Source organism: Bos indicus, chromosome 16 (assembly GCF_029378745.1).
Source record: "Bos indicus isolate NIAB-ARS_2022 breed Sahiwal x Tharparkar chromosome 16, NIAB-ARS_B.indTharparkar_mat_pri_1.0, whole genome shotgun sequence".
In the NCBI taxonomy this organism is placed as follows: domain Eukaryota; kingdom Metazoa; phylum Chordata; class Mammalia; order Artiodactyla; family Bovidae; genus Bos; species Bos indicus.
Genome location: NC_091775.1, coordinates 21,811,328 through 22,388,043, shown reverse-complemented (window position 1 = coordinate 22,388,043; position 576,716 = coordinate 21,811,328). Strand labels below are relative to the sequence as shown.

The 576,716-nt window shown below is 38.6% G+C and overlaps 2 protein-coding genes across 11 annotated transcripts; one reads left to right on the top strand and one right to left on the bottom strand.

Annotated features, from left to right (window-relative positions):
• Positions 1 to 122,599: 122,599 nt before the first annotated feature.
• SPATA17 (spermatogenesis associated 17) lies at positions 122,600 to 365,713 on the bottom strand. Of its 3 annotated transcripts, none has more exons than XM_019976944.2 (11): positions 365,346 to 365,713; positions 332,991 to 333,080; positions 330,885 to 330,966; positions 316,713 to 316,763; positions 299,738 to 299,841; positions 259,391 to 259,514; positions 217,472 to 217,675; positions 211,924 to 212,072; positions 185,713 to 185,848; positions 137,775 to 137,857; positions 122,600 to 122,857 (listed from the first exon to the last, which is right to left on the bottom strand). In XM_019976944.2, the coding sequence occupies exons 1-10, from the start codon at positions 365,411 to 365,413 to the stop codon at positions 137,777 to 137,779; spliced, it is 1,089 nt and encodes a 362-aa protein (XP_019832503.2). In that variant the 5' UTR covers positions 365,414 to 365,713; the 3' UTR covers positions 122,600 to 122,857; positions 137,775 to 137,776. The 3 variants fall into 3 exon arrangements, with proteins under 3 accessions (XP_019832503.2, XP_019832502.2, XP_019832504.1); XM_019976943.2 differs by lacking the exon at positions 122,600 to 122,857 and adding an exon at positions 122,874 to 133,922; XM_019976945.2 differs by lacking the exons at positions 122,600 to 122,857; positions 330,885 to 330,966 and adding an exon at positions 122,874 to 133,922 and having other exon boundaries at positions 365,346 to 365,474.
• Positions 365,700 to 564,547, top strand: GPATCH2 (G-patch domain containing 2). Of its 8 annotated transcripts, none has more exons than XM_019976543.2 (10): positions 365,700 to 365,886; positions 378,727 to 379,446; positions 385,107 to 385,168; positions 388,198 to 388,380; positions 388,845 to 388,924; positions 479,951 to 480,018; positions 500,875 to 500,914; positions 509,455 to 509,525; positions 541,697 to 541,785; positions 559,213 to 564,547. In XM_019976543.2, the coding sequence occupies exons 1-10, from the start codon at positions 365,831 to 365,833 to the stop codon at positions 559,431 to 559,433; spliced, it is 1,590 nt and encodes a 529-aa protein (XP_019832102.2). In that variant the 5' UTR covers positions 365,700 to 365,830; the 3' UTR covers positions 559,434 to 564,547. The 8 variants fall into 8 exon arrangements, with proteins under 8 accessions (XP_019832102.2, XP_070624053.1, XP_070624050.1 ...); XM_070767952.1 differs by lacking the exon at positions 509,455 to 509,525 and adding an exon at positions 554,132 to 554,205 and having other exon boundaries at positions 559,213 to 559,319; XM_070767949.1 differs by lacking the exon at positions 559,213 to 564,547 and adding an exon at positions 554,132 to 554,154.
• The last annotated feature ends 12,169 nt before the right edge of the window (positions 564,548 to 576,716 follow it).

Here is a 576,716-nt window from a genome sequence, read left to right as displayed (position 1 = left end):
TTAACGTATCTGAAAGTCCAGTGAAATTTTCATAAGTATCCATTCCTACCCCCACATATCTACAAGAGATGTTCTAGTTAATCTTCTTTAAGGTCTTATTCACTTAATGGAAATGCTTAGCTGCATAATTGCTTTGAGCCTATTGCTATTCGGAATTGAAAATATAATAATCTAATGGTATTGTCTCTATAAGCGAATGAGAATTTCAGGAGTGGCTGTTGGTGCCACCCATGTGATCCAGAGAGGTTAATGCAGTTAAAGTTATTTCACAGTCCATTAAGGAGCTTACGGTGACCTCGCGACCTTTGCGCCAACAACACAGAATCCATTATCATCACAATGGAGGAGCAGTGGGTTCGGCTGACTTGACAATGGGCCCGGGAAATCCCAAGTTAGTACTTAGTTTAAAAAAATGCACTTTTCTTTCTGCTTCTTGGGTATGGCTATTAATATGCCCTCCTATAATTTGTAACATTAACATTGCTGAAGGTACAGAAAAGGACATTGAAATGAAGATGTCAAAACTGCTGACTTAGTTCAGTGCATGATAATATTGGCTATGCATTGAAGTAGTAGATATCTAACAGGAAAATCAAGATGAAGAAAGTCAAGAACTCAGTTAAATTAATGATAAATTATCACAGGTTGCGGGATTCACTTAGGCAAATCATAGCTTTCCTCCATTTTTAATGCAACAATCTGAGATTGAATATATGAAGAGAAACACTTTTAATTTATAAGTATGAATGTTATGAATAGCATGAGTTAAAACAACATTAAAATATTTACTCTATCAAAATCCAAATTTCAGAGAAATATGACACACCACATATTCTCAAGAACATGTCACCGTGACAAATCATATCACTCTACAGAAACCAATCATTAATCCTTCTTCTGTACGTAATTTGGTGAAAGACACCCCTGTCATTCACATGTAAAAACAGATTTCAAGCATGGGGTTAAAAAATGAAGATTTTTATCAAACTACTGGTTGGAATGAAAGTGTTAATTAGCATTTTTGCCCTCTACAATGAACTTGACTGCACAATAGTCTCCTTTGAAGAAATAATAAGCTAGAAATTTGAATCAGGTATTGCAGTACTTTGTATCAATAGAAAAGAAAAGCTAGATCAAAGAATCCCCATGCCCCCCAAAACTGAGCAAGATAGTCTCTACAGAATACAGTTTTGATTGTAAATATACATGAAAAAAGATCCATTGATATTTCCAGAAACTGAAAAGGCAGCATTTTAAAATAATTTAAGGAAAGCATTTAAAGGTAATTAAAGAACCCAGCAGTACATTTCAAAGATAGTTATTGCTGATGGAAGCTCACACATCTTAGCTCATTTAAACACAATAAGGTTTCAACACTTAATACAGCTCCAAATGCCTGTAATATAATCACACTAAAAAACAGAAGCCAAGATCTTGAGTTAATTTTCAGGAGCACATTGTGATGATGTCTTTTTATGGTTTGCTATCCGAGAAAATAACTGAAAAAAACAAGTATCACCTACTTCTGGTAATTCAAAAGAAAATAATATGATCAAACAGTGTTTCTTAAACATAGCTCTATTTGAGATCTATTTTAATTATTCAAAGAATATATTCAATTTAGTATTTGAAACTGGTATTAAAAACCTGTTTCAGAGTATTTAGAGGTAAAATAGAAGTGTCTCATCAGAGGTTTACATCAAGATAGAATAAATATTCTTCAGAAATAATGTCATAGTAAGTATTTAATCATTTATTATTAAAGAAGTTTTACAGAAACTGTAGTCACTAAACATTAAGTTTTCCAAGATGCTGTTCCTAACAGAGAATATAATAGTATTCAGTTTTAAATCTTTATGTGGTTTTTAAAATTCTTCAATGTCAAAACCAAGCAGAACTTTGTATTTAAAAAGTCGTTGAATTTAATTCTTCAACTCATTGCATAATTTACAAAGCAAAAATGGCTAGATAATACACTTATTTAGCAGCTCTAGTTTATTAACCTGAAACATGTTGCATGATATTCACAGTTGTCAGCAAATGTGTTTTTATTTATGAAGTTCTAAGATATTTTAGAACTTCTTTCTCCCCAGCAAATATTTGTTACAGTGATTAATCTAATTTCCATTGTAATACATCTCCTAGTAAGCATTTTATTCCTTAAATGAGGCAGAATTCCAGACAAGAAGAGTAAAGATACAGGACGAGAAATTGACAAATAGAAAAATAAAATACAATAAATGGATTAAAAACAGTGTATGTATATATATATACACACACACACACACACAGACTGAATATATATATATGCCTATATATATGTGTATATATATATAAAGGTGAAGAGAGAATACCAAGTAGCTTCATAATTTCATGTGAGCAAACTATGTCTAATTTTGATGGGGTCCTAAGATACAATATATAAATGATTCTTTACAATTTGCAAAACATAACATTAAAAATCACTCAAAATACATTAAGACATACAATGTACTTGCCACCAAAAATGTGCATAACCATTAGGCCGACTGTCTCATATTGTGATTGATGTTGTTATCGTTATTGGTATCAGCCTGATCAGACACTGAAGATTTAAACAATTCTTTAACTTTTCTTAGAAAATTTTCCCGGAGTGTTGTTGGATAGGAGACTTCTCCTATCAAGAAATCTCTCTTCATGAAAGGAAGAATTAATAACGGAAGAGGAAAAAAAGCATCAAAACTCTGTCAAAACATAAACCAAGGCTCTCTGGTAAGGAATATGTGGCAGAGTTAATATGCTGTTACGATGCCTCTACTTGACTGAAGAGAAAGTTGTCGCTGAGAGGCTGGCATAAAGCATGAAAAGTGTAAACTGCGGCTCCAAAGTGAGTCTCAGACTTCAGTAGCCAAAAATAAACTGGTTCTTGGCTGAAAGACATAAGTGCAATTGTGAAATTGATATCCCTCCTTGGCCGAGTCCCAGACAATATGTTGCCTTTCGGGGGCTGATCAACGTGATTGATGTGATCTGTGAAATCCAGGGGGGGCACTCCCCTTTAATCAAACCCACCGTCCTCGACAGAAAGGCAGCTGTGGGCTAACAAGTTCTTCAAACTTCCTCCCTCTAGGTCTCCTTAGAAATCTGACAGTCCAGAAGGAGAAAAAGGTGGCAAAAAACAGCCACAGGATGACAAACTCCACCCTGAAATTAGAAGAGAGAGGGAAAAAAAAAAGACAAGCTATTGGGTAAGACATAAGATGGCAGCAACTGAACAGTTTATTGCTTTTCAAAGAGAAATTCAGACCTCTCTTTTAATGTCAAAACCAACTCACTAAAGACATTCAGCTAAGGTGTTTTTTTTTCCCTAAGAATATAGATTTTTTTTTTTTCTGTTTCTCTCTAACAAGGATGATCAGTGTGTTAGAGTTCACATCCTATTTTTTTTTTTTTAATTTCTCCCTTCAGTTTTCATGTTTGCATCATGTATTTTAAGACTTGTGGTAACTGGTCCCCAGAATAACCTGTGAAGATAAATTCACAGAAAAACAGCCTACAGTCTTCCAGGGAGCAACATGAAGCTTGCAGATCTGCCATGGGTATCAGTGTGGTGGATTCTAAACACAAGTTTCCTAGTCCTATAATCATGATCACTCATTCACACTCTCCTCAGCAGCTATCAGTGAAGGAATAGGAATATCAAACTGGAGTTTTTGCATTTCCTATGGTAAATGTTTCTAAACCTATAACAAATTGGTACTGATCGTTTCTTCTAGAATCATCGTAATGACTCAAATTGATTTTAGCTTAAAAGATCAACACCAGGGTATAATTTACTTTTTCAGGGTTTCCTTTCATGTTGAAAGGCTTCCAAATTGGTTAACCTTACCACCCTCTCTCGCCCTGTTGTCCTGTTTGCGCATAATATTCTGGTGCCAGATTGTCAGCTAATTATGTCACAAGCAATCAGCTAACAAAGCACAGGCCTCCTTGCCTGGAGAATGAACCTTGTTTCATAGATACTCCAAGGGAACAAAAAAAAATAGACTCCTTTCATTAAAGAAATCTGGAGTGAGGGTTTTATTTAAGCAAACACTTCATGTCAGCACAGCTGTGGTAGGGATGTTGATGGTTGGTTATTTCTTAAGCAGCTGCGTTGGTGGGGGTTGGGGGGAGTTGGGGGGAGTGGTGCCCTGGAGTGCCATGGAATCCATGGTTCATCTTGAAAGCACACATAGAAGAAAAACAAAGAAATGACAATGATGAGAATTTACTTTCGAGGTCTTTCACTAAGTGGGATAAACTAAAATTATAGACGATTCTTAGGAGAGTCACGGAAACATGAAGGGATGTTCAGATTAGGTGTATGGCAAAATCTTTAGAGGGCTTCCCAGGTGGCGCTAGTGGTAAAGAACCCACCTGCCAATGCAGGAGATATAAAAGGAGCAGGTTTGATCCCTGGGTCGGGAAGATCCTCTGGAGGAGGGCATGGCAATCCACTCCAGTATGCTTGCCTGGAGAATCCCATGGACAGAAGTCTGGGTTTCCCAGCTTGGTGACATGAAAGCCAAGAAACGACTAATATTCTCGAATATAAGACTTAGAAGAAATTAAAGAAAATGTGATCAACAGTTATAATTTCTACCATTATGGGGAAAATAGGGGGTAAATTTAAAGTGAATGAAAGGGATTGAGGGTAAAATCCTGATGTTGGCCTAGACAGGGGAGAATCTTTGTAATGCTAAAGTTTATGATTATTAAAAATCTGAAACTATTTTTCCCTGGGGAGTTCTGAAAATAGAAAAATGCATTTTGGTCCAGAATGATTGTACTGTCACCCTGCCTAAAGTCAAAGGAAGAAGTAACTAAAAATGTCCCTTCCTGCCTTTGCAAACAAGGTTATTGTGATGTTAGCTTATATTCTTCCAATGAAAAAATATCAACTGGGAAAGGACAGTTTGATTTTTGCTGATTGAATAGTGGATAAGTCTAAATTTTCCATTTGTAAGTTACACACTCCATAGTATATTTTCTTCAAAGGACTCTTCCTCTTTCCTCTAAAAATTAAAAAAGTCAACAGAGACACAGGAGCTAGACTCAGACCTTCATGGGCTTCTCAAATCTGTGGTTGGGTAGCTGTTGTAGGGAGAAGGCAATAGCACCCCACTCCAGTACTCTTGCCTGGAAAATCCCATGGACGGAGGAGCCTGGTGGGCTGCAGTCCATGGGGTTGCTAAGAGTTGGGCACGACTGAGCGACTTCACTTTCACTTTTCACTTTCATGCATTGGAGAAGGAAATGGCAACCAACTCCAGTGTTCTCGCCTGGAGAATCCCAGGGACGGCAGAGCCTGGTGGGCTGCCATCTATGGGGTCGCACAGAGTCGGACACGACTGAAGTGACTTAGCAGCAGCAGCTGTTGTAGATGTTCATCTTCATGGGGCTCTTGAGGTCTGATGCTTGGGAGAAAATCTAGGACTTATAAGACATTGAAATGGTGTAATTATTCCTACTTTAGCATAAGTTTGGGGACTTTCTAGGCATTATAGATTTTTGTTCTCTTTTGAAAACAGAATGGAGAGAAGCAAAGATGATCCAAAGTATTATAGTAGTTCATAATTCTATCTAGTTTGAGGCTGGAAATCTTTAAAGAAACAATGATCATTTTATACACTTTGCACATACGATGGCAATTATATTTTATTGCTGTTCTATTTGAGAAGCTCAAGAGGACAAGGCATGATTGCACATCTACAGTACATAAATTTTGAAATGAAACTTTTTAAAGTTTTACCAATTACAATATTTACATATACATATTAAACAGGTGTTTATATTGTCACACTGTAGGCAATACTCGAGTTCCTGGACTTAGAAACTCCTTAGGGTCCCTCAAAGACTCCCAGTCCTCGACTTTGTTGTAGTTTTAGGCTCTAAGTCACGTATGACTCTTTTGTGACCCCATGGACCCCAGGTTCCTCTGTCCATTGGATTTCCCAAGCAAGAATACTGTAGGGTGCTTCCATTTCTTTCTCAAGGGAATTTTCCTGATTCAGTGGTCGAATCCACACCTTCCTCCTTGCCAGGAAGATTCTTTACCACTGAGCCAACAGGAAAGCCCCAGTCCTCAGCTTAGGAGTCTCTGTTCTAAAGAAACTAGCAGTTGTCCTTTCAGGCATCTTCCATTCTAGAAGGCACCATTGTCTTTGGTGTAGAAGAGAATCTGTTTTTAGGATGAGTTCAAATTTGAAATAAATAACTGCAGTGATAGGAGATGGCTGGGAGTATAGAGAAAAATAATATGTTATCTGCAGTGATAAATTTCACAGTTGTTTAACTTTGACTAATTTTAACCATTTTGGGGAAATGTATTTATGCAGCCACTAAAATTAGAGATGAAGAAATCAACATCTAGAATCACTGAATTTATGGTTTTTCATAAATAAGCATCTTTTAAAAGATGCTTGCTCCTTGGAAGAAAAGCTATGACCAACCTAGACAGCATACTAAAAAGCAGAGACATTATTTTGCCAACAAAGGTCCATCTAGTCAAAGCTATGGCTTTTTAGTAGTCATGTATGGATGTGAGAATCAGATTATGAAGAAAGCTGAGTGCCGAAGAATTGATGCTTTTGATTTATGGTGTTAGAGAAGACTCTTGAGAGTCCCTTGGACTGCAAGAAGCTCCATCCAGTCAATCCTAAAGGAAATCAGTCCTAAACATTCATTGAAAGGCCTGATGCTGAAGCGGAAACTCCAATACTTTGGCCACCTGATGCAAAGAACTGGTTCATTAGAAAAGACCCTGATGCTGGGAAAGCTTGAAGGCAGGAGGAGAAGGAGACGATAGAGGATGAGATGGTTGGATGGCATCACTGACTCGATGGACATGAGTTTGAGTAAGCTCCAGGAATTGGTGATGGACAGGGAACCCTGGCATGCTGCAGTCCATGGGGTCACAAAGAGTCAGACACGGCTGAGCAACTGAACTGAACTGAACTGATGTTTTTTCAAGATATCTGTTTTAAAATAATTTATTTGTTTTTGGTCGCACTGGGTCTTTGTTGCTGCGCATGGGCTTTCTCTAGCTGCAGAAAGCGGGGCTACTCTCTCATTGTGTTGTATGGGCTTCTCACTGCAGTGGCTTCTCTTGTGGCGGAACATGGGATCTAGGGCATGTAGGCTTTAGCAATTGAGGCGTACAGGCTCAGTTGTCCCGTGGCATGGCATGTGGAATCTTCCCTGACCAGGAATCGAATCCGTGTCCTGTGCATTGGCAGAGGGACTCATCCACTGTACCACCAGGAAAAGTCCTCAAGATGTCTTTTAAAAAGCTAACACCGTATTTATTGCCTAGGTTCTACATCAAAGCTTAAAAGGTCTTCCTTCAGCCTCTGTCAGGCAGGCTTATTAGGAAGTGAGTAAATTTAATAAACACACAACTGCACTAAGTATGCGTCACCTCATTTGCATGTGTGTGCAGGTACCAGTGCAGTCAGGGTGGGCAAACAGCTGTCTGCTGTGGGGTTTGTGTGGGTATGTAAATGAGGTTTTCAGAAAACAGGTCTCTATCCAGAGAGCAAACCGCAGGCTGGCAGGGAGTTTCAGGAGCCACCCAGGACATCCTCAGGCACACCCCACTTAAAGCAACCCAGAGAGCGTGGTTAGTCTGCTTGTGAAGATCTTTAGACAAGGCTAAAGATGTCTCGAGAGAGAGTGAGACATACACATATAAGGAAAAATGGCTTATGGTGTAGGTTTTTAAATTTGTAAATCTTCAGTCTGATAGAAGACACAGCATTCATTCTGGAAGGCTCATTGTTACAAAAACTGGAACCAAAAGGGAAAGAGCGGGGGAGGGGGATGATAAATTAGGAGGTTGGGATTAACATATACACACTACTTCATAAAAAATAGATAATCAAAAAGGACCTACTGTATAGCACAGGACTTATACTCAGTATTTTGCAATAATCTCTAAGGGAAAAGAATCTGAAAAAGGATATAGATAGAGAGGTAATTGAATCACTATGCCGCATACCTGAAACTAACTTGAAATTGTAAATCAACTATATTTCAATTAAAAAAAAACTGGATTCAAAGCTCATTTTGCGGCAGAATGAAATATCTAAATCAATTAGCTGCTATCTTTGCTTTCAACGGTAATAAATATTTGCCACGTATATCATGTGGAGTATAATACCAAATAGGACCCCAATATCAGGAAGAGTAAGCAGTGTGGGGTCCTGTATATTATTTACACTTGATCTCCTGAGATTAAACCAGCTTTGAAAAAAAGGGGTTAATCCTCTAAGAGACAAATGTATAATTGAATCCTATAAACTTACCCTATTTCTATAGTTGGTAATAAAGTGAAATTGAGCCAGAGAACTGTGTTTTCTTTCTGTAAAGAAATAAATAACAATGGGCAGGGTTTTGTTTGGTTTTGTGTCTTCAAACCACACACCCTTTTACAGAAGAAAAAAAAATAGCAAAGTGTTAGAGTCTGTGGGGGATGGTGGGAGCTATCTTTATCTTTAATCTGAGTGAGCAGTTTCATAATGTTGTTATACCAGAAAAATATAAGATAAACATTTCTAATATGAACCAGTTCAGCAAACCACACATGTAAATACATTTGCAATGATCATACATTAATAGGAATGTTCACAGTTCTGCTAGTGTGCATTCACTGGAAATGCTTTCTCAGTGAATATTCCATTTAATAGTCTCAGTAGTGCCACACTCTGAAAGGTTTCGCATTCTGTTATGAGGGGGGAATCCTTCAATAGCTGTTACAGACACTGTCTGATGCTTAGTAGCTGAACGGGGCATATGCTGCCAAATTCCTATTTGTCCTTCATGTGAAGTCCGTATTGACTGCTGCAAAAACTCTTTGTATGAGCTATTATTTTCAAATTGTTTCCCAACTTATACTGCAATTGAAAACTGGACAGCTTTTCAATTGCTCTCGCATTCCAATTGATTACCAATACAGTTGCTCAGAATTAAGAATATCAGTCTCTTCTCTTCCCTGGAATCATGTTGACTCCATGTGGCTTTCATTTAAATATTACAGGACAGATTGTGCCTGACTCTGTGCTCAGAGATTGTCCAAGGCAGTCAATTAGATTTATTATCTCTTCTCTCAACTCTATGGTATGTATCGCTGTGAAAAATACCAAACCCCAAACATGATGTTGCCTTCGCTCCAAGGTCTCCTAGGATTGGTATCTGAGGTTCGTTTCTGCTGCAGCTCAAGGTTTGTGATGTATTCTTAGGGATGAGGTAGTTGTAATGATCAAATGACTAACACATTTCCTGAATAAATGCATTCTAGAAATGTTAGGTTATCAGATCAAGTGAATAAATATTTATTGAGTGATTACTATGTATAAGGCACTCTGTTAGGCCCTGGAGGATGGGGTCAGGAGGGCACATTGAAACATTTGAAATTCTCAAAAATACTGAAAAGTGAAATCAATAGAAGAGAGGGAGTTCTTTAATTTGTCTAAGGTGTTTCTGAGTGCTTTCAAAAATCACTTTGGAAGTCCTCAGAGGTCCTGTGATCATTAATAATCGTCACCATTTTCAGATGGAACAATTCAAGAAAGGAGAGGTTAAACACTTTTCTCAAGGTCACACAGCAATACAGATGCAAACGGGGAAACTGCTACCCCAAGCAGCTACCTCCTGGTTTGGTGTTTAAACAGGTTGGGAACAGTTGTTGGTGCTGGGGGACCAGGGAGGTCACGCTTTGGCTTGGCTGTGATTGCTAACTGGCATTTATGACACAATTAATTGACCTAAAACTGCTGGCATTTCAAATTACCATAACATAACTAGCCATAATATAACTATGGGGTGCTTTCTGAGCAAATGCTTCTGATCCCTCTGCTTTCATAAGACTAAAGAAGAATAGTATAGTATCTTCTTAATGTGTACTCCCCCCAACATTTTCTTGTGAAGATTTTCAAATACACAGAAAATTGAAAGAATTTTACAGCAAATATCTGTATACTCATGACCTCAATATTATCATTTATATTTACTATACTGGCTTTGTAACATATCGATCCATTTTTCTATTCATCCATCAATCCGTCTTCATTCTAGAAGCATTTTTAACATAGTCACTTGGGAGGTGGTATATTCAAGAACAGATGCCTTCTACCAGCTCTTGGATCAATGACCTTCTCACTAGATCATGCCATCCACTCTCTTGTCAAAAGCTCAAGGTAAGTTTTTAATGATTACTCTAGTAACTAGTGGGCTTGGGTTTTTCTTGTGGCTCAGTTGGTAAGGGATCTGCCTGCAATGTGGGAGACCTGGTGTTCTATCCCTGGGTTGGGAAAATCCCCTGGAGAAGAGAAAGGCTACCCACTCCAGTGTTCTGGCCTGGAGAATTCCATAAACTATAATACCCATGGAGTCACAAAGAATTGGACACAACTGAGTGACTTTCACTAGTAACTAGTTCCTAAAATGTGCATTTTAAATAGCTGAATATATGCCACAGTCACTACACTAACACCCTTAATCTTTTTTTATTTGGTTGTTTTGTTAAACCTGCCCCCAAATCTTTTTCTCAGAAATAGCTTGAGGTCTGAGAAGCTGTTACATCAACTTCCTGATACTGCTAATGTCTTAGCAGTCCATGGTTATATGCTTCTAGATATCCAACTACATTTCTATATTTGACCTGGTGGCTCAGAAGGTGAAGAATCCACCTGCAATACAGGAGACCCAGGTTCAATCCTTGGGTCAGGGAGATCCCCTGGAGAAGCCAATGGCTACCCACTCCAGTATTCTTGCCTGGGTAATTCCATGTACTGAGGAGCCAGGCGGGCTACAGTCCATGAAGTCACAGAGTTGGACCACAACTGAGCAACCGACATTCTATGAAAATTTAACTAGGGAAAAACTCATTTATAATTCCATATATGAATCTTCACTTACCTCCATTTTGCCATTCATGTTGAAACTGAGTCCTCCTAAAATCAAGTTCCTATGCTGATTTTGTAATTAACCATTCTATCTAACACTTTATTTCTTTTCTTGTCCCACAACTCTTCCCCCTCAACACTGAGGAATATCAAAGAAAAGGGGGCATTATAACTGAGCAGGACCCTATAGTGGCTTCCCAGGACAGACCCCTTGACTATGTCCTCCACTTGCCTCTTATTTGGAGGAAAAACTCTAGCCTCCTCAGCCTTCTCCAAGTTCCAAAGAGTAAATTTAATCAGAGAAGTGAGAAAATGCAGAAACAAAGGAAAACAGCCAAGCAAGACAAAATAAAAATAGTTCAGCCCCTAAGCAAAGTCAAAGACCTTTTAGTTCTTCCTCAAGGGCCAAAGATAATATTCTGAGCCGTATCCTTTGAGCTGTTTTGCAGGTACTGAAAACTCCACCAGATAGAAGGAGTTAACTGCATGATGACCACAAGTATGGTGGCCACCCCAGACCTGATAAAACCAAAAGATTGAAAACATAACTCCCAAAATATCACCTGGTTATTCTCACAATCAACCAATCAGAGGATGCCCACAGCTGATCAAGTACCCCAAAACTCTCTCCTTCATCCTGTTTTTAAAATCCTTTTCCTGGAAGTTATCAGGGTGTTCAAGGCTTTTGAGCACTAGCTGTCCATGCTCCTTGCTTGGTACTCTGCAATAAATGCTGTGTTTTTTTTGTTTTTGTTTTTTCCACCGCAACCCAGCAAATTGGCTTTACTGCATGAGACTGAGCAGACCCAAGTTTGGTTCAGGAGCATTATTTTTTAGTTTTGTTTTTAAATCATAAATATGATAGTGCTTCTCAAAAAAAAAAAAAAAAAAAAGAAAACTTGAACAAAACAAAAATGCACAAAGCACTTACTTTAGAAAGCTTCTTTCAAAGGAAAACTTTCCACTTTCCATTTTGAATTGTATTCTCTCTGCCTGAGATTATACTGCTTTGCAATTGTGCTTTTTCACTTATTAGTAAATCTATTTCATGGTTTGTAAAGGATTCATGGACTTCCCAGGTTGTTCAGTGGTAAAGAATCCACCTGCCACACAGGAGACATGGGTTCAATCCCTGGCTCAGCAATATCCCCTAGAGAAGGAAATGGCAGCACCCACTCTAGTATTCTTGCCTTGGAAATCCCATAGAGAGGAGTCTGATGGGCTGCAGTCCATGGGGTGGCAAAGAGTCAGACACTACTTAGCGACTAAACAACAACAAAATATTCATAGTTTTCCATCTAATGAGTGCATCATGTTTAATCAATCTCTTGTGGCTCAGCTGGTAATGAATCTGCCTGCAATGCGGGAGACCGGGGTTCTGTCCCTGGGTTAGGAAGATCCCCTGGAGAAGGGAACGGCTACCCACTCCAGCATTCTGGCCTGGAGAAGTCCACAGAGTGTATAGTCCATGGGATCTCAAAGAGTCAGACATGACTGAGCGACTTTCACTTTCACTTCACTTATGATGGATATTTATTTTGTTTCTGTTTTTCAATTATTATGAACAATGTCAAGTAGACATTCTTGTTTTTCATATTTTGACCTTTTTTTGCTATATTTACAGAGGACAAATTTCTGAAACTGTGTGTGATGGAGACAATAAGAAGGGGGGGATAGAGTCACTGGGGAAAGAGAGGCATCATTCATGAAGATAAGGACTGAACTGAACTGGACTGAACTGAACTGAACTGAACTGAAAGCCTTGGGGTAGGATGAGATGATATCATCCAGGGAAGAGCATGAAAGCGAATAGTCAAAACCCATGGAATGTTCCAACATTCAGGGGATTAGCCAAAGCAGAGAGGGTAAAGGAGTCCAAGCAGGACAGGACAGATTGTGAGCTGAAAGTCTAGGGCTTGTGATATCTAGAAAACCTGTAGAAGAAAGTGTTTCAAAAAAGAAGTGGTCTCAGAGGAAGCTTGTTCGCGAGCCTCAGAAGATTTCTTAAACTTTCTGGCAGGCTGTGGTTACAAGGCATCAAGAGAAAAGGCTCAGCTTTGTCAACAATCAGTTAGATATCTGGGCCTAATCATATCAGAAGGGACTAGGGCCATAGGCCCTGAGAGAATTAAACCTATACTAAATCACCCCCTACCTATGACTTTAAGACAATTGAGAGGATTTTTGGGAATCACAGGTTACTGTCACATTTGTATTCCGGGTTATGGGGAACTTACCCGGCCTTTATATAAACTTATAGCTGAAACTCAGCAGGCCCAAACCGACAAACTGGTTTGGTCTCCAGAAACTCAAAAGGCTTTTAAGGTTCTTCAGACTGCTCTCCTGCAAGCTCCAGCTGTGAGCTTGCCCACAGGGTCAGAATTTAATTTGTTTGTCACCGAAAGAAAAGGTGTGGCATTGGGAAGTTTTGACACAACCCCGAGGGCCTCACCAGCAACCTATTGCTTATCTAAGCAGAGAATTAGATGTAGTTTCACGTGGGTGGCCCCACTGCCTAAGAGTAATTGGGGCAGCGGCTTTATTAGCACCTGAAGCTTTAAAAATAATTAATGGACGAAACCTTACTGTACTGACTTCTCATGATGTGAGTGGAATCTTACATTCTAAGGTTAATATTTGGATGACAGACAGTAGGCTTCTTAAGTATCAGTCGTTGTTAGAAGGACCAGTAACTAAGCTTAAAGTTTGTGGAAATTTAAATCCTGCCACTTTCCTTCCTGAGAAGGAAAATGAAACACCTGATCACGATTGTTCTCAATTCCTAACTTTGAACTATGCAGCTCGGGAGGGTCTAAAGGATACCCCATTAGACAATCCTGACATGGAAATATTTACAGATGGCAGTTCTTTTGTTCAGGATGGAAAGCGTAAAGTAGGTTATGCCGTGGTGACTGCTGAACAGGTTTTGGAAGCAAAATCTCTCCCCTAGGGAACCAGTGATCTGTTAGCGGAGCTTGTGGCCCTGACCCGAGCTCTAGAGTTAAGCAAAGGGCAGCGGATGGGCCTGATAACCTATGTGAGCTTACTTCTGCTGACTCCAAATATCCTGAGTCTGCTGTTGTATCCTCAAGACAATATATTCCTGTCCTGGGCTCACTCCTATGCTGCATTCCACAATCGGTCTAACTGCTGGGTCTGCAGAGAGCTCCCCTCTTCGTCAGTGGAAGGCTTCCCGTGGTGGACATCCCCATTTCAAGAAAAAGACTTTCTCCAAGTCTGTGAATACCTTCGACAACAATCACATGTGATGCTTCTTCTTCATCTGATGACATCTACCAACCCTAAAATGGACTGGTGCAACTTTGTACTTTAACTATGGACATAATGTGACTTTTAATTTTGATTCTGAATGTTGTGTTTTTGCTGTTTGCTCCCTGCATCTGTAATTGTATAACTGGATTTGTTTCTAGCCGCATGAAAGCTTTTAAGTTACAAATGGTTGCTCAAACTTGTGCTACTGCTGTAGCTTCCTCCAGCTACTATTTGGGGCCCCTGGATCAGATATCCTCAATATGAGGATTAGGAGAATATGTTGCCTCACCAATTTAGGGACAACGCCCCTTGTCAGCTTGGAAGTAGTTATGGAACGAGAACGACGCCCCTTTTCCCTAGGCAACATAATTCTCCTAAAAGAAAAGGGGGGAATGAGAGAGTCAGTTCCTAGGCAGGTTGATAGGGAGTCTAGGGGTCCTCAAAGAGAGAGGGGTCTGGAATTCTCAAGGAGGAAGAAAGGACAAACTTTTTTTCTTTCTCCACGTTCCTTAGGATTATATAACAATAATGTATCCTGCCTGAGGACAGTCTCGGGATTAAGGACAGTCTTTGGATTAAACCTTCTGGCTAATTCTGTTATCTTAAAATGTAAATTATGGGAGTAGGTCTGATGAGGTCTTTACAACCTCCAGACATTCTTTGGATTCACTGGAGAGTATATAACTTCATTGTTAACACTAGCAAGCGGGTACTCTTTCTACCCCCTTCTGATGCCTATGTCAGAAGCTTTCTCTATCTCCTTTATACTTTAATAAAACTTTATTACACACACACACACACACACACACACAAAAGAAGTGGTCTAAGTGTCCAGTGTTGCTGATGGATCAATTAAGATGAAGTCAGAATTGACTACTGAATTTGCTATGCAATTTATTTTTAAAGCTGCAAATGTCAAATACATATATGAAAGAGATGACTGGTCCTTCTATTATTCAAATAAATTAAATTCGAAAGATATAAACTTTTTGTTTACATATCACCAAAAATGGCAAAATTTTGGTGCTGTCACTTCAGTCTTGTCTGACTCTTTGCAACTCCATGGGCTGTAGCCCACCTGGCTTCTTTGTCCATGGGATTCTCCATGCAAGAACACTGGAGTGGGTTGCCATGCCTTTTTCCAGAGGATCTTCCTGACCCAGGGATTGAACCCATGTCTTTTATATCTACCTGTATTGGCAAATGGGTTCTTTACCACTAGCACCACCTGGGAAGCTCCTAAAGTAATAATATATAATATTAATAAGAATGAGTGGAAATAAGCAATTTTATACAGCTGTTGCTTCCATTTTTTTGAATGTTGACAATATCTAGCAAGATCTTTCATGTGTATAACTCAACTGAGTTTCTTCTTTAGGAATCTGATCCAATGCAGGAATGAGTCCAATTTAGCCCCTTTTTCTACCCAACTACTACATCCACCTCCTAATTGATCCCTCAGATTTTGCTCTTAGCTTCCTGTAGCCCATTCCTCGTATTTCAGACGGAGTGATCACTTGAAAATGAGTGTCAAATCCTCTCATTCACCAGTCATTTTCAATGGTTTCCTGATGTAGATAGTATAAAACTCAGGCCCTTTCCCATTACCCATATTAATCAAAATTTTAGGAATGAAGACTTAACTGAAATAAAAAGGTGTTTATGTCAGATTTGTCATGTTGGCAGCACAGGAGACAGATTCGAGAAGCATTACTGTTACGGAAAGGTGTGTGGGGTCTGGCTGCGTGCCACTCAAGAGCCAGTAAATAGGCCAGGTTGGTGGAGAGGAAAGTTTGCTTTATTTCAAATATCGGCAACTGTGGGTGGGTGAGGGGAGGAGAGTGGACATCCATCCAAAGGCTGATTCCTCTGCACCGGCAGCCAGTGGGGCAAGAGCTTTTTATAGACAGAAGCAGGAGGATACAGGCAGAAACAGCACAGTCATCTCTAACAGTCATCTTCAAATGGGTCATTGGTAGTCTGACCAGCGTCATCTTGATTGTTTTAGGCACAGTTAATCTTTAGTTCCAGGGTCCATTTGTTCACATTTCTCTGAAGCCAATTCTTGGAATTATGGCAGCTTATGTCATGGATATAGTCTGATCATCATGTAATTAACTTCTTCCACCTGGGCTTTCAGTATCTATAAGACAGCTCACCGTATATAGCTCAGAATATTATCTGTAGCCCTTAAGAAGGAACTAAAGGTCCTTGACTATGTTTAATGACTACATTATTATTTAGTCTCCTTTGACTGTTTTTCTTTGTTTCTGCCTATTCTCATTTCTCTGATTAAACTTATTCTTTGATTAGAGTCTTCCACAGACAAAGGACATGGGGCAGAAGTGGCTAGTGTCCTGCTCCCTTTCACTACAAAATGGAGGGAGCTTATCAAGGAAAAGGCTACAGTTAGTTACATGAGACAGAGAAGGCACTGGCACCCCACTCCAGTACTCTTGCCTGGAGAATCCCATGGCCGGAGGAGCCTGGTAGGCTGCAGTCCATGGGGTCACTAACAGTCGGACACGACTGAGCAACTTCACTTTCACTTTTCATTTTCATGCATTGGAGAAGGAAATGGCAGCCCACTCCCGTGTTCTTGCCTGGAGAATCCCAGGGATGGGGGAGCCTGGTGGGCTGCCATCTATGGGGTTGCACAGGGTTGGACATGAGTGGAGTGACTTAGCAGCAGCAGTTACATGAGATGTTTATCCAGAACTATATCTGGAAGTGGTAAGAAGTAAGGGTACCTGTTAAGTAAGGGTTGATTGGGGTCCAAAAAGTTTGCATAGTTACAAGAGGAGACCTTGGGACCGTAAGATAGTAGGCTAGTAGGTGTTGTTCTGAATATGGCTAGTGGTGTTCTTAAGTCTGGGACAGTTCAACAAGGGTGTAAGTTCAGGTTCAAGAGACATGTCTGAGGCGAAATTCTCAAAGTCTCCCCAACTCTGTTTTTGTAAGCTTAAATTGCAACTACTCCATTATAATTTCAGTTCATCACCATCTAACCAGTCCTATTTCCCAGGACTCACTTTTTCTCATTTTCTTCTATAGTTATCATTTTCTTGAGAAATTTTTTCTATTTGACATTTCCTTGCAAAAGCCACACACTTTATTCAAACTTATGTGAAACTGTAAAGAGCAATTTCTCATGTTACAAAAATATTTTGGAAAATTTATTATCGCTTCTCTTGTATTTAATGTCATTTATTATGCTGTGCAGTTTGTTATATATAGCTATACATGTGTATATGTAGATTCTCTGTTTTCCATATAAGGGCTTATTAGAATGTTAACTTACTGATCCTTTCAAAAATGTTAGCTCTTTCTATTATTAATCAGTTTTACTGATTTTTCCCCCCAAATAACCATTTGCCTGCACGCATGCTTAGTTGTTCCAGTCGTGTCCGACTCTCTGTGACCCCATGGACTGCAGCCACCCAGGCTCCTCTGTCCATGGGATTTTCCAAGCAAGAATACTGAAGTGGGTTGCCGTGCCCTCCTCCAGGGATCTTCCTGACCCAGGTATCGAACCTGCATTTCCTTCACTGCAGGCGGATTCTGTACTGCTAAACCACCTGGGAAGCCCAAATAACCATTTTGGGGGTTGTTAATTATTAATTTCTTCTTTCCACTTAATTTTATTATATTTTATAGTGGTTTTTTTTCAGATGAATGAATGCTATTTAACTCATTGTTCACATTTAATACCAAAAATTATCTAAGGCTAAAGATTTTCTTTAAGATATCTTTATCATATCAATATATAGCGTTTCTATTTTCACTAATTTGAAAATAATGTAAACTGTAAGTTGAGTTGTAACTTCCTTCTATGAAAAAGATCATTCTTATTATTGTACAGAAAATAGTAGAGCAAAAGGATGATGGCAAAGTGACCAGGTGAGGTCACTGCTGTAGTCTGTGCCAGGTAAGCAGCATGCATGGAGTTGGGACAGATAGGAAAAGAAACAACTTTGAGAGAGATTTAGAAGGGTCACCAACTGATCAAGTTTTCATGACAACAAATTTTTATCACTCAAAAGCAATCACTTTCTAGAACTTTTGTTTGTTATGCTCTAAAATATACTTTAGTATATCTTTCCAATTGCCTTCACAATATCCATTTTCCTTTCTTCCTTGATAACATAATCTTGACTTTGGTAAACAGTATACCCAGAAAACACATTCCCGTTTTCCATTGCTGTGAGAAGTGACTAAGTCAGTCAGCTCTGATCAAACCGACATAAATGGAAGTCTGTTAGAGGTTTGCAGGAACTTTTGGTTTCCTAATATAAGATAGAAAACACTTACCTTTCTTTCCTGCCTTAGAAATGAAAGTAATGTCTGGAGAGATAGCAGCCATTTTGTGACCAGGAGTTGAGAAGCATAAAGATGAACACCTCACCTTAAGAATGTCAGAGTAGAAAGACAAGTTTGCCAAGCCTCGGAACCTACACAGCAAATATCTACTAACAAACTTCTTGTTGTGAGAGAAAATTAGATTCACTTTTTTGTAACTCATAGTTGGGATTTATGTTACTTGCAATTGAACACTTATCAACAGATGCATATATTTATTGCCAAGTATTCAACTTCCCAATGAGTACCCTCTATTCTCTGAGACCTGGTTTTGCCTGCTGCATTTTTGCAAAGACCCTTCATGTAAAGAATACAACCCCTCAAAATGTGTGAGAGATTTCTGTATGTCCTACATATCACTGCTCAAGTTACCACATTCTCTTAACTTCTCGCAATATTTTCTCTACCTTATGTGTCCTATCGATTTCGTCAACCAAGTCCTGAGGTTCTTTCTTTTTTTGTGGTATTCTTCACCTCATGGGACCTGGGTAATGGTTTCCCCATTCCAGTCTTTCTGTTTTCTAGACCAAGAGGTTTTCTATTCCTCTGCCACCCAAGGCTTTCCATGCTATTATTTGGTTCCTCTGCATATGACAGCAAAGATTACTCAGTACGTAAGAAATAAGCAAATTCTTGTGCCTGGAATGCTCTGTCCTCTCTAACATCTTCATGATCTCCTTTTACAGTCTTAATTTTCATATGAATGCTTTATTCTAATCAAACTGTTTTCCTGCCCTAAACGTACCTATCAAATATACTTTCCTCTATTTCTATAAGAAACCACCTTATCTTCTTTTAACTCTTCAAATCCTTCTCATTTTCCAAGATTCAGCTCAAATCCTACCTCCTCTGTCAAAGCTTTCTTGTTCACCACAACTTGATCTTCTCTGTCCTTCTCTTAAATCTTAGTTCTTAGTATCAGTTTTATTTTCATCTTCCATTACCTCTGTTCATCTCTGATGTGCCTCAGCTACGTTGGGCTAATCAACCATTCTCCGGACACGCGTTATCTTTGCTCAGTCTGTTCTTGCAGCCTGAAATGCCTTCTCTCCTCTTCCCTATCAGCCATGACTCCTGCTCAAAGGCTTCTTCATTTTTAACTCTTTCTTCTTTCCTCTATTCAGATTACCAGATCTTCCCAGCAATTTGTTCATTACGCTGTTTTTCTTCATCTTATCAAAGTGCTATTTGTTTACATAATTTTTTTCCTTACGAAGACTTACAACTACTGAGACCCAGTAGAGCAAATGCTACGTCCTCGGTTCATAATTCATCAAATTATACCTCTCTTTGTGAGAAGAAATTGTACTGATCATCTCATCCAAACTTCCAGTTTATAAAAAAGGTAATAAGCCTTCAGACTTGTACAAACTCACAGAGTTCATTTCCACGGGAAGGCCCTATCCCCTGTCAGTGCTCCAGATAAAACAATGGAGAGATGGTTCCATCCCACAAGGAGCTGACCAATTTGGTGATGATGTCAGACACTTAATTACTAAGCCATAACTTTATTTTTTAAAAGAAAAATTCTGAACATCGTTTTGTCCTATATATTTTCTAAAGTTTCCAAAATGCAATAGAAGATTAATTCTATTTGGAGAGACAATAGAGAATTTTTAAATGTTAGCAATAAATTAATTTCCTACTAATTTAAATTTTCAAAGAGATGATCCATGAAAAATGAGCCACCAAGATCATCTGAATCAAATGATATTGGCAATATTATTTTCATTTTACACATTTCCCCATGGCCCATAAGTGGTACAAAATTAAACAGAATAAGCAAATGCATCATATTTTCATTCAAATTAATGTGAATGTTGTTTATTCAGTGCTTGTTTGTTTTGAGAATAAAATAATTCTCATTCATGCCTCCATATTCATGTTTCAGTCCATCTACTCTTTATTTTACAAGAGAGACCATAATGGGAAATGCAAAAAACCCCTTAATTATTTAGTTCTGCCTGTTGTTTATTTTTTCTAAAATGGTTTGGTGAATTTTTAGTGCAGTGATAATTATGATTAGGGGACATTCCTTTCTAGAGTCGGAATTAGATAATGGGCCATGTGTGCCAACAACAAATTTTTCTTTCAACAGTTTCCCTGTTTTTGTACCGCTTTCTTAAAGACTCACTGTATTTTGTTATATAGTTGTGTATAGTGTCTACACCTGGTATATTATTGGCAATAAAAATTATTCTTATTTCTTTCATAACCATCATAGTAATTTCATATGTCTCAATCTATTTCTTATATATATATTTTTTTAAATTAATTTATTTTGGCTGTGCCTTGCAGCTTGTAAGATCTTAGTTTCCTGACCAGGGATTGAACCCACATTCTCTGCAGTGAAAGCTCAAAGTCTTAACCTATGGGCCACCAGGCAATTCCTCATATGTCTCAATTTAAATTAAGTAAAATCTATAGTCATTCATAGAAAAGAAAAAGAATTACTATTAGGCAAATTCAGAATTCAATGAGTTACTGATGATCAAATCCTGTTAGAGCTTAAAGAATCAAGTTTGATACAACTAAATATAACTTTGCAGTTTCTTAGTCTGGTTGGTTGCATTAAGTGCTATTTCTTTGCAGTAACTTAAATCTGGAACTACTCTTATGTCATCGTCTCCCTTCAACAGGACCTGGATTTAAGTGGCTGGCAAGAACAGTAGCTTTACTTATTATAATTTAGAAACAAAGCTCTTTAAAAAGATGAGCACCTGATTTCTTTTACTTTAAACTCTTAGTTTAAAGGATACTGAATGCAGAAGGGAGAGGCTGGTTTCTAAAATACTCAGCAATTGAGTTCTGAGTTATTCTAGCTATTCATGCACTAAGGGCTTCCCCGATGGTTCAGCAGTAAAGAATCCACTTGTCAATGCAAGAGACATGGGTCCGATCCCTGGGTGGGGAAGATTCCCCTGAAGGAGGGCATCTCAACCCACTCCAGTATTCTTGCCTGGGAAATCCCATGGATAGAGGAGCCTGGCAGGCTTCAGTCCATGGGGTTGCAAAAGAATTGGACATGACTGAGCATGCACCCATGCATTAAAACTGGAAATTAAATTGATTGAGCAATAGTTACTAAAGTTGCTGGCTTTGGGGTAAGATTTATTAGAACTGAAAACTCTGAACTGGGTTTAGATCTATTTTAACCCTTGGTAAAAGGAATGGGTAATCATCCAAAGTGAATGCTAAAATTATTTGTAAGTGTACATCCCCCCAAGTTGCAACTAAATAGCTCAGAGGTATAGATTTGGGGTAGTTTAGATGATACATCATAACTTGTCAAGCTCTGAACTGAGCAACAGGTGAGTAAGTGGAATCAGAGGGATAATGAAACCTTGATTTTATTTAACCCACCCCAATATTTTTGTTCAGTTGCTCAGTCATGTCCATCTCTTTATAATCCCATGGACTGCAAGACACCAGGATTCCCTGTCCATCACCATCTCCCGGAGTTTGCTCAAATTCATGTCCATTGAGTCAGTGATGCCATCCAACCATCTCGTTCTCTGTCATCCCCTTCTCCTCCTGCCTTCACTCTTTCCCAGCATCAAGATCTTTTCCAATGAGTTGGCTTTTCGAATCAGGTGGCCAATGGGCTGGAGCTTCAGCTTAAGCATCAGTCCTTCCAATGAATGAATATTCAAGGTTGATTTCCTTTAGAATTGACTGGTTTGATCTCCTTGTAGTCCAAGGGACTCTCAAGAGTCTTCTCCAGCACCACAGTTCAAAAGCATCAATTCTTCGACACTCAACCTTCTTTATGGTCCAACTCTCACATCCCATACATGACTACTGTAAAAACCATAGCTTTGACCAGATGGACCTTTGTTGGCGAAGTAATGTCTCTGCTTTTTAATATACTGTCTAGGTTTGTCAGAGCTTTTCTTCCAAGGAGCAAGCGTCCTTTAATTTCATGGCTGCAGTCACCATCTGCAGTGATTTTGGAGCCCAGAAAATAAAGTCTGACACTTTATTTTCACTTTTTAACCCACCCCAATAGTTTAGGACAATTTGTTAGTTTCATTCTCACTGCTCATTTTTTTTGGGGGGGGGCAGTGAAAAAGTATTGGTTTTCTTAACTTTAGTTAATAGTGGATTAGGTGATTTAGTCCTATTGGTACAAATGATCCAATGGTCCGTATTTCACGGACCAGTGGGGACGAGGCCAGCAATAATTTCACTGCCTGTTAGATGTTCAGTTGAACACAATCCTCATACATACAATTGATTAAAGAGCCAAAGAAAACTGGAACCCCTTTCATTATAGAAAAATGCAGCCACACACTAACCCAGAAGCTAGACTTTGACACTGAATAAAGATTGAAACTATTTTCTATCCTTCTTGCATTTTTTAAAACTTTGACTCACAAAATATCTGCAATCATTCGTTAATACACAATACATTTTAACTATTTTTAATCTACAATAAATGCTTATAAATTAGCACCCCTGGAGGTGTGATTGTTTGAATTCCTTAAGATCAAGTAAACTAAATAAATAAATAAACTAAATGTCTCTTTCTCTTTCCTGAGCAGGTTAAGTCGAACTAAACTGGAAAATGGATTTAAAATGCCACTGGTACTTGAGTACATTTCTGAAAAGAAAGTTGTAGCAGTTTGTGGGGTTTTTTTTGGGGGGGGGGTTGTTTGTTTGATTCAGTGATCTCTCCTGCAGTCTGTTTTGTCTGTAGGAGCTGACAGTATCTCAGGGCACCTGGCTCTGTTAGATGGATTGGAATCTCCAACTTAGCCATTTCCTTGCGGGGTGGCTACTTTCCCACCTCCTCCTCCCTCCTTCTTTCTCCTTTTTTTTCCCCCTTCCTAATGATGTTACATTTGTCCAGCAGATGATGTAGAGCAAGCTGAGGAGGATGAACGACTGGGCTCCATCGCTCCTCTCTTGGCAAGCGCTCACACTTCACACCAGCCCTCCTCGGCACCATTAATATTTTATATAGATACCCTTGTCACCGATTTACCTTTGGCGATCCAAAATCAGGACGGCAGGGTGGAGGGGGTGTGAGGAGGGGGTGGAGGAAAGCCAGTTGATTTATTGTGGTAAATGTTAGGGAATAAAAAGGAGGTGATCAAATTCATATGAATGTCTTGACCTGTCTTCTTCAAAACCGCTTTTTGCTCATTTCGGTGCTTAAGCATTTTGTTGCCTGAAGCTTGAAAGCAGAAAGAAAGAGAAAGAATGAAAAAAAAAAGCATTGTGTTGCTTTGTTATTTATTTATTCTCTTTATGTACTGGAAAATTTTCAAGCTTTCATCCATGTGTGAGCTTTAGGAGGGAACACGGAGATGGATTGTTTGTTTAGACTGATAGGCTCCGGGCCTCCCCGTCCTGGTGCAAGCTGGCAGTAGATGAAGGCATGAGAGTTTGTAGGCAGGGGTCTGAACTGATCGGCAAATACCGTCTATCCCGGCTAATCTCCTTTAACCCAATCCAGAAAGTCTTTCTAGTAGATGAAAAGCATTTTGTTAAATGTGGTCCCTGTTCTGAAGGTAAAGAGGAAGATATACTGTCTCAAGTACAGTGATAACATTTGCTGCTGCTGCTGCTAAGTTGCTTCAGTCGTGTCTGACTCTGTGCGACCCCATAGATGGCAGCCCACCAGGCTTCCCCGTCCCTGGGATTCTCCAGGCAAGAACACTGGAGTGGCATGATCCTCCAAATTTCAGGCATGTTTTCTTGTGGGTGGGTTGCCAATTTTTCAAACAAAATGAGAAGTAATTTCTCTTCAGATTATTTTTATACTAAACTAAGGTAGTTAGCCAGAGAAGGCAATGGCAACCCACTCCAGTCCTCTTGCCTGGAAAATCCCATGGACGGAGGAGCCTGGTGGGCTGCAGTCCATGGGGTCGCTAGGAGTCGGACACGACTGAGCGACTTCACTTTCAATTTTCACTTTCATGCATTAGAGAAGGAAATGGCAACCCACTCCAGTGTTCTTGCCTGGAGAATCCCAGGGACAGGGGAGCCTGGTGGGCTGCCGTCTATGGAGTCGCACAGAGTCGGACACGACTGAGGTGACTTAGCAAGGTAGTTAGCAAGGTTCGGAAGTTCTTCTCTATGTTTCCTGTGTGTGTGTGTGTGTGTCTATCAGTAAATTTACACTGCTCATTCTGTGAAGTTTTGTCAACCCTAGGACTCAGAACTTCTATTTCCCAGGGTGATACAAACCACTCCCCATTAACTCATTTTGGACACTAATTGGAGAATGCTTTTAATTGCAATCTTCCTGTCTCATGCAGTGACAAGAATTTCTGAATCCACCAACATGTCCTTATTCAAGACTTTTTATTGAAACCAGTTGCTTAGTGTGAAGAACATAATGAGACTTTCTTTCCATTTTTTCAAAGTATTCTTTAAAAATTTGTGTGACAGCTTTCTAAAGTACTTTTTATATTTATTCCCTTTCCACAGAGACTCTCTATAGAATCAAAATCATTACATGACGAGTATACACAATAGAACCACTGACTAAACAGAGACATCTGTTGAATGAAGAGTAGAGAGTGAGGAGGTCATTACTGAAAGTTCTGCCTATTTACAGATCAAAATCGTATTTACATTCAGAAAAGCTTGGTGCTTGTAGTTTGAGATCTAAGAAAATTTTCCTTGTGTTAGTTTGCATTTATTGAGGGTCAATTACATGCAGACCTCAGGTACTGGTATTAGACTAACTCCTAATTTCAGTAGTTAGATCTCTGCTCCTTTGTTCTAAGCTTTGTTGTGACACCTTGGCTACATCCCTTTGCCCTAGCATCATCTATTCCCTTTTGTAAGTTAAAGCACAGATTGTAGGCATTTATGACATGTGTATTTAAAGTAATATTTCTGAGTCCTTTATATATTTGTGTATGAGTATGATTAATAAAAATTGTAGATTACCATGAATCTTTCTGAGACTGGAATGATAATTTTCACTAGCCATTCCTGTTTCAAAAGCTGCCTTGAAGGCTGAGCGTTTTCTCCAAAGTTTGTGCTCTACTTCTAAAATGGGGGGAGGGATAAATTGAAAGTTTGGGATTGATGTATACATACTGTTATGTTTAAAATAGATAACCAACAAGGACCCACTATATAACACAGTGAAATCTGCTCAATAGTCTGTAATAGCCAAAATGGGAAATAAATTTGAAAAAGAATAGATACACATATATGTATAACTGAATCACATTGCTCTACAATCATTTGCTGAAACTAACACAACACTGTTAATCAACTAAACTCCAATACAGAATAAAAATGAAAAAAAACATTCTTAAGGGAAATAAGTTAAATGAATAAATAAAAGCTGCGTGCTGGACTTATCTGTTCATGGTTTGATTTTTGCAGTAGGTGACTCTGACCCATTATTTGAAGATACACTCTAGGGCTTTCTAAACCTGACTGCTTTATCCTTCCTTCACAGAGAGGAATGGTGCGCCACCAAGATTCTTGAGGCTGATTGTGTCTACGTGGGGCATGTAGTCCTGGGCCACCTTCAGGGAATGCCAGGTACTTAACACAATCAGTTCTATTCCCTCTTGGTTTGCAGTTGGGCTTCTGCAGACCTACCAATGATGGAATGTTTTCAGTTCTGCCCTTAGACCCAGGCAAGTGGGTTCTGTGTTTGCATCCTAACGTGCACAGGTATGCTCAGTCATTTAGTTGCGTCCTCCTGTTTGCAGCGCCACAGACTGTAGCCCACCAGGCTTTTCTGTCCACGAGACTTCCCAGGCAAGAATACTGGACTGGGTTGCCTTTTCTTACTCCAGGGGATCTTCCTGACCCAGGGATGGAACACATATCTCCTGTGTCTCCTGCATTAGCAGAAAGATTCTTTACCACTGTAGCCACCCTGGAAGCCCCTGTATCTTGGCATATCACAAACACTGAAATACAAAACCAATTTTATTTTTCCTAAGAAAGTTTTTTGAAGGATCTGTAACTACCTGAGCAAATGGGCTTCCACTTGGAGCACTTTCTAGAGGAACTGGTACGTGGTGTCATAGGTCAGAGAGCAGAGCTAAGAGCATACAAGTGTCTACAAGGGAGAAGAGCCTGCCCCTATGCTGGCTTGCCAGGGAGAGAGAGAGAGGCTGATTTTGCTTAAACTAGGCTGCTCTAATCTCAAGGTGGGTGTCTAGACAGATATTTAGAACAGATATTTAGAACTGCCTGAGAATCTTGAACGGGAAAAAATATGGGGCGGGAGGCCTATCCCTCCTAGCCCCCTCAAAGAGTTGGGTCCAGTCACTGTCCACTCTGTGTTTGGGCTGCTCCCTGCCCAGGTGCTATGGTCCAGGTCTTGCCCCAACAGATGCTTGTTTCCATCAGGCTAGCAGCCAGTGGAGCAGTGTTACAAGGGCATCGCCTTGGAGTGTGCTAAGCTCCCCAGGGTGGGAGCATCCTGATGGGAAAGTGGGCAAGGCCTTACACAGAGCTTGAGTTATAACATTTAAACAGAAGATCTATCTAGGATGTGAACCTCCACCTCTCCTGCTGCTTTGGACCCCACAAGTTTTAGTTGTTTCTAATTTTAAAGAATAATTTTATGTATTTGCTTTTTACTGTGCTAGGTCTTTGTTGCTGCGAGGGCTTTTCTCTAGTTGCAGTGAGGGGATACTCTCTAGTGATTCTCAGGCTTCTCCTCGTAGCTCAGTTGGTAAAGAATCTGCCTGCAACGCAGGAGACCTGGGTTCGATCCCTGGGTCCAGAAGATCCCCTGGAGCAGGAAATGGCAACTCTCTCCAGTATTCTTGCCTGGAGAATCCCATGGACAGAGGAGCCTGGCAGGCTACACTCCATGGAGTCTCAAGAGTCGGACACGACTTAGTGACTAAATGACCACCAGTGTTGCAGTGGGTGGGCTCTAGAGCACGGGCCTCCAGAGTTGTGGCTCCTGGGCTCTAGGGCACAGGCTCAATAGCTGTGGCCCATGAGCTTAGTTGCCCCTCAGCATGTGGGATCTTCCTGGACCAGGGATTGAACCCATGTCTTTTGCTTTGGCAGGTGGATTCTTTACCACTGAGCCATCAGGAAGCCACCACAGAGTTTAGAGGTGATCTTGAACTTTCTCAACCCCATCTGGATGCTGATTTTTCTTTGATAATAACTTTGCAATCTTTCTCTCTTCGTGTCCTCGATTTCACTTTGCATTTGCATCTTTTATCTTCTCATGTGTGACCTCCATGTTTCTAACCCAATCTTCCTGTGCTTAATGGTTAAATATTGCCTATGCACTCCTTCCTGTCCCGGCCTAGGAATTGCACACTATGTACCTACTCTAAATGGTTTAGCTAGAGTAATCTACCAACCCCTTACTGCAGTTAACTTCACATGAGTATTCCTCTGGAATGAATGGGATGGCAGGCCAGAATTCAGCAAAAAAAAAAAAAAAAAACAAAGAAAGAAAAAAGGCGTTCCCTAGCAGGATGGTTTCTTCAACTTCAGCTACATGTTTTTGCTGTAATGGTTGATAACATTAATAGCAGTTCATGAATCATTCTTCAGGTACCAGAGTAGAACTTGGCTCAGGCCACCCTGACACTTAGAAGTTGAATGCTAAATGGCAGTGTAATATTAGGGGCACTATTCAATTTACATTAAGCTGTCCTTGTTCGGTGGCTGTTCAATGGGGGTTCCCTGGGTGATTGTAAATGCAGGCAGCTAATGGTGCTGACAACTTAGCCAACATTTTTGCTGTGGGAACAAAAGTTGCACTTGCAAACTGTTCACATTGACAGTAATCCACTTACTTCACAAAATCACTGCAAATTAAGTCAATAGGTTTTCAGACAAAATGAGTTAAGAGTCAATATGAAGAAACACCACCATTTCCCCCTGTTTATCTCTGTTTTTTTCAATATGGTGATCAAATCTGTTGTCTCCTTAAAGACTAGAGAAAGGACGTTAATCAAATTTCCTCAACTTTTTAACAAATATTCGAACAAGCTTCACAACCTGTAAATGATGGTGGAGGCTTTCAGTCACAGATTGAGCTTTCACTGAAGCATCAGAACCTCAAAGTTTATGTTCGAGCTCACCGAAAGTGCTACTTGTTAAGGAAAAACTTGTTAAAGTTGCTGCCCACCAAAGAAGACCTTCTCTGAAAAATTATCTTAGGGCTAAAGAGAGCAGCTATTAGGTTGGTTGTTTGGGGCGCCGGGGGTGGGGGAGTGCGGATAGGAGGGTACATCTATTTACTTACCTATCTATCTTAGATGGTTGTTTCTGCTTTCTATTTCCCAGTGTTTCTTTAGCACAGGTAGTATTACTTCAGGGGCAGCTAGTATTATAGTCAGACCACAATTTACTATTGACTCTGCTATTCCCTAATGGCTCAGACCGAAAAGAATCTGTCTGCAAGGCGGCAGACCTGGGTCTGATCCCTGGGCTGGGAAGATCCCCTGGAGAAAGGAATGGCTACCCACTCCAGTGTTCTTGCCTGGAGAATCTCAGTGGACAGAGGAGCCTGGCAGGCCACAGTCCATGGGATTGCAAAGAGTCAGACACGACTGAGCGACGTTCACTTTCTTTCCGCTTTTCCCTAGACATGTGAACTGGGCATTCTCTTTGCCTCCTCTAAATTATGGTCTCTCATTTCTAAACTAGAGATGATATAATTTTCTTCATAAGGATGCTGGGAAGAATAAATGAGATCATTTGGGCTCAGCATGACAGAGAGCAAAATCTATTAGAGGTAACTGAAGGTAGAAAATGATGAAGAAAGGTAGGTAGTGATGAAGAAAGTTCTAAGAGAGTACAGTAAGTCACCTACGCGTGAATCTTCAAGTTGCAAACTTTCAAAGACACAAAGGTGGATTCCATCAATGTCAGGTGTGAGTGGAACTCAGCTTGCCCTCCGTCTCCTATCGCTGACGATCCTTCACTCTACCGTCTCCCCCCTCCTCTCCTCCCGTCAGCAGCTCTTCTAGCCTGTTCACCCAATGCCAGCCTCTGTATGCCATCTGTTGTACTATACTTGCTCTACTGTACTTTTCAAGGTACTGTACTGTAAGCTGAAAAATGTTTTCTTTAGTTTTTGTATGTTTGTTTTTTTATGTATTATTTATGTGAAAAGTATAATAAACATACTATAGTATAGGACTATATAACAGATCATGTTAGTTGGGTACCTGGGCTGATTTTGCTGAACTTACAAACTCACTCTTGGAAGAGAACTCATTCATACGTTGGGGACTGAATGTATAGGTGCTCCTAAGCCTTCTCGCACCGCACTCCAGTACTCTGGCCTGGAAAATCCCATGGACGCAGGAGCCTGGAAGGCTGCAGTCCATGGGGTGGCTGAGGGTCAGACACAACTGAGCTACTTCACTTTCACTTTTCACTTTCATGCCTTGGAGAAGGAAATGGCAACCCACTCCAGTGTTCTTGCCTGGAGAATCCCAGGGACGGGGGAGCCTGGTGGGCTGCTGTCTATGGGGTCGCACAGAGTCGGACATGACTGAAGCAACTTAGCAGCAGCAGCAGCAGCAGCAAGCCTTCTTCTCAGCTATGTTACTACAGATCATAGTCTATATGCCCCACAGCTGTGGTCTCTATCTTATTTGATTCTCTTCACCACTGTGTCACAGTTTAATATAACATGTATACTGAAAGAGATCATATGGGCTATGAGGAATTTACCTTATGCAGATATGATTTCTTCTAAAGGAATATCACACATAAATACTCTCTTTATGAGAGTATAAATACACACATAAAGACAAGAGCAAAGACCTGGTCTGTCCTGCTCACTTCTAAATGCTCAGCACACAGACCAGTGCCTGGCATTTGCTCAACAAATGTTTGTTACAAGAAGTGAAAGATGCATAGACAATTGTGAGATGGGAGTATGGTTTAAAAGGCAGACAAAGCTACTGAAATTGGGAAATTTCCATCCTTGCATTATGCCCTTCATCTGGGACTGGCGACTTTTGTTATTTGTTCGAAAAAAGCAGTAATACTTTATAACATATAGGTCATTCTAAATGCATACATCTCACATTTAAAATAGAAGGAGGGAAAAAAGTCAACATGTCATAATAGGATATGAATTTAGTTGTGCTTAATATATCAAGTAATTATTGTTAATGTGATTAGAGATAAATTAATTTCCTTCAAGTTTTGTTTATAATTTTTATAAATGTCTTTTAATGTTTTAAATGTTAATTTTGTTATGAAGTCAGTATATTTAGATTAGGGAATTAAACTGAATTAATTTCAATGCCCAAGATTCTTTATTGCCAGTCACAGCAGAAGTCTCCTCTTGCCCACTTTATAATCAGCCATAATTATAGGTTATAACATGTTTATTTAGTTATTTAAAGCTTCTTGTATTTTGAAGTATAAAACAATGCAAGGAATATTTAAACTTGTGGCCAAAAAAAAAAAAAAAAAAACCACATTGTGGTAACAAAAGTTACTCGTGGAGGTAATTAGGGCATTATCTGCCCACCTACAGGAATGGATTCCTGAGGCTAAACGGATCTATCAGTAAGCAAAGATACATGTTTACTTTGCAATATTATAATGCTATATATAAAAGAAAATAAGCAAATGATTTGTCAACCTGCAATGATGGCCATATCTATGTCTTTGTTAAGCTACTGTGAAGTTGGAGAACAGCTTTCTCTTGGCTCCTTTTCAGCATTCCAAAAGCGAATGGCCACGGTCCGAAAAGGAAAAAGGGATTCTGAGAGATGGGAAGTATGGGAAGGCGACAGAATAATTGATGGAATTCATAGGAGAGGGAAAGAATCCTAACTGTATTAAGAACACAGCCAAATTGATGATCTCAAACAACAAAGCCATCTTACCCTCTAACACCAGACAAAAGAATGGAAGGAGACAGAGACATATTTGTTATGGGAAAGAAAGGAAATGAGAAAATTCTCAAGTGACTTTGTTCTCTTTGCTTGAAAGTTTCAATCAAGTTAATAAAGTTCATAGTGGATTCTGTGGAGCACTGGGCAGGGGGAAGTGGGTGCAAGAGTTTAGGAATGAGTTGAAAATTTGAGAATTTATTTTGTGGATGCAGCCTTTGTTGTTGTTTTTAGCCACTAAGTCGTTTTTGACTCTGCAACCCCATGAACTATATAGCCCTCCAGGCTCCTCTGTCCATGGGATGTTCCAGGCAAGGATATTGGAGTGGGTTGCTGTTTCCTTCTCCAGGGGATCTTCCTGACCCAGGGATTGAACCTGCATCTCCTGCACTGGCAGCCCGATTCTTTACTGCTGAGCCACCAGGATGCAGCTTGAAAGTGAAAGTGAAAATCACTCAGTTGCGTCCAGCTCTTTTTCACCCCATGGACTGTAACCTCTGTCCATGGAATTCTCCAGGCAGGAATACTAGAGTGGGATGCCATTTCCTTCTCCAGTCTCCCACATTGCAGGCAGATGCTTTACCATCTGAGCTACCAGGGATGAAGCCTAGTTTAATACAGTTAGCTCAGAGAGGACCCAGCCTTTGCAATTGCAAATGTTACCAGTAATCTGTAATGGATCCGAATGAAAAGACAAGAAAATTTTTTAGTTAGATGAATCCATGTACAGGGATGGGACATAAGCTCTAGCATAATAAATTGGGAATAATCTAAGGTGCTGATGGTAAGAGAGTTGAAATGGTGTCTGGTAGCCAAACTAGGAGAGAAAATAAAAGTAAGAAGGACTTGGAGAATCTGAGAACCGTGGTAGTTAAATGACTGGAGAACAAAGAGTCTTTTCCGTGGAAATAGGGCAAGGTACCTGGCAAAAACAACCTATTGTTAGTTAAAAAATAAATGGTCAATTCCAGGATTTGTAATCATGGGAGTGGGTGGCTGACCTGTGATTGAGACAACCGCTGGGGTGGGGATCTCACTAATTGTTCCCTTCTTCCACTGGAGATAATGCTTGGGGTTGAGAGCTTGATGACAGAGGAGATGGTGACAAGCCATCCTCCAAACTCATTATTTTAGTTTTAGATTTTATCTTGCCATAAATCTTTATTTCCATAGAATAAATAGAGCTACACTGACATTCACAACTTGTGCTACTGGATCACATACTATCATGTCCCATGTTTTCCTTCTCATGTACCAGGAAAATACGTTGGGATGTTGAGGGTCATTTTATGCTATGGGAAAAGTGCTAGTTTACCTACATACTACCTACTACCCCAAATTCATATTAGGTCACTGGATGATTCCACCATTACAAGCTCCTTGAAGGCAGAATCTGTCTTATTTTTCTATGTTCCTGACACAGTCTCTGACACTTAGGAAACAGTTGATTCAAATTTAAAAGTTTTATTGAGGTAAACTTGATTTACAATGTTAATTCCTGCTGTATAGCAAAATGACTCAGCCATACACACACATACTCTTTTTCATGTTCTCCTCCATCATGGTCTATCACAGGATATAGAATATAGCTCTCTGTGCTGTCCAGTAGGACCTTGCTGTTTATCCATCTGATATAATAGTTTGCATCTGCTAATCCCCAACTCCCAATTCTTCCCTCCCATTCCCTTCCCCTCGGCAGCCATAAGTCTGTTCTCTATGTCTGCGAGTTAATCCTTCCCTCCATTGCCTTCCTCTCGGCAGCCGTAAGTCTGTTCTCTATGTCTGCGAGTTTGTTTCTGTTTCATAGATTTGTTCATTTGTGTCATATTTTAGATTCCTGATAAATTGTTGATGAAGAAAACATGGAATGAGTGAATGAATGAAGGTCAACAGCATGGATGGAACAGAAAAGAAAACTAAGCCAAGTTTGAGCAAAGTGGAGAAATGAAGATGGAACTCAGTGGATGACTTGCAGATGGAAAAAAAGTGGTCTAGTTAAGTGACTTGAACATCAAATGAGGGAGTGTTACTGAATTCTATTTGTGGAAGGAGCAATAGGAAATGGAAAGAATTCAGGTGTTTCCCTTTAGTTCTGGGGACAGGGCACAAATAGTAACTAGAAAAGGTGGTAAGAGAAGAGCCTCCATCAAAGCAAGCTACTGATATAAACAGTGTGGAAGTCCTTCAAGGAGAAATGATTCACGGTAACACTGTGCACCTCTTAAAAGAATATGACATTTTCCTTGGTGCCTGGCAAAGTGTATATTTTAAAGTTTGCTTGAGTGTGGCTTTGATCTTTCAAGAAGTCTAAAGGAAGATTAACGCTTGTGTACTAAATATTTCTGATAGAATTAATTTTTCAATCTTGTTCTTTATATTGCTGCAGTCTGCATAACTTGATTTAAAATTCTGGTCTCATGTGGCTAACTCCAAAGTACAATTTTGATTAATCAGAGAATTGGTTTAATCATTTGTTGCAAGAAATCATAAATTACTGCAGCTGAAGATTTCTATGAGTGTCTCTTGAGCCAGGTATATTTTGGCCTGCTTCTAAATATTTGATATCCTATACCATGTGATCATGTTCAAATAGGACTGAATTATGTATAAGCTCTGAAATGAAAAATAAAACAATGGTATGGAGATTAGACACAGGAAAACATATGAATTATATTAGGTTGTTATTATCTTACCTAATGAAAGAAGAATAAAATGCAAAATCATGGCAAATGCCAGAAGACTGGTTCATACATGGGTGAAACTAAGATTTTATAAAGTGAAAAAGTGAGATGTAGAAAGTTCACAAATCATTGGCCTGGGACTGTTCATAATCTGAATTTTTTACCTATAAATATCCACTATGCAAGACAGACACAATTCTCCCATTATTATCATATTCTGTACAATCAGATAGGTTATTAGCTGTTTATTGTAGTCTAATACCAACCACCATAAAAATGGGTACAGTTGTAAGTGTAATATAACATCAAACAAGTTAAACAGCAGAACTAAGGTCTTGCCTTATAAAATATTCATAAAACAGGCTTCATTTGTTCTAACTAATGAGACAGCTGGTAAAACCCACTACAGTTCCTTGACTGTGGATTCCTCAAATCCACGGCCTCAAATTTCTGGAACTTTAAGAAGAGATTCAGAATTCCTGAGAAAGTGGAATAAGCCATTTTTATTTTTGAAGAGAAGTTTCACCCAAATAAATTTCAACTGTCAGATCCCAGTGACATGCAGCAAAAATGAATACCAAACTCATGTTATATATCATGGACCTTTTTATGAAGAATTTTGTTTCCTGTGATGGGTCAGATTTGTAGAAGGAAAGGACAGGAAATCAATGCTGAGAGGAAGAAATGTAATAAAAGTTGGCTTTGTCTTAAGCATGTTGTTTCCTTCCACTGAATCTCGGCATCAATAGATTTTGTTTCTTTCTATCTCATCACTGCAAATAGACTCCTCCTGTTGCTTCTGTGCTCCAGAAATACCCTACGTTTTGGAGGCTCTCACCAACATTTCAGAAGAATCTCTGGTTCACTTCTTTCTAAACTCATTCTGGGTATTGACTCATGGCTTCCCTGGTGGCTCAGTCGGTAAAGAATCTGCCTGTAATGTGGGAGACCAGGGTTCAATCCCTGGATTGGGAAGATCCCCTAGAGAAGGAAATGGCAACCCACTCCAGTATTCTTGCCTGGAGAATCCCAGGGACAGTGGAGCCTGGCAGGCTACAGTCCATGGGTTGAAGAGTTGGACGTAACTTAGCAACTAAACCACCAGCACCACGTGGTTCAGATCTAGGCTTGTGAAGGGTGATCTGCCCGCTTGGGGACACTTTGGATATCACAGTGATAGGCAGGAGATGCTACCAGCATCTCATCATTCAGCCCAAGGAGGTTGGGTGTAGTCTACATGGGTTGTTTATGTGTATGCTTTTTGCTTAAGCCCTTGAAATTATGGACTCTATATTATTATTATTACTCTTATTACTTGGCTATGCCGAATCTTAGTTGTGGCATGAGGGATATGTAGTTGTGACATGGGAACTCTTAGCTGTAGCATGTGGGCTCTAGTTCCCTGACCAGGGATTGAACCTAGGCCCCCTGGATTGGGAGAGAGGAGTCTTAGCCACTGGACCACCAGGGAAGTCTTGACCCTATACTGCTCATTTCTGTTCCTCCAGCACCCAATCCAACAAATATTCCTTGAATGAAGGAAGAAGTGAATGAATGAGAAAAATAAGAAGTGTGTGTTGAACTATAGATGATGTTTGATGGGACTAATATTTTCTTAAATTTATTCTACTTTATATAGAAGATTAAGGGATCCTTTTGAATTTAAGATGTAGAGAAGTTACAAACATGTGAAGGAATAGGGAACACTGTTTTTTCAACCACCTCTAAGATTTAGTTACTTCAAGAATCATGGACTCTTTGACAGGTTTTGCAGTGAATGAAAATGGCCGAGGAAATGATTAGCTAACAAAAATCAAGAGGCTCTTAGATCCCTGCTTTTGAGAAAGTCTGTTTTCTTAAATGAGGAATATCAGAATTTGCTTCCGTGACCTGAGACAGGAACATGTTCAGAATCTTAAAAGCAACTTGAAAGAAAACCTTTCTGGAAGCCTATTTCTGTCAGAATGTTGTAATTTTCTTTAGAAACTCCAGCTGTTGCACAGCACGCAGTTAAATTAAGTGTAAGCACTGTTAAATAGGAGGTAACCATTAGAATATTAAAAAAAAAATATGACTAGCATCCAATGTTTTAATCAAATAATTTGCTAATCACTCAGTATGGTGTAGTCTCCCAATCAGCCCCTTGGTTAACTCCATCCTCACTGTTTCTGTCCCTTCTCCTCCTCCAGTTCCTCCTCCCCTCTGCAGCCCCTAGCCCCTTATTTCTCTTTGCAGTGTTCTTGGGAGCCCATTAAGGAGTGCTTTAATCCAAGAGGATCTAGATGATCAAGAAAAATTAAGCTCCTAATAACAGCAAAATCGGAAGAAATTTGGACAAAATGACTCTCCACATCACAGATTTTGTTTACTAGTGGGTAATTAATTCTCCACATATGTTGGGAACATCTGTCGCCGTGACCTGCCATCGGATCTGTGAAATGACTGCTGTGCAGTTCCCCCGCAGGTCATTAGCAGAACTCTGAAAGGAGCCGCCTTCCCCCTGCCCTCAGTCCGGGCAACTTTCTCTTGAACTGGGAGGTTCTCCATCTAAGTTCCTCGGAGTGAGATGGCCTCCATCACTTTTCCCTCTGTCCCCTGGCAGGCGTCTCTGGCCACCTCCGGTTCTCCCCCAACTAGGTGGGAAGCAGTCGGAAAACAGCTACCTGGTCAGAGGGAAAAAGAAACGGGTGCTCCAGGCGCTGGAGGAAGGCTTTCTAGGCTGTCTGGCTGGCTCCATGGAGGCAAACATCATCGAACACAGCTGAACGGGAGCCAACAGAAATCTGGATGTTTCTGACTTGTGACTTCCCAGTCTAATTGGTGAGAAATTGGCCTCAGATTTTTAGGGTACCGTTGCCAAGAGACCTTGCCTTAATAGAAACTAAAGATGGCAAAGATCGGCTGGGAAGAGGCTTTGGCAGGTACTAAGAAATACCAGGCTTTGGTTGGCACTCGAGCAACTCCAAGCAAAGGAGAGGGGAGGGGAGGTTAGTGAGGAGAGGGGAGTGTTTGTCCCCTCACCATGAGGTTCTGATAAAAGGCCAGCTCTCCTCCTGGCAGCCTTAGGGCCACCGAGTATCCTGGAAAACCAGAGATGAAAAAAAGCAGACAGAAATTTTTAAGAAAGATGGTGATAGGAGAAGGGACTCTACTGACCATTGATCAGCTGAGTTATGAAGCTTGCACACATTCTTAGCTTCCTCAGTGCCCTAACACATACTCAGCCCACTTTCTCATTTGTTTACTTGCCTGTCCTTCACCAGCACAGTAAACTTCTTAAATACTGGGAATTGGCCTTTCGCCTCTAAATATCTCTAGCATCTTACTATGTTCCCTGTTGCAGAGCGGATTCTCAAAAATGGGTGAGAGGTGAAAAGGTGGATGCTACAGTCATTTCTCATTGTAATCCTGCAAAGTAGACATTCTTTCCATTCTTCTAATAAACCGAGACTCCGAGGGTTCAAGGTGAGTCAGCATCCCAACTCAGCTATGTCTGCTTCCAGTGTCTGTGCTTTGCTCAACTATATCATTACCTGTTAATACAGTTGTTTCCTGAGAAGGCTGGTGATTTCTCTGAGAAAAGAGAAAGATAAGTTCTAGTTAAGTGATTGAATTACTCTTATTAAAATCTTTTTTAAAAGGCACTTAAATTGGCTTAAAACTGAGCATTCAGAAAACTAAGATCATGGAAAGTGGTCCCATCACTTCATGGCAAATAGATGGGGAAACAGTGGAAACAGTGGCAGACTTTATTTTGGGGGGCTCCAAAATCACTGCAGATGGTGACTGCAGCCATGAAATTAAAAGACACTTGCTCCTTGGAAGAAAAGTTATGACCAACCTAGACAGCATATTATAAAGGACAGACATTGCCAACAAAGGTATGTCTGGTTAAAGCTATGGTTTTTCCAGTGGTCATGTATGGATGTGAGAGTTGGTCTATAAAGACAGCTGAGTGCTGAAGGATTGATGCTTTTGCATTGTGGTGTTGGAGAAGACTCTTGAGAGTCCCTGAACGGAGATCCAACCAGTCCATCCTAAAGGAAACCAGTCCTGAATATTCACTGGAAGAACTGATGCTGAAGCTGAAACTGCAATACTTTGGCCACCTCATGCGAAGAGCTGACTCATTGGAAAAGACCCTGATGCTGGGAAAGATTGAAGGTGGGAGGAGAAGGGGACAACAGAAGATGAGATGGTTGGATGGCATTACCGACTCAATGGACATGAGTTTGAGTAAACTCTGGGAGTTGGCAATGGACAGGGAGGCCTGGCGTGCTGCAGCCCATGGGGTTGCAAAGAGTCAGACATGACTGAGCGACTGAACAGAACTGATGCATTTATGGTGGTAAAAAGCACAGATCTTAAAGTCACCTCTATAGTTCATTCTTGGTTCTGTTACCATGAGAAAGGATGGTAGGATTGCAGAGAGGGGCATATACACATGCATGCTCAGTCGTGTCCACTTCTCTGTGACCTCATGGACTGTAGCCCCTCAGGTTCCTCTGTCCGTAGAATTTTCCAGGCAAGAATAACTGGGATGAGTTGCCATTTCTTCCTCCAGGGGCTCTTCCTGACCCAGGGTGAAACCATGTCTCCTGTGTCTCCTGCATTACAGGCAGAGTCTTTACCATCGAGTCACCGGGGAAGCCCTGAGGAGCATATATACAAGGTATGAAAATCCCTTAGCACAATTGCTCGATTAATTGTGCAAAAGGGAAACCCACTGCTTCCTGTGTTGTTTTAAAAAAACAAACAAACCTGCGCCATGTGGCTTGCAGAATCTTAGTTCCCCAACCAGGGACCAAACCCATGACCCCTGCAATGGAAACACAGAGCCCTAACCACTTGACCACCAGGGAAGTCCCTGTGCTGCTTTTAAAAATTACACTCAACACATCTTACACAACTAGCGTTCTATCACCTGCTTATGATGACAGTTCTTGATCATAACTAACCAACCCCCCCACATCTGCCACTAGGTACTAGAATTATGCTTAGTACATTTATAATGATGTGAGTAGTTATTCCTAAGTGTTTGTTCAATCCCTACTTTCTTTTATAGAGAAAGCACTCCATGACAGCAGGGCTTTGTTATTGATTAAATCCAAAACCTCTTAAACTGAATCATCCAATTGCCTCTTCAAATTACAGTTTCTTAGAGCAACCCCTACATAATTCCCACTCAGTACCTGGATTTTTTGTGTAGATAAATTTTGTCTGTTAAAAGAGCTAAAGAAATCATGGGGTCCTCCATATGAGAGAAGAGGCCTGTTACTTTCTATATTTCCAGAGGTCATAATACTACTGTCTAAATTTTCTCCTAATTCTCACACAAGTAGGGGGAAATTATATCTCAAACTATACATTCTACCCCTGCTCAAAGAGTATTCATTTGGAAAAAACAAACAAACAAAAAAAAACTAGTGTGAAAGGGGCTTCCCTGGGGGCTCAGTGGTAAAGAATTCACCTACCAATGCAGGAGACATCGGTTCAATCACTGGCCTGGGAAGATTCCACATGCCTCGGGACAAGCAGGCCTGTGCACCACAACTTCTGAGCCTGTGCTCTAGAGCTTGGGAGCGGCACCTACTGAGCCCACGAGCTGCAGCTACTGAAGCCTGAGTGCTTAGATCCTGTGCTTTGCAACCAGAGAAGCCTCTGCAATGAGAAGCCTACATATCACAACTCGAGAAAAATCTGTACAGCAGTGAAGATGCAGCATGGCCAAAAATATAAATTATATATATGGGGCTTCCTGGGTGGCTCAGCGGTCAAGAATCTGCCTGCAATGCAGGAGAATTGGGTTTGATCCCTGGGTCAGGAAGATGCCCTGAAGGAGGGTATGGCAACCCACTCCAGTATTCTTGCCTGGAGAATTCCATGGACAGAGGAGCCTAGTGGGCTACAGTCCGTGGGGTCACAAAGAGTTGGACATAACTGAAATGACCTAGCATGCGTGGTATTTCTATTATGGCAGCCTAGGTAGACTAATACAACCCCCTAGATACATTTTTCACACAGCAGCCAGAATGATCTCTTTTTTTATTCATTTATTTGGTGGCTCAAATGGTAAAGAATCCACCTGTAATGCAGGAGACCCACGTTTGATCCCTGGGTTGGAAAGATCCCCTGGAGAAGGGAATGGCAATCCACTCCAGTATTCTTGCCTGGAGAATTCCATGGACAGAGGAGCCTGGCGGGCTATAGTCCATAGGGTCGTAAAGAGTCAGACAGGACTGAAGTGACTTGAAGTGATTGAACACTTTTATATATATATATATATATAAAACTAACTTGAAAGCTGACTGGGAGCAAAGTTGGCCAATGTACTGAGCAGGACTTCTGTAAGAGGCTCTCTAAGAAACTGTAATTTGAGGAGGCAATTCAATTCAGTTCAGTTGCTCAGTCGTGTCCGAGTCTTTGCAACCTCATGAATCGCAGCACGCCAGGCCAGATGATTCAATTTAAGAGTTTACTGAGTATTTGTTTACTTGTTTATTTCTGATTTACTCAATAACAAGCCTAATCATTCAGCCAGGCCCTGGGAGCACTCGAGTGTCTAAGATAGCCCCAGTGAATTAGCTATTGCTTCCTCTTCAGGTGTACACCGGCCCCTTCATCTCAGTGTGTATCTTCACAAGCAGCCCGGTTGCTTCTGCTGAAGTTTTCATTTACTCATGGTCTCATGGGTATCTCTGTCATTCAGCTTACCCTTTTCTGACATTCCTGACTGGAGAATGTTGGGGTCATCCATGCTCGTGGAGAAAGGAGTGACAGATGAGCTTCGGCAGGCTCAGAGCTCTGCGCCCTTGACTTCCGTGACTCCATATCTTACGGTGTCACAGCCAGGGCTCTCTGCTCCTCCGTTCATGTGGGTACTTATCTTGCTCCGTCATCCAGGGCAATGTGCCCCGGCCAAAGCTCAAGTCTCCTTGCCCTCTACCACCTAGATTCATCTCCTTGGATTTCAAACTCCAGGGTCAAACTATGGAGATCTTTGAATGACAGCCCGAGGAATTTAAATTTAATTCAACCAACTATGAAACCTGTTAACGGCCTTTGTGTAAGAGAATGATATGATACCTAGGTGACTTTAAGGTTAGAAAAACAGGAAAAGGAACAAGGAGAGAAAGGTTTAAAAGACAGGATAAGCATATGGGGTGTCCCTTGTTTGTTACTTGTTGCATCTCCCTTGCTGCTTAATACCATATTCTAGCACATATGTACAGAATCTAGAAAAAACTGAAGAATTTACTTACAGGGCAGTAATGGAGAAATAGACATAGATAATAGACTTATGGACATGGGGAGAGGGGAGGAGAGGGGGAGATGTTTGGAAAGAGTAACAGGGAAACTTACATTACCATATGTAAAATAGATAGCCAATGGGAATCTGCTGAATGGCTCAGGAAACTCAAGCAGGGGCTCTGTGTCAGCCTAGAGGGTTGGGATGGGGATGGAAATGGGAGGGAGATTCAAAAGGGAGGAGATATATGTATACCTATGGCTGACTCATGCTGAGGTTTGACAGAAAACAGCAAAATTCTGTAAAGCAATTCAGTTTAGTTCAGTTCAGTCACTCAGTCATGTCTGACTCTGCGACCCCATGAACCGCAGCATGCCAGGCCTCCCTGTCCATCACCAACTCCCGGAGTCTACCCAAATCCATGTCCATCGAGTCGGTGATGCCATCCAACCATCTCATCCTCTGTCGTCCCCTTCTCCTCCTGCCCTCAATCTTTCCCAGCATCAGGGTCTTTTCAAATGAGTCAGCTCTTCACATCAGGTGGCCAAAGTATTGGAGTTTCAGCTTCAACATCAGTCCTTCCAGTGAACACCCAGGAGTGATCTCCTTGCAGTTCAAGGGACTCTCAAGAGTCTTCTCCAACACCACAGTTCAAAAGCATCAGTTCTTTGATGCTCAGCTTTCTTTATAGTCCAACTCTCACATCCATACGTGACCACTGGAAAAACCATAGCCTTGACTAGATGGACCTTTGTTGGCAAAGTAATGTCTCTGCTTTTTAATATACTGTCTAGGTAAAGCAATTATTCTTTAATTAAAAAATAAATTAATAAAAAAAGACAGGATAAGAGTGGATACATCAGGGAAGCCAGATAAGGAGGAATTTCAAGAATAAAAGTGTGGAAACCAGTACTAACACTATTCTGAGAAGACCACACTTGAAATTTTAAATTATGTGATAAAAGATTCCCCTGTGACCATCTTTTCAGTAGAGTAGAAATAGAGGGTAGATGATGAAAGATGAAGAACTTAGTGGATCTTGAGGAAGTTAAAACAACACCTGTGGATAATTTGGGGAAGCATGGGGTAAAGGGAATGAAACTCACTAGGTTATGGCTTTAGGATATAACTGGATTCAGGGAAAATGCTTTCTCGATGAAAGCTGTAAGCATATTTATAGCTTGAGAAGAAGGTTCTAGTAGAAAAGAAAGATTCAATGAAGGAGTTTTTGTTGTTGTTGTTTTTAAAGGGCATGTTTGAAGGAAGATGATCCAAGAGAAGGAATGGTCAGTTTTAGGTATTCAGTAATAAACATATCTCAAGCAAGAACATGCTTTAGTGACCAAACTATTACATATTTAGAAAAACACATTCCAGTGTGTGTGTATGTGAGGCGGGAATTTCCCCCATGCCCACAAGTAGTTCTCTGACATGAGCCAGGTATCTGACAATTTAACTCATAGCCATTTCTGGCACTATCTTCGCAGAGATAGTGTCACCCCACAGGTTAAGGGCTCAGTCCTGCAAGACCGCCCCTTGACCACACTCCCTACTTCAGATGCCAGCTGCAAGCCCGGGTTGTCACCCATGCTTCTGACCAACTGGCTTCAGATGGGAGAGTCCAGTGACCCCTCCTTGGGTTTGAATAATTTGCTAGTGGCTCACAGAACTCAGAGAAACACTGTACTTACTAGGTTACTGCTTTACTATTTAACGATACAACTCAGTAACAGCCAGATGAAAGCGATGCATAGGGCAAGTATGGGGAAAGGGTGCAGCCCTTCCATGCCCTTGGGGGGCATCCCCCCACATCTTTATCAACCAGGAGGCTCTCCTGATACTTTGGGGATTTTTATGGAAGCTTCACTACATAGGCAAGATTGATTAAATCATTAGCCATTGGAATGATTCAACCTCCAGCTCTTCTCCCCTCTTTGGAGGTAGATGGGGTGGGATTCAAAGTTCTAACACTTAAAAAAAATTAAAGAGAACGTAAAGTCACTCAGTCGTGTCTGACTCTTTGTGACCCCATGGTCTGTAGCCTACCAGGCTCCTCTGCCCATGGGATTTTCAAGGCAAGAATACTGGAGTGGGTTGCCATTTCTTTCTCCAGGAGATCTTCCCGACCCAGGAATTGAACCCGGGTCTCCCTCATTGTAGGCAGACGCTTTACTAGCTGAGCCACCAGGGAAATAAAACAACAAAAAACGAACAAAAACCTCAATTAAATAGAGTGGAGAGACCACAAGAGGGCGCTCTCATGCCCTGTAATAACAGCCCAACAGGAAGAAGAAAGACTCCTCCTTTTTCCTGGTAAATCTCAGCCAATGAAAAGCTGACTATTTGCTACCGTCTCTCAACTTGTTTTCTCCCTCTATGAGTTCTCCTCTTGCAGTGCAGGGACTTGTTTGTGGCTTGAAATTGTTGCAGACCCCAAATTGCAATCCTCTGCTTAGCCTGAAATAAACCCATCCTTACTGTAGAAATATCTGGCAGTCTATTTGTTTCAGGCTAAATCACATGGTTGGCTCCTTTGGCAACCAGCTCCCATCCTTAGTGTTTGTCGCTCAGTCTTCTCCTACTGTTTGTGACTCCATGGACTGTAGCCGGCCAGGCTCCTCTGTCTATGGGATTCTCCAGGCAAGAATACTGGAGTGGGTTGCCATTCCCCTCTTCCAAGGATCGTCCCAACCCAGGGATCAAACCCAGGTCTCCCTCACTGGAGGTCCATTCTTTACCATCTGAGCCTCCACATGGCTGACTCCGTTGGCAACCAACTCCCATCTTTCAGTCAGTTCAGTTCAGTCGCTCAGTCATGTCCGACTCTTTGCAACCCCATGAATCGCAGCACGCCAGGCCTCCCTGTCCATCACCAACTCCTGGAGTTCACTCAGACTCACGTCCATCGAGTCAGTGATGCCATCCAGCCATCTCATCCTCTGTCGTCCCCTTCTCCTCCTGCCCACAATCCCTTCCAGCATCAGAGACTTTTCCAATGAGTCAACTTTTCGCATGAGGTGGCCAAAGTACTGGAGTTTAGCTTTCGCATCATTCTTAAGTGGTTTCCAAAAGGCATCTCACTGACACAACCAAAGACACCTTCATCACCTATCATTTGGGAAATTTCAAGGGTTTTAGGAGCTCTGTGCCAGAAACAGGGATGAAGACCAAATATATATTTCTTAGAAATCATAATTCATAGAGATGCTTTGTCAATTTAACCACAGAATTTAGCATCTTGACTCTTCACAATGCATGTAAAATACGGGAATAAAGGAATTTCTACTTTTTATAGTTCAGCCATTCTCTAGTGCTTGTTTTATGCTAGTGTCTATAATTAACACCCAAATGTCTTGATGGATGTATGGAAACTATTTAATTCAGTCTTTTATAATCATTCCATTCATTTTATTCTTATAATGATAAGGGACAGTATTAACTGAAAAGTTCTCTCCTATTGGGATTAAGCCCGAACTAAACAAAAACACAAACACCCTAGGACTAACTAAGAGGAAGCTATTTTCAGCAAATATGGTGACTTTTGTAATGCAAACCAAGCTCTGCAGTGAGACACACAGTACCAGGGAATTCAGGAATGCCTTGTGTCAAACGCGGTGAGGGCTGCTGCTGCTGCTAAGTCCCTTCAGTCGTGTCCGACTCTGTGCGACCCCATAGACGGCAGCCCACCAGGCTCCCCTGTCCCTGGGATTCTTCAGGCAAGAATACTGGAGTGGGTTGCCATTTCCTTCTCCAATGCATGAAAGTGAAAAGTGAAAGTGAAGTTGCTCAGTCATGTCTGACTCTTAGCAACCTCATGGACTGCAGCCTTCCAGGGTCCTCCATCCATGGGATTTTCCAGGCAAGAGTACTGGAGTGTGGTGAGGGCAAAGCCTTCCAAATAGGAAGAATATTCTTTTTTGAATAAAAGATAAGGAAAGGGATGTCTCAGTTCAGTTCAGTCGCTCAGTCGTGTCCGACTCTTTGCGACCCCATGAATCACAGCACGCCAGGCCTCCCTGTCCATCACCATCTCCCGGAATTCACTCAAACTCATGTCCATCGAGTCGGTGATGCCATCCAGCCATCTCGTCCTCTGTCGTCCCCTTCTCCTCCTGCCCCCAATCCCTCCCAGCATCAGGGTCTTTTCCAATGAGTCAACACTTCGCATGAGGTGGCCAAAGTATTGGAGTTTCAGCTTTAGCATCATTCCTTCCAAAGAAATCCCAGGACTGATCACCTTTAGGATGGACTAGTTGGATCTCCTTGCAGTCCAAGGGACCCTCAAGAGTCTTCTCCAACACCACAGTTCAAAAGCATCAATTCTTTGGTGCTCAGCTTTCTTCACAGTCCAACTCTCACATCCATACATGACCACTGGAAAAACCATAGCCTTGACTAGACGAACCTTTGTTGGCAAAGTAATGTCTCTGCTTTTTAATATTCTGTCTAGGTTGGTCATAACTTTCCTTCCAAGGAATAAGTGTCTTTTAATGTCATGGCTGCAATGTCTAGCTTATGCTGATTCCTTAGTCAGTAGTAGGGATACTGAAAAAGGAATGAAGCGCCTGCTATCCACTGGTTCCGGCCCAGGAAGCCACCCTGGCAGCACCCAGTGCCACCACTGCTCAGCAAAGCTAGAGGAGCACCCATCTGTGGGATAAGGGAAGAGATGATCCAGAACTCATGTGCAGATGTGAAGTTCAAGGATGCCTGATTGTGACAATGGAAAAGGAGAAGATGAAGGAATTGGGAAGGAAGGGCTGGAAATATATACTGGGAACCCTCGACTTTCACAGTCCTGATGACCAAAGAGCCAGCTCAGTTCAATAGGGAGTCCCAACCTCTGCTTTGTGCAGATTGAGACTTGTCCTAACCACCCTCCATCAAAGAACTTCAGAGGCCTCTATTAAACAAATGCTTTGGAGTAAAAGCAATTTTGCAACATTAAGTGAGGCAGGATTATGGCTAACCTTGTAGAAATGGCCACTCAGCTGTCAAAGGAGGTAACTAGTTGTCTATATCATTTTCAAATGAATAAATATTCAAGATGTGCCTCAAAAATATCCAGAGATTACACATATGATGGTATAGTGTAGTGATTCTTGGTGAACTTCAGTTCAGTTCAGTCCAGTCACTCAGTTGTGTACAACTCTTTGCAACCCCATGGTTCGCAGCATGCCAGGCCTCCCTGTCCATCACCAACTCCCGGAGTTCACCCAGACTCATGTTCATTGAGTTGGTGATGCCATCCAGCCATCTCATCCTCTGTCGTTGCCTTCTCAAAACATATGGATACGATTTTATTCATTTATAGCAAAATATTTGCAACTACCATTTTATGTATTGAAATACTTGAGAAATAATTTTATCTGCATTTCTTCTTGTAGATGCTAGATTCATATGAGTAGAATATAAACTCGATGAGAACAGGACTCTTGCTGGTGGTGGTGGTGGTGTGTTTGCGCATGTTTGTCCCGCTGCTGTACTCAGAGTATCAAAGCTGTGCCTGGCACTTGAAAGGCACTCAATAAATATTTATGGAAAAAATGATTATTGAGTTATGAGATGGTATTGTGTTTATACCTGTCACTCTTAATCTATTTACATGATGAATTGCATTGATTGATTTTTTAATGTAAACCAAACTTGCATACCTGGCAGAAATCCCACTTAGCAATTGAGCTAACACGCCGAGCTAACCAACTCACGTAATCAAGCTTTACTGATACTTTCAAGAATACAAGCAACCAACAGGCAGGAGCAAAGCAGGGAAAGGTCTGTGAAAACTTGCAATTCCCTAGGCACATCCTTCCTACATTGACCACAAACTCTCTGGGCCAGAATAATAGCTGAGGTCCTTAATCCAGCTGGGCTTCCCTGGTGGCTCAGAGGGTAAAGCATCTGCCTGCAATGCAGAGACCTGGGTTCAATCCCTGGGTCAGGAAGATCTCCTGGAGAAGGAAATGGCAACCACTCCCATACTTTTGCCTGGAAAATCCCATGGATGGAGAAGCTTGTAGGCTACGGTCTCTAGTAGGCTACAGTCTTTGGCGTCACAAAGAGTCAGACACGACTGAGCAACTTCACTTTCACTTTAAGTGAAGCTAGTGGTTCATCTTACACATTGGAAAGTCTTTATGTTACGGAATATCTCCATTTTATATCTCATATGTTCTTATAGCCAAGGTGACGTTCTCCAGGGAGTCATGTCTCAAATATTACTAAGTTATATATCAGGTTGTTTACCATAAGCAATTCTAAATCAGAGACATCTAGTAAAGAACATTCCCTAGATAAAGACTTTACTTCTAACAAATATTATTAGTTTATTTACCAGGAGTTCCAGCTACACACACACACACACAGAAGGATTCAAGTCAAAAATCTTTTGTTAAAGAATTTCGCTTCTGTGTTCATGGTCTGAAATTTTCTTTCCTTTCATCGTCTTTGAATCAAGTTAATACTGGACTCATAAAGTAATGGGTTTCCTCCTCTTTTATATTCTAAATGAGTTTATGTAGCATTTGTGTCACATCTTTTTAAAATGTGTGTGTTTATCAGAGAAGCCAGCATGGCGTTTTCTTTGTGGGGAGGTTTGTTGTTGGTTTTTTTAATTAATTAATTAATTTTAATTGGAGGATAATTACTTTACAATATTGTGGTTTTTGCCATACATGGACATGAAAATTACAAATGCAATGTCTTTAACCAATATAGGACTATACAGATTTTCTATTTCTTCTTGAATTATTATTGGTAATTTGTATCTTTCAAGGAATTTCTCCATTTTATATCAATTGTCAGATTTATTGCATTAAACTTATTCATAACACTCCCTGGTGGCTCAGATGGTAAAGCGTCTGTCTACAATGCGGGAGACCTGGGTTTGATCCCTGGGTTGGGAAGATTCCCTGGAGAAGGAAATGGCAACCCACTCCAGTACTATTGCCTAGATAATCCCATGGACGGAGGAGCCTGGTGCAGGCTACTGCCCATGGGGTCGCAAAGAGTCGGACACGACTGAGCAACTTCACTTTCACTTTCAACACTCTCTTAATTTCTTTTTAATGTCTGAAGAACCTGTAGTTGTATTCCTTCTTTCATTCTCAATATTAGTAGCTTGCGTTTCTTTTTTTTTTCATTGAGTCTAGCTAGAGGAATATTCCTTTCATTGATATTTGAAAGAAATGACTCTGATTCCATAGGTTTATCTCATTTTTAGACTTCTATTTCACTGATAGCTATTTTTGTCTTTATTTTCTTTCCTTCTTCTTACTTTAAGTTGAAAGCTTACATCTTTGACTTTAGCTCAGTTTTCTTTTCTAATAGAAGTAGTTTAAACCATAAATTTCTCTCTGAACACTGCTTTAGCTACATCCAGTGTTAAACTGAATCTCTAGAAGAAAACAAGCTCTAGATTGTACAATCTGTCAAGATTTGTGGTATAAATATTTCCACTGTGGCCAATTTCAACTTACCAATGTGATGTCATTGAATGCAAAGACAAGAACACATGCATGCAACCGGCTTTCGTGAGTCAACATAAGCCAGTTCCAGTATGCCACTGGCTGCATCCACAAATGTTATGTTGTCTATTTTCATTCAGTTCAAACTGTTTCTAATTTCTCTAGTGATATGTCCTTTGAGTTCTGTAGACACATAGGTTATGTAAAAATATGTTGTTTACTTTCCAAATATTTGGGGATTCTAATTATCTTGATATTTTCCCATTATTTTCAATCTAATTCTTTTTGGGCTAGAGAACATAATATATTTCAGTCCCTCCATGTTTATCTAGACTTGTTTAGTGAGCTATGGCCTAGCATACAATCTATCTTAGCAAGTGTTTTATGCGCACTTGAAAAGGGCGGGCATTCTCTCGGTATTGAGTGGAGTGCTCTGCAATTACCAATCAGAGCTAGTGGGTGATCGTGTTGTTGAAGTCTTCTATGTACCTAAGGATATTCTGTTTCAGGGGTCAGCAAATTATCCTTGTATGACCTACAAGCTAAACATAATATTTACAGGTTGAAGGATTATTTAAACTTTTATACATATGCACAGAGAGAAATGCAATAAATACTGAATGTGGTCAGCAAAGCCTAAAATATTTACTTTGGCATTTTAGAGAAAGTCTTATAATCTTTCATAATCAGTTGCCAAGAGAAGAATTTTGAAAATTTCAACCATAAATGAAATATTTACCATTCTCCTTTTCTCTTTCTCTCTTTCCTTCTTTTTCTTTTTTTCTTTTTTTGTCATCCATTCAGGTACATACTCATGTAGGAATGCTAATGAATCAATACTTTCAGTTCAGTTCAGTCGATCAGTCGTGTCTGACTCTTTGTGACCCCATGAATTGCAGCACGCCAGGCCTTCCTGTCCATCACCAACTTCCGGAGTTCACTCAGACTCACGTCCATCAAGTCAGTGATGCCATCCAGCCATCTCATCCTCTGTTGTCCCCTTCTCCTCCTGCCCCCGATCCCTCCCAACATCAGAGTCTTTTCCAATGAGTCAACTCTTCACATGAGGTGGCCAAAGTACTGGAGTTTCAGCTTTAGCATCATTCCTTCTGAATACTTTAGCATTAAGAAATGCTCTTTTTAACCCTGATAATATTTCTTTCTGGACGATTACTTTGTCTGATATTAATATTTCCACTTTAGTTACACTAATACTTTTTCTATTCTTTTATTTTTATCCTGTCTTTTTATTTAAAGTGGGTTTCTTATAAACAGCATATAGTTGAAGCTTTCTTTTTTTAATCTAGTGGAAAGTGATTGACTTTTGATTAGATTGTTTAGATCTATAATTTGATTTTTATTTGTCTCATCTTTTTTTGTTGTTGTTCTTTATTTTCTATTTTCCTTGCTTTTTTGGGTTAAGTAGCATGTATTTTTTTTTCTCCATTATTATCTCATTAGCTAAACTTTTTTTTTAATGATTTCTCTAGGATTTATAGTGTGCATCATTCTGTTATCACACACTACCTTCAAATACTATTATCCCACTTAACATTTAATGTAAGAATTGTAATATAATTCAAATTCTCCCTTCATTTATGTTATTGTCTTACACTATATTCTTATACATGTTACAAACTGTGTCATATATTTTATGATTTTTATTTTAAATGGACAATTATCTTTTAGAGAAATTTTTAAATAAGAAAATTTATTTTATTCTTTTTCACATATTTCCCGTTTCTGGATATCTTCATTTCTTTAGTTGATATGAGCTTGCATCTGGTGTAATTTCCTTGCTTCTAAAGAACTTGCCTTAATATTTATGTAGGGCAGGTCTGTGGGCAACACATTTTCTCTGCTTTTGTTTATCTTAGGTACTTTTTAAAATAAGTTAATATGTGTGAAATTTAAGACATATCTTATAATAGTGTTCTATATATGATGAAATTTTGTAATATTTGGGGGTGTTTATTATGCATCAGACACTGTTCCAATTGTCTTATTTAATGCTGTCATCGTAATTTTCCCATTAACTCTACACGGTGGCAGTACTATGAATATTAATCCCATTTTGCAGATGGAGAAGGTGAGGTATAAGAAGATCAAGCAGAGGCCGAAGGCCACTAGAGCTTGTGTTCTTAATCAAAAAAGACATACTACCGCTCATATCTCTAAGGAAGGAGGGCAGACTGGGCCAACTCATGGCTGGAAAAGAGCTGCACTGAAAGGTTAATGAAGGTTGGCTGCACCGCATGGTCGACTGTATTAAGTGAGCATAACTTTCTTCCCTGATTCTAGCGTCTTCATTGCAAACTTCCTCCGAGCACTGTCTTTCCATCTTGGATGTTGGGTCCATTTCTACAGTGCCGAACACCGTGTGAAATACAAACAGAGAGGGAGCAGGTGCGAGAAGAGCGTAGACCAGGTAAAGTTCAATATTTTGTTTCCTGAGTGCAGCTTGGCAACTTATCAGTTGACTTCTCGGACACATTCAGGTCTGATTTCTATATAAAATAGATAACTAATAAGGACCTACTGTATAGCACAGGGCATTCTACTCAATGCTCTATAATGACCTCTATAAGAAAAGAATCTAAGAAAAAGTGGATATATGTATATGTATAACTGGTTCACTTTGCATACACCTGAAACTAACACAACATTGTAAATCAGCTATACATCAATACAATTTTAAAAATAAAATTCTTTTCTCTCCTGTGATTCTTGATCCTGAATTCAGCAAAAATTTTGTTTTTCATTTTGTTCTAAAACCAGGGAAGGAGAAAAGTAAGAAGGGAAGAGAATTGTTCTAATCATCCAGCTATACCTTCCAAACTGGTTAGAGTGAACATTAAAAAAAAAAAAAAAAAAACGCTTACACAGATGTAGTTCTTCTGATAAATCACTATTTAATCAGTCATAATTTCACATTAAGTGCTGAATAAATGCCCTTTGTTTCATACTTAAACTGTCAGTGACTAACACGGGGAGGGCAGACTAGTGCCTATCATTAGAACAGGGAAAAATCAATACCATTTTTAATTAAAGGCAGGCTGAGCTGAGCTGTGAGACAAGCAAATCTCCTTGTCAGTTCATCTCCCCTTTAAACTCTTTCAGAAGTTCAGCTCAGGAGTGAAAAGACGGCCAAATGCAGGCACAGAGTGACACAGTGCTTTGGGGGTGGAGGTGGGGGTGGGTGAGGCTGGAAGGGAGGCAAACAAAAAGAGAAAACAGAGGGAAACACAGAGACGTGTTTGCTTTTCCACCAGCCAGGCCCCTAGGGACCATCTTGTGTGTTGTGTGTGTGCTTTGTTGCTCAGTCGTGTCTGACTCTTTGTGACCCCAGGGACTGTAGCCTGCCAGGCTCCTTTGTTCCTGGGACTCTCCAGGCAAGAGTACTGGAGAGGGATGCCACTCCCTCCTCCAGGGAATCTTCCCGACTCAGGGATCGAACCTGGGTCTTCAGCATTACAGGCGGATTCTTTAACACCTGAGTCACTAGGGAAGCCCAGGGACCATCTTAAGGTGTGATAAAACCGTGGATACTGGCATAAGCTATGGAGATGATCTTGTTACTCGCAGGCTAGGAGAGAAATAAAGGACAGCCAAACAATTCTTGTCAGTCATATTTTATTATGGTTTAGAGGCAGCACTTGGCATTTTTAAAATAATCCCATATCTATTATATTTTATAACTTTGGATGTTCTTCCTTTGTAGAGCAAGAGTCCAGCAAGAGAGAAACTGCAGTCTTATCTCACCAATGACAGAAGTGACCCTCCATCCCTTTGGCTGTATTCTGTGTGTTATAAGCAGGTCACCAGGGAGCCCACCTTCAAGAGGAGGGAATTACACACAGTTAATGAGGAAAAGGAAGGGGGTCATTGAGGACCTGCCCTGAAAGCTACTTTCCACAGACCCTGATACAAGATAATTGTATTCTAGAGCCATGTAAGAAAAAGAAAAGATAATATTTAATCCTAAAAGATGATACTGTTAAAGTGCTGCACTCAATATGCCAGCAAATTTGGAAAACTCAGCATTGGCCACAGGACTGGTAAAGCTCAGTTTTCATTCCAATCCCAAAGAAAGGCAATGCCAAAGAATGCTCAAACTACTGCACAGTTGCACTCATCTTACATGCTAGCAAAGTAATGCTCAAAATTCTCCAAGAGAGGCTTAAACAGTATGTGAACTGAGAACTTCCAGATGTTCAAACTGGATTTAGAAAAGACAGCGAACCAGAGATCAAATTGCCAACATCCATTGGATCATAGAAATAGCAAGAGAGTTCCAGAAAAACATCTACTTCTGCTTTATTGATTACACTGTCTGGATCACAACAAACTGTGGAAAATTCTTAAGGAGATGGGAATACTAGATCACCTTACCTGTCTACTGAGAAATCTACACAGGTCAAGAAGCAACAGTTAGAACTGGACATGGAACAACAGACTGGTTCAAAACTGGGAAAGGAATATGTCAAAGCTGTACATTGTGAAGCTGCTTATTTAACTTACATGCAGAGTACATCATGTGAAATGCTGGGCTGGATGAAGTGCAAGCTGGAGTCAAGATGGCCGGGAGAAATATCAATAACCTCACATATGCAGATGACACCACCCTTATGGTAGAAAGTGAAGAGGAACTAAACAGCCTCTTGATGAAATTGAAAGAAGAGAGTGAAAAAGCTGGTTTAAAACTCAGCATTCAAAAAACTAAGATCATGGTATGTGGTCCTATCACTTCATGGAAAATAGATGGGGAAACAATGGAAACAGTGACAGACTCCAAAAGACTTCTTGGGCTCCAAAACCACTGTAGATGGTGACTGCAGCTATGAAATTAAGAAATGCTTGCTCCTTGGAAGAAAAGCTATGACAAACATAAACAGTGCATTAAAAAGCAGAGACATTACTTGGCCAACAAAGGTCCGTCTAGTCAAAGCTATGGTTTTTCCAGTGGTCATGTATGGATGTGAGAGTTGGGCCATAAAGAAAGCTCAGCGCCAAAGAATTGATGTTTTTGAGCTGTGGTGTTGGCGAAGACTCTTGAGAGTCTCTTGGACAGCAAGGAGATCAAACTAGTCAATCCTAAAGGAAATCAGTCCTGAATGTTCATTGAAAGGACTGAGGCTAAAGCTGAAGCTCCAGTACTTTGGCCACCTGATGTGAAGAACTGACTCATTGGAAAAGACCCTGATGCTGGGAAAGATTGAAGGTGGCAGGAGAAGGGGATGACAGAGAATGAGATGGATGGATGGCATCACCGACTCAATGGACATGAGTTTGAGTAAGCTCCAGGTACTGGTGATGGACAGGGAAGCCTGGCGTGCTGCAGTCCATGGGCTCGTAAAGAGTCGGACATGACTGAGTGACTGAACTGAACATTTAATCAAATTCTGAGCATTTCCCTAGTGGCTCAGGGGTAGACAATCTGCCTACCAGTGAAGGAGACACGGATTTGACCCCTGCATTGGGAAGATCCCCTGGAGAAGGCAATGGCAACCAACTCCAGTAGTCTTGCCTGGGAAATTCCATGGACAGAGAAGCCTAGCGGGCTACAGTCAGAGGGGTCACAAAAGGGTCAGACATGACTTAGCAACTAAACAAAACCGTCAAATTCCCAAATAGGATACAGTCAGTGATTCTTGGGAGAGTCAGGAAAGATAGAAATGACAGGGAAAGTAAATAATAAAGGCTTATGGCACTTTGATAAAGGTTAAAGGATATTCAGAATCCTCATTTCCTTCTGGATAAGTCCGAGTGATTTTTCTAAAGGACGCTCAGGGGCCTCTCCCTAGTTTTCGGAGTTTTTTCTCAGCTGCCTATTCACTTTCTGGTTATTTCTATTTTCTTCTTAGCCTGAGAAGTCCAGCTCAGGGTGCTTTATAGTCAGTGCTTTTACCAATGAGGTTTTCTATGTTTTTTCTGTTTTTTAAAAAAAATTATTTATATTTGTGTTTGGCTGTGCTGGGTCTTCTTTGCTGTGCGGGCTTTTCTCTAGCTGCAGCAAGCAGAGGCTACTCTCCAGTTGTAATGCATGGCTTCTCATTGCGGTGGCTTCTCCTGTTGTGGGGCACAGGCTCCAGGGCACAAGGGCTTGAGTATTGCAGCTTGTGGGCTCAGCAATTGTGGCTCCTTGACACAGGCTCAATAGTCATGGCGCATGGGCTTAATTGCTCCACAGCACACAGTATCTTCCCAGACCAGGGATTGAACCCGTGTCTCCTGCATTGGCAGGCAGATTCTTTACCACTGAGCCATCAGGGAAGTCCTCTATGTGATTTTAAGTAATTAAACAAATCCATCTCAAAATGGTTTAAGGATTACAAAAGGATCCAGTGGCAGTTCATATAATTCAAAAGTCTAGAGATAAGTTAAAACATGGCCTAATCAAGAAAAAGCTCCTGTTTCTACAATTTTTTGAGCTCTGTCCTTAGTGTGTTGGCTTTATGTTTTGGCAGCTTCATCCTGGGGTTCAGGATGCTGACAGCAATCAGGGCATCGTATGTCCTCAGTTGACATCCAGAAATCCTTGTATGCTCGTCAACCTGACTTGATGTATTGTTTTTGCATTAACCACTCATTTCTGCCCAAATCCCAAAGTTTCTGTGAAACCCAACAAAAATTGGCCCTGTTTATGGGTTAAATTAACACCTTCAAACAGAACAAAATCCATTATGAAATCAACAAATCAGTAGCGCACTTTTTAATTGTTACTGTTAAACTGCTCTTTTTTTTTCTTTTAAATTTTATTTAATTTTTAAACTTTACATAATTGTATTAGTTTTGCCAAATATCAAAATGAATCCGCCACAGGTATACATGTGTTCCCCATCCTGAACCCTCCTCCCTCCTCCTTCCCCATACCATCCCTCTGGGTCCTCCCAGTGCACTAGCCCCAAGCATCCAGTATCGTGCATCGAACCTGGACTGGCATCTCATTTCATACCTGATATTTTACGTGTTTCAATGCCATTCTCCCAAATCTTCCCACCCTCTCCCTCTCCCACAGAGTCCATAAGATTGTTCTATAAACTGCTCTTTTTTTAAAGGTGGTTGGGAATTTCAGGTTTACTATCCTCAGATCCAGGCAAGGGAACCCTCACCCCCACCTAGCCCTCAGCAGCCCACCATTCCCCACACCTGTTCAGGAGGGGGTTTCTTCAAAATTTTCAAAGTCTAGCTCTCCTGTCTGGGAGAGAAGAGGAGCCCAGAGCCCACGCAGGGACCTGCGTGTTGCTTCTCCCTCTGGGGCACTCTCTGATGAAAGTGAAACCTGTGAAACTTGTCAGCCAAGATGGTGACAACATGCTGAGTGCAATGACCCTCACTCACACAGGATACAAGGAGCAATTAAGGACTCTAGGCTGCAATGGGGGCTCTAGGCTGCAGGACAGATCTCCTGTGCGCTCCCTGCGGTCGGCAACCAGGATGGTTACCCACCTCCTTACAAGCTTCATGCCACATGCCAGGCAGTCCTGGGGTGGTCCTTGCCCAGCCAAACCAACAGGCTCTTCCAACGGCATGCCTTCTCCAGCCGATCTTCAAGAGAGAGAGACAGATAACATTCCTCGTGGGCATGGAATCAGTCGCTTTTCTCACAATGGCCACTGGTTGCAGCGAGAAGGCAGGGGTGTGGCCATCACTGAGGAATGCAGAAATGACAGCCAAAGGTTCAAGAGCAGTCATGATCAGAAGATCTGTTCATGCATAAAATTCTGATTGTACAATCTCGCATAACCTGGAAATAAAACATTCTTCACATTTTCCTGCCCACAGTTTATGTCTTGCATTCGTGGTCATCCTCGAAAAAGCAAAGTAACAACCTTTGAGAGTCACCGTTAAGTGACATTCATGGATGGCACCATGGATGCTGGTATTGAATAAATGGTATTATGGAACTGCAGAAGCAAAAATGACCTGTATTGTTTCAAAACAAATAGATTCTGAAAAGTCATGGAATGATGAGTAATAACAGTATTGCTATGTTTTAGTAAATTAGCTTGAATGGTGCATTTGACAATAAGGAAACAAAGGGATGATTTCTGGGCTTAAACAGGAATTGATGATACCTACACAGTAAGGAGAATCTCCATGGGCCCTGATTGAATGGTAAGCGAAGTGCCTCTTCCCTCTTCATTATTCTAAATCTTCATTGATAAACCACTGTATCTCACTTGACTCATGAATTTTCTGGTCAAATTGTTTATATAGACAGAAGCCCTATAAAATAAAACATTTGTCCCACGTTCTATACACTTTAGGAACACCCTATATATCAGATTGCTATCTCTGGAGTGGCTAGTTAGTTGCCATGGAATTTAATGTGATATAACATAATATATTATATTATATCACAGGAAATGGCCACCCACTCCAGTATTCCTGCCTGGGAAATCCCAGGGACAGAGGAGTCTGGTTGGTCCCAATCCATGGGGTTGCAAATAGTCAGACACAACTGAGCAACTGAAGACGCAAACACTTATGATATTATTCTATTACATGATATTATATTCTAGCCTAACATATTATGTCATATGATATTATATCATAGAATTTCTGAAGCTTGCTCACCCAAATTATTAAACACACACACACACATATATATAGTTGTTGTTTAGTTGCTAACTTGTGTCATACTCTTCTCTGACCCCATGGACTGTAGCCCTGCAGGCTCCTCAGTCTATGGGATTTTTTACAGGTTGCCATTTCCTACTCCAGGGGATCTTCCCAACCCAGGGATTGAACCTGCGTCTCTTACAGGTTCAACCACAAAATTCTTAATGCTACAGTGCTGGTATTTTACTGATCACAAATTCTAATTCCCAGTGCCCACACGATCATTAGAACTTCCTGATGGACCCCATGATCTCCTTTCAATACTGGCTTTACCTGCCCACTCTTACATGTAGGTATCCACTCTTCAAATCACAGTAGTCTCTCCTTCTTATGTTGCCCCTTCCCCACACCTTTTCCTCAGCTCCCAATTTCCCACCTTATTCAAATCCAACACTCTTTCAGGGATTGGCTCAAGTTCATCTTTTTTTTTTTTTTTTTAATCTAAAACTTTGAATTGAGAAGTTGCAGTCCCCCTGATGAAGAAGGCGATGGCACCCCACTCCGGTACTCTTGCCTGGAAAATCCCATGGATGGAGGAGCCTGGTAGGCTGCAGTCCATGGGGTTGCTAGGAGTCGGACACCACTGAGCAACTTCCCTTTCCCTTTTCACTTTCATGCATTGGAGAAGGAAATGGCAACCCACTCCAGTGTTCTTGCCTGGAGAATCCCAGGGACGGGGGAGCCTGGTGGGCTGCCGTCTCTGGGGTTGCTCAGAGTTGGACACGACTGAAGCGACTTAGCAGCAGCAGCAGTCCCCCTGAACAACCTAGAAATGGTGCTATCTATTGGTTATACCAGTTCTGGGAAGATGAACCACAGAAGTGTGCCAATTCCTGTTCTGTCTTAGGATTTTCTTTAATTGCTTATAGTATGCTCTATCCCCTTTCACATTGCTCTCCGCAACTGCACAAAATTGATTGTCAGTATGTGTCTATTGATGTGTGGGTCAATGGATTGTCTGGACTTTTAGATGGGCCTTTGACCCAAGAGGTGATTGGGATCAACCACAATTATCTTCATGGAGTCGGGTGAAGGGATTGGGGATAAGATGTTATATGTGTGAATGTGTGAGTGAGTGAGAAGATGGAGGGGAGAGAGAGAGAGAGAACACATGGGGCCACTGGATAATACTGGGTTGGCTAAAAAGTTCATTCTGGCTTTTCCAAGATATCTTATGGACAAATCCAAATGAACTTTATGGCCAACCCAATACTATCCAGCATTTGTTGATTTGTGAAGAGTGTCCCATTAATAGATACACAGTAAAAGAAGACCTACACACAAAAGCAAACTAACCAAAATAAACTTCCTCAGTGGATTTATCATCTTTCCTCTGCAGTTATAGAATAAGACAATAGTTTCAGATGATGTCAATATTAACTAGTCCCTAATTTTTTAATTTTAAGATTAATTTCCATTAAGTTCAATCTGGCAATACTCTAGTGGTCTGATTTTCTGATGAGCACCAACTCTACTAGGAAAGGAATTTAGTATAGAGATCTCTGCGATAATTTTCCACTTGAGTGAAAGTTCTTTGAGAGTATGGCCATGTTATCCACTGTTTATTAGAGACTTTACAATTTAAAACAGTTTTAGGTTTATTGCGAAGATAGTACAGAGCCTTCCTATATACCCAAGCATGGAATCTCCTCTATTATTAATGTCTTACATTAGAATGGTTCATTTGTGACAAATAATGGACCAATAGTCATAAATTATTTGTAACTAAAGTCTGCAAACTAAAAATTGGCACTTACCATGTGCCTCTATAAGGATTAAATCACGAGCCACTGACTTTCAACATCACTGAAAGGTGTTCAGGGTGGAGATCAGGAATGAGGCACACAGTGCTCTGAGGAAAACCTGCAGAGAAGATTGTATGATCCCAATCCTTGTATCTTCTCATATCTAGAAAAGCACTGAAATCATTGACAGACACATCGCCTGTTATTTCGCTGTTGTTGTTGCTTTGTTTTGAGCATTTTCTTAGTTTCTGGTACCTGTCATACAATTCTGTCTTCCTCCAACTTCTAGTACCTCAGTTAACTCTCTGTTAACTGAATACAGCATGTGTTGAATTATGGTGCTCTTTACTTTGCTGTCATATTTACCTATAGTTTAATTTGCAAGAACAAGAATGTTCCTGGCTGTATCTCTTGTCAAGATACACACGCCACCAATTTTTTGGGCCAAATATGTTTACATTTCCCTTCCTGAACATTTCTCCTTCTCCATTTCAGTGGTTGACAGAGACGTCTAGAGACATTTGGGCAACCTTCTCCTGTATTTACTTAAATAATGCAAAGGGCCTTCTGATATGCCAGAAGCATCAAAGCAAAACTCCCAAAATTCAAATGACTCAAGGGCCAAGTTGGAGGCATGGACACTGATTTCTCTCTTCTCACTTTAGGCCTCACTGTGCCATCTCTCACCACCAACAGGAAACAAGACATTGACCTGGGAGTTGGAGAAGCAAAGCAAAGGCCCCAGCACCAGTGTGGGTAGATGTATGAAATTTATGTCTTGGGTCAACACAATTCACCACTGCCTCCTCCTCCCAGTTCTCCTCAGCCCTGCTAGTCTTGCTTGAATACACAATGAATTTCCAGGGAGTGTTTTGCCTTTTGATCTCCTCACTGATCTAATGCAATTGTCCACCCGCAGAAGCGCTGCGAGGTGCAGAATAAAGTAATGAAGCTAATTTGATTTGCACTTCACCCCCACCCTTAAGATCTACATGTCTTTATTGTATTAGATTCCTAATGAGATTCTCTGTCTGCACTCCGGCAAGGACCCTGGAGCACAGTGGCTGTGGGAGGGGTTCCTCTTAGGAGATTTTTCCCCATTTACATCCCATCTTTAATGGATATGGACCTGCAGGCCCTGGAGTCAGCAGTTGATGGTATTTTCCTTGCTGGGCTCTCCTGGGTAGGAAGTAGGGGAAGTGGCCACTGCTACAGAGAAGAGTGGGCGTCACCCCTTCAATTCCAGGGGGAGAAACAGGATGAAAGGTTAGTCCTGGGCTGAACGGCTCATAGCAAGAGCTCCAACCAAAATTTCGGTCTCAAACTGTGTTTCAGAAAGAGATTTGCACCTGGGATGGGAAGCCCTCCCTCTTCCATGTTACCACCCGCGCTATAAATGGGCTTCCCTCGTGGCTCAGAGGTTAGAGTGTCTGCCCGCAATGCGGGAGACCTAGGTTCGATCCCTGGGTCAGGAAGATCCCCTGGAGAAGGAAATGGCAACCCATTCCAGTATTCTTGCCTGGAGAATCCCATAGACTGAGGAGCCTGATGGGCTACAGTCCATAGGGTCACAAAGAGTCGGACTCGGCTGAGCGACTTCACTATTCAGTTGCTCTTGAGGTGGTTCTGTGGATGCCATATGAGCTCCTGGCCAAAATCTGGGTGGAGAGGGCCAAAATCTGGGTGGAGAGGGACCATCTGAGCAAGACACACATTTGAAGCTTATTTAGGAGAACCCTGCCCCTCGTTTGTCCCCGCCATCCGTGATGAGCTTTAAACCATTTCATGAATGTCTATTTCTCTAACCTCTCTTTATATCCAGCAGGATTTCCTCAGTGCCATCGACATTACTCTTTTCCTCTTCTTTAGATCCAAAACATTTGATTTCACCTGTCTCAAATTATAACCTATGGCAAAGAACAGAGCGTGACGTCATTTTGCTTTTTTTAGTCGGAACGCTGCTTTTGAACTGGCTGGCAACCTTGCTGGAAACTGATTTAATTAACAGAACACACTTAATGATACAGTTTAGTGAATTATTTTAAGAGCCGGGGTCGGGGTAGGAGACAAACATGGGTAATTCATCATTCACAAGTTTATTGTTCCAACGTAAAAGGGTTTTGGATGGTTTCAGAGAAGTGGGGAGCGGGGGGAAGAAACAGGAGTGCTACCTGAAGAATGACTTTTTAAAAAGCAAACTTTGCTCGGTTCTGTCTTAGGGCTCTCTCAGATCCTTTTGAAACCACGGGAGGAAAGGAGAAGGGAGGTGATTGGCATCATGATGACTTTTCTTGGGCGGAAGTTGGGGGGGGGAGTAGTTTATGTCTAATCTAAGGTCTTTAAGAGGAATCTATCAGCTTTGGTTTGGCTCTCAGTGGACAGGTGTCTGTATCATAGAAGCACCATACATAATTCACCACCAGAGAGCCCCAGAACTTAGCGAGAAGGCTAAATTACCTGTCACTTCCAGAGGAGGTGTTCCCTTCAGGTCAAGGTTGAAAGCTCTGGTAAACCCGCGTGCGGAAGCGCACGGGCAGCCCCTGTTTAAATGTCAACACTGTTTCTCAGATGTGGGAAATGCAGGCTGGCTATTTACCCCTGAAATTTGCCCAGCTCCTTCCTGGGGCCAATTAACATCCGATCACTCTGAAATCAGATCGGAAAGAAGGAAGTGAGGTTGCTTATTTTAATGATCAGAGACCACTCTGTTTATGGCACATCGCTGAATGCTGGAGCACCGTGAGGGTGCTCCAGAGGGGTGAGCTAGAACTTCCAGTGTGAGCCATTACCGCTTTCACTGAATACAAAAACATCTCTTCATTACCCAAGCCTAGTCCCAGGCAGACTCTGACTTCCGAACACAGTTCATGAAAGGCAGGTGCCATCTGGCTGTCATTAAGCTGCGGGTTGTGCCTCTCTCCTTGATTGACTACTGAATTGACTCCTTGATTGACAGGTGAAGTGGAGCCGGATGGAGCCTGCGTTAGGGACACCGGGAGAGCTTGTGTTTCACCTCTGTAGTTTTAGGGTACCCGCTGGAGACATCATGCATGCATGGTTTTCCCCTCAGATTTATCACCTGTATTTCAGGAACTTTGTTTTTGAGGCAAGAAATACAAATAAAAATATATTATAAAACATGGACCCACCACACAAGTTGGGAGGTTGGGGAGGATGCTTATTTCCTGTATGAAATATTTTCTAGGTTTAATTTTCAGGGCAGCAAAAGAAGGCTTGTTGTATAGTATTTCTACCTTTTCTGTTACTTTAAAATGTTTTTATATTTATGAGGCAAATTTGTAGTTTCAATTAAGAATTGAGTTGTTAAAGTAAGATAAAAGGGTGAATGCTCAAGATTTCTGAGGTGTTTTTATATAGAAGAATGTTTTGTTATATTGACACCTTAATCAAATTAATAAAAATTGAATTTAAGCATCCACTCTGCAATACTTGAGAAATATATTTGGTAAGGCAAAGTTATTGTGTTTGGTAATGCTGGAAGGAGAAAAGTCATAGTCACAAACTTTTTTTTAAAGGAAGAAGCAAAATTGCAAGGCATTTGGGTGCCAGAATTATCATATGTTGCTCGATAAGCATTTGCTTGATTTTGTAATTGAGAACTATTTGCCCCAACTTTGAAAAATCTTTAGTGATTAAATTCAGATAGCTCTTAGCAGAGAAAAATTTCTCAGCTATATCTCAGTAAAAAATAGTGTTTTCAAATTGTGTGTGGGGGAAATTGTCATTTTAATTTGGTAAGCTCAGGAGAGGCAGAGATTAAAAGCATTAATTAATCCAACAAAGAGTATTTCCATGTTTTCTAGTGGTACAAATTAATACTCTGTTCACAATATTATTTTGGTATGATATACATAAAATTAACAATTTTAGGAGCTAGATTCCGACCCAGGGATCGGACCCAGGGATCGAACCCAGGTCTCGAACCCAGGTCTCCCGCATTCCAGGCAGACGCTTTAACCTGTAAGTCACCAGGGTAACCCGAGTCTTTAGTGCTGCTGCTACTGCTGCTAAGTCGCTTCAGTCGTGTCCGACTGTGTGACCCCATAGACGGCAGCCACCAGGCTCCCCCGTCCCTGGGATTCTCCAGGCAAGAACACTGGAGTGGGTTGCCATTGCCTTCTCCAATGCATGAAAGTGAAAAGTGAAAGGGAAGTCGCTCAGCCGTGTCCGACTTTTAGCGACCCCATGGACTGCGGCCTACCAGGCTCCTCCATCCATGGGATTTTCCAGGCAAGAGTACTGGAGTGGGGTGCCATTGCCTTCTCCACGAGTCTTTAATAGACATGTCTAATTTAAAAAAATGAATTAAATATAAAAAAAAATTCTTGTTAACTGTTGATTTGAAAGTAAAAGCTCTTTTTTTCTCATTTACATATACCATTTGTGTGAGTATATACTTTATACATAGTTACACAGTATAAATTTTGTTTATATGCATATTCCAAGCTCTTGCTATATTTTTACTTCTAAATAATTCTGTACATAACCAAATGAAAATCATTTTAATTAAAAATTGTCTGAAACCAAACATCCCTTCTATACATATATGTATCTAGCTAGATAGATATGGCACATATAAGCTGCAGATCCCTAGATTACCTCACAACAAAGTCACTTCTGGGCATGTGCATACCTTTGATGTTGTTAATATGAAGTATTTGTAATGGGGATTATTACACAGGATCATCTCAGGAAGTAGGATATGAAAGAATTCTCAATTTCTATCATTTCAATACTAATTTCTCAGCTTAAGGTTAAATGTTTGGAAAAGCTCACTTCATGCTTCTTGTTGCAATTTCTGGGGGTTAGAGGGTAAGTATATGGCAGCTCAGATCTGCTTTCTGTTTTGCAAGGGTGCCTGCAGCTCCTTTGTTTGGAAAATGACTTGAATGGATCTCATAACTGAAAATACCATCTGCATATACTGACAATATCCATATTTATATTTCCTCTGTGGATTTTCCCCCTGAACTCCAAACTCATACATCCAACTATTTACCAGACATCTCCACTTGGAAGTCCACATTTCAAATGCAACAAATTCAAAAACAAACTCATATTGTGAACTTATTTTCTCTTCCAAACCTGTTCTTCCTACAGACTTCCCCACTATAGTTAACAGCAAATTTATTAATAGACAACATACAATATATAGCAAATAATATTTAGTTAGCATCAATCCAACCTTGAGTCTTCCTTGATGTCTCTTTCACAGTCTACATCTTCAATGATGAAATTTTATTATCTTTAATTCCAGATCTGTCTAGAATCCCATCACTCTTCATCAGTTCTACCACTACCACCTCAGTCCGGGTCCCCCTGTCTCCTCATGGATTGTACTAATCTCCTGATTGGTTTCCCACTTTTGTTTAACACCCCCACACATACCATACATTCTGTTTTACAAAAGCAGCCAAATTGATCTCTTTTTGTTAGAGTCCAAGGTCATACTGCTCACCACACAATGGGCCAGGAAATTGAGAGATGAGCTATTGGGGCAAGAAGTAGAGATTCCATTTGGAAATCTAGCAGACTGAGAAAATGGTGGACAAGTGTCCCAAAGAACCATTTTACCTGAGTTAGAATTCAGACGTCTCTTATACCAAAAGGGGAGGGCATGTGGTTAATTGTTGTAAACATCTTCACATCAGAATCATTTGTTCTTGCAGCTGTCCATGTAGGTCTGGTCATGATGTTCCTGTAAACCTCCAACAAGACATGTTATTCTCTTTTCTGAAACTTTTTATCTTTATATGAATGAAAAATTGTTATGCCTTTAAAGGTCAGAGCCTTGAGAATGAATTTTCCTACCTATTTCAAGCTAAAGGCAACATCCGTATCTTGTAGCAAAAGCAATAGAATACAGAGTTTAAAGTAAAAGAAATAGATCTAATATGGAGTAAGATTTGTTTTCCCCTACTAATTTTCAATGTAAGTTAAGCTCATACTGCTCTTCTACTCAAAACCCTCCAATAGCACTCGTCATGAAGAGTAAAGGCAAATCTCTACATTTGTCTAGTATCCTCACCAGACCCACCTCCCTTCCCCTCTGACCTCAGCTCCCACTGCTCTCCCTCCCAGCCCTCCAGGCCAGCCAGCCCTTCTCTCCTTGGTTTGCACCAAACACAGCTCTCCTTCTGGACCTTCAAGCCTTTCTTCCATCTTCCCTAGCTATATAGCCACAGAGCCCATCCTCTCATCTCCAAGACTTTGTTCAAATGTTATCTTCTCAGGGATGCCCTTTTCTCTCACTCTGTTCTCGGCTTTGCTCTGCTCTATAGCACTAACCATGATCTAACATAACTTGGTTATTTTCCTTACTGTCTTCCCTCACTAGGATGCAAGCTCCCTGAATGCAGATATTTTGTTTGTTCAGTGCTCTGTCCCCAGGTCCTACCTGTGCCTGGAATATGACTGTTGATGTTGAGTCACTAAGTCATGCCTGACTGTTTATGACTCCATTGACTGTAGCCCACTAGGTCTCTCTGTTCATGGGATTTCCCAGGCAAGAATACTGGAGTGGGTTGCCATTTCCTTCTCCAGGGGATCTTCCCAACCCAAGGATCAAACCCACATCTCCTGTATTGGCAGGCAGATTCTTTACCACTAAGCCACCAGGGAAGCCCTGGAATATGGTAGCTGCTACTGCTGCTGCTGCTGCTAAGTCACTCTGTGCGACCCCATAGATGGAAGCCCACCAGGCTCCCCTGTCCCAGGGATTCTCCAGGCAAGAACACTGGAGTGGGTTGCCATTGCCTTCTCCAATGCATGAAAGTGAAAAGTGAAAGGGAAGTTGCTCAGTCGTGTCCGACTCTTAGCGACCCCATGGACTGCGGCCTACCAGGCTCCTCCATCCATGGGATTTTCCAAGCAAGAGTACTGGAATGGGGTGCCATTGCCTTCTCCGAATATGGTAGCACTCAATAAATTATTGTTGAATGGATAAATGCATTTCCTTAAGCAAGTGTAAAACTGAGATCTGATTACTTCTATGGTGTATACTCTTTTTGAATAGTATTTGAATATTTCTTTTTTAATGGACATAAAAAAGAAAATATTCTTCTTAGTATGCAGTTTTATGCGTTCGGTAAATGCATATAGTCATGTAACCCCTACCTCAATCAAAATATAGAACAATTATATTATACTTCAAAAAAAATCCTTCATGCTTTCTCTCACTAGTCAAACTTTTCCTCATCTTTAAACCCTGGCAACCACTGATCTGCTCTTCATTCTATGGTTTTTCCCTTTAGAATGTCATATAAATGCAACCATACTGCATGTGGCCTTTTAGGTCTGGCTTCTTTCATTTAGCATGATGCATTTGAACTTCAACCATGGCACTGTGAATATTACTTGCTTGTTCTATTTCAGGATGAGTAGTACTCTAGTATATGAATAAACCAGTTTCAGTTTTATGTATTTCCATGAGACCATGAATAAAGGGAATATATCATCAGGTTCTGTATCACAAAATCAGTTCTCTATGAGAAGACACATACTTTTGTAAGGATTATAGAACTAAATTTAGTGCTTGCTTTAAAACCAAGTATGGAAAAAGAGCTTAAGAAAATTAACAGTGATTTTCTTTGGTAAAAATTTTATTTTCTTTCTTCTAATTTTGTTGGTCTAGTTTTTTTTTAATAAAAAGCACAAACTGTTATAATAGAAAACTGTACTTTTGAAAAAAGATGGTACATTTTTATCGCTATTAAAGTATTCAGGGGATATGGTTTGGAGAAATGAAAACATACACTGTTTCCTTCTAAGTGGCATCAAACAATCTCAGTCAGCTACACTTTTAAAGAGGAATGAGAAAAAAATTGGGTTCAGCAAAAAGTTGACCGAACCCAAAGGAGAAAAATGGATGTTCATTTTAAGATTAAATTTACGACTTTTTTCAGTAACAGTTTTATACCTTGCCATCAAGAACGCTGCTGCTTCTTTAAGAAGGGAGGGTCTCCAAACACTTTATGAAGTAATAGATCATATATAAATAGGTTGTTTGCTCTCGGTACAGATGCCATCATTACTAACTACTTTCAGGCTCTTTGAGAGCTAAATAATTCTGTAATGCATCATTGAACATTTAGTTGCTTCATAGCAGATGGTTTCAGGGGTCCATCTGCTCACAGCAATGTTTTCAACAAGCCCCCTTCACCTTCACCAAAAGGTTCGGAAGCATTAGAATATTCATTCTCCACTACAGGTGCGTTTCCTTGGTTCCCCTGGATTAAGGAAAGGAGCCACTGTCTCCTTTATCCCCCCTTGAAAGGAGACGCTGCTTTGTAAGTGTAAGAAGTCTTACTGTGAGTGTCAGGGGAACAAGAGAAAGAGTATCTTGATTTAGAGAATTTTTAAACTCAGGTATCGTGTTATAGACTAAGTTATTGTGTGTGTGTGTGTGTGTGTGTGTGTGTGTGTGTGTGTGCATGCATGCCAGTGAATATGTAGTGATTACTTACTTTCCTGGGCTGTGTTAAAAATGGATACTAGGCAGTCAAGTTTGTTTCATTGTTTCTGCCCCTAATAAATTCCTGTAGAGAATCAGCTGCTTTAGAATATTCTGGGGGGAAGGTACATTCTTCTGCCTTTGAGGCCATGGGGAAGTCCCTTAGGCAAGGTCAGGGTGAACACAGGAAATGCATAAAGGAAGTGTAGCTAAAACCATCTGGATAAGAACAAACTGAATATAATATCAGAATGCTGAGGCAATCTGGGAATACTAGTTATGGGGACACAGCTAGTTTTATTCCAGAAATCCCAAATGCCCCATTACCTATGTGATCACTGAAATTTGCAGTCAGACTGCTGGAGAAACAGAATGGTGACATGCAATGAATAAGACATGTTTTGCAGCTGCTCCCTAAATATGTAGAATTTTCTTTTCCAAATTGGAAAATACTAAGGAAAGGCAAAGTTGGTGATGAGGAAACACAGAACATTAAGTAGAAGACTTTTAAAAGACCACCAGAAAGTAACAGTCCACTTACGCTGATTGGGTCAATAGACAGTCCTGATCCAAATACACAGAACACATGGATTCAACACTGTGAACTATGTAAATATCTTTCTGGTCCTGAATCATTAGAAAGGTGTCACTTCATCACCCATTTGTCAGAAAAAAAAAAAAAAAACCAGTGAAGAGCCTGTTATTTCAGAGAACTGGTAAACGTAGAGAAGCATTCAGAGCCAAGAGTACTCTGTGTATTCTATTCAAGTGGCTGTATTTTAATTTTCTTTCTAGAAGGAACAAATGGATTCAGCTTAAGAGATTAAAGAAAATTGTTGGAGCTTTCCGAGTCAAATTTCAGAGAACCGTTTGAAGGCAATTTAATTATCTATCCTCATTTTTAAGAATACAAAATATTAGAGAAAATAAATACGTTTGTCTTACTAAAATGAATGGTACTTGGTCTGGGCAATTATCCTTGGTGGAAGTTCTAGTCTTATATTCATCCATGTGTTGTTAACATTTATTAAGTACCTACTAGATGCTTATAATTGGACAAGATTTACAGAGGAGACTCTTTATTTTCAACCTTCTGGATCTTCCTGCTTTCTAAGCTGAGGCTCCTTTGCTAAACGCTTGGTGTCACAGGTGAATGATTTATTACCAGCCTCAAGTCTGAAGGAGTGGCCTGTGCTGGAAAACCGGAGTTAGCACATGGCTGATATTGACGTCCATATCATCTTGATGATCCTGTCAAGAATATCCACTGAAATTGACTTTGCCATCACTCCTACTTTTGCCATCAAAGCAGAAATACTATACTAGACATGCTTTCTGTGTGGTGAAACTTCAGAATTCAGTTAATTTAATCCAATGTTCTTTTCTAGGCATTAATTGAATACTGAAGCGTAGTATGAGCTGTTAGCTCTATGAGGAACCCAAATGAAGGTCAGGACCTGTTCCACACCCTCAAGTCATTTAAAATCTGATTGGAGAAATAAGATAGACCTCCCTGAAACTGAAAGAAGCAACTGTAGGATGCAGTAAAGATGGGATATTCTAGACTGGAAAAAGGGGAAGGACAGGGGCGGGGAGGGGGGAGTCAGAAAAGCATCCTCTTCTCGTGCTGTCATGGACTCTGTCAAACACTTGACTCTTTAGAGAAGAAAGCGGGCAGACAAAGAAGCTTGGGTTCACCTTAAGGAATCTGGGATTGATTTTTTTAAATATGGAAGGAGCTGTTGATCTTTGTGTTTGATCTGTATGTAGGCAGAGCCCTAAGTGAATACACAAAGACAGGAATAAATGGAATGAAGTCAAGGAGTAGTTGAGGACGGAGTGAGGGACCTAGTTGAGGCTAAAGGACCATATTTTAAAGAATCGAGAAAGAATTGGAATCTGAAAGTGGTTGGCCTTATATCATAACAGTTGAATGTGGGGCACAGCTCAATATAGCACAACTGTTTGATACAGTCAAGACTGGCTGAGAGTCAGATCCATTCAGGTGATGAGAAGAACACCAGGGGCCCTCGTTATAATCAGTGTTTATTACATAGTCTTTTAGTTTAAATAAAGAACATTGATCACTAAGGATCTGAAATTAACACCTCAGGAAGCAGATTTGGTTTTAAAATATACAATTGTTATTTTAAGGTTAGAAGGAGGGAAATCATTTATTAGAAAGAAGTTTTAAGAAAAAGATAATCAGTATGAGTAGAGGGTTCACAGAGTCAGGAGATCCATTCATTTTTCAGATCAGAAAATAAAATATACCAGCAAACGAATTGAACTCTTCCAAACGGTTTGAAGGCAATAAAACCAGTGATATGACTAGCAGAAGCATTCATTCATCAGTGTGAATTCTCATCAGTGTGGATTTAGATCAGTGTGGAACTAAGATCATGGCATCTGGTCCCATCACTTCATGGGAAATAGATGGGGAACCACTAGAAACAGTGTCAGACTTTATTTTTTTGGGCTCCAAAATCACTGCAGATGGTGATTGCAGCCATGAAGTTAAAAGACACTTACTCCTTGGAAGGAAAGTTATGACCAACCTAGATAGCATATTCCGGAGAAGGCAATGGCAACTCACTCCAGTACTCTTGCCTAGAAAATCCCATGGATGGAGGAGCCTGGTAGGCTGCAGCCCATGGGATCACGAAGAGTCAGACACTTACTGAACGACTTTACTTTCACTTTTCACTTTCATGCATTGGAGAAGGAAATGGCAACTCACTCCAGTGTTCTTGCCTGGAGAATCGCAAGGACGGCGGAGCCTGGTGGGCTGCTGTCTGTGGGGTTGCACAGAGTCGGACACAACTGAAGTGACTTAGCAGCAGCAGCAGCAGCAGATAGCATATTCAAAAGCAGAGACATTACTTTGCTAACAAAGGTCCGTCTAGTCAAGGCTATGGTTTTTCCTGTGGTCATGTATGGATGTGAGAGTTGGACTGTGAAGAAAGCTGAGTGCCAAAGAACTGATGCTTTTGAACTGTGGTGTTGGAGAAGACTCTTGAGAGTCCCTTGGACTGCAAGGAGATCCAACCAGTCCATTCTAAAAGGGAATCAGTGCTCCTGGGTGTTCTTTGGAAGGACTGAGGCTAAAGCTGAAACTCCAGTACTTTGGCCACCTCATGCAAAGAGTTGACTGGGAGCAGGAGAAGGGAACGACAGAGGATGAGATGGCTGGATGGCATCACCGACTCAATGGACGTGAGTTTGAGTGAACTCTGGGAGTTGGTGATGGACAGGGAGGCCTGGCGTGCTGCAATTCTGGGGTCGCAAAGAGTTGGACATGACTGAGTGACTGAACTAACTGAACTAATTAAGACTTTCATCCAGTGATTTTAAGGGATATTAGAAATTGAGTGATCTAAAAAAAAAATGATATTTTAATTAACTTTTAGATTGGTCTACCTACTTATCTAAGGCCTATAGCTCTGTAGGGCTGGCAGTTCTGAAGAATAATGACAGGAAACAGTGCCAAAGAAATGGTTTTATTTATTCAAAGCAGCTCAGTCCCGTTTTGAAAAGAAAGCTTATGCAGGACTCCTGTCCACGAAACCAGCTCTAAAACAGGAGCTGCTTTAACTGACGCAGAGGAAACAAGCTTCAACCTTCACTACCTACTCTTAGCTCCCTTCCTGCAGACATCTTCCCAGAAACCCCAGTGCCATCCAATAAGCACACCTGTATTTTCCTTTTATTCACCTTTGCAATAAAGGACGATATCTTGCATCATCTCTAGTAAAATATTCAGTCCCAGGCTATCATTAGCATTCAGTTTGTTTGCAGAGTACAAAAAAGATATGACAAAAATGGCTTTTTCTTAAGTACTCTAAAATTAATATGTTTTCTTTACAACATTTGTATAATAATCCAAACATATGTATCTTTGTGCCAGCGAGAAAAACAAACAAAAAAGACACCGTTTTCCTTTTCGTTTTAAGTTGAGACAGAAGCCATTTAATTAAAGGCCACTGTCTAGAAATCCTATGTAAGCCAAATGTATTTGTTTCCTAAAGCTGCTAGAAGGAAGTACCCACAAACTGGGTAGCTTTAAAAAAACAGACATTTATTATCTCACAGAAGTTCGAGATCAAGGTATCAGCAACGCTGAATCCTTCTGAGGGCTTTTGCAGGGGGCTCTGCCCATGCTTCTCCCTTAGCTTCTGGTGGCAACTTTTGGCGTTTCCTTAGATTGTAGAGGCATCACCTGCTCTCTGCTTTCAATTTCCTCTTCATTTAGCATTCATTTATGCATATTAGTCTCTGTGATCAAATTGTCCCTCTGGACATGAGGTGATGGGACTGGATGCCAAGATACTCATTTTTTGAATGTTGAGTTTTAAGCCAGCTTTTTCACTCTCCTCTTTCACTTTCATCAAGAGGCTCTTTAGTTCCAATTCACTTCCTGCCACAAGGGTGGTGTCATCTGCATATCTGAACTTATTGATCTTTCTCCCAGCAATCTTGATTCCAGCTTTTGCTTCATCCAGCCTGCCATTTCGTATGATGTATTCTGCATAGAAGTTAAATAAGCAGGGTGACAATATACAGCCTTGACGTACTCCTTTCCCAATTTGAAACCAGTGTGTTGTTCCACGTCCAGTTCTAACTGTCGCTTCTTGACCTGCATACAGATTTCTCAGGAGGCAGGTAAGGTGGTAAGTCCCATCTCTTTAAGAATTTTCCATTGTTTGTTGTGACTCACACAGTCAAAGATTTTGGCATAGTCAATGAACAGAAGTAGATGTTTTTCTGGAATGCTCTTGCTTTTTCTAGGATCTAGTGGATATTGGCAATCTGATCTCTGGTTCCTCTGCCTTTTCTAAATCCAGCTTGAACATCCGGAAGTTCTTGGTTCACATACTGTTGAAGCTTGACTTGGAGAATTTTGAGCATTAGTTTGCTAGAGTGTGAGATGAGTGCAATTGTGTGGTAGTTTGAAAATTCTTTGGCATTGCCTTTCTTTGGGATTGGAATGATAACTGACATTTTCCAGTCCTGTGGCCACTGCTGAGTTTTCCAAATTTGCTGGCATATTGAGTGCAGCACTTTCATATCATCATCTTTGAGGATTTAAATAGCTCAACTGGAATTCTATCACCTCCACTAGCTTTATCATAATGATGCTTCCTAAGGCCCACTTGACTTCGCACTCCAGGATATCTTGCTCTAGGTGAGTGATCACATCATCATGGTTATCTGGGTCATGACAATTTTTTTTGTATTTTTCTTCTGTGTATTCTTGCCACCTCTTTTTAATATCTTCTGCTTCTGTTAGGTCCATACCATTTCTGTCTTTTATTGTGCCCACCTATGGATGAATTGTTCCCTTGGTATTTCTAATTTTCTTGAAGAGATCTCTAGTCTTTCCCATTCTGTTGTTTTCCTCTATTTCTTTGCACTTATCACTGAGGAAGACTTTCTTATCTCTCCTTGCTATTCTTTGGAATTCTGCATTCAGATGGATATATCTTTTCTTTTCTCCTTTGTCTTTAGCTTCTCTTCTTTTCTCAGTTATTTGCAAGACCTCCTCAGACAATCATTTTGTCTTTTTGCATTTCTTAACTCCAAATTAGCCTGAATATTTTAAAATCTTTTTTCTTATAATTCTATAATATTTTAGGATACTATATTATATATGTATATATACACACACATATCATTTTTCCTATTTTTAAATTGAAATATACTTGATTTATAATGTTGTATTAGTTTTAGGTGTATAGAAAAGTGATTCTGTTTATACATATATATTACCTTTTTTAGATTCTTCTCCATTATATGCTATTATAAGGTACTGAATATAGTTCCCTTAGCTCTGCAATATGTCCTTGTTGTTTATCTATTTTATATATAGTAGTGTGTATCTGGAGAAGGCAATGGCACCCCACTCCAGTACTCCTGCCTGGAAAACCCCATGGACAGAGAGAGGAGCCTGGTAGGCTGCAATCCATGGGGTGGGTAGGAGTCGGACACGACTGAGCGACTTCCCTTTCACTTTTCACTTTCATGCATTGGAGAAGGCAATGGCAACCCACTCCAGTGTTCTTGCCTGGAGGATCCCAGGGATGGGGGAGCCTGGTGGGCTGCCGTCTATGGGGTCGCACAGAGTCGGACACGACTGAAGCGACTTAGCAGCAGCAGCAGCAGTGTGTATCTGTTAATCCCAAACTCCTAATTTACCCCACCCTCCTCCCTTTCCCCTTTGGTAATTATAGTTTGTTTTCTATGTCATCTTGACCTGACTCCGTTTGCACTGACCCAATTTTCAAATAAGATCACATTGACAGATACTAAGGATTAGGACTTCAGCATACTTGGGAGTGTGGATACCAATCAACCCATAAGAAAGAGTTCTGTCTATTTCACTGCTTCTCTGTACATGGATCACTATATATCCACATGCAAAGGGAGAGGCAGGTGCGTAGTCACATAAGGTGGGACTTCCAGTGCCTAATTCAACAACAAACAGAAACGTATACGTGTTGCTAACCTGGAAAGCAGCCTTTAAAAAACCTTTAAGGAATGATAGAATTGACATTCGGAGCAAGCTAAGATTAGAGATTCAGTAAAAACAATCAGACAAAAGTACTCTCAGGGACTTTTTCGATGTTTGCACAGGTTCTACTTGATCTCATGGCCATTTACATCTACAATTATGGTCCCGCACAAATGTTATTTTTTTAAAGTCTCTATCTCTTAACCAGAAAACTTAATGATAATATCAGGAGTTTTCTACAAAGTTTCATCTTTCCAAATACCACGGAGGGGCTTATCTGTGGTATTTGGTATGTTGGTATTTGGTATGTTGGCTGCATTTGCCCTCCTCTCCGGGTGCCTCCTCTATCGTGCCTCCCTTGATGATTGAGAGACAATTGTGTGTTAGACCCTTGGGTTGTGAAGAAAAGTAAGAGAAAACCTCATACAAGGGGCAGACAGGTAAATGGACGATTGAGATGAAGTGGTTGGCGGAGTTCTTTGGTAGCCTCATGGTCAAGATTCTGAGCTTCCACTGCTGTGGCCCAGATTCAGTCTGTGGTCAGGAAACTGAGGAGCACCCCAAGAAAAAAAAGATGAAGTGGATTGGCCATCTACCTGAGGAATGCTGGAAAATTATAGAATTGCAGCATATTTAGTGGGTGCCTACCATGAACGTGGCACCATGCCAGCCACTCTGAGATGACAGAAAGAGAAATCATTTATTGTGCTGGGTTCAAGACACATACACAGATGTCTGAGGCAGAAGTACCATGGCTGTGAAATTCAAAAGCCCAGACTTCAAACCCTGATTTTGTCGCTAAATGACTAGATCTCCATGAGAAAACTATTCAATATGTCTGAACATCAGTTAATTATTTTTAATTAATTCATTTTTTTTAATGTGAACTATTTTTAAAATCTTTCTTGAATTTGTTACAGTATTGCTTTGGATTTATGTTTCAGTTTTTTTGGGCCTCCAGGCATGTGGGATCTTAGTTTCCTGACCAGGGATTGAACCTGCACCCTCTGCATTGGAAGGTGAAGTCTTAACCACTGGACCACCAGGGAAGTCCCTCAGTTCATTCTTTGTGTGTAAAAGGGTACCATCTTGCTTTCCTCGTGATGGTGAGAATGATATGGAGCAGCCACCTCAGTGACTCTCCAGGACCTGCTAGATTGCAGGGCCTGGGAAGTGTTCTAGAGAGTTTGACAGGGGAGCTGAGACAAGTCCATGCTGCTGCTGCTGCTGCTAAGTCACTTCAGTCGTGTCCGACTCTGCGACTCCATAGACGGCAGCCCACGAGGCTCCCCCGTCCCTGAGATTCTCCAGGCAAGAACACTGGAGTGGGTTGCCATTGCCTTCTCCAATGCAAGAAAGTGAAAAGTGAAAGCAAAGTCGCTGAGTCTTGTCCGACTCTGAGCGACCCCATGGACTGCGGCCCACCAGGCTCCTCCATCCATGGGATTTTCCAGGCAAGAGTACTAGAGTGGGGTGCCATTGTCTTCTCCGGAGACAAGTCCATACTGAGAGGTAATGAGCTATCAAGTGGAAGAGTGTATTTGAATATATAATGAGTGGTCTTTACTTGTTACAGAATCGGGAGAGAGAAATCACTAGGGCTTCACTGATAAGTGGTGGCCTCACAGGACCGAGACAACTACTTTGTGAATAGAAAAATACAGGGACAGCAGTGCTTATTTATCTAGAACATTCAATTAATAGAAGATGCCCCACGGCACTTGCTAGGTTGGCTAACAGATAGTGAGTTGAGAAACACTTATAAAAATGAGAAACTTACGGAAATGAGCCTTAGATGAAGAGCTACAAACTATCATGTACAAAATAAGCTACAAGGACATATTGTACAACACAGGGAACATAGCCAATATTTTATAATAATCATAAGTGGAGTGCAACCTTTAAAAATTGTGGATTGGTATACTGTCCTTCTGTAGCTTATATAATATTGTGAAGCTACTATACTTCGATTAAAATTTTAAATTTAAAAAATAAAAATTTTAAAAATGAGAAATTTATAGAAATGAGCCCTAGGATATGAAAATTTATAAAGTTCTTACCTATAAGGTGGCTATATTTTGCCACATAGAACTTTAGTTACTTGTCACACAATGAAGCAAAGAGAAACCTTTGAAACCAAATGGAACTTAGTGCCCTGAAAAGTCCGCCATTGGCCAGCCCAAAATATGAGCATGTGTGAATTAATCAAAATTTCAAAACAATCTATCCTCAACTTTGTTAAACATAAGGTTTCCGAAAACCAAGGTCTCAAATAATAAGACAAAGTTGTACTTTCAAAGCTACAAAACATGTCATGGGCAAATGACATCATTATTATTATTTGATTCAAAACCACATTGAGTTCCTAACCTGCAATTCTACTACCAAAGAAGAGTTTCAATTCCTCTCTTACCCAGGAGAAGCTAATTCACCTCTGGCTTCCCAAAAAGAAATGAGTCTTTGCAAATTTAGGACTGCACAGGAGAGCTGGTGATCTGATTTGAAATATTGCAATTTCTCTGTTTCTAAAATGTGAGTGAAAGAAATGGAAAGTAGTATAGGCATTTCCGTTGTAATCTGTGTTAAGACACGTGGATTTTAATCCACACTCTGCAACCCCATGTACCTCGCAGCTTTGTATGTGTCTCCATATAACCACAAAGCCAAATGAATAGTTTAAGAAATATCCAGACAAGCAACCCTTAAACTACTGAGATGATATCTCCTCTCCTTGTATTGTGCTGGTGGCAGTGATGGTAGCAGGGGTAACTTTTATGACATAGTCTGGTGATAACATAAGAAGAAGAAAATCATGAAATGAAGATTACAGGTTTTCACAGTTGCTGCCAACACCTAAGTCACATCTGTTATAACCACCACTTCATTCTCAGTTACTAATGCAGGTACAAACTGAGAGGACTCGATCTTAAAATCAGGCTCAGAGAACTCTTTGTAGATGATTTTCCTTGTGCTGCATATAAGGAGATCTAATTATATTTATGCTTCATTGATCATTCTCACTTCTTCGGAATACACTGGCTGCAAATTTTAAGGTTATTAGTGGGAAAAATGCTCTTTAAATAAGAAAACATCACTGCCAACAAATGGCTGACCTACATTCACAAAATGACTAAATTACAGTGATTAAATCTGAGGCAATTTAAACATTTTTGTTACAATAGGAAATTGAGCTTCTTCCCATGTTTATTTGGTGGGACTAGCTGCTCATTTTAGCTTTTGACTCCATCTCTTTTCTCTCTAAAATTAGCAGGGCTTTGTTGTCTTAGAATAAGTAACAAAAAGGATGCTCACAGCTGAATTAAAACATTTTCTTCACTCAAAACAAAGTTTGATCCAGTCGGATGTGTGTGTACACTCCAAATTGCGAGAGACGATTGCCTGGCAAAACTGCATGGACATTCAGGCAGTCATGTTTACTATTTGGAATATTTTATTTGGGTAAGTGGAGTCACTTGGTTTCTACCATTAGGCTTTGCATCATTCTGTAACATCTTTCAGGGCCACAGTCAAAGGAACCTGCCCCTGGACCCTAAAGTAGGATTTAATCTCCTTTTGAAACCTTCTCCCCTCTCCCTGCTGCTTTTCATTTATATACAGAGAATGCCCAACAGGCTCTGACCGATGCCGCTTTTCTTAACATTTGCAGTCTACCAGTATTAGTGCAGACGGAATCAGAGTCATTTCCTTTTCAGTCTGCAATGCCCCTGGTGCCAGACCAGCTGGAGAGGGTGACACGGCGAGGTGCCTGCTAATCTCAATGGCCCTGGGGTCTTTTCTCTAAAAGACATGGCAAGCAAACATGCCAAACGCTATCTGTAAAATGGTGCGGTGTCACTGCGGCAGAAAAGCACTCACGGTGGCATGTCTGCCACCATGGTTTTTGAGATCATGTAAGACTTGGAAAAGCACCAGTGGCAAGAACATTTGCCACTCTGAATCACGGGTCCCCTTTTTACAATACGATGGGGGAAGAACTAACAAAGCTTTTAATTCTTCTCAGCAAATGCATGCAGACAGAGGTCTAAGTCGGAACCATGCAAAATGGATCGTCTTAATTATTGTCTAAGTGGAGAGACAGGCAAGTTCAGGAGAAAGTCACTTTGGAGACCACTAAGGATCAGCTCTCTTTCCAAAAATAGTAACAAAGATGAATTGTCTTCTTTATGATAGATAAAATCCTTAGCTAGGTGAGGTAAATAGAAATCCTATAACTAATACAATAAAACCAAATGTGCTCTGAAAACCTCTGAACACCACTGATCTTTAGAAAGGGTCATCTATTTTTTTTTTTTTTTTGCTATTTCTTTCTTTCCTTTTTTTTTTTTAATGATTGTTTCTATGAAATTAGGCTATTTTCATTATAAAAAGTATGAAAAACTTTAGCTATGCTTTAAAATATTAATTGCAGAACTGCTGTAGTTGTTTAATTGTCCTAGGAGCTGTACCAAGTCTTGTTTCAAATAAGATAAAAGTAGGTGAATTTTGATGTCTCCATCAAATAAAGCATGCAAATATTTTCATGAATAACACTGTCACTCTCTTTTCTAAGATTCACTCATAAAATTGAAAGATTTTCATTTAAATAGCATCCCTTACACTAAAAGATAATAATGAACTTTTTTTGCCTTTCTAGTGTGTTCACAAATTACTAAAAATGAAACATTATAAATGAATTCAAAGTAAAAAGTCATAGTTTATAACAATTATAAAATAAGTTTAGTTTGGAATTATGAACTTTAAAGGGGTAATATTTATTACAAAAATACTTTTTTGTAATACTTTTTAATCTCATGAGAAAATTAACAAAAGAAATTGAGAAGATATAAATTAGTTTGTATTTTTAGTTATTCCAAGTTTGCTTTTTCATTTAAAATAGTCTCTTTCTTGAATTACATGATCACTTTCAGAATTTCCGACCATGTTCACAAGAAAATCATGTTACATTTTATCCTTACTCTAGGTAGTTGAAATTTTTTATAATTACTTTGTGATAAGTTATTATTTTGTAATCACTTGATGTGATATTACAGAACAGAGTTGCCAGCCTCATAAAACCATTTCAACTGGAAATAAAGCAATTTTTATTTGAACAAAATTTGAAAAATATTTTATAATTAACTTTTTTTTTTACTGTGCCTCTTGGCTCATATACAGAGTAGAATTTCTAAAAAGAAAATGATACTCTTAATTAATGTCAGTTATTTGAAATATACAGAATGCTGGATTTAAAAACGAAAAAGTTGGATGACTTAAGGTTTCAAACAGTAAATGATGTGTAAATGTGCTTTTTTTCTTGAATGAATACATTCAAGTTCGGACCCTTAATAGTAGTCAAGAAAGGATTTATTGCCCAGTTAACATAGGCGGCAGCCCTTGTGAGCGGGCGCTGGGGGAAAGGGGCGAGGACCGAGGGAGCTCTGTTTTCATTTCCTTTTATTACTTGTGAAATGCTGTTCACCTTTAGTAGCCATCACTTTCAGTCTTAAATAGTTTGGCCCAACAACATCTGAAACCCCATAACCTCAATTTTTAAATGGTATGCTTCTCTGGCCCGGTTGGGCTGTGACATTATTTCCTCTGCCTTCCGAGTTCAGAAAAATTACTTCGAGCAGGTCCTAGTCAAGGCGGGATTATTACATAATTGGAAGGAGCGTGTTCCATTTTTCAGGAACCAGACGGTATTCTCGGGGTGCGTGTGTTTTCCTTCCTCTTCCCCCATTTATACACGTGCCCTGTGTTCCTTTTGGAGAAAGACAAGACTTCTCGGCACCCAGTTCCCTTCCCATTTAATGAAGTTGTTAAAGTAGCAAGACTGACAGGTTAATTATCCTTTATAAAAGGGGGACAAATTGAACTGTGTCTTTCCATCATTTTTTGATATATCAAGAAGCTCGGAGGTGCCCAGATGCGGCTCCGGTGAATAGCGCAGCTAATCCACTCGGCAACTCTTCGTTGACCCTGCTCTGCCCGCCGGGGCCTCCCTCCATTGCAGCTGGTTTTTGTTTCACATTCAACAGATTCCACTTTATTATAAATTCAGAAGGATTTTTTTTCCCGCTTCTCTCTCCATATGTTGGCTGACAGCTCCCCTGAAATAACTGATGGCTAAATTTAAACTCTGATGAAAATTAACCCAAGTGTTAAATGCAAACAGGAGCTGCTTGGAAGAGAAAAGAGTTATCATGGTAGATGCCAAACAGTGGAAAATGTGTGTAAATTAATGGAGCCTCGCTGGTGACAAGCCGTCAGGCAGTTTGATGGCTCTTGCGAGTGTTTTAGTCCCACTGAAGTTGGCCAGAGGGCAGCACGGACAAGTCCTGCTTTTCAAAAAGACCGCGGGAAGCTTGACAGTAACGCTAACTAGATCATCGAAAGTTCATGGTCAAATAAGAGATTTTTTTTTTTTTTCTGCAAAGCTTTGCACTAAACAGAGTTTGCAGACAGGAGAGCCAGGAGTGAGACATCAAATTGCAAGTGCAGCAAAATGATCAAAAGAAGAAAAGGAAACCAGGGAGAAGTGATTTTAAAAACCAACGGACGAATTTGCTGATTTTCAAGTTAATACTGAGAAATTGGTTTCCTTAACAGTCATCAGCATTTGATTTGAAAGAGTTCCTGCTTAGAGAGCAATGCTTCGCTTACTTTAGGCGTTTTCACAGAAATTACATTCGTATGTCTCAATTTTTCAGATTAAAATATGTAATTTTAGCAAAGTCTGTTGAAAAGAAATGAGAATCTAATAAAATAGAACTCTGTTTTGTATTAGGATGTACAATAAAAGTCTGTGACACTCATAAAAGTCTAAGGAAAAAAAGTTCAGGTAGTCATTCATTTTTCCCCATGAATAAGGCAGTATTTTGCTTCTCTAAACATATAACATTAATAATGTGCTCCTACTGCTTAATATTAGCAGGATAGAATGGCGAGGTCACCAAACCATGAAACAGAAAAACTGCTTTCAGTCCAGGCTTAATGTCTTAATAGTCAGGGACCTGAACTGAGTGAACCTCAGTTTACCCCTTTGTAAAATGGGAACAATAGTCACTATAAGATCAAATCGAATTCAGAAGGTGAAAGCTAACTTTTCACCGAATAAGCCACAGGACACTCAACCAAAGGCAAGCTTTTGGACATCAAAGAAGAATCCTGAGCATGGGAGAACGAAATGAACACGAGATTTGGTCAGAAAAGTCTAGGCTCTGTTGCCGCCAGGCTGCTTGATCTTGATCAATAGCAGAAAGGGGTATCTAGCTCCCTCCCAGGATATTGTGAGCACTGAGTGTGATACTGCGTATAAAATGCCTTCTCTGTAAACTGGAGTCTTCCATAAAGCTATTAGCTCTATTTTATTGCCCTTCCTTCTAAACTTGCCCATCAAAGGAAGGCAGAATTCAAAGCCCACCTTCCTCACCTCCTAGCTCTCCAAACTCCTTTGCTCTGTGTGCTTTCTCCCCCTAGAACTCAGCAGCCTGTGATTAGAAAGGGAAAAGTTAGAAGACTGAGGTGGGTAGAAGGGAGGTCCAAGAGGGAGGTCCATATATATGTGTGTGTGTATATTTATATACACATACAGCTGATTGACTTTGTTTTACAGCAGAAACTAACACAACATTGTAAAGCAAATATACTCCAATACAAAGTAAATTAATTAAAAATATGAAAGAAGATTGAGGTTTTGAAGGGTCAGCACATCAGAAAGACAATGAAGTATGGTAAGTGAAAATTTGAGTTCCCAAAGCTGGTATGGGACAAGATATGTATTTTTTCCCTATAACTTAATTCAATTCGTATCTTGAATCTCTTATTTCTTTTTTATGGCAAGAAACTTGATCTCATAATTTCAGGTCAGCTCATCAGATTTGCTCATGTATAGATCATGGTCATTTTAGGTCCAAATTCAGGTAAGTTTAGGCATTTTTTGGGGGGGGGGTCCTTCTTCCTCCTGTTCCTGGGGTTTTCATAGGGTCATGGCAGCCATACAGTGGAGTTGGGGTATCTGGTCAACAGTTGGGATCTTCAGTTCAATATTGTACTACACTGAGATGTAACTTCTCCCAACTGTTTTTGTTTTTGTTTTTTTTTCTTAAGAGTAATTTTAGGTCATGACAATACTGAAGGAAAGGTTCAGAGGTTTCCCTAGACTTGCTGCCCCTACACAACATCCTCCACCAGGATGGAGCATTTGTGACAATTGATGAACCTACCCTGACACATCGTAATCACCCAGACTCCATAGTTTACCTCATGATTCACTCTTGACATTGTACACCCTATGGATTTGGGCAAATATATAATGACATTTGGGCTTCCCAGGTGGTGCTAGTGGAAAAGAACCCACCTGCCAACGCAGGAGATGTAAGAGATGAGGGTTTGAGCCCTAGATCAGGAAGATCCCCTGGAGGAGGGCATGGCAACCCACTCCAGTATTTTTGCCTGGAGAATCCCATGAACAGAGGAGCCTGGTGGGCTACAGTCCCTGGGGTCACAAAGAGTCAGAGTGACTGTAGCGACTTAGTATGCATAGATCATGGCATTTATTTATCATTATGAAACCATTCAAGTACAAGAAATCTCTGTGCATGACTTCCCTGGCGATTCAGTGGCTGCGACTCCGTGCTCCCAGCGCAGGGGGCCAGGGTTTGAACCCTGGTCAGGGAACTAGATGCCACATGCCACAACTAAGGGTTCACAGGCCACAATTAAGGGATCCTGTGTACCACCGCGAGGATCAGGCACAGGCAACTAAAGGAAATATTTTTAGAAAAGAATCCTCTGTGCTTCACCATTCATCTGCTCCCACCCCCAACTGTTTTTCAGGTGTGATATCTCCACATGGCATCTGTTGAGAGATAACATTTGATCTTTCCTGGCTGGCCCTGGCTGATTCTCCTTTTTCAGCCTCTGCTCATGTTGTTTGCCCGTGCCCTTACAGAACTACCAGCCTAGCTCAGATTCCTCTGGGGCTAAGAGGGGCTTAGGGAATTTTTGATGCTTTCCTGCTAGTTGGTGGCTGCAGGAGACCCCACCCTCTCACTACTCCCTAGTAACACTTCCGCTAACACTATTCTAGTGCTCTGAGGCCACTCTGGTAGCAAGTTTCCTATACAAGACTCACTTCCTCTAGGGCTCTAGATGGAAATTGAATATCTACCCTATGCCTTTAGATCCCCAAATAGGGAATTATTACCAAAGAGGCTACTACCTTGCTTCTCCCAGGACACACACATGTCTCATTTCTCTCCTTCCCATTCTTCTTCTTTCCCCTCTCCAGATGGAATTTCACCCCCACCTTGCGTAGGCAAAAGAACAAAATAAAACAAATTCTAAATCATCATATATCTTTCCCAGCTTTTCCTATCTGATACTTGTTGTTTTTTCTGTTAAGTATCAGTCATGTCTGATACTTAGATTGAGGCTTTTGAACAAACAAGATAAGAATCTGGTGTCTTCATTCATGAGAGGTTTCTCATGCAGTGGTTGACCATCTTGTCCTGCTGTTCACATTGGGGAAGGTCACAGGCAAGCACATCAATTAAATATTTTATTTATAGGTTGAAGTTTTAATGTTTCTATGCCTGCATTAGACACAGGGGCAAGACTCTAGATGACATAGTATTAAATAAAGGTAAACAAGAACTGGTTATAGAGAGAAAGGTTGGTTAGAGAAAGAGTTGAAGACAGAGGGAAAGGAGATTAAGAAGTTAAGAAGACACAAAACTCTCCTTAAGATGAGCGTAGACTAAGTTGTGCAAGAGAAAGATAACCAGAGGGACTGAAACTTGTGTTAAGACAGTGATGAATTTGAGTTACTACATCTAAAATGGAAGAGTTCTGAGTATTTCAGGCAAAGTGGATTCCCGAAATGGAGGGGAGGTAAGTCATGGAATGGATGAAGTCACTTAATGTGAGGTTATAAAGTTAGAAAGTTGGTAATCCTCTAGACTTGGAGTGTGTTTGTTTTATCACCCAATTCCTATGGTACCAATTATACATGCTTTCCAAACTTGTCTTTTCTTGTGTAGTTAGTGTCATTTTATGAGTTAGGGAGCTATATAGTGTTGCGTCCCTTGGAGTCAGAAACTGTGCCTTTTCTTGTTCCCCAGATAAAATTATAAGATATATCTATATCTATATCCTTATCTATTTCTGTATCCATATCTATCTATCTTGCCAGGGAGTAAAATAAACCACAAATATTACAAATCACGTTGCAACACACACTGCATTTGGAGTGTCTATTTGCACCCTATCCACTGCTTTGAAGTATCTATTTCCCTATGTAATAAAGCTAGACCATCCACTCAGAGCCACCAGCCTGATTTTGCTTCCTTGAGTTTCTAAACCGCTTTACCTCCCAGTAGAGCAGAAGTGTGCTCATAAGTGTTGTTGGTTTAGTCAAGTGAGAACTAGGAAAGAAGTTTGTTGCTTGTGGTTGCTGTTCAGTCACTAAGTTGTGTCCGACTCTTTGTGATCCCATAGACTGCAGCAGGCCAGGCTTCCCCGTCCATCACTTTATTTGCTGCTTGCCAGATCATTAATATATTCTTGCACTTGACATAAGGGTTTTGAATTCATGGCTTCTTTGGATTATATATCCATTTCTCAGTTCAAAGGAAATGAACAAACTGAAGAGCTGATGAAAGGAAAAAAAAAACCCGTACACCACTAGTCTTCTGGTTATCTCACCTATCAGCAAATTCTATAGAGAGAGTCTTTTGTACAAAACAAGTTCTCAAAACAATTTTTATGGGGACGTCCCTGGTGGTCCAGCAGTTAAGACTCCATGCTTCAAAGGGACTTGGGTTCCATCCCAGGTCTGGCCCACTTGCCACCTGGTATAGCCAAAAAAAATTATGTATGTGAAATATTTGACATCTCCTATTGTATCTTGCAATTTATATGTAATTTTGCAGGACAGACCTGATCATCTACCCACATTGGGAGAGTTAGAAAGTAATTCTTTTTTTCAACTACGTAATGAATTGGTGCATGGACAAATATAAATGTCTTCTTTCATTCAGAGGCTCTCAAGACAAGAAGCTCAGTAGTATGTCAAGGGCATTTCCTCATTCTGCAAATGGCCAGAAAGACATGTTCATTTTACGTAAGTGCGTCCCTCCACTTCTGGAGCCCTGCCTTGAATTAAAAGAGGCCAGAGTACCACTTGGTTCTACATCCAAGAGGGCTTCTGGAGGACTGTGCAGCACGAGGGCGCTGGGGGGCTCTGGTGAGCGATTGTGGAAGAGGCCAGAGAGCGGTCCAGATGCCGGCAAGCTCCCCCGACCACTCCCCCCTCCCCGGACCCACAGGAATGATGGAAAGCTGTTGACATCTGACGGCCCTTCCAGTGGCCTCTGCCAAGAGAACGGGGAGGGGCTTGGTCCTCGGAGGACCCAACTCCACATCACAGATTGCACTAATTGGTCCTCTCGCTGGTATCCCGGCGGCGTCTGTGTGGCTGGCAATGGGCATTGAGCTGCGGTGGGGTAGGGAATGCGGCAGACCAGAGCTGACTCCGCCCTTTGAAAAACAGAAATCTGCATCATCTACATATTTTATTTTTTTAAAGAAAAATTTTGTTTTTTTCATGGAACATCTTCATTGTCTCAAACTTCAAACTTGGCGATTCCCACCTTCTCTCAGAATACTGCGACTGTCCATCGGTTTCTTGCAAACAATGTAAATTTCTGCTCATAGATTCATTTCAGTTACTTGTGTGACCTCTGCATCTTGAGTTATAAAAATGTCATGTCTGGCTCATGTGAAATTCGAGATTCGGCGTCTGACTTGGATTCCCACCCCTTTCTGAGGAGGACTAAGAGGAAGTCAGTACTTCAGATGCTCACCAGGGCTAAAGTTGCTGAGTGGCTGTGAATTCTGCCCTCTTTTCTGCCTGTGGGCATTTCCTGAGGACCCTGGACCGTGCATTTTCCCTTATAGACTTACAAACCCACACATGCACACACACCAGTCCTGGCTGCAGACGTGAGAAGATGGAAACCCACTTAGTTGTGTTTTTGTTCTTTTCAAAAAAATTTTTATTTTATATTGGAAGTATGGTTAATTCACTACATTGTGTTCAGTTCAGTTCAGTCACTCAGTCTTGTCCGACTCTGTGTTAGTTCCAGGTATACAGCAAAATTATTAGTTATATATATATATTTATTTATTTCTTTTCTCTTTTCCCATATAGGTCACTAAGGAATATTGAGTAGAATTCCCTGTGCTATACAGTAGTTCTTTGATAATTATCTATTTTATATATAGTAATGTGTATATGTTAATCTCAGACTCCTAATTTATCCCTTCCCTCGGTCCAGTCTTCCCCCTTAGTGACCCTAAGTTTATTTTCTATGTTTGTGGGTCTGGAACTGACTTACTACTAATTAGGGACACTATTGTCCTTTCCTAGAAGGTCCATCCCATTCAGGGAACTTAATAAAATAAAAGTTAAATACATTATGGTATAGTCATATAGTAGAATACCATGCAACCATTTAAAAAGAGCAGGTGGCTCAGTAGTAAAGAATCCTGCCAATGCAGGAACTGCAGGAGATGTGGGTTTGATCCCTGGGTAAGGAAGATCCTCTGGAGGAGGAAATGGCAACTCACTCCAGTATTATTGCCTGGAATATCCCATGGATAGAGGAGTCTGGGGAGTTATAGTCCATGGGGTCGTGAAAGAGTTGGACACAACTTAGCCACTAAACAACAACAACAGTCTTATTGGATGAAGGGGCCACCCTATTCTAGGATAAATTCATCTCAACCAATGGCATCTGTAATGGTCCTATTTCCAAATAAGGTTGATAGGAGAGGTACTGGATGTTAAGATTTGAACATATGAATGTGGGGGGCTGGGGATGTAGTTCAAACCATAACAGTATCAATATGTGCCTGTGCTGCTAGCTCTGGATATGGTTACAGCAGCAGACAAGGTCAGGGTTGGAGGGAAGACCTTTGAGTGGCCAGAGAATCCAGGCCAGAGAGGACCACCCTTGCGTGGCCAGAGAGGGTCAACTACAGTGGCCTGAACATGTAGGTCTGGCTGCTCCTTAAACCAGCTGTCCCTCCTTCCAGGGACATCAGGGTGAGAGAAAGCACAGCAATAACTAAACTTCACAAACCACCCAGGGAGGCAGTAGTGGGGAGAAGCTGGTGAATCGTTCACCATCCTGACAGGCATCACAACGACATCAGTATTGGGAAAGTGAACTAAATGAGGATGTGAACTGCTAACACATTGTTAGCTCCCTGTTTCAATGCAGGCTGACATTTACTTTAAAAATCATATGGAAGTGGTTAACAAATTTTATTACAGCATTTACAAAACTTCACGCAGCTGCTCTTCCCTGAAAAGGAGGCTCAAAGACATTGAGCGGAGCTCAGACTCAGCCCTGAGATGCAGTGCCGGACAGTGGTTGAGGGTCTAAGTGACATAACCTTTTACAGCCCACTGTCCTCACCTGTAAAAAGAGGATGACGGTAATTCAGTAACTCATGCATTGCTCCTTCTAGCCTATAGGGCAAAGAGCTGTGCAAAATGGGAAAATATTTAAAAGGAAAAAGTTGTCCAAACCAAGATCATTGAATTTACAAGTTCTGTTTTTTCCCCCCTGAGCCCAGACATCTGTTACACCTCAGTTTCTCCTTCTATTTGAATATTCTGAGGATTAATAGAGACCAAAAGCCTTTCATTTTGGGATGGGAGACCATTTTGCAGAAACTGCAGTGTGCATATAAAGACATCCGCCAGTATTTATACTTTACATGTGTTCCAAAAGGATTAAAGAAATGGGATAATTTCTACATAGTTCTTGTAAAAGGCAAAATGGAGCTGGTGTCTAGCAGCCTGGTCAGTTTCTCAAAGACCAGAGCCATTCCAAAGATGTTTACTAGATGGAAAGAACTGAGGCCACCTTAGGACTCAGCATGAGTGTAGTACATTCACATCCATGGATCAGGAGTCAGGGACCAGAAAGGATTTTCACACCAGATAAAAGCTGGAGAAGGTGTGAAGAAAAGGGAAACCTCTTACTCTCTCGGTAGGACTGTGAATTGGTCCAACCACTTGGAGAACAGTATGGGGGTTCCTTTAAAAACCAAAAATAGAGTTCCCATATGATCCAGAAATCCCATTCCTGGGCATCAGTTCAGTCGCTCAGTTGTGTCTGACTCTTGGTGACCCCATGGACTGCAGCATGCCAGGCTTCCCTGTCCATCACCAACTCCCGAAGCTTGCTCAAACTTAAGTCCATTGAGTCAGTGATGCCATCCAACTATCTCATCCTCTGTCATCCCCCTCTCCTCCTGCCTTTAATCTTTCCCAGCATCAGGGTCTTTTCCAATGAGTCAGTTCTTCCTATCAGGTGGTCAAAGTATTGGAGCTTCAGCTTCAGCATCAGTCCTTCCAATGAATATTCAGGACTGATTTCCTTTAGGATTGACTGGTTGGATCTCCTTGCAGTCCAAGGGACTCTCAACAGTCTTCGCCAATACCACAGTTCAAAAGCATCAATTCTTCGGCACTCAGCCTTCTTTATAGTCCAACTCTCACATCCATACATGACTACTGGAAAAACCATAGCTTTGACTAGATGGACTTTGACGGCCAAGTAATGCCTCTGCTTTTTAGTAAGCTGTCAAGGTTGGTCATAGCTTTTTTCCCAAAGAGCAAGTGTCTTTTAATTTCATGGCTGCAGTATTCACCATCTGCAGTGATACTGGAGCCCCCCAAAATAAAATCTCTCACTGTTTCCATTGTCTCCCCATCTATTTGCCATGAAGTGATGGGACCTGATGCCATGATCTTCGTTTTTTGAATGTTGAGTTTTAAGCCAGCTGTTTTCACTCTCTTCTTTCACTTTCATCAAGAGGCTCTTTAGTTCCTCTTTGCTTTTTGCCATAAGGGTGGTGTCATCTGTGTATCTGAGGTTACTGATATTTCTCCCAGTGATCTTGACTTCAGCTTGTGCTTCATACAGCCTGGCATTTTGCATGATGTACTATGCATATAAGTTAAATAAGCAGGGTGACAATACAGAGCCTTAATGTACTCCTTTCCCAGTTTGGAACCAGTCTGTTGTTCCATGTCTGGTTTTAACTGTTGCTTCTTGACCTGCATACTCCTGGGCATGTATCCAGAGAAAAACATGGTTCAAAAGGATACGTGCACCTCACTAATATAGCACTATTTACAATAGTCAGAATATGGAAGCAACCTAAATGTCCAGCAACAGATGAATGGATAAAGAAGATGTGATACACATACACAATGAAATATTACTCAGCCATAAAAAGGAATGAAATTATGCCGTTTATAGCAACAGGCATGGACCTGAAGATTATCATACTAAGTAAGTCAGACAAAGACTAATACCATATAATATTGTTTATATGCAGAATCTTTAAAAAAATGATACAAATAAACTTATTGACAAAATAGAAACAGACTCACCGACTTAGAGAATGAAGTCTTATAACTTATAGTCACAAGAGGAAGAGTAGGGGGAGAGATAGATTGGAAGTTTGGGATGGACATGTACACACTGCTATATTTAAAACAGATAACCAACAAGGACCTACTGTATAGCAGTAGAGAATTCTGCTCAGTGTTCTGTAATAACCTAAATGGGGAAGCAATTTTAAAAAGAATAGATACGTGTACATATTTAACCAAATCACTTTTCTGTACACCTGAAACTAAATAACACAATATTGTTAATCAACGATACTCCAATATAAAATAAAAATAAAACAAAATCATGCCAACACAATAAGGTTTGTACAAACTAATGTAATAGGAAGATAAGAAAATTTGCTGGGGCCCATGATTTGGAGTGGGAAGGGAGGAGACAAAAAGAGAACCCAGTCCAGGAAAAAGGAGACCCAAGAAGCCCAGCTGAGCCACTAAGGAATGGCCCTGGGCTTTTTACATTTTATAACACTTCTGCTTTGTCCCTGGCCTTTGAAGCAACCCTATTTCACTGAGATATTATGCGAACAAAGTAAGATAATCAGAGCAAAGGTGTTACAAGATGTAAACGGCTCAGTTCAGTGGAAAGGAATGACTGTGGGTCTCTCGAAAGCCTTTTCCAGGCTTTCTATAATCAGCATGATGATTTGAAGGCCATGATTAAATCTCTGCATCAAGCCCCTCCTCCCTTCTTCTCTCCCTGCTTCCAACTATGTTGTCCCTGCAGTTTGGGCTGCATTTAGTATTTTCAGGATGTTACGTCCCAATCCTGGTATAAATTGGAGCCCAGGAATCCCATGCTGCTCCCCAGACTAGCATGTCATTGAAATCTCCCAGAAGGTGGCCCTCTGAGAAAGTATACAGACAGTACCAGACACAATAGGGTAAGCAAGGTGGCCTCACCCCACCTAACACACCCCATCAGCTGACTAAATAGGTCAGGGAGACCTGACTCAGACTTGGTTGGTGGCCCCCATTCTTCATGCCCATCTTTTCCTCTTTTCTATAGAAGTCCATACCTTTGAAATACCAACCACTCTCTTTTGGATATTTGTTTTCTTTATTTTTTTTCTTGAATACAGGTCTTGGGTGAAATCTTGAGAGACTACAGAAGGAGTACAAAGTGGTTTCTTGCCCAGGGTAGATGAAGATGTGCTAAGGAGACCTAGCAGGCAAGGTAAAGGTGTGGAGGTATTGATGGAACGTGCCCCTGACTTGTACCCTTGAGGGGAAAAAAGGGCAGGGACAGAATGATCCCTATGAACCCAAGTGTCAAAAGCCAGAGACAGCCCATGGAGTTTCTTCAACCCGGCACGGCCCTGGCACACTGGACTGATGGCTGCGTGTGACCTGCGAGTAAGGAGAAGAATGGTGCAGCCCATGGAGGCCTCGTCAGCAGCGATCAGTATGGACCCATGACCGGAAGCTGAAGGAGAGAATGACATCTCAGCAGAGAGCAGAGTTGACACTTGACGTAAGGACTAATGCCCCTCCATGGGAGGTCTAAATCTCCTATACTTCAGTCAACTCCAGAGAAAGGGAGAATCTTGAGTGAAAGAATGTCTCCATCACTCCATCAGGGCATGACCAGAAAACAAAAACCAAATTCAGTTACAGAAAGAGAAAATTGGGGTGTCTTGCCTGCTTGGATTTGCAGACTGAGATTCATTCAGGGTAAATGAATGAGTTTACCTCCCCTTCCTTCTTCTTTTATCTCTATCTCTAATCACAGTTTTGGGAAAAGGCAGATGTTGAGAACAGACCCAGAAAAGGAAACAAGCCTGGAGGCCAGGGCAGAGGAATACCGGTTGCCATGGGCAGACGATGCCAGTAGCCTGCATCCTGGGCTCGGTTTGCCCTTAAGTAGGTGGCAGTGTGTAAGGACCGTCCTGTGTGCTCCATCTGACTGCCCGGGCGACTGACACGCCACCTTTTCCTGGTGTCTCCAGCACACTGGGCTTCTCCACCTTGTTCCCCTCCTGGCCATCTGTTCCTGCTGCTCCGGCAGCCTCTCTGCTGTCCCCCCGCCGGGGCCTGTCTGGGCAGGAGGGTGTGAGGGCCTCTGATGAGGTGGGCCCCGGCCCCTCCATCACTCTGAGCCGCGAGGAAAGCACCAGCTGTCTGGCTTCATTTGCATTTCTCTCTCCCAAATAATGAAATTAGCCATGAGTTTCCTGAGGTGATGCAAGACGCAAATTTCGGCGAGATGTGTCAGTGCGTGATGGAGAGGGAAAGAGAAGGTCAGGGAAGCATTCTGATAACAAATTCGCAGCCCGCAAACAGAAAGGGAAAAACAATAACAAATTTCACTGGAGACATACCTTTTAGCTCCGAGGAAAATGGACCATTTTCGCTCCGAGAAAAGTTTGATGAGGCCTTTAAAAGGTAATTTTCCCCCCTCTGGGAGAAAGGCACAGACATTTTATGAACAAACAGCAAAAGATGTCAGCTAAGGCTGAAGCAGTTCTCAGTTACTGAACATTTCTTTGGCCACAGACAGCATTGTCTTACAATTGTCATTGTAAGTGTCATTGTCATTTGCTGAGGTGCACCCGCCCGGCAGCCAGACGGGGCTGTCAAATATTGGTGAGGTGCAGAAGCTAGTTTCTTTCTCTAAACCACCATCCATTTGAACCCTTCTGATTACAGATAAGGCAAGAGTCTCCTCACTGGGGATGAGGGCTTGGTTATCAGCCTTCTGAAGGGTTCCTAACTTTGTCATCTCTTTTTCATATTTTCAAGCTAATTAACTAGATATCATCCCTGAGGAAAAATACAGTAACTCTTGGAGAAAGGTAGAAAGATGTGTAGATAGGTAGGAAGATAGATAGATGGTTGGATAGATAACAAATAGATGGTTAGACAGATGATATTAATAGATAGGTGATAAATAGAGATATAAAGCAAGTTCATGTATGAAGATCATTTAAGATTCCATCAGTAAATTCTCAAGAGTTCTTCAAACGGCCTTCTTTAAAGGCAGGGAAAATTGGACCACATGAACTCCTCAGACAGGTGGAGAAAAAGTGAAATTCTTCACCCCAGTGAGATGCATTTATTCTTCTCACTTGGAATGAAATTTAAATCCATTCCAGAATTTAAAAGCCTTCACATAATCCAGGCCCTGACATCTCTCTAACATCCTTCTTTACTACTTCTCATTCCCTCACTCATTCATTCATTTATTCACTCAACAAATATTCTTGAGTCCTTTCTGTGTTCTGGGCACCCTACTATGTACATGGGGTATATCAATGGACACAATAAAGATTTCCATTCTAGTTCGCAGGGGTTTGGGACCCACAACACAGTACTATTTTAGGTTGGCTTAGAAGATGATGATTGCTATGGGGTTGGGGAATAAAGCAGAGTAAGAGAGAAACGAAGTATGTGTATAGGGGACAAGATTTTAATTATAGTAGTTGAGAAGGTGACCTCTGAGAAAAAGGCTGAAAATAAATAAAGGAGGGATCCATGAGGATATCAGAAGGGAGAATCATGCAGGCAAAGGATGAAGTCATCTCAAGAGACTGGAAAAGGGTAGAAGAAGCTGGAAGCAGCTGGAAGCAGGAATGAGCCTGACACATAAGAGGAGGAATTTGGAAGGCAGTGTGGCCTGAGCAGAGTGAGAAAGGGACACATAGGAGGAGAGGAAACCACAGAGGCCCAGGGCCCAGAGTTTGTAGGGCTTCATGGGCTATTGTAAGGACTCTGGCAATGGGGCTCCAATCTGCCTTGATCTTCGCATGCTTTTCTTCTGGGTCTCTGTGAGTCCTTCCCCTTTTCATAAGGTTACCAGTCACTGGATTCAGGGTCCACCCTAAGGCCATGTGGTCTTATCCTCAATGAATTATACCTATAGAGACTCTATTTCCAAATGAGGTTACATTCTGAGGCCCTGATGGACGTGAATTTCAGAGGGTGGGGTGGGAAGCACTGTCTAGTCCACTGTGGACAGCCAGCAAGGTTTCAGACAGGATGGGTGCGCACTGTGAGAGAGAGAGGGACCAGAGATGATTCCCAGCAAGCTAAGCAGCTGGAAGCAGGACTTCTCCACTTACCCAGAGGGGAAGGTTGGGGGAGGAGCAGGTTTTCCGTGAACGTGGGGTAGGGTTTCCTCCACTCATAGCGAGGTTAGACTGTTAGTCATCCAAGTGAAGATGTCAAGTCAGCAAGTAGATTTAACAGCTAGTCTTGATGCCTTCATGAATTTGCCAGTACCATTTCATGTAGAGTAAGTGTTTGAAAATGCTTTATATTTTGGAAAACTGAAAGGACAAGATGTGTTTAGAATGCCCTGGAGGCCACGCTGGCCTCCACCACGTCAAGACTGCCCAGTTTGCCAGGGTACTTCAGGTGTATCACCACCGAGCGCTTTCAACTTCTGCCATTAACTGACTTTAGGCAAGCTATTAACGTTCGTCTCAGTTTCCCTTTCCAGAAAAAGAGAAGAAAAGTATACTTATCTTAGAAGACTGTTAAAATTGTAATAGATAAAATTATATATGTGAAGTGCTACCAGGAATGACATAAAACGTTGTCTAGGATTACACTCTGGCGTGAGGGAAACATGGGCTTTTGCTGCACACAATGAATCCTTCACTGAGTCTGCTTCTGTCTTTTCTGAGTTGTTTTCAGCAGACTCTTTCTCCGTGGATCCTCAGAATCTAAGTGCCTTAATAGCTGCCTATACTCTAGTCATTTGGTCTTTTCAAAAGGGGAGCAGACGAAGGGCCTGGCACAGATCAACTATCAGCGTACGCTCAAGAGATAAAATATGGTGGAGCAAATAGACTATTCCTTGTTGATAATGACAAGCTATGACAAAACTGACAGCTTATCAAAAAGCAGAAACATTATTTTGCCAACAAAGGTCCATATAGTGAAAGCTATGGTTTTTCCAGTAGTCATGTATGGATGTGAGAGTTGGACCATAAAGAAGGCTGAACACTGAAGAATTGATGCTTTTGAATTTTGGTGCTGGAGAAGACTCTTGAGAGTCCCTTGGACTGCAAGGAGATCAAACCAGTCCATCCTAAGGGAAATCAGTCCTGAATATTTATTAGAAGGACTGATGCTGAAGCTGAAGCTCCAAAACTTTGGCCACCTGATGCGAGGAGCTGACAAATTGGAAAAGACCCTAATGCTGGGCAAGATTGAAAGTGTGAGGAGAAGGGGATTACAGAGGATGAGACGGTTGGATGGCATCACCAACTCAATGGACATGAATTTGAGCAAGCTCTGGGAGATGGTGAAGGGCAGGGAGGCCTGGTGTGTTGTAGTCCATGAGGTCGCAAAGAGCTGGACACAACTGAGCAACTGAACAACAAATAGTCTCTGGGATGCTCCTTTCCAATCCCAGGCCTGACTACCATCAAGCTTCTAACTAGTCTTTATCCCTCCAGGATTATCTTCTGACTGCCACTGGAAGACTCTCTTTGAAATAAAAACTTGACCATGCCATTCTCCCAAGTTATATATTTGAATGACCTGCTCTTGCCATATGGCAGAGTCTATACTCAAGTCCTTCCTTCCACCACCGACTCAACCTAAAACAAAGTTATATCAAAAAGCAAGTACATGAGTGTCATTGGCTCAATTACGTCACCTTCTGAGGCATAGTTGCCTTGTCTATGCAACAGTTGTGACAAGCCTGACCTCACAGGGTTGCAATGAGGACCAGAAGTCAATGAGAAAGACAGTGAGCACAGGGTCCGGTTGGGGAAGAGGCATCTCTGTGGCAATAGCAGCCAGACAGCAAAGGACAGTCTGAGTTCCTGTAGCATCATGATTTGACAATTAAATCCTGCTGTCCGGATGTCAGGACAGGGCATCAAACTCAAAAGTGAAAAGCTGAGTAATAAAATTACAGCTCGTGGGTATGTTAAGGCACCTAAAACTCTGCAAAAATCAGTTAAATTAAAATACAGAATCAGTGGTATTTCAAAAATAGGATACATTGAACAACATCCTTCTGAAGAAGTCATATGCCCAAATGCTAAAATAGGAGAAGCACAGATATGGGAGCTTCTGAACTAGTCTTACATCCCACTGCATATTCCGGTTCAAGGCTGAAACTTTCCTACATGATCACACAGGAAAATTTTGCTTTAAATTTAATATTTTCTTAGAGTTATTCTGAAAAAGAGATGTAAAATAATATGAGTGATGATGTTCTGTTTGACTGAGACAAACTCTAATTTCTTCCAAATTTCCTGCATGGGATGCTGAGGGTTTAACTGGACTCCTCCAATCCTTCATCCAGAGCAGGTGCTGAATGTAATCATCAGACAGGCAGTTGCCTGGGTTGTACCAGGGAGGATGCAAATATGTCAAGCAGGGAGTCAGGTCCTTCTCTGGGTTTCCCTTTCCTCTCTCTGCTCTCCTCCTGCCTCACTGTCATCACTGGCAAAGATGATTTCTTCTTGACAGCTCTTCATGTCAGTCACAAGTCTAGGTCAGACACTTATCAATTGACCCAGTGTTAAAGGTAGACACTCATTTCAGCATCTGTCAATAGCCTCTTTTGATTCGTTTAGACCAGAGTCTGCATCTCTGTAGTGATTTATACCGACGCGTGCATGGACTTTTAAAGACAGGGAAACCTTTCCAGAACTCTAGGAATCTGCTGACGTGTGTACCCACTGCTTCTGTTGCTTTCAAACAAAGAAAGTGAAAGAGTTAGTCACTCAGTCGTGTCTGACTCTTTGCGACCCCATGGACGCATGCCCACCAGGCTCCTCTGTCCATGGAACTCTCCAGGCAAGAATACTGGAGTGGGTTGCCATTTCCTTCAAACAACGAACCCTAGAGAAAAGGTGAGACCTGGGGAATAACAATACCTAAGACCTTCAAAGATCCTGACTACCGTGTCTGCCTCTGAAGCCGGACTCTCTCCAAGGCCAACATTCAATTTTTCAAATGTTGTGTGGCCTGAGGTCTCACACCCATCAGACTGGGGAGGTCTCCATCAAGTTAGCTGAGCTAATTCCTGAGTGACGAGGCTGTGGAGTTGCATTTCCAGGGGGCAGAGGCCACAGAGAACCTCTACACTCCTTTGGAAAAGTGCCCGAAAATAAAGGACAAGGGGCCAGTGGGCCATGTCCCCCAGGGCTAATCCAGCCTGCTCTTCCCTCTGATCTGGCAAAATATCAGGAGAACCTTCCCACTCAAGCTCAGGTGTCTTTCCCCCCCTAACCCCCCTGGTTCCTAACGGGGATAACGCACATTTCTCTTTCCCAGGTGTTTGTCACAAAGCTGCCAATCCCTCCCTACTTGGGAGACAGGGAAAGAGATGAGAACATGTAAGAAATTCAGAGGGGCCGAGGAAATTTTCCTGACGTGCTCCTGCTGTGACACCACGGCAGTTGAAGAAGGCCTGTCATTGGGCTGTCAACCTTTAACCTCCCCCAGACGTATTCTGAAATGATGTGAGAAGCATTGCTGTGCTGTATCACCAGCTCCTTCCAGCTCTGCACGTCTGTCCTTGATGTCAGTCAAGAGTAGTTAACTGGTACCCATGGTGCCTTAAAAAAAACCAACCCTCTGCGAAATATCAGTAATGACTTTAGTTAGGGAGACTAGCTCTTGTCAAGTAATGACTCTTTGACATAAGGTATTGTTTACCTAGGCAACGTTCTCTTACTTGCATTTTAATGAACCTAATTAATAATAAGTTAGGAGTCCTCAGCTATTTCTTCACAGCTGGACCATATGCACTAATTACACTGCGCCTACAAACCTAAAATAATACATTTGGTCAAAAGAGATGGTTTAAATATGGAGAAAATCTTGATTTCTGTCTATTTTTGCTTTCACCCCTTAAGGATGTCGGCTGTGATATCAAAGCGATTTGCAAATAATGAAGACCGATATCGCCTTGAAAAATGTAGGGTTTGTTTGTGTTGTGTGGGTGGAAGTTTTCATTGGTAGAAATTTCCAGAGTTTGTGTGAACTGAGACCCTAGTTTGGTGCCTCCTATGTCTGCATTCTATGTGGAACAAACCAGAATAGTGCTCAAGGGGAAGACTAAACCTCAGTGGTAGTAAACAGCAATCTTTAAGGGAACTATTTCACTTATAAAGAATAAATAAGGGACTTCCTTGGTGGCCCAGTGGTTAAGTCTCCAGGCTTCCAATACAGGGGGTGTGGGTTCAATCCTGCTTGGGGAGCTAAGATGCCACATGCTTCATGGTTAAAAAATATATATATATATAAACAACAGAATCAATATTGTACCAAATTCAATAAAGACTTTAAAAAAAGCATAAATAACACCCAAAGGCCATTTTTGGAGCTTAGGAAAGTCTTTCCTGTGTTATATAAAGCATGTTTTTTATTGGCTTCCCTTAGTATTAAATATAAAGCATGTTTCGTATTGGCTTCCCTTAGTATTAAGTTTCTATTTAGCTTTTGCACTTTCCTCTGTAGAATCTTAGGAAGTAAAATAAGTATTTGGAATCAGGGCAAAATGACAAATCCCAAGAAGGCAAAATGCCAGGCCACTTAGATTTTCCAAGGACAGGACACCTCTGCTCCCCACATCCACCTAGCTTGCAAAAGCACAAGGTACCCCACTGACAACATTCCTCGGGAACATGCAAGAAACTTTACTGTCTCTGAGTTCAGTCCTACTGGTAATCAGACACAGAGCTGCTGAAACTTGTGTGTGATTATCTGCCTCTTTGGGGCACAGTCATGGGGACTGTCACAGGGATACGATGAGCTGAGGTTCAGCTGTTAAAGGAAAGATAATCTATGATATATCATTGATCACTTGAGCTCAGAGTCAGTTATTTTTTTTCCAAAATAAATTATGCCATTCAGCTCTTAGGTACAGAAAGATCCTGGAGGGAGCAATGCTTCAGTGAAGGCATTGCTCAGAATGCCTACGGAGATTCTTCTAGAAGTCACACTGACAACTTAAAACGTGAAGACCTCTAAGTGCGTTAAGTGGAAGGGAGATTCCAGCACCAGGGCTGTATTAGGAGGCTTGGTTCTCTCAGAGTGACTTCCGGACTTCACCAGGTCCCCATCCACCCATGTTTTAACAAGACATAGTTCAAGGCAGTCAGAGACAATTCGAGCTAATTGGTTGATTCAGCAAGAAACCTGGGAAAAGGTGATGCTGAGGTTGGAAGGCATCAGGCTGGCAGGGTTAGCAGATGCTCTCCACAAAGCGCCTTGGAGTGGAGGTGCACCCTGCCAGGCACCATATGTGTGAGGGACGCGACGGTGAGCGCGGATGCCTGAGCGAAGGTGACAGACCAGCTCTCATTTGCACTGAAAGAAACTTCCCTTGGAGTAGACACAAGTGAAATAATGTCCACAAATGGGGCGCCGCTTTAGGCTGCTGGCCACTTGGCAGCATTTTCCCTGGTGCAACCTTCTCCAAGGAGGAAAAAAGCCTACACTCTTCACCGTGACAGGACACCTGTCTCCGCGTCCCCTGGGGCTCTCAGAGACACAGAGGAGTTGCAGAGTGCAGAGAGGCAATCACCGGGCATGTTTGCAGAGCATCCCGTAAGCACATGCACATGTCTCCTGGAATCCTCATGGCTTCCCAGTTGAAGCAGAGGTGCCTTAGTGGACAGTGGAACGAGCACGCACATCTCACCCACGCCACAGCCAGGGCCAGTTTCACTCTGCCTTCTGAGGTTTAAGACAGAGAAACTTGGGAACATATGATCACAAAGTGTTATACTGAAAACTGCTCTTCCTTTTTCATGGGACAGGGGCCCTTCTCCGAGGATGGTTGCCGGATCTCAAATATCCCCTGCTGCAAGCTTCCCTTCCCTGCCTCTGCTGGGAACTTCTTTCCATCTCTGCCCCTCTTGCCTGATCTTAGTTTCGTTTTTTTTGTGTGTGTGTGTTTTATAGATTTATTTATCTGGCTGTGTCAAGTGTTTTAGTTGGGGCATGCAGGATCTTCGTTGAGTCACTTAAATCTTTTCGTTACCATGCACAGACTCTCTAGTTGTGGAGCATGGGCTCTCTCTACTTGTGTCTTACAGGCTTAGTTGCACCACAGCATTTGGGATCTTTAGTTCCCTGATGAGGGACTGAACCTGTGTCCCCTGCATTGCAAGATGGATTCTTAACCACTGGGCCACCAGGGAAGTCCCCTGATCTTTGCTTTGAAAGCTGACTTTTTTGAGACCCCACCACATAAACACACACTCAGTTCTATCTCTTGAAAAAGAGAAGATGCTTAAAAATCTTCTCCAGTGTCACAAAAAAAGTGTCATGTGAATGCCCACAGATGAATAGTGCACAGCTATGTGGTTTTAGAGATTAAGCTCAGCAAAGACCTTCAGCAATTTGCTGGATGTGGCTTCCAAGTAGAAACCACTGTTGTCTTATTTATCCCCATCATAATCAGAAGACATGTTTCAAGCTCCTATGTGACTGTAGAAGAAGCAGGTGACAGCAAAGTTTCAGGAGCCCAGGAGGTCTCTGACTTCCCTCGGGATGCGAGAGGCTTGCGTGGGTAGTCAGTTATTGGTCGTCTCAACGAGGACATTGCCATCTGTTGTTGTAGGTGATCGGGCATCAGCAGCGCCCCCTGAGCCATCATCTCACTGCTCAGCATTGACCCGTGTCATCTACGTTGTCTATCTCATTTAGGTTTACAAATTGCCATTCATTCACAGATCCAAAGGCACCGACTGACTCTGCACAAGCAGAAAATGTTCCTTTTATCAGTTTGATCCCCCTGTGTACTTTGCAGGATAGCAGAAGAGTGAGAAATGAGTGGGTGCTGAATATTATTTACTGATTCCTCTAACAGGAAGTTAGAGCCCAGTTGGTATAGGTTCTAGCTAACCTCTTCACCTTTTCACTTCATGGGAAATAGATGGGGAAACAGTGGAAACAGTGTCAGACTTTATTTTTTTTGGCTCCAAAATCACTGCGGATGGTGACTGCAGCCATGAAATTAAAAGATGCTTACTCCTTGGAAGGAAAGTTATGACCAACCTAGATAGCATATTCAAAAGCAGAGACATTACTTTGCCAACAAAGCTTCATCTAGTCAAGGCTATGGTTTTTCCTGTGGTCATGTATGGATGTGAGAGTTAGACTGTGAAGAAGGCTGAGCGCCGAAGAATTGATGCCTTTGAACTGTGGTGTTGGAGAAGACTCTTGAGAGTCCCTTGGACTGCAAGGAGATCCAACCAGTCCATTCTGAAGGAGATCAGCCCTGGGATTTCTTTGGAAGGAATGATGCTAAAGCTGAAACTCTAGTACTTTGGCCACCTCATGCGAAGAGTTGACTCATTGGAAAAGAGTCTGATGCTGGGAGGGATTGGGGGCAGGAGGAGAAGGGGACGACAGAAGATGAGATGGCTGGATGGCATCACTGACTCGATGGACATGAGTCTGGGTGAACTCCGGGAGTTGGTGATGGACAGGGAGGCCTGGCGTGCTGCGATTCATGGGGTCGCAAGGAGTTGGACACGACTGAGCGACTGAACTGAACTGAACCTCTTCACCAAGCCACACAGAGCAAACCCTTTGGCTTCATTTATTCACTGACAAAAACATTTAATTGAGCATCTATTATATGCCATGCCACAAATCACAGTCATCTGTCACTCCTAGACCCTCTCTCGATGGACAGACTCTTAAAATATACAGTTGATTCTCATTATTTTTTGTTATGTTCCGTAAGTCACCAGAAACTAGTGTTCTACATCTGCTAGATGGAATGCTGTGTGTGTGTGCACACGCACACACGCTTAGTCATGTCTGACTCTTTGCGACCCCGTGAACTGTAGCCTGCCAGGCACTTCTGTCCTTGGAATTTTCCAGGCAAGAGTAGAGGATTGGGTTGACATTGCTTACTCCAGGGCATCTTTCTGACCCTGGGATTGAACCCACATCTCCTGTGTCTCCTGCATTGGCAGGCAGATTCTTTACCACTAGCACCACCTGGGGAGCCCAGAACACTAGTCACCATCTAGCAAATATGGAATCTTTTCTTCTAGGGGAAATACAGGGTTCAGTTCCTGAGGTCCTATGACCACAACTTTTTCATCAACCGACCAATACATAACCTTGTTTCGTGTGTGTTTTGTTTAAAGACACCTTCTTTAATACTGTTGATTCATAATATTACTGCATTTACAACCAACAGCACTATAACTCATATCTAAATGAAGCTTATGCAACACATGTATTTTCTACATGAGGTACATCACAGCCAGCCTTCTTATACTTAGAAACACTGCACAGAACTTCAGCATGACACTTGGGATCCATTTTAAACAGCAAAAAGCACAAGAATGTGGGAAAGGCGGCACTAAATAGACCATGAAAAGAACACTTGTTTATAGTATGTGGAATATGGGGGCAGAGCTGTCACTTCGCCCAAATGCAGGTGACACCGATTTTCATCCCTCTTGTGCGTGTCCTTAAATGATCACAGAATACTGCAAGAATTGATTTGAGGGTCACAAATAAATGTTAGCAAGTAGGCAAATTCACAAATACAGAATCTACACATAATGAGGACTGACTGTACTTTACATGAAAAGGTATATTGAAAAAACCCATCGAGAGGCATTGTTGTTACAGGTCGTCAAAATGTAATTTTTTGGGGGAAGCAGTGCAAAACAGTATCGTTTATGTCTGCACAAAAAGAAACTTTTTCAGAGACAGAATTAAGTATGCTGGAGATTTGGGTTCAGTAATGTTCACTTGGATATCTGAGGCTATTGATTACTTGTCTAATTTGTATCATTTCTCTTGGCTCCTTAGATAAATTGAGCTGTTTTGCCATCTGATCTGCCCTCAATTATGCATTTTACATTCTCATTCTTTCAGCTTCTCCCAATGCACGGAAGTCCCTAAGTTCATTGAAACCTGCCCTAGCTTTCTCAGGGTGGGACTGCTGGAGAAATTTGAACCCTCTATCTTCCTCATGAATTGCACCTCATGGTCCTCACCTGCCTGGAACTCTGGCACTTTCCTAGAACAGAGGGTGGCCAGCTACAGGAGAGGGTTGCATTCACCCTGGGTTGAGCTTTTTTAACTCTAATGTTAAATGATTCTATTTCTGCATCTGTGAAAAGAGAGTAATGGTAACTCCCTGCCATCCTCATGGGGCCACTCTTATTAGGCTGGGGTAGGTTAGAGCATACTAGAGTTACTTACAAACTGTAAATAAATACTAAAATGATTGTAACTTATCTGGATCCTTTCTTGTCTTCTTCTTTTTGGTCTATGAGGCTTTGCACCCTTAGAAAAATAGCAAGCACTCTAATAACCCCATGACATTTTTTTGTGTGTGTGAATGGTTCTAGCAAAATTGAAGTGAATATAAATCTTCTGACTAACCTGGAGGTTTGGAGATTTTTCCCTTTCTTGTGCCCATAAGTAATGAATATTGTCTGGGTCTTGACTTCGCTTTCCTTATTTGTCAAACAAGCTTTTAGGTCTCGGAAGTTAAAAGCAGGGCTCTTTTGGCAGCCACGTCTCACGAAGCAGCAATTCAAATGAAACATTTGTCACCAGTAAGCACTTATTAAACACGGAGTGTGCAAGACCTATGCCTTGTGCTGCCGCAGAACGAAAAGAAATGCTAAGTCATGATCCTGAACTTTGAAGACAACATGTCAATAAAATATCTAGAGAAGAGTTGCATACACTTCTTAATGGCCAGGTGGCACAGTGGTAGAGAATACCCTGCCAGTGCGGGAGACGCAAGAGACACAGGTTCAATCTCTGAGTCGGGAAGATCCCCTGGAGGAGGAAATGGCAACCCACTCCAGTATTCTTGCCTGGAAAATCCCATGAATAGAAGAGCCTGGCGGGCTACAGTCCGAAAAGGGCTGCAAAGAGCTGGACTCGACCATGTGACTGAGCACACTAAATTTATTATTATTACTTTTAATGATTTAGGCAAAGGCAAACATTTAAGCAAAGCTTTTGGTGCCTCACAGAACTCTTGGTAACTTTTCATAGTGCATATTTGTCAGCCAGTGACCCAAGAAGCACACCTCCCCAACACTTGATGTCTAAGGATGCAAGGGAGGCTGGTGAAATGAAGGAGCCCAGTGTTAGAATCAAGCAGCCTTGAGTGGAACCCCAAATCTCCCACTAACTTAAGTCTGAGCTCTTAGCTACTCAACCTCATTGAGTAACTTCCTCACTTATGAAAATGGGAATTCTTATATCTCTTTCAGTAGGTTTTATGAGAATTAGATAACATTTTGTACTCCAGCACTCTGAGCCTACAAGATGACCAAATAAATATAGATTCCTTCCTCTCCACAAGCCCCAGTAGAACTATTTAGAGTGAGTTTGTTTTCATGGTCACAATCACTCATCAAAATTTTTTATGTTACCAGGCCCCCTACTAAGTATTGGGGATAAAGATAAAATCACCTATACATTCTGTCCTCAAGAAGTCTGCAACCTAGTGAATTTAATCAAAGACAAGTCACACTCACAGCAAACTGAATAAAACTTTATTTGGAGAGGAAAATGCTTCAAAAAGTCAATTTCAGAATCCCTTGTTTCAATCTTCTCTCCATGGAGATAAATGGTGATGGTGGAAGTTCGGCAGTACATTTATTGTTTTCCCACAGAGAATTTTTTTTTTTAATTTTCTGAGTTCTGCCAGAAGAAACTCATGACATGTTGTAAGTTTAATTATGTTCAATTCATTAACACAATTAGAGCTGTGAACAAATTTATTGACACAGCCAGAATCACTTAGGAACAGGCAGTATGTCATAGATTAAAAAACTTATTCTTTTAGGCCTCTAAACCCTGGGAATGAGAAATGGGAAATTCATCTTTAGTTCCCTGGAACAGTTCTAAGAGATCTGACCAGAGGTTGGCACTAATAATTCATGGCAAGAATCATTTACATTTTAAGAATGGTTCTTATGTCCCTTGGAACATAAATTGAATCTCCTTGAAATGCTATACTTTTCATTTGAACATAATAAGTGATCTGAATGGGGGAGATTGGATGAATATGGATTTGATTTTAGCTTAACTGAGCTGGCCTCCCTTACAATCAGGAGATGAAGGTTCGCTCCCGCTTCTCTAGTGAAGGCCAAAGAAATAGGAGGGGTTGAGAAGGACCTGGTGATCCAATGCTTTTCCTTCTGAATTAATCCTTTCCAGCTAAATGTTTGTCCTTCTGCTGCAGTTGATTTGCACATACAAGTGGTAAAGGAACCTGGTGCACGTGTATGAAGCAAAATTCACAAAGAAGGATTTTACAATTGAGGATAGTTTTAAGAATTTGCTTTTGGAATGAGAGTCAATATGCCCATCTCCAGGCCAAGAATTTTTAAAGAAGCCTCAGTGAAGTAGTAAATTTTTGTTATTGCTATTTACTGATAAGAAGTTAAAGAAAAGCTTTTTCCTTAAACACCATGACTAATCAGAAGTGTTTTCCCACCGCAACCATCTACTTCCCTGAACAATCCTTAGTTGGCATAACACTGTTGGAAGCTTGACTGTCAAAGAAAGTTTCACATGTATATTTTTGAGAACCAAGGCTAGGGCAGATACTTCACAAATACTGTACCTGAATCTACATCTACTTCCCAAGGCTTATTTGTGACACTAAAAAGTAAACAGATCTTCAGGTCACTTAGCTGACCGTCTGGGTTTGAAAACCACTCTGAAAGTGAAAGTTGTGTCTGACTGTTTGTGACCCCATGGACTATAGAGTCCATGGAATTCGCCAGGCCAGAATCCTGGAGTGGGTAGCCTTTCCCTTCTCCAGGGGATCTTCACAACCCAGGAATCAAACCGGGGTCTCCTGCATTGCAGGTGGATTCTTTACCAACTGAGCTAACAGGGAAGCCTGAAAACAACTCTACCAACTTAGTGACGATGGAGGCTGACCTTGAGTGTGTTTTAAAGTGTTTTTGTGCCTTGGTTACTGTATCTGTAAAAATGTCCATACTATCAAAATTGTGTCTCTCACCAATTTTTGTTTTCAGTTTAAATGAACTATGTGGAGAAACCTTAGAAGAGCAACCAATACTTTATAAACATTTACAAAATGGTAGCAATTGTCATCATGCATAGTCTCCCACCAGTCACACCCCCGTCCATGACGGAGGTTACAATTTCAATTGCCCTTTCCCTGGATCCTGGAACCCAGTGACCTAGCAATGAACCTGGGATTCTTGTGTTACTTCCCAGATATTCTTTGTTGTTTATCAAATAAATCCTTCCCACGTACAGCTAGCCAATCATCTTTGAAAATAGGACATTTTTAATTTGAAAAATATCTGCATTTTAGTCCCCTATTAATGCTGACATATAGTGCCTTTTAAAAAAAGAGATAGGAAAAAGAATTGTGGTTGCAAAGCTAGACATGTGGCCTTAGACACTCAGAGAGTCATGACCTGGACAATGCACTAAACACTCAGTAATAGGAATCTACATCCACAGGAGAATCTGACTGAAAAAACACACAGGAGACACCACTCATGAGGAGGCGGCAAGTTGTTATGGTTCAATTATAATATATTTCGAGTCTCACCAAATGGTGGGAAGTGGATGTTCTGTGAGATCAAAAATCAGCTGGCATCCTCTACGCGGTACCCAGCTGAAGCTGAATCTCGAATGGTAAAGATGAGTAAAATAGTTCAGGAGCAGACAGGTGCTGTCATATCAGAGAAAATTCTACTGAGATCAATAAAAATGATTAAGGGACTCAGAGAATTGATTTTTGAGAAAAGATTAAGAAAAATAAATGTGCATTTTGACACATAGCCAAGGAGGAATATGATAACACAGTCATCAAATGAGGTATATTAGATGCTGCGGAGAAGACATTCTCTAGGAATTCCCTGCGGGCTCTGAGGATACAGCCTTCCTCAAGAAGTGATGGGGAGCGCTGCCACCAGAAGTATGGATCACTCAAGTGGCCAGAAGCTTCTAGAAAGTTGGTGGCAGGCAGTAGAAGTGGACGAGATAGCCATACATGTCTTTTTATTTTCAGTGTGATTTTAGTAATTGGGGGGAACAAGAGGACTCATGGTGGCGGAATTACAGATTCAACAAACCTTCCTATTTTTAGGTTGGTGCCATTCAAACTATCTCAGACCATATAGTTAAAATCAGGAAATGGGAAATTAACTGTAGTCTACAACTTGCTGTATCTCTGCCTGTTGTGGGTATGAACAAATCTGACTCCATCTTAGATTTATTGTGTTGCCTGTACTGAGTCATGCTGGCTGTACATCTTCTGTAAAAGAATGTTGTCTATAGCCTGAAATAGGAAGAACAGCCTATTCTCAGGGCTTTGACATTCGAGTCCATTTATATGGAGATAAAAATTGCAGAACAGAGAACAACATTATTTTCTTGGCGGCTTACAGGAAGTGACCTGACCCATGTGGACAGCTGCAAGAACAAAGAATTCCTACACCAAGAAGTTTGCGATTCCCCTCCCTCACCTTGCCTTTAAAAGAGTTCTGCTGAAACCCTCTGAGGAGTTCAGGGTTTGGGGGACACAAGCCACCTTGCATGGCCCTGCAATAAGCCTTTCTCTCCTCCAAACTCTAACGTTTTTGTTTGGCCTCGCTGTGCTGTGTGTTGGGTACACAAACTTGCATTCAGCAATATGCCCTTAAATACATTCATACTGTATGTGCACCTATAAACACATCTGTAGTATAAATATATACATAAAAAGCAGAGAGGTACATGGTATACGCACATAGGTATAAATGAAAATATATAAGTTGGAAGGATTGTATTTAGTGATGTACCATCATTTCCAGAGAGAGTTGGATGATGATGGAGCCCCTTAGTGAATCACCTCTGTTCTTTGTTCTGGCAGTTTCCAGAAATGGCTCCTATGCCAAGTATGAATCATCTTTTTCTGGCACTAGGAAAGCTATTTTCAGCTGAGCCACATTGCAGGGTCATTATTCTTAAGGCTGCGTTATAGGGCATCAGAGGAAATGACATAATCCAACTCAATTCACAAAGAGTAGCAAGAGGAGGCAGCTTCAGGCTACATCATCCCACCTATGTATTCTCCCCACAGTCACAAACTTCTAAATGCAGTCAACAGGAGAGAAAAATCTAACAGTAAAGGGGGGGAAATGGCCTGACATATGCCCTATTGGTATAAAACTTCCTTCAGGTATTTATTATCATAATGAATGTACATAATAATATACACAAAACAATATAATACATCTTATTTATATTATAACAATATATACTCTATGTTTGGCTGCTAGTTTTTATACCTTCCACATAGGGCATGAGACATTTAAATAATAGAATCATAACAAAATGGGTAGAGGATAAAATGATTGGAAAAGCACCAGGGAAAAACATGGACCTCTGTAATTTTGATGTGGCCTCCCATTCACTGTAAGGGATTACTTAGATTTACTTTCCTCATTATTGGAAGAATGCAGGGGGTTAACATGTCACCTTTCACTGCTCCAAAACTGAAAGGGAATTTGATTTTCCTCTCATGTGAACTGTATGTTGGCCTCCACTGAACAGTTCTCTGCAGGCTTCTTACTGGTGCGATGCCTTGAAGAGCTTAGCACCACTCGGCATAGATGCAGACTGGGCTAAGAGGCCATGGTTTTAGGGATGCCTGTGCCAAGTGCATCAAGACCAAAATTTAACCCTGGATGTACTCATGTCATTTTTTTTAAATGCAGATTCTTCTATCATATTTTTAACTCTTTCTGCAAGTGATGTTATCACTGACATGTTCTGCCCTGAAAAGATCTGAACAATATTGTTTGTAATTAACAGTGTGTGCTAAATTGATTCAGTTGTGTCCCACTCTTTGCGACCCCCTGGACTGTAGCCCACCAGGCTCCTCTGTCCATGGGATTCTCCAGGCAAGAACGCTAGAGTGGGTTGCCAGGCCCTCCTCCAGGGGATCTTCCCAACCCTGGGATTGAATCTATGTCTCCTGTGGCTCCTGCATTGCAGGCAGATTTTTTACTGCTGAGCCACAGGGGAAACCCAATTAAACCGTAATGAAACAAAAATAGCCATTCTAATCTAAAGTAGCTGGTGGGAGATAAACACAGCAATTATTCTGTGAATAAACAGAAGTTAGAAGGCAGGTCAATGATATCCAAAGCAGGAATGAAGTTTAGAGTTCCAGAATTTGAGTTTTCAGACAGGTTCTGAGCCACTCATGGTTTTGTTGATTTTCATTATTTCAATTTTGCTGAATCATATTGACACTTGAGCTCTTAGGAAGAATTACCCATGGCTTGTATAGTTCTGAAAGTTTTAATTAGAGTTACATTCTTAATTCTCCTCTTTCTCTTCTATTCTTCATCTTGCTTCATATTTGCTTCTATCCACCCTCTATAAACTCTAAAGTGAAAGTGAAAGTTGCTCCGTGGTCTCCAACTCTTTGTGATCCCACGGACTGTAGCCTGCCAGGCTCCTTTGTCCATGGACTTCTCCAGGCCAGAATACTGGAGTGGGTAGCCGTTCCCTTCTCCAGGGGATCTTCCCAACCCAGGGATCGAACCCAAGTCTCCTGAATTGCAGGCAGATTCTTTATCAGCTGAGCTACCAGGGAAGCCCATAAAATGGAAAGTGGAGAATACATGAATAGAGTTTGAATAGAATCTGTAGGTTAGGGGGAAAAAATCTTGATTCCTCCCCCTACCTCACTTTTAATCACTTCTGTTGTGTTTGAAACATCAAGTATTTGTAATAAAATATTACATGATTTATCTATGTATGTATGTATGTATTCATTTTAGCTATTTATTCAGAGACAATTTTTAGATTTATAGAAAAGCCACAGAAACAGTACAGAAAGTTCCGACACCACTCAGCTTTCTTGAATGTTAACATCTTACATCGCTGTGTATGTTTGTCAAAACTAAGAAATTAGCACTGAAATAACACCACTGACTAAGCGACAGACTGTTTGGATTTCACCAGTTTTTTTTACTAATGTCCTTCTCTGTTCCAATTCAGGATACCACAGTGCATTCATTTGTCATGTCTCCTTCGTCTCCTCTGGTCTGTGATAAGTTTCTTCGTCTTTTTATAACCTTGACAGTTTTAAAGGGTTCTGGTTAGGAATTTTATAGAATGTTCCTCAATTTTATTTTATAATAGGGTTAAAGGCTTGGGGGAAAATACCAGTGAAGTAAAGCACGCATTATGTCAGGGAGTGTACGTGAGCCATGTAATTACCACAAGTGATGTTAATTTTAATTATTTGGTTGAGGTGGTATCAACCAATTATTTGGTTGAGGCAGTTTTCTCCACTGTAAAGTTACATTTTTTCCCCCTTTCCATATTCTATTTTTTGGAAGTGAGTTATTAAGTCCAGCCAACACAGGGAAGGGGAAATTCCTGGGGCTTCCCAAGTGGCTCTAGTGGTAAACAACCTACCTGATAACACAGGAGACATCAAGAGGTGGGTTCGATTCCTGGGAAGGGGAAAGGGGGATTGAGTTTCCTCTCCTGGATGGGGGAATGTCTTGGAGGAGGCGGTGGATCTCTACCCATGTTATTTCTGATGCTTCTATAGGGGAGGTGTGTTTTCCCTGTTTACATATTTATATCAGTATACACTCATGTTTAAGTATTATATTCCTTGGATTATAGTCCAATACCATAAATTGGATAATTTTTTCCTCCAACCATTCTAGTTTTGTTACCGAAAAGCTCTTTATGGTTGACTCTTAAGTTTTTTTGACATGATCCAAGCTTTTTTTTTCTCCTCAAGACTAGAATCAGCTATTTTAGCAAGTAGGTGAATTCACATATACAGAATCCGTGAATAATGTGCATAGACTGTACTTGGAAGGTGCTTTGGGAAAGATGCTATAAAAGAGTAGTGTTGACTTACTGCCTGCCTTGAATAAGGCATCTAAACGGGGGCAAAAAGAGTTAAACAAATACAACGGTCCCATTCTTGTCCATCAATTTTGCCTTGTGGGATTCTACATACCTTACAATATGAAAAAGTGAAAAGTGGAAGTCACTCAGTCATGTCCGACTCTTTGCGAGTCCATGGACTATACAGTCCATGGAATTCTCCCGGCCAGAATACCAGAGTGGGTAACCTTCCCCCTCTCCAGGGGATCTTCCCAACCCAGAGACTGACCCAGATCTCCCACATTGCAGGCAGATTCTTTACCAGCTGAGCCACAAGGGAAGTCCAAGAACACTGGAGTGGGTAGCCTATCCCTTCTCCAGGGGATCTTCCCGACCCAGGAATTGACACAGGAATCGAGACCCAGGGGTCTCCTGCATTACAATATGAACATTTTCTAAATAATGAAAATTACAATTCACTCTATTGTATACAATTGTGTTTTTAATATGGACATGTTGAAGCACTGTTCATCTTAACAGGCATCTGGTCCAATGAATCAAAGTTCACATCTTTGAAGAGTAAAGGCACTCAGAGCACTCCCCAGTCCCTGTCTCTGTAGTCACAGTCTTATTTTTGAAGGGACTTGCCACCACGATGCTGCAGTGGCCAGATGCACTCCCTTGGCTTTTGGAGCCAGGACGCCTCAGATCTTTGCTTTTTCCCTAAGCCCCAGAATTACATCTATTAGTCGTGGAGTGACTGGGGATGACGCGAACGCAACAGAAGTTGATTGATGGAGCATGATGCATCTCTTAATTAAGCAGAAGCTCCTAATAAAAATGAACTTCCTGGATGATTTGTGGGGTCCTCTCCACACAGCCATATGTGCCTCACAGCAATAGGAAACAAGAGTGGCCCCCAGCTAGTACCAGCTGATAATGGAGACTGACATTTTGTTGCAAAAGGAGGAAATTTCTGTGGCCCCTTTGGTTTTGCAGAAGGAAAATTGAGAGCACTTGATATAACAAGCTGTTCATTGCATTTGCTATCCTTTGGCCTGAGAGGAGTCTGCTTACTGACTACAAGGCTTGGAGAAGGACTGGGAAAGTAAGGGAACAGGAGTGGGAGGTGAGGAAGGAGGTACACTGGCTGGTATGCCCTCAGTTTGCTGCCTATTAAAGTTTCAACTAAAGTAGTCCATGCAAAGGGCACCCTGTTTGTCCTGAGAAAATTATTATTCCAGACAAACTCTCAAGTGTGGTCAGATTACATTAGTCCTCTCTTCTTCAAGGAGCGCCTCCAATCTCTCCTCCCCTCTGACACCGTCATAATTAAGCACCTGCCTGACACTGACACTCGCTCCCTCGACTAAGGCCCTGGCTGACACCAGCACACGGGGCCAATGTCTGACGCACCGCCCTGCCCTTTGCTCCTGGCTGTTCTGAGGGTCTCCGTTGTCACATTTGGGTGCCTGCCCATTCCTGAAGCAGTCACCACCACGGGGAGGTCTTAGGAGGTGGACTCCGGGCGTCCACATTCCTAGCCAGACCACCCCTGACACCCTGTGTCAAATTCCAGCCCTTCCCCCCAGCCCCTTCTTCCCATTTAGCACCTTCCCACTCATACTGCTGCATTTTACTTATTCTTTGAGGTCTCTCTCCCATTGAAATGTAAGCTCAGTGAGATCAGGAATTGGGGTTTACTTTTGTTTATTGGAGTATATCGCTTTACAAAGCTGTGTTAGTTTCTGCTGTACAGTGAAGTGAATCAGCTATATGTATACATATATCCCCTCCCTCAGGACCTCCCTCCCACCCCCATCCCATCCCTCTAGCTCATCACAAAGCACCAAGTTGAGCTCCTTGTGCTATAGAGCAGCTTCCCACTAGCCGTCTATCACCAGGGAAACCAGTGTAGACGTGTCAACGCTACTCTCCCAATTTGTCCTAACCTCCCCATCCCCTCCGCCATCCACATGTCCATTTTCTACGTCTGTATCTCTATTCCTTTCCTGCAAATCTATCTCTACTCTTTATCCAGCTTATAGACAGTGCTATTGGCCCTCAGTACATATTAACTGAATGTAATAAATGACCTTTCCTAGAGTAATTCACCAAAGGTAAAGGATATGTCTCTTTAGTTCACACTACTCAAGCCCTTATGAGAAAGGTCTTTTCATAAATGTCTTCAGTGCTAAACATGAGGACTTGACTTTCATTTGTGGTGGTTGCTAAATACTTAGATGAGTCAGCCCGCTGCTCCTGGGCTGTCAGGATGGAAACACATTTTATTTTTCCCTTTCCAGATCCTTTCTTTGCAGCGAAATCTTCTGCAAAGTCCTCTATTGACTGTAGGGCAGAAAAGGTACCTGAAAATCAAAGCCATCAAATATGTTTTTTTTTCTTCCAACCTTGAGATCAGGCTACCATCTGGCTGCCCAGAACATTTGGTGTCTGGAAGAAATCTTGAGCCTGTGTTAATGTCAATGTTGTTTGGACTAAAGCTTTCTTTTCTTTTTTTTTTTTGGATAGTGGTGGCTAACAAACAATACATATTCATAAATGCTGATGAGATGGTAGGTCTAAGCTGACATGCTCTCCAGAGAGCAGACAGACAAGTGTGTGTTGGAGAATGGATGAATAGCCATGAAGGCCTGTGTATTTCCAACAGGGATTACAAGCCCTACTCTATGGACCAGTTTTTTTTTTTTTTTTTTTAACAAAGACCGTACTTCCTGCTGTGTACCTATAGTGAAGTTTCAGCCATTTTTTACTTTTGATGGACTATTTTTCATTTTGTTGTTTTAAAAAATATATTTTTTTTGGCAAAGGATTAAACAACAAATGTTTCTTCAGTATTTATTCTATAAAGGGCACTGTGTTAGGGGCCAGAAAAACAGTCATACAATGGGCCCACCCTCTCAACTGAGAATCAAGTATTAAATTTTACTTGGGGCCCAGGCAAGAATTAAAGAGGATGCTCCAAGAATATTAGTAAAATATTTAGCTTCAAGGGGTTTGTAGTCTTGGTAGGAAGCTAAGGTCGAATTCAGAACTAGAGAACAATGTGAGAACAATCCAAATTCACCACTGCAGTTGGTTGTGTTATTTAAAGTTCAGAGTTTGGAAAAGAAAAAGAAACTGTGTATATGACACTATGCACACAGGGCATTTTAGGAGGTTTTCAAAAGGGTAAATTATTGGTCTGTGGTAGTCAGTACCTTCCACTCTAATCTAGAAAATAAGATGACCTCAACAGTCACATATTTTTGCACAATTTACTTTATATTGCAAAATTATCCAACTACTTTTAATCCTTTTCTCCACTTACCTTGAAATCTTAAAAGAAGTAAAAAAAGATAAAGGGAAAATGAGTAGTGCTTCTAGACATGAAAGGTGAGTGTATTTAGATGAAGTGGGTTAATAAGGTTAAGGAGAGAGAGACAATAAACATCCATGAGAGAAAGGTGATTAAAACAAAGTATTAAGTCAAAGCTTTTCATAGCTGTGCTTGCACTTCTAGTCATCCAGACTGACTCAGGCTCTAGTTTCCAAGATAGCGTTTTCCTTTTTTTTTTTTTTTTAATTTAAACTTTTTATTTTCTTTTGGGGTATAGCTGATCAACAATATTGCGATAGTTACAGGTGGACAGCCAAGGGACTCAGCCATACATATACACGTATCCATTCTCCGGCAAATTCCCCTCCCATCCAGCCTGCCGTGTAACAGTGAGCAGGGTTCCCTGTGCTGTACAGGAGGTCCATGCTGATTATCCATTTTAAATATAGCAGAGTGTACACGCCCAGGGAGCTTGGGTTGTTTTCCATTTTAAACACCGCTCTTTCTTATTTTCAACTGATTTCACTGTCAGTTTCTGGAGAACAGAGACAGGATTAATCTACTCCTACTCCTTTGAATAAGTGACTCTGTTCACAAAAATTGGGGACCTTCTCTTAACCACAAAGTTGATATCATTCAAATAAATCATTGGAATTTGAAAGTAGGGAACTTAGCAGTGAAATGGGCTCTAATTTCCAGCAGGAGCTGGGGAAGTGGGGCCCTGCCGCCACAGAGGCTCAGGAGGGCCCATCTGTGCAGAGACCAACTCTGATTCCAGAAACCCTCCAAGTCTCCTTCTGTCCTTAATTTGGTCTTCAGAGTACATTTGCCATCTACGGGTCTGCAGAGTGGCGTGATTTCTCAGAGTGAATTAGAAAATTGGATTTTTGTAATAATTCTGTCATGGATAAGTCTGGGGAACAGTAGCTCTCTTTTCCAAAGCTAGTTAACCCCCTGGATAAGCAGAACATTGAGGCTCTCAGCTTCTTATGGGGCGAGTCATGGTGCTGATGAAAGGTCATGGCACTTGGAGTCAGACAGTCCTGACTTGAGGTCTGGTTCCACCACTAACTAGATTCGGGATCTTGAACACATTGTGTACTCTATCTGCAAAAAGATTATTATGGAAATTAAAAGTGAGAAAGGTGTAAAAACCCTAATCTAAAAGCCCCTGTGTTATCACAGATAATAGAGAATAGTTTCCTTCCTGTCTCAACCAAACAAGGAAACAATATTCTAGAAAATCTTACAGGGACCACAGGAACAAGCAGATTTTTTTCTGAAAAGGGCCAGATGGTAAATATTTTAGGCTTTGTGGGCAATACATTCTCTGTCACAAGTACCCAGCTCTGCTATTGTCCTGCAAAAGTAGCTGTGGACAAGACATAATCGAAAAAGCTCGACTCAGAAACCTTTACTTAGAAAAACTGGCAGCTGGCCAGATTTGCAAGCCGTGCTTCTGAAACTTGAATGAATGGGTCTCTGAACTCCCAAGGATCCTGTGAAGATGCAGCGTCTGATTCTGTAGTCTCCACGGTACCTGATACTGCATCCCTAACAGTCTTCCGGGGGCACTGCGGATGCTGCTGTTGATTGGACTCAAGGTAGCACCGGTGAGGACAGCCTAGGAAACTTTTCTGATCCTCAAACTATAGTGTTTATTTTATCCGACTGGTTAAGTGGTGTGCTGTTTAAGTCCTTCCAGGATGCTCTAACAGACACAACATACACTGGTGGCTTAAACAACAAATATCCGTTTCTCACAATTCTAGAGATTGAAAAGTCCAAGATCAAGGCTCTGGCAGATTGTGTCTGCTGGGAGCTTGCTTCCTGGTTCATAGATGGCTGTCTTCCTGCTGTGTCTTCACATGGTGGAAAGAGTAAGGGAGTTTTCTGGGGTCTCTTTTATAAAGGCACTAATCCCATTCATGAGGGCTCCACCCTGATGGCCTAACCACCTCTCCAAAAACCCCATCTCTAAATACCATCATGTTGAAGAATAGGTTTCAAGATATGAATTGGGGGGTGAGGGACACAAACATTCAGTCTGTAGCAGCTGACAACTTCTCAAAATTAGTCAACTAGCTCATATTAAGAATATATTTACCAGAATTCCCTGGTAGCCCAATGGTTAAGAATCCACCTGCCAACACAGGGAACATGGGTTTGATTCCTGGTCCAGGAAGATTCAACATGCCGCAGGGCAACTAAGTCTGTGAGCCACAACTACTGAGCTCATGTACCACAGTTACTGAAGCCCATGCACCTAGAGCCTGTGCTCTGCAGCAAAAGAGGAGTCGTGGCAGTGAGAAGTCTATGCACTGCAGCTAGGGCGTAGCCCCCACTCACGGCAACTGGGAAAAGCCTACGAGCAGCAACGAAGACCCAGTGCAGCCATAAATAAATTCATTAAAAAAAAAGAAAAAGTAAAGGTAACACTTCTCAATACATTAATAAAAGGATATATTTATCATTTCTTACTCTATGCATCTTTGATGATTTGTGTTTGAGTCTGGAGCTAAAATCTTAGTGAATTTAATGCTAATTTTGCTTAGGCCCAAAGCGGTTCTTCCCTGGTTAGGTTCTGTGTCATTGTCTCTCTCTCATTTTCATAATAGATGAGATCTTAACCTAATGGGACCATTCTAGAATTATACAAACTGTGAATTGCCTCCCACTTTCCAGGATGAAGTTTAGTGATATACTGTCCTCGCCTACTCCGGGAGTAATGATTTCCTATAACGGCCTCCTACACCCCCTAAAGATGCCACTCTATAAAAACAGTGAAGGGGGTACCAGTCAGCTGGAAGTGACGGCATGTAGTGGATGTTAATTGGCCTCCCCCAAAGTGGAATTAGGGCTTTCTGGTAACTCAGATGGTAAAAACATATCTGCCCAAAATGCGGTAGACCTGGGTTTGATCCCTGGGTGGGGAAGATCTCCTGGAGAAGGGAATGGCTACCCACTCCAGTACTCTTGCCTGGGAAATCCCATGGACAGAGGAGCCTGGCGGGCTACAGACCACGGGGTTGCCAAGAGTTGGTCATGACTGAGCAACTAACACACACACACGCAGAGTCAAACTTACTTGCTCACCCAGGTTCTGACTGCCTTGCTCTTTGATAGAGAATTTCCTTCTCTGAGGGTATGGCAATCATGGCTTTCAAATTCATTTTGGCTTCCTTGGAACAGAAACCCGATCCTGCTCAAAACATACCTCTAAGGTTTTAGCATTTCTTATCCCAAATAACTTCAATACAGTACTCCACAATTAATCCACCTTCAACCTCAGCTGAAACTGAAGTGGGAAGCATTGTAAATATGTCTGTTTACTGAAACATTCTATTCTGCTTTTGCAGCCTGATCTGCTGAGTTTATTTTGGATGTGGTTTAGCTTCTGAGCCTAGCAGAACAACAAGAACAACAACAAACCCAACATCTTCATAAGCTCAGATCTAAACTTGAACTTCATGGGAAATAGATGGGGAAACAGTGGAAACAGTGTCAGACTTTATTTTTTTGGCTCCAAAATCACTGCAGATGGTGACTGCAGCCACGAAATTAAAAGACACTTACTCCTTGGAAGAAAAGTTATGACCAACCTAGATAGCATATTGAAAAGCAGACATCACTTTGCCAACAAAGGTCCATCTAGTCAAGGCTATGGTCTTTCCAGTGGTCATGTATGGATACGAGAGTTGGACTGTGAAGAAAGCTGAGCACCAAAGAATTGATGCTTTTGAACTGTGGTGTTGGAGAAGACTCTTGAGAGCCCCTTGGACTGCAAGGAGATCCAACCAGTCCATTCTAAAGGAGATCAGCTCTGGCTGTTCCTTGGAAGGAATGATGCTAAAGCTGAAACTCTAGTACTTTGGCCACCTCATGCGAAAAGCTGACTCATTGGAAAAGACTCTGATGCTGGGAGGGATTGGGGGCAGGAGAAGGGGACGACAGAGGATGAGATAGCTGGATGGCATCACTGACTCGATGGACATGAGTCTGAGTGAACTCCGGGAGTTGGTGATGGACAGGGAGGCCTGGCGTGCTGCGATTCATGGGGTCGCAAAGAGTCGGACACGACTGAGCGACTGAACTGAACTGAACTGAACTGAAACTTGAACTCTCCAGAAAATTAAAGGAATTCACTTTCTGATTTTTCCCCTAGACCAGGAGATTCCTTAAACCTTGCTAACCTTTTTAGTTTTTCATGTTCTCCTTAGTTAGCAAATTGTCCTTAAATTCTTTTGCTGCAAAACAAACTCATCTCCCTTTTTCCTCTTATTTTAAACAGCTGCTAAACACTACTTATCCAGCAGCAATTAGCCTGAACTAATCTTCACAGTCTCCTGAGGGACACTCATTTTCCAGAGATTTGGGTGGGGATATTAGGCAGAGTGGGAGGGCCAGAAGGGAGTGTGGCTTGAAAAAATGCCATTTGTCTTTATTGATGCAAAGATAAAGAGAGCTATCACTTAACCTTAAGAAAGACATTTAAAAAAAATCTTTGCTTTGTATTGAGAGTACTCTTTAAAACTTACTCCACTACTGTGTTGCTTAACATAAATAAATGAATCAGTGTGGTCCCTTAGAGCTAGATTATCTTGGTCCATCTCACCTTAGTTTATAGATGAAGGCAACGAGGCAAAGATGGAGGTCAAATGATAAATAGTAAAGGATTTACTCAGGATTGGCCACACTGTGCACACCTCAAGGAAAGCCCTGGGTCTTTTCAGACTCCTGAGAGGTAACCCATAAGCCCTTGGGTTATTGTGCCCGGTGGGACTGCCCTCGTGTACCTGGGGACTTTGGGCCATGGCAGATGTGCTATGTGTTAACATAGCATCACTAAGCAAACATTTTGATTTATGTGGGCCCTGCGGGTATCTGATTGACCTCTGGAGAGGCTGGAGTTCAGCCACATCTATCAGACTGACCCCCAGTAAAGACCCTGGACACCAAGGCTCAAGTGAGCTTCCCTGATGGGCACTGCATACTGCCACGTATAGTTACTGGGAAAAATAAGTGCTATCCTTGTGACTCCACTGGGAAAGGACAACTAGAAGCTTGTTCCTGGTGTCATGTGGACACTGACCTATGATCATTCAAGGACAATTTCAAACCTGGGCAGGGGGTGTGTCTGTATTTAGAGATAGGAATGTGAAGAGTTGGATGGATTCACCAGCATGTTATAAATATACGTATATTGTTATTTAAGCTACATACACGTATTTGTATAGAAGCTATCATCTATACTGGTGATAAAGATGTGAACTTTGTCAAATGTTTGGAGGTGCTAGTAAAGAGTAATGTTCCCGAGCAGTCATTCAGGTACAAGCATCAGAAAGAACCCTTCGCAGATGAAAGAACACTATCCCAAGTATAGGAGCTGCATTAAAGTATGTATTCTGCCAGTTATCTTTTCGTGACATTTCAGCTCCCACTTCCTTGCCCAACCTGTAAGCTGTCTGCCTTTGTCAGCTGTCTGATGGGATGTTAAGTGTTGTCACAAGAGGGCAATAGAGAGTCGCAGGGAGGAAGGGCCTTGCTTCCTGGCTTCATAGGCAGGTTCCTAGAGTGGGGGCTGCTCCTCCAACTTGGGTGACTTCTCCAGCCTCAGGCTTCCACAGCACGTGCAACTCCTTCAGTGCCAGACTCCTATGGTACGTGTCGGCGGGGGCTGTGCTCAGTAATGTCTGACTCTTGGTGACCCCAGGGACTGTAGACCACCAGGCTCTTCTGTCCATGGACTTTTCCAGGCAAGAATACTGGAGTGGGTAGCCACTCCCTTCTCCAGGGAACCTTCCAGACCCAGGGATCAAGCCCACGTCTTTTGTGTCTCCTGGATTGTCAGGCAGATTCTTTACCTCTAGCATCACCTGGGAAGCCCCCTGTGGTATGAAGTGAAATGATAGTTGCTCAGTCATGTTTGACTCTTTGCGACTCCATGGAATGTAGCCCGCCAGGCCCCTCTGTCCAAGGGATTTTCCAGGCGAGAATACTGGAGTGGGTAGCCACTCCCTTCTCCAGGGGAATCTTCCTGACCCAGGATCCCTGACCCAGTGGGTCTCCTGCATTGCAGGAAGATTCTTTACTGTTTGAGCTTCCTGGAAAGTCCCCTGTGGTATAGGTGGCATCTTCAGTATCTGATTCCCGAAGCATGGGCAGTTTGGCCTCAGCAGTATGGGCAGCTTTCTGAGCACCCAGCTCTTGCACCACAGTCTTTCCAATGTCTGACTCTTGCAGTGTGTGGCAGCCAGCAGCACCGCCAGGAACCTTCACACCCCACAGCAGTTTTGCAGTCAGAGCAGCTCCAGAGAGCCACCTCCTGTGAAGAGCTTTCCCCAACACCCTAAAGGGTAGACTTACAGCAACTTTCTGCTGGTTTCAAATGCTGAGCCAGAGTCAAGTCCTCCAAAAGCCCCAGCAGGCAGTTTCTCTTCCTTAGATTTAGTGTATTAACCATGGGGCTAGTGGCTGCTTTTTTGTCTGTTATTCCTATATTCTTTAGAGTTCTTTGTACTTCTTACTGGGCTTCCCAGGTGGCTCAGTGGTAAAGAATCCGCCTTCCAATGCAGGAGTCGCAAGAGACACGGGTTTGATCCCTGGCTCAGGAAGATCCCTTGGAGGAGGAAATGGCAACTCACTCCAGTACTCTTGCCTAGAGAACCCCATGGACAGTGGAATCTGGTGGGCTACAGTCCATGGGGTTGCAAAGAGCCAGACATAACTGAGCGACTGAGCACACACACACATGCAAATATGCTGACTAGCCCACCCTTGGCACTCCAATCTTACACTATGGTTACTATTTTTCTATGTTAAACTCACATTCCAATTGCTACATGGTTTTGTATCCTGATTAGACCCTGACTAATACCTTCTGGTGTCTACGAGTCATTGCAAAGTAACTTATATCAGAGGGATTAAGGATTGCATAATTGTTTTTATTTTTTCCTATGAAATAAAGTAGCCATGTAATCTGCAAATTTTGTTTCCCTTGCCAAGCCTGCTATTAAAAATGCTCCTCTCGATGATAGGTCAGATTTATTGATGTATTACCACAGAGCTCTATTCAGAAAGCTCCTTCAAATCCATGGCTTTCACTAAGCACAGCACCAAAGCCAAAATGACTTCACTGTACAAGCCTCTTTTGAGAGCATTATATCAGAGAGCATGTAAAGCTTTGGGAAAGTGATCTCATTCAATCTCCTTTCTCCTTTTAATCACTCTCAGCTTACCAAAGTCTAAAAGAACTTTCAATGCCCTTTTCCATCTTCTGCTTCTGCGGGGCTGTCATCCTGGGCCTTTTTGAGCAAAGACAGGGTGAAAAAAAGGTGTCTAAATTCAACCTCTCAAAACATGACAGGGAGATTAGACATTTGAAAAATCTTCAGATTTCCTTGACAACTGTAATAAAGGTTTGAAGAAGAAGAAATAGCAGGAATGATGTGGTCACGTCCCCCAAAGCATCCTAAATATTAGTGAGTTTACAAGACCTCGTGCCTTGGAGACTCGTAGGGGCTGAAAGGTAGTTACATCCAGAGAGGCAGAAACAGACGACCTCTTCTAGACCTTGGGTTATTTGGAAATCTCCTTAAATGGGTTTAAATATTGTTTACTTATAAACTGCTATGTGAATAGACAGCCTGTTTGATCAGTTGCTTTAAATGATCTAAAGCCTTTTTGGAAGACTTTTTTAATGAGGAAAAATGAATGCCAGGTTTAGGACATATTCCATAATTTACTACTGTGAATGATTTTGAAGTAAATATGTTTATTGTTAGAGATCCCAGGGTGATAGCTAGTTTTCTGTCTTTCAGTAACCTGCATGTCTGCATGCTTTATTATTTGGCTGCATCATAATACTCCATGGGCTTCTCAGGTGGCTCAGTGGTAAAGAATCTGCCTACCAATGAAGGAGATGCAGGAGATGCAGGTTCAATCTTTGGGTTAGGAAGATCCCCTGGAGAAGGGAATGGCAACCCACTCCAGTATTCTTGCCTACAGAATCCCATGGACAGAGGAGCTTGGCAGTCCGTGGGGTCACAAAGAGTCAGACACAACTTAGTAAAACGAACAAAAACATGGAATAACAGTGGCATGTTTGTAAACTTCATGCCTTTGAAGTCATCTTCCCATTCGTTCATTCTTGTATGCATTCATTCCTGATTCATTTGTTTTTTAAAATAGCTATATTTTTTAATATTTTATATATTTACATAATGGAACCCTGTCATGGTCCACTGTTTTCAAATGTTCTCTTAGGAGGATGCAAAAAAAAAAAAAAACAAAAACAAAAACGTAACTGAGCTTGAGTTACTAAAAATGGTATTTAAATAATGACTTGACTTGGAATGACTCGGATGAAACCAGCCTATAGCTTTGGATATTTCCCTTCTGCTCTGGGTTGGTTTTACAGTTTGTACCACAGGGACAGCATATATTTTTTTTTTCCTAATTCTTCTAGTGAATCACCTCTCTAAGCTCCTTGTCACACTCAGCATATCATTAGATTTCCTTTTTAAAGTGAATTTTGGATAACGAAACACCAGTGGACTTAAGAGAAGTTTGAGTCTGCTCCAATTTTTCTGTACCCAAGTAAAAAAAATATTTCTGAGACTTAATATATCATCTATGAGTTCTGCTGGATTTATCTGCTCGCAGTTTTAGATGTCTGAGAATAAATGCAAAACCACAAGCAAGCAATGGTCATTTGGCCAACCACTTGAGAATATATTCCTGATTCAGTTTTGTGACTCAAAGAATAGGGGATATAAATCCGCTCCTTATTTTCAGAATGAACTCACTGCTTCAGTCCTTCCACTGTGTTGCCTTTAATTAGCATTTCTAATCAATCATCTCTGTGTATTGTTCCACGTCCAGAAGTCCACATTAATAACACGTCTGCTTACTTTATAAGAATTTGGTGAGAAGTTTAATTTCAGGATGTGACTCCATCTGGCCTTGCCAACTGTAGAACTACAGAGGGATGAGTTGGTAGTAAAGGGAACACCATCTGTTTCTGAGAATTTAGTTGATCTCTGGCATGGTGAACAGGAACTCAACTGCAAGACTGAAGAGCCAAGATGGAAAACAGAAAAGTGAAGAGTTTATTGGGTCTTCTGTGTTATTAGGAGCACACTTTTCACAAGATGGATCAACATCATAACCAATGAGCAAAAGGTTTACATTATTCTGCAAGTCACTTGGAAGAAATCACATTCCATATATATATTTGTCTTTTCTGTCCTCCTCTTTGCTAACAACCAGTTGTTAAAAGGAACTATATACTTTATGTATATATATATATATATACATATATATATATACACACACACACACACACACACACACATATATATTTCTTTAAAGTAATAACCTGTTGATCCATTGAATCAATTGGGCACATACAATACAACATGAATCAAAAGTTTAGCTAGTTAGCTCAGTCTATCGTGGTGCTATGTTAATAATCCCAAAGTCCTAAACCTTACTTTTTACAATCATAGGAAGGGATTTCATTTCATAACCAGAACTCCATTCTTATCCTTAGCTAAGGAGCTCAGAGATGCCATGAAATAGAGATGATGCAACCACCACATTTAGTCAAGAGGACTTCTAAGTTCATGTCCTCGTTATGATGACCTAGCTGAATTATGGACTTCCCTGGTAGCTCAACTGGTAAAGAATCTGCCTGCAATGCAGGAGACCTGGGTTCAATCACTGGGTTGGGAAGATCTCCTGGAGGAGGGCATGGCAACCCACTCCAGTATTCTTGCCTGGAGAATCCCCATGGACAGAGGAGCCTGGCGGGCTGTGTGCAGTCCATGGAATCACAGAGTCGGACATGACTGAGCAACTAAGCACAGCACAGCACAGCTGAATTACAACCATGAACAGAAGCACATGACAAAAATCAGTGAGAATGGTTTGGTTACTGGATGAAACTGGAAGCAACTGAAAGCACCAGTGATAAAGAAAAGCAATTCAAATAAGCTTTTTCTCTCTAACCGTCTGACATCATCTTCAGGGACAGTGTTTGAAGGTGATGATAAAGGCCTCTCTGAACGCTCTTTTCCTTAGGCCTCTGTGACAGTCTACATTATTCCACTTTTTTTCCTTTACATTCTCTTCTCTCCTCTGTTCCTAGGCTTCCTTTTTAACTACTTTGGTGAACTAATTCCCTGTCAGTAATTCAGACTTAATCTACATCCTGACTGATGCCTAAATCTGTAGTTTTGGTCCTGACTTTTCACCAGAACCACCACTTCATAACTTCACATTCTATCAGACATTTTCACTGAAATATCATATACTCACTTCAAAGTAAACTTATGACAGACTTAATCATCTTCCCTCCTAAACCAGGCTCTTTAGCAAGATTTACATGGTACCAACACTCTTTGAGTCAACAGGACTCCTTATCAAGAATTCTTACCCATTTTGCCACCAAGGCCTTCTTTCAGGCCAACTATCTCCCTGGAGTCCCCCCTCCCCCCGCCCCCGACTGGAAGATTTACTCACGTAATAGTTCTTCCATTCTTATTAAGCAAAGGCATTTGGGCCATCGTTCTAAGTAAACAAACTCTTGTTATAGTGATTTCTAGCCATAAGCAGAGATACTTGATGTTTCTTTGGTCTGTGCCACCAGCAAGCATATACGGAATATATAAGCCAAGTGAGGAGAAATGCAGCGCTTTGTTATTGTTTGAAGGCAACCTGACTATTTTAAAAAATAAAATAAAACCTAACAAGTTTAACACAGATTTATCACAGATAGGCCCTCTATTTTCACACCCTAACTTCTTCCCAGAAGCTTGCACCCAGAGAAAGAGACACAAACTTGTATTGATAATTATCCATCCATAAATTGCAAAGGCTTCCTGGTGCTGACAGATGGAGAAATATGTAGTCTGGGTGGCCTCTCTGAAGTTTGGCAGTAGATGAGCATGATCTCATGCAACAAAGAGAGAACATTCTCCAGTTCTCTTGGCAGAAGGTGAAGATGAGTGTAAAAGGAGATTAAGCTTCTAAGCAAGATCTTCTTCTAAAAACCTTCTTTCAGTATTTCATAAAGAAATAGCTCTCCTAAATGAAACCTGCTGTGAACAGAAAGCATACATAGCTGTCAAGGGAGGATATTCTGGACTGTGGGTGTTTGACACAAGCTGTGAAATATATAGACTTGAATAAAAATGAATAGAAACTAATTAATCCTTTCTTAAACCAAGCCAAACAAAAGTTCTGACATAATGTTTACAGATACCACTCAGTCATTCACTTTTACTGCCTTCTTCTCTTAATAATCTAGCACTGAGATTCTTGCCAAATGTGGGTATTTTGCTTCCAATGATCTGCTCAGAAACAGTTATTTTTAATGGAATCTGCATCATCAAGGGCATGGTTGACATCCTGTATAATTCCTTAATTTAATTCGAAGGAAACACTGACATCAACCTTGGACTAGTACCCAAACTAGAGCGTGTTCAAATTAATAAAGAGCTTTAATCCACTCTCCACCTTCATCTTCACTGAATTTTATCATATTGAAACCAAAATCCCAACAATAACAAATAGGGTTAAATTCATGGTTCAATTCACATTCCAAAGGCTTCCCAGGTTATTCAGTGGTAAAGATTCTGCCTGTCAATGCAGGAGACATGGGTTCAATCCCTGGGTCAGGAAGATCCCCTGGAGGAGGAAATGGCAACCCTCTCCAGTATTCTTGCTGGGGTAACCCCATGGACAGAGGAGCCTGGGATCTCCTCAGTCCAGGGGTTTGCAAAGAGTTGGGCACAGTAGAAGCAACTTAGCACAGCACACAGCACACAGCACATTCCAATTCAAATGGAATAGTGGCTGCATGGGGAGCCCTGTGGAGAAGGATTCTGAAGTCTGGTCAGTAGAAATGAAGGTTGTGATTAGCGACGTCTGCCATGGAGAGGGAATAGTAAAGACAAACTGAGGATGAAGTTCTGGAACCTACAGACATTTAAGGAGAAAAGAAATCTCAGGTGAGTCATGGTATCTTTTCCAAACGCCTGAAGGACAGCATATGAACAAGAAACTCAATTCATTCTAAAGCACTGAATTAGTACCAATACATGAAGTCTTAGTCTTCAGATAACAAAGAAATCGTACATAATTTAAAAAGCCTCGAATGGAACATACTCTCCTGAGAGGCAGAGTTATTCTCAAGACTTCGGAATACTCAAGCAGGGATATGCATATCTTAGAAACAATCCCAGCAGGTGTGAGAAGTTTTCCTAAGAAGATTTCCTAAAAAGATCAATAATTTTTTAGGAAATTTACCACAGGCCATCAAACCTCAAGCAATGAAAAAAATCACCTTCAAGAGCAGGGTTACTTGTATTGAACTAAAAATAAAGAAAAATATCTAACAATTTCAGGTAAATATGTTTAGTTCTTCCACTGAAATTTCATTCCAATTTGAGGCAATGTCTGCACCCTGTCATAGTATTTTAAAGTATTTTTTAATTAAAAAAATACATTGAAACTGGACATCTTTTAAAATCTCACAATTCAAGATTCTGGTACTTCCCTCATGGTCCAGTGGTTAACACTTCACCTTCTAATATAGGGGTCGTGGGTTCAATCTCTTGTCAAGGAGCTAAGATGCCACATACCTCAAAGCCAAACAACAACAACAACAACAACAAAAAAAAAAACAGAATATAAAACAGAAGCAATATTGTAACAAATTCAATAAAGACTTTAAAAATGGTCCACATTAAAAAAAAATCTTTAAAAAAATATTCTAATGTGTAAATGTGGATATACCTGAATTAACAGTCCTTGCCAAAAATGCAACTTATCAAAGGCCCTGGTACCATAGATTTGAAACCAATTGGTTGCCCTGGAAGGTTAACTATATGATCAGTTAATGTCCCATCAGCAATCAGGGTCTTTGCCACAGAGTGAAGGAGATGGGGAGAAAATCACACAAGACAGAGATGAAAGCTGTGTAGTCAGAAGAAAAAAGCCTTCTTGATTATGCTGTGGACTTTCTGAAGTCTTTAATTCTCCCTCTAGCCCATCTTCAAACTGGCATGTGGGACGTCCTGTAGATGGATGGTGATGCTCATCAGGAGAAGCACGCACATATATCTTGTGGGTTGATTTTTTTATTTGCCAGCTCAAGAGGAGCAGGGAGATTTATTTGGAAGGATGGTAATGAAGGTGGGAAGGCACTAGTTAGACTGCAGTTTCTGTTCCCAATATGTTATTCTCACTTTTTTCCCTCTTCTTGGTGCTGAGCTGGTCTCTTTATTTCTGCTTATTTTTCTTTAAAGGGAGGATATTCTGGTACAATAAGCCAGTGACTTGAGAGAGAACGGCCGTAAAGATGTGGGACCATAGAATTCCCATGTGTAATTTTTGTCGAGATACTTCGAATGCTTTAATGGCATTCTACATTTTTATTCTACACACATGTACTTACACATAATTAGGGACTGTTTGAAATGATTGTTTTCTTTATTCCCAAAATGAGATTTCATGTTCCTTTTCTTGCTGTCTTGCTTTTGCCCTGCCTTATAAAATGAAGTCACTCGCTGCAATGAAAAAACAAAACAAAAACACAACACTTTCTTCCTTCATAACAGTAGGCACAAGGAAATGGGCTGGTTTTGCTGAACCTTAAAAAGTACAGCAAAAGAGATCACCATCACCACCTTGATCTGCGCCAAAGAGTGGAACTGTTCACTAAAAGGAAGGAGAAGATTGATATATGCTCTCGGTTCCAGGATGCTGTTTCCTGCGAAAGAAGCAAAGGCAGGGTCTCCGGAGGACTGTTAGCAACCACCGCCGGGGGTGCCGTTCCAAAATAACAGCGAAGAGCCTGAGCTGATGACCTGTACTAGGTCCAGTCCCAGTTTTGCTATTTTCCATATGACATTTGTTTAGTTACCTGTTCTGGCTTAATTTCATCTGACTATGGGGATAACAAATCCTACGCTTATGGCTTTGGAAATATTAATTAGAATAATTTGAACATTTGAACTACACCATGCAAATGATGCTTAATTCTTAAACATCACTGATTTTCAATGTAAATATTGAGTCAAACAGCCAGATAGATAAGTACATTCAAACACATCTTGAATACCTGAAATCAACTGTAGATGGTTGAAATTTAGTAAAATAAATGTTTTATTATAGAGGTGATTGTTATTTACTTTCTCATTTACCCTTAAGGTTTACATCTCTCTGTCAAGGCTTGTCTCTTATTTTTCTTATTTTTGCAGTTGAATATTATCAAAATATAGGATCAGGGGTTTTTGAATGTAAAATGCTCTATTTCTTATGTGTGTTTGTAGCTTGAGTAATGAAAGCTAAAATGAAAATACAATTACATATGGGTTTTCACTTTATGAGATTACCCTGAACATTTTGTACATGTATGAAATTTAAGTCTTAATAATGTGGCACAAGAAGTCCCGTGTCAAAAGACAGGTATGTACCAAATTTTCTTTTTGAACTTGTGAAGCACCTACCTCTGAAAATAACTCTACATTATTTATTGTGGTTAGGTGTCCAGGGCTAGTACAAAAAATCCAATCCAACACACATCCCAATTTCTCCAAAACGGGAACAAAATTTTAGAAACAAGTTTCATAGTGTTTCTATGAGGGAAAAAAAAAATGAGATTGGAGACTTAACGTTGTGTAACAGAAATAGAAATAGATCTTCCAGCTGCTCCACTCCCATTTTCATTCTAAGCAACTGGTGGTGACTTCTGAGCCTTTCGCAGGGTGAGAGCAGGAGAAGATTTAAGATGGAAAGTCAGTTAGAGGGAGAGGAGAAAGATAGGGATGACAGGAAAATACGGGCATGGAAAGCAGTAGCTGTGTGTCCTTGTTTCAGGCTGTCACACTTTTTTCCTTTCAGTTATCCTCAGGGAGTACTCTGGCAATAAAAATAACAACAATCATTTATTGAGACACTTACGAACTAGAGGCATAGTCTTAAGTGATTTTAACATGTAATCAGTCCTGTTAATAACCCTGAGAGGAAAGTATTATTCTTCTAGTTCTTATAGATGAGAAAACTGAGGTTTAGAGAGGTTAAGAAATGATGCCAAGATCATGCAGAGCTGAGAGACAGAGCCAACCTGCAACAGCCATTAGAGTTGCCCAAACTGCCAACAAAGGGAAGAACCCAGGTCTGGTTGCACTTTGTACGATTTTCACAATGTTTTGACAACTGAAATCTTTGTCAACACCTCAAGCAGAGAATTTTCTTGGAAATATGCCCAGCTTCTCTTGTATTGGGTCTGCCTTCTCATGGGTGGGGCAGGGGAGTGGCTGCCATCTTCAGAGAGAATGGTACTCTCCAGGGCTTTGGTTTGTCTGCCTCCCACCCCCTTCCACTCTTATAGGGGCTCCCTTGTATGGAACAAGTTAGTTTTCTCTTGCTGCTTTAAAGATTCTCTGTTTTTAACCTCTGATTATAAATGTGTCTTGGTGTAGATCTCTTTGGGCTCATCTTATTTGAACTCCCTGGGCTTCCTGGATCTTCTTCCAGAAAGGTCAGGAAAGTTTTCAGCCCTTATTTACTCAAATAAGTTTTCTGCCTCTTTCCATCTCTCTTCTCCTTCTGAGACCCCTATAATGTGAAATTTGTTCCACTTCATGTTGTCCCATAGATCCCTTAGGTTATCTTCACTTTTAAAATTATTTTTTTCTTTTTTCTACTTTGTTTGTTTAGTTACATTGCACTCACTTCCAGGTCACTCATTCTTTTTCAGCTTCCTCTGGGCTGCTGTTGAATTCCTCTAGTATTTTTCAATTCAGCTATTATATTTAGTTTTGTGACTTTCATTTGATATTTGTTATCCTTTCTATCCCTTTGTCAAAGTTCCCTCCAAGTTCATTCACTCTTTCCCTGAGATTGGTTAGCATCTTTATGACCAGAATTTTGGACTCTTTATCAAGTAGATAATATCTTCATTTCAGTAAGGCTTTTCCCCCTCCTACGTTTTATCTTGTTCATTTGTTTTTCATTGCATATAGTCATTGCTTATGAAACATGTAGTGACTCAAGATGCTCTTTAAAAAAAGATTTACTTTGGCTTCTGGACAACGGTTAATGGAAGTGCCAGTCGCCTTAATCTACAGTGTGATAAAGTTGAAGATAGGTTTCCATCTTTGGGATGATGTTACGGACTGAATGTGACTTCTACGCCCTCCAATTCATATGCTGAAGCCCTATCCTTAATGTGAATGCATTTAAAGAAAGAAACTTTAAGCAGGTAATTAAGTTTAAATGAGGTCTTAAAGATGCAGCCCTAAACCAATAAGGACTGGTGTTCTTATTAGAAGAGGAAGAGATTTGGTGTGTGCATGTACAGACGGGAAAGGCCATGCAAAGATACAGTAAGAGAGCAGTCTGCAAGCCAGGAAGAGATGCCTACCAGAAATAAACCATACTGACACTTTTATCTTGAACTTCCTGCCTCCAGTACTATGAGAAGTTAAATTTCTGTTGTTGAAGCCAGGCAGTCTGCGCTATTCTGTTACGGCTACCTGAGCAAACTAATACAGGTGATGATGTATTTTTTGTCTGCTCTAACACTAGGATAGAACCCCATCCCATTCTGAATGTTGTCAAGGTAGATGCCTTTGAACATCCACAGTGCTCTTGATGTGTTAATGGTCAATATTCACACAAAGTTCATTTAGGTGAATAAGATGGGTGATGGAGTTATCACCAGTTTTAATCAAACACTAGGTCTTGCTAATTTCCTTGAGTAGCTCATATAGGGAATGTAGGAACGAAAGTATATATAAGTTGATGAATTGATAGTTAAATAGTTTTTCAGAAGAAACAGACTGCTTCCCCTAGTTATATTCTCTAATAAGATGCCATATCTCATTCTTCTTTCTCGTCAGTGTGAAGTCATATTTGGTTCATCTGGATACCTCTATAGTTATCAGAAATGTATGTATGGGGTGGGCAGGGGTGTGGGATGATGAAAAATGAATATATTACATAAATTGGCTACAGAGCACTTGAATCATTCAAGAGTTTGGGTATCAGTGAGACAGATAAAACTGGCATTCTGAATCATGAAATACTTTGCAGTTCTCAAGAATGTATCAACAGCAGGAATTCTTTTTCTTGGGTGTAGTGTTATAACACGAGAGAGAGAGAGAGAAGGATAGAGAGGAAGGTAGTTCACTACAGGTGAAACTTGCAGACTGGAGCAGGCAATTCACAATTTTGTATTACCCACAGTTTTGCTTCTGAGTTTCCAGGACAGGTAACTTTGGAGCACTAAGGCTATGCAATAGCTCATAAGCTAATGCTGAAAGTTATTTTAAAAGAATGGATTCCCTGAATATTGTGAGTACAAGTAGCACACTTATAGTAAGATTCCAGTCTCTTAAGATTATTATTAGAAAAGAGCAGGAATTATTGATTCCATTACAATAAAGTAATAAATCCTATAAAAAAAGAAAAAAAAATAATCGGGGTAGAGTGAAACTAGGTTTAGTAAAGTTAGAAACCATCACAACAAGAGGCCAAGTTATACACTCCCCACTTACCAATAACATCCTGTTTTTTTCTTTCATCAGTGGCTTCTAGAGTAAATGAAATTTGATAGTTGAATCATCCATTTTGTTATCTGGTACAAATTCAATGCAGGCTTCCCAGGTGGCGCTAGTGGTAAAGAATCTCCCTGCCCATGCAGGAGACATTAGAGATGTGACCCTGGGTTGGGAAGCTCCCCTGGAGGAGGGCACGGCAACCCACGCCAGTATTCTTGCCTGGAGAATCCCATGAACAGAGGAGCCTGACAGGCTACAGTCAATGGGGCCGCGAATAGTCAGACACGATGAAGCAACTTAGCATACATGCACGCACAGACTCAATGCATAAAGTTTCGGAGGACTCTGATCTGTTCTGAATCTATCTACTTCTACTCAACTTCTTACACTTCACAGCATAAAATAATTCATAACATCCAATAACATATTTTTCTATTCTACTTCTATGCCCCTACCCCCAAATGTAGCAAATCTCTCCTTGCAATAAATGTCTTATTTTTAAAAGTTTGTTATTATTAACTTATTTGAGTTTTCTACAAACCTGCACTTATTATCGGAGAAGGCAATGGCACCCCACTCCAGTACTCTTGCCTGGAAAATCCCATGGATGGAGGAGCCTGGTAGGCTGCAGTCCATGGGGTCTCGAAGAGTCAGACACAACTGAGTGACTTCACTTTTACTTTTCACTTTCATGCATTGGAGAAGGAAATGGCAACCCACTCCAGTGTTCTTGCCTGGAGAATCCCAGGGACGGGGGAGCCTGGTGGCTGCTGTCTATGGGGTCACATAGAGTCAGACACGACTGAAGCGACTTAGCAGCAGCAGTAGCAGCACTTATAATTCCCAATATATTTACCAAATTTGGCTCTAAATGAATGGTAACTGTTTTTTAAAAGAAAAGGATAGAAAAGGATCGACAATGATTTTTTAAAAATGAATCTTTTTCAGATGTTGCTGTTGTTTGGTTGCTAAGTCATGTCTGACTCGTTGCAGCCCTATGGACTGCAGCACGCCAGGCTTCCCTGTCCTTCATTATCCCCCAGAGTTTGTTCAGATTCGTGTCCACTGAGTCACTGATGCTACCTAACCATCTCATCCTCTGCCACTTCCTTCTTCTGCCTTCAATCTTTCCCAGCATCAAGGTCTTTCCCAGTGAGTCAGTTCTTCACATCAGGTGGCCAAAGTACTGGAGCTTCAGCTTCAGCATCAGTCCCTCCAATGAATATTCAGGACTGATTTCCTTTAGGATGGACTGGTTTGCTCTTCTTGGTGTCCAAGGGAGTCTCAAGAGTCTTCTTCAGCACAATTTTAAAGCATCAATTCCTTGGCACTCAGCCTTCTTTATATCCAACTCTCACATCCATACACGACTACTCGAAAAACCATAGCTTTGACTATATGGACCTTTGTTGACAAAGTGATGTCTTTGCTTCTTAATCCTCTTCATATAAAACTTCACAAATTATAAGCTCTTACACAATACCTCATAAAACCAAACAGTTTAAAAAATTCTAGCTTAGACTATCATAATGAGAAGGGCAACATTACAGACTGAATCATAAGACTTGTCATGTAACTTTGAAGTAGGCAATGTTCAGACTTTTTCTAATTCTAGCAATTGTCTTACAAGTTCATGCTAAGGTTGGAATTAACAAATAATGGCCCAGGATCTCCAAAATACCTAGCAGATTGTTAATTGTTATTAAAGATTCAAAGGGCTAGGAGGAATACTCTACAATTTCATAATCAAATGAATCAGATACTTGCTTTTCAATCAGAAGTCACTTACTAAGTGAAGACAATGAGCTGGATAGACGCCCACAAGCAGATGCTCCCTGTTCAGCAAAGAACTGCAAAAGTCTTTTGTATCTGAGGGTGTCTACATGTCTGCTCCATGCTCACTGGTCTATGCGTACGTGTCTCAAGTTCAACATCCCAGGAGGGCTCTAAGTGGTCTGACAAATCGCTGTTTCCCTCAGAGCACAGCCTTCATACCAAACTACTTTAAACCACTCATTCTTTAAACCATTTATCACTCACTCTTCATGCTAGCTGCCCTTTTTTTTGGGCTCCCAACACTGGCTCACCACTTGTGACTAGGGCAATGGTGTCAGGCCATTTCAGTGGAACCATTTATGGTACTTTTGGTCACCAGGGGTTATGGTTGTGACAGACATTCTCAGAGGTAAAAGACCCACTACACTATATATATATATATATTTTTTTTTTTTTTTCCTCACTGGAGTTAATTCATGAGTAGTCAGCTGTAAAATATTACATTTATTGAATCATCATAATTATGGTTTAAGTGTATTTTCTGTAGGATCCTCATTTGTATTTTCCTTTTAGACTTGGGGAGTTTTGAACGAACCAGAGATGGTTCCAATTAAGGGGAAGGGAGAGAACAGAGAGAGAGAGAGAGAATGGGAAACACTTCAGAGGCTGAGAGATTTGAGTCAAGGTTATTCAGGTGCCATCAAAGTAGAATCCAGGATTCCATGCAGTGGGGTCTTCTATTCAACACACTTCACACCATAATCTCATTTTTACATTTTGTCTTGTTGTCTAAAATCAAAACAGCAAAATCAAAAGAATAAAAATAACAGGAGTTCTCAAATTCTCTATTTAAATATTCCTCACTTAGAGTTGGAGAAGGCAATGGCACCCCACTCCAGTACTCTTGCCTGGAAAATCCCATGGATGGAGGAGCCTGGTAGGCTGCAGTCCATGGGGTCGCTAAGAGTCGGGCACGACTGAGCAACTTCACTTTCATGCATTGGAGAAGGAAATGGCAACCCACTCCAGTGTTCTTGCCTGGAAAATCCCAGGCAAGATGGGGGAGCCTGGCGGGCTGCTGTCTATGGGGTTGCACAGAGTCGGACACGACTGAAGTGACTTAGCAGCAGCAGCACTTAGAGTTAAGCTCAGTTAAGGGTCTGAGCTGAACTGATCTGACTCATTTCTAAGCCTGCTAGAATCACCCTTTTCTCTGATCTCTGTCTACACCTCTGCAGGTCCTGGTCAACAGCATGGATGGTGTGTGCCCTTAGTCTCAGGGAGCACTCAGCCAGCCTGCCTGAGTCATAAAGGAACTACAGCAGAATGTCTTCCTAGAGGTAAGTGATTTGTTATATTATCTTTAGTCAAAGGATAAAAACACTACAGATATTTTGATTTTTGTTTTTTGTTTATCGCCAGTTCACTATAACTAAACTGAAAAGGCTTATGAATTCACATAGTGCCAACTTGAATGACCAGGTGCAGTAACTTTTCTTGTTGAAACAAAAATTTAACCCCAACAGGCACATATGTAGCTTCTATACCTGATTCTTACTCTCCCCTCATGTATCATCCTTTTTCCTTACACAGCTGCTGAGACCTTATTTCCTTTGGGGGGAAAAAATGGGATTTCACCCTTTTCCCAATTCAGGTACTAACTAAACTTCTTTTTCTTAGTGATTTGAGTCAAGCCCATGCCAAATTCTTATCAAAAGAGGAACCAAGTACACTGCTTTTCACACTAACAAATATTCCATTAAAATACATCTCATATGGCCTCACAATTGCACTTTTTAGCAGAATGATAGCCTGGGCCAAAGCCCATCACAAAAAAAGACATGAGAAAAGTGAAAAGCTCATCACGCCAGAAAACTCACACTGAGGTTGGACTAACCAATGAGTTCATCTTATGGTGCTAATTTTTCTCCATTCTAGCCTTTAAAGAGATGCTTCCACCTGGAAAGATGAATGGAACTTAAAAGATGGTGGAGTGAGCTGATGGGATACAGTACCTTCTGATTTAGACAAAGGTGCCTTTTGGAAACTATCAAAGTTTCCAAAAGTAAGTGGTTACACAGAAAAATTAAAGAAATTAAATGGAATCATCCTAATCAGGGAGTAGATTTTAAAATATACGTGTAACATATGTGTGTTTAAAATCTAACCTCACTCTGAGCAATTTCAGAGGCTGAAGTCTTACTGCATTAATCATAATGGTTAGGTGTTGGCTCTGCTTATCCTAAACTCAGACAGGCTAAAAGGAAGGGAGATTAATCTGATAAAGGCATCAGTACTTCTAATCGGACTGATGGGAAAGTGTAATACGGGTGTATGAGATGAGACAATGTTGGGTGAATTATAGCGAAGTGATGAACTACCTTGAAGCTGAAGCAATCAAATAGATAGCTCTCAAAATTACCAAGGCATCTTTATTCAACACTTCGGGACAAGTATTCCCAACTCAGCCTTCTTTACAAAGAGCAGAAGCACTTTGTTGTATTTGGTGAAATGAAATCTTAATAGAAGAGCATCAGCTAAGGCTGCTACCTATCACTTACCAAAATTAAATGCTAGATATTAATTTCCTTTCTAAGAGGAGGAGATGACATTTTGATATTATTTTCAATTCACAAAATAGTTAAAAATCCCAGAGAAGAGTGAATGAACAGTTTTTAAAAATGTCTCTCACATATTTGTGCATTGTGCACTCTTTTTAATTAAAAGGAATGTGAAACATTTGTTGCTCATCCTTGTCTTATAAATAATTTAGCAAGCCATTATTTTGTATTCAGAAAAAAAAAGATAATTGTCTATAAATTATTATGATTGAGTACAATAAAGTCAAGATATCTTGTAATTGGTAGGGAAGAGCAAGTAGTTCCTTCTGGAGTATTTTGTTTTGCTCCTGTCTGACTAGATAAAAATTTCAAAAAATGAGACCATAAAGAAATATCCCCCTAAAAGCTACCCCTAATCTCACTATCAAGAGATAACTACCGTTAACAGTTTTGCCTTACACAAAGGCATACATACATATGTAATATATAAATAAGCACATGCAATTCTGTTTTATATATATACATATACATTATATATATGTGTGATGTGTACACATACATGCATGCACATATATATATTTAATGAAATCAGACTACACAGTTATCTTTGAATCCAGCTTTTCTTTTCTTAAAAATATATTGTAGGCATTTTTTCAAATTAATAGGGAAAGATCTATGTTAACATATTTAACAATGTCACAGTATTACATTTTATGTGTCTATCATTTAACTTTATACTAGTAAATGCTTCCCTGGTGGCTCAGATGGTAAAGAATTTGCCTGTAATGCAGGAGACTTGGGTTCGATCCCTGGGTTGGGAAGATCCCCTGGAGAAGGGAATGGCTACCCACTCCAGTATTTTGGCCTGGAGAATTCCATGGACAGAGGAGCCTGGTAGGCTACAGTCCATGGGGTCACAAAGAGTCAGACATGACTGAGTAACTTCACTCACATACCAGTGAATATTCAAGTTGTTTTCAACCTTGCCACTATGAACAGGATACATCTTTGATTTAAAACCTGAAGTCATACAAATATGAAAAATTTTATTTAGGCTACTTCATGCTGTGAAACATGAATACTAGACAAATACTCCAATGAGTAATGATACTTTATAAACCTTGAAACTGTAATCCCACTTGGCATTATATGTATGTTTTTCTATTAGCTCAGAATATTTCATATTTCCTCTAGTGTATTCCTTTGGAGGAGTCACAGAGTGGTTATTGCTCTCTGCATTTAACTATTGACTTCCGGTTGAAGCATCCAGTTATAAATGGGAGAGAGGAAACACTAACTAAGTCTGAGGAACATAGTTGCTTGTATCTATTTTGTGTTCTTTCCAACAGACCACAGCCTTCCCCAGCTGTTCTTGGTGTGGGAGGACCCTGGGGAATTAACCAGCCTGATTCCACATTCCTGTCTCTTTGCTTCAACTGTAGTGCTCTATTCTGCCTTCATCCAATATCTCGTTTAACTTTGGCTGAAAATGTCAGAATACCTCTGATTAGGCTTCCTTCGACTGTAATCACTTCTGTACTCTAAAACACCTTAGATTAATTAAATGCAGTATTCATTGAGAGTTTATTTTGTGATCTTGAATTTTATGTGGCGATCTATGTTCTCTAGTCTGCAAACTGCTCATCAGAGACCCAAGATGCTATTTACTTGAAATTCCCTAAAGGTAACTCGCAATTTAAATAACACATATTGAATATAGTATTTTAAACAATACTGTACCATACAGTAATGAGAAATATTTTAGGTTGTGGATACCATCAATACTTTCTCGTTGTATTATGTAAAACTATTTATCTACTGTTTTAATTAATTTAAAGAGGAAGGTCCTTCAGGTATTAGTTCTACTTTGAATTTATTTTGAAGAGATTTGAAATACAAAATCCATGATTTTCAAATGTTGAAAACCATTAGACTAGAATGAAAGTAATATATGGAGCTGTATTTCATAAATTATAGTAGCGTGGTTTTTTAAATGCTTCATAGTTAAGTCAATCTCATTTGATTTTTTATATTATTTACTATAGTAGTTTTTGAAGTACCTTTTAGTAAAAATGCATACCTTTATACAATTTGTCCAGCTTTTGAATACATTTTTCCATATTTTGAGAAGAGATCAAATGATGGCAATACAGTTTGGAAATCCTAGGAGGAAAAAGATCAACAATTACCAAATAGGTCTTAACTGATTTACAGTATTTTGTTATAATTTATATTAAACTGCTAGACAGATATCATCTAACTGCACAGCAAACCTCCCATCACATCCACACACACACAAAAAAAACAAAATTAGCAGTTAATTTTTATTAGTTGAAAGCCAGATACATGAAGCTTTCTTAAGCACATAGTTTTGTTCTGTTTTTTAAGTTTTTAAGACTGCGTGGATCACAACAAACTGTGGGAAATTCTTAATAAGATGGGAATACCAGACCACCTTACCTGTCTCCTGAGAAACCTGTGTGCAGGTCAAGCAGCAACAGTTAGAACTGAACACTGAACAACTGACTGGTTCAAAACTGGGAAAGAAGTATGACAAGGCAGTATACTGTCACCCTATTTAACTTATATGCAGAGTACATCAGATGAAATGCCGGGCTGGAAGCATCACAAGCTGGGATCAAGATTGCCAGGAGAAATATCAACAACCTCAGATATGCAGATATGATATCATTATGTGCATATGGCCGGAAGCAAAGAGGAACTAAAGGGCCTCTTGATGAAGGTGAAAGAGAAGAGTGAAAAAGCTGGCTTAAAACTCAACAGTCATGAAACTAAGATCATGGCATCCAGTGCCATCACCTCATGGCAAACAGAAGGAGAAAAAGTAAAAACAGGGACAGATTTTATTTTCTTGGGCTCCAAAATCACTGCAGATGGTGACTGCAGCCATGAAATTAAAAGATGCTAGCTCCTTGGAAGGAAAGCTATGACAAGCCTAGAGAGTGCATTAAAAAGCAGAGATATCACTTTGCCAACAAAAGTCCATATAGTCAAAGCTATGGTTTTTCTAGTAGTCATGTACAGATATGAGAAAAAAAAAAGTGAAAATATTAGTCATTCAGTTGTGTCTTACTCTTTGTGACCCCATGGGCTGTAGCCTGCCAGGAATGTTCCATGGAATTCTCCAGGCAAGAATACTGGAGTGGGTAGCCATTCTCTACTCCAGAGGATCTTTCCAACCCAGGGATCAAACCCAGTCTTCTGCATTGCAGACAGATTCTTTACCATCTGAGCCACCAGGGAAGCCCATGGATGTGAGAGTTGGACCATAAAGAAGACTGAGCACTGAAGAATTGATGCTTTCTAACTGTGGTGCTGCAGAAGACTCTTGAGAGTCCCTTGGACAGCAAGGAGATTAAACCAGTCAATCCTAAAGGAAATCAACCCTGAACATTCATTGGAAGGACTGATGCTGAAGATGAAGCTCCAATACTTTGGCTAGCCGATGTAAAGAGCTGACTTATTGGAAAAGATCCTATTGCTGGGAAAGATTGAAGGCAGGAGGAGAAGGGAGTGACAGAGGATGAGATGGTTGGACAGTATTACAGACTCAATGGACATAAGTTTGAGCAAACTCCGGGAGATAGTGAAGGACAGGGAAGCCTGGCGTGCTGCAGTCCATCAGGTCACAAAGAGCTGGACACGATTTAGTGACTAAACAACAACAGCCAACTAACAATGTTGTGATAGTTTCACACGCACAGCAAAGTGACTCAGCCACACATATACATACATCCATTCTCCACCAAATTTCCCTCCCCTTCAGGCTGCCACATAACATTGAGCAGAGTCCCCTGTACAGTAGGACCTTGTTCATTATCCATTTTAGTATAGCAGTGTGAACATGTCCATACCAAACTCCCTAACTCTCCCTTCCGGTAACCATAAGTTCATTCTCTAAGCCTGTGAGTCAAATACATAGTTTTTAAGAGTTGTAGATGACAGCCTGGAGAACTTCTGAGCAACACAATGGCATGGGCCCCTGTCTGCATAGAGCTCACAGTCTACATGTTTTACCTTGACCTGGACAATGGTGGATTTAGCTCCTTTGGTGACACAATTTTTCTTCTGCATTTCCCCTCAATGAATTGTCTCTAGCAAAACCCCTGTTTACTGAACATGTTACTTCTCAGTCTTTATACTTAGAGATGCCTCCACCTCAACGGCTTTATCTCTGTATCCTCATGGTTCATTCCTCCCTTTCATCACATCCCTGTTCAAAGAGACCTTTTGTGACTACCTGCACATAAAACAATACCCCTGAAACGCTCTATTATTTTAAATGGTCCTATTTTCTTCACAGCTATTACTACTCTTTAATACTGTATATTTATTTTGTGTCCTGCATGAGATTATAAGCTTCATTCGGGGAAGTGCCCTGTTTTGTGCAAAAGAGTATTTGCTGATTGAATGAATGAAAAGGGAAGGGTGTTACATCCAAATACTTACAACAGAGGCACACTTGTGGTAAGTATCACAGAACTGATTCACACAAATGCTGAGGAAGTGCGGAAGGAAGAGAGGACAAATCATTTTTTGTTGAGTAACCAGAGAAGCAGCATTTGACTGAGAACAGAAACGAATGCTTTACAGGCATGTTAAACTGGCAGTCATTAGAGAGGTGAAACACTAAATGGACAGTGGATTTTGTAAGTAAGTGGTCAGACCATATAAAAGCATATGTTTCTCCTTTGCAAAGGATGTTTATCCTCAATGGAAATGATTCGGGGTAATTTTATTTAAGAAAACCTCCGAAGGAAGGACCTCTGCCCAGGGTCGACCTCTTTAGAGGGTTCCTGTATTCCAAACATACAGAAAATAAGTATATTGAAGAATATGCAGGAACCTTTGTCACTAGTGATCTGGCTCTCCCCTCTGGCACAATAGAGCCCCAACTCTAAGTATCGACTTCTGTGAATAACGCTATTCAGGCCCCAGGGAAAAGCCCCACATCTGTTGCTTTATGTTTATGGAACAAAAGCGACTAAGCCCAAGTGACATGAAGGACAAGAGGTTGTAACAGACACTGCTTTAGAGTATGAAAAAAATCTGCGTGACAAAAATGCTTAAGTAAAAGACAAATTCATTAGTTTGAGCAAAATCCTTCCTTTTGGATAGCATGAACGCAACAGAACTTTATATAATGAAGTATTATTTTCTTGGGGTGCTGAAATCCATATTCTGGCTTTCTTTCTATTTGATACTGTGATTCTAGGGGCACTCAGTAATCGACGTAGCATTTGCAAGAGTTGCACATGACACAGAGGGTATATTTTGAGATAGTAAGTAATTCATATTACTTTTAAACTTGAATGTCTGAGGGTAGGCATATGCGTGAAGCATTACTGTGATTTTTTACCGTTAGCAATGATGAATCCTGAAGACGAGAATAATGAACAACTTGTTCTATAAATATTTATGTGCAACAATAATCTAGGTTTCAAGACAGTAAATGAAAAGGTTAGTTTTGTGCAAATGATCTTAAACTTTTGATAATTGTAGCTATGTTTTTAATATACATTTTTATAACTGTATTTATATATTTAGTTTTGGCTGTGCTGGGTCTTCCTTGCTGCACGGGCTTTTCTCTGGTTTTGGAGAGTGGCGGCTACTCTCGAGTTGCGGTGATTGGGCTTCACGTTGCGGTGGCTTCTCTTGTTCTAGAGCGCAGGCTCTAGGGCGTGTTAGCTTCAGTAGCTGTAGCACATGGGCTCAGCGGCTGCCGTTCCAGGGCTCTAGAACTCAGGCTCAATAGTTGTTCTATTAGCAGCTCTGCGGCATGCAGGATCTTCCAGGACCAGGGATTGAACGCATGTTGCCTTCATTGGCAGGTGGATTCTTTATCACTGAGCCACCAGGGAAGCCACAGCTATGTTTTTTATCTTATTATAACAAACAATTTTTGTTATTTAAAATGTTTATTTCTAATTTTTTCCTCTTTTAAAAAAATGAAATATAATTGATTTATAATACTCTATCAGTTTTAGGTATACAGCATGCTGCTACTGCTGCTGCTAAGTCACTTCAGTCGTGTCCAACTCTGTGCGACCCCATAGATGGCAGCCACCAGGCTCCCCCGTCCCTGGGATTCTCCAGACAAGAACACTGGAGTGGGTTGCCATTTCCTTCTCCAATGCATGAAAGTGAAAAGTGAAAGTGAAGTCGCTCAGTCGTGTCCGACTCTCAGCGACCCCATGGACTGCAGCCTACCAGGCTCCTCCGTCCATGGGATTTTCCAGGCGAGAGTACTGGAGTGGGGTGTCATCGCCTTCTCCATACAGCATAGTGATTCAGTATTTATACAGATTATACTCCATTAAAAGTTATTATAAGATACTGAGTATAATTCCATGTGCTATACCATATATCCTGTTGCTTATCTGTTTTACAATAGTGTCTCTTGATTCTATACTCCTAGTTTTCCCCTCTCCTTCCCTCTCCCCTTTGGCAACCGGTGGTCGTTTTCTCCATCTGTAAGTGTGTTTTTGTTTTGCGCATACTTTTTTTGTATTATTTTTAGCTTATGCATATAAATGATACCATATAGTATTTTTCTTTTACTGTCTGATATCCATTAGAAATACATTTCTACATGAAATGAGGAACATTAGAGAATAAATAGATGAAGGGAAAGATCTTAATTAATCTTACAAATAACAGTCTTGTTCAAAATAATAACAACAACAATGTAATCAGTGATTATAGCTTATGGATAAGATAAATAAATGACAACAATATTATAGGGAATGGGAGGGAGGAGCTGGGAATAATCTGTTAAAAGGTAGGTGAACTGCCCATGAAATAATATAGTGTTATTTGAAAGTGGACTTGGATTAGTCATAAATGTATATTCCAAACTCTAGAGTAACCACTAAAAAAAATTTTTTTAAGAAGTAGAATTGATGTGCTAAGAGGAGAAAAAAATGAAATCATATAAATGCTAAATTAAAACTAGCAAAACCAGAAAGAGTGGAAGGCAAAACCAAAACAAAAAACCAACAAAGAACAAGGTAATGAATGGAAAACAGATATAAATACATAGATATTAATCCAATTATATTAATATCACTTTAAGTGTGATTTTAAATATACTAATAAATAGTATATTTAAATAAACTAATAAAAGGCAGTTACTGTGGATACAAAACAAGACCCAACTATATAGTGGGTACATGAAACCTGTATGCTGTGCTTAGTCACTCAGTCATGTCCGACTCTTTGTGACCCTTTGGACTGCAGCCCACCAGGCTCTTCTGTCCATGGGATTTTTCAGGCAAGAATACTGGAGTGGGTTGCCATTTCCATCTGAGCTATCAGGGAAGCCCATATGAAACCTACTTTAAATTAAAAAAAAAAAAAACAGATTAAAAGTGAAGGGATGGAGAAAGATATACCATCTAACATTAATTAAAAGAAAGTTGAAGTAGACACATTAATTTCAGACAAAACAGACTTCACGATGAGAATTATCTGGAATAAAGACAGGCATTACATGATAAAGGGGTCAATTCTGGAAGAAGACATAACTGTCCTTAATGTGTATGTACCTAACAACAGAGCATCAAAATATATGAAGTAAAAACTAATAGAACTGCAAGAAACGATAGACAAATTCGCTACTGTAATTGGAGTCTTCAATACCGCTTTATAAATAACTGACAGACCCAGCAGGCAGAACGTCAGTAAGGATACAATTGAACTGAACAGCACCGTCACTCAACTGGATGTAACTGGCATTTATAGACTTCTTCATCCAACAATAACCACACACTCTTCTCAAGCTCTCATGGACTATTCACCGAGATAGGCCACATTCTGAGCCATAAATCGTACCTCAACAATTTCAAAACAGTAGACATCATACAAAGTATGCTTTTAGACCATGATGAAATTAAACTGAAAATTAATACCAAAAAGACAGTGTAAAATTTCTGGGTATATTTGGAGATTAAATAACACACTACTAAATAGTATATAGTCAAAGAAAAAAAAAGTCAAGAAAAAAATATTTTGAGTTAAAACTAAAATACAACCTGTCAAAATTTGTGGGATGCAGCAAAAGCAGTGTCTAGAGGGAAATTTATAACAGTGAAGTCATAGAGTAGAGAAGATGAAAGATCTCGAGTCATTAACCTAAGCTTCCACTTAGAAACTAGAAGCTAGTTTCTAGGAAACTAGGAAAAGCGTAGATTAAACCCAAAGTAAGCCAAAGAAAATAAAATCAGAGTCGAATCTGAAAACAGGAAATCAATAGAAAAAAAATCAGCAAAACAAAAACTAGTTCTTTCAACAAGTGACAAATACCTAGTCAGGCTAAGAAAAAAGAAAGAAGATACGACTTACAAATATTAGAAATGAAAGCTGAACCATCACTACTGATCCCACAACATTAAAAGGATAATAAAGGAATGTTATGAACAACTCTGTTCATAAATTTGATAACTTAGGTGAAATGGACCAGTCAAGGAAGTCACAGTCTACTAAAACTCAAACAGGAGAAATAATCTGAATAGGTCTATATTTATTTGTAAAAAATGAATAAATAATTAAAAACTTTCCAAAACAGGCCCAGATGATTTCACTGGTGAATGATACCAAACAAAGAAGAAACGATACCAATTCTTTGTAATTCCTTTCAGAGTACAGAAGCACGGGAAGCACTTTCTAATTCATTCTGCTTCATCATCTATAAAACGGAGATATCTTGCACGATTGGTATGAGGATTAAATAGGATAAAACACTTGGCATTTGCCATTAGTTTCTTCCTCTGCCTTTCATTCAAGGGTAAAAATCTGCTCATATTCTATCCACCATGTGCTTTTAAAAGTTAAATAAACTCCATTTACACATATGAGAGACTGATTATGGTACAATAATGTAGTGAAACAGGACTGAAAGAATTTTGATCATATCTTCCATCAGTAAAAATATTTAAAGCATCTTCAATATATTTTGGAGAAGGCAATGGCACCCCACTCCAGTACTCCTGCCTGGAAAATCCCGTGGACAGAGGAGCCTGGTAGGCTGCAGTCCATGGGGTCGCACAGAGTCAGATGTGACTGAGCGACTTCACTTTCACTTTTCACTTTCATGCATTGGAGAAGGAAATGGCAACCCACTCCAGTGTTCTTGCCTGGAGAATCCCAGGGACAGGGGAGCCTGGTGGGCTGCTGTCTATGGGGTCGAACAGAGTCAGACACGACTGAAGCAACTTAGCAGCAGCAATATATTTTGGTTATCTGTTTGAAATTATATATGTGTAAATACAATGTGAAATAGACATACAAATGTGATAAAAATAAATAGAAGCTGTAATATTTTCTTCCTTCATTCCTTTGGATATTTTTGTGTACTTAGTTCTGGGTCCTTCTAATATAATGAGTGAGAAAATAATGAATTCTGTGATATACTTTAACCTGTATGTTGCACTAACATTTGAACATCTACAGTGTATCAGCACCCTGCTACATAGCTTCCAACTAATGGTAAAACAAAGGGCTTCCCTGGTGGCTCAGCAGTAAAGAATATGCCTGCAATGTAAGAGACCTGGGTTCAATCCCTGAGTCTGGAAGATGCCCTGGAGAAAGAAATGGCAACCCACTCCAGTATTCTCGCCTGGGAAATCCCATGGACAGAGGAGCCAGGCAGGCTAAAGCCCATGGGGTTACAAAGAGTCGGACATGACTTCGCAACTAAACAACAGTGGTAACCAAAACTTAGCTGTGTCTTCCCAGGATCCCTCACAGGGAAGTGGGAGAGCCAGACAATAGGCATTGAGAGTTGTGTAGATAAACAAGGAGTGACTCTTCAAGTACCTGTACTTTACATCCCGTAACAGAAAATCTTTCACAAATTCTTTATCATTCTTATTTTATTTGAAACCCTACTTTCTATTGAAAGTGAAAGTTGCTCAGTCCTATCTGACTCTTTGTGACCCCATGGACTATAGAGTCCATGGAATTCTCCAGGCCAGAATACTGGAGTGGGTAGCCTTTCCCTTCTCCAGGGGATCTTCCCAACCCAGGGATCAAACCCAGGTCTCCTGCATTGCAAGCAGATTCTTTACCAGCTGAGCCACAGGGAAGCCCACTTTCTTACCTGGCCCTATTGAACCAATGACTGTTATCTCTGATATAGAAAGAGCTGGATTCGCCATTAAGTCAGCTTTGTTCAGTCGCTAAGTCATGTTCAACTCTTTGTGACCCCATGGACTGCAGCACGCCAGGTTCCCTGTCCTTCACTATCTCCCAGAGTTTGCTCAGACTCATGTCCATTGAGTCGGTGATGCCATCCAACCAGCTTTGGTTTCAGAAAAAATCGGGTGCTGGTTCTCATTTGTTTATAATATGCCTCAAATATATAAAACAGACCACCCTGCCCTGGGAAACTATTTATTAGTTCAAGAAACCACCAGCACAACACTTGTGCATTGTCACTTTTGAAATGGGGGGTGAGGGACGGCTTTTCTGAAAAATAACCTCATCAAGGAAAAACACTGGGGATGTAATTCTAAATCCTGCCACAGCCCTTGCTTGCCAGAGCAGACAGCTTTTGCCATTAGGATGCCCAGCCAAACACAAATAATCCACTGCCAAAATGAGCTCCTTGGGACAATTTAGGACTCTTTGGAAGTGAACGGCTCTTTGAGCTGGAATGCAGCCCAGGTCCATTTTCAAACCCAAGTCAAAATGACAAAGAGCAAATTTCCTGGGCCACTCACCCTCAAAGTGTAAGATTACTTTAGGTTGGCAGCTGTGCTGTTTATCTAGTTATTTAAGGCTTTTCATCAGATACTCACAACCAGCTTCAATGTTGGTAAGCAGGGCAGAGCTGATACACTAAAGTAGAAAAAACCTCCAAGATTAAAAGGGAAGGATGGAAACCAAAGGTTATGCACACATTGGTCAGCTTAAAATATTCTTTTTACATATTCATATTGCAAAGATTTTCCTTAGAGCTAAACACACACACACACACACAGAAAAAAGGAGAATGGCAAGAACTTTCAGCTGACTAGACAATACAGGAAAATATTTCCTGAAAGAGACCACAGTTAAGTCTGGGTAGTACTTGGGATTTTCCATAGTCTATAAACAAGAGTTTATTGGCAGGTTGAAAGATCACCCAGAATTATTCCTGCATGAAAAGTCTGTGATGGCCCGAACATCTCCATTGTTTTGACAAAGAACATTCGTGCAATGGCTAAGAGTTCTAAGAGTTACTCTTTTTTTTTTCTGTTCACTATGAGTTTTCAGAAAGACATCCCAAAACAGTCTCTATTATTGTGCTCTTTTCAGCTCCCTTGTTTAGGATTTATTAAGTATTCATTCAATTAAATCATTTGTATATGTTTCCAAACAGCTTTTAGCTGAGTTGACAATACAACATCAATCTGAACCTAGAAAGGTAACCAAGTTCATCTGTCTGTTATGTCATGCTAGGAGTCTCACCGAGGGTATTTGTAAGGGTTCTTTGAGAACTTTAGGAGTTCTGTTCTGAGGCGGGTTCACTTTGGAGCTAAGCTGCCAGGGTGCTTGTTTCCTTGTTTGAAAGACAGAGATGAAATGATATAAAAATAATGACAGCCCACTCACAGGGCTGTTATTAGGATTACAAGAGTGCATGCTGCTGCTGCTGCTGTTAAGTCGCTTCAGTCATGTCAGACTCTGTGCGACCCCAGAGACGGCAGCCCACCAGGCTTTCCCATCCCTGGGACTCTCCAGGCAAGAACACTGGAGTGGGTTGCCATTTCCTTCTCCAATGCATGAAAGTGAAAAGTGAAAGTGAAATCACTCAGTCATGTCAGACTCTTCGCAACCCCATGGACTACAGCCTACCAGGCTCCTCCATCCATGGGATTTTCCAGGCAAGAGTACTGGAGTGGGGTGCCATTGCCTTCTCCAACAAGAGTGCATAGGTAGGTTTAAAGATCCCTCAGTCATGTCTGACTCTTTGCGACCCCATAGACTGTAGCTCGCTAGGCTCCTCTGTCCATGGAATTCTCCAGGCAAGAATACTGGAGTGGGTTGCCATTTCCTTCTCCATTAGGCTTACATGGGTTCATATTTACAAAGCAATTAAAACACTGTCTGGTATATAGCAAGTACTCAGTGTTAGCTATTTTCAGATAAGAAACTCTCAAAAACCCTTTAACTTTTATAAAAAGTAGTTGTGGAAAAATAACCCTAAACAGTTGCTTATTCAAAGGTCATTTATCTTTGGCTTCAGCGTGCATATTCTTATTTATAAGTAGGTACATCTAAATTCTAAAGTTGTATATTTGAGTTACTTTTAATTCTTTTTCCATTTTTATATGTTTCTTTTCCTTAACAGTTTTATCTTGTTCTTATTTAGTGCACGCTCCTTTCCCACCTTGATTATTAATGCTGAAGTGGGAAATGGTAGGCCAATATGTAAACTGAAGGGCCAATAATGGGATTTCTTGTTCGACTTTTCCATCGTGTTATGGGGTATATGGATTACAGCCATAGTAAAAGAGATACAGGACATAAAGATATATAAGAAGTAATAGGCCTAGATGCAGAAATATGGATGTACAGATAAAATGCGGCCTTAACTATTTAATTTCAACTATAAACAATAAGAACCTCATCTAAATAAAGTCACTGAAATGGAACACCCAACTGGAGACAATGTTGTAGTTAAAATCATCTGTAGCCTGTAAGTTGTTTTAATAACAGAGCTAATGAATGGTGTCAGGGTAGGAGGTTCCAGTAACATAACTTTCAAACACAACGGTAGCCCATTTTAAGTAGTGAAGTGCAGGTAGTGTCCGACTCTTTGCAATCGCATGGACTATAGCTTGCCAGGCTCCTCTGTCCATGGAATTCTTGAGGCAAGAATACTAGAGTGGGTAGCCACTCCCTTCTCTAGGGGATCTGAAGTAGAAGGAACCTAAAGTAGAAGGAATGCTTCCACTTTAAATGCAAGGAACGCTATATGGGACCGGCTCTAAAGGGAATGTTTAGGCTTCCACCCAGTTAGTGTGCCGGAGAATATGCTGCAAAAATGTTCCAAGATGATATTACAATGGCTTAAAGTGGGGAATACAACTGAAGCCAGAATTGTGACATTATATGCCTAAATACTAAGGGCTTCCCTTGTGGCTCAGCTGGTAAAGATTCTGCCTGCAATGTGGGAGACCTGGGTTCATTCCCTGGGTTGGAAAGATCCCTTAGAGAAGGGAACAGGCTACCCACTCCAGTATTCTGGCCTAGAGAATTCCATGGAGTGTACAGTCACTTGGGATCGCAAAGAGTCAGACATGACTGAGGGGCTTTCACTTTCTAAATTCTAAGAGTTTTTGTAGGAAAGGAACTGAGTGCCTGTCTCTAAGTAACTAGATATTCTAAGAAAGTTCTCAACAGTGGAAATAATTTCTAAAAGACAGGACACATTGCATTCACAGTTCTACTCCAAAGTTTTGGGGGTTTTTTGGGTCACTATGTCCTATGTGACTCTTTTGCAACCCCATGGACTGTAGCCTGCCAGGCTCCTCTGTCCATGGGATCCTCCAGGCAAGAATACTGGAGTGGGTTGCCATTCTCTTCTCCAGGGGATCTTCCCAACCCAGGGATCCAACCCACATCTCCTGCATTGCAGGCGGATTCTTTACCACTAAGCCACCGTGGAAGCCACTCCGAGGGTTTAGCTGGTACAAAATAGGGGCTTGAAAAGTATTACTTGACTGAAGGAATGACTGAATGATGGATAAATAGACTTTGGCCCTGGGGAAATCAGGCACCGTGGCCTGGTTGTATATGAACAGAGCTCCACTAATTCACTTCAACAGACACTGTCATATCCCAGTGCTGGAGTCACACAGCGTGAATGGACACCACCCCGGCTCCCAGGGATCAGGCGTGCAAGTCAGCTGCTGAATGGGGCCTCGCCTATACCTTCTCATTTCCACTCATGCATTTACACCCCTTGAGAAGCACTGTCCAAGAGACATTTGGAGAAATAAAGAAGACTATTAATAATGATTACCTATTTCTCTCATTGATTCCACAAATGGTGTCTCATGTCAAAAAAGTAATTAGCTAGAAAAAATTCACATAGAAATAATTCTTGATTTATTGTCTGGGAAAGTGGCAGCTGGAAAATTTTTTTAAGATGGCAATAACTAACTTTAGTCAAGGTCCAGTGTTTCTTTGTTTTTTCTTTAATTGTGGGCTCCAGTGAGAAAACAGTGATCCTCCTTCAAGAGGAGTACTAAGAGAAAATATCTTTTCCTCCACTTTTCTGGAAATTGTTCACATCTAAATTTTTGTGATGGAATTTATTATTATTTCTTGGTTAGCTGGAGGGGGAGGACCCTGCATCCCTTGTGTTGTTGTTCATTTTCTAATTACCTCCTGAAAAAGCAAAACATCCTGAAACAATACAATGGGTAATTTAAAAGGCATAGCTAGCTAAAATGAAGGGTAATTTTCTACTTATTTTAATGACTTTGAAAATACAAATTGTAGCCTTGAAATAAACTAGTAATCAGATCTTAAAATAAAAAAGTAATATTGCCTTGCCTTCATAAAAGCCAGTTTATCTCCTGTATACCATTTTCATCAAACAGTGTTTTCTACTTGTTGGTTTATTCTTTTACTGTGAGAAAGTGTGTGATAATGTGGGGTAGAAAAATCAAGAAATTAGTCTCACAGCAGGCAGCCTGCTAACAACACCATTTTCATCTTATCCTTCAAGCAGTGGCAGAAAACATATTAATTGCAGTTTAATTTATGCACCAAATATTTCATTTTAATTATACTTAATTTTTGTCAAGCTATAAAAATGTCAAGAGTTCTGACACAGTTTTTTTCTTACAAGATTTTTTAAATGAAAGAATTAAAACCAAATGCTGTTTCTGAAAGAAATTATGAAAGATTTCTAATTACTGCTTATGTTCTTGAAAAATTGCTAATCTACTAGCCCCAAAATAACATCAGGGAACATGTGAACTTGACACTTTATTACTCAATATTTGTAATTCTTAATAATATACATGCATCATTTATGTGGTGGAATTCTCACAGGAAGATTTTTTTGTTTGCAATTATAGGATATATCACTAACTATCATTGAATGGTGAATTTTCTTCATAGAAATGTTTTTGTGAATTCCTCTCAAGAAAACTAAGATGAGAATGAATGAAACTGATTGCTGCTGATACACCACATTGAAGTAAAGGATATTTAGCATTAACAGAAGTGGAAAGAAAAATGTCAAACCACCAGAGCTAAACAGTATTAATTATATTCAGAAAATATTTATTAAGCTCTTACTAGGTGCAAATCCTACCCAAACATTAAGCCTCATATAAAAATGCTACCTCCTCCTGGAAATCCTTGCCTCTTAAGATGCAAATTACATCTGTCAGGTACTGAATGCTTTTGGTGTGAGAACATCTTTCTCACAACCCTCTTATGTTCTCTGTTTTGTGACAGTAATTCTGCTCCACATTTTATCTCCCCACTAGATGATAAGGTTTCTGGGGGTAGGACCCAGGCTCTCTGTGTTTATATCCTCCATCTATCACATCCAAAAAATACTTGAAAATGAAAACCTACCAGTATGAATAAAATGTTCTGGGTATTATGTTTTGGGAAGTAACATTATGTTTTGGGAAGCCTCTCTATAAAATTTGTGTAACCTGTATCATTTGAAATTATTCAGACAACTTCTAGTTTTAAAATGGCGGAGTACTGAATTTCTTGCCTTATTTTACATTTTCAGAAATGGTACCCCCAAACACAGAGAACTATACAAATCTACAAAACTCCATCTTTCATGAAACCAGGAGACAACAAAGACCTCAAATTGTAACTTATGTTGAGAAACAGATAAAGGGTGGTGAAAGTGAAGGGTTAGTCAGTCAGTCGTGTCTGATTCTGCAATTCCATGGACTGTAGCCCTCTGTCCGTGGAATTCTCCAGGCAAGAATACTGGAGTGGGTAGCTATTCCCATCTCCAGGGGATCTTCCCAACCCAAGGCCTGAACCAGAGTCTCCTGCCTTGCAGCAATTCGTTACCATTTGAGTCACCAGGGAAGCCCCACAAAGGGTGGTATCAGACCTAAAAGGAATAGAGAAGAGACACACTTTCTGTCTGGAGAGGGGGATATCCTTGCAATGCCATCCTACTCCTCCTTCCTATACCCGGACCCTTCAGGTACTGAAATCATCAGACATCCCAGAAGGCAGAGGTGAAGCACAGGCTTGGCTGAAAGTCTCTATATAGAACACTTAACTATTATTACAATTTTTTTCAACTAATATTTATTTAATACTGTATTAATTATTTCTTGATGCATAAAAAATGACCACAAATTCAGAGGCTAAAATCAACACACATGTATTATCTGTCAGTTTCTGTGGGCCAAGAATCTGGACATGGGTTAACTCAGTCTCTCTCCCCAAGTTCCCCCTAAGGAACCTCCCTTCCTATCTCCTCCTGGGTTCGGATGGTTTGTTTTCTGAGGGAAAACATTGAAAAACAAAAACTGAAGCATTCAGGCATAGTAGAGGACAAGGGTTAGGCACCATACTGAGACATAAGCAGAAGTCTTCATACTGAATGGTGAGAACACCCTTCTACTCCCTAGCCTGTTCCTAGCTCCCAACTCCCAAGCACTCTTGGCAGGGATTAGAGAACTGTTATTGGGGAAACTATATGGCCATAAGTATTGGCCCCTCCACAGATGGTCACCTCTACAGTGAAAGCCAATTCAGTGCCTCGTTTTAAAATATGAATGAACAGCCAAAGAGCAAAAGATGTTTGAGAAAAGCCTCCAACCTAAAAGACAGAAAGATCAACAACAACTAAACAATTTAGATGAGCTTCAGACAATGGAAGAAGGACCAAATATTGCTAAAACATACATTCTAAAAGACATTAATCAGAAAGGATATTGCATCCATTAAGCAAGTATAGGATGCTGGGTTTTTTAAATTAAAAAGATAAGTGAATTAAAAATGTGAAAGGAGAAAAAAACAAGTTGATAGAAAAAAATTTGAATTTAACACCAAGGAACTTTCCCAGAAAGTAAAACAAAGGACAATAATATGAAAATGGGAGATACAAGATTTTTTTTTTTAAAGTTGAGGGTAAAGGCAGAGAATTTGATCTCTGACTACGGGAGCTACAATAAACAGAATCGGAGAAAACAAAGAGAAAAGAATTGGAAAAGAATGCAGGAAAAATTCCCCAAAGCAGAAAGACAATGGCAATGGCTTAAAATAAAGACACCTTTCAACTTAAAAATTCTGTATCTAATCAATATCAATTATGTGTGAGATTGAATTTTCAGAAATAAAAATTATACTGAGAGGCTGTTACAGGGCATGGGGAAATCTGACAAGAGGTGTGAAGAAAAGTGAAAGGGGGAAAAGACAATGGTTAATGCCAAGAAAAACAAGAGTAGTACAAGTAAGAAATATCTTAGAACACTTCTTAGTTTAATAGGAAACAATCTTTCTATAGTCAAAAAAGTAAAGTTTGATAATTTGCTGACTCAAAACTTATAATTACATTCCAAGAAAACATGGAGATGATAGCATGAAACACCCAACTTCTCATCTTCTATAGTTGAAGATCAGTGACTATCATCTAAAACTGATAAATCAAGAGATAGCATATTATTTAGCTAGAAGATTAAAGAATTGAAAGTGGTGATCTCTAGAAAGAAGGACTGGACAGGAAGAATGGGAGGAGTGGGTCAGGAGTATTCCAGACACTGCATTATAAATGTCTATTCCACTTGAACTCTGTACATGTTTTACTTTGATATAAAGTTACAACAATTAGTGCACCAAAGTGTTTACTCTTCTCTTAGAATTAAGTTTCCTTTATACTTGGACAATTATTTATGACTTACATTCTTCTCAGTCATTGCTGCCCCATTATGATCAATTATATACAATACCTAACTATATTTATCTGAAAAACTTAAAGGTATGATTTCTCATATGTGGTTTTTTTTTTTTTTTTTTTTTTGCCATATTGCCCTTTCTGAGCATTTTAACAATGCTTGCCATAAGCAAGTCTATATAAGAAAGCATACTAAAATGCAGATGCGGTAGTCAATGGAAATTAATATATTTTATAATGCCAACTCCCTTTACAAGCTTTGGGAAAAATTATACACACATTTACTAGTCTATGTATAATACTTAATGTCTATATTTGAACTAAAATTATTAAAGATGATGATCTATTTAGTGTCCTTTTCCCCAACCTAATCAAATTAAGAAAGCAATGTGAATTTCCTCACAAGCTATTTCATACTCAGATGCCCTTGAACTTTACAGGGTCTGGACAAAAAAACTTGTGCTGGTAAAATACTTTGGTATTCAAAATACTAAGAAATGTTTATTTGCTTTTGCCATACAAAGTACAATTTATTACAGAACACTTACATATAACTCCTAATTTATTTAAAGTTTATAAGTTAAAGATTTTCATTTATAAAATTGGCATATAATACATAAAAGAATTTCTTCTCAATATTTAACACATTATTTCATTATTTTTGAACAATATAAAAATTAAAGATTGAGAAGATATAAAAATAGAAAAATTTAAATAATTATAGCCTTTGATTATACTGTTGGCATAATCATGCAACATAAGAGAAGGAAGTCTTTTGAATAAAGTTAAATTCAACTGTCTATTATTGTATTGACTTACAGAACTTCTGTTCTGCAAGTAAGAATTTATCAGAAACAAAGTGAAATCAAGTATTTCTCACCATGGCCAATATATAATAACTGCTGATTAGTTGATATCTCTTTTGAAATTGTACTTTTAAAGCTAAACCATTAATATATGTTCTATTCACAGTACATAAATTATATAAAGTTGATACTTACAAACACTTGATAAACTCAGACCTGTTATGTAGGTAACTATTCTTTTTTTTTTAATATAAATTTATTTATTTTAATTGAAGGCTAATTACTTTACAATATTGTATTGGTTTTGCCATACATCAACATGAATCCGCCACGGGTGTACACGTGTTCCCCATCCTGAACCCCCCTCCCACCTCCCTCCCTGTACCATCCCTCTGGGTCATCTCAGTGCACCAGCCCCAAGCAACCAGTATCATGCATCGAACCTAGACTGGCGATTCGTTTCATATATGATATTATACAAGTTTCAATGCCATTCTCCCAAATCATCCCACCCTCTCCCTCTCCCACAGAGTCCAAAACACTGTTCTATACATCTGTGTCTCTTTTGCTGTCTCACTTATAGGGTTATCATTACCATCTTTCTAAATTCCATATATATGCATTAGTATACTGTATTGGTGTTTTTCTTTCTGGCTTACTTCACTCTGTATAATAGGCTCCAGTTTCATCCACCTCATTAGAACTGATTCAAATGTATTCTTTTTAATGGCTGAGTAATACTCCATTGTGTATATGTACCACAGCTTTCTTATCCATTCATCTGCTGATGGACATCTAGGTTGCTTCCATGTCCTGGCTATTATAAACAGTGCTGCAATGAACATTCTGTTACTGGTACTGGCACAAAGACAGAAATATAGATCAATGGAACAAAATAGAAAGCTCAGAGATAAATCCATGCACCTATGCACACCTTATCTTTGACAAAGGAGGCAAGAATATACAATGGATTAAAGACAATCTCTTTAACAAATGGTGCTGGGAAAACTGGTCAACCACTTGTAAAAGGATGAAACTAGAACACTTTCTAACATCATACACAAAAATAAACTCAAAATGGATTAAAGATCTAAACGTAAGACCAGGTAACTACTCTTATGAAAGTGAAAGTCACTTAGTCATGTCCGACTCTTTGAGACTCCATGGACTATATAGTCCATGGAATTCTTGAGGCCAGAATCCTGGAGTGGGTAGCCATTCCCTTCTCCAGGGGATCTTCCCAACCCAGGAATTGAACCAGGGTTTCCTGCATTGCAGGGGGATTCTTTACCAGCTGAGCTACCAGGGTAGCTCACTATTCATATAATGTTGGTCAAATTATTATTCTATTTCACAAATCATTTTCATAAGAAATATAAAATATATTCAGCATAAGAAAGGATAAAACAAGTATAAAACTATTAAGCATTCACAGCCTTAAGTTTGAAGTAGTGCAGGTTTGGTTTTGATGTGAACAGGCTAAAACAGTTTACTGCAGTATTAAAATGTCTTGCATCTATTAGCAACTTGATGATTAATATGAATTATTAATAGAAAACATCTCTAAATTAAGCTTGATAGAGTAAAAGAGTTCCAAACAGATCAAAATCTTCCAGAGGTAATTCATACTGTCTTTTTAACAAATAATACAGAATGGTCTTGACTTTATTCAGTGTTATTAAGTAAAATTTTGACAAGTATGTATTCACTTTTCTTAGGAAAACAAAGGCAAAGTAAGAATTGTTTTATATTGAAAAGTCACATAAGAACTCCACTTTATCGTAGATGTAATATTAACAATCTAAAAATGACAGAATGATCTCTGTTTATTTCCAAGGCAAACCATTCAATATCACAGTAATCCAAGTCTATGCCCCGACCAGTAATGCTGAAGAAGCTGAAGTTGAATGGTTCTATGAAGACCTACAAGACTTTCTAGAACTAACACCCAAAACAGATGTTCTTTTCATTATAGGGGACTGGAATGCAAAAGTAGGAAGTCAAGGGCTACCCGGAGTAACAGGCAAATTTGGCCTTGGAGTACAAAACAATGCAGGTCAAAGTTAACAGGATTTTGCCAAGAGAATGCACTGGTCATAGCAAACACCCTCTTCCAACAACACAAGAGAAGAAGACTTTACACATGGACATCACCAGATGGTCAACACTGAAATCAGATTGATTATATTCTTTGCAGCCAAAGACAGAGAAGCTCTATATAGTCAGCAAAGACAAGACTGGGAGCTGACTGTGGTTCAACCACGAACTCCTTATTGCCAAATTAAGACTTAAATTGAAGAAAGTAGGAAAAACCACTAGACCATTCAGGTATGACCTAAATCAAATCCCTTACAATTATACAGTGGAAATGACAAATAGATTCAAGGGATTAGATCTGATTGACAGAGTGCCTGAAGAACTATGGACGGATTTTCAGGACATTGTACAGGAGGCAGGGATCAAGACCATCCCCAAGGAAAAGAAATGCAAAAAGGCAAAATGGTTGTCTGAGAAGGCCTTATAAATAGCTGAGAAGAGAAGCTAAGCTAAAGGCAAAGGAGAAAAGGAGAGATATATTTATTTGAATGCAGAGTTCCAAAGAATATCAAGGAGAGATAAGAAAGCCCTCCTCAGTGATCAATGCAAAGAAATAGAGGAAAACAATAGATGGGAAAGACTAGAGATCTCTTCAAGAAAATTAGAGATACTAAGGGAACATTTCATGCAAAGATGAGCACAATAAAGGACAGAAATGGTATAGACCAACAGAGGCAGAAGATATTAAGAAGATGTAGCAAGAATATACAGAAGGACTATACAAAAAAGATCTTCATGACCCAGATAACCATGATGGTGTGATCACTCACCTAGAGCCAGACATCCTGGAATGTGAAGTCAAGTGGGCCTTAGGAAGCATCACTATGAACAAAGCTAGTGGAGGTGATGGAATTCCAGTTCAGTTCAGATTAGTTTAGTTCAGTCGCTCAGTAGTGTCCGACTCTGCGACCCCATGGACTGCAGCACACCAGGCCTCCCTGTCCATCGCCAACTCCCGGAGTGTACTCAAACTCATGGAATTTCAGTTGAGCTATTTCAAATCCTAAAAGATGATGCTCTGAAAGTACTGCACTCAATATGCCAGCAAACTGGAAATTTCAGAAGTGGCCACAGGACTGGAAAAGGTCAGTTTTCATTCCAATCCCTAAGAAAGGCAATGCCAAGAATGTTCAAACTACCACACAATTGTACTCATCTCATGTACTAGCAAAGTAATGCTCAACATTCTCCATGTGAGACTTCAATAGGATGTGAACCGTGAACTTCCAGATGTTCAAGCTGGATTTAGAAAAGGAAGAGAAACCCGAGATCAAATTGCCAACATCTGCTGGATCATTGAAAAAACATGAGAGTTCCAGAAAAACATCTACTTTTGCTTTATTGACTATGCCAAAGCCTTTCACTGTGTGAATCACAACAAACTGTGGAAAATTTTTCAAGAGATGGGAATACCAGACCACCTGACCACCTGAGAAATCTGTCTGGAGGTCAAGAAGCAACAGTTACAACTGGACATGGAACAACAGACTGGTTCAAAATCCAGAAACAGTATGTCAAGGCAGTATATTGTCACCCTGCTTATTTAACTTCTATGCAGAGTACATCAAGCGAAATGCTGGGCTGGAGGAAGCACAAGCTAGAATCAAGATTGCTGGGAGAAATATCAATAACCTCAGATACACAGATGATACCACCCTTATGGCAAAGAGCAAAGAACAAAAGAGCCTCTTGATGAAAGTGAAAGAGGAGAGTGAAAAAGTTGGCTTAAAGCTCAACATTTAGAACACTAAGATCATTGCATCTGGTCCCATCACGTCACAGCAAATAGATAGGGAAACAGTGACAGATTTTATCTTTTTGGGCTTCAAAATCACTGCAGATGGTGACTGCAGCCATGAAATTAAAAGACACTTGCTCCTTGGAAGGAAAGCTATGACCAATCTAGACAGCATAATAAAAAGCAGAGACATTACTTTGCCAACAAAGATCCGTCTAGTCAAAGCTATGGTTTCTCCAGTGGTCATGTATCCATGTGAGAGTTGGACTATAAAGAAAGCTGAGTGCTGTAGAATTGATGCTTTTGAACTGTGGTGTTGGAGAAGACTCTTGAGAGTCCCTTAGACTGCAAGGAGATCCAACCCGTCCATCCTAAAGGAAATCAGTTCTGAATATTCATTGGAAGGACTGATGTTGAAGCTGAAACTCCAATACTTTGGCCACCTGATGCAAAGAACAGACTCATTGGAAAAGACCCTGATGCTGGGGCAGATCGAAGGAGTGGGAAGAAGGGGACGGCAGAGGATGAGATGGTTGGATGGCATCACCGACACGATGGACATGAGTTTGAGTAGGCTCCAGGAATTGGTGATGGACAGGGAAGCTTGGAGTGCTGAAGTACATGGGGTCGCAAAGAGCTGGAAACGACTGAGTGATTGAACTGAATATTATTATGCTAGCCTGAAATGATTATGAGTAGGAGCTATCTTTTATGTAAAAGATTATGAGTAGGAGCTATCTTTTATGTAAATATTCTTTATTTAGCAATTTAGCTTTGGATATTAATGCATGATACTTTATACATTTCTTATGCTGACATATGTTTAGCTAATATAGATTATGATATGAATGTTAGTCATCATTAATAATATTTCTAGAAACCTATTAGTTTCCAAGAGCTTGGAAATTAATGGTTAAGTATTTTAATTCATTTTTTTCTGCTTCCAACCATATGGTTAGGGCCTATTCAAATTTTCAAACTGTTATTATGATTTAGTAGGTGTTAACCTCCCAATGTTCCATTAAGTTCCTATCCATCATGGGGGCTAGTTAATTAGCCTAAAGAAAAAATTTCCACTTCCAAGAAATCTTATGGTTAGAGCCTTAAGAAAATCCTTTTCATTTCTACCATCAATAGTAGATGGAAGAATTGGTTAGATGCAGGAAGAAAATTTCAAACAAAAACTAGAGTACTAATGTCTACATTTGGGGTTGGAAGTGAAAGTCATCATGAAGAGATCTGAAGCTCAGACAGATAGACCAGCCATGTCTGTTGAAGATTTCAAATATCAGATAAAATTTTCAGTCCCAGTAAATTTCTCTAGAACTCCTCCTTACTTATTTTTGACTTTACCTCAAGAATTAAAGTTGGATTGCTTTTCAGATCATTTTTTTTAAATCAAAGGATATGTTTCTCTTTTCAAGAGGGTCAGGATAATGAATGGAGGACACAAAATTGCTGAGCTACAGAAACAAAGGCTAAGCTTTATATGGGTTCTGCAAAGACTCACTGCAGTCAGGACCTCTAGGCTATGTGCAGAAAATGACTAAACAGTAACCTCAGTTACAAAAAAAATTTGGAGACCAGAAAGGGGAGCTCTCAGATCCTGCAATTACAGCAGAGCCCAACAGGAAGAAAGAAGACCCTTCCTCTTTTCTGGCAAGGACTCAGTCAATGAAAACGGTCGGGCGCTTTGTCTACTACAGCTCTCCTGCCTCCCTTTCCCTCCTTAGAAGCATTCTCCTCCTGTGCCATGGGTGGACTTGCGTGTGGCTCACCATTTTTTGTAGATCCTGAATTGCAATTCTTTGCTGATCCCAAAAAACCCATCTTTGCTGGAAAATATCTGGCAGTCTGTCTCAGGTTAACACATGCAAAGAAGAGTTGTAAGAGGCAATACCAGGTTAAAACTGTAAGTTTTCATCTCTTCCATTATTAGTATTGGAGATCTAGGGAATTAGTTCAAGTGAATTGGGCTGCCTTCTAAATGAAACCTGGAAAGAGGTCTTGATTCAAAGAGATAAAAGAACCAAATCCACCAGCTCCTTATGTTGGCAAACAATGAATGTGTTTAGTGTTCTTCAAACAGGAAAAGGATCATGTTGATGTTCAATTGTTAAGTCGTGTTTGACTCTTCTGCGACCCCATGAACTATAGCCCACCAGGCTCCTCTGTCCATGGAATTTCCCAGACAAGAATACTAGACTGGGTTGCAATTTCCTCCCCCAGGAAATCTTCCCGACCCAGGGGTTGAATCCTCATCTCCTGCATTGCAGGTAGATTTTTTTTTTTTTTTTTACCATGGAGCCACCTGGAAGCCCAGGAGAAGGAAAAGAGGGGGGAAAATGACAAAAGACTATGGTAAGAAAAACAGAGTTGGATGAAAACCAGGTATCTGAAAGCCATCAATTACAGCAACCTGAAGAAAATTTAAGTGTTGGAAAATATTTGCAAACTTCAACCAACTCCTAAAAAACACAGATTCTGTAATATAGAGCCAAAGACAAAAGGATAAAGAGGCTAAAATAAGAGGACTATATATCCATAAAAACAACTAAGTCAGAGATATTAGGTCACGAGAGTAAATAAACTAAGATTACAATAGAAGAATTAAAATTCACTTTAGAGGTAATAATTGGCTATTCAAAGTTGAAGGAATGGTAAAAGTTGTATTTTAGAATAAAGAAAATATTGTTTTTTAAAAAAGCACCCCCTCGTGGGTGTATACACACACACACACACACACACACACACATACACACAATCACTCTTGTCTCAGACACATTTTTTGTAACAGTAATTGATAGAAGATCATAAACTAATATTTATAGAGTTAAGAGAAAAAGGCTGTGAGCCCAGTATCTTATATATACACTGTCACTTTATAAATGGAAGCAATAGAAAGGCATTCTTATATAGTGCATTAATTAGGATTAGATTTAGCTGTAACTGTTAGAAAGCCCCCAATTAACAATGACTTAAACAAGAGAGAGTTTTCTTTCTCATTTACACAAAAGTGCAGGGTTGGTGTGATACTCCACAGTGAAAGGGGCCCAGCATTCTTTTATATGACGGCTCTATCTTTCATGGCCATGTTGATCCAAGGATTACAATATGATTGAAGATGTCAGTCAATCTCTAGCTACCAAACCCTCCAGAAGGAAGAAATGAAAAGAATGACATTTTTCTTTAAAGGGAGGCAGTCTACCATAGGACCTACAAATCTTGCTGAATGTGGTGAAATCACGAAGTCTGGATAATTCTTTACCCAGTGTGAGGGTCACTTCTCAGTATTAGGAATATGCAGCTGTCCACCCTGAGAAATTATACCTCTGTATATACGTGCAGTCCTGCAAAGCACCTGATCTCCCTCTAGATAGAGAAGTCTTGCTTATTGCTTCCCATGAAAGTGGTGGATTTCACACACATGGGGTTTTGTCCTGTGGCACACTGGATGAGCACATGTAGGCACCACGGGGCTCTCTGTATCACCTGTGGGACTTGAGGCTCAGAGAACTAGCACAATTATGCTGAACTCCTTCTCCGCACTTGCTGTGAGGAGTGGTCTGTGACCTAGGAAGTTTGTGTCTTTTACATTTTATGGAGATCAAACCAGTCAATCCTAAAGGCAATCAACCCTAAATATTCATTGGAAGGACTGATGCTGAAGCTGAAGCTCCAGTACTTTGGCCACCTGATGTGAACAGCTGACTCACTGGAAAAGACCCTGATGCTGGGAAAGATTGAGGGCAGGAGGAGAAGGGGGGCAACAGAGGATGAGATGGTTGGATGGCATCACTGATCAATGGACATGAGTTTGAGCAAGCTCTGGGAGATGGTGAAGGACAGGGGAGCCTGGGAGCTGCAGTCCATGGGGCTGCAAAGAGACGGACGTGACTTAAACCACTGAACAACATCAACAAATGGAATTTTATCAGACTAATTTATTAGCTTGCATAGATCTTCTTTGACGAGAGTTCTGCTTTTAGCTATCTTGCACACCATCAGACTTTTTTATGTAGGGAGAGTTCTGAAAAATAATTCCTAGAGCAGAGCCCGTACTTTTACTTAGTTTCCATTTTCCAGTATCTAGTATCAGGACTATAATTAGCTTTAAGAGGTGGCGGATAAATGCAGCTTTAATCTCATACAATCATGTACCCAGCTATAAATCAGAGGTTCTGTTAGTACCTAATAGGGGTCAGCAAACTACAGCCCACTTTCTGATCCAAACCAGCCTACTTTCTAATTTTTAAATAAAGTTTTATTGGAACACAGTCAAGCCCATTCTTTTATGTATATTGTCTGTGGTTGTTTTGTGCTATAAATGCAGACTAGAGTAGTGGTAACATAGACCATATGACCTTCAAAACCTAAGATATTTGTCATTTGGCTCTTAAAGTAATACTGATATCAGTAATAGCAATATGATATAGATATCATAAGCAAGGACATAGAAGATGACTTGAACAATCTTCAGGAGATTGGTAAATATGTACCACTGTATCCAACAATTGCAGAAAGGATATCTTTTTTAATGCACTTGGAACATTTGCCAAAATCGACCACATCTTGGACCATAAAGCAACTCTCAACAAATTTCAGAAGATTAAATTCAGAGAATGGTCTTTGACCACAGGTAAGTTGTTAAATTATTCATATTTGTATAAAGATTATTTATATTTGCATAATTATACAATTATTAAATTGCAAATTAAAAAAAAACTAGAAAATCTCCAAATGTTAAATAATTCAACTATATGTAAATAAAGCATGAGTCAAAATAAAAAATATTTTAAAATTTGTGATGAAAACTTGTGAGATGTCACAAAATCCATGTTTTGAAAATTAAGGCATTATGGTACTATATTATATATATATATATATTTCTTCATGTCATATCAAAGGACATAGCCTATGAACTTTAATGCCTCTGCTTTATTGAACTGTCTTAGATATTGAGGCAGTACTCTGTACATTGTGGGTGCTCAATAGTTGCTTTGATGAACTTTGAACATTAAAACAAGTCTTAATTATTTAGAAATTATAGTCATGCCTGAGAAATAACTGATTCCCTTTTGTAGATAAGGTAAAAGCCTTTATGCAAGGTTTTCTGAGTTGAACTGCAGATTTATGCAGAGTGATTTAACTGGGAATATAGATATCTTTGGTTTAATGCTTCAAAATGCTTGACTCAGTGCAAAATGTAGACATCTTATAAAACAATGCTGGATGATAAACAGAGAGTGATCCTCCCCTAGCAATAAACTAACATCTATATATTAATTTCATAGAAACTCTTGATGGAATTTTAGTCACATAACCACAAACTATGATTTTCCTACATTGTATTATACATACGTTTGGGAAAATGATATACATAGGTATGCTTTATTACTACCTTTAGCAGGATTGGAACAGTATATCAACTTTTATTCCGGTGGTCCTTTTATTAGCTTCTTACCACTTGATCAGCTGATATCACTAATAATACATTTTTTTTTACAAACTAGAGTTTGCAAGTCCTGTCTTGAGACTATAATATTTCAAAAAACAGTCTAAGCTTTAGGGAAAAAACCAATTACAGAAAAGGCATTAAAAATGCCAAGCACCGGGCAGAAGCAATTCTGGATCAGTTTAAAAAAGTGATTGATGAAACCCTAATCCAAGCTGAAGGAACAGTTTCACAACAAGCTGTGACCATTCCACACACTTCATTAGCTGCCATAATTAGCCTGGTGTTTCAATTTGTTAGAACTGGTGGGGACAATTTTCCTCAGAATGCAAACATCAAAAAACAGGGTCCCTCAGACTTCAGAAGAGGCTGATGAGAGGCTTTTCTAGTCTCTGTTAACTAAAAGATTAATTATTGCTGATGGGAGGCTGTGCTGTGATTGTCAGTCTGTCTATGTGCATTACTTTTAGCATTAGAAGAAAGATATGGTTGACACCGCACCACTCCATCAAGTAGCTCCACATTAGAGCTCAAAGTCGGTTTTAATATCCAGGGTATTTTTGATTGATTTTTCTTCCTGTTTTCTGGGTCCAAGACTCACGCCTATTTATTTATATCAGAATTTGAAAATAGCCTCTAAAATATGGAAAATTTTGGTTCATGTACTTTGTCTCAAGTCATGCCTTCTTTTTCGAACCACAGATCAGCTCAAGAAGTGGCTTCATATAGTTCTACAATTTAGTGACAACTCTTAAGTGTGTTTATAAATTCTCTAAGACTGCATATGTTTTAACCAACATATTTTATTGTTGCTGTTGTTTAGTCACTAAGTCGTGTCTGACTCTTTTGTGGCCCCATCAACTGTAGCCCACTAGGCTTCTCTGTCCATGGGATTTCCTAGGCAAGAGTATTGGAGTGGGTTGCATTTCCTAACCAACTTACAAAGCCATGTTAATTTTACCTATCTTTATAAATATAGCACTATAATCTTATTCCTGGTTTAAAGAAATATACTCATTTCCCACAAAATAAATTCATGAAATCAAATTAAAAGAGTGGTAGGAACAGGACTACTACTTCGTTTATGCAGAACAAAAGTGATTTCTTTTGGTTCTTTGGCCATGGGCAAAGCTGATCCAGAGTCAAGAGTCTATACCTACACTGTCATTAAAAACTTCACCAAAGCCCTAGTTTAATCCCTTGGCTTTATTATTTAATTATTTATAGTAAGATAAATTGATGCTTTTGAACTGTAGTTTGGAGAAGACTCTTGAGAGTCCCTTGGACTGCAAGGAGATCCAACCAGCCCATCCTAAAGGAAATCAGTCCTGAATATTCATTGGAAGGACTGATGTTGAAGCTGAAACTCCAACACTTTGGCCACCTGATGCAAAGAACTGACTTATTGGAAAAAACCCCGATGCTGGGAAAGATTGAAGGCACAAGAAGGGGATAACAGAAGATGAGATGGTTGGATGGCATCATTGATTCAATGGACATGAGTCTGAGTAAACTCCAGGAGTTGGTGATGGACAGGGAGGCCTGGCGTGTTGCAGTCCATGGGGTTGCAAAGAGTCAGACACGACTGAGTGACTGAACTGAACTGAATTATATGCAAACCCCCCCAAATTTCCACTCCACGTACCTTTTCTTTTAGATTCACTTCTTAGACCTAAAATGAGTGAGCTGGGAGGAGTGATTTAGTAGTTTAGTGGAGTGTGGAGGAAGCAACTAACGCCAAAGAACCTAGTGGTATTTTCAAATCCACTGAGTTGTAGTGAAAAAGTTTGAAAGTGAAAAAGCACAACAACATCAGATAAAAATGCTTGCTTGAGTTCCCAGCACCAAATTCTCCACAGGCTCCATGAAAACGAAGTTCCTTGTTAGACTAAATATTTGCTTAGCTATGTCATTTAGACCTACACAGTCCAATAGAAATACAATGTGGGCCATGTATGTCTACTAGCCATATTAGAAATAATAACAAGATATAGGTGAAATTAATTATATGGCAACAAAAAATTTAAGCTAATATGTCTAAACAGTATACCTATATCATTAAAATATGAATATTTTATTCATAAAAATATGAATATTTTACCTTTTTTGCACTACATCTTTCAAATCCAGGGTCTTTTAGACTTACAGCACATCTCAAATTAGAGAAGGTACATTTCAAGTGCTTAACAGCTACACAGCTATCATATTGAACGATATAAATTTACAGCTTGTGGGGCTTACTTTCTCAGAGAGTAGTTCTTCTGCTCTTTAGTGAACAGAGCAATTCTGGAGTTCTATGGAATTACACACATAACACGTAGATCTATATGAACAGAAGCAATAGCAGCTGAATCAGTTCTTTACAGTGAAGAGTAAAAGTCCTTCTAACTTAATAAATGCACACTGCTGAAATGCATATAGATTATAAGAATTCTAACAATCAGTGAAGATAATGTAAGACTTAAGAAATCAACAGGCCATGCACATGACAGAGATCCAGAATAGACACACACAAGGCCATAAAGATAATGCCCATTACTTGGGTAGGGATGTATGATTATAATAAGAGCCACACTGGAATGAGAGCTGAAATTCTGCCAGCATGCATCAGTATGGGTATACTTGTTATTAACACGTTTTAGAAGTGCTTTCACTGTTTTCATATCTGTTACTAAATGGTTATGAACCCAAGCACTACCTCAAACCTCCTTCAAAATCCAGCAGTTAAATAGTTACTATATGCCCCAGCAGGAAGCCACAGGATTATTGTCCATTTTGATTGTTGAATGTCTGTGAGGTATAGCTAGGAAATAAATCCATTATTACTCATGCCTATAATACATACACAATTAGCTAAGCATATTGAACACAATTATTTATCCAGTAAACCTGTGGCTAATTTAGCCATATTGTTGTTTTTGATCTTCTCATCAAATTGCTTTTTAAAAAATTTTTAATTGGAGGGAAATTGCTTCTCTTTAAAACTTCAGAAAACATATTCAGAAACTAAATATCTAAATTTAGTAGCTCTAAACAGTCACAAAAACCATAAGGAAACTAATCTCAGTCGAGTCTGCCAAGCCATTTGCTACTCAAAAGCTATTATAAAGATTATTTCTTTTTGGATATTGCAGTGTGGAGAACCTTTTACTTCCATAATTCTAAATCTCTATTATTTAGACTTGATTTAATTTTTAAACAATAGAGGATATACCCAAAATAACACCTGTAGTTATACATAATATTCAAAATTGTGTTGAAGCATTCATCGTAATATCGTACCATAAAGAGACAGAGTCTCGAGGTCTAGAATATAAAACAGCACAGTAAATCCACAACCTCTAGAGCAGTGAAGTTGTCACCATTAGAAACATGAAGTAAATACAGCTGAGCACTTCTGCTGTTTGTGAAAGTACTTCAGAGAATGGGGTTCTTTGTCACAAAATTGGCTTGATTTGAGAAGTTAGAAATTAACCAAACTGTCATTGGCTCCATCCAAAGACTCTGCCTGGAATCATCTCCTAATGCACACATGAAGCCACATAGTACAGGGGAGAAGTCATGTAGCATGAGAATAAGCGCTGTTGATTTACGACTTAGAACATAAAAGAAAAGAAATACTTCATCCTCTCCCAAATAGTTGATATTTTCTAACATGTCACAGAGTAAACCACCGAGGCAACATTTCCTTTGCGTGACACAAGATGTTTCTGAGAGCAATCAACTGATGACTCTGATCTAGTATGTTCCTACATAATGACAGAAAAACTTCTGTGAGTCCTTCTCAGAAACCAGGTAGACTGCTTCCTGTCATCAAGATGACTAACATTTCTTTTGTTGAGCATAAGTTCAATTGGAAGGGAAATGTAAAGCTTCATGACTGGGTACTCTATCTGCAATCTTTGGAAACACATCTCATTTTACTATTTGATGAAAAGAGTTCCATGTATCCCCTAGATCACTTCCTACAAGAGCATGAATTACTGCCAAAGATGCTACCTCCAAATCTGGAAATGGAGGCATCTATACTCCTTTACAGTAGTCAACTTCAGAGAATTTTCATGAGAAAATACAAACAGGATAGAAAATAAAGTGTCCTGAAGATAAGGAGTCAACTTTAAGTAGATGCTTCAAAATATCTGAGAGAAATAGGAAGCCCTGGTTAGAGCAATATGATAAGGAATACAGTAGGTTTGTAATTACTTAGGTAATTGAATTATTATTATTTTTCAACACACTACTGCCATAGTATGTATGGTGCTGGAAAGTCATGGCTTCTTTAGAACATGCATTTTCTCTGGAAAATAAGATTAAAGGAAGATAATTACACCTATTCTCTAATTCCAGATGAAGTACTTTTGCAGGCTGAAGTGGAAAATGACAATTTATTTCTGTATAGGGAGAAATCTCTGAATACCCATAAACAATACAAATTTCTGTTGAAGTTCACTTCTGCTTTAGTGTCCCTAAAATGACACATGTATCCACGGCTTTTGGTTGTCGCAGAGTATGTCAATAAGGCAGACTCCAAAAGACACAGCCTCAATGGCTGAAGGACAAAGGAGCTGAAATGACATGAGTTCAATCTCTAGAATCTCTATAGATTCTTAGAAAGTTTCCATATTCTTTTACTTCAACCTTTGTTCTCTGACAGAGCAAATTATTGGCATTCTGATCCCATTTGCTACATATACCTAGATAAATTATTTTTAACATTTGTTGCCATTAGAACAAAAAGTTTAAATCAAATTAATTTCAAAGATAAAAGCATTGCCATACTAAAAGTCTACCCAAACATTTCAATGTTTTAACTCGTGTTAATAAAAATATAGTAGTGTTTTTATTGAAATTTACTTCTATAAAATTTCATTTCTTTACTTGAAAATTTTATGTTCATTTCCACATTTTTATAAAATACACATTTGAGAGCAATAGTTGTAAACAAAACTTTAGTTTCACTTATTCTGTGAAAGAAATTAGTTTTCAATGAAACAAAATGATGGCATGCAAGTGTTGTGTACACTGTATATTTGAACTTTCTTCTGGAGAGAAGGTCCATAGCTTCAATTAGATTCTCTGGAGTCAGAGATCAAAAAGGGTACCGATGTTAGTTTGAAGCCTTAATATCATTTCTGAATAATGTAGGAGTCTCCAGAATTAAACTAAAAACCTGCTTTGCTACTCTATATTTATTTTTTATAGAAACATAGATGATGTGCAGTATTATGTTAGTTTCAGATGTACTACATAGCAATTTGACATTTGGATAAATTATTAAATAATCACTGTGATAAGTCTACTAACCACCTGTCCGCATACAAAGTTACTACAATATTATTGAGCATATTCCTTATGATACATTATGTCTCTGTGGCTTATTTATTTTATAACTGGAGGTTTTTATTTCTTAATCCCCTTCACCTGTTTTGCCCTGGATTAATATGGCAGTTTTATTTTTGATTTTTTGAATTAAAAACAAATTTCCATAGTGATTGCACCAATTTACAAGCCCACCAGGGTTCTCTTTTCTCCAAGTTCTCACCAACACTTGTTATTTGTTATCCTGTTGATGACAGTCATTCTGCCAGGTGTGAGGTGGTATCTCAGTGTGATTTTAATTTTCAAGTCATTTCCCTGATGATTAGTGAGCATCTCATGTGTCTGTTGGCCATCTATATGTTCTCTTGGAAAAATATCTATTAAGGTCCTCTGCCCAATTTTAAATCAGATTGTTTTTCTGATGTTGAGTTGTATGTGTTCTTTGTATATTTTGGATATTAATCCCTTACTGGATATATCATTTGCAAATATCTTCTCCCATTCAGTAGGCTGCCTTTTTGTTTGGTTGATAATTTCCTTCCCTGTGCAAAAACTTTTTTAATTTGATGTAGTGCCATTTGCTTACCTTTTCATTTGTTTCCTTTGTTTGAGGAAACAGATCCAAAAATGTGGCTGAGACTGTACAAAAGTGAAGTCGTTCCATCGTGTCCTCTGACTCTTTGTGACCCCATGGACTGTAGCCCACCAGGTTCCTCCGTCCATGGGATTTCCCAGGCAAGAATACTGGAGTGGGTAGCCATTTCCTTCTCCAGGAGATCTTCCTGACCCAGGGATTGAACCCGGGTCTCCCCCATTGTGGGCAGATGCTTTACCACAAAAAGCATACATTAAAAGGATCATATGCCATGCTCAGGTAGGATTTATCCCAGGGATGCATGGATGATTCAATATTCACAATTCAATCAATGTGATACATTATACCAACAAATTGAAGAATAAAAATCATATGATCATATCAAAAGAAGTTCCTTTATTTAACATAAGCCATAGCAATCAGAGAAGAAAAAGAAATAGAGGAAACCCAAATTAGAAAGAAAGAAGTAAAACTTTCAGTGTTTTCAGGTGACATGATACTACATACAGAAAATTGTGAAAATGCTACCAAAGTACTAATAGAACTAATAAATGAATTCAATAAAGTTTCATAACACAAAATTAATAAACAGAAATCATGCATTTCTATACAGTAATAACAAACTTTCAGAGAAATTAAGAAAATAATTCCACTTACAATTACATGAAAAAGAATAAAATATTGAGAATAAATCTAACCAAAATGGTAAGAAACTTGCACTCTGAAAACTATAATACACTGATAAAAGATATTGAAGACAACACAAACAAGTGAAAAGATATACTGTGCTCATGGACTGGAAGAATTATTACTGTTCAAATGGTCATACTACCCAAAGTAATTGACAGATTCAATGCAACCTCCATCAAAATACCAAAGTGAAAGTGAAAGTGAAGTCGCTCAGTCGTGTCTGACTCTTTGCGACCCCATGGACTGTAGCCTACCAGGCTCCTCTGTCCATGGGATTTTCCAGGCAATAGTACTGGAGTGGATTGCTATTTCCTTCTCCAGAAAAGGCATTTTTCAAAGAACTAGAACAAATAATTTAAAATTTTGCATGGAAACACAAAAGACCCTGAGTAGCCAAAGCAATCTTGAGAAAGAACAAAACTGGAGGTATCACACTTCCTGACTTCTATATTGAAGGCTATAGTAATCAGAACAGTATGTTATTGTCACAAAAGGAGACATATAGATAAAGAGAATAGAGAATTCACAAATAAGCCATGCTCATATGGTAAATTAATCTATGACAAAGAAAAAAAGAATATGCAATGGGGAAAAGAGAGCCTCTTCAATTAATGGTGTTGGCAAAATTGGACAGCTACATGTGAAAGAATAACACTTGTATCTCACACCATATACAAAAATACAGAATGGATTAAACAGTTAAATGTAAGACCAAAAACTACAAAATCCCACTCTATATTTTAAATCAAACTTCCCACATAAAATAAGTACAAGAAATGAGATCAGCAAAATTATTTCTTACAAATGAAAATAAAACCAAATGATTCAGTGGGGAAAAAGATAGTGACTTGACTTACATTAGTCATCTTTGGAGTGTAGGTAATCAGGACTTGAGCAGAAATGGCCAAGTCGACAATCATGTAACATACACTTGTAATGGATTCTTTGCCTTGCATTATTCTTGTTAATTATACTTCCATAGAGAAAACCATCGTGGCATAGAACATCATTATATGTAAGTTTCAATACAAGACAGCTGGTTCTTCATGTATTTCCCTTTCCCATCTCATCTAATGATGCCTTTCCTGAATGTGGGTGTGTGTTCACAGTTATGAAGAAAAGAACTAGTGAGCTCACCAGGGCAAAGACAGACCTTGAGTACATGCTGCAGACACACTTCAGTTAATGCGTTCTTAAGGTAGCTAACTCTGTGACTATAACTTTAAAAATAAATAAGTAAATAAAGTAAAATAAAAACAAATATAGTGTCATCCCCTATGTTCATAATATATGATAATGATGAAAATAGTTATTTATCTACCAGAATTTAAACATGTATAAATTTTGTTTACACATACATAAAAGATAGGAGATATTTGAAAAAGAGCACCTTTCTTTGTTTTCTAATAATAGATTTTACAAGGGCAGTATTTTAAGCTCTACTGCACCCTACAAATACAAAGAAGCTTTCTGGAAAATGCACTTTATTTTTATGTTAGCAATCATCAAAAATAAACCCTTCAATCTAACACTGATTATTTTAATGCTACTAAGTCCTACATTTATATGAATAGAGTAGTTACATTCTGAGATGATTTTCTTCATAGAACACCAAATACTGAACATTTGATATCTGAAAATATTCCAATCTGACAAATTCCTGCAACTTCAGATCCTTTGTTATTTGGGGCAATTACATCTATTGTAGCTAGGTAACATGACAGTTAGAAAGTTGAAGCATGGGAAATGTTATCAGTAATGTTTGGGGATAAAAAGCAAAAGTATATGTGTTAGCTACCAAAATACCTAATATATTTTCTCAACATCTTTTTCTGGGGTATTTTTAGAATTTTTATTTTGAAATTTAAGTAATACATGCCATGAACATGGAAACTTACTTTCAAAACTAAGTACACTAAAATTTTACATATAGCATTTTGAACACTTAATTATGCTATTAGTACTGGAAAATATATTCATGCTTGCAGATTAGATTGCTTCCACCCTCACACACTATTTATTTGGTATCAAAACATAAATGACAGAAATTTCTGAATTCAATTAGAAAAACAATATGCAGTGTCTCAAGAATCAAGGCAAAGCTTCAAAGAAGTACAACTTCAAATACTTTTTTAAAAAAAATAGAATTCTGAAAAAAATACTTCAAATTTTTCATGGTTTATAAGCTTTCACAATATAAATGAGTTTCTATGGAGTATGCTGACAAAACGGAAGTCATTTTCTTAACATATTATATACACGACATAAAGTGAAGGAAACACATAAACAGTGAATGCTAGTGCTCTTCATTATTTCTATAAGAAATGCCAACATGGCATTAGGTTAGTGAGCCTCAAAGAGACTTGCACAGACACCCTTCCAATCCAGTCTTCTCATGACAAATAATTAGACAAATAACAAAAACACATTCAGAAAGAATATATAATAAAACAAATAAAACACTGACTATATACATAAAAATTGTATTTTATTTACCATAAGAAAATTTTGGACTAGGATGTAATTTTTATATCATGGCTTAATTCTTAAAATACCAAACTTGCCAGTCATACATAACTTCACTTGGGAGAAGCAATGTCATTGGGGAAAATCTTTCCTAAGGAAGAGAGGGAGAAAACTAGGAAGTCTCCCCATTATTTGGCAAAAGTTGAGTGACTGCCTGGGTGAAAGGAATTTAAAAGAAACCAGGTGTCAGGGAGAAGATGAAGAGTTCTGCACTAGCTATAATAAGTGTGAGTTCTCTTTGGATAAGCAGAGAAAACAACTGAGAAAGTAATACAGCAACATTTTTCTCCTCTAATGCTGCTTACAGACAAGCTACATGATTAAATGAGGAAAGTAGAGAGAGCAAGCCATTTATAATACAACAGACAAATGACAATGCATTGCTAGTTAGACAACATAATAAGTACCATCTAATTTTCTCTTTAAAATCCATTTATTCTTCAAAACCCTAGATCATCATCAAGGGACTACATTTTCCAATTGAGGGATTACAGAGGAGGAAAATTATGTTTTATTAAATATTCCAATTTTTGTGAGCAAAATCTTTGCAAATAGCTCTTGGAATAGATATAATAAAAAAGTTAACGTTAACACTTGTACCTTTACAACCATCATGTGAAATATTTTCACTACTTTTGTACCTCAGAGTCTTTTTTCCTTAAAGTCAGTTGCTGCCCAGATTATCAAGTTATCAGTTTTCAGTCATCTGAAATTTTGGTTGTTAATATGTTAACATGCTAACAGAGGTAAAATTTTCCCTAATAGTTTACAATCTCATCATAATCACCTAAAAAGTAACTCACAAATTAATCCAGAGTTAACGATGCAAATATCAATCTGGCACTTCTATAATAGAATTTACAAACTGTAGCCCTCTCAAAAGCAGTCTGGGAGTATGGTTTCCAGCATCTTGTTAGGATAAATATGAATGTTTAAATAACCCCATGAAGAATGCTTTTAGGAGAAAATATATTGCATTTAGGTATAATTTAGAAAATATGCAGTTAAGTATGTTAAGAGAAATTAAATCCCCAACAATAATTTTCACAATGGAACAATTTCTTCAAATGAATTCTCAAGCAGGATATCTGGTCTGTGAAATCCACGAGTAGAGTTCCATGCACTCCTTGGCACACATTACATAAGTGATATGTAGTGATAAGGAAACACACAATTAAAAGAAGTATTTGACTTCTCCTTTATTTTTGTGGTATGTGTTGTTGTTGGTTCCCTTTGCCATTTTATAAGACTTAAAGACATTTTTTTAAGCACCAACTTGTAAATTTACCAAAAATTTTTTCAAAATACTATTTTATAGTGCTATAAAGTCAATTCAAAGATACAAAAGAATATAAAATGTTACCTGTAAGTTTAAAATCATCTTGATGGCAAGCTTTCACATATTTGTCTTAGTGTAGATGGTTGATAGACAAGTTAGATGGTTGATAAACTTCAATATTTAATTTGTATAATATTAAGGCGTAGTATAGGAAATATATTTAAATTAATAAAAACAAATTAATCTTTTAATTATCTAGGACTCAGCCGATTTATTAATGTTAGTTTACTATTACTTTCTTCTCTTGGGATTCCCTGGTAGCTCAGCTGGTAAAGAATCCACCTGCAATGCAGGAGATCCTGGCTTGATTCCTGGGTTGGGAAGATCCCTGGAGAAGGAAACGGCTGCCCACTCCAGTATTCTGGCCAGGAGAATTCCATGGACTGTACAGAGTCAGACACAACTGAAGCAACTTTCACTTTCTTTTCTTAACTAATTTTTATTGGAGTACAGTTGCTTTACAATGTCGTGTTAGTTTCTACTGTACAGAAAAGTGAATCAGTTATACATATATCCCCTCTTTTTTGGATTTCCTTCCCATTTCACTCAGCACAGAACACTGAGTAGAGTTCCCTGAGCACTGATACTATCCCTGAGCTGTTGGATAGCATCTTGCCCACAGTAGCACTTCTTTCAAAATTGGAGATAATCCCTTCAAACCCTGCTACTGCTTTATCAACTAAGTTGATGTCACATTCTATTGATACATCCTTAGTCATTTCAATAATTCTACATACCACCTTCATCAGGAGTAGTTTTCATCTCAAGAAACCACTTTCTTTACTCAGCCCTTAGAGGAAACTCCTTATTCATTCAAGTTTTATCAAGAGATGGCAGCAATTCAGTCTTCGGGCTCCACTTCTTCAGGCTCCACTTCTAAGGCCTGTTCTCTTGCTACCTGAAGTGACTTCCTCCACTGAAGTCTTGAACCCCTCAAAGGTATCCATAAGAGCTGGAATCAATTTTTGCCAAATTCCTGTTAATGCTGATACTTAAACTTCTTCCTATGAGTCACAAATGTTCTTAATGGCTCCTAGAATGATGAATCCTTTCCAGAATGTTTTCAATTGACATTGTGCAGATCCATCAGAGGAATCACTATCTATGGCAGTGATACCATACAAAATGTATTTCCCAAATAATAAAACTTGAAAGTCAAAACTACTCAGTTCATGGGCTGCAGAATGAATGTTGTGTTAGCAGGCATGAAAATGATATTAATCTCATTGTACATTTCTGTCAGATCTTTTATATGACCAGGTATGTTGTCAATTAGCAGTAATTCTTTTTTTCAATATACTTTTAACATTTATTTCTCATCATCCCATGGAGTACAGTCACAACATGGAAACTTCTTGGGGGCTCCTCTGTGTTGACCATATCATATTTCAGCCAAGAAAGGTCCAAGTAATTTGGTTTCCGATCCCCCTGTATAACCACCCTCAACTCGCCACTGCCAACTAAACCCCTTCGAACCACTACAAAACAATAAGACTTTTTTCAAAATAAAACCACTACTGATTTTCAAAGAAAAAATTCCACCATTGGATATGAAAAGAGCATTACCAGGATTTGATTTTCTTTCTCAATGGATAAATTTATGATCATATGAGATAGGAAAAACTACTTCTAATGAATCCTCTGGTTATTAGAGTTTGGGTGACATACAAAGTGATGAGTAAAGCATGTCTCTATGTTTCAATGAGCAGCAATATTTTGAAAGGAAATTTTTTTTCGGAGCAGTAGGCCTCAAGAGTGGGCTTACACTACTCAGTAAACCATGCTATAAACAGATGTGCTGTCAACTAGGCTTTGCTGTTCCATCTGCAGAGCATAGGCCGAGTAGACTTAGCATAACTCTTAATGGTCCTGGGATTTTCAGACTGATAAACGAGCACTGGCTTCAACTCAGTCACCAACTGCATTAGCACCTAACAAGAGAGTCTACCTGACCTTTGAAACTCCGAAACAGACAGTGACTTCTCCTTTCAAGCTATGAAAGTCCCTGATGGCATTTTCTTCCACTATAAGTCTGTCTTACTTACACTGAAATTTTGTTGCTTAGTGTAGCAAGATCTTCTTGACAACTTGCTGCAGCTTCTGTTAATACATTAGCACTTGGCAGCTTCACCTTGCAGTTTTATGTTATGGATATGGCTTCTTTCTTTAGACTTCATGAACCAGTCTCTGCTACCTACAAACTTTTCTTCTGCAGCTTTCTCACCTCTCTCAGCCTTCAAAGAACTGAAGAGAGTTAGGAGATTGCTCTGGATTAGGCTTTGGCTTAAGGGAATGTTGTGGCAGTTTGACCCTCTATCCAGATTAGTAAAACACTCTCCTTATAGGCCATAAGGCTGTTTCTATATGAACTAGAGCAGCACTTTTAATTTCTTTCGAGAACTTTTCCTCTTCATTCACAGCTTGGCTAACTGGTTCACGAGGCCTAGGTTTCAGCCTATCTTGGCTTTAGACATGCTTTCCTCATTAAGCTTAACCATTTCTTGCTTTTGATTTAAAGTGAGAAACGTATGATTCTTCCTTTAGAACATTTAGAGACTATTATAAGGTTATTAATTGACTTGATTCCAATATTTTTGTGTCTCAAGGAATAAGGATGCCAGAGGACAGGGAGAGAAATAGGGGAATGACCAGTCAGTGGAGCAGTCAGAACACACACAACATTTATCAATTAAGTTCATTGTCTCACATTAGCATGGTTTCTGGTGCCCCCAAACAATAAAATAGTAACATCAAAAATCACTCATCATAGAATAATCATAAATATATAGTAATAATAATACTAAAGTTTGAAATATGGTAATATTTACCAAAATGTGACACAGAAACATGAAGTGAGCAAATGCTGCTGGAAAAAATGGAGCTGATAAACTTGTTCAACAAAGGTTGCCACAAGCCTTCAATTTGTTTTTTAAAAAAATGCAGTATCCAAGAAGTGTGATGTGGCAAAGTACAATAAAATGAGCTACACCTATAGCTTTTACTATAATGTCACTGTGTGAAAATAGGGCTAATAATGGTTAAATTTTAAATGATACAGAGAGTATTAGAGATTTAGAAGATCATCATAAGTGGTCAAAATACATTAATGAAATAGAAAATTTAAAAGATCATCAATACAATAACAGCTAAATGTACAGTATTTACTTTGTTGGGTATCCTTCTACATAATTAATATGATTTCCTAATTCAGGCATCATAACAGTGTAAGGAAGGTAAAATAGTCCGCTTTCCAAAGGTGAGAAAACTCAGATACAGGGAATTTAAATAAACTGCTCAAAATCAGGCACATAAGCAGTCATTTGAAACTAGAAACTCTGACGCCAGAATAATCTGATAGAGCTGGTGTCTGTATTAGAAGAGGGAGGACACCAACCACAGCACTCTCGCTCCCTGGGTACACACAGAAGATGCCGTGAGGACACCAGGGCAGGAGAGCCAGCAAGCGGGGCCTCACCAGAAACCAGTTGCTCCCTGGATACACACAGAAGATGCCGCGAGGACACCAGGGGAGGAGAGCCAGCAAGCGAGGCCTCACCAGAAACCAGCCCCGAGAGCACTTTGATCTTGGACTTCCGGGCCTCTGGATTGTAAAAAAACAAATACAACCCACCCGGTCTGTGGTATTTTGTTATGGCAACCTGAGCGGACTAACATAGTAACCAAAGTACATATGAAGAACACAAAAGGCTGTATGACAACAAGAGAGTGTTAGAAAATGAATGGGAAAAAAAAGAGCTTTTCACAATCACAATAAAATATAAGTTTCTTAGGAATAAGTCTAATAATAAACGTGTAGAATCCATGTGAGAAAACTACAACTTCTACTGAGAGGTGTGTGCTCTCGGAGAAGAAAGTTCAACTTCATTAAAATCAAGGACATGCTAGCTAAAACGTAACATCGCATCTATCCAATCGGCAAAAAATCTTAAGGTTGACAATAATAATGGAAGGACTACTGTAGTATCACTGTTGTGAACTAAATCTGAATAGTTCTTTGTAAAATATAATCTTATGGAACAAAGTTGAAAATGTATTCAATATATATCCTATAATCAGTAATACGTTTCTCTCATGTGAACCAGGAGATTTATAAAGGAATCAACATAATAGTCACATCAAAATGGTTGATTAGAGCAGCTGCAAATAATGCATATTTTTCTCCAATAAAATGGATAAATTGTGGCAACTCACGTGTGGAATACTTTACAACAGTGGAAAAAATTAAACGCAAATAAAGGGCTTCCCTTGTGGCTCAGCTGGTAAAGAGTCCGCTGCGAGGCGGGAGACCTGGGTTTGATCCTTGGGTTGGGAAGATGCCCTGAAGAAGGTAAAAGCTACCCACTCCAGTATTCTGGCCTGGAGAATTCCACGGTCTGTATAGTCCATGAGATTGCAAAGAGTCGGACACGACTGAGCGACTTTCACTTTCACTTTCACTATACATGGTAAGAGAGCTTACCAAGTGGTGCTAGTGGTAAAGAACCCACCTGCTAATGCAGGGGACATAAGACATGGGTTCGATCCCTGGGTAGAGAAGATTCCCTGGAGGAGGGCATGGCCACCCACTCCAGTATTCTTGTTTGGAGAATCCCATGGACAGCGAAACCTTCTACAGTCCATAGCGTCACAAAGAATTGGACACGACTGAAGCGACTTAGCATGCATGCATGCATACACAGTAAGTGTGAGGTATAGAAAGCCGTTTGAAAAATACGCGTGATTTGATTTACACATTTATACAAATACATTTATATAAAATGCCTAAGATATGCAAAACTAGCTATTGCTCAGGAATACAAATATGTAATAAAAGCATAAAAGCAAAGGAAGTATTTACAATTCAGGATAGCAGATCTCTCTCGTTGGAAACAGAAAAGATGGAATCATTGAAGTAACACACAAGACTTCTAAATAACAGGAATGTCTTCTCTCTAAGCCAGGTAAAGATTTCACTAATTTATTATTTTATAAATAATATTCTGGTATTCTGTATCATCTTGACACATAATAAAGATATTTTTTTAATGTACAAACTATTATGTATAAAATAAGCTATAAAGTTATACTGTGCAACACAGGAAAAATAGCCAATATTCTACAATAACTGTAAATAGAGCACAACCTTTAAAAATTGTGAGTCACTATGCTATACACTTGTAACTTATATAATACTGTACATCAACTACAACTTAAAAAAAAAAGCCTTAAAAGCCAAAAAAATTAAAATTCAACAGAATAAAACATATATATAATGTACAAAAGTTTGGTGCATTAAAGAACAGAGTTAATATAAAATAATAAAGATTCTGCAAATATTTCACAGCAAATTAAAAGCTAACTAAATGAAGTACATAATAATAGAACCAATCCCCTTTATAATAATTCCACAGAATTAACCATTTGTCATTATATCTAACAAAAATATTTCCAATATTTGAGATAAAGTATCGGTACTTTCAGAAAACTGGAGGTTTCAGGGTCTGTGACCTAAAAATTCTAGATAAAAGATGTTAAGATCTTTTTAATGCATAAATGACCTGGGGAAAGATCAAGGGGATTCCTTGGGAGAAAGAACTGACAAGAAAGTGCATTCCAGTGAGCATGATAGGCAGCTTCTGTCACATGGTATACACACATCCATAGAGTTCCAGAGTCTGGGCACAGTATGGCGCATGGTCAAGAAACAGACATCTGGGCTTTGGGTACGGCAAGAGGTTAGACCAGAGAACAAGGTATAAAATCCAGCATTCCTGAAAAATAATATTTTCAGTAGATGAAGTAGAAAAAGAAAAAGATCCTATTAGGGAGACTTTGAGCATATATAACCATCTCACCTTGGATCTGAGTTGAGTAGAAAAAAGTAAATAATTAAGTTCAGGAATCACACTGAGATTAAAAACTTTCAGAAAGAAAATATATAGGCAAGCCGCAACTCCTCTAGGTGTCAAACAAAGATGGTGCCCTACAGCATAGGGCACAGCTGCACATCTAGGGCAAGCATCTTACCCAGGGTGAGGTAAACGTTACAGACCTCAGAAGGAAACGTTTGCCATAGTCGCTCTTGGGCTGTACAGTTATTAATCTAATGGAGCGATCTCTCAATCTCTTTGTGACAATTTTATTTTATTGTCACAAAATAAAATTTTTAAAAAAAACCATTTACCATGGTTCTTATAAAAATGTGTTACATTACGTTTGCTCATCACTCAAAGGTATTATTTTAGACTCAAACACAAACTGAGTACTTAGGTTGATGTTGTTTAATCGCTAAGTCGTGTTTGGCTCTTTGCGACGCCATGGACTGTAGCCTGACAGGCTCCTCTATTCATGGAATTTTCCAGGCAAGAATACTACAGTGGGTTGCCATGCCCTCTTCCAGAGGATCTTCCTGACCCAGGGACTGAACCCACATCTCCTTCATTGGCAGGCAGATTCTTTACTGCTGAGTCACCACGGAAGCCCACTTGGGTTAATAATTAAAGACTAATATGGTCAGTTCTAATCTACTGAAAATCTTGGAAACATCACTGCATATATTAATATCATATTTATTCATGAATTAAAATTAAAATTAGAAACTCTTGAACTCATTTTTAAAACTATAATTGAAAATTTCCACACAATGTAACGAACCTATCTGAAACAAAATATTGATGAAAAAGCTAAGGAAGTGTAAATTTATACATCTCAACACTACACATCCAAGCTATTCTATAGGTTAAACACTATTTTTCAATATAGTGTAACACAATAGTGGTTCTGTCCTAAAGGCATAATAAACTAGAGTATATGCAAAAATGTATGCATATTCAAATGCACAATACTTTATAATAAAAAACTGTATACGCTTATATTTTCCCTGATGGTTGCTGACCTCTGGAATTCAGGTACAAGGATAATCAGAGGGAGAACACTGAAGAACTTCAGTCCCAGATAGATCGTCAGAGAGACAGAAAAAGCACTTAAACTGAATATTTGATTATTGAAGACCATCCTCCTAAGCAAAATATTTTCCCTCAATTACACTTAATTATTTAATTGTTTACATTTGCTAATGAAACGAAACAACACAAAACTAACAACAGTCGGGGGCTGTTTTCAGCAGATACATAATCATCCATCAGCGTGTACAGAAAGATTCTTAAAATTATATGAAGCTGGTCTGTTTAAAGAGAAAGGCATATTTTATCCCAATCAATGCATAAGAGTAAAATTACCCATAACTGAGGCCTGTTTCTCTGATGTACAGTTCAGCTGTAATGATCCCCACACACTGCTCCTGCACATCAATTATGATAATCATAATCACGGTCGTTGAGCTGGGTGTTCATTATTATCAGGATGCTGGTGACAGCAGATTCAATCACCGGGTGCCATGGGCAAGCAGTCACAGTCCCACCCAAGTTTCTGCAGACAGCGACGTGCCACATTAAATCTATGATGTGTTCCACATCCCACTCCATTCCAAACGCCGTCGACGGTAAAGGTCAACTTTATGTTCTGTGCAATATGCTTAGGCTCTCTAAATTAATTCTTTGGAGTACTAGATATTTTTATGCTTTGTAGCTTAAAAAATTCTGTTTAGGACCAAAATGCATGTGGAAATAACACAAAAGGGCTGATCTACTGCTGTAATTCACCTATAATAAGGCGTGGGAGGAGAAGCTCTGTCAACATGAACCATCTTAAAAGTCTCTTCTTGAATTTTGCAAATAAGGGAAAACATGAAGTGGTTCCTATAGTCAGTTGTCCAAAATGCATATGAAACTCATTCTTATTCAGATAAAGGCCTGAGACTATCGTTTCTGCTTCAGTAAATATGAACATGTTCGGATGTTTTGACAATCAAAAGAATGTTTTTAGTAGAAAATTTTTTCTTGGCCAACTCTTTTAGACCTAGTCAGATAGATGAAATTAATGGTGACTGATAGATTCTCCTTATTTAATTTCATTTCTCTTTCAGATATTGAGATCAGCGCAACAAAGAATTTATAAATACAAAGTCTTTGCTGCCGCTGCTAAGTCGCTTCAGTCGTGTCTGACTCTGTGCAACCCCATAGACGGCAGCCCACCAGGCTTCCCCGTCCCTGGGATTCTCCAGGCAAGAACACTGGAGTGGGTTGCCATTGCCTTCTCCAGTGCATGAAAGTGAAAAGTGAAAGTGAAGTCGCTTAGTCGTGTCCGACTCTTAGCGACCCCATGGACTGCAGCCTACCAGGCTCCTCCGTCCATGGGATTTTCCAGGCAAGAGTACTGGAGTGGGGTGCCATTGCCTTCTCTGACAAAGTCTTTAGGTGAACTTAAAAAAGTTTGACCATTTAAGACACAGACCTAGAATCTAACAGTTAACTTAGAGCATTTTACAGTTAGATAAAAGAAATATGAGTAAATTATATGATATGTATACTTTATTATTGATTTCCATAAATTCAAAAAATGATATATATGTATTATTTTTCATTATTGATTTTCATACTGTCAGGAAAATTATATTATTTGCTCTTAATCTGCTGACTTTGTGATGTCTTTATATACTGTTCATGTTAATAACATGAAAATAAAACAAAAATATTAAATACTATTTATTAACTGATTTAATATGAATATGATTAGAGAAATAAAACATTTTACTTTTCTCTCAATGTATACCCTTTATCTTAGTTGTATAACAAATGGTCTGACAGTTACAACCTCCATGCTTAAATAAACGAAAGAGAAAAAAATTCTCCAGGCACACAAACTTAAAACATGATGCAAAGAGTGGAGAACAGGAACCAAATATATTTGTTTCTTAATTTCAGTAAATCTAATGCATTCAACTAAATCTTATGTGTATTTAAATGTTTGTAAATAGTCCATCTTCCAATAGAAGCAGCATAAAACAACACCAGTCTTTTCCCTCTTCAACATTTTGAACTCGACAACTCACTAAAACAATCCTTCATCTACTAATAATCAATAAGTTGTGGTCTCATGTCTCCAAAATCAAACAAAGTTTTATCTAAAATAAAGAAAAATCAGTGGGCTTTTAATCATTTATTGGGCAGATCACTGAGCAGCAAGTCAAAACATAAAATATTTTCATAGAAACAATAGAATGGCTACCCTTGTACTTTGTAGAATCTATTGGCTACACAGGAATAATTTGTCAATCTAATAAGGTTATTTTAAGAGATCAGAGGAAGCGGAAAAGAAGGAAATGAGGAATAAAATTAAATTTGCATTTAATATCTTTCTATGTGATTTTGTGCAAGTGGATTAATGATTTATTAAGACATAAAGAATCTCTACACTTTCTTAGTTTTCAGGATCTACAAGAACGATTATTTGTCATTAACTTTCCAAGTATGTGTACTTTCTACAAGTATACAGAGGCAACAATGATTCCTCCAAAAGAACAAAATAAACTTTTTTTTTTAAGTGAATATCCAAGAGTCTCTATAACTTGATTAATCTAGTGAGATGAATGCATAGTCTTGGAATATGTCAAACATATGAATAGACCTATGGCATAAAACCCAAAAGAACCATATTATTTTAGGAAAGAGACACTGGTGCAAGGATTTTTCTTATATTGAAGTAGCGCAGTGTCCTAAGATAAGTCATTTACATTTTAAAGAAATGAAATGAGGATTTCCTTGAATTAAACAGAATGGTGACGGCTAAACGGCAAAAAATAAAATTCACGTCAAATAGAAAAATGAGTTGTAGATCACATTATGTACATTCAAAATACAAAATTAAAAGGTTTAAAAATCATATTTACCCTATATTCTGAATGGCTGCATATTAGGTAAAAAACAAATGCCTGGCATAGTCTTGCTATGGATTTTTTATGTAATAATATTGTTATCAACTTTCAGGTTTATCAGTCAGTGGACCAGATTGAACTACTCATTGTACATATTCCTTATGCCATGGAATTAATGTTTAGTGTTCTAGAAGACCATTAAAAAAAAAAAAAAAAAGACTTAGTAGCTACAAAAGAAAAAGCGACTTCCAAAGGAATCCAAGCACGAATTCCCTTTGACAATGCCATTATTTACAATGTCCTTAAAAAAGAACTTTTCTTAGAATTTGGTAAAGAAAGATCTCATTTCCTTTAAAGGTCTAACATGTTTCTTTCACTTGAGCAGTGAGGATGCCTCTGCAACTCTTGTTCTCTGCATCTTAGATTCCAACAGGTTGTATTTCCTAAGTCTCTGACCACCATAGTCACGTGCAAGCGTGCTCAGTTGCTCAGTCATGTGAGACTCTTTGCAACTCCATAGACTGCAGCCCGCCTAGCTGCTTTGTCCATGGGATTCTCCAGGCAAGTATACTGGAGTGAGTTGCCATGCCCTCCTCCCAGTCCCCCTTTATTTTGTGGGCATAGGTGCTCTTCTCATCTAAGATTGTTTCCCCTTGTTTAAATTTCTAGAATATGGCCTATGTTGTATTTACCACTTGATAAGGTGCCTTCGGGCTCTTTCCTGGTGGCTCAGGAGTAAAGAATCCACTTGCAATGCGGGATACATGGGTTTGATCCCTGGATTGGGAATATCCCCTGAAGAAGGGCATGGCAACCCACTCCAGTATTCTTGCCTGGAGAATTCCATGGCCAGAAGAGCCTGGCGGACTATAGTTCATAGGGTCGCAAAGAGTCGGACATGACTGAAGCAACTTAGTATGCACGCACACAAGCAAGGTGTCTTAAGTCCTTTTGGTAGGAGACTGTGTGTAAATGAATAAATCCTCATTGACAGACTACTAATAGAAACAATAGGCCTGGTAGTGTATGGAACTCAGTAGCTCTAGGCCCTTTCCAGAATATAATTTCCTGCTCCACTTTATCTGTATAATTTTGATATGAGTAAGTTTGAGTTTCTAATTGCTAGACAATAGGTTAAAAATCTTTGATCAGTAAGAACTTTCCTTGTTACCTCCTATTGTGTAAGACATGTAGGTAGGGGTTTTCCCATTTTAGAAATTTTTATTTAAGTGCTAGCAACTATAATTCTGGAATCCAAAAGTAAATATTTATCTGCTTTTTCCTTTTCTATGTCATATATATAGATAGGGTATCACATATATCTCCCCTTTCTTCTTTCCTTCTTCCCTCTTACCCTCCCTCTTTCCTTTTTCCCTTCCTTTCTTCTTCCTTCTTTCCTAAATACCTATCTACATATACACGAAGGTTGAAAGAAAGCAAGGAAGCACTGATCTCCATGCCTGAGAGTTAGCTTAACTCTCTTCCACAGATTCAGACTTGACCCTAATTGGCTTTGCCAAAGCTAATGATCCATGCCATTGACCACAGGGTGGCCGAACCATAAAACACAAGAAGACGACAACAAAAAAAATCCACAAAAAAACTTAAACCTCTTACTGACACAGTAAGCTGCACTATCTTCTTATAAAATAGCTAAAAATAATTCTGTAACCATGAAGATATTAGTTGTAATGAGAGTATATTTGCTATAATCAGTGTCCATTTTTAGCATTTTCAAAGAAACATTATTTTCTTTTTAATATTGCATCAACTCACCTTGTTACAGATCCATCTCTTAGGATTTTCATCTCGGAAATGTTGAGTTCCATAAGCATCAGGACCATATTTGCTTGATAAATGCATTGTCGGGACGTATTTTTTGTTTTTATGATAGGAAGAAAATGGCAAAAACCTGAAAGAACATTAAGGTAATTGTCTTAATTTGATTTGTAGAGACATTTGACTAAAAAACAAAGAATTTAAAGAAGTCATAAATTTAGGGAAAATAACACATGGCTTGGAATCAGAACAACCAGGTCTTCACTTCAATCTTGGCCACTGACTATTTCTGTTACTACCTTCTATGTATCTTCATTTCTTATTCCACAAATGGAGACACTAACATTTTACAGAATTTTGTGGGTCTCAAATATTTGCTAAATATAGAAAATGTTAATTAATTAATTGTGCCAAGTAATTAAAAACTCATCACATAAGTAAAAATGCCCTTAATAAGATGGTATTCCCCAAATGTAAAGGATGGCTACCATTGGCAACTCTCATTGAAATGGGCTTCTTCACATCTTAACTTACCCAAATAATAAAGGCATTCTTGGTACAGAGTATGGATAAGGAAGCTTTTGAGTCAGTCAGACCTATATTTGCATCTTAGCTTTGCCCCTGCTATGTTTTCCCTCATGCTATGGAGTAAACTGGAAGGAAAGTGTTAGCTGCTCAGTCACATCTAACTGTTTGAGAATCCATGAACTGTAGCCCACCAGGCTCTTCTATCTATGGGATTTTTTCCCAGGAAAGAACATGGAGTGGGTCATCACTCGCTTCTTCAGGGGATCTTCCTGACACAGGGATCAAACCCAGGTCTCCTGCATTGCAGGCAGATTCTTTACCATTTGAGCCATGAATGAACAACTTAATATACACAAAACTTACATGGTGCTGAAAACACCATGTAAGTATTCAATAAATAACGGTATTGCAAAAGTAGAAGTAGCTTATTGTTATAGCTGTCAGTATCGGCACCACTATCATCATCGCTGTCATCATTATCACTATTAGTTTTAATTTTATTTTGATCAACATAAAACTAAAAATTTTAAACTCTCACAGAACATCTCAGATCATGATACATTTATAGTGTAACCTGATGAATTGTTTAATCCCTCATCAAAACCTTCTGAAATAAGAGTAAAGTGATTTTTTTAAAAGTTATAAGTTCATAGGAAAGAGGACAAAAGAGGAAAAACAGAAAAGGAAAATGCTAACAAATTTTTGGCAGGTGGAATGCAGATAGAAAAGTCTAGTTCCAAAAGAGGAAGAGGCCAAAGAGAAATTATGCCATTAGTCCTGCAGAATCCTGGAAGATTCTGGAAGCTACTGCAATGGGTGAGAGTGAAGAATAAAGTTGAAAACAGGTGAGAAACCTATGCAAACCCCCAGGTTTCTCTCCCAGTTCATATATTCATAAAAAGAATGTATTCTCAGAAATATTACGTCAGAAAGCTCTGGGCACAGGCAGGCCAGAGTGAGGCACCAAATGGAATATATGAATTCTAATTCAAAGATTACTCACTGAACTCTTCCCTTGCTCCTCTTGAAGTGACCTGGCAGCTTGACTAATAGATTTCAGAAGACTAACTGTTTCTTCTCAAAAGATACTGAGAGTTCCCAGTGCAACAACTTCAAATATCAACATTTGGAAATTTCTTAATTCAAAGGTCATATCCCAGTGTCTATCAGTCAAATAAGCCACTCTCACACACAAATACACTTTTAATCTGATGGTTAGAGTTTCCTTTTTAATATGAATTTATAAATGGATTGTCATTTGGGGAAACTATCAAGATGGAGGGCTTTCCTAGTGGCTCAGATGGTAAAGAATCTGCCTGCAATGCAAGAGACTTGGGTTCAATCCCCAGGTTGGAAAGATTCCTTGGAGAAGGGAGTGGCTACCCATTCCAGTATTCTTGCCTGGAGAATTCCATGGTTTAATGAGGCATTGGCTCACACGGTAAAGAATCTGCCTGCCAGTGCAGGAGAACTGGGTTTGATCTCTGAGTTGGGAGGATCCCCTGGAAAAGGCAATGGCAACCCACTCCAGTACTCTTGCCTGGAGAACCCCACGGACAGAGGATCCCAGTGGGCTACAGTCCATGGGGTCACAAAGAGTCAGACACGACTGAGCAACTAACACCAAGATGGAACAAAAACTCATATCTAAATATAAGAGATAATCTAAGAAGAAACATATAATATAGGAAAGAGGAGTAAACATCAGAAAATTTTAATTAATATAATCAAAGGAGACATGGTATCAATAATATTAGAGCTAGATCCTGTTTTAAATACAAGAAACTTTTAGAGGGAAAAAAGCAAGCTCTGGGAAGTAACTATTTAATTTACGACTAAATTAAATATTCTGCCAAGAAAAATACTTTGAAATTCAGACACAGAAAAAATGAAATTGAGGTTAAGCAAATTTGCGGGCAGATGCTGATATTTTCACATATATTATCTTATTTAATTAAGACAAGGAAAGGGCCTTTTTCAAAATCCCAATTCAACTGAAATTTCTCCCATTATATTCATGAATTTGTTTAAAAAATAATAAGCTTAGGAAATGTGTTATTGCATAAAGTTTCACACCTCTCTACAATTTCTTTTTAATGTTTATTAAGAAATTCCTTTTAAATATTTTTCCGAAGAAAATACCTTCTACATCTATTTAAGATAAAAAATAAACAGAACACAGAGCTTTGAATATACAAAATTCCACAAGCATGTATTATATATGCCCTTGGGAAAAGAGCTCTCATGTAAGACAGATTACGGTCCTTCCAGTGCTAATTTGCACACGGGATGGACAACACTCACACAAAAAATTAATGTGGCCCCAATGTCCCTTAGTATACAGAGGGGGTGCTGGGAGCCGGCTGCTGCACTTACACTTTTTATCACTTCTGAATTGCATTTTAATAGTACATTTTTCTTTTGTGTCTGGGCAAAATTTGCTTTCTCAAGAGACTGGATGGCTGAAAAGATAAGGCTCAAAGACTAGGTATTTCCCTGCACCTAAATTAATTTTAATTCCATTGAGCCATAATGTTTCATTAGAGAAACATGTAGTGCGTATTAAGTGCACATGTGTACGTGTATAGCTGTATATATAATGAAACTATTTAGATTCATTTTATAAATAATATTTAAAAATCTATCTTCAAATTCAGAAGAAATTATTTAAGTCTCAGATAGATTGCTATATAAAAGTACAAACAGCTATGAAAACCCTAAAAATAAATTGAGCTTTCAATCAAAAGTTTAGACAATGATCAACTTTACTTTTAAAATGGTATCTTTTAACAGTTTTAAATATATATTCAGATGTGCTTTATTCTTGCAGAGAGTACTTTTCAATTAACTGAACATTATATTAAAGAAGAAGGTGTTATGGGTTTGCCTATTAATTTTTATAATGTCATCAAAGACACAGATCTGGCAGAAATTCTTAAATTCAGTGTGGAGATACAGTGGTATATACAAATAAGTCATTACTTGAGTGTCTGTAGAGTTAGAAAAGAATTGGTAGAGGTCTCAGGAAGCAAAAATTAAAATTAATCAACATATACAAAATATTGGAGAAGGAAATGGCGACCTACTCCAGTACTCTTGCCTGGAGAATCCCATGGACAAAGGAGCCTGGTGGGCTACAGTCCATGGGGTCGCAAAGAGTTGGACGTGACTGAGCGACTAACACACACACACAAAATATATGGAAGTGAGTTAGAGAATGAAAATGGTTGCTGAAGAAACTGAAAGGGGCTCAGCATAACTAGAAAATTGAGTTCTTTATGAAGGAAGCAAAGGAGATCATGAACAGCTTTATAGCAGAGATGAGATGGCCCTAGGAGACTATGTATAGAAATATATTACAGATCTTTATAAATTGTGAAACATTTTTCTCCATATATATTGATTGCCCAAAAGAGTAGTTATCCAAGTCATGATGAACCTTGACTTAGGTAAATCATTTCAAACTGGGCATGGAGATAATGATTCATAGATAGCGAGACACATAGCTAGGGAACAAGTCTCAAATACCTGTTCAGGTTTCAAACATGTCCTAAGGAAGCCTTCTCTCTATTAAAGGGTGACTAATGAAACATATGTATTAAGCTCAAAGCAGGATTAAGGGTACTTTATTACAAGTTAGGAATTTGACTCCAGATAACAATAAATTCTTCAATGAGTTAAGATCACAATAAATTCTCCACTGAGTTATGCAAAGCATGTGAATTAAGTCTTTTCGCCTGGGCTAGAGGCAGGAAAAAAGAGCCAACTAGACCAAGTTTGAATGCAGAGTGCATCTTGAATGCAGAGTTCCAAAGAATAGCAAGGAGAGATAAGAAAGCCTTCCTCAGAGAACAACGCAAAGAAACAGAGAAAAATAATAGAATGGGAAAGACTAGAGATCTCTTCAAGAAAAGTAGAGATATCAAGGGAACACTTCATACAAAGATGGGCACAATAAAGGACAGAAATATTATGCACCTAACAGAAACAGAAGATATTAAGAAAAGGAGGCAAAAATACACAGAACTGTACAAAAAAAGATCTCAATGACCCAGATAACCACGATGGTGTGATCACTCAACTAGAGCTAGACATCCTGGAATATGAAGTCAAGTAGGCCTTAGGAAGCATCACTATGAACAAAGCTAGTAGAGGTGATCGAATTCCAGCTGTGCTATTTCAAATCCTAAAAGATGATGCTCTGAAAGTACTGCACTTAATATGCCAGCAAATTTGGAAAACTCAGCAGTGGCCACAGGACTGGAAAAGGTGTTTTCATACCAATCCCAAAGAAAGGCAATGCCAAAGAATGTTCAAAGTACTGCACAATTGCACTCATCTCACATGCTAGTAAAGTAATGCTCAAAATTCTCCAAGCCAGGCTTCAACAGTATGTGAACCGAGAACTTCCAGATGTTTAAGCTGGATTTAGAAAAGGAAGAGGAACCAGAGATCAAATAGCCAACATCTGTTGGATCATCAAAAAAGCAAGAGATTTACAGAAAAACATCTACTTCTGCTTTACTGACTATGCCAAAGCCTTTCACTGTGTGGATCACAACAAATTGTGGAAAAATTCTTCAAGAGATGGGAATACCAGACCACCTGACCTGCCTTCTGAGAAATCTGTATGCAAGTCGGGAAGCAACAGTTAGAACTGGACATGGAACAATGGACTGGTTCCAAAATGGTAAAGGAGTATGTGAAGGTTGTATATTGTCACTCTGCTAATTTAACTTATATGCAGAGTACATCAAGCGAAATGCCAGGGTGGATGAAGCACAAGCTGAAATCAAGATTGCCAGGAGAAATATCAACAACCTCAGATGTATACCTGTGGCGGATTCATTTTGATATTTGGCAAAACTAATACAATTATGTATAGTTTAAAAATAAAATTAAAAAAATAAAAACCAGAGACATCACTTTGCCAACAACAACAAAAAAAGAAAGTAACAACTATTATTTTTATGTTAAAAAAAAAAAAAAAGAAACTGAGATCATGGCATATGGTCCCACCACTTCATGGCAAATAGACGGGAAAACAATGGAAACAGTGACAGACTTTATTTTCTTGGTCAAAATCACTGCGGATATTGACTGCAGCCATGAAATTAAAAGACTCTTGCTCCTTGGAAGAAAAGCTATGACCAACCTAGTTCAGTTCAGTTCAGTCGCTCGGTCGTGTCTGACTCTTTGCAACCCCATGAATTGCAGCACGCCAGGCCTCCCTGTCCATCACCAACTCCCGGAGTTCACTCAGACTCACGTCCATCGAGTCAGTGATGCCATCCAGCCATCTCATCCTCTGTCGTCCCCTTCTCCTCCTGCCCCCAATCCCTCCCAGCATCAGAGTCTTTTCCAATGAGTCAACTCTTCGCATGAGGTGGCCAAAGTACTGGAGTTTCAGCTTTAGCATCATTCCTTCCAAAGAACACCCAGGACTGATCTCCTTTAGAATGGACTGGTTGGATCTCCTTGCAGTCCAAGGGACTCTCAAGAGTCTTCTCCAACACCACAGTTCAAAAGCATCAATTCTTTGGTACTCAGCCTTCTTCACAGTCCAACTCTCACATCCATACATGACCACAGGAAAAACCATAGCCTTGACTAGACAGACCTTTGTTGGCAAAGTAATGTCTCTGCTTTTGAATATGCTATCTAGGTTGGTCATAACTTTCCTTCCAAGGAGTAAGCGTCTTTTAATTTCATGGCTGCAGTCACCATCTGCAGTGATTTTGGAGCCCAGAAAAATAAAGTCTGACACTGTTTCCACTGTTTCCCCATCAATTTCCCATGAAGTGATGGGACTGGATGCCATGATCTTCGTTTTCTGAATGTTGAGCTTTAAGCCAACTTTTTCACTCTCCACTTTCACTTTCATCAAGGGACTTTTTAGTGCCTCTTCACTTTCTGCCATAAGGGTGGTGTCATCTGCATATCTGAGGTTATTGATATTTCTCCCGCAATCTTGATTCCAGCTTGTGCTTCTTTCAGCCCAGTGTTTCTCATGATGTACTCTGCATATAAGTTAGATGAGCAGGGTGACAATATACAGCCTTGACATACTCCTTTTTCTATTTGGAACCAGTCTGTTGTTCCATGTCCAGTTCTAACTGTTGCTTCCTGACCTGCGACCCTTAAAATCTAATGCGGGAAAGAGCAAATAGCTTGTACCAGTATACAACGGGAGAAAAACAAAGTTTCATGAAAAAGAGAAAACAAAAGAGTATGGGAACAGAAAGCATTGGGGAAATATCTAATCTGTTCTTTAACAGATGGGTCAGAGTTCACTAGGCAGAAATGAAAACCACAAAAGAGGATGCAAAAGTCGTAGACTGGTATGAGTATAGGCTCAGAGGTAAAACTTGGAACCCACATGTGGGGTCTTGGATGTATGTAGTTCGTTGGCCTTGAAAATAGAAATGATGCTCTTCATAGGGTGCTTATACTGACTCCTCTCAGAAGATGTAAAGCTTCTGCAGCCTTATCTCATCTTCCTTAATATCCCTATGGAATACTCAGTTACTTTATCCTTTGCTCACAGATTCTATCACCAAACTCTGTAACTGTCTCTAGGGCTCTGTGTGGCCCTCTCTATGAGGGCAGACTTGCCCACAGCACGTTGAAGGCTGATCCACACTGGGGACAGAGGAAGGGTGGCCCATTCCTCTCTCTCAAAACTATGCTGCTCATTAATACCAGTTTTCTAGAACCTATCTCCAGGGAGGGAATGGAGACGCATATATCGAGAACGGACTTGTGGACCCAGTGAAGGAAGGAAAGAGTGGGACAAACAGAGGAAGAAGCATCGACATAGCCACATTACCATGTGTAAATAGATAGCTGGAGAGAAGTTACTGTACATAGCGCAGGGAGCCCAGCTTGATGTCCTGTGATGATCTAAAGGGGTGAGATGGGGGGAGGGGAGGAAGGTTCAAGAGGTGGGGACGTATGTATAATTATGACTGATTTGTGTTGTTGCATGGCAGAAACAAACACAACATTGCAAAGTAATCTTCCTCCAATTAAAAAATAAATTTAAAAAACATTATGTGGCTAAATTGGAAGCCTTGTGATCTTTTGATATCAAATGTCTGACATTTCCTTTTCTTTTATTGGAGGTTTCTTACTAATGAACTCTAAAGTGAATACAGGATACTTCAATGCCTTCACTCTCTTCATTTGGAAAAAAATAAACAAAAATAAATACTTTTCCATCATCACAGATTGCGTAAAAAATGATTTCACCTTCAAATCTGGAAACCTCCTACACTTCATAGTCAATAAAATATAATGAGATTCCTAGCAAATATAGTCATATGAATTGTACTGTCTTCGTATTTGACTAATTGAATTTCGTAGACTCAAAGGATAGTTTACTTCTATCTTGAAAGCGATTCTAAGATGCTATTGTTTTTCAACTAAAAAATGACCAAAGAATCAGAAAAATCAATTGTCAGTTTTATTGTATATCCTATACAGAGTGGGAAATATGCCAATTTTTTTTTATTGTTCTTAGAGGGGAACCATATAACATGCTGAAGAAATCACAAGCTGCATTAATAAAGATCTTGGTCAATGAGCAGCCTGACTTGTCCCAATCATTGACAACACTGGGAGGACAGACAGGCCTAAACAGGATACAAGAGTCAGTGCTGGGGTTCACCCCAGGATCTCTGCTGAAAGGTCTGCTGAAAGATCTATCTAAAATACTTGCAAAAGGAGAAGCTGGATTAAGAGTTTTGTAATGTTCAAAATAGACCAGTTATTTAATTGCGTGGTATATAAAAAAAGAGAAGAAAAGGGGGGAAAATCCACTATAATCTAATTAACATAAAGGAATTCCCTTAATTCCAGAGGCAATTCCCTCTGGTTTACAAAACTTAATTTGACAAGCAAGAATGCCTAGGTATAAGAGTTTGCAAACAGCTGATGAAAGAATTAGGAGAGAAAATATGAACAAGGGCAAGTCAATTTAATCTAATAAACTAATCAACAAACAAAAATTTCCATGTTATCATAAAAGTACACCTGCTCAAATATTACCTATTCTATTAGACGCTAGTATTTTAATCATTATTGTAATATAGAAAATAGAAAATTTAATGTTTTGAGGGCTGAGTTATAGCCAGTTCATTTCTGATTTCATTGTCAGATGATTTAGTTCTCATTAACCAACTGTAGGAATTTTTTTTAAGGTAAAGCATTTTTAAAAGCCACTCAATTGGAAATGTACAAAGTATTTATGTCAATTGTATATGAACTAGGATGAGATATGTTTTAAATTGGTAGTATGTATAACTGACAATGAATATTGACTAAATATAATGAATAGTGAATATATAACATTTCATGATACATGTAAGTGAAATCATTGTTCCGTACACCTTAAGCTTCTATAGTGCTGTATGACATATCTCAATAAAACTGGAAAATATGAATACTGAATAATTTTAGCCCTTCTAAAAAAACAGGTCAACTGTCCCATTCATAAGAAAGGGTTATAAAATACTGAATATCTCCTTTTTCCTTTATCACATAGAATAATATAAGTTTGAGAATGAATTTAGCAATTAAAGGTATCTTTTTATAATCTTCAATATGATAAATAAAGTGTTTTCACTGTATGTATTCATAATATAAATGTCCAGATAAACCTAATATATATAGCTCATGAATACCAACAGATGGATTTCAAAAATATAACCTATCAAGATGTTTTATCTAGTAGAGTTTCAGTTGAAGAGATGTTTGTAAAATGAGTAACAACTTGAAATAGGAATTAGGCAGACCATTTATGGATGAAGACAGCTTTCGTTGAGATTTTAATGTAACCATTGCTATAAGCATTTAATATATAAAGTGTTTCATACTTAAAGTAAAATTCATAGCAGAAATTGAAAACTCATAAACTATTCAAGCAGCAGTATCAATAACATAAATTTCTCCCCCAGGGTGGTGATATATTTAAATATAAAAAATGCAAATGGCTAGACTATCTGTTCAGCTAGATAGTGAGCTTGTATTACAAACTTCTAAATTTAAATGGGAAGACCTATTTTGCCCTTCTCCTTACAGTTTTCTTAGCTTAAGAGGACTAGCATTCCCTGGATATATTATTATTATTATTATTATTAACAATCTCCAGGCATGCTTATTCAATAACTTCATTACATCTGTGCAACTTTCCAAAACATATTTTACAGAGTTGACTTTACTTTCCTCTAGCTAATTGTGGAAAACTTAACCAAAAAAAGAAAAGTCTCTACTAAAGAGATACTGAATTTAAATGCCCCAGCTCCATAGCAATCACACAGGCTCTTTTTTTAATAGGCCATTTACAACATTAAATGTTTTAAGTTCAGATATATTCAGGACTTGTATAATTGATATAAAAAACATATAATTAAGCAGAGAAATAAGGCTGTGGGAAACACTTGTACAAACTACCCTTAAGAAAGTCTAAGAATGAAATAAGCTGCCACTAAAAAGAAAAACTTGCTAGGAAAAAAATCAAATGTTCTTTGTTGAGTTATATCAGAGCAGCATATTGCAAACCAGTCAGCGGATAAAGGGATTCCACGGCTAACCGTGCTATCAACTCTATGAAGCCAGGACACCTCAGCTATGTTGTTCATTGCCTTGTTCTTGGCATCTAACTCAGTGTCTGGCACGTATTAGGCTGCAGTAATATTTGAGGAATCAATGAGTGAGTGAGTTTGCAAAATGCTATGTAGTATATGTCCCCTCTTAGTAGTTTATACTAAATAAAAATATATTTAAGACTGGAAAGCCCTGTAAATGCCAAAAAAAGTTTAACTATTTCAAATATAATTTCTCCCAAGTTTATTTGATAGGATACTCATTAATATTTTCCAGACTAGAGTTCAAGAGGCAAAGTTTGGAAAGTGCTGTTCTGGGTAAGAAAAAGAAAAAAAGAAAGAAAAGGCTGCCCTATTACTGGGACTGCTAGTATAGTGCTAATAAAGATTAAAGAGCAGTCACACTTGACTTCATTTCCTCTTGTTTGATTTATCTTTTAATGAGAATGATTTTGGTGATCAGATGGATTAAAACAAAACAAAATTAGTTTAAGCTCAAGTCCAATATGTAAAAAAAAAAATGCTTGACAAGGATTATACTAAGTGTACAGCATAAATCTTGGGCTCTTTCTTGAGGACCTTATCATTTAGAACAAGTGTCTCCAATGTCTATGTCTGGAAAGGCCAGGCAGTAACATACATTATGCAAAAACTAAGAGTGCAAACTTTAATCAGTCATTGCCATTTGAGACTGGGGGACTGCTGTTTCTAGATCTCCTAATTTTTAATAAAAGCCAGAAAATCTGGACTTTAAAAAGATACAATTACCATTTTAAATTACTTTTCAATCAATATAACTTTTTGAAAATTGCAGGGTCCAACTATAACACACTTGGAAGCTTTACGCAACTGACAAGTTTGTAGTTAACAATCTCTCTTCAGAATTTATAAATGAGCATCTCCTTTGTCAATGACTTCCGAGGCTCTAACCAAGATACACTGTATCTCAAATTAGACTCAATCATCATTAATTATTCTTTGAAAATTGTGAATGTACTAAAGATATACAAAAATGTATTTAAAAGCAGAACAATTTATATTCTATGATATAAAGGTGGGCTTCATCAGATGTTAGTTTCAGCAAGATTCTAAAATGGAGTATTTAAAATAAGTTAAAATTAAATTCTACAAAAGTGGTGCCAATATATTTATCTATATGACACTAATACTATTTCACCTTAATGAAAATAAAGGAGATCAAACCAGTCAATCTTAGAGGAAATATTCATTAGAAGCACTGATGCTTAAACTGAAGCTCCAATACTTTGGCCACCTGATGTGAAGAGCCAACTCATTGGAAAAGACCCTGATGCTGGGAAAGACTGAAGGCAGGAGGAGAAGGGGATGACAGAGGATGAGATGGTTGGATGGCATCACCGAGTCAATAGACATGAGTTTGAGCAAGCTCCGGGAGATGGTGAAGGACAGGGATGTCTGGCATGCTGCAGTCCATGGGGTCACAAAGAGTCGGATATGACTGAGCGAATGCACAACAAAATTTCATTTAATATTCTATATTTTGATATTCTAAATTTTAAAATTAAATGTAAATTTAAAATATTTCACATATGTATGCTTGCATCTGACTCTGCAACCCCATGGGCTGTAGCCCACCAGTCTCCTCTGTCCATGGAATTCTACAAGCAACAATACTGGGGTGGGTTCCCATTTCCTCCTCCAGGGGATCTTCCCAATCCAGGGATCAAACTCATGTCTCATCCAGTCATTGGAGTGAATTCTCTTTTCCTTTAATTTGTAAAATATCTCCTGGAATTCTTTGCTTTCACCCAGTTTCCTGACTGACTCATTTTCTGCCATACCTTGAATTAATGGCTCTTACCTTAACTAGAACTTTGCATTAGAATCAGTTGGGCATACATTTCAAACCCATATGCCTGCTGAGTCAAAATATCTGTGACTGAGACTATGGAATGCATATGTATATAATTTTAAGCTTCAAGGTGATACAGGTAAGCAACCTAATTAAGAATCACTGCCCTAACATTAAAGCAATTCCCAAGAATCTTTACTAAATCTTTTCTCTCTGTAGCCTCTCCCCTCCCTGGAAGATGCTTCCCCCACCAAGATTTTAACTGTCACCTCTGATCATTTCTAAATTTTTATCTCTATAGACAGTGCTTTTCTTTAACTCAAGACCAGTATTTTCAAATGCTCACAAGGAATATCTACCTAGATATAGAATCAGATCAGATCAGTTGCTCAGTTGTGTCCGACTCTTTGCGACCCCATGAATCGCAGCACGCCAGGCCTCCCTGTCCATCACCAACTCCTGGAGTTCACTCCGACTCACGTCCATCGAGTCAGTGATGCCATCCAGCCATCTCATCCTCTGTTGTCCCCTTCTCCTCCTGCCCCCAATCCCTACCAGCATCAGACTCTTTTCCAATGAGTCAACTCTTCGCATGAGATATAGAATAGGCACCTCAAATAGATCTTCCCACAAATTAGTCTCATATGCCAAACCTCCACCCCATCATGCCAACAGAGCTTCTTACATGTTTTTTCTTAAGTAAGGACATCACTATCTGACCAGTCACCTCACTCAGAAGCTATCAAGTAAAGGTACTAGAGGACCTCTTGCCCCTGCACTCCTCAACCTGAGAAAATCTTTGCTCGTGGCTACACTTTCATAAGACACTGTATTTATAATGTGGCACACGGTCCCCACCCACAGTTGTCATCCATTCATAAGTTAATTGAATATGTCCGTTGACTTAACATATATTTGTTAAGCATTAATTGTGTTTTAGGCCTACAACTGGTGTGGGACAGTTTGATGATATGAATTGAGCAGGACAGATTCTCTTTCAGGAAATTTGAACCGAAAAGCTGAATTAGCTGTGGATTCTAGAGCTGGAAGGTTATACTGAATCAGGCCTGGAGTGGCCATGAAAACTAAGGGCAAACTGAAGATTTATGGAAAACAACTAAGGCCACAGATAAAGCCAGTCAGTAGAAAGAAGACAGCGAGCAGAAATACAGAGAAAAGTGGAAATGCCACTTGAGAGAGAAAACGATACCCTTGTAGCCCTAAGGGGTCACCTTAGTCCAGTTTGTCTTTGGTTTCTATGAGACTCTTCAATGCATCTTTTAAACACATCCTTAACTTCTTGAATCATCTTGAATGTATCTTTATTCATTGCACTGAGGAAAGCCCTAAGATGCATCTATGCCCCTGCCCACACCATCCACACCATATCATGTTGGCCCCTATTTCTGGTTTAGGGTTTACAGGATTCCACCTATAAATCAGTTTACCAGCCTTTCTCTTCTCTGTACTATCTCTGTCCTTGTTCCTGGGCAAGTCTTCTTTATTTCAAAACTAGACTGTGGCAGTGGTACCCGGACTCCCATTTCTTTACCATGGACATAGCTAGTAGAGTGATATCTCTGAGATGACTGACCTTTTCACTCCATTGGTTAAAACACTGTGATGCTTTTACACTATGTTTTATATAGTAAAGTCCAGACACTTTATCATGGTACACGTGACCCTTTATTCTCTGGCTCCACCTCTACCTTCCCTCTCATCTCTGCCACTTTGCCTAAAGTACCAAAGCTCTGAGCTAAGCATCACTAGATACCTCAGAAGGCAAACTGAAACCCACATGAGCTCTGCGCTTGTTGACAGAGAGATGACTCTGTCCAGGCTACATCCTTCAGGTCACCTTCCTTGCTCTGCCTGGCATACTTCAGTTGAGCCTTCAAGTCTCTTCTGACCTTCAACGCACTTTTGAACCCTAAATTGAACTAGGAAAGGCTGGGATGTATAAATGCCATTCCCATATAAGAATGTGAGTATGTCACAGGACGACAGTCTTTCTTTTACAAAAGCAATTCCACATGCCTTGTAAACGGACCAAAAGCTAAGTGGCAAAACTTTACTTAGCGTATGTTAGCTATTGCAGTAGGGGGAATTCTTTAAAAAATGATAAAATCTAACTAAAAAGACTAAAAGTGTGTTTTTATGATTTGTCTGACGGCATATAATCAAAAGTATATGCAAGATTTTCACAATACCAGTAAAAATATTCCGTTACCACCATTAATGTCAATGTCATGAATATTAAAATTCTTAGACTTAGGTGTCTGTAAGAACAGAATTCTAGGATTCTGTGGTCAGTTATTTAAAAAGCCATCATTTCCAAGGAAACAGCGGACATAAAGAGAGCATGTTTCTCACTGTAGAGTTGAAGTAATAAAGGACTCTTTTGTAGACAAATTCTAGAACTTCTTAATTATACACAGGCTTATTATCTGTATCCCCAGTGTTATAAAGTACCAGAACTTCATTAGAAAAATTAAGCTGGAAAAATGAAGGCAGCACTTTGTAAATTTCCACTGGAAATTAGCTGGGAGAGGCAGAGGAATACTGGATCAAAAGAGGGTAATCACGCTTAACCGTGCCCTAGAGCACCCGCGTGGATAATACGATTTGCACAGTAACTACCTCTCCTATTACTGCTTGTTTGGAGTACTCTGTGTTAATGGGGTTAGCTAATTTAGTATTTTAACTTAAAAAGGCTCTACTGATTAATAAATGTTGCACACTGTGCTAGTAATTAAAATAAATGGAAGAGTTACAAATAAAAGTTGAATTGTTAAGAAAACATTATCTGAAAATGTATGATAATCCCTATTTATCATAATACAATAACAGTTCAGAAAGTATGCAAATTGTAAAGGTCTAAAGTGTTGCAAAATCACACAAGTCAAAAAAGTTTTGAGATGCATTAAATTTCCTTATCATCAGTGTTAGTGATAAATAATATAACCATATCTCATCTATGGATACACCATGGTTTTTAAATGTCCTTTAAAAAAAAAAAAGTTTAGTTCACTACTGTTCACCTACTCTGAATAATGAAGGTAGCAAAATATGCCACCCTGAAATAGGCCACTTTGGCCAAGGATTATTTTGAGCTAAAACCTCTTAAAAACAATTGGTACAAGAAAAGCGAACTTACTTTCTCTTTTCCGCCTAAAACCAGGAGATTACACTCCCACATAAAAGATGCCTTTTCTAAACCAAGAGGAAAGAAAATTCCTATCACCAGACATGTGAGGTCACAGTGTAGAGAATTCTGTACAAACAGACCTTGTTAAATAACTTTTATCTTCCTTTGGACTCCCCATATATATTTGCTGTTTTTTACAATTGCTTCTCATTGCTCAACTCAATATGAAAGAACATAGGGTTTGCCACTTCTTTGGGTGTTCATTTTCTTTATGAAGGCTATTGTAAAACTTCTATTAAATAAATCTGTATGCTTTTCTCCTTTTAATCTGTTTTATGTCAATTAAATTCTTAGGCCCAATTAAAGATCCTAAGTGGACAGAAGTAAAGTTTTGCCTCTTCTACAAAAATTATCAGAAAATTGATACCTTTCATTTTTCATTGGACTGTCTGTACTCAGGCTCTTATGAAAGGCTACACAAGTTTAAAATATAATATTCTGGGAATTCCTTGGTGGTCCAGTGGTTAGGACTATGAGCTTTCACTGTCAAGGGCCTGAGTTCAATCCTAGTCAAGGAACTAAGATCTAACATGATGTGGCCAAAAATACAGATAGATGAATAATTGAGTAGCCATTCCCTTCTCCAGGGGATCATCCTGACCCAGGGATCGAACTCAGTTGTCCTGAAATGCAGGTAGATTCTTTATCATCTAAGCCATCAGGAAAGCCCAATATATATATTATCCTCACAATATGATTAAATCTTGAACTTCTCTTTATAGGAAAACTCAAGCCACAGTCATATCGTTTTTTATTCCTCGAAGTGTCTGCAGAAGAACCTTGAATCCTTGGGGATCTAAGGATTTCCCTCAAATTTAGCTCAGGTTTGTAATTAACCTAAACACCAAAGTCTGATCTAGCAAGCTAGCTCCTTGATTTGAAGGACACTTGTATTAGTTTTGTATTTCTGCTGTAAGAAGTTACCATCACAGACTGAGTGGCTTTAAGAGTAGAAATTTATCATCTGAAATCTCTGGAGGCCAGAAGTCTGGGGTGGGTCTAACTAAAACTCAAGGCAAGGCATGGGAGGGTTGCATCCGTTCTGGAGGCTCTAGGGGAGAGGCCATGTCTTCACCTTCCCCAGCTTTTAGAGGCCGCCAGCATCTCTTGGTGGTGGTCTCTTCCTCCATCTTCAAAGCTAGCAAAGATGAGTTATCCATCTCACATTGCCTCACTCTGATCTTTCTCGTAGTCAAATCTCTACTTTTGAGAACCCCTGTGATGACACTGGGCCCTCTGGATAATCCAGGATAATCTCTCCAACTTTAAATCCTGAATCACATCCACAGTCTGCTTTATCATATAAGGTAGCATATTCACAGGTTCCTGGGATTAGGATGTGGCCTCTGTGTGGGGTCAATATTCTGTCTACCAGAGCAGAGACTGGCACCAACTCCCACTGCAATGTCCTAACCCCACTCCATGTTGGATATAGTTGTAGTCTGCATAATTACAGTGTCCTATATTAAGCCAGGATATTTACAATTAATAGAAGGTATTAACATATAGGATCTTAGCACCACTCCTAAGTCTTTAAGAGAAGTTGGTATGAGCCTACATCACCTGATTCATGATCACTCCATTCCACCTCTGCTGTCTTAGTGAGTAAACTAAACACTGCTCTGGTGCTGTGGCTTTCCATTTCTTCCTTCTCTTAATAATGACTTCTTTCCCTACTTCATCTCGGTAACTTGCATGGTCCCATTTTACATCTGAAAATAATCCTTTAAATGCTCTGTGAAAGACCCTAAGTCAAATATGCATTGCTCTTTCCACTCTTTTTATTATTTTAAAAAACATGTATTTATGTATTATTTTGGGCTGCATTGGGTTTTAGTTGCAGCATGCAGGATCTTTGCTGTGGCATGTGGGATCTTTCATGAGGGCTCTCTAGTTGTGGTACACGGGCTCAGTAGTTTGATCACTGACCAGGGATAGAACCCATGCCCCTTTCATTGGAAAGTGGATTCTTACCATTGGACCACCAGGCAAGTCCCTGCACTTTTAAAGAAGTAAATAAACAATTCTTTCTTATGCTTTTAAGTGGATTTGAACAGACTTAGTAAACCAAGGGAGGTAGGAAACCTCTTCATGGAAATAGAAGAGGGCATGGATATAAAGATGAATGGTAACAGCCCAGTAGCTCTGGACAGAGAGTTTCTTAGAGAACGTGGTGGCAGATTAGCTAGAGAAATAAGCCCAGATCCGATCCTGAAGGGCTTTGAGTCTTGCAATAAAGAATTAAGATTTATCCTGGAGTTGATTTAAAAAAAAAAAAAAAAAAAGCCACAAAAAAGCATTTTGGGGAATATTAACTTGCTGAATTTTCCCTAGTGTGGTTGTGGTAGATGCACTGAATGGGCAGACCAGATGGGATTTATAGCATTTAAAAAAGGAAATTACAAGTCCTAAACCAAATCAATAGTGGAAAGGAAAAGAGGGGCTGGATTTGAAAGATACATGAAAGGTAGAACAGACAGGATCTGGGAACCAATAGAATTCTGGAGAGGGATAACAAGGTAACTGACAAGTCTCTACTTGGGTAGAGAGGTGGTGCTGCAATACACTCTCAAGACAAGAAGCAGCAGGCCAATGTGGGGTCCACTGAGTTTGGGACACCTGGAGGAGATGCAAACAAAGATGGCAGTTGAAAATATGAATAAGGAAGGTAGGAGAAAGATTTCTGAGACTTAAGGGTGGAAACCAGGGTCACATGGTTATAGCTGAAGTCTCTCAAACGGAAGCAATCACTCAGAGAGATTATGTACAGAAAGGAGAAGGAAGTAAAGAGAAAGAGTTGACTGCTGAATCCTGCCCTCACCTTAGTTCTGCCTCTCACCAGGAGAACTGCAGCGTTATCCTAGTGGGTTCCTTCCCTCCAGCAGATTTCTTCTCAAATACATCTGTCTCACAGTCAATAAATTCATATTATTTTCATAACATCCTCGTACTCAGAAGCCTTTAATAGTTCTCCATTGCTGCTGCTGCTGCTAAGTTGCTTCAGTCGTGTCCAACTCTGTGTGACCCCATAGACGGCAGCCCACCAGGCTCCCCCGTCCCTGGGATTCTCCAGGCAAGAACACTGGAGTGGGTTGCCATTACCTTCTCCAATGCAGGAAAGTGAAAAGTAAAAGTGAAGTTGCTCAGTCGTGTCAGACTTTTAGCGACCTCATGGACTGCAGCCTACTAGGCTCCTCTGTCCATGGGATTTTCCAGGCAAGAGTATTGGAGTCGGGTGCCATTGTCTTCTCCAAGTTCTCCACTATCTACTGATAAATCCTCAAATCCTTGGCCCTAAAGCCTCCTAAAAATTTCCTTACTATGCCTCCCACATAAAAATGAGTTCCTGTCATGAATCAGCCATGGTATACATGTCAATGTATGGCAAAAAAACCACCACAATATTGTAAAGTAACTATCCTTTGATTAAAATAAGTTAATTTTTTAAAAATGAGTTTCTGTCAAATTGGTCTTCTCATTTTTTCCCATACCATCAACCTACATTTTATCTACTTTCTCGTTTTTTCTCTGCCAAAATTTTAACCATTTCTTTACAAAGAACACATTCAGTTCCTTTTCTGTGAAGAACACCTTTCTAGATTATCAGAGAATGAATAAATTCTACATTAAAAAAAAATCATGGCACTTACTGTCTTTAACATATGCTTGACTATTTTCAAGTGCTTACTTCTTTAGAACTTCATTAGGGTGTTCAGTTCAGTTTACGCCAGTCCAGGTTTGATACATGATGCTGGATGCTTGGGGCTGGTGCACTGGGACGACCCGGGGGGATGGTATGGGGAGGGAGGAGGGAGGAGGGTTCGGGATGAGGAACACATGTATGCCTGTAGCGGATTCATTTCGATATATGGCAGAACCAATACAATATTGTAAAGTTTAAAAATAAAATAAAATTAAAAAAAATAAAAATAAAAACAAACAAAAAAATAAAGCTAGAAGCATAGAAGTTTCATGAGAGTAGAGACTTGGTTTATTTAATTCAGTGGTATACCTCGAGAGCCTAGAACTATTCCTGACATGCAAACATTTGGTGGATCAATAAATACTCCTTTACATGTCTTATGCTATTTGAGAGCTTCTCATATAAAGGTTACTGAGCAATTATTTACTAATTGCTTATTTAATTTCTTGGCTTCATAAAAATAGATACATAAATAAGGAAAATAATTTTCTTCTAGAAGGCATGAGAAAAATAGAGTTTGTTTAGTAATAAGAACAAATAAAGTTTTTAAATGACTTCCAAAAAAACAAAAAACCCCTCCATACTCTATATGTACAATATTATTGTCCCACTTTCTATGTTTATTTTAAAGAATATATTAAAGACTGTGACCTTAATTGAAAATACAGTCTTTGTGGGTTTTATAAGATGAGATCATACTGGAGTTGGGAGGGCCCTTAATTCAGTATGACTGGTGTCCTTACAAAAAGGGGAAATACGGACAGACACATACATAGGAAGAATACGTGAAGAAGGTGGGAGAGATTGGAGTTCTGTTTCTACTGATACAAGCCAAGGACCACCAAAGATTACCAGCCATCACCAAAAGCTAAGGGAGAGACTGGGACAGAAGAAATCACCCCTGCTGAGAACTGGATCCCGGACTTTGGCCTCCCGAACTGTGATAGGAAGTTTCTGTTGTTTAAACCATCTAGTTTATAGTAGTTTGTGACGGCAGCCCTAGAAAACTAGAAGCTTAATGAGAAATCTTCCATGACCGATGAAGAGTTCTGCTTGTGGTCCTCCTTAACTTCTGGTTCTTAGGGCAAGTAGATGAGATCCAGCCTGTCGACGCAATCTGTGATTTCCTATCCATATAGTGTGATGTCTTAGGCACAGAACTATTAGGCTTGGAGTAGACACAAAACATGATGATAATTATCTTCTATTAAGACTCTCACATGTTCTTGGCATACTTGTTATCTCGTTCAATCCTCATTACAATGTTTAAGATAACATTTATCTCCCCATTTTACAGACAGGGAAATAGAGGCTCAGACTGGCTAAGTTACTTACCCAAGATTATATACTGCTGTTGTGTAATGGAGTCGAGATTTGAGCTCATACAGATCTAGTCACAAAGCCCATCTTTCTACTTTCACCACAGTGCAATTTTCACAATGATATGAAAATGAAACAGTTAAATATATCAAGTCCTCTGATATAATGCTACTTTTTGAATCCCTAAGATTGGAAATGGAAAGTTCCATTTTCCCAGTTTGGATAGAGGGTTCTCAGTTAAGGTTCTTGGATGACAAAGGCATCACTCTTACAGATGAAATTGCTAATATGGCGGGGGGGAGGGGGGCAAGGAAGGATTCTCTGCATTAAAAAAAAAACCAAAAAACTATGTATCTCTGTGATAAAAGTAGACTTTTGGCCTAATTTCTATCACAGAATTATTATCTTAAAGACATAAAACCTAAACTTCTAACATTTCTTTTGCCTCACAAGATACAATTAAGTTATGCAGAATGTAGAAACCAAAATAGTTTCAAAAGAAGCTACAAAACAATAGTTTCAGTTCTCTGAAGTTGAAGTTTGCATGCTCAGTTGTGTCTGACTCTTTGCAACCCCATGTACTGGAGCCCACTAGGCTCCTCCCTCCAGGTTCCTTCTAAGCAAGAATACTGAAGTTCTCTGAAAAAGTGGATTATTCATAGGCTGGTTGTTAAAACCCATTACTAAAGCTTTTTGCTAAAAATATGATAGCTTCAAATCGATAAGTAATTTCTTTAATATTCCCAACTTAGTTTGTCCCTGATTGGTTGGTTATCCTAAAAGCACTTTAAATCTGGAAGTTTCAGAGTAAATGGTCGTTAGCAACACTACAGAGGTTGAAAATGTTTACAAGTATTACACAGAAAGTACAAGCTGAGCACCTTTCTTTGGGGATGGCATTGATACCTGCTCTTTCCAGGTTTATCAAGGAAAATACTAAGAAAGGACACTGCAATATGTTTGATATGCAATGATTTCTGTAGAAATATCAGTATGGTTGGGTTTCCCAGGTGGCTCAGTGGTAAAGAATCTGCCTGCCAATGCAGGAGACGCAGGAGACATTGGTCTGATCTCTAGGTTTAGAAGATCCCCTGGAGAAGGCAATGGCACCCCACTCCAGTACTCTTGCCTGGAAAATCCCATGGATGGAGGAGCCTGGAAGGCTGCAGTCCATGGGATTGCTGAGGGTCGGACACAACTGAGCGACTTCACTTTCAATTTTCACTTTTATGCATTGGAGAAGGAAATGGCAACCTACTCCAGTGTTCTTGCCTGGAGAATCCCAGGGACGGGGGAGCCTGGTGGGCTGCCATCTCTGGGGTCATACAGAGTCAGACATGACTGAAGTGACTTAGCAGCAGCAGCCAGTATTCTTGCCTGGGAAATCCCATGGACAGAGGAGCCTGGCAGGCTATGGTTTATAGGGTCACACAGAGCCAGACATGCCTTAGCAACTAAAACAACAATATATGTGGTCAGTTATTTGTTTGAGAAGTTAATGTTATTTCATAAACCTTGGCATCACTGAAAATAGAAAATAATTCTGAATAATATAACTCTAGATATTCATCACTAAACTGCATATTTTGCTTGGCTGAGTCTGAGCAGCATTAATCTTCTATAATCTCTTTACTAAAAGAAATTTACCACCCCAAAAGAATTGGGGGAAAAGTGTTTATTATTTTTTTATTCATTATATGTTGGGTAATAATCAATTATTGAAAGAATCTGCTGAATGCTCTACAGCTAAAATCTCACTTCAAGTAATCACTATAAAATGAAAAACTTTATGAAAATTACTTGAGATGCTTGCCAATTTTATCTTTCATATGAGTTTATTCAAAACTATTTAGTTTTCAAGAGTCTCTTCAGAAATGCATGATTAAAATAAAGCAGATTATATATTCTTTTCTGACTGATAAAACTATCCAAAATCCACTGTGCTAGATAAGAGGCAATTCTAGTTTCTTTATAAACCAAAGCGTACTTAGTAATATATTTTAGAATTATTATTATATAACATGTAATATGATTAGTACATATTATATAAATAAGTAATTGCAGTATGTATTATGTAGTTAACTTATGTAATTATTTATCATACATATTAAGTTATAATTAAAATAATTTCAATTACAATAATATAATAATTGCCTATTATTATTTATTTATTATATATTGTAAATTATTATTATAAGACATTACAAAGATAATTTCAAGATACTTTATACAATAATAATAATTTTAAAAAGCTTTTCTAGATTTTAAATTGTCTTTTTATAAATTCCATATAACTACTGATGACAAATGCCTGAAGTGAGAAGAAGTACTTTGGAGAAAGAGGTGTGAATTTAGACACAAATCAATGATGCTAATATAATAATCTAAAATTGCATATGCTCTTAGATCGCCCTTTATCTTTCTCAATCATCTTCCTCGATATAAGGAAACTAAACACTTACAGAATGTGGTCCACTGGAGAAGGGAATGGCAAACCACTTCAGTATTCTTGCCTTGAAAACCCAAGAACAGTATGAACAGGCAAAATGATAGGATACTGAAAGAGGAACTCCCCAGGTCAGTAGGTGCCCAATATGCCACTGGAGATCAGTGGAGAAATAACTCCAGAAAGAATGAAGGGATGGAGCCAAAGCAAAAAGAATACCCAGCTGTGGATGTGACTGGTGATAGAAGTAAGGTCCGATGCTGTAAAGAGCAATATTGCGTAGGAACCTGGAATGTCAGGTCCATGAATCAAGGCAAATTGGAAGTAGTCAAACAAGAGATGGCAAGAGTGAACGTCGACATTCTAGGAATCAGCGAACTGAAATGGACTGGAATGGGTGAATTTAACTCAGATGACCATTATGTCTACTACTGCGGGCAGAAATCCCTTAGGAGAAATGGAGTAGCCATCATAGTCAACAAAAGGGTCCGAAATGCAGTACTTGGATGCAATCTCAAAAGCAACAGAATGATCTCTGCTCGTTTCCAAGGCAAACCATTCAATATCACAGTAATCCAAGTCTATGCCCCAACCAATAATGCTGAAGAAGCTGAAGTTGAATGGTTCTATGAAGACCTACAAGATCTTTTAGAACTAACACCCAAAAAAGATGTCCTTTTCATTATAGGGGACTGGAATGCAAAAGTAGGAAGTCAAGAAACACCTGGAGTAACAGGTAAATTTGGCCTTGGAATATGGAATGAAGCAGGGCAAAGGCTAATAGAGTTTTGCCAAGAAAATGCACTGGTCATAGCAAACACCCTCTTCCAACAACACAAGAGAAGACTCTATACATGGACATCACCAGATGGTCAACACCGAAATCAGATTGATTGTATTCTTTGCAGCCAAAGATGGAGAAGCTCTATACAGTCAGCAAAAACAATACTGGCAGCTGACTGTGGCTCATATAATGAACTCCTTACTGCCAAATTCAGACTGAAATTGAAGAAAGTAGGGAAAACCACTAGACCATTCAGGCATGACCTAAATCAAATCCCTTATGATTATACACTGGAAGTGAGAAATAGATTTAAGGGACTAGATCTGATAGATAGAGTGCCTGATGAACTATGGACAGAGGTTCATGACATTGTACAGGAGATGGGGATCAATACCATCCCCATGGAAAAGAAATGCAAAAAAGCAAAGTGGCTATCTGAGGAGGCCTTACAAATAGCTGTGAAAAGAAGAGAAGTGAAAAGCAAAGGAGAAAAGGAAACATATAAGCATCTGAATGCAGAGTTCCAAAGAATAGCAAGGAGAGATAAGAAAGCCTTCCTCAGCCATCAATGCAAAGAAATGGAGGAAAACGACAGAATGGGAAAGACTAGAGATCTCTTCAAGAAAATTAGAGATACCAAGGGAACATTTCATGCAAAGATGGGGTCAATAAAGGACAGAAATGGTATGGACCTAACAGAAGCAGAAGATATTAAGAAGAGGTGGCAAAAATACAAAGAAGAACTGTACAAAAAGGATCTTCACGACTCAGATAATCACAATGGTGTTATCACTCACCTAGAGCCAGACATCCTGGAATGTGAAGTCAAGTGGGCCTTAGAAAGCATCACTAGGAACAAAGCTAGTGGAGGTGATGGATTCCAGTTGAGCTATTTCAAATCCTGGAAGATGATGCTGTGAAAGTGTTGCACTCAATATGCCAGCAAATTTGGAAAACTCAGCAGTGACCACAGGGACTGGAAAAGGTCAGTTTTCATTCCAATCCCAAAGAAAGGCAATGCCAAAGAATGCTCAAACTACCACACAATTGCACTCATTGCACATGCTAGTAAAGTAATGCTCAAAATTCTTCAAGCCAGGCTTCAGCAATACATGAACTGTGAACTTCCAGATGTTCGAGCTGGTTTTAGAAAAGGCAGAGGAACCAGAGATCAAATCGCCAACATCTGCTGGATCATCGAAAAAGCAAGAGAGTTCCAGAAAAACATTTATTTCTGCTTTATTGACTATGCCAAAGCCTTTGACTGTGTGGATCACAATAAACTGTGGAAAATTCTGAAACAGATGGGAATACCAGACCAGCTGATCTGCCTCTTGAGAAACCTGTATGCAGATCAGGAAGCAACAATTAGAACTGGACATGGAACAACAGACTAGTTCCAAATAGGACAAGGAGTACGTCAAGGCTGTATATTGTCACCCTGCTTATTTAACTTATATGCAGAGTACATCATGAGAAACACTGGGCTGGAAGAAGCACAAGCTGGAATTAAGACTGCCAGGAGAAATATCAATAACCTCAGATATGCAGATGACACCACCCTTATGGCAGAAAGTGAAGAGGAACTAAAAAGCCTCTTGATGAAAGTGAAAGAGGAGAGTGAAAAAGTTGACTTTTAAAGCTCAACATTCAGAAAACTAAGATCATGGCATCTGGTCCCATCACTTCATGGCAAACAGATGGAGAAACAGTGGAAGAAACAGGGTCAGACTTTATTTTTTTGGGCTCCAAAATCACTGCAGATGGTGATTGCAGCCATGAAATTAAAAGACGTTTACTCCTTGGAAGGAAAGTTATGACCAAACTAGATAGCATATTCAAAAGCAGAGACATTACTTTGCCAACAAAGGTTCGTCTAGTCAAGGCTATGGTTTTTCCAGTGGTCATGTATAGATGTGAAAGTTGGACTTTGAAGAAAGCTGAATGCCGAAGAATTGATGCTTTTGAACTGTGGTGTTGGAGAAGACTCTTGAGAGTCCCTTGGACTGCAAGGAGATCCAACCAGTCCATTCTAAGGGAGATCAGTCCTGTATGTTCTTTGGAAGGACTGATGTTAAAGCTGAAACTCCAATGCTTTGGCCACCTCATGCGAAGACTTGACTCATTGGAAAAGACTCTGATGCTGGGAGGGATTGGGGGGAAGGAGGAGAAGGGGACGACAGAGGATGAGATGGCTGGATGGCATCACCAACTCAATGGACATGAGTTTGGGTGAACTCCAGGAGTTGGTGATGGACAGGGAGGCCTGGCGTGCTGTGATTCATGGGGTCGCAAAAAGTCGGACATGACTGAGGGACTGAACTGAACTGAAACACTTACAATGCACCTGACTTATTAAAATGATAGTTTCATATCAATGTATAAAAATAAAATTTAGTTCACTTTAAGAGAAATGTTTTTGTTCTGTTGGATCAAATTTTAAAAGCATGAGAAATATGGATATTTTCACTGGATAATGAAGGAAATTATCTTCACAGATATATGGAAAATGATCACTTATCCCCTTAAAATGCCATTCAATCTTTTCTTTTTTCCTCTGAGTAATATATACGTATTTGCGTAATATGTATGTGTATAAAATTAACATCATCATCAACACCAACCTTATCTAAAACACTTGCATATCGAAAAATGGATGTCTCTGAATAGGTCAGGGGCTGTTTACCTTTTAACACAAATAAAATGTTAGCAAATAGAAAATATTTTTAAAAACTTAGGGGACCAAATATGGTACAGCTACTTCTTTTAAGCTAAGAACTTACATATTGTCATTCACATTTCGTGCCCATTCCTGCTTCTGGAGCTGTGCTCTGGCCTCGGTCAGCCCATCGATGGGTTCCGCCACCCGCAGTGTCGGTTCCAGAGGCTTGTAGCGCTGTTCCAAAACTTCCGAAATGTCGCGGAATGGTCCCTGACAAGACAGGAGGACGTAAATATTTTATGATTTATGATCAAGCCTACTCAATATCTACAAAGAAAAGCAAGTAGCATTTACTAAATTATTTTTAAACGAGAACTTATTCTTATCTGAATTAGAAAACGCACAAGGTAAGAGCATCACATCCTTAAGAAACGTTCAGACAAGTTCAAGTGATTATACTAAAAATGTTTGAAATTAGGCAGAATTTCCCCTACTTACAAGTTTTCATACAAGAATCAGTTAACTTGCAGTTATAAAAGTTGCTATGTTTTCTAATTTTAAAAAGCACATTTCTTATAATTTAAAAAGAATTCGCTCCCTTTTTGAGTAAGCAAAAATACTAGGAAAGATTCTTGGGCACAGCTTTCAAACAGATAGAAATAGGATGGCAAGTTTTTTTTTTTTTTAATTAAAATAAAGTTTTTAGGTGAATGCCAAATCTTACATTTGGTGGCCTCCCTCCAGATAAGGAAGAGCCATATTTTAAAGCATTTTAAGTGTTTTTATATAAAATTCTAAATTCTATTGCTTAATAATTGTTCTGTTGGATCCAATTTTAGAAGCATCAGAAATATGAATAATTTCACTGGATAATGAAGGAAATTATCTTCACAGATGCATGGAAAGTGGTCATTTACCCCCTTAAAATAACCTTAAATAATTTTATTTAGTCACAAATAAAATATTTGTGATTTCTCATTTAATGGGACAAATAAATAGCAAAGTCCTTAAGCTGCAATGGTACGAAGTGGTTTATAGCATATTGCACCTTTAAATTAGCAGTTACTTACAGTAGTTACTACAAGCTACTGGTTGTCTAGTTAGTATCATATGAAACACACTACAAAACAGAAGCAGCTCAAGATTGTGCTGTGCAATCAATTACATTTTGTTTTTGCTATGATTGTTGTGCAGAAGTGATATAAAATGGACAAAGATTTCTAATCATATCCCTTATCCTTAAAGATCTCTTCTTTAAATAGGTTATCACTAACAAGACACAGCTGGAGTTACTGCAAGCACTGAGGGAAGACTGTGGGGCTAATAAAAAGAAATGATTCACGCCTCATTTATGTTCACTTATGTTTTACATTAATAGAAACCAATAATAGGAACCAGTTACCATAAAAGTCATGGACCGTAAATAACACAAATGGCAAATAAGTATCATCTAGTACTTTTCGCAGCTGGACAGGAGGATTGCTATATTTGAAAGTAGTTAATGGATTTTTATTGGAACTTTAGTTTTTAAAGATACAGTAACATGATGACAAGTTCACAATTAAGAACTCAAATAGGGTATTGTTTAGATTTTTAATCCTCCACTTGACAAATGTGTGATTTGAACAATATTTGGTTGTGCTGTGATTTGAACAATATTTGGTTGTGATTTGAACAATATTTGGTTGTGCTCTCAGGGGCAAATTACTTTTCTAGACCCTTACTCTTCAAATGTTGAGATGGAATAATAACTATCTCACAAAATTGCTCTTGAGATAATGCAAGACAATATAAGTAACACTCAGCATTGTACTTAGAACATATTAATAATAAATACACTAAAATTGTAATCCTAGCTTAATTATTATTATTTTACTACTCCTAGTTTTGAGAGAAGCTTGAAAAGATTTTGAACAATGGTAGCATCTAATACATAAGCAAAAAGCCAAGGCTATGACTTTGAAGGAACTGGTGTTCACAAGCGGCAAAGTCTTCTTGGTGGTCAAATCCTGCCTTCTGACCTTTGTTGATGTATCGATACAATACATACCCATTTTTAGGCCTATTCCACTACTTGTTCTGGAACTTGCTCTTGCCAACAAGATTAGGAAATGAAAGAGGAGAAATTTTACTTAAGCAGCAAAATTTAGAATAAAAATAGACCCACTCTTCTTTTCTCATTCACTAGAATCTTCAGGACCACAATCCTTGATAATGTCCATCTTTCTATGTGTTTCGGTGCCTGGTCCATACATTTATATCTTAGACAATGAATACCTTGCCTTTGAGCTGAATAGAATACATTCCTGGTTAGCAAACTTGACAGCTGCTGTCAAGGTTCTCTTGTGCCAAGGCTTCTACTGACCTGTGTTTTTGTTGACAGGCTCTTTTAGACCTCAAGGGATCACTTGTACGAATCATACCTGGAGTGAGATGGCACCCCAAATTTCAGACAAAACTTCAAACGTCAGCTCCTCTCATTGTACTCATTTTCAAATACTCATTCCTAGAATGTGTAGACCATTCAGGATTCAACCTGAACCTGCAAGTCTTCTTGGACTCTTAGCTCTAACTTTCCAATATTTGAGAATGTGAGTCCAATTATAAGTCAATAAAGTCTTCTATATTTTTTAATAACCCACATTACTTTATAGTCATCTTATATTTATAAATTTTTCTCAAAGCTTAAATAATATTGGAAAAAAATTAACTTATTATTGTCTCACACATCACCTCATAAGTACAGACAGACTGTCAGAGTGTAAATATTATTATTTGGACTGTAGCATATATCATCTCACATGTCCCTAGTCACACATGTACATTTTTATTATAGGTAAGTACAGGAAATTGTTGGCTTAAAGCTCAACATTCAGAAAACGAAGATCATGGCATCCAGTCCCATCACTTCATGGGAAATAGATAGGGAAACAGTGGAAACAGTGTCAGACTTTATTTTTCTGGGCTCCAAAATCACTGCAGATGGTGACTGCAGCCATGAAATTAAAAGACGCTTACTCCTTGGAAGGAAAGTTATGACCAACCTAGATAGCATATTCAAAAGCAGAGACATTACTTTGCCAACAAAGGTTCGTCTAGTCAAGGCCATGGTTTTTCCTGGGGTCATGTATGGATGTGAGAGTTGGACTGTGAAGAAGGCTGAGCGCCGAAGAATTGATGCTTTTGAACTGTGGTGTTGGAGAAGACTCTTGAGAGTCCCTTGGACTGCAAGGAGATCCAACCAGTCCATTCTGAAGGAGATCAGCCCTGGGATTTCTTTGGAAGGAATGATGCTGAAGCTGAAACTCCAGTACTTTGGCCACCTCATGCGAAGAGTTGACTCATTGGAAAAGACTCTGATGCTGGGAAAGATTGAAGGCAGGAGGAGAAGGGGACGACAGAGGATGAGGTGGCTGGATGGCATCACTGACTCGATGGACGTGAGTCTGAGTGAACTCCAGGAGTTGGTGATGGACAGGGAGGCCTGGTGTGCTGCGATTCATGGGGTCGCAAAGAGTCGGACACGACTGAGCAACTGAACTGAACTGACTGACAGGAAATTGGTTTCCCATCCTGTGAAAACAGGACAGGAAAGAAGGGTGGGGGGAAAGCAAGAAAGGAAGGGAGTAAGAAGAAGTCAAAGATGATAAGAGAGAAGGTGAGAAGAGAAGATGAGTGAAGAGAGAAAGTGAAAGGAAAATAAGAGAAAGAAGGAAAAGAATGCATGATAGGGTGGGGCGGAGAATCAGGGATAAGAAGGAAGGAGATGGAGAAAGAAGGAAAGGGAAAGGAAATTACTAGCAGGGGTAATTATTTTGTTGCATGTTAGATAAATGTATTCTATGATTATGTGCACATGTGTGATTATGTGCACATATGATTATGTGCACACCTATATATGTATATGTGTATGTACATACACATATATATAATAAAATCTTCCATACAGATGTGTATTCCATATATATATGACTGTATATCTTTATGTAAATGTATACATATATATCTTCATATATATACCACTGTGGTACAGTAAGAAATATTTGGTCTTTGTCCCTGGCTCCCCTGGCACAGAGCTCCTAGAATCTTTGCAATTTCCCAATGACAGGAGTATCTTTTGTTGCTCGTGGCAAGATTACACCCAAGTTTATGCTAATAAGATGACTTAGGCTACAGCCCCTAAGTCTCTCAGCCTCCGGATGAGATCGGTCACCAGAAAGACCAAGTGATCAGAAGACTGGCACTTCCAGCCCCACCTGTGATCTCCAGGGAAGGGAGCACTATAGAGACTGAATGAGGAGAGACAGAGACAGGAAAACAACAACCATGTGAGTGACCTTGGTAGAGGATCTCCCCACCCTCCTCTCCTTCCACCCATTGCTGAGCTTTGATACAAAATTATACCCCCGCTGACACTTTGACTGCAACTTCATGAGAGGTCTTCCTCAGTCAGAGGCACTCACCTAAGCTGGACCTGCAACGCTGACCCACAGACACTGAGCAAAGAAATGTGTGTTGGTTGATGCCATCAGACTTTGGAGTAACTTGTTATACAGCAACAGATACACAGGGGCAAATCTGTATGTGAAGCTAGTCCGTAGCAGTTCTGGAAGCCTGGCTGCATGAACCAAAGTCAGTCCATTTCCGGGTGGATGCTTCCTGGAGGCAGTTTGTCTAGTCCAGTTTAAATAGGGGTGGGGGCGGGGAACAGCAACAGAAGTGTTGTTCTTTGGGATTTTCAGGACAGTGACAATCATCAAAACTCCCCCCACTCCACTCTTTAGCCCTAGAAAGTCATGGATTGATCCTGCTATATCTTAATCCATAGTGAAGATTTTTTTTTTTGTCTTTGCTTGAATTTTGCATTTTTGGTCCCCCCTCCTAATTCTCCAAGTTATACTTTTTCAGTGACTCCCATCCAAATTAGGTTGATAATTGTATATGATTACACAAACCATCAGGCTTCCCCAGTGGCTCAGCAGTAAAGAATCCACCTGGAATGCAGAAGAGGCAGGAGACATGGATTCGATTCCTGGGTCAGGAACATCCCCTGGAGGAGGGTATGGCAACCCAGTCCAGTGTTCTTGCCTGAAGAAACCCATGGACAGAGGAGTTTGGCAGGTTCCAGTCCATAGGGTTGCATAGAGCCGGCCACGACTGAAGCAACTTGGTACGCACACTTGTACAAGACCCACCAGATGAGAGGCTGATAATATATAGGATTTTTCTAGCAACAACAGGTTATAACAAATGCCATTACCACAATATTGTTACATAAAAAAGATACATACTAGCCCCAAATTCTGTGTGTTATTTTCATAGTCAGAACAATAAAATTCAGTACCAAGGAAACATTTGAATATTTCTTTGGTATATATTTAAAATGCACTTCATTTTTATTATTGAAAATTAGATTTGGGGGAATTATCTGGCAGTCCGGTGGCTAGGACTCAGTGCTATCACTGCCGAGGGCCCAGGTTCAATCCCTGATCAGGGAATAAGATCCCACAAGCTGCACGTCATAGCCAAAAAAAAATTAGATTCAGTAAAAAGTAATTTTTCTTTCTATTCACAAAGACAAAACAAAACACAGTAACTAAAAAAAAAAAAAAAAAAAAACAGAAAGAATACGATCACTGGGACAATTCTGATGTAAGATTAATGCGTACCTGACAGCGTTTCCTGTCAATAGGGGGCAGAATTCCGGACCGAGGAAAGGACCGGGCGCTGGTGCAAGCGAGCCAGTCGCTAAGGCAGATGGAGCGCTTCCGCTTCACTTCCGGGCGTCGGTGTGTTAGAGGCTTAGCCTTCTGCAGCCTCAGCTCCCATGGGTCAGGATCTTTTCTGAACGGTGAATTATATATTCCTGGAATCTAAAGCAGAACCACATCATTTTGGTTTTATCTTTCATTTTCACATAAAATAAAGGGAAGATAAAGTTGTCCCAGACAAATTTGACTATTTTAAACTATATAAGAGGTGGACTTCAGATTCATATAAGTGAAAGAAAGAAGTGTTAGTCACTCAGTAGCTCAGTTGCTCAGTGTGGGACTCGTTGCGACCCCCACCACGCTTCTCTGTCCATGGGATTGATTCTCCAGGCAAGAATACTAGAGTGGATTGCCAGTCCATTTCCAGGGGATCTTCCTGACCTAGGGATCAAACCCAGGTCTCTTGCGTTGCAGGCAGATTCTTTACCCTCTGAACCACAGGGAAGTCCAATTTGTCTGAGATTACAAAAGACCTTTGTCTCCAGGCCAACAGTTTTGGAACCATTCATGGTTGAAAACTAAATACACTAAGAACAACTGAGCTATAGTTTCCGCCACACGTGACATATTTGAGATAATTGTACCTGAGAAAAAAATAACAGAAGGACCTTAAGGCATTCATGTTGTTTTTTAACCATTAGCTATGTATATGTATATTTAACCATCTCTAGAAGTCATACATTCACACACAAACTCAAATATATAATGTTTGAACCAGTTTCAGGTACAAAGTATGAACTTAATAAATATTTGATTATTTGAATGATTATTCATTACACTGGAGAAGGCGATGGCACCCCACTCCAGTACTCTTGCCTGGCAAATCCCATGGACAGAGGAGCCTGGTAGGCTGCAGTCCATGGGGTCGCGAAGAGTTGGACACGACTGAGCAGCTTCACTTTCACTTTTCACTTTCATGCATTGGAGAAGGAAATGGCAACCCACTCCAGTGTTCTTGCCTGGAGAATCCCAGGGACGGGGGAGCCTGGTGGCCTGCCGTCTCTGGGGTCGCACAGAGTTGGACACGACTGACGCAACTTAGCAGCAGCTGCAGCATTCATTATACAACCTAACTAATGCTAGTCATTTTAAGTTCCTTAAAATAATAATCTAAATGGTATATATATAAAAATACATGTGTATGTACAATGTGTGTATATATATATGTGTGTGTGTGTGTTTATATAATCATTCAAAATAACATCCTATATTTTTTCATTATTGGAATATAATTGTTTTACAATATTGTGTTAGTTTCTGCTGTACAACAAAGTGGATCAGCTATATGTATACATCCTTTATTTAATGAGTTGTATCCACATGGTTCTATAATGTAACATTACCCTTGTTGTTTTATGACTGGCCTTGTCACACTCTGCATCAAAATAGTAAAGACTTATTTAATACAGTTCCTGTTATGCAATAGTGGTTCCATAGATGTACATGGAATAAAGGTTAAATTCAAGTTTATATTCCATTTTCTGAAAATTCAATGATGTTTGAATACACAAACCATATAGAACTACAGTTTTTACTCCTTTCATACATGCAAATGCATATTCATGAAGAAAACCTATATTTTAAAGGACAGAATGACTTGTTTGGTTGTTCTGTAGACATTCAATGCAAAGAATGTATCCATTTAGCCTGTTTTTCCTAAAAATGTGCTTTTCTCTTATGCCACTATCAGATTCATAAATATTTCTAGTTGTTATATTTACCTCTTCAGAATAAGCAAGTCTAAAGTATTAGGATGAACTACAGTATTGCCTTTGAAGAGCTATCCTGGGGAACAGAATATTTTTATATTTCATAAGATAAAATATATTTTATTTTATATTTCCAGTCTAACTCCTCAGTAAGTATTAACCTGTGTGTGTGTGTGTGTGTGTGTTCAGTTGTGTCCACATGGACTAAAGCCATGCCAGGCAAACCCACGGACTATGGAGTGAGTAGCCTTTCCCTTCTCCAGGGGATCTTCCCAACCCAGGGATCGAACCCAAGTCTCCCACATTGCAGGCGGATTCTTTACCAGCTGAGCAGCAAGGGAAGCCCAAGAATACTGGAGTGGGTAGCCTATCCCTTTTCCAGGGGATCTTCCCAACCCAGGAAGTGAACTGGGGTCTCCTGCATTTGCAGGCGGATTCTTTACCAACTGAGCTATCAGGAAAGACCTATTTCATAAGATAAAATATATTTTACTTTATATTTCCAGGCAAACTCCTCAGTAAGTATTAACCTCTCTGTGTGTGTGTTCAGTTGTGTCCACATGGACTATAGCCATTCCAGGCGAACCCATGGACTATAGCCCACCAGGCTCCTCTGTCCATGGAGTTTTCCAGGCAAGAATACTGGAATGGGTTGCCATTTTCTACTCCAGGGGATCTTCCTGATTCAGGGATCAAACCTGAATCTCCTGAATAAACAGGATGCTTTACCACTAGTGACACCTGGAAAGCCCATATTTAAGTTCAAGTTCAGTCGTTCAGTAGTGTCCAATCCTGTGCGACCCCATGAATCACAGCATGCCAGGCCTCCCTGTCCATCACCAACTCCTGGAGTTCACTCAAACTCATGTCCATCGAGTTGGTGATGCCATCCAGCCATCTCATTCTCTGTCGTCCCCTTCTCCTCTTGCCCCCAATCCCTCACAGCATCAGAGTCTTTTCCAATGAGTCAACTCTTCGCAGGAGGTGGCCAAAGTATTGGAGTTTCAGCTTCAGCATCATTCCTTCCAAAGAACACCCAGGGCTGATCTCCTTTAGAATGGACTGGTTGGATCTCCTTGCAGTCCAAGGGACTCTCAAGAGTCTTCTCCAACACCACAGTTCAAAAGCATCAATTCTTTGGTGCTCAGCTTCTTCACAGTCCAACTCTCACATCCATACATGACTACTGGAAAAACCATAGCCTTGACTAGACGGACTTTTGTTGGCCAAGTAAGGTCTCTGCTTTTGAATATGCTGTCTAGGTTGGTCATAACTTTCCTTCCAAGGAGTGTCTTTTAATTTCATGGCTGCAATCATCTGCAGTGATTTTGGAGCCCCCAAACATAAAGTCTGAAGCCCATATTAACCTCTATCTAATTTTGAACTGTGGTGTTGGAGAAGACTCTTGAGAGTCCCTTGGACTGCAAGGAGATCCAACCAGTCCATCCTAAAGGAAATCAGTCTGGAATATTCATTGGAAGGACTGATGCTGAAGCTGAAGCTCCAGTACTTTGGCCACCTGATACAAAGAACTGACTCATTGGAAAAGACTCTGATGCTGGGAAAGATTGAAAGCAGGAGGAGAAGGGGACGACAGAGGATGAGATGGTTATATGGCATCACTGACTTGATGGACATGAGTTTGAGCAAGCTCCGGGAGTTGGTAATGGACAGAAAAGCCTGGCGTGTTGCAGTCCATGGGGTCGCAAAGAGTCAGATATGACTGAGCTGACTAACTAATACGACAGGAAGGGAATTATCAAGCCATAATAATTTCCCACAGATTGATTTGTCAAGGTATCAGCCAATGTATTCAGAAAAGGACAGAGAGAGAGCCAAGGAGTGGTACATGAACTTGGGCAAACTCTGTGAGATGGTGAAGGACAGGGAAGCCTAGCATGCTGCAGTCCATTGGGTTGCAAAGAGCTGGACTTGACTTGGTGACAAACAACAACAAGAGTATCAACTCAGACAAGATTTCAAGTCCCATCCCCAGTGCTTCCTTAATTGCTTGGGGATAAGTCTATCATAGTGCCTATCACATTGTTTCATAATTATCTTTGTGTGTGTCGGTCTTCCCTAAGCAAGCAGCTGGAGAACAGGGACTCTGTTTTAGGTATTTCTGCATCTCCAGATGCTGGGAGGGATTGGGGGCAGGAGGAGAAGGGGACGACAGAGGATGAGATGGCTGGATGGCATCACCGACTCGATGCACATGAGTTTGGGTGAATTCCGGGAGTTGGTGATGGACAGGGAGGCCTGGCATGCTGCGATTCATAGGGTCGCAGAGTTGGACACGACTGAACGACTGAACTGAACTGAACTGAGGGCCTACCAAAGTGCTTGACACGCAAAAAATGAATGCTAAATGCTTATAGAGAAAAACAATGCACTGTTCAGAAAGGCCCATGAAGTCTATTTTACTTTTACTTTCCCAAGCCACATAAATATCTTAGTAAAATTTGACTTTATTTCAAAATCTTACTGACTTCTTTTAAAGTTTTAGATTATATCCTTTTCACTTTCCTTTTGAATACATTGTGATCTAGAACCAAATTATTCTTGACCTATTGAGTCACCTCCAACTCAATTTTTCCTATGCTAAGGAAAAAGTTAATGTAAGTATATTTACCTATTTTAAAAATGTTTTGAATTGACTCTTCTTTGAGAATTTTTCCCTATATAATTCATACAAGAAAGAAAGTATTGAAAACATTATAGGCATTGTATAAGCCATTTTTAATGTCATGTTAACATATTCTTACTATAATACTAAATACAGAACAAGGTGGACACATACGCAGATATTTTTAATGATGCTAATGTAAGAAAATCTATACACACATTCAAAGTAGCTTTCAGTGGATAGTAACTTTTAAGTGGATGGTAATTTTCATATGATTTTTTTGGGTGATTTTCTAAGATGAGACTATAAATCAATTGTAATGAGAAATAACAATAAATATTATACTATTATATTTGATATAATAGTATAAAAAGACTAAATAGACTAAAAAGACTAGTCTGACATAAAGCAGAATTAAATCTTCATAGTTTATGAAAGACATACAAGAGAATAGAATACTGTTTTGTGATGATCTAGTTAACTGAAGTCCATTAGTTTATCATTTCCATAATCTTACAGATTAACATGGCAAAATAGATACAATGTAACTAGATTATAATTTATCATTTAAAAATATCTATCTACCTGAATAACAGCAACCCACTGTTAGCTTTACCCCATTAGAAATCTTTGATCTCCTTCACATTTGCATGCACATGTATACATAGGCTAGATGGGAAATGCAAATAGATCAGTAGACATGATAGCTTTCTTAAATTATATTTTGCAACCTATATGGAGACCTCCTCATGTGTATTCTCTTTGCAATTTCAATCATATATAGATGAAAAATATATTTTAATTGAATGGAAAATGTATCATTTAAAATCTTCAAGGTGTCAGTATTTTAGAAATTAATTTAATACATTTGCCTAACTTTTGTCAATGAAAATGGTCCAACCCCCGCAATCCCTATAGCAAGCAGATACCCTATTTATATGAATACAGTATTCATTTAATTATTATTTTCTTTAAGTAAATGAAACAGCCTCAACTACTGTCTCCATGGCTATATTTCATTAATTTGCAAGCCACTTTGTGACTAAGGGTTTGTTGTGGATTTTTAAAAAAAATATTACTATGAGTCACAGTAATAAGTAAAAAGTTAATCCTCAGGGACTATGACATATTTTTACGTTTTCACATTTTTCACAACTTAGAAGGGCTACTGCCAAGCTTGCTTTGGGGACTTCATTTTCAGCAATAATTTTCTAGAGTGACCAACACTATGGGGAAATCTGTGCTAACTCTTTAAAAAAAAAAAAAGAAGCCTACAACTGAGTTATTTGCAGTACTGTCATGCTAACATTCAACTCAATAAGACCCAAGAAATCTCAGGAGAGGACGCTGCTAATAGCTTCTTACTGACCTCCCTGGATCAGGCCTGGCTGCTGACTGGTGGCCCAGTGGTGAATACGGCAAATGAGGTGTGAAAGCACTGATTTTTTTTTTTTTAAGGCTATGATTCTGACTCGTCAAAAGGAAAGGAAAAAAAGGCAATGAGTTATATAATAGATATATTTTTTTCTTGAATTTCCCCTTTCAGACCCTCCATCATGGGAACTTAAGCGTGACCTGGAATATTAATTATGTCAGGTTGAACAACGAGCAAATGTACCATTTGTTACCCAGTCACCCTTAGAATTACATTAATATTTTGAACCATTCCATATTTTTAACAATCTATCAGTTGGCTCTCCTCTGTTTCTATCCTTATACCAAAGTATTCTAAGAGAAAGTACTTTAAAAATGCAATTTATTTGAAAGCAAATGGATATAGTTGTTATATTTGGCACATCTACGGCTGTATTTCGTGAAAAATGTTTTTATGGTCATTTTCCACTCATACGCTGACCTTTATTTTGTAATTGCCTGGAGGAAGCCATAGTCTAATTTTTTTCTCTTCTCCTTGTTATTGAGGTTTACTTGTAAAACAAGTTTCTGAAAAATAAAAAGAATTTTAAACCAGACCACACACACCTATAATTCCCATAGACAGATACTAGTGCTTCAATTTCAGATTTTATCAGATGAGAAATAGTGATTTCTCATGATTTCAAAAGTGAGTGAAATCACTCAGTCGTGTCTGACTCTTTGCAACCCCATGAACTATAGCCTGCCAGCCTCCTCCATCCATGGAATTTTCCAGGCAAGAATACTGGAGTGGGTTGCCATTTCCTTCAAAGTAACTGCTTATTCCAGGAATGAAGTACTCTACAGGGTAGGTGGGAGTATTTAACTTTTACTTCTGCAAACGACAATTACATAGCAAACAGGAGCCACTGATTGCCATTAAAAGAAACAAAATTTAAAAGTATTTTTTCATATATACAATACTATATATAAAATAGGCAAATAATAAGGAGCTACCTTATAGCACAGTATACTCAATTTCTTTTTTAAAAAAATTTTTATTGAAGTATAGTTGATATACAATGCTGTGTTAGTCTCAAATATACAGTAAAGTGGTTCAGTTATACATACATATGTACATTCATACATATGTATATTCTTTTTCAGATTCTTTTCCCTTATTGGTTATTGTAAAATACTGAATGTAGTTCTCCTCAATATCTTGTAATAACCTATAATGGAGAAGTATCTGAAAAAGAGTATATATATATATATATGTACAACTGAATCACTTTGCTGTACACTTGATACTAACAAAACATTATAAATTTTATTATACTTCAATTTAAAAAAGATCTTAAAAGAGTATTTTCTTGCCCCATTAGTTAGATTCTGTGAATACCATGAGAGATGAACTGTTCTAAATGGAAGACTGTCTAAAATACGTGTGGGTTCGAGGTTTCTGTAAAATGTGATTTTAAAAAATAACACTAGGCAAGCACAGAAGAGTAGCAAAGGTCTCTAATAACTGGACAAGTGGAAGTGGGCCAGGGAACGGTGAATGAAATACCTGCCAGGGTGGGGACCACCGAATCAGCACTGACCAATGCACTTCATCATAATTATCGGGACATACTAGTGCCAGGGGATTTATAAAACTCCCACTCAGCAAACAATCGTTCTGCCATTAAGAGATAGTCAAGAGTGTTAACACTGTCATGGGCCAACACTTAGTAAGATATTCTACTTTCAATTACTCTTGCTGAGAACAAAAAGGAAATATGGTCATTTCTCAGATACAGACAATAGTCATGTTAACCCTCAATACAGCACTGCAGAAGGAATAACAATTTCATGGAGACATTAGGGATTCACAGAGAATATATTTGGAATGGTTCTTACCTATCCAAGGCAATATTTTTTAAACAAACTTTTACTGACTACAAATGCTTTTTCTCGTCTTTCACTCTATGAAGACATAAAATGTTTAAATGTCTTCAGTCAAAAGAAAGAGGGGTCATGTCATGTTAAATGCAAATCCCAGGTATAGCTGGCTTTATTAGTTAACAAATGGTTTTTATGAATCATTAGGATATCCTAGTCATTATTATCATATGTTAAAATATTCTCTTGAAATGTTGATTTAAATGAAGAAATTTTAATAAGAAAACATTCTCTATATATTAATTCAGTTCAATAAATATTGAGCGTCTACTAACTTTAGAAACACTTTGCTGGATCTCAGGTGGGTACAGAGATGAATAAAAAGTGATCACTCCCGTCAAGCTGTTCTTGGGCGGAAGAGGTGGGAGGGATTAGGAAAACAATTTTGTTACTGATAACAACATAACCAGCCTGTGGTAAGTATCCTCTAGTAACCTGTATAAGAAGTATACACCAAAGGTTATGGTAAAGGTATGTATCCTTTAGAAAACCCTGTGGAAAGAGGATCTGAATTTGTTAAAGATGAGTAGAATTTTCACAATAATAAAAGGGAAAAAAGTAGTCCAGGCTGAGGGAATGGTAAAAATAAAGACATATGGAAAAAACATCGGGCACATGTTCAATGAACATTACTTTGGCCGCCTGAAGCCATAGTCAGAAATAAGCCCGTGAAGATAAATCAGGACCAAATTCTAGAAGGCTGCAAGAATGCACTTAATTCTACATAGAATAGGAATCTCTTGATTTTTGCAATCTCCTTTAGAAAGCAACCTCAGGGGGAAGTATGAAGCAGGACCTACTGGCACACAAAGCCTACAGAAACAGACCCAGCAGGAACAGAAGCAAAAACACAGTTTAAAGAGACAGAGCAAGCATCAAAAGCAGACTCTAACACGGCAAGGATACTGGAATTGTCAGACCCGGAATTTCAAACAATTGTGATTAATAAGTGAAGGCACTGAACACACAAAGTAGGCAGCATGCAGGAACAGATGGGCAATGCTGGCAGAGACAGGGAAATTCTAAGTAGGAATCAAAAAGAAACGCCAGTGATCAAAAACATTGTAACAGAGCTGAAGAAGGCCTTGATGGATTTATTTGTAGACCAGGCAAGGCTGAGGAAAGATTTCTGACCTGGAGCATATTTCAAAAAGCAAACTTCCAAAAAGCAAAAGAAGAATAAAGGAAGGAAAGAAAGGAACAGAAGAATTATTTGAAGAAACAAGGGCTGAGGATTTCCCCCATATTAATGTCAGACACCAAATCACATATCCAAGAAGCTCAGAGAACACCAAGCAGGATAAATGCCAAACAAAGCAAACAAACATCCCTCAAAACCCTACACCTAGGTGGGTGCATCATATTCACATTTCAATAAAATCAAAGATAAAAAACCTTATATAAGGCAGAGCAGATAAACATCTCACTTAACAGAGGAGCAAAGATAAGAATTACATTCAATTTTTCCTCAGAAACCACACTAGCAAGATGAGAGTGGAGTAGAATATGCAACACAGAGTGAACCCTTATTATGGAGTCTGGGTGATAATGATGTGACACCACCCGTATGGCAGAAAGTGAAGAAGAACGAAAGAGCCTCTTGATGAAAGTGAAAGAGGAGAGTGAAAAAGTTGGCTTAAAGCTCAACATTCAAAAAACTAAGATCCGGTCCCATAACTTCATGGCAAATAGATGGGGAAACGAAGCAGTGAGAGACTTTATTTTCTTGGGCTCCCAAATCACTGCAGGTGGTGACTGCAGCCATGATATTAAAAGATGCTTGCTCCTTGGAATAAAAGCTATGATCAACCTAGACAGCATATTAAAAAGCAGAGACATTACTTTATCAACAAAGGTCCATCTAGTCAAAGCTACGGTTTTTCCAGTAGTCATGTATGGACGTGAGAGTTGGACTATAAAGAAAGCTGAGTGCTGAAGAATTGATGCTTTTCAAGTGTGTTGTTGGAGAAGACTCTTGAGAGTCCCTTAGACTGCAAGGATATCCAACCAGTCCATCCTAAAGGAAATCAATCCTGAATATGCATTGGAAGAAATGATGCTGAAGCTGAAACTCCAATACTTTGGCCACCTGATGTGAAGAATTGACTCACTGAAAAAGACCCTGATGCTGGGAAAGATTGAGGGCAGGAGGAGAAGGGGATGACAGAGGATGAGATGGTTGGAAGGCATCACAGACTCAATGGACATGAGCCTGAGTAGGCTCCAGGGATTGGCGATGGTCAGGGAGGCCTGGAATGCTGCAGTCCATGGGGTCGCAAAGAGTCGGACAGGACTGAGATTGAACTGAACTGATGTGGGAGGGGGTAGAGAGTACAGTCATCCCTTGGTGTCCTTAGAGGATTGGTTCCAAGATCTGCCTCCCCAATCCTGCAGATATCAAAGTGCAAGAATGCTCTGATCCGTTATATAAAACGGTGGAGTATTTGCATATAAGCTGCACACATACACACTCATATGTCAAATCATCTCTACAGTACTTACAATGCCTAACACAATGTAAATGCTATGTAAACAGTTGCCTGTGCACAAAATTCAAGTTTTGCTTTTTATGAACTTTCAGGAATTTTTAGTACTTGAATCCATGGTTGGTTGAATCTACAGATGCAGAATCTGAGGATATGGAGGACTGATTTTATAAGGCAACTTCTGGCTCAAATTTGCTATGAACCTAACATTGCTTTAAAAAAAAAAAAGCCTATTTTTAAAAAGTTGAATACATGCTTCACATATAATACAACAATCCCATTCCTGGGAATCCACACAAGGGAATCCACACATATATGAAAATATATGTCCACACAAAGACTTGCATGCAAATATTTATAGTAGCATTATTCATAGATGCCAAAAACTGGACGTAATCCAAATGTTTATCAAGAGGTTAATAAATTAACAGAATGTAGTTATCCATTCAATAATAAAAAGAAATGAAATACCGATATATGCTGTCACGTGGAAGAATCTCAAAAACATTATGAAAAATAAAGGAAGTTAGATGCAATACCACATATTGTATATTGTGTTTATATAAAACACCCATAAAAGGCAAAAGTAGGTAAAGAAATGTGTAGAGCCATGAGGAACATGAAAATCCTTCTGCTCGATTTTGCTGCAAACCTAAAACTGCCCTAAAACAAAGCCTATTAGAAAAGAAAAAAAGGTAAGTGGCATCATCAGCTCTCAGTATCTTAAGCCAAAAACCTGAGAATCATCCTCGATGATGAGTGATCTTCCCTCGTTGCTTATAGCTACTCCACCAACAAATTCTATTAATTCTTCTTTCAAAATATATATCCAATCTGTAAACTTCTATTAATATCCGTGGCCACCACCCTTATCTAACTTCAAACTTATACTTTGTCTCCCTCCATCTGCTCTGGTTTGAACCCCTCTTATCCTCTACAGGGAAACCAGAGTAAAATTACAAATTTAAAAATTGTTTTTGTCTCTAAAATGCTATACATGGCTTTTCAATGCACCTAAGAAAACCTAACAAATTCTTAACAAAGTCCTTTTTTCGGTTCCAACCTCATTTCAGCCACTCTTCCCATCCCTCACACATGCCATCCACCCTGGCTTGCTTTTATTTGCTCAAAGCATGCCAGGCTCTTCCATGACTCAAATTCATCAAAAATGTTTTTCTTCTCATCTGCTTACTTGCCTGGCCAAACTATACTCATCCTTAAAAATTCACATTAAATATTACTCCTTGTAATATTGGAAAGACTTGTGGTTTCACACACATTGTTCTACTATATCCTTTCTCTCAAAGTTCCCTGTTCATTTTCTTCATGGCACTTATCACTTTTAATTTTACACATATTTGACTATTTGTTCTTGAATGTCTGTCTCCCCAACTATTAGAATTTAAGCTCCATAAAGAACAACATCCATTTCTTGGCATTTCTATACTTAAGTTTGTAGTTCTCAACTCTGGCTAAATGTCAAATTCATTTGGGGAGTTTGAAAAATACTAATGTCCAAGCCCCACCCTAGACCAATTCAATTGGAATCTTTGAAGCACATGTCCAGATATTCGTTTAGTTTTGTTTTCAAAGAAGAGTTGAGAACCCTGACTCATTACCTTTCTCAATACCTGGCTCAGAGCAGACCATCAAGCCACGTGTACCCCAATGTTCATCGCAGCACTGTTTATAATAGCCAGGACATGGAAGCAACCTAGATGTCCATCAGCAGATGAATGGATAAGAAAGCTGTGGTACATATACACAATGGAGTATTACTCAGCCATTAAACAGAATACATTTGAATCAGTTCTAATGAGGTGGATGAAACTGGAGCCTATTATACAGAGTGAAGTAAGCCAGAAAGAAAAACACCAATACAGTATACTAACGCATATATATGGAATTTAGAAAGATGGTAACAATAACCCTGTGTACGAGACAGCAAAAGAGACACTGATGTATAGAACAGTCTTATGGACTCTGTGGGAGAGGGAGAGGGTGGGAAGATTTGGGAGAATGGCATTGAAACATGTATAATATCATGTATGAAACGAGTTGCCAGTCCAGGTTCGATGCACGATACTGGATGCTTGGGGCTAGTGCACTGGGACGACCCAGAGGGAGGGTATGGGGAGGGAGGAGGGAGGAGGGTTCAGGATGGGGAACACATGTATACCTGTGGCGGATTCATTTTGATATTTGGCAAAACTAATCCAATATTGTAAAGTATAAAAATAAAATAAAATTTAAAAAAAAAAGCCATGTTAATCTGCATAAGTGACATAAGACCAGAAGTCTGTGAAGGAGGTGAAGCCTGCTTAATTACCCAGAGGGAAGAAAAGAGACTCGTGGGAACAGAAGAGTGACATGGACAGAGGGCATTTTATAGAAACAGAGGCAAAAAACATGGATAACAGGTTAATCAAGAAGAATATAAGGGAGTGTAGAGTTGCGGGAAAATCTTGCCTTTAGGACCCGGGCAGAGAATTAGCAAGAAGAGCAGTAATGTGGGAATATTCACCTCTGTTTGGCAGATATTAGGACTGAGCTTCCCACAAAGCATTCAGGTTCAAAGGTCTAATGTATTGTCATCAGACTAGGTCTGGAACTTAAGAGAGCAGTCACAGCCAGCAACCAGAGTGTTTCCTGAATGAAAAATGGCTGGAGATATGAAAATGGATGGAGTCACTAAGGGAGAGCAGAGAGACTGAGGGAATTTTTTCCAAGGAAGAAGTCTTAGTGTGTATTTATAAGAAGTAAAAGGGAGAAGAGAAGCTCATGAAGTGAAGGGCACTGGGAAGAGCGAACGGCGGGGGCTGGGGGGTTGGGCATGACGTGAAGGAGAAGATGGCTTCGCGGAGAAGGTCACCAGGGTCAGATGCCAGGGAGGGTGGAATGGCATAAGGACAGACACCGCACACCTGGAGTGGTAACTGGAAGGTGACAGCTGACCTGCAGAAGCAGATTCTGTTCTTGTGGCAGAAACATCGTGACTCATTGAATGTGAGGAGGAAAAAAGAAGAGGAGGCTGGTTTGAGGTTTCCAAAATACAGCATTATCATGATGACTCAGAAAATCTTGGGACTGAAAGAATATCTTCCCCCTCCCCAGTCAGGATTTTCCTTTAACCGTATTGCATTATAAAAAGATTTTCTGAGAAAGATTTCCTGTAAAAGATTTCCTGGGAAATCTTGCCCATTATACGATTCCTTTCTCTCTTTATCTCTAAATATTACTGGTCCTTGCAAAAACTGATGAAAGTGCCTTGTTTTCTTCCCTAGGCATCTTTCTAGCCCTGTTCCTTCCCCCAGTCTGTAGCAAGCCACACCCACCATCACCCCCACCATCCCTATGACCCCCAGTTTGGCTTCCTTAACGTTTTCTTCTGTCTACTACCTTGGAAGGTTCTCCAGATTTGGCTTTGATTCCTCTCTTTCAATTTGAGTCACAGCCTCAAATATAAAATACTGAAATTACTGTTAACATGGACAGAAGGCCATCCTTGAAAGAGACCGTCGTGGAGGGCGTGGGGCGGGCGGGGAGGATGCCCAGTGTCGAGCAGGATCTTGAAAGAAAAGATGGGATTTGTTTGGTGTGTAAAGTGGGGAGAAGTCATTCCCAGCAAACAACAACACAAACACAACATACAAAGGAAGAGAATCTTAAATAACTTTGATATTAAAAAACTACAAATAGTCCCATATAATAACAGAATAAACAAGATACACAGGAATTACTGAAAAAAAGTGAGAAGAAATGATCAAAGAGTGGGAGGAAAACCTGACTATATTGTCACCAAGGCCAGAGGAGGCCACCAGATCACTGGAGTGACGGGCAGCATGCAGACCTCTGAGAGGCCCTGTGGATTTACAGCTTGGAGATTCCTGCGTGACTAATCAAGAGTTATTCTCAGTAGAGCAGTTAAAGTGGACACCCCATTCACAGTGATCTGAAAACTCCCTACTGTGACTCCTCTGATACACAATTGCCACACATTCTGAACTGGCTTATTACACACACGAATGAAACCCGAATCCCCTAAGGAAAATAGAGGAAACATAGCAAATGATGTTTTTATGATCACCGTCCCTCTAGAAACTTTAAGTTACACACCTTTTTTACTCTCTTTGGAAACTCCATGTTTTGTCTTGCTTGGTTCTTCAACAGAGGATTTAGTTTGAAGATGATTTCATAGTTGTGGGTTAAAAGGTGACTTCCAAGAAATTAGTAGCTAAAAGAAGAATGCTTGGCATTATAGAAACAGGCAAGTAAATGAAAATTTTCTTTTGTTAAAGAAAATGTACCAATGGAATGCAGCATGTGTCAAGCATCATTTCCAGTGTTCTATGGGACTCTGCAAAAAAACTGACATTCCATGAGTCATTGAAGAAGGATTATTTCTTAAGGAAACAAGAGAAATTCATTTTACATTTTATCAAAGTCTTATCAAAATTTTTAATTTTATCCATGCTTCTTGGCCATAGAACACTATGTTGCCTTAATCTGGTTGGCTACAATCTTGCATCCAGATCCTAAAGGCCACCTCGTTTTCAGCCCACTGTGTTCTCACACAGTTTTGCTCTGAAGACCTGTGGCTTCTTGGATGGAAATTATTAACTAGTACCTACCAGATACAAGTTATACCTGCCATTTTGTGACAACTGAGCTGGGTGATAATGATTTTTGTACTTTTCTGTATGTTTCCAAGAAATAAAAATTTTATTTTAGCTTTTTTAAAGTTATCTTTTTGCTTTCCTATTTTTGCTCTGGTCTCCTCAATGGTAGGGAGCCTAGAAAATTCCATCCCATATGCTTCATGACCCTATGATCTTTTATTACTACTTAAACTATAAGTCCCTCTGGTGGTAATATAATTTGATAACATAATTTTTTCAAAAGAAGTTGGTCAATTAATATTTTGATCAAGAAACTGATCTGTTCTAAAAAAAAAAACATAACAGTCTAGTCTCTGTTTCGGGTGATGTACTACTGGGTTGTTTAGAAGTTTGTGTGCATTTTTGGGTTCTTTTTTTCCTTCAAAATTTGAGGAAATAGTACTACCCTTGTACTTTTTAATCCATAATTCACTGCTGAAATAAAAAATAGGCACAGCAACTTAAATTTCTCCACAATAGGATATGGTCGGATCAAGCAATTATTTGTCTATTTGTTTTTTGGTGAAACTGAGTTTGCCCAAGGAGTTTTCTGCTAAATTAATCACAGCTCTCCTTTACATTTCTGGTATATCCATCCTCAGCTACCCTGTTACTCTTCCCAACACTCCTCATTCCCTTGCCTAGAATCTTTTCAACATTGCCCTGTGGAACCCATCTCCTGTGTATGCTAACCCACTCGGCTATGGCCTCAAACTTTTCAATAAATACATTTTCTACCTTTTAAAAAAATTATAACTGAAGCTGCCTTCTCGTCTAGAGCACCACTTCCCTTGCAGCCTTCCTGAGCAAAACATTCAGATCCAGTACTTCCCTGGATCGCAGTGACCAGGGATAGATTTGCATTATCTCAGTGCCCCAATGTCACTTTCAAATCATGCAGCATCTAGCTTCTAGCGGTCTGAATATCTCTTCTTTTGCCCTTCCTTATGGTTATTATATACAGACTCGCTAGGCATTCCTCCATATTCATGATAGCCTTTGGCATGTCATTCAGGCTTTCCTTCTACTTTGCGTTCTGGCAAAATTTTAAGTGATTTTCATGTATAGACAGCAACCAACAGTTATCTTCACAGTTCTTCGACTCCTTCACCTTCACCGACCTTCATCCTGATACAACGTTAGCCATGCCCTACGTATCCTCATCATTCAAGTCTGCTCTGTGTTAATAATTCAATAAGCGTAGACACAAACATCTCATCCTCTTAACTTCCTAGTCTACTAGATCCCACATTCTTAGTTAACCATAAGATTTATTCCCGAAAGATCTCAAGTGGAGTGATCTCTCAAGTTTTTCCTAATCTATTACCTCTTTTTGCCCTCACTTTTTTCTCCTAGTAATCTGAATCACATGGTTGGTTATTTTAATGACTCAGGTTCCTAACATCCACCATCCTGGCCATGCCCCAAACCATAATCCATTCAACTATGCAGTAGAACTTACTGGTTAATTAATTAAATCTGAATTCCCAACTCTATCTTTTACTTCTTCTGTGATCCTAGCCTGTATTACTTAAATTCACTGTAACATGGGTACTGTTCTAAGTCACTTCAGTCATGTCCGACTCTGCAGGACCTCACAGACTGTAGCCCACCAGGCTCCTCTGTCCATGAGATTCTCCAGACAAGAATACTGTAGTGGGTTGCCATTTCCTCCTCCAAGGGATCTTCCCAACCCAGGGATTGAACCCAGGTCTCTTACACTGCAGGCAGATTCTTTACTGTCTGAGCCACCAGGGAAGCCTCTGAAATAACAGAACTATCCCATAAGGCCATGTGTGTGCTTGTGTGTTTAGTCGCTCAGTCATGTCCTACTCTTGCGACTCCATAGACTGTAGCCTGCCAGGCTTCTCTGTCCATAGGATTCTCCAGGCAAGAATACTGAAATGGGCTGCCATTTCCCTCTCCAGGGGATCTTCCTGACCCAGGAATCGAACCCAGGTCTCCTGCACTGCAGGCAGACTCTTTACTGATTGAGCTATGAGGGAAGCCCCATTTGGTCATATGTAAGTATAAATATGTTACTATAGCTAAAGCACTTTGAAAAGTGCCCAGGACATAGAATTTACTCAATAAATGCTAACTTTTTAAAAGAGGCAGAACCATGTACTCATTGCAAATGTGAACCCTGGTCTAGACCACCACACACTAACATTGACCTTAGGTCCTTAATGTCTCTGTGCTTCATCCATGAATTGGGGATAACTGTCTACCTTATCGGAGAAGGCAATGGCACCCCACTCCAGTACTCTTGCCTCGAAAATCCCATGGATAGAGGAGCCTGGTAGGCTGCAGTCCATGAGGTCGCTAAGAGTCGGACACGACTGAGCGACTTCACTTTGACTTTTCACTTTCATGCATTGGAGAAGGGGTGGCAATGAGAATTAAGAGAGGTAATTCATGTTAAACAATTAGAATACTTAGCTCATAGCAGGTCTTCAATGACTGTTAAGTGCTGTTACTGTTATTCTCCATCCTTATAAGCTCAGGCTGCTGATAATTGCTGGAATAAATCATATAACCAGGCAGACTGGAGACACTACCTATTCATCGACTTCAAATCTAGCTGGTCCCTCAGAGCCCCTGTCTGTCTCTGATTCTTCTCAGCATGATTTTATAAGATCAATTGGGATTTTGAAGTCCTCAAAATGCAAATTTACTTCAACTTTCAATCATCCCTACAAAAGTATCCATATATGATCCTACACTTGTTTCATTCCTTCTGACTTACAGGGTTAAATTCTCCTTCCATCTGTTACAGCCTTCAACTTTATGCTTGTCAACACATCCTCTCCCACCTTTATTGGGTCCACGCTTACTTAGTTATTTCATCTCTCCTGTAAACTTTCAATCCAGCTCTCACTGCTAATAAAACTAATACTATTGATTTCCATCTATTCTTTTCTCAACTTGTTCTGAACAAAAGCAGGGATAAGTGGGTTTAAATACTGGGCTGTTTATCACCTTTCTTTCCCTTCTTTGCCAATTATCTGTCCTGACCATTTCATAATGACTCTTGGCAAACATGGTGTCTCACTTCTGTGACCCCATGGACTGTAGCCTGCCAAGTGCCTCTGGAATTCTCCAGGTCATAATACTGGAGTGGGTAGCCATTCCCTTCTCCAGGGCATCTTCCCAACCCAGGGATTGAACCCAGGTCTCCCACATTGCAGGTGGATTATTTACCATATGAGTCACCAGGAAAGCCCAAGAATACTGGAGTGGGTAGCCTATCCCTTTTCCAGTGGATCATCCGAACCCAGTAATAGAATCAAGGTCTCCTGCATTGTAGGAGGATTCTTTACCAGCTTAGCTAAGCGGGAAGACCCCTACTGAACATATCAATAACTATAGCTTCAGTGTTATCATTTGGGACATTGTTATGTCCCAGTTCTTTCACTGACATTAACATTTATCATGAATGAAACATTCATTCATTCATCACAAATGAAACATAATGAAAGGAGGAGGAGCCAAGATGGCGGAGGAGTAGGACGGGGAGAACACTTTCTTCCCCACAAATTCATCAAAAGAACATTTAAACACTGAGTAAATTCCACAAAACAACTTCTGAAGGCCGGCAGAGGACATCAGGCACCCAGAAAAGCAACCCAAGTCTTCGAAAGGAGGTAGGAAAAAATAAAAAAGATAAAAAAAGAGACAAAAGAGGGAGGGACAGAGTTCCATCCCAGGAAGGGAGTCTTAAAAAGAGAGAAGTTTCCAAACACCAGGAAACCTTCTCACTGCTGAATCTGTGCCAAGCTTTGGAAGCACAAAGGGCAACATAACAGGGAGGAAAAATAAATAAACAATTAAAACCCGCAGATTGCGAGACCTACAGTAACTCCCCCAGCGGAGAAGCAGCGCAGATGCCTGCACATGCCATTAGCAAGCGGGGGCTGGGCAGGGAGGCACAGCGCGGGCTGCATCGCTTAGAGTAAGGACCTGGCCTGAATACCCTGAGTGCTATCTGAGCAAAATAATTTGGGCTAGCAAACCAGACTGTGGGATATCTACCACACGAAAAGCCAGCCCTAACCTAAGACACCACCAGGCCCGTGCATGGAACAAAGGACTGAACAGAGATAGCCGGCTGCAGACCATCCCCCTCCGGTGACAGGCAGCCAGAACCGGAAGGGGACAATCGCAGCCCCAGAGAAACATTATCTATAAAACTGTAAGCAGGCTTCTTTGCTAACTAAAACTTCTTGGGGGTCTGGATGGTAAACATCTGCCTGAGAAGGTGCGCCGGTTGTACACCTAGGTAACTGAGCAGCAGGGAGGCGATAAGTCACAGCAATCGCGCTTGCCAAACACCTCATCACCTGAGCTGCTCGGACCTGGGAAGGGCACGAACGCAGGCCCAACCAAGTCTGCGCCTCTGAGGACTACCCGAGTGCCAGAACCTGAGCGGCTTGGACGTGGGAGGTACATGCAGCCCAGAGCCGGCCACAGATGGTTCCCAGAGGAGCAACCTAGAGCCTGAGCAGTGTGGGCAGGGAGGCTACACCGCCGTGAGCGGGGGCAGACCCAGTGTGGCTGAGGCACTGCGAGCACACACCAGTGTTATTTGTTTGCAGCATCCCTCCCTCCCTCCCTCCCCACAGCGCGACTGAACAAGTGAGCCTAAAAAAAAAAAAAAAAAAAAAAGAGTGTCCTCCACCGTCCCCTTTGTGTCAGGGCGGAAACCAGACACTGAAGAGACCAGCAAACAGAAGAAGCTATAACAGAGGGAATCACCTTGGAAGCTACAGGCAATAGATTAAAACCCTGTGGTTACTACCGACTACATAGGAAGGGGCCTATAGATCTTGAGAAATATAAGTCAGACCAAGGAACTAGCCAAAAATGAACTGAACCCACAATACTCACAACAAAACCAGAGAAAGTCCTAGATATATTTTTACTATTTTTACGATCATTCTTTCTTTCTTTTTTTAATTAAAAAAAAAATTCTAAGTCCTCTATTATTCCTTTAATTTTCACTTTTATAACCTATTACTTTGCAAAAAAAAAAAGACCTTTTTTTTTTTTACAGTAAACTTCATATATATATTTTTTATAATTTTTTGACCTTGTTTTTTTTTCTTTTTTTCTTCTTTTCTTTAACATTGTATTTTTGAAATTCCAAACTCTACTCTAGATTTTTAATTTTAGCTTTTTGGTATTTGTTATCCATTTTGTACCTGTATTTTCTTTATAATTTTTGCGACTTTGTCTTTGTTTGTTTTTGTTTTTTTCTCTCTTTCTTTTTCTTCTTCTTTCTTTTAACATTGTATTTTTGAAATTCCAAACTCTACTCTAGATTCTTAACTTTTGCTTTTTGGTATTAGTTATCAATTTTGTACCTATATTTTCTTTATAATTTTCGCGACCTTGTTTGTTTTTGTTTGTTCGTTTTTTCTCTCTTTCTTTTCCTTCTTCTTTTCCTTAACATTGTATTTCTGAAATTCCAAACTCTACTCTAGATTTTTAATTTTTGCTTTTATGTATTTGTTACCAATTTTGTACCTTTAAGAACCCAATCTTCAGTACCCATTTTTCACTATGGAGCGAGATTACTGGCTTGACTGCTCTCTCTCCCTTTGGACTCTCCTTTTTCTCCATCAGGTCGCCTGTGTCTCCTCCCTAACCCCTCTCTACTCTGCCCAACTCTGTGAATTTCTGTGAGTTCCAGATGGTGGAAAACACTTAGGGAACTCATTACTGGCTGGATCTGTCTCCCTCCTTTTCATTCCCCCCTTTAATCCTCCTGGCCACCTCTGTCTCCTTCCTCCTTCTTCTCTTCTCTGTATAACTCCGTGAACATCTCTGAGCGGTCCAGTTGTGGAGTGCACATGAAGAAGTGATTACTGGCCAGCCCACTCTCTCCTCTATTGATTCCACCTCATCTCATTCGGGTCACCTCTAACTCCCTCCTCACTCTTCTCTTCTCCATGTAATGCTGTGAACCTCTCTGGGTGACCCTCACGGTAGAGAAACTTTTCATCTTGAACGTAGATGTTTTATCAATGGTGCTGTATAGAAGGAGAAGTTTTGAAACTACTGTAAAAATAAGACCGATAACTGGAAGCAGGAGGCTTAAGTCCAAACCCTGTCTCCAGGGAACTCCTGACTCCAAGGAACATTAATTGACAGGAGCTCATCAAACGCCTCCATACCTACATTGAAACCAAGCACCACACAAGGGCCAACAAGTTCCAGGGCAAGACATACCAAGCAAATGCTCGAGCAACAAAGGAACACAGTCCTGAGCTTCAAGATACAGGCTGCCCAAAGTCACCCCAAAACCATAGACATCTCATAACTCATTACTGGACACTTCATTGCACTCCAGAGAGAAGAAATACAGCTCCACCCACCAGAACACCAACACAAGCTTCCCTAACCAGGAAACCTTGACAAGCCACCTGTACAAACCCACACACAGCAAGGAAATGCCACAATAAAGAGAACTCCACAAACTGCCAGAATACAGAAAGGACACCCCAAACTCAGCAATATAAACAAGATGAAAAGACAGAGGAATACCCAGCAGGTAAAGGAACAGGATAAATGCACACCAAACCAAACAAAAGAGGAAGAGATAGGGAATCTACCTGATAAAGAATTCCAAATAATGATAGTGAAATTGATCCAAAATCTTGAAATCAAAATGGAATCACAGATAAATAGCCTGGAGAAAAGGATTGAGAAGATGCAAGAAAGGTTTAACAAGGACCTAGAAGAAATAAAAAAGAGTCAATATATAATGAATAATGCAATTAATAAAATCAAAAACACTCTGGAGGCAACAAATAGTAGAATAACAGAGGCAGAAGATAGGATTAGTGAATTAGAAGATAGAATGGTAGAAATAAATGAATCAGAGAGAATAAAAGAAACATGAATTAAAAGAAATAAGGACAATCTCAGAGACCTCCAGGACAATATTAAACGCTACAACATTCGAATCATAGGGGTCCCAGAAGAAGAAGACAAAAAGAAAGACCATGAGAAAATACTTGAGGAGATAATAGTTGAAAACTTCCCTAAAATGGGGAAGGAAATAATCACCCAAGTCCAAGAAACCCAGAGAGTCCCAAACAGGATAAACCCAAGGTGAAACACCCCAAGACACATATTAATCAAATTAACAAAGATCAAACACAAACAACAAATATTAAAAGCAGCAAGGGAAAAACAACAAATAACACACAAGGGAATTCCCATAAGGATAACAGCTGATCTTTCAATAGAAACTCTTCAAGCCAGGAGGGAATGGCAAGACATACTTAAAATGATGAAAGAAAATAACCTACAGCCCAGATTATTGTACCCAGCAAGGATCTCATTCAAATATGAAGGAGAAATCAAAAGCTTTTCAGACAAGCAAAAGCTGAGAGAATTCTGCACCACCAAACCAGCTCTCCAACAAATACTAAAGGATATTCTCTAGACAGGAAACACAAAAACGGAGTATAAATTCAAACCCAAAACAATAAAGTAAATGGCAACAGGATCATACTTATCAGTAATTACCTTAAACGTAAATGGGTTGAATGCCCCAACCAAAAGACAAAGACTGGCTGAATGGATACAAAAACAAGACCCCTACATATGTTGTCTACAAGAGACCCACCTGAAAACAGGGGACACATACAGACTGAAAGTGAAGGGCTGGAAAAAGATTTTCCATGCAAATAGGGACCAAAAGAAAGCAGGAGTAGCAATACTTATATCAGATAAAATAGACTTTAAAACAAAGGCTGTGAAAAGAGACAAAGATGGTCACTACATAATGATCAAAGGATCAATCCAAGAAGAAGATATAACAATTGTAAATATATATGCACCCAACATAGGAGCACTGCAATATGTAAGACAAATGCTAACAAGTATGAAAGGAGAAATTAATAATAACACAATAGTAGTGGGATATACCACTCCCACTCACACTATGGATACCCCACTCACACCTATGGATAGATCAACTAAACAGAAAATTAACAAGGAAACACAAACTTTAAACGATACAATAGACCAGTTAAACCTAATTGATATCTATAGGACATTTCATCCCAAAACAATGAATTTCACCTTTTTCTCAAGTGCACATGGAACCTTCTCCAGGATAGATCACATCCTGGGCCATAAATCTAGCCTTGGTAAATTAAAAAAAAAAAACAGAAATCATTCCAAGCATCTTTTCTGACCACAATGCAGTAAGATTAGATCTCAATTACAGGAGAAAGACTATTAAAAATTCCAACATATGGAGGCTGAACAACATGCTGCTGAATAACCAACAAACCACAGAAGAAATAAAAAAAGAAATCAAAATTTGCATAGAAACGAATGAAAATGAAAACACAACAACCCAAAACCTGTGGGACACTGTAAAAGCAGTCCTAAGGGGAAAGTTCATAGCAATACAGGCATACCTCAAGAAACAAGAAAAAAGTCAAATAAAAACCTAACTCTACACCTAAAGCAACTAGAAAAGGAAGAAATGAAGAACCCCAGGGATAGTAGAAGGAAAGAAATCTTAAAAATTAGAGCAGAAATAAATGCAAAAGAAACAAAGGAGACCATAGCAAAAATCAACAAAGCCAAAAGCTGGTTCTTTGAAAGGATAAATAAAATTGACAAACCATTAGCCAGACTCATCAAGAAACAAAGGGAGAAAAATCAAATCAATAAAATTATAATGAAAATGGAGAGATCACAACAGACAACTCAAAAATGCAAAGGAGCGTAAGAGACTACTATCAGCAATTATATGCCATTAAAATGGACAACATGGAAGAAATGGACAAATTCTTAGAAAAGTACAACTTTCCAAAACTGGACCAGGAAGAAATAGAAAATCTTAACAGACCTATCAGAAGCACGGAAATTGAAACTATAATCAAAAATCTTCCAGCAAACAAAAGCCCAGGTCCAGACGGCTTCACAGCTGAATTCTACCAAAAATTTAGAGAAGAGCTAACACCTATCCTGCTCAAACTCTTCCAGAAAATTGCAGAGGAAGGTAAACTTCCAAACTCATTCTATGAGGCCACCATCACCCTAATACCAAAACCTGACCAAGATCCCACAAAAAAAGAAAACTACAGGCCAATATCACTGATGAACATAGATGCAAAAATCCTTAACAACATTCTAGCAATCAGAATCCAACAACACATTAAAAAGATCATACACCATGACCAAGTGGGCTTTATCGCAGGGATGCAAGGATTCTTCAATATCAGCAAATCAATCAATGTAATATACCACATTAACAAACTGAAAAATAAAAACCATATGATTATCTCAACAGATGCAGAGAAAGCCTTTGACAAAATTCAACATCCATTTATGATAAGAACTCTCCAGAAAGCAGGAATAGAAGGAACATACCTCAACATAATAAAAGCTATATATGACAAACCCACAGCAAACATTATCCTCAATGGTGAAAAATTGAAAGCATTTCCTCTAAAGTCAGGAACAAGACAAGGGTGCCCACTTTCACCATTACTATTCAACATAGTTTTGGAAGTTTTGGCCACAGCAATCAGAGCAGAAAAACAAATAAAAGGAATCCAAATTGGAAAAGAGGAAGTAAAACTCTCACTGTTTGCAGATGACATGATCCTCTACATAGAAAACCCTAAAGACTCCACCAGAAAATTACTAGAACTAATCAATGACTATAGTAAAGTTGCAGGATATAAAATCAACACACAGAAATCCCTTGCATTCCTATACACTAATAATGAGAAAACAGAAAGAGAAATTAAGGAAACAATTCCATTCACCATTGCAACAGAAAGAATAAAATACTTAGGAATATATCTACCTAAAGAACCTAAAGACCTATATATAGAAAACTATAAAACACTGGTGAAAGAAATCAAAGAGGACACTAATAGATGGAGAAATATACCATGTTCATGGATTGGAAGAATCAATATAGTGAAAATGAGTATACTAGCCAAAGCAATTTATAGATTCAACACAATCCCTATCAAGCTACCAACGGTATTCTTCACAGAGCTAGAACAAATAATTTCACAATTTGTATGGAAATACAAAAAACCTCGAATAGCCAAAGCAATCTTGAGAAAGAAGAATGGAACTGGAGGAATCAACCTACCTGACTTCAGGCTCTACTACAAAGCCACAGTTATCAAGACAGTATGGTACTGGCACAAAGACAGAAATATAGATCAATGGAACAAAATAGAAAGCCCAGAGATAAATCCACGCACATATGGACACCTTGTCTTTGACAAAGGAGGCAAGAATATACAATGGATTAAAGACAATCTCTTTAACAAGTGGTGCTGGGAAATCTGGTCAACCACTTGTAAAAGAATGAAACTAGACCACTTTCTAACACCATACACAAAAATAAACTCAAAATGGATTAAAGATCTAAACGTAAGACCAGAAACTATAAAACTCCTAGAGGAGAACATAGGCAAAACACTCTCTGACATACATCACAGCAGGATCCTCTATGACTCACCTCCCAGAATAGTGGAAATAAAAGCAAAAATAAACAAATGGGACCTAATTAAACTTAAAAGCTTCTGCACATCAAAGGAAACTATTAGCAAGGTGAAAAGGCAGCCTTCAGAACGGGAGAAAATAATAGCAAATGAAGCAACTGACAAACACCTAATCTCAAAAATATACAAGCAACTCCTACAGCTCAACTCCAGAAAAATAAATGACCCAATCAAAAAATGGGCCAAAGAACTAAATAGACATTTCTCCAAAGAAGACATACAGATGGCTAACAAACACATGAAAAGATGCTCAACATCACTCATTATCAGAGAAATGCAAATCAAAACCACTATGAGGTACCATTTCACGCCAGTCAGAATGGCTGCGATCCAAAAGTCTACAAGCAATAAATGCTGGAGAAGGTGTGGAGAAAAGGGAACCCTCTTACACTGTTGGTGGGAATGCAAACTAGTACAGCCACTATGGAGAACAGTGTGGAGATTCCTTAAAAAACTGGAAATAGAACTGCCTTATGATCCAGCAACCCCACTGCTGGGCATACACACTGAGGAAACCAGAAGGGAAAGAGACACGTGTACCCCAATGTTCATCGCAGCACTGTTTATAATAGCCAGGACATGGAAGCAATCTAGATGTCCATCAGCAGACGAATGGATAAGAAAGCTGTGGTACATATACACAATGGAGTATTACTCAGCCATTAAAGAGAAAACATTTGCATCAGTTCTAATGAGGTGGATGAAACTGGAGCCTATTATACAGAGTGAAGTAAGCCAGAAAGAAAAACACCAATACAGTATACTAACACATATATATGGAATTTAGAAAGATGGTAACAATAACCCTGTGTACGAGACAGCAAAAGAGACACTAATGTATAGAACAGTCTTATGGACTCTGTTGGAGAGGGAGAGGGTGGGAAGATTTGGGAGAATGGCATTGAAACATGTATAATATCATGTATGAAACGAGTTGCCAGTCCAGGTTCGATGCACGATACTGGATGCTTGGGGCTAGTGCACTGGGACAACCCAGAGGGATGGTATGGGGAGGGAGGAGGGAGGAGGGTTCAGGATGGGGAACACATGTATACCTGTGGCGGATTCATTTCGATATTTGGCAAAACTAATACAATAAAGTTTAAAAATAAAATTAAATTAAAAAAAAAAGAAACATAATGAAAGAAACATTACTAGTCAGATCGACAGTGAGGTGTCAAAGACATTTGTGTTCTTAGAGCTATCTCTTGATCGCAAATAATATGATCACAAAACAATGTGTAACTCCATGTAGAATAGGATTTCTATTGTTTCAGAATTTCAGCTGATGCCTCAGAGATGAAAATACTTAATAGACAAGTACCCAGCCTGACTCTTCTCTTGCCTTAACAAAGCACACACATTGCCTAAAAGCTACCCAGAAGAAGAAGGCAAAGTGCCCCTTGCCTTCTTGTGAGAGGATCTGGCATCTTAGACTTGTGCCTTCTACCTCCTGGTGTTTAAAGGAATTGAGTAGCTAATGATGCTGAATATGTTGTCTACTGTTGTTGTTGTGTTTGAGACCCCATGGACTATAGCCTGCCAGGATCCTCTGTCCATGGGATTTCCTAGGCAAGAATATCGGAATGGGTTGCATTTCCATCTTCAGGAGAACTTCCCAACCCAGGAATTGAACCTGCATGTCTTGCATTGGCAGGCAGATTCTTTACCACCGAGCCACCAGGGAAGCCCATGTTGTCTACTAGATACCGTCAAATAAACAGAACTTCAAAGATATGATTTCAGCCATCATCCAGGAAAATGTTCTTAAAATAGGACCTTTCTCAGCTGCCTTCAAACTATAACATAAAGAGAAAGTGTGGTTTTGAAGGCAGCCAGATCTGAGTTTGAAATTCATCTCCATGCCATCTAGTTGTAAAACCTGGTTTGATTTGGGACATGGCACCCCACTCCAGTACTCTTGCCTGGAAAATCCCATGGATGGAGAAGCCTGGTAGGCTGCAGTCCATGGGGTCGCTAGAGTCGGACACGACTGAGCGACTTCACTTTCACTTTTCACTTTCATGCATTGGAGAAGGAAATGGCAACCCACTCCAGTGTTCTTGCCTGGAGAATCCCCGGGACGGGGGAGCCTGGTGGGCTGCCGTCTATGGGGTCATACAGAGTCGGACACGACTGAAGAGACTTAGCAGATCAGCGCAGCAATATAAGAATCAGTTACTAAAAATTTTTACAGCTTTCAAAATAATTATTTTTAATACAGTTTTTTAATGCAAAGAAGAACTAGTGAATAACTGAGATGGAGATAAAAGTTTCCTTTCTTATTTTGAATCTGAAATTATTATAAATCAGAATTAGGACATGTATATAAGCCATTAATTTATTAGTCAATCGACATTACTTATGAACCTTAAGTTCAACTTACGAACTTTGGTATTGGGGATGTTAAAACAACACAATTGCTCTCTTTTTTAAGTTCACCTACTTTAGGCCAAAGTAGATGTAACCATAACATCAGTGGTAAATGATATATTAAAACACAGAGAGGGGAAAAAAGGAACAACTCTGCGTTGAAAGGTTAGGGAAAGCTCAACAATAATTCTGACATTATTTCAATAATAGTTGACAGAGAAGTTGCTTTTGGTATGGCTATATAATTAAGAATGCAAGCAAAATAAATAGAATCATTTTAGTGAAGTGAGTTCAAGAGTAATACAGATGATCATAAGGCAACTTATGAACATAAAGTGTAAATACAAATAATTAATAGGAGTACAACAAAATTATATTATCTTAATGACCACAGGACTGGAAAAGGTCAGTTTTCATTTCAATCCCAAAGAAAGGCAATACCAGAGAATGTGCAAACTACCGCACAATTGCACTCATCTCACACGCTAGTAAAGTCATGCTCAAAATTCTCCAAGCCAGGCAGGTGTCAGCAATACGTGAAACATGAACTTCCAGATGTTCAAGCTGGTTTTAGAAAAGGCAGAGGAATCACAGATCAAATTGCCAACATCCGCTGGATCATCCAAAAAGCAAGAGAGTTCCAGAAAAACATCTATTTCTGCTTTATTGACTATGCCAAAGCCTTTGACTGTGTGGATCACAATAAACTGTGGAAAATTCTGAAAGAGATGGGAATACCAGATCACCTGACCTGCCTCTTGAGAAATCTATATGTAGGTCAGGAAGCAACAGTTAGAACTGGACATGGAACAACAGACTGGTTCTAAATAGGAAAAAGAGTACATCAAGGCTATATATTGTCACCCTGTTTATTTAACTTATATGCAGAGTACATCATGAGAAATGCTGGGCTGGAAGAAGCACAAGCTGGAATCAAGACTGCCAGGAGAAATATCAATAATCTCAGATATGCAGATGATACCACCCTTATGGCAGAAAGTGAAGAGGAACTAAAAAGCCTCTTGATGAAAGTGAAAGAGGAGAGTGAAAAAGTTGGCTTAAAACTCAACATTCAGAAAACGAAGATCATGGCATCTGGTCCCATCACTTCATGGGAAATAGATGGGGAAACAGTGGAAACAGTGTCAGACTTTACTTTTTGGGGCTCCAAAACCATTGCAGATGGTGACATGAAATTAAAAGACGCTTACTCCTTGGAAGGAAAGTTATGACCAACCCAGATAGCATATTATAAAGCAGAGACATTACTTTGTCAACAAAGGTCCATCTAGTCAAGGCTATGGTTTTTCCAGTGGTCATGTATATATGTGAGAGTTGGACTATAAAGAAAGTTCAGCGCCAAAGAGTTGATGCTTTTGAGCTGTGGTGTTGGAGAAGACTCTTGAGAATCCCTTGGACTGCAAGGAGATCCAACCAGTCCACCCTAAAGGAAATCAGTCCTGAGTGTTCATTGGAAGGACTGATGTTGAAGCTGAAGCTCCAATATTTTGGCCACCTGATACAAAGAGTTGACTCATTTAAAAAGACCCTGATGTTGGGAAAGATTGAAGGCAGGAAAGAGAAGGGGATGACCGAGGATGAGATGGTTGGATAGCATCACCGACTATCCACCGGAGTTTGGGTAAACTCTAGGAGTTGGTGATGGACAGGGAGGCCTGGCGTGCTGCAGTTCATGGGGTCGCAAAGAGTAGGACATGACTGAGTGACTGAACTGACTGAACTGCATGATCACAGTTTATTTCAAATTGATATTAGAACTGAAATTTGCCTGCAATGCCTGAGATCTGGGTTCGATTCCTGGATTGGGAAGATCCCCTGGAGGAGGGCATGGCAACCCACTCCAGTATTCTTGCCTGGAGAATCCCCATGGACAGAGAAGCCTTGTGGGCTACTGTCCATGAGGTCGCAAACAGTCAGACACACCTGAGCGACTACACACAGCACATATATGGTTTAATTCAAAAGTAAATGGAAAAATAAATCCCAATAAATTTAAGAAAAAAAATTAAAATTCAACTCATTAGAGAGACAAACTAATAAACATCTTGAAAACATAACTTTTCTCAAAACTAAGAAATAGATTATATCATTTTGGCAAATCTTTCAGTATAATAATAGCTAATTAAGACATGCAGTTTATTTATTTTAGGTCCCAAGGATAGTCACAGATTAAGATTTAAAGATAAATTCTTCCCTTTTCCTCCTTTCTCCACACCTTCCTTCCATTTTCTCATCCTTAATTTTCTTTCTGTTGTGATACTGTGTGGATAACATAACTCACTTTTTGACTGAAATACTTCCAACTGTCAAGACTTACAGTAGATAGAAATAGCAATTGACAAGACTATTGGTTACACAGGAAACTTGCCGCTTTATACTAAAATTCTCAAAAGCATGCTCTACACATCAAAATGAAACATTTTACATACATTTAAAATTAAAAGATTGCAATTCCTCTTTGTTTTTTTGTGACTATAATAAAAACATAAAATACTGAGAACACTTTCTGTGTCATTTAAAATATTTATCTAATTTATTCTGCATAGAATCTTAAGGTCATAGATAATTTCTTGTGTGGGACTATGCGTGCTATGCTCAGTTGCTTCAGTCCTGTCTGACTGTTTGTGACCCCATGGACTGTAGCTTGCCAGGCTCCTCTGTCCATGGGATTTCCCAGTCAAGAATACTGGAGTGGGTTGCCATTTCCTTCTCCAGGGGATCTTCCCAACCCAGGGTTTGAACCCCTATCTCCTGTGTCTCCCACACTGCAGGAGGATTCTTTACCCCCGAGCCACCAGGGAATATTGGACTATACCTTAACTTAAAGTCAAAAGTTAACAAATACTCATGTTCTTAAAAGTGATCTTGACCAAATTAGCTACATTAGACAATGATTGAGTATCTTAACCATTGACTTAGTTAAAAGTTCATTTTAAGGAAACATTTGAAAGTATAATTTCTCTCCCTATGTTCCTACTTTTAATACAAAGTGTGTTTGATTATGGGCTTCCCTGGTGGCTCAGAGGTTAAAGCGTCTGCCTGCAATGTGGGAGACCTGGGTTCGATCCCTGTGTTTGATTATTGGATATAAAGGGTGGGGAAAGAGGTATGGAGGAAGAGTAAAGGAGAAAAGAGAAGGGAAGAAAGGAGATGAATTTTACCAAAGCCTGAGATTTTAAAATTTGGCCACCAGGTACTCAGTTGAAAGATTTCTGAAGTTTTCCAATCCAGAAGAGGGAATTAAATAGGGAGAGCTGGGCTTATCTATATATAGTTATTCTTCTGGTCTTGCAGAAGAGCTAGGATGAATCATGAGCTAACAAATTCCACTTCTGCACTGTGTATCAGTTATAACAGCATCTAACTTAGAACTGGTCTTAATCTAAAGTATCTATGAAAGTGAAGTGAAAGTCTACCACTAAGTTGCATCTGAATCTGTAATCCCATGGACTGCAGTCCGCCAGACTCCTCTATCCATGGGATTTCCCAGGCAAGAATACTGGAATGGGTTGCCACTTCCTACTCTAGGGGATCTTACCTACCCAGGGATCAAACTCGTGTCTTCTGCTTGGCAGGCAGATTTCTATTACTGAGCCACCAGGAAAGCCCATAAAGAATTTATGAAGTATCCTAAAAACAGAAAAGTAATCAAAATAAGAGGAATAATCTTCAAATCTACAATGTATTACAGACCCAATTATTTCATCAGATCTAGTTAAAGCAATGGTATTAATTTCCATGGATTTCTAGATTTTGGGTTCATTATATTATTAATAAAACTAGTGATATCAAAAGGAATCACCCCAAACTCAGTCTTTTCTAATCAATGAAGAAATGGATAGGACTGATTGAAATTAACTTACCAGCAACATTAACTGTATGCAAAACCAATAGAAATAAGTACATAGTAGTTAGCTGTAATTATTTTCCATAAAAGATTTATATACAATGCAATTTAAACTCTGGTGTGCTGGAGACAAGGATAAGTGGAAGAACATTTTACACTGAGGTAGGAAATGGGAATTAACTTTTGTGACACATTTTGTCCTAATTCTTTCTTGACTTGAATTTTCTATTAAAACTGTATTGGATACCATTTCTAAGTAAAAAACAGACACGCATATATGTACATGTTATATATAGTTATCTATAGTATATATCTATCCATGCATATAAAATTACTGGAAGAACATAAACCAAATTTTTAACAGTGGTTATCTTTGGGGATGGTATACTATGAACAAATTTATTCTTCTGCTTTTATCCTTGTATTACCAGGTTTTGGTACTGAATATATTTTAAGATTGTGATTAGAGAATAGTCCCAATAAACATTAGTTAAATGTTATTTTTTTAAAAAAACAGTATTGAAAATTGTATATGAGTCTGAATTTGTATGTTTGTATACATACATATTGGTCCTCTCAATATGTATATATATAGCTCAGTTGGTAAATCATCTGCCTGCAATGCAGGAGACCCGGGTTCGATTCCTGGGTCTGAAATATCCCCTGGAGAAGGAAATGGCAATCCACTCCAGTATTCTTGCCTGGAGAATCCCATGGACAGAGGAGCCTGGTGGGCTACAGTCCCCGGGATCACAGGAGTTGGACATGATTTAGCGACTAAACCACCAAATCACCAAACATATATATCCATATAAATACATAAGATACATATGTATATAGTTTATTTTTTAATATCTAATGAGAACTCTCTCTATTCCATAACCCAATACATTAAAAACTTACCAACATACTAGATGGAAGTAAATGGACCCTGAGTTTATAAAATAAAATGTAAAAGAAATAAGAGAGATCCAAAGAAAATTAGGTGCTTAAATTTTAAAGACAGGACTAAAATAATACAATTTATTTAAAGGTCTGGATGCTAGATTGGCTATCTGATTAAGCAGATGATTATTTAAAGCACATTAAAATAAAAGTTAAATCTTATGTGAGCAAGATTAACCAGAGCAGCAGGGTTTGCACACAGTACAAAAACGAAGTCCAACCACAGGTGAAATAAGAGTGAAATTGATGAGCATAACCTTCGGGGCCCTCCTTTATGGTAGGCCCTCTCCAAGACAAAGGGAGGGACCCTGGCAATGTGCTCACATGGTTGTGTTTTTGGCAAAATTTGAAAAAAATAAAACAATCAGTTAATTCCACTGATTCTCTATATTCTGCCTTATCCTTTATCTGCCTGGGTTGGGTGGCATGAGAGTGGCTGTGGACATGTTCGGGATCAAGCTAGAAAGAAGGCAGTCATATATTTAAGTTTAGTTGGATATATTTGCATATATTGGAGAAGGAAATGGCAATCCACTCCAGTATTATTGCCTGGAGAAGTCCAAGGACAGAGGTGCCTGGCAGGCTACATTCCATACGGTTGCAAAGAGTTGGACACAACTGACTAACACTTTCACTTTCATATATTTAAGTTTAGTTGGATATATTTACATATATATTTGTGGATCATTTTTTTTCTGGTACTTTCAAGTATACTTAAAATTTGTTAGTGATCCCAACATAGGAATAACTTTCAGGAATGTTCCTGCAACTCACTGTGCAGACTCACCAGGCATCACAAATGAAGACGCAGATCTAGAGACCGCAATGCAACACAAACTCCCTAAGGTGTGTGGCCCTGGAAGTATGTGGGTAGTGGACAAGAAACAGGGTTTGAAAAGGGGTATAAACTGCCAGAAACTGGACCAAGGAAAATCATTCTAAAATTCACATGTGTGATAAATGGAGAATTTGATTCTCATCATTTACCTTACAAATGGAAGTTCTCCCTTTTCAAAACTGAGCTCAATAATGCAGCATGAGCAAATAGAAATACATCATTTAACTTGTTTTGTAGTAATAAGAAATTTAGGTCAACATTCCTAGAGAAAAGAGTGAATAAAATTTTCCTTCTCACTCTAGAAAATATAACAAAATTACTGTCAAAAGAAGCAATGAAAGAGTATGAGGCCAAAATACAGAGAACACATATTATAGAGCAGTCAGGCAGTTAATAAAACTACTGTTCTGTTTTGAGATTTTGAATTCTGGTATTGTACACATTCGGAGAAGGCAATGGCACCACACTCCAGTACTCTTGCCTGGAAAATCCCATGGACGGAGGAGCCTGGTAGGTGGCAGTTCGTGGGGTTACACAGAGTTGGACAGGACTGAGTGACTTCACTTTCACTTTTCACTTTCATGCATTGGAGAAGGACATGGCAACCCACTCCAGTGTTCTTGCCTGGAGAATCCCAGGGACAGGGGAGCCTGATGGGCTGCTGTCTATGGGGTCGCACAGAGTCGGACACGACTGCAGTGACTTAGCAGCAGCATTGTACACATTAACACCTGAAATGTGTACGAAATGATTTTTGCTCACTAAAAAAGGATTCCTCTTCTTGTATTTGTAACGGTACACTATCTTTTTTTGCATCTGTAACTATTACTTTTATTTTAACTTACATATACTATTGGCCCTGAAGAAGTTTTCATACAAACCCAAGGATTTCCTTAAATGAAACACTGTTTGCACTCCCTGGTACTTTCCCTGCAGTTACAAACACCATTCACCTTCAGAGACACAACAAACCCATGTATCACAGAAAACACAGGAAAATAGAGACCCATCATCTAAAAACTCATGCTGCTCCAGAGATGTGGCTGTCGTCAACAAGGAAGTACCTCATGAAATTGTATGAAGTGAAATGAAAGTGTCAGTCACTTAGTTGTATCCCATTATTTGTGACCCCACGGACCATAGCCAGCCAGGCTCCTCTGTCCGTGGAATTCTCCAGGCAAGAATACTGGAGCGGGTTGCCATTTCCTCCTCCAGGGGATCTTCCCAACCCAGGGATCAAATTCAGGTCTCCTGCATTGCAGGAAGATTCTTTACCATTTGAGCCATACTATCTTCTTAAACGTCAACCCCCAAATTGTATAAGCTTCAAGCCCCACAACACATAAATCCGCCCCAGTTCACATGTACAGGAGAGATTTATAGGATATTTGCTAAAAAGAAAAAAAAATATCTTTTAAAATACAGTATATTGAAAAGAAAAAAATATAAATAATAAAAGTAGCTAGGCACTTTTCTACTTAAGAAGTCTTTAATTTTATTTTTGCTTCTATCCGTATTTTTGCCTGTTTCTTAGATGTGGGTGGTTTGATAACAGCAAGGAGACAAGAGTGGAAAAGGGACTCATTTTGGGGACACAACAAGATATTTTCTTTCACCACTTCATCTGTCTCTTCAAAGAGTTCTGATAATGGATAATTTTATCCCTTTCATATATTACAGGATAATAAAAACTATAATGTTAAAGAGGAAGGAAATAAAATGTAAAAGTTAATAGCTAATTCATTCTTCATGGTAGTTCAGTCCTTGGCCTTTTCTGAACAGAGACTGCCAATAGTAACAAATTACATGATGATTTTGTGATGTGGACAGTTCACTTGGCACCAAGAACAAATGACCAAACTTCAAGACCTGCCTCTTAAACTGCAAATCCAAAGATCGTAGGTCAAATCTTTATTCACTACATAATCTTCCCGAAAAAACATATCTGCCAAGTGTCCAGGGAAAAATGAATACCAAACAATGGCATTTTAGTCACCAGCAAGATAACTGCTACTTTATAGAATATTGTGAAGATAAACAGAATAAAAGTGTTTTGTGCTACTCACAGGAAGGCACCATAGAAATGTACACGATGTTCTGGCGTGCTTTACCCTTTCATATGCAGGACCCAGTTTTTCTCTATCTTTGTACATGAACTCACTTAGAATCAGTTTCTTATAATACTAAGCCATTTCAGAGAGAGGGTTAAAAAGAGAGTGCAATGAACTGTGGGTAACTCAAGGAGCAGTACATAATCAGAATGCTGGTGTTTTCAAGAAGGATCACTGGATGGTCATAAACCTAGAGAGAGAGGAGAGAGACAGAGATAGAGATCAACCTAGAAAGTGGGAATGAACAAAATTAATGTTTTGAAGTGAAAGAATTGGTTTTATAAGGATCAAGAGGCCTAAAATGAGCCCAAGAGAATTTCTTACAGGGGTATGTTTTAATATCACCCTTGAGTTTCCCAATCATTGCTGTGGTACACCTTTGTCTAAGGACAATGCCTTATGAGATGACTCCCCAAAGGCACTTTCCAAACACATCATGTATGTGAAGACACATCACACACACACACGTACACAGAGGCAGGTGCACACGGAAACACAGCAATTCATCTGTTATTTCATCACTCAAATTAAAAGCAAGGAATCATATAAAAAAAGGGCGGGGACGGGAGTTGCTCAGTCCTGTCTGACTCTTTGCGACCCCATGGACTATACAGTCCATGGAATTCTACAGGCCAGAATACTGGAGTGGGTAACCATTCGCTTCTTCAGAGGATCTTCCCAATCCAGGGAGTGAACCCAGGTCTCCCACCCTGCGGCAGATTTTTTACCATCTGAGCAACCAGGGAAGCAACACATATTAAATATTTAATATATGTAAGGCATAGATCTTCCCACTTATGATACTGGAAACATAGAGTTGAAAGCAATAAATGATTTGGAGGCTTTACTACATTTCTTAATTTATGCATTCTTTCATCTTCTAAGATTTGTCTTATAAAGATGCTGTACATATCAACAGACTACCACTTAATTTCTGGCATATCAAATTTAATTTTTTAAATGAAGATATTTTCCTTCTGTATACAAATAAGATTCCATGCAATTTTAAAGGCAAAGTAGCTGAAACCATTTATTTCTCTAAAAATATAGTAATTAAAAGTAAAGTTTTGTCAATATTAATTAGAGTATGGTGTCTTTTTAAAGGATCATAAATAACTGAAAGTCATTCTCTCAGTATTGATAAGATAATTTTAACTGCCCATTAAAGGAAAAACATTAAAAATCTATTATACACCAATGACATGAAAGATATTTCCACAAAACATGTATTTAATTAAGTATATAATTTTAATTAAGCATATATATTTTTCATTCTAGTTCTAATTTGAATATGTATAAACTATTAAATTCCATAACTAAAATAAAATGTGGAAAAAGTGAGTGTCAGTGACTCAGTCATGTCTCACTCTTTGTGATGCCATGGACTGTAGCCCACCAGGCTCCTTTGTCCATTGAATTTTCCCAGCAAGAATACTGGAGTGGGGAGCCATTCTCTTCTCCAGGGTGTCTTCCAACCCACGGATTGAACCCAGGTCTCCTGCATTGCAGGCAGATTCTTTACCATCTGAGCCACCAGGGAAGCCCCAAATAAAATATGCCTACTTTTAATATACTGAGTTGTAAATATATTTTGTATTTATTTATCCTTTGATTGGCATATTAAATTTTTAAAAAGGGTAATATTTTCAGGAAACTATTTCAGGAAAGTAATATAATCAGGAAACTATTAATGTCTATAATTTTATATAATAATCTATATTTCTAAATATTAAATTTTCTGAATAGACCTTGAGTTTTACTTTTGTATCTGTAACTTTGCTCACCTCCAGGGAGATCCTTAAAAATCTGGCAACACTCAGAGGCAGTATCTTATAATGACTCCAACAATAGTCCTTTGCATATATCTACCAGTAGGTGGAGCAGACAACATAATTTATTACCCAAGAACAAGGACAAGGGAATGAAAATCTGTTTATTTGGAATAAAACAAATTTGCAAAGGAGGTTTTCTTCAAAGGAAATATGTCCTATATGTGTTAGATTTAGTTTGACTGGTTACTGAATCAAAATAAATAACTTTATTAAATAATCAATCTTTGCAGAAAGATAAATTAAATTTACAAATGTAAGCAGTGTTTGCATTTTACTTACTCAAATCAACTAAAATTAGCTTTCTTTTCATAAAACTTTTACAGAGACAGAGATTTTTTGATGTGTTCATTTAATAAGGGCACTAAATCCAATCCTGTGTTACAGGTGATGAGGTGCATAACAAACAGTATTTTCTGGGAAATATAATTGACTAATCTTATTATGTCTGTAGCAACAAATTAACCTTATTACTACTAGTAAATGGTGATTGATTATTTATGCAAATAAGTTACCATGTTCAGTTTTCTCATTGAAATAAACATATACAAAAGGTGCTTTAGTATGACTTGAACTTTTTAATTAATAAAACCCTGAGGGGTCTATTAATTCACTCATTGTAATATTAGTTATTTACCTGAGTAATTCCTATTAGTGTTAATACATTTGCTTGCATAAAGATGCGATAATTATTACCATTAAAAATCAGTAATAGATTTTGGAACTATTTTAAGATGTATATTAGATTTGTACTAGAACTATGCTTAAAACTGACTTTAAAACTATGCTGGCAGTATGAGTACATCAGTATATCAGCATAATTATCTTAAAATTAATACATTAAGTAACACATGACTTCATTTATTATCTATATCAGATCAGATCAGATCAGATTAGTCGCTCAGTCGTGTCCGACTCTTTGCGACCCCATGAATCACAGCACGCCAGGCCTCCCTGTCCATCACCAACTCCCGGAGTTCACCCAGACTCACGTCCATCAAGTCAGTGATGCCATCCAGCCATCTCATCCTCTGTCGTCCCCTTCTCCTCCTGCCCCCAATCCCTCCCAGCATCAGAGTCTTTTCCAATGAGTCAACTCTTCGCATGAGGTGGCCAAAGTACTGGAGTTTCAGCTTTAGCATCATTCCTTCCAAAGAAATCCCAGGGTTGACCTCCTTCAGAATGGACTGGTTGGATCTCCTTGCAGTCCAAGGGACTCTCAAGAGTCTTCTCCAACACCACCGTTTAAAAGCATCAATTCTTCGGCACTCAGCCTTCTTCACAGTCCAACTCTCACATCCATACACAACCACAGGAAAAACCATGGCCTTGACTAGACGGACCTTTGTTGGCAAAGTAATGTCTCTGCTTTTGAATATGCTATCTAGGTTGGTCATAACTTTCCTTCCAAGGAGTAAGCGTCTTTTAATTTCATGGCTGCAGTCACCATCCGCAGTGATTTTGGAGCCCAGAAAAATAAAATCTGACACTGTTTCCACTGTTTCCCCATCTATTTCCCATGAAGTTACTTGTGATCAAATATTAAAGGTCAGTATGACAAAATATATTAACTTGGAAGATACAAATGAAAATTCCTGACATGTTTACAATATTCCTCTCTTAGGGAGGTGATTTAAAAACATCGTTTCCCTGTATTGCCCTCAGGTCGGTGAAGCCAGGTATGAAATGTAGAGGTAGGCGGCATCATTATGAAGACTTCTAACTAATTTTCTTTAATAATTAAAGGAAAGCAAAGAAGGGAAATGAGAAAATGAGAGGTTCCAATAGCTAAAACAAATAGAAGAAAGTCAAAGTGTAGAGTCTTAGTTTATCCTTGACAGCTCAAATTCTAAAAATACAATTGTTATCATTTACTGAATGTTCTCTGAGGGCCTGGAAACATTTTAAACATATTAAATTTAATCCTCATGATGTTTTTAAGGTGCACAGTGAAACAGGCTCAGACAATTTTAGGTAATATCCCAATGATTCTTCTCTGAGGCTATGGTGCAGTAGAGAGTGTGGGCATTTATATCAGACAAAGCTGAGCTGGCAGCCAAGCTCTCACTTAGGGTAAGAATCATTTCATTGGATGCCAGGAAGTTCTGGGGACAAGTGATCACTAAACTGAAGTTTATATACACAGATATTACTAGCAGTCAGCATGGGCTAAACAAGGAGAAAAATGGGATACCGCATTGTTGGCTTGTATTGTTAACACAAACACAATAGTCATTTGCTTGAAAATTTATAAAGGTCCATGAGTCAAGTTACCTAGTTGAGTTTGTGAAATGATTTGTTAAACCAGGCACTTAATTTAAAACTGAAAAGAAATCAAAATACTTTAAAAAATAACATGTATAAAATATCTACCATATTCTCTGACACATGGTAAGCACTCCATGGATATATGCTACTGTATTATTTTTATTAGTAAAACCGCTAAGCCATTATGGTCTTTCCAATTTATTACATTATATACCCAATGACTAAACAACTCTGGATAAAACAGAAGTAACAGATGCTTCAGTTAAATCCCACTTCATCATTTTTAAAATTGCTTTCTCTATCACACTACAAATCATAAGTATAAACCACACAGAAAGTTTATAAGTATAAAGGGAGTTCAAAATTTTCAAAAGAAAAAAACTGTCACCAAGAATGAGTACTAAGTTTAAAGAATTACAGGATTATATTTATAGCTACGCTTAGTCTCAACAAAATTGAAATTACCATTAGTAATTAACATTTGAAAAAAAAAGTTTTGCTAAAAAGATTTGGAATTCTGTATCTTTAAAATGTAGCCCACTAATCACACAACTAAAATGTTTACAGTGCTATGGATTTTATAATAAAAATTGAAAACACTTTTACTTTTTAGTTTTCAAATTATCTTTAAATTAGTACCTGGGTATTTAGAGTGGAAAGACCTCAGTTTGAACACCAGAGCTTTTACTACTAATTTTGTGTCTATGGCCAGTCACAAAGTTATCTGAATTTCAGTTTCCTTGCCTGTTAAATGAAGACAATTCAGCTATCCAAATTAAAGTACTTATTAAGATAGTAATCATTACTGAAAGTATTGTTATTTAGACTACCAAATAGAAGCAGAGGTACAAGAGACCTGTGTTCCAAATGTACACAGCCAGCCCAGTATTTACTATGGTTTTGACCTTAGATACCTCTAAGGAAGACATTCAGTCTTAGATTCACTCTCTCCCACTGGGATTGGACTGGCTTTCCTGTCTGAAGAGATTTGCGTGTGCAACTCAGCGAGAACCCTAAAATTGGGCTTGAAGTCTAGGAGAAAGAATAAAACCCAAGAAATTGCTACTTTCCAGCCTCAGGCTCCCATTGTGCTTCCCTATGGCTCAGCAGGGAGAAGGCAATGGCACCCCACTCCAGTACACTTGCCTGGAAAATCCCACGGACGGAGGAGCCTGGTAGGCTGCAGTCCATGGGATCGCTAAGAGTAGGACACTACTGAGTGACTTCCCTTTCACTTTTCACTTTCATGCATTGGGAGAGGAAATCGCAACCCACTCCAGTGTTCTTGCCTAGAGAATCCCAGGGACAGGGGAGCCTGGTCGGCTGCTGTCTATGGGGTCGCACAGAGTCGGACACGACTGAAGCGACTTAGCAGCAGCAGCAGCAGCAGCAGCAGCAGCATGGCTCAGCAGTAAAGAATTCGCCTGCAGTGCAGGAGATGTAGGAGACTTGGATTTGATCCCTATCAGGAAGATGCCCAGGAGAAGGAAATGGCAACCCACTCCACTATTCTGGCCTGAAAAATCCCATGGATAGAGGAACCTGGTAGGTTACGGTCCCTGGGGTTGCAAAAGAGTCAGATATGACTGAATGAGCACAGCTTCAAGCTCAAGTAACAAAACACTTCAACCCCTAAATTCATGCTTTTTTAAACAACAACAATAACAATCTTATTCTTTGTGAGCAAAACATTCTACATGCAGTGTATATTTTCTTAGTAACCATGAGATCTGAGGCACTGAAACCTACCCACGTATCAGAAAAGAAACATCTTACTATTCCAAATTCCACATGTACATCTCTATACGAAGATGCAACTGCTCACGCAGTTTGGTTAAAAGCTATACCTGAAAACTTGCATCAGAATTTAGAAAGGATGGTTTTAATCTCAACATTCGCTCAGTTCACAGAGACAACATGAAAGCGACCTCAACTTAATAACTTCTTAGTTCCTGATCAATTCACAACACAACCATGAGCCACTCAGTCTGGATTTGGAAACGGATGTTATGCCCTTGGTGGTGGACTCGGACCTTTCTACCAGCCTGGCCCAGCTGCCTCCACGAAGCTGCTGTCACGGGGCAGCCGGGGTGCCTGCGTGCACCTATAGAGCAGCACAGAATTGAACTTGAAGTAGTGTCTTTGCGGTATCTTTTCAACAAGTCATGTCCCATTCAGCCTGCTAGTTTATCTCTGTCAGGCCGGGGGCCCCAGTGGCTTCCGTGAGCTGTCAGGGACAGGTAGACCAACCTGCTTTGTGCTGAGGAGATAATGCATCTTTCGAGCCTGGTAATCTCTTTCTTTCTCCTCCCTTTCGAGGTCTGCCTTCTTCTCTTCCCTTTCTTTCATCTCTGCAAACTCCTCCAGGGCCTCCCTGCAGCGAAAGATTGCGGTTATTTGTGATACGAAAGATACGCTAACCTTTTAATTCTTTCACTGATGAGAATCAAGTCAGTTTTTGAGGGGCAACCTTCCTCCACATTCATCAAAATCAGTGGAGTAATCGATCTTACCAGCACATTCTAGGTGAATCTTTGCAATCCTTAAAAAGCATTTAAGTGATCTTTCAGTGGTGAAATTTTGAAAGTCAAATATCTACATATTATAATCAGTAGCTAAAGGACTATATTAAATGCAAAGTAAGTTAATTATCATTTTCCTTGGCTGAAGATTAACCATGTTAGACTTAATAAAACATCTAAACTACTGATTTCCTTTAAATTTGGTATTTACAAAGCTGTAGTTGTTTATTTTACATACTTATGGGCTAATTTTAAAAATATGATAGCGTTTTAAATATATACTTAATTCAGTCTAAATTTACTTCAGTTAAACAGTTCAAATATTACCAACAATAGTACATGTACTATCTTGTCTTTGAAAGGCTGACATTTTATTCATTTATATCAATAATTAGAATAAAAGTCAAACTGTGTACATAAAAGTTCACAGCATTCTAAGTGTAACAAATCCCATTAAAATAATGAAACTTTTCATCATTTATATATGTGTATCTAAGAAATTTAAACACAAAATTAGCTCTTAAAATATACTACGTGAAAAATACCTACTAAATAGAATAATAATATCAAACTATGGGAGAATAATCCTTTCTTTTTCAAAGAACAAGTTTAACCACTCACATTAAAATAATGTTTTGAAATTGTACTTTATTTTTTTTTTAAATATGTAACATACTGTCTAGTTCTATAAGTAAAATTTTAAGTAAATCTTCTAGGCACATGCCTCAAAGATAGCAGGGAAAGTAGAGAGGAGAATTCCAAAAACTAAAGAAAAAAAAAAAGAGTCCCATTCCTACTGTCATGACCAGAAATATTTTTGTTGCAACGTTCTGTTAAAGTCTACTAATACAATACTTCATACAAGGTTACTTATGAAACACACTGACGTTTAAAAATCACCATGCCCTGCTATTGCAGCAGAGCTATTTTTTCCAACATAAGATTAAATTGCAAAATAAATGAATTACTTGGAGTGGCATGGCCCTCATTTTGCCACCCTTCTCTTGAAAATTGCTTATTAATATGAAAAAAGGAGTCAGAAAATAGCCTGTTTTACTTTATGCATAGTATTTTGGGGGCTTCTGTACCCACAGAGCAGGGCTGGCTGCACATTTAGATTGTGCTGGCAAGCTGGTACAATGACCTTTCTGACCTGCATCTCAAGGCTATTATTAATCGCTAAGTAACCTGGTAAAGCCAAACAAATTTGTTTCCATTGAAAGGATCTCTATCTGTGTCTGAGAATTTGTTCTGTACCAAACAAACCTCATTAACTGTGTCCATTTTTGACAAAGAACCAGGAGTTAGAGGGATTGGTGACCTTTCTTTGTCCTTAGGTACACATTTCAAGGCAGTTACATATGAATAACTGAGAATTTTTACCAGGAAAAATAGCAATCAGGTGTTACATAAAAAAATGAGCACATCATTAATTTTCATCTTTACTCTGATATTATGTAAAAAATAAATATCTCTTCTATAATTCCTCTTATAAGTCTTTAAGAGAATTTAAAATAGCCAATGAACTGCCACTCTTAGGATAATTACTCAAATACGCATGATCCAATTTTATGTTACCCCAAAGATAAGCACAGCAATATTCTGAATGATCACAAAAATTAAAAAAACACATCTATAAAGAAGTTTGTGTAAGTAATTTAATGAATATGAAGAGATCTAACATAAGAAAAAAAAAAGGCCCAATAAAATTGAACACATACACAAACAGGTAAGGTACAAAGAAGTAAATAGGACTTGGATACAAAATCAGCAGTGGAAATTATTTAAAGAAGTAAAAACAGTTCATCTTCAGGATATGGAAACATAAAACAATCTGTGTGTACTCAAGAAGTTTGACAAGGAGAGTTAAAACTGACAGGAATGTAAGAGAATGTTAGTTTCCAGTATATAAGCACAGAGTAAATCCAGAAGGAACTGGAAAACCCTACAAAAAAACCCAAGAAATTTGAAAAATCCTAGAAAAAGTAATTGAGGGTAATCTCAAATCACAAAATTAATTAATTTAATAAATTCATACAATTACCTAAAAAAATCAATCTTATGCTGATTTATTGCTCTACTTGAACAAGTACAGTCGTATTGAACACCTCCATTATATTCATGTTAAATAGTCTTTGTTAAATAACTAAGTAGGAAGAGCTGAATAAATTATTTATCCTTGATATACAGGTTTTTTGTTATAGCAATAGAGAAGATATGGCTCAGTGTAAAGGATGCAATAGAAAATTATGATCCTATTAAAGATTAAAAGCTGGAAACCACTGTAACTAGGGTTCCTACAAAAATATAAAATTCACCTATTTTTTCAGTCCAGCAGTTTTTAAAATACTTTTTAAACAATTACAAATTTTTCCAAATAGCTTCAGACTGTTATGAATATGTTTTTACATTTCAGGTATATAGTCTAATTTCTATCTGAAAAAAAATCCTGTGATATATATGGGATAGGTATAACTAATTGCCCTGTTGTTCAAATATGGAAATACGTAAAGAGATGAAATGAGCCAATCTGAATCACAAATCAGTTAATGGCAGAAATGGAATTAGAATGCCTAGATTTGCAGAGCCTCTAACCTTATATTTGATTGTAGTCGTCCTAATACAAGAAATACTATACAGGAGATATTTTTATTGAATGAACCACACATTTTCTTTCATCTTATGATCTTGTGTACTACTGTTTAGTTAATGAAACTTGGATAAGTCCCGAGACTTTCTGCACCAGTTTTTATATGTACAAACATTTTGAGATATTTGTAAAAATAAAGGCAAAAATTACTGAAACTATCTAAAGCTTTACATATTTGAACACATTTTGCTAATGATATCTATAATGATAATAAAATATTTACATAGTCTAACATGATAATAATAATAAGAATAGTAATAGCCATTTGGAAGCAATATAGCAGAGCAGTTAACCAACACAGACTCTGAAATGACACCTGGTTATAAAATTTCTCCCGGGCTACTTACTAGCTGTTTAATCTTTGAGCCTTAATATCCTCATCTGTAAAATGCAAATATATTATCAGTCTCAGGATCTTCTCCATCAAGCTATTGTGATGATGAAATTGATTAATCTCTGTTAAAGTGCTCAAAGTAACGACTAGCACACAGTAAGGTGTTACATTAGAGATTGTTTCCTGTAATCGGGGTACTAGGCTACTTGCTTTATCTACTCCATTGAATAGGAATCTTTTATGCTTTTTAAAATCTCCTCAGTGAGCTCCTCCTTTCTCTTTCCACACTAGTGTGCACCTTATGGATAAAATTCCGTGAGGCGGAGCACAGAGTCTGGCTTCCTACAAGGCTGGAAGCATGGGACAAACCTTGAACAGTGGCAAGTGAGGGACAGAGAAGATTCACGCAGAGAATTTTCTCCCTTTTTTCTGCCTTACATGTACTGCTTTAAGAGGTCTCCTGGCAAACTGGGAGAAATCCTGTATGGCTAAAAACAGCAGGCACACCGCTGTGCTGGGTTGAGTCACTCCGGGGTGTGATAGGAAGCAGGGTCTAGGATGAAGGAGTCATCCTGTGGTGTTCCCTTCGGTCCTCACTCAAGGATCAAAGCACCCAACACAGCTGCCCTGAGTGTTAGTAGCAGACAGCTTGAACTAAATACATTCCACTGGAAAAAACAGCTACCCCGTCCCAGGTTTTGCCACCCTCTACCCCAGCTTGCACCCAATAGCTGGTGACGGAAGGAATACAGAGGCCTCTGTGTCTATCTGGCACTACACTCAAGGCCCATCTGAATCCCAGAGCTTCCTGATACTGATGGAGACTTCTGATGCAGGTCAGCTTCTCCCTCTGCTTTCCTCTTCTACTCCTTTCAAAATGTTGTTCCCCAAATGCCCCCCAACAACACTCATGAGCCAAATTACTGTCTCACAGTCTGTTTCTGAGACACAGAAACACTCTTTCTCTTATACTCTTACACTCTTTCTAAGACACCTCACTCTCCCTTTTTCTCACCCTCACTGCCCTAGACTAGGACCACCCAAATTAATCCTTGACTTACATTTTGTTTCCAAGAGCTTCCTGGCTAAGACATCTGTGTGTTCATTCAGTTGTGATCGACTCTTTTTTTAACCCCATGGACTGTACACCACCAGGCTCCTCTGTCCATGGAATTTTCCAGGAAAGCATACTAGAGTGGGTTGCCATTTCCTCCTCCAGGGGATCTTCCCGACCCAAGGATCAAACCTGAGTCTCTTGCGTCTACTGTATTGACAGGTGGATTCTTTACCACTGAGCCCCCTGGGAAGCCCTTTAAGATATCTACATACCTCATTTAATCCTTCCACAGTCCTGTGGGGCAGATATCACTCCTCCCATTTTATAGATCAGGAAAGGAGATTCACAGAGATGAGATCTATGCCCACACGCTCAAACTAGAAAGTGGCAGAGTCAGAATTTGAATCTAGGTCTGAGCAAAATCCACATCTTTAAGCACAATACTATATTCATATCATACATTTTGCCCAATCCAATATTTTACTTAGATATCAATAAACTTTTTTTTCTGAGATGGTAACTTTGATGGTAGCAAAAAAATCCATATTAGTTTTCCAAAGTCCACAAAAGGGAAAAGCTGATCTGTTTTGAAAAAGTTTAAATTAATTGCAACTCTTCTTCATCATCAGATGATAGCATTAATAACTGGGGAGTTAACCCTGAATATTCACTGGAAGGACTGATGCTAAAGCTGAAGTTTCAATACTTTGGTCACCTGATGGGAAGAGCTGACTCATTGGAAAAGACCCTGATGCTGGGAAAGATTGAAGACAGGAGGAGAAGGAGCAACAGAATGAGATGGTTGGGTGGCATCACCGGCTCAATGGATATGAGTTTGAGCAAACTCCAGAAGTTAGTGAAGGACAGGGAAGCCTGGCGTGCTGTAGTCACGGAGTCCCAAAGAGTTGGACACAACTTCGCAACTGAACAGCAACAAAGTGACAATGGAATACACAAACTTTTGCATTTGCAGCCACACATGTCCTCTCTTCTTAACATACATTGTCCACTTGCCATTCTTTGAGTGTGTAAAGAATGCTAACGTACATCATTGTTGTTCTTTAGCTGCTAATTTGTATCCGACCTTTTGGCGACCCTTTGACTATTGCCCACTGGCAAGGATACTGGAGTGGTTGCCATTTCCTTCTTCAGGGGATCTTCCCAACTCAGGGATCAAATTCGCATCTCATGCGTTGGCAGGTGAATTCTTTACCACTGAGCCACAAGGGAAGCCCAATGTACATCATACTGGTGTACAAAAAAAGACTGAAACTGAAAAGATGCTTAAGAGCTAATCAGCACAACACAACTAACAGACCAAAAAAACCACAAGGCCTTTTGGGAACAGCCCTGCTTAACTCTCCATCTCACTTCACACCACATTCTCCTGCCACTCCTATGCCTTAGTCACCGTGGCCTTATTTATTTCCCAGCAAACAATTTACCCAATGGCCCTCATTTCATTTCCTAGCAAACAATTTACCTCCGGACTTTCACTTATAAAATTCTATTTTCTGCTTTGAACTCCCTTTACAGCAAGCTGAATTTTCTCCCATTGTTGTTCTCACTCATAGTACCATAATTTAGTTTTTTCCTCTGCAGAATTTAACATTTTTAATTATGTCTTCATGGATAAATTTGCTTATTATCTTTGATCTGAAGATAAGCCAGAGTATTTGCTTATTTAATGTACCTCACCCACTAGACTGCAAATTTTCTAAAGACTATGTCTGTTTTGTCCATGTCTATTTGAATGAATAAATAAATAGATTTTACAAAGATAGTCTTAGACAGTAGACCCATTACGCTGGATATAATTAATATTGTAAAGAATTTACCCTATTGTCTTCACATAAGTATGGAAGTTGTCATCGTATGAATGATGATTGAAACCTAAGAGAAGTGATTACAAAAACAAGTACATGAGCCGGCTCAATTCTGAGCCCAAATGAAGCTTCCTGAAGGTTAGGGTTAAGATGTACTCATTGATGTGCCCCTCCCAAAATAGCTGGCCTAATATCTAGTATAAATTAGGTGAGTCTCCTTTTTATTTATTTCTCAGCTGACTACTAGTACATTTCATCACTTCTGATGGTTTAATTAGAAGAGGGAAGAAACCACAATGACAAAGCCTCTCTTAGGGAGGGGAGGGGAGAACCTGGACTCTGGCTCTTTGCCAAAGACGGTGGATGGTTCTCAGGATGTGATTCCCTGAACAGCAGCATTGACTTCACCTGGGGACCTCTAGCAATGCACACTCTCAAGCTCCAGCCCAGACTGATTCAGTCAGAAATTCTGGAGGGTAGGACCGTGAGTCGATCTCTTGCCCGTTAAAGTCTGAGAAGCACGAGTGTACAGTGAGGACAATGTAAGCTCTGTTAGAATGTAAGACAGTTTGATTCTACTCATGAAGACATCATGAAGAGATACCATTATATTCAGTTAATGATCTTAATATGAGTATCACCATATTAGCTAAAGCACTATGAAGTACTACAAGGGGGACGGGATATATATATCACAGTTCAGTTCAGTTCAGTTCAGTTCAGTCCAGTCTCTCAGTCGTGTCCAGCTCTTTGTGACCCCATGAATTGCAGCACGCCAGGCCTCCCTGTCCATCACCAACTCCTGGAGTTTACTCAAACTCATGTCCATCGAGTCGGTGATGCCATCCAGCCATCTCATTCTCTGTTGTCCCCTTCTCCTCCTGCCCCCAATCCTTCCCAGCACCAGAGTCTTTTCCAATGAGTCAACTCTTCACATGAGATGGCCAAAGTATTGGAGTTTCAGCCTAACCATCAGTCCTTCCAATGAACACCCAAGACTGGTTTCCTTTAGGATGGACTGGTTGGACCTCCTTGCAGTCCAAGGGACTCTCAAAGAGTCTTCTCCAACACCACAGTTCAAAAGCATCAATTCTTCGGTGCTAGGGATGGGACCAGATGCCATGATCTTAGTTTTCTGAATGTTGAGCTTTAAGTCAACTTTTTCATTCTCCTCTTTCACTTTCATCAAGAGGCTTTTTAGTTCCTCTTCACTTTCTGCCATAGTGGTGGTGTCATCTGCATAGCTGAGGTTATTGATATTATATATCACAGTACTTTCATAGAAATCATAATTTTGACAGAGGAATTTAAAAATTATACAGAAATTTTTTTAAAAGCACAGCTGTCCCCAATTCCATAATTTCTCAAATAAAAACAAAAAGCTATCACCTGCACCATCTTTAAGAAGAACAATTATAAGACAGTGAATTTAAACAAGTCTCTAGTATCCTTCAGAGAAGGCAATGGCACCCCACTCCAGTACTCTTGCCTGGAAAATCCCATGGACGGAGGAGCCTGGTAGGCTGCAGTCCATGAGGTCACTAAGAGTAGGACACGACTGAGCGACCTCACTTTCACTTTTCACTTTCATGCATTGGAGAAGGAAATGGCAACGCACTCCAGTGTTCTTGCCTGGAGAATCCCAGGGACACAGGAGCCTGGTAGGAGGCCGTCTATGAGGTCGCACAGAGTCGGACACGACTGAAGTGACTTAGCAGCAGCAGCAGCTAGTATCCTTACTCTGTTTGATGGCAGACAAAGTCAGTGATATCTTCTATTTATAAAGCCCTCGAAATAAAACTAGCTGAATAGCACAGTTTCTGCTGTGGTATATTATGTCATATAAGTATTTTAGTTAAATTTATTGAATGTACTTATGTTGTATCTCTAATGATTGTCTGCTCTCAATCTGTACATATTCATGTAACCAAATAAGTAGGTAATAAAAGAAAAAAGAGAAGGCTAAGTCTAAAATATAAGTAAAATCACTAACCACAAATAAAGCAATTACAAGCTTGAAGTTGGTGTATGACATCCAAAAATATTTTGAGACTGATAAAGCCTTAGAACAGATGATTTGAAAGTCATTAAGATACCCCAAATGTTTGCATTTGAAACAAAAGCTTCACTTTCAGGCAGTCAAATAATTTAAATCACTTATGCTATCTACCTGGCTACCTGGGCCCTGGAATGTTGGACAGGTGCTGTAAATCTCACTAGGGTATCATTTTCAAAAGGGGAAATACGCTTTAGAAGTAAGCACTCCACAGTACATAGTCCTTGATACTCAAGAACTCAGGCTGCTACTGAACACTACACCTCACTCTGAAATCTAAAGTCGAGATTTTCACATTTTGAAAAGATTTAGAAAAGTGCTCTCATAACACACTTCTCAGTTACTCTTGAAAATCCTTTGTTTGCAATATAGATCAATTTCTCTTCAAAACGTTTAAGCTACTTTAGGAGTTAGTATCATGAAGAAAATTAACACTCATTTGCTTATTCACTCAGGCAGTCATAAGTATGTTTAAAATAGTAAAAGAAATGAAGATGTAGGAAGTCCAGTCCCTGCCTTCAAGTAGCTTGCAAATAAAATAGCGGACAACTAACTAGCCTATAGACAGAATAAGTCTATGAAGAAATACATATGCAATTCTTGAGTTCAGCGAGCTTGCCTCTGATTAGAGGGGTTGGAAAAGGCACTGTGGTCGGGAACTGAACAATGAGCAGGCTTTCCCTAAAGACGGTGAGCTGCGGTGGAGGGGAGTGGTAATGAAATGAGGCTGGATGACGCACAAAAAACTCCAGCTTTCTTTGGTAGACTTGAGCCATCAACAGCAAGCAGCGGGTGGGATCATGCACTTTAGAGCAGAAGAAAGGCTTCCTGACCAAGGGAGAACGGGCTCTCGAAGGGTAATGCTAGCAAATTTGTACTCTATAGACTAGATATTTTGAGGATGAAAAAAACTAAAAGAGAAGATAATGGTCAATGTTATAAAATTACAATACCATGACTTCACTCTGATCATAAAAAGGGAGCATCCAATTGCTCCATTATTTCATTTGCCTACTTTGCATGATTTTAAAAAGCAGTAAGACTCCATTCAAAAATCATTCATGAAAATCAATTTTTTTTCTTCTTCTGGCTCTTTTGAATAGACTTAGTTGAAATGACACTTTTGTATAGTATTCTTTCTAAAAAATATGCACATATATCACTGTAAAATTATTTTCTTTTTACTATTCTGAATAACTTCTAGAAAAGGAAGTAAATTTTTATGTAATATATATGACGGCCAATAATTGAGAGTAACATTGAGCTAAGTACAACAATAGGCATAATAATAAGAATATTGACTTAGTGCATCATTTTCAGGAGCTCCAAGTGCTTCACAGGCATTCATTCTTTACAACATCTCACTGAGGCTGGAAAAGGGGCAGGTATCATGAACAAGGTTCCTGCTCTTTGTGAAATGAGATGACTTTACAGATAGTGTCTTTGAGACACAGCATGGGAGCTTTCCCGCAAAAAGGTAGATCGAGGCACAATATATTCTCTGTCCCTTGAGAGTGTATCATCACAATGAATCAGTCAGCCATGGAAAATGAGGACCAAGCTAGTGAAGTTTTGTTTTGGGTAGAGGTCAGAGTTGAGTAGCTAAAGTCCCCACCTCATATGAGAATACCTGCAAGATCTTATTTACTTTGTGATTACTCCAAAATCACACACTGTCTCTTAATGAAATGCGTTAACTTCATTTTAAAGCAAAAATAATTGCAGCTGCTTTTGCATGCAATCCACTCAACACAAATGAGGGATGTCTCTAAATTAATCTTGATGCTATCATAAAGCAGTGACCGACCACAGGATGACGACAACTATTTCAAAGCAGTATATCACATGTAACTTCAGTAAATTATCTAATGAGTTTGAGAAAACTATTTATTGACCAATGAATTTATAACTGATCTTAGATATCACTTTCATGAATGCTAAACAAAATCTTATCCTATGTACTATTAGGCAGGGTAAGAAAAGATTACAAAATAGTAGTAGAAAGAATGGAGATAGAAAGAAACTGGGTAATTTTCTCTCTCAATTCTCTTCAATGTCACTCCTGAGAAAGGAAATAGATAGATTAAAAGGGAAACAAGAGGGGAAAAAGCTTAGAAGCATTACAAAGCAGGGATGAAAAAAGTATTTTTTAAAAAGTGATGGTTTTTTGATTCACTGCTTTTGTAGTATGATACCAACTGCCTATATAAAGACGTTATCACAAAACATCTATTATATATATAAATATATATATATATGTATTATTTATACCTCTCTCTTTATACACATACACTCTTTAGGAATTCCTATTCTACAATAATATTTTAACTAAGATGCATGTTAACAATTTTTTCAAAGATTCATTTTATATATTATAACTATTCCAGAATACAATGCATTTATTTGGGGTATGCCTAATTCTTAAGCTAAGAATAGACTCTAAAATATAATCCTAGTGTTTATACTTGACAGATTTCTAGGACTTCTAAGTCATCTTTTCCTATGGAACCCTTAAAAGGAAGGTAATACAACAGATTACATTGATCAGATTTGTATGTATTTTATCATTCAGGCAGCAGTAGGAATGAGGAATGAGAACAGAGGGCTTGAAAATAAGTGAAAGAGCTTGGTCATCAATAGAATGGAGAAAATCATCTTGAGTATGAATCTCATATTTCTGGCTTGGGCACTGAGATGAAAAATGGTCCAATTCACCATAAGAAGAAGAGATTTGGAGGGGGAATTATTAGTTCACATATAAACACGCTTAATTTGAGATGTCTGTGGATCTCCAAATGTGGATGCAGTGTTGGCAGGCATTTGAGTAAATGTTTATGATAATCAGAACATTCTGGGTTGGAGAATATTCAGATTTATAAATCATCAGAATACAAGTGGTAACAGAAGTCACTAAAGTGGAGGAGATAGTCCAGAGGATAAAGAGTAAAAAGACAAGTACATCAAAGACAGAATACTGATATTCAAGATCAGGCAAATCAAGGTGAGTACATAAAAGAAGGGCTTCACCACTCATTCAGTGGTAAAGAATTCACCTGCAATGCAGGAGCAGCAGGTTCATTCCCTAGGGTGGGAAGATGCCCTGGAGAAGGAAATGGTGATCCACTTCAGTATTTCTACCTGAAAAATCCCATGAACAGAGAAGCCTGGAGGGCTACAGTCCATGGGGTCGCAAACAGTCGAACACAATTAGTGACTAAAATAACAACAACCACACAAAATAAATTAGACATGAAACAATCAGAAAGATAGCAATGAAGACAGGAGTGAGTGGCATCAGAGAATGTAAGTTATAAGAAAGCTTAGAAAAGAAAGTGATCAACAGTGTCATGTGCTTCAAAGACATCAAATAATGTGAAGGCCAAATAGCCCACTGGATGGTATTTTCAATAAGCCTTTAGCAACAGACCCATTTTCTCAATGCTGCTGCTGTTGCTGCTAAGTTGCTTCAGTTGTGTCCGACTTTGTGCGACCCCATAGACAGCAGCCCATCAGGCTCCCCCGTCCCTGGGATTCTCCAGCCAAGAACACTGGAGTGGGTTGCCATTTCCTTCTCCAATGCATGAAAGTGAAAAGTGAAAGTGAAGTTGCTCAATTGTGTCAGACTCTTCACGACCCCATGGACTGCAGCCCACCAGGCTCCTCCATCCATGGGATTTTCCAGGCAAGTGTACTGGAGTGGATTGCCATTGTGATAGACTTTCACAATAACTTAAATATATCTTCAAGTATGAGTGAAAAAGTATATTAACAAGATATGAAGTACCCAAATCTGATTTTCACTACACGAAGTTACTCTCAGCCAGCAATATGAAAAGCAAAAAAGGAAGTGTCCTTCACCTGCCTCCTGTCAAAGGATCAGCTAGGGTAAGTGAGAGAAAAGAACTGCCAATCCATTCATTCCTCAAAGTGGGACAACCAAGAGGCTAAGTCCACAGACCAGCATATTTGAGTCCCTTGCTTTCAAATGAGTACAGTTTACTGATACATTCTGGCTTCTTTCCACCCTTGCCCCAATGCCCCCAAGATATCACCACAAAAGATGAGAGACTTGAAATTCAGAGAGCTTTTTTCTGTTAAAAAAAAAAAAAAAAAAAGGTTTACAGAAGCCACTGTTCACGACATTACTCAGTGTCTCCTCTTGAAGATTCATATATGAAATTTCCAGAAACTTCTAGAAAAGCTGTTTCTTACATATACAGCAATATTTTCTCCATCCTGACAATGGGACATACTTAACTAACTTTATCCTCAGATCAGTCATATCATTAGAATTGTCATTCTGTATTTTCCTTTACCATGGTTCTTATTTTTTACTCATAAATATCTTTCATACATTGCTTTAAATTCATGGTATAAAGAGTTAAATTGGAAAAATGTTTAAAAATATCTGTATATATAGATATACATAGCAAAATTATACCCAATATAATAAGCTTTTTCTTTTTATTAAATCTATCTCAGGGATAAAGTTATTTTTTCCTTTTTATATACTTCACTTTAAAAATGTTTAGAAATAGCAAATTGTTAAAGATAATGCCTTCTTGTTAACAATAAAAAGGCTGTGATCAACAGTTGATATCATTTCATATTTTAAGGTGATTATATGGATTATGTTTTTAATTACTAATTATGGATAAGTAGTAGTTTTAAAAGGAAAGATTACACATGTATTTTAAGTTAGACACTCAAGTATGTTATTATCTAAATTCTACCAAATTAATTGCTATCATCATTGTATCTTCATATATAAAGTGATTATACAGAAGAAAAAGTCCTGTGCATAGTTAACATTACAGATTAATTTTGTCCTTGAAAAGTAAAATGTTATTTTCTTTACATGTTAAGCTAGCCCTTACTAAAAGAACCTGTCATCTAGATACAATTTGATAAAGCCAAACTGCTATCATTTAGTTGGTTGAGATAAGAATATTATATTTTTAAATACAGTTTATTGAAACATCATCTTTTGGTAATCGTATTTATTCTCCTTATTTACACAATGTCTATGGTGTGCCACTATGTCCTTGAAATCGGGAACAGGGACACCCTACTATGAAAAAGTGGCCTCACTGCTGGAGTTCATAAATTTTGTCCAGCTTTGGATGAGTTCAAAGAATTGCCATGTAAGAAAAGCCTTACAGAGGGAATTTATCTGATTATGGCAGTAATAATTACCCAGCTGTTTATTGCAGATAGAGAAATAATTCATGTAGGCAATAGGCCGTGGTGGCAATGACACTCTGCATTTAGTAAATATGCAAACTGTTCACTTCTAATTAACCAAGCTAGAGGATGCCCTTATTAAATGTATAAACTAAAAGTGCCTTCCTGACAAGTGATGAATTGTTACATTGCACAAACTCTTGCCACAGAATTATTGGAGTGAACTTGGGGCTTAACTTCATTAAGAGATCTTGTGGGATAGTTAAATGAGGATGGACAGCATAACAAGGCTCACCTGACAGCCAATGATATGTTAGAGTCGAACGGAACTGCACCTTTCCGTCTTCCCTACTTAACTGCTCAGATTCACGAGAGATAAATTGTGAAACTGTGTAGTTCATTTGAGTTCAAATAATAAAAATAAATGCAATAACACGACAGCCCATTTGTGGAGGCTGCCTGACAGTTTACCTACCAAATGAATCTATGAAACAGCCGCATTTTATGATTCAAATATCTTGCATTTATCAACAATGGAAAATCTACCACTCCTTTCATTAACTCAAAATAACTTGTTTAATAAAAATAAGTGGTTTTATTGACTAGCTTTAATATAAAATATATTTCAAGGAGGAAATCAATTGACTTTGAATGGGTTTTATTTAATCTTACCAAATAATTATGAGATAGTGTAGTGTCTATATTCCACTCTTAGCCTTACTTTAACTATTCATTCTTTAACAAATGTCTATACAAATATTTCCACCCCAATTAAGGATCTTATGAAAAATTATACTTAGAGGAAAGCTGTAGCAAAACTAAGCTATCTCTAGCTGAAGTACAGAATAGGTGATAATGTCTACCTCACAGGTTTATTGTGAAAATGGAAGGGGATGATGAGGGTCAAAGGTTTAGCACAGTACTTGGTATACCATAAGTGATCAATATATCTTGTGCCTGTGTGCATGCTAAGCCACTCGGTTGTGTCTCTTTGTGACCCCATATGTGATGTATACTTGATTTGTGTGCTGTGTGCTCACTCAGTCATGTACGACTCTTTGCAACCCCATGGACTGTAGCCCGCCAGGCTCCTCTGTTCATAGGATTCTCCAGGCAAGAATACTGAAGAGGGTTGCTATTTCCTTCTCCAGGGGATCTTCCCAATCCAGGGATCGATCCAATGTCTCTCGCATCTCCTGCATCAGTTCAGTTCAGTTCAGTCGCTCAGTCGTGTCCAACTCTTTGCGACCCCATGAATCACAGCACGCCAGGCCTCCCTGTCCATCACCAACTCCCGGAGTTCACTGAGACTCAGGTCCATTGAGTCAGTGATGCCATCCAGCCATCTCATCCTCTGTCGTCCCCTTCTCCTGCATCAGCAGGCAAATTTTTTACCACTGCGTCATAATGTACTTGGGTTCATAGGGTTGCAAAGAGTTGGAAATGACTGAGCAATTAACGCTAACATAATGTGCTTGAGTGACAATACTTCTATTTGATTGAAAGATTAATCCCTAGTTTTCAATGGGAGGTTTGTGCTGAGGTCTAAGACTCTACACTTGCTCTTTCATCTGCATCCCAGAGCCTCTGAGAATATAAAATGTGTGAATTGGCATTTCAGATGATATCAGAATATTATTGTAAATGCTTGCTTAATTATACATTTACTGTAAAATATGAAACAATATATAAAAGAATGAACCAACTTGCAAAGCAGATATAGAGGCACAAACAGAGAGAGTGTGGGCATGGAGCGGGGGACGGAGTTGGTTAGGAGTTGGAATTGACATGTATACACTTTTATGTGTGAGATGAGTGGCTGGTGAGAGCCTACTGTATAGCATGGGGTGGGGGGAATGTACAATCTGTTTGTAGGACATATATTAAGTTAACCTTTGAAATACATTCCAATATACAGTAGGTACAGACAAATACTGTTTGACTCCATTTATCCTAGGTACCTGGAATGGTAAAATTGATATAACTAGAAAAGTACATTGACAGATTACAGGGGATAGGGGATAGGGAGAGGTGATGGGGACGCAGTGTTTAAGGGACACAGAGTTTCAGTTTAGGAAGGCAAAAAATTCGAGAGATGGATAATGGTGAGAGTTAAACAACAATGTGGTGTACTTAGTACCGTTGAATTGTACAGTTAAATATGGTTAAAGCAGTATGTTTTATATTATGTATAATATAATATATATACATATAATATATATATGTATATATACATATATATAATATATATATGTATATATAATATATATACATATATATAATATATATATGTATAATATAATATAATAATAAAAAAAAAAGTTTTTAAAAAGAAGTATTATGGATGGTAACAATGATCCTATATGCAACACAGCAAAAGAGACACAGATGTAAAGAACAGACTTTTGGACTCTGTGGGAGAAGACGAGGGTGGGATGATGTGAGAGAATAGCATTGAAACATGTATATTACCATATGTGAAATAGATCGCCAGTTCAGCTTTGATGCATGAGACAGGGTGCTCAGGGCGGGTGCACTGGGATGATCCTGAGGGATGGGCTGGGGAAGCAGGTGGGAGAGGGGGTTCAGGATGGGTGACACATGGCTGATTCATGTCAATGTATGGCAAAAACCACTACAATATTGTAAAGTAATTAGCCCCCAATTAAAATAAATTCATTTTTTTAAAAAATAAGTAAAAAGAAGCATTATGCATTTTAAGAGAATCAGACTTTGCCACTATTGAGAGTCTAATATGGATCCTCCAGACTTATAACACATAACAAATATTTATGTACTATAGTAGAATATATGATCCCATCTTCAAAATATTTATTCATTCACACATTTACTTATACACAGTATAAGTGTGTATATATTATTATTCAATGAATACTCTATGTTAAAAACTCCAGGAAATAGAAAAATGGTCAATATTACTATAAAGATAAAACTTTCATATCTTAATAGAGAATACTAGAATCAAGGGTTTAAATAAAACTGCTTTAATTAACAATGAACCATGTATATGAGTTCTGAGGGGCTTCCCTGGTGGCTCAGATGGTAAAGCATCTGCCTGCAATGCAGGAGAACCAGGTTTGATCCCTGGGTCGGGAAGATCCCCTGGAGAAGGAAATGGCAATCCACTCCAGCACTCTTGCCTGGAAAATCCCATGGATGGAGGAACCCGATAGGCTACAGTCCATGGGGTTGCAAAGAGTCAGACACGACTGAACGACTTCACTTCATGTATATGAATAATCAAAAAGGGGTTTATAAAGGCAGTATACATGCAAAACAATTTAGGTTCCATACCTTGAAGAAAGAATATGATTGAAAAAAAGTAAAGAAATGACAATAAATTCTAGCAGTGAGTGCTTGCTAAAATAATTACGTGTGGCTTTCTGGGCCTCCCTGGTGGCTCAGCAATAAATAATCTGCTTGCCAATGCAGGAGACGTGGGTTCAATCCCTGGGTTGGAAAGATCCCCTAGAGAAGGAGATGGCAACCCACTCCAGTGTTTTGCCTGGAAAATTCCATGGACGGAGGAGCCTGGTGAGCTTTAAGGGTCATAAAGAGTCAAACACAACTGAGTAACTGAGCACCCACAAGCACACAAATGGCCTCCTAAGAAGTGAACTGAAGTCTCTCAGTCGTGTCCGACTCTTTGTGACCCCATGGACAATAGCCTACCAGGCTCTGCCGTCCATGGGATTTTCCAGGCAAGAATACTGGAGTGGGCTGCCATTTCCTTCTCCAGGGGATCTTCCCAACCCAGAGATTGAAGCCGGGTCTCCTGCATTGCAGACAGACACTTTATTCTCTGAGCCACACTTCAGGATAGGCCTTCTAGGAAGACAGTAAATGTATGCTCCTTTGCCTTTCTGAAATCAGCCAAATGAACAAACAGAAACAAAAATATATGGGAAAAAAACAAGGAACAGTCAAATTCCCATTATAAACTCAAGAGAATAACTAGGAATTGAATAAATGGAGAATATCTGTCATATTCAATTGAATTTGAAAGTACAAACTCAGGGTATTTCCCTTAATCACAAAGTAGTATGTGGGAAATAAATGAACAGGTGAAGAACCCAGTAACTTTCCCCAGCAAGAGGGATGAAGACTGGGGACTGACTGAGTGGGATGCAGGACTGAGGGAGAGAATTTGAGGCCAACAATTTCCCCTGATGCTGGCAAAGACTAAAGGCAAAAGGAGAAGAGGGCGGCAGAGGATGAGATGGTTAAATAGCATCACTGACTCAGTGGGCATGAATTTGAGCAAACTTTTGGAGATACTGAAGGACAGGGAAGCATGGTGTGCTGCAGTCCATGAGGTCACAAAGAGGTGGAAGAGCTGATGGCGAAACTGGGCTGGAGGAGAACGGGGAAAAAGTAGCCCAAGAGCTGCTGAATAAAGTAAACCGAAGAAAGAAGAGACAGCCCACGAGTGATGGAACTTCACCCCAGTCTTGATTCATGACTTCAGTTTCCACAGGAGGTCAGAAGACTGGGAGGACAGTAGCAAGAGCACCGCTGCCCAAAGCTCCAGCTCACTCTCCGCCCCTCGTTAGATGAGTGAATGCATAAGAAACAAACCATTAATATAACTTAAGTAACTTAAGAATTTGAGATCCAATTACAGTTATCAGGAAGGTATAAAATTACTAGGTCTAAATATGTGGTTTTTAGTCACTAAGTCATGTCCGACTCTTTGCCACCCCATAGCCCACCAGGCTCCTTTGCCCATGGGATTTCCCAAGCCAGAATACTGGAGTGGGTTTCCATTCCCATCTCCAGAGGATCTTTCTGACTCAGGGATACAACCCAGGTCTCCTGCATTGCAGGCATATTCTTTATCAACTGAGCCAAATATATTGCTTTCCTATATGTAAAAAAGAAATACTTAGAAAAAGAAAGAAAATACATCATTAGCAAATAGAACAGAAAAATATGAAATTCTTAGAAATAAAATTATAAAATTAGCAAAAAGTATGTAGCCTCTGTATAACAAAATTTTATTAATAGACGTTATTTTAAAAATCCACACAAATGAAGAATGCCTCATTCTTTGGCAGGAAAACTCAAATTATAAAAATATTTTTCCTTACACTACTTAAAAAATATTTTCCCCATACTACTTATATTTTCCCTATATTACTTAAACCCATTTGAGATCCTAATTTGATATTTTTGAACCATGCCAACATGACTCAGTATTCAGTTGGATAAAAATTAATCAAAAATAGCCACCACTGAAAACTAAAAGTAATTTATAGCTACTTAAGCCACGTGATACTATACAGGATTACAAAGAGAGACAGAAATCAAATGGCAGTGATAGTCACGAAATAAGCCTGAGTACATGGGAGGACTTTTAATACATGATAAGATGCACTTAAGAGTGAGAGATAAGTGAATTACTGAATAAATGCTACTGGAATAACTGGTTAGTCATTAAAAAAAAAAATCTTAAGCTGGATTTCAAACTGCTTATATCAAGTAGATTCCATATGGATTCAACATTAAAAGAATGACAAAGGAAACCTAAAGGACAAAAGAAACACTAAAATATCAAAAGAAATATGAGTAACTACTTTAGTCATGCAAACTAAAAATCAAAAATGAACTTATTGAGAAAAGCAACCAGAAAGAATTAAAAGCTGGCATATTTCAAAATCTCCATAAATATGGAAGTGAAGTGAAGTCGCTCAGTCGTGTCCAACTCTTTGTGACCCCATGGACTGTAGCCTACCAGGCTCCTCCCTCCATGGGATTCTCCAGGCAAGAGTACTGGAGTGGGTTGCCATTTCCTTCTCCAGGGGATCTTCCCTACCCAGGGATCAAACCCGGTTCTCCCTAAATATAGAAAGACCACAGCAAACAAGGTTAGATAATTGCATCACTGGCATCTGGTCCCATCACTTCATGCGAAATAGATGGGGAGTGGAAACAGTGTCAGACTTTATTTTGGGGGGCTCCAAAATCACTGCAGATGGTGACTGCAGCCATGAAATTAAAAGACACTTACTTCTTAGAAGGAAAGTTATGACCAAACTAGATAGCATATTCAAAAGCAGAGGCATTACTTTGCCAACAAAGGTCTGTCTAGTCAAGGCTATGGTTTTTCCAGTAGTCATGTATGGATGTGAGAGTTGGACTGTGAAGAAAGCTGAGCGCCAAAGAATTGATGCTTTTGAACTGTGGTGTTGGAGAAGACTCTTGAGAGTCCCTTGGACCGCAAGGAGATCCAACCAGTCCATTCTAAAGGAGATCAGCCCTGGGTGTTCTTTGGAAGGAATGATGCTAAAGCTGATACTCCAGAACTTTGGTCACCTCATGCGAAGAGTTGACTCATTGGAAAAGACTCTGATGCTGGAAGGGATTGGGGGCAGGAGGAGAAGGGGACGACAGAGGATGAGATGGCTAGATGGCATCACCGACTCGATGGATGTGAATTTGACTGAACTCCGGGAGTTGGTGATGGACAGGGAGGCCTGGCGTGCTGTGGTTCATGGGATCGCAAAGAGTTGGACACGACTGAGCGACTGAACTGAACTGAACTGAATGACAAAGGGTTTGTTTCCCAGCATTCACTGGGATTTTTCACATCCATATGAATAATAACAATAATAAAATGAATTAGGCAAATGGAACAAATATAAATAGGCAAGTCATCAAATAATTCAAATGGCCAATATATATTCGAATTCCTAATAATAAAAAAAAGTCAGATAAAATTTAGATAGAATTGTTCACTTTATTAAATTGGCAGTGATTAATTTTAAAAAGTCAACCTCCAGTACTGGCAAAAGAAACAGAAACTTCTACATACTGTTTTAGAAGTATAAATTGATACTTTTTGCATGGAGAATTAGCTAATATGCATCAAACTATAAAATGTTTAAAATTTCATCAAGTCCCACTTATATGTAGAGAAAAAAAGATAACAGTACAAATGCACCAAACATCTATGTAGAGGAATGTTCTATTAAATGGCCACCAATAGGAAAAATTTTCCTAAAAATATTATGGTAACATATCATATACATATACACACACTATAGGCGTTCAAAATTTTGACACAAATTTGTATCTATTGACATAGATGCTACTTGTTATAGTGAGGGGACATTACCCACCCGCCTTGTTTTCTTCACAGGAGAGATGTTTAATCTGATTAGAGGATAGGCCAGCCTAAGAGCAGGTCCCACCTTAGAATGAGGAAAAGATGAGCTGGGGGAAGACTGGAAGAAGGGAGAGTGACGAGTCTGTCCTTTCCAACCCAAGGGGCTGTGGACAGAAGGGCCTGTAGGAGAGGGGTCAGAACCGAGTGACCCGTGCCTGACTGAACTCCAGGGCAAAAAGTCTTGGAGGCAGAGAAGAGGTTTGGCAGATTGAGCAGGATGCCAAAGACAACTGTAGTTTTCCTGCCTCCTGTTTGGGATCCTAGAAGGGTCTCAGTTGTGCAAGGCAGCCCAAGAAAATAAGGGGCAGCTTCAGGCCAGGAAAGGGAATCAAATAGTGTGGCCAGGTAGGAAGGGTTTGCTTAGCACTGGGGCAAGTCTTCCTCGGCTCCTATATTATCTTGAGTGGTCCCCAACCTTTTTGGCACCAGGAACTCATTTCATGGAAGACAATTTTATCATGGACTGGGGGAGGGGAGGAATGGTTTAGGGATAATTCAAGTGTATAACATTTATCGTGCAGTTTATTTCTACTATTACATCAGCTCCACCTCAGATCATCAAGCATTAGATCTCAGAGGCTGGGGACCTCAGTAAGGAGAAGGAAGTTTATATATATACTTTCGGGGACAAGAAAGATCTACTTTGAGAGCCAGGGGTCAAGTCATAATGACCACAATGGCAAAAATACAAACAACCTTGAATCAGAGTCTGCAGGGTAGCTAGCCTTGGCCAAGGTGTCATTTGAAGCCTGGGGAAGATCTCAGAGAGACAGACAGATGATGCAGGGTCAGGTCAGCTAAGCAAAACCACCCGAACTAAATCAAGCTATGATTGGTTACATCAAATTGCAGGTTTTAGTTGCACATACCAGCGGAACGGGCTTCCCTGGTGGCTCAGACTGAGAAGAATCTGCCTGCAATGCAGGAGACCTGGGTTCCATCCCTGGGTTGGGAGGATCCCCTGGAGAAGCAAATGGTTACCCACCCAAGTATTCTTGCCTGGAAAACCCCATGGACAGAGGAGCCTGGCGGACATAACTTAGAGACTAACACTCACTTTTGTTCACCAGCAGAACACCTAACAAGACAGATAACTGCAGAGCTTCAGACACCCGCCACTGCTACCTGAAGATAAGTCAGGTAGGGCCACAAGTCCCTTATACACCCATAAAACACGTTGGAGAGGATGAGGAGGAGCTCAAGAAATTATGAAAAACTGACATCTTAAAAGATTCTTTACACTATAGGGCCAAATGTGACTTTCAGTTTCCTGCTCTCACCTATCCAAATACTGGGGCACCCCCAATGACTAAAGGGTAAAGAATCCACCTGCAATGCTGGAGACGCGGGTTAGATTCCCTGAGTCAGAAAGAGGCCCTGGAGAAGGAAATGGCCATCCATTCCAGTAATCTTGCCTGGGAAATCCCATGGACAGAGGAGCCTGGCAGGCTACAGTCCATGGGGTTGCAAAGAGTCAGACATGACTGAAGCAACTGAGCATGCACACAATCCAAATGCTAGAAGGATGGAATGGAGTTGAGAAATTCATAGACAATATTAAAGGAATAAAAAGTTGTTACATATTATGATACAGCTGAGTACGATTTCATTTAAAATAAAAACAATGGCTAAATTCACAATTCACAGCATATTATATAGATGAATTTTGTAAATCTAAATATATATCTTTTTAGTAACATTTATACACTTACATAGACTCAGTGAATATCACTAAGAATATTGTTTTATACCATACAAATTATAAATACATACATATTTAATTATGTTGAGGTATGATCATCATAGTCTCTTTCTATCACTGGTAAGATGGCTGTTGCTGCCTCAGTCATTCACAGAAAAGGAAAAAAAAAACATGGAAGGAGAATTAGCTTGTCTCATGGGAAGAACTAACTCATCTTGCCACTCTTAGCCAAAAGTTTTAGAAAACCTAAATAACAACAGAAGTTGCCAGTGTTGGACTGCAAGGGTTAGAATGATCAAATCTATGGAATTTTCCATAGGTCACCTCACTGCAAAGTCAACATTTATGTCCATTATCAATTTTTTGCCTCTCAGCTTGAAATCTATCATTCTTTGCTTGATTTTTAAAATTGGCTCTTTGGATCCATAAACATTTTCCTTTTGCTGGCTAGCACACCATTAGCCTGAAAATAGAGGGTACTGGAAGGCTGTTTCAAGGCATAGCAGAGGCAGGAGTTTCTCTTCTTGGTTCCAATACACCTGCTTCGTTGCCTCCCTGGCATGACTGCCAGCACCATGCAGGGCATGGTGGTGCCCATCCAGTGGTGCCCAACCTCTAGTGGGCTTTAGCTTATCTGTCCCTGTCCATGAGCAAAGCAATGGGCAGTGTTCTGCTCATCTGGGCCTGGCCCACCAACTACAAAACAGCTCTGGTCTGTGATATCTCAGTTCAGTTCTGGCGCTTAGTCATATCCCACACTTCGCAACATCATGGACTGCAACACACAAGGCTTCCCTGTCCATCAGCAACTCTCGGAGCTTACTCAAACTCGTGTCCATTGAGTCGGTGATGCCATCCAACCATCTCATCCTCTGTTGTCCCCTTCTCTTACCGCCTTCAATCATTCCCAGCATCAGGGGCTTTTCAAATGAGTCAACTCTTCGCATCTGGTGGCCAAAGTACTGGAGTTTCAGCTTCAGCATTAGTCCTTCCAATGAATATTCAGGACTGATTTCCTTTAGAATGGACTGGTTGGATCTCCTTGCAGTCCAAGGGACTCTCAAGAGTCTTCTCCAACACCACAGCTCAAAAGCATCAACTCTTCGGTACTCAGCTTTCTTTACAGTCCAACTCTCACATCCATACATGACTACTGGAAAAACCAAAACGTTGACTAGATGGACCTTGGTTGGCAAAGTAATGTCTCTGCTTTTTAATATGCTGTCTAGGTTGGTCATAACTTTTTTCCCAAAGAACAAGCATCTTTTAATTTCATGGCTGCAGTCACCATCTGCAGTGATTTTGGAGCCCCCAAAAATAAAGTCTGTCACTATTTCCATTGTTTCCCCATCTATTTGCCATGAAGTGATGAGACCAGATACTGTGATCTTAGTTTTCTGAATGTTGAGTTTTAAACCAACTTTTTTACTCTCCTCTTTCACTTTCATCAAGAGGCTTTTTAGTTCCTCTTCACTTTCTGCCATAAGGGTGGTGTCATCTGCATATCTGAGGCTATTGATATTTCTCCCGGCAATCTTGATTCCAGCTTGTGCTTCATCCAGTCCAGCATTTTTCATGATGTACTCTGCATATAAGTTAAATAAGCAGGGTGACAATATACAGCCTTGATGTACTCCTTTTCCTATTTGGAACCAGTCTGTTGTTCCATGTCCAGTTCTAACTGTTGCTTCTTGACCTGCATACAGGTTTCTCAGGAGTTTCAAGTCAGGTGGTCTGGTATTCCCATCTCTTGAAGAATTTTCCACAGTTTGTTGTGATTCACACAGTCAAAGGCTTTGGCATAGTCAATAAAGCAGAAGTAGATGTTTTTCTGGAATTCTCTCGCCTTTTTGATGACATCTCAGAAAACTCCACAGTTGAGTGGGCTGCCTCCTCATCCTCTCCAATGAAGTATGAATCTCATCATTAATGGCGGAGGGTGGCTCTTCCAGAAACATTCCTTCTTACAATACCCTTCTTTAAGCCTAGAGATGGCAACTTCTCTCAATATTTACTATTTTTGTTGTCTTTAGAGTGCTCTTTTACCCTGTTAATGTTATTCGCCTTTTATCAGTTATTACGTCTTAATATTAAAAGTATCCTCTCACAATATACCCAACACTCAACAGTGGAGGAGGAAAGGAATAAACAAACAGAAACTCCCCATTAGGAAAAAAGGGGAAAGACAGCAGTTACTGAAAGTGAAAGTGAAGTCACTCAGTCGTGTCCGACTCTTTGCAACCCTATGGACACCAGGCTCCTCCATCCGTGGGATTTTCTACGCAAGGGTACTGGAGTGGGTTGCCATTTCCTTCTCCAGGGAATCTTCCTGACCCAGGGATCAAACCCAGGTCTCCCGCATTGTAGACAGACACTTTACCATCTGGGCCACCATTATTGACCCATAGCAAACATCAAATATGCTACACAGCTTCGGTTTGAGGGGTGGATTCCTGAGGAGACAGTGTTCCTGGTCCAGCATCTTCCATGACCACAAATGAGCTGGGCTTTGGACAGGATGACCATTCTATGCAAGTTGAGGCCTTATGATTGCCTGAGGGTAGCTATGCTGCAGCTGGCCAGGCTGAGATTTTTCTAGAAACAAATACTCTTGACAACAGAGTAGGCTTTGGGTTTTTTGCTTCTGGTCATTTCCATGCACAAATAACCACAACCAAAGATCTTATCTATACATAGTTTTCAAGCCCAGGGACTTATAGTCTTAGATACTGACTTCTATGGACACACAATCTTTCAGCAGCCAGCGTGTTCATTCATCCAAAGCAACAGATTTGGGCGGGAAGATGGCAGTTTGCTAATCTGCCAAATTTTTCTAACTTGGGTTTTATTCTTTAAAGGTTTGGTTTGGCTGGTTTAGTCTGATCCTGGCAATTTTGACACACTAATACTTTGTGATTCTGTTTCCTTTTTTTTTTTTTCTATTTCTCTCTCATGGTATCTTGTTTTTCCCTGGTACTTTCACTGTGCATGGCCCTGCATTTAAAAAGTGGTTTGTAAGAATAATTTTAGGCCTAGAATTATGGGATCTTAGTCTAGGACCTCCTAAGTTCAAATATAAGACTTGAGGTTTCTTGAATCACTCAGGTAAATGGCAGTTTGACATTAAATCTCCTATTAGGCTAGTTTATTTCCATTGTTACTTACTTACTTTAAGGTTATGGCTTTGGAGAATTCTGGATGAAAGAATAGGAGGAAGTTAATCCAGTACCTTGGCCACCTCATGTGAAGAGCTGACTCATGGGAAAAGACTCTGATGCTGGGAGGGATTGAGAGCAGGAGGAGAAGGGGATGACAGAGGATGAGATGGCTGGATGGCATCACTGACTCGATGGACGTGAGTCTGGGTGAACTCCGGGAGTTGGTGATGGACAGGGAGGCCTGGCGTGCTGCGATTCATGGGGTTGCAAAGAGGCGGACATGACTGAGCGACTGAACTGAACTGAATCTGAATTCCTACACTGGGTGGCCCTGACTTAGACTTTGGTTTCTGCCTGATCATGCAAGGCTGCCCAAAGGTTGTTCTTTCAAATACAATAGCTGCCTTTAAGGCAAGAGCATTTCTGAGTGTAGACTTAGATCTCATCATCTCCTATTTTTGGCCAGTCAGTTATTTTCTGTGTTAATAGTTCTTTGATGCTTAGATGTCATCATGAGGATGGTTGGTCTCAATTATCAGCCATTATCAGACAAGATGACATCCTCAGTCTGATCTTTGCCTTGAGCTCACATACTTGCCAAGCCTTAGATTTGTCTCCAGCCATGCCCCTAAACTTCATGTTGTGCTCAGTCACATATGACTCTTTTGCCATGGACTGTAGCCTGCTGGGCTCCTCTGTCCATTGGATTCTCCAGGCAAAAATACTGGAGTTGATTGCTAGCTTCTCCTCCAGAGGATCATCCTGACCCAGTGATCAAACATGCGTCTTCTGTGTCTCCTGCATTGGCAGGAGGGTTCTTTACCACTGAGCACTTGGGAAGCCCTTAAACTTCACAGCCAGTGCCTATAAACACTTCAGTTTGAGATATGGAAGCAGCTGGATTTTTCAGTACCACAAAGTTCCAAATGATAAAACTCTCATTAAATATACACTGTGCACAAAGAGCACTTCCCTTAGCAAAGCAGTATTACCTTCTGTCTCCACTTACAGGTTGCCTGCTGACTACAAGTCCAAGTTCACCTATTTTTTTTTTTTTTCTTTTTGCTTTTCATATGCATTTGCTGAAAGAGGCTAAGAGGAGGCAGCAGACACCAATATTCTGAAATGTACCTATTTCAGCTAATGTCAAAGACTCGATTGTTAATAATCTATAGCAGGGGTCCCCAATCCCCAGGCCGTGGAGTGGTACAGGTCCATGGCCTGTTAGCAACCAGGCTGCACAGCAAGGGCTGAGCAGCAGGCAAGTGAGAGAAGCTGCATCTGTATTTACAGTCGCTTCCCATCACTTGCATTACTGCCTGAGCTCTGCCTTCTGTCAAATCAGTGGCAGCATTAGATTCTCATAGAAGCCCAACTGTGAACTGTGCATGGGAGGGATCTAGGTGGCACGTTCCTTGTGAGAATCTAATGCCTGATGAGCTGAGGTGGAGCTGAGGTGGTGATGCTAGCACTGGGTGGGGGGCGGCTGCCCCTGTCTCCCATTATCCCCAGATGCAATAAAACAAGCTCAGGGCTCCCACTGTTTCTGCATTATGGTGAGTTGTGTAATTATTTCATTATATGTCACAATGTAATAATAATAATAGAAGTAGAGTGCATAATAAATGTAATGCACTTGAATCATCCCCAAACCATCCTCGCCTACCAGGTCCATGGAAAAGCTGTCTTCAACGAAACCAGTCCCTGGTGCCAAAAAAGGCTGGGGACCACTGATCTATCACACACAGTTGATTAGATGGGTTCTGGACAAATACTTTACACTACATAATAATGGTTTCTAATCTTACACTCAGTTACCTCCAACAGTCAAATTCCCATTTTAACTGGTTACTTTTAACACTTCACTTCATTGGTCATGACCAAGTCATATGGTACCTCCACTGCAAGGAAGTCTAAGAAAGTGAGTTTTTAGTCTTTTAGTCTCAAGAGGAAAGAAGGTGGTTTATAAGAAGTTTGGAATACATTTTAAGTGAGCCTAGTTCTGCTATATGGCACAACTGAAATATAACTGATATAACTTGCAATAATTCAAAAGAACAAAGAGGCAGTATGTTTTGACTAGGGATTTGGGGACTGACATGTACACACTGCTATATTTAAAACAGATAACAAACAAGGATTTACGATATAGCACAGGGAACTCTGTTCAATACTATGTAATAACCTAAATAAGAAAAGAATTTGAAAAAGAACAGACTCATGTATGTATATATATATATATAACGGAATCACTTTATTTTATATCTGAAACTAACACAACGTTGTTAATCAATTCTACTCCAATAACATTTTAAAATATTTTTTAAAGAGTTAAAAAAAAGAAGACTGAGTTCAAATTTCCAGATCCACACTAGTTAGATATGTGAACTTATCCAACCTACTGAAACCCTGAGTTTTAGTGTTTCACCTTTAAAATAGAGTAGTTCAGTTCATGTCCGACTTTGTGACCCCACAGACTACAGCAGGCCAGGCTTCCCTGTCCATCACCAACTCCCAGAGTTTACTCAAACTCATGTCCATTGAGTTGGTGATGTCACCCAACCATCTCATTCTCTGTCGTCCCCTTCTCCTCCTGTCTTCAATTTTTCCAAGCATCAGGGTCTTTTCCAATGAGTCAGTTCTCATCAGGTGGCCAAAGTATTGGAGCTTCAGCTTCAGTATCAGTCTTTCCAAAGAATATTCAGGACTGATTTCCTTTAGGATGGATTGGTTGGATCTCCTTGCTGTCCAAGGGACTCTGAAGAGTCTTCTCCAACACCACAGTTCAAAAGCATCAATTCTTCGGCACTCAACTTTCTTTATAGTCCAACTCTCACACCCATACATGAGTAGTATACATCCCCAAAGGGGATCTGTGTAGACAAATAACATATAAGACACCACAGACATAAAAGGTACTTAGTGGGCTTCCCTGAGGGCTCAGTGATAAAGAATCCCCTGCCAAGCAGGAGAGTTGGGTTTGATTCCTGGGATAGGAAGATACCTTGGAAAAGGAAACTGCAACCCACTCCAGTATTCTTGCATGGGAAATCCCACGGACAGAGGAACCTGGTGGGCTACAGTCCACAGGGTCACAAAAAAGTTGGAGACAACTGAGCAACAGAATTTCACTTTCAAACATGATTACTGTGACTGCAGTCTATTAACTGAGCTGGTTATTATTTACCATGTTGAAATTTGTCCACATAAAATTTCAGCTTGTTACTTAATTATGAGTTTTCTGATTACTACATACTAGTTCAGTTCAGTTCAGTCACTCAGTTGTGTCCGACTCGTTGCAACCCCATGAACCGCAGCACGCCAGGCCTCCCTGTATATAACCAACTCCCGGAGTCCGCCCAAACCCATGTCCATTGAGTTGATGATGCCATCCAACCATTTCATCTTCCATCACCCCCTTCTCCTGCCCTCAATCTTTCCCAGCATCAGGGTCTTTTCAAATGAGTCAGCTCTTCACATCAGGTGGCCAAAGTATTGGAGTTTCAGCTTCAACATCAGTCCCTCCAATGAACACCCAGGACTGATTTCCTTTAGAATGGACTGGTTGGATCTCCTTGCAGTCCAAAGGACTCTCAAGAGTCTTCTCCAACACCACAGTTCAAAAACATCAATTCTTTTGTGCTCAGATTTCTTTATAGTCCAACTCTCACATCCATATATGACCACTGGAAAACCCATAACCTTGACTAGACAGACCTTTGTTGGCAAAGTAATGTCTCTGCTTTGTAATATGCTATCTAGGTTGGTCATAACATTCCTTCCAAGGAGTAAAGTGAAATTGAAGTCACTCAGTCATATCCAACTCTTAGCGACCCCTTGGACTGCAGCCTACCAGGCTCCTCTGTCCATGGGATTTTCCAGGCAAGAGTACTGGAGTGGGTCGCCAGTTCCTTACTCCAAGGAGTAAGTGTCTTTTAATTTCATGGGTGCAGTCACCATCTGCAGTGATTTTGGAGCCCTAAAAAATAAAGTCAGCCACTGTTTCCACTGTTTCCCCATCTATTTGCCATGAAGTGATGAGACCAGATGCCATGATCTTAGTTTTCTGAATGTTGAGATTTAAGCCAACTTTTTCACTCTCCTCTTTCACTTTCATCAAGAGGCTCTTTAGTTCTTCTTCACTTTCTGCCATAAGGGTGGTGTCATCTGCATATCTGAGGTTATTGGTATTTCTCCCAGCAATCTTGATTCCAGCTTGTGCTTCCTCCAGCCCAGCACTTCTCATGATGTACTCTGCATATAAGTTAAATAAGCAGGGTGATAATATACAGCCTTGACGTACTCCTTTTCCTATTTGGAACCAGTCTGTTGTTCCATGGCCAGTTCTAACTGTTGCTTCCCGACCTGCATACAGGTTTCTCAAGAGGCAGGTCAGGTGGTCTGGTATTCCCATTTCATTTAGAATTTTCCACAGTTTATTGTGATCCACACAGTCAAAGGCTTTGGCATAGTCAATAAAGCAGAAATAGATGTTTCTCTGGAACTCTCTTGCTTTTTCGATGATCCAGTGGATGTTGGCAATTTGATCTCTGATTTCTCTGCCTTTTCTAAAACCAGCTTGAACATCTGGAAGTTCACGGTTCACATATTACTGAAGCCTGGCTTGGAGAATTTTGAGTATTACTTTACTAGCATGTGCTGCTTAGTGCAGCTAAGTCACTTCAGTCGTGTCCGACTCTGCGACCCCAGAGACGGCAGCCCACCAGGCTCCACTGTCCCTGGGATTCTCCCGGCAAGAGCACTGGAGTAGGTTGCCATTTCCTTCTCCAATGCATGAAAGTGAAAAGTGAAAAGTGAAATTGAAGGCACTCAGTCGTGTCTGACTCTTCGCGACCCCATGGACCGCGGTCCACCAGGCTCCTCTGTTCATGGGATTTTCCAGGCAAGAGTACTGTAGTGGATTGCCATTGCCTTCTTCAGCGTGTGAGATGAGTGCAATTGTGCGGTACTTTGAGCATTCTTTGGCATTGCCTTTCTTTGGGATTAGAATGAAAACTGAACGTTACCAGTCAATCTTATTGTTATTTACTAAATACACATAAATATGATATACCAATGGCCAGAAATTTTTGGTGAATCTTATAAAGTATTTTTCCATTTATGTTTGCAACATGTAAGCAGCTACTCGGTTATAATGACTTTTGTCTATACTGTAAATGTCTTTAAAGAGGAAGTTATTATTATCAAGCATGTATGGAATATTGATAGAGTAGACAGACTCCAGATTCTTAGTGTGTTCATTAGTATTTTCTCCACTTAATATTAATTCTGACTTTCTAATAAAATTGATGAAAGTTCTGGAGAATCCATATGTGACAGCAAAGGAGGGGCAAATACCAACACTACCTTAATTGATATTTTCACTTTAGGAGTTCTGGCTTTGATTCTGGGGCCCTGCACTTGTTATTGGTCTGAAAGGACAGGCTGATTTTCTTTGTGTTTGCATTTCTTTGTTAATTAAAGCGCAATTGGAAATGTGCTGCCAGACTAGTTTTAAAAAGCCTTCAACTCCAAAGTAGTAGAAGTCTAGTACTGTGCTTCCCTGATGCAGAATGTTGCTGCTGCTGCTGCTGCTGCTGCTAAGTCACTTCAGTCGTGTCTGACTCTGTGTGACCCCATAGACGCCAGGCCACCAGGCTCCCCCGTCCCTGGGATTCTCCAGGCAAGAACACTGGAGTGGGTTGCCATTTCCTTCTCCAACGCATGAAAGTGAAAAGTGAAACTGAAGTTGCTCAGTCCTGTCCAACTCTTCGTGACCCCATGGTGGGATTCTCCAGGCAAGAGTACTGGAGTGGAGTGCCATTGCCTTCTCCGATGCATAATGTTAAGCAATCTCAATGTTCTTCAGTTTTGTCATTAGCATAATGCATTTGTAGACTGTGTATGATTTCCTGCCAGAGTCAGATCACTTAAAGACAATCAAGGTGGCCATACTGGGGTTTACAGATAACCATTATAAGGATGAGAAACTATGTTCAAATCTTCTGAATTCAGTTTCCTAAACACTAGATGCATATTTATAAAAATCACTCAAGGTTTTGTTTTTTGGCTTTATCCTTGAAAACAAATGCAACTCAGCAGATTACAAGGATAATATTTAACAGAAATATTGATATAAATATTATGAAACAGCAAGCTGTTAATTCTGGATTCTGACTGTCATCAGTGGGAACAAACCCTGACAGTTTAACAGGAAATATACAGAGAGAGAGGAACTGTCAATTTTAAGATTTAAGAGAATTTCTTAGAGTTCAACAGGAAATTGTTCACACAAAAAGAAAGCAAAGGATCAAGGACAGAAAGTCAGAGTGTAATAAACTCAGTTAAGCATATGGCTGTATGGATTCCAGAATAACCAAGGGGACCGAGAAAATAGGCTGTTAACGCCAATATGGAAGAGCAGCCTAGGGACCTTGGAAGCACTGGAGGGTGTTCTTATCAATGTCTTGTTTCATCAGCCCCACCCAGATCAGAAAAAGCTGATAAGGCATTTAACAGCCTTAGACTTCTCCAATCTGGCATTTTGGTAAGTGTATCAATAAATATCAGACATGACTGAGCGACTGAGCGACTGAACTGACTGATCAATGAATATAAGAATCTTAAAAATAATATTAAAATTGGAATAATGGTCATATTAATGATAAATACATTAGTCATTCTTCTCCAGTACTAGTGATTTGTGGGGGTGTTGCCACTCTGAGACAACCTTTTCTAGCTCTGGGAATATAAAGCAAACTTTATGCTTCAGGGATATACAAGTTATTTCAAAAGTATCTTTTAGTATTACAAATATTTTTTAAAATTTCATGACAGGTTAGAGCACTACTAACTTTTAGATAAATTAAGGATTTAAAATACATAACTATAATATAACGTGTGTATACAAAATCTTTATTTATACCTATTATTATATCTGTCCTAGTCATGGTAAATGATACTTTAATACAATATACTTTCCTATGAACTCCTTATGCTATAGATTAGTCTTACTTAAATTTCCCTAGCATTTTTATGGAATTAAAAGTGCTTTGAGTTTTGTGGGAAATATATAGATTTGTTTCCTTCTAAACATATTTATTATCACATGAAGCAAATGATCTTGGATTTAAAAGGAGATTGGGAATCTTCTAGCTTGTCATCAAATGCAGAGATTTTTTTCTACACAAATGTGTACCTGATACTGAAGATGAATCCTTCTGTTGGAATATTTTCTATCTCACAAGTCAGTAAGTCAGTCTATTATTGAGTAGTATCCAATTATTGGAAATATCTTTTTCATGTTGAATGCAAATCTACTCATTTTTATTTTTATATAATTTTTATTTATTTATTTATGGCGCACTGGGTCTTCATTGTTGTACACAGGCTTTCTACCCATTTTTCTTAAATTTTTCCCTTTTGATAGATGACAGTTCTTTAAAATTTGTAGGCTGACATTATGCCTTCCTTTAGACATAATGTTTTCCAGTCTCAGAACTCCAACTCTTGATGATTTCTAAATCCCTTAAATTCCTGGTTGTTTTCTGTTGGATGCAGATTTTTGGGTCAACATTCAATATACATAGCGGCATGCAGAATTAAATACTATGCATCAAACACAGTCCAACTGAGAAACTTTTCTAAGATTTTTCTATAATTTTATTCATTTTGTGAATATTCAAATAGTATAATATACTGAAAAGAACACCATTTATAAGGCCATAAGATCCAGAATCCCATCTCAGTTCTGCTACAATTTAGCAACTGAAACTTGGGGTACACAGCCACAATGGTCACATACTTTTGTGTGTGTGTGTTTTTTTTAACACGTATGTGCAGAGAATGGTGGCATCCTGGGGTCCCCAACTCCCAGGCCATGGACTGGTAATGGTGAAGCTTCATCTGTTGCTTCCCATCACTTGCTCCCCACTGCTTGCATTACCACCTGAACTACCCTCCCCTCATCCCTCGCGCCTCCATCCCTGGAAAAATTGTCTTCCAAGAAACTGGTCCCTGGTGCCAGAAAGTCTGGAGACTGCTGTCCTAGGTAAGAGATCAAAAGTGTGCTCTCTGAAGAAATGAGAGAAAAGGCAAAGGATTCAGAGTGGTCATTAGCAGGTGTGAAGTACAAGGCCATTCTTCTATAGTTTACTCAAATGCAGCTATAGCTTTGTCTCCCTTGATAGAGTATCAGAAATTTCTTCTTTGGGGAAAGTAACTAGCCTAAAAGAAAGACTTCTACACACTGGCATTTGGACATCACCCCTGAACCCCACACCACAGTGAAATGGGACAGCTTCCTTGTCCAATCACTTTAAAAGCAACTGAAGCCTGCCAATCAACAAGATCTGCACATGTATGTCCATAAACTGGCACGCCACTTTCTCATGAGCATGTGTAAACTAATAGGGGAAGATCACCAATTGCATAAAGAAAGGCTCCAACATAGAAGAGAAGATGAAAATAACCAATTAAAAGAAAAACACCCTGGAGAAAATCAATAACACAGAGACCGAATAAAAGTGAACCTCTGAACTTGAATTATTCTCTGTGCTGATTATTTTTCACTGCCACACCTCCAATCCATTCTACATACTTCTGTGCCCTGCCCTGGGACCAAGTCCTGCAAACTGTATCACTTTGGCAGGTTTCCAGATGGGTTAAGTTGGTTGGTTGTTTGTTTCTGGGGTTTTCTTTGGCTGTACCATGCGGCATGTGGAACTTCCCCAACCAAGGACTGAACCCTCACCCTCTGAACTGGAAGCACAGAGTCTTAACCACTGCACAACCAAGCAAGTCCTTCCAGATGGGTTTAGTCTAACAAAACACTAGTGTTCAGGAGGAAGAAGTTAGTGGTATTTCTTCCTCGTTTCTCTCTCTCTTTTGGTGAGGAGAGGCAATAGCTGAATTCTTGGCAATAACTGAATTTCTCTACAGGTAATAAAAAGGTCATGGCCAGGGGTAGGAGCTTTAAATTTCTCCTTGGCTTTCACTATAACCATTAAAGCTACTTCTTCCTTTAATCCTTCCACCCTGGCAGTAGCAAAGTCTCACTGCGGTTGCACTCTGGAGTCTAAGACTTTTCTGAGCCTTCACCCTGTTCACATCTCTGCAAGTTCCCTCCTTTTCTTCTTCTTTTTTTTTTTTTTTAGCAGTTTGAGAGCTTTAATCTTGCTTTTCGGTTTATTGGGGTATAGTTGCTTTACAATATTGTGTTAGTTTCTGCTGTACAATGAAGTGAATGAGCTATATTTTTAATACTATGTTAGGAATAAATCCTGAGGTGAATTTCACCTCCTGCCAAGACCCAATGTGCCCCAGTATTTCAGATAAATATGAGATATTTTATTAATAAAATAAGAACTGAGAAATATGAGGTATTTTATTATTTAAAACACAATGCTACAAAAAAGAAATGATCATAATAGTAGAAATATTTCATGAAAGTTAAAAAAACTATTGCTAAAATATTCATCAATATTTCACTGGAAGGGTAGGAAGGAAGTCTCTCACAAAAATAGAATGGGAGAGGTAGAGGCCCAGGGTGAAGGAGGGGACAGAGAAGTTTAAGACACTCAACTCATAACTCGTGTAGGGTCAACATCCAGCCAATAAGAACCACATGAAGAAAGAATAAAAGAAAACAGAAACAAGGAAATGAGCACAGAAAAAAGTTAAGAAAATCAACATGCTGAAAAACTAATTTCTTTTGATGTATCACAAATTTATATTTAAAGCAGACCTATTGCTAGGCACTATTAGCAACCAACAAGTACACTGAAGCATTGAAGTTGGGAAAATATATTATTTTTAGCTTGAATTTCAAAAAAAGTCAGTTTCTGCAGTTGAAGTTAATAATGTTTTATTAATGCTACCAATCTGTAACTCTGTTGCTAATTTTTAATTTCATTATGTAATTTTCTCATTCATAACCTGGGGCAATTTTTGCATATACAGCTAGATATTATAAAGAAACATGTCTACCAAATGCAAATTCAGCCTTAAATTAATCAATTCCATTTATCTTTGTGATAGGTCCACCTTGGTTATAAAAGTATGTTCTTGTATATGTACAAATATATTTATTTTTTTACTGTTAACTATAAAATAGTTCAACTATTTCTACTAATGAAAGTGCAGATGAAGTTAAGTCCAGTGTTGTCTGGTCTTGAATTGTGTAACACAATTCAAATGCAAAACATATTTTGATATCGACTATATTTTACTAATTTATTTTCTGTAAATGATTTTACCTTGCCCCAAAATGGAGGAATGCATTTGAAATCCAGAAACTACACATTTTAATGCTTGCTGGTATAAGTAATTGGGCTATATCATAATTGCTTTGATGAAATAGCAAAGTCTAAAATATAATCTTGAAAATGCATCACATAAAAATATCACCAATACAGTATACTAATGCATATATATGGAATTTAGAAACATGGTAATGATAACCCTGTATGCGAGACAGCAAAAGAGACACAGATGTATAGAACAGTCTTTTGGACTCTGTGGGAGAGGGAGGCAGGGGATGATTTGGGAGAATGGCATTAAAACATGTATAATATCATATAAGAATCGAATCGCCAGTCCAGGTTCAATGCAGGATACAGAAGCTTGGGGCTGGTGCAGTGGGATGACCCAGAGGGATGGTATGGTGAGGGAGGTTCAGGATTGGGAACAGGTGTACACCCGTGGCGGATTCATGTTGATGTATGGCAAAACCAATACAATATTGTAAAGTAATTAGCCTCTAATTAAAATAAATAAATTTAAATTTAAAAATATATATATTGCCCTAAGTAAATGTAAAGTAACTTTTGTCCTAGGCAAATGCTGAAAATCAACACGCTGACTGAACAAACACTATATGCAAGTCGCTGTACATGGAAAGTACCCTCTAAAGTGGGGTCCTACAGTCCCCATTCTGGAATTCATCCCTGTGCAGTCCTCCCCCTTGAGTGGGATGAACCTAGTCTCTTGGTTTAAATGAACAGGAACACAGCGAAAGTGATGAGATGTCCCTTCTGACATTAAGTTATCAAAAGAGCGTGGCTCTCATCTTGGCCATTTCTCCTGTTCTCTTGTTCACTCACTCTGAGGGAAGCCAATTTCCAAGTTATAAGCTGTCCTACGGAGACAGAGGTCCACAGAGCAAGAAACAGAGGGATGCCAGTGGCCAGCAGGCAGAGGAATTGAGGCCCATGTGAGTGAACTTGGAAGTCGATCGTCCCCCAGTTGAACCTCCATATGAGACCCCATCTCTGGCTGGGAATAAGAGGGTAACCTCATGAGAGCTGAGGACTAGAGCAAAGTCCCTCTCAGATTCCTGATGGACAAAATGATGAGGTCATGAATGTGTACTGTTTTATGTTGCTTCAGGTGGAATTTGTTGTGAAGGAAAAGGGTAAAGTTCTGATTCCAATGATTTTCAATGAAAAACAGAATAAAGTTACAACCTCCCCCCCAAAAAAATGTTGCATATTCTTCTGTGAAAAAGAAGAAAACTTTATCTCAGCAAAATTAATATCCTGATTGGTGATTTTAAAACTTACCAGACTATTTAAATGTATTATGAACAATGTAATTGAATGTACATGCCAAAACACAGTTATAATCATGCCACTGCTCTTCTTAAAAAGGAAGTCCACTCCAATCTTAAATGTGGCCTAAAATGCCCTAGTGTGGTATGGTCCCTTCTATATTTATCCCTACCCAATTCTTCCATCATGCTCCATGAACTAACCTCAGTCAAATGTTATGTATTAATATCATAATTTCTACACAAACTTCAGGGCTTAGGTTCATGGCCTCTGAGAAGCAACCTGAATCCCTAGCTTCCACTCCACTGGTGTAGTGACCTACACCAAACACTTCTGCCCTGGGTGTTCCTCTACTTTACACAGTGCCACATTTTTGCTGCATTCATAAAATTATTGATGTAACAGAAAGGAAAATATATTGTAATTTACAATAAAAAGTTAACTATATATTTTCAACTTTGAGATAGAATAAAATTTTCTCTACTCACTTCTCTCTTAAACTTCTATAAAATAAGAAAAGGCAATAAGAAATAGAAAATATAATTTTATCATCAATACAATCAATAAATACTTGTAATAATATATATGATGAAGTGCCACCAAGAATAGTGAAAATTCATCTAGGATTGGAAATATCATAGAGATACAATACTTAAAGATGCAGACATCAGACAGATGTGCCAGATGCAAAATTCTTAAGACTAGGTGGCATATCCTGATGATAAAAATAGCACTTCCCACCTTACTCAAGAGAACAAGACTGTGGAGCAAAGTTTACTACTACTAAGTCACGTCAGTCGTGTTCGACTCTGTGCGACCCCATAGACGGCAGCCCACCAGGCTCCGCCATCCCTGGGGTTCTCCAGGCAAGAACACTGGAGTGGGTTGCCATTTCCTTCTCCAATGCATGAAAGTGAAAAGTGAAAGTGAAGTCGCTCAGTCGTGCCCGACTCAGCGATCCCATGGACTGCAGCCTACCAGGCTCCTCTGTCCATGGGATTTTCCAGGCAAGAGTACTGGAGTGGGGTGCCATTGCCTTCGAACAAAGTTTGGCTAGGGCTAATTCCATGAACTATTCCAGAGACAAGCCGAGGAGGTAGGACTAAGTGAGGAGATGCACAGGAATGCCATCTATGCCACAGATCTCTAAGAAAGGAGAGTCTAAAAGCAATCAGCAGTCCTATAAGTGCCAATCACTGTCAACTTAAAATGAACAAAAACGCTAAGCCAGTTTACATACACAGAGACACATATTATGTAGGGCTGTACTGTGAGCCACAGGGACCTCTCACCCTTCCTAGAGCACGGCCTTGGCCCTTCCCCTACACTATCTTTTTACAATACCCATTTCCAGATAAAAATAACGATGATGACAGTAACAACAAAGAAACTATAAATATTCTATCAATAAATACAAGAACAAAGATGGGGTAAATGATTAGGAAACTAATCACTGAGGGAAAATATACACCTTAAAAACATGCGGCCTCTAAGGTAGAGACGGTGAGGGACAGAGAGATGGTGAGGGACGGAGAGGTCTGGGGCGCCACGGTCCATGGGGTCACGAAGAGTCGGACACGACTTGGTGACTGAACAACAATAACCAAGGTAGAAATAAAAGAATAAGTCAGTGTTATGATACAGAATATGAGGCGAAACTAAATTGCCAGCATGGATGCACCAGACTCTCTAGTGGCTAGAGACATTCTCTGTAAAATGAGGAACAAAACAAGGATGCATGGAAATACCTACTGAACAGAAGAAACAGGCCTTTCTAAAACCACCTTTCACATATTTGTCTCTTTGAGGATCTCCTCCCATTCAGGGTTAGGACTTGTGTGAAGCAAACAAGACTTGCTTCAAAAATATAACATTTAAGGATACACTTACAGGGTTGAGAAAGTGCAAGGTTGGTACCTCATGACCTTGACAGTAAATGCCTCCTTAATCCTGGTGCCTTAAGAACCTCCCCTTGCCTCATTCAGGCCCAGTCCTGCTCAAATTCTCCCTCTTGCATTTTCCACTAGCTCTTTCCTCCTGACAAGCTCAAGTATGCCATTTACAGATAGCCAGCTCATCTCTAGAATCTGGATTTCTTAGATAGAAATTAAGGGCCTTCTCTGGTGGCTCAGGCAGTCAAGAATCCACCTGCAATGCAATCAATCCAATTCCAGCATCGGAATTCCTAGATCCAATTCCTGCATCGGAAAGATCCCTGGAGAAAGGAATGGCTACCCACTCCAGTATTCTTGCCTGGAGAATTCCATAGACAGAGGAGCCTGGCAGGCTACAGTCGGTGGGGTCGCAAAGAGTTGGACATGACTGAGCGACTAACACACACAGGAAGAAATTAAATATCACTCCCTGTGGCCCACCTGTTTCTGAGTCTTCCAACTTCTCTCATTAACTAAACCCTATTTCAACCTCCACAAATCTTTATTGTTGCTTCCAAAGAAATCAGTTTTACAAATTCCCCATACTTAATCTCCAAAGACCAGACCCTTTTATACCCACACATATGGAAGAAAGTTAAAATTTGGGAAGATAGTTGCCAGATTTTTCTTATGATATATATGATTGTAAGGTATCAGACAACACCTGCGTCTTAACAACTTAGTATTGACTATTTTCTCTAGTTTAAAAAATATTAACAGTAAAATGAGATAATGTATGTGAAAACTGAAAGTAAAACTATTACATAAATGTCAACTGTGATTCATCACTATTTCCTTTTTACCTAAATCTACTATAAACATATGTCACTTCTAAGTTGCTAGAATGGGGCAATATAAGAAGAAAAGACTGGCTATTTTTGAAGAAATGTGAAAACTTACTACACAGAACTTTGGTAAAGATGATTGAACAGTGTTACAATAACTTAAAATCTATAGAAGACATCGTCGTAAGGCCTAAATTCAGGTGTTTTCTATGTGCTTAAAGAAATGAAAACTGACAGTAAAGCAGTCCATTTTAATGTGTTGTGTAATATTTTCTTCTTTGAGAGGCAAGTTCTTGACACTGAACACGTTTTGAGGATTGCCGTACATAAGGCTTCATCTATGTAATTATTTATGGATAAATCCATTTCAAAATGAGGTAATTTTACTGAAACTAAGCTATTTGCATAGTACAAGACAGGCCTGCTATACCCACAGACATCTAATTTACAGTCAAAAGTACAAGATATTTAAACATACAGAAGCCATAAATGGATAAGATAAAAAGAAAAAAAAATCTCTATCTTATCAATAAATTTGTGCCTAAAATATCATTTAGCTTTAAAGAAACTATTCCTAAGTCTGATAATGATCCACACCCAGAGTAACCTTTCTAAAACTGTCATTAGTGAGCTGGTGATCATACTACTCACCTAATCGCATCATTGGTCTCAGAAACAGCTTTCAGGTACTCCTTCAGATAATAATAATTAAAGCAGTATTTCCGGATCTTATACCCCCGCCATCGCCTCTGAATCTATTGACGTAAATAAAAAGATAAAATATGCCAGTGAACATTTTTAGAAAAAAAAATTAATAGTTTTTCAAAATCAGGTTAATGATGGATGATGATTAAATCTTATCAAATAAATTCTTAGACTTTTATACTATTGTAAAGAATCCGCCTGCAATCTGGGAGACCCCTATTCAGATCCTGCGTTGGGAAGATCCCCTGGAGAAGAGATAGGCTTCCCACTCCAGTATCCTTGGGCTTCTCTGGTGGCTCAGACTGTAAAGAATCAGCCTGCAGTGCAGGAGACCTGGGTTCAATCCCTGGGTTGAGAAGATACTGTGGATGAATGCCTGACAACCCACTCCAGTATTCTTGGGCTTCCCTGGTGACTCAGATTGTAAAGAATCCACCTGCACTGTGGGGAGACCTGGGTTCATTCCCTGGGTTGAGAAGATACCCTGGAGAAGTGCAGAACAACCCCCTCCAGTATTCTTGCCTGGAGAATTCCCATAGATGGAGGAGCCTGGCGAGCTGCAATCCATGGAGTCACAAAGATTCGGCCATGACTGAGAAGCACACACACAAATGTAACAGTTTGTTGTGTAGCTGCTAGCTGTGTTTCTTTTTCGACCCCATGGACTGTAGCTCATCAGGCTCCTCTATTCATGGGATTTCCAGGCAAGAATAATGGAATGGGTTGCCATTTTCTTTTCCAATAACAGTATATATAGTTGCAAATATAGGTTTACTCATAGATTTATAATAAATATTATAAAGACAAAAACATACTCTAGGTTACTATAATTTATTTTATAACATTTATAATGGTTTTAAAAATACTGTGTGAAATTAACTATTGAAAGATCAAAAGTTTGCTTTACTGATTCCTACCACTTCCACTTCCTGACCAGATGGATTTTTTATTTTTTTAATAACCAACTGGCTGAAAGATTGTATTTTGTCTCATTGAAATAAATGTTTTTAATGGACTTTTTAAATACAGTTGTATCAAAATCTTTAAATAAAATGTTTTCTTGTACCTTCATCATCACATTTTAATTCTTCTTTAACTAAATCACTGCAGATGGTGAATGCAGCCATGACATTAAAAAACACTTGCTCCTTGGAAGAAAAGCTATGACCAACCTAGACAGCATATTAAAAAGCAGAGACATTACTTTTCCAACAAAGATCCATCTAGTCAAAGTTATGGTTTTTCCAGTAGTCATGTATGGATGTGAGCGTTGGACTATAAAGAAAGCTGAGCACAGAAGAATTGATGCTTTTGAGCTGTGGTGTTGGAGAAGACTCTTCAGAGTCCCTTGGACTGCACGGAGATCCAACCAGACCATCCTAAAGGAAATCAGTCCTGAATATTCATTGGAAGGACTGATGCTGAAGCTGAAACTCCAATCCTTTGGCAACCTGATGCAAAGAACTGACTCATTGGAAAAGACCCGGATGCTGGGGATGATTGACGGCAGGAGGAGAAGGGGACGACAGAGGTTGAGATGGTTGGATTGCATCACGAAATCAATGGACATGAGTTTGTGTAAACTCTGGGAGTTGGCAACGGACAGGGAGGTCTGGTGTGCTGCAGTCCATGGGGTCGCAAAGAGTCAGACATGACTGAGCGACTGAACAACAACAATGACATAAATACTCTCTTCGCCTTATTTATAGATGAGAAAATGCTAAAAGGAAAATATTCAGTTTTCCCCATAATTATACAGCTATTATAATTGTACAGTTTTCCCATAATTATACAGTTATTAGTGATGGACTTAAGAATCAAATTAGAACTTCAGGGGGCCTGTTCTCTAAACCATTGCAACACAGAACTGTGAACAAGGGGAACTGTAATTTTCAATGAACAAATATTTGTTTAAAGTATCTAGTTTTTTAGATAAGAGAAATGTTGGTGTCTAAAAGAACATACTTATTAAATGGGCTACTAAATGCCTTCAAAGCCCCAATAATCATAAGAAAAATCAATCACTTTAAGCTTTACCTTTGCTAATACAATCGCTATTAGAAAAACTCAAAACAAAACTTTTAATATGTAGATCCTAATTTTGTGGAAAACCGAAAGTCTATAGTATAAAATACCTCAACTTCTTTAAAGGAGTAGAAGAAGAAGAAATAGAAAAAATTAGAAAAAAATGTTAACTTAGCCTTGCAGAAAGACTAACTTCATTCTTTAAAAATTTCAAGTAGTTTGCATATTCATAAATTATTCACACACTCCAATACTTTGGCCACCTGATACAAAGAACCAACTAATTGGAAAAGACTCTGTTGCTGGGAAAGATTGAGGGCAGGAGGAGAAGGGGGTGACAGAGGATGAGATGGTTGGATGGCATCACCAACTCCGTGGACATGAGTTTGAGCAAACTCTGGAAGATAATGAAGGACAGGGAAGCCTGGCATGCTGTACTCCATGAGGTCACAGAGTTGGACACAACTTAGTGACTGAATAACACACATGATGAACAATTTTCTTTGGATATGAAGTCCTTCCAATGTTTTGCACAGTTAGCTGGGCTAGGAACACACATCTTCTTTAAACATCTTTTTTTTTTTTTTTTGTCCATAGGAAAAAGTGACTAATAAGAGACTGAACTTTGGTCCACTGAGTTTTATCTGAAAAGCCTAAGGGTTTTAAGCTAAATACGTTGAGTTTAAAATCTTTATAACTTGATTCAATGCCATTCTCCCAAATAAATGTCTTACTTGAATTGTGATCCCCTAATTTTCTCTGTTTTAAAATATGGTCAGTTAAAAGGTATTTTACAATCTGAAATATTAAATGTGAAGACTTTGAAGAAATGTTTAGTCAACCGCCTAGTATAAGAATGACTAAAATAATTGAAGAGATGCTAAGCCACTTATTGTTCATATTGTAAGAACAATTAAATAGAGAAATTAGTTCTGGAAAGTAAAACTAAGTAGAGTAACAAGCTAGCGTAACAATGCTAGCATAACAGTGCCTTTCTAAATATTTTTCAAATGATCTTATTTTAGAGCTTTATTCTCTAAATTAAGAAAAATTAATTTTTCTAGAGTTCTATTTTACCATCTGAGCCACCAGGGAAGCCCAATTTAGAAACTATCTTCCTCTAATTTGACAAACATCATATTATGTCTGGCAAAGAAATGGGAGGGATTGATATAAAAAGCATTTTCCTAATGAAAAAGAATAATCTATTGGAATACATATACATATATAAATCATACATGCAAATAATGACTATTTTCCTGGCTTATTTAACTTAATCATTACAGTATCATTCTGAGGTGGAGATTATCATTAGCTTTCTTTGACAGAAGAGGAAATTGATGCTTAGAGAGCTTAAATAAATGCCTGAGGTTATACATTAATAGCTAGTTGGATGGCTTCACATGAATCTCAGCTTACTTTTATTGCATATACAGTAATAATTATATTAAACACAGGAATACTTACAAACAAAAGCGCTGATAGACTATCCATCATCAGCAATAGAAATGACTCAGGAAGCATGGAAAAATATTAGGATATCAAACAGTGTTAAGGGGTGGACTACCTACTACATAGAAACATCATTAAATTCTAAATAAGATTAGATATGTCAGAAAACATAAAAGATGCATGCTGAAGTCCTGAGAAGGAAAGATGGTGGTTTATGTTTAGGTCATGGCAGAGTAGTGGGGAGAAGCTGAAAGGGCTTCACTTGGAGAGAAGCTGAAAGGGCAGAGTCTGCAGCTGGCTGAAAAATCTGTGCCAATAGCCAGAGAACTAAAAGAAGCCCATGGGATGGACTCCTTCCCACTCCACAGGGAGCAGGCACCAGAAACAGCACCAAACACATCCACAGAGTCCACAAATGCACTCTCAGAGAGTCTCGTAATGCCCTCAGTCCCTAGACATCCACCCAAAGTCACGCTACAATTCCTTTCCAGATATTATGCTAACTGCCTTAATTTTCATGGTATCCTTGTGAATAGGGCACGATCTCCATGTTAAAAATAAAGAAACTGAGGTTAAGTAACTTGATCTAGGTCACAGCATAACCAGCAAAACAGTAAATGGCAGAATTGGGATACAAACTGCTCTGTCTTATTCCAGAGACCAGGCTCTTTCCACTAAAACATGTGATGAATGTACTGTATAAAGAGAAAGAGTGTGTGCATGTTCTTTCATTTAAAATGCATAGTAATTTTTTTTTTTTACATTAGAGGAATTCCAGTTTAACCAATATTTATTTAATGGACATGAGTTTGAGCAAACTCTAGGAGATGGCAAAGAACAGTGAAGCCTGGCATGCTGCAGTCCATGGGGTCAAAAAGAGTCAGACACAACTTACTGACTGAACAACAATTGATATAAGATATAATATAGGCTGGCGTTCCACTATACTTATTGCTATAGGAACAAATATCATCTTAAATTTTGCCTAAATGTCCTGTTGATATCCCAGTACTAGTGAATATACTTTTACTTTTTTAAAAAACAAAATATTTTCAAGAGGCAAGATGATTTTGGATAATGTTCTTAATTTCAAGGTGGGTGGGTTACAGTTTCCCAAAAAAGGGCTAGTGTTCACGTCCTTCAAAGTAATTAGCAACTTTCAGAAGTGATAGGTATAAAACAATTATTGTCATTGATCAGCTCTGAATAGATAATTTTAAACAAAGTCACTGCATGCTCAGCAGATTACAGCTTGTTAACGGGCAAGTTCTAAATGACCTCTTAAGCTAGTCAAATCAATGATGCATATTCCTCATTAAGTAACATCAAAATGTAAGTGGTCTTATAAATAATGTTTATTTTAAGCACTAAAATAAATGGCAAAACCTTGATATATCAAAAGCCATCTGTTCATAGAAAATATTTTCCCTCCATTGGGTTTATTATTATTCCTCAAAATTCACAGTAATCTTAATGTTGTCAAAAGAGAGAAAAAACATTTTCACACCTAAAATTAAAATCAAAATATGAAAGACAATATATCACTGATGATAACGTGCCCAGGACTAAAGCTCTAGTTGTACATGAGAGCATATAAACAGGACTCTCATTCATTACTTTTACTTATTTGAATGTTGAACATTCTGCAAAGACTATACAGTGAGCCCAGAAAAGTGGGTTTACCAAATTTTCAAAGATAGGGTGTTTAAAACCAGTAATATCAAAGTTTTCATTCTCAATGTCACCATATTATCATGTCAATATGTAGAAAAATAGACATGTTTTTAAACTAGAAATATATATATTTTAAACTAGATGTTTTTAGCTATCTGGAGATTTTGGATAATTATTCCATATGCAGTTTCTTCTCTTTAATATTCTGTTTCCCTACTCTACTGGTCTTTGTACTTCTTTTCTCTAAATTTCTTTAATCATTCCACAAAGACATTGGTACCAGAAGTAGTAGGAGGGAGAAAGAAATAATTTTTTGCATGGGGATGGAACATTTAAATCTGCCTACCATCCAGCAAAAGCTAGGATTTATCTAGAGGATCCCTTCCCCTCTTATTCCTTAGGCTAACATTTGGGGATAGCTTCTTCCATGTGAATAACATTGTGTCTTACTTGTTTTGTATTCTTAGAACCCAACATATAATCTAGTAAATAAGAGGAAATCAGGGCTTCCCTGGTTGCTCAATAATAAAAAATCTTCCTGCCAACGCAGGGGTCATAGGTTCCAACCCTAGTCCAGGAAGATATGATATGCTGAAGGACAATAAACCCATGTGCCACAACCATTGAGCCAGAGTTCTAGAGTCTATGAGTCACAGCAACTGAACTCATGTACTGCAGTTACGGAAGCCCATGTGCCTAGAGCCCATCCTCCACAACAAGAGAAACCATTGCAATGAGAAACTGGCACCCTGCAACTAGAAGTAGCCTCCCCTCAGCACAACAGCAAAGGCCCATGTGCACCAACAAAGACCCAGTGTAGCTATAAATAAAATAAATAAGTAATTTTTTTTTAAAGAGAGAATCAGTATTTCTTCCCTGAATTATTTTACCTATTTATCTGTGGTGTTGGAGAAGACTCTTGAGAGTCCCTTGGACTGCAAGGAGATCCAACCAGTCCATTCTAAAGGAGATCAGTCCTGGGTGTTCTTTGGAAGGACTGATGCTAAAGATGAAACTCCAGTACTTTGGCCACCTCATGAGAAGAGTTGACTCATTGGAAAAGACTCTAATGCTGGGAGGGATTGGGGACAGGAGGAGAAGGGGATGACAGAGGGTGAGATGGCTGGATGGCATCACCGACTTGATGGATGTGAGTTTGAGTGAACTCCGGGAGTTGGTGATGGACAGGGAGGCCTGGCATGCTGCGATTCATGGGGTCGCAAAGAGTAGGACACAACTGAGCAACTGAACTAAACTGATTTATCTCTATCTGATTTTGGAGTCATTATTCTAAACATAAATACTTCATAGTAGTATAAATATGAAAACAGGGTTATAAATAGTTTAGTAGATTGAGATGGATCCTTATATATCTGATATATATTTAACCATTTTCTGATTAAAGCCACAGAATATAAACTTTCCTTGTATTTTTCCTACTTTAGACACAAAAAGGAAACAAAAGAAAAAGGTCAATTGATGCTTTGAGTTAGATATTTGTAAACAAAAATTTTTATTACATAAAAGAACCAATAAATTTGGTTACTTTGAAAATTGATTATTTTAAGTTATCTTTAATTCTAGTGTCCCTCTTATTATTACAGCTCTTACTTTCCTTAAAGTGAGGATTTCTTTCTGAACTAAAATGTGTTAGGGCACTAATTTCAAGTGAAATCATTTAAAGCAACTGCAACAATAAAGGTTCAGATGCCCCTGAACACCATTAAGAAAGTATATGTGGTTGATTCAGGACAAGGACCAGGTTTCTAGGGTAAAAGAAATTCTATCTTAAAAAATTAATTACATCTGTAGTTCTTTAAAACTAAGTTTTAGATTATCACCATTTTTCATTCCTCACAGATCTTTGAAAACAAGAGGGAAAAGTCTAATGGAACATACTTTTGAAAAGAGATCTCCAAGATACTACACATTAGCACTGCTTACAATCTGCGTGCATATGAGATTATTCTGGTTGTCCAAGGACAGACAGACAAATGAGAACTCAAGATGTATCAGATGACCCAAAGGAGGCTTTTCAAAGGTATTGCAAGGAATCAATAATGCTCAGTTTGCCTTTGCGAACTTCCAAAGTCTGTGCCAGTTATGGCTCCTCATTAGGCTGAGTTTATTGAAGACCAGTAGAGTCCAAGAGTTAATGGATAAAGAGAGAGAGCTGCAGTTGAAGAATAGCAGTCCCGATAACTATTTGGTAGGGCTTCTAAAGTTTTAACCAAGTTGGAATCCTCTTTTCCATTAATTTTTCAGGGTCCAAAACAGACATGGTGGAAGTTCAAATACAACCAAATTATAGTTTTTGGATCACAAAAATCTATGTGATCTGCATCTTGTAGTCCAAGTAGGAAAGAAAAGACAGATTCATTTTTAGTTTGCTACATCCTATATGGAAATTCATTTAAAATTGTATCAAGAATAGTATTGAATCTGGGGTTATGATGGATGTCAAATTCTGTGTTAACAATAGCAATATGTGAAGACTACAGCTCAAATATTCATTTATAAGGTGAGGTTTTTCATACTAAGCCATCCCATTTGGCCTACAAGGGGAAGCACGTGACACTGAACTGGGATGTCTCAACTTAGTTTTCTACAAATTATCACTAAATTTAGAATTCCCTGAATGGAATGTGCTACCAGTAAAAACGTTCATGAATTATCAGGGCAAGGGGTTCAGTTTACCAGAGTGAAAGTAATAAAATTTCCCTAAGAGCTTGGTCTAGGGTTCATATAATAGCTCTCATCCAGATTTTTGAAGAAAGGGGAGAAAGACTAGAAGTAAAGGCAAGACTATAAGTGGCTAGATACAACAGGAATGTGGGTACCAAACCTCCTGGGTTCAATTCCTAACACTGTCACTAGCTATGTGACATTGGGCAAGACATCTTTCCAATTTCCCAACTTCCAAAGTGGAATTATGATATCCAGAGAGTTGGTCAGAAAGTGAAGAGGAACTAAAGAGTGTATTGATGAAGCTGAAAGAGAGTGAAAAAGCTGACTTAAACTCAACGTTAAAAAAAAAAAAGAAGAAGATCCTGGCATCTTGTCCCATTCAATCAGTTCAGTTTAGTTGCTCCGTCGTGTCTGACTCTTGGAGACCCTATGGACTGCAGCACGCCAGGCCTCCCTGTCCATCACCCAATCCCGGAGTTTATTCAAACTCATGTCCATTGAGTTGATGATGCCATCCAACCACCCCATCCTCTGTCGTCCCCTTCTCCTCCTATCTTCAATCATCTCCAGCATCAGGGTCTTTTCAAATGACTCAGCTCTTCACATCAGGTGGCCAAAGTACGGGAGTTGCAGCTTCAGTATCAGTCCTTCCAATGAATATTCAGGACTGATTTCCTTTTTAGGATGTACTGGTTGGATCTCCTTGCAGTCCAAGGGACTCTCAAAAGTATTCTCCAACACCACAGTTCAAAAGTATCAATTCTTTGGCGCTCAGAATTCTTTATAGTCCAACTCTCACATCCATACATGACCACTGGAAAAACCATAGCCTTGACTAAATGGACCTTGGTTGGCAAAGTAATGTCTCTGCTTTTTAATATGCTGTCTAGGCTGGTCATAACTTTCCTGCCAAGAAGTAAGCGTCCTTTAACGTCATGGCTACAGTCACCATCTACAGTTATTTTGGAACCCCCCAAAATAAAGTCTGACACTGTTTCCACTGTTTCCCCTTCTATGTGCCATGAAGTGATGGGACCAGATGCCATGATCTTAGTTTTCTGAATGTTGAGTTTTAAGCCAACTTTTTCACTCTCCTCTTTCACTTGCATAAAGAGGGTTTTTAGTTTCTCTTCACTTTCTGCCATAAGGGTGGTGTCATCTGCATATCTGGGGTGATTGATATTTCTCCCAGAAATCTTGATTCCAGCTTGTGTTTCTTCCAGCCCAGCGTTTCTCATGATGTACTCTGCATAGAAGTTAAATAAGTAGGGTGACAATATACAGCCTTGATGTACTCCTCTTCCTATTTGGAACCAGTCTGTTGTTGCATGTCCAGTTCTAACTGTTGCTTCCCGACCTGCATACAGGTTTCTCAAGAGGCAGGTCACGTGGTCTGGTATTCCAATCTCTCTCAGAATTTTCCAGTTTATTGTGATCCTCACAGTCAAAGGCTTTGGCATAGTCAATAAAGCAGAAATAGATGTTTTTCTAGAACTCTCTTGCTTTTTCAATGATCCAGCAGATGTTGGCAATTCGATTTCTGGTTCCTCTGCCTTTTCTAAAACCAGCTTGCACATTTGAAAGTTCACGGTTCATGTATTGTTGAAGCCTGGCTTGGAGAATTTTGAGCATTACTTTACTAGCCTGTGAGATGAGTGCATTGTGCAGTAGTTTGAGCATTCTTTGGCATTGCCCTTCTTTGGTATTGGAATGAAAACTGATCTTTCCCAGTCCTGTGGCCACTGCTGAGTTTTCCGAATTTGCTGGCATACTGAATGCAGCACTTTCACAGTATCATGTTTTAGGATTTGAAATAGCTCAACTGGAATTCTATCACCTCCACAAGCTTTGTTCATAGTGATGCTTTCTAAGGCCCACTTGACTTCACATTCCACAATGTCTGGCTCTAGGTAACTGATCCAACCACTGTGATTATCTGGGTCGTGAAGATCTTTTTTGTATAGTTCTTCTGTGTATTCTTGCCACCTCTTCTTAATATCTTCTGCTTCTCTTAGGTCCATACCATTTCTGCCCTTTATTGAGCCCATCTTTGCATGAAATGTCCCTTGGTATCTCTAATTTTCTTGAAGAGATCCCTAGTCTTTCTATTCTATTGTTTCTCTCTATTTCTTTGTACTGATCACTGAGGAAGGCTTTCTTATCTCTCCTTGCTATTCTTTCGAACTCTGCATTCATATGGGTATATCTTCCCTTTTCTCCTTTGCTTTTCACTTCTCTTCTTTTCACAGCTATTTGTAAGGCCTCCTCAGACAGCCATTTTGCTTTTTTGCATTTCTTTTCCATGGGGATGGTCTTGATCTCTGCCTCCTGTACAATGTCACGAACCTCCGTCCATAGTTCATCAGGTACTCTGTCTATCAGATCTAGGCCCTTAAATCTATTTCTCACTTCCACTGTATAATCATAAGGGATTTGATTTAGGTCATCCATGAATGGTGGTTTTCCCTACTTTCTTCAATTTCAGTCTGAATTTGGCAATAAGGAGTTCATGATCTGAGCCACAGTCAGATCCCGGTCTTATTTTTGCTGACTATATAGAGCTTCTCCATCTTTGGCTGCAAAAAATATAATCAGTCTGATTTCGGTGCTGACCATCTGGTGATGTCCATGTGTAGAGTCTTCTCTTGTGCTGTTGGAAGAGGGTGTTACCTATGACCAGTGTTGGACCATAAAGAAGGCTAAATGTCAAAGAATTGATGCTTTTGGACTGTGGTATTGGAAAAAACTCTTGAGAGTCCTTTGGACTGCAGGAGATCAAACCAACCAGTTCCTTTAGTCAATCCTAAAGGAAATCAATACTGGATATTCATTGGAAGGACTAATGCTGAAGCTGAAGCTCCAGTACTTTGGCCACCTGATGTGATGAGGCAACTCATTAGAAAATAAGACCCTGATGCTGGGAAAGACTGAAGGCAGGAGGAGAAGAGGACAACAGAGAATCAGATGGTTGGATGGCATCACTGACTAAATGGACATGAGTTTGAGCAGGCTCTGGGAGTTGGTGATGGACAGGGAAGCCTGGTGTGCTGCCATGTCCGTGCAAAGAGTTAGACACAACCGAGCAACTGAACAAAAGAAAAGAGAGTTGATCATTTCAGGAAATAGTTAAAAGTATTTAAAATACTTAGGTGCCTGGAGAGTGGCAACTGTTAGGCAACTGCCAAGTCTTAATGTTGCAGAGTGGTAAAGAATCCTCTTGTCAATGTGAGAGCCACAGGAGACGTGGGTTCAACCCCTGGGTCAGGAAGACCCCCTGAAAGAGGAAATGGCAACCCATTCCAGTATTCTCTCCTAGAAAATTCCATGGACATGGAGCCCAGTGGGCTACAATTCATAGGGTCACAAAGAGACAGAACTAAGTGACTGAGCATACATGCACAGCATTATTATTTGCCAATGGTTCTGATTTACTAAGATTTGTGAATATGTGGTATTGCAAGCTCTTTCCTCAGAGACATATAGCTCTTACTGGCAGTTGGTTTGACTAAAGTATACCCTAGTTATCTACCAGCTATATCCATTCATGCTTGGGTAGTAAGTATGAGAATCTGGAACCATTCTATTGCAGAAACAGGGGCTCAAAGACACAGTTGAGGCTGAATGGATGTATCCCTAGAAATGGAAGAATTAGCTATATGTGCCATTCCATACAATAGGCTTCCCTCTAGATGGGTTCAGCAAGTAAACAAAAGCCACAGAGAAGCAAAAAATTCTGGATGTCGCAAACTGTAAATCAAAGTACTGGAGAAAAGGAACACGTAAAAGACCTTTAGGATGGATGAAAGAATTCCACTAAATAGCACTTTTTTTTTAAAGCTACATGTGGGTATTTTTAAGTGGAGTTTCTACACATAAAGTAATACTGCTGTTCATCTTTATATTAGTACTATTATTAGAACACTGATTCTCTGAGTCGTCTGTTTGGAGGGTCTGAGGTGACACCCTAATGCTTAAGTCAATGCTCACTAGCATCTGAAATGGAGAGTCAGTTCTATAGTCTGTAAAAAGATACACTATCACACACGTAGATGAACCAGGGAGAGAAAGAAATTGAGCAAAGGAATCAACTCAGACAGTTGCATAAGATACTAAAAGCTGTTCAAAGAGCAAGAACTGAAAAAGAATATGTTGGAGGACAAATGTGAACGAGATCCACAATGGAGTAGACAAGATGCTGGAGGAAAAGCAGAACTCTAATCTGGAGTAAATTCAAATTAAAGACCAGAAAGGCAATAAAGTGGCACATGGAGAAACACGAGGAATAGGGCCCTGGGAGCTAAGATAAAAATTTACTGAGCAAGTTATTGCTGTATTAATTGACCGTCACTGGCCGAGCTGCAAATCAGTAGCAGGGGTTTTGTACAGGCACAGAGTGGGTGCTAATAGCAGGTGATATCATAGCAGACCTCCTTCAAGCCTGTAAGTCTTATAACACTTTGGCAAGGTCCCAATGCTCATGAGACCTTCCATTCACATGTGAATTACACTGACCAAATATTACCTTCCTATGTGCAGTTTACCTACACCACCCAGCCTAATCAAGCACTCAAGACAGCCTTAAAGATCTCCCAGTAAGGGCTTAAATAATTTCCAACAAGGCCACCAAGGGACTTAGACACGATTTTTTTGTCTTAAAGAGTACTTGAAGCAAACAGTTTTTGTTTTTGTTTTTACTCCTTGTTTAAAAAAACATGAGCCAATATTCATTGATTAATTCAGGCCATTTATTTAAACATCTAGTATAAGCCAGGAACTGTAGATTCAAAGACTAAGAAGATAGGATCCAGGCCCCAAGGGATGTACAGTGTGTGGGGAGTGGATACAGGCCTGTAAATTAGTAAGGATAATAAACTGTTACAGGTTCTATAACAGAAGTATGTTGATGGTAAAACAGGGACATAAAAAAAGAGAGTGATCAATTCTACATGGGTAGGGGGATCGTAAAGTCTTTAGAGAAAAGGTGACCCTTTAAAAAATAAATGCAGCAAATTGAGATATGAATTACTATGTCATTAAACAATCACATATATATAATTTATTCTTCATTATATAAAAGTGACATCGATTTAGGAATGGATAAGCCACAAATGAAAATTTTGAATTCCTTCTCTTTTCAGAAATGCTCCAGTGGCCTCTCACAATTGAATATAATTTGTCATGCTTGGAGTCAATAGTCAAATACATAACTTGCAATTGACTCAGTATATGAAGCAGAGTAAGACAAAAGTTTTTTTTTTTTTTTTAATTTTCTACTATATGATTTAGGTGCATATATAAAAATATATCTGTATGAATATTGGCCATATATATTTTCTGTAGTTGTCAGTTACTCTTAGAAATTCTTTCTCCTGTACACTTACTGTCACCCATATTTAAATTATTTAAAGGGTAGCTCTTTTTAGCAAAATTATTTGGTAGCTTATAAACTGAAAAGGCATAGTTGTAGAGATTAGAAGTAAAACGTCAGCTGCTGGTATCCAGTTAGGTTTGTAAGCTTCAGATGCGTACAACATAGAAGGTATGTGGACCACGCATTGGTCTCTTTAGCCTCTCACTCCTGCAGAGAGCAAAATTTTCAGAGCACCATCTTGCAAAGAAATCCACTTACAAATAGATTTGCCCATGTCCACTTACAAATAAGTTCAGTTCTGGCCATGTGATCACTCCATGCTAAAAATTAATCTTTGTTAGGCAGTCACACCAGCCTCTATGCAAGTGAGCCTTAGTCCTGATTCCTCGTTACCAAGTTACCAAATTAGCTCATCCAAATCTCGGAAGGAAGTCTTTGAACGTCTTTGCAGAGAAGCGTTTCTATTTCAAATTTCCCACAGTAGTATTTACACACTCCACAGAGCCTCGCAAAAATTCCTCAGTGTCTTCAGTGGATCATTTCAACCTCTAGGTAATGCTCAAGTCTTCCTTCCTTTCACTTAATGACCACTGCATTCCCACCTTTACTCTTGTCTCCTGGAATGTGTCAAAAAAAAAAAAAAAAAAAAAATCTGGATGTAGCCAGGAGAGATTTGACTTGAAAGAATTACTGCAAGAAACTGGGGGTGAATGACTCCTGCAGGAGATGGAGGTGGACTATTGAGACACAGAGAATCTTTGGCCGTAACAATTGCAAGCATGGTGGACGTTAGGCAAAAAGAGTTTTTCTTTTATAAGAAGGTATGAACATGGCTGGGAAGAACCTGATATGGGCAAGTGGAAATGAAAGGGCAGCATAATCAGATAGCAAATCAGAGGATGCTTTACCCCAAAGCCCATTCTCACGAGGAGGAACTAAGGAGACTCCATGTGCTGACTGAAGTCAAGGGCCCTGGGAGAAGGAGAGAAGCTTACCCACAACTTGCTTAATGAACGTGTTTTTTTCCAGTTGATCAGCAGGGACAAACAGTTCAGCTAATCAGTTGTGAGGTGAAGGAGGAATTTGGGGGACTGTGTCTAGCTTTGCTATGGGTGAACAAGGGGGCATCTGTGCCTCTTATCTAAGTCATGTGGGGAAGGATTTTGTTTGTTTGTTTGTTTGTTTGCAGTAAGCTGCTTCTGAAACACAAGAGTTGGGGGACGGGGAGGGGGTCAGTAGGTGCATACAGGTTTGCTGTTTTCTAAGATCACAGGACCAAGACAGAGTTCAACATCTTCCACTGATATTAATCAAAGAAAAGGTGAGACTGGGCAATGCTATTAGGTGTAATTGAGCAGGATCCTATGGGGCCTTCATGGAAAAGAACCCCACCCCATGTCCTCCAACTGCCTCTTATTTGTAGAAAAACTCTAGCTTCCTAGGCCTTCCCTGAATTTCCAAAGAGTACATTTAATCAGAGAAGTGAGAAAATGCAGAAAGAAAGGAAAACAGTCAATCAAGAAAAATATTAATAATAATTTAGCCTTTAAACAAAGTCAAAGAACTTTAGCTCCTACTCAAGGATTATAGCTAATATTCTGAGCCATGCCCTTTGACATGGCTGTTTTGCAGATACTGAAACCCCCAACCAGGTTGAAAAAGTGAACTGTATACTGCCCACAAGCATGGAGACCCCAGACCCCAAGACCCGCTGGACCTGGAAGGTTTTCTTGACTCCCAATTACCTCACCAGTAACCAGAAGAATGTCCAGGCAGAAGAATGTCCATGAGCTGACCACCCACCCCATAACTCCTCACCCTCACACTGTCCTTAAAAACCTTTCCCTGACAGCCTTCAGGAAGTTTGGGCCTTTTAAGCACTAGCTGCCTGGACTCCTTGCTTGGTTCCTGCAGTAAACACTGCACCTTCCTTCACCGCAACCTGGTGTCCGTAGATTAGCTTCACTATCTGGGGGCAAGTGGACCCAAATTTGGTTTGGTAACACTAGGAAATACAGATTTTAGTATGATGTTAGAATAACAAAAACACTGCCTTCTGAGTGGCTTGGACTGATGTGGATTTCTTAGACATGCCTGTTATTATTGTTGTTGAGTTGCTCAGCTGTGTCCTACTCTTTTGTGACCTCATGGACTGTAGCCTGCCAGACTCCTCTGTCCACGGGATTTCCCAGGCAAGAATACTGGAGTGGATTGCCACTTCCTTCTCCAGGGGATCTTCCTGACCCAGGGATTGAACCTGCATCTCCTGCATTTCTGGCGGATTCTTTACTACTGGGCCACCTGGGAGGTCCTAGACGTGCCTAGTCAAGGTAAAAGGAATCTTAACAATTCCAGCCAGATCTGAATTCAGTACAAAATTTGGGGCTAAATAGGAAACATGAGAATGTGTTTTTCTAGCCCTGACTCCTGTGCCTCTGTCTCCCCTGATGGCCTCTGGGAACCTTTGAGCCTTCCATCATCATTTGCTTTAGATTCTGTTATCTATTGCTTTTTACTTTTCAGACATACCTAAAAAAGGTGCACAAAAAAGAAAAAAAAAAAAAACTAACATTATTTTAAGCTCAGAAGTTAAGCCTTTAGCAGAACTGTACAGAGAATTAGACTCTCCTAAATTCCCAGATTCAAGCATTCTTGTTAAAAGAGGAAAAATTATTTTCTTATATTACTGTATTTCTAAGAGAGGTAAATATAGCCCAGTGCACCTGGAGTTTCTCTTCTGGCTCAGGAGAAGCAACAACAACAACAAAATCTACTTTTTCCTCTTCCTTTTTTTCCCCCTTAACCTAGGGAAACACAGAGAGGTAGACAGATACTGGAGATCGCCCCTGGGCTGGGCTCCCATACAGTCACACCTGCATTAGAAAGCCCTTTCCCAAAGCAGTATACGTCATCAAAATAATGCAAATTTAACTGCCTTAGTTCAACACAGGACTTTCAGAGAGTATTTGCCTATCTTGCTTCACCCAAAATAAAATCCATTATCAGTAGAAACAAGAATTAATAGATCAATGAAAGAGAATATGAGAAGGTAAAATTAAAATTAAAACATGGGTTTTAAGGACATTAATGAAATTCACCTAAGTAATTTCCCCATTTATAACAGCTTCACAATTAAACTATTATCATACTGATACAAAAGAAATAATACTTTTGCTGTGGCTCTTCCCCTAATCTGTGCAGAAACCAAGGAAGCTTCATAATCACAAAATTCAGCTTCCTATTAGGCAAGTAACACATAAAAATGAACACAGAAATGACAGAAATAAAACGTCTAAGCTGGAAACTGACTTTATTACTGTGAAATCATATGAATAATTTCTAATTGATTTGTATTGGGCAGGAACCTTATATTCCAGAAGCATGCTCGTCTATTTATCACAATATTCTATATGACATATGGAAACTAATACATTGCTTCATTAATATTTACAGTCTTTCTCTAGTCATGGCTCACAGATATTTAACATTCTAAAACATAAGCATTGATAATTATGTGTTTTACATTTTACTCTAATTTTTAATACTGCCAAGACTATTTAGTATAACTAACTTTTTAACTATGTACTCTTTTCTCTCTTTACCATTAGCATATCAATCAAATTTACATTATTCTGGTTTGCTCATTTTATTAAAAGCGAATTCAGGGCACAATTGACTTTTCATTTGTTTAACAAGTGAAGAAATATTTACCCTGACAGCCATTGCATTGTAGAGATTCATCTTCATAGTGTAATACGCTAACTGTGAATCAAGAAAAAAAAAGATGGCATACATTTTAGTTTTACACAAAGACAGTGCAGCCTATTTTTACATATAAAACATAAGAATCTTTATACATAATACATAATAAGAGTCCTAGGCTTAGAAAAATGAAATCAAACTTTGTATTGAAGAGATAGGCTTCCTAATACATAATGCAGGCTTAACCAGAAAAATCTATGGTAGTCAAACTAGGAGCTAATGGAGATATATGATCATAAAATGCTCTCCGCTGAGTTTGATAATCAATGGTGCTCTACTGAGAATAGAATAACAAAGCAGAAATATTCACAAGTGCTGGTGACACGTAGTATTGTATGATTTATTCACTGGGGTTCTTTTAGCCAAAACTCACAGAAACATAAAAGGAATTCATATTTCAAGACGTCTGGTTTAATGAAAAATTCAAAGAAATGCTGTCTTCAGTCGAAATCGTTCAAGGATATGGATGCAGTGATGGAGCAAAATTGTGCCTTCCAACCATCTGTACAAAATGTTATGTACTTAGCTGCCTCCTGAGTAATCCTTGGGAATTTTCTTTCATTTAATATTCATTTTAACACCATAAAATCATAAATACAATGATATCATGTTATAGCAAATCCCCTGATATAATGAAGACTTCCTAAAGTCTTGGTTTCTTTCTGGTACAGACACATTTATCTATTCATATACAAATCTCTGTGACAGTAAATATTTAGCAACAGAGCTTATTTCAATGAAAATATTACTTTAAGTAAAACTTTCACATCTGTTCTTTCAATTAAAAAGATATAATTAACATAATTCATGACAGTACAATAAACATTGAAATACATATTTTTTCTACACAAAATACAACTTTATCCATTTTTATTTAATGAAAACTGATCAGACTAATAGAACTTGAGCCTGGATAATAATTATGAGGTTTCAGCAAAAATCAGAGGTAAGTGTCTTAACCTTTCATATAGGGGTTTTCTCCCCTGCAACAAACAGGAATTCATATAAAAGGGTTTCACTGTAATTAGTATTGTTTGAATTGCCTGATCTGATCCAAAGCAAATTGTCTGTGGAGAGCAGCAGGGCTGGATTATTTATCAACAGTCTGAGCAATTAGGAAACAGTTGGCTGCAATATGTTATTTACAAATGAACACAATGATGTTCCTTCATTTTAAATTCTCTTTCTTCCTTATAGCAAGCATGGCATAATTCCTGATGTTTGAGGTGAATTTAAAATATTTACTTAAATATAGCATTTCCACGGGGCAAACATAACCATTAAATATTTTTATACAGAAGAAACACAGTGAAAGCTTTATGTTTGAAAAATGATATTATTTATCTTTTTTCATGTTCCTCTTCAGTTAGCAGCAGGGAGCTTTCAAGCCACAGCCCTGAGTTCAATTCCTAACCTTGCTCTTACCAGCTGGGTAGCTTGAACATGGTACTTGAAGTCTCCCAGTCTTGACTTCTATCCTCATAAAATGATACATCACATACTTCATGGAGTTGTGAAGAATAAAATGAGATAAAGAATTTAAGGTGCAAAGCTGATGGTCATTAGGAAAGGGATTGTCACTCTTATACATTTTGTGGCTCAAAGTATATAATTTAACTGTAAGTAAAATTCCAAAGAGGCTTCCCTTGTAGCTCAGTCGGTAAAGAATCTGCCTGCAGTGCAGGAGACCCTGGTTCAATCCCTGGGTTGGGAATATCCCCTGGAGAAAGAAATGGCAACCCATTTCAGTATCCTTGCCTGGAAAAATCTCATGGACAGAGGAGCCTGGTGGGCTGTAGTCCATGGGGTCGCAAAGAGTTGGGCACGACTGAGTGACTAACACGTACTTACTTAAAATTCAAAAAGGTATAAGAAGTTAAATTTTATTCTGAAGGAAGAAGAGAGAAATACGTTTGAACCTAAACTTTAACTAATTTTATATTTAAAAGGTAGAAAAGTACTTTGATTCTAAATTATCATTCTTATATGAAGCCCAGATTGATGTTACATTTATTAATCTTTAGCCCAGGTGCTTCTGAAAATACCAGCAAAACTTGGCAGAAAACATTGCATGATTCATTTATATGAGGTACCTGGAATAGTCAAATTCACAGAGACAGACAACACAATAGTGGTTACCAGGCACTGGAGGAAGAGCAGATACTGTTTACTGGGTACAGAGTTTCCCCTTGAGATGATGGAAGAGTTTTGAGCTGGGCAGGGGTGGCAGTTGCATAACAATGCGACTGGACTTAATGTCACTGAATGATACAGTTAAAAATAGTCAAAATGATCAATTTTATGCTACATATATTTTGTCACAGTTTAAGAAAAAAACACTAAAAAATAATTTTGATTATGACTTGTACATTTTCATAAGGTATCTATGAGACGCACTGGACACTTCCAAAGTTTTAAAAATGTCATCTTAGTCTCTATATTTCTATTCCGAGCCATGAAGTTTGTTATGCTAATATTTGCCCTTTTGGTTACATGAGTAGTTAAATGATATGTCATACCAAAGCCTATGTTCTTAATATTATTTTTCAGGTTTCTGTCTGTCCTAAAAGTTTTTTCCATTCATTCCATGAACTTGGATAAGCAAAGCATATCCTAGCTGCTAAATATTAATAATATATCTAGGAACCACAGACTATAGTAATTCATTAGCAGATATTCTCAAAAGTTTCCTTACTATAAATTAATTTTATATCTTACTGTTAAGGTACCAAGTCTATTTTAAAGAGGAAAACTAAAGATCTGGGGTGAAGCTCAAGCATAAAATATGGTAATTTCAATGTCATGAAAACATTTTAGACATTCCCAAAATATTTGTTGAATAAATGAAGAAAGGGAATGAGACAGGGAGAGGGAGAAAAAGGAGAGAAAGACAAACAGAATTAATATGTTGCATTTACAACAGATAGAGTAGAAAGAATTCCTGGGATGAAACACAGCATTTGAACACTGAATTAACCACTTGTTCACTATACAGGCTTTGTTATGTCACCTAGCTCAATTTTTACAAGGCTTCTAAAATTTTTTCTGGAAGTTGTTTTTCTTTAAAAGCAATTTTCTGAGTGCTTAATATCCATGTGGACCTTTCAGATGGGGCTGCTATTTGATGGGAATGGATCTGTGATATTGATGGGAGCATATTTCATATTTGAGTTTCTTTTTCTATCAGGTGAATTACAGAGCGGAGCGAGGGCGAGGATAAATGAGAAACACTCTCTTACAGGTCAAGTGATATTCAAAACTCACCATATCAGGTCCCAATTTTGTTCTCCAATTCTCTCTCACCATTGTCATTTTGTAGTCGCTAAGTCGTATCTGACTCTTTGCAACCCTATGGACCGTAGCCCTCCAGGCTCCTCTGTCCTTGGGATTCTCCAGGCAAGAATACTGGAGTGGGTTGCCATGCCCTCCTCCAGAGGATCTTCCTGACTCAGGGATGGTACCCAGGTCTCCTGCACTCGCGGGCAGATTCTTTACCACTGAGCCACAGGGAAGCCTATCTCTTACCAGGCCACTCCTTTAAACCTCAATCTGATCAAATTATTATATTTTCTTCACTTCCACACTCACACTACTCCCTTTGCCTGAAACGTCTTATCATTCTTTTCTAACTGACAAATTCTCTCTGTTTTTCTTGCACGCATTTACAGGAGAAACTACCTTTTTTCCCCCACTCCAAGAAGCAGCTGGCATTCTCTCAGCTCCAGTGGATACCTACCTGCAAAGCAGTTCAGACAAGGAGGAAGAACTCCTGAAAAAACCACAACCACAACAAAAACCCAAAGAACAAATAAACAAACAAAAACTCACTGTTAACTCTTAAACTTATTACATTTGTCGCTCTCCCTCCGTTCTTGGAGTTGTCAATCCTCCTCAGGTACACGCTTCCTTTCCTCTTTGTCGCCTCCCTGCCCTGCTCCAATAAACCAAGCAAAAGATCTTACTCTTTACAACTCCAGCTGTTATCTTGAGACTTTTCAAATCCATGTATCCACAACACACTCAAATACTTGTTCTCACAACTACCCCGTCTTTCTCAGTCCCAATGCTGTCCACTTACTTTCACAGCCATGTTCCAGACCCTGGAAACTAGACACGTTCTGCCTCGTAAGTCTTAAACTCAGCAAATTCTCTTCCTTAAATCCCTGATGCCTTAATTTCTAATAAAGGTTTTTCCACCTAGTTTAGATAGACCTAGGACAGGTATTTCCTCTTCCTTAGTTTCAAGTTTCTTTTTCACATATTTTTATATACAATGGCTGTATTGATATTTTGCTACATGAACATACCATAAATTAACCAATCTTTTCTGTTACTGTTAAGGCTTTAGGTTGGAGGCCAAGCAAATCTGAGTTTCAAATGCTCAATCATTTTCAAGAACAGAAAGTAATACATATTTATAATAAATTTAAGTGATGTGTGTGTGTGTGTGTGTGTGTGTATGCTCTGCTGTGTCCGACTCTTTTGTGACCCCATGGGCTGTAGCCCACAAGGCTCCTCTGTCTATGGGATTTCCCAGCCAAGAATACTGGAGTGGGTTGCCATTTCCTCCTCCAGGCGATCTTCCCGACTCAGGGATCAAACCCACATCTTCTGCGTCTCCAGCACTGGCAGGCTGGTTCTTTACCACTGATTATCCGAGAAGCCTAAATTTGAATGATGCATCTACATAAACCTGACCAGATCAACTGGCTTTATTTGCTAGGCCAGGCAATACAGAGGAACTATTTGCAGTAAAGTGATGACACTGGAAATTTTAGAAGCCATGCACATATGGATAACAGATCTGGGGAGCCTGTGCCTTTGTTATTTTCCACATCAGCGCCATCCTCATTTTATAATTTTGAGTATGATCATTAAAATGATTTATTATCAAATAATCATGAGTATTTTGTGCATATGCTTTTCCTTGTTCACTGACCACTGATAGCAATATGGTCATTATCAACAGCTGATTGTTAAAATAACCTTTCTTCTTCCACCACACACACAAAATTAAAAGCCAATTATATTGCTTCTCAAAGTTAATATATCTTTAAAAGCAAGTAAACTAAACTTATATTCATATAATTATAATGAAAATGTTAGTAAAGTTTTAAACTAATATTAGGAAGTCAGAGTCTTAAGTTATCCAGTCTTTGATATTTAAAATGCCAGATCCTGAGGGGGAAAAATAGATTATGTTTCAGTTTTCTGCTCTAACATTAAGAGAGATAAATGTTGCCTTAATGTACAACTGACTGGAAAGCCCTACAAACAGATTTGTAAAATGAGTTAGGCTATATATGGTACATTCATTCATCTAATGAAAAGAAATAAAAATATCTGTACAAGCAACCATGTCAATCTCACCAGTTTTAAAAATAATGACCAAAATTTTATGCATTTTTACTATTAAAAAACAAACCTGCTGGTATTTATCATGACATCACATAATGAGAGTTGATAGTAGATGATATCCTTTGTTCCATTTAAAGCTAACAGAATTTTTCTATTTTTACTTTTCTAAATATTAATCAAATACAAAAACTTTGTAAGAAGAACAGTAAAATGGTAAGTATATACGTATTGTGAGCCTTTTTGGCAATAACATTATTTGAAGGATAATCTATTTTTTAATGAGAGTTATTTTTATAAATTAAATGGTTCTATCATAGGCTGGTAATATTACTTTAACAAAAAGTTTTAATCAAGTTCTGTTAATATGGTGGCCACATATGTTATTTACTGAATGAGCTCAATTTAAAAACATAACATTGAGCTGTTTACATCTATAGTATTATATATATATACACATATATTTATCTCATGATAATGTATATAGAATTAATCATCTATATTAGGGTAGCTGCTTTCAGAGTGTATACTTGATATTAAACACAATATAAACTATGTCATGGTAAAACATGGGCTTCCCAGGTGGCACTAGTGGTAAAGAAGCTGCCTGCCAATGCAGGAGACATAAGAGATGCGGGTTTGATCCCTGGGTCAGGAAGATCCCCTGGAGGAGGACACGGCAACCTACTCCATTATTCTTGCCCAAGAATCCCATGGACAGAGGAGCCTGGAGGGCTACGGTCTACGGAGGTGCAAACAGTTGGACACAACCGAAGCAACTTAGCATGAATGGTAAAAGGAAATTGAAAAGGATAACAAGATGTATACAGTTGTCCTGTATAGGTTATATTGGCGAATTCACTCCGATAACACTCAAAGTGCTAGTTTTCCAAAGGAGACAGATGATATATTTCAACATTATTCTGGTATATCATCTACAGAAATGACTGTATTCATCTCACCATTTATGAAACAAAACAAGGAGTGCTAAGGACAGGCTACTTAGAACATTATACAGTTGAAAACAAAAAGGGGACCGAAACAGTAGGACCAGTTGAGTACCCAATGGGAAGAGCAGGCTGCAGTGAAACCGCAGCAGGAATCCAGCAGGCCTGAGCACACACACCGGGTGACCGAAATCCACTGTTAATGGAAAAGAAGAGTCAGAGCACATCCTTATTAACAGGGAAGATTTTCAAGGTTATGAATCAATAGTCCTCAGTTCTTCAGATGGACAAATTTGGGTTATGTTGCCAGATACAGCATTATAACAGTCAGCAGGAAGACATGAAATGGAGGTTGAAAATTAAAATAAACAAAAATAGCTGTCATCCAGGAAGGAAAAAGGAATCAAATCACAAAGGAAAATTGGAATGGTTCTGTTATCTCTGGTCAGTGAGGGAATGATAGTGGAGAATGCATAACACTTCAGGACTGGATAAGTCAGCTGGTGTTGCTTTGAAAATTATTTAAAAGCTGGATGGAAATATTTTGGTATAGTAGAATTTTAAGGGAGAATTTTAAGGTTCTGTCTAAAAATACAGAACCCATCTAAAATAGAGATCCTAGGATTTCTGACTTTCCACAATTTACTTTCCGTTTGACCTTTGCCACATGTGAGACTGTTGATAACTCCAAGATTTCTAACAGTTTTCTCCTTTGGTTCCTGTGATATTGTGTCTCTGCTTTTCTGTTTATTATCTACCTATAATTCCCTTCCTCTACCTAAATCCTACTAATGCATTCCATAAGCCTCAATTCTTGGCCTTCTGCTCTACTGTTCAGATACTTTTCCATCAGGTAGAAAATCCTGCCGTCTTATGCTGATGGCTCTAAAACCTTTATCTCTAGTTCTGCTTCTTCAGCTAAAAGTTCTCTTTAATAAGCATTTGTTCAGTGCTAATTATAATGTGCCAGCGACTCTGCTGAGAGATAGCAAAGTCGCCTTACAAGATACCACCACATGGAGGTGTCCTAACATCATCACAGACTCAAAATCTCAGAATTTCATTTTGTAAAACTTCACTGAATGTCCAACTCAGAATGTTTTCTTATCAACATCCATGCTTTTGTTGTCATTACAACCATTAATCAGCTTTGCTGAGAAAAAAAAAAAAAAGAATGCAGCTATCTCAGTAGCTTATAAAACAAAATGCTTATTTCTCACTCCCATTACCTGTGGGCTAAGCTTCCCTGTGGCTATGGTCCACAACATATGGCTTAGCCCAAAACCAACGCGATGGGGAGGAATCATTCCTTTACGAGGAAGGGGGTAGGGAAGAATTTTTGGCACATATGAATACTATCCACCTGCTGTGTTGGCCATAGTGAGGTCTCCAACTTATGGCCCTATGAGTAATTAATTCATCCAGTTAGCAAAAGATTCTGCAGACTTTCTATAAAGCATTTACTGTGATCGTTTGAGATATAATAACTAGAACAGTCATTGCCTCTCAGGAGGTCGCAGTCAAATGAGAGATGTCAGTAAACAAACGGATCACAGTGACAGAAATACCTACAGGAGCAAAGCATGAGGAAGGCACACCTCCTACCATTCCACGCTCAACCTCAGGAGATCAGGGAAGGGCAATCTTTAAGTAAAGTCTTGAGGCATGAGTAGGCATTCAGACCAATGGGAAGCAGGTCACAGTGAAGAAGGGCATCCAGGCAAAGTAAATAGCATTTGCAAGAAGCCTGTAGGACACAGCATATCTTAGCAACGGCAAATGGTTTATTTACAATGTTGTCTTAGTTTTCGGTGTGCAGCAGGGTGCATCAGGTATGCATACCCATATATCCACTCTTTGTTTAGATTGTTTTTCCCGTAAACAGGTCATTAGAGAGTATTGAGTAGAGTTCTCTGTGCTATACAGTAGGTTCTTATTAGTTATCTCTTTTGTATATAGTATCGAATAGAGTATATTTATCCAGGTGTAGCAAGAAGTAAGGGTAGATAAGAAGGGATCATGAGACAATGAAAATCCACCATGTCATGTCAAAGAGTGTGAATTTTACACTGTGTGCTATGGTGAGGATTGTAGGCATGGGAGTAAAATTACACTTGATTCCTAGTTTAGGTCAGAATCAAGAGACTTTTCTGAGGGACAATGCCAAGTAGTTGATGACTGAAAGGAGATAGAAGATGGGGAAAAGAGTGTGACGAGGAGTAGAGAATGAGTTTGGATTTCTGGCTGAATGGTTGTGCCATTTACTTGAATAAAGGTCTACAGAAGGAGGAACAGTTTTGGAGTGCCTCAGGGACCTTTAGAAAAAGATTTTTAGAAGGTAGGTAGCATATGGATATACAGGGATCAGAAACTGGGGACCTTAGTCCCATCTTTTAAACTCCTTGAGTCTCCATGTCTTCATCTATAAGAAGACTGAACACCTGCATTTTCTACTTGACAGACTATTACTGGAAAATATGAAGCAATGAGTGTAAAACATGTTTTTAAACAAGAAAGGCCCTTAAAAGTGTAGGAAATTATTTGATAAAAGTCACATTTAGCTCCTTACCAATGTTCTGCTAGTCCTCAACCTCTCTCCAGCCACCTGTATCAACATCCTCACCACTTCCTGTTACACCACGCACATTCCCAGTTTCAAACCTTCATTCACGTGGTTCCTAATTGAAATATCCTTGCCTCGCCCCAACCTATAGTTTCCTGATCCCCAGAGGTTCAGCATAAATCTCACCACTTTGACCTTCAGAGATCACATTAACTTCCCACCTGAGTACTTATTATCTGCCTGTGTGTGTTTGGTGGGGGAGTACCTTTTAAATTGACTTGCCTTTTTAATTAATTTTCTGTATTTAATAGATAATATATTCACATTGTTTAAAATTCAAAACCTACCAAAGGGTTTACAGTAAAAAGTCTATTCTTATGCTTAGTCCTCTAGTACTCGGTTCTCTTCTCCTCCAGGCAATTAATATCATTTTCCTGTGATCCTTCCTCAGAAAAGCAAATTAAAATCAGTGGCTTTCAGATCCTGCCCTGCTGGCTCAGATGACAACAGAGGCCACCAGGTAAGAGACCAACCAGTTCTGTTTTCAGTTTCCAAAACAGCTGTACTGATTGCACCTGTTTTTAGCATACGGGGATTAAAAAGTTTGCTAAATTTTAGTTAAGGGGGAATTCTATTACAAAAGTTTTAAAATCACTAATTCTACCATTCATTTTACAACCTAATATATACTATATGGCATTATTATTATTATTATTATTATTATTGTATGAAGCTGTCAGGCAAAAAAAATTATGCAGAATAAATTTGGAAATGATGGTTTAAAGATAGCTGCTATAGGACTATATGTGTGACAATGTATACTAATGTGCGTGACAGGATAATTAACATAGATTCAAACACTATCCTTAATTCACGCTCCACTCCCCACTCACGAGAGTAGCAGTTCCTTTTACACATTTTTGCTTCAGTCAGTTTATATGTGAATGTCCATCCCCAGCTTTGCTCCCCTAAAACCTGAGCTCTGAGAAATCATACTGAGGGGATGGGGGATACTAACGGGAGAAACATGGGCAGAAAAAGAGAAATAATGAAGAAAATATTCCACATGCCTGGGAAAGAGTGGGGCATTAACTTTTTGTAATAATACAACATTTGGCATTCCTTTTGCTCCTGAAAAAGTGAAAGAAATTGTTAGTCGTTCGGTCATGTCTGACTCTGCGACCCCATGGACTGTAGCCAGACAGGCTCCTCTGTCCATGGGATTATCCCGGCAAGAACCCTGGAGTGGGGTGCCTGCCATTCCCTTCTCCAGGAGATCTTCCTGATCCAGGGATCAAACCTGGGTCTTCAGCACGGCAGGCAGATTCTTTACCATCTGAGCAACCAGGGAAGTCTGGGATGTGGCTAAAACTCTAGGGATAAATTTGGTGGCATCTGGGGAGAAAATGGGATTCTGAACACCAGGGAAGATACCAGCTCTGGCAAAAATTCCCTTTCCCTTTATGTGGCGGAACTGTCATGGAGTCCTTGAAGGATGAATCCTGGGACTGAACACACGAGCTTGGACAATAGGTATCTTATGAATGAAGATTGGATAAAGGTGAGGGTTTCTGCTCTGATGGCACTACTTAAGTCTCACAGGACCTCTGTATAAACCTGAGAAGGGAAATCGCCAATAATGATTGAGACTGAACTGCCTACCTCTCCATGTAAGGGTTTCGGAAACAAATCAAATTGGGTTTGAACTTTTCTCCACTTATCTCTAACAATGTATCCTTGGGGAAGTAGCCATCTCTGGGCCTAACACTATAACATGGTGATAATATTCACAGGACTGGCATAGACTTTAGTTGGTATTATTGTTGTTGTTTAATTGCTAAGTCATGTCTAACTCTTGGGACCCCATGGACTGCAGAATGCCAGGCGCCTCTTCTATGGGATTTTCTAGGCAAGAATACTGGAGTGGCTTGCCATTTCCTTTCCCGGGGATCTTTCTGACCCAGGGATTGAACCCATGTCTCCTGCTTGGCAGGTAGATTCTTTACCACTGAGCCACCTGAGGAGCTTAGTTGGTATACACGTTAAGTATATAAAATGCTTAGTACAATATTTCACTCTCATTAGTCAGCCAGTAAATGGCAGCTATTTTAATCTCATTTAGTAATTATATGCCAAGATCGGATTATGTTATTTACTGAGATCTTTATGTTCTTTATGCCATGCACACAATGGCAAAAACAGGTAAATAAGTAAAACAGATGTGTTCAAAAACACCGTACAGATTAACAGATTTAAAAACCATCAAGAACCAATTTAACTGAGGAAAATCTCCATTTCTTTTCAAGAACCCAAAGATAATTAGATCCAAATCTGGAGAATAACTTGGTGATCATGCTGAGTGACATTCTCTGTGATCCAGTCAAGACCCTAAAGTAACAAAACAAATTTTTTTGGGTGGCTCATTACTTGAACTTTTAAAGATTTAAATTTTTTTTAGCAACTCCAATATCATTAGAACAAATATAGATTCCAAAGTTGAATATTTTGACAACAGTCACTTAAATGTATACATGTTCATATGCTTGATTAAAAGGAGATGTCAATCATTCATAACCATCTGGATGGTGACTTGTGAGTAGAAATAGCAGCATGAAAGTTAAGTTGGTAATGTTCATTGAATGCCATATGCATAAGTATACTCTACAGTCTTGTCTACACAAAGACATAGATCTCATGATGAATAATAATAAATAATGAGGTTAAAGATGCTCATTATTCCATAGAAAACAACTTAATTTTTGATCATTCTGTTTAAGTAATCTGACTCTATTAAAAATTGACTTGCTGGAGCTCCGACTCACCAAATCTGGGAAAATTTGAGCAGAAAACCAATTAGTGATAATTTATTATAATCCATTAAACAAAATAGGAACTCATGGGTTAAAACTGTTATAAACGAATGAATGAATAAAGAGGAAAAAGGCTCTTTCTTGTACGAAAATGCTAACAAGAAAATGTAGAAGAAATGACAAGGTTAAGAAAATCACTATTTGACAAACATAATTCTTCCTCTAGTAAGAATCATAATGACATGGTAAATCTAGAATAAAAAATTTTGGTGACGAAGAAGATATATACCCAGTCTTAAAACACTGCCTCATAAGACAAAAATAGCAAGTCTAAAAGTGTGAGATACCACCTTAAATTATCAAATTTAGCATCAACTGCCATGAGACAAACTGACATCATATGGTTCCTAATGTGATGTACTGACATGTATTGTAATATAAAATGTATAATCTCACTATAACAATGAAGAAACATAAACCAAAACTGAGGAATAATATAAAAAATAATTATTTTATACTCTTCAAGAATAAAGGTCATGAAAAGCATAGATAGATCAAACACATCAAAGGTAACTATGGAGAAACAACAACTAAATACAATGGGAAACACGGGTTTATACCCTGGAAAAGATGTGTTTGCTATAAGTTAAATCATTGGGACAATCAGTGAAATATGAACAGAATCCAAAGAACAGACAATTGACTTGTATAGACGTCAGTTTCCTGATTCTAGTCATTTTAATATGGTTATGTAGAAAATATCCACTGACAAATTGAGAGGTAAGGGGCACTTTCTATAACTTTGTCTAAATGATTCAAAATAGCAGTGGAAGAAACTCCAAAAATACATATAGAGAGGTAAAAGAAAATTATATAGTGCATTTGTTCACTTGAATATAAGAATACAGGAGAATTAAGAATAATTCTTAGGAGATAATAGGAGAAATTAAGGATATAGGAGAAATTAAGAATAGAGGAAAATTCCTTGTCCTAGTAGCCTTAAAATGATGTAAGAGATTAGTGTTCTAGACAAGAAAACCCATGCTAACAATTCATTAAATTAATGAAATACCCTTTGTTTGTTGCAGACACGTACGTGAGCTATTCAGCCAGGTAAATTAAAAGAAGAAAATTTCCCGTGGTATTAGTGGGTTCTTAAAATCTGAAGTGACATATATTAATTAACTGGGAACATATAGTATTAAACAGGGACTTAAGAGAATCATGATATTTAGAGAATCTATCACTAAAATAGGTTTCCCAGTAGGGACATCAGATCTACTCTATAAAAACATCACAGTGATTTTAAACCTAGCTGTGAGAGAGATCCAATACTTGTAAAAATTTGTGCCAGCACCTTAAAAAAAATACTTTATTTCATTAAATCTAAAGTATTAGGCTCTTCTCTAAACAGTTCCTTTATTTTATTAACATGTTTTACAATTTTCTCACCAAAGGTGAATACATTACTTTTTTAACTTTTAATTGGAGGATAATTGCTTTAAAATGTTTTGTTAGTTTCTGCCATACATCAACATGAATCAGCCATAGGTATACATATGCCTGGCGTGCTGCAGTTCTTGGGGTCACAAAGAGATGGACATGACTCAGTGACTGAACAATAACAATACATATATTCCCTCGCTCTTATTATTTAGTTGTCTACTTATTTTTTCTTTTTTCCCTCTATATCTTTTAACTTCATTTAAATGCCTCTAATAATAAATTAAGAACAAATTTAAACTATTATAGTAGAAAGCATAACAAATCATAAAATTAGTGAAGTAGGAGAATGATTAGAAACCTCCTCATTTTATATTAAAAAAAATATTTTTCCTAATTTCTAAAATCTCTTAACTGAAGTATAAGTTGGCATGTTATCTCATACTTCTGCAAGTCTATTGGTGGATATAGATGACTGCGTTACGCTACATTTATTAAGGTAAATCTTCAAAATCTCCCAAGAGTCAATCAAAGGGAATGATAAGTAGCACAGAGAGCAACTGCCTTACATTTTTCCTTTGTAGAATTAATTTGGGGCACTTTAACCAATGTTTACTAACTGTTTGGTGAGCCAGAGATTAGTCTAAATGTTGGTGGACTAAAAATGAACAAGCTACAATGCTTACTCTGAAAAATCTCACCATCTAGAAAATGGAAAGAATCTTCAACAAATAAGTACATACAAATACATATGCTGTAAAGAGTACTTTAACAAAAATAAAATATCTGATATAGTTTGGGTACAAAGAAGTTAGCTATCAATTTTTCATGGAAAAATCAGGAACGTTTTCTCAGAAGTCTCATTCTAAAAATTAAGCTGAATTTTGTTCTCATATACATATTATTAATAACTCTAAAACTACTATAAATGTGACTGATGTGAATAAGTTTCAATAAATTATATAATCCAAATGCTAACATATATAAATTTCATAATATTTACCTTCACAATTACTTGATATTGTTGTCTGCCTAAGTAACCTCTCCATCGTTTCTGAATAATTGTTGCTACTCTGTGTAAATACCTAGGTAGAAAATATGCTTATTAGTATGCTTTCATTGAAACAATGATATATTTTCAATTTCTGCCTAGAACATTCCTTTCCACATATTCAAGAAATCAAATTCAAAGCCAAGTTTATGCGTACTTTTAAAGACAGTATGGCGGAGAAGGCAATGGCAACCCACTCCAGTATTCTTGCCTGGAGAATCCCAGGGTCAGGGGAGCCTGGTGGGCTGCTGTCTATGGGGTCACACAGAGTCAGACACGACTGAGCGACTTAGCAGCAGCAGCAGCAAAGACAGTATGGATGTTCCCAAAAAAACTAAAAATATAACTACCATATGATCCAGCAATCCATTCCCGGGTATATATCTGAAGAAAACAATAACACTAATTTAAAAAGATACATGCACCCTAATATTCATAGCAGTATTATTTACAATTACCAAGATATGGAAGAAACCTATGTATTCATCAAAAGATGAATGGATAGCGAAGATACTATATATTATTACATACAAACACGCACACACTAGAATATTGCTCAGCTATAAAAAAGAATGAAATTTTGCCATTTTCAACAACATGGATGGAACTGGAGAGTATTATGCTTAGGGAAATTAGTAAGACAGAGAAAGCCAAATACTATATATTATCACTTATACGTAGAATCTAAAAAATAAAACAAGCTAGTGAAAATTAAAAATAAAAGCAAAAAAAGAATTTCAGACATAGAGAATGAACTAATCAGTGGGGAGAGGGAAGAGGGGGAAATAGACAGGGGTAGGGAATTAAGAGGTAATACTATGTGCAAAATAAATAAGCTACAGAGATATACTACAGCTCAGGGAATATACCCAATGTTTTATGACTATGTGCTATGCTTAGTTGCTCAGTTGTGTATGACTCTTTGCGAGCCCATGGACTGAAGCCCGCCAGGCTCCTTTGTCCACCGGGATTCTCCAAGCAAGAATACTGGAATGGGATGCCGTGCCCTCCTCCAGGGGATCTTCCCAACCCAGGGATCGAATGCAACTTTCCCGCATTACAGGTGGATTCTTTACCTTCTGAGCCACCAGGATGGAATATAATCTATAAAAATTTTGCATCACTATGAAACTAATTGAGTAAATTACTTAAAAAAATAAATCAAAAGTAAATTAAGAATAATAATACAATGAAAGACTATAGAACAGGTCACAGTGACATGTTGACAAATAAGCCAGGCAATATTGATATGAATCACTACAAGTACTTTGAAATAATTCTTGAAGTCAAGAAACACTTTCCTTTTTCATACTCATGTTACTCAGTCTATCCCCAGTAACGTCATTTTAGTCTGTTGAATTAAAAACTACTCTGCTGCCATGTTCCTATTTGGCAGAGTGGCCAAAAGAGAAACCTCATTTCCTGCTTTTATTTCCATGTCTGGCTCCTACTAGTTAATATAAGAAAGACTACAGTATAACCCCTAGCTCACCAGCTGACTTATAATGGGCTAGTCATATTCTTTCTCCATCTCATCGAGGGCAGTATTTTTCAGAATTGATGAGAAACTGAAGGAAATTTGAGCACTGAAGAAAAAGTGGAAACAGTTAAGATAGGGATCAGCTTTGGTCTCTGTCCTCAGAATGGTATCATTTTGGTACCATTTGTCTTTATTTACCAACATGTTGGAGAGGATTGGAATAGTTTCTGTTTTGCTTCGTTTTGCTCTGTTTTTCTTTCTTACCAGTCAATAAATTCATTGCTATAAAAATAGGTTCAGCCATTTGTCACATCCTATGGAAGCTGCAGAAAATAATCTAATCAAGTATACTTATAACACTGAGAATTTTCCAGAGATATGGTCAATATCATTTAGTATTTTGATACATACGAAACAAGGAGCAAAAAGAGCTATGTCTTTAAAGGACATCATATAAGTTATTAACTTCATTACAAGTAAAAAAAAAATTTGCAATGAGAACTACATGAATAAATTACATTTTCTAAGGAGTATATTTTTATGGTATATCTGAGGTTTCCATGGCAAAATCAATATACCTGATATATGCTCGAACTTGACATCCTCGAAACCAGCTCTGGATTTTAATTGCTGCATCATTCTCCTTTTTTCGAAATATATCCACAACACTAAAAACAAATTTTTTTAAAGCATTTCATTAGTAACTAATATAATTATAAACCAAATCAACCTGTTAAACTTAATTTTTAATTTCTTCAAAAAGGATAATTATAATTCAAATATTATTTTAAATGAAATTAAAATGCTAAATTGGAGAAGGAAATGGCAACCCACTCCAGTATTCTTGCCTGGAGAATCCCATGGACAGTGAAGCTTAGCGGCCTACAGTCCATGGAGTCGCAAAGAGTCGGACACGACTAAAGCTACTTAGTACAAAATGCTACATAAAGAAAATATTTCAGAAACAATGAGCTATGTTTAAAAAATTAGTCTTTCTCTGAGAGACCATGTGTTTTCAATAGCTTTACTTTTTTTATTTTTATAATCATCTATTTGCAACTAATTAATTTGCCAGTGGTGTTTATAAGGAAATTTAGAAAGCAATGTGCTATTTTGTCATTATTTTTAAACATAATTATTTGAATTTATTTTTTTAAATGCCACTACACATATCACACAAGATTAAAATCCTCACATATTTCACTCACTGCATCAGTTAAATGAATTGCCTCTAAGTAAAATGAATTCATCATTTTGCCTGTTCTGGATAGAGTTCTGAGAAGGTCTACTTCAATTAGGGAGCCAGGGGGCAGGGTCATAGGCCTCATAAAGAGACAAGAAATTCAGTCTTTAGATTTTACTGACTTACAAGGAAGAAAAAGTTTTACTCAAGACAGATCTCCATCTTAATTTTTTCAGTCATTACAATTCTCTCCCCATCCCCATACAAGGAAGAAAAAGTTTTACTCAAGACAGATCTCCATCTTAATTTTTTCAGTCATTACAATTCTCTCCCCATCCCCATTTGATAAGGTCCTATTGCTTATGGAAATTACTATGAAACAGAGTAATTTCTCTCCTATAACATTGGCTGGCAAAAAATTAGCACTCTGTCTACTGAATAAATAAAGAATTGTTAGTCACTTACTTTTCACTTTTAAAAAAATTCTCTCAAGAATTCTCTCAAGATTATTTTTTCATTTTCATTGCTAGATTAAATATATAGATTTCACTGAAAATGAAAGCGTTAATTGCTCAGTCGTGTATGACTCTTTGCGACCCCATGGACTGTAGCTCACAAGGCTCCTCTGTCCATGGGATTCTACAGGCAAGAACAATGGAGTGGGTAGCCATTCCCTTCTCCAGGGGATCTTCCCGACCCAGGGATCCAACTTGGGTCTTCTGCATTGCAGTCAGATTCTTTACCATCTGAGCCACCAGAGAAGCCCAATAAATTCAGACAATTAGAACAAAAACAGAATGGAAAAAAAGAATACTTCAAACAATACTATGAAGTTGACTGAGAAAAAAAATGGCAATTAAACCATCAGGGACAAAGAGTTAAAGAAACAAGCAGAAGGATTATCTGTCTACTAGATAACAAGGAAATAGTTATCTAGAAAGCCTAATTGAAAAGAATTTACAAAAGCAGAGAAAGGAACAAAAATTATGCATCAAGTCAGTGACCCAGATGTTGAAAATAGTAGTGAAAAATTATACACATCAGTGTAAGGGTTACTAGAAGTAAAGCATAAACTGTAAAACCTACACAAGAGAATAGTCACTCTACCAGATCAAGAAAGGCACCGAGATAAGACTACTGTTGTTGTTGCTGCTGCTGTTGTTGTTTAGTCACTAAGTCGTGTCCAACTCTTTGTGACCCTCATGGACTGTAACCCTCCAGGCTCCTTGGTCCAAGGGATTTCCCAGGCAAGAATACTGGAGTGGGTTGACATTTTCTTCTCCAGGGGATCTTCCCAACCCAAGGTTAGAACCTCCATCTCCTTGCAATAAGATTTACTGGACATAATTGTGTGGTGACACGCTAGACAATTAGGAGTAAAAGAAAAGAAAGCTTGACTCCAGAGACATAATGGATATAATTCCCTTTTTTTTTTTTGGCCACACAGTAAGTGGGATCCTAGTTCCCCAATCAGCAATCAAACCTGTGCCCTCTGCATTAGAAGCATGGAGTCTTAACCACTGAACCAACAGGGAAGTCCCAAAGAATGTCATTCCTAACACTCAACTTTTGTCTTCCCAGAGCTGCTTCCTCTAGGGGACTGCATGCCACCTGCCACATTGAATCTCTATGAAGAATGCCGCTTGCAAACTCCCTGACTATATTTTTCAGGGTATGGACATCCACCCCATTTTAGGATGACGGAGCTGCTGAGGACTCAACAGGAGCCTGTATGCTCTTAGAAACTTGAAGCCTGGGGTGATTATGGGTAAAAGACAGCCAGATGTCTGAACAACTCAGTTAAAAGAAATAAAGAGAATAATAATATCCTGTGCATGCTTAGTTGCTTCAGTTGTGTCCGACTCTTTGCGACTCTATGATCTACAGCTCTCCAGGCTCCTCTGTCTATGAGATTCTCCAGGCAAGAATACTGGAACAGGATGCCCTGTCCTCCTCCAAAGGATCTTCCAGACCCAGGGATCGAACCTGCATCTTTTGTGTCTCCTACAATGGCAGGCGGGTTCTTTACCATTAGTGCCACCTGGGAAGTCCAATAATGTCTTAAATAAATTAATACTTCATGTGCCAGCACTATTCCAACGATTTTACATACCACTGAGTTAACTCATACATAATTCCTTTCAACACCTCAATGGAGTAAATAAGCATGCCTATTTGACAGAGGAAGATACTGAGGCACAGGTAAGTGTAGTGATATGCCCAAGGTCACATATTGGTTGGTGTCAGAGTCAAGTGTTGATTCTAGCTAATCTGGCTCTTGAGGCTGCATTCCTAACCATCACTGTCCCTAAAGGGGAAGAGGAATGATAAGAACAGGAGAAGGGAGGGAAGTAAAAAGGAATAAAAAGCAAGAAAGAAAAGGCAAGAGGCAAAAATGCATGTAAGCCTTTTCCAAATATAATATTGAAATTTTGTGGCATAAAATAGCACCAATCTCCTTAAAATTATAAAATAAACTAAAAGATGAAGATGTGGAAAAAACACCAAAAAAAACCCAAACATTTCTCACTATACTAACTACCATGAGAATGCAGTACAATAGCTTGCTCCTTGGAAGAAAAGTTATGACAAATCTAGACAGCATACTAAAAAGCAGAGACATTACTTTGCTGACAAAGGTCCATATAGTCAGAGCTATGGTTTTTTCAGTAGTCCTGTACAGATGTGAGGGTTGGACCATAAAGAAGACTGGGCGCTAAAGAACTGATGCTTTCAAACCGTGGTGCTGGAGAAGACTCTTGAGAGTCCCTTGGACTGCAAGGAGATCAAACCAGTCAAACCTAAAGGAAATCAACCCTGAATATTCATTGGAAGGACTAATGCTAAAGCTCCAGTACTTTGGCCACCTGATGAGAAGAGCTGACTCATTGGAAAAGACTGATGCTGGGAAAGAATGATGGCAAGAGAAGGGGATGACAGAGGATAAGATGGTTGAATGGCATTATTGACTCAATGGGCATGAGTTTGAGCAAACTTCAAGAGACAGTGAAGGACAGGGAAGCCTGGCATGCTGCAGTCCATGGGGTGCAAGTCCAAGGTGTCGGACATGACTGAGTAACTGAACAACAACAAGGCACTCATGTACGTGGCCAAAAAGAAACAATTTGGTCTTTGAACACATACAGAAAACTTTCACCTACAAGTTCAAAGTCACAAAACTTCAGAAATGTTTGTTAGAGCTGCACACATATACACATGGTAGTAAAATTATAATGGAATGATGAAAATACAAATCTCAGGACAGACATGGAGCAATTTCTAAGACCTGTCGTGTCTTCATACACTGGGAATTCCATAACAGGAAAACTAAAGACCTTGTGCTATTGTTACTACATCTGAAAGAAAGAAAAAAAAAAAAAAGAAGCAGAAACTTTGAAAAAGATCAACACAATTGAAGAACAGCAAAAGACAGCCAATTTACAGAAAAGAAAATACAAGCAATTTTCACTTTAGAAGCCCTTGACCTGGGTTCTAGGTATATTTTCACTTTGAGACCTATATATAACAAACCCATCTTGTAAATGCCAATGTATATTTCAGGAAAAATTATATTGAAACAAACACTTCCTTAGATCTAGTTTCAGAAAACATTCCTTTAGTCAAAAAGCTGAAGGGAGGCATTGATGAATGGTTTCCAATGTTAAATTTTACTGTGAAATGTCATCACTTTTCCAAAAAATGTAAGCACATTATATTTTGTTCTGAACAGTGAAGTGGTTAATGTTACTTCCACAAAATATGTTAATTTTCTGCTCCTTTAAGGCAATGTGAAAGAGGAAGTATTACCTTTATCTACAAAGCTATTTATAGAATTGTACAACATACATAGAAAAACACGTAAAAGATTGCAGTAACCAAAAAATGGCATCGAAGTGTCTTTAATAAAGTGCATTTAGAAAACTGTTTTTTTAAAAGGCACAAGAAGATACTTAAGATGACTCAGGAAATTAGTTTTTATGATTTATCATTGTACTATTAAAATTACAGAAACAACCAAAATAAGCAATAGATATAGTATAAGTCAGTCAGTTAGTTCAGTTCAGTCGCTCAGTCGTGTCTGACTCTTTGTGACCCCATGACTTGGAGCACGCCAGGCCTCCCTGTCCATCACCAGCTCCCGGAGTTCACTCAAACTCACGTCCATCGAGTTGGTGATGCCATCCAGCCATCTCATTCTCTGTCGTCCCCATCTCCTCCTGCCCCTAACCCCTCCCAGCATCAGAGTCTTTTCCAATGAGTCAATTCTTTGCATCAGGTGGCCAAAGTATTGGAGTTTCAGCTTTAGCATCGGTCCTTCCAAAGAACACCCAGGGCTGATCTCCTTTAGAATGGACTGGTTGGATCTCCTTGCAGTCCAAGGGACTCTCAAGAGTCTTCTCCAACACCACAGTTCAAAAGCATCAATTCTTCAGTGCTCAGCTTTCTTCATAGTCCAACTCTCACATCTATACATGACTACTGGAAAAACCACAGCCTTGACTAGATGGACCTTTGTTGGCAAAGTAATATCTCTGCTTTTGAATATGCTATCTAGGTTGGTCATAACTTTCCTTCCAAGGAGTAAGCATCTTTTAATTTCATGGCTGCACATCTGCAGTGATTTTGGAGCCCCAAAACATAAAGTCTGACACTGTTTCCCCAGCTATTTCCCATGAAGTGATGGGATCAGATGCCATGATCTTCATTTTCTGAATGTTGAGTTTTAAAGTCAACTTTTTCACTCTCCTCTTTCACTTTCATCAAGAGGCTTTTGAGTTCCTCTTCACTTTCTGCCATAAGGGTGGTGTCATCTGCATATCTGGGGTTATTGATATTTCTCCCAGCAATCTTGATTCCAGCTTGTCCTTCTTCCAGCCCAGCGTTTCTCATGATGTACTCTGCATATAAATTAAATAAGCAGGGTGACAATATACAGCGTTGACATACTCCTTTTCCTATTTGGAACCAGTCTGTTGTTCCATGTCCAGTTCTAACTGTTGCTTCCTGACCTGCATATAGGTTTCTCAAGAGGCAGGTCAGGTGGTCTGGTATTCCCATCTCTTTCAGAATTTTCCACAGTTGATTGTGATGCACACAGTCAAAGGCTTTGGCATAGTCAATAAAGCAGTAATAGATGTTTTTCTGGAACTCTCTTGCTTTTTCCATGATCCAGCAGATGTTGGCAATTTTATCTCTGATTCCTCTGCCTTTTCTAAAACCAGCTCGAACATCAGGAAGTTCACAGTTCATGTATTGCTGAAGCCTGGCTTGGAGAATTTTGAGCATTACTTTACTAGTGTGTGAGATAAGTGCAATTGTGCGGTAGTTTGAGCATTCTTTGGCATTGCCTTTCTTTGGGATTGGGATGAAAACTGACCTTTTCCAGTCCTGTGGCCACTGCTGAGTTTTCCAAATTTGCTGGCATATTGAGTGCAGCACTTTCACGGCATCATCTTTCAGGATTTGGAATAGCTCAACTGGAATTCCATCACCTCCACTACCTTTGTTCATAATGATGCTTTCTAAGGCCCACTTGACTTCACATTCCAAGATGTCTCGCTCTAGGTGAGTGATTACACCAAGTGATTATCTTGGTCGTGATACATCCATAAAATGGAACACTATTTTGTCCTTGAGCTTTCCAAGTGGCTCAGTGGTAAAGAATCTACCTGCCAATGTAGGAGATGCAAGAGATATGGGTTTGATCCCTGGATCAAGAAGATCCCCTGGAGTAAGAAATGGCAACCCACTGCAGTATTTTTGCTTGGAAAATTCCATAGAGAGGGGAGCCCGGCAGACTATAGTCCATGGGGTTGCAAAGAGTTGGAAGTGACTGAGCACACACACATTTTGTCCTGATAAAAATTAAGTGGCTCAGTATGTCTTCACATAGACACAACATGTAATGTGAAAACAAAGGAAGATACAGCATAGTGTAATATGATCCCATACTTATAGAAAACAATTTAAACTATATTAATATGCAAATGTATACACAGAAAAAGTCTTACTTTGAACAAAGTTATTAAAAGTGATTGCCTTTAGGGACTAAAATGTGAAAGGAGAAATTTATTAATTTCTGAATTTAGCAAGTCATTTTATAAGAGTTGTATAATATTTTCAAATTTTAAAAAGTTTAATCTGTATTGAAATAAACATAATCCTTTAGAAAAATATAAATGCATTTCAATGTTAAGGAAAGTATTAGACATATCTAGGCATTAAAACCTAAGGAACTTGCCTATTTAATATAACATGAACCACAGCCTAACTTAGTTAAAATGTTAGGATATTTGCCAGCTCTTTAGTTTTGTACAAAGACCTTAGCTTAAACTGTGCCACTTACTGGCTGGGTTTACCTTAAGCAAGCTTTTTAATCCAAAATTCAGTTTCTTCTGTAAAATTTCAATAATAGCAATCATGAGTATGTTTGCAGGCATATCATAAAGAACTTGAAAGACTGATAAATAATGTGTTTTCAATAAGCAATAATGATAATTATTACATTATTACATAATGGTGGGCATCTATGTAGATTGCAATAAGAAAAAAATATACCAGTCTTGTCATTATCTTATTAATTAATCAAAAAATATTTACTATATGTAAATTATGTGCTAAGTTAGTATGGTATTTACTATTGAATAAATTTGATGTGTAACATTTTGCTAAGTTTAAGGTATAAAGCTTATTACATAGACACATTTACATATTGTAATATGATTGATGATATAGCAGTATTTATCACATTACATGATTATAGACATTATACACAATATTACTGTCTATATTTATTATATGCTTTGGATCTGGATGGCTTACTCACTACTCACTTCGAGTTTGTACCCTTAAACACCATCATTCTTAGCCATCGCCTTTTTCTGGTAACCACCATTTTCACCTCTTTTTTATATGTCTAATTTTTTTAGATTCCATATATAAGTGATCTAATACAGTACTTGTCCCTCCGTCTGACTTATTTCAAGTAGCATAATGTGCTCAAGGTCCATCCATGTTGTCACAAATGGGAAGATATCTTTCTTATGACTGAACAATATCCCACTGTGTATAATACCATATCTTTTTTACCCATTCATTCATTTATGGGTATTTGAACTGTTTCCCTATTTTGGCTATTATGAATAATGCTGCGTTAAGTGTGGAGTTCATATATACTGTCAAAAATCCTGTAGTCATTTCTTTTAGCTTATACCCAGAAGTGGAATAGCTGGATCATATGGTAGATCTATTTTTAATTTTTTGAGGAAACTTTACATTGTTTGCCACACTGGTTGGGCCAATTTACATTCCCACCAACAACATGTAAGGGTTCTCTTCTCACCACAGACTTGATAGCATCTGTTGTCTCTTGCCTTCTTGATAATAGCCATTTTAACAGATGGGAGATGAGGATATCTCATGGTGGTTTTTATTTGCATTTGCCTTATGATTAGCGATGTTAAACATCTTTTCATGTGTCTGTTGGCCACTTCCATGTCTTCTTTAGAGAAACGACTATTTAGTTCTTCTGCCCATTTTTTTAATGGAACTGTTTGCTTTTCTGTTCTAAGCCCCTGTTGAATACATGATTTGCAAAATTTGTCTCCCATTCTGTACATTCTTTTTAATTGTTTATGATACTGTACAGAAGTTTTTGAATTTGATATAGTTGCATTTGTGGATTTTTTTCTTTGTTGTTTATGATTTTGGCATCATGCTCAAAAAATTATTGCCAAGACCAGTATCGATGAGCTTTATCTCTAAGTTTTCTTCTAGTTTTACAGTATCAGATCTTGTATTTAACTCTTTAATCCATCTTGAGTTAACGTTTGTGAGTGTTGTGAGATAGGGGTCCAATTTCACTGCTCTTCATGTGTTTCTCCAGTTTTCCCACCATCATTTATTGAAAAGACTTCGCTTTCCCACTGAGTATTCCTGGCTCACTTTTCAAATATTAGATGACCATATATGATGGGATTTAATTTTAGGGTTTCTATTCTGTCCTATCAGAGAAGGCGATGGCACCCCACTCCAGTACTCTTGCCCGGAAAATACCATGGATGGAGGAGCCTGGTAAGCTGCAGTCCATGGGGTCGCGAAGAGTCAGACATGACTGAGTGCCTTCCCTTTCACTTTTCACTTTCATGCATTGGAGAAGGAAATGGCAACCAACTCCATTGTTCTTGCCTGGAGAGTCCCAGGGACGGGGGAGCCTGGTGGGCTGCCGTCTATGGGGTCGCACAGAGTCGGACACGACTGAAGCAACTTAGCAGCAGCAGCAACAGCATTCTGTCCTATTAGTCAATGTGTCTATTTTTGTGTCAGATCAACACTGCTTTTCTTACTATGACTTTCTATTATACTATGAAATCCAGACGTGTGATACCTCCAGCTTTGGTTTTTTTGTCTCAGGATTGCTTTGGCTACTCAGAGTCTTTGTGGTTCCTCATAAATTTCAGGATTGTTTCTTCTATTTCTGTAAAGAATACCTTTGGTGTTTGGGTGGGGATAGCACTGACTCTGTAGATGGTTTGGCGGTTATATGGGTATTTTAACATATTACTTATTCCAATCTAAGAATACAGGATGCCTTTCTATTTGTTTGTGTTCTTCATTTTCTTCTAGCAGACTTTTGTAGTTTTCATTGTGCATATCTTTTACTTCCTTGATTAAACTTATCCTATGGGTTTTGATTTTACTGTGAATGAGATTCTATAATTTATTGTTTTTTCGGCTATTTCATCATTAGTGTAAAGGAATTCAATTGATTTCTGTCTAAATTCAAATCCTACAACTTTACTGAAATTGTTGATTAAGTCAGCAGCAGTTCTTAAGGAATTCTTTGGGATTTTCTATATATAGTATCAGTTGTTGTTCAGTCATTCAGTCATATCCAACTCTTTGCAGTCTGATGGGCTGCAGCACACCAGGCTTCCCTGTCCATTACCAACTCCTGGAGCTTGCTCAAACTCAAGTCCATTGAGTCAGTGATACCATCCAACCATCTTCTCCTCTGTTACACCCTTCTCCTCCTGCCTTCAACTTTCTCAGCATCCGGGTCTTTTCCAATGAATCAGTTCTTTGCATCAGGTGGCCAAAGTATTGGAGTTTCAGCTTCAGCATCAGTCCTTCCAATGAATGCTGCTGCTGCTAAGTCACTTCAGTCGTGTCTGACTCTGTGTGACCCCATAGACAGCAGCCACAGGCTCTCCCGTCCCTGGGATTCTCCAGGCAAGAACACTGGAGTGGGTTGCTATTTCCTTCTCCAATGCATGAAAGTGAAATGAATATTCAGGACTGATTTCCTTTAAGATTGAATGGTTTGATCTCCTTGCAGTCCAAGAGACTCTCAAGAGTCTTCTCTAATGCCACAGTTCAGGAGCATCAGTTCTTTAATGCTCAGCCTTCTTTACGGTCCAACTGTCACATGCATACATGACTATTGGAGAAATCTTACCTTTGACTATACAGATTTGTTGGCAAATAAATGTCTCTGCTTTTTCATATGCTGTCTAGGTTTGTCATAGCTTTTCTTCCAAGGAGCAAACATCTTTTAATTTCATGGCTGCAGTCACCATCTGCAGTGATTTTGGAACCTCCCAAAATAAAGTCTCTCACTGTTTCCATTGTTTCCCCATCTGCCATGAAGTGACAGCACAGGATGCCATGATCTTAGTTTTTTGAATGTTGACTTTGAAGCCAGCTTCTTCACTCTCCTTTTTCACCTTCATCAAGAGGCTCTTTAGTTCCTCTTCACTTTCTTCACTTTCTGCCATAAGGGTGGTGTAATCTGCGTATCTGAGGTTATTGATATCTCTCCTGGCAATCTTTTTAACTAATTATTTTAATTGGAGGCCAATAAGAAGCTGAACGGTTCTATGAAGACCTACAAGACCTTTTAGAACTAACACCCAAAAAAGATGTCCTTTTCATTATAAGGGACTGGAATGCAAAAGTAGGAAGTCAAGAAACACCTGGAGTAACAGGTAAATTTGGCCTTGGAATACGGAATGAAGCAGGGCAAAGACTAATAGAGTTTTGCCAAGAAAATGCACTGGTCATAACAAACACCCTCTTCCAACACAAGAGAAGACTCTATACATGGACATCACCAGATGGTCAACACCGAAATCAGATTCTTATATTCTTTGCAGCCAAAGATGGAGAAGCTCTATACAGTCAGCAAAAACAAGACCAGGAGCTGACTGTGGCTCAGACCATGAACTCCTTATTGCCAAATTCAGACTGAAATTGAAGAAAGTAGGGAAAACCACTAGACCATTCAGGGATGACCTAAATCAAATCCCTTATGATTATACAGTGGAAGTGAGAAATAGATTTAAGGGCCTAGATCTGATAGATAGAGTGCCTGATGAACTATGGAATGAGGTTCATGACATTGTACAAGAGACAGGGATCAAGACCATCCCCATGGAAAAGAAATGCAAAAAAGCAAAATGGCTGTCGGGGGAGGCCTTACAAATAACTGTGAAAAGAAGAGAAGTGAAAAGCAAAGGAGAAAAGGAAAGATATAAACATCTGAATGCAGAGTTCCAAAGAATAGCAAGAAGAGATAAGAAAGCCTTCTTCGCTATCAATGCAAATAAAGAGAGGAAAACAACAGAATGGGAAAGACTAGGGATCTCTTCAAGAAAATCAGAGATACCAAGGGAACATTTCATGCAAAGATGGGCTCAATAAAGGGCAGAAATGATATGGACTTAACAGAAGCAGAAAATATTAAGAAGAGATGGCAAGAATATACAGAAGAACTGTACAAAAAAGATCTTTACAACCCAGATAATCACGATGGTGTGATCACTCACCTAGAGCCAGATATCCTGGAATGTGAAGTCAAGTGGGCCTTAGAAAGCATCACTACGAACAAAGCAAGTGGAGGTGATGGAATTCCAGTTGAGCTATTCCAAATCCTGAAAGATGATGCTGTGAAAGTGTTGCACTCAATATGCCAGCAAATTTGGAAAACTCAGCAGTGGCCACAGGACTGGAAAAGGTCAGTTTTCATTCCAATCCCAAAGAAAGGCAATGCCAAAGAATGCTCAAACTACCACACAATTGCACTCATCTCACACGCTAGTAAAGTAATGCTCAAAATTCTCCAAGCTAGGCTTCAGCAATATGTGAACCATGAACTTCCTCAAGTTCAAGCTGGTTTTAGAAAACGCAGAGGAACCAGAGATCAAATTGCCAACATCTGCTGGATCATCCAAAAAGCAAGAGAGTTCCAGAAAAACATCTATTTCTGCTTTATTGACTATGCCAAAGCCTTTGACTGTGTGGATCACAAGAAACTGTGGAAAATTCTGAAAGAGATGGGAATACCAGACCACCTGATCTGCCTCTTGAGAAATGTGTATGCAGGTCAGGAAGCAACACTTAGAACTGGACATGGAACAACAGACTGGTTCCAAATAAGAAAAGGAGTACATCAAGGCTGTATATTGTCACCCTGTTTATTTAACTTATATGCAGAGTACATCATGAGAAATGCTGGGCTGGAAGAAACACAAGCTGGAATCAAGGTTGCCGGGAGAAATATCAATAACCTCAGATATGCAGATGACACCACCCTTATGGCAGAAAGTGAAGAGGAACTCAAAAGCCTCTTGATGAAAGGGAAAGTGGAGAGTGAAAAAGTTGGCTTAAAGCTCAACATTCAGAAAACGAAGATCATGGCATCCGGCCCCATCACTTCATGGGAAATAGATGGGGAAACAGTGGAAACAGTGTCAGACTTTATTTTTCTGGGCTCCAAAATCACTACAGATGGTGACTGCAGCCATGAAATTAAAAAACGCTTACTCCTTGGAAGGAAAGTTATGACCAACCTAGATAGCATATTCAAAAACAGAGACATTACTTTGCCAACAAAGTTTCATCTAGTCAAGGCTATGGTTTTTCCTGTGGTCATGTATGGATGTGAGAGTTGGACTGTGAAGAAGGCTGAATGCCAAAGAATTGATGCTTTTGAACTGTGGTGTTGGAGAAGACTCTTGAGAGTCCCTTGGACTGCAAGGAGATCCAACCAGTGCATTCTAAAGGAGATCAGTCCTGGGTGTTCTTTGGAAGGACTGATTCTAAAGCTGAAACTCCAGTACTTTGGCCACCTGATGCGAAGAGTTGACTCATTGGAAAAGACTGTGATGCTGGGAGGGATTGGGGGCAAGAGGAGAAGGGGACGACAGAGGATAGATGGTTGGATGGCATCACTGACTCGATGGACGTGAGTCTCAGTGAACTCCGGGAGTTGGTGATGGACAGGGAGGCCTGGCGTGCTGTGATTCATGAGTCCAACACGACTGAGCGACTGATCTGATCTGATCTGAATTACTTTACAACATTGTAGTGGTTTTTTTTCGCCATTCATTCACATGAATCAGCCATGGGTGTACATGTGTCCCCCATCCTGAATCCCTCTCCTACCTCCCTCCTCATCCCATCCCTCAGGGACATCCCAGTGCACTGGCCCTGAGCACCCTGTCTCATGCATCAAAGCTGGACTGGCGATCTGTTTCACATATGGTAATATACATGTTTCAATGGTATTTTCTCAAATCGTCCCACCCTCACCTCCTCCCACAGAGTCCAAAAGTCTGTTCTTTACATCTGTGTCTCTTTTGCTGTCTCACATATAGGGGCATTGTTACCATCTTTCTAAATTCCATATATATGCATTAATATACTTTAGTGGTATTTTTCTTTCTGACTTACTTCACTCTGTATAATAGGCTCCAGTTTCATTCACGTCATTAGAACTGATTCAAATGCATTCTTTTTATTTTTTAAATTTATTTAATTGGAGGCTAATTACTTTACAATATTGTAGTGGTTTTTGCCATACATTGACATGAATTAGCCATAGGTATACATGTGTTCCCCATACTGAACCCCTCTCCCACCTCCCTCCCCATCCCATCCCTCAAGGTCATCCCAGTGCACCAGCCCTGAGCACCCTGTCTCATGCATCAAACCTGGACTGGTGATCTATTTCACATATGATAATATACATGTTTCAATGCTATTCTCTCAAATCATCCCACCCTCTCCCTCTCCCACGGAGTCTAAAAGTCTGTTCTTTACATCTCTGTCTCTTTTGCTGTCTTGCATATAGGGTCATCATTACCATCTTTTTAAATTCCATATATATGTGTTAATATACTGTATTGGTGTTTTTCTTTCTCACTTACTTTAGTCTGTATAATAGGCTCCAGTTTCATCCACCTCATTAGAACTGATTCAAATGCATTCTTTTTAATAGCTAAGTAATATTCCATTGTGTATATGTACCATGGCTTTCTTATCCATTCATCTGCTGATGGGCATCTAGGTTGCTTCCATATCCTGGCTATTATAAACAGTGCTGCAGTGAACACTGGGGTACACACGTCTCTCAATTCTGGTTTCCTTGGTGTGTATGCCGAGGAGTGGGATTGCTGGGTCATATAGCAGTTCTATTTCCAGTTTTTTAAGGAATCTCTATACTGTTCTCCATAGTGGCTGTACTAGTTTGCATTCCCACCAACAGTGTAAGAGGGTTCCCTTTTCTCTGAACCCTCTCCAGCATTTATTGTTTGTAGACCTTTGGATAGCAGCCATTCCAACCGGCATGAGATGGAACCTCATTGTGGTTTTTATTTCAAATGCATTCTTTTTAATGGCCGAGTAATATTCCATCATGTATATGTACCACAGCTTTCTTATCCATTCATCTGCCGATGGACATCTAGGTTGCTTCTATGTCCTAGCTATTGTAAACAGTGCTGCAATGAACATTGGAATACATGTATCTCTTTCAATTCTAGTTTCCTCAGTGTGTATGCCCAGCAGTGGGATTGCTGTCTCCCAGCAATCTTGATTCCAGCTTGTGCTTCATCCAGCCCAGCATTTTGCATGATGTACTCTGCATATAAGTTAAATAAGCAGGGTGACAATATACAGCCTTGACATACTCCCTTCCTAATCTGGAACCAGTCAGTTGTTCCGTGTCTGGTTCTAACTATTGCTTTTTAACCTGCAAGCAGATTTCATAGGAGGCAGGTAAGGTGACCTGGTAGCCCCATCTCTTTAAGAATTTTTCACAGTTTGTTGTGATCCACACAGAGACTTTAGCATAGTTAATGAAGCACAAGTAGATGTTTTTCTGGAATTCTCTTGCTTTTCCTATGATCCAGTTGATGTTGGCAGTTTGATATCTGGTTCGTCTCCCTTTTCTAAATTCAGCTTGAACATCTAGAAGTTCAAAGTTCATGTACTGTTGTAACTTAGCTGGAGAATTTTCAGCATTACTTTATTAGCCTGTGAAATGAGTGCAGTTTTGTGGAAGTTTGAGCATTCTTTCAGAGAAGGCAATGGCACCCCACTCCAGTACTCTTGCCTGGAAAATCCCATGGACAGAGGAGCCTGGTGGGCTGCAGTCCATGGGGTCCCTAAGAGTCAGACATAACTGAACAACTTCACTTTCACTTTTCACTTTAATGCATTGGAGAAGGAAATGGCAACCCACTCCAGTGTACTTGCCTGGAGAATCCCAGGGAGGGGGGAGCCTGGTGGGCTGCTATCTATGGGGTCGCACAGAGTTGGACACTGAAGTGACTTAGCAGCAGCAACAGCAGAGCATTCTTTGGCATTGCCTTTCTTTGGGATTGGAATGAAAACTGATTTTTCCAGTCCTGTGGCCACTGTGGAGTTTTCCAAGTTTCCTGGCATATTGAATGCAGCATTTTCACAGCATCATCTTTTAGGATTTGGAATAGCTCAGCTGGAATTACATCACCTCCACTAGCTTTGTTCATAGTGATGCTTCCTAGGGCCCACTTCACTTCCAGGATGTCTGGTTCTAGGTGAGTGATCAAACCATCACGGTTATCTGGGTCAGTAAGATCATTTTGTGTAGTTCTTCTGTCTATTCTTGTCACCTCCTAATATCGTCTACTTCTATCATCCATACCATTTCTATCATCAGCAAATAATGAGTTTTACTCCTTCCTTTCCAATTTGGATGTCTTTCTTTGTCTTGCCTAATTACTCTAGCTAGAACATCCAGTACTATACTGAGTAGGAGTGGTAAGATAATTTCCTTGATCTCGATCTTAGAGGAAATATTTTCAATTTCTCTACATTAAGAATAATGTTAGCTGGGTTTGTCATGCATGGGCTATATTATTTTAAGGTATATTCTTTCTATACTCAGTCTATTAAGGGTTTTTATCATCAAAAGATGTTGTATTCTGTCAAATGCTTTTTCTGAATCTACTGAGATGACCATATGATTTTTGTCTTTCATTTTATTGATATGATGATATATTATATTTACTGATTTGCATATATCAAATAGTCCTTGCATCCCAGTGATATATCCCACTTGGTCATAGTGTCCAAAGTGTTCTTGAATTCAGTTAACTAACATTTTGTTGAGAATTTTTTTCACCTATGTTCATAAGGGATAGTGGTCTACAGTTTTCTTTTCTTGTTGCATCTTTATCTAGTCTTGGTATCAAAATAATGCTTGCAGAATGAGTTTGGACATCTTCTTCAACATTTTGGAAAAATTTGAAAAGTATTGGTGTTCACATTTTCTTTAAATGTTAGGTAGAATTCTGAAGTGATCCCATCTGATCCTGGAGTTTTCTGTTAGAAGTTTTAAAATTACCAATTCAGTCTCTTTACTCATTATTGTCTGTTCAGATTTGCTTTTTTTTTTTTTTTTTCCTAATTTAATCTTGGTAGGTTGTTTGCTTCTAGAAATGTATCCATTTCTTCTAGGTTGTATAATTTTTGGTGTAGATGCTCAATAGCAGTCTCTTTGGATTCTATGTATTTCTGTAGCATCAGTTGTGATATCTCTTCTTTCATTTCTAAATTTATTTGAGTCCCCTTTTTGTCTAGGTTTGTCAATTTTGCTTATCTTTTTTTGAAGAATCAGTTCTTAATTTTGTTGATCCTTCTTATTGCTTTTGTGGTCTCTAGTTCATTTATTTACATTCTGATCCTTATTTCCTTCTTTCTGCTGACTTTGAACTTCATTTGTTCTTTTTCTAGCTCCTTGAGGAGTAAAGTTTGGTTACTCAATTGAGATGAAATTTCTTAACATATACATTTATTGCTATAAACTTTCCTCTCAGAACTACTTTTGCTGAATCTCACAGTATTTGATATGTTATGTTTTAATTTTCATTTGTTTTGAGACAATTTTTTATTTCCCTTTTGATTTTTCTTTTGATCCAGTGGTTGTCTAGAAGTATGTTGTTCATATTTGCAGATCTTCTCACTTTTCTCTTGTTGATTTCTAGCTTCATACTACTGTAGTCAGAGGAGATAGATATGATTTCAATCTTTTAAATTTGCCAAGTTTTTTTTTGTGTGTGTGGCCTATTATATGATCTATCCTGAAGAATATTCCATGTGCTCTTGAGAAGAATGTGCATTCCACTGCTGTTGGATAGAATGTTCAATATATGTCTAATAAATTCATTCCTTATAAAGTGTTGTTCAATCCCAACATTGCCTTGATTTTCTCTTTGGACAATCTAGCCATTGCTAATAGTGGGGCTTTAAAATCTCTCACACTTTTAGTATTATTGCCTATTATATTGCCTTTCTGAATTTTCTTGTAGCCCACTGAATTCCTTTATAACACTTATTTTAAATTCTTATTAATTTGTAATATGCCATGCCTTTGGATTTGGCTGCCGGAAAATTGTCATTTAATTTTGTAATATCATGCTACCCTTACTATTTATGGTGGCTGATGAAAAGCATCTCTACTGTTGTATTTGAGGTAGACTTTCTTATTTTGCATGCTAAGTCACTTCAGATGTGCCCAACTCTTGGCAACACAATTGACCACATAGGGTCCTCTGTCCGTGGGAGTCTCCAGGCAAGAATGCTGGAGTGGGTTGTCATGCCCTTCTTTTTTATTTTTTCAAGGCTTTATTTACTTTAATTCTAACAGTTCACCAGGTTAATAATTAGGAGCCTTCCTTTTGTTTTCCCAAAGGTAGTGCTATATACACGAGTTTCTTGTTCTTACTGGCACTGACTTGCCCCTAAGGTTGGGCGCATACACCAAACAATACAGCCAAGGTAGTGCAAAGCCTGGAGAGGTGTGCGCTTATTACTTGGGACTTTAAGTGTGTCCACAGCTCAGTAGAAGGTCCCTTAATTGTGTGCGTGGCGGGGGTGGGAGGGTGTCCTAGAGGGGCATGGGCAGTCTTTTTGCTGCCCAGGAGAAAGACGACGACTTCCTTCATTTTCTGTGCTCTGCTTACCTCCCTTTCTTTTACCTCCCACGGCCACTGAGTGTCCTCAGAGAGAACCTGGTGCCTTTAGTTGCAACACAGACAGGACAGACCCCCTACTCACCACCATCATCCTCTACCTCTACCTCCTCTTCCAGAAAGGTTGCACCAGCTCACTGACAGATTGGGATCTGCCTTCTCTGCCATGACTCCTCTGCTGCCACCAGATCCAGTGCCACTTCCCTTGCTCTGCCACCTCCTCTGCAGTCCAATCCATCCACTCTCAGGTGCACAGATGGATGGATACCCCAGGTTTTCTAGTATGCTGTGCAGAGGTGCTCTCTTTTTTTAATTTCTTTTCTTCTTCTGGTAATGTATGTCTGATTAGTTTTAAATCAAAGTGGAGAGGAAAAGGAAGAACCTCTGCTGCCATGATGCTGCCATCACATTTAGCAAGCCATTTAAACCAAAGACATAATCTCTACTCTCAAACTAATAGAAGTGAAAAATAATTTAACAGTAAAGAAAACCCTGTGAAAAGTCAAATACCATACAGGAAAAGGGAAATATCATGTCAGAAGTAAAGATCTGGAAAATATAAAAGCAGAAAAGGGTTTTTTTTTTTAAATAAAAAAATCAGTAGGGAAAAGATGGGAGTCAAAGGAAGCATTTGAGTAGGTTCTCAGAGGATGCACAGCAATCCTAATCTGTGTATCTAAGATATCTTAACGTCTGTGCTGTGATATTCCTCAGGTACTTTAAGTCAACAGATCTAAAATAACTCCTCTCATCCTTCCTCCATACACAGCCACCCTCTGTTCTTCTCTTTTCAGTTCAGTTCAGTTTAGTTGCTCAGTCATGTCCGACTATTTGCAACCCCATGAATCACAGCATGCTAGGCCTCCCTGTCCATCACCAACTCCCGGAGTTCACTCAAACTCATGTCCATCGAGTTGGTAATGCCATCCTGCCATCTCATCCTCTGTCATCCCCTTCTCCTCTTGCCCCCAATCCCTCCTAGCATCAGAGTCTTTTCCAACGAGTCAACTCTTCACATGAGGTGGCCAGAGTATTGGAGTTTCAGCTTTAGCATCAGTCCTTCCAATGAACATCCAGGACTGATCTCCTTTAGAATGGACTGGATGGATCTCCTTGCAGTCCAAGGGACTCTCAAGAGTCTTCTCCAACACCACAGTTCAAAAGCATCAGTTCTTCAGCACTCAGCTTTCTTCACAGACCAACTCTCACATCCATACACGACCACTGGAAAAACCATAGCCTTGACTAGACGAACCTTTGTTGGCAAAGTAATGTCTCTGCTTTTGAATATGCTATCTAGGTTGGTCATAACTTTCCTTCCAAGGAGTAAGTGTCTTTTAATTTCATGGCTGCAATCACCATCTGCAGTGATTTTGGAGCCCCCAAAAATAAAGTCTGACACTGTTTCCACTGTTTCCCCATCTATTTCCCATGAAGTGATGGGACCACATGCCATGATCTTAGTTTTCTGAATGTTGAGCTTTACGCCAACTTTTTCTGCAAGCCATTTCTCATGAAAGACAATATTATTCAATCAGTCAGAAACGGCAAGACCAATTCTCTGCATTAGTTTGTGTCTTCACCTTTTAAAGATTAGCTTCTTGCAAAACCATTGTTTCCCAGGCACTAGTTTTCTACTCTGTTCCATCCTTCCAGCCACTGTTTGAATGGTCTTTCTAAAACCTGAATCTAATCAAATCAAAGTCAATTTTTTCATAAAACCCCTTTGTGGAAATCCCACAAAACACCCCTAAATCTTCTGAATGATGTCTAAGGTTCTTAGGATGTCATAGTTCATCCACCCGGCCTCAGACTTCATCTCCCATGTCTTCTTTTACCACTTCAATCCTATGACAGAGCCATTCTATTCCTATAGTTCCCAGAATAGGCCATGTGCTCTCTTGCCTTCAAGCTATCACAAAACTATACCCTGTTCTTGAAATGACTTTTGCAACTACAACTTCCAAAGGGATGTATCTTTATAGTACTCTGAAAATTCTTCTGTATACTAATCATAATATTTATCTTCTTGAGAGAAAGGCTCACCTTTTATTTTATCTGTATCCCAACATATACTAAAGTATCTGATTCATAGGAGAAGCTAAACTAATGTCCGTGGAAGGACAGAGAAAGGAAAAAAAGAAGGAAGGAAGGAAGATAAGATAAGTAATAGCTGAAGTCAAGGCAGAAGGCAAAGTTCTTAACTAGTTTTCAGAGTTCTGTGTACAATACAAAGGGATATTAGATTCCCTGAATATTATCACTGAGGCCTTGGCATCACATATCTCCAAAATGTAATGGTCTTTGGTTCAAAAAAATTTATAGTGAAAGATGCCAAACAACAGGAAAAAACATAAGGCCCAAATAAAAGACGTAAGTATTTTACAGTTCCCTAGAAGTTACTGGAAGAGCATCAAGAAGGGAGATCATGATTAAACAGTGTCAAATGCCATCAATCAGTCATGAAAACAAGGCCACTATTTCATGGGGTTTCAGGGTTAGAAGGAATCTTTCATTTTTCTTTTAACATTTTTATCCTAGTCAATATTCTATTCTAGTACAGGAAATAAAAATGTCATTTAGGGCAAAAATAGAGAAGATAAAGTAACACAATGTCTAGTAGAGCAGGCAATTCAAAGAAGACAGAGGGTAAAGAAGATAAGGAAAGAAACATTTATTCAAAAAGGCTGATATAAAGTCAAGTTCATGATAATAGATAAAATGGTTTTTCATGGTTATTTAACCCTTTTTACCATTAAAATTTTTTATTGGAAAATAACTGCTTTACATTGTTGTGCTCGTTTCTGCTATATGACAACATGAATCAGCTATATGTGTACATATATCCCCACCCTCTAGAGTTCCCCTCCCAGCGCACCCCCCAATCGCACCCTTCTAAGTCATCACAAAGCATCGAGCTGAGCTCCCTATGCTATATAGTGGCTATTCACTAGCAATTTACTTTATAGATGGTAGTGTATATACATCAATACTACTCTCTCAATTCACCCTACCCTCTCCTTCCCCTGTTTCCATGTCCACAGGTCTGTTCTCTACATCTCTGTCTCTATTCCTGCTCTGCAAATAGGTTATCAGTACCATTTTTCTAGATTCTGAGCCTTTAATATTTCAAATGCCTATAGTAAATCTGGTTGACCCTTGATAATGAGGCTGTTCAGGGCACCAACACCCCACTCAGTCAAAAATCCTATGCATAATCTTACATCAGCCCAAATACCCGCAGTTCAGTTCAGTCACTCAGTCGTGTCCACCTCTGTGACCCCATGGACTGCAGCATGCCAAGCTTCCCTGTCCATCACCAACTTCCGGAGCTTACTCAAACTCATGTCCACTGAGTCGGTGATGCCATCCAACCATCTCATCCTCTGTCGTCCCCTTCTCCTCCCACCTTCAATCATTCCCAGCATTCAAACAATTGGGGATTGTGCATTATTGTAGAACGCATCTGTTGAAAAAAATATCTGAATATAAGTGGACCTGGGTAGTTCAAACCCATTTAGTTCAAAGGTAAACTGTATTCTATTAATGAAATTAATGAAAACATTATTCTCTCCTTCACCAGCAATAAACAGCTGACATCCTTTACAAAGGAGAGAGAAAAAGTATACGGTATACAGATATGCCTAAGACTTTTTTCAACTAATATATTAGTTTGAGCTTACCCCTTATATGTAATTATCACATAAGATAAGCAATCACATTATCTGTCTTGAGTTTATGCTTTTTAAACTCTCCCAGTAATAATGTTAACATATAATACTTAGTCAAAAGGAAGATTAAATAATTTCTTTTTGGAGTTATTAAAAATCTCTGGGTTTTTAAAACAGCCATTTAATTAAAAGTATATATATATATATATATATATATACTAATAAGAACCATACATTAAATTAAATTAAAGGGAAATGCTTTGAAATAACTAGTAGTTAGCTTTGTGCTAAATTTTAAGTTATGGGCTGAAATTTGACTTCTACACACATTTTTCTGTTGCCATTTTTTAACTGCTTAAAAATGAAATTTACAGATACTTGGGTTACCACTGGGATGCTGCATACTCATACAATATGTCATGAACTGCTAGACATTTTATGTTTAAAATGAAAAATGTGGGTAACACTTTATTTTAATGGTATATTAATTAGTTCCAAATTACAATGAAAATCCTATAGCTGTGAATAAAATATGACATCTAAATGAATTTGAAATAAATTTATTATGATCAGTATTATCACAATGAATACTAAATGAATTAATAATGATGAAAGACCAAAAGCATTACCAGGAATCTAATAAAACACTGAGAAAAAGTGGGAAGTTTCCAGTCACTTCATCATCAACTAGAAATAAGTATTATAACCCTGTATAACACTATGTGCATATATATCATTAGTGGCCAGAAAATAACTGACAATAATTAAAAAATGAAAAAAATGTGTGATTAAATATTTTTCCTTAATATGCAAAAAATCTGCATTTTACACATCAAAATACTATGCTTAGTCTGACCTTAGCTGTTGAATAAATGCTAGACTAAAAACCCAATACCCTTTGCTTCTTATTGTCATTTAACTTGTAGCTATTTCAGACATTAGGAATAAAATTCCAGTATTAGCTGTCAACCTACTCCAGTATTCTTGCCTAGAAAACCCCACAGACAGAGGAGCCTCGTGGGCTACAGTCCATGGGTTCACAAAGAGTCTCACATGACTGAGCAGCAGGTAAGACATGGCATGGTTATAAGACATATTGATGTCCAAAATGATTATTTTTTCCATATCACTTCACTATTGGGTCTTAAGGATTTCAAACTCCTTAAATGCAGGAATTATGCTTATTTCCTACTTTGGATTCTGATTATTACCTATGTTTCTAATAAAAGGTCAGTTACTACTGGATGATGAGAAATAGGACATTTTAGATGGTACAAGTTCAATGAATCATAGGTTACAAACACACTGGCATTATTTATTTATTTATTTTTCTGGCTGCATGGCATACAGGATCTTAATTCCCCAACCAGGGATTGAGATTTTGCCCCCTGGCACCCCTCTCCCCCCGTAGTGAAAGCAGTGGAAACTCAGAGTCCTAACAACTGGATTGCCAGGCAGTGTATTTAAGAGTTAGTCACTCAGTCATGTCTGACTCTTTGTGACCATTGACTGTAGCCCATCAGGCTCCTCTGTCCATGGAATTCTCCAAACAAGAATATTGGAGAGGGTAACCATTCCCTTCTCCAGAGAATCTTCTTGACCCAGGGATTGAACCTAGGTCTCCCACATTGCAGGCAGATTTTTTTTTTACTTTCATTAATAGTTTTCATTACAGCTCTTGTTACTATTATTACCTCACAGTCCAATGAATCAGGGGTTGCTAATACATAAGCAATTTTTTTCCAGCTGCATGGCATGCAGGATCTTAGTTCCCCAATCAGGGATCGAATTCATGGCCCTCTGTAGTGAAAGCAGTGGGAGTTCTAATAACTGGACTGTCAGGAGTGTCTAGCATTAGATCATCAAGTAGGAATTATCATAGCTTGTCATGTAGATTTATACATGTTAGCGTACTTTAAAAATTTTTTATATTTACTTTTCTTCCTCCTCCTTCTCACTTCACTAAAGAAATCAGCAGTGGGCAAGGAAAGCAAAGATCTTTGTGGGGTGGGGTGGGGGGAATAGGAGGACCCCATGGCTCAGCATGGAGTATCAGAGCCTATGTGGGGTACAATGGGCATCCACACGGAGGGTCAGCCTGGGGTACGATGTCCCATCTGAGTAAGGAGAGTGTTCCCATGGAGAAGAGGCATGGCTTTAGGGTGTTGAGGAAGGGTGAAAACAGTGTACAGTTGGAAGGTCACCAGCACAGGGAATCAGAGACCAAGAGTGATGAAAAGGTATCTGAGTTAGCTGGGAACCGGCAGTTCAGCACAGAGAGGAAACCCTCACACAGAATTAAAGGTGGTATCCCTAAAAGAGGAAGTAGTTACAGTGACAGGAGTTTGATTATACACAGAGGGATTATTCAAATAAGTGAATATGTTAAAAATAACGAGCCAGGTTTCTGTTAGAAAAGGGGCAAAAATACTAGAACAAACTCTGTAGTGCTGGATTTGAAACAGAATTGTTAACATAAACTCATGGATTTCAATAGCCACATGGATGGGTTAATGGATAGATCGATCAACACCTAGACTTCTAGATAAAGTATAGATGTAAACTCTGTGCCAATGCATGCATACACATATTTTCTAGCTCTGTCCACGTGACAAGGCCTGAGAACAGCAACGCCCAACAACACAGGCATCTACTAAAAGAAACAAGAGGTCCTTGAAAAAATGAGATAACCCCAGGGTTGCGACAGGAAAAGTAAAAGCTTAGCCTCGACGTTTTTTTGTGTGTCAGAAAGCAGGAGAATATTACCATGAGCAGGACACAAAAGGAAGTGGCTCCCATTAGACAAATCTGGGATAATGCTAGCATAAAGATAGGTAAGGGTAATGGGGTCTAACCCATGGATTAAAATAGGATCACGTGTCCATAATGATATAAATAAGAAAATAAGTAAATTGAAAGTTAGAAGAGGAACAGAATACATTCATAGCCTCAAATCAATTGCTTTTAAAAAATACCTATTACAAAAAAAAAAAAAAAGAATCTCACAGTGGAGAAGCCTAGCAGACAAAATCTTAATGACATTATCCAAATGTCTCTCTATCAGTAACTGGATGAATCAAGACGATACAGTACCTGGTAGATGTACTAAGAAGACTCCAGCATCATTTCTGTGATATTTCTGCCATAGGTACATACCCTGAATCTACTGGAGGAAAAATTAGACAAACCTAAACTGAAGGAAATTCCACAAAATAACTGACCTGTGATCTTCACAGGTGGCAAAGTCATGAAAACTGAAGAAAATCTGAGAAAATATTCTATATTAAAGATAACTGAAGAGACAAAACAAGAATTTTTGCTATAAATAACACTATTGGGACAATTGGCAAAGCTTGAATGGAGTCTGAAGATTGGATGGTAGAAGTGTACGAACGTTAATTTCTTGATTTTGATGGTAGTACTGTGATTATATAGAAAATGTACTTATGTGGAAAAAGAATTTGGAAGGCAATGGGCTATCAGATTGCAACCTACCCCGATTTCAGTCAGTTCAGTTCAGTCACTCAGTCGTGTTCGACTCTTTGCGACCCCATGGACTCAGCATGCCAGGCTACCCTGTCCATCGCTAACTCCTGGAGTTTACTCAAACTCATGTCCATTGAGTCGGTGATGCCATCCAGCCATCTCATACTCTGTCATCCCCTTCTCCTCCCGCCTTCAATCTTTCCAGCATCAGGGTCTTTTCAAATGAGTCAGTTCTTCACATCAGGTGGCCAAAATATTGGAGCTTCAGCTTCAGCATCAGTCCTTCCAATGAATATTCAGGACTTTAGGATGGACTGGTTGGATCTCCTTGCAGTCCAAGGGACTCTCAAGAGTCTTCTCCAACACCACAGTTCAAGAGCATCAATTCTGTGGCACTCAGCTTTCTTTATGGTCCAACTCTCACATGGATACATGACCACTGGAGAAACCATAGCTTTGACTAGACGGACCTTTGTTGGCAAAGTGATGTCTCTGCTTTTTAATATGCTATCTAGGTTGGGCATAACTTTCCTTCCAAGGAGCAAGCGTCTTTGAATTTCATGGCTGCAGTCACCATCTGCAGCAATTTTGGAGCCCCCAAAAATAAAGTTTCTCACTGTTTCCACTGTTTCCCCATCTATTTGCCATGAAGCAATGGGACCAGATGCCATGATCTTAGTTTTCTGAATGTTGAGTTTTAAGCCACCCTTTTCACTCTCTTCTTTCACTTTCATTAAGAGGCTCTTTAGTTCTTCTTGGCTTTCTGCCATATTTAGTTTTTGTAAGAAGTCTCTCTATACCGTATTGTAAGTTTAATGTAAGTTTGAGATTGTATACACACACACACACATAAAAGAAAGGCATCTCAATAATGTTTTAAATTCTTCAAATACTTTTCATAGTTTAAAATATATTTTTAATATTTAAAGTATACTCAAGAATAAGGAAAATTATGATGTATAAGGAGAACCATCTTATAATGATAAAAATGTTCATTTATCAAGCAGATTTGATATTTTTAAAGGCATATACAACTAATAGTATAACTTTAAAATACATGAAGTAAAACCTGACAAAACTAAAAGGGGAAATAGACAAATTTAGTTTGGAAATTATAGTGGGGAATTGCAACATGTCTCTCTGAATAATTGATAAGACAGCTGTCAAAACATGAACATTTATCAGCCAACCTAATCTAATTGACATTTATAGAACACTCTACCCAGTAATACATATTAGGTATATCTTCAAATTCACTGATCTTTCATTTGAAACATTTTAGTCTGATATTAAGTCCATTTAGTTACTGCTGGTACCAAGACAAATTTCTGATTTTTTAAAAATTTGTTTTCTGACACTTTACCAAATTCATCTTATTTACAAGACGGTTTTTTAAAGGATTATTTTACATCTTCTCAGTTGTATAATTTCATGATCTGTAATCAACTTTTATTCCTTCCCTTTCAATACTTACTCATTTTTTTCTTTTATTACAGTATTGACTACTATTTCCAGAAAAAAAAGTTCCAAATAGTAGAATCAATATGCATTTTTCTCTTGCTTTTGAATGAAATCTATATTGTATTTCATCAATACACAAGATGTTGGCTATTGGTTTTAGAAACATATTCTTTATTACTAAGCACATTTCCTTTTATTTCTCATTTACAAACATTTTCAAACACTTAAGAACTTTATCTGAGTGACGGTTACACAGATATACATTAATGTAAAAGTTATTGAGCAAAACACTTATAGTTTACGTACTTCATTAAATGTATATATCAAAATGTTAAGAATCTTTACAAAGAAAGGACAAATACTCGGAAATAGATACTAAATTTATCAACTGCCTTTTTTATACCCACTGAGTAGATCATATATCCTTTGATCTACTTTGATCTTAGATCATATGATCCTTTGATCATATATCCTGAGTAGATCTTTTTATCCTTTGTCCTCCTGTTGTGACTGCCTATAATATTATGAATTTACTGGGTGTTAATTAATCTGCCAATTATTTAGTCTTCTTAGCTGACATGTCAATAGGTTTTATTGTCTCTTTCACAGATGAGAAAACTGATATCAAAAGTGTTTAAGTCAGGTAAGAGCGTAAATTTAAGAGCTTAAATTTAAGTCTAAAGTGACACAGAATAGGATTTTAACTCTTCCTGCATGCTGGCATAAATCCTTCTTGCATACTTGGCAGAAGCCTTGCTAAATGTCACTGGTCATAACAGAGTATAACTGAACAGAAACAACCAGCAATTAATTAGAATCAGAGGAAGGAACTCATGTCTATCTGATTACGCTATTATCCATTTAGGTTACTAGGACCAAAATGATTGTCCAAAGAAAAGGACACCAAACCAAGTAATCAGCCTAAGAAGGCAGTCAGGAACCTTTGACTATGTTGCAGTTAGAAACAAATTAAGTTCATGGGAAGAGTGGATTCCAGAATCAGGCCAACTTAAAGAACATCATACTTCAGGTTGACACAAGGTAATGAAGTCCACTCTAATCACTGGTCTTGTACTGGAGAGTACTTGCCATATCAGGTGTTTTCCTTTCCTCAAGCTGACCTTAGAAAGGCAGGTTAGGCTTTATGTATTTGATGTACTTACTTCCATGCTGGGACTTGAATTAAAGTCCCCAGACTCCAAGCATGGCTTCCCTGATGGCTCAACAGTAAAGAATCTGCCTGCAATGCAGGAGACATGAGTTCAATTCCTGGGTTGGGAAGATCCCCTGGAGAAGAAAATGGCAACCTACTCTAGTGTTCTTGCCTGGGAAATTCCATGGACAGAGGAGCCTGGAGGGCTACAATCCATGGGGCCACAAAAGAGTTGGACACAACTGAGCGACTAAACAACAAGCAATCCAAGTATAACTTTAGACTGAGATAGATCAGACTTCATTAGATCTTTGTTCTTACTGAACAAGTAATTTACACTTTAAAGATTTCATTTTCCTCCATTGTAAAGTAGGAAAAATAAAATCACGTCATATGATTATTGTGGAAATCAACATAATATTTGTGAAAGTATTTTACAGAGTTCTCAGCACATAGCATATATTCAATCCCATTTATTTCTCTTTTTACTCTCTCCTCTCTAGCCTCATGCATTCCCCATGCCCCATTTAAGAGGGTGAGAGACCTGGAAATTTGACAGTTGACCACCTGGTCACTATAGTGTCTCTACCAAACTTCCAGCCCTCTTCCTGAGCACCTGCTTTCTCTATATTCCCCTACACATACTTTTCCCTATCGCTAAATTAATTAAAAGATGTTTTGACATCTATTAGGTTAATTTCTGCTTATATATCCTTAGAAAACTATATACTGGAGTGGGTAGCCATTCCCTTCTCCATGGGATCTTCCTGACTCAGAGATCAACCCTGGGTCTCCTGCATTGCAGGCAGATTCTTTTACTGTCTGAGTCACTAGGGAAGCCCACATACAGTTCCAAACTATTTCAAATGTTATTTTTTTTATATAAGCAAATTCGACTGAAGTTTTCATAACAAGCAAAAGAGTTCACAAAGAGTTAAACTAATAAATGATGTAATTGGAGAAGGAAAGCAGAAGAAAAAAAAAGAAAACAAATAAAAATGCTTTATCCAATTTAAAAATAAGTCCAAGTTTTCTTTATAGACAGAGTCAGATCAAGTCACTCCTCTATCGAAAATCCCCAATGACCTCCTACCTTAATCAGGGTAGAATCCAGTATCTTTACTGTGGCTTAAAAGCCCCACATGATCTGACCTCCAACACTGCTTTGCAACACATATATGCAGGCTTCTGACAACAGGGGTATAGCAGTTAATGTTACAACCCCTGAAGGCTGTAACATCTCTTAGATCTCTACCTAGTAGGCCTGCTCATTCACTTTTATTAGGACTCTGTTCAAATATCTCCTGATCAGAGGAGCCTCATCAGCCCACTCTACTTAAAACAGCATATTTAGTTCGCTTCTTGCCTACCCTGCTTTATTCTTTGCTATTATAATCACCCTAAGATAAAATATTATACGTAAGTTTATTTATGTTCTGTTTACCTCAGGACTTTTTTGTTCACTGCTATATCCTCAATACATGGAACAGTCCTTAGCACATAGTAGGTGCTCTGTCAGTATTTAATTAATCAGTGAATAGTTAATCCATAAAGAGTACTGAGAATCTAAGTAGAGTGCATTAAGTCCTCATAAGAAATGTTCATGTTAAAAAATAAGTTTCTTCTGAATAATGTTAAAATCTAAAATAAAATAAAATATAGCTTATACATGAGAACTCATGACAGAGGACAAGAATTACAAAGTAGCTTAACATAGGGTGATGGCTTTATATCAATATGTGTGTATATGTATAGCTGAATCACTTCGCTGTACACTTGAAACTAACACAACATTGTAAATCAACGATACTCCAACATAAAATGAAAAATTAAATTAAAAAAAAGAAACTAACTTAACCCATCACAAATTTCCTGGATTCTAATTATTTAAAACCTTAAAATGTTCTGCTTGCAAAGAGAAATACACAAAACAATATGATTAACTCGTATCCGATCAAGGCGGCTCAATATTGATGTTACAAGTTGTATGTTACTGCATTAAATTTGCTTAAAGAAATAATAAAAACAATTTTTAACAACTGCAAGTGGGATTCAAAGGTGTAACATTTTGCACATCCAAAAAAACAAAAAAAAGAGAGAGCCAATAATGAAGAGAGATGCACTAGAATACATATATAATCTAAATAATATGACATAAAAAAGATACCACACAGTGGAAACTCAGTGGAATTCAGTGGAAGTGGGACATTTTGAACTCATTCCTTTTAGTATTTGACACATTAAATAAGGATATGGGGGAAATGAACTATGATTAATGAACATATCCCAAACTCTTTTTTTCCACAAATAGGACAGTATAAATGATCAATAAGTCACAAAGAAATCTCAGTAGTTTGGAAGACTAGAAATGAAACTAGGAAGTAATTTGAAAGTTGAAAAAAAAAAAAAAAAGGCCAATACTTAGACATATAATGACTGGGTATTATCTTCTTGCTGCCCAGTAACATCCTAGACAGGATTTTTAGCCTCTTTGATGAGTAAACCACCAAATATGAACACCCACAAAACATTTCTTGTGGAGCAACTTCCCAGAGGGCTTGGTGGGGGGGGGGTCTGATAATGCACGTATCTTTCCATACCCCTAGCTTTCTCATTGTATCAGCTACTACCATACTTCTCCCAGGTGGCACTAGTGGTAAAGAACCAGCCTACCAATGAAGGAAATATAAAAGACACAGTTGGATCCCTGTGTGGGGGAAGATCCCTGTGTGGGGGAAGATCCCTGGAGGAAGGCATGGCAACCCACTCCAGTATTCTTGCCTGGAGAATCCCATCGACAGAGGAACCTGGTGAGCCACAGTCCATAGAGTTGCACAGAGTCAGACATGACTGAAGCAACTTAGCAGGCACCATACACCTCACTTCTTGGAGTTCCAAATCTTTCCCCTCTGTTAGGCAAAGAAGCTCATCTCTTCCTCAGTGGACACCCAGGCCCTGGAGGATTTAGGTGCTAATCTAAGCACTTAGTCATAGTTTATTTTTCCCAAAAAAGTCGTGTTTTAACTTCAGAGGCAATTTGGTGTCAGCTGTTAAACATGCTTGCCACTGTCTTGTTACCAACTGAGAAGGAAAACATTAAAACAAGCCAAGAAGAATTAAAATGGTTTCTTCCCGCTCTGTTGCCTATATGATAATAGATTTGGCCAACCATGTGCTTAGGCCGTTTGGACTTCTGGATTTTGGTGCTTTTTGCCCCTTAATTCATCAAAACCAGTGTGGTGCAAAGAAAATCTTGGCTAGGGTGGTAGTGAAGATCATAGGCCTTAGAGTTGGGCTTTTGGTTTTGAGACTTAGCTGTATGACTTCATACAAATTACTAATCTGGCTGAATCTCATTTTCCTTGCCTTGTATAAAGAAGGAATAAACATACAACTTGTACAGATGTTTATGAATTAAATGATAGGCTCATACACCATTTTTTTTTTTTTTTTTACAATGTCTCCCTTCTTATGCAAAATGGGGCCTGACAGGAACCTATGTGAGAAATGCAGACATGCTGGCCAAAACTGAGACCCAGAGAATCAGTCTGCATTTTACCAAGACCCTCGGGTGATTCTGATGTACACAGTGTGCAAAGAACTGATCTGGTCAATAACAAAGGGGAAAAAGAAAACAATTTCTTAAGAAAATTACCTGTTGATTTTTTCATATGTTAACATTTTATATGCGTTTTTCTTCTTTGCTATTCAATACCTTGTTCTTTTTTCTTTTAACTAGACAAACTTGGGAATTTCAATTCCTTCTTTAAAGACTTTCATTCATATTGAAAATATTAATATTAATAATAAATTCTCCAGGCCAGAATACTGGAGTGTGTAGCCTTTCCCTTTGCCAAGGGATCTTTCCTACCCAGGGACTGAACCCAGGTCTCCCGCATTGCAGGTGTATTCTTTACCAGCTGAGCCACAAGGGAAGCCCAAGAATGTATTAGGTGAGATAAATGTTAGAATAAGAACAGCTCAGCAAGATTGTCTTCTTAGCATATTTTCTATTGGTCTGGTATGTCACTATATTCTACCAATGTCCTTTTCACTTTTTTGGAACTTCTCTTAGCTTAGAAAATGTCCTGAGGCATTGCTTCCAGAAGACCATTGTTCAAAGGAACCTTTTGTAGGATGTTTAGGTGTAGAGAGATGGATAGGGCCGCCAGTGTCTTCTTCAGCCCTCTTAACAAATTGGTATTGATTATCCTGTCAGAATAGTTTACATACTGCCACTCTGGGAAGACAAGTGAGTCATAGAACAGTTGAGTTCAGCGACATTCGTGACATAATGGAGGTAGATGGGGGACACTCCGAGCTCACCCAGCTAAGGAGATAGGGTGAGCCCAGTGAGGCCATCAAACTTTCCATAAGAGGACACAGGTTTCATCCCATTGTGGCGTGATGATGTCAAAGGAAAACACTTATCGTACAATTTTATTTCTACTGGAATTTTACTTAAATTATCTCCAGATGATAACCATGGCCCCCTGCATCGGGAATTCCCCTGTATGCTAACACTACTTTCAAAAATTCGTGATTCTGTTTGCAGACTACCAACGAGGAAGAGAAGTGAGGGGTACTCAATTACGCAATGAATTCACAGGACGTTCCTGCTGAGGAGTAACGGGATGGGGGTGAAGCCAGGCCTTTTCGCGCTCCCCTAACTGATACCCTACCTGTTCCTGTAGTAATATTGCTGTGCTATGCTCTTCGACCGGGCTTGCAGCCTGGCTAACGTGGCCATAGCCTCCGCCTGCCCGCTGCACCTCCGGAGTTACTCTCGGTCTCCTAGGCAACCGGGCTAAACCATTCCGCCGATCCCCGGGATTCAACTTTCGTTGACTTCACATTTTTTTCCTCCAACACTCTTTCAGTGTCCGAAACACCAGAAAGAAAAACTAAGAAACTTTGCTAATTAAAGATTTCAAATTATTGACCCCTCTCCCTTCTATGAGGAAAAAAGAGGAGATTTTCAGAGAAAGAAGCAGTGGAGGTGGGGAGGGGAACTAATGGTTGCTCCGAGCTTCCGTTTTCCGCCTGCTGTCGGCTTCCGGAAGCTCAGCTCAAAATGCTGAACTGCTCCTGGGAAGTCGCTGGTGGTGCGGTAGTTGGAGTCTGTTCTCGGGCCTGAGCCTCGAGGCCAGGCTCTTGGGTGTCGTTAATGTTCGGGGCCGCCGGGCGCCAACCGATCGGAGCTCCAGCCGCCGGGAACAGCTGGTGAGGCTGGCCGCCCTGGGGATGGGCGATCCGGAAAGGGTGTGATGGCCGGGGCCCGCTGGACCTGGAATAGAAGGGGGAGGGAGTTGTGATGGATGATCTGAAGACCTTTAGGCCTTGCTCTCTTTTCGTTCCTGGGATGGACGCAGTTTAAGGAAGGCGTGGAAGTGTGTGCTAAAGATTTGCGAAGGAATACAGTCAATGCTTGCTGATTGCTTGTCTACTACGCCACAATAATGTAGGAGGAAAGCTTTCTGTACGCCCGGAGCAATTCATTTCTTCGTTGACTGTTGACAAGACAAGGATTACAGAAGAATCTATCTTACTATAGGCATTATTTCCTCATTTTCCTTTTTAAATTTGCAAGATTGTACCAGGTGTTTTCGAAGATCAGTTCCCAGAAATCTAGACTTCTGGAAGTTTAGAAGTGGAGGAGACTGCCTTCCTACCCCTCTTTTTTTGGAGTAGGCGTAACCTACCAGTTTCTGTCCCTTGAACGTGCCATTCTAGTTCAAATGAGATGTGCATTGGATGTCCCCTGAGAACTTAAAATGTCAGGGTTAAATTTAGGGTTCGACTGCAGTGTTATACCGCTAAACCACTTTAGAATAATAAACTGCTTTGACTTGGCAGAGTTCTTTCACAAATTGCTACGTTTTATCCTTATGAAGGCCCTGTGATAGGAGATTATCACAGGCACGGAATGGTTAAGGGACTTGTTCCGTGTTTCCATGCAGCCTTTAGCCCTAGAGCTGGAAGCTGGGTTTTGGATTTCTAGGTGAAAACTATTTCTACTCCTGTGTTTCTCACAAGACGTTTTCCTCCAAGTATACCCAAGACGAGCAGTGAAACAAAATTTCCACTGACGTTCTCAAACCATAAAGTTGAACAACACGTGAAATGCAGCTGAAATGTGTCAGTCCATTCCTAGATTCCGCAACAAATGAGAATCTGAGGGATTCTAGTAGTCAGTGATCTCCAAGAATTTCTTTTGCATCACCTATCATTGAAAAAAGAATATCTTGCTTAGAATGTTTTGAATGAGATCAGATCGTTCTGTAGTTAATTTTATAATGAATAGACTTGGTTATGCTCCTTTGAAATTTTTTTTTAGTTGAAATATCGTTAACTTACAATATTGTATTAGTTTTAGCTGTTCAGCACTGTGATTCAATATTTTTACAGATTGTACTTCTTTAAACATTATTACAAAATAATGGAGATGGGGCAAATTAGGGGTATGAGATTGAGATACAAGCTACTATGTACACAATAGATAAGCAACAAGAATACAAGTTATAGCACAGGGAATTATAATCATTATCTTGGTTATGCTCCTTTTAAATACATTTTCCTGTGAGAATAATAAGGAGCACTTTTTTTTTTTAATGAGCATTTTATTTTAATGGTAATTAGCATAAAATAAAACACATAATTCTTAAGTGCTTAGTATTTTTAGTTTTGGCGGTTGTATATACAGTGTAACCACAACACAAAGCAAGATACAGGACATTCCTATCATCCCAAGCAGGAGTCCCTCTCCAGATTACCTTTCTTAATGTTTCACCATTCAGCATCTTTTTAAGAGGGGGAGACAAAATGTGCCCTATAGATTGGTCTGCTCTTGCTGTAGTGATACTGGTTTGTAGGATAGATGACAATATAATGCAAAAATATGACTTTTTAAACTCCTCTTCCTCCTTCTATCCAAATCGTGGTCAGGTACCTCTTTGTAAGGGAAGATCCTTTGGAGTAGGAAATGGCAACCCACTCCAGTACTTTTGCCCGGAAAATTCCATGGATAGAGGAGCCTGGGGGGCTATAGTCCCAAGGTGTGTCACCAAGAGTCAAACATGACTGAACATACATACACACACACACACACACACACACACACACACATACATCCTTTTTGTAATATAGAGAAACTTCTTTCAGTTCTCTATTTTACTTGAGATGGAATACATCCTTTCTTATGGCATCAGAGTATAATATAGTGCCTAGCATGTTATTTGTGTTTTTGAATAAAATTCTTGAATTATCCCTGATTTGACAGAACGAGTGTTCCAGAAATTTGGATCCTGTATTTTCTAGTTTATCTGTGCAACTATCTTGTTATTCAGACTTTCTTAATGGAATTTTCTTTTTTATTCATTCATCAGACATTGACTGTACTATACATGTGTGTTTTATCCCAATGTCGACATCTCAGTGCCAGTCAGGATGCTACTTAGTTGGTGTAGTTAATTGGTACCAGCTTTTGCATATATATGTCATCTCAGGTATTGGGTTGCCAAGAAGTTTGGGCATTTTTCTACAGTGTTACGGAAAACCTGGACAAACTTTTTGGTCAACCCAATAAATCTTTTGAAATAGGTGCTGTTGTTCTTTGTATTTTAGAGATGGCAAGACAGGAGCAGATATTGTTTAAATATTAATAACTTAGCCAAGCATCATATTTGCAGTATGATTCTAGTATATCTGGGCTTCCCTTGTGGCTCAGCTGGTAAAGAATCCGCCTACAATGCAGGAGACCTGGGTTTGATCCCTGGGTTAGGACGATCCCCTGGAGAAGGGACACTTCCAGTATATCTAAAAAAAAAAAAATTCTTAGTTATTCTAGTATATTGCCTGTGCGTCTGAGTGAGATACCATATCACAAGGAATATGTAAACTGGAAAGGATATGCACAGGTTTGTTAACTAGGCCTGATGTAGTTAACTCCCACCTTGACTTCAACCTTTTCTCCAGTGTCTAGGTTAGTTTTTCAATTTTTAGGCACCACGTGGGTAAGTGTAGAGGATTTCTCTCTTAATCTTTTGTTAAAAAGTAGAACTGATATTTTATAAGTTAAAAGCCTAAGGAAGAAAAGCTTTATACAGTTAAAAAAATCCTATGATTATTGTGTGTGTGTCAGGAAATATGTTTTTTGTACAAGTTGTTCTTGTAAGTCTTGATAGTTCATATTTTTATAAAATCTTTATAGCTGGAAGTGTCTCTCTCCCCTTCCTGCCACCTCATACACATTTTTGAAAGTAGGGTTGAAGGGTGAAGTAAGTCAGAAAGAGAAAGACAGATGTTGTATATTAATGCACACATATGGAATCTAGAAAGATGGTACTGTAGATGAATGTATTTGCAGGGCAGCAGTGGAGATGCAGACATAGAGAACAGACTGGACACAGCGGGGAAGGAGAGGGTGGGATGAATTGAGAGAACAGCATGGAAAATACATTACCGTATATAAAGTAGAGAGCTAGGGGGAAGTTGCTGTGTGACACAGGGAGCTCAACCCAGTGCTCCGTGATAGCCTAGAGGGGTGGGATGGAAAGGGAGATGGGAGTGTTTAGGAGGGAGGGGACATATACCTGTTGCTGATTCATGTTGTTTTATAGCCGAAATCACAATATCGTAAAGCAATTATCCTCCAATTAAAAAAAAAAGAAAGTAGGGTCTATCTGTTTCGGTACTTAAAATGTTAACCTGCCTTTTCAAAATTGATTTATTTAGTAAATAAATCACATTTAGAATTTGACATGCTGTTACTTTTTACTTTATTAGTAATTTTTATTTAAAAGTCAACTTTTGAATTTTTTGGAAAGATTTTAAAGTTTGAACTCACAGATTTTTAAAGTTAATTATTGATAATGGAACTATCAAATCATTATTGATGTATCAAGCTGTAGTATCTATTTGTTTCACATTATGTGTCTTTGCTTTAAAAATAGCCATTACAAATAAACTATATTGATTCTGGACCTTTTCTGCTATAATTTCATTCCTATTTGGTATTCTTATTTTCTTTAGGTCTGGAAAACTGCATAGTGAAAACTTTAGTTCTGGAAAACTACTTTTCAATAACTGCTTTTTTTTAATCTGACCGTTTGTTTTAGAGTCAGTTTCATATTCTTAGGTTTGTCTGAATCAGTTTTCCATTTCAGTTTGAAATCTGAATTGTCCAAATTTTCAGTGAGGTCATATTTTTCCTTGTTATTTGCTCATTCATTTAGTCCTTGATTGATTTGTTCACCTAGTTGTTGTTGAGTTGCTCAGTCTTGTCCGACAGTTTGCAACCGCATGGACTGTAGCCTGCCAGACCCCTCTGTCCATGTGATTTCCTAGGCAAGAATTCTGGAGTGGGTTGCCATTTCCTCCTCCAGGGGATCTTCCCAACCCAGGGATCAAACCCAGGTCTCCTGCATAGGCAGGCGGATTCTTTACTTAGACTTTTTTTTAAAACATCTATCTGTCAAGCATTATTTTAGGTACTTGTAATTAATATTCAGTGGTCTTCATTCTCATTCCTATTCTAGGAATTCAGAATATGTTATATATTCAAAAGTATTGAGCAGTCACCATGTATAACCAATGCATGAGACTCATTTCCTAAATATTAGAAGGTTGCATAAATGTGTTTATTATATGCTATGAATATTATTAACATATTATGAATTTTTTTTTAGACTTTAAATTATTTTGTTTTAGACTTTGACTTTCTTTCACTTAGGCAGTTTTTTATTCAATGGTTTACATCTCGAAAGTGAATACAGTGTAAGGAAAAAAGTTTGAGTAACTCCTGGTCATTAAATGAAGAAAAAGAATCAAAAGAATGATCTTCAAATTTAAATAATGAAGGAGCAGTCTTATTAAATCACTGTTTGGAAAGTTGAGTTAGAAAATCACTGTGTGAAAATAGAATTCGATTTTTTTTTTTTTTTTCTGAAGCCTTCCATGTATGATTGGTTTTTTGTCTTGTTGGCAGTGGGGTAAGGAGGAAGGCAGGGTTTCTGAGGGTTCCCCTGTGACAGAAATGACAAAGTAGCAGCTGCCAGCAGTGCCTCCAGTTGAGAGCAAGTCAGTAGAACTTTTGCTCCCACCATGGGAAATGAGTTTTTCTGTTTGATGGCAAATCTTGTGACTCTTTACTTAGAAGGATGATATCCTGTCTTTTCTTTTTTCTTTTCTTGTATCTGTATATTATTAGGATAGGAATAGGTCAAACACAGCATTACTTTTTTTTTTTTTTTTTACTAAGAGTTTTTTTTTTTTTTTTAATCAAAAATCTTTAAGGAAGTGCATGGATTTCTTGAAATTCCATGCAAGATTTTTTTCAAGTGCCTATTATCTTCCCTCTTTCCATCATTCAGAGAGGTTCAAGAATTCAGAAAGGTTGACGGTCTTAGCTTTTATTATGATATACTCAGTGTTCACAGTATAGTTTGTATCTTAAAAGAACAGTGATTTGATTTTTTTCAGTAACAGTTTCCTCTTGTGTGTAGAGGTTGTTACAAGATGAAGTAACTGCTCTCACACTTAAGTACTCATTCTTATCCTCCAAGAATCCTTACAATGTACTCATTATACCCATTTTTATGATGAAGAAATAGAATCAAAAGATAAGTAATTTGTCCAAGGTCCTATAACTGATGAATGTAGTATAATTTAGCTTCCAAATTCTTGCTTTGAATGTTAAAGCTCATGTTCTTTACAGTTTCTTCCCAGCCTTTTTCTCCCTCTAGAGATTTCTATTCTATGTTTATTGTCCAGTGTCAATATAACATTATAATTAATTATTTGCATGTTTCAGAATAAGGTAGTTTCCTGCCACCCCATGCTACTCTTTTAAAAGAAAGAAAAGGTTACTTATGATTAATGGTTTTATACAGATAGGTCATGGAGAAGGAAACGGCAACCCACTCCAATGTTCTTGCATGGAAAATTCCATGGACAGAGGAGCCTAGTGGGCCACAGACCATGGGTTCGCAAGTGTCGGACACAACTTAGCAACTAAACCACCACCACCACCACATATAGGTCAAGTAATTTCTAAGTTAGCCCAAGTGTTACCATTTAATGTTAGAATTACTCATAATTTCTTGTCCTAAAATACATAAATAGAGAAAATTGAAGATATTATCTCTTCATAGGTTACTAGACTGAGATTAAGACTTATTTTAACAAATAATATTACCTTTAAGAAAGAAAATCTGTAAATCCCTGTAAGCAGCAGAAATCTTAGTCAAGCTTTAGATAATTCTTAGGAATCCTATTTTGTTAAATCAATTACAACATTTAGCCCTTGATATATGGACTTCCCAGGTGTCTCAGTGGTGAAGAATCTGCCAAGCGTAGACGCAAGTTCAATCCCTGGGTTGGGAAGATCCTCTGGAGAAAGGTATGGCTACCCACTCCAGTCCAGTATTCTTGCCTGGAAAATCCAATGGACAGAGAAGCCTGGCGGGATACAGTCCATGGGGTTGCACAGAGTTGCACACGACTGGGCGACTGACACATTCACTTGTGTTTTTTTTCCATGCTATATTTTTCTCTTCTGGGAATAGTAGTTATTGCTTAATACAAGCTTCAAAAAAGTAATAGCCATTGACAAAATAGTTGTTGGTTACTGAGGGGCATTTGTTTTCTGGGCTTTCTTGGTCTTCAACTCCTGCTATGCTTTCCTCTACATTATTGACGCCCTTTGAGGCCCTTTGTCCATTTGTCAACTTGTCAGTTCTTCAAGGGCATAGGAGAGGTAATTTAGAACTAGGGCAGCTTTCTCACTTTTCTACCTTGAACCAAAAACATTCGTAAAAACCCTTAAACTGAGTTGCAAGGTTTTCTACATTATCTGATTTTCCTCACTCCAGATCAGTGGTTCCCAAACTTCATGGCACCAAAGACTGGTTTTGTAGAGGACAGTTTTTCCATGGACTTGGGGAGGGAGGCCTAGGGGGGATTGTTTTGGAATGATTCAAGCACATCACATTTATTATGTTCTTTATTTCTAATTTAATACTGCCACTGATCTGACTGGAGGTACCAGTCCATGCCCAGAGGTCGAGGACCTTGCTCTAAAACATATGTTTTTTTAGGAAGGCCTTTTTCTGAATTAATTAGAACTTCGTGTTAAAGGAAACCAGCAACAGCAACTGACTCATTTAGTGGATATTTAATGTTGCCTGGAGGTGGACAAACAAACAAACTTGACCTTTGGCCAAATAGTCTTGTGTAAAACGGGCATATCAGATTCTGGATTGATTATATGTCTTAGATTGCTCAGCATAATCTAATATGACCTGAAAAAACAAAATGCTTATCAAGTCATTTCCTCTGATAAAGTCCAACTTTATATAAATAATGGGGCTGTAATTTTATTCTGTTCACTTGGACTAGCTTAAGAAAATGATTAGTGAGCCGTTCTCTTAGACATTATACTCAGTGCAAACTAAGCCCAAAAGATTTCATTTCCAGTGGGTCCCAAATGAAGAGGAATTGTTTTGTAAATGTGAATACAAAACTTTCAAGTTAGCTAAGTGGTGATTCACTGGATTTTACTATAACTCAGCCTTTAAAACTATGGTTGCTTAATAAACAGATTTTTGTGCTGGAAAGTTCCATATTTCCAGTGTTTACCTCCATTAGGAAAGGACTTATTTAAGAAAATATATTTAGGATAGCATGTTTCAGGGCAGTGGTCTTTAATAATTGCCAAGGCGAAGGGAATAAAGGAGCTACTGATGATGTGATGGTCTCTTATAATGACTTTATTTCTGTGAAGCTTGTTGATGCCAGTTTTACCTGAGAGATGTGAGTGAAGCAGCTTGACCAACTGTAATAGTACTGGCTCATTTACAGATATTTTGGTTGAGATTGACTTGCAAGACTGGTGAGTTGAAACTAAAGGGGAAAAGGTGATTTGAACACTGAATGTCACTTAAATTTGTTTTTTTCCATTTATTTATAAGTTGTTGTTCTTTTTTATTTTTTTTCCTGAAAAGCTTTTTAAAGTAGTTTTAGTTGATTGGTGTTTGAACCACATGATGGAATATGTTAGATTCTTCTCATTAAGATATTTTTTAGTTTCTCCTGAGAAAATATAAGATCAGATAAGACTGGCACAATTTTAATAATGCTTTAAAGAAAGTTTGCTTTCATTTTTAGTAATACTGTTGGTAGTATTTTGTTAAATTATGTTAGAGCAGTACTAATGAATTAATTTAAATGAAATTAGTTGAATAGTATCAAAATTTTACTGGATTAAGTCTCGTGTGCTAATCTTTTTCTAATGTTAGGACCATTACATTTTCTCTGCCAAAGTAAAGCACTGAATTGTCACTTCCAAAATAACCTGCATTTTTAGTTGGAGGTTATATTCATGCATTGAGTTAATTTCATGTTACTATTTAGAACCAGTCTTTCACCCATGATAAGGAAACAATTTCTTTAAAAAGTAAATTCCTCCAGAATCAGGTGATACTGAGTCTTCTTTTAGACAAAGAATCTTTATTGTATTACATGTTACACTGGCTTGTTGTTTGATGTTCAGTCGCTTAGTTGTGTCTGACTCTTTGCAACGCCATGGACTGCAGCCCACCAGGCTTCCCTGTCTTTCACCGTCTCCCAGAGCTTGCTCAAACTCAGGTTCATTGAGTCAGTGGTGCCAACGGACCTCTCTTTAAGAATTTTCCACAGTTTGTTGTGACACACACAGTCAAGAGCTTTGGCTTAGTCAGTAAAGAAGAAGTAGATGTTTTTCTAGAATTCTCTTGCCAGCCAGATGTTCAAGCTGGATTTAGAAAAGGCAGAGGAACCAGAGATCAAATTGCCAGCATCTGTTGGACCATAGAAAAAGCAAGAGAATTCCAGAAAAACATCTGCACTGGCTTACAGTGAGTTATTTTAAAGATGCAGTATTGTTTTCAAAGATAATAATCCTCAGACAACATTTCTTCCAAAGAAGTAATGTTAAAGGAAAAGAACAAAATACTCTTTGCAGTAAAGGGAAAACAAAAAAGCAGTTATAAAAACGTATAGGTATTGGAAAAAAGATCCGTTTAGCTTATCAGTGTAGTTGGAATTTTAGCCCTTGTATTGACTTACTACTCGTTTCTCTGTGATGCGTATTTCTCTTCATCAAGTTCAGTGTTCTGAAACCCCAGTACTACACAGAACCTTTTTAAAGGAAAAAAGAAAAAAGTGTTAGTGCCTGGAAAATTCCATGGACAGAGGAGCCTGGTGGGCTGCCGTCTATGGGGTCACACAGAGTTGGACATGACTGAAGTGACATAGCAGCAGCAGCAGCAGCCTTGCAGAGTTCAATTAATTATGTGTCACAATTATTGTTGTTATTATTATTGTTATTGTTGTTATTCTGTCACTGAGTCAAGTCTGACTCTTTGTGAGCCAATGAACTGCAGCATACCAGGCTTCCCTGTCATCCTCTACTTCCTGGAGTTTGCTCGAATTCATGTCCATTGAGTCGGTGATGCTATCTAACTATCTCATCCTTTGCCACCCTCTTTTCCTTTTGCCTTCAATCTTTGTCAGCATCAGAGTCTTTTCCAATGAGTTGGCTCTTTGCATCAGGTGGCCAAATATTTATTTGAATCACCATGTTTTTGAAAACTGTGTGTCTCTATAGACTTTTTGTTTTCTCATTCAGAATGTCAAAGGAGAGCGATACGGAAAATACAAACCCACATTAACTGGAAGACAATGTCCTGTTACTTAATTGCTCACAGAATTCATTTTACTGAGGCATCATTGGTTCTTTGAATTCAACTCACTCTCCCCACCCTAATGCGCTAATTTTAGTCTGTCATCCCCTTTTTGTGTTCAGGAGAATATAATGCTTAACTGTGAGTCATCAGCTTTATATAGATACATATTAAATCTGTCCCTATAATAAATAGTATCTCCTGCTACTAAATCAGTCATAAACAAAAATGCAAACTGTATGCTGGAGTTATGGAGGTATTCTTGGGTGTAGTTAGGGGAGCACTCAGGCTCTGGAACCAGATTGTCATAGTTTGAATCCTGCTTTTCCCAGTTCCTACATGTGTCACTTTGGGCCAGCTGCCTTAAATCTCAGTCTCTGAGTATTTCATCTCCCACCTTATAGGGTTATTATGTGAGAATGAAATGAGGTCCAGTAAGTTGCCTACATATGAACAAGTTCGTTTCTGAGAGTGCATTCATAAGTCAAAGAGACTTAGCTTAGGTACCCAACTAACCCGATGGGCTGTATGGTACTGTACTGTAATAGATTTCCAGTGCTTTTCACACAAATAATACACAAAAAATAAAGAAAACTTTTAAAAATCTTACAGTACAGTGCCTTGAAAAGTGCAGTAGTACCAGCTACATCACCGCTGCTTTTACACTTGCTTCTGAACATCCTGTGCTTAAAACGAAGATACTATAAAATGCCATACAGTAATGTACACAAAAGCACAACTGCTTGTAAAGGATGCATGCACATGACAACGTATGCCAGACATGTGAACTAACTCATGTGATTAGCCAGCCACGTGAACATACGTTTGCATCTTTGAAAGTTTGCAACTTGAAGGTTCATGTGTAGGAGACATACTGTAATGCATATGAAACACTTAGAAATGGGTCTGGCTCATAATAAGTACTCAAGTTTTGGAAATCTTATATGTACCTCATATTGTAAGTGTTAAATCCAGTTGAATCACCTGTGTGTTCATTTTCAAGTTATTATTAAAAGGAAAAGACTAAGTTGAAAGTTGTTAAAGGGATCTTGTGAGGGCCTGAGATTATGGACTATGAAGACTATGTGTATAGAGCATAGATCAACACGCTATCTGGCCATCACTTGTTTTTATAAATAAAATTTTATTAGCACACAGCTATACCCATTCATTTCTGTATTCCTGATGATTGTTTTGGGCTTACCATGGAAAAAGTTGAGTAGTTGTGATGGAGACCTAATGGCCTGCAGAGCTAAAATATTTTCTACTGGGTCCTTTATGAAAATGTGTCTTGCTGTTCTTGTTGTTCAGTTGCTAAGTCGTTTCCAACTCTTCGCGACCCCGTGAACTACAGCACGCCAGGCTTCCCTGTCCACTGTCTTCTAGAGTTTGCTCAAATTCAAGTCCATTGAGTCAGTGATGCTATCTAACTGTCTCATCTTTTGCTGCCCTCTTCACCTTTTGCCTTCAGTCTTTCCCAGCATCAGGGTCTTTTCTAACAAGTCGGTTCTTCACATCAGGTGGCCAAAGTATTGGAGCTTCAGCTTCAGCATCAGTCCTTCCAATGAATATTCAGGACTGATTGCCTTTAGGATTGACTGGTTGGATCTCCTTGCTGTCCAAAGGACTCTCAAGAATTTTCTCCAACACCACAATTCAAAGCATCAATTCTTCAGTGTTCAGTTTTCTTTATAGTCCAACTCTCACATCCATATATGAGTACTGGGAAAACATAGGTTTGACTACATAGACCTTTGTTGGCAAGGTGATGTCTCTTGCTTTTTAATATGCTGTCTAGATTTGTCATAGCTTTCCTTCCAAGGAGCAAGCATCTTTTAATATCATGGCTGCAGTCACCATACACAGTGATTTTGGAGCCCAAGAAAATAAAATCTGTCACTGCTACTACTTTTTCCCTTTCTATTCACCATGAAGTTCTGGGACTGGATGCCATGATCTTAGTATTTTGAATGTTGAGTTTTAAGGCAAGTTTTTCACTCTCTTCTTTCACCTTCATCAAGAGACTCTTTAGTTCCTCTTCACTTTCTGCCGTTAGAGTGCTAGCATCTACATATCTGAGGTTGTTGATATTTGTCCCGCGAAGCGGAAAGTGGAAAATAAGCCACCCCTGCTATGGACTCCAGAAAGTCTATAAACCTCTGTAATGGAGAATATTTTGATCCTAGATGCTTCTAGAACTCAGTTTAAGAAATAATTGTGAATGATCTTCATAAGAAAGGTGCATATTTGAATTACCTCTAGTGTTTCAAAGATAAAATCATATATCTGCGTCCTGTGTCTTACCAACATACTTAGAATCTTTGAGAGTTGGGTTTGGAAAGAATTGATGTAATTTACAAGGGTTCCTAAAGAATACTGATGTTTATCCTTGCTGACTAGTGGATGATTTTCTCACATAGTTCAGTGTTTTGGTCTCTGTTTTTTTAAGCCCTAAGCAACTGCTTCAGATTGATTGTAAACAAATCATGGGCCATAAGAGACCAGTGAGGCTCCAGGTTAAACATGAACATAGTTTCTGCTTCACTGGCTTGTGAGATTAGCCCAGGGCTTCCCTAGTAGCTTAGCTGGTAAAGAATCTGCCTGTAATGCGGGAGACCTGGGTTCAATCCCTGGGTTGGGAATATCTCCTGGAGAAAGCAACAGCTATCCACTCCAGTATTCTAGTCTGGAGAATTCCATGGACTGTATAGTCCGTGGGGTCGCAAAATGCCAGACATGACTCAGCAACTTTCACTTCACTGCAAATATATGTCCTATGTTTGGTTAAATTTTTTTTTCACATGTATTACAAATCTTGAACGTACCTGCCTGCCTGCCTGTCTGTCTGCCTTGCATATCATGGCAGTGCCTGAGTAGAGCATGTGGTGAGTAGAGGATTGTATGTTTCCTTAGAAATTGGTGTGTGTGTGTGTATGTGTGTGTGGTGGGGCAGCAGGGGATCGAGAAAGTTCTCTCTACTCCTACATCTGCTCTAGAAAAACTGGCTCTAGGAAAAGGACAGCTGTAGACTAAAGTATGGAGATTTAAGGGGAAATAACTTTTCCATAATTGGACAATAAAAATATAAAATTACTGAGCTCTTTCATTGTGGGTATTATGCTTACTCTATCTTGAAGTAATTCCTATGTTTAATAAAATAACTTATACAAGAAAAAGCTTAAAAATGAGTCAGAATATTTGGAACTGTATTTTCTTGAATAGAAAAACTAAGTAGCTTTTAAATATTTCTTTGTATTAACTATTAATTCTAGTCAGATTTAGTGTGAATTGTGGTTAACTCTGACTACTTAATTTTTTTTTTCTCTCCTTAAAAAAAACGTAGGCATTTCAGTCGAACCATGGAAGAACTGGTTCATGATCTTGTCTCAGCCTTGGAGGAGAGCTCCGAGCAAGCTCGAGGTGGATTTGCTGAAACAGGAGACCATTCTCGAAGTATCTCTTGCCCTCTGAAACGCCAGGCCAGGAAGCGGAGGGGGAGAAAACGGAGGTCATATAATGTGCATCACCCATGGGAGACCGGTCACTGCTTAAGTGAAGGCTCTGATTCTAGTTTAGAAGAACCAAGCAAGGATTATAGAGAGAACCACAATAATAATAAAAAGGATCACAGTGACTCTGACGACCAAATGTTAGTGGCAAAGCGCAGGCCGTCATCCAACTTGAATAATAATGTTCGAGGGAAAAGACCCCTCTGGCATGAGTCTGATTTTGCCATGGACAGCCTTGGGAACAGGACTCTGCGCAGGAGGCGGAAGGTCAAGCGCATGGCTGTGGACCTCCCGCCGGAGAACCCCAACAAGCGGACGATGACCCAGCCCCTGGAAGGCTGCAGAGATCAGGACATGGACAATGACAACAGAGCTTACCAATATCAAGAGTTTTCCAAGAACAAAGTCAAAAAAAGGAAATTGAAAATAGTTAGACAGGGACCAAAAATCCAAGATGAAGGAGTAGTTTTAGAAAGTGAGGAAATAAGCCAGACCAATAAGGACAAAATGGAATATGAAGAGCAAAAAGTCTCAGATGAACTCATGAGTGAAAGGTGACTTTTCTATTCTCTAAATATAAAAATATGTCTCCAGTGTTTGTGGTTGATTGTGTTTTAGATTTTAATTGATGCTATTTGAAAGTGATTATAAGTTATAATAACAGTAGTGATACTACTGTTTAACCACAGTTGTTTACTTATAATTTATGATGTTTCACACAAAGCAAAATTGCTTGTTTGATTTATACAGAGTCTTTTGATTGTGTCCTAATGACTTAATTTTCAGCTACAAAGAGACAAGGAAGTGGATTTTCAATGGGAAAGAATGCTTTTGAATAACAACGCATTTATAACTCTTAGCATTGCATTTATAATTATGTTTTTGTGTAATTATAGAGCTTTAGCCGTTGGTGCTTTTTAGTGTCATGATCCGTTGGTGTATTCTAATTTCTGAGAACCAAACCTTGATACCACTTCACAGTGTGTGACTAGATATTTTAAGAAGTCTGTAGATTGCTAGGAATTCTGATCACTTATGAACTGTAAAACCCAATATATAGTCCAGAAACTCCTGACCTTGTTTTTACACAAATGGGAGAAGGAGCGATCTTCTGGCAATTAGTCTAATCAGTCCATTCTAGAAAGCAGGTCTATCACAATGAAGAGTTGTTAAGGACTGTTTTGACACCTTCAAAAGGTAAGTGATCACTTTTCTTTTACACAGAACTAATGTTACCTATAGGAATGAGAAAACAGTGACCCTGTTCATCCTTTTAAGTGTATCCTTAAAATCAAATGCAAAACTATGATCAAGAAAAAATATTCTTTAAAAATGGTCTGGAAAGAATATTTGATTTTTAGTTGGTAAGATTGGCATCATTTTAATCATGTGGAGTGTGAGCTATGGATCTCTCTCTCTATATTTATATGTAATTTTTTTCTCTCTTGTAAATGTGGTTACAGATATGAGTAGGACCTACTAAAAGTTTGTAGCATGTACCTTTTATTAAAGGTGGTTTGCTATTTATGTAATTTTTCTAAAAAACTAAAAATTACTTAAAATGTTTTAGGAAGATTGTGAAAACTTTTCTTACCTGCATTTCTTCCAAAAAAGTTGTCATTTTCTACTGGAATGAGAGTTATTTGTATGCTAGTATCGGACCATTGTGGCTGAGGACCATCCAGCTTGACTTGAAAGTAATTATCTTGCTCAGTTGCTGGGAAAGAGGATGTGTGGCATTTGAGGTAAATCCTCAATTCTGGATTATTCCCAGGTTACCTGCTTTCTAGATTGATTGTGGAAGCCCCTCCTTTTATCGATGTCTGCCTTTTATTGACAGTATGCCCTGGACGAGAACTGAGATGAAACTCTTTTATTTCTTTTCATTGTAAAGAGTGAGTATTAGGTTGTAATCAGGCTACCCAGCAGTCATCACTCTACGAGTTTCAAAAAAGGATGTTTTCACTCCTGAATAAATTTTTTTTTTTTTTTCCTTGTATTTTAGACTTACTCATACAACTGTTTCTTATGGTCGCTTAAGAATTAGGTATATATTCCTTCTGTGGGAAGATTTATAGATAAGAATGGAAAGCTTTTCTCTGTGTGTGATTTAGGGCTTCCCTGGTGGCTCAGATGGTAAAGAATCTGCCTGCAGTGCCGGAAACTTGGGTTTGATCTCGGTCAGAAAGATCCCCTGGAGAAGGAAATGGGCAACCTACTCTAGTATTCTTGCCTGGGAAATCTCATAAACAGAGGACCTGGTAGGCTACAGTCCTTGAGGTCACAAATGACTTAACACACATTTGAATAACTACTGTGTAGTGTTCACTCATCCCAAGACAAACCTGATTCTCTCCAGCCTCATAATCTGGGATAGCCACACAAGCATATGGTGATAAAGAAACGTGCTAAGCAGAAGGTACTGGTGATTGGAAGCCTGGTTCAGATATTGGAGGATTTAAGGCAGATCATCCTAGGTAGACGGAATAGCTCATCCAGAGGCGTGGGCTGTGAGGCAAGTGTAATGTATGTGAGCAAGTATATGTAGTTCCTTATTACTGCAATTTGAAGTGGGAACAGAGGCTACAGCGATAAGTGTGCTTTGGAGGCCTGTGAGCTCTGGTAGTGTGAATTTCGTTATAAAAGTAATGAAAAATCAGTGAGGAATTTTTAGCATAATTAGATTTACATTTGATCAGGATCCCTAATCTTGGCCACAGTGTCTTGTTTGGTTTTGGCTGACCTTCAGACCATCCTTGATGGTGATGTGCTCAGTCACTCAGTCGTGTCTGACTCTGCGAACCCATGGAGTTAGCCCACCAGGCTCCTCTGTCCATGGGATTCTCCAGGCAAGAATACTGGAGTGGGTTGCCATGCCCTTCTCCATGGGATCTTCCCAACCCAGGAATCGAACCCAGGTCTCCCACATTGCGGGCAGATTCTTTACCATCTGAGCTACCAGGGAAAACCATGGTGATGATAGTAGAGGAATAAAACCGTGGGAGCAGTTTTAAGAATTGGAATCAGTGAAGGTTGGCTGACTGTACTTTGGGGAAGATAAATGAGAAAGAGAACTCTCAGATGATGCCCAGGTTATCAAGAAGAGAAAATATAGGCAATGAGCAGACTGGGACAGGATTTTAGAGTTGGTGTACATGTATTAAATCAATAAGCATTCATAAGTCTGTTCTCTAAATACTGTGCTATAAAAGTCATACTAAAAAAAAGTGGGAAGAGGTAGCTTTGGGAAATGAGCCATAATGACTATCAGCTGTTGAAAGTGAAAAATGCCTTCTACAGGGGTTCTTTTTCTGATTTGTTAAGCACACTAACAGCCACATGATGCGAGCACTACTAAATATCAGTTAGATGAGATGTAAATAAGAAAGCGTGTTGTTGAGAACACAGGGAAAAACATCTCAAAGCAGGACAAGGATTGTTAAGGACTAATTGCTGGTCTTAGGGAATTCCAATTTTCTTATATGTTTAAGAAGAGCTCCAGGCAGAGAAGAAAGAGACAGGGATACTGCTTGGAGAAAGAACATAAGGATCAGAGATGGAATGGAGAGAATTTAGGTGGGGGCCTATCCATGAAAAGCCTTGAAATCTACATTTAATCCAGTAAATGTGAGGCTGTAATTTAAGAATTTTAGTAGAATACTGTGTTTTACATAGACATGTACATACACGTACATATATGTACCTGTGTGTTTTATAAACTTTCTTTAGACTAGGTCTGGATTTATGGAAAGGTTGCAAAGATAGTACAGAAAGTGTAGTCTGTATACCCTGTTCCCTCACATCCCACGCCCAGTTTCTCCTGTTGTTAGTATCATCCATTTACTTTGATATTAATGCATTTGTCAGAACTAATGAGCCAATGTTGACACATTATCGAAAGTCAGTACTTTATTAGAATTTCTTTGGTTTTTATTTGCTGCCCTTTTTCTGCTCCGGGATCCTGTCCAGGATATTATAATATTAGTCAACCAGTTATGTTTTGAAGAGATGTGTCTGGCTATCTGTAGAATAGATTAGAGGGGCTAAATCTGAATTCAGAGAGATTGGAAAACCATTGTACAAAAAGAAAAGCATATAGGTTCACACACTCCTTTATCTGTAAATCTAAATTCTGAAAGCTGTGAAAAACTAATGAATTTGTGGCCAGACCTAACCTGACCTGTATTTAATGTGGATATTCCTTCATTTAATTGAAAAATATATTAGTATATTTGATTACAAAGTGCTATCCCAGATCTGTTAGGCATTTTAGAATGAACCTTTCTAAAAGTGTAAAAAGTATGAATTTTGAATAATTTTGCCTCAAGGGTTTCAGAAAAAGAATTTAACCCAAGGTATGTACAATAAGGAGAAGGCAATGGCACCCCACTCCAGTACTCTTGCCTGGAAAATCCCATGGACGGAGGAGCCTGGTAGGCTGCAGTCCATGGGGTCGCTAGGAGTCGGACACGACTGAGTGACTTCACTTTCACTTTTCACTTTCATGCATTGGAGAAGGCAATGGCAACCCACTCCAGTGTTCTTGCCTGGAGAATCCCAGGGACAGGGGAGCCTGGTGGGCTGCCGTCTCTGGGGTCACACAGAGTCGGACACGACTGAAGTGACTTAGCAGCAGCAGCAGCATGTACAAGAAGGTCCTTTATAAGTGTTTGTGTTGATGGGGGAAGACAAGAAAGCACTACTCAGTCACAGAGGAAAAAAAAATCTATAGTAGCTTGAACAACTAAATAGCAGAAAGATAATGTTTCTGAAGTGTTTTTATTACTCTAATATCACTATGTATAGAAGAGCATACCTGATTGTAAACAAGAAAATAAGTATGGATGGGATGCTTTTAGAAAGTATTTGCTTCATTAACACATGTGCAATATAGTTGCATACATTCACTTAATTTGAAGAAAGTTAAAAAGGTACTAAATCAGAGGTCCTTAGAAGAATATGCCACCTAAATTCTTAACCTTTTTGTTCATATTTTTTTAAACAAAAACTGAAATATTTTATATTCAGAATTTAGAATTTCATTTGTAATTTTAATCCTGAACTCTCAATTGAAATATTTTAAAACAGATTAATATGATTTTTTTAACTAAGATTACAGAGTTCTTCCTGTTGATGAAAAAACATAATTTAAAAAGCACTTGGGGTGAATTCCTGATCAGTTAGAATTAAGAATTACAGTAAAAAGAGAGTATATGAGAATTTTTTTAAGAACATCACTCAATATTCTTTAAAGACCAGACCCCTTATCATCTGACCTTGTCCTTGTGATTTTTTTAAACTAACTAGATTCTCATATTGGAGAAGGCAATGGCAACCCACCCCAGTACTCTTGCTTGGAAAATCCCATGGATGGAGGAGCCTAGTGGGCTGCAGTCCGTGGGGTCATGAAGAGTTGGACACGACTGAAGTGACTTAGCAGCAGCAGCAGCAGATTCTCATATAAGCATTGCTTCTAGTAAAACTAACAGTGACTGTTTAATTCATGTCAGTGGAATATTTCCTATTGTTTTCATTTATATGTTAAGTTTGACTCTGTCATACGCTCCAACTCTGTTGAAGTAATGAGAACCTGTTGTTTTTTTAATCCTTCCTCCTTAATAATTGTCAGTATTCATTTTCTCTTCACAAAGACCTTAGCTTTGATTTAATGGATTGTTACCATTGTAAACTTCTTTCCTCCTTGCCAAGTAATAGAGTTGTTGGGAATTCCTAGGTAATGTCTTTCAGGAATATCTGCAAATGTGGTTATGAAAAATAATTCCATCCCAGGCCCTTGTATTTATTTCACATGCTGAAGAAAGGCTGAGCTTGCTTTTGACTGAGACTTCCCCATTTTATTGAGCAGTGTTGTTCAGGGCTCAAAGCTGAATTGCGTGGAATAAGAAAGGAGCAGTAAGCATTTGATGAAAGCAGATAATAAAATGCATCAATTGTGTCAGCACCTCGTAGCAGTCACATCTGGCTTGCTGTCAGAGTCCCATTAGATTCCTGTGGTTTTATGTGCCAAAAATAATATGCTCTGTAGTTAATGGAACTGGGATGTTTGCAGTTTGATTAAAAAAAATCATCTTATTTTCTTGCAGATCTTTGTCAAGCTTAAGTTCCATCTCTGAGCTGCCATGTCTCTTTAAAATTTGATGACTGAGAGATCAATTGTTCTTTTGATCTGTTTTTTTCTTTTCCCTTATTTTAGTGATTCCAGCAGTCTCAGCAGCACTGATGCTGGTTTGTTTACCAATGATGAAGGAAGACAAGGTACTGAGATACTATTTTTTTTCTTGCTTTGGGAAAAACGCCTTCATTTTAAAGTTGTGCTTATTACTAATTATTTCGTGAGTTGATGACTTCAATCCATTTACCTTCGTGCAATCCACACACTACTTAGTGGACTGGGATTTACTTCCTTTCCATGCTATGTCTTCATAACCTAAAGTAATTGATTATCTCCAAAAGCTAGTCTGGGGAGCTAATAATGTTAAGGAAGGATTATCTTCCTTGAGAAAGCTTTACATACCTCAGTCTTTTCAATTTTGTCTCTTAGCAAGTTCACAAGACCCTGGTTCTCATTCTCCACATGATTCAATATGTATTTGATTATGTTTAAGCATGAATAAAAGTGGATTTGCAAGTCATTTTTCATTTTTATTCAGCTGTGACATTCATCCTATCCAGTTTGTAAGTAATTAGACCATTTTCATGAATTTAGTATTGTACACTGTTAAACAGTAGTCTTGCAACTTACATCTCTCCCATCTTTGAAATTTCCTGAAGCTTTTCATACTTCAACATGGCATTATTTTGAAACTCCCTGCTTTGGTTAGAAATTACGAAATCCTTAAAAAGGGAACAGGATACATACAAATACAAGTGTTTTCTTCCTTTCTGGAGATCTTTAGAGGAAAGCAGTAACACCTAAGGGGGGAAGAAAAACACAAAATTTATTTTTTTTTAAGTCTAAATAGTTTAATGATGTTATGAAACAAAGAATAAAATAATAGATGCCCCATAGTTTTCTTTCTTAGTCTTTTCCTCCTCTTGGCAATACAGATTAAGTAAATTAAATTATTACTCTTTCTGCTTACTTAAAAGCCATTTGTCCCCGGTAAGTAGATACATAACTGTTTTCAAGACCATAGACTTCGCAGAAACATGTTAGAACCTTAGGGCTGAGAGTAAGCATCACTACCTTAATATACATGAATTTTTGTTAAAATACCTATGTCTACTCGAAGTTATATTATAAACACTGGTTTTGGTAATGAAATGAAATGGGAAAACTTTTAAAAAAAGGACTCTGACAAGCCTCTCAGTCTTTGAGAAGCATTGAATGTCTTCGAATAATCTGCTAGAATTTATTGTGAGCCTCCTATGTTTCACATTACTAAGAGTGTTTTGTTTTGTTTTTACATTGAAGTTCTTATTTTATTCTGAAAACAACCCTACAAGGTCCCCTCCCCATTTCTTTGCTTTTAGACAATGAAACTCAGCCTACTACATTTGAAGTAATTTCCCCATTGTCACAAAATTGTGGAATTCTGTCTGGTCTCTCTGACTTTAGAATCCAAGTTCTTAATCTTTAGCTATTTGATTTCTTTATTAAGAATAAAGTGCATCACATCAAAACTAAGATAACCCCATTTTTCTATGATAATGTTGTCTAATTGGAATTAAGATCTAGGGTAGATGGTTTTAAGTGATTCCCCTTCATTTATTATGTTTTTACCTGATCTGTGAACTTTTAGTATAACTCTCAATGAAAGTACCAATGTATATGTGCTTTGGATTGTGCTTACTTTTTAAAAAATATTTTCTATGGAATCCTCAATTGAAATAAACAGGTGACTTTGATTTCCCAAGTTTTTTATATTTTTCATTCCTTCATAATTTGAAATACAGCATTTCCCATAAAATCACTTTCAATTAAAGTTTAAGGGCATTTTTATGTTTTAAAAACATTTGTAGTAAGAGATTTTGGAAATCAGAAATGTTCTGTAAAGGGAAAAAGTTTACAGCAGTTATGATGACCCTCTTAGGATCTAGAATTAGTAGCTTTTCTAAGAATCATGAAGAAGACTAATGAATCTCAGATCTTATTCAAAATGCTATTTGTCTCTTATTTTTAAAACCATCTGCTTTCTCTCTTTTTTCTTTTTTTGACTGTTTATACATCTTTTTATTATTTCTTAAAAAAAAAAAATCACAAAATACTGTCGATTGACACAGAGGGCATATTTTTCATGCTGAATTTTAAATTGATCATTACTCCATGATTGCACTCAAGGATGTTCCCCAAAGTCAGACTTCCTATGAATAGTGTTCTGTTTTAAAAGTACTTTGCTTGTAGTAGTTCAGTGTAGTTTCTCTGTGAACTCTGTGGTGTTGTCACTTTTCATTTAAAATCAACTTTTTCACAACTATTTCTTAATGAACTTAATCAGATTAATTTCATTTAGTCACATCTGTTCATGATTGTTTCCCCTTTTGCACTCCATACAAATCATGAAATTAAGCTAATTATATACCATTATCAGCTGCAAAGAACAGGTTCTACAATTTTATACTTTTTAATTCCTGGCAGGAGATTAAGGCTTGTTTTTCCTTAATATGGAAAGAGTAGTAACTTAAATGGATTTCCCTACAGTTTTTGCCAAAGAATTAACCAGTGTATTATTGTCTTCACATTTTTAAACTGGTTTTGAAACATAACGTTTTATGTTCTTGTTGATGGAAATTCTTATAATGTTAAAGAAATGTTTAAGTGAAATTGTCATACAGAATAAAAAGTCTTCTTTATAGATTATATCCAGATGAAATACAGGATCCTCAGTTAAATTTGAATTTTAGATGAGTAATTACTTTTCAGTATAAATATGCCCCATTTTGTATTTGGGCTTTTTTCCTGTGGCTCAGTGGTAAAGAATCTGCCAATCTGCCTGCCAGTCGAGACACAAGAGTCTGATTCCTGGGTCAGTAAGATCCCCTTGGAAGAAGGCCAGGTAACCCACTCCAGTATTCTTGCCTGGAGAATCCTATGGACAGAGGAGCTTGGCAGGCTACAGTCCATGGGGTACAAAGAGTCGGACATGACTGAGTGACTGAGCACATTTTACATTTGGACATATATTAAAAATTTATGCAACCACTATATATTTATAGTAAAAATGAGTCATTTATCTGAAATTCTGGTTTAGTTACTGTCTTTTATTTTTTAAATCTAAATCTGACAACTCTGTTTCTTGGGATGATAAAACTGAATCCTTGGGGGATTTCTTGTATTTGCACAGGTGATGATGAGCAGAGCGACTGGTTCTACGAAAAGGAATCAGGGGGAGCTTGTGGCATCACTGGAGTCATTCCATGGTGGGAAAAGGAAGATCCTACTGACCTAGACAAAAATTTGCCTGATCCCGTCTTTGAAAGTATCCTAACGGGTTCTTTCCCCCTTATGTCACATCCGGGAAGAAGAGGTCAGTAGCACTGCCTGACTGGTGGAGAAGAGGGGATCTGTAGTCAGTTAGGAATAGTCATGACAGAGGAGGTGCTAAGTAGAAGTGAAAGACTAGACACAAGATGCTGTGAAGAAACATGGTGACCAGTAATTCAGCTCCCATACTTCTTTGCTTTTATTAAGAAGGTTAACTTGCTTTCTTGCTAGGCCTGTGGTAAAAATGTTGAAATGATAGATAAATTGAGAGGAAAGAGAAGCCCTGGATAATACTCTGACAGTTAAGTAATTGATTGTCATGTGCCGGCTGCCTTAGAACCCTACTAAGCATTGCTTTGGATCTTTTAAGTGTGAATTTCACCTTTTCCTCTCTACTGTTCAATATATTTCTTCCTCCAACTGACTCTGATTTCTGAATTGATAGGATCTTATTCTCTGCTCCAATGATCATAGACTCTCCTTCAACTGAGAACTTTGATTTTCCAGGTTTCCAAGCCAGACTGAGTCGCCTTCATGGAATGCCTTCCAAGAATATTAAAAAATCGGGAGGGACCCCACCTTCAATGGTAGGCATGCTTTCTTGTTTATTTGTCATGTTTGGAAATGTATCCATTTCTGTGGAATAAAAAGCCACATCCTCATCCTTTATTCGTATTCTAATGTTATACTTAAAAATAATCCATTTTTTTGTAGGCTACAAACTGGACCAGTGAGATTCCCCTATAAACCAAATCTTCTAATGCTAATAAATTAGTTACGTTTTGAACATCTGGGGAATGACTTTCGAGGGAACCTGGCTCCTGTCCTCTTCCCCTGGAGGAATATCACTGAAGTGAGAGCCTCTTTGATGAAAGCATGGGGCTGTTTTTGCTGGAGGACTGGTATTCTTCCTTTAGTCAGAAGTGAACCTGATGGGCGAGGCTCTTAGGGATCTAGGTTGGCCCAGGGTGGGTAGAAACTACTGTAAATTTTATATATTTTTCTCTTTTATGATTTTTTTTTACATTGAAACCATATATGTATCACTTGCTTTGCCAAATTGCTCACAAAAGCTAGAGAATTAAAAACTTCCAGATTTCACATCAGTATTCCTTAATGTTTATATTGTGACTGGATAAGAACTCATTTTTACATATCTGACTGTTGTAATTTAAAAACATGATGCATTGACGTTTATGGTTCATTTTTAGAGAAATCGTACATAGCCAACATTATTTAAAATATTTGAATTTTACTCAGGGTATTTTAATAAGGGCTAAGATGAGTCATAGGTAAGGTTGATAATCTACTAGAGTTTGTATTTTGTTCAAGTTTGCATTCTACTTGGATAATCTGCTCTGTATTGAAAACTCATTGTATTTTATAGAATAGTTTTTATTGTACTTGGAAAAAGTCATCTTTAGTTTTAAACTAGTCACGGTGATACCTAGTCTGTGCTAGTGGAATCATTTACTCTTACCTTTTAAACTATCTCCTCTGTCTGATACCTGAAACCAGTTAAAATGATCATTTTGGCTTAGACCATATTGAAATCATGTGAAAGCTGGTATTGCAACCAATACTGTATGACTGAATCATATTGTCATGTTTAAAAGTGAGACCTGCTTACACATCCTTAGAATGGAAAATGTGTGTGTCACTGTGAGTGTCAAAGATACTTGCTTGTGCTCATTTTTACCAAGCAGAAGGGAAAATGTAACATTTCTATTGGTGATATAGATACTATACTACATTCAGACCATTTGAGTTCTTCAAAATGGTTCTATTGAAATGATTACTATTTTTATTAATTTCCAATAATTGATGAAAATTGTGATTCAATACATGTATTTTTATATTATTGTATAGATTCATTGTTAATTCAGCATTTAATGGCTAATTTAAATATGATCATTGGAAAAGAAACTTGAAGTTGACATTTTCTTTCCCTAAAGTTGTTATAGCCTGAAAGATTCCAGCAAATGTATCAAGCAGGAATATGTGACATCTTTTAGATTACTTGTCTAAACCGGAGAGATTAAAAGTGATAAAGTGCGACTTTGAGTCTCTTTACCTTTGCATATTTAAAGCGATATTTTAAAGGTACAATAATGTGGTATTTGGTCATTGTAAGTAACCATTTTTGTGCTATGTCCTTTGGAGTGAAACTTCGTGATTTTTTTTTTTTTTCCTGAATTACACAAATGCTTTTATTTTATTTTGTATAATGACTGTCTTTTAGACCTGAATAAGTCACTTTAAAACCTTGGCCTATGAACTTTGCCTTACCAATCATGAATCTAGATGAATGCTCTCTAGTTCTTGGTTCAGTTTTACCTATTTTTATATTTGGTTCACTGCTTGCTTGAGCATAGCTGGGATTTGTAGCCCATTTTCTAGGCTTATTGCAATCTCACTGTGGTATTTTATAGAAGCTATTACAACTGATAGGCTAGCTTCATGGTATTGATGATACATGGCTTAACCATAGTAAAAGCTGCCTTTCGTCTCTCAATTGTAAAAAGGTGATTAAGTTTCACTTGATGGAGATATACTATATATGTGTGTTTATCATGAAACTAGTGCATTAGGCCATAAACTGTTTTTCTGGTCCATGTTTTTTGTATTCAAAATTTTATTGAAGACAATGAGCTCCTTCCAGTTTTCTTTCTTTCAATTCTGAATTGTCCTTGTTTGGATTTTTAAGTACTGTAATCTTTTTTTTTTTTTTCAATAAAATATCTGACTTGGGCAAGAAAGGTAAGAGTTCCAGTTTGTGCTGATATTTTTAAATTCCTGTGCTAAGTTTTCTTTCGTTGTTGTTGCTTGTACTGTCCACATTACGTGTAACAATCTAGTGTTAAAAATCATAACCTTACAAAACAGTCATTTTAAACGGTAGCTGTAACATCCAGTAGTAAGAAATGAAATTTGATTGCTTAGACTGTCACTTGGAAAGCCAGATTGCCTTACAGAGAAATGAGTTTCCCGAGCAAAGCTAGACACATGTAGCTGCAAACCCATTAAATGGAATGGCAGCAAGGGGTTTCTTAAACAGATGGGTGATGACTACACAAATATAATGTTCTCTGAGAGAAATGACAGAAGGAGAATCTCTACTGAAATATTAATGTAAACATTTTTGGAGAAAAACTTCCAATCAGATTCTATTATTCACCATAGTAGTGTTCTGTACACTTCACTGAATTAGTGAATGCTGAAGCACTGCTCCTCAGGTAAACCGCAGGGTAGGTTCCTGTGCACTTAGGTCGTGACATCATGCAATCGATACATAACCTTATGTGTACGTTTGGGTTTTAAAACACCTTACTTGATATATATTATTGATCTGTTAACATTGAACTCATGACCAACAGCCTTATAAGTCACGCCTGAGCATAGCTTATCTAATACGTGTATTTTCTCCATAAGGCACATGCCCGCCTTCTTGTGCTTAGGAACAGTAGACAGCACTGCCACAGTATGGCTGGGGACCGCTTAAGATAGGGAATCACCAAAAAAAGCACAAAAAGGTGGAAAATGTGCCCATAAGTAAACCACAAAGACGACACTTGTTGACAGTGTTAGAGCTGAAACAAGAAAGCAGATTGTTGCCTTACTTGACCTCAGTGGGGAATGCACTTGTGCCTCAAATGATTCACATTTTTTTCACTGCTTTACTCATGCCTCTGAATGACCATGAAAGCACTGTGTAAGCGTTGACTTAGGGGTTACAAATAAATTTTAGTAAATACGCACAGTTGCCTATGTAGGACCTATAATTAAATAGGGGTGAGCATTGACTCTAGCTGGTTTTGTAAAAGAGCAGAGTGGTACTGCCTAATATAAAGTTTACAGACTTTGAAGTCAGATATTGGTAAATCCCCACCCGGGTTCTTCTTTTTGCTTGTAATTACAATTTGAATCTTATTTCCTCTTTCTGTTAAAGAGAGACAATGATTACTTTGCAGAAGTGTTATCAGGATTAAATGCGATTATGTTCCCCTAATGGGCCCAGTACCATCTCTGTTACAGAGTATTTATGAAATAAATGATCATCACACTTATTAGATATATGAAACACAGAAGCTCATGATGTAGAGAACATTTGTATCATAGGTTCAAGTACAGGATTTTAGACTTTAAAACTTACCTGTTCATATTTTAGATATAATATCCCTTCATATTTAATATTTAAAATGCTTTAGATTACAGCCTTTTTATGTTTCTTTTATACCTGATTCATATTTGAGCCAGTCTTTGTCTTTAATGTGGTCTATGCAGAATAATTTTGAATGAATTTTAGATTGACAGACACTGCATTAAATCTTAAAACTCAACTGCAAACTAAAAAGATTGTTTTAAGCTTCTTTTCTCCATTCCCCCCTTCCTCCTACCACAATTATTAAGCTATTAATATTTATTTGTAGAAAGACCAGTACTGGTCAGGAGATTTTGGTCCAGAGTTATCTGATTCTTAAAAGTAATTTTCTCCATGTGCATGAAGGGAATCCAGACAAAGTCCTGAGAATTTAATGCTGAGAGGAATTAACTGTTGCTGTCTTCTGTTCGAATAAGGCACTAATTTATTGAAGCCTAGCTCACCAGCCTCTTATATTCACCTCTTTTAGGAGAATTAAGCAAACAATAATTCCAAGGAATACCCTTTGGCCGTTATCCAAGAGATTTAGCTTGAATCTCTTGTATTTTCAGAATTTGTGCATCAAGTATAATTCAGAATAATAATCTTGAGAATAATGATCTATCCCAGAATCAGTTTTGGGATACCACTGTATTTGCAAAGTGAATCTGATTAACTTGAGTTAAGCATAGCATTTAAGTTAGATAGCATGTGCTATCCCTAAGCATCATAATTAATCAGTGCATTATGCAGGTGAAAGATCTTTATGTTCTTTTTTTGAAAAGGGATGGTCTTTCTACAATGTTACATTTATCTAAATTAGCATTCAAATTGAGTAGTCTGTTGAAAGATCAGAAAATAAATGGCTCCATTTAAAATACAGTACCCAATATCCAACATAAATATTACATAAAGAATTGTACATAAGGGTTCTATCTTAAGATTTTATAATTATTTCAGTCCATTTTTTTGTATGGCTGTAAAGAGAAAGTGTGATGGTGGTGGTGGTTATTTTGTCAAATGAATCTGATTTTACTGACTTTATTTAATATACATTGATGAAGTTTAAATATTTGAAAAAATGTGAACATCAGTCCTTTACCTAAATTGTCATGCTATACAAGTAAGCATACTGCTTATAATCAACAATGTAGTAGCTTATATCTCTTCAGACACTTGAGTCAATTCATTCTGTAAGAGAAAAAGAATATTATGTTTTTTCTTCATTTATGAAGTCATAGACGACAGGATTTCATGAGTGGCATATTGATAATGTTACTGTAATGATTTACTCTATATGTCTTACACAACTGTTGTTTTATTGTTTCTTAGGATGCTAGAGTAGGAATATTTAGTCTGATTTATAGCCTTTTATAACGGGAGGGCCATTTTAAATGGACTTGGTTTAAATAAGGAAACTACATAAACTTTCTTTTAGCCTAGTCTGAGATTTTATGATAGAAACAGACCTAAAATGATTTTTAAAAACATTCCCAGCATTTGTCCTCAACTGTAATTTGACCATGTGTTAGTTATCTATTTTTTTCAATGGAATTTGATAATTAAATGCTTAATTATAATCTATGAATTGATACTCATTTGTGTCTTTAAAGAATTTTTGGATACCTTACAGAATATAAAAAGAATAGATATTTAGAATTTTTATATTTTAAATATAAATTACATCATGTATATTCTAATCTATCACTATGTATGATAATAATTTAGTTTTTATCTGATCTTGAAGATTTCACCCTAGAAACTGATATTTTTTTCTTAGAATTTCTTTTGAGATAAAGTAGGTTTTGTATCATAGAAAAGTGACTGCTTAATAGATGTATAACAAATATTTCTTTTACAGAAGACTTTTTAACAGTATCTCTTGTTTGAATTAAAATTCTCTATTTTGGTGTGATTATTCACAACTTTATATTTCATGTCATGTAAATTTAATATCCTTGGTTGGTATTTGAAAATATGAATTTAACAATTTTTATTCTCTTCCATGAAAAGTAGTATTCATATTAGTATTAATATTTACTTTTATTATATTACACTTTACTGGTATATATATATATGTATATATATACATAAATTCAAATAATGCAGGTATATAGTAATGCATTCATTCATTCAACAAATATTTGAATGCTTATTCTGTTCTCCATATTTAATCTTAAAATTCCTTTAGAAAAAATTGCATAAGCATATGTTCAGTCTTGGTATTTTACTGTTATCAAATGTGGCTACTTACACATTTTCCCCCCATATATTTAAAGTACTTATGCCTCCTTCTCCAACAACTTATTACTAGAATTGCCTTGACTTCGTATATTGTTGTTTTGGTTTGTAATACCTCAGAAGCCTGGAACTCGGCAAAGCAAATGTTAGCAGTGAATGCAAGCACTTAGGATGATGCTTACTATATGCCAGACATTTTCCCACATTCTATTTATTTATTGTAATTCATTTAATTCTAAGAAAATCCCTATAATAGGTCAATGTTTACGATTTACACATTTAACTTTTCCGTTAGTAAGCCAAATTTAACGCAGTCTGGAAGTTTATTCGTCATGTTACTAATAAATAAAAATAGATTATCTTCACAAAAAAAAATCTTCCTTTCTAACAAAATCCTGTTCAAAGTGTGAGTTAGTTTGAAATCTTTGCAGTATTCTGTGCTATCTTGAATAGTGAGCGCAATCAAGGTGTGTGCCATAGTAAAAGTAATAATTGAGATGTTTTACTGCTTCCAGCAGACGAATCACTGGACCCACATCCTCTGTTCTGATCCTTCTCACTATTTCTCTGGTAGTTTATGATACGTTCTTCTTGATCTTTTGCATCATCCATTTCAGGTCTACTTCCTTGCTCTTTGTTTCAGGTGGTTCTCCCTACATGCCTTCCAAGGTTCCTCAGCATCTCTCCAGCCATAAACAGGGTGCCTAGTAGCTCTCACATTTCTTCTTCAGTTCAGCTATGATAATATCCTTTCTATTTCTCTTATTCCTTTCCTTCCTCTAATGGAGCTTGGCAAAGTTCTGGGTGGACTTCACACAGGAGGAATATCTGCAAGTATGAGTTGGATCTCACTAACTTATTGGAGATGGAATTGGCAGACAGAAAAGTGTGGATGGGCAAGGTGTAAGTTTGAAACAGCATGGAATATTCAGGAAATTGAATCCAGAGTTGCTAAAGTACAAGTACTTGTGTTGAGTATGTCATAGACAGGATTTGGTTAGCAAGGTAGACAGGAGTTAGATCATTTCAGACTTTGTGGTCCATGGGAATGTGTGTGAACTGATGTAATCTCTGAGGAATTAAGGCAGGCAGTTTTGTCCTGTTGCATGGGCAGTGGTATAGAGTGTACATTGTCTGATTACAGGTTAAGACTGTATTAGGAGTCTAAAGCTGTCTGCCTGCTTTCCCAGTAGGTGGGATCCACACACAGTAGGCTAAACCCTTTATTTTACCAGACTTGATATTCTGATTGACCTTTGGATAGTATCCATTCATTCAACAAACATTTATGGAGCCTCTACTATATGCAAGATACTCTTCTAAGCCTTGGGTTTACACTGGTGAACAAGGCAGACAAGGTTCCCTGAAGCTTATATTTTAGTAAGTAAAAATAAACTTGATTGGGGAGGAGGATGAGTAAGTAAAAATGGCTGTGAAGAAAAAGATCCCCTGGAGGAGCAAATGGCAACCCACTCCAGTATTCTTGCCTGGGAAATCCTAGCGACAGAGGAGCCTGGTAGGCCACAGTCCATGGAGCTGCAAAGAGCTGGACATGACTTAGTGATTAAACAATAACAGTGTAATAGTGAACCACAGGATGTGCAGGTGATTAGAGAGAATATGATTCCCAGGCTGGAGTAAATGTTCAGTTAAGTTCAGTCATTCAGTCATGTCTGACTCTTTGCGACCCCATGGACTGCAGCATACCAGGCTTCCCTGTCCATCACCAACTCCCGGAGCTTGCTCAAACTCATGTCCATTGAGTGAATCTACAGCCTTGATCAATTAGTGCCTTTCTTCTCGTTGCTTTTATTAACAATATGGGAAAAGAAACGGGATTCTCACACTTGTTCATTCAGGAAGTTCGGTTATGTCCTGGACATCTCTCCTGATTCCAGTCCAGATTGACCACTGGTTTTAAATGTCACTGAAGGTGGGCCTGCAGGTAGCAAAAGGACACTTTTATTTATAAAGTACAGTATTAATTCTGATGCTTTTGAATATTTGTTTTGTATTTTTACTTAAAAAAGTTTGCAAGTGTCAAATATTTATATAGCATTCTGGTCTTCCTGTTTAGATTAAATCATAATGTTTGGATATGTAATATTTTAATATTATATAGTCATTCTGCTTGTATGGCTACTTGAATATTGTGCAGGGCAACTAGTCTTTTTATTATATTTCTAAAGATCATGAAATGCCGTGCTTTCTTCTTTTTCATTTTCTTTACTTTGGTGCTTGCATACAAATTCAGTTTCAGATCATTCACATTTATTAATAAAGAAATGGCTTAAGATTGATTTTTTTTTTTAAGGAAATTATTTTGGACTTTTTAATGATTCTTCTTAAAAGTATTGGATTGAAAACACTTGAGATTTTTTTTAAATACTTCTTTTAAGATGTTGCTTAACATTAAAAAATTTTTTTCTTTTCTTTTGTATCCTAAAAAGCTTTGCAATATGTTGTAAAGTGCTCTTTTAAGAAATTAAAACTGCTGATTGGTAACTATTGGACTCCATAAATGAAGATTAAGGACCCATTTCCTTGTTGCTCCTTTTTTTTTTTTTTTTATGTATGGCCTGATTTTTATTGAGAAAAATCTTGCACTAAGATACGTGCATAGGTAATATAAATGTATAGTTTACAGAATAACCAAAAATCAAACCTTATTCTCAACAGCTGCCTTCAGAAACAGGATTTTCTAATTCCTCTGTGTATCTCAAACTTCTAATATTAAAGATTTCCACATGCATATGTATTCCTAAACAATATGTCAGCTTTTCCTGTTTCAGTTCTTTATGTAAGTTGTATCACATTGATTGTCCTTTTGTGAGACATATATTTTTAGTGACGAATAGTTGAATCGAGTATTAGTTTCATGTGTACAGCAAAGCAATTCAATTATATGTGTACATTTTTAAAGGTTATTTTCCATTATAGGTAATTACAAGATACTTAATGTAGTTTCCTCTGCTATACAGTCAATCCTTGTTTCTTATCTATTTTATGTATGGTATTTTGTATCTGTTAATTCTGTACTCTGAATTTATCTCCACCACCTCCCTTTTTTCCCTTTAGTAAACCATAAGTTGGTTTTCTGTGTCTGTTTTTGTATAGAGATTCACTTACATTATTTTTTACATTCCATTCCTTGTTGCTCTTTAAAATTGTGACATTGTCAGAGTTTCCAATTTTTTTCTTGCTTTCCTTTTTTTTTTGAATCAAAATCAGGGAAACAGAAATGCTGCAAACACTTCACTTTCTTCAAAGCTTCTACTCTGGTTTTCTGCCTTTTATGTTGCTGATAGAATTATTTTGATGGTCTATAAAACTCAGCTTTCTAATTTGCCTTCAGATATGTCAAGTATCTAATAGCAGAAAAGTTCAAAATCAATGATGGGTAGAACACTTCCAAATAATATTTAACAAGTGCTTTCTATATTGAAGTCACCTGCAAATCCTCCAACTGAAGGTCAATTTGAACAACTGAGAATTCACTCAGAAGTCTTAGAAATAAAAGGGGTCCCTATGCTATAGTCAGCCAATGATAACCAGATATTTTTTACATGTCATCCAGTCCTGTTTGGATTCTGACAAACAAGAGACCATTGCCAACAGGTATATATACTTTAAGCCAATAAAACTTGTAAAATGTTTGTTGCTGTTAAATCACAAGTGTCTAAAATATTTACCAGCACCTTAATAGAGGAATAAACTAAAAGTTTAATGATGTCTTTGTGTACCAAGAAGTGATGACTTATGCCCCTCACAGTATAGCATCTTCCTCTTAGAACTTCATATTTAAACCTGATCTTTGTTTATAACAGTTCACCATCATAGTAATATTCAATGGCGTGTCATAGTAATATTCTTGGCCTTTTTGAAGTCTCTCAGATGTGTATAGATTTTGAAGTATATAGTATAGATTTTAAAGTGTATAGATCCCTGGGTTGGGAAGATCCCCTGGAGGAGGGCATGGCAGCCCACTCCAGTATTCTTGCCTGGAGAATCCCCATGGACAGAGGTGCCTGGCAGGTTGCAGTCCATGGGGTCGCAAAGGGTCGGACACAACAGAGTGATTAAGCACAGCACACAGCAGCAGACTAGAAATGTTTCTTTTAAAACTACATAATCCTGAAAATAAAATTATTACTTAGATATTATGTCATCCCTTTTAGTTTACATATATCTGACACATTCTTCTAATTTTTTGATCTTTAAAACAAGAATGTTTTAAAGAAGTATAATATATCATTTATTGGATGAAAAAGTAAGTGTATGTTACCTCTCACTCAGAAACTTGACGTCTTGCTTACTTGTGTTTTCAGCCATAGACTTCTTCGTTCAGTTCTACGCACATGTAATGAAAGCATGTGGTGTCTTCACTGTGGGGAAATAAGATATGTCTTTGTCCCCCAGTAGCTTGCAGTTTGGTTGGTGAAAATTAATTGGGACATGGAGAGAGAGAGAGAGAAGAGAGACCTATTTGCTACGGGATGCACTGATCCTGTTATTTTTCATTCTTCAATTGCACTGCTCCTAAGTTGTTTTTCATTGTTCAACTAATATTTTAGTTTTATGTGTTATCTTTGTTTTCCTCCACTCTTTCCACATCTAGACATGTCTGTATCTCACTCCTTTCCTTGTCTATATTTTTAGCCCTTTCTTTCCAGTTTTCATCTATCAGTGCCCTATCGTAGTTACTCATAAGCTTACATTTTGACAGTACCTTAGTCTCCTTCCTGGGCTTTCTTCCAGTTTTCCTCCCTCTAATCCATATGACATGTGACTCCATGTAAACATTTTAAAACATGGCTAGACCCTAGCCAAAAAAATAGTTTTTACCCCCTTTATCATCAAAGTCAGGTTTGTAATTCTGACTTTCCCTGTTCACCTATGACCTATAGATAACACTTCACTCTTTTCCAGATGGTACTAGGTCATAGCATCCCTACCTCTCCCTCAACCTGCCCTTACTGAGCCATGTTCATTCTTTCTATACTTTTGCTCACAATAGTGCACCCGTCTTCTTTCTGTTAGATTCATGTTCTGCAAGGAATAGTTCAGGCTCGATACCTTTTCTTCAAAACCTTCTCTAGCTCATCACACTTCAATGATCACTCCGTCTTCTGAAACACCATTCTTTCATTCATTCACTGGTGACCTTTCTATTTTACACTGTTACTCATCTTCATGGGGCTTCCCTGGTGACTCATTGGTAAAGAATCTGCCTGTCAATGTAGGAGATGCAGGAGACACAGATTGTATTCTTGCCTGGAAAATTCCATGGCTACAGTTCGTGAGGTCGCAGAGTCGGGCACGATTTTGCAGCTAAACAATTCATCTTATGTTTGCATTGTATCCCAAGCACATAGCACCCCAGTGACAGGAGTCCAGCTCCTAGCCCACAACATGCGCTTAATGATATTTTAAATGTTGATAGGGTCTACTGGGTATTTCCTTATACTTTTTAGGGAGTTTTCCACCACTACAACCCTTTGTCCAATTGCTAGTACAACCTTAAGTAACATCTTTTCCTACCAATGTTAGTATCTAAGTTCTTCGGGGTTTTTTTATTTTTTATTTTTTAAAAAATATTGGCCATGCCGCACAGCTTTTGAGATCTTAGTTCCCAGGCTGGGGATTGAATTCAGGCCCTTGGCAGGGAAAGCACCCTGCCCTCACCACTGGACCTCCAGGGAACTCCTTCATTGTTTTTAATTTGTCCTTTTATGCACTTCATGATGTGATGCAGGTAAGATTCCATCTGCAGGGCACTAAAAAGCTGCTTGGATGCCCCGTGTACAGATGCTCACCTTTTGGTTAGGGGATCCTTAAATGTTGTTATCCATAGTGATTTCCTTTGGATGTGCTGCGCTCATTCATTCAGCCATATCTGACTCTTTGCAGCCCTCTGGACTGTAGCCTACCAAGCTTCTCTGTCCATGGAATTCTCCAAGCAAGAATACTGGAGTGGGTTGTCATTTCCTCCTCCAGGCAATCCTCCTGACACAGGGATCAAACCCGTGTCTCTGGCCTCTCCTGCACTGCAGGCAGATTCTTTACCACTGAACCACCTGTGAAGCCCAATAATCTCCTAATAAGTAATCTCCTGTCTCAAGCAGGGTAGGATGTTGGGGGCTGGGGAGTGGGGTGGGCTCGTGTTTGACTCCACTCACCAGCATTCTGATTACAAAGCAGAAGCCTGGGCACTTTGTCTACAGACTTTCACTGAATTCTCTTAATTCTATTAAAGATATGTCAGTGGCCCTTTCTTTCACATCATCTTACCATACATTTTGTGCTTCAGTTGGGATCTAGGGAAGGGGTGGTGGGGTGGTAATGTTCTGTGACTGATTGGCCAAGGACTGGGACCAAGAATCAACTTTAAAAAATAGGTTTTTGAGCAATTCCCTATTTAAGAGATATCTGGAGCCTCCAATTTCTGAAACTTTCTGGAACCTGTTGCTTCAGTCCATTTACTTTCTTGCCACCCGCTCCCTACCCCATTGCTGGAGAATGTTGAGTGGTCAGCTGCGCGATCGTTTTGTTTTCTTCTTCTGTGATTTTGTGAACACAGATTGCCTGGTGGTATCTTCTTTCCTGTCTCCTTTGTCCTTGTGAAGTTACACCTTTTTTATTCCATACTGTCGTTTTAGTGGGGCTTTGAGAGGGAGCTGAAATGTATGATTCGTGGGTGGGTTATGTTTATTGGTAAATGCTACCTAGTATTTTCTTTTGACTTTGTTTTTTTAATAGTAATAGATTCACAGGTTTTAAGAGACAAATATCACAGGAAGTGCCCTATATCCAATTCTTCCCATACCCATCTATACAAATACAGCATCAGTTAATCTGCACTGTGATTTTTAAACTTTAAAAAAAAGTCTAAGAGATTATAAATTATACCTATTTTTATTCTTTTGTTTGGCTGCATAATGTTTCATTTTAGTATATTATTAAATAATTCTGCTTTTATTTTGTGTAACTAATATGAAAGGACAGAGATATTTGATTACTGTTAATTATATTAGCTAACATTTATTGAGTTTTTGTTTGCCAGGTGGTATTCCAATCTATGTGTGTTAATTTATTTAATGTTCAAAAAAAAAAAAGCCTATTGAGATAAATATTCTCCTCTCCACTTTATCAGCCAAGAACAGGGGCAAATGGCTTACATGACTTATTCAGGGTCACTGCTTGTAATTGTTCATGTCAGAATTTAAACTCTGGCCCTGTGACCCACTCCTCAAAGACTTAGCCATCAAGCTATGCCTCTTCCCCTTGAAGGGTAAAAATATTTCCAATTAATTTTTAATTTGTAAAAAATTGACAGGCCTAATGGCCCACTGAAATAATACATCTTAGTTATGTATAGTTTGGTCAATCTAGTGAATATATTGGGTACGTAATTACTCTGTGTTTAGTTGATCAAGTTAAATCTACTGAATTGGATATATGTTGTATTTTTCAATGTAATAATTTTCATCATGTAACTATGCTGTCCATGTCTCTTATCAACTCTTCTGTTTTTTTCTCTCCTTTCCTTTGGTACCTGTTGATTTAACTTACTAGGCCCTTGCTGACATTTATATCTTTTCTTTCTCATCATCAGTTAGGTTCTTCATATCCAAAAAGGTGAGTGACAGCAATAAATATTTAAATAGGATGGAATATTTTGTAAAGAGCATCTTTACAAACCCCAGCATCCTGTGATTTAAGTATTACTGTAATTTCATTGTATGGACTCAAGTGATTTTCAAAGAATTAGCTTCATCATGAAGGATCAGAGCCAGGTCTTCTGAACGCTGATCTTCTTACACATGAAAATTATCAGAAGTCACACTCTTTTCTGTCTGTTTAGCCGGACCTGTAGTGATTTAGCTTTTTTGAGTGTTAGCTTTTGATCCCATGAGACCTGACACTTGAATTTCTTGTCAGCTTGAAAAGGTGGTCTATTTCAAAATTTGATTGGGCTTCCCTGGTGGCTCAGCTGGTACAGAATCCGTCTGCAATACAGGAAACCTGGGTTTGATCCCTGGGTTGAGAAGATCCCCTGGAGAAGGGAACAGCTACACACTCCAGTATTCTGGCCTGTATAGAATTCCATGGGCTGTATAGTCCATGGGATCGCAAAGATCAGACATAGCTGAGAGACTTTGACTCACTCACTCACTTATTTTGAGGAAAGATTTATGAGTTTTTATTGTTAATTCTTAAGTTGTTGCAAATTATGTTCATGCAATGAATTTGGCATTAGCTTTCTTCATATTTATTAGCATCACAACTTTCCCCTAATCCTCCTTCCTCAGTTAGCATCTTAAAGTATTAGCACAGGTCTAATACAGTCTTTGGAATTGTCTGTTTATAGGAAAAACCAATTAATCTGACTCCTTGATTGAACATCTTGTTTCTTCAGTAAATTGTTTCATATATATTACACTTTCTTCAGCAAATTGTACATATATGTTACTAACACATTTTAAACACCTAATTATATATGTTGATCATATGGTTGTTCTTGAAATGCCTTTACTTTCCATTGTAATGTTACTTAGAGGTGCTGGCTGTCTAGCTGACTGGATGAATTTTCTTTCCTCCTATTTTTCTCACTAGAAAATTCTAAGTGTCACAGTCTGGCACTATGAAACCAAGGGCAAGGCAGACACTTTATATATGAAAAAAGGGCCTTTACAAACACATACATACATACACACACACATTTTCTTTTTAGATTATATTGTTTCTTGTAGGTGGTTCTTGATTTCATTTAGACACTTTGAGGACATACACTTGTTTTCATAACAGTCATCATAAACTTAAAGTGAATTAAGATATGAATATGCATGAAGAAATTAGATGTTCTAACCATGAATATATGGCATCAGTGTGTCTAGAGTGAATTACAGACTTTACTCATTTCTGGACCATTTGTTTTATATATAGATTAAATATAGATAATTACTCATTTGACAGGTTACTTTATTACTCTGATGTATCTCAGAGTACCACGTGCAGTTATAGTGTGATTATTGTAATAATTTGGATTCACTAATAACCAAATGAACATTTCATTAAATTAAAATTTTAAAAGTGGAATTTGATTTTGTTTAAAGTCAGTTTTACTTCCAGTAGTTACTTTGATTTCATAGCGGAATTATACTTTTTAATTGAAATTTTTAATTCTTTTTAAGCTCACATGTTAAATGTAAAAGTGTTTTGTTACTATTCTGAATTATAGTTAGAAACTTCTGTAGGTTAGTCATTTCATTTTCATCTTGTACCTCACTTGTATGAGAAAAAGATTGTGAATTCAGTTTAATTTGTTGGGGGCAAATGTGTACCAGATAATGTACTAAACTTAAAATTTATTTTTACATGTATAGAGCACTTAGCCAAATACCTAGCTCTCTAGATGTTTTAATAATTGTTTTCCTATATAACTCTAATACTTTGTCTCTCAATAGTATATGGTTTAGATGTATATTAAATGGTTAAACTGCTTAGAAATAATTTGCACACACATTAATATTCATACCCAAGGGAATAAAATTAAAACATTCTAATCAAGTATCATGTTTTAATCCATATTTTTTTTGTTTTACTTTATTTTGTTTTTTTATTAGGGGACTCGTGTTGCTAGTTCAAAGTGATCTTTATATGTTCTTTTTGGTTCACACAGTTCTTTAGAAAAGCAGATCTATTCTGGCTGTGTAATGCATTTTATTTAATTTTATAGTTTTTATGGTATCGTATATTAGAGATTGCCAAAAATATAGAAAAATTTTAGAGAACATTTTTGGATTTGATGGATTACCACTCTTGAAAGGGAAACAAAACACTAAATATTTCTAATCCCGCATTATTTACCGCATGGGTGGTTAAATGCTACTTTAAGCCTCATAAAATTAAAAGGGAGAAACCTGCCAACTGTAGCAGGAATTGGATTTAGGAAGAGTGGTACAGAGCCAAAATATTGCTACAGAATTAAATGTCAAAAATCTTCTTTAATAGTAGATATATAGTTCACAGTGCCTGGTTATGATTAATACATTTAATCTAAATCACTGAAAGTTGCACTCTCCTTTTCCATAAAATACAATAGGACACAAATCAGTTTTACTGTAGATGGATAACAATTGGAAAATAATGCATCTTCCCGCCCAATAAATTGTCAGTTATACCTTTTAACTAAAATCAATTCATCTTTCCAAAATTTATTGCAATTTCTAATAATAAATCTCCTCAAATGTTTATTCATTTGGTTTTTGATACATTTGTGCCACTTTTGCTATGGTCTAATGTTTTCTCTTTTGATTCATTGTAAATTAGAAAATCTATTTTGAGTCAGTTTTCTAGTTAAGAAGTTAAAATCTATAACCTAGCACCTTTTTCACTCTCCACTGTACATTTTAATACCCTTGAACTTGAACTTAAATGCAATCCAGTAATTCTTTTCCGAAAGAGATTAAAAGACTTTTCAGTCTTAACTTCTTGAGGAAAGGCCAGATTCATAAAAGAAGCGCTTTGGCGATTATTAGATGATTGTTGTCATAGATCCATTTTTAGAATCCAAATGTGGGGAGGAAGAGACACACAGAGTCGCAGCATGATCCCATGTAAGTACCTGGTACAAAGAAGAGGGAATACTCGTTTGGATTAGGGTCATATTGGGAGCCTCCTTTTGTTTTCCATTGATAGCAGTAACCCAAAAGGAAACATAGCAATCAACTATATTCTGTGTGTCTGACACAGAGGTCTTCCCATCATTAATCTCCAGATTTACTTTTTAAATCTCTGTGTATACATTTTCAGATTGTTCTTTTTTAATGTATCCTAAGTGTGAAACCAGATTGGTTTTCCACATGGTATTTTAGAATGTAGTTGTTCTTGTTTTTTAATTTAGTACATGATGCATGAACATTTCCCATTCTTTGTACTCTTCATATTATCTTTAGACTTAAAGTAGATGTTCAGATACTAGATGGTGAACACTGAGTTTGTCATTTTAATTGTGTACCTTTCTTTATTTATTTCACAGTGAAGTCAGATTGGTATCCCCCTTTCTTTTCCACCTGCACCTTTACTGTGCTATTACATAAAATTTAAAAATGAAAGTAAGAATCAATTTTCTTTCCCACAAATCTACGAAAATGTGCTTGCAGTCAGCATGTTCTGAGGCTTGATGTTAAGTTGACACTTTTTATATCAGTTAAAATTCTAGAATATATTTTTGAAGGTGATACTATTAGGAATGGAAGTGACATTAATTTGAATCAAACCTGTAACTCACTGGCAAATTTGTATCATCACTAATATACAAGATGTCATATGATTAATTTAGCAGGTAAAAAAATGTAATTTGTATAGCCAGAATAGCTGAAATAGCATTCATTAATTGAGCTAACTGGTACAGAAAACACATGCTTTCTAAGGCAAAGATCAGACATGAATTACAGGTTTTGTTCATCTAAAAGTAGTGCTGCTTTCTTTTTTTTTTAATCTGTGAACTTATTAATTTTTTGATATATGGATTCTTTAATATAAAGTGTGTTAGTCATTGGTACTTACCAAATTAATTTCTATATTAACAAATTAGAAGTTTTAATAAATTTAGCTAGCTGTGAAAACCTTAAAAGTAATCTCTGACTTATGTGTACCTTCTAATTTGATTTTCACATCACATTAGATATGAAAGTAAATCAAATAATGCTCTTTTACATAAAAAAAGATCAGCTGAAACATTTATGCTTCTCTTTTAAATACCAATAACAGGTTTTAGTGGTATTCCTCTGGTGGTTTCATAAACATTGGCTAATAATACAGAGTCAATTTATTGCTTAAGTGTTAATAGTTTTTTTCTATTACTCTCATTAATGAAGATTTTAACAATAACTGTAAGATCACAGTTGTTACCTTTGCATGGTAGCATTCAGTTTTGCAAAGGGTAACAGCATTTTTTTTTTTTCTTTTCAAAAAAGGAAGTTAAGATTCTGAAGAGAAAAGTAACTGACCTAACTAAGAAGCAGATCAGGGTCAATAGTCTAATTCTTGGTCTAGAATCCTCTTCTGTTTTCCCCACCTGCCTCTCCGTAGCCTTTCTAGTTAAATGTGAATTCATCCTGGAGACTGAAGTTTTTAACATTTTTAACCATAGTTTTTGGAATTGCCAGGTAAACTTCACCATTTTCAAGCAAAAGGTATGTTTTAAAAAAGGTGAATTAGTAATTATTTTTCTCCAATTCTCTAGTTCAGTGTCTTTGACCATTGATGTATCCTAACTAGTCTCCTTATTTAGCCTTCTCTACTTACTTTCTTGCCATCATCAACTTTCCTCAATTTCTAACGTGATCTCTGTGCCCCATTTGACTTCTAACATTAAACCTACTACTGTACCAAAAGCGTGTAAATTCCTTTTCTTCTTGTTCGAGGTCTTTGCCATTAGGACTTCCACTGTCTTCCCATCTTCACATCCTAACTCCCCCTCAGTTGATGGATTCTAAATAAGTCTTGAACTTTCCAACATCTGTCAATTGGCTCCTGCTGTTTTTACCATTTGAAATATCACCATTTTCATGTCAGTCTGGGGAAATCTTGCCCATTCATCAAAATACATTTTCATTCAAATCATACCTGTAAACTTCCCTGCCAGGAGGCATCTCTCCTCTCATGCAGAGTCCCCACTGCCGTCACTTTATCAGTCAGAGAACCGTGTGTTAGCCCCTGCTGATAACAGTTCAAGCCAAAAGCACAGAACCAGAAATCAGAATACCTTCTCTCAGATTTACTGGCTATATGACCTTGGAGAAAACACTTTTGAGCTTCAGTTTCCTCATCCCTAAATAGGGATAATAAAAGATAACATGAAATAAGATATGTCATAGGATTTTGTGAGCTGTAAAGACACTATTATTACACATTAACTTCAGGAGTCCAAATTCAAATGCCTTCAGGGGCCAGCAGATAATATATACATATATGTGGGAAGTAACTTGGTGTCAGGGAGACAGCTGCACACTAACTAAAGATATTCAGATTCAAAACATTTTAAGATTTGATAGCCAACAAAGGAAAAAAACCAAAACACCGCACTTGATACTGGCCGTGGCAGTACCATAAGGGAATAAAACACTTACCATTTATTCTTGTCTCTTTGATGGCATGCCCAAATCTTTAATTGAAGAAAGTATAGTTCATACAAATGAATGCCACTTATTTTGACTATATTTAAAATCAAAATCATTATTGAGTTGAAGAATAGAAAGGTATTGAGATTTTCTATGTACCAGGTCCCTGAAATCCAATATAATGAATGACATAATGTCCCTACTCTCAAGGGTCCTATAGGTGTTTGCGTGTACACAGAGAAAAGTTCCACTACAGAGACTTAAACCAGTTGCACTGTTGAGACCAGAAAAAGAATAGTTGCTTTTACTAGTGGTTATCAAAAGGGTATTTGAGCTGTGACTTTGATCAGGTCTTTCCACAAAAAATAGGAAAGGTAGCGTTATATAGTAGCATGGTTAGGAGATTTGGAGTTAGAGCTCTGTTTGACTCACTGTTACACAGTCTTAGGCAAAGTTACTTTGATCACTTACTTCCCTCCATCTTTTACTTACTTTCCTTTATGTGACCTTTTCCCTTTCCTTTATGTGACCTTTTCCCTTTCCTTTATAGCACCTAACTTAATTTGAAAAAATTTTTTTTCTTACATCTGTCTCCAACTGCTAGAATTTATGCTTCTAGGGCCTGGGACTCTTGTCTGTCTTGTTGGCCTCTCTCTTTTGAATCTAGAACAATGTTTGACACATTGTAGGAGCTCAGTTTATTAGTGAGAGTACTGAATGAATGAACGTGGGCTTCTTGTGAGGATCAACACAGATTTGTTTGTAGGTATCCCTTTTGCAGAAACTTAGGTCATCCAATTCTAAGTCTAGTAATTTAGGTCAGCAAACCAAAGATGAAGAGTTGTAAAAATGCCTTGCTGTTTAAGAAATACTGAGTTCTCAGCTGTGTGTTAAATTTAAGGTACATCCGTAGTAATGTCAGGACTTCTGACAATACAAAGACCATGAAACTAATTTTGATCATACTTCTTCAAGCCGAAACATTCTCTTCCTCTCCAATTTTTTTCGTTTTATAAATGTATGAATTAGATGTTAATATTAATATATAATTTTTTAGATTTTAAAAGTCTACCAGATTCTTAGCATTTCTTCCTACATAGTCTTAAATTTTCCTTGCAAGATCCTTTTCTTCAGGTAAGTTCTTAGAAGGTATCTTAGTGTCTATCACTGGTAAATTTGCTGTTTTAAATCTGCAACTGGATTCATTTCACTTTTGTTTATGAACAGTAGTTTTTCTGCATATAGAAATCTGGGTTAAATCATTTTTCTCAGCACTTGGAAGGTACTCTGTGACTGCCTCCTGGCATTTGTTGTTGCTGTTAAGCAACCTGTTGTCAGACTCACGTTAGACAATGTGGTTTTGTTTCCCCCTGCTCTGGCTGAATTTTTTTTTTTTTTTTTGTCTTTGATATTCTGTAGTTTCACATTATGCACAGATGTGAATTTACTGACCCCACTTTTATATTGTCTTTCTTGCAACTAGTAATTTCTGTCTTTAACCAGCTTTTTAAAATTTTCAGCCCTTATCTAAATGTTCTCTTTTGTTTATTATGCGTCTTCTATTTCTCTAGGACTCCAGATAGATGTATGTTGCACTTTCTCATTTTACTCTCAATATCTCATAACCCTTTTCTCCTAGCTTCCATTCCATTGTTTTTATGTCCCACACTGTAGGTAATTCCTTCAGACTTGTCTTAGAGGTAACTGTAACTCATCTACTGTTTAATTCATCTGTGCTGTTAATGGGGGGAATGGGAGTAGTCTAAATACAGTGACTGTTTATGAGACATTAGTAGTCTTTCATTTACCCATGTTTTACTGCATCCTATCCAAGGAGTTCAGTCTCAAAATTTCTAATTTCTATTGCTGTTATAATAAAGTTATCCATATATGGCATTCTTACAATGATTGGTGTATTTCAGTAGTTTATTTCTGTTGTAGTATAAACTCTACAATCTCTAGGTGTACCTGTTTATTGTAGTTAAGTATATTTTATACTCAAATGTTAGTTGAGAATAAGGCTGAATAAGTAACCAAGGCAATTATTTAAATCATTAAAGTTTTCTATGTTTAATAATTTGTTGACTGGTTATATACTGTGAATTGTTTACATTCTGCCACTTTTTTCTAGTCTTTGATAGGACATGATGTAATTCATTGTTTTTAGCCCTGTGATATTTTGATGTGAAACATTCATCTTTTAGCCTCACTATATACATATATATATTTTTTTTTTAACACGTATTTTTGCTTTTTTAAAAGTAAAATTTTATAAATGTAGTATTGCCCTTTCTGTTATTTTTTTTGGTCTTATCACACAAATATTTTTTCTCTTACGATTTTTCATAGCATGTTAATAATTGAGAAAATGTAAACCAATTAGCCATGTCCAAAGAATGTCCTTATATGGAGTCAATCTTTATATTCACTGTCATTACCAAAAGCATTTTGACATTATGGTATTGTGATAGCTTTAAGAAAATTTTTCTGAAAATGCTTTATAAAGTGCTTTTATACCAAGTGCTTTTATACTTGGTACAAAATTTAAAATACTATCCAATTATAAGTTATGATTAGTAATAATTTGGGTAGTGCTTTTCTCCCCAGGAGTGTCAAGCATTGTATAAGTTACTTTTTGGACTTTGTCTATTCTGTGGCAGTTAAAGAAAAGGACCCAGGGCAATGGAACAGGAAGAGGGTGACAGCGAGGAAGAAGCATATGAAAGAAAAGAAGTAGGAGAGATGAATAGGGACCAGCTCAAGTAATAGCGCCCGGCCAGTTAAGGCTGCTGCGTCTGTTTGCAGTGTACCTCACGTGACTTTTACTCATGACCTCCTGATTCCCACCTCTCAGCTACCTCAGATATGTTTTGATAGAAGTGAAGATGGTCAAAGACTGTAGAAAAGGAAATTTGACTTCAAGCTGAAAAAATAGACTCCATGTTTGCAAACTTGAATTTTAGGCTTTAACTGGTTATTAATAAAACTGTTGCTCTGCAAGGCACTCCAGAACTAGGCATGCATGTGTGTTCCCGTGAGTGTCCACATGTACGCACACACACCTAGTCACAAGAGGCATACACTCCTACACATCCCAGCAAGGAATGAGGAGGGCTGGAATCCCTCCGGAACTCCGGCCCTGTCTTGCTAGTAGCCTCTTGTATTGGACGGAGCATTGGGCATTGGAATCAGCCTGAGACATAGATTGTTGTTTTAATCCCTGCAACTAATTAACCACATGAACTTGTGTAAGACCTTAATCCCTTTCAGCTTCAATTTCTCTTCTTGCCTTTGTCTTGCAACTTGACATTTATCAGTGCCTTTTTATGCAAAGTTCTTGTGCTCTGTGTTACTACATAGTTCTAGTGTGCCTATCTGTAACCTGAAAGTTTGAAATCAGTGATTTCTAAGATGCTTTCTAACCCTATATCCTGAACACCAGTCAAGACCTGTAAAGGATAAAAACAAGAGAAACACACTGTGAAGATGGAAATTCTTTCCAGCAAGTCTAAAGCAGTACTTCTTAGTCACCCAGCAAGTCTTGGAGAATGGGTGTGGTGAACTTTGTTAAAATGTAAATTCTAATTCTGTAAGTCTTGGGTGGGGCTTGAGATTTTTGCATTTTTAAGAAGCTTCTAGAAAATGTTGCTACATCTGGTCTGAGGACCCTTCTTTTAAGTAGTGAAGCTTGAGAGGATGATTGTGGAAGGGGAATTTTTAAAAGAGAATGATGACAAGAGTAAAGAATGATTACTGAAGGAAAGTTATATACTAATTATAAAGAGAAATTATAGGCAGGGTGTGAGATGCAAATCTTTACTGTGATTTTGAGATAATTGGGAGATTTTGGCTCTGGTCGTACTTTAGTATACTAAGGCGAGGGCACCCCACTCCAGTACTCTTGCCTGGAAAACCCCATGGATGGAGGAGCCTGGTGGGCTGCAGTCCATGGGGTTGCTGGGAGTTGGACACAACTGAGTGACTTCACTTTCACTTTTCACTTTCATGCATTGGAGAAGGAAATGGCAACCCACTCCAGTGTTCTTGCCTGGAGAATCCCAGGGACGGGCGAGCCTGGTGGGCTGCTATCTATGGAGTCACACAGAGTTGGACACAACTGAAGTGACTTAGCAGCAGCAGTAGCAGCAGCAGCAGTAAATATAAACGTGTCTTAATCCTTATTTGTTTGAAACAGAATTTTTAAGGATATAACATTTCCCTATTAACTTTCAGATTTGTTAGTTGAAAGGTTATTTTACCAGTGATCAGAATTATGATTATCAGTTTTCATTTCTTTATAGTATCTGATGGGGAGTATGTAGAAGAGAGGGATTCCCAATCTAAAGATCATTTAGATTTATGATGTGATTGACCAAATTAAACTTGTACACATATGGTAAATTTATTTAAGAAGATAGAGAAACTATATTCTTATGTTTGTCTAAGTCTAGCTTTCTTGTGTAATACATTTTCCTAAGTGAAACACATGATTATTTCTGGCTTTGTACCCTGAAAATGTGTGTATATACTGGTAAAATTATTTTAGCAAAAATAATAATGATATATTTGACTTTTTTTGTACTCAAAAATCTATTGTGTATTTCATATTTTAACCCATCTTAATTTAATTGTTGTTCAGTTGCTAAGTCATGTCCAACACTTTATGACCCTATGGACTGCAGCATTGCAGACTCCTCTGCCCTCCACTATCTCCTGGAGTTTGCTCAAAAATCTTAATCAGCCTACCATATTGAATACCAGTTAAAACTGTGGACTCTAATCACTGAGATTAGGGGATACTTTCATTTCTTTTGTTTCTCATTTCATTTGGAAAAATCACAATAGCTTGCTAATTGTATATAAAAATAGGACTTTTTATAAACAGCAGATAGGTGGTGCCCTGGTTGCAGGCTTTGATGGATTCTCAATGAAATTCAGCTTATCTGTTGCTTGTAAATATATTTCAGTAAATTTTGTAAAGATTACCTTAGCATGCAGTCTAAAAAGTCAAAGTCTTAATGGTAAAAATGCAGCATTTGCATTCACCTTTAGGTGTTATTTAGCCCCAATACTATACCTCAGCATTTAAACTCTTGATGATTTTTATGTACTAAGTGCATAGATTTACTGCTGCAGTCTGAACATTTTTAAATTAAAATATATCTTTCATTCTGAATGTATTGATTTACACATCTCTGTGTCAATATTAAGTCAAGCGAATTTTCCAATAAGTTGAAAAGATCTGGCAGGGCAAGTTAAATTTATTAGATTTGCTAGAGGTTTTTTTTTTTCCCTTGTCTGTGTTTAGGCATCTCTTTGCGTTTTTACTCTTGATTACAATTTTATTTTTAAACTAGAGCTAGAGTTTTCGTAACACATTTTCATGCCTCTTTGCATTTTTTGTGACTTTTATCTTGAGTGAACTTCCATTGGAAACCTTTACATTCCTTACTGTGTTCTTGGCCTTCTTTGCGACTGTTTCTTTAAACAGTATATTTTTATTTTTTAATGTTGTAAAATTATTTTTGTTTGAATTTTATTTGAATTACAAAACTAAGTCATATTCCTTTATATACTGTTTTGTGAATTTTAAGTTTAGGAGAACTTATACTCTTAAAAAGATCAGACTGAGAAATGAAGTTACCTCAGTTTATTAAAAATAAGAGTTTTGTGAAGATTTAAAATGGGTAGGCATGATACACCCTAATTTCTAAGTGTGAATAAAGTTACTTTCTGATATTATAAGTGAAAATTCTGTTTACATATTTTAACTAACCTAGACTATCAGTCCGGAGAAGGCGATGGTACCCCACTCCAGTACTCTTATGGAAGGGGAATTTTTAAAAGAGAATGATGACAAGAGTAAAGAATGATTACTGAAGGAAAGTTATATACTAATTATAAAGAGAAATTATAGGCAGGGTGTGAGATGCAAATCTTTACTGTGATTTTGAGATAATTGGGAGATTTTGGCTCTGGTCGTACTTTAATATACTAAGGCGAGGGCACCCCACTCCAGTACTCTTGCCTGGAAAACCCCATGGATGGAGGAGCCCGGTAGGCTGCAGTCCATGGGGTTGCTCAGAGTCAGACACGACTGAGCGACTTCACTTTGACTTTTCACCTTCATGCACTGGAGAAGGAAATGGCAGCCCACTCCAGTATTCTTGCCTGGAGAATCCCAGGGACGGGGGAGCCTGGTGAGCTGCCGTCTATGGGGTCGCACAGAGTCGGACACGACTGAAGCAACTTAGCAGCAGCAGAATATCAGTCATCATAGACCTAGGCTGAATGAGAGGATCACTCTTCTATAATCACACACTAAGAAGACAGACAGGTAGCATGAGATGATGATAGATCCAAGTTCAATGATATATTCATCTGATTACTTTTCACATTGATATTTTAGACTGGCATAAATACACTCATCTCTTATATACCATCTAAACTTGACTTTAAAGAACAGACTGTAATGATTATATTTAATATCAAAATACGTGAATTTTGTGTTAAGGGGAAGGTGGCAGTGTTACTCAATCAGTAAAATCAGTATAAATGGATAAAAACTTAGACACAAGGAGAAAATGGCAAAAAAATCATACCCGAAACTTTAACCAGAATTTAGTGAACTAATCAAGCCCTGGATGTAATAATTCTATTTTAAGTACCCAAACTTTTTGTGTGTCTTGATGGTAATGTTTGCAGTTTAAGCCAATAATTCTTTCCCTGCCTTTAAATCAAATCTGCCCTGTGCTTTGTGATCCCCTCCCCCGCCCCCCCACCCAGTGGAGTAGGGTGTGTAGTGTAGGGTAAAACCTGCCTCTAACATACTACCTTGGCATTGATAACCAATACTTTCATGACTTTTTCTTGACTTTGACCACTTAGCAACCAAGGAAATCCTAATCACCATGTAACAAAACTGAATTTATCTGTAGAAAAAAATAACTGGGTGAGTTCATAGAACTATAGCTCTAAGTTTTTATAATAGCAAAAGCTAACAATAATTGAATACAATGCCAGACTTTTTCACACAAGCACAGTCATTTAACCCTCACAAGCCATATAACTTGGTATTATATCTCACTTTTACAGGTTGGAAAAGTAAGACATGGTTAAGTAATTTGCTCAAGATCATATTATAGCAAATGGCAGGGCCCAAGCTTGAAACTAGGTCTCTCTAAAGTCAAAGGTCACATTCCTAAGTATTATACTATACTGCCTCCTCATGCAATAAAACTGTTTTGGTTTTATAATCAGTTAAGTTGCATTATCCTTACTTTTACAAAGACGATTCAGTTTTCAAAATAAAATTGGGAAATTTTCTTCCTTGAAATATTAGCAAATTAAAATAATATTTTATTTAATCTTTCTAGGGGTCCTTTTATTTCTGGACTGGTACAGATCTCTAGTAAATCTGTGCTAAGCTATTGAATATATATGCTTGTATAAAATAGAACCTTATGTCAAAATATTTGTGCATCATCCATTTAGCAAATATATTATGATTTGTATTTTGTCGGGCATATTAGCAGTAGTTAATCATTTTGCACATTCCTCTTTTGGAAATTTTTTATAAAACTTTGTACAGCAAAAACAAAACAGGGCTAAAAATCCAAACTATGATCACCACTGCTTGTGATATATTCAGTCATCTGCTTAATCCTTTTCCCCTTCGCATTGTCAATACCCATCTAATTCCACTTTAACAACAGTAATTGGCTGATGGAGTAGAAGATATAGATTTGTTTTCTTGATGACTCCTTGACTTTTTCCTCTGGTAATACTAATAGAATTCCAAATCCGTACTGGTGTGATCATGTCATGAGTAGGTCACCAGTCATGTCAAGGTCCTATTGGAAACCTCATAGCCAACATCTTAATTTAGACTTAGCTATCTTTTTCACTTGTATGTGCAATTGTAAGCAATTTTTTTCAAGTCTCAACTCTCCATTATAACAGAATTCATTTAGTTCAAAGGGGGATAGTTCTGCATGTGAATTATATGGCCAGCTACTATTGAGTACATAGAATATATAAAAATCTAGGAAAACCCCATTAGCATGGATGTGTACATGTGATTCTTTTTCAAGAGTCACATAGGTTGAACAAAGGTAGGAAGAGTCTTACCCAGTTTCTTTTGCAGTCAGTATTTTATAATACTATGTAATTTGCAATACTGAAACATTAGCGATTTAGCAATATTAAGTTCTCGGAACCTATACTTTCACTTTAAATAGATTATTGAATTACCAGCCAATTTGTCATCACTGTTCCAATTATTTCATTCCACATGACAGGAACAAGATGTATTCATAACAAGAAAGTGCATTTTAGAATTATTATACAACTTTGATTTAAGGGGTAGAAGATATATGATCCAAGCAAAAGTATTCCAAATATTGATGTATATAAATGTGTGTGTATATATATGTATGTATATATATATATATATGCACACATATATGTATTCATCAGTGTATAGGTATCTGCCTTTTGTATATTTCCATTTTTTATGCTCATAACATTGACTAGTAAACATATTCCTATCAACTTATACTATTTTCTGTGTGTAAAAGGACTCATTTTATTTACCGTGTTTTGGATGGTGATAGAGGATAATAACTTGAAGTTAGGTTTGTATTTTTAAAAGTTGAAATTTTGAAGAAAACATGAACTAGAATAGGAACAATAGGGTAGGCTATTAGCTTTTAAGACATGTAGAAATGGATTTCCGTAAGGCCTTAAAGGAAGACAAGCTGATTATTCTAAAAGTGAAGGAAATCTGCTTATTATAACATTTTTAAAAATTTTGCATTTTATACTTAGTTCAAGTATTCTTTTAGTGAAATCTGGAGCAGATCTTTACACTGATTTTTGTTTGTTTGTTTGTTATCCTCCAAGCAAAGAGATTGTACACATCCAGGAGCGAAGCTTTATTATCATACTAATAGGTTTCTGGTACTTCCATGTATTTGTTTGGAAGGCCAAAGCAATCAAATTGGAAGCACATAAAGAATCAGTAACAGTTTTCTCATGTCATGATGCATTGATTTTTTTACATCAGTTATATTTTAAATCTAAGCTACCTGGAATTTTGACCTACAAATCCAAATTTTATTTTAGTTAAGTAAGCTTACCTAGTTTCATCTTTTTCTTAATACCATTTGATTATTTTTTTTTAACAAAACAGGTGATTTGTTTTCTTTTTAAGGCAATGATTGAATATACTAATTTTTGAGAGGATTTTTATGACATTTTCATGGTTGTATCATATTCTTATGATAACTACTGGCTACAGCCTTTTCCAGATATGAGGGAGAAACAAAACTAGCATAACAAAGCAAAAAAAAAAAAAAAAAAATCCCAGTACATTGTAACTGAAAGAAGCATTGGCCATGGGTCAGATCTGAGATCTAACCCCAGCTTTGCAAAAATCAAGTGCTGTGATTTTGAACAAGATGGCAAGATGTTTAAGATGTCTTTGTCTCCTCATGTGTAAGAATCAAGACGCCTTAAGATTTTCCTTGTTTTTTTTTTTTTTTAGCCTGTGAATGTTATGATTCTAAGTGCAAAAGTCACCATAGGCCCAGTCAGTCCTTAGACACCGGAAAAGGGCTATGTATTAGGCCTGGCGTGCTGCGATTCATGGGGTCGCAAAGAGTCGGACAGACTGAGCGACTGATCTGATCTGATCTGATTAGACTCTCAAACTTGTGTGTAAGTTAGTCAGAAATTAAAGAGGGGGAAAAATGGTCCTTTACACTTCAACTATGCACATATGAGATTGAATTTTGTATTTACCTTATCTCTGAATTGATCTTGATTTTTTTACTTTTCTTTGTACATTGCTGGAGAAAAGCATGCTCTTTGCAGCCAAAAAGACCTGGTGGCAGGTTGGACCTACTACTTATTGAGTGTGTGATTTGGGATAATTTACTTAATCTTTCTGCTTTTGCAAATGAGGATAATAATATATATATATATTACAGTGCTTATGGGAGAAGAGAGGTTGAATGAATATCTTATTCTAGCAACATGGCTAACCCATCATACATGCTAAGAAAAATTCATTTTTTTCCCCTCTCTCTTATAAGCTCTATGATTACTTCCTTTATTGTTTCATTTCACTTTGACAAGTTACATGCTAGCTGTTCACAGACAGATAAACCATCCAGAAACTAAATGCAATCATCGAATGTCATGGTACATTTCTGGCACCCGGGGAAGGGCACTTCCTGCACTTAGACGAGTCTTGGAGCTCTGGGGAGTTGCAAGCCAACTCTTAGTTCCAGGCTTTCCCTGGGGCAGTTGTGGGCTTCTTGGTTTCAATTCAGATTTCCGTGGCCGCCTCTGGGGCACTGTCTGGGATGGGACTTATGGAAATATGGACCACTAAGAAAATAAGACCACTGTAATTGAATATATAAAAATGTTTAAAAGGCACATTTTGTAGCACTACCCTTCAGAAGACTTTTTCTTGGTCCCTGTGTTTCTGTTATGTGTCTGTTTCTCAATATTTGAGAAACCCCCTAATCTAAGAAATAATATTTCAGTCATGCGTACTTCTAAGAATAATCAGGATTTGTCTTAATATCCAAGCTGTGGCTCCTGTCCTGTACCTGTGTCCAGAAGGTACATATTTCTTTTTTTTTTAAAACTCATCTCTTCAGGTATCACTTTGGCAAAAAGCAAATCATTCTCATGTTCTCTGCAAAATAATTAAGTAAACATATTTAGCTCAGTCATTAATTGAGCTTTACCTATAACTTGTTCTGTGAGCATTAGAATCAGACCATTAACATTATTTGAACATATTTCTGTAATATAATTAACAGCCAGGATGGGTTGATTCTGAAAAGGACATTGGACAGTTTTGACACTGAGAATTAATTATAAGAGAAGACAAGATTTGTGCTCCAGCTAGAATTAACTAGCAGTACAAAATCTAAGCAGTCACCTTGGGCTCTTATAACAAAAAATGACACTCCTTTTCTTAATATCTAATAAAGTTTGTTTAGACAACTCACCTGCTTGTCAGCTCTGTCTTTTTCTATTTAATTAAATTTAGAAAATAGTTCTTTGCTTTGCTTTTGCCCACACCAAAGTTCGTATTTGTCAAATTAAAAAAAAAAAAATCACATTTTATGTGTGTTTGTGTTTGAATGGTTCAGATACTTATCAGAGGTCATTCATTCTAGGAGGAAAGGGATGACATTCAAGTTAACATTTCTTCCCAATTTTAAAGAATATCTCTTTAATTAAAGAGCTTGAAAACTGTATTAGTTGTTTGCAAGAAATGGCTTCCATAAAATGCTGGCACTCTATTTTGCTGATTTTTTTTTTCCTCCATGTGAGCACAATTATTTTAATGCTTGTAATGCAACTTTTCTCATTTTGCAACAACAAAGACCCTCTTCAAATATCTTACATTGGTTAATCCAAGAAACACTGTGATAGTGGGTTAATTTTGAGTGCACAAAGAGCCATTGGAGGGTACAGAGAGGGCATCTGTTGGATAAGCTTTCAATATGATGAGAATGATAACAGATCTGCCACTTGTGCAAAAGACAAGTGATCTTTTACAGTATTTGACTTTAAAAAGTGTCATTTTATTTGTTTAAAAAGCATATTTCAGATGAGTGGGTCCTGAACTTGTCAGACTGCCTTTCTTCTTGTACTTATAATATTTTGGATATAGATCTAATATGTTAGATCTAATATAGATCTAATATTGGATATCCGAAATAATATATTTTGGGTCTCAGGTTTGAATGTATCTTACGTGGGTACAAAATTGCATTGGAATTTCATTTTTGTGAAGATGCCTGAACAGGCTGTTTGCTATTTTCTTCTCACTTTTCATGGTTACCCTTCCCCTCCCCCAGAGAAGTATTAATAGCTTTTTTGTCCTGTATGTATGGCCAAATCTGTACCCAGTTGTCAGGAAGACATATCCATGTCTCAGCAGCTGACCTCATCTCAGAACAATTCTGGTATTTTTTAAAAGGCATTAGGTGATTTGAACGTGTGGCCAAGGTACCAGTACTCTAGGAGAAAGAATCAAGAAGACTTGTGATTTTAATTGGTTCACTGTTTTTTAATTCTCTTTTAAGGTATTCGCTGTAAGACCTTGTGGAAGTTATTTTTAGTATTTAGTAGGATTCTGTTGTTTCATTGGGGTTGTTGGGCAGATTAAGGGATTGTGGACCACCTTGCATAATGGTTGTTCAGTCTATACAGGTGCCCATAATGTCTGGAAACATAGATGACGTGTTTTTATAGATTGAAGGTGTTCTTGATAACACTATGTAGATTTGTCTTTGTGTCCAGACTTCATGGAAACTTTATACATGAAGAGACAGGTTTGGTCGTTATTTCTTCCTTGGAGTGACCTGAAATCTAGCTTCGCAGTATAATTGGTTCTAGTTTCACTCTCTGGCATTACACAGCATAAGGTCACAAGACCTAAATTTAAGTTTCAGTTCTTCTACTGGCTATCTGTGTAACCTCTCTAAACCTCAGTTTTTTCACCCATAAGATGGGTGTTCAGGTAAATGAAAGGTACTAAGAGTTGCCACATTATGGCATTTGGAATTGGAAGAATTCTACATCTTATCTTTTTCATTCTAGATCATCAGTTATTTTTCACATTTTCCCAAGCCCTTTCACCTTTCTGATTGTTCTCTTTTAAATGTGCTTATATTTCAAATATGGTATCCAGACGTAAAATACCATTGAATTCATGGGATATTTTTCTTTTTTTCCTCTGGACACTGTGACATGAGTTACTTTAGTGCTGCAGTGCAAAGTGGCTAAGTCGTGTCCGACTCTTTGTGACCCTTTGGACTGTAGCCCACCAGGCTCCTCTGTCCATGGGACATGAGTTACCTTAAAACAGCCTAGAAGTGCTTCATTTGGGGATGGAGGTGGAAAGGAGTTTTGCCACATCACATTTAGGCTAATATTTTTGTTGAGCATATCTATGAATTTGCAATTAAAATCTCTAATTTACATAAACTTCTATCAAGGTAGAAATCTTCCATTTTCTCTAGAGCAGTAACTGTGTGTGTTGTGTGTGTATAAAAAAACACACATCATAGTGTTCCTACTACTTTATTTCTGTCACCTGTCGTGATCTTGTACCATTAAGTTTAAGAAACAAGCTTTCTATGTTTTTATTCCAATACTTTGATAATAATGACTAAACAGAAGAAACCAAGGATGTGTGTCACCGGAAGCTTCTTTGCAGATTTATTCCAATCTGTTAATCAATTATCTCTGTATAATTCCACCTAACTCTTCACCAGCCATAGTCTACTCTTAATGCAAAAAATCCTATTAAAGAGTTTGCAAGATACCATTCTGAAGTTATAATATTTTTCCATCTTCCTTTCAGGATAGTAGCCTTGCCAGTAAAATAAATGCCATTCTCTTGGCAAGACTTATTCTTAGTGAACCCTTATAAGCTCAGTGATTATTGTCTTCTTTCCAGGGCCTCATAAATTCTTTGTTTAATAGCCTGATATAGAATTTTACCTCCACTCGTCATCACTTTGTTGATTATTAGTTTGTAAATTTCCTGAAATTTTATCGATAAAAAGAAAATGCAAATCCAGGATTATTTTTGAAATATTTGAATATTTATATGAGCCTGGTGATTTGAACTAATTTAAAAACAATAAATGTTCTTTTGTCTCTGTCTTGAGCTGCAGTATTTGCAGAGGATTTAGAATAGAAATGGCATTTGGGCTGGCAAAGGGAATTTCAAAAACCACTAATTTCCCTTTCAAGTACCTGTTCTAAGCTGTATTTGTTATTTCATTCATTGCTTGAAATGCCTTTTCAAGGTAAATATTGTTACCTACACATTAACTGATGAAAGTGAGGCCTAGAGAGATTACATAATTTACTCAAAAAATCACATTACTGGTTAAGTTTGAAACACAGATTTGAACCTAAATCTTTTTGGTTCCAGAACATATGTTCATTCTCTTATACAATCCTAACATTAGAACTCAGGATTTTCCATTTGTAGCTTTTCATCTGTCTTCTTATTACCTAAAACCTGTTTTCTCTTCATAAGCTCATTACATCATAGAGACTTCTGTGATTCCTTCACTACCTCTTACATCTTGCTTCATGCATTTGTTAATGTGTGACGGTACGTCTTCAGAACTGTTTGTCCTGTGTAGTGACTCTCCTGGTACAGAGCACATTGAGCTGGACAGACTGTGTCTGTTAGGATGTGGTATTGAGTAGAGTATGTGCCTCAGAACTGGACAGATCGTGGCTCCAGTCAGCAAATGGGTCTTCAAGTTTTATAACCTTTGTAAGTCCCTCTATCCTTATAAGTTTGTTATAAATATTAGATTACATAAACTGTAATGAAGTACTTAGTACATTTTTAGGAAAGGACCTGACACATGGTAGTTAACTCATTAAGTTATACTTCCATTGAAATTGCAAAAGATTATACTGATTTGAGAAATTGTTTTATTATTGCCTCAGTAGCCACTGAAAAACCAGATCTTTTGTACTTGATTGTCAAGAATATTCCTCTACACTGTATATCACTGATTCTTATCTAAATGTGACTTTTTTGTTTTGCTATTTAAATGCATATTGTTAATTTTAATAGTAACTGTACTTGCCAAAGGCACAGCCACGTGTAGGTTACCAGAATCTTTCCTTGAAATTAGTCTGAGACGTCAGTTACTAGTTTTTAGGAAACTCTAAGTATAGCTCCCTGTGCTGTGCAGTAGGCCCTTGTTGTTTATCTATTTGTGTATATGTCAATCCCAAACTCCTGATTTATCCCCACTCCCACCCTGCTCTCCCCTTTAGTAACCATATGTTTGTTTTCTATGTCTGTGAGTCTATTTCTGTTTTATAAATAAGTTCATTTGTATCATTTTTTTAGATTCCACATATAAGTGGTATCATATGATATTTGTCTTTTTCTGTGTGACCTTGATCTTGTTGCTGCTGGCTTTTGCCTTTGCTCTCCTACAGTCTGTTCTCAAAGCAGCAGCTAGTGACCAGTTTGATGGAAGTCCCATTACATCATACCTTTTCCCCAAACCCTCTAAAGCCTCTCTCTCACTAGAGTAAAAGCAGAAGCCTGCAGTAACGTAGAAGGCAAGGTGCTGCCTCAGTACAACCCCCTTCCCCTACCTTCCCCCCAAACCTCTCTGACCTCCTCCTGCTTGTCTCTTTGCTCGCTCCTCTCCTCTCAGCAAGACTGGCCTCCTCGCTTTCATGCTCCCAACCTAGCTGTACTCGCTTCTTGTAATGTTCCTCCAGTGGGTATGCCCCACGCTCACCCTCTCACTCGTTTGAGGCCTTCTCTGACTAAAAACCACATCCCTCTTGTCCCAGCACTGGATCTCACTTACCTGAACTACCATCTGTATTTGTTTATTGTATGTTTCCTCTTGTTAGAATATACGCTCCAATGAGGGCAGATACTCTTGTCTGTCTTGTTTCTTTGCTGTGTGCCCATAGCCTGAAGTAGACATGCAGTCAGTGTTTGAATGAACTAAGAAATGAATGAATGAATGTGCACTGTAATGCAGTTTTGAATCATGCATTTTCCCTTAACATATAAGTGTATATTTATAACCATAGATATTAATAGTGATATTATTCCATCCTGTAGATGTGAAGTGTTTCCTTTGTTTAGGTTCTCATTTTTAAATTGTTATAAGTAATACTCTGATGAGCATCTTTGTACATGAAGGATTCCCCCTTTTAAGATACACATACATAACACACTATTATTTCCCTAGAATAAATTACTTCAATGGAATTGCTTTGTTGAAGACTACAGGTATTCTTAGATATTTAAAGCCAAAATATTTATACCAATTTATCAATAGTGTCTAAATAAATCTGTTTCATCAGTTACTCCTCAACGTTGCCCATGGTCATTTCTCCTGAATTATGTTTGTATGTTCACAAAGCCAACTGGATGCAACAGAATATTACTTGAATTAAACCAGCTAAGGTAAGGTATCCCGTACATCACAGCTGCATCGTTTTAGTATCTTTGTGCTTCATTAGAGATGATTTTTTTTTTTAAATGCATAAAGCACCACATTAAAGATAGTGCTGATCATGAATTGATAAAGAAAGGCCAATACTCTGATGCCAAAGCAAGATATAATTAAGAGCTATATTTGCCTAATGAGAGTTACATTTTACAGTTCTATATTCATACCATAAAAAACCTTTTAGTATTTAACTATTTGCCTGAAAATAACTATGATATTGTGAGTCTCAAAGTAATCCTCCAACCACATTTCCCAGTGAAACAATTGTTTTTAATTACATTTTAAAGATTGTGAAGTTTCTTAGAAGAAAATCTCGTGCACTAGCAAAAGTCTGTTTCATATTTTATCTGTCTACTTTGTGTTAAATGCAGTTATAGTATATCAGTGTTTTTATTGTATATTTAATTGCATACTTTAAAGATAATTCATATCCATCTTTTAAGTTCTAACTTAAGTATCACCTTTGGATACTTGCCTGTCTTTATCTTTTCCAAAGGCAGGTTTAATGAGCAATGAAAGAGAAGAATGAGTATTTTGTTATATATTTCATTAGTGATTGGACTGATGAATCAATTTTCCATATACTGGATGTAATATCCATTCATATTTCTTTGACCAAGTGTTGATTTGTATTCACTGTGTATGACAAAGATAATATAATTCCTTATCTTTCATCTTGTTTGTAATTTACTATTGCAGTATACCGAATGGAAGCCTAGCGGTGTAGTGGTAATACACACTCAGTTTTAGAGCTAATGATAGACGAACATCTACAGATTAAGCGTTTTACCCTCCTCACAGCAACCGGATGACTGTGTGATTGGTAAGACCAGGAGAGCGCAAAAAGAAAATTTAGCTTTCCCTTGTTTTTATTTCATATCTTTTTCTCTGTATTTGAATTGGTGAAGCCAAGGCTGGGTGACAATTAAGTATATAAAAGATTTTTCTGAATTGAGAAGAAATCCTCACTCCTAAAATGCTTATGTAAGAACTGGAAAAAAAAAAAAAAATTGGTTCTTTCAGCTTCTTCCACTTGCCATCACTTTGACTAGAGCTGTGAGACTGGTTGGACCATATAATGAAGCATAGAACATTCTTTTTGATACAGCTTGTCTATATGTTAAGTGTCAAGCCTTAAATCTATTCCGTAGAACAGTTAGTTACTGAAAGTGTTGTGATATTGATGAATTATTTAATGCTTAAAGAATAAAAACAAAAATCTAGTATATCATGGATACTTCTTTGCTAGTTTGTAAGGTTAAAGTAACTGTTTAGCAGTGCAACTTTTTGTGAAGTGTGCATACATATATCTTTTTCTTCCTAATTCCTGAGAGTATGAAGTAATGTAGTTTTACACAAATCTTATGTTAAATGAAATAAAACTCTTGAAAGTATTGTTTTGCTCCTCAAGAATTTCCCTAAATTTCATGAGGACTAGTGACTGTTTATTTTAAAAATTGAAATCCCCTATTTTGGAATATTTATATATTCACTTACAGAGTTAATTTCCTTCTTTCTCCTACTAACATACATTAGTTATAAATAAATATACTTGACATATTTGAGTGTTTGAAGCTCAGCATTCATTGTATGGGTTTGTCTTCTTGTACTGAAGCAGTTCTGGGGACTTGAGTCTTGTGAGGACTTTAAGGGCCTCTTGTATTGTCAGTAGTGAAATGTTCAGTGTGTAAAATCTCAAATAATAAATCAGTAGTCAAATTAGCAGTACCTATTAAAGATGAATGTGAAATTTAATGACAGGCCCATTCATGACAGTACAATTCTTGGTTTCTGTGCTCATGACCCTTTAAACATTAATGCTCTTCCTTTTTAAAATATTGTCCTCAACTGTCCCTGCTTTTAGGAGCAGAGAGTGGCTTTTAAGTTCACACTTAGGAAAACTTTTAATGTAAAGTGTGGAAAGAAAAATTAAGGATATGATGAAGTCATCTGTTCAGGCTATTATATAAACATATCAGCCAACACATTAAAAAAAAAAAGGTTTCTCTCCTAAAATGTCTTCTGGAAATATATTAATAACTTAATATATGAGTGTGCCCAGGTTAGAAAGGGGCTTCCCTGGTGGCTCAGATGGTAAAGAATCTGCCTACAATGCAGGAGAGCTGGGTTCAATCCCTGGGTTGAGAAGATCCCCTGGAGTAGGAAACGGCTATCCACACCAGTATTCTTGCCTGGGAAATCCCATGGACAGAAGAGCCCATCAGGCTACAGTCCATGGGATTGCAAAGAATTGGACACTACTGAGCAACGAACACTTTCACTTCACTTCCAGGTTAGAACTTGGCAATATTTGTCTTCTTGATTTTTCTTTCCGCAAAGGGAAAACACCTCTGAAATCGATGTAGGCATAGGGAATTTCATCTCTTTGATGGCTGAGCACAGATACAACTACTGTATTGTCTGGACGTGAACCAGAGAAAAGTGGTAGCTAAAACAGAAACATGGGAGAGTCTATTGCATTGTGAATATGCTTTCAAAGCGTTGCTGGAAGGTAAGCATAGACGCAGTGATACAATGTGTGGAGTCACACTGAACATTTGCTGTGCTAGAGAAAACTAATGGAAACATTCACTTGGGGTAAGACAAATGGTATTAAATGAGAAAACACACCATGAATTGCAAATGGGGCTGAGTTAATTTGTTGCTACAGTAGTGTTGCCCTACTGTTAAATGAAGGCTGGGTAATTATCTTGCTGGCAGAGATAATGTCAAAACCTCATTTCTCCTTACATGCCTCGTTTTTACATGAGGGCTAATTGAGCTGCAAGGTGACAACTGATTATATATGGCTATCGTCGGGTCCTCTTGCTCAATTTGCAAAACTGTTCCCCGTTTTTGAAGTGAGGATGTTTATCAGACTTCAAGGAAAGTATTAAAGAAACTTTTTGAACTGCATGAGTAATTTGCAACATGCTTTTCTATCTGTAAATTATTCTGGAATAAATTATCCTTTTCACATATTCTCCTTTAAAACTTTCTCTTCACTCCTGTGACATGTGTATACACTGTAAAGAAGAGTGCCGTACTAATTTACTTTTTATTTTGGAGAATATTATAGTTAGGTTCAGTCAAAATGGATTTGTTTTCTATTTCTGTAATTTCTGGAAATGTAGGCTTTTTTTAGGTATTGAAAATTCAACGTCAGACGTTCGCATAATAGCAGAAAGGTACTTTGTTCATCAGTTGAATTAAAATTCTTTTTTTTTCCCGTTGTAAGACTGTATTCATGAGCCTGTGTTTTATGCCTCACTACCACAGTAGGTCTTCATAGAAAGAAAGATGTTTGTTCACCTTTGAACCAGTCTTATTAACAGCATTTTATTAACATATTAACGAGGCAGCATTTTATACAGTAGAATTTTTTATTTGTTAAAAATATGAAGAGGTGAACAGTGTAACTAGTTTTTGTGTTTACTGATGTTCCTGAATATAGACATAATTTATTGTCTCAGGGTTAGTGGCCATATAGCTATAGTTCACATAAATGGACAAATTATTGCTCTGTTGGAGAATCCCCTGGCTTGGTGTGAAATTCTGAAAAGAAATTCCAGCTGAGACCATTAAACAAAAGGAGCAGGGAGGAGAGGGAGAGTACCCCTTATTTGTGGGCCAGTTTACATTTGACAGTAAAGATTAGACACATGGGGACTCTTTGGAACCTAAAGATCCACTGGAACTCAATGGAAATCCCATAACAGCTTAGCAACTGGACCAGGGTCAATGTCCATAACAGCAACAAGAAAATAGTGCGTTGCGTAATATTTTATAGTACTTCCATAGTTTTCAAGATTTACTGCTAGAAAACAGTAGGAGGAATAGTTCATCTTCACTGTTTCCTTGTGTGCCAGGTATCTCAGTTTATCTTTACCATAATTTTGTGGGATAGATTGATGTTACCCATTTTCAACAGATGAAGAAACTGAAGCACAGAAAGCTTAAGTAGCTTATTCAGGATCACCCTGCTAGTAAGTGGCTCTTGTATGTCCAAATCTTTTGCAACCTCATGGACTGTAGTTTGCCAGGCTCCTCTGTATGTGGGATTTCCCAGGCAAGAATATTAGAGTTGGTTGCCATTTCCTTCTCCCAAGGATCTTCCCTACCCAGGAATCGAACCCAGGTCTCCTGCACTGCAGGTGAATTTTTTACCACTGAGCCACTGGGGATGCCAGTAAGTGACTGAGTTGATACTAATCAGACCCTGTGGTTTGAGCAAATATGTCTGCCTAGCTCACGAATGAGAAAATGGAAGGGCAGTGAATTGAACCGTGTGTTTCAGATTAGACAAAGAGAAGTGTTTCTTGGTGCAAAAACTATGACAAACCTCGACAGTCTTTTGAAAAGCAGAAAGATCCGTATAGTCGAGGCTGTGGTCTTCTCAGTGATCTCGTATGGTTGTGAGAGTTGGACCATAAAGAAGGCAAAGCACCAAAGAATTGATGCCTTTGAACTGTGGTGCTAGAAAAGACTCTTGCGAGTCCTTTGGACTGCAAGGAGATCAAACCAGTCAATCCTAAAGGAAATCAACCCTGAATACTCATTGGAAGGACTGATGCTGAAGCTGAAGCTCCAATATTTTGGTCAGCTGATGTGAAGAGCCAGCTCACTGGAAAAGACCCTGATGCTGGGAAAGATTGAAGGCAGGAGAAGAGGGCGTCAGAGGATGAGATGGCTGGATGGCATCACCAATGCAATGGACATGAACTTGGGCAAACTCCAGGAGATGGCGAAGGACAGGGAGGCCTGACGTACTGTAGTCCACGGGGTCATGAAGAGTTGGACATGACTCAATGACTGAACAACCAAGATGCAGAACTGTGGTCCACATACCAGTCTTTTGACTCTACGTCTGTTGTTGTTGCTCTTGACTTTGTTGTTTTCCACTCATGTTCTGAAGACCAGGCCCTGCATTTTCTTGATCAGTGTTTTTCTGTCCTCATAGTTTTCCAACTGTGTTCTGTGGAGCCCTGGAGTCCCCTAAGTTGCCTCAGGCGTGGCTAAGGTGCCAGAAAGTGGTTAAGAAGACGGAATCCAACCTGCTGTCTGTCATAGTCATTCATTCAGCCTGAGGTTCTGAACAAGAATTTATTAGGAAAATTCCCTCTGCCTGAAAAGTTGTGAAATAAGCTCTACTACATTAAACATTATTACTGGAACTCTGTGTGCACTTGCTGATGAAGTTAGTATAAAACACACACACACACACACACGCACACACACACGCACATATATATATATATATATATATATATATATATATATATTTGAAAAGAGGCATCGTTGAATGCCACTTTGCAGTATAATTTCCACATCTCTTGTTCCCTTCCTCGACACTGGAGCATTCTTCAGTCACTGAATTGCTAAGAGTTGAGACTGACTTCTAGGTCACAGAGTGGCTGTTGTTTTCCTGTACCCTGGCACCTGTTGGCAAGGAGATGAATACGTGTATGCACAGGGGTGGGGATCAAAACTGAGCATGCCTGATAGAAGAGGTACATTCATTTTTGAGATTCCAGTACACTTGCTTAGAGAAACCCAAACCAGAAGCAGTTCTCAGAGAGAGGACTCTTCTGTCCTTAAGGGCTTGACATGCCCAGAAAAGATCTTAGGGGTCAGTTCAAAAGCAAATCAAGTATGTAGCCAAACCCTGCAGAGGAGGGGTGTCTTTGAGCTGGGCACCCCAGGGACTGGGCATAAAGATGATGATCCAGTTGATGGGTGCTTAGTCTGTAGATGAGTCACTCACACCTTCAGTGAGTCTTCTGGTTAACTGCTGTCATCTCAGAAGAAACTGGGGGAAAAGAACATTAGGAGAAGAGGAAATGAGTACCAGTCTGGGAAGATCCAGTTTTGAAAATGAACTTGGCACCAATCAAAATATGAAGAGAAATAAGAGCATCTTATACAGTTAAAAAAGAGAGAGAAGGCCCTTCAGCTGAATATGGTAGGCTTGCATGAAACGCATTTAATACAACACACACACATGACAAATGTCATCATAAATCTTCCTGCTGCTTGAAGTGCCACAGATTTTTCAGTTTTTTACCCTCCAAATTTAATTTGATACCAGTGACTGCTGTGCATATGTTTTTAAATAAACCTTTTCCTCATTTCTAATGACATCAGAGCTCCTCCTGTCAGCAGAGCAGTGGTGTCAGTGATTATTTTATTAAGTTTGGTAGCAGATGCAGTTATTTACCCCCACGTTGAGTTGTAATTTTAAATGTCTGCTTTGATTCTGCCCATAAGGAAAAAATCAAGTATATTGCATAAATGACTTTGAAAACTGCAGCTATCCCCAAAGGTGTCAATAATACACACACAGTATCTTTTTTTCTTTTTTTTCCAAATGTGAATGGAATTATTCATATTATCAAAACTTTTTTTTTCTTTTTTCTTTTTCTTAATTTGAGACAAAATTGACATATAACATTGTGTTAGTCTTCGGTGTATATTTTTAAATGATTACCATGATCAGTTTAGTCAACATCCATCAGCATACATAGTTACACATTTAAGACTTTATTCTCAAACTTCTGGTATTCCTTTGCCTTGTCAAGGGAAGTTAGGCTAATCAAGCTTTTTTCCCCTCTGCCCTGTCAAATACCCATACCACAGTCAGTGACAAGGTTAAGATGTTAAAATGGAGCTATCCTTATGGAATGTTAAAATGATATTTTAATTCATTCAGTTCAGTTCAGTCACTCAGTCCTGTCCAACTCTTTGCGACCCCATGGACTGCAGCACGCCAGGCTTCCCTGTCCATCACCAACTCCCAGAGCTTACTCAAACTCATGTCCATCGACTCAGTGATGCCATCCAACCATCTCATCCTCTGTCGTCCCCTTCTCTTCCCACCTTCAACGTTTCCTAACATCAGGGTCTTTTCCAAGGAGTCAGTTCTTCGCATCTGGTAGCCAAAGTATTAGAGTTTCAGTTTCAGCATCAGTCCTTCCAGTGAATATTCAGGACTGATTTCCTTTAGGATGGACTGATTGGATCTCCTTGCACTCAAAGGGACTCTCAAGAGTCTTCTCCAACACCACAGTTCAAAAGCATCAATTCTTTGGCGCTCAGCTTTATGGTCCAACTCTCACATGCATAAATGACTACTGGAAATACCATAGCTTTGACTAGACAGACCTTTGTTGGCAAAGTAATGTCTCTCCTTTTTAGAATGTTGTCTAGGTTGGTCATAGGTTTTCTTCCAACTTTAACTCATTAGTGCCTGAAGAAAACGAAGATTACTTTAAGTCAGTGACTCTTAGGCACAAGCAATTTTGATCCCTGTAAGAGACCAGGCAGTTGTGATCAGAACAAGGAGGGGATTGGTGCTACTGGCATCTAGTGGGGAGAGACCAGGGGTGTTGCTAAACATCCTGCAGCACGCAGGACCATCCCACAGCAAAGAGTTGTGCTATGTGCACATGTGCCCGGTCATGTCCGACTCTTGGCCACCCTACAGACCGTAACCCGCCAGGCTCCTCTGTCCATGGGATTCTCCAGTCAAGCATACTGAGTGGGTTGCCATTTTCTCCTCCAGGGGCTCTTCCCAACCCAGGGATGGAGCCCACGTCTCCTGCATCTCCTGCAGTGATAGGCAAATTCTTTAGTGCTGAGGCACCTGGGAAGCCCAGACGCCCTCTGTGCCCAAATGACATACATTAGCACAGGGACTGAGAAACTCTGCTGTAAATGAAGCCCGTGCACAAGCCATGGCTCATAGTTACTGGGCCATTGTATTTAGGGTATTTGAGTTATATCATCATTTATTTAAGCTGATCTGGGTGGAGCTTAGCCCCCCGACCTGAGACTAAACCCATGCTCCTTGCAATGGAAGTTCAGAATCGTAACCACTGAACCTCCAAGGAAGTCCCTCACTTAATGATTTATTTAATAACATTTCATCTTTTTAAATTAATTTATTTTTATTGAAGTATAGTTGATTTGCGATGTTGTGTTTCAGGTATACAGTGAAGTGATCCACTTATATGTACACAGGTATCTTTTTTTCAGATTCTTTCCCTTATAGGTTATTACACAATATAGAGTATAGTTCTCTGTGCTATAGGTGATGCTCAGTCTGATGAAAGAAAACATATGTTTGAGAAAGTGTGTTTATTTGTGTGGGTGTGTGTGTTATAACTGAGATTAAGACAGTGTGTTTCTGTATTCTATTTGGAAATCATTTGTTGGAGAAATTGAAATACTAGAGTTTTTCACTCACTGGGCACTTATTGAACCCCACTGTATGCTAGACATTGATGAGTAAAGATGGAAAGGAAATACTCCTGACAAATTGGCATTTGAATGATGAGGAAAGTCATAGGGGAATTTGCAGAGCCATTTGTGCTAACCGTAAGGACTTTCCTGGGGGTGCAGATGAGACCGGAAGGGCGGTGATCAGCCCTCCTAGGATGGGTGTGGGGAAAACTCCCTTGAAAAGATGTCTGAGCTGAGCTGCAAAGGACAAGTCAGATGTAACCAGGAACGGAAGGAAGGAGGAAGAAGAGAAGGCAAGCCAGGCACAGAACCGCCTGGTGAGGGGCCGGGGGGTGTGGGGCTCTCTCTGTCCTTGGATTTTTGTGTCTTTCCATCTCTGTTGCTCTCTCTTGTGCTCACAGTTCCGTAGCTCTCTGGCTGTCTCTCACCTGGGGCTCTTGCTTGCTGTCTGGTTTCTCTGGCCAAGCGCGATCTCTGGTTTGTCCTTGAATGGTGCTTCCTGGTCGTCTCAGTGTTTCAGTCGCATACAAGCTTGGGCTCTCCTGGGCCCACATTCCCTCTGGCTTTCAATCCTGCCTTGTTGTCAGGTATTTTTAACCTCCCCATTTCCCATTCCCTTAATCCAGTATGTATGTTTATAATGTGGCAAGATAAAGGTAAGGCGAGTCCTTTATTATTAAGGACAGAGGAGTATAAAGTGGGTGATAATGAGAAACAGGACTCCCGGAAGGTAGTGGCCAGCTCTCAATCAAGGATTAGGAAAAGGAGTTTGATGTTTCATGTCACAGGTAGAGAGGTGCCATTGAAGGCCCTATATTCAGAATATATCTAGAACCAGTCAGTTCTCACCACCTTGTAAAGAATTCAGAGCAGGGAGGTAATCGAAGCTTACAGTGGAGAATAATAGCTCATGGCATAGCATGGTGGGTGGGAGGTTTATTTTGGTATTAGCTGATCTGGTTCACATTCTGGGTGTGAGCTGAGGTGGCATTTAACCTCTTCCTGCCTCTGCTTTCTCAGCTCTAAAATAATTGTATTGTTTTCCTAGAATTTTGTTGTAACTTTCAAGATGTGGAGCAGTTTTTAATTCATTGTTGAATTATTTCTTTATATGGACTACTATGGCAGGGTGGGGATGTGAGTCTAGTTGGAGTTGAGGAGGGAGACATTGTATTTGAGAGAGAATCAGTGGGTCTGATGAGCAAGATTTGATTCCCGCCAAGCATAATTCCCAGGTGGCGCGGTGGTAAAGAATCCGCCTGCCGACGCAGGAGACACAGGAGATGTGGGTTCGATCCCTGGGTAGGAAGATCTCCTGGAGAAGGAGATGGCACCCCACTCCAGTATTCTTGCCTGGAGAATCCCATGGACAGGGGAGCCTGGCGGGCTGCAGTCCATGGGGTCACAGAGAGTCGGACACAAGTGACTGAGGACGGCACAGCAGCACAAACGTAGCTGGATGAAGTGAAGGGAAGCAGGGCTTTGTGAATTGCATTCATTATGTGTTTCCATTTAAAGTTAACCCAGAACTACTTTGGGATTGCATGGGGTGGATATGTGAGCTCTAAACAGGGCAGATATCACAGTTCAGTTTTTTTTTTTTAATGATGCTGAAGAACATGATTATGTGGCACGATGGCTGATGAAGTTCTTGGGTTCATTCTTGACTTGTTAATAGTCAGTTGAATGCATTTAGTCAGCTTAAGGGCTTTTATTGTGCATATAAGTTCAGCAGCAGATCATTAAATTTGTCCGTTTGCTGTCTGACTTTATTGTTATTTAATGTTATTGTAGATTAAGCCCTATTAGTAAAAGATACCTGATTCACATATATTCAATGTTAAAATATATATAATTTATTTAGAGCTTACCCTATGTCAAGCCTAGTGCTGCTTGTTTAAATATATTACCTCCTATGTTCAGAAACCCTTTAATGACAGTAGTGATGAATGCTGTGTAGATCATGTGACTTTCAGCCTCAGGAAGGTGAATGACTTCCCCAAGATTATGGACTTGGTCTCTATAGAGCCCTATTTCTAATCGTTTATTGGTATGACTCTAAAGCCTATACTTTTTCCACAATAATCTCAAGACATTTTATATAATCAGTCATCATTTTAGGTTCAAGATGGTGAGATAGCATGAAAATGCTCTGAAAAAGTCAGTGGATTAGAAAATCATCAGTTGGAGGATCATAAGAGGTGGATTGTGATTCAGAAGCATTTTACAGATTATCTTGTATCTTCAGCTTATTAACTTGTTGAAATGGTAATAAAGTTTGATTTCTGCTTGTTTTACTGCATGAACAGCATGTACTGAAAATTTTTAGAATTCACGATAATATCTTAGGTACAGTAATGGGCAGTTTGCAAATGAAACAGAACAGGGAGCCCAAAACAAAACCACATAAATAGTGCCATTGGACATATGACAAAGGTGGTATTATTTGTCATCAGGGAAAGGATAGACTTATTAGTTGGGGATGAAGGGACATGAGTTATTCACATGGGGGAAATAGAACTGGAGTTCCCTATGTCACAGTTCGTACGAAAGTCTGTTCCAAGTGGATCCAACACTTGGGTGGCGTGGCAGAACTGTAACACTTGGGTAGAGTTAATATTGGCACACAGCTTCCTCAAACCAAAAGAATTTTTAAAACAAGATCAAAAGTAAAGTATAAACGATAAAGGAAAAGGTGGATTGATGTCATCATATTAAAATTATGAACTTTACATTTGTGGAAGAGAGTGAAAACATACACTCCGTGCCCCATGGCTCAGGCAGAGAAGAACTTTTAGGGACACAATTAACTACCAACTTCAAAGTCTAAAGTATATAAAGAATATTAATTAGTGAATAAAAAATAAGCACCTGATAGAAAAGATGGGCAAACAAAAAGAACAGGGTATTTTTCGAAGAGGAAGTATAAATGGCCTATAAATGTGAAATATGTTCAACTTCATTAGAATTTAGGTAAATGTCATTGAAATCACACTGAAATATGACTTCGTACTCATCAGATTGATAGAACTTGAAAATGAACAGTACAAGTTGTTAGCAAGATAATGATTGATGGGATCCCAGAAACATTGCCTCTGAGTGTACCTTGTTACTACTATTTGGAAAAACGCAATAGCCTTTAAAGAGTACCTGTCTCATGAATTTGCAGCTGCCCTGCTGCTGCTGCTGCTGCTGCCAAGTCGCTTCAGTCGCGTCCGACTCTGTGCGACCCCAGAGACGGCAGCCCACCAGGCTCCCCCATCCCTGGGATTCTCCACGAAAGAACATTGGAGTGGGTTGCCATTTCCTTCTGCAATTCATTAAAGTGAAAAGTGAAAGTGAAGTTGCTCAGTCGCATCCAACTCTCAGCGACCCCATGGACTGCAGCCCATCAGGCTTCTCCATCCATGGATTGTCGAGGCAGAAGTACTGGAGTGGGTTGCCATTGCCTTCTCCTGCAGTTGCCCTAGATACCCTCAAAAATAATAGCAGTTCACAGTAACAGTCTTTGTCAAATGAAAACTAGACCCCCCCAAAAAAACACCTATAAATGTGTATTAGTGAGAGAGTGGATGAATTAGTGAGAGAGAGTATATTCATTGAATACAGTACTATATCAACAATAAAAATGAGTGAACTACAGTTACATGCATCAACAACAATAAGTCTTAAATATGGGAAGAAAAAAGCAAGTTGCAGGGTTATACAATCATACAAGTATGATTCCATTTATATGAAGTTCAAAGATTGACAAAAACCAAACCATATTGTTTAAGGAAGCGTGTATATGTGTGTGAAGTCACTTCAGTCATGTCAGACTCTTTGTGACCCTATAGACAATAGCCCCCCAAGGGTCCTCTGTCCATGGGATTACTGGAATGGGTTGCCATGCCCTGCTCCAGAGGATCTTCCTGACCCAGCGATCAAGCCCACACCTCTTATGTCTTTCTCCTGCGTTGGCAGGTGGGTTCTTTACTGGGGAAACAAAGCAGTAGTAAAACTAATGAATAAAAAAGAACAATTAAATCAGGATTTAGGGTAGTGGTTACCTCAGGAGAAGAGGGATGAGATAAATGTTAACAGTGTGGACCAAGGCATCTGGAATTTGTTAACCTTCTATTTCTTGGCCTGGATTATTGTTCCTTAAACCGATCCAGTGTTTTCATATAGTGTTAATTATGTATTTATAAAATGAGCACGTATGTTATTCTTTATTTTTGTTTCTTTTCCATTAGTAGTTAGACTCATGTTCTGGGCAGTGTGGGGAGTGGGGAGATAAGCTTTCTTGGAGAAAATATAAAGTTGTAAATTCATTCAGTACATAATCTCAAAAATCTTTTCAGTTTTAGGAAGGAAGGAGCAGTCTTTCATCAGACTGAACGACTTTTTCTTCTGCCTGGGGTTTGGGGTTTTGTACCAAGTAAAGAATTTGGAGTAAGATCTGTGATTAAGGTCTAGCTCTACAACTTAGCTGGCTGTGTGGCTTCCCTTCCCTCTCTGAGCCTCAGCCTCTCCTTATGTAAAATGGATATTAATCCCTACCTTACAAAATTGTTATGGGAGAACATATGTAAAATGAGTTCATAGTGGTTAAGGTGAAGGACAAATATTAATGTTACTTTAAAACCTGTATCTGTATGAGATCAGAGTTCCACTCACCCTTCTTTGTTGCTGAATGCCCTAGCTAACACCTAACCAAAATATGAGTTTGATTTGCTGAATCTGATTTGAAAATCAGAAGTGTCTCTTTTTTGAACCTCTGGTCAGCAGAGGGGAAAACTGAGGGGGGGAAGGGCTTTCAGCATCTGATTCTCTGCAGCCTTCCAGCAAGTGACAACCCAGGACAACTAAATGAGGTGCTTATGGTTACATTATGGTTTGGGAGAAATGGTTTAAGAAGTATCACAAGCATTTTCACTTCTTACCTCACAGTGTTCCTGAGGTGAGTCTGGCTGAGACTCAAAATGGGACCAAACCTCTGATCATGCACGTCGAAACCCTCATACCCTAGCATAGAAACAGGAATCGGATGGGAAATAGTGTCCTCTTGAGCTGACCTTATAGTCAGTGTGGCAGAAAGCTACAGGATACACAAAACCACTAAGAAACTCGCCACTTAGAACTTTGATTCCTCTATAACCTTATAAAAAGAAATCATTGAATATCACTAAACTCTGGGGAATAAAATAAGATATGAACAATCTTTATAAATAGTTGAGGCTTTATTTTAAATTAAGAGTTTAGCTTACCTTTTTTTTTTTTTTTCTGCATTACTCGCAACGTTGATTTTTAAAAGAGGATCTGAAACAAAAAAAATACCTATCTCAGTAAATCTTGGTTTTAGAAATCCATTAACAGCGAGGATGTAGAAACCACGCAATGGCATAATACCAAGTGTGAAAAGATTCAGCTATCATAAATTTTCAAGTCACCTATACACTGATGAGTGAATCATACATTTCAGAAGACTGGAAATCATGTAAGTTTCTGCTTGTTTTTAGCACTGGCTGTAAACCTTGAAGGCTCATTAGTACGGGGGAAAGCTCTCAGAAAGTTTTCCAGCAATTTTGGAGGAGAAATTTAAAAAAAGAAACTGTTTATATCTTTAAATAAAACTAATACAGGAGAAAAGACTTAATTTCAGAATAAAAAAGCTTGCTTTTATTTTATTATTGCCTTTTTTCACTGAGTCAAATTCATTTAACTGGCATGTCTACATTCAAATACCAACTGTATGAGGTTGTTTTTTTTTTAATATCTTGAATAGAAGCAATATATGTCTTTATGTGTAATTTTCACTTTCTTGCTGATTCTACCAAAGTGCTGGGTTTTTAAAAAAATTCATATAGGGTTTATATTCTGCCTGCTTTTAAAGCAGATTTGCAGTTAGACTAGTTTGATTTCTGAAGAAGAGAAGATTATATCAGATTAAATGAAAGAAATGTGCCTTGTTAATGGGTGTGTATATTGAATCAAAAACATGGTAACTATAGCATTTATAACAATAACACTAATGCTCAGATTCCTACACCTCTAATAGTGTCATGATTCCGTTTCTGTGGCTGTAAGTAACCTTTTAGCGTTTGCCATAGAGCCAGCTGTACTATAGAGAGGATGTAATCAATTGCCAAGCAGTGTAGCATTTTTAATGTGATCTCAAGAGATGCTCAAGTGAAGATAAGGCCTGAGTATTTTATCCTGGAGGCTTCTGTGACTTTGGGGGCTCCGTGAAGACTAGGCTGCCCTAGCTAGTGACCCCATAATTTCCAGAAGCAGGTGGAGGTGGCAATTACAGCTTCGGCCACTATCTTGAACTTTCTGTAGTAGGTGATGAATTGCAAATGGCTAGCCCCTGTGCACAACAATAAACTCAAATAAATCTTCAATGTGTAATAATGACAAGACCGAAAGACTGGCAGCTATAACAAGGCTTCTGTTGTCACCCACTTCACTGTAGCCTTGATATTCATCATTATCAGCTGGAGCTAGCCCAGGAGCTGGACAAGAAGGTCCGAAGAAGGATGAGTTGTTTGCGCTGAAGCGTCCAGTTGGTCCCATCTGGATGAGAGCAAATGGATTTTTTTTTGCCTGTTCACTAGGCCAGAGCTGTCCATCATGTTAGGCAGGTATCTGATCACTTCATGCTGGGGGACAATATGGCTTTACACTGCTCGGTTCTCTCTTGGTAGCGCAATATAACATTTTTACCCTGTTTGAAAGCTTTTGGTTACTTTTCAGTTGCCTTAAAAATGCCATTCTGCTTCACAAAACTGAGCTAATGATATTTTTCATTGTTAACAAATGGCTTCTCAAATGGGAACATAATTTTCATTCAGCCTGAATCACATTTGAAATCTGTCCTGACTCCTATGAGGTTATGTTGAATAATATTTTTATATTTCCTTCAGCATAATATAACTTTTAACACTTATAATTTCAAAAGCAACAAAATAGAAAATACCAAAAAACTGTTGGAACTTTAAAATTATTGTTTAAAGTGGCACTTAATACTCCTTAAACAGTTTACTATTGTTGATATAGATAGCATGCATATTCTTAGTAGTGTGGCCTGTGTGGCCTTACTGTCAAAATTGACAACTGAATACTGTTTGATTTCAAATGAAGCCATATTCACTTGGCTCCTTCAACATTTTAGCTCTGTGATAAGATTAATCAATATAATATTATTCTTAGACTGATTGTTCTACCCCTTAGAGACATATCCAGTTTTGTTTTGTTTTTTAATAGAGTTGGCTCAGAATTCATTTATGGAGACCATATAATTACATGTTTTGTATGTTGCCTTTCTTGTGGTTATGATGTTCTCAAAATGAAAATTGGCAAATTTAGTAACTGCAAACTTGGATGATTGATTTCCCTTTCTGTTAATCCCAGCAGTCTTTAATAAAGACTGTGAACATCCTCTTAGTCTGCTTTTTTTAACCTTTTATTTTTCTGTTTACTTTCCATCTTTTCAAGAAAAAGATCATATAACTATTTCTTAACATTTTAGATTTGCTGTTGGCCTTTAAGAAAAATGAACTCATTAATAACAGACAGTGGAATCCTTTGAGCTCCTTTGCTTTTGATTTATGATATTCCTGCCATTATCACTTCAGTGTATATTTTTAGATAAACCAATAATTGCATAATTCAAATTCACTTTAACTCCGGAGATGATGAAAAAGCAAGACTTGTAAGGTTTCCATTTCTCCAAAATGCAGGTTCAGTCCCACGGTTCAGGCCAACTGACATGCCATCGTTCATTTTGTCTTGCCTTCCTAATAAATCTGTAAGCCTTGAGGCGCCAGACTCATGCAGATTTCTTTGCATTTGAGTGTCTTGATGGAATAACAACTTCCAATTTCAAAGCCAAAGCATATTGTATTTCATCTCTGTAGACCTCGCTTCACCCAGTCGTGGCCACATGAAAATATATGTCAAGAACATTGTTTTCTCATATTGGAATTTAGGCAATTTGTTTTCAGACTATGAGCAGTTTCAACCTATTTTTGGAACCCCTTTGTGGCCTGACCGTCCGTTCTCACATAATTTATGGTGGCACGGTAGCATATGGACTTTTCATCACTGTCCAGATGAAATTCTCTGTTGAACATAGACTCTTCTCCCTCTGCCCTCTGGTGGCTCCTTTCTCTACCTTGGCTGTCTCTGGAAGGGATCCACCAGTAAGGGATTTGTATTAGGCCACATATGCCTTCTGCTAGAGAAGTTACTAAATTAAAAGAAGATACTTTGAATAGCTTAAGTATGGATATGGATAAGTCATATGAACCTGCTTAGGAATCTAACAAATAGCTGTGTATTTAAGTGTCTCCTGTCTATGAAAAAGGGGTACTGGAGTTCAGGTTGCTTCAGGCACTCGAAAAAGTATATGAAGTTTCACTCATACATATTAAGTTGGATTATGAGTGTGGCAGTCCGTATATCCTCTAGGCATCCCCCATCTAGACATACCACTCATGGATATGTTAGAATGGGATATTATTTAAGAATTGATTTTAATTTCTTATGAAAACCCTTGGCATTTAATGCTGAGAAATATTACCAATGTCATCTAAGACTGGTAACAGAAAATTTTACCTGAAAGCAGATGATATTAAGTGATTGTAGTTTTTTTGGTGGTCTTCAAGCATGCTATTTTATTTTCTAATCATCGGATGCTATACTAGTTACATAACTCCTCTAACTAGTGCTCGTTTCCCCCTTGTAAAATGGGTGAATAATGGTACTCCTCTCATAGCATTTTATGGTGTAAATGGATATAAACTGTCTCACATGATTTCTGGCACAACATTTTCAAAAGTTATCAGACATAATTGTTCAAAATACATCATAGAATGACATTTGTGTTCCTGTTTCTCAGTGTATGACTCAGACTGCTAAAACTACTTGGCATAGGGAATATTGGGGGCACCGTTTTCAAGGTTCAAATAGAAAGGATTAGCAGTCTGGATTCTTTGACTTCATTACCCTAGAGCCCTGTACGCACTTCTCTGTTTATCAGAATCCCCTGGGGGCTGGTTATACCAGAGGGTGGACACTGCTCCCAGGGATTCTCATCAGCCAGTCTGGGTTACAGTCTGAGAATATGCATTTAAAGCAATTTCCAAGTGATGCTAAAGCTTCCAGGAGCACTGATCTAAAGAAATTCTTTCTTTCACTGATACTGAGATGGAAAGGGACTAATTTGTGAGACTCTGTGTTTGCTACTTAGTGACCTTGGCATCAAGTAGAACACCTGTACAGTCTACAAAGAGCTGACTTAGTTTCCTGATCAGACATCTTTTTCTGTACCTGACTTACCAGCCTTGTACTCCTGACTGGTCCAGGTTTCTCTCTCTGTGTTCTTCAGTGATTAATGAAAAATTATCATTTTCTTAAGAAGTTTGGGGTTCTAAAACAATTTAAATTGAAATATACTATTATATCAAATTATGAATCTTTTTAGAGATTTATGATATAACACAGAAGTATGTGAAAAATTATCTGTCCATGTAAGCAAAAATTATCCTTAATGTTTCTGATTGTATGCTACATAATTACACTTACTAATCATGTAATTGCATATTTTAATTATCATGTCTTACTTGCCTTCCTACATGTATTTAAATAATTATATTAGTATAATATATAATTATAAAAATACAGCTCAGTATCATATTTTATTGCTCATAGTGAAAATATTTGTTCACTAAGATTATATAAAGCAGAGAGTCATCTTTGACTGGCCAATAGAAGTAAATGGTTTTAAAAGATCACATTTTAAAATTAGTTTATTTCCAGTACAAAGTAAGCTATACTTTATTTCTAAAAATAAATTTTGTGAGTTTCTGTTTCTGAAACAAGTTATTAAACACTTTTAATTTATCAATAAATCTTTGTTAGTCATTTTAAACGAAGAAGGTAGCAAGAAAATTTGACCTTCAGTTGTGAATGAATATCCTTCACTAAAAAGAATTATACTTAATGATGGTAGCATAATCAGTTTGTATTTAACACTATTTTGCTGCTGCTGCTAAGTCGCGTCAGTCGTGTCCGACTCTGTGCAACCCCATAGACGGCAGCCCACCAGGCTCCCCCATCCCTGGGATTCTCCAGGCAAGAACACTGGAGTAAGTTGCCATCTCCTTCTCCAATGCATGAAAATTAAAAGTCAAAGTGAAGTCGCTCAGTCATGTCTGACTCTTAGCGACCCCATGGACTGCAGCCTACCAGGCTCCTCCATCCATGGGATTTTCCAGGCAAGAGTACTGGAGTGGGGTGCCATTGCCTTCTCCCAACACTATCTTAAATGATTTTTTTTTTTCATGTGATTAAAGTCTATCTCTCTTCATGGGAATGACAGCTTCGAGGACAATGATTGTCTTCTCTGATCCACACTGTGTGCTTAAAGTCCAATCATTCCCAGCACTGTGAGCAGGTACCTGTAAATATTTGATGTGTAAATGAAATCCTAGAAATTATTATTATTATTACCTTTTATTGAGCATCAACTAGATGGCAAGTCTTTTGCTAGGTAACTACACATGTCTTCAATCCTCATCACAACCTATAACAATAGATATTAGTTATTGAGGAACCTAGGCTTGGAGAGATTAAAAACCTTCCCCACGTCACAGCTAACGAATGGTAGTTCCTTGTCTTTATGCTACAGAGCCTAAGCTCTTGGCACTAAACTGTGCTGCATCAAAATTTCATATTCTGAAGGATAAAATCGGAAGATGTAGAGTATTCAGAGAGAAAAGAAAGGAACACTTGAGATGAGCATTTAGGAAGATTGGAAGCTGACTGGGAGTACATGGATACTCCTTGCGGAGCTCTCCCATTAAAGAACTAATCAGAAGGAAATGAGGTTTGATTTTTGTTTGCATATAATTTAAAGCAATTGGCATTCAACTAAAGCGTGACTGTTTTGCACCCAACTAACCTGTGACCCTAAAGGCAGTGAAAGTTTTCAGATATTAAACTTTTCCCTTTTTCTAACTCCTCTAATTTGCGTAGGACTAGTTAGTTTTTGGATTCACTTGCTGACGATGTCTTGTATGTTTTCTTTACCTTGGTGGACTAAGTTGACTCTTTCCTTGTTCATCCTCATATGTAGTTCTGAAGGGATTTATCTTACCAAGGGATATGAGTGACCAGTAAATGCTTGTTGAATGATAAATGATTATTCATTTATTAACAAAGTAGTTAATAAATGACAAGAGGCCATTGGAACTTCATGTTTCTCTTTGAACAGTCTGGTGTGAGCTGTAACTCGGATGGAGTGAAACCACTCATTTGTATCATAAGATCAAAGATGGAAAAGGAAGATATCAAATCAAGCAAATTTTGCTCAGGGGATCCTGATCTTTCTATACACTGTAGTAGGAATACCTTAAATGCTTCTGGAGCATGTTCACCCCAGAGCAACATTTACCATCTTCATTTCATAAATGTTGGCTATGACTGACAGTCCTGAAACGCATATTCTAATATTTGAGTGAGGATATCTAGGGAAGAAAGTTTCTAGCCTGAAGGGAAATATAAATTTATAACCAGATTGATAAAAACCTTAAAATATTTATCTGAGTTATCATTTATCCTTTGGTCATTACTTGAAATGAATTAATATCTCCCATGGTGCCCAGCCCATAATAGGTGCTCAGGAAATGGTTCTGTAATTGAACTGAGAGACTGTGGCCTTAGATCAGTGCTGCTTGAAAAGACCTAGAGAGACTAAGCCAACATTTAAATATTTTGAAAGAAGGTGTTTAGATACTATTAGACAAAGCTTGTTTAGAAGGAGAAAAAGAACAAGCAGTTGTATACAAAGACAAATGCTTATCTGTGCCTGGCAGTTAAACCTCTTCAGGTGTTAACTCTTAGCATGATTTTTTGTTTGTTTGTTTGTGGGTGGTTTTTTTTGTTTTTTTGTTTTTTTTTAAGAATGGAGCACTTTCTCCAAACCACAATCCTCCCAATCTTGGCAAAAAAAAAAAAAAAAATCCATAAAAAATTGAATTAAATGAACAAGTTCTTGAGTCCATTTTATAAAGCCTGTGAATATGCAAAGTATTTTTTTTTCTAATTTTATTTTATTTTTAAACTTTACATAATTGTATTAGTTTTGCCAAATATCAAAATGAATCCGCCACAGATATACATGTGTTCCCCATCCTGAACCCTCCTCCCTCCTCCCTCCCCATACCATCCCTCTGGGTCGTCCCAGTGCACTAGCCCCAAGCAAAGTATTTTTTATTTTGCATAGATACAGAGAAGCAGGTGTCACTGAGTGTTTCTGCAGCACATGTTCACCATTCTTTATCATGTAAAGACTCACTGCTAAGAGAATCTTTATTTCACCCGTAAGACCATAAGAGTTGGCCTGTATTCAGACCCACCATTCATTTCACCCATTTGTCTAGCTCTTTAGTCAGAGAAAGATACTGAAATGTCATCATTGGCTTTATAAGATAACAAATGTCTGTTCAACATTTATCCGTGAACTTGGAAAATATATATTAGAATCTAGTGTAACATACTTTTATAGTTTTCTGGTGCATCACAGCTTGTAAAAAATTCTTATGTACTTTAAACATACTGTAAACATACATCAGGGCCCCTCAAAATTCTAATTCGGCCTTGTGATTCTCTGGCTTCTTGGTTTAACCAGTTGTGCTTGGTGCGATGAGCAGCACAGAAAAATGGTGGATAGTGTAACTGCCAAGAAGGCTAAAATCAAGAGTGAGGTCTTTAAACAACTAGCTATTAAATCAAATTACTGTTTGTTAAATGTATAACTATTCATTGAAGAACAGATAATTTCTGATTGGGCAAGTCTGTGTTTTTTTTGTTTTTTTTTTTTAGACAAATCCTTTTGTTTTCCCTTTTTGCCAGAAGACCATAGTAAAGATGCATGTTTATGCTCCCAGACTCTGGGTGCTTCCCCAGGGCCCTGCATGAGGAGGACTGCAGAGGTCAAGACCTCACCCTAAACTCCTTCCAATCCTTTTCCCAAAATCTCCCATGTACCTCCTGGCACTGTCACTGCTGGTGGCAGTCTGGTGTGACCTCAGTGTTGCTCTCCACTCACATGTTTGAGCTGGAGGGTGCCCTGATGACTGGGAAAGATTGAGTGCAGGAGGAGAAGGGGTAACAGGATGAATGGTTGGATAGCATCACCGACTCAGTGGACGTGAGTTGGGGCTTCCCTGATAGCTCAGCTGATAAAGAATCTGCCTGCAATGCAGGAGACTGCAGTTCAATTCCTGAGTTGGGAAGATTGCTGGAGAAAGATTAGGTGACCCATTCCAGTATTCTTTGGGCTTCCCTGGTGGTTCAGACAGTGAAGAATGTGCCTGCAACATGGGAGACCTGGGTTCAATCCCTGGGTTGGGAAGATCCCCTGAAGAAAGGAAAGGCTACCCACTCCAGTATTCTGGCCTGGAGAATTCCATGGAGAGAGGGAGCCTGGCAGGCTACAGTCCACTGGAGTCGCAAAGAGTCAGACAGGACTGAGCACCTTTCACTTTCACTCTTGAGCAAACCCCAGGAAATAGTGAAGGACAAACAAGCCTGGTGTGCTGCAGTCCATGGGGTTGCAAAGAGTTGGACACAACATAGCAGCTAAACAACAACAACCAATAAAACTGTGCTGAATTGGTCATTTCCTCATATCAGTTCATTTATTATACTTTTGTAGAATATTTCAATTTCTGTTTACCATGGCTCAATTTCAGGCTTTGCTATGAGTGGCGCACAATATGCCAAATATTGAAGAAAACATTTGATGTAACTCTGTTCCCATAGGTCAGGTTAAAGGATCTTTCCATTGCAAGTGGGGAAAATGAGCCTTCAGTTTAGTTGCTCAGTCATGTCCGACTCTTGTGACCCCATGGACTTCAGCACACCAGGCTTCCCTGTCCATCACCAACTCCGGGAGCTTGCTCAAACTCGTGTTCATCGAGTCAGTGATTCCATCCAACCATCTCATCCTCTGTCGTCCCCTTCTCCTCCCACCTTCAGTCTTTCCCAGCATCAGGGTCTTTTCTAATGAGTCAGTTCTTTGCATCAGCTGGCCAAAGTATTGGAGTTTCAGCTTTAGCATCAGTCCTTCCAATGAATATTCAGGACTGATTTTCTTTAGGATGGACTGGCTTGACCTCCTTTGCGGTCCAAGGTACTCTCAAGAGTCTTCCCCAATACCACAGTTCAAAAACATCAATTCTTTGGTGCTCAGCTTTCTTTATAGTCCAACTCGCACATCCATATATGCTGCTGCTGCTGCTGCTGCTGCTGCTAAGTCACTTCAGTCGTGTCCAACTCTGTGCGACCCCATAGATGGCAGCCCACTAGTGTCCCCCGTCCCTGGGGTTCTCCAGGCAACAACACTGGAGTGGGTTGCCATTTCCTTCTCCAGTGCATGAAAGTGAAAAGTGAAAGTGAATTCACTCAGTCATGTCTGACTCTTAGCGACCCCATGGACTGCAGGCTACCAGGCTCCTCCGTTCATAGGATTTTCCAGGCAAGAGTACTGGAGTGGGGTGCCACTGCCTTCTCCAATCCATACATGACTACTGTAAAAACCATAGCTTTGACTAGATGGACCTTGGTTGACAAAGTAATGTCTCTGCTTTTTAATATGCTGTCTAGGTTGGACATAGCTTTTCTTCCAAGGAGTAAGCGTCTTTTAATTTCATGGCTGCAGTCACCATCTGCAGTGATTTTGGAGCCCAAGAAATTAAAGTCCCTTACTGTTTCCATTATTTCCCCATCTATTTGCCATGAAGTGATGGAACCCAATGCCATGATCTTAGTTTTTTTAATGTTGAGTTTTAAGCCAACTTTTTCACTTTCCTCTTTCACTTTCATCAAGATTAAAAACACTAGCACGATCATGCTTTGTGTTGATGTTGCCTCTGATGACTCACAGTGGACACACCCAACCATTACTCTGTCCTGAATTTTGATCAGTTGTATTCTTTGACCTCTATATGTGTCTTTCTTCTTCACAAAACTACAGCAGGTAGAAAATAAGGAAACTGAGGTAAATAAAACAACCAGAGTGGTGTGTGGCTCACGGCAGGTGCTTGGTGATACTATTAATTTCTTTTCGTGTCCCCCAAATGCCACCTGCACCAGCTCTTTCAGTTCAGGAATGGCTTATGCTTTTAGTGAGGTGTGCAGATGGCTGCTTCTCTCAGACATCACTCTTCTGCCCTGTGCTGCCAGTGAGAAAGCAGAGGGGAAAAAAAAAAAAAAAACTTGAAAGAAAAGTGAAAAAGCCTGTGGAAGAAAAGAGCATGCTGGCAAATTTAGGGGAGAATACTAAACCATAGGCACCATCAGAAGTTTCCACTTCAGGAGGGTTATATTAATCCTTAAGGCTTTTTAATTGCAAGAAACACAAACTCAATTTAGCCTGCCGTATGCAGTTGAAAAGAGAAGCTTCCTGGCTCAGGTAACTGCAGTGCTGGATGCACAGACTTACATCATGGCATTGGGACCAACTCTGACTCCTTAAGTTTCTGGCTCTGCTTCCCACCCCCCGCCCCCTGCCCAAGATCGACTCCATTCTTAAACAGGCCCTCATGGAGGCAGGATGACTGCAACCCCTAGAAGCTTGTAGCTTACGTCTGTAATCCCACCCCTTCCCCTTGGAATGAGGAATCTTCTCTTCACAATACTTCCAAAAATATCCTGGAATAGACTCTTAATGACCTTGCCTAGGTCACATCCACGTCTTTGAACCAAACACGGTGGACATGGGATGGAAGTTGTGACCGTCCAGGCGTGAGCTTGAGAAGCAGACAGAGCTTCGCTGTACCTTGTACTCTAAGGATGGAATAAGGGTACGCCCATGTGGAAAAAGACAAGAATACTATTAGAAGAAAGAAAAAGTGATTTTACCCAACCAGCAGGCTTCAACCAAGCAAGTATTCCTTAAGAGAGAAAGCTTATGTGTATAAACTAGACCCTCTTGACCTCAGAACACATCTTAGAATTCTTTACTGAAAAGGAATCTTACTTCATTTTTGAGTATGAATGATATATTTGGACCATAGGACATGCTAAATATGAAAATCAGGAAGTTTGGTCTTCATATCGGAAACCGCTTTACTCTGCCCAGATGGAACATCTAAAATACGACTCACAAAAGGGGTAAGTTAACAGAATGTTAAGGTAGCTTAACATTTTATTCAAATGAAATTTGGATCTTCTTTGCTTCTGCTGTGTCATTCACCTGAAAGGTTTATGTCGTGAACTGACAGATCAGATTATTGTGTGATGTAATGAGTTACCCAATCCATTGTCCTGCCCATTGTAGTCATAAATAAATATTGTCAAGGATTAAGAAGAGAATTGGATTTTCTCCACGTGTGTGCGTTTAGCTGTTGCCAGTTTCTAGGGTATTTATAAGGTTGAACAAAAATATGGAAGCTTAAATTTTCTGATTTTGTTTGCTTGTTTTCTTCGTATAGGGTACATTGTAGAAACTTGCTGAAAAAAATGGAATGATCCCTTTTCTCAGATCAAGGACTTTGGGTTTTATCAGACTTTGAGAGACGCAACTTGTCAGACCCCTAGTGACTCACAAGACTGTAGTTTTTAACTGCTATGACAGGACATCTGTACACTGTAAATTTGAAACTGCAGGGGAAAGAAACAAGAGCCGTGCTGATTTGTCTCAGAAAGTACAGCCACCCAGTCTTTTCTTACTGCGGGGCTGTCTTGAGTCCAGTGGGATCAGAAATATATGAAATAGCCTAGGCTTATTGCGGAAATAAAGTCACAGATTTGAAGAAATTGATAGCATTTTCCCATGTCATGTTCTTCTTCTCTGTCTTAAAAGATCAAATCTTAGAATGTCAATTAAAAATATATTAAAAATAAAAACTTAGAATGAAAGAACTAATGTCAGTATAGTAATGTTGCAAAAGTTACTAATGGACCTTAACCAGATTTGCTTATGAAGGAAGGAACTTACATGTTTTCCCCAGGTTTGTATAAGTTCTGCCTTTGTAACCAAACCCTGTGCAGTGTTTAAATCCAATGGAATCATAAATGTTGTCCCCTAAGAACACAGGACACTTTTGCCTCTTAAGTACTGGTATTTTCCTTGAGTCTCCAGAAAACCAGATGACAATAAATCTTTGTGAGAGTCCCCTGTTTCAAGCTCATTGTTAGAATCGCCACCAAGAGTAGATTTGGGGGTAATTACCTCTGAGATAGGTCTGAAGAGAGAGATTGGGGAAGCACAGATAGAAGATGACACTTGGAGCCTTTTTTTTTTAATTTTCACCTTCAGCTCCATAGTCCTTGAGGACACCTGCTTCAAATTTTGTAGACAATCGGTCCCTCACTGCTAGAAATCAAAATGCTTTTTCATATTATTCATTTCATTAAAGGCTTATCTTGAATGTTAAGTCAAGTACTTTTACCACCAGAATGTTTCAAAGTATTCTCACGAACTAGAATCAGAATTGCACAAAGACTTGGTCTGTCCTGCAAGCACTGTGAGCTTTGGTGTAATAACATTAACAAGAAGGGTTTGCTATTTAGAGAAGAATGATCACTGCTATATTACCAAAAAAAAAAAAAAAGATTAAACAACTTAGCAGGTTATTATTTATCACTGCTAGCAATATAAAAATTCATGTTATTCCACCAATAATTACATAATATTTTGTTAAAAAGCCAAGAACTCTAATGCTTTAGGGTCAATTGTTATCACAAGGTTCTAAGACACTTACCAGAAAGAGGGTAGCCTGAAACTATACACCCAATGCCTCCCAATAGGGCCATGGAGGGGGCACTAAGCTGCAGGCTTTTCTGCCTGCTTTCTACTTATCTGTTTGTCCATCTGCTTTTCTTTCCCTTTCCCTCTTCCTTCTGCCCTCCTTCCTTCCTTAAATTTCCATTTAAAAAGTACCTGAACCCCTTTGTGGAAGTACTCTCCTTTTCAGTTGTAAAATTGAAGTCTACTATTTAGGTTTTAAATAGCCTAACCTCCCCCACAAATTTTAATGTTAAAAAAAAACAAACCCAAAGAAATGGAATTGTCATTTAAATATTGAAACTTTTTAGGTTGAAGCTGATATGCTAATTTTTCTCCTTAGCAATTTTTATGTTCCACATTTTAATTCAAAACTAGGTGCTTGTCATCAAAGTAGTGACTGTTTCAAAAATACAGTAAACATAGATGTGCATTCATTAAGTTTTTACATAAATACATATACAAATAAATTGTAGAAACAACCAAGAAATCAAGCCTTTCAGGGTTATCTATTGCCATTGTTCCCTATGCATTGGAGCTCTCACCATAGCCATTACTATAAAACGTTCCCTAAGTACATAAAGGCTCTGATCGTTAAGATTTTTATTGCCAGCCACACATACAGAGCTGCAAATTGCCTTGTTTCAGATTTATTATGTATTACTCCAGAAATTCTATAAAGATCAAAAGAACTGATTACAATGTTGACCTTTGCATTAACTCATCTGAATTTAAATTCAAGTGTTTGATTTGGGAAAATAAGTCCATTTATCATAGCTCTGCTACTGAGGGGATTGCCCGGCCCTGATTGGGAGTGCTGAGACCAAATTTATTTATCGAGCCAGGGCTTGAAAATTGTTTGTAGGACAAGAGGAACGAAAGTTTGACCTGCCATTGTTACAGTACCGGCGGAGCAACGTGGACATTGCCCTTTTCAGATTTCAAGTAGTGCATCAGTTTAGTCTTGATAGAATCTCCACTATTAAATTGAGCAAATATATATGGTTTTAAAAATAAAAACTTTTTGATTTAAAATTAATAACCCCCCCCCTTTTTTTTTCTTTTAACTGAGAAAATAACCATTTCTTCAGCATAGAGGTTACATTTTGGAAGAATTACTGGGATGCTTCTCATTCTGAAGTTAGCCTTTATGTTATACTTGAACTCTCACTTGTCACGTTTTTTTGTTTGTTTGTTTTTCTGAATTACTGAGAGAAAAACTGTTAGTAATGTCTTCCTGTGTAGAATTATGGATTTAATTAACTCTCCACTGACTCAAAGGACATGAGTTTGAGTAAGCTCAGAGTTGGTGATGGACAGGGAGGTCTGGCATGCTGCAGTCCATGGGGTCGCAAAGAGTCGGACATGACTGAGCGACTGAACTGAACTGAACACCTATTGAACTGTTCACTTTTCACTACACAAAAGTTCTAAATTTTACCCATGCACTCACTACACCAACATTCAGTCCCCAAACTGCGGCATGTCTTTTCAGCACTGATAAACCAACTGGTCTGCCTTTTGATGGTCAGAGTTCTAGAAACTGACTTGATAAGGGAAAGGATAATGGCAGTCAGCACAAGGCATGGGCTTGAATCTATCCCTGAACCGATGCTTTTCAATAGCATATCTTCATAACAGTGTGAAAAATTAGGGTCCGGCTAAGTGTACCAATGATGGACATGACTTGACCTATAGTGACCTGAAGAGCCAGTTGGCAAAAAAGCATGCAGTGTGGTTTAGGATTTTTGCCCAGCTTAATGCTGAAGGTTCAGCTCTTCTGCTCTTCATGGTGATTAACTCTCCAACCCAAATCACTTCAAAATGGAGAGGCCAGGGTATCACCCATTTGCTAAGTTTCAGTGGGTAGACAGGAAACAATTACAATAGATCCTTGACGTCCACAAGAGATTTGTCTTGAGACATTCAGGTACTGCAAATGGGAAAATGTAACATAGCATGCAAGGAAACCCACCCAGTCCATCCTAAAGGAATCAGTCCTGAATATTCATTGGAAGGACTGATGCTGAAGCTGAAACTCCAGTACTCTGGCCACCTGATGCGAAGAACTGACTCATTGGAAAAGACCCTGATGCTGGGAAGGATTGAAGGCAGGAGGAGAAGGGGATGACAGAGGATGAGATGGTTGGATGGCATTACCGACTCGATGGACATGAGTTTGAGCAAGCTCCAGGAGCTGGTGATAGACACACAAGCCTGGTGTGCTGCATGGGGTCGAAAAGAGTTGGACACAACTGAGCAACTAAACTGAACTGAACATAGCATCTTATGTTCCCTGTAATATCCATTCCAGTAAAGAAAAACCAAAAATATGAAGTATGCCTTAGGCCATTAATGATTCTGTACACACAAAACCCCAAAGTGTAAAGCTATTAAAGTAAAATTTCCCACCAAAATAAATTTCACACTACATAAAAATATTATTTTAGTAACATTAATCCCAAATTTATAGAATCTGCCAGTTGCATGATGTGATGGCATTTAGAGAAAACACTGAGATACGAATTCTCAGCCTTCTTGTTATGAACTTGCTCCATGCATGTGATTCGCATTAGAACTGCTAAAGAACTGAGGTAGGAAATGGCAACCCACTCCAGTATTCTTGTCGGGAGAATCCCATGGACAGAGGAGCCTGGCAGGCTACAGTTCATGGGGTCACAAAGAATCGGATACGACTGAGCAACTAACACATTCACTTCATTTTCAGCCACCTTTTGGTGGCCACCTTCTGCTCTTCTCCATCAGAGTTCTTCCAGGTGGGATCTGCCTGCAGGATCATTGACTTAGTCCCATTCAGCTTTTGCTAAGAGGGTAATGATCACAGTCCTGTGCTCAGAGAGTAGCAGCCCTCAGTGGTGTGTATGGGTGGGAGGGGAGAGGTCCCTAGGATGGCAGGGACCTACCTCTTGCACACCTGTGTCCCTAGCACAGGGCCTAGTGTGATCAGTAAATACTTGTGGAATGCAAAAAAAAAAAAAAAAAAGAGCTGCTTCAGAATTATGAATGACTATATCACATGCCTTTTGGGACTCTTGAATAAATTCTATTTCAAAACTTCTTAGTTTAATTTTTTTTTTCTAAAGGGTGTAGAATCAATGTGTTTTATGATGAAAAGGTAAGGCTGAGATACTGCTTTTATACTTATTTCATCTTTATACAGTCTGAAAACCAGAGGTCCTGGTAAGGGAGAGATAGTCTGTGATTATAACCCAGTGTTTGTCTGAAGGAAAGAAATCTACAAAGTATTCAGATAATATAATCTGATCATTTTTTAAAGTTTTCCATTTTTTAAATTTTTTTACTTTAGTTTTTTTTTTTTTTTTTTTTTTTTAGTATTTTATTTAGGAGGAGTTTCTAATTAGGGTGAAATTCTTGAAGAATAAATTCCTATATCATTGTCAACTTGAAATTCTTGAAATTATCCAAATTATTGAATTAGTGGGAAAGTTGTATTTACCAAATTAATTTATGCATTTCCTTTTTGTTCTTATTTAACTTGTATGGACATTGAAGTCCTAAATGATTTAATTGTACTTTAATGAATTTGATTCTTCTGTTTGATGTGGTTTCATGTACAGTGGTGATGATTATTTTATTTCCTATATTTTAGTATTTTGAGTAATGTCAAGATATTATAGCAGTGAGAAAGTAGTGTGGAGGCAATGAACAGGGATTTCAAGAGAGATCACCTGTGTTTAGTACAAGGCACGTAGCCTTATACATTCTTTGCCTTTCTTAAAACTCTTAATTAATTTCAGTTTAGCAAATACTTACTAAGTGCCTACTGTGTGCCAGATATCGTCTTCAGTAATTTCAGGTACAATGATTAATTGAAACAGATTCTACTTACTGTCAAGGGATTTGCTGTCTCGGCGTTGTTGTTGTTCCTTAGCAAAGTCCAACACTTTGTGACCCCATATACTGTAGCCCACCAGGCTCCTCTGTCTTCCACTGTCTCCTCTAGTTTGCCCAAATTCATGTCCATTGAGTCTGTGTTGCTATCCATTTCATCCTCTGCCACCCCCTTCTCCTTTTGCCTTCAGTCTTTCCCAGCATCAGAGTCTTTTCCAGTGAGTTGGCTCTTCGCCTCAGGCAGGCAAAGTAGAGTTTAGCAGGGTGAGCTTATACTTATTCTACTGTGGCCAGGTAAGTTCTTTATTAATGGAGTGAACAAAGGGCCAAAGAAATCCAGAAAGAAGGAAAGAGCCAAAAAACCCGGACTCCTTTTCTTTTATTTCTAACCTATATTTAAAAAAAAAAAAAAATTGGAGAAGGCAATGGCACCCCACTCCAGTACTCTTGCCTGGAAAATCCCATGGATGGAGGAGCCTGGTGGGCTGCAGTCCGTGGGGTCTCGAAGAGTCAGACATGACTGAGCGACTTCACTTTCACTTTTCACTTTCACGCGTTGGAGAAGAAAATGGCAACCCACTCCAGTGTTCTTGCCTGGAGAATCCCAGGGACGGGGGAGCCTGGTGGGCTGCTGTCTGTGGGGTCGCACAGAGTCGGACACAACTGAAGCGACTTAGCAGTTAGCAGTATATGAAAATGATCTGAAAACTCAACTTAGAATGACAGAATGCTTTTGATGTAAAGGATTTTAAAGAAAATATTAAATTTTTTTTTACAGATTACAAAACTGAGGTCCAGGGCCGTAAAGTGACTTATCAAAGCTCATACACCTGAGTTTTGTTTTTGTTTTCTTTTTTAGAGTAGTCACTGATTAAGGATTTAGTGTACTCACAGAGGCTACCATTCAGGCTAAATCTTCCTAGTGACTGGAGAGCAAACAATTAAGTTCAGAATTGTATAGTATTTTCCATAATTGCTAATTGCCCCACTTCCTGGATAGCTCAGTTGGTAAAGAATCCGTCTGCAATGCAGGAGACCCCAGTTCGATTCCTGGGTCGGGAAGATCCACTGGAGAAGGGATAGACTACCCACTCCAGTATTCTTGGGCTTTCCTTGTGGATCAGCTGGTAAGGAATCTGCCTGCAATGAGGGAAACCTGGGTTCAATCCCTGGATTGGGAAGATCCTCTGGAGAAGGGAAAGGCTACCCACTCCAGTATTCTGGCCTGGAAAATTCAAAGAAAGAAAGACAAGATTTCAAAGAAAGATGAGAAAAACGTAGACTGATACCAATAAATGATGCACTGTAGGAATTTAGTCTTATGTGTAAGCAAGATTTGGATTCGCCAGGTTCCTCTGTCCATGGGATTCTCCAGGCAAGAACACGAGTGGGTTGCCTTGCCCTTCCCCAGGGGATCTTCCCAACCCAGAAATCAGACCTGTATCTCTTAGTGCATTGGCAAGCTGGTTCTTTACCACTAGCGGCCACCTGTGGGGTCCAAGGTTTGGATAGGTGGAGAGTGTAAGAGGCACCCTGAAAATAAAAGAAAAATGAAATAAGAGGCTGGAGTGAATTTGAAGTATGAGTGACAATTCCTGGCACAAAGTCTTGATAAAATATTCAGTGTTTGTGTGTGTGTGTCTACTATGTGCCAGAATGTTGTACTTCCTTTTCCCCTGTTTTCTCTGTTCTGAATCTTTACAGAAAACCTGTGAGATCGGCAATAGGCCCAATTTATGGATGAGACTAGTTGAGGCACAGAGAAATTATTTCCTTAGCTACGTGGTTAATATGTGGCAGAGCCAAGATTACTTCATCTTGCTGGAAAGTATTCATTCTTTCTTTCTTCCATACCATGACCTTAGTTAAATGACTCCTACATTCTCATGTGTGAGACTAGAAAAAGGCTGTCACTTCCCAGTAGCCATAGATAAATGAGTAGACAGTAAAACATAAGTAAAAATTGAACTTCATGAAAATAAGCTGATCTGAGAAGGATGATAATGAATTTTTTATGGATATAATGAGTCTAAGGTGATTCTAGCATTTCCAGGAAGATATATCTAAAGGATTTCTGGAAGAATGGGATTAGTTGTTGGAAGTATGGAACACCAGATGAGAAAAGACAGTATATATGTGTGACCAGTCAATAAAAAGATAATGACTGGAGCTTCCCCAGTGGCTCTGTGGTAAAGAATCCACCTGTCAATGCAGGAGACACGAGTTTGATCCCTGGTCCTGGAAGATCCCACATGCCGCAGAGCAGCTAAGCCCATGTGTCACAACTATTGAGCCCATGCCCTAGAGCCTGGGAACCACAACTACTGAAGCCGGTGCCCCTAGCGCCTGTGCCCTGCAACAAGAGAAGCCATCACAGTGAGAAGCCTGCACACCACAAATACAGAGTAGCCCCCACTCGCCATAACTATAGAGAAAAGCCCGCACAGCAGCGAAAACCCAGCACGGCCAAAAACAAATAAGTAAAAGATAATGAGTGAGGCTAAGAGGTGATGCACTTTTCCAGAATGTGAGTGTGTACAGAAAAGAAAGAGCAAAAGATATGACTCTGGAAAATTGGAAGTGAGTGTTTCCATTGCCAGAGATAAATGTGTAGGTGTGATGGTTTTGTCTTCGTGTTTGGCAGGGTTTTCTTTGGTTTTTATTGTATGCTGATGCATCATTGTTACGAGCCACCAGATTTTATTATGCCTTAATTATGTCTGTCTTCTATAATCCAGAAATTTTCTCATGCCTGATGATACACATGTGGGTTTGAAATTTGGATAATTATATAGAGGGTCACAGTGATTAACCACACAAACAGAAAATTCTGCATGGTTTGCAGTAAACCATCAAAGAAAGAAGAAAGTGGGGAGGGGGTGGGCGTAAAGTTATTTTGGGAAGGAAAAGAGGTAGGTGAAATGATAAGGAATAAAAAACTTTTTACACATTTTTGAAATCTGAAATCAATAGAGGCGATGAAAGTAAATCAATAAGAGTTTGTAGTAGGCTGCTGCTGCTGCTAAGTCGCTTCAGTCGTGTCCGACTCTGTGCGACCCCATAGACAGCAGCCCACCAGGCTCCTCTGTCCCTGGGATTCTCCAGGCAAGAATACTGGAGTAGGTTGCCATTTCCTTCTCCAATGCATGAAAGTGAAAAGTGAAAGTGAAGTCGCTCAGTCGTGTCTGACTCTTAGCGACCCCATAAACTGGAGCCTACCAGGCCCTTCCGTCCATGGGATTTTCCAGGCAAGAGTACTGGAGTGGGGTGCCATTGCCTTCTCCATGTAGTAGGCTACTTATTCCTTTCTTGTCGGTTTTACTTCTGATTCTGAGTATACTGAATATCCACCTAAAACCTGAGTCAGCTGTGCATCCATTCATTCAACAGATGTTAGAGGTACTGTTTTAGATACACAGATTGCCTTTTGAACACTTTTCTTTGGCTTGACTTAATTTTGCCCATTAACCTAAAAAGAAAATAACTTCCTCCTTATTAGATTGTTACCTCAATGTGAAGTACTCATCTACTCAAGTTGAGTGAGTAGACACTTGAGACCGAGTTAACAATCTAAAAAGATCAAGTCAGGTGATTAGAATTAAACAGTAAGAACAAAAATTTGACTAGCCCTAACAATGCGGTCTGGAGAAGGCAGTGGCACCCCACTCCAGTACTCTTGCCTGGAAAATCCCATGGATGGAGGAGCCTGGAAGGCTGCAGTCCATGGGGTCGAAGACGGTCGGACACGACTGAGCGACTTCACTTTCACTTTTCACTTTGATGCATTGGAGAAGGAAATGGCAACCCACCCCAGTGTTCTTGCCTGGAGAATCCCAGGGACAGCCGAGCCTGATGGGCTGCCATCTCTGGGGTCGCACAGAGTTGGACATGACTGAGGCGACTTAGCAGCAGCAACAACAACGCAGTCTGATGTAAGATGTCAACTAAAAGAGATTGAGGCTATAAAATCTGATGTACTGCTATGACTAATACCCATCATCTGTTGAGTCCTTAGTATTTGCTAATAAGCATTTTTCTAAGCATTTGGGATGCATTAATGCATGTAACTCTCATAAGAGACCTGTGAGGCTGTTATTACTATTGCCCTGTGCCCTCCTGCACAGAAGTATAATGTGAAATAACTTATACAGCTAGAAAGTGGCAAAGCATGAATTTGAACAATACAGTATGACTTTCAAATCCACACTAACCTCCATTGCTGCTGCTGCTGCTGCTGCTGCTGCTGCTGCTGCTGCTGTGTTGCTTCAGTCGTGTCCGACTCTGTGCAACCCCATAGACGGCAGCCCACCAGGTTACCCCGTCCCTGGGATTCTCCAGGCAAGAACACTGGAGTGGGTTGCCATTTCCTTCTCCAATGCATAAAAGTGAAGTCACTCAGTCATGTATGACTCCTAGCGACCCCATGGACTGCAGCCCACCAGGCCCCTCTGTCCATGGGATTTTCCAGGCAAGAGTACTGGAGTGGGTTGCCATTGCCTTCTCCGAACCTCCATTATTGAATGCCAAGTTGAGCTACATAACTGAGCCAGCTGTCTGTAATAGCCTAAGCTGAGTGTAGTTAGTACCTTTACAGCCCATGTTACAGTAAATATTGTGCCCCAGCCAACTGTGTGGTCACATGGCATCTGCTCACCCAGTGAGAATGGTGAGAGAACAGAAGCCGTCCAGATTTAAAGAGGCTGCTTAATCCAGGTAGTGGTGCTGCAGAGGGTACCCGTTGTGAACTTTTATTATCTCTAGACATCCTGAATTTTTTCACAGGTGATAAATAGTTTTGTAAACAGAAGAAGCAGTTTAAGGCAGAATTTCATTTTGAATATGAAGTGTAGCCTTGTTTTCATATGGACCATCGAGGTCCTGATCATAGAACATGAGTAGTTTCTAGGTAAAAAACTAACACTTTAGTCAATAATATTTTTAAATTGCAGTCTAAGGTTTCTGATTTGAGAATTGAATAGTATTTGCCCATGTTTTTATGGCTGCTCCTACATCTTCAAAATGAAAGTGGTGTAGAATTTTTTTTTTTTTTAATATGGAGAGGGGGCAATTAACTGTAAGAGCTGTAAGAATCTTTTTGATCTTATTTTGCATTCATTGGAATATTTCTATATATAATTAAAGAAGCACATTGAATTTTCCCACTAATTATGTTTTATTCCCATTGTCATTTACAAAAGATATATGTCTGTATTCAGTAAGCAAGAGCTTTTTGAAAACGTGTACCTAGGATTTTGTTATATGTAATTCAAAGCAATTAAAATGTCAACTCTGGCCCTGGTTTGAGATTTTCATGTAGGTGTCCAGGTAGAACATAAATACTTAAATCCGCAAGTGAATACTGTTTCATTTCATATCTAACCACGTACCAGATGTTATGCAGTGTATGGGAGAAACAAAGCTGAATAAGACGTAGTTCCCAGTCCTTAGATGCTTATAGTCTATGGGAGGGTTAGATAAGTAAACAGCTAATTAAAATACAACGTAATAAATGATAAAAGTACAGTGTTTACAATACAGAGAGGTTGTGGGGAAGCCAAAAGGGTGATCTTATATCATTATGGATATAAGTACATGATAATATTATAGGACTTATGTAAGATACAATGAAAGGAACCAAAATATTATTTGGTACACAATGACAGTTTTTAAATGCATTAGGATATTAATATGTATCATGTACCAAGCTCATTCATTTGTTCCTTTGCTCTGCCAAAAGGTTTGATGAGTTATTTAGTGTTACTCTCTTTTATGAAAAATTGTGTGAACTGAGATATTTCAGTAAAAAAGTAGCTTTATCGCTTCATAAATATAATGTCTTGGTTAGCACCTTTGGTACCATTTACTGTCTGTGGCCACCATATACCCAGGACCAACACTTCCACCCTAGCCCTTCTGGTATCGTCTGCCCATGAAGACTGACAATTGAGTTTGCTGCCATATATATTTGCAGAATCAGTCAAGGTTTCCAGTTTTGCCTTTTCCGTTTCCACTTGGTCTGAAACCTTTATTGAAAAAGAAATGTCTCTTCTATTGATTCTCTATCTTGCTTCAGCTTTTTAAAATTTTCTTCCCCTGCATTCGGTTTTAAGCTTCTCCTCTATGCTTACGACAATCAAATTTTCCATGCTGTAGAAGCATCTCTTACGGCTCCCTGCTGGTGTTTTTCTTCCATTGTCCTGCTTTCTTCCCTAAAGTCTATTAGCACAGTGGTGCTCAAACCTCAGTGAGCATCAGAATCACCAGCAGGGCCTGATAAAACCCAGGTGGTGGGGCTTCACCCCCACAGAGGGTCTCATGCGGTAGGTTTGAGGTGAAGCCTGAGAATTTTGATTTCTGACAGGTTCCCAGGTGATGTTGATACCTCTGACTTGGGGACCACACTTGGACAGCTGTGGCAGAAAGCAGTGCTTTTTAAAGTGTGGTCTGAGGATCCCAGGGACTCCTTCAGGGAGTTCACAAGGGGAAAACTGTTTTCATAATAATACCAAGATATTATTTGTATTTTTCGCTTCATTTTTTTCACAAGTATATGGTGGTATTTTCCCGAGTCTCCATGAAGTGTGTTATATATTCCTGGGTTAAAAAAAATTAAGGCATTTTTAAAATTCCAGTAGGATCGATATCTGGTCCCATCACTTCATGGGAAATAGATGGGAAACAGTGGAAACAGTGTCAGACTTTATTTTTTTGGGCTCCAAAATCACTGCAGATGGTGATTGCAGCCATGAAATTAAAAGATGCTTACTCCTTGGAAGAAAAGTTATGACCAACCTAGATAGCATATTCAAAAGCAGAGACATTACTTTGCCAACAAAGGTCCATCTAGTCAAGGCTATGGTTTTTCCAGTGGTCATGTATGGATGTGAGAGTTGGACTGTGAAGAGAGCTGAGTGACGAAGAATTGATGCTTTTGAACTGTGGTATTGGAGAAGACTCTTGAGAGTCCCTTGGACTGCAAGGAGATCCAACCAGTCCATTCTGAAGGAGATGAGCCATGGGTGTTCTTTGGAAAGAATGATGCTAAAGCTGAAACGCCAGTACTTTGGCCACCTCACATGAAGAGTTGACTCATTGGAAAAGACTCTGATGCTGGGAGGGATTGGGGGCAGGAGGAGAAGGGGACGGCAGAGGATGAGATGGCTGGATGGCATCACCGACTTGATGGACATGAGTCTGAGTGAACTCCGGGAGTTGATGATGGACAGGGAGGCCTGGCGTGCTGCGATTCATGGGGTCGCAAAGAGTTGGACACGACTGAGCGACTGAAACTGAACTGAGGATCGATACACATAAAACAAAGGCTCTTTGGAGTCCTCAATCATTTTTAATATAGAGCTTGAGAACTACCAGCATGTAGAAATGAGCACAGCTTCTTAAAATTAAGGTCACCAGGACACTGAATTTTCTGACTCCTTTCTGCTGTTTGTCCTCTCCCAGACCAGTCTGCCCTGGACACACTGCCTTCCAAGCTACTACTTGAACATCTCTTCCTCGCTTCCCGGTCTTCCTATGTGATACTTCTGACTAAGGATATTCCCACCTCACCTCTCCTTGGCTTGAGTGCTCCATCCAATCCTTTAGACTCAGCTCAACTTAGTTTCCCCTTCCCCTCCACCTTCTCCTTCTTTCTTTCCTTCACAGTATTTTCCAGCAGTCTGTGGTATTGGTGCATATTGGTTTGTTTTTAATTCAGTGTGTCTCTCCATCCTATCAGTGCAGAGTTCTCCTCATTGTTTGCTAGTATATCTCCTCCTATTCCTTAACCCAGGGCACATGGTAAAGGCTCAATATTTTCTTCGTTTTCTAATATTTTTATTTTACTGGAGTAGAGTTGATTTACGACGTTGTGTTAGTTTCAGGTGTACGGCAAAGTGATTCAGTTACACATACACATATGTTCATTCTTTTTAAAATTCTTTTCTCCTACAGGTTATCACAGAATATTGAGTAGAGTTCCCTGTGCTATACAGTAGGTCCTTGTTGGTTATCTATCTTATAAATATCTGGTTCCCTTATTCAACAAGAAAATAATGTAAAGGCTCAGTATTTTCTTGCTGAGTGAAGGAACCAGATACTTTTAGACAAATATTGGCTCGGCTACTTGTGAAGCAGGTGGTCTTAGGTGGATTGTTTCATCTCTCTAAGCCTTATTCATGAGCTTGAGATAATAATTAGAATCTTGCAGAATTGTGAGCATGAATTTCTAGGCGGCTTCCAAGAACCTGGACAACCTAGAAAGTGCTCAGTCAGTGTTTGGTGAAATTAGTAATAATAGATTCTATTTACTGCATACATATTGAGTTCATCACAGAGGACAAAAAGAAAAGAATAAAACAGTCTCCCAGTACTTGTTGGTTTTCACCGTCCAGTGGGGTGTGCTACTTGGCAGGTATACTGATTGTGCAGCCAGTTCCGCGGAGTTGGGTTGTAGTGACATCCTGAAGGTATTTCACACACTACCCATGTGAGAAGATACTGTTTGAGATTCCATGCTGTGGTTTACTATCTATGGAGCTCATGGTTATTACCATGAGGCAACTCAAGAATAGTTTTAGTGATATCTAGTCTCTTAGGTATATTCATGCTTCGATGCTACCATGGCTTTATGGATAGCTTCCTTCTAGAATGAATTTTAGAGGCTTCCCAGGTGACTCAGACGGCAAAGAATCTGCTTACGATGCAGGAGACCCAGGTTCAATCCCTGGATTGGGAAGATTCCCAGGAAAAGGTAATGGCTACCCACTCCGATATTCTTGCCTAGAGAATTCAATGGACAGAGAAGCCTGGTGGGCTATAGTCCATGGGGTTGCAAAGAGTCAGAGATGATTGAGTGACTAACACTTTTGTTTTTCAGAATGAATTTTAAGAGCATATCCTGCCATACTCTTAGAATATATGCTAATACTTGCTTCTGTCTATGAATTCATTTAATAGTGTGCTACTCCAGAATGATAATTGAGCAGCTTTCTTTCTTTTTTCTGGGGTTCCTTCTATATTACTTTTGACACTTGAGTGAAAGTGTTCTAGGAATTCATTAAAGATAGTATTAGCATCTTTTTCATTTTCTGTATTTTTGGAAAATTATGAACTATTCTTTAGGCAGAACACCTAGTAAATTATAATTCATTTTTCAGATGACTCAACATACTTCCTACCAAGTTTTGGGTTTTATACTATTTAATTTTATAAAATGGTGTTAGAATAGTTTTAGTTATACAGAGGGTGACATGGCTTCTAAGACAAACTATGCAGATATTTGAAAGACTATAGTATTTAACCTGTTTGTGAGTTCTTCTTAATATATACTAAGTTGTTTTGCAACTATTGCAAAATGCAAATGGGCTCTAGTGTATGTATCCTTCTGGTGAATTCAACACATGGGTCAGTATAGACAAATGTACCAAGTTCTGCTGGTGATACATCGGTAAATTAGACAGTAACCTCTGCTTTCCAGAGGTGGTATTTTCACATAGAGGAGACAAACATATAAATTTTAATATGAAGCAGTCCATTACATGATATAAGAAAGAGGCGATGAAGTATAGGGATTCAAAGTGGAGAGAGAAATTATTTCTGTTGTGTGTGATCAAAGAATCCTAATGTATATCTGTGAGTGTGTGTGTGTGTTTCATCTGGGGCATGGGAGGCAGTGCATTCCTTTTATTACTTTAATAACATGAATTTGAATAGTTTGCCAGTTCAGGTTTCTTTCAGGCCCTTAAAATTGGCCAAGAACAGCAATTCAGCTATAAAACATTCAATTTACGGACCATTATTATAGATAAGATACTTAACTCTATTTTATTTAAACTCATGACCTTTCCACTAATTGAAAAGCATCAGAAAAGCACCAGCTTATATAGTAACTAATGATGTCTTTGTGGAAATTACTGAATTAAATTTTGTGATTTAGACTGGCTACCTTGTGGTTTTCACTTCATTTGTAAACTAACTCTTCTTTATAATTTGATGTGTTTTGTATATTAAATATGTACCAGCATTTCAGATATGTTCATGGGGAGCAATTGCTCAACTGTTTCAAGTAATTCACTGAAAAGAGTGCTTGATGGTCCCAGTGATAAACATCTCCATTGCACTGTTCCCCTGCATGCATACTCTCCTTGCTTCCGACTCACAGCAGTCCTACAAAAACTTATTCTTGCTTACGTCTATTGTAATATTTATTGTGTTATCTTATTATTGAGAGTGTACTTTGCATTCGATGTTTTTTTAAAATTGGAAGATAATTGCTTACAAAATATTGTGTTGGTCTATACCATTCATCCACATGAATCAGCCATAGATATACATATGTTCCCTCCCTCCTGAACCGCCCCCCTCATATCCCACCCCATCCCACCCCTCTAGGTTGTCACAGAGCACTGGATTGAGCTCCCTGTGTCACACAGTGAATTCTTACTTGCTGTCTATTTTATATATAGTAATGTATATGTTTCCATGCTATTCTCTCAACCCGTCCCACCCTGTCCTTACCCCAGTGTGTCCACAAGTCTGTTTTCTATGTATTTATCTCCATTGCTGCCCTGCAGATAGGTTTATTAATACCATCTTTCTAGATTCCATACATATTACATTAGATTTTGAGACAATTAATACAAATGGTAATAATTAAGAGATACGGATCTGTGTGTTTCACAGATTATCTCATTTCATTCTCATAGTAGCTCTATAAAATGAGTACTGCATTAATCCCCATTTTATGGAAGAAGAAGTTGAGGCAGTCATACTGCTGAAACCTGGAGGAATCAGTATTTAGACCCAGGCCATCTGGCTCGCAAAGCCCACACTTTTAATCGTGATGTTGTTCTGCTCCTAAAAACTGGAGAAAAAGAAAATTGATGAAATCTATTTTTTTATATACTGGAGAAAAAGAAAATGAATGAAACCTATAATTCTAGTTTATTATTTTAAACCTGGTGGATGATCCTATCCCATTGTGATCACTGCAGTGGACAGCAAGAATTACTAATAGGACTGCTTATCACTTTGTTTTCTAATCTTATTATAAAAGAGATGCTTTGGTCACAGTTGATTTTGTAACCTCCAGATGGAAAAATGTGATTTACATTATGTGGAATTTTGCTATAAAATACTAAGAAAGCTTAAACTACAGTTAATGCTTTACTACTTACTTATAGATCACACAGAAAGATTTCCATCTAGCGTGGTGTAAGGATAACTCTTCTACTCTTGAGTATTGAAAGGTTGATGTCAGTTTGTAAGTGTAGTGGGGCTAAAGATGAAGACCTGGACAAAAGAAAATATAGCTTCTTTGTTTATTATATTTGATATTTCTCATGAGTTTCCACATATTAGCGGGGTCAGTATGGGGAAGGAGTGTGTCAGTTAGGATGCAGGAGTCAAGGGAAGTGAAGCAGATTTGCCAATTACCGTACCTCAGTATTAAGTATTTCTTCCAGCTAGGAAACTTAGTCTCTTCCTAACAAATGCTTGGTCTTGCATTTCTCCTCCCCTCCCATCTGCTTCTCCCCAAGAGGGCAGTCGGGAGTTTATGTGTCCTGGGGTGATGGAGATGACTTTCAGCCAAGCATCATCCTACTGACCATGCGCTACTCCTTGGTCCCTACTGACCTCTGGCTGGCTAGTCTGATCTGCACCCCAGCACTTCACTCACTTGTGTAAGTCTAGTTGCATTTGGTGTCTGGAGGTACTATGCTGGTACCCGTCACTGAAGCCCATATATTCCAGCCATTTGTCTCTGATCTTCAAGCTCCTCTGCTTCTTTGGGTCCCAAGACTGTTCATCCACTGGTTCCCTATTAGTTTACCGAAACACCTGGATTACCCGTCCAGCACCCCAGGCCATGGGGGACCACTGGCATTTTCTCAGGCTATGCATCTAGCCCTATGCACCCTCCACCAATGCAACATTTTTACTTCTGTTCCAATTTGGGCAGAGTGCCAACTCCAGCTTGGGACTCTCCTAGAGACTCCCCTCCTCACCAGCTTGCTGGAACTGGGCAGACATTCCTCAGTTCCCCCTCATTTTACCCCACAGGAGCGGGGGCAGCTACCACAGTGGTTTCTATCTTACCCCCCTGCTTCAGCCTCCGTTCTCCTTCCCATGCTCTACAGGAGTGGGAAGGCAGGAGCCTCTGGGCCCAGCCGTCATCAGCAGAAGGGCTTGTCTGTTTCTGTTGCAGCGAGAGGAAACTGTTTTGCATCTCCCAGGCTCTTGATAATAGGGACCCTGAAGCAACAGGAGTTGGGATTTACTGAAGATGAAAGTACAGTGACCTAAATTATGACAATACCATCTTTTGTGTGTTTCGATTGAAAGCACCCTTTTCTTGTTGGAGTCTGACAGTACCAACCAGTCAGGATACCCTAGCTCAATGTTTGGAGCTGCAAACATAGAGTGTGTTTTATAGAATGAACCAAATTCCCAGATTTCTGAAACTTTATTACCTATCCAACTCTTACTTCTTATTACCTATTACCTTACTTCTTCTTACCTAAACTCTTATTACCTATCCAACTCAGACTTCTAGTCTAGTCAGCTTGTATATTTTCAGTTTGTAACATGTTAGCTAGCAGGGTTCGTATTATGCAGTTCTTTAGAATCTTGTAGATAGGGGGTCCCAACTCCGCTCACCATCTGTGGCCTGTTAGGAACTGGGCTGCACAGCAGGATGTGAGCGGCAGGTAAGCAAGCAAAGCCTCATCTCTATTTACAGCCGCTCCGCATCACTCACATTACCACCTGAGCTCCGCCTCCTATCAGATCAGCGGCAGCATAAGAAATATAATGTGCTTGAACCATCCTGAAACCATTGTGCCAAAAAGGTTGGGGACCACTGTTCTGTTCACCCAACGGAGTGCTGGGCATGTCAAACAGAAGTTCGGTATCTCCTGTTTTTGAGCCACTGGATGGCTCTTATTTTTTGTTTTGTTTTAAGAATAAAGGTAAAACTTGCTGGATACAGTTAGCATTATTGCTATTATTATTATTATTAATTAAGATTGGGCTCGGAGCATGTAACAAGATGCCCAAATAAACGATGACTTGATCAAAAGAGAGTTTTGTTTTGTTTCTTCCTAGTGTCATGAGGCAATGGCACCCCACTCCAGTACTCTTGCCTGGAAAATCCCATGGACAGAGGAGCCTGGTAGGCTGCAGTCCATGGGGTCGCTAAAAGTCGGACACAACTGAGCAACTTCACTTTCACTTTTCTCTTTCATGCATTGGAGAAGGAAATGGCAACCCACTCCAGTATTCTTGCCTGGAGAATCCCAGGGATGGCGGAGCCTGGTGGGCTGCTGTCTATGGGGTTGCACAGAGTCGGACACGACTGAAGCGACTTAGCATAGCATAGCATAGCATAGTGTCATGAGAAGATATTTGATGGCTTCGTTATCCAAATTAAGGATGGCAGTGTGGAAGCCTTTGATTCTTTTGATCTTTCACTCCTAGTCAAAAACTGGGTGTTGTTGCCTTCACCCCAGACATCCTGAAGTACAAAGACTGTACAAGGTACATACCAGCTAGTAAATCCCGCTGAAAGAATCTTCCATAGAAGCTCCATCGAGTGATTGACATACTTGTTATTGGCCAGGCCTTATCTCACATGACCACCTCTGTCTGTCTTACTGATTTTTTGATGTAACCAGAGTTATGCTAGATATTTACTTCTTTCAATTTAAAAGAATTTTAAATTCTTTGAATTTAAAGCTAATTCTACTAACAAATACCCCCAGATATGAGGGTCTAACTGTGTTTTTTTTTTTCACTTGAAATACATATTGCTGCTGCTAAGTCACTTCAGTCGTGTCCAACTCTGTGCAACCCCATAGACGGCAGCCCGCCGGGCTCCCCCATCCCTGGGATTCTCCAGGCAAGAACACTGGAGTGGGTTGCCATTTCCTTCTCTAATGCATGAAAGTGAAAAGTGAAAGTGAAGTCGCTCAGTCGTGTCGGACCCTCAGCAACCCCATGGACCACAGGCTTTCCAGACTCCTCCGTCCATGGGATTTTCCAGGCAAGAATACTGGAGTGGGGTGCCATTGCCATTAGTCAAAGAATATTATTGGTCAGAGTTGCAGGTTATTATTTGTGTTTTGTATAGCCATTCATTGAGAAAGATAGTTTGTAATATGCTAAGATTATATTGTTATCTATTCACTAATATTTGATTTGTTTTTCATTCATTCATTTATATATACTTATAAGAATAATTTGCTTGTTTGTATTTGTGATCTTTTTCTTTCCCCTCTCAAGTTGTAGTTATGTGGTTTTAAATTATAGACATGTTTTAGTGCAATTAACAGTATAATAATCTAATCTTGATCTATATTATACAAGACTGGGTGGTTGCCTGAGTCTTTACTTAAGGAGAACAGCTTGTAGAATATAATATCTTAAGTGTTTTATTTGCTAAATATAAACCATGTTAAGATAATCAGTTTTTAAATATGGAAACTCTCAGTATTTTTCTCATAAATTACTATCAATGTATCCTTGATATTTTTAGAAGCAATCTTTTAAACGTCAAAACCAGCTGTAATTTTTTTCTTTTGATGTAAATTAAAATTTCATGCATCACTGTCAGCTTATAGTAGAAAGAAATAAGCTAGTTTTAAAAAACAATTTGAAAATTTTGCATTTTTAAAAGGGCATATGCACAACTGATAGTGTTATAATAAATTATCAATAATTAATGTGGAAAGAAAATAATTTTAGCTCCTGAAATGTTGGTCATGTCTTCCAAGATTCAGAATAATTTAAGTATTTTAAATAATAAATTTAGTAAAATTTACTATTAAAAATAATAAAATAGTAAAAATATTTACTAAATGTTTACTCAAAAATTTATGGTAATTTTATAACTAAGCACTGAAAAGTTTTCCTAGTCTGCTTATATTCCCAAAGTAAATTTTTAATGTATGTGATAGAATTTCTGTCCAAAAAACTTTCATAACTTTTTTACATTATCAGTCATGTTCGCTGAATATCGTGACCATCTTCACTGCCATGTTACCCCTCAATCTCTTCTACCACCAAAAACAAGATTTTTTTACATGTACCAAGTTTTCCAGCATATTGTAATTCTCGTTAGAAATGGGAATTATTAACTATCCTTTTTGTTTTTTAAGTGTGTTCTTTATATAATGTGTAAGCTAAGCTCCAAGGAGGAAACACTGTCCAGCTTCTATTTCCTGATATGACTCCTTATTTTATTTTTTAGATTCTGCAGAATTGTGAGAGATGGAAAGAGAAGCTTCAAAACACCCATTAAAATTTTTATTTATTGTTTGAAATTCCTTTAAATAGTTGGACATTATTTTTAAAAGCATTTTGAGTGTCCAGAGAGATAAAGGAATTTTTATAAACAAATTCCCTGGCAGGAGCTGCTTTGTGTGCTATATATTTCAGGCTAATAATAAGGGCTTACTGTGGGTCAGTATGTCATATCCCAGTGGTGTCTGGTGAGATGGAGGGTTATCTTATATGTCAGCTAGCTAACCCTGTGAACAGTTTTGAGCAGGCAAGATAATGGGACTGAATTCTGAAATGAGGGTTGAAATGTACTGGAATATTGTCACACATGAGAACAATAACTTTTTTAAATAAATGTAGTCACCTTCTGACATCATTAGGCATATTTGATAATAATTCTTAATGGGGTATATTTTAAGTGGATAGATTGGGTCAAGTATGAAGAGAATCATATATAATGGTATGTTTAAGATAAAAAAAATCACAAACTCTATCATGCACAAGAGATTTTTATTAATAGAAAGTTGCTGAGAAAAAAAAATTGAAACTTTTTTCTTCTCTATTATGATTACTAAATCAACAGTACCTATTACTAAGTAAGTTTTCAGCTTCTTATAATTTTAAGTTTTGAATATAAAATTACTTCTACTCAAGCATAGATACAATAATATAGAAAAATTTTAAATTATTTTGTTTTACTGTGTTTCCCGATTAGTGTCTTCGTACACCGTTACATAAAATGTTAATGTCTTTTTTTTTAGATCACTAATTCTTTGAAAGATTTTTAAATTCAGTCATCCTTTGCATTTCCCTTAAATATTACACTTAATTTTGAGAAAAAGTTTGTGTGTGTGTGTTTATAAAATGAACCTTAAGAAAATACTTTAAATGTAGAAGTGAATTATTTGATTTGAATTGAACAAGATAATCCACATTAATACACTTATGGCTTATAAATTGGAATTTTAGGAAATGTATAGATTTGGTGTGTAATCTAAGAATGTTGAAGTGGGATAAGATGATACAGATTTTTACACCATCTTATACACCTTTTATTACTTTAGCATCTATTCTTATAAAAGGCAGTTTTGTATGCACAATGGATTTTGTGTAAACATATGTAGACATATCCTTATATTCTTGAAGCCCATGGTATTGTGAGCATCATAAATGAGTGATTTAAGAAGCCTTTGGTCAGCCAGCAGAGGCCACTCACAGCTTGCTACTAAAACAGGACGGCAGAATGAAACTCTTTCTTTAATCACTATTGGCCATCATTCTGAGCTGGTTAATTTTTAGTTCCTTACTCTAAAAAAAAAAAATTACCATGGAGCAGTGTGAAAAACAGTTGTCACTGTATTTGTTCTTTAATTATATAGTGATTAATCTTTTCTATTAAATCTTTTAGATCATCATTTTGTAGACCAGAAATGAGGATTTATACACTTAATAATTAGAAGCATTATTATTCTAATAGGCCAATAATTCTAAATTCTTAATTATTAATGCTGACTTATTTTAACTAGGAAAAAACTGTTTAAAGTGAAGATTTAAAACAATTACATTGTTTAGTCTTAGAATGAAAAATATAAGAATTGCTAACGTTGTCATATATCTACATGTATGTTTGTATATTTCTGTATCTTCATCAGCTTAGCGTAACATGCAATTAAGAATTATTTTAAAGATATATATGTACTGGTGTTACTTGAAAAGGTACTAAGATTACTTCCAGATTACCTGGAGTCTGTGTGCAGTCACTACTTGACGTGACGCTAGCAGCTGAAAGGTTAGCATCTTGCTTTTGACACATACGATTTCTGCCAGGATGACTAATCCTCTATTGAAAGCCTTGAGCTTCTCTGTGCTTTATCTCCTGTGATTTTTTTTTTAATTATTCTTTTTTTGTTTGTTTTTTAATTTAAATTTATTTATTTTAATTGGAGGCTAATTACTGTATTGTATTGGTTTTGCCATACATCAACATGAATCCGCCATGGGCATACACGTGTTCCCCATCCTGAACCCCCCTCCCACCTCCCTCCCCGTACCATCCCTCTGGGTCATAAAACCTTTCTGGATTGAAGGTGTAATCTCACATTTACATTGTTATCTGCTTTTGAAGGAAAAAAAAAAAAGCCCAGCTTCTCTAATTGTCCAAGTTCCTTCACATACTCTCATCATGAAATGTTTACTCCTCTCCAGTGCAGTTTTTAATTTTTTTCACTACTTTGCCTGTAATGACTTGTAGTGGAGCCATTTGTTATTCTTGTTAGTCTGTCTGTAACATGGACTGACAACCTTGTTTGAGATGCCATGCTCGAACTTGCCTGCGTTTAAAATAGCCCCATGGGGTACCCCGAAGTCGCAAGTAAAGACCAGAATGTCCTTGGATGTACAAGAGTTTCCAACAATATAATCTCCATTCAAGTCAGCATCTCCTGTGGCAAATTCCCCAACACAGGAAACATTTATTTTGGTGTATTGTCTCCTCTGTGTGGTCCTCTGTCGGGGGCAATTGGGAATAGAACAACTGAGGTTCAGATCTAGCTCTGTTTAGTCTTTGTAATCTGAGTGTTATGTGCCCTCACCTCAGTGAGTATTACTTTCTTCATCTAGTGTTTGAGAATAATGATGTCTACTCACTTTAGCCATCTTGCCCGTGAAAACTTACCTTATAAGCCAGCAAAACTGATAAAAGACTGATGACAATGTAATTGTCATCATTAATCACAATAGTGTTTCTACAAATTCTATTAATTCTTCATGTGTCATCAGTGGTCATTATCACACTTTCTTTGTTGGGTTGTTCATGCTTACATCGGCCCAAGAAGGGTTAAAAATTGCATAGTAAAAGTATAATGGAACAGTGTGGACCCTTTAACCTTGACAATCAGGTAAAAGTCATCAGATTCACTCACTGTGTTACATCTCTACTATGAAAATGAAAGTCATTCAGTCCTGTCTGACTCTTTGTGACCCCATGGACTATAATAGAGTCCATGGAATTCTTCAGAATACTGGAGTGGGTAGCCTTTCCCTTCTCCAGAGGATCTTCCCAATCCAGGGATCAAACCCAGGGCTCCCACATTCACTGGACAGATTCTTTACCAGCTGAGCCACAAGTGAAGCCCAGGAATGCTGGAGTGAGTATCCTGTCCCTTCTCCAGTGGATCTTCCCAGCCCAGGAGTTGAACCAGGGTCTCCTGCATTGCAGGCGGATTCTTTACCAACTGAGCTTTCAGGGGAAGCCTTACATCTCTACTATAATATAATCTAATTAACACAAAGGTTAAGAAAGTAGTTGCTGCTAATAAGACAGTTTTTTTTACCCCTGAAAGTCTTAACCAGTGTGAACTCAGCTGATAAGAGCAAAATTGGTTGTGAATGTCTTATACATAAAGATATGAATAATGATGCGAACCTAGTACATCTTTTTGTAATGTTACTAGATTTTATAAAATCCCAAATTCTGAGGCATCTTCTTAATTGGAAAACCAAACTCTAGTGTACAAATTTAATAATTTACTACAACAGTTTTTGCAATCTCAGATAATTCAGTTGTTCTCAGAAATGATCTTCCATCCTGTATATTCTTTCTTTTTTTTTAAATTTTATTTTATTTTTAAACTTTACATAATTGTATTAGTTTTGCCAAATATCAAAATGAATCCGCCACAGGTATACATGTGTTCCCCATCCTGAACCCTCCTCCCTCCTCCCTCCCCATACCATCCCTCTGGGTCGTCCCAGTGCACTAGCCCCAAGCATCCAGTATCGTGCATCGAACCTGGACTGGCAACTCGTTTCTTACATGATATTTTACATGTTTCAATGTCATATTGTATATTGTTTATTCTTTCCAGAAGGACATTGTCTGAAGCTAATACTTCTGGTGGGCTCAGATCCAGCACCTTATCTGCACACATAGGGCATTCTAGTTTCGCCTATTACTTTTTTAGTTTCTTATAGCCAGTGAAGAGGATTTTTTGTAGTCTACTATGTGAATTCACAGGGCTTCCCTGGTGGCTCAGTGGTAAAGAATCTGCCTGTCAATGCAGGAGACACAGGTTCAATCCCTGGGTCAGAAAGATCCCACAGAGAAGGAAATGGCAACCCAATCCAGTATTCTTGCCTGGAAAATCCCATGGACAGAGGAGCTTGGCAGGGTACAGTCCATGAGGTCACAAAGAGTTAGACACAACTTAGCAACTAAATAACAACAACATATAAATTCACGTTTACTTTAATAGTAGTCTAGACAAATGAAAGTAAAATATGGATTAGTGCATGAATTATTTACTGACCTTTCTTAGGAAAAAACACCTGCAAATTGAAGGAGTCTCTTAACACAGGACTTTATCATGATATCATAAAGATTAGTGATCTTTGTAACAATGTAACTAAATCAATGTAACAATCAATGTAGATCAATGTAACAATATAACTAAAATTACCCAACTGAATGGAATACCACTCATTATATAGTAAATTTTGACATGATTTTATGTGCACAGTAATAACTAGTAAATATCTGTTGAATTGTTTCCAGTAGAGCAGTTTGGGGTTTAGAACAAGGAGGAATCAGCTATTGCATCAGAAGCTGGAGAGGGATCACAGTGGGAAGCAGAGATGAGATTAGAGAGGGTTTTGAATGCATTTCTTATTAGCTTTAGTTTTGCTTTCAGTGAAGAGCTATGGATGGCTCTGGCATGAGAAAATCAACACATTGAAAAGCAGTGATTTAGAAAGTTGAATTTGGTGAGTTGGTAAGGTGAATTGGAGAAGGGAGAAAGAAATTGCATACAACTCCCTTCTCACAGGTGATTTTCTTCCCCCTTATTCCTCTGAAATCAGATCACTGCTTTGTTTCCCTTTAATCTTATAAATGATATCCATTTATACTACCTGAATTTGTCCCTTTGTTGTGTTTACTTTCAAAGTTATCCTAAAGTAATTTCCACTCTTGTATATGTTATATTAAAAGTGATTCTAATGTTATTTTCTTGAATGTTTTCCATCCCCGAATAAATTGTACCTTTTGTGAATTGTGACCATTCTGTAATATTATATATGATAATAGATAACACAGTGAAATATTTTATTCATTCTCCCAACTGTCTTGTACCAGTTTTTTAGAACACCAATATAAAACTCAGTTGCCCTCATGGGAAATATTTTGGAGAATCTTTCTCTATTCTCCTGTGTGTGATTAAAAGATGGACACTTGACACATTCATTTTAACAACTATGAATTAAAATCAACTATTCTAAGATGTTTAGAATATTATTTTCTTCCACTTATTTTTAAATGAAGATGAAAGTATAGACTAGCAACTACAGTAAGTTTCCTTCTACCTCTTTGCTTTCGTCTCCTTAACTTCTTGTCCCTAGGTTTTAAAGTTCTATTTTTAAGCTCCTTTTTGTTGAGTTGTTTTCCTTAATATCTGTCACATGTATTTGACTGACACATTTGTTGAATGTACCAGGGGGGCCTTCATGCAGAGCCTGCTAAACTTAAAAGGCTTGTTTCTTTCTTCTGAGAAGTTGAGTCAAATTAATAACAGTCCTTCGAGAAGTAGGAAACTTCTGGGTCTTGACAAACTGGCAGGGAGGCTCAGACAATGTCTCCCTGCAGCCTGGAGGCCAGGCAGATTTGATTGGGCCGTCCTCACAAAACTGAAAGGCCTTCTTTTGAATGGCAGCCTGCCAACCTAAGTGTTTGTCAGTGTAGGCACTGAAGCAGAATAACATTTGGAAGGCAAATAAAATATAATTTTAAGAGAGAAAAGTTGGAGGAGAATGGCTCTACTAGAGGCAGAGAAAGAAGCCTGGACGGATGGTTTCTTGGGTTTGTTTGGCGACATAACACGTCGTGAATTTATAGAAGGAATCTTACTTGTGGAGAACATAAGTGAGGTATCATCCGTATTGAATAAACTCATTATTAATCTCATAGGACCATCGTGTCTCAGGAAGTCTACCTGATTTGGAAAGTAACTCATTCAGCCATCTTAATTATAGAAGAATGGGATGAGATGCAGTGGGTTTGGTAACAGTAACAAAATGAAAATGAGATATAAAGCCAACTGTTTTGTTTATCTTTGAGAGAAAGTCATAATATCTGTGTTAATAAATCAGTGATAGAAAAAATAAGAAATTTCTTTTAACATCTCTAATAAAATTGAGAAAGATACTTTGTCATTGAAATAATTTGGCTAAATTTCCCTTATATGGGTTCATATTGACCTTATGAATTTTGATGGTGTTACTTGTACAGCTATTACATTTTCATCTGCTGCTTCTGCTGCTAAGTCACTTCAGTCGTGTCCAACTCTGTGCAACCCCAGAGACGGTAGCCCACCAGGCTCCCCCGTCCCTGGGATTCTCCAGGCAAGAACACTGGAGTGGGTTGCCATTTCCTTCTCCAATGCATGAAAGTGAAAAGTGAAAGTGAAGTCGCTCAGTCGTGTCCGACTCTTTTCGACCTCATGGACTACAGCCTACCAGACTCCTCCATCATGGGATTTTCCAGGCAAGAATACTGGAGTGGGGTGCCATTGCCTTCTCCAACATTTTCATCTGCTGCTGCTGCTCAGTCACGTCAGTTGTGTCCGACTGTGTGACCCCATAGACGGCAGCCCACCAGGCTCCCCCGTCCCTGGGATTCTCCAGGCAAGAACACTGGAGTGGGTCGCCACTTCCTTCTCCAGTGCATGAAAGTGAAAAGTAAAAGTGAAGTCGCTCAGTCGTGTCCGACTCTTTGCAACCATGGACTGCAGCCCACCAGGCTCCTGCATCCATGGGATTTTCCCGGCAAGAGTACTGGAGTGGGGTGCCATTGCCTTCTCCGACATTTTCATCTAGCACTGCTATATTGTGATCTTCTGAGGTTGATAAGTTGATTGTAAATAACAATAGTGAAGACTGAGACCCCTGTGATCTTTTAGCATTAAAGTTTATTTCACAGTCTATAAGGTCAGAAGTTGACACAAACACTATACTACCCAGAGACCATTCATTCCTATCGAACTTTAATTTTTTAAATAATTTGCATATAAGCATAGTAATGAAAAGAAATATGCTTACTTTATTTAGGATTGTAGTCACTATTGATATAGTAATATTTAACAAATGAATCATAAAATTTCAGAGCATATAGTGTGGTGTTTAAGGTTATCATCAGTAAATATTGGCTAATTAATATAAATAATTAATTAATTAATAAAATAAAAACTAATATAAATGTTTGTCTCTAGCGTTTTAACAAACAACAAGAATTGGATTGTGGAGATACTGTTTCTCATGAAGAACAGAACACCTGTTTCCTATCTGGCCTTGTGAAATAAAATCAACTTTTTGTAACAAACTTTATAACATGAATATCTTATAGGATGTTTAAAGAGTTATGATTTTTTTTTAATTTGTCATTTCTTTCTAAGACATTTTTGAAATAACTGGAAGGCATCTTTTTTAAGAGAATAAAATAATCACCATACTTGAATGTTTACTAGAAATTAATAATTTGACCTGATAATTTAAATTGCTTCATTTTATTTTTAGAAAGATTAACCCTGAATTATGATTTTTAGGAAGAATTCTATAAAAATGTTTCTTGATATTTTATAATTCTTTGAAGTAACTACTAATAATCAATTGTATTAAACACATGTTTTCAAGTTTAAAATACACTGAAACTCTAGAATAGCCCCGATTTTCATAAGCTGAATTCTAAAATAAGATTTTGTTGTTATTCAGTCAGCAAGTCATGTCTGACTCTTTGCAACCCTATGGACTAGAGTATTCCAGGCTTCCCTGTCCCTTACCATCTCCCGGAGTTTGCCCAAGTTCATGTCCATTGAATCAGTGATCCTATCCAACCATGTCATCCTCTGTCACCCTCTTCTCTTTCTGCCTTCAATCTTTCCCAGCATCAAGGTCTTTTCCAGTGAGTCAGCTCTTTGCATGAAGTGGCCAAAGTATGGGAGATTCAGCTTCAGCATCAGTTCTTCAATGAGTATTCAGGGTTGATTTCCTTTATTCAGGGTTGATTGACTGGTTTGATCTGCTTGCTGTCCCAGAGACTCAAGAGTCTTCTCCAGCACTACAGTTGGCAAGTATCAGTTCTTTGGCACTCAGCCTTCTTTATGGTGCAGCCTTCACATCCGTACGTGACTACTGGGAAGACCATAGCCTTGACTATATAGACCTTCGTCAGCAAAGTGTTGTCTTTGCTTTTTAACACACTGTCTAGCTTTGTCATAACTTTTTTCTTCCAAGAAGCAAGAGTCTTCTAATTTCATAGCTGCAGTCACCATCTGCATGATTTTAGACCCCAAGAAGAGGAAATCTACCACTGCTTCCAACTTTTCCCCTTCTATTTGCCATGAAGTGATGGGACCGGCTATCATAATCTTAGTTTTTTTAATTGAGTTTTAAGCCAGTTATTTCACTCTCCTTCATCACCCTCATCAAGACGTTCTTTAGCTCCTCTTTGCTTTCTGCCATTAGAGTGGTATTGTCTGCACATCTAAGGTTGTTGTTATTTCTCCTGGCAATCTTTATTCTGCCTTGTAATTCATCCAGCCCAGCATTTCACATAATGTGCTCTGTGTATAAGTTAAATAAATAGAGTGACAGTAAACAGCTTTGTCGTACTCCCTTCTCAATCTCTCTCACCTTTTTGGTAAAGGTGTCTAATACCTAAAGTAGCAAAAGATTCTCAGTATTAGAACATTTTACTCCTGAGTCAGACCAGTGTCATTGACCTGAAAAGACTATATATAGATCTCAGTGTTTGTTTCATTTAAAAAAATCCTAAATTATGCCTATTTGAATATCTTTAAAAGTAAAACCAAAATTGACTTGAAATAATGAAATGGGATATTTACATCTTGTTAAAAAGGGGGGCTATGTACTAGGTAAATATGTAGACTCATTTAAATATCTACATTTGCTATTATAAATCTTCTGTGAGTTGTTTACAGCAATTGAATTGTGCTCATAGTTTCTACATATGATTTCTGAGAAATATATAGTATGATTATTTCTGACTAGATTGAAAGCTTACATTTGTATTGTGGTATAAATTAGTTATAAATTCTGTTTTATTGTATTCAGTTGCATTGTTTTTCATTGGGCAATTTATCACATGGGTGTATGTGAAATTCTTTCATTTATTAAATTTCAGATTATGTATCTCAAGCCAGAGCAAGACTTAAACATTTTTCCATAAGTATAGCTGCAGGTAAACAAGCAATTTTAGCCCTGAAAATAGCTTCTGCTTCTGTCAACATGTTGTTTATTTTTTCTCTGAGATAAAAAGTTCAGTTTTCTGATATTTGTACCCAGATAAAGTCAGTAAACAAGATTAATATAGTGTGGAAAAGGTTGTCAGCAGCCCTGGCAAAGGAAATAAGTTGCCTGTACATAGAACATACTGTAAACTGAATAAAAGTGTCAGGTCCACCCTGAGATAATGTGATCATGAACCTCTAACAAAGCATGACATAGGCACAGTCGGCTTTTCTCATAGCCACGGTGTAGAAAATGGATTACTGTATTCCAGGGTTACCCACTGGAGTAGCATGAAAACCTCATTCTGAGATGAATGCAGGATGTAGTCCTGGAGTTGAGCCACATGTTTACCTGTGGTGCTCAAACCATAGGGTTATTAATGTCATCATCTGTGCACATTTGCAGTATTTGCAATTCTTGGAATTTCAGTGTGTGCTGGCATCCTTGTTACCCGAGTGAAAGAAGATGAAATACATTTTTGAAAATGTTCGTTTCTTTTCAGAGGCATTTGTTGCCTCATCGTGCCTTTCTGGATTCTGTATGTTAAGTGGCACTCCTGTAATTATAGAGGGTTTTGTTTTTATTTTTTAATATGATGAAGCATAACGTAAAGCCTTAAGTTGTAACTTTATCTCTTGTCAGCTGTGGTTGTGGATTCTTTCTTGCATGATGCTATGTTTATGTCCCTGCTGAGAACCCTCGATTAGACAGAAAAGTGTGACATTTTCTTGGCAAATGGGAATAGCTTGCATTATCAAAAAAGATGAACCTTTAATTCTTTATCAGGTTTTTACTTTGATTTAGAAATAAAGGCATAAAATCTTTTCTCTTAAATGAAATTATTGTTCTATGTAAATACACAGATAATTCCTAACTTTATGGGAAAATGATAAAAAGGACTATTCACTGCTCCCTCAATTTAAATTTTTGTATGCATTTTTTACACACAGTTGATTTATAATGTTGCATTAGTTACAAGTGTACAGCAAAGTGATTCAGTTATATATATTTGTATGTATATATTCTTTTTCGTTGTAAGTTATTACAAGATAATAAATATCTTTTCCTGTGCTGTACAGCAGATCCTGTTGCTCATCTGTTTTATGTAGAGGAGTATGTACATATTAATTTGTATGCATTTAAGTGTGTGCATTATAATACATGTTATTTACATTTAAGAATTAAATACAAAGATGTTGTTCCTAGCAAATACCATCTTCTCAACACTAATTAAGTAAACCTCTTTTTTTTACATACAATTAAATATATTTGCATTTGTGTAGTATTTGGAAATGAGACTCAGTGGTCTAGTTCTTAAGAAAGTTGTTTTTTTCTATTATAAAGATACTTTTTAAATAGTCGTAAAATTCTAGCAGAGGAACTATGCTAGACTGAAAGAAGTAGTTCATTCTTACCAGGAATTTAATTATACTTTTGGTCCATGCAGTTGTGTCTTAGATTTTGAGAACTGTTACATTCTGCATTTCAGAGTGGATGTCTTCAAATGAAAACATCCCTATTATTCACTGCCTTTTTACAGACTCACCTGTGACTGGTTTTGGTTTTAAATCTCCTTTCAGGTGACAACTCCTGGCCCAGTCAGTAACAAGAGAATGGTTCACTTTTCTCCAGATTCTCATCACCACGAGTGAGTGTGCACTGTATAATCTTGTTGGACTGTTCTGCATCTTTTGGGGGGGGAAATTGGTAACTATTGCTAGTAAAGACGGTTTAATTTAAATACACCTTGAAAAAGAGTAAACATCATCTGCCAATAACAGTAGTCTAATAGAACAATTTAAATGAAACCCATGGCAGAAATTTAAAGAAAGGTTTTTAAATACTGTCTCTCTTTTACTTGTGATAAAATTTGAAATTCATGTGTTATTGAAATTCATAGATTATCTTAAAGCATTTACGCTTTCATTACATTAAGTAGCATCAGGCTCTCACTTCCTTCCTCCCACAGTCCTTTCTAAAGTATTGAAATGAAGAGTGAGTGATTCTTTCTCTCATTAATTCTGTACCCTCTGCTCCTGTCCAACATGAGCTGTGAAGGACCCAGAATGTATTTTTCATTTAGCAACAAAAAGAAGAGACTAATTTACTAGATAATTGAAAAAAAAGTAAAGCTTTGGCTTAGTGAGTTTGGACATGAATTTGAGCAAACTCTGGGAGATACCACAGCACAAGTATCCTGATGTGCTACAGTCCATGGGGTCTCAAAGAGTTGGACTCAACTTAGCGACTGAACAACAGCAAATTAGTGAGTTATGGGGTGGCTTTCTAGGTGCTGATTCTGTTTCTAAATACATCTTTGTTGGAAAACCTTAAATAAGTTGTGTATTTTGTCCCAATACCCTATTGTCTCCCATGAAGCTGGTTGAACTTGAGAAAGGCCATTAAAGTATGGAATGATATGAATTAATTATTGAATGAATTTTTTTCTGGAAAACAATTATATTAGTACCCACTAGATCCTATTTTTTTAAATCTACTTTTGTAAAATGGGAGTATAATTGCTTTATAATATTGTATTAGTTTCTGCCGTACAACAGTGTGAATCAGCTACATGTACACATATATCCCCTCCCTATTAAATTTATTTACTTATATAAGACATAAATTATTTGTTCATATGTAGCTTAATTTATAAATTTTGTTAATATAATTTATGTGAGATAGGATTATTTATATAAATTATTTTTATATATTTATTTTTGTAGCTTACAATATCACAATCTTCCCTTTTAATAGCTTATCTTATTCATTTTTTATTATCCTATAAGACCTTCTCTATTTTTTTCCCTCAAACAGAAAAGAAAAATTGATAAAGCATTTTTTAATCTCAGAACGACAACCATTTGTGTGTTTTCATCTCAGTCTTTGTTCTGATATAAAACCAATACTCAAGAAAATAAATCTGGAGCTATATTTAAGTCAAAAATTACATTTGATAAAAATGTTCAATGCTCTGAGGGCAAACGATCTCTTTATCACCATCATAGCCTGGTACTAGTTACTGAATGAGTGAAGACATGGAAGTTTGTATTTAAAATAGGACAAACTTGGTAATGTCAGTCGAGTGTTTCATCTCAAATTAGCAGGTCTGACCCTCATTTGTAATACCCTGACATCCTTCCACACCCATCTCCCAGTGGTTCTCAATCAATTAAAAAAGAGTTTCTGGGGATGGCACTTAGATGCCACTGTTTTCAGAGTTTCCCAGGTCATCCCAGGGTGTTTCATTACCATTCTCTCAGTGCTCAGGATAATGTCAGTCAATGACTAAAGTGGTCTACAATGGTCATTGTACTACCTTGCACTCTACATGCTACTAGTCCACTTTATTTTAGTAATCTCGTCTGACCTCCTCTTTTCCATATCCTGCTCCATTATTTTAACTAAAACTCCATTATATTGTATACGTATCTTTCTGCCTCTGTTCTCTCACTATTTCAGTACACACTACTTACTTCTGCTACTTAATTTCAGTTCTGATCCTTTTATTCCCCTATGAAAACTTCCAGTATTCTTCTTGACAGCAGAGAAACCTTAGCATCTGATTAAACACCTTCCACATTATGGCTCCAGTTTCCCGTCAGCTTGTTCCATTGCCTCTCCCTCGGAACACCCGCGTTCCGGCCGTCTGCCTCTGTTCCCTGAATATAACGTACTCTGCTTCACTGGCTTCTATAGCCACTGACTTTCTTCCCATATCTGTCAAAACCTTATTTGTTATTCAAGGCTGTTTGAAAAACCATTTATTTATAAGATGTACTAGGCACAAGTAACAGAATATGAAATTAACACTAGCTCAAACCAAAAGGTTTTTTTTTCCCCTCTCACATGATAAGTTAGGAGGAAGAAGGTTCTAGAGTTTGCCACTAGCCATAAAGATATTATCAGGGGCCAGACTGTTTCTCTTTTTCTGTTTCATCATCTGTATTAGTGTACTATTAGGGGTATTGTATCAAAAGGCCACAAACTGGTGGCCTAGAAAACAAATGTATTGCCTCATAGTTATTTTCTTTTTCCATGCTTTTTATTCTGTGGCAGAATAACATTCCTCTTGTGTTCTTGTACTCTCCCTTTAATTTTTTATATTTAAAAGTTTTTTTTCATTGACATATAGGTAACACACAGTGATGTATTGGTTTCAGTTACTAAAGAGGCTATCTTCTATTGTAAGCTCTCACCTCCTTTGTCATAGATTAAGCACCCGTGTAAGTGTGGGTTCATTTCTGGGCTCTCTGCTCTGTTCCCTTGATTTGTGTAACTGTTTCTGTACTGTACTGTTTTGATTACCTTAGCTTTGTAGTATAGTTTGAAATCAGGGAGCGTGAAACCTCAAGGTTTGCTCTTTCTTCCTTAAGAGGGCTTTGACTGCCTCACATTTCTGAAGGCTGGACGTTCACAATCAAAGTGTCAGTGGGATTGGCTCCTTCCAAGGGAACTGAAGGAGAATCTCTCCCTTGTTCCCCCTTGGCTTGTGGTTGACTGGCAACCTTTGTCCTTCCCTGACTTTTGCTGCATCACCCCAGCCTGTGCCTCCAGCTTCCCACAGCCTTTTGCCTGTACCTGTATCTGTGTCTGACTTTCTGCTTTTTGTAATGACACAGATACAGATATATAACAGCATTTTATAAGGTTGTATTGAATTAGGGCCTACCCTAGTGACCTCATCTTAACTTGATTACCTCTGAAAAGACCTGATCTCAAAATAAGATGATGCGTTTTTTGTACTAGGGGTTAGGACTCCAACATATCTTTCAGGGGCATGCATTTCAACATAGCATCTTCCTGGTCTTTTTCTCTTACATACATATTTACTGCCTCATAGTCTCAAGATGGTTCCACATATCATGTCTACATTCAAGATAGGAAGAAGAGGAAAGACCAGGCCAAGCAGCTTTCCTCAAGAAGCAAAATTTCAAAATCACTCACCCACCTTCCCTTAATTCTCATTGGCCAGAACTGGGTTACAAGGTCACCTAGTAACCTAGTAAAAACTGCAAGGGAGTTTAGGAATATAGATATCTAGCAGAGGTTTAAATCAGGCATGATAGGTTACTTGAGTATGGCACATGAAAAAATGAAAGTCTTAGTTGCTTACTCATGTCCAACTCTTTGGGACCCCATGAACTGTACCCCACCAGGCTTCTCTGTCCATGGAATTCTCTCTATTCTAGAGTAGGTATCCATTCTCTTCTCCAAGGGATTTTCCTGACCCGGGAATCGAACCCAGGTCTCCTGCATTGCAGGTAGATTCTTTCCCATCTGAGCCACCAGGAAGCCCCCTAACAAAGTAAGGATTAGAAGGGGAAACTATCTGTTGCGTAGAGCTAACAAAATGTGTCATATTTAGCTCATTGACTTTTTAACACACACTCTTCCTTCCATGCATACATACCATGTGAAATGCCTTTCTTGCCTTTTCCAAAGAAGACCACTTCAAAGTCTCATCCAGTTACTTATCTATCTCAAAACCTCATCGAAGTCCTCCAAGTGACATGAAATTTCAATCAGATCTGGCTATGGCTCCTTGTAGTATGTGGTATGTAGTATAAATTAAAGATGCCTGCATACAAAATATAGAATTGCAGAAAATACAGGATACTTCACAAAAGTTCTGATTTACTGAAGAAAGCACTCAGTACTCAGTTTTTGCCACAACACAGACATCCAGTTTGGCAAACAGTCCTGATTTGCTTTCTTGGAGGACTTCCTTGTATTTATACTGTAAGATCACAGCTGATCTGTCCATTGCAGGAGATGCCCTTTAAGGATGCTACACAGTTTTTGCAATACATTTTTCTTTTCCTTTTCAGCTTTAATGAGGTATAATTTACAAATAAAAACTTGCAAAATATTTAAAATGTACATCATGATAATTATACGTACATACACACACATTGTAAAAGAATTCCCACCATCAAACTAATCTATCCCAGTTCACATATTTACTTTTTTCTTTTTCCTGGTGAGAACATTTAAGATCTATCTCCTGACTTCCCATCATACAATATTAATTATAGTTGCCATCAGTGTACATTAGCTCCTCAGGCTTTATTCATCTATAACGAAAGTTTGTGCCCTTCTATCAGCCTCTCCCTATTTCCTCCACCCCACTCCTCACCCCAGCCCCTATCAACCACCATTCTAGTCTGTTTCTACAAGTTCAACTTTTTTTTTTTTAAGATTCCATATATAAATGATATCATGCACCATTTATATTTGTCTGTCTGGCTCATTGTACTGAGCACAATGCCCTCCAGGTTCATCCATGTGATCATAAATGGAATTATTTCCTTTGGTTGTTTCCATGTCTTGGCTATTGTAAATAATGCTACAGTGAATATGAAGGTGCTTATGTCTTTTCAAGTTAGTGGGAAAAAACAAATTTGTCAAGCTAATGATTTTGCTTCCTTTGGATAAATACACAGAAATGGTACTACTGGATGGTATAGTAGTTCTATTTTTTAATTTTTTGAGGAACATTTATATTATTTTCCATAGTGACAGTGCCAGTTTGCATTACCACTGTCAATATAAAAGGGTCTGCTTTTCTCCACATCATCACCAGCATTTGTTTTTCTTGTCTTTCTGATGATAGCATCTTAACAAGTGTGAGATGTTCTTATTATGGTTTTGACCTACAGTCCCCTGATGATTCGGAGAAGGCACTGGCACCCCACTCCAGTACTCTTGCCTGGCAAATCCCATGGACAGAGGAGCCTGGTAGGCTGCAGTCCACGGGGTCGCAAAGAGTCGGACACGCTGCAGTCCATGGGGTCGCAAAGAGTCGGACACGACTGAGCGACTTCACTTTCACTTTTCACTTTCATGCATTGGAGAAGGAAATGGCAACCCACTCCAGTGTTCTTGCCTGGAGAATCCCAGGGACGGGGGAGCCTGGTGGGCTGCCGTCTATGGGGTCTCACAGAGTCGGACACGACTGAAGCAACTTAGGAGCAGCAGCCGCAGCCCCTGATGATTAGTGATGTTGAACACCTTTTCGTGTATCCATTGGTCATTTGTTTGTCTTATTTGGAAAAAACATCCATTCAAATTCTTTGCCCATTTTTTAATTGTGTGATTTGGGGTTTTTTTTGCTACTAAGTTGTATAACTTCCCTGTGTTGTGTATCTTGGATATTAACCTTTTATCAGATGTGAAAGTGAAGTGGAAGTGTTAGTTGCTCAGTCATGTTTGACTCTTTGCCATCTCATGGACTGTAGCCTACCAGGCTCCTCTGTCCATGGGATTCTCTAGGCAAGAATAGTGGAGTGGTTTGCCATTCTCTTCTCCAGGGGGTTTTCCCAACCCAGGGATCGAACCTGGGTCTCCTGCATTGCAGGCAGATTCCTTACCATCTGAGCCACCAGAGAAGCCCATTATCAAATATATGATTGCAAATATTTTCTCCCATTCAGTAGGCTGCCTTTTCATTTTGCTGATGCTCCCTTTGCTGTCATCGAAGCTTTTTAGTTAGATGTAATCCCACTAGTTTATTTTTACTTTTGTTGCCTTTTCTTTTGGGGTTAAATTTTAAAAAAATCATCGCCAAGACCAGTATCAAGGAGATTACCCCCCTACGTTTTCTTTCAGAAATCTTAGGATTTAAGTTTTATGTTAAAGTCTTTAATCCATTTTGAGTGTTTTTTGTGTATGGTGTAAGATAGAGGCCCTGTTTCATTCTTTTGCAGACGGCTGTCAGTTTTCCTAGCACCACTTATTATAGAGACAGTCCCTTTTTCTTTGCATATTCTTAGCTTCTTGTCATAAATAACTTGACTGTATATTCATGAATTTATTTCTAGGCTCTCTGTTCCATTGATCTATGTGTCTGTTTTTAACCACTATCATACTGTTTTGATTGCTGTAATTTTTGTGCAAATATATATATATATATATATATATTCAGTTTGTATAGTTTGAAAATAGTTTCAAATCAGGACGTGTGATAGCTTCAGCTTTGTTCTTCTTTATCAAGATTACTTTGTATATTTAGGGTTTTTTGTGGTTCCACAAATATTTTAGGATTTTTTTTTCTTCCTATGAAAAATGCCATTTGAATTTTTATGATTCCCTTCAATCTGTGGACTGTATGGATATCTGTGCATAGTATAGATATTTTAGCAGTATTAATTGTTCCCCCTCATGAATACAAAATCTCTTTCCATTTATTTGTGTCTTCTTCCATTTCTTCCATCAATGTTTTATTTTATTTTTTTTCATATGTGGCCACATGACTTTTTTTTTTTTTAAGTTAATTTTTTTTTTAACACTACATAATTGTATTAGTTTTGCCAAATATCAAAATGATTTATAGTTTTGGGTGTATAGAAGTTTCACCTCTTTGGTTAAATTTATTCCTAAATGTTTTACTCTTTTTGATGCTGTTGTATATGGGATTGTTTTCATAGCTTTTTTCTCTGATACTTTGTTGTTAGTGTATCCAAACACAGCCAATTTAATTTATGTACACTGATTTTGTGTCCTGTAACTTTACTGAACTTGTTCATTTGTTCTACTAGCTTTTTGGTGGAGTCTTTAGGATATTCTATATATAGTATCAAGTCATCTGCAAAGACAATTTTACTTCTTCTTTTCTGATATGGATGCTTTTACTTTTTTTTTCTTGCCTGATTTCTCTGTCTAGGATCTCCTATATGTGTTAAATAGAAGTGGCAAGAGTAGTAGGCATTCTTGTCTTTTTCCTAATCTTAGAGGCAAAACTTTCAGCTTTTTACCATTGACTGTGATGTTAGCTTTGGACTTATCATATATGGTCTTTACCATGTTGCAGTACATTCCTTCTATTTGTTGAGTATTTTTATCATTAAAAGATGTTGAATTTTATCATATGTTTTTTCTGCATCTATTAAGATAATCATGACTTTTATTCTTCATTTTGTTAATTTGATGTATCACATTTATTGATTCAGTTCAGTTCAGTTCAGTCGCTCAGTCGTGTCCGACTCTTTGCGACCCCATGAATCGCAGCACTCCAGGCCTCCCTGTCCATCACCAACTCCCGGAGTTCACCCAGACTCACGTCCATCAAGTCAGTGATGCCATCCAGCCATCTCATCCTCTGTCGTCCCCTTCTCCTCCTGCCCCCGATCCCTCCCAGCATCAGAGTCTTTTCCAATGAGTCAGCTCTTCGCATGAGGTAGCCAAAGTACTGGAGTTTCAGCTTTAGCATCAGTCCTTCCAAAAAAATCCCAGGGCTGATCTCCTTCAGAATGGACTGGTTGGATCTCCTTGCAGTCCCAGGGACTCTCAAGAGTCTTCTCCAACACCACAGTTCAAAAGCATCAATTCTTCGGTGCTCAGCCTTCTTCACAGTCCAACTTGCACATCCATACATGACCACAGGAAAAACCATAGCCTTGACTAGACAGACCTTTGTTGGCAAAGTAATGTCTCTGCTTTTGAATATGCTGTCTAGGTTGGTCATAACTTTCCTTCCAAGGAGTAAGCATCTTTTAATTTCATGGCTGCAGTCACCATCTGCAGTGATTTTGGAGCCCAAAAAAATAAAAGTCTGACACTGTTTCCACTGTTTCCCCATCTATTTCCCACAGTTGTTAATTTTTTTGGATGGTTTTTGACTACTGTTCAATCTCCTCCCTAGTTATTAATCTTTTCTAATTTTCTGTTTTTTCATGATTTCAGTTTGGTAAATTGTGTGTTTCTAGGAATTTTTTCCATTCTTCTAGGTTATCTGATTTGTTGGAGTACAATTGGTTATAGTATTTTCTTATGATCCTTAGTATTTGTTGTGTGATCAGTTCTAATGGCTCCTCTTTCATTTCTGATTTTACTTATTTGATGCTTATTGATGATAGCTTTCTAATCAAATTTTAATGTTTAGTATTATCAAAATATATTTACGTTTGTTCAGTTAATTGTGTACCAATGAGACTAGTCTCATGTAGGAGATGCTCTTGGTTGTCTCACAAATCTTTGTGATTAGCCAAGCCACCATCTTTGTTCTCGGTGGCTCCTAGTAATTGAGGGTGTGCCAAGATCATCAGTGTCCAAAAGGGAAGGATTACAGGCAGCACCTCAGATACAGGCTGATTATAAGCCAGACTCTCAGTCAGCAACTGGGAAAGTATGTAGCTAAGCCCCTTCCATGGAAAAACAAAAATGGATGTTTTGCCTGCTCCCTCTGCACTCATCTTGAGGGGACACTGTTTTGCCTGCTCCCTCAGCACTGATCTTGAGGGGACACTGTTTTGCCATAAGTGGACATGGTTCCTGTGCCTGTTTAAAAACTGCTTCTTTGTTTGCTGTAGTCCTGTGGACCAGTGAATGCAAGCTCCATTGGCTGACAAAACCAGGAAATCCAGGGGTCTGTCTCTCGGGTGGCAAGTACAAAAGCAGGGCACCAGACCTGTGTACAAATTCCTCCTAGAGAAGTGCTGGCAGCCTGTTTATATTTTGCAGCGAGCAGGAGTGAGAAGGCAGAGGAAGTGCCCACCACGCCCTGAACTCTGAGGAGGCTCACAGATGCATGCTAAATTACACTGTAGAACCTCAGACAGCAGCTTGTAAAGTGTGCAGTCAGAACTGTTCCAGGAAAAGACTGGAAGATGGACATTTCTGCTCCCTGTGGGCTAAGCCTTGAGGGATAGCCACAGCGAGTGCTCACATGACCATTAAGAACTGCTTCTTTCTGCTACACACCTTTGACTCTCAGAACTGGATGCTTTGGGTGGGAGTCTTAAAATTGCCTCTCTTCCACCTTAGAAAAAAAAAGATGCCCTCTCAGTTCTAATTTTATTTTGGCACATTGCCCTGAGGTTTAAAATCCTCTTGGGTTCCAAACAGGGGGTCATTCATATTGTACTGATATTGATGTTGACAGATTAAATCAAATGACTAAGTCACAAAGCTTAATGCAATTTAACTAGATAGTTTCTAATTCTTTGTTTTCAGCATCTGGTAGATGATTTAAAATACCCCTGAATCTTGAAGTCATTGTGTGATATTTTTAGGCATAAAACTCTGAAGGAGTTCAATAATCAAGTGATGGTTTTAACCAAATTCCTTTTATTTTATTTCCATTTACCAATTTGTGTGAACAAGGTTTCTGAGCACTCAAGGTATTAAAAATACAAATAGAATTGATGCCAAAATAATATTCATCAATGGGTACGTGAATTAATTTGGGGAAAAGCTTATTAATGATAGTTTTCTAATAAAATTTTATTTTTATTTTTAGTATTATCAAAATATACTTATGTTGGTTTGTATGTTTGGTTAATTGTATACTAATGATAACTTTTTCAGATCTTAAGTAATTGATGGTTATCAACTAACAGCAATTATTATTAGCTTGACTAACTTATAAACTTCTTAAAAATTTTGTTCCAGTATTATAATCACAAATCTTTAAGAAAATGTTATAGGCGTGTATGTGTATATATGTGTATGTATGTGTATATATATGTAAATATGTATGTGTGTGTGTATATATATATATATACACACACACACAAATGTGTGTGTGTGTATTCCCTGAAGAAGGGAATGGCTACCCATTCCGGTATTCTTCCTTGGAGAATTCCATTGACAGAGAAGCCTGGCAGGCTACAGTATGTACGATTGCAAAGAGTCGGACACAGCTGAGCACGCAAAAGTGTCAGGTACGACTTAGAAGTTGAGCACTCAGGCAAATATATATATGTGTGTGTTGCAGAATACTATGATAGGGTAACTAAGAAAAAGCTTTCAAGAATAAAATTATATTACATTAGGATACACTTCTGTGAGGGAGTGAATTGGAAATTCAAGGAATTGCAGGAGAAAATTAAACCATGTAAAATTTTCAACTTTTAAAGAAATGCCTTTCCTAGTATCTTTTTTTAATGGATTGATGGCTGGTATAAAAAGCACAGTGATATTTAGATTCAATGTATATATTCAAAGAGTGGTGCAATTATTTGACTTTAAAATATCAATATATATATGTAATATAAAATGAGTCCTTTACAAATATTTAGATTACAGTGAAAATTTTAGATGTCTGCATAAAATATGCAAGCAGAAGATATTTTCATAACTGTTTCAGGCACTATGTGCTCAAAAATGGTTGGAGATCACTCTTTTGGAGACCCCTGTCAGGAAAAAATAACGAAATATCCTACAAATAATGGTTTAAACAGGTAGCTGTTTAGTATACTGACATAATCAGAAATTTAGAATTAGAACATTCTAGAGCTATTGAGGAGGCCATAACAGTATCTGCTACAATATCCTTCAAGAAATCTTTTTTTTTCCCCTCAAATTCCCACCAGCAATTCTCAGCACCTTCTCTATTCTGCCTTTAGGTCTTTATTTCTACTGGATTATAATATTTGTTACATTATTTTCTAGACTGTAGTTATTATATGCATATAATTCCTTTAATGGACCATGAATTTGCTAAGGATAGAAGCTTTTTCTTTTTCTTAAATTTCTCAAAATATACAACACAATGCACATATCGATAGTCATCGGCTCAGGACTTCCCTGGTGGTCCAGTGGTTAAGAATCCACCTTGCAACGGCAGGGGTCACGGGTTCAATCCCTGATCAAGGAACTAAGATCCCACATGTGGTAGAGCATCTAAGCCTGCACACCCCAGCTAGAGAGAGCCCATGTACCATGGTGAAAGATCTCACATGATGCAACAAAGATACCATGTGCAGCAGCTAGGACCCAGTGCAGCCCAGACCCAGTGCAGCCAAATAAATAATAAATTAATTAAAAACTCATTGGCTCTGCGATCAAGGTTATCAAGTTCCACTACTGCCTAGTAATAAAGAGACAACCCCAGTTCCCTTCCTGATGCTTGCACAGGGCATAGGGAAGGCATAGATGAACTGTGGTTTTGTGTAATCCTACTGCACTCTCCTCAGAGCTGTAGTAACCACCTGAAAATAGTCAGTTAAAATCACCTTTAGAAGCTTCTTACTGGATAGTAGGCGATAATTACGACTCAGTTGATGACTCCTCTAAGTCGGTATTTGTTTTGTTTTGGAAGATGAACTACAAAAAAAGAATCTGATATATGAATCTCAAATTTTTTACTTCATAGAATTTCAACAATTTTATTTTTAATAAATGTGGGGAAGTATTTTACAGGTTCTACTGCAATAGCATTTGGGAATTTTCAGTACCAGTGATTGCATAGTTAATAAAGTTTGGTGTGGGGGACTTTGGAAGTGTCAAATCTAAGAACCAGAGCTGCTGAGCTAGGGAAGAGAAAGGGATAGTTTTTTAGGGTTTTGTTTGTTTTTTTTTGGAGTATATTTGCTTTACAATGTTTTGTTAGTTTCTTCTGTATAGCAAAGTGAGTCAGCTATACGTATACATTCATCCCTTGCTTTTTTGGATTTCTTTCCCATTTAGATCACCACAGAGCACTGAGGAGAGTTCCCCGGTTATGCAGCAGGTTCTCACTAGTCATCTATTTTATACATAGTAGTGTATGGTTTTAAAGTAATAGAACAGTCCCCAACATGGGACTCAGTGTGGAATAACTCACCTCACTGGAAGTTTTCAGTGCAGTATATGAGAATAGTGGAGCTAAGTCATTAAAATTTGAATAGTTTCCAGAAAGATATTTTACAAAATTTCAGGTATAAAATAAGATTACTTGTAGAAATGTGATGAACAGCCAACTTTGCTGCACTCATGTTAGATTATGGAGCCTTGGTTTTAAAGGTAAACTCACATGTGCTCTGTACAGATATTAAAGAGCCTTGTAGAGTGTCATAACTATAAAACTGCTATTATTTTCACTATACTACTTGTTTTGTGTGCTATGCTTAGTTGCTCAGTCGTGTCCAACTCTTTGTGACCCTCTGCCAGGCTCCTCTGTCCATGGGGATTCTCCAGGCAAGAATACTAGGGTGAGTTACCATGCCCTCCTCCTGGGGATCTTCCCAACCGAGGGATCAAACCCAGGTCTCCCACATTGCAGACAGGTTCTTTACCATCTGAGCCACCAGGGAAGCCCAGACTACTTGTTTTATATTCCATCTAATCATTGTTTCCGTGGAACATGTACTTCTGTGTTGAAAGTCCAGTTGTTAGTAATATACGATGACGTGTGTGTGTACATTCTCTCGGTAATGTCTGATTCTCTGCAACCCCACGGACTGTAGTCCAGCAGGTTCCTCTGTCCATGGAATTCTTCAGGCAAGAATTTTGGAGTGGGTTGCCATTTCCTCCTCCAGGGGATCTTCCCGACCCTGGGATCGAACCCATGTCTCCCGTGTCGCCTGCATTGCAGGCAGATTCTTCACTGCTGAGCCATCGGGGAAGCCAATGATATATGATAAGTTTCTTTTAATTAAAAATATAATGCAGACAAATGAAATATTCATTAAAATAACTATGGAGAGGTACACAAAATGTGACAAGAATCTCAGTTTGACTAAAGGAGAGAAATTAGTCTCTAATGTCTGATTAAAAATAACATGCTAACTTTTGAAATTCACATTTAATTATTGGGTTGACTTTTTGAAGATACAAGTATAAAAATCTGCAAAATAAAAATCATTTTATGACTACCTAGTTTTAAAAAATATTAAACGTATCAAACGGATTACTTTTTATTCACTCCATTTTCCTTTATATACTGACTGTAAGTGGTCCAGAATTTTTTTCTTTCCAATATTTTTCTAATTATTTATGAGATACTTGTTTTTAAATTGAGTAAATATAATTTATTAATTGATTTTTACATTGATACTTAAATTTTGCATTTATTTCATTTGAAAGTCTAGGAAATTTATGTGAGAAATTGTGTGTAAATCCAAACTTACTTTAAATGCACACAAGTAACTGCTTACAATCCTATGATAAATTCCTTTATAAAGCAGATATTCACCCTTTATTTTATCTTCTGTGTAAATATCGAGTTTGCTTAATGTAAGATTTGCCCAGATTAAAGGTTAGGGTCATTGGGAATACATTAACATACATTTACAGTTTGTAATTTAGCATCTATGTCTCTATGGTGAAGATAGCTTCAGCTTTAGATGGTGATAAATAAAACAGACTGGATCAATTCCTCTTCTGATTTGCTGTGATTCCCTTGGAATCTTGCTATGTCAAGGACATTCTTAAGTGAAACTGGCTTTTTTTTTTTTTTTTTTTTGGCCCTTGCAAGTTCATTGGAGTGAGGAATGCAAAGACCTCTAGTTCAGTATTCTGGGGACCTCCTCTCTCCAAACCAAGACCAGACTTCTCTCTGCTGCCCAGGGCTGCATAGAATACACTTTGAAGACAACATTTTGAAAATCACAGGCAGAGATAGAACCAAAAGCACCAAATTTCACGTGTCATCCTAGGTCACGTGTGACGGTCCTGCAGAACTCCCTGTCAGTGTCTTCTACACTGACACATGTGCCTTGGTCTTTTGGCATCCTCAGTTATAGTTGCTACGAGGATGTAGTTCTTACATGCTCTGTGGCTTCTTCTTAATACTCTCTCTTCTCACCTTTATTTTTATTTCCATTTCTTGACCCTATTAAAGGGTATTGAGTTAGGAGTTTGACTGACATTTCTTCTTCCCCATTCCTCTCTCTCCTCTCCTGAAGTCTCTCAGTCGTGTCCAACTCTTTGTGACCCCATGGAGTGTAGCCTACCAGGCTCCTCTCAGTCCATGGGATTTTCCAGGAGTGGGTTGCCATTTCCTTCTCCAGGGGATCTTCCCGACCTAGGGATCGAACCCAGGTCTTCCACATTGTAGGCAGACGCTTTACTGTCAGAGCTACCAGGGAAGCACTTCCTAAACACCCCTAAACATAAATAAGTTATACACTTATTCATACTTCAGAGTCTCTTCAGTAAAATACTGATGGTTCACAGGGAAGATGTTCATTGTAAATTATATACACTTCCAAAGCTAGTTCAAATTTTCGATGATAACCTATTTATACTAGTGCTATCCTATAGAACTTTTTGCAGTAATGGAAATGTTCTGTATCTGCACTGCTGATTATGGTAGCCACTAAACATGTGTGTCTAGAGCACTTGAAATGTGGCTAGTACAACTGAGGAACCTAATTTTTCATATTAACTTAAATAGCCATATATGGCTAGTATCCATATTGTTGTTGTTTAGTCACTAAATCACGTCCAACTCTTTTGCAACTGCTCCTCTGTCCATGGGATTTCCCAGGCAAGGATACTGGATTGCATTTCCTCCTCCAGGGGAGTCTTCTTGACCCAAGAATCGAACCCAAGTCTCCTGCATTGGCAAGCAGATTCTTCACCACTGAGCCACCTGGGGAGTCCCAGTATCCATATTAGAGAGCACAAATTTAGACCATGATGTGTACACAGCACACTAAGCATAAAATTATGCTGCTGAGTCAAAAAATAGAAGCTCTATATAAAAATAAAAATCTGTATTATAAACTGCTGTAGCTCTTTCCTTCTGAAAAGTACATGTTTAGAAGAGAATTTGAAGTTGTTTTTGTCCTTTTGCATAGGTGTAATATTATTTGACTTCTCACAAAATGCTATACATTTCTGCTACTTGTAGTTCAATCTTATAGGTGGGGGCAAGGGATTAAATGAGAAAGAATTAGTGTGGAACTCTGCATCTGCAGAGATTTTAGTTCAAAAAACCTTGTTCCCTAAAGATTTATTATCTACTTCTTACTTAAAAGGAAAACAAAAAACCAAACCCCCCTTCTACTCCACAGTTACCGACTGCATTGCTCTACTAAAAAGAAGGCTGTAGAGAGGGCTCCGTAGGTGATGGCTATTCCCATTATCAACGGGGTGGTGGTTGTTGTTCATTCGCTTAGTTGTGTCCAACTCTGTGACCCTGTGGACTGCAGCACGCCAGGCCCCCCTGTCTCTCAGCATGGTAGGTGAGGCTTAAATGAAGTCACGTGTACCAGGCTTAGTTCTTAGGCATCCCCCAAAGGCATCCATGTCCCAGAGGGAGAAGAGAGCCCAGAAACCACAGTTAGCCCCTCGGAATCTTGAGAACAGACAGACAGTGCAGCCCTGTCTCAGCCTGACCACCTAGGGCAGTCGATCAGCTTCACTCTTTTTGTGCCCCTTCCTCCCAGATGTGTCTTTCACTGTTAACCCCCTCGTAAGTCTCCTTGGGAATCTTGGCTCTGGTGAAATAAGCTCCTCTATAACATCTTCCTCTTTCATGCCCTTCATTTCCTCTGCTGTCTTTATATAAATCTGACTCTTTGGCTTTCAAGGACACTGTTTCCTCTATATTTCCTGTTTTGCTTATGTTTTCACTAAAAAATTAAGTAACTTTTATGTTTCATGAGGACATTAATAAAGAGCAAAAAAGGAAACAGAACAAAAGAGATAGACTTCCCCTCCCCCAAATTGTAATAACTGAAGGCAATGAAGGAGAATGGTGGTTAAGAATATAGGGTGTGCAAGGAAACCAGAATTGAAAGAGACACGTGTACCCCAAGGTTCATCGCAGCACTGTTTACAATAGCTAGGACATGCAAGCTACCTAGATGTCCATTGGCAGATGAATGGATAAGGAAGCTGTGGTTCATATACACAATGGAATATTGCTCAGCTATTAAAAAGTACACATTTGAGTCAGTTCTAATGAGGTGGATGAAACTGGAGCCTATTATACAGAGTGAAGTAAGTCAGAAAGAGAAACACCAAGATAGTCTATTAACACATATATATGGAATTTAGAAAGATGGTAATGACAGTCCTATACGCAAGGCAGCAAAAGAGACACAGATGTAAGGAACAGGCTTTTGGACTCTGTGGGAGAAGGCGAAGGTGGGGTGATTTGAGAGAATAGCATTAAGCATGTATATTACCATATGTAAAATAGATGACCAGTGCAAGTTTGACGCATGAAGCAGGGCCCTCAAAGCCGGTGCTCTGGGACAACCCAGAGAGATGGGTCGGGAGGGCAGTGGAAGGGGCGTTCAGGATGAGGGGACATGTGTGCACTCGTGGCTGATTCATGTCACTATATGGCAAAAATCATCATAATATTGTAATTATCCTCCAATTAAAATAATTAATTAAGAAAAAAAAGAATACAGGGTGTGGAATTGGACAGACTTAGTCCCAATCTTGACTCCAGCCAGCTCTGTGGCCTTGAATAGCACTACAACTCTTCCATAAGGTTGTGAGGTTTGAATGAGTTAATCTTTGTATGACCATTAGCTTGGTTCCCCGTACATATCTGACATTTATTATGCTATTTTCTTATCACAGCCTGGTCTTCTTCCAACTCTTCTCTTTTCTTATGCTCACTGTCCTCATACTGTAATAAAGATTGCATTCCAAAACGCCTCCACTTTCTGATTCGTCCTCCTTGAAGCTCCCTCTTCTTTCATATTTATTCTCTGTCCTTTATTATATCATCTCCAGTCTCCTCACTGTGTATGTGTTTTCTATGCTGCTTAACAAATTACCCCCAACTTAGTGACTCAAAGAATACCCATGTACTGGCTCACAGTTCTCTTGAGTACTGTAATCAAGACTCTATGTGCTGACAGAACAGTATACAAATAAATCAACGTAAGAGAATAGAGAACCCAGCAATAGACCCACTTTAACAGCAGTATGCTCGATTGATTCTTTAAAAAGGATAAAATCAATTCAATGGAGGAAGAAAAGCTTTTCATCAAAATTTAAACTTTTGTTCTGTAAAGCACCCTATTAATAAGATGAAAATATAAGCCATGCACTGGGAGAAAGTATTTGCAAATCACACATCTGAAAAAGGCAGAGCCCAGCTGGGTGCCCTGCTCCGTGTCTGATAAGGTTGAAGTCACAGCATGCATCAGCTATGTTGTCATTTAGAGGCTTTTTTAAAAAGGAGTCCACTTCCAAGTTCTTGAAGGTTGTTGGCAGAATGCAGTTCCCTGCGGCTGTACTACTGAAGTCCTGGTTTTCTTGCTGACGACACGTCAGCCAGTGATCTCTCTCAGTTCTTGGAGGCTCCTTTCAGGTCCTAAGAACATGGTCCTTCGACTACAAAGCCAACTATGGAGAATCTTCATGTTGAAACGCTCATATTTTGAATCTTTCACCAGGAAGAGTTCAGTCCCTTCAAAGAATCACCTGCTTAGCTTAAGCCCACCAAGAATGATCCTCCTTCCTTAAAGCCAGTTATGTCATAGTACACACCCTAATTATAGCACTGATTATCCCATCATAGGCATGGGTCCTTTCTACACTCAGAGAGCAAGCTGTACAAGGGTATGGATCACTGGGGGTCTTCTTAGAATTCTGCCTGCCATCCTGCTCCATAAACTCCTAACCTGGGATGAATCAGTCCATCTACCCACCGCCATAGCTCGTCCACTGAGCACTGCTGAATAAAATCACAAAATTATGTGATTTGTTGCTACACAGATATATATTAATAATTTTGAACAGTAGATCTTTCGTCAGTGCTTTCACATGACCTTCCACAACAACATTTCCTGTTTCTCTTGTCCCCAAAAAGTTATTCTGTGTCCTGTCACCAAGTCCCTGTAATAAGCTGCCCACATCCTCTCCCCTGCCCCGAGAACTTGACTTTGTCTTCAACTTTCCAAAGTAAGGCTATTAGTCCACAAATTTGGATGAACTTTTCCAAATCAGGTAGCCAGAGTATTGAAGCTTCAGCTTCAGCATCAGTCCTTCCAGTGAAGAAAAGCGGACTCATCCGAAAAGACCCTAATGCCGGGGAAGACTGAAGGCAAAAGAAGAAGCGGGCAGCAGAGGATGAGATGGTTAGATAGCATCACCGACTCAATGGACATGAGTGTGAGCAAACTCCAAGAGATAGTGAAGGACAAGGAAGCCTGATGTGCTGCAGTCCATGGAGTTGCAAAGGGTCAGATACGAGTTAGCTACTGAACAACAACAACAATCCAAATATACCTTCTTTGGCTCTCCTTTTTCTTAGTATTAAAGGAAAAGAGCTTTCCTCTGTCCAGGACTGATTCCAGCATCTCTGTGTTCTGATTGGAAGAAGTTTGTTTTTTTTTTCCTTCCAATAGCGTCTTTTCTTATATACTACATTTTTAAATTTTAAATTTAAATTTTTAAATACTTCTTTCTATTTCTTTCTGATCTTTCTCATACTTTGAAAGCCTAACTTCTAGATAGCGTGAATTATCCTACGCCCACTTCACTTCTTCACATCCCATTTCTTTACACCCACTTATATAACACTATAGTTCAGATTCTTTCTACAGCCCTTCCTGGAAACTTTTTTGGGAAAGATCACCAGTACATAGCAAAGATCACCAAAAACTAGCAAAGGAAGAAAAACAGGTTAACTCTCAACTTTGGGAGGGGCAAAAATAAAAATTCAGCCGCAGAAAGTGTTCATGTAGTCGTAATATCTGTACTCACTATTGACTAATCAAATGTGGTGTGTATAACTTGAAATAGAGGATTGGGAGCTATGAAAGAGCTAAATTTACAGTAAATAGAAAGTCACTTATTAATGTCTAAAATTAACCACAGCATGCCAGTATAACCATATTCTGTAGAAACACATCATTAAATACCAAAAGAAAATGCAGAGTCAGTGGTCTCTCTAAACAGAGCTTAGGGGTTCAGGATAGATGAAACAATGCTGTTTTTCAGACTTTTTTGTTGATTTGTTTCATTTAAATGCATGTATGCATTTGATTTTTTTAAACATTTTTCTTTAAAGGAAAAGGCACAGTCCAAGCAGAGGGGAAATTTTTCAGGCAAGTTTTCAGGGAACTGAACTAAATGATTAATTTCTGGTTGCTGATTAATCCACACGTCATTTACAAATACCAGTAAGTGTCGATTCCCACAACAAAAGTGGAATCTGACCTGCCAAAGGGCATCAGTGTCTATGAGCTTGAAAAATAAATGTTCAGGTAAGAGCATAGCCACATCCTATTAATGTCAAGGCTGTTTATTCCCAGGTTTTAATACCACAGAGGCCAGAGAATACATAGAAGTGTTGGAGGGAACCAGGAAATGTGCTCATTCAATGTAAACCCCTTTGTCCTTTGTACACTGAGCACCTTGGACAAATAAACATCTCAGCCTCAGTCATTCTTGCACCTGGAACATGAGCAAAACCTTGTAAGGTTTTTCTGAGGATAGAAAACAACACATACGTGTCACGTGTCTGTAGAGTGCGTGGCACATGCATGTGTTCAGTACAATGGTTCATGAAAAAATAAATAGCATTAATAATGTTGGGGGCTTCCATGGTGGTTCAGATGGTGAAGAATCTGCCTGCAATGCAGGAGACCCAGGATCAATCCCTGGGTCAGGAAGATCCCCTGGAGAAGGGATGGCAATCCACTCCAGTTGTCTTGCCTGGAGGATCCCATGGACAGAGAAGCCTGGTGGGTTACAGTCCATGGGGTCTCAAAGAGTCAGACACGACTGAGCAACTGACACACACCCACACGCAATCATAATGTTAATACCGTTCCCTATATTTGTGGGGTTTTACTGGTTTTTTTGAGCTTCCCAGGTGGCACTAGTGGTAAAGAACCTACCTACCAATGCAGGAGACTTGAGAGATGCAGGTTCAATCCCTGGGTTGGTAAGATCCCCTGTAGAAGGGCACGACAGCCCACTCCAGTATACTTTTCCTGGAGAATCCCATGGACAGGGGAACCTGGCGGGCTGCGGTCCAAAGGGTCACAGAGATTCAGGCACGACAAGCGACTTACCATATACGCGTGCACACTGGTTTATTTTCCACATTCTCTCTCTCAATTTCCTTGATGTTTAGTTAGTTTCTAAGCAGAATACTGGTCAGAGGACTGAGCACACAACTTAGGATAACTCCTGTTGAAAAGGTATCATGAGATGCATTAAAAGTCCAAGTTGCCTCCAGAACAGTATGGGATAAGTGAGGCAGGGCGAGGCATAGTGCAAGACCAGAACGCTTCAGCTGCGCCATGACTTGCGTATTTTCAGTGTTGTTGGACTTGCTGTGAACCAGAATCCAGGTGTTACAACTATGGAAGGAATGGGTTCAAGGCACCTTCAGCTGATGCTTTAGAATTCACATCAAGGGCTTTATGTGACTGTTCCTGGAGGCATAGGCAGAGGATATAATGTTCTTGTATTTTTCCTGTTTTTTTTTTTTTAAACTCCAACAATCAAAAGTTCATCATTTGTTGTAATGATGCTATAATTAAGTTGTGGTAAACGATAGCATTTGTAGATTTTCTCACCAGAATTGATTCATAAAATGAATACAGTCCCAGCAGTTTATGTTAACATAATTAAATGGAAATGTAATTCTGAGTTTGCTTATTTAATTGAAAATTACTGGGTTATGAGCACTCTTACATTTCTATCAAAATTGGTGTAAACCTAGAATTACATGAACTATCCATTCAGATGCAGCGTATGTAAGGCTCTGTTGCCAGGTGGCAAATATGTTTCTTACAGCACATGCAGACTGATCATGCGAGAGCACATGCTTTTAGTGAGTTTCCCGCTAACTGCTTTTCTCTTTCCTCTGCAGCCATTGGTTTAGCCCTGGGGCTAGGACAGAGCATGGCCAGGTAAGGAACATTCTAACCCAAAAGGAAGTTACTCAGTCTTTCAAATATTTAACTATTTCCCTTTAAGATAGTAGATCAACTTTATGAGAAAGGATAACATCCTAGCTTATTTAAAAAGGAGTTCACTGTGCTGGTGCTAATGCACTGACCAAGAGAGTGACCGTCAGTGAGCATCAGAGTTGTTTACCTCGCTTCTCCCTTCCTCAGCACACATGTCACCTCCGTGGAAAGGATCTAGAGTTCAGTTTAGAGTTTATAGGACTTCCTCATTTCCATATGTTTTTCACAAAGGCACGAAAATAGTACCTATGCTTTAAACAATTGTTTTATTATTAAACTAGATTAGCCAGCAAGAGAATATTTTTATTTTTTGAAGTTTATAAGATGATAAGAGTTTCTTACACTTTATGCTGTATTCTAGGTGAGATTTTTCTTTTTTTTTAATTTCTTGCTAGTTTCATGGCAGCACAATGATTAGATGACTTAGCAAGAACTTAACATTCATTCTGATTAACTCTACATATAAAATAAGTTGTCTGTTTTCTTTGTCTGTTGAATGTGCTGGTACTCTCTCTGCAGTGTGGTAAGCTAATTTAGGGCTTAAAATATTGGTAGGTTTTAAAGCATATATGTTTTAGGCTTTACATTCTTGCTAAGCCTTTTTTCTTTTTTCATTGTGGATTGTAAGAGTTATTTTTTGAGTGAGTCAATAATATATGCATAGAAAAGCCTCAGATTCTCAGGGATCATTTCTTCTGAGGGATATGTAAGTAGGTAGATAGAAGAGGAGATTGCACTTGGTGGTGGTAACTCGTAACATTACTATATGTATTGGTGATATCTTATTTCTTAGGTTGGTCAACAGGTTCTAGAGTTGGTTGCATATGCCATATTTCTTTTTTCGTATAAAAGGAAAGTGCCACATACTTCATTATAAACTATAATGTATTTCTTAATACACATGTACCTAATCAAAGAAAAATATGTCAGTGCAGATTTAATGATTTTTTTAATAAACTTGGCTCTTTTCCTTGAGAGTGATGTGTACTTTTAAATTTATTTCTCACATTAATAATAGAATATGTACTACTATTTCTGGACTTTCCTAGTGGCTCAGTGATAACGAATCTGCCTGCCAGTGAAGGAGATGTGGGTTCGATCCCTGGGTCAAAAAGATCCCCTGGAGAAGAAACTGGCACCCACTCCAATATTCTTGCCTGGGAAGTCCTGTGGACAGAGGGGCCTGGTGGGCTATAGTCCATCAGGTTGCAAAGAGTTGGATGCGACTTAGTGACTAAATGACAACAACCAGTATATGTTTCTAAAGTTTTGTAAGTTAACTTGACTAAGTTGCTTCTGGGGTATGTCTATTCAGAATGTAATTATTACATAATTATGTCAACTATTCAGCATTCCCAAATGGTTCATACCCTCTGTGTTTATATAAGATTCTGCTTCCAGTAGTAAGTCACCTCAGGATATAGTTTATCCCCAAATAAGATTTTTTAAATAAATAATTTTATATTCTCTGTTGTTCTCTAGTCACTGAGTCAAGTTTCCCTGTCCTTGAGTATCTCTAGGAGTTTATTCAAACTCATGGTCCATTGAGTCAGTGATGCCATCCAGCCATTTCATCCTCTGTTGCCCACTTCTACTCATGCCATCAGTCTTTCCCAGCATCAGGGTCTTTTCCAGTGAGTCAGCTCTTTGCAGCAGGTGGCCAAAATGCTGGAGCTTCAGCACCAGTACTTCCAATTAGTATTCAGGTTGATTTCTTTCAGGATTCCCTGGTTTGATCTTCTTGAGTCCAGGGGACTCTCAAGAGTCTTCTCTAGCACCACAATTGAAAGTGAAAGAAAGAATCAGTTCTTCAGCATTTAGCCTTCTTTACGGTCCAACTCTTATGTCCATATGTGACTAGGGGAAAACCCATAACTTTGACTATACAGACCTTTGTTGGTGAAGTGATGTCTCTGCTTTTTACTACACTGTTTCATGTAGGTTTATCATGGCTTTTTTTCAAGGAGCATTTCATGGTTGCAGTCACCATCTGCAGTGATTTTGGAGCCCAAGAAAATAAAATCTGTCACTATCCACTTTTTCCCCATCTATTTGTCATGAAGTGATGGGACCAGAGGCCATGATCTTTGTTTTTTGAATGTTGTTTTAAGCCAGCTTTGTCACTCTCCTCTTTTATCTTCATTAAGAGGCTCTTCAGTCCCTCTTCGCCTTCTGCCATTAGAGTAGTATCATCTTCATATCTTAGGTTGTAGGTATTTCTCCTGGCAATCTTGATTCTGGCTTGTGATTTATCCAGCCCAACATTTCACATGATGTACTCTGCATATAAATTAAACAAGCAGGGTGAAAATATACAGTATTAATATGCTCCTTTCTCAATTTTGAACCAGTCCATTGTTCCATGTCTGGTTCTAACTGTTGCTTCTTGACCTGCATACAGATTTCTCATGAGGCAGGTAAGGTGGTCTGGTATTCCCATCTCTTGAAGAATTTTCCACAGTTTGTTGTGATCCACAGAGTCCAAGGCTTTAGTGTAGTCAATGAAGTAGAAGTAGATGTTTTTCTAGAGTTCTTTTGCTTTTTCTATGATTCAGTGGATGTTGGCAATTTGATCTCTGATTCCTCTGCCTTTTCTAAATCCAGTTTGTACATCTGCAAGTTCTTGGTTCATGTACTACTGAAGCCTAGTTTGAAGGATTTTGAGCATTACCTTGCTAACATATGAAATGAGCACAGTTGTGTGGTGGTTTGAACATTCTTTGGGACTGGAGTGAAAACTGACCTTTTCCAGTCCTATGGCCATTGCTGAGTTTTCCAAATGTGCTGGTAATATTGGGTGCAGCACTTTCACAGCATCATCTTTGAAGATTTTTAAATAACTTGATTGGAATCCTATCACCTCCAGTAGCTTTGTTCATAGTAATGAGGCCCACTTGACTTCACACTCCAGGATATCTGGATCTTGGTGAGTGACCATGCCATCATGGTTATTCAGGACATTAAGACCTTTTTTGTGTACTTCTGTGTATTCTTGCCACCTGTTCTTAATATCTTCTGCTTCTGTTAGGTCTTTGCCATTTCTGTCCTTTATCGAGCCCATCTTTGCATGAAATGTTCCCTTGGTATCTCCAGTTTTCTTGAAGAGATCTCTAGTATTTCCCAATCTGTTTTCCTCTCTTTCTTTGCATTGTTCACTTAAGAAGGCTTTCTTAACTGTCCTTGGTATTCTCTGGAACCCTGCATTCATTTGAGTATATCTTTCCCTTTCTTCTTTGCCCTCCACTTCTATTCTTTTATCAACTATTTGTAAGGCCTCCTCAGACAACCACTTTGGTTTCTATTTCTGTTTCTTGGGATGGTTTTGGTCTAGAATTTGAGAAATACTAAAGTGATGTTATAAATCTGAGCTTTAGATTATAATCTAACTGCAGTAAAAACTTTTTTCTGCAGTTAACAAATAGCTAATATGATATAGACAAGAAAGTTGATGCATCATTTTAAAATTTTTTAAATATTTGAAACAGATTTTTGGATTAGCCTTTGGCTTAAGCTTTGATATACCATTTCAGATTTTAATCCTGTCTAGATAGGTTATTAGTTAAGGAATACAGTTGATTCTTGCTTGTTGTGGTAGCTGTAGTCTATGAGGTTGGTAAGAACCCTAAAGTAGCAAATATTGAAAAAACTGCTTCCAGGAAAAATACAGGGTTAGGTTCCTGAGAACCTCTGGCCACATTTTCATTAACTGATCAATACATATCCTTGTTTGATGTGTATTTCTGTTTAAAGACACCATATTTAATACATGTTATTGATTTGTTAGCATTGAACTCATGGCCAGCAGTGCTGTAACTTATGCCTGAAGGGAGCTTGTCTAATGAACATATTTTCTCTATAAGGTCCATCACAGTTCTCTTGCACTGGGGAAGACCAGACTGCAGGTCAGCCCTGTACTAGAAGGCTATTTGAAACAATGAAGGTGAACATCACAAGTAGACAGAAATGCTTTAAAAATAAATAAATAAATAAATAATGTAGCATTGAACGGACCAGGCAAAAGACACTTGTTTACAGTAAGAGAGCTGAAGCAAGAAGATAGATATCGTCTTGTCCGACCTCAGCTGAGAACATGCAGTAACGGGAATTCAGATTTCCCCCACTCTGTGCATGTCTGCCAATGACTCCAGAAGCACCAGAAGTACTGATTTGAGCATTACAAGTACATTTTAGCAAATGGGTGAATTTGTGAATACAGAATCAGTGAATAATGAGAAACAGTTGGCACATGTATGTGTGTATATAGAAGCACATACAAACTACTCATATTTTGAGGGATTTAAAATGTCTTATTTCAGCTTATAACTAGCCCAGTGAAAGTGTTCGTTGCTCAGTCGTGTCCAACTCTTTGCAACCCCATGGACTGTAGCCCAGCTCCGTCCATGTGGATTCTCCAGGCAAGAATACTGGAGTGGGTTGCCATTTCCTTCTCCAGAGAATCTTTCCAACCAAGGGTTCAAACCCACGTCTCCCACATTGCAGCAGATTCTTTACCATCTAAGCCACCAGGGAATCCCAGTGAACTATTGGCTAAATCTTAGGTCCAAGTGATAAAATGCAAGACCATGAAGAAATAAAATCCTTCAATATATTGTTGAATGAATGACTATCAGCATGCATGATCACCCCTTTTTTTCCCCATATCAACTTACCAACATAAAGAAATGATAGTGTTAACCTCACTTTTGAAATCCCACCCCTCACTGCTTTCCCCCCATCTTATGATTCCTTTTTGTTCTCTAATAAGAAGTCCCATTTCATTTACACCATGCTCACCTAACATTTCTTTTTTACACATTTAGTAAATCACTATTGTCCATCAGTCGTTACCTATCAAGTACTCTTTATTTTTACAAAAAGAGATATTTGTTTAAAAAGAAAAAAAAACATAACTTTTCCTCTAAGGTGGTTAAAATGTGGGTAGGAAAGCAGTAATTATAGTGTATTGATAAATGTTGAAGGAAACCACTGGGAGGGCGTCATAGAGACCACAGAAGCGACATGTGAAAGTTGGTTTAGAAGTGGAAGTAAGGAGACAGAAGCAGCTCTAAGCAGCCTCATTTGTGTGTGTGTATGTGTGTTTTAATGGTGAGGATTTTCGTCCTTGAATATCTAATAGTATGACATTTTGAATGAGTTTACTAGTATCTTAAGGAGCCATAGGTCATTGTTTAGAGATTATTTAGTTCTCCTCTTAAGGTGAGGACCTTGTGAAAGGCCAAGTATGGAGAGATTTGAAATTCTTTTGTAGACATTTGAGAAGGTCCCTGAAAAGTGGCTGCTAACAGAAACAGTCTTGAGCTTGAATCCTTTCTGAATATCAGGAGATTATTGCTGTGGAGCAGGAATTCTGCTCTTTGCTTCCTTCTTCCTCTTGTGTTAGGAATGTGAAACTTTTAATAATCTTTTTAAAATAATCACGAATAGCCACAGAAATCCTCAGCTCCCTTTCTGCCACAGGAGCAGCCATGATATGCGTGACACATTTCTCTTCCTTGTTTTTGTTCAGCAGTTTTTAAAATTGTGTACCTTTTGTAAGACCTCACATTGTACTAGCTTTTGTGTTTATGAATGTCTGTGTCATTCTTACATGAGTCATTTTTTAATATACATCTGCAGGTCACTAAATAAGGGACTTGTCTCTCCGCTTGGCCTAAGTCCAGCAATCTGAGAGCTGGAGGTAAGAAGCACTTCGCACCATATTCAGAAGTTCTGTTATTAACTGGAGTTGACATTGTTGAGTCAGAACCCTGAACACTGACCTCACTTGTGACACTGATAGGAGTCCAAGGAAGACAGGAAACGTTAGCAATAAGAGAAATGAAGACTCTCCCCAAACCTGATGAGCTACTCTTGCTTGTCAGAGCAGAGCTCCAGGCCTCTTGTGTCTTGGCATCAGTTCCTGATCTGATTCCCCCTCCCCACCCCAGCCCTCTGCCACCCTTTGTTTGTTTGTTTGGTCTTTGGGGCAGAGCAGACACATGTTTGTGTCTTGTGGGAATCTTTCAAAGGCAAATAACATGTTTTCTGTTCAAATAACTCTGGATTAATTTTTTCATCTTTGCCCCCTTACAAGATCTAGGTTCCCGTATTAACTTGTTAAATTCATGACCCAGAGATCTGAGCCTGTATTTTTTCCTCTGAGCTTCATTTTGTGTGATGACTTTTTAAATATAGGTGAATTTTATTAAATGATTCCAATATTTGTCCCTACAAAGCCCATCAAAGCTATACATTTGAGAAAGAAATTCTCATGTGACTCTAATAGAAGGATCTCTGACCTCAGAGTTCCATACATAGTCTAACATTTATTTTGGTCATTGTAGTTGCATTTTTCTTTAATTAAATTGTTGAATTCCTTTATTTCAGAAAAGTATGTTTGGGACTTTTTGTGTTCTTTGTTTAAACTGTTTTAACACAAATAACAGGAATAGTGGTCCCATATCTATCTTTTATCTAAAAATTAGAAAACTTAGTTAACTACTATATTAATTGAAAGCGGTGGTAGAGATTTTATCATGTCACCTCTAGCTATCTGTGTCACAAATGTTGGTTTGAATATGTTTTTTTACAAAGGCACTAGAATTAGAAATGCCAAAGTAATTAATTTTTTTATTTTATTTTCAGAAGCAATTTAGTTTTCATGGTACGAAGTGTTTCTACATTGAAACACTTTCAGATTAATGGACTTAAGATAAACTGTTGCTATTTTCTATAAGTAGTAATAATGAGATACTGTTTCAGCTACATATCAGATACTAGATTTCATTGCCTGTTTCTTTATCTCATTCATTCATTCATTCAACAAATATTTATTAAACACTAAAAATGTCCCAGACACTGTTCTGGGCTTTGGAGACACAGGCAGATTGAATAACTGAAGCAAAGTGCCAAAGGTGAGCAAGAATATGGTACACATTCCAAACTAACAAGTTTAAAATGGCTGGAATATATTATTTAGAAGTAAGGAGGTTAGGTTGGGGTAGGAAGAAGCATAATAAATTGCAAGTTTAGAAATACAATCAAATTATGTAGGGCCATGAGAGCCTTGTGTAAGATTTGGGAGGGGGGTGTTATCTAAGGAGTATAATGTAATAACATCTAGTTTTAGAATGACTGGCTTCAGTGTAGAGAGTGGACTTAGATGGGAGCAAGGCTGGAGGCAGGGAGGCCACTGGAGAGACCACTACTGGAACGTGGTTCGTGGGGATGGAAAGAAGCAGATATTTAGGAGAAGTTTAAGGTAGACTTATTGAGTTAAGACATTCCTGAAATAATGATCTAACAACATTCTTTGTGATCTAATTAAGTTCTATTCCTTCTCAAAGATGGCCAAATGTGGCTAGTAATTGACTCTAAATGTTGTCATTAGATAGTTTAAAGCAGTTATATTATTAAAAGTTATTGATACCGGTCAGACAATAGCCACTGACAGTCAGGTTCATTAATTATAATTGTAGCATTTGAACCATTTACTCAGCACTTTTTATGTTCTGGTCTTAGTGCTAACTGTTCTACATGGTTTATCTTATTTGACACTCATGGCAGCCCTACAGGTGGATAGTATTGTTATCTCCATTTTCCAGGTGGAAACTGGGACTTAGAGATAATTACACAGCTTATAAATTGGTAGACCTGTTTTTAAAACCCAGCGACTTGTTACTGGTACAGCTGGGATTCGAACCCAGATCTATCCTGCACTATTACTGCTCTAAGATTTCTATTTTTATTAGGGTTAATTTCTAATATGCTGCACAACTTCTCATTAGCCCAGTCTTGCATATAATCACATTTCTGTATAACCGAGATAAGCTACAGTCTGAGTATACACACAGCAAAAAGTATTGACTACTTGCTTTTCTTTCTTTCCAATTAGTTAGAGTAAAGCAAGTGTGAAGGGGAGTTGGGTGGTGAGGCATTTTGAGGAGGCAGTCAGATATATATTTTTTCTAATTATATATTTCCAAGCCAGTAATTTCTTTGAAAAGGAATGTTTTTAAGTGTTTCTTTACCATGTTAGGCCACTAAATACGGAGAAGTAAGATTAGATATTTTATGTCATCGGAGGTGACAAAGCCCCAAAAAACTCACAGCTGAATGCAGTGGTAGAGCATTGGAGAAGAGAGGTTACGTGACTTTCACCAGGACTACCCAGAGAGCCAGAATTAGAACTGAGTTCTAGACCTCCAGCTCTAGGCTGTGTATTAAGTGACTCTGAGCACTGTTCAGCTGTCAAGGAAGCATTGGCATCTCCTAGTGACATTTTCAGAAGCATGTCAGTAGCATCTCTAGCAAAATTAGTCATCTTCATTTTAAGAAAAACCGGTAAAAAAAAAAAAGAAAAAAGTAATGCAAGTGAATAAATACAGCCCCTTTGAATGAGAAGCATACTTTTCTACTTACGAAATAATGTAATGAAAATATTTTTGTTTCTACAACTTTGTTTTAAACACTTTGGATAGCATCAGCTCCTGAGAGATAACCGAGCTGAAAGAGGACACAAGAAAAACTGTTCTGTGAAAACAGCCAGCAGGTAAGCAATTTAAAATCACCTTTTCTCCTGATCATTGAATCGTGTAATTTTTTTTCCCATGCCAGTATGAATGGTGGTTTAGTCACTAAGTAGTCTCGTACTCTTGCAACCTCATGAACTGTAGCCCACCAGGCTCCTCTGTCCATGGGATTTCCCAGGCAAGAATACTGGAGTGGCTTGCATTTCCTTCTCCAGTGGATCTTCCCAACCCAGGGATCAAACCCTGGTCTCCTGCATTGCAGGCAGATTCTTTATCCACTGAGCCACCAGGGAATCCACTATGAATATGATGAGTTATAGTTAGGGTGCCTTTGGCTCTAAAGTGTCAGCATTATTTTATGTGTCATTTATCAGAATCTGCTTCAGGATTACTAGTAATGAATAGAAATACATCATTTTATTTGTATTTTTTAAAGGTGATGAAAAATAAAGAATGCATTTTTAGAAGAACATCTCTGTTCATAATCCATAGCTTATGAATTTTAGATAAGGATTAGGAATAATTATTTTTAACTATAAAAAATAGAATTAATCTTTTCCCCAAAACTTAAATGGTTTTGTGAGACAGCAATATGTATATTTATTCTAATAATGTATATAAATAAGTATATAGAAAATACACTCTTTTTTAAAAGTGCTTAGGGTTATATTGCTTAGTCAATGCTATTTTTTTTTTTTTCATATTAGAAAGAAGTGCCCCCAGTTTATTGTTTCAGACAGCGCATTTCCAAATTTTGCATGTGGTGTTTCTAAAGACTTCATTTTTACTTTGGTGAAAATAGCTATCAGAATATTGATCAGAACGACTGCCCTGAGATTTACACCAACCCAACTTTTAACAAGATCACTGACCTTGGCAGCCCTCTCTCTGTCTCATTGTTAGGGTGCTTGCCACTGTTTTTGACACTCCCAAGCAAGCTATGTAACTTCCAAGTACCATGTTGTACAAACTAACCCTGACGGAGAACCCACTAGGTATCTGCAGAAGCTAACATAAATCCTATTTAGACAGTCAAAAACTATCACGCATAATAAGTTGACTGACAGGTCAGTGATAGTCAACATAAAACTAATATAGTTACCCCTAAGAAGGTCAGATCCTAAAATTATAAAGTATGGATTAAAGAAATTTTAGACAGATTATAAATAACTATGGATGACATGTTTATAGAAATAAAATAAGCAAGCAACAGATCACTGTTAGAATTGTTCAAGCAGAATTGAATCAAAAGCATATAATTATTAGAAATGAGAAGTATGATTGTGAAATGGAGATAGAACTGAAGAAGTAGGCTAGAATGTAGCATAAAAATATTGAATAAGGTGATGGAAAAATGAAAGAATGGTTAAGAGACACAGAAAAGGTCTAAGATATATTTGATCAGAGGTTTTGATGGCGAGTATAGAAAGGCTGAAAAAAAACATGATGTTGAAGAGATGTTGGCTGAGAATTCCCAAAACAGCTAAAAGTTATAAATCTATACAGAAAGCACAATGAGTACCAATTAGAATAAACAAAGGAAACCCACACCTAGTAGCATGCTGTAGTACTCCTAAAACAAAGAGATCTTAAAAGAATCCAGAGATAAGAGATGAATTACTACAAAGGAATGTACCTCATCAGATTTCTGGGTATCAACAATGATACCAGAGACAGTGGACAAGTCTGCAGAGTACTGGGTGAAAATACATTGTCAGCACAGAACTGTGTACCTAGAAAAAAACATCTTTCACATACGAAGATGAAGTAAAAACAGTTGAAGATTTTCAAAAACTAAGCAAGTTTCCTCCCGACACTTGCTAGAAGACTTTTTAAAAGATGTATTTCAAGGGAATGATCTCCCCAGAAAGTCCAAGATGAAAAAATGAATACTAAGCCAATAAATGGTTAAAGATTTCAGTAAATTTAAACAACTATTGTTTATATAAATTGATAATTATAATATGTAATTTATAAAGCTTTTCAAAAAACAATCTAAGATAATGGAAAATAATGCTGATGATGATAAAGTCTAACTTAAAGTCCTTGAATTGTTTGGGAATGTTTACTTCATTGGTCAGTTAAGAGATGACTTGATAAGATTATATTAAGTATTCATGGCAAAATATCATAAATAACCACCAAATCAAAAAAAATAGAGTATGTAAATTCCAAGCCGGTTGGCAGAGGTGGGGTTGAATGGAATAAAATATTACTCCCCTTAAAAAATCCATTTAAAAAGTCAAGAAGGAAAAAGAAGCATAGAGAAAATGGGACCCAGAGGGAAAAAAAAAATTGAAAACTGAGTCAAATCCATGTATTAGTAACTATAATAAATATTTATGGATTAAATTTGTCTGTTAAAAACAAAGCTAAGCAGATCTGGTTTTTCTTTTAAAGTGCAACTATATGTTCTTTACAAGAGACATACCTGAAATAATGCCAAAAGAAAGTTGGAAAACTAAAAGATGGAAGAGCATGTATCAGATATACTGTAAAAGAGAGCTCTCATACCAAACAAACCGACTTGAGAACAAAAGCCTTAACAAGCTTAAGAAAATCATTATTTAATGATAAAAGGTTCAACTTACCAAAATTGATATTTTATTAATATACATTATATTATATTATATTATATCATATTATATTAATATATAATGAATATATATATTAATATATTAATTGTATTAATTTATATTATAATATTAACATTTATTTTATTAATAAAATAATGGTTTTATTCTTTTGTACATTAAAATATATAAAGTAAATATTAATATCAATGAATGGAGAAACTCACTAACCCACCATCTTGGCGCTCCCACTTCAATAGAACATTCATATTACTGATAGCTTAAGCCATCAGAAAATTTGCATAACAAATGATTAACAAACTTAATGTTATTATATAAGCTCTTTCACCCACATACATTCTTCTCAAAGACACATGTGATATTTTCAAAAATTTACCACTTAACAGGCCAAAGGTACTATCAACAAATTTTAATGAATATGTATCATAAAGAACATATTCTTTAACTTGAATATGATTAAGGAAAATCATTTAGAAAAATAATTTTTTAAAGTTTGAAATTAAAAATACAGTTTAAAATAACTCATTTCAAAAAAATCATAATGATAATACCTTAACTTGTGGGTGCGTTAAGATGGTAGTTAGAGGAAACTTGACTACTTGAAAGTTTTATATTAGAAGTTTGGTCCCAGTTCCTGTTGCAAGTTCAAGATTCTCAATTATAAGATTACTGATTCTAAACTATAAGATACCTGCTTCTGTCTTCTAAGATCAACCCAGCAGGTATTTAGAAAGAGAAAATAAGCAGAAATCTACAAGACGTTTCCAGTATTAAAGTAACCATGGATGCGTGCTAAATTGCTTCAGTCATGTCTCTTTGCGACCCCATGGACTGTACCCCGCCCAGGCTCCTCTGTCCATGGGATTCTCCAGGCAAGAATATTGGAGTGGGTTGCCATTTCCTCCTCAGGGGATCTTTCCAACCAGGGATCAAACCCGCATCTCTTATGTCTGCTGCACAGGCAGGCAGGTTCTTTGCTGCTAGAGCCACCGGGAAGCCAGGAGGGGGATGCTATTTTGAACTTGTGTTCGTGAGATGAGGATACACAAAATGTGCTTGTGTGCTCTGACCTGAGGCAAGAGGCAGTTCAGCCTGAGTGAGGGAAGAAGAAGATGTGAGCAGAACCTTTGGAATTCTTTCATATCATGGGCCATGGCCAAGGGACATATGACATCCGCCCCTTACAGAAAGACTCAGGTCTCTGGTCCAGGTGTTTTCAGGGACAAAGTCAGGGCAGCTCACAGTGCTGTTTTTGTGAGGAGCTGGGAAAGCTTGATGGGACCAGATGACAAATTATCGTGTCTTCACTCAGCCCCCTGTAAACCGCAGGGCTAGAGGATTACAGTTCTCATTTTCTCTGAGAATGAGGAAGGGGAATGTTCTTCTGACAGAGGAATTATTTTGTGGGGAAGACTGTGGTGACTGTGGTTTTCTGGTGCTTGGACCTCTGCACTCGTAAGTCAGGTTCATTCACCTCCAATTCCTGAACTGCTTTGGACTGACACGGAAGACTGCCCTTTGCCTATAGCATTGCCTCACAGAATCCGTTAATAAGACCTTTGAGGAGAAAACAACCTTTCAGAAATAACAACAACAACAATATATTGGACTACAGACTCCAAGAGAAATCGGAAATGTTAGGACAAGTCAAAAAATTTTTGATTAGTGTTATCAATATTAACTAAAGGAGGTATAGGAAGAAAATAACAATATAAAACAAGAAATACAACACATAATTAAGAACCAAATATTTAAGTTTATTTCAGTTTTCCTCAGCAGTATTTTTGAGTTTTCGTTGTATAGGTGTTACACATATTTTATCAGATTTATCCCTAAGCATTTTACCATATTTTTTGGTGTATGAAAATGTTGCTGAGAGAAATTTTAAAAGGTCTTTGTAACTGGAGAGATATACCTTGTTCATGAGTCAAAAGACTCAATATTCTTAAGATGTCAGTTCTCCAAAAATTTATCTACAGATTCAGTATAGCCCAAACAAAAATACCATGAGGCTATTTTGTAGAAATTGAGAAGCAACTGCTAAAATTTATATGAAAATGCAAAGGACTTAAATAGCCAAACTTTTTAAATAGCCAAATAACACTACCTAATGTCAGGACTTAATTACAAAGGTGTAGGAATCAAGAAAATGTGGTATTGGTGCAAAGATAGAAAAATAGATCAAAGAAATATACCCACGTATATTACATACAGTAATATATGATTGGTTGGTTCTTGACAAAGTACGAAGTTACTTTAGTGGGGAAAAAAAAACTATTTTCCACAAATGTTACTGGAAAAACTGAGTATCCATTTGCAAAAGAAAAAAATGATGAACTCTAGTCTATACCTCATACCATAGAGCAAGCTAATTTATGGTGACTAAAAGTGGATCAGTCATTGCACAGGCATGAGGTGAGGGCCAGGGAGGTACTGGAGGAATGGATTACAAAGGGGTATTAAGAAACTGTTGGAGTGATGGGTATCTGCATTATCTTGATTATGGTGAAGGTTTCTCTTGTATATACATATGTCAAAACTTAGGAAATTACACACTTTAAAAGTAGTGCAGGGCTTCCCTAGTCGTCCAGAGGCTAGGACTCCAAGCTTTCACTGCAGGGGTCACAGCTTCAGTCCCTGGCCAGGGAACTAAGATCCTGCAGGCCTCACAGCATGACCAAAAAAAATCGGTGTGTCTTGCTTATGCCAACTACACCTCATAGAGATATAACAGATATATATACTTAGTAAATGGAGAAGGAAATGGCACCCCACTCCAGTATTCTTGCTTAGAGAATCCTGCGGACAGCGCAGCCTGATGGGCTGCCGTCTGTGGGGTCGCACAGAGTCGTACACGGCTGAAGCAACTCAGCAGCGGCAGCATACTTAGTAAAATCTTAACGGCTTTCTGTTCCATTCCAAGTAAAAGCCAAAGTCTTGGCCTTGGCCAGTAAGGGCATATGTGATCTGCGCCTGCCCTCCTTTTTTTCCTCCTTCACCTCATCTCCTCCCACTTGAACCACGTTACTTGCCTGCTCCAGGTGCAGCAGCTTCTTTCCTGTTCTCCAACATGCCAACCCCACTTGCGTCTCAGGGCCCTTGCACATCTCTTCCCCCCGCCTAGAACACCCTTCGTGTGGCTTGCTCCCCACTTCCTTTAAGTCTGTGTTCAGTCTCTACCAGCTCTGCTTTCTGCCGTCCTTCTCGCCTCTACTACCCCTCATTGTCTCCGTTACCTTAAAGCTTCATGAGGGCAGAATCTTTGGTTTACTCACTGGCGTACCCCCAGTATCAGAAACAATGCCCATCACGTCGACAATAAATATTGCTGCATAAAATACCTGCTGAATGAATTTGAAATTGATTCTATGGAAGTAGACTGAATCCTTGTCTTGGGGTCTCTGTGCAGCCTCTGCAATTCTGACTTCTGATCCTGACTTCACCACTCACCAGCTGGGTGACCCTGAGATAATACTCAACTTCTGTGTCCCTCAGTTTATTTATCTGTGAAATAAACTAATTAGTTGTGTTTATCTAATAACACTGTTGGAGAAGGCAATGGCACCCCACTCCAGTGCTCTTGCCTGGAAAATCCCATGGACGGAGGAGCCTGGTGGGCTGCAGACCATGGGGTCGTGAGGAGTCGGACACGACTGAGCGACTTCACTTTCACTTTTCCCTTTCATGCATTGGAGAAGGAAATGGCAACCCACTCCAGTGTTCTTGCCTGGAGAATCCCAGGGACAGGGGAGCCTGGTGGGCTGCCGTCTGTGGGGTCGCACAGAGTTGGACATGACTAAATCGAGTTAGCAGCAGCAGCAGCAATAACACTGTTATAAGGAATCTATGAATGTATGCCCATAAAACATTTAAAATATGAGTTCTTAATGTTAACTGGTATTATAAGTCTGTTTACATCTGTGTGCTTCCTAAGCACTTGTTCAATTTTATTTTATCCTATTTTTCTTATGCATAATTTAGAACATTAAGTCATTCCATAAGACGTAACAGAGTACAGTAGGCCCCAGTTCTGTTTTTCCACATTCTCTAACTTCTTACTCCAAAAGAACCTACTTTTAACTGTTAGCTCTTCCAGTATTGACCTAAATTAATTACATGCTTATATTACTGTTTTTTGAAGGTTTTAGTTTAGAATTACCTATTGACTTCCTGTTCTGCCCTACACACACACATACACACCGTATTTGCATTTCTTTCCTTCTTTTTCCTTAATGATTATATCATAACATCCAGACCAAGTTAATATTCATTGTTTGCATTAGTATGATTATATATGTAGATATTATTTATAGATGTATAACTTTCCTGTTGTGGACATAATTATCTTGTTTTTCATTGGCTTTGTTTTCTAAGTTTGTGCCAACCGCAGTTTATCAACCACCTCTACACAGGAGTGTAACTCCCCTCAAATCTCTTTCTTGATGGCACCGTTTTTTTGGAGCTGTCCATTGTCAGATTCATTGTGAACTGCTCGCTGTCTGGACCTGCTGTACATCTGATGTCCTAGGATCCCTCTTGACTTATCACCCCTAGGGATTTCCTCATCTCTCTCCTATCTGGAATTTCCTTTTCCCTGAATCCCATGCCATTTTTTTTCCCTGAGCTTTCTGAAAAAGAGAACAGGTGTGGTTATATTTGTGAGACTCTGCATCTCTGAAAATGTCATCTTTATTCTAGTCTCGCGTTAATTCATTTCATCAGGAGTTGAATTCTGCTTTGGAAACCTTTTTGCCTCCGAGTTGTAAAGACGTTGCTCCAGTGCCTTCAGCTTCCAGTGGTTGCCATTTTCTCTCTTCTCCTTTTATTTGGCTGTTGGAGCACCCTTAAATGACCCTCCATTTTTTTTTTAAACTTTTTTATACTTTTGCCTTCAAAGATTGCTGGGCAGTTTTATTAATGGTATATCTCAAATCTTTTATGGATTTAAAAAAGTTCTCTAATTGCATTTCCAAGAGCTCACCTCGCTTCTTTGAACATGCCTTCTCCACGTGCTCTCAGTCTTGTTTGATAGAACTTGTCCTTCTGAGGTTATCAGTGGTATTAGGCATGAGGCAACCTGTAAAGCTGAAACAAACACAAGGAAAGACTCAAGTTTAAATTTTTTTACACATTTATTAATTGCAAGATGAAAATTTTTTGTCTTCTTTATCTGTGTGAATTTTTCTGTTCCTCCCTTGATGCCATTTTTTTCCTTGGTATTTTTAATATGGTCTTGACTTTTCTTACCCCTTTTGGTTGAGTGACTGCACTCCTCTTTTTCAACTTATGGAAACATATAAAGGTTAGAGAAGAGAACTGTAATGCATTGAATCAATAAATCTTAGGACCATTTACTTCCGAAACATACCAGGCACATAAGAAAAGATAAAAGCGCAAGAGGTCTGCTGTTAATGACTCAAAGCTGAGATTTTGACATGCAGGACTACAGGATGCGCTTGAGGTGGGCATTCCTCACTGAAGCTCTGAGTGTACAAAGGGCTGTGTGGTTGTGGCTTTAACCTCTGGAATATAAGCCATCTCACCCTCAGCTCCCAGGGGAATGGTCAAGAGCTCCATAGAAGGGTTTTGCCGACATATTTACCAATGCCACACCAATGCCACTAACTATAATGCAGTTTGGCAGTTTTCTAGGTTTGCAGTTTATGGCATTTCTCCTTTTGTTGCCAGATCCACTTTAATGTTCATCTCGGCTCTTTAAATCAATTATGGGTGCTGGGGAATTGTCTCTTTTCCAACTCCTTAGACTGTTTTATGTCCGACAGTACCAAGGAGGGAACAACCTGAAAGTCTCCTTTAAACATCTAACCCACTTAGTTTCAGTCCATTATCTCAGGAAGTTCTCATCAGTGATGGACTTTGTTTTCCAAGGTTTCCTGTACCTCCGCCTCCCCAGAGGGCAATGCTCCTTTGAATTTCCTACTTGTTTCTCATTTGCAAACGTCCACTCACCAGCTTCGTTCACCAGCAACAGTGCCTGTCATCACATGCCATTCCATCATATCCAGAGAGTTACTCATGAAATGTTAATGCATTTTATTTGTTCATATACTTATTGTAAACATAATTAACATTGCCATTCTTTTATGATGTGATACTTCATAGGTCCTATATTCAAAGTTTTGACTGATTCACAAAGATTAAAAAAAAAAAAAAAGGTTAAAATGTAAAAAGGGAAAAAGATAGGTTTATATAATTTAAAACCTTTGTGACTCTTTGTGACTCCCTGGACTGTAGCATGCCAGGCTCTTCTGTCCATGGGATTCTCCAGGCAAGAAAACTGGAGTGGGTAGCCATTCCCTTTTTCAGGGGGTCTTCCTGACCCAGGGATCAAGCCCAGGTCTCCCATACTGCAGGTAGATTCTTTACTGACTGAGCCACAAAGGAGCTACATAATTTAAACAAACAATGATTATTGACAGAGGTATAATTTGATCTAGTTGATTCCAGTGGTATTGATCTTAGACGTCTTTTAGTTTGTTGCTTCATTTTTATTCTCTGTGGGGAGCCCTTATTATAGTATAGGTGTGTCAGATATTGAGTGGTGTGAACTTTCTTCATCATGACAGTATCCTCATGTGTTCAGTAAATGTGTTCTCCCCATATTTTGCATTGCAGTGCTTAAAGTTACATCTTTCCTGTCTTACATTCCTCTTTTGTTTAGATTTCATTGGTTATTCCCATCTAATGTTTCTGTTTGATTAATCTGTGGGGTTTTATTTTCCAATCATCCTTCCATTTCTTCAGTGTTCTCTGTTCATTTTCTTACTATGACATTTCATATTAGTCTTACTGTGTATTATCTCTCCTATTGAATGTGGGGCTTCCCTGGTGGCTCAGTGGTAAAGAATCCACCTGCCAATGCAGGAGACGCCGGCTCAATCCCTGGGTCAGGAAGATGCCCTGGAGAAAGCAATAGCAATGCACTCTAGTGTTCTTGCCTAGGACAGAGGAGCCTGGTAGGCTACAATCCATGGGGTTGCAAAAGAGTCAGACATGGAGTATCCTGCAGACCCGGAATTGAGTTTAAATGAGCGACGGAGAGTTCTGGGGTTCCCAAGACTGATGTTTAAAAAAAAAAAAAAAAAGAGTCAGACATGACTTGGTGACTAAACAACAACAGTATTGAATACATGTCTAGAGTTTCTTCATGCCCTTCTGTTGTTTTTTCATAACTTTAAGCCTTTGAACAGAGAAGGCAATGGCAACCCACTCCAGTTCTCTTGCCTGAAAAGTCCCATGGGCGGAGGAGCCTGGTAGGCTGTAGTCCATGGGATCACAAAGAGTCGGGCACGACTGAGCAACTTCACTTTGACTTTTCACTTTAATGCATTGGAGAAGGAAATGGCAACCCACTCCAGTGTTCTTGCTTGGAGAATCACAGAGATGGGGGAGCCTGGTGGGCTGCCGTCTATGGGGTCGCACAGAGTCGGACACGACTGAAGCGACTTAGCAGCAGCAGCAGCAAGCCTTTGAAAACAAACTCAGAGAAACAGAGAGCACTTTCAGCATATAAGTGCATGAAAGCATATACAACTGTTGCTTTTAAAAACCATCATGTATTAACTATCACTGTCAATATTTAATAAATAACAGCCATGGTTTTTGAGTTATCGTTGCATGCAGCTGCTTATTAGCCAAAGTGGAACACACACACACACATAAACACACACACACTCAGCTAAACATTTAAACAATGCGCCTAAGTATTTTATGGGCTTCGTAGGTAGCTCAGTGATAAAGAAGCAGCCGGAGACACAGATTCGATTCCTGGGTCAAGAAGATCCTCTGGAGAAGAAAATGGCAACCCACTCCAGTTTTCTTGCCTGGGACAGCCCATGGCCAGAGGAGCCTGGCAGGCTAAAATTCATGGGGTCACAAAGAGTTGTACACAACTTAGCAATTGAGCATGCACACACCTAAGTGTTTTATAAAACTCCTGCTGCTGCTGCTAAGTCACTTCAGTCGTGTCCAACTCTGTGCGACCCCATAGACGGCAGCCCACCAGGCTCCTCTGTCCCTGAGATTCTCCAGGCAAGAACACTGGAGTGGGTCGCCATTGCCTTCTCCAATGCATGAAAGTGAAAAGTGCTAGTAGCATCTAAAGTTATTCTTTCACCTGTATCTTTCTCTTAAATTCCAGACTTGATATTCAACCCCCCTTTTTTTTAAATTTCAGTATTCAAATTTATGCTTCTCAAAATTAGATCTTTTTCTCTCTTTTTACCTCATTTGAATTTACAATTAAATAATTCCACATTGTTTCTCATTCTCATAACCTTTGATTAGTATGAGAAAGTTCAATATAGACTTCCCAATTGAAAGTCAGTAAAAGATACATAGAGCAATGCCTGACACTAACTAAAGTGCCATTCATGAAAAGATCGTGCTTTTTTAAACCCATTAACCCATTTTTATGTTAGTGATTAGTCGTTATCTTTCTAAGAAAGTGAAGGTTGCTCAGTCATGTCTGATTCTTTGTGACCACATGGACTATACGGTCCATGCAATTCTCCAGGCCGGAATACTGGAGTGGGTAGCCTTTCCCTTCTCCAGGGGATATTCCCAACCTAGGGATTGAACCCAGGTTTCCCATATTACAGGCAGATTCTTTACCAGCTGAGCCACCAGGGAAGCCCATCATTCTAAGAAGCCATTCACAAAGACTGATAGTAGGTCAAGTCAAGGTTTTAGATCTGGTAACCTTTTTCAAAAATTTGTCCTGCTCCCCTACTTACATGATTTTTGCCATTTACATTTATTGTTGTGATGCACAAAAGCTAACTTATCTAGTGGTCTGATACATAATTTGAAATCAAGTAAAAATATTTTTATTGCTGATATTATTAAATTGGACTTATATTTTTAAATATCTTTTAGAAACTTCTGTTTGTTAATTCACTTTTACTTAGTTCTTAGTAGTATTATATTTGTCATCTGCTTAGTGTTAAATCAGTGCAAAGAAACAGAGGAAAACAATAGAATGGGAAAAACTAGGGATCTCTTCAAGAAAATTAGAGATACCAGTGGAATATTTCATGCGAAGATGGGCACAATAAATGGCAAAGATGGGCACAATAAATGACAAAAATGGTATGGACCTGACAGAAGCTGAAGATATTAAGAAGAGGTGGCAAGAATACACAGAAGAACTGTACCAAAAAGATCTTAATGACCCAGATAAACACAATGGTGTGATCACTCACTTAAAGCCAGACATCCTGGAATGCGAAGTCAAGTGGGCCTTAAGAACCACCACTATGAACAAAGCTAGTGGAGGTGATGGAATTCCAGTTGAGCTATTTCAAATCCTGAAAGATGATGCTGTGAAAGTGCTGCACTGAATATGCCAGCAAATTTGGAAAACTCAGCAGTGGCCACAGGACTGGAAAAGTCATTCCAATCCCAAAGAAAGGCAGTGCCAAAGAATGTTCAAACTACTGCACAATTGCATTCATCTCACATGCTAACAAAGTAATGCTCAAAATTCTCCAAGCCAGGCTTCAACAGTATGTGAACTGTAAACTTCCAGGTGTTCAAGCTGTATTTAGAAAAGGCAGAGGAATGAGAGATCAAATTGCCTACATCCATTGGATCCTAGAAAAAGCAAGGGAGTTCCAGAAAAACATCTGCTTCGGCTTCATTGACTGTGCCAAAGCCTTTGACTGTGTAGATAACAGCAAACTGGAGAATTCTTCAAGAGATGGGAATACCAGACCACCTGACCTGCCTCCTGAGAAATCTGTGTGCAGATCAAGAAGCAACAGTTAGAACTGGACATGGAACAACAGACTGGTTCCAAATTGGGAAAGGAATATGTCAAGGTTGTATATTGTCACCTTGCTTATTTAACTTATATGCAGAATACATCATGTGAAATGCCAGGCTGGATGAAGCACAAGCTGGAATCAAAATTGCCAGGAGAAATATCAGTAACCTCAGATTTCCAGAGATACCACCCTTATGGCAGAAAGCGAAGAACTGAAGAGCCTCTTGATGAAAGAGTAGAGTGGAAAAGTTGGCTTAAAACTCAACATTCAAAAAACTAAGATCATGGCATCCAGACCCATCACTTTATGGCAAATAGATGGAGAAACAACGGAAATAGTGAGAGACTTTATGTTTTGGGGTTCAGAAATCACTGCAGATGGTGACTGCAGCCATGAAATTAAAAGACACTTGCTCCTTAGAAGAAAAGCTTTGACAAACCTAGACAGCATATTAAAAAGCAGAGACAGTACTTTGCCAACAAAGGTCCATCTAGTCAAAGCTATGGTTTTTCCAGCAGTCATGTATGGATATGAGAGTTAGACTATAAAGAAAGCTGAGTGCCAAAGAATTGATGCTTTAAAACTATGGTGTTGGAGAAGACTCTTGAGAGTCCGTTGGACAGGAGGGAGATCAAACCATTCAATCCTAAAGGAAATCAGTCCTGAATATTCATTGGAAGGACTGATGCTGAAGCTGAATCTCTGAAGTTTGGCCACCTGATGTGAAGAACTGACTCATTGGAAAAGACCCTGATGCTAGGAAAGATTGAAGGCAGGAGGAGAAGGGGACAACAGGAGTTGGTTGGTTGGATGGTATCACCAATTCGATTGACATGAGTTTGAGCAAGCTTTGGGAGTTGGTGATGGGCAGGGAAGCCTGGCGTGCTGCAGTCCACGGGATCGCAGAGTAGGACACAACTGAGCGACTGAACTGTACCGAACTAGTGGTAAAGGACATAAAATTCCCTGGATGCTGTGTGCTCTTAATTTTTTGTGATATCGATTAGTAATGAGGAGGGGTAGTGAACTTTTTTTTTTTGCTGTCACCTTCTTACCCAATTAGTAGTAAAAAGAGTCTTCTAAAATGAAAAATGGCAATAGATTTAATCAGAGGATCAAAAATCCCATCACAGCCACAGACACACACACACACGCATTCATGTCAACCTTCTTCCATCAAATTAGAAAAAATATTCTTATTTACATTAATACAGAGCATATTTGTTTTCACATCATGATACAAGTCACTGTGTTTTTTTGGAAATGCAACAAATAAAATTGCAGCTGTTTTTTATTTGATCTTCTAAAGATCCAAAGATGTTCAAGGATTCAGTTTGCTCAGCCTTCCCCATAGTGTCATCTGTTATTTGGGAAGGAGACCTAATTTGCAACAGATATAAAACTATTTGTCATTTTGCAGGTTTGCCAAAAATAAATGAAACTATTAATTACTACATTCTTGAGCAGCTGTTAATAAATTGGGATAACTGTTCATTAGAGTACTGGTTAATGACATAGACTATATTTGGTTAGTGTTGCTTTTCACAGAAATGTATGAACAAAATCAAGTGTATCAGCAACTAAATGATGCTTTATTTTAATTATTTAAAATGAGAATTACCTATCCTATGGTAGGAGAGATTTAATTTAAAACAAATTCTCTTTTGTCATATAAAACTAATAATTCAACACCATATTTTAAAGCAAGTTATATCAGTCAACATTTTGTGTACTTAATATTTACATTCCAAAATAATGGCTTGAAACTGCTTTTAAATGGTAATTTTAAAAAATTATAATCCTTTATTATTTTTTTTCTTTCCAAACCTAAAATTGGCATTAGATTTTATTGTTCTAAAACAGTTTACTCAATCTTCCAGATAGAAAACTATCTTTCAAAAAAAAAAAAAAGAAAGAAAACTATCTTTCAGATTATTTTAATTCATTCATCAGTATGTGTGAATGAACAATTAGCAAGTATTCACATAGTCACTTTAATTTGAATCTATGCATTCCATATTTATTTAATTGAAATACATTTAATAGCAAATGTGTTCTAATTTTTTTTTAAATTCAATAGGTTCTAGGTAGAGGAAGTATTTAAAGTGGAATAATTGGAAACATCCCACATATGCAGCATAAATGCTTTCTAAAGAATTTAATTAATCTATTTTTCTTTATATGACCAAATTATTTTAAAAAGGCAGTATTCTCAGAAAGTCGGTCCTGCCTTGTGTCCTTTTGGCATCCTAAAGTTCTAAGCTACCTTGCCAAAATTTTAAACTAATGATTATAGAGAGTTGTTTTAAATTGTGATTACACCTAAAGAAAATTATCAGCAATTAGAATTTTGAGCAATTGCTTTTAAATTTAATGTGAATAACCCACACAGAAAAGAAAAAGGGGTTTGCCATTTGGAATATGTAATACGTTCAGGGCATGGTAAATAAAAAAGCAATCAAGTACTCTGGGGAAACATTCATTTTTACTTCCCTGTTTTCTTGGGATCTGATAGATGAGCTAGATATTTTCAAACGACTAAAAGTATGCACAGCCTCTCACCTCTGGAACAGCAGTTGAATTTGGCCATGGTCACTAATAATGAAGAATAGTTAGCATATGAAAGCTGTTGCAGTGACCTGTAGCTGAAATAAATTTGTTGTCTGAAGTCCACTTCCTTAAAGACCGGTGTCTGTTTCGCGGTTGGCACTCTCCAAATTGGTCCTGTGATTAAACGGGCATGGACACCGAGCTCACCTTTATCTCCTAGAGATGGTTCCCCAGGAAGTGGTGCCTGCACACCCGCAGGGCCACGTCGCAACAGCTTGTAGCACTCCTGCGGCCTGAATTAGAATTGCATTACAGGGACATTCGAGGATCTGTTCATACAGTGCATATATGTGCCGGAATACTTCCCAGGACAACAGGCACAGTCTTGATACAAAAGGATCAGTTAGGGAACTGATTCGTAAAAGAATTGATATAAAAATTAATGTTTTAAACCAGCAGTACAGTAAGCAAAGCATCTACTTGATAATTTGTACCTTCCAATCTCCAGAATAAACCTAGTAAATCCATCTGCCACATAGAAAACACTTTCAATGTAAAATACTATTTTATGTCTATAGAAGAGAAATTATATCCACTCTTATTTCTGAGGTATGTAACTCTTCATTATATAACAGGAGTCATCTGCAATCTAAAAAATTTAATGCAAATATAAGTAATTAGAATGTTTTAATGTTTCATCTAATAATTTATGAACAGGTTCATATATTAAACTATTAACTATCACTTTTTAGCTAATAGTAATGACCTTTCACTTCTAAGCCAATTTAAAAATAAATTCAAGTATCATAAAATAATGTCCCACAGAGTTAGAACTATGTTTTTAAAAGACAGTTTCTTCATAATCCGTGGTATTATCCTTGCCCTTACTCTTTAGAAATATTTTTCCATCACTCCAGAGTGATTTGTTTGTATACTAAGATATTTTGGGGGAATTTACCTTTTGTTTATTTCATATACTTCTGATCAATTCCAACTCATGCCCAATTATATTACACTAAATTAACATAATTCAACAGATGTTGATATTTAAATGTTTTCTGGCATTCAAATCTTGGACAGCTGTCTTCGAGCTTGGGGAAAAGGCAAACATTTAGAGTTAAATGCTGAACATATGCTTAAATTACTAATTAGAAAGATGGAATAAAAACTATGCATTATCCTTTCTAAGGACAATAAACCTCAGAGAGGGATTTCTATAATCCTTTTGTATCAAGTTATAGTCCTGGGTGTGTACAGACTAAATAACATGGACTTCATGGATAACTTTATTTAATTTCAGATTTGATCACTTAAAAATCATGGAGAGTCTCACTAATATGTGAAAAACCTATGATGACTTAATACTTTCAGTCTTAAGAGTTGAAAAGATGCCTTTGCACTTGCAATATCAAGATGGCAAAAGCAGTTTTTGACAATATTTTATTATGGAAAATGTCATCACAAGCAGAAATACAGAGAAAAATATAAACTGGCTTAGGTAATATATCAACTGGCTTAGGTAATTACATGTGGCCAGCCTTATTTCATCTTTATCTTATTTCAACTGAAATATGTCAGTATATTTCTCTAAAACATAACAGTCTCAAAGAAATCCCATTGTACCATTATCACATCTATTAAAAAAGCAATAATTCTTTAATATATAGGAATATATATATATGTTTATGTGTGTTTAATTATAGCTGATACGCAGATGTCTCCACTTATTTTATAATCTCTTGTCTTACACATTGTTTGAATTGGGATCCAGATGAGATCTATCTGTTAAAATTGTTTGATATATATATGTAACTTCCCATTGATTTATAAACCCTCCTCCCCTTTCATTTTTTCCTTGAAATTTTTTGTTTGAAGAAGTCAGCTTGTTTGTCCTATAAAGTTTCTCACATCTGAGGAATGTTGCAGATTTTATCCACATGGTGTCATTTAACCTCTTCCTCTGTCCCTTGAGTTTTCTGCTGTGGGTATTTCGAGCTAGAGAATCAATTTGATTCAGGTTCAGTTTTGCTGTTTTGTTTTGTTTCTGCATAACTGTTCGAGGGATGGTGGCCTAGACTTCCCTCTCTATGCATCTCTCTCTCTGTGATTTGTTAGTCATAAAGATCATCGCCCAAATTCATTCACTAAGGGTCATGGGATGACGATATGTTAATTCTGTCCTCACACTTTGGTTCATTAATTGGATTACTTCTGTTTCAAACTTAGCCCCTTCCAATACTTGATTACTGAGGTACAGATCACATAGGAAAAGCAAGATGAATACTTGCTCCTTTCCCTTTAGTTATCAGTTTTCAAAATTAATTGATTTCTTACACTTTCCAGAGGTGACTGGTGAAATTTTATTCTGTTTCTTTAACTCATTGGTTTAAACAGATTTCATGTTTAAATACGTTTAACTCCATTTGTTATCGTCCTAATTGATATTAAATTGGCCCATTTTTGGGCGGTGGGAGGTTATTTAAATGGGTTCCTGAATCTTTCCTTGCCAGGAGATTTTGCTTTCTTCTTTGCTGTCTGGTATATTTATATTTTCTAGGCTTTCTTGGACCTTTTCCAGCCTAGACCAAGAATCAACCATTTCTTTAAGAATTACTGATTCATTTACTGGGAAACAGTTTTAGAAACCACAGTCTGCATATGAGGGGTGTCATTATTTCTAGACATTTATAATGAAATGACTTAAAATTTTTTAACATGTTGGCTTATACTAGTAGTTCCAGTTCAAATGCAAGACTTCATTGTAAAATTTTCTGTCATTGATTTTAATGTCCTTTTTAACATTAAAAGTATTACCTCTAGTGACACCGTAATAATTGTTCATTTTATCGATCATACCATACATACATAATAGTCTCAGAATCACCATACTGTCATGACCACTAATAAAATTATTACCGAAAATAGTTTAGGTTTTTTCTTTTTTGTATTCTTTTTGTACCTAGTATTATATTTCACTAGAAATGCACAAATTCATGTATTTTAAAGTCACTTGAAATAGTTTCCAAGGATAGATATATTAATCCATAGTTAGGTGTAGAGACTGTTTTTTAAAATTGTTTTTGTTTTATAACAATAGAAAAATTGTTACAGCTTCCACAATCAAATCTCATCAGGAAATTTCTTTCAAAGAAGTCTGACTTGTACTCAGTTTTCACCACTTATTCCTACCTCCTCATACAGGTGGCTATTGCTTTTTTTTTTTTTATGGTTTATCTTTCCTTTGGCTTTGTTTTTCTATTTTTAAGATAAGCAGACCTATCTTCCTTGCCCTACTTTTCCACTTCCTTTTTTCTCTCACTCTTACTCTCACTCCAGTATACTGTTTGATTTTTAGGAAGGTTTATTTTTTCTAATAATTACCTTTTCATTAATATTTTTATATAATAACCACAGGTACAAAACTTGTGGATACTGAGTGCGAACTGTATTTTATTTTAACTCATTTAATTTCCATAGTTACCCTTCGAGATAGAGACTCTTATTATCCCCATTTTGCATATGAGAAAACAGAGGAGTTAAATAACTTTCCCAGGTCAAACTGTAGATAATTTATACAACAGTCTTTATTGTTTTTTCCCCCAAGTCTTCTAAGGCATATAAAAATTCACTTGACCATTTTCTCAAATCTAGTATCTTGTTTCTAAGAAAAACCACTGTCTTCTGAAATAGTAATTTTTTAGCATTATTCAGATTACTTATACATTATTTAGAGAAAAAGTGACATTTTGACTGATCACAGCTAATATGACTTTTGTTTGGTCATTTGGCATTTGTTTTCTGAAAAGTAAAAAATTGTCAGGGCTTCCATGGTTTTCCAAAGAAATTGATTATGTAAATCAGAAGAGGAAAGGATTTAGATTTGCCATTAATTTCTTTTGACTATTTCTTCATGGACACTTAGAGGCAAGAGACCTCCCAGATACAGAGGCAATAAACCTGATTTACCAAAATTTCATAAGATGTTTGGTTCAGAGATCTTGATGCAAAACTAACCCTTGATATAGACTAATGCATTCCAAGTTTGCGAATATTTCAATTGAATTGAACTGGGAGAATCCTGAAGTACTCTCCCTCCTGATTATTGAGCATTAGTGTTCCCATAGTCATCACAAGCGTCCCTAGTAGCTTACCTAGCTCTTACAGTATATTTCACAGTCTAGTAAACATTTGCGAATAAGTCAGGTGGCTAAGTGGTAAAGAAATCTCCTGCCAATGCAGGAGATGTGGGTTTGATCCCTCGGTGAGGAAGATCCCCTGGAGAAGGAAATGACAACCCACTCCAGCATTGTGGCCTGGAAAATCTCACAGACAGAGGGGCCTAGCAGGCTGCAGTCCATGGGATAGCAAAAGAATTGAACACAACTTAGCGACTAAAGAGTAGCAGCAACAGCTGCAGAAATTTTGCATTCGGAATGTTCATTCATCTGCCAGAAACTATCATGGAAGAGGAGTAACTGAAAGCATTCTTTTCACAAAGTTACACTTAATGAAATGCAAAATTATGTAGAAAGGTAAAACACTTTACCGCCAAGGTGCCTACATGTATTATAAAAGCTGGTTTATGTGTGCAAGCTTGGTTTTGCAGACATTTATATCCCAGAGCCCAAAGTATGGACCAAGTAAGTTTTCTAGTTTTCTATTTCCATAAGTAAACACTTCTTTATTTTAGAATATTGATTATCATAAAAACAAGTCACTCCAAAAACTCTGGCATGCCTTGGTAAATTTCATTCAAACTGTTTAATAAATGCCCGAATTATAAGGCTTGCAAGAACCAAGGGGATTTTACTTAATAAGTCAGATGTGGACCCCACTGCCTTCAAGGACTAAACAGTCTGGCTAGAGTATTAATTAGCTCATGTACTTATATATAGCTGTAGTTTAAAGTAGAAAACATTGTTTTCTCTGAGCAGTGGGAGATTATTCTGGCAGTGGCAATTAGAAAAGACTGCATAAAATGGAAGTGGCATTTCACCTGGGTCATAGACTCTCAACTGAATTCTGTTCGTAAGCAATAATTTAACCTAAATTCAAGTAAGTTATATTAAATGGTAATGTTCAGTGCATGTTCAGTCACTTCAGTCATGTCTGACTCTTTGTGACCCTACGGACTGTAGCCTGCCAGGTTCCTCTGTCCATGTGATTCTCCAGGCAAGAATATTGGGGTGGGTGGCCATGCCCCGCTCCAGGAGATCTTTTGGACCCAGGGATGGAACCTACATCTCCTGCATCTCCTACATTGCAGGTGGATTCTTTACCCACTGAGCCACCTGGGAAGCCCAAATGGTAACATTGTCTGGCATATTCCAAAGTAGTACATCTTTCAGAAGTTTGAGACATGCTGACCTATTATTTAAAAATTCAGTTTTTATTACCTCCTCAACCTGGAGGTTAAAAGTGACAACCATATTTTCCTTTGCTTTTCTATATTCATGCTCAGCCAATGTACATTACAGCATATAGAATTATGATATTACTGTAAGTCCCCTCTCAACAAGCAAAGTCATGGAGCCTTCACAAAACTAAGCTGCACTCAGTCTTAAGCCTGTATCTGCCAACTCAGTCATGCAAGGGAATTGTAGACTCTACTAGAACGAGCAAAACCTCTCAACTTCAGGAGCTGCCTTGGAAAGGGATCTACATTTGATTCCATCTCTTCATTAGTGCAATAACTTTCTGCCTACAGCTGCAATGAAATCCAGAATTATATCTACAAAAAAATTATGATCATTTTCCCAATGAGTTTAATCATCAATTTAGTTGATAAACTGATTAATACAGTCAAACAGGCAGCTCCATTCTTTTTCTCCAGAGAATTTAAAAATAATTATGAATGGACAGATTGGTTGGATTTATCAACACTCGATGCTACAAGGAGACGCCCCTCCCCCCTCTCCCTCCTACGGCCCAGCTCCCGCCATGTTGAATCGCTTACAGAGCCCCAGATACAGCATCTCATGTGTGCACCTCATGGCATCTGTGCCTCTTCAGATGTCTTCTCCCAGCAAGGGGCCTGGAATGCCTTACATGCTGGTTTGGAATTCTCTTTGCATATTGAGGGGAAATCATTTTCCCACATGATCAGTAGACTTTAACCCCTATGAATGAAATGCATATGAAAGCAAATGAAAGCCATATCTTTTTTATTTCTCAATCCTGTTTTATGGCATAGGGCATGGCATGCATTACATTTTCAGTAGATGCTTATTAAATGGAGTGTAATAAACTAAGTTGAATGAGGTACTATGGTATAGGGGAAAAAGTGATTCTTTTGAGGCAAGCATTTCTTGGCTCAAATATGAGGACTTTACTTCTCATTTACCTGATCTTTGATGAATAACAGTTTCTGTGGATCTCAGGTTCTTCAGACGTATATCAGGTTTATGTGACGATTAAAAAAGATAAAGTATGTGAAAATATTTGGCATAGCACCCCATATATAACTGAAACAGTCAATAAGCTTGGATGTTCCTGGTAATTTAGATAATAAATTCTGTAAGACTTAAGAACCCAACATGTGTTCAAAATAATTTTTAAGATAATAAAATATATTCTCTGTCCTGCCCTTTTCACTCCATTATTCCCTGAAGCTAGTAAAAGAAAGAAACTCAGCACTCATGTTCCACAATGCTACTGAACTAAAAGCTCCATTTAGAGTCAGAAATCATCAAATAGGACAATAGGTAAAAAGTCAGTTCAATAAACAAATTCAAATATTATATATGGTATTGGATGAAGTAGATCTGAAAATGAAAAGTGCATGGACTTCACTTTTAAAAGTTAAAAATATTATGAATACTCATAATAGTATTAATCACTAAAAATGGCAACTATCAAATACCATCCTGTGAAGCATTTCATAGTGTCTGATCAGAAAGGGAATGTGGGATTCTATCTGCATCTATAGTCTGATCTGATGGTTCCTTTATGTCAGATGCAAGGTGCTATCAAGAATAGACACATAGCTCATTGCATTTAATGGAGATATCTAAAAGAATCATTTATTTTGAGTAAGTCTCTCTGAGTGTCAATACTAGCTTGATCATTTTTTAAGGGAATTAGAATAAACTTATTGTTGACTCTATACTAAATATCAGTGCAATTGCAATCAGATTCCAGAAATGTATAGTTACAGGTATGAATCAAGTAAATCAAATCAGTATCGATAGCTTCCATGATAGCTCAGTTGGTAAAGAATCTACCTGCAATGCAGGAGACCCCGATTCTATTTCTGGATTGAGAAGATCTGCTGGAGAAGGAGTAGGCTACCCACTCCAATATTCTTGGGCTTCCCTTGTGGATCAGCTGGTAAAGAATCCGCCTACAATGTGGGAGACTTGGGTTTGATCCCTGGATTGGGAAGATCCCCTGGAGAAGGGAACAGCTACCCACTCCAGTATTCTGGCCTGGAGAATTCCATGGACTACATAGTCCATGGGGTCACAAAGAGTCGGACGCGACTAAGCAACTCTCACTTTCACTGTGGTGTGAAGAATAAAAGAATATTCCAAGGTGCCTCAAATATCATAGATTCTGCTTGAAGAGACAATATCAAAATTTGAACTCAGGTGAAATAAATTTTCTGCAATTTCCCCAAAATGGTGGCCTGCTACTATAGATAGCTATGTGGGTTTATTACATCGTATGCTGCTGCTGCTGCTAAATCCCTTCAGTCGTGTCCGACTCTGTGCGACCCCATAGACATCAGCCCACCAGGCTCCCCCGTCCCTGGGATTCTCCAGGCAAGAACACTGGAGTGGGTTGCCATTTCCTTCTCCAATGCATGGAAGTGAAAAGTGAAGTCGCTCAGTCGTTTCCGACTCTCAACGACCCCATGGACCGCAGCCCACCAGGCTCCTCTGTCCATGGGATTTTCCAGGCAAGAGTACTGGAGTGGGGTGCCATTGCCTTCTCCGATTACATCGTATAGTACTTTCTTATTCATGTGTGTCTACTGCATTAGGCTATGAGCCCCTCCATGGTAGGAGTTGTCTTATTCTTGGTGTTTCGTTTAGTGTCTTGTGAATTACATGATTCAAGGTCAAGTTTTGTTAATTGTTAAATGAGTGTTTTTGAGTGAATTTAAATAACAGTTTAAGAAAGTGTTTTCCAAAAAAAAAAAAACGCATGATTGATTGCCAAATGAAATGTTGAGGCAACAGTTGTTACCATAGTTTGATTTGTTTTAGTTCAATAAACATTTGTCCTGTTTCTCAGAGATGACAGAGGCAAAGCTAGGTTCTTCGAATTAGACATGGTGCTTGGCCTCTAGTTGTTTCCAGTATGTATTTAACTGACATCCACTCTAATCTGAAAGCAACTTGAGGCCATACCATAGGATAAGTGTAATGACAGAGACGCACACAGATGGGTAAGAAATATAAATAAAAAGCACTTGGAAAAATAATGAGCCTAGGAAAGTTTGAAGAAGAGAAAAAACATTTAGATTTAAATGCAGGGAGAACTTTGAAGGGTGAAAGGGCAGGCTCTCAAAGATGGTAGAATTAGGAAGCTTTTTCAAGTGCGTAGAACCCATTGTCTTACGTGTTGGCTCATATACATAGACCTGGTGACTGGCACTTCTTAAAGCAAAATCTGAAGAAATTAAACAAATATGGGAAGGATGATGGCAGTGCCAGGGAAGCTAAGATGTAGCAGCAGTTCTCCCAAATAGAAATGCAGAAACCTTCCTGAATAATTTGCTCTCTGAAAAGATTAACTTTCCTCCCAATATGAGAATGTCCTCATTCACATACACTCAGAACATTCTAATATCTACCTGAATTGCATACAATAACCCCCCGCCACCTTTCAGGTACCATTTGTTTATTATAATGAAGAGGTAAAAAAAGAAGAAGAAGAAGGATTTAAATGAGCTGTTTAGGGATATAGAAGTGATATCACCAGAATCACAGCCCCTCGAGGCTTTAGCTAAGGTACGGAACACACGATGGAGAAGCAAGTCGCCTTTGAAGTGGAAAGTACTGAGAGATGGCCAAGAGAAGGTCCGCCGTGGCAGTGGGTTGACCTGAGAAAGTCAGTGGGCTTCAGACTCGTGAGAGGTTCATGGGTTTTTAATGAGTTTTTGAAATGAAAATGAGCGCTTTATTCTTAACATGCTGTGACACCTTTAAAGCCAGCAGAATCACTCTAAGGAAAAATTTAGCTTTCCTATTAACTACCCAAAAAAATTCCTACTCATTATTTAGAAATGACCTTGATTTATACCCTTATTATATTGATATTATCTTTATCACATTGATAGTATTGAGATGAAACGAGCTTATACAGTCGTGTGTGTATTTCGTGTCTGTTTCCTGATACTCTACACTAGGCATTCTCCCGGCTACCTACCATCACGTCCCCTGTGCTGTGAGATCCTGGGTAAATTGCTTTATTTCTCTGTGCCCTGGGCTTTTTATCTGTTAAGCGGAGATGATGATAATAGTAAATTGAATAGCTGACAGTTTCCAGTTGCTTACTGTGGGCAGGCTTTGTGCCAAGTGTTTTACACAAACAATCTTTAAAATAAAATCTTCAAAAAACCTTTGAGGTAGATAACTAATCTAATCACAGTTCTTGAAGGTAAGGAAATTGCGGCCAAGGGAGCTTAAGTAACATGCCAAAGGTTAGGAAAAGTCCTTCTCACACATTGACAAGATACGGTAATAAGTTGGCTCTTTGAGAGAACTAGTTGGGAAAACAGAAATGGTGGTGTCAGACATTAGGGTTAGGTGAGGACTCAAGCAGATCAGGCCAACAGAACTAAAGCTTCGTCTAATACTTCAGCTTCCACAGTGGGAAAAGTTCCACCTGCCTTTGGCAAAGAAATACCTTCAGCTGCCAAAACCACTTGCATTGATTAATCCTGTTTGCTGTTTTCTGATTCATCTCATTATAATTTGTATTTTTTTGTTCCATGCTCATTGTAAAAATAAAGTCCAACATAAATGGGAGGCAAAGAGAAGACAGTTTCCAGCAAATGGGAGATAATCGTCACCAGTATTTGTGGCATGGTTTCCATACTTTTCAGCAAACACCTTTGCATGGTCATTGACTTGGAGATATTAATTTAGTTACCATGAAGATGGAGAAGGAAATGGCAACCCATTCCAATATTCTTGCCTGGAGAATTCCACGGACAATGGAGCCTGATGGGCTACACAATCCATGGAGTCACAAAGAGTCGGACACGACTGAGTGACTAACACACACACATACCATGAAGAAAAATAAAACAGGATGAGAAGCTGGAGAATGAAAGGGGATGCTTTTCAGATAGAACATATCCATAGATATTTGGATAAAGCTTTTTTTTTTTAAGTGACATTATTAAATTCTATTCTTTGTGATACTGTAAGTAGAAAGGGTGGCCTATGTGTTTAGAATATTTTAAACTTTGCACAGAAATTTTAAGATAGGTGTTTTCTATTTTAGATTATGAATACTAGTTTGGTATCAGTCTATGGTGTTTGGTATTAATGCCTCCATTAATAGTTCAGAATCAGTTAGGAACCATGGATCCTCTTACTAAAAAGTACACACGTTTTGCATTTGGTTTCATGAGGCTCCCGGCCCACCTGAATAGTGAAAATCATTCCGTCGTGTCCGACTCTTTGTGACTCCTGTGGCCTTCCAGGCTCCCCTGTTCATGGAATTCTCTAGGCAAGAATACTGGAGTGGGTTTCCATTCCCTTCTCCAGGGGATCTTCTCAACCCCGGGATCAAACCCAGGTCTCATGCATTGCAGGCAGATTCTTTACCATCTGAGCCACCAGTGCAGCCCTGAAGGCTCCCACTATCTCCTCCATGTCCCCACCTCCCATTCTCTCCCCCCTACGCCCCATTCACTACAGTTCATCCACACTTGCTCTTCTCTGAGGACCCTGGAGAGTCCTTAGCTAGTGACATTGGTCCCTGAGTTCCCTGGAAACTCCTGACACACAGCTTCCATCCCTCAAGGAGCTTCAGAGGGGAAGCCTTAATTGGCCTATAACCTGGCACGGAGGAAACACATAGGAAACGGTGCCAGCAGCAGCCACCAGTTACCTGGGTACAGCAGAATAAAGCAGATTGGGCAGAAGTAGATGTGGACTTGACCTCTCAGAAGAGATGGAAGAGGCACAGACAGGACAGATCCTTCAGAAGCTGTTGGGAACTGCACACTGGCAGGCAGGTCACTGTATCCAAGGGCTGGAGCCTTTGACAACAGGTGACCTGAGGTTGATGGATGCAGAGTAAAGAGCCACCCGAGCAGGTAGGTAGTGGGGTAGCAGGTAGGCATGGGGACCAGGAGTAGCTGATGCTTGAAGAAGGTCAGCCCATAGTGTTAGAGAGGGACCTGGTGGCTATGTCCATTTTAGCATCTGGGGAAGTCTGGGCAATGACCTAAAACATCAGAAGGTTTATAACAATACAGGGTATGTCCAGAATAAAGCAAGAGTTCGATTCCCAGGACACAAGTATTGCATTCAGTGCACTGAATTATAACTTAACGTCCCCCTCTCTGAAGTCAGGATTGTTCCAAAGGGAGGGGAAATGGGCTTGAGATGGACTAGGGTGTCACATGACCAAAGAAATGAGAGAGAAGGTGCCAGAACCAAAAACTGATCGGGTTATGAAGGACATACCAAATGCAAAGGGTTTTCATGCTCAAGATGGGGCTTTGAAGGAAAACCATGAAGAACAAGGATGTAATGTGATCCTAGAAGTTACGAAATAAATTTATGCTCAACGGTACTTGACATTGTGCATATTGGCACAGAAGGGAAAGAGCTAGATACTGATGTTTACTTGTTCAGTTAATACGCTGAGACATACTGACACCAAATAAAGGGGAATAGAGGGTAATTTGGATCTAGCAGGGGGTTCACACGGGGCTGGGTTTGCACTCCCTGCTCCTCCAGTGACACCACAGACCCGCTTCATCTCTGTGCAGCTGATGCCCTGTCCAGCCTTATATTTTTCTAACTGACAGTGAGTGTTCTTGCCAAATGCCAGGGCCCATAGTCACATCTGTTTGTCTCTCTCTGCAGCTTGTCTGAGGCTGCTCGGGAACACATTTTATCCAGGGGGCAGCTTTCAGGAGGCCTCATTCTCTGAAAAGCTCTATTTGTAAATGCGCCTACCGCGAAGGGACAAGTTGTTATTGTCTTTCCTTTTAATATTATTGTGTTTGACACTGCCTGTTTCAGCCCTTGTCAGCCCTTGTCAAAAGCCAGGTTCTCAGGTCCTCCCTAAGATTTTTTGTTTCTGCTTTGTGTTTGTTTTTTTGTTTTTTCCCAGACTTCTGTTTGTTTTTTTTTTCACTTTTTTTTCCTCTGGATAAAATGCCCCATTTCCTCCCACCACCTCACTTAAAAGTATGATAGCGATCTGCTATATTTAAAATGAATAACCAACAAGGACCTACTGTGCAGCACAGGGACCTCTGCTCAATGTTATGTGGCAGCCTGGATGGGAGGGGAGTTTGGGGGAGAAAGGATTCATGTACATGTATCGCTGAGTCCCTTGACTGTGCCCCTGAAACTATCACAACAGTGTTAATTGGCTATCCTCCAGTACAAAATAAAAAGTTTTAAAAAGATTAAAAAAAATGTTTAAAAAAAAAAAAAAAAGAGAAATGATGAGATAAACCAAGTGAAGTCTGTTTCAAAAGCAAAACAAAATGAAAAGGTTTCTTTTTGAGCTCTGCTTTCGGATATTTAACAGGAAATTTTTCAGCATGAGTACAATGGGAAACGGTGTTTCAAATCATAACTCAGTGACTTTGCTTATTTAATCCATCACAGAAAAGCATCATTTCTTTATCCTTTCCCCTTAAAGATACATGTGTGTCTACACCGAGTATTTTAAGGTGTCATTAGTCATAATGTGATCAGGTTCTGACTTTTCTCCTCGCTTTTCTACCCAAGCCAAGGCTGTAACTGAAACAGACAGACTGATAGAGCTGATTGGTAATTTCCTTACAAAAAGAGCTTAACATTTTTGAACAATTTTGAGTCTCTTCATACGACAGTGTATGGTCATTTTTCAAAACACCACAGCAGAAAAACAAACAAAACCCCAAAATTGCCGGCTATCCCCTTGAATAATAATCCGTGTGTTCTGCTTTGCAAAGACAAATGACTCATTTAGGCTAAAGCAACTAGGCTGCCTTTGAGACGTTCATTGATTTTTAAATTAAAAAATAACTGCTCTGTTTTACATTAAGAGTGACAACTAAATAACGGAGTAGACCTTATTTAGTGTTATTTGTAGGAACTCTATTGCACCTCTCTGAAGCAGGGCGGGGAGGGGGACATGCTTCAACAAGGTAATCTTAGTGATCAATAATCCCGATCTCTCAATGTGCTGAAGCAGGTAGTCAATTCTTGATAGAATTACTGAAATACAGCTGGCTGTTTTTCTCATGGCTCAGGTCTTTGGGTTCAGTGTACTGACTTTATTAACTTTAACTTTATTCTCCTTGAAAGGTCTGTCTCTTTTACTTTATGTAGCTATGTTGGGGGTAGGGGAGGGGAGCTGAAGGAAAACCATCTATCGCATTTGTTCTATAAAGACACCCACAAAGGGAATTGGGGGCCCAGCAGATGAGAAAAAGGCTTAGAAGAGGGAGTTGTTCTTGAGATTTGTTTTTCGCTCTCTTTGCAAGCAGACCTCCCTAATAAATTTGAACAGTGTAAAAAAATTAAAAGTTTTAAAGGCAACATTGACTTGGGAGAGTGATTTTTTTCAAACAATTAGAAGACTCCAGTTCCATACAACTAGTACAAGAACACTGTAAGTAGAAGTCAGCCTTCTTAAGAGTCACAAAGAGCAATTATTAATACTATGTATCCAACCCTCAAATATTTCTTCTAATGATTTCTAAAAGGTATTTCTTAAAAAGGACTCCCTTGGCTAATTTTTTTTAAGTGCAGTTTGAACTTTAAAAATAATCAAAAACAAGCTTAGTTTTTCAAATAATCCAGAATCAGGACTTTTCATTGACTGCCTTCCCACCCCTGCCCACATCTTCACTCAGACATGTCCACACATAGGAGCTTCACTGTGTGGCCATTTGATATTATTCTTCATTATAACAGAGACTAATACCCTGGGAGGATCTGTGTGTCTGAACTACCCGTAAACCTGGTTACCCTCCCAACCCCAGTTCATCAGCATCCCATGAATCTGACCAGCTTTATTCTGCTCTATGACCTTTCATGACTCTGCTGCGGCTGCTGCTAAGTCATTTCGGTCGTGTCCGACTCTGTGCGACCCCATAGGCGGCAGCCCACCAGGCTCCCCTGTCCCTGGGATTCTCCAGGCAAGAACACTGGAGGGGTTGCCATTTCCTTCTCCAATGCATGAAAGTGAAAGTGAAGTCGCTCAGTCGTGTCCGACTCTACATCAGCTATAAAATCCAGACGGCTTCCGGGGCATGTATGACACGCACGGCTCATGGTACAGCCCAGTGTTCTTCTTCCCTCGTGTGAGACAGTCCCTTCTGCAAACACTGCTCCCCAGACATCCTGAAGTTACTCATAATTCTCAGAACAGAGCAAACTCTTTACCATTTAGGAATACTTTCAGCAATAGGTATAGAAAACCTGTCCAGCAGTGGCTTAATTTAAGAATATTCATTACGTTTTAACTGGAGGATCAGAGGTAGAGAGTCCGTGGGTTGGTTTTTGCGGCTCGCTCAGAGAAGGGCCACACTGCAGAATTCAGATTCCCACTTTATTCCTGACTCTAGAATGTTTCTTTCCCCTCCTCCTCAGCTGGTCCTGGTGTCAGAGACTGTCAGGTACATGCTGTGTGCACAAGGTCAGCTGCTCCAGTCTTTTTCTAGTGGGGAGGTCCCAAGAGGGACCAGAGATGTTGGAGGATAATGTACAAAAAGATGAAGTCAGGTCTCTCTTACAGATATAAAATGAATAAGCGTTTGAGATTTTCTTTAACTCATCGATTAATGAGGGAGCCAGGCAGATGTTATAATGGGCTCAAAGAGAAACGAAAGAAGCACCAATGTATGTGAAGTAAGGAAGACTGAATGACTGTGCAGATGGATATAAACGCGTTTTCCACAGGAGGAGGACTGTCCTTCCCGAGGACAGAATTCATCTGTATAACTACAGACGAGAATTATCCTCTGTTGTTTTCAGTTATCTGTTACTTAGATAGCGCCCACAGACTCAGAATCCCGTGACTAGAAAGGTATACCCTATAGTTTTCTACTGAAGCACAGATTTTTTTTTTCCCTACAAAGAAAAATGGTATATTCAATAAACGTGTTCAGGTTTATGGTAAGGACTGAATACCGTAATCTCTAATAGTATTAAGAAAGCTCATTGTGCCTGCCACTACCTCTGCTGTTCCTAATTATTTCACATACTTACGACTTAATCTCCTCACTTGGATTTAAAACTCTTCCAGTAATAAGAACTAAACATTCCATTTCCTTTTGTATCTTCCACCTCCTTTTTCCTACTCTTCTCATTTCACCTCCTCTATAAGGTCTTATGCTAAGTCAGTAGTGGATACTAATAACTGCTTGCCAAAAGTGAATTCATTAATTGTTTTATAAAAATGATGCTGGCTTTATAAAAGACATAATTTTCCATTTTTAAAATGTCTATATAGTTTTTAAAAATAGCTATGATTGTAACTTTTTTTTTTTTTTTCTTGGCAATATGAGCCAAAACCCACATCTCAAAATCCAATAAAGGGACTTCCCTGGTGGTCGAGTGGTTAAGACTCTGCCCTGCCAACTCAGGAGGCGTGGACTCGGTCCCTGGTTGGGAAACTAACATCCCACATGCTGTACAGCATAGTCAAGAGAGAAAAGATTGTTTAAAAAAGCAATAAAAATGCCACAGTTATGTATGTTCAGAAACACTTCAACATATATATATGTGTATACGTATTTCTGCAAAGTTAGTCATTAGTTGAGTGAACTAATTTTTTAAGTATTTTAATAATTATATTTATTCCATAAAAGAGAATGAGTATGTACTCAATACAAAATGGAAGAGAAAACTAGTTAAATATATACCCACTTGTTTTTACCTATATTGATAGATTATACACCCACTGGATTAGCCAGATCACTAATTGTACTTTGTGTGTTATACACTCTATATATCAAGTAATTTTACTCTCCAACTCCAATTTTTCATTATATCTAAATACCTGGGTGTAAATGTATGTTTTTTCTTATTTTTTTTACCTGAATTCATTTTTTCCTTTTACATTTTTCTCTAAAATACCTAGTTTTCAAATCGGACCCTATAAAACTTCAGGATACTGCCACATATTTTTCTGAATTACTAAAATGTCATGTTTCCTAATAAACTTGCTGTATTTATTTCTGCTTCATGACCCCTAGACACCATCCTAACCCCATGTCAGGGATTATAATCCAGGAAATTAACACAAGAGTCCCCTATAGCCTGAAATTTTTGAAGGCTTTTAAATTTTTTCCATCTTATTAGTTTGTCTTCATTTCCAATTGAACCATTTCTAACTGTACTAAAAGTCTTAAATTTAGGAGTCCATGGTTAAACAAAAAAAATCTAATTTGGACTTACTCCAAGAATAACAGAAGGTCTGCTTCTTAGTTCTTATAAATCATATCTTTACAAAGGTAATCCAATAGCATGTTAGCCTGTCTAGTATCAGTAAACCAGCATTAATGCATTCAAATTATGTTTCCTCACCTAGCTAATAAATAACTAAAGAATTCTAATCATGTGAATTATAAGGAAGAACATCACTGTTTCCTTCTATCTACGTAAAATGTTTTAAGAGAATTCACTGCCATATAATATCCTAAAGGAAATTGATCATACTTTTCCTGTAATAAATGTTGTTCTGACAGTAAAGCATTAGTAACCAATTGATAACCTAGCAACAATATTGTGATCTCTTTAGATAATTAATCTTAGCTATTTTCCTGTCAGAAGCAACAGTGCTTGATTTTATGTTGAGCCAGAAAGATTGCCAGTTTTGAAAATTAAAAAGCATTCCTTTTATATTATTCATTCCAGTAACAATTTATGATGGCGCATTTAGCGGCTGAACGCTTGTCAACAAACGTAATTATGTTTCGATATAAACAAGATTGGTGGTTTGGCTAGGCTGCTCCATCTTTGTTGAGAATGTTTTGATTTAGGTTCAGATTATACAAGCTGTGTATTTATGTGTCATTTTTTTCCTCCTTTGTTAATAGTTTTTTCTGATAATTACTTGTAGGCAAACAAGCATGCATTTAGGATCTCTGTGCACAGGAGATATCAAACGGAGAAGAAAAGCCGCACCTTTGCCTGGACCTACAACAGCAGGTAAAAGAAAGCGGGCTCGGGGCAGAGCACACATACAAACTTTATACATCATCAGGAGTGAAACACGGATAATCCTTAGCTTGCACTGAGGAAGAAGCACAGTTCTAAGAAACCAGTAAAGCAAGTCATTTGCCTTTGGTGTCAGGATGTATCGAGTGTTCCTTGCATAAGTTTTTCTGGCAGCCAATCACTAGAGTACTCACTTGCTGTTGTTGATTAGTTGCTAAGTCATGTCCAAATCTTTTGCAACGCCATGGACTGTAGCCCGCTACACTCCTCTGGCCATGGGATTTGTCAAGCAAAAATACTAGAGTGGGTAGCCATTTCCTTCTTCAGAGGATCTCTCCAACCCAGGGATCAAACCTGCATCTCCTGCATTGGCAGGTGGATTCTTTACTACTGAGCCCAAGTACTTCCTACATGTGTACTTTAACACTTAAGCTTCTCAGGCGGTGCTAGTGGTAAAGAACCCAGCTGCCAGTGCAGGAGGGACAGGTTCAATCCCTGGGTCAGGAAGATCCCCTGGAGAAGGGCACAGCAACCCACTCCAGTATTCTTGCCTGGAGAATTCCATGGACTGAGGAGCCTGGTGGGCTAAAGTCCATGTGGTCGCAAAGAGACAGACATAACTTAAGCAACTTAGCACACACACACACATACCTGCAAAACTGAGGTATTACAGAATACAGAAACTTCAAAGGCTGTCTTTGGCTTCAAGAAAATTATAGACTTGGAAAAACAAAGCATAAATAGATGAAAAGGCAGATAACCCCAGAAGAAATTAATATTAATTATTTCTAAAGTACTGAAGCACTCTGAAAACACAAGACCCATGTTTCAGTACATGGCAGCCTGGCCATGAATACAGCAATCTGGTTCCTAGACCCAGTTCTGCAGCAATCTTAGATTGGTCTTTCCTTACTTAGACAAGTTAGAATTAGAATAAAAAATCTCTCATCATTTCCACCTCAAAATCCATGTCATTCAAATGAGTGTAGCATAGGGAAAACCACAAGTGTTGAGCTGAGACAAGACACTAGATCAGAGGGAATAGGAGGCCTTCCTGAAAGACAGCAAAGACCTAAGCATGGTTGGGATGGATATAAATAAGATTAGCATGTATTACAAGGTCTCATGCAAGAGCAGTGGTAAGGGAGGCAGAGATGAAGACCTGCGATAGGGAGCCAACTGGTTATTAAAGTATAGACACCTACATGGGAATAAGGGCTTCCCTAGTGGCTCAGTTGGTAAGGAATTTGCCTGCAGTGCAGGAGACCCAGGTTTGATCCCTGGGTAGGGAAGATCCCTTGGAGAAGGGAGTGGCTACCCACTCCGATACTCTAGCCTGGAGAATTCCATGGACAGAAGAGCCTGGCGGGCTACAGTCCATGGGATCACAAAAGGTTGGACACAGCTGTGCAACTAACTTTCACTTTCAATTCAGTTCAGTTCATTCGCTCAGTCGTGTCTGACTCTTTGCGACCCCATGAACTGCAGCATGCCAGGCTCCCTGTCCATCACCAACTCCCGGACTTTAGTCAAACTCATGTTCATTGAGTCAGTGATGCCATCCAACCATCTCATCCTCTGTCGTCCCCTTCTCCTCCTGCCCTTAATCTTTCCCAGCATCAGGGTCTTTTCCAATGAGTCAGTGCTTTCCATCAGGTGGCCAAAGAATCAGAAATTCAGCTTCAGCATCAGTCCTTCCAATGAATATTCAGGATTGATCTCCTTGCAGTCCAAGGGACTCTCAAAAGTCTTCTCCAACACCACAGTTCAAAAGCATCAATTCTTTGGCGCTTAGCTTTCTTTATAGTCCAACTCTCACATCTGTACATGACTACTGGAAAAACCATGGCTTTGACTAGACAGACATTTGTTGGCAAAGTAATGTCTCTGCTTTTTAATATGCTGTCTAGATTGGTCTTAACTTTTTTCCCAAGGAGCAAGCGTCTTTTAACTTCATGGCTGCAGTCACCATCTGCAGTGATTTTGGAGCCCCCCAAAATAAAGTCTCTCACTGTTTCCATTGTTTCCCCATCTATTTGCCATGAAGTGATGGGACCAGATGCCATGATCTTAGTTTTTTGAATGTTGAGCTTTAAGCCAACTTTTTCACTCTCCCCTTTCACTTTCATCAAGAAGCTCTTTAGTTCTTCTTTGCTTTCTGCCATAAGGGTGGTGTCATCTGCATATCTGAGGTTATTGATATTTCTCCCCGAAATCTTGATTCTAGCTTGTGCTTCATCCTGCCCGGCATTTGGCATGATGTATTTGCATATAAGTTAAATAATCAGGGTGACAATATATAGCCTTGACGTACTCCTTTCCCGATTTGGAACCAGTCTGTTGTTCCATATCCAGTTCTAACTGTTGCTTCTTGACCTGTATACAGATTTCTCAGGAGGCAAATCAGGTGGTCTGGTATTCCCATCTCTTTAATAATTTTCAACAGTTTGTTGTGATCTACACAGTCAAAGGCTTTGGCATAGTCAATAAAGCAGAAGTAGATGCAAAAAAACCTTTCACTTTCAATATGGAAATAAACCACAATGAACCATAGTAAGTCTGTGATTCAGCAAAATGACTCTGAGAAAATGTTTTCCATGTAGGTACTGAACACGGGCTTCCCTGGTCGCTCAGTACTAAAGAATCCTCGTGCAGTGCAAAAGATGTTTTCTTTGATCCCTGGGTCAGGAAGATCCCTTGGAGAAGGAAATGGTTACTCACTCCAGTATTCTTGCCTAGAAAATCCCAAGGACAGAGGAGCCTGGCAGGCTACGGTCCTTGAGGTTGTAAAAGATTCAGACACAACTTACCCACTAAACAATAGGAACACAAGATCAATTACAAAGTTACTCTTATAGCATTGGCCTATTGCCTGGGATCCTTAACCATTCAGATTTATAAACCATCTCTCTCAGCCTCATTTGGGAATTCTTTCATTGAAAGAGTTACTTTGGCCATGATGAATTATACAATATGAAAATAAGATTTGTATCAACAGGAGAGTAAGCAGTGAGAATGGGAAAATACAGACATAAATACAGATATAGATAGATGTCTTGACATGATTTCAAGGAAATAGAAGATATGAAGCTTAAATTCTCTATTTCAGAGACCTTTTCCATAGTTCAACACTAAAAAATTGAAGAATAACTTAAAATTGGAGCACCCATAATACAGTTGTTCATTCACATAAAACATTACCTGAGTTGCTAAGAGTCAAATTCACTTTCACTTTTCAGTTTCATGCATCGGAGAAGGAAATGGCAACCCACTCCAGTGTTCTTGCTGGAGAATCCCAGGGATGGGGGATACATGCATGAAATTATGCATGTATTTGTAAGTTTAATATCTGATCTTCATCCTCTTAATTTTGTTGAATTTTTGGAATTTGGAAGTAGGAAGCATCTACATGCAGAATATGTTCATAGGGATGGAGGTTCATAGCACTGTACAGGAGGTGGTATCCAAAACCATCCCAAAGAGAAAGAAATGCAAGAAGACAAGTGGTTGTCTGAGGAGGCCTTATAAATAGCCAAGAAAAGAAAAGGAGAAGGGCAAGATATACCCAAATGAATGCAGAGTTCCAGATAATAGCAAGGAGAGGTAAGAAAGCCTGCTTAAGTGAAAAATACAGAGAAATACAGGAAAACAATAGAATGGGAAAGACTAGAGATCTCTTCATGGAGAAGCCAGTGGCACCCCACTCCAGTACTCTTGCCTGGAAAATCCCATGGACGGAGGAGCCTGGTAGGCTGCAGTCCATGAGGTCACTAAGAGTCGACTTCACTTTCACTTTTCAGTTTTATGCATTGGAGAAGGAAATGGCAACCCACTCCAGTGTTCTTGCCTGGAGAATCCCATGGACGGGGGAGCCTGGTGGGAGGCCGTCTGTGGGGTCGCACAGAGTCGAACATGACTGAAGTGACTTAGCAGCAGCAGCAGCAGCAGAGATCTCTTCAAGAAAATTGCACATATCAAGGGAACATTTCATAAAAAGATGGGCTCAATAAAGGACAGAAATGGCAAGGACCTAACAGAAGCAGAAGAGATTAAGAAGAGTTGGCACATACAGAAGAACTATACAAAAAAGGTCTTAATGACCCAGATAGCCATGATGGTATGGTCACTCACCTAGAGCCAGACATCCTGGAGTGCGAAGTCAAGTGGGCCTTAGGAAGCATCACTATAAACAAAGCTAGTGGAGGCGATGGAATTCCAGCTGACCTGTTTCAGATCCTAGAAGACGATGCTGCTAAAGGCTGCACTCAGTATGTCAACAAATGGAAAACTCAGCAATGGCCACAGGACTGGAAACGGTCAGTTTTCTTTCCAGTCCCAAAGAAGGGTAATGCCAAAGAATGTTCAGACTACCATACAGTTGCACTCATTTCACATGCTAGAAAAGTAATGCTCAAAATCCTTCAAGATAGGCTTTAACAGTATGTGACCCAAGAACTTCCAGATGTTCAAGCTGGATTTAGAAAAGGCAGAGGAACCAGATCAAATTGCCAACATCCTTTAGATATAAAAAGCAAGGGAATTCCAGAAAAACATCTGCTTCACTGGCTATGCTAAAGCCTTTGACTGTGTGGATCACAACAAACTGGAAAATTCTTCAAGAGATGGGAATACCAGACCACCTTACCTGCCTCTTGAGAAACATGTATGCACATCAAGGAGCAACAGTTAGAACCAGACATGGAACAATGGAACAATTTCAAAATTGGGAAAGGAATCCATCAAGGCTGCATATTGTCACCCTGCTTATTTAACTTATATGCAGAGTACATCATGGGAAATGCCAAGCTGGATGAAGCACAAGCTGGAATCAAGATGGCCAGGAGAAATGTCAACAACCTCACATACGCCAATGATGCCATTCTAAAGGCAGAAAGTGAAGAGAAACTAAAGAACATCTTGACGAGGGTGAAAGAGGAAAGTGAAAAAGCTGACTTAAAACTCAATATTTTGAAAAAGTAAGATCGTGGCATCTAGTCCCATCATTTCATGGCAAGTAGATGGGGGAAAAGGGGAAACAGTGACAGATTTTATTTTTTTGGTCTCCAAAATCACTGTAGACAGTGGCCGTAGCCATGAAATTAAAACACACTTGCTCCTTGGAAAGAAAGCTATGACAGACCTAGACAGCGTATTGAAAAGCAGAGACATCACTCTTCCAACAAAGGTCTGTATAGTCAAAGCTGTGGTTTTTCAGGTAGTCATGGACAGATGTGAGAGCTGAACCATAAAAAAGGCTGAGTGCTGAAGAATTGATGCTTTTGAATTGTGGTACTGGAGAAGACTCTTGAGCATCACTTGGACTGCAAGGTGATCAAACTAGTAAATCCTAAAGGAAATCAACCCTGAATATTCATTGAAAGGACTGATGCTGAAGCTGAAGCTCCAATACTCCTGCATACTTTGGCCACCTGATGCAAAGAACAGACTCATTGGAAAAGACCTTGACCCTGGGGAAGATGGAGGGCAGGAGAAGAAGCGGGCAACAGAGGATGAGATGGTTGGATGGCATCATTGACACAGTGGACGTGAGTTTGCTCTTCGCTGGGAGATGGTGAAGAACAGGGAAGCTTGGCATGCTGCAGTCCGTGGGGTCACAAAGAGTCGGACAAGACTTAGAGACTGAACAACCACAACAAATATTTATGTAGATAAATATTTACCACTTATTGAGTGCCTACTATGTACCAAAGCCTTTATTATTGTTTTTTATCTTTGCAACAACTTGGTGTTTCACATGTTATTATCATTCACTGTACAGCATAAAATGAAGATTCAGACATGTGTGGGCTTCTTCTTAGCTATCTGTGAAGGTAGAATGATTGAAGGGCAAAGGGAGGATTCAAGCCAATGTCTGTATTACTCCTAAACCCATCTTCTTTTAGTGACAATATACTTAGGTCCCTTTGTAAGAATATATAGGTAAAGACCATCATATTCCATGTTTTTTATGTAATTATATATAGAGAGAAACTATTATATAGTTTATTTTTTATACAGACTATTATATATCTGAAGTGCCAAAAACATTTATCTAAATTTGCTGTGCAGAAATACAGAACATTCATTAGTATATCTCTAATGTATGTCTTTATACAGGAACATATAGCCACTTTTAGATTAAATACATGTCATAAGTTTTTGAATTCAAATCATGCATAAGGCGGGTGTAGGATTCTTTAATACTCCCATTCTGGTTGAATGGTCTCCTGAATTCTCTTATCTTTCAATGATTCAAACATTTGTGGCAGAAATGGTACAAGAACAATCTTAGGAATGTGACTAAAGCACTTCAGAGCCAGCAATAAGTAAGAGAGACTGTCAGGGTCAGGTCCTAACATATGTGAAGTGAGAAGGAAAATACGTAATGGTTGGGAAGAGGATAATATAATTATATCTACAGGGTGATTTTGATGTGACAACTCAACAGCATCAGAAGAAATCATTTTTTATAGAGTATGGGTATAAAGATTAAACTTTAGCCTAAAACATTCCTAAGCATCTACCAGCATATTCCAAATGTTATTTTTCAAAATTTTTGTGATTCTCCTTACAACTCAAGAGTTTGATTCTATTACTACATTGTTTTACTTAAAAAAACATAATTCATAGAAAGTTAATGCATTTTTGTAATTAATCAAATAGTATTGGAGTAGGAGAATTATGTTACTCATGCATTTTTAAAAATCCATGCATAACTGTTCATCTCAAGGAGGAAGAGAATGACGTTATTTAAAAATCCTTAGTTTTAAAAAGAATATCTTCTAATACTAATGAATCAACTCTAAGGTGAAGATTATTATCCAAATTCACATAAGAAATGCTTTTGCATAAATACACTTTGTTAATGAGGTTATGAATCCTAGATCATCTTGTCTCCAAAAATGATATTTTTCAAGTTCTGGAATATATAGTCAGTCACATAACAAAGAATCTTATCTTCCTAAGCTTCCAAGGTAGGTTAGAATGTAGAATGATTTGAAGGAAACTATTCCTCTGAAACTGAGATGTGTTTTCACAGTTCTTTTACCTTTAGTCAACATTCAACCTAAGCTGGAAAAAGGCAGATGAGGGTAACACTTTCTGATTTGAAATCAAGAATAAGAATTAAAGGCTGATGGTCTGAATATTGTTCAGTGATCCCCTCTGGTATATATATGAAATAGGATGGGGACAAAACAGCAGGTTTAGGAAAGGTTTAGCAAAAAAATTGTTAGAAAACTATAACTAGGCACTTTAACTTTATAATCCCAAACTATGTTTATACAATAATTTAAGATGCTAAAGATAAACAGTTACATATTTTATATTCATAATAAGTCATATTGTTTTTGAAGATTTAAAGTCCCCTGTGAAATTAATAACCCCAAATCTGATCCTTTTTACCTGCTAGTGTATTGAAAATTTCACTCACCCTGTGTAGCAGTAACACTGAAGCATGATTTGAGTCGCTTTATAAAGCTATAGACCAGCCAGCAGTGTTACCAGTTGAACATTTATTAATTGTGACAGGAACACCGAATTTATTTCAGTGCTTTAGCTTATTTACTGCTCTTTCACCTTTGTATTTCGTATTGACAAAGTAAAATGAATATTGATAAGGTTAGGTATTGATTTTTAAATGTACGGCTTGTTCTCTGCCTCATTCAAAGTCACACACCAAAAGATAGTGGAATGTTTCAGTAGCACAGGATGTAGACTTACTGTTATAAAAGAGAGAATTGTTGAAGCAAGAAGGTTTGCCGGCAGAGTGCATTTTATAGCTTGAAAAATGTCATCAGTAAGGGTAAAGAAAAGAAATGAACAAAATAGGAGGGATATTATTAACACGTGTTTAAAGGCCATCAGCAGTGTTGGTTAGGGTCTTGTGTTGGGGTAGAAGTCATAGCTTACTGAGGTTTTGATAGTTAAAAAGATTTCAGTATGTTTATTGAGATATTGTGGCTACCATATTTTTTAAATGTTCTGTCTTCTATGCATTACTAAATTCATTGTGATCCACAGTTAGTACTTGCTATTTCTATGTTGTTTTCTATTGAAATATTACCATAGGGAAAGTATTCACCATAAGTAGTAGACTTTCTTTTCTATGTTTTAAATTATGCAGAGAAATGCCTACTGAAGTTCAATATTTCAGTATAGATATTGCTCCAGAGTAACTGTGTCTTTGTGAACATGCAAGTTCTTAGCAGGGAGTTACATTATAGCTTTTTATGGCTCTTGTTTTTTCCTCTGCATCCTACTGATACTTCAATAATAAAATAATCTTTATAAATATTGAAGATGATAAAGGCAGACTGTAAATCATAAAGGGTGAAGATTTTTCAAAGGTATTCTTTTAAGTCATACTGAACATAATCAGGAAATGTCTGATGTACTCAAGCTCCTTTCCAAGGTGCTATAACTATTCAGTTGTTCAAATTTATCTTATCAATAATTATATTTTTACTTTCTTTTATCCCTGGATTTGTATGACCACTATAGATTATCTTATCTCTTCCCGGATTTTAAAACAGGCAGACTTGGTGGGGGAAGGGGGTTGTTGTTATTCGTTTTGAAACCAAACCACATCCGAACATATAGCAAAAGCCTAGGAAATACATTACCCTCTGCCTCTTGGATATATGAACCACCTTTCAGTTATGTGTCTCAGAAGCATTTTAAACAGCTCTCCATTGTCATATGATACAAGAAACACTCAAGGAAAGAGTAAGCATACATATTAGATAGACAGTAATTACAGACATGCACCCTGATGTTCACTGCAACACTGCTTACAATAGCCAGGATATGGAAGCAACCTCAATGTCCATTAACAGAGGAATGGATAAAGAAGATATTATATATATATATATATATATATATAATGGAATATTACTCAGCCATGAAAAGGAATGAAATCGTTTCATTTGCAGAGATGTGGCTGGAACTAGAGACTGTCATACAGAGTGAAGTAAGTCAGAAACAGAAAGATGAATACTGTGTATTAACGCATCTATGCAGAATCTAGAAAAATGGTGTAGATGAACTTATTTACAAAGCAGAAATAGAGACACAGACATAGAGAACCAATGCTTGGACATCAAGGAGAGGAGGGAGGGGGTGGGATGGATTGGAAGATAGAGATTAACGTATACATACACTGCTGTGTATAAAACAGATAGCCAATAAGAAACTACCATATGGCACAGGGAACTCTACTCAGTGCTCTGTGATGAATAATGGGAGGCAAATCCCTAGAAGAGGGACTGTATGTATATGTATAGCTGATTCACTTTGCTCTACAGCAGAAACTAACACATTGTAAAGCAACTATACTCCAATAAAAAAAGAAAGAAAATAATTTCTATTCCTGACAGTATGAAAGACTAGTAAGAAAATATTCAAACTACAGAATACCTGGACATGCTGAATACAATGTAAAACCATCTCTTTAGATGCATTACTGAGGCTGCGGGAAAAAGAGAACTCATTCTAAGGAACCAATCTAGGAAATCTGGAGGAATGTTGGTTCCTTTTGGAAAGAGCCAAGCTGGGGAGCAGAATATCTGAAAAGCTCTGTCCTCAGAACAGGGAAAACTAGAAACAAAACTCACTCACAAGGACACGAAAATAAAGAATCTGGTTTCTACCTGGGCTCTAACTGGAAACTCTGAAGATATGTAACCAAGAGCCTACCCCTACATGCTGCTGCTGCTGCTGCTGCTGCGTCGCTTCAGTCGTGTCCGACTCTGTGCGACCCCATAGATGGCAGCCCATTAGGCTCCCCCGTCCCTGGGATTCTCCAGGCAAGAACACTGGAGTGGGTTGCCATTTCCTCCAATGCATGAAAGTGAAGAGTCCCTACCTGAGACTCTAGTTTAAAACGACACTATGCCAAAACTTAGCATCAAAACTGGTCTTTGAAGGAAATGCAAAACCGCTGTAGAGGTACTTGCCTTCAACCCAAGCCTCAAGAATCACTACAAATGAAAACCTACTGAAGATGGTCTCACAATCCAAAGCTAACAACTAGTTGTAAAAACAGATTAAAAAATGAAAGGGAATAACTAGAAAGAGAAAAGACAGCTGTGGTAAAAAAAAAAAAAAAATTTGAGATTATTTTGTTTTGAAAAAAAATCTTAAAAATCATAACTTCACTTGATGGGTTGAATAGCACATTAGATACAGCCAAACGAACAAACTACAGCAGCAAAAAAACAGTGAATTTGAAAAGTAATCTGAAGAGACTACCTAAAAGAAGCATGGTCTCAGTTGCTCAGTCGTGTCTGATTCTTTTTGACCCCATGGACTATAACCTGCCAGGCTGCTCTGTGATTCTCCAGGCAGGAGTACTGGAGTCGGTTGCCATGTCCTATTCCAGGGGATCTTCCCAACCCAGGGATCAAAGCCACATCTCCTGTGTCTCTTGCATTAGCAGGCAGGTTCTTTATCACTGAGCTACCTGGAAAGCCCGAAAGCACAGAGGGATAAAGCGTGGAAAATGTGAAAGCGTGGTCAGGGTACTTGGAGGAGCATGAAGTTCAGTGTATGTCTAATACAACTTCCAGAAAAAATAGAAGAATGAGGTACACTATTCCAGGAGAATATTTATAGAATTCAATAATAACAGAATTTTTACAACTGAAGAAAACTTACATCTTCATGTACAAAAGTATAAGCCTTTATCAGGAAATAGTAAATACAAATGAAGTCATACCTAGACACACCATAATAAAACTTTAGAGCATCAAACGCAAGAGAAGAACTTAAAGGCAGCCAAGGAGAAAAGATATAACTTACACAGGAATGAAATTACACTGGCAACAAACTTAAAAAGAGTGATACAATCCAGAAAATAAGAGATAATATTTTCAAAGTGCTGAGATAACTGAATCAACCTAGAGTTTTCTATCCCAGTTAAATTATTTCCCAAGAAATGAAACTGAGACATTTTCAGATAAAGACCCATCATTACTAAATAACTTTTGTAGAAAAAAAGAGTCCATAAAAAAAAAGAATAAAAATCAAGAAGGAATTGGGAGCAAAGTAATTGTTAAGTGTGCATAAAGCTAAACTTTACACTGAATGTATAAAAGTAATGGTGATGCTGGTGACAGTGACCATGGGTGGATTCATTTGGGTGTAGAAAGGCAGATGGAGTAGCATTGAAACATATACATGAACCTGTGTAAAATTAGAAAGCCAGTAGAAATCTGCTGTATGACACAGGGAGCTCAAATCTGGTGCTCTGCAACAACCAAGAGGGGTGAGATGGGGTTTAAGGTGGGAGGGAGGCTCAGGAGGGAGGGGACATACGTATACCTATGGCTGATTCATGTTGATGTATGACAGAAACCAACACAATATTATAAAGCAATTATCCCCCAATTAAAAATAAATAAATTTAAATAAGAAAGTAAGATGGAGCTAAAACTCTGAACAAGATGTAAAATGTGAGGGAATAATAAAGCCAGGTATGCATGTTGACGTTTAAAAATTAAAGAATAGAGAAATAATATATAATTTTCAAGCTAGTATAAGCAAGCAGTGGATGCCAGAAAAGAGAAAGTAAAAAGTATAGAGAAAGCAAGGTAAATATCTTTAAATAGCATTGTAAAAATAACCCAGATATATCAATGATCACAATAAATGTAAATGGAGTAAATGCATCAGTTAAATTCTGGGATTATTATAATGGATAAATAAACAAAACTCAGTACACGCTGTTCACAGTATTAAATATCAGCCAAAGAAAAAGTAGCTGGGTCAATATCAAAGTGAATTTTGAGGTATTTCAGGAGGGTTGAAACACTCTTCAAGCAGACTTGCTATGTTAATTTAGATGAAGTTTTTTCCAGAAAATTTGTGAATATATTAAAATCTCTGTCATTTGGGACAATGTGGCAGAAGAAATGACATCATAGAAACTAATGATGATAGAATATTTTAAGATCAATGTTCAGTCAGTGAAAGGGTGACATTAAGATTCAGGTGTCCTAAATTCACAGTCTAACTGGGGCACTTTCTAACTGGGTGACTTTGATGCATTACCTCTTTAAGGGCTTCCCTGGTGGCTCAGCGGTAGAGAACCCACCTGCCAATGCAGGAGACATGGGTTCGATCCCTGGGTCAGGAAGATCCCCTAGAGAAGGTAATGATGACCCATTCCAGTATTCTTGCTTGGGAAATCTCATGGATAGAGGAGCCTGGGGGGAGGGGGGCTACAATCCATGGGGTCACAAAAGAGTTGAACACGACTTAGCAACTAAACAACAATCATTATTACCTCTTTAAACCTTAGTTTGTTCTGTAAGTGGAGCCAATAATAACATTGCAGGTTGCTGAGGAAGATCAAAAGAAATCACGGCCACAGAAGCACTGGGAATCTCTGAGAGTCACAGACATTATATTGTAAGTTATCCAACTGTGTCATTGTGAGTACTATGCTGTGTATTGTCCAAATGCAAATTGAGAGAAGTTGATAATGCAATTGACATGTAACCCAATTAATTTTTTAAAAATAATTTGGACCATCATCTCCACTGAAGTTGTTTGCTTGCCATTAATTCTCGTAGGAAGGCAGTGTGGGTAATGGAAAGTACGTAGGTTTTTAGAATAAACTTCACCAAGGTTCGAATCTTAGCCTACTATGTGGTGATGGTCAAGCAGTTCATCTCTCCGAGGCCCATTATATCAGTACTCCCCCCGCCTTGCACAGTTGTTATGAGGAATGGAGATTATGAATGCCACACTCCTAACAAGTAAAGCACAGACCACGTACATAGTAGGTAGACCATAAATAGTCCTGATCATATTAGCAAACAAATATCCCCGTGTGCCTTCAGAACCAATAGTTTTTAAACTTTTTTTTTAGTTTTCTGAAAACACTATTCTTTGATATATTAATACAATCGTCCCATAAGAAATGTATCTGTATAAGCAAAATGTGTGTGCTCAGTCGTGCCCAACTCTTTGCGACCGCATGGACAGTAGCCGGTCGGGCTTCTCTGTCCATGGAATTTCTCAGGCAAGAATACTGGAGTAGGTTGCCATTTCCTCCTCCAGGAGATCTTCTGGACCCAGGGGTCGAACACACCTAGCTCCTGCGTTGGCAGGTGGATTCTTTACCACTAGGGCCACCTGGGAAGCCCCTATAACCAAACTATCTGTCAATAAAAGCTTTCCCTTCTCCAAACATGTCAATATCAACCGTGTCTTTCATTCCCTACTATGCGAAGTTTTTTTCACTTAGTTAAAAAAAAAACAAGAAACTAATTTTACATTTCATTGTTTAAAAAGTAAGAGCCTTGTATTTTTAAGCAGTTGGCTATTTGAACCGATTTTATTTTGCAGAATTCACATGAAAAGCTTCTGCATTATTGCCGATAAAGTGTATAATGATCTCAGTGAGGCTTTTCTATATTAAAAAATGAAATAATTAAAACATTTGACAAAAAGTAGTAACCCTCACCACTTTCTCACAGCCCAATCTGTGCTCAATGCTGTTTCTTAACAGCAATCAAAAACCCATGTCCCTAAATTAGTTACTGAGACCAGAGGACAGTATGAGAACTGGCAATTCTAATAATGTCACAAATAATAATAATAACCATGCTCTTCAGCTGACTAGTAAAGTAATGGGGAAAGAGGGTGGGAAGAAAGAACGAGCACAGGCCACTGAAAGCCTTCTGAATACGGGGTCAGGACTGAAGCGATGCACTGTGTTATGTGGGAAGCAGCGTGTGTCACCTCCCCTTCCATTGGCTGTTTATCCAACATCAATACAACACTTTAGGAGCCAAATTACTAAACAAGCTGCCAATTAGGCTTGCAGTCAGCTGGATAGATTAGCAGCTAAGAGAGGCCGATACAAGATTTTCATCTCTTGAGCCAATTACGCAAGTGAATTACTATCCACAATACTCTTTGGAAGATTTGAGGGGAAAGGACCGACTCAGCTGTAATAGATATAAGAGATCCAGAATAAAGGGGGCTGGAGCGGGAGCTTGCAGAAGGGTTAGCAGGCTATGTATTGCTAAAATTGCCCGAGCAGGAGGAGAGCCTCCCAGGAAAGGACTTAAAGGATTTAGCACCGCCAGGAGCAAAAGAAAAGGAAATTATGGTTGTCGGATGCTGTGCTGAGACGGAGTTGTTCCACTCCCATGTCTTAATCTCATAAAAGAAGGATGAGAGACCAACAGTAGATCTCACACCAGAGTCATTTTCCATGAAAAATGAAGTATCTGTTTTTTCTTTTTTAAAGTTATATAGAATAGCCATTGTTTTTTGTTTGTTTCAGAAATCTTTTGCTGTGGGGAAAGATTTAGCATTTAAGAAATCAAGTGGTCTTTTTTTTTTAACATGATAATAATGCTTAATTTTAATTAAGAGAAATAAACCAGCATTAAAAAGATAGAATGAATTATTTTCTTCCTGTATAAAAACTAAGCATGAACTTACGGTTACCAAAAGAGGAAAGGAATGGGGGAGGGATAAAATAGGAGTTTGGGATGAGCAGATTTTGATTTTCAGTCAAGCTGCTATATATAAAATAGATAACAAAGCCCTACTGTATAGCACAGGAACTATATTCAGTATCTTGTGATAAACCGTAATTGAAAAGAATGTAAAAAAGAATGCAAATATACTATATATGTATGTATAACTGAATCACTTTGCTATACGCCAGAAACTAACACAACATTGTAAATCAACTATACATCAATTTAAAATATAAATAAAAAAGCAGGGTGGAGTTGAGTGGCCACTACTGAGCCACCACACTTGAAATGCCAACATTTTAAAACTACAGTCATGAATCAGTTACTTGCTGTTCATTTCAGAACTCAAAACTAACCTGCAGTTTTTGCAGAGATGGTTTAAATTGACTTTGTATTTTCTCTTAAATATTTAAGTTTAAACTTGAACCTTTGCAATCTCTTGTATCAAAAATATAACAGATGTGTAGCCTGAAGCTTCTTTAGACCTCTGATCTGACTTTAGCTTATCAATGCATTAAATTAATTTTTGGTGATCACAGAAAAATTAGGGATATAAGACAAAATGCTAGTACGCCATGTAACCCGACACGCCTGAGAAGTAGCTGTTCAGAAAAAAATTCGATGCCTTGTTGTTGTCATTATCATAATTTTAAAGTAAAAACTTAAAAGAAAAACCTTAATTGTCTTTTTGTTATTAAACAAGTTTTAACAAAAGGCTTCTCTTTGTTTTGTTTCTTTGGTAATTAAGAAGCCCATTTTTATATTTTATATGTTTATGTATTTTTTTGTATAATTAGATAAATATATAAAATCTCTGTGTATTTTTATTTTGCGTTTGTCAAGCAGTAAATATGAGTCCAGAGTTTTCCTTTGGTGCCAATCTTTGGCCATTCAAGCTGCTGGCAATTGAAGGGTTTTTGTCTGTTACATGTTAAGATACTTGCTTCAGTGAGCTAAAAACCAATCTGACAAGTCCAAAACCGACTCGTTATTGTGGTAATCCAGTTCTCACTCCCTGTAATGAAGTTAGCAATGACAGCAATGTATTCTGTTCTCAGTCTGAAGATGCTCTGAAGATTAAGAATATCAAAATGTTCAGTAAAGGTCTTGCAAAAATCCACTGATTACTCTATAGTTCATTATAAAACTCACCAGTTTTAGTTATAAATTATCAGTTTCAGTTATATAGCTCATCTCTATCACTTTGCAATTCCCTTCTGTAAGTTAGAATCCTAAAGAACAACCCACTCACTATTCTCCAGAAAACCAGATACAAATTACCAGATTAAATATACTGTTAGTTCAACTCTGACATGTCTTTTGTTACCAGAGACTTCCCAAGTGGCTCAGTGGTAAAGAATCCACCTGCCAATACTGGAGACTCAGAAGACACGGGCTCAATCCCTGGGTTGGGAAGATCCCCTGCAGGAGGAAATGGCAACCTCTGTAAAGAATCTGCCTGCAATGCAGGAGACCTGGGTTCCATCCTTAGGTTGGGAAGATCCCCTGGGGAAGGGAAAGGATACCCACTCCAGTATTCTGGCCTGGAGAATTCCATTAACTGTATAGTCCATGGGGTCACAAAAAGTCAGACACAACTGAGCAACTTTCACTTTCCAGTATTCTTTCCTGGAAAATCCCATGGACAGCGGAACCTGGCAGGCTACAGTCTATCAGGTCACAAAGAGTTGCATGTGACTTAGCAACTGAGCAGCACATATACAGAGAATGGAATGAAATACGTAGGTAGAGTTTTAAAGAACAATAATAAATTGGTCACTACTGTAGCCACTAACCGTATCAAGAAACAGAACACTATACACTGCGGTCCCATAGGTAATATTTTTGTTATTGTTATTGGTGCTTAAAAGGATCCTTATATACAGTCTTAGAGAAAGAGGAGGACGAAGAATCCCAATTTGGGGGGTAGAGGTGGGGTAGAAGGTGCTGTTAGAAACCCAAATCAGGAAAAAGATGGACGATGATGGGAAAGGGATGGAAGGGGATGAGGGCACAGGAGAGACAGCTGACTCTCAAGCCTTTGACAGCAGTGAGTGATGTCAGCACCTGCACATTTCAACTCTCAGACTATCTCGGAAAACACAGCCCTCATTTCAAAACAAACATGCTGGACCCAGGACGGAGCTCGGATGCCACAGGCATCCTGCAGACCTTCAGAAAGTGGGCCATCTTCATCCCTGGAACCCTAGGGATGGAATTATGGGCAAACACTATAGCCCAGAATTCTATAACAGACTTTCGAGGAAGCCCCAATATAGGAGATGGTACTGAATATGTTCTCCCTAAAACCAAGATGGTTTTAAGCTGCTGTTTAATCCCTAAGTCGTGTCCAACAGTATTGCGACCCCGCAGACTGTAGCCCTCCAGGCACCTCTGTCCATGGAATTTTCCAGGCAAGAAAACGGGCAGGTTGCCATTTCCTTCTGCAGGGGATCTTCCCGACCCAGGGATCAAACCCGCGTCTTCTGCATTGGCAGGCGGGTTCTTTACCACTGAGCCACCAGGGAGTCCATACTTCCACCCCTTTTCTTCCTACACAGTCTGTAACATCAGCTCGCTTGATGATCACTCCCTTATTTATCAAGGAAGAATAACCACAAGAAATGGTCTGGTAATTTGAGTTTTGATTGCTTTGTATTATGCCTGTTTTACAGATCAGAAAACAGAAACCCAAAGAGGTTAAATAACTTAAAGAGCTGAAACTAACCACGGTCTTTTTTCCATTGAGCCTTCTACTACAGCAAGCTCTTTATCCAAAGATGAATAAAGAACCCTCCGCGGTACTTTGTTGAAAGGAAAACTTCGAAGAATGTGGTTTTCTTAGCCTAAGAAGGCCTTCATCTGTGTTCATACTAACATGGGATTTTGTTTTGTTTTTGTCATTTTCTAATTCCAGGATTTGTAGGAGAAAACGCCCAGCCAATCCTAGAAAACAACATTGGGAACCGAATGCTCCAGAATATGGGCTGGACCCCTGGGACAGGCCTCGGACGAGATGGCAAGGGGATCGCTGAGCCGATTCCAGCCCTGCAGAGGCCAAAAGGATTAGGACTTGGGTTTCCTCTACCAAAAAGCACCTCTGCAACCACTGCCTCCAATTCAGGAAAATCCGCCTAAAGAGGAAAAGCAGAGGCGCTGTTTAACAAGTTTTATTCGCTCGCTATAGCCCATTGTTCTAAAATGACAGCATAGCTTCTGTGGTTGAAGCTGAAACCTAACATCAAAGCCTCAGACTTGTCCCTCTAGCTTCCTAGCTGCTACAGTTCTGCCAGAGTGATAGAAATGGGATTTCATCACAGTCCATGGTGCTAAAGTAAAAACCTTCACCTTTTAAAATTTTTCAGTGACTCGCATTCTAGGTGTAAAGAACAGCTCGTTTCTCTTATTTATTTTGATCTTGTATTGTCAGTAATTTCTCATGTTTTAGCTTGATTCATTCCTGTGTGCGCTTGATGCCCCAGTGACTGAGCACGCCTACGTGTTTCTAAAATAGGATTGGCCGGAAAGGGTTGTATTTCACCTCATCCCTGTCTGTCCTAACAGAAAACACCTGTCATCACATCAGTGAAGTCCTAAGCACATCTTTTTTTTGAAAGGCTGGCCAATTTCGTATTCCTTGAATTTGACTTTTTTGTTAGGATTCCTCAACAGGGTGACACCCATTCGTCTTCTATCCTTGGATACTGTAGCCTGAAGTTCACAGCTGACAAACAGCAATTAATGTTGCCCTCTGACATGTCGACAAAAATAAACCTCATCATTGTGATCACCACAGTGCCCTCAACATGACTTTACTGCAGATCTTATCAATTTTACCTCATTTAGAACATAAAATAATTACGGAAAGAAAAATGTATTTTTTAAATTCACCATGACTGAGTTGTAAACTCTATTAATAATCTAGACTTCCTTCTACCTCTTTGTTCCCAAAGGTTGATATTTTTTTTAAGATCAACTCAACTGTAGTAAACTGATTTTAACCGTCGGAGTAAGTTAGAATATCGACTCAATTTATTTGAAGATTTTAATGGCTCTCCCAAGAATTCAGATGTCTGGGCAAAGATCCAGCCCATTTACAAGGAGTACAACAAAAAAAAAATGAACGGTACTGTTTGCCCTTTCTAACACCTAAGCAGTTACTTTAAAACGAAGCAAAACAAGTCATTTGTATTATGTGCCTAGTATTGTTACATCTGAATCCTCTGCTTCATAATGTCCAAGATTCTGAATTGCTCTTAGTTTAGATGTTGTTCATTAGTAAGAACTAATAATGATACTCTCTTTTGTAATGACCTTTATTGGTTGAGTGAAGGCCAAGATAACACATGTGAATCAACCCTCTAATGTTTTTTAAGCTTTGTTTTTCTAGGGCAGTTTTAGATTCACAGCAGAATCAAGGGAAAGGTACAGCGATTTCTGAAGTATCCCCTCCCCGCACACATGCATAGCTTCCCCCATTATGTACATCCTCCCCCCAGAGTGGTATATTTGTTACAGCTGTCGAGCTGTAACATTGACACATCAAAATCACCCAAACTCCACAGTTTATATTACAGTCCACTCTTGGTGTGGAACATTCTATGGGCTTGGACTAATGTGTAATGACATGTCTGCACCATTGTAGGATCACACAGAGTAATTTTACTGTGATAAAATTCCTCTTGGCTCCTGTCTAACAGGCTTTTGGGAATTTGACAGTCGCCAAGAGTCTTTCACAGTGGGGAGAGGAGGTTTGTGCGTGTAATAGACCTGTCCCACGTGGTCCTCAAAAGAAAATACTGCTCGTTGGGGAGAGGAAGTTCAGCGTGCTATTTGAAAGGCTTACTGGTTTGCCAACTTACAGGTTCCTTTTAAGAATTATCTTCTTAAAGCAGGGTTATCATGGTAAGAGGACAAGTTGGTTAGGGAACCATAGGCTACCAGGTGAGTTGCTTTTCTTATGCCCTTCTTAGCCTACCAGGTGAGCATTCTTATTGAATAAAGTAACTTGTTTGATGCTTTCCTAAATGTCTGTTACTTGAAAATTCGCCATTTTAAAAAAAAATATATTTTTTATTGAATACTCATTCTATCTACATAAGGTGCAAAAAGCTGGGGGAGATTGTCTATATTTCGGTTTGAAACTTCTTTATGGTAGCGTATAGCACTCTAAGGCCTGTTCATAAGTTTGTTTTATTCCCACTGCCTGAAGATCTTTTAAAATCCTAGAATTTTGAAAAGCCAAATTTGGAGCCACAGGTAAAACACTATGAGGTTTTTGTGAGACTGACTGATCCCAAATTCCCATGGACTTGACCATTCTTTTTCACTTCACCATGGTCTATCTCTCACAGTGAGGAAGAGCAGACCTTACATGAGCTGGCACGTGAGACTCCTTAGCTATATGTTGCAGCTTTATAAATATTTTTTCTTGTTCTCCTGGACAGGCATCAATCTGCTGAAGAAACTTTCTAAGATATCACTGAACTCAGGTGTTCTCCAACTCCACCTCCCAAAATAATTCATCTTTATATTTTCCCTTAATAGAAGAAAGGTCTCAATATTGACATCTTGAGCCCTGTCTGTGACTCACAGAAGATTTCAAACATGTCTTATTCTATAGGAGTGTTTACGGAATACATGAATCAATACTCAAAGCAGAGAAGTGGTGACTTCCCAAGCGTTCCCCCTGCTCTCACACAGACTTCCCTTCACCTTTCAGTGAAATTTAAGAATGATCATTGCACACCTGAAGTTCTGCTCGGACCTGCACTTAATCAGAGAACACAATTGAAAAGTGGAATTTTTAATGTACATCAAATATCTTTAAGATAGGAAATTCACTAATTTACGTTTATTGTAAAGTTAATTTTTACCAGTACCTATGCCTATTCATCCAAAAGAATTCATGTTTTAGAATGTATCAATCATATCTCCATAAAAAGTAAGATTTTTCTCTTGTCCTTCATAAAGCCAACACTTCTATAGCATCTAAGCCTCGTATCAGATTAATTGCTTGTACTAAAACTTTTAGAGAATGCATAAGTCTCATCCATATTATCTAAATTATCTATTCCCCAGCAAGTAGCCGAGAGACTGAGTGTGGCTACATTAGCAATTCAACATTTTGGCTTTATATTCTTGTTATACTTGATATTAACCAGATTGTATATTGGTGTCATTTACTTCCTCCCTTCCTTCTTTCTCCCCAAATACAATTTTTAAGGCAATGTTACCCCCCTCAAATTTGTTTGCTTTTATTTTTTAATTATATGGTCTCCTTTAAAAGAAAATCCACTGTTAACTAACATTTACCAGTTAATTGGTATCAGCATTTGAAAACAGACTTTATAACTCATACTGTTGCTATCAAAGAGAAGTTAAGACAGTAGGGTTAAAGATATGCCTAATGTATACATATAGGTATGTTTACACGGCATGACTGTGCAATTTACAGACATGATTGCAAAATAATTGCATTTTATTAATATTTTAGCATTGTGAATTGATAGTCTTGCAGTTAATTGAACTGACAATTGCTTCTCTTCAATATGTTTTCATTTTGAGCAGATATTTCATGAAAGAGAAAAATCACTGCTGACATGCTTTTTAAAACCATTTCCTCCTATACTCTGTTTTTCTTTTTTAAAAAAATGGTATTGTAAAATGAAGTTGTTTAGCAAAGAATATTTTGGATTTTTTTTTCTTTTAGTAGAAAGATATAATAATAGTACAACAAAGAATGAAAGAATAAACATTATGTTTAAGAATGTTATTTATAAGCAGTCATTGTCTTTGTGCTTTAAATGTTTCCCTCTTTAAATAATAAAAAATAAAGTTGAAAGGACTTTTTTTTTTTAATTACTGAAAGTCACTCAGTTGTGTCTGACTCTTTGCAACCCCATGGACTATACAGTCCATGGAATTCTCCAGGCCAGAATACTGGAGTTGGTAACCATTCTCTTCTTCTGGGGATCTTCCAAGCCCAGGGATTGAACCCAGGTCTCCTGCATTGCAGGCAGATTCCTTACCAGCTGAGCCACCAGGGAAGCCCAAGAATACTGGAATGGATAGCCTATCCCTTCTTCAGTGGATCTTCCCGACCTAGGAATCGAACCAGGGTCTCCTGCGTGGCAGGCTGGTTCGTTACCCAACCGAGCTACCAGGGAAGCCCTGGTAATTACTACTCGTTGACAATTAACACTGAACAGTGCCGTTAAGTGTTAATTGCTCAGTCGTGTCCAATTCTTATTTACCCTGTGAACTGTCACCCACCAAGCTCCTCTGCCTCCAGGCAAGAATACTAGAGTGAGTTCCCATCTCCTCCTCCAGGATATCTTCCCAATCTCGGGATCGAACTCAACTCTCTTACATCACAGGCAGATTCTTCACTGTCTAAGCCACCAGGGAAGCCCTAAATTCATTATTCATGTTTCAGTCCTAGAGAATGTCAACATTTTCTAAAAAATTTTAGGGGAAAAAATTGGTAAACACATTTGATTTCATTTATTCACAGCTGATTGTGACCTGTTATATCACATTTCCCTGGTTTTGTTCTCTCTGATGCTGGGTTAGACTAACTGTGTTAAGGTCTCTTTCCACCCAGAGATTCTGATTCTAAAGGAACAAGTGCAAGTTCTTTCTGATAGCTTGAAATACGGATCAGAACCATATGTGTTACTCCATTTCCTTCTGGGAAATTGTGCTCCCCAGAAACCTGCTTGGATATTTTAAATATTTTATAATACTCATTAAAGTGTTGAGTTCTATTGCTTATAGGAAACATCTCATTATGTTAATAAAATACTCTCTTTTCTCCCCCCAAAAAACTGAATTGTGAGTTGTTAGAGTCAGTGGATTTTTTTTTTTTTTTTATCCAATAGGTATTAAATACTCATTTATTTCACAGGCTTGCAGTAATATATACTCAACTGACAAGTGGACCATGAAGGCTCCTTCTGCTGGATTCCTACTAGGCAAAGACTCATTACTTCACCCACCTGACATTTTAAGTAGATCCAGATTTGTCTCTAGCGAGTCAATGCCATTAACTGCCAGGAGTATGATCTACAATTGCCGCTTTTCGTTTTATCTGTACATTAGAGTTGTCTTCTGTCTTGGAATTGTCATGGAGTTTAAATCATTGTCAGATTCACCGACCTCACTCCCGTGGCAGTGTCCGAACGGCCCGTGTTTACTCCTTCATCTTTGAAGGATGAAGTTAGGCAACAATTGAAGGCTATTTTTGTGTTTCTTTAGTCGTTTTTCTTCTTCCCTTAGTTTGAATATTCAAGACACATTAATGGCATTTTAAATCTATGTATATACTTCTTGATCTTTCAGCTATAAAATGGTAAAGACAAGACTGTATTATGATAGCATCCCAAGCAAAAAGAACACTCAGACCTTTTTTCTACTGGTTTTCATCTTCTGATTAAATTTCAAGGAAATGTTTATTCCTTCCTAAAGGTAGCATTCTATAATAAAAACAGAAAAGATGAAAAATAGTATAGTAGCTCATTACATACTTTAAAAATATGCTTTCCAAAAGCAAACAAATTCTTAAGTAGATTTCTTCCAAGGCCAGAATTTCATAGTTAGGATAAGCAGATGAGTTTCAAGGGGGAGAAATTAAGGCTTCATTAGATACCTGTGTGGCTAACCTAAGTCTCAAGTGCTTTTTTGATGGCTGTAATTGATTGTGGAAACTACAGATAATCCATGCTGCAGGTAGAGGGAATGGGATTCACCAAACAATTTTTAAGTGAACGTGAAGCACTTGGCAGAACACACTGAGATTGGGAAATGTCAAGTTGGAAACCACAGTATTTCTAAAACAATGACCATGGTGTCTTTAGGCTTTGAACAGTCAGCCGGGTGGTCCAGAAACTCTGAAGGCCTGGCTCTTGACCGTCCCCCTTTATACCCGTTTCCTTTTATCACATCACTCCCGATTCCTTTCCACACATCTTCATCTCCTTCACCTAAGTTTAACATCACAGGACAGCCTTGCAAAATGGAAAGCATCGCAAGCACACAGGAAACCTGCCTGATTTGACTCCCGTCCCATTGTGTTTCTCCATTATGTCCCTTAACAACTCAGCTAGAAACAAGCGGCAGATTTTTTCCCCACTCACTGAGTATTGTCTGCACCGCAGTGACAGATGTGCAATATAGCAGCTTCTTTAGGAAAAAATTAACAGTTTGTCCAGCATGTCAGCTCGCTCTTTTTAGTGCTTGGGAGGTCTTGGCCCCATTATGGATGATTTAGAAATTGAGGCAAGCAAAAACCAGCTGCCTGCGCTGAAAGCCTTCGTTAGTCGCCCTCATCTGCATTCCAAGACTCACTTACATCTAGAAATTGGTAGAGCCCCTCTGGCCACGCAATGAGGATGGGCTGACAATGCCTTGATTTGTTGAGAGAGAGAATAAATGGGTTTTTCAGAAGATGAGGAAATATCACCATTACTGGCCAATTTACAGCATTTTATCTGTTCTTCAAACATGTCGCTTTTGTTACTGTTGCATGGTAATTACATAGTGAAACGGAAAGAAAACAAATTCAGGTTACGTATTCAGATGGATTGCAAAATCATATAATCCTGATAAATGCCCATTTATGATACACATGGATGAAAGGTTCATTTTAATTTTGAATGGCTAGCTCAGCCATAAATAGGATATAGGATTAAATTCCAGAGAATCTGATTACATAAAAGCAAATAGTCTTTTCACTTTTTTCAGATCCAGGAAATTCAGGGAGATACAGTGTGGCATATTCACAAACAGGATTGTCCTCGGACAAGACAAAAAGTAAATTCAGACTTGCATTCTGAAAAGGATGAGAACTTTCCGTGAAGCTGGAGAGCTATCTTGTTCTAGTTATGAGTTAGTCCTAAAGGCTTCTCAAGAGGCAAGGGAGCCTAGGCTGAAGTAGTTCCAGTTTAGAGGAACAGCCCTACATTTCAATCTCTACTTTCCTGGTCACTTCTGCATTCTCACCAAACATTGGGATTCTAGAAATCCAGTGCTTTTTTCTTGTGTTCCTCTGTCTGAGGTTATTTGTCCCTCATCCTCAAATCCTATTATTGTAAAGGGATGTTGCCTGTAGAAGTTTAGCTGAGCACAGATAATGAAGATCATGGAGAGGAAAAGGAATGAAGGGGTAGCACCCCAGGGCTGCTACTGAAAATGTCAGGTGTAAGAGGAGAAGGGAACGGCTACCCACTCCAGTATTCTGGCCTGGAGAATTCCATGGACTGTATAGTCCACAGGGTTGAAAAGAGTCGGACACGACTGAGCAACTAACACTTTGCTTAGTAGGAACCCAAAAGAAGGAACCATCATCGTTCACTTATCACATGAGTATATATTACCATAAAGCTGTTACATAAATAAGTTGTTATTCTCATGTCTCAATATCTCCGGGACCACTGAGTCCAAGCTATCAAGTTTTACATGGGAAGTTGAAACTTTCCTTTCACTCGACTTGAATCCATTTGTCATACTACAGGACTAGAGTGATCATTTCAAAGTTCAGTTATGAATTTTTATTCATACCCTTTGTTGTTCAGTTGCTCAGTTGTGTCTGACACTTTGCAACTCCATGGACTGTAGCCTCCCAGGCTCCTCTGTCCATGGGATTCTCCAAGCAAGAACACTGGAGTGGGTTGCCATTTCCTTCTCCAATGCATGAAAGTGAAAAGTGAAAGTGAAGTTGCTCAGTCGTGTCCGACTCTTAGCGACCCCATGGACTGCAGCCTCCCAGGCTCCTCTGTCCATGGGATTCTCTAAGCAAGAATACTGGTGTGGGTTGCCATTTTCCTTCTCCAAGGGATCTTCCTGACTCACATCTCCTGCACTGCCAGGCAGGTTCTTTACACTAAGCCACCTGGGAAACCCCCAAATAAATAAGTTGCTGCTACTAAGTCGCTTCAGTCATGTCTGACTCTGTTCGACCCCATAGACAGCAGCCCACCAGGCTCCCCCGTCCCTGGGATTCTCCAGGCAAGAAAACTGGAGTGAGTTGCCATTTCCTTCTCCAATGCATGAAAGTGAAAGTGAAGTCGCTCAGTCGTGCCCAACTCTTAGCAACCCCGTGGACTGCAGCCTACCAGGCTCCTCCGCCCATGGGATTTTCCAGGCAAGAGTACTGGAGTGGGGTGCCATTGCCTTCTCCGAAATAAATAAGTACTTAACATCTATTGGCTCCTAAGTTTGCTGTGGCTGGGATAGAGAGATAAAAGAGCCACATCAGTACTTAACTGTCTTGGCCCAGGGGTGACAAGTGTTACCTCTGTTCAGGATTCATTGGCCAGAGCTGGTCACACAGGCCCAGCTGATTTCCAGGGAAGCTTCTGGAAGTAGGGGAGCATGCAGATGTCTGTGAGCACTAGTTGTGCCAGTTACAGTTTCAATATAGCATGTCCAGACTGTTAAATACCCAAGTAACATCTATTTCATTGAGTCTAGGATGCCATCAAGTTTAAGATGCACCTTAATTTTATGTATCATTATGAAGGAAGAGTAGGAAAAGGCAAGCCACTCCAATATTCTTGCCTAGAAATCTACATGGATGGAGGAGCCTGGGGGGTGGGGGCTACAGTCTATGGGGTCGCAAAGAGTGGGGCACAACTGAGAAAGGAAAGGAAGGAAAGGAAAGCAAGAAAGGAAAAAACACAAACTATGATCCTCTAACCCCAGCAAGGTGCCTCCACTCCAATTTCAGGAATACTACAATGTGAGAAAATGATCAAATATGTTCATGAGTATCGAATGAAGGTGAAGATAAAAAAAAATCTGAGGAATGCCAGGGAAGTCTGCATGAATGAACAGATGGGATTGGAGCTGCTCCTTGAAGAAAGATAGGGTTCAGCTAGAAACAAGGAGGGTTCATTATTAGCCAGAGATGCTTCTGTTATGTTGACATTATATGACACAAATGGCTCAGACACTAGAATTATTCCAAACTATATTCAATTCCCGGCTCTAATGCCTTCTCTGGGCTTCCCTGGTGGTGCAGCGGTGAAGACTCCACCTGCAAAGAAGGAGATGCAGGTTTGATCCCTGGGTCAGGAAGATCCTCTGGAGAAGGAAGTGACAGCCAACTCCAGTATTCTTGCCTGGGAAATCCCACAGAGGAGCCTGGCGGGCTGCAGTCCATGGGAACACAGGAGTCAGGTACAACTTGGTGACTGAAGAACAACAATGCCTTCTGTATGTTTTGAGACTAATCTCACAAGTTTCACATTTTTGTCTTTATTTTCCTGAAGTTAGAAATAATAATATCTACCTCATTGGATTACGAGGGTTAAAAGTCATAATGCACAGAAAATATCCTATCAGTCCCTAGCACATAGGAGATGCTCTGAATTGGGACCATTTCTTTTCTAGTTTCTGATGAAGTGATAAACTGTCCTTGTTTGTCTACTCTTCTAGGCGAAGTGTAACATATACAGAAGTGTTAACGTATTTTTACTTTGCTAACAGTGCCCAAGAAAGACAAGCGATATTAAACAATCTTCCTAATTTCATAGTCATTGATGGGCATACCCTTAATAATAAACTTCTGCTGTGACTCCAAATGGTAAGTCTTTTTTTTTAATTCAATACAACTAGAACCTATAATCAGTAAAAATACAGAATTCAACCACCTCCACTCAATCATTTCTTATCAGTTGACTGAAGATCATCCAGGAATCCCTGGCCACGCCCATCAAGGCCTTTGGAACCTGGCATGGCTCTAGTCTATGCTACTGATCTTACAGAACTGGTCCTTGGTCCAAGACTGGGGCTAATGCTATGACAAATTCCTTAGATGGGGCTGCTTGCTTAAGATGCTTAATTTGAAATTCTATCTTTTCACATAATCTTTTTGAGAATGTATTCTAGGACACTGGAAACTTCAGCATAGGAATCACCAGGAAACGACTTAAAAAGTGAGATTCTCAAACTCCATTCTCAAAAAGGAAGAGCCTTGAGAAAGACTGTCTTGGAAAAACCAAATCAGATTATCTCCAAACTGTCTCCAGGCTCTCTTTGCAAACATCTGAGCCCAGCCTTCTATGGCAGACCCTATTGAGTCATCTGCCCCAGCTCTCTCCTTCTGGGAAATGTTTTCAACACCACTACCCTTCCACCCTCTCCTTAAGACAATTTTGAATTAGAACTAATTTGGAATTAGAACTAATAGGTTTCATTCTGGCCTTGGTCTCTTGAATGAAGACGCTATCTGACTGGGCACAGAGGAAGTATGTAAATGAGGTAAAGAATGGAGGAGAGGAACAAAGAATTAAGATGAAAAGAAGAAACGTATGGGTTTCCTACAGAGCTGGAGCCTGGTGTAAGCTTGCTGAATGTTCTCTTCAAAAAAGACCAGAGGACCATTACTAGGGAGGTGGAGAAAGCAATCCTTTCCTATACGAGAGGGTGACATCTCTGCATGGAACTAGCCTCATATGCGGAAAAGGCAATGGCACTCCACTCCAGTACTCTTGCCTGGAAAATCCCATGGATGGAGGAGCCTGGTGGGCTGCAGTCCATGGGGTCACTAAGAGTTGGACACAACTGAGCGACTTCACTTTCACTTTTCACTTTCATGCACTGGAGAAGGAAATGGCAACCCACTCCAGTGTTCTTGCCTGGATAATCCCAGGGATGGGGGAGCCTGGTGGGCTGCCGTCTGTGGGGTCGCACAGAGTCGGACACAACTGAAGCGACTTAGCAGCAGCAGCAGCCTCATATGAGGAGAAGGAAATGGCAACCCACTCCAGTATTCTTGCCTGGAGAATCCCAGGGATGGGGGAGCCTGGTGGGCTGCCGTCTGTGGGGGTCGCACAGAGTTGGACACGACTGAAGCAACTTAGCAGCAGCAGCAGCCTCATATGAGAAGGAAATGGCAACCCACTCCAGTGTTCTTGCCTGGAGAATCCCAGGGACGGGGGAGCCTGATGGGCTGCCGTCTGTGGGGGTCGTACAGAATCGGACACAACTGAAGCAACTTAGCTGCAGCAGCAGCAGCAGCAGCAGCAGCCACCTCATATGGGCTCCCCAGGTGGCACTAGTGGTAAAGAACCCACCTGCCAATGCAAGAGACATAAGAGATGCAGGTTCAATCCCTGGGTCAGGAAGATCCACTCGAAGAGGGCATGGCAACCCACTCCAGTAATCTTGCCTACAGAATCCCATGGATGGAAGAGCCTGGAGGGCTAGAGTCCATAGAGTTGCAAAGAGTCGGGCATGACTGAAGTGATTTAACACACACAGCCTCTTATATTAGTGGGAAGAATACTTACCACATGGGTCTAAACTATAAACCAGAGGGTGAATTATTCACATTACACAAAGCTTTGCATGTCGTACGAGAGCACAGGGTCCCTTTAGGTAGCATTTTCTCAAGTACTTATTTACAGATCATTAAATACTTAACAGAGGGAAAAAGTAAAAGCTCAAGTGCTTAAGCCAGTATTTGTTAAATATCCATCATAGATTCAGATAAAGTAAATGTAAAATCATAGTGACAGTTAATTGTCCAGTTTTTAGATTTTTACATTAGGAGGTGGAGCTAAAATAACAGCCTGTCCATGTGAGTGCAGTACTCCTGAACATTCTACCATGATTTTAATCATTTTTGTTAGCTTATCCTCAGTCCCATAGGACACTCCTTTATCTTATAATAAATGTTCTTTTGTTGTACGACTTAAACTTTCTGTTATTTCCATATAGGACTGATTTTCTCCTGGATATTGGCTAAGATGTAAATGTATTATAAAACACAGAAAAATATTACTGTAACTTGACCAACGGAATGTTCTCTGATTGTGCAATTATCTAAGAATTTACAGTTTTAAAGTAACGAGTACACCTTATAATGCTTTAATAAAGTTCCACCTTGTGGCAGTGGAGTATTCTAAATGATTTGGCCTCATTTTCCTTTTATTCTTTTTTCTTTATAAACTGAGTCCAATTCTACCAAATTCTAACCCAGTAATTCCTATCAATAGAGGAGGCCCATGACTTCAAGAGACTCTCATAAGACTAGAGAAGAATTCTGAATATTACTTTACTTTTCAAATATGCTAATGAAAATATCACATATGATATTTTTCCCTGAGCTGTTTTACAATTTCTGTGTCACAGAGTAGAAGAGAGCATGGTAAATCTGTAAATGATAAGAAGCCACCTTCTTCAGTCTTTCTATAACATCTTATGAAAGTGAAAGTATTAGTTGCTCAGTCGTGTCTGACTCTTTGAGACCCCATTGACTGTAGCCCACCAGACTCCTCTGTCCATGGGGATACTCCAGTCAAGAATACTGGAGTGGGTTGCCATTCTCTTCTCCAGGGGATCTTCCCCACCCAGGGATCAAACCCAGGACTCCTGTATTGCAGGCAGATTCTTTACCATCTGAGCCACTAGGGGAGACCAAAACCCATTGCATCTTACAGTTGTTTGCGTATCACATTCGCAGGTTACCAAGTTCTGCTGTTGGTTGTTGGGTGGACATGGCTATAGCTGTTAGGCTGGTTCCCTTGAAATCAGTAGCTCCCTGTTCACCATTCCACCTATCTCCAGCCTTTCAGACAGGAGTCCCAGGGCCTCCGCTATAGAAAGGAAGCAACTAAAAAAGAAAAGAAAAGAATAAAAGGCAGAAAACAGAAAGCAACTCTTTAGCCCTGGTGGTTTGCCTGCCTCTTTTCTAAAAATACTTATTTAGCTGTTCTGGGTCTTAGTTGTGTCATGTGGGACATGCAGGATTTTTAGTTGCAACCCTTGGGATCTAGTTCCCTGACCAGGGATCAAACCCAGGCCCCCTGCATTAGGAATGTGGATCTTAGCCACTGCACCACCAGGGAAGTCCCCATGCTTGCCTTTTACATCTGGGACACAGAAGCAAGTAATACAACAGAAGTAACACTGGACCAAGAGTTAGAAGACTTGCATTCAAGTTTGGTTCACCCCTTACCAATTCAGAGGCTTCCCTAGTAGCTCAGCTGGTAAAGAATCTGCCTGAAATGCAGGAGACCTGGGTTTGATTCCTGGGTCAGGAAGATCCACTGGAGAAAGGATAGGCTACCCACTCCAGTATTCTTGGGCTTCCCTGGTGGCTCAGCTGGTAAAGAAACCTCCTGCAAAATGGGAGATCTGGGTTTGATCCCTGGGTCAGGAAGATCCCCAGGAGAAGGAAATGGCTACCCACTCCAGTATTCTTGCCTGGAGAATTCCATGGACAGAGGAGCCTGGTGGGTTACAGTCCATTCGATCACAAAGAAGCACATATAACTGAGCAACCAACACACACACTCACCTTACTGATTCAAGACACTCACCTAACTGTTCTGGTTTTTGTATCCAGATTTATAAAAAGAAGTGGTTGTTGGTGAAAAGGAGTTGACGTTTCTGAGCACCTACTCTACACTGGGGACTTCTTACATAGTTTTCAGGTGGAGTTCACAGAAAGGTATCCACACCTGTTGTTGGTCTTTTTCAGTTATAAAGATTAGCTGACACCTAACACTGATAATTCAGTCTAGTGGGGAAAAATTACTCCTAAACCAGCACCAAGTCCAAATTATCTAATACTTAAGGACATGCAATGTTATTGCTTATAGGTAAATTACTAACAATTTAACAATAAATAAAATTTTACTTAAATGAATTAATATTCAAATCAGCATTTAAATGCAAACAGTATTTATATTGTATCATTTTGAACATTTTAATTTCCTTAAGTACTTTATTTCCCCTTTAACTTCTTTCTGCTGTTAATTTAGTTGATCAAACTATCAGAATAATGCACAAGCATCCTAGCTCATCCCAAGTCTAATAACCACAAATTCAAATTTTGTGGGGTCCATATATTAATAACTAACATTTGACAACATCTCCTGGTATATGTCTCATGACATGTCAGGCTCCTAATCAGAAATACAGGATAAAACTAACTTGACAACATGACCTTGGGCAAGAGATTATGCATGGTTTCCCAGAACAATGAAGAATAAAGTGATTTTTTTTCTTTTAAAGAACTGGGGTTCAGTGTAGTGACCTTAACTCCATATACAGTTTGAAGAATTGGAATAGGTTCAGAAAAAAATCAAGACAAATGATTAAAGGCTAAAAGGACTGACTTTAAGAAAAATATAGGCAAGAAATAATGGAGAGTTTGCTAAATAATCACCACAGAGAGAGTCTCATCATCTCAAAAATATTTTAAGACACAAACATCCAGAAGAAACAGAATGATTTCAAGAATTACCCTTTAAGAAAGAGTCTCACAGACTTAGAAAATGAACTTATGCTTGCCAGAGCAGGGGCAGCAGGGACAAGGGGGTGCAGATGATAGGGGGAAGGGACAGATAGGGAGTTTGGGATGGTCATGAACATATATTGTGTATATATATATATATATATATATATATATATAACATGTACATATATATATATATAATTGCTATATTTAAAATGGATAACCAATTAGGACCTACCGTATAGTACACGTAACTCTGCTTACTGTTATGTGGCAGCCTGGATGGGAGGGATTTGGGGGGAAAATATATACATGTATGAGCTTCCCAGGTGGCTCTAATGGTAAAAAAAAAAAAACAAAAAAAAACCCACCTGCCAATGCAGGAGACATAAAAGCCATGGGTTCAATCCTGTCAAGAAGATCCCCTGGAGGAGGAAATGGAAACCCACTCCAGTATTCTTGCCTGGAGAATCCCATGGACAGAGGAGTAGTGCGGGCTACAGTCCATAGGGTCACAAAGAGTCACACACACCTGAAGCGACTTGAGCACCCACACACGAATACATGTGTATCTGTGGCTGCATCCCTTTGATGGTCACCTGAAACTCTCACACATTCTTAATCAGATATACCTCAATACAAAATAAAAAGTTCAAAAAAAATTTTTTTAATTAAAAAAAATTACCCTTCAGTTCTAGAATGGGAAAAATATGGATTGGTTGGTTTCAAATTTTTTTAAAAAAGGAAAATGGTACTTGAGTAAAAGGAAACAGAAAAGCATGTTTTAAAGGAAACCAGTAAATTAATCAAAGGAAGAACTCACAGGAAATCTCAGTCTGAAGTAATTGAAGCCCTTTGTGAATCAAATGAAGACTGCCACTAAGCCCAGCTTGGGGGTGATAGGCAGTAATATTCTACCACTCCAGAGAATCTAATCTCGCTCCACAATGTGAAATCACATTGGCAGTAAGTGTGGCCAGGACAGGGTTTTGATGCATTTTCACACTGGGCACTGGCCTTCTGTCCACTCTTTTGTTGATCAGCATAAGGGTGGGCTTGTAAGAAATTTAAAAAGTGGTTCATTTTCAAAGATAGTGAGTGACCGCCTACCAATGTAGTAGGAAGGGATATTCACGGGGGAAAGTCTGGGCAAACAAAGGGAGAGTAGAATGCCTAGGATTTTCATGCAGGCTCATTTTATTGGTGAATTCAAGACATAAGAGCAGGAATAAGTGCTTGGAGGGTAATAAGTCTAGGTGAAGGGAAGACTATTAACCCCATAGTACTCAGCCAATGAGGAATGGGGGAGGGACTTGAGTGCTAGGTTGGCTTGCTCCGTGTAACCACTCTGGGTGTGCCTGCCCACCAGACACTTGGTATTGCAAAATAGTCATTGAAGCCTTGCTTCCCGCTGCACTTCCAAGTTCATTCTTTGGACTTGGGCTGGGGAGCTTTATTTCCCACAAGCTGTGGCCCTTTCTGAGTCTATTCTTTAATCTGACTCTTGCAGCTGTGAAAATCACCAAAGTATCTCACAGGTCATTAGGCTAGGTAAACTGCTCGTTACAGAGCAAAACGAGACCAATGACAGTCATTTCAGCCAAAGCAGACTGTGTCTACTTCCTACCATCTGATTACATGCCACTTGCTAAGTATTTATGGAGCATCTACCATATGCTTATCACTGAGCTGGGTACTGTGAAGATTCATAAGAATTTCACGGTATACTCACTGGCCTCAATGGACTTGGAATCATTGAAGTCCAAGTCCAATTGTTGAAGAAATCCAACAAATATTCAGAAATGATATTCAAATATTTCTAATAAGATTGGCACAGGCACTGGCCAATGAGAGTAGATATCCATCTGATTTGAATAGATGCCAGCTATAAAGATTGATATAGTATAATAGTGAAAGAAAGTGAAAGCGAAGTCACTCAGTCGTCTCCGACTCTTTGCGACCCCATGGACTGTAGCCTATCAGGCTCCTCCTTCCATTGGATTTTCCAGGCAGGAGTGCTGGAGTGGATTTCCTTCTCCAGGGGATCTTCCCAACCCAGTGAATCAAACCTGGGTCTCCCGCATTGCGGGCAGATGCTTTACTGTCTGAGCCACTGCATGTTGATGAATACCAGCCCTGCTTATATCTGGATTTTAAGTTGGAGGGGAAAAAACCACTATGTCTAAAATGTTGTATTGGGCTATAGAGAAAAGGGAATCCTCCTATACTGTTGGTAGGAACATAAATTGGTGCAGCCACTATGGAGAATACTATAGAGGGTCCTTAAAAACTAAAAACAGAGTTACCATATGACCGAGCACCCCTGGGCATATATCTGAAGAAAACTCTAATTGGAAAAGACACATGCATAATGTATGTTCATAGCAGCACTTTAAACAATAGCCAAGACATGGAAACAATCTAAATGTCCATTTAGAGATGAAGAGGTAAAGATATTTTTAATATATATATATATATATACATACATTTATGTATATCTTATTATACATATTAATTATGTATAATTAATAAGTATATTAATTATACTTAAGTAATAAGTATAATAATAAGTGTTAACAATAATATAATAATAAGTTAGGGTATAAGTATATCATGTAATATATATAATAATATTGTTATTAATATAATAAGTATATATAAGTATATTATACATACTTATTATACATTGCAGAGAAGGCAATGGCACCCCACTCCAGTACTCTTGCCTGGAAAATCCCATGGGCGGAGGAGCCTGGTAGGCTGTAATTCATGGGGCCGCTAAGAGCTGGACACGACTGAGCAACTTTATATCTTATTATGGGCTTTCCTGGTAGCTCAGATGGTCAAGAATCTGCCTGCAATAGAGGAAACACAGCTTCAATCCCTGGGTTGGGGAGATCTCCTGGGGAAGAGAATGGCTACCCACTCCAGATACAAACATATGTGATGGAATATTACTCAGCCATTAAAAGAATGAAATAATGTCATTTGCAGCAACACGGATGCAACTAGAGATTATACTAAGTGAAGTAAGTTATACAAAGACAAATATATGATACCATTTACATACGGAATCTAAAAAAAAAAAGTACAAATAAACTTATTTACAAAACAAAAGTAGACTCACAGACATAGAAAACAAACTTATAGTTACCAAAGGAGAAAGGAAGAGA

What these genes read in the sequence shown, in the direction of transcription:
- SPATA17 (XM_019976944.2), bottom strand. Translation starts at nt 365,413, where the DNA reads ATGGCCACGTTAGCCAGGCTGCAAGCCCGGTCGAAGAGCATAGCACAG. An exon ending in CAAGTTCGAGCATATATCAG is followed by an intron (nt 330,967 to 332,990) that starts GTATATTGATTT and finishes TTTTCTACCTAG; the next exon opens with GTATTTACACAGAGTAGCAA. An exon ending in ACAATGCAATGGCTGTCAGG is followed by an intron (nt 299,842 to 316,712) that starts GTAAATATTTCT and finishes TTACGTCAATAG; the next exon opens with ATTCAGAGGCGATGGCGGGG.
- GPATCH2 (XM_019976543.2), top strand. Translation starts at nt 365,831, where the DNA reads ATGTTCGGGGCCGCCGGGCGCCAACCGATCGGAGCTCCAGCCGCCGGG. An exon ending in CAATGATGAAGGAAGACAAG is followed by an intron (nt 385,169 to 388,197) that starts GTACTGAGATAC and finishes GTATTTGCACAG; the next exon opens with GTGATGATGAGCAGAGCGAC. An exon ending in GAGGGACCCCACCTTCAATG is followed by an intron (nt 388,925 to 479,950) that starts GTAGGCATGCTT and finishes ATCTCCTTTCAG; the next exon opens with GTGACAACTCCTGGCCCAGT.